General features: G+C 42.2%; 8 protein-coding genes and 1 non-coding gene across 20 annotated transcripts; 4 read left to right on the top strand and 5 right to left on the bottom strand.

The window, feature by feature from the left end:
• Positions 1 to 36,686: 36,686 nt before the first annotated feature.
• PLEKHB2 (pleckstrin homology domain containing B2) lies at positions 36,687 to 106,779 on the bottom strand. Of its 4 annotated transcripts, none has more exons than XM_027589835.2 (8): positions 106,658 to 106,773; positions 76,136 to 76,180; positions 72,158 to 72,310; positions 70,553 to 70,655; positions 59,563 to 59,602; positions 58,609 to 58,698; positions 44,046 to 44,154; positions 36,687 to 39,415 (listed from the first exon to the last, which is right to left on the bottom strand). In XM_027589835.2, exons 2-8 carry the CDS (start codon positions 76,170 to 76,172, stop codon positions 39,279 to 39,281), a joined length of 669 nt encoding a protein of 222 aa, XP_027445636.1. In that variant the 5' UTR covers positions 76,173 to 76,180; positions 106,658 to 106,773; the 3' UTR covers positions 36,687 to 39,278. The 4 variants fall into 4 exon arrangements, with proteins under 4 accessions (XP_027445636.1, XP_027445637.1, XP_027445639.1 ...); XM_027589836.2 differs by having other exon boundaries at positions 44,046 to 44,151; XM_027589838.2 differs by lacking the exon at positions 76,136 to 76,180 and having other exon boundaries at positions 106,658 to 106,779.
• A 12,314-nt stretch (positions 106,780 to 119,093) lies between these two features.
• Positions 119,094 to 163,956, top strand: FAM168B (family with sequence similarity 168 member B). 2 transcript variants are annotated; one of them, XM_027588390.2, is made up of 7 exons: positions 119,094 to 119,352; positions 127,147 to 127,227; positions 134,431 to 134,514; positions 156,597 to 156,739; positions 156,874 to 157,051; positions 158,817 to 158,942; positions 159,390 to 163,956. In XM_027588390.2, exons 2-6 carry the CDS (start codon positions 127,158 to 127,160, stop codon positions 158,927 to 158,929), a joined length of 588 nt encoding a protein of 195 aa, XP_027444191.1. In that variant the 5' UTR covers positions 119,094 to 119,352; positions 127,147 to 127,157; the 3' UTR covers positions 158,930 to 158,942; positions 159,390 to 163,956. The 2 variants fall into 2 exon arrangements, with proteins under 2 accessions (XP_027444191.1, XP_027444192.1); XM_027588391.2 differs by lacking the exon at positions 134,431 to 134,514.
• A 712-nt stretch (positions 163,957 to 164,668) lies between these two features.
• Positions 164,669 to 417,806, bottom strand: ARHGEF4 (Rho guanine nucleotide exchange factor 4). 6 transcript variants are annotated; one of them, XM_027588386.1, is made up of 14 exons: positions 417,723 to 417,806; positions 323,607 to 327,251; positions 296,152 to 296,445; positions 265,001 to 265,127; positions 189,864 to 190,036; positions 178,443 to 178,622; positions 177,206 to 177,382; positions 176,945 to 177,124; positions 175,017 to 175,249; positions 174,565 to 174,694; positions 168,280 to 168,411; positions 167,254 to 167,497; positions 166,417 to 166,494; positions 164,669 to 165,871 (listed from the first exon to the last, which is right to left on the bottom strand). In XM_027588386.1, exons 1-14 carry the CDS (start codon positions 417,759 to 417,761, stop codon positions 165,720 to 165,722), a joined length of 5,784 nt encoding a protein of 1,927 aa, XP_027444187.1. In that variant the 5' UTR covers positions 417,762 to 417,806; the 3' UTR covers positions 164,669 to 165,719. The 6 variants fall into 6 exon arrangements, with proteins under 6 accessions (XP_027444187.1, XP_027444188.1, XP_027444190.1 ...); XM_027588387.1 differs by having other exon boundaries at positions 189,864 to 190,003; XM_027588388.1 differs by having other exon boundaries at positions 165,736 to 165,871; positions 167,399 to 167,497.
• On the top strand, positions 378,027 to 379,834 carry LOC118356790 (aldehyde dehydrogenase, mitochondrial-like). Its single transcript, XM_035726480.1, has one exon. The coding sequence runs from the start codon at positions 378,027 to 378,029 to the stop codon at positions 379,590 to 379,592; it is 1,566 nt and encodes a 521-aa protein (XP_035582373.1). The 3' UTR covers positions 379,593 to 379,834.
• Positions 386,928 to 388,251, top strand: LOC118356791 (dnaJ homolog subfamily A member 1-like). Its single transcript, XM_035726481.1, has one exon. It carries the CDS (start codon positions 386,928 to 386,930, stop codon positions 388,116 to 388,118), a length of 1,191 nt encoding a protein of 396 aa, XP_035582374.1. The 3' UTR covers positions 388,119 to 388,251.
• Positions 417,807 to 484,829: 67,023 nt separating the features above from the next.
• On the bottom strand, positions 484,830 to 496,459 carry AMER3 (APC membrane recruitment protein 3). Its single transcript, XM_027591572.1, has 2 exons — positions 495,669 to 496,459; positions 484,830 to 490,368 (listed from the first exon to the last, which is right to left on the bottom strand). The coding sequence occupies exon 2, from the start codon at positions 490,346 to 490,348 to the stop codon at positions 487,910 to 487,912; it is 2,439 nt and encodes an 812-aa protein (XP_027447373.1). The 5' UTR covers positions 490,349 to 490,368; positions 495,669 to 496,459; the 3' UTR covers positions 484,830 to 487,909.
• A 1,855-nt stretch (positions 496,460 to 498,314) lies between these two features.
• On the bottom strand, positions 498,315 to 498,421 carry LOC113921116. The gene has a single exon (XR_003519523.1). It is a non-coding gene; the product is annotated as a U6 spliceosomal RNA (small nuclear RNA).
• Positions 498,422 to 529,687: 31,266 nt separating this feature from the next.
• GPR148 (G protein-coupled receptor 148) lies at positions 529,688 to 530,729 on the bottom strand. The gene is given in 4 exon segments (XM_027588233.2): positions 529,688 to 529,811; positions 529,813 to 530,381; positions 530,383 to 530,624; positions 530,627 to 530,729. Coding segments are annotated over 4 exon segments (1,038 nt in total).
• Positions 530,730 to 540,985: 10,256 nt separating this feature from the next.
• On the top strand, positions 540,986 to 549,419 carry LOC113920589 (serine protease 40). 3 transcript variants are annotated; one of them, XM_027590836.1, is made up of 5 exons: positions 540,986 to 541,136; positions 541,926 to 542,088; positions 544,123 to 544,292; positions 545,897 to 546,063; positions 548,964 to 549,419. In XM_027590836.1, the coding sequence occupies exons 1-5, from the start codon at positions 541,013 to 541,015 to the stop codon at positions 549,279 to 549,281; spliced, it is 942 nt and encodes a 313-aa protein (XP_027446637.1). In that variant the 5' UTR covers positions 540,986 to 541,012; the 3' UTR covers positions 549,282 to 549,419. The 3 variants fall into 3 exon arrangements, with proteins under 3 accessions (XP_027446637.1, XP_035582766.1, XP_027446636.1); XM_035726873.1 differs by having other exon boundaries at positions 544,018 to 544,292; positions 549,243 to 549,419; XM_027590835.1 differs by having other exon boundaries at positions 544,018 to 544,292.
• Positions 549,420 to 576,716: the final 27,297 nt, after the last annotated feature.

Raw genomic sequence — 576,716 nt, 5'->3', positions numbered from 1 at the left:
AAAGCCATGAATTCTATGTGCAGTATTCCCCTAGCGCTGGAGTTCTCCCATTCTCCTTGATTGGTAAACTTGGTCTTGGCTTGCTGGCTGTTTGTGCTGATCTTCTGGGGGAGGGGCCTGTTGCTGTGGTTTCCAAATGTCTTTGCTGGAGGCTGAATTGCCCCGCCCTTGTCGGTCCGGGCTAAGCAAGCTGCTCGGGTTTGATCTCAGGAGCTTTTGTTCCCTGCAAGCTCTCGGTACAGCCTTGGAGGACCAGGGCAAAAATGGTGGCCTCCCAATCTCCACCTGGAGGAGCTGAGAACTCGGGGCCCCGCTCCTCAGTGCGCCCCCAGAGAAAAGCAGTCACTTCCGTGTCCCTGGTCTCCGGCCGCACTCCGTGCTCACCCGGCCTGTGACTGAGCGTTTGTATCTCTGGCACCCGACCCTGTGTGGAGTCTCCAAACCCAGCAGATCCCTGCAGTGCGTTCCCGTGCCGCTCCTCCCCGGGAAGGAAGGGGAGTCTTCCCGGATCTGCCGCCTGTTGGGTCCCTGCTGCAGGAGCAGTGGCCCGACTGGGCCGCGGATCACAGTTTATGGCCACCCCGAGCTGAGAGCCCGCGCCTCGGCTCCTTCTCTGCAGCCGGCTTCCCTGCTCCGATACCGGGGAGCTCTGCCGCCCTCAGGCACCCCCGGTCTTTCTGTGACCCCAAGGGTCCTGAGACCCCACTGTCCCGCGAGGGTTCCACCCCCGCTTAGCCACTGGAGCGACGTCCCTCAGTGGAGCCAACTTCTAAAAGGTCCGATTTTGTGCTCCGCGCTCTAGCACTTGCCAGAAGCGGCCGGCGGAGGCCCCTCCCCCGCCGTCTATCCTCCCGAATATCGCCTCGGATTCACTTCTCCGCACGTCCTACCTTCCAGTAAGTGGTCGCTTCTCTGTTCAGAGAGTTGTTGCTACTCTCCTCTTTGATCTCCCGTTGAGTTCGTAGGTGTTCAGAATGGTTTGATCCCTATTCAGCTGAATTCCTGAGACCAGACGAAATCTAGGTCTCCTACTCCTGCGCCATCTTGCTCCGCCCCCCTATTTTTCATTTTTAGAGTCATATTCTATACCTTCATAGTAGTTAAACTTATTTTACGTATATATATGTATATATATATATATATATATATATATATATATATACACACACACACATAAGTTGTTCTCTCTTTAAAATTTTGGGATACATTTTCTTCTAACAGACCAAAATATACCTTAAATCTCTAGTGTATGGCTTTGTTCTAGTCTCTTCTTATCTTATCAATTCCTTTTATAAAATCCTTTATAATTTTCATCTCTACAATCATATTCCATCCTTCATCATATTAACTCTTATTTTTGTACATATGTAAGATTTTCTTTCTTTAAAATTTTGGAAGGCACTTTCCTCTAACAGACCAAAATACACCCAAAATCTAGTGTGTGACATTGATCTATGCATCAGCCTGATCATATTTGATCATATTCTGTTTTATTTTTTTGTGTTTGTTTTGTCTTTTTCTTTTTTTTTCTTTTTTCTTTCTTTCCCTTTCTTTTCCCCCAGTTTCAGGTCTCATCTGATTTGTTTAGTGTATATTTTCTGGAGACGTTGTTACCCTGTTAGCATTTTGATCTCTCATTCATCTATTCTCCTCGGGACAAAATGACAAGATGGAAAAAATCACTTCAACAAAAAGAACAAGAGCTAGTACCAACTGCCAGGGACCAAATCAATACTGACATTAGTAAGATGTCAGAACTAGAGTTCAGAATGACGATGTTAAAGATATTAGCTGGGCTTGAAAAAAGCATGGAAGTTATTAGAGAAACACTTTCTGGAGAAATAAAAGAACTAAAATCTAACCAAGTCGAAATCAAAAAGGCTATGAATGAGGTGCAATCAAAAATGGGGGCACTAAATGCTAGGATAAATGAGGCAGAAGAGAGAATCAGCGATATAGAAGACCAAATGATGGAAAATAAAGAAGCTGAGAAAAGGAGAGATAAACAACTACTGGATCACGAGGGCAGAATTCGAGAGATAAGCGATACGATAAAATGAAACATTAGAATAATTGGGATCCCAGAAGAAGAAGAAAGAGAGAGAGGGGCAAAACTTATATTGGAGCAAATTAGAGCAGAGAACTGCCCTAATGTGGGGAAGGAAAGTGGCATCAAAACCCACGAGGCACAGAGAACCCCTCTCAAAATCAATAAAAATAGGTCAACACCCCGACACCTAATAGTAAAACTTACGAGTCTCAGAGATAAACAGAAAATCTTGAAAGCAGCTCGGGAGAAGAGATATGTAAGCTATAATGGTAGAAACATTAGGTTGGCAATAGACCTATCCACAGAGACCTGGCAGGCCAGAAAGGACTGGCATGATATCTTCAGAGCATTAAATGAGAAAAATGTGCAGCCAAGAATACTATATCCAGCTAGGCTGTCATTGAAAATAGGAGGAGAGATAAAAGGCTTCCAGGACAAACAAAAACTAAAGGAATTTGTAAACACGAAACCAGCCCTACAAGAAATCTTGAACGGGGTCCTCTAAGCAAAGAGAGAGCCTGAAAGCAGCATAGACCAGAAAGGAACACAGACAATATACAGTAACAGTCACCTTACAGGCAATACAGTGGCGCTAAATTCATATCTTTCAATTGTTACCCCTAATGTAAATGGGCTAAATGCCCCAATCAAAAGACACAGGCTATCAGATTGGATTAAAAAACAAGACCCATCAATATGCTGTCTGCAAGAGACTCATTTTACACCCAAAGACACCCCCAGATTGAAAGTGAGGGGGTGGAAAACCATTTACCATGCTAATGGACACCAAAAGAAAGCTGGGGTGGCAATCCTTATATCAGACAAATTAGATTTTAAAACAAAGACTGTAATAAGACATGAGGAAGGACACTATATCCTACTTAAAGGGTCTATCCAACAAGAAGATCTAACAATTGTAAATATGTATGCCCCTAACATGGGACAGCCAATTATATAAGGCAATTAATAACAAAAGCAAAGAAACACATTGACAACAATACAATAATAGTGGGGGACTTTAACACCCCCCTGACTGAAATGGACAGATCATCTAAGCAAAAGATCAACAAGGAAATAAAGACTTTAAATGACACACTGGACCAAATGGACTTCACAGACATATTCAGAACATTCCATCCCAAAGCAACAGAATACACATTCTTCTCTAGTGCCCATGGAACATTCTCCAGAATTGATCACATCCTAGGTCACAAATCAGGTCTCAACTGGTACCAAAAGATTGGGATTGTTCCCTGCATATTTTCAGACCACAGTGCTTTGAAACTAGAACTCAATCACAAGAGGAAAGTCGGAAAGAACTCAAATACATGGAGGCTAAAGAGCATCCTACTAAAGAATGAATGGGTCAACCAAGAAATTAAAGAAGAATTAAAAAAAATTCATGGAAACCAATGAAAATGAAAACACAACTGTTCAAAATCTTTGGGATACAGCAAAGGCAGTCCTGAGAGGAAAGTATATAGCAATACAAGCCTTTCTCAAGAAACAAGAAAGGTCTCAAATACACAACCTAACCCTACCCCTAAAGGAGCTGGAGAAAGAACAGCAAATAAAGCCTAAACCCAGCAGGAGAAGAGAAATCATAAAGATCAGAGCAGAAATCAATGAACTAGAAACCAAAAGAACACTAGAACAGATCAACGAAACTAGGAGCTGGTTCTTTGAAAGAATTAACAAGATTGATAAACCCCTGGCCAGACTGATCAAAAAGAAAAGAGAAATGACCCAAATCAACAAAATCATGAATGAAAGAGGAGAGATCACAACCAACACCAAAGAAATACAAACAATTATAAGAACATATTATGAGCAACTCTATGCCAGCAAATTAGATAACCTGGAAGAAATGGGTGCATTCCTAGAGATGTATCAACTACCAAAATTGAACCAGGAAGAAATAGAAAACCTGAACAGACCTATAACCACTAAGGAAATTGAAGCAGTCATCAAAAATCTCCCAAGAAACAAAAGCCCAGGGCCAGATGGCTTCCCAGGGGAATTCTATCAGACATTTCAAGAAGAATTAATACCTATTCTCCTGAAACTGTTCCAAAAAATAGAAATGGAAGGGAAACTTCCAAACTCATTTTATGAGGCCAGCATTACCTTGATCCCACAACCAGACAAAGACCCCATGAAAAAGAGAATTACAGACCAATATCCTTGATGAACATGGATGCAAAAATTCTCACCAAAATACTAGCCAATAGGATCCAACAGTACATGAAAAGGATTATTCACCATGATCAAGTGGGATTTATTCCTGGGCTGCAAGGCTGGTTCAACATCCGCAAATCAATCAACGTGATACAATACTTAACAAAAGAAAGAACAAGAATCATATGATCCTCTCAATAGATGCAGAAAAAGCATTTGACAAAATACAGCATCCTTTCTTGATCAAAACTCTTCAGAGTATAGGGATAGAGGGTACATACCTCAATATCATAAAAGCCATCTATGAAAAACCTACAGTGAATATCATTCTCAATGGGGAAAAACTGAGAGCTTTCCTCCTAAGGTCAGGAACACGGCAGGGATGTTCACTATCACCACTGTTATTCAACATAGTGTTAGAAGTCCTAGCCACAGCAATCAGACAACAAAAAGAAATCAAAGGCATCCAAATCGGCAAGTGGAAGTCAAACTCTCACTCTTTGCAGATAATATGATACTTTATGTGGCAAACCCAAAAGACTCCACCCCAAAACTGCTAGAACTCATAGAGGAATTCAGTCAATTGGCAGGATATAAAATCAATGCACAGAAATCAGTGGCATTCCTCTACACCGACAACAAGACAGAAGAGAGAGAAATTAAGGAGTTGATCTCATTTACAATTGCACCCAAAACCATAAGATACCTAGGAATAAATCTAACCAAAGAGGCAAAGGATCTATACTCAGAAAACTATAAAATCCTCATGAAAGAAATTAAGGAAGACACAAAGAAATGGAAAAACGTTCCATGCTCATGGATTGGAAGAACAAACATTGTGAAGATATCAATGTTATCTAGAGCAATCTACACATTCAGTGCAATCCCCATCAAAATACCATCCACTTTTTTCAAAGAAATGGAACAAATAATCCTAAAATTTTTATGGAACCAGAAAAGACCCCGAATAGCCAGAGGAATGTGAGAAAGAAAAGCAAAGCTGGCGGCATCACAATTCCGGACTTCCAGCTCTATTACAAAGCTGTCATCATCAAGACAGTATGGGACTGGCACAAAAACAGACACATCAATCAATGGAACAGAATAGAGAGCCCAGAAATGGACCCTCAACTCTAGCGACAAAGCAGGAAAGAATGTCCAATGGAAAAAAGTCTCTTCAACAAATGGTGTTGGGAAAATTGGACAGCCACATGCAGAAGAATGAAACTGGACCATTTCCTTACACCACAGACAAAAATAGACTCCAAATGTTTGAAAGACCTAAATGTGAGACAGAAGTCCAACCAAATCCTAAAGGAGAACACAGGCAGCAACCTCTTCGACATCAGCCGCAGCAACTTCTTCCTACAAACATCGCCAAAGGCAAGAGAAGCAAGGGCAAAAATGAACTACTGGGATTTCATCAGGATAAAAAGCTTTTGCACAGCAAAAGAAACAGTCCACAAAACCAAAAGACAACTGACAGAATAGGAGAAAATATTTGCAAACGACATATCAGATAAAGGGCTAGTATCCAAAATCTATAAAGAACTTATCAAACTCAACACCCAAAGAACAAATAATCCAATCAAGAAATGGGCAGAAGACATGAACAGACATTTTTCCAAGGAAGACATCCAAATGGCCAACAGACACATGAAAAAGTGCTCAACATCGCTCAGCATCAGGGAAATCCAAATCAAAACCTCAGTGAGATACCACCTCACACCAGTCAGAATGGCTAATATTAACAAGTCAGGAAATGACAGATGTTGGCAGGGATGTGGAGAAGGGGAACCGTCTTACCCTGTTGGTGGGAATGGAAGCTGGGGTGACCACTCTGGAAAACAGTATGGTGGTTCCTCAAACAGTTGAAAATAGAGCTATCATATGATCCAGCAATTGCACTACTAGGTATTTACCCCAAAGATACAAATGGAAGGATCCGAAGGGGTATGTGCACCCCAATGTTTATAGCAGCAATGTCCACAATAGCCAAACTGTGGAAAGAGCCAAGATGTCCATCGACAGATGAATGGATCAAGAAGAAGTGGTATATATACACAATGGAATATTATGCAGTCATCAAAAAGAATGAGATCTTGCCATTTGCAATGATGTGGATGGAACTGGAGGATGTTATGCTGAGTGAAATAAGTCAATCAGAAAAAGACATGTGTCATATGACCTCACTGATATGAGGAATTCTTAATCTCAGGAAACAAACTGAGGATTGCTGGAATGGTGGGGGATGGGAGGGATGGGGTGGCTGGGTGATAGACATTGGGTAGGGTATGTGCGATGGTGAGCGCTGTGAATTGTGCAAGATTGTTGAATCACAGATCTGTACCTCTGAAACCAATAATGCAATATATGTTAAGAAAAAAAAAAGAAGATAGCGGGAGGGGAAGAATGAAGGGGAGTAAATCAGAGGGGGAGATGAACCATGAGAGACGATGGACTCTGAAAAACAAACTGAGGGTTCTAGAGGGGAGAGGGGTGGGGGGATGGGTTAGCCTGGTGATGGGTATTAAAGAGGGCATGTTCTGCGTAGAGCACTCTGTGTTATGCACAAACAGTGAGTCATGGAACACTACATCAAAAATTAATGATGTATTGTATGGTGATTAACATAACAATAAAAAATTTAAAAAAAAGAAGATATAGTATATATAATGGAATATTATTCAGCCATGAAAAAAATTAATTCTTGTCATTTGCAATGACATGGATGGAACTATAGGGTATTATGCTGAGCAAAATAAGTCAACCAGAGAAAGACAAATACCATATGATTTCACTCATGTGTCGAATTTAAGAAACAAAACAGATGAACATAGGGGAAGGGAAGGAAAAATAAAATAAGATAAATATAGGGAGGCAAAGCATAAGGGACTCTTAACTATAGGAAACAAACTGAGGGTTACTGGAGGGGAGGTGGGGGGTGGTGAGGTAACTGGGAAATGGGCATTAAGGAGGGCACTTAATGTAATGAGCACAGGGTGTTACGTGCAACTGATGAATCACTAAATTCTACCCCTGAAACTAATAATACACTATATGTTAACTAAATTGAATTTAAATAAAATTTTCCTTAAAAACTGATTGTTTTAAGTTACATTTGTTATGCAGCCATAGCTAACTAGAGCACTATCCAAGTTTTACCCCCCAACAACTTGCTTCTCCAGGGACTTTTCCTGCAGTTAAGATGTGCATTGGCACTACTTCCACGCATCCACCCCAGTGAGGATGAGCTCACCCACAATCAGGGTACATGTCTTGGGTTTGAACTGGAGCATGGGGATGAGCACAGATGAGGGAAAGGCTCTCCCTTTGGCTTTGTTCTCCTCCCCTCATTGCCCTGCTGATTCCTATCCACCCTTCCTGACAACAGTGGGTCATTTTCACATCTGTATTCCCAGCCATTGGCCCTGTATTATCAGCAAGTATTCATTGAATAAATAAATGAAATGCCAGGAGGCCCAGCCAGCAGGAGCCGAGCCTGGGAGTGCAGCATGTTGCCCCACACCGTGGTCTCTCCACCAGGGCCTGACAGAGGGGAAAATGTGGCATAAGGGAAAAGCTTAGTCAAGTCCTGCATCTCTCTGAGCCCCACCATCACCCTAACCCTTTGGGGAGACTATGTACATCCAGGGCCCATGGAGAGCTGACCCAGAGTGGGCTCCTGAGGGCCCAAAACCAAAGAACTTCCTTGAGAGATGTGCCTGTTCCAAGTGCTTGAGGATTCCAGGGCTTCCTGTCTCTGCTCTGCTGTCAGGCATCCAGGCTCCCGTCTGTTCCTCCAACAGCAGCGGCCTCGGCACACACCGGATGCTGGGCCTGGCCACAATAGGCAAAGCAGGGGTTGTGGGCTGGCTGGAAAGACAGATGGTAAACAAGGAAGTATATCATCTCCTGCCTGGTATTAATAAACAAAGCAGGGGAGGAGAGTGACAGAGGCTTCTGTAGATCAGAGCTTCACAGGGTGATATTGAGCAGGACACTGAAAGATAGTGTGAGAATGTGATGGGCTTTCTGTGGTGGGATTGGGGGGGGGGAAGGGGAAAGCAAAGGCCCTGAGGACAGGGGTGTGCACCTGCACATGTGAGCGACAGAGAAAAGGCCAGAGTGACTGGAGCAGTGACACAGGCCTGGAGTGACAGCAGGAGACAGGGGGGAAACAACAAGGAGCAGATCCAGTGGAGCCTCTAGGGAGCCCATTGAGGGCCAGGGAGTGAGGGCAGGCAAGGCGGGGGTGTCAGATATGATTCCAAGAGCTCTTCCACACAAATACGTGGGAGGGGGCTGTTGGGCCCAAGTAGGAGACAGAATTTCCTGGCCAGGCCAATGGTGGGGCAGTGGGTGAGGCATAGCTGGGTCTGGAATCCAGAATTTTGAAGACAGAGGCAAAAATTTTTGCTGCAAGGCAAAAAGGGCTAGGCAGGAAAGAAGGGTGCCAAGGCCTGTCCTCAGGGTGGCCCCCCAAAGAGGAGTGTGCCAGAGAGAAGAGCCACGATCTGCTGGAGAGCTCAACCCTTCTCCTGGGAAGGTACATTGGGCACTTGGCTTCCCCACCACCAGACATGTAACTGTCAGGCAGCATCCCACAAACCATCACCACTCTTGGACACCACTCTTCCAACAGTACCCAGGTAAACACAGATGTATATATGTCCCAGATGTTAATCTACCCCATCCACCCCATTCCTCCAGAAAGCTATTAGATTCTACCTGACAGAGGATAGCCGAGGAGGATGTGGCCAGGTTAATAATCACAAAATCATTTTCTTTTCTCATGATCACCAGGGCTTATTTCCTCCAGGCAGATATGAGCCAGTGATGGCAGGACCTGGTGCCTTGGAGACCCCCAAAATCAGTCTCTATCACCAAGGAAAAATCCAGAACACCATGACATGCTTATTGTGTGCCCTAAAGTTTGCCTTTCATTCTGCACCCAACAGTCCAGACAGTCACTGATATATTACTTTGACATTCATGGAACGGGACCTCAGATCATATCAATTCAAAAAGTTCCTAGCTCCTACTGTGAGCATGGGAGGCCATGCAATGCAATATGGTACAGTGCACGCAATGAAATACAATAACTATACACCTTCAAGGAAAAATAGGACTCACATTCAAATTCTGTGACTTTGAGAAAGGTGCCTAACCCCTCTGATCCTCAGTTTATTCACGTGGAAAAGGAATAACAGAGCCCATTTCATGGGTGTATGGGAAAACTAGGTGAATTCATGTATGTGAAGCTCCAGCGTGCCCCACAAGACCGTGCAGATAGCGGTCAGACACCAGATGACAGGGCAGAAAGGATGGGCCTGAGTGAGCCTGAGTGAGTCATAGCCTTCAGGACATCTGCAAGGCCACAGAGGACACCAGAAGAATAGAGCAGGGCCCACTTGCTACCCGCTCAAAACAGCACAGCAGCTGCTGACCAAAGTGAGCTGCTCCCATTTGCCAATCACAGTCTAAATGTGCATCAATCACCTGTTTCCTCCAGTAACTCCACGAGGAGAGCACAGGTGACCATAGCTACAAAAGCTTATAGCCGTGGCTCAGCCTTGTGGCTCTGTGTCCAAGGATGGAGGCCTTACGATGCAGCTTAGTGCCCTGTGGAGACTTACCCTTCGGGGCCAAGGCTGCACCCTGGTTCTCTGCTCCCTGGACACCAGCAGGCTCTTGAACGGCACTGAGACCCAAAGGTCAGCCTGGCATTGGCTAAACTCCAGCTTGCCTCTCACACTGGGGCACAAGGGCCTGACACCTGACCTTTCCATCCCTTGCTTCCTCTGTCAGATGAAGACAGGAATAGCCTGGCACTGCACGGTGTCCTGGAGGAAGGGGACAACACGGAGAAAAAGTGCCTAGCAGCCTCCAGGTGATCTTTGGCCCCCCACCCTCCAGAGCACACCTTGGGCCTTCCAGTTGCTGTGGCTGAGCATTGGCATGAACTGGACCCTCCATCTCCACCCAGCACCCCAGCCCCCACCCCCAGGGAGCACCCTGCCCACCCACCTGAGTGCGAGAGCCCACCCCACCTGCATGGACACCCCACGCGCTGCTATCCATGCTTGTCAAGGACAGACCATTTACCACGGTGGGAAGAATGTTTCAGAGTCAAGCTGCCATCCTTCAAAAATATTTATGAGGTTGTCACAAGGTGATACAAAAATATTCACAAATATAAAAGGGCCTGCCTCCTGAGGCCTATATTTTATAGTAAGCTATGAATGTGAACACTTTTGGCTACACAGAAAAATGATTCTGACATGATCATAAAACAGGTGAAACAACTCTTTCCACATTTATCCATAGATGAGGCCCCAAAGGTCCTCCAACAGAGGTTATCTACAATCTTCCAATCCCACCCTGTGGCTGTCCACCCCCGCGTGTTGTGCCTGCCCCAGAACTCTCTGCCAGTCCATTCCGCTCCTCTGTGGGGCTACAGGAAAGGAGGGGGTGGGAAGATGGAGAGGTCAGGGAGGGCCAGCACGACCGACAGAGAGCACCGGCATATGCATCCCAGGCCCTTCCGCAGATGCCGGGCTGCTTATTGGGCTGCCCCAGTGGCACACAAAAGCCACCCGGGAGAAGCGACGTTCACAACATTCTGCCAAAGAGCGAGTTGGCAGCCTTCCTGTGAGGCCTTCAGTGCTCCCAGGCACTTTCAGCTGTGGACTCCTTTTCCAAATGAAGTCTGAAAAGGAAGCAATGCATACGAAACAGGAAAAATGGGTATGGGTCTGCATAAAGTGGGCATGGGGGCTCAGAGCCCAGTCCCACCTGCTTTCCCTGCCCCCCCTCCCTACTGGTATGGGGACCACTAAGGCCCAGTCCTAAGGCAGAGTTCTGCAGAGGAATGCTCTTCCGTGGAGCTCACTGTCAGTGCAGAGCTGCCTGGGCTCTGTGCGTTGTGCAGCATAATAAGGCCTGTCCCAGGAAAGGGTGAACCTGAATCTCTCTGGGATGCTGTAGGGGAAGCACCGTTCACGGGGACCCACAGGAGCCGCTGCTAGGCTTTCACTCCCTGGACACTGTGGCCAGCACCAAGACCACCCTCTCAGCAGACCTGCACCTGTGGGGCCCAGCACACCTCCCCACAGGGATGCAGACATCTGTCCAGGCCATGTCACTGAGGCTTGCTGGCACCACAGACACAGACCAGAAATCCCATGCCTTGCTCAGAGAGGTACATTCTGACTGAGGATTATAAAAGCAGAAATGCCATCCCCTGTCACAATTTCTTTATAATCTATGAATTCAGCTCAGCTTTTTGCTCTCTCTCACCCCTCATCATTACAACCCCAACCTGTGAGAAGCAGGAACAAGTGACCAGACGGACAGCAGAGATTGTGCTGTCAGGGTAGCAAGGTCTCAACATCAGGGGGCTTCTGTTCCTGGTGACGCAGGGGCCACCCATGGCCAGGGCCTGACCTGACCTCTGGGGGTCTCCTCCAGGCTCAGCTTCAGTTAGCACAAACACCTGCCAACAAACCCTATAAAGAGGAAGGGAAAATGAGCAGAGGCAAAGGAGCCAGGGCCTTGCCAGGAGTCTGTTTAATTCCATGAGGCCAGGAAATGCAAAGTCTGCTATCTCAGGCCAGCCCCTGGAGAAATGTCAGCTCAAGACCCCAAACTCCAAGAGCCATTGCTGAAACAATCCACGAGAACCCCTTGGTAGCAAACGAATTCCAGGCATTTTCCCTCTTTTCTTTGGCCAGGAGGAAGCTCCTAGATAGGACCTGTGGTGTGTGCTTTGTGTGTGGACCCTCTCACGCTGGATCCATCTTATTTTCTCTGCACCCACATGTCTTGTTCACTTGTTTGCTGTCACCCGTGGGGTTGGAGGTGCCTCTCTGGAAGGCACCTTGGATCTTTCCAGTGTAAGAGGCACACCCTGCAACTAAAGGATGGTGGAACTGTGTTGTGGGCAGGGTTCCTTCCCTGCAGCCCTGCGGGTGCCCCGAGCCTGTCGAGCCTGTCGTGTCTCCTCCCGGGGGACACCTGGGCTTATCTGGTTGCACAGGGCTGAACCGAGGACCCAGGAAGATTTGAAGGTTGCCAGGAAAGCAAGGACTGGACTTGCTCTATGGCAGGACTGATCAAAACAAGAACAGCCACATGAAAATCCCAGCAGAGGTGTTCCAGCAAAGATAGATCTCCCCAAGCAGGATCTGATTTCCTCCCAGGTGAGGCAACTGGGCCAGGCAGGGCCATTGCTTCTCCATGGCTCACTGCATGCTGTGTTCTAGGGTCAGCAGCCAGGCCCTCCCTGTACAGGACCCTGCACAGGTCAGGGCCATGACTGGGGGACCTGGCCTCCAGTTCCGTGTTGCTGTGAGTCTGGCAATCACCAACATCTCATGGCCCCACCTATCCATGCAAGGAAAGTACAATAACACCCATATCCTGGGCTTAGTGTGAGCAGTAAACCAGGCAATGCCCCTAGTGCGATGCCCAGGACACTGTGGGAACTCGGCAAATGCCATTCCTCTTCTCTGACCCACACAGCAGATCCACTCCTTTGTGGGCTACCCCTCTTGCCAGACCCCAGCCCATCTGCCAGGGCTCCCACTCCCTGGACAGGCCTAGTGCCCCTTTCCAGACAGGAGCACAAGTCATCCCAGGGGTTCCAGTAAAGGGCAAGTGACTAAGGCCTAGGTGGGACTGAGGGCACACAGGACATGGCCCTTGGGGACCATCGCAGCAAGGCCATGGCATTCCTCAGGGCTGAATGAGGGGCAGGGTGAGGAGACACCCAGAAACAGAGCCCAGCAGGGAGGAGAAAAGGAAGAGATGCCCCAATCTTCTCTCCTCACACCCTCACTTGCCAGTGTCCCCCGTTGGTCAAACCCATGTGGATGTTAACAGGCAAGGGTGCCCCAGGGGGCATGTGAGAAGGATTGCCCTTCCAGGTCCAGGGCAGGGCACAGAGCAGAGCAAGGGATCAGGATGGGGGCAAAAGGAGAATGGCCAGCCTCCCCACAAAGAACACCCCTTTCCTGAGACCTACAGCCTCTCAAGCATTTATGATTCTCTCCATGATTATTTCAGTTTGTTCTTCAACACAATCCCTCTCATGTAGGGTCATTATTTCCTTCTTAAAGTAAATAAAACAGGCGGAGCCGCACAGCGGCTCACCCAGGGGCTCTGCCAGGCAGCTGGAACCAGTATGCTGACCCACACAGCTCTATCAGCCTTGGGACAGGGACATACCATGGGAACACAGTCCCTTCTCTGGAGAGTTGAGAAATGGCAACAGAGCTCCACGTGGCAGGCACACGAGGTGGCATGGAGGGCACGGGGCATGGAGGAGGTGGCTGAGGGGCCAGCGGGCTCTGCCCAATGAGGGGAGGGGAGAAGGCTCAGCAGCAGGCCCTGGGCAAAAGCGTGACCTGGCACTGTAGAGGCGACAAGTGGGCTTGTGCCTGGGCACTGGGGTTTCTCCCCAGCCAACACTACTCCCATGACCCGAGTTCAGCCACATTTGGCTCAATCACTCATTAAAGTATGATTTATTTCCACAGGGAAGGAATCAGAAGTCAACATATATAGGAGCCAAATAAGATTATTTCTATGCAACATCACTTCTCTGCATGTCTGTTTGGCTGTGTGGGTGTGTGTCTAACTATGTGCACACACATGGGGTAATTGGCATGCACAAAACCTAAGCACATGTTTGATTGCAGGGCACACGTCTCCGTGTTGGTGTGTGTGCATATGACCCACATGTGTGCCATACATTTATATGGGTACTGCTGTGCCTCCCTCCATTAATATTTGGCCCCCACCTCTGTGCTAAAGGCTGGCTTCTTCAGTGGAAGAGATTTTTCATGGTCCTGTTCCCACACCAAAAGTCCTGGCCCCTGATGGTGTCAAAGCTGGCTAAAACAATGGCCTCCAAATACCAAAGGCCACTCAACAACTAGACAGGTGCATGTGGTGGCCTCACCTGGACACTGTCCAGGGCGGGAAGCAGAGGAAAAAGTGGCCCTTCTAGAGTCACGAGGCATCCCCAGGTGGCCAGAGGTGAGTCAGGCACAGCCTCTGACAGTGGAGGTACCAGCTTAGGAGATTGAGCAGCTACAGCATCCCTGGGAACTGCCACAGGACTGTGGAAGTGCTGTGGGGCAGGTCCTATGCAGAGGACACTCAGGGCAGTGGCCTGAGACCAACCCTGGCCCACCATCTCTCACTGTGTGAGTCCAGGCAAGTGGCCACATGCCTGAGCCTCAGCTGTAAGGACACCAGGAGTAAGTGAGAGGGTGCATGAAGAATCCTGGGCACTCGGCAGACCCTGACAAAGGCCACTTCCCTCCTGCCTGCTGCAGGAGACTTGTGAATCCAGACCACAGACACAAGGGCCTCCAGGGGTAACCCAGTGCTGATATTCAGGGTCCCTCCCCAGATTGCTTAGCAGCTTGGAGGAGTCAGTAGGTCAGTAGGATGGCAACGGTCCTAGGAGTCAAATCTGGCTTTACATCTGCTGCTTTGGCAGGCATAGACCTTGAGCAAATTATCCAATCCTCTGTGCCTGTTTCCTCAGCATAAAATGTGGTGCAACAAGAGAGATTTTCCAAAAATAACCTTGGTGCTCCCTCCAGGTTGCCCGAACAATGAGCCAGGTGGGAGCAAGCCCAGTGGTAGAGGATTAGCCAAGCTCAGCTGTCTGCCAGACTACAGCCTCCAGGTGCTGGGCAGCTCCTATAAACAGCTGGTACCCCAAAGCCAGACCACTCAATGCCAAACATGTCTGCTTATGCCCACCGGCAAGGCTACTCTCACACTTGCCCTACTGGAGGAATATCAGCAGGGCAGGGCTCCCTCCATTGGAACAAATTAGCATCCTGGCCTTAGCACCCAACCCAGTGGAAAGATAGGGGTATCAGGGAACGCACACCTTCTCTTCTCTGGCTTCTCTTCTCTTCTCAGCCAACATGAATGCTCCCAGCAAGATGTATTCCTTAGTGGAGTGACATCTTGAAACTGGCCTTGACCCAGGCATGCAGGCTCTGCAGTGAGAGCAGAGTGTGCTGAGCAGAGCACAGCAATGGACAGGGCAGGTCCCCACAGCAGGGCCTGGGCTCTGTTTCTCAGCCAACAAACGCTCATGCAGCACCTATGATGTGCCAGGTCTGTCTAGGGCAGGTGACAGGGCAGGGCATGGAACAGACAAACCCTTGGCCTTCATGGGGCTTACACTCTAGTGAGATGGGACAGGCAGTAAACACACAGATTAAGCCTGTTAGATCGTCTTAAGTTCTTAGGGGAGAAAACACAGTGGGGAATGCTAGCACAGCAAATGTTAATATCCACCTATCATCAAGGACTCATCTCAGTGAAATAATATTTTGGGGAGCCTGCATTTGCCACCGGCCTGCATGTCCACCTGGCCAGAGTACAGCCGCCCTGTAACTTCAGACCAACAGTACTGGGTAAAGTGAAACTTCACCTAACACAGATGGCCTGACTCTACACTCAAACGCCAAAGTGCAGAGGGACCCTCTAACTGGGTAGCACAGCGAAGCAGTATGATGCCCTAGTTATTCCCGTTCCCGTTTGTAAATCAGTATGCTGAATGGTGCTGCTTTGGCGAGCTGGTGAAAAATGTGCTGGAAATGCATTCTCCCACACACACATAATGCTGATTTACTGTTTCAATTAATCTCGATTCTTCCTCTTCCACAATTTAGGTGGCCTCTTCTTACACAAGTCATCTTTGGAGCTTAAATGAGCACAAGCGTAAACATCAGTTAATTTATCTGTTTTCACTGTAGACTATTTCATATCCCTGAAGTGTCTCTCAATCCCCTTTATGGGCTAGCAGAAGGGCTCCCCAAGCCAGCACCTGGAGTGACGGTCTCTCACTGCATGGTCAATGAAGGCATCCATCATGTCGTGTCTTGCCTTCTTTGAGAGGCCATAATTCAGATACCCAGGTAAAAGAAAAGCAGGCATTTCCCCCACTGAAGGGAGTGTTGAGCCTGCGCAACCAGGAAGCGGGACAGGAAGAGGCAGAGAGAGCCTTACAGGGGAGCAGGGAGCCAGCAGCTAGCAGCTGTGCCTGATGTGGTCATGCCCCACTCAGCATGGAAGTTCCATGTCCACAGACAAAGCTGACCCTACCTTAGCACAAGGACCTGTTCTGTGCTCTGGAGGAAAGTATTTGAAACCCCGACCTTAACCACATTCTGGATCATGGGGGAACTTGAGTCAGGGCAGTCCATGTAGGTTAATGAAGAGAGTCCCATGGCCCATTTCCCACTTGGTGGGGACAGCTGGGAGGACACTGCTGACAGGAAGGAAAACTGACCTGCCCGACAGGCCTGCAGTGTGGAGGCACTTGAAGAATGAACTGAAGATGTTTGCTCTATGGCACCCACCATTGAGTACTGTGGTAGAGACAATGATCAGACACAAACCCACAGTCTCCTGGGACAGCTGCATCTCTCCCCATCTCCACCTCCACTGACTCTAGCTGGAATTATTACAGCAGCATCCTGGCTAACCCCTTGCCCAAGATCCGACAGCTTCTTGACATTCCCTTCAGGCAATCTCTCCCCTCCCTCACACCCTTCAGTGGTTCCTTGTCACCTCAAGATAAAGTCCAAATTCCTGATGGTTTTGATGACCTTCCTGATGTTGCCTCTTGACCTCTATTCCCCATCCCTGCCCTGAGGTTCAGCCTTACTGAGGTCACTGAGGGGCCTGCAGTCATCAGGACAGTCCAGGCCTCCAGGGACCTGAAGGGCATGGCTCAGGTCAAAAAAACCCTCCCCACCCCCTCTTGTGTCTGACCAACTCAAACCCACACTCAAGGTCTGATCTTAGTCATGACATCTGGGGTGACCATGCCCTGAAACCACCTTCTTCCAACTGTCTCCTCGAACTTGGTGCTCGCCCTGGATGTTCAGCTCTTACCTGGGCTTTCTGGTCCTTCACTGTCATCTAGTTACTTCTCTCTCTCGGTTACCACACTATGAGCTCCTTTAGAACAGAGACAGTGCCTCCTTGCTGCCACATCCCCCGCACTAGCGCAGCCAGGCACATGACCAGCATGCCACAAACAACTGTTGAAGGAAGGAATGGATGGATGGATGGATGGATGGATGGATGGATGGATGGATGGATGATGTAAACCATGAATGCTTAAAAGGACTGGCCCAGTTACTCACTATTGGGAAACTAAGGCTTTGAGTCTCAATGACCCCAAAATTGAAACATTATTTTATGTATTATATTAGGAGATATGAGTTCTTATTCAAGCTCTGCAATTGACTTGCTGGTTGATACTGGCCAAGCCACTTCCCGGCTATAGACACAGTTTTCTCAAATGAATATAATGCACTGATTCCCAAGTCCTATAAGATGGTGGACTGAAATAACCCCCCAAACCTTTCTACTACTACAAAAATCAAGAAGTACTAGATTAAGAACAACAATTTTTAAATGCATAACTGAGCTCATAAGAAATAAGACAAGTCTTTGCATGCCAGAAACAAAAAGAGAGCTGAAGTCTACAGTCTGAAGTATTTAAGCTGATGCTGTGACTGCCCAGTTAGTGCATTGGGAGGGTTTTGGAACCAGTTAATTAGAGGCTCAAGTATTAATATCCTCAAGGGACCCAGGAACATAAAGATGACAAAATTTTTTAAAGTACAGAGTTTTGAAAGGTACACAAATAGAAATTCCTAAAATGAAAAATATATTAATTTTAATTAAAAATCCAAATGGATGGGGCCCCTGGGTGTCTCAGTCATTAAGCTTCTGCCTTCAACTCAGATCATGATCCCAATGTCCTGGGATCAAGCCCCACATCGGGCTCCCTGCTCAGCAGGAAGCCTGCTTCTCCCTCTCCCACTCCCGCTGATTGTGTTCCCTCTCTCGCTGTCTCTCTTATTGTCAAATAAATAAATAAAATCTTTTTTAAAAAACCCAAATGACAGGTAAGCGTCTGCCTTGGGCTCAGGTCATGATCTCAGGGTCCTGGGATCGAGTCCCACATTGGCCTCCCTGCTCAGTCGGGAGTCTGCTCTCTTTCCACTCATGCTCACTCTCTCTCACTCTCTCTCTTTCACTCGAATAAATAAAATATTTTAAAAAATAAAATAAAGATTTAAAAACTCCAAATGGATGGGTTCAATAGTAAATTAGATAATTTAAAGAGAAAAGTAGTAAACTGGAAGAAAGATCTGAGAAAGATAATCAGAATGAAGATCAAAAGATGACAAATATGACAAAGAGGTTGAAATATGAGGTAGAATGTGTGAAGGTCCAGCATCCACTTAATAGATGTTCTAGAAGGAGAGGAAAGATAGAATGGAGGAGATGCAATTTTTGAAAAGAAAATGGCTGAGAATTTTCTCAAAAATAAAAAAATGAATCTTCAGATTGATAAATCACAGGTTTTAAGTAAGGTTAAAAAAAATTCCTAAACTCAACATATTGTAGCAAAACTGATAAACAGCAAAGACAAAGAAAAAACATAAAATCAAGTAGAGAGGAAAGACAGATTACTAGCAAAATGAACAAAAATTATATTCACAGCAAACCTCAAAGTAAAAATTGAGGACTGATGATTGTGGACTATCCTAAATGTTGACAAACAAACAAACAAACAAACAAAAACCACCATCCTAGTCTCCCATACTGAGTTACACAATCATTCCTGACTGATAAGAGAATAAAGATATTTGCAAGTGAAGACTGAGATGACTTATCACTCACATACCCACTGGAAATGACTCCTAAAAGAAAGAGATTACACACAGAAGAAATAGCAAATGAAGTAAATATAAATAACCGTTTACTATAAAAATAATGATGATAAACTGGAGAATATAAAAAGAATGAGCTAAACTACTGGACAATGACAGATGAGAATGGATGGAGGTGGTAGGAGGTAAACATTCTAAGAATTCAGTGTCAATTAGGAGGAAAATTTGACTTTATTAAGCCTGGTATGCAGACTTACCAGTAAGCACTAGAATGTATAATCTCCAAGTCAGAGAAGGAAGAGGGTTAAAAAATTTTTGATCAATACAATATAAAGAGAAAGGGATAAAAATACACATTTTTTTTGAAAGGCAAGAAAATGGGTGAAAGGACAGACAGGCTTCCAGTTATGGAATTAATAAGTCATGCGGATGAAAAGTCCAGCATTGGGAATATAGTCAATGATATAATAACATTGCATAGTGACAGATGGTAGCTACACTTGTGGTGTGCATAACATAGTGTATAGAGTTGTGAAATCACTGTGTTTGTACATGTGAAACTAATGTAATATAGTGTGTCAACTATATTGAAAAAAATTGTTTTTAAATAGCCAAGATATGGAGGCAAACAAAGGGTCCAACAATAGATGAATGGATAAGGAAGAAGTGGTATATATACAATGGAATATTACTCAACTGTGAAAAAGAATGAGATCTTGCCATTCACATGGATGGACCTAGAGGGTACTATCCTGACTAAAACAAGTCAGACTGAGAAAGACAAATACCATATGATTTCACTTTATGTGGAATCCAAAATACAAAACAAACAAACAAAACAACAGAAAGCAGAATCTGACCTATAAATACAGAGAACAAACTGATGGTTGCCAAATGATGGGCAAAATGGGGGAAGGGAAGTGAGAGATAGAGGCCTCCAGTTATGGAGTGAATAAACCATGGGAATAAAGGTAGACCACAGGGAATATAGTCAATGGTACTGTGATAGCGTTGTATGGTGATAGATGGTTGTTACACTTGCAGTGAGCACAGCACAACATATAGAGAAGTTGAATCATTATGCTGTACATCTAAAACTAATGTAACATCAAGTGTCAAATACACTGAAAGTCTTTTTAAAAGAATTTTTAACAAAAACACAAGAGAACTGTCAGTCTGGACAAGATGGCACAGAGCCATTTCTTCCTGCTTCTCCCCACTGAGTACAACTACAGACCCCAAAAATAACAAAAAACAACGAAGGAGAATTCTGAATGATGGAAAGAGGAAGGAAAACTAGCTTAGGACTCCAAACTCGGACTGGGAATCTTATATCCCTCCTCCCAACAGAAGACAACCCAGGCCTGGCATTTCTTTCCCAACCCCCAACCCCATATGACAGATGGCACAGGTAGGCTCATGCTTCCTCCAGTTGGAACGGGAATCCTTCCAACACCACCGAGCAAGCCCCACACCACCAGCAAGGGAATCAATCAGGAACCCCACTGACTCTCCAACCCCAACTGAGATATACTGGGGTATCTTGGAGGCACCAGCAAGAGGGGCCCAGTTACAACAAGTAGCCCAGTCTAAGAAATCTCTTCATGCCTGGGAGCCTGAGACTATCCTCCCCACCAGATGGCCCAGGAGCAGGGATGAGGTACAGGGAAGTGCAGACAAGAAGGCTTCCACCACAACAAATGACCTAGGCAAAGAAGCCTCTTTGTGCCCTTGAGTTACAGACTCCCCTCCTTGACTGGGAGACGCTGATACTGCTGGGGGGAAACACTAAACATGGGCCTGAGATGCCTCTCCTCACCCTACCCACCTGCCGAGAGCCATGGAGGCAGCTGAGTACCAGGAGCAAGAGACATTCTGCCACAATTAGTGCCCCAGTCCTGAAAACTTCTTTGCCTCCCTCTATGGACCTGAGATTCTACTTTCTGACCCAAAGACATCAAGGGAGCTGGGGGACATCCACAGACACAATAAATGCACAGCTCAGGAGGTGCTCTCAACCCTGCACAGATGGACCCCACCAAAAAACACACAGAGAAACTCCTCTGTCCCCAGAAACTTGGGGCTCCTCTCCCCAGTCCCTCAACCTGGACAACCCCCTACCCACCCCTCACCCCCTGCTAAACAAAGTACCACCATGGGCTAGCAGGAGCCCCATTAACACCAGATAAATCAATCAGAACAAAATATCACTTCCAAGATTCTGAAAATTCAACTGCCATTGAAACCACATCCAACAATAAGCAGGCCAAGACCTGTGCACTAAACATACCTAGAAGATTTACTAGAACCCAAGGGGTGGAGTCAAGATGCCGAAGAAGTAGGGAGACGCTAGGCTTGCCTCCTCCCTTGAACATAGCCAGATAAATATCAAATCATTCTGAACACCCAGAAAATTGATCTGAGGACTGAGAGAGTAAAAATGCACAACCAGAGCTGAAAAGAAACACCATCTCATGTAAGGTAGGAGAGTTGATTTGGGGGAGAAAAGAGCTGCATGTGCTGTGATGGGGAGGGAGCCCTGGTCACGGAAAGAGGAGCAAGAGAGAATGAGTGGAAGTGCGTGCAGGGAATTGCACAAGAAAAACTGTTCCCCAAAACCTCTGGGAAGAGGAGAGGGGTAAACTACCACAAGTTTGTATAAACAGCAGACAGTGAGCAGAGAAGTTTCGAAGGTCTGAGACGCTACCAGAGTCACAGCCGGTGGGCTTTGCAGTGCTCAAGTGGGAAAAGGAGGGCAGAGACCTGGGAGTAAGCGGTGTGGTCACACTAGGAGAAGCAGTTCCCTGCTTGGAGCGCATCTGGGAGAGGGGGCATGACCTTTCCAGGGGGCAAAAGACCCAGCCAGAGCCATTGATCTGCCCCGTTCACTAACATGGAAAGGGGGATGCTGGCTGAGGGCAGAGAGCCTTGCTGCTGGCTTTCTGCTGTGTATTACCATAAATCTGAACTGCTGCGCGGTCACACAACCGACTTCTGGGACAAACCCGCAAATGGCCACAGCACAGCGAGACCGTCTCTCAGAGGATCAGTGTGGGTCAGCGCCACACAAATCTCTAAAATTTGGAGTTTTGAAACCAAGCCGTGCACCTGAAATAAAACACAAGGATACTACGTCACCTGGCAGGCAGACAGGCACAGGCACGGTGAAGGCAGGGATCTAACAAAAGCAGAAGACACAAAAAAGGTGATTGTTTGCTCTTCTGTGAGGGCTTCCAGAAGAGTGGCAGACCCCCGATTCCCACTCCGCGACGAGACAGCTGGGTGATGCCATTTTTGCCCTGCCCATCAGCGCTGACCAAGTTCAGGGAGCAAAACAGCACCACCTAGTGGAGACTGGAGCCGCTTACACCACGCCCGGCTCCCTGCGCCCGGCAGGTGCATCTCCAGGAGGGCAAGTCCACCTCAGAATCAGTGCAACAGATCCCTCCCTCAGAGGACCAGCACAAACTCCCAGCCAGAACCAAGCCTTCTGACCATAGAATACTGCAAAGCTTCAGCTTTGGGGAACAGTTTTTCTTGTGCAATTCCCTGCACGCACTTCCACTCATTCTCTCTTGCTCCTCTTTCCTTGACCAGGACCAGGGAAAATAGGATCTGGTCTCCCTTTTAATTTAATTTTATTATTACAATTTTTATTGTTTTTAATTTTATTTTATTATTTTTATGTATTTATTATTTTTTAATTTTTTGGATCTAGCTTCTTTAACAAGCAGACCAAAACACACCTAGGATCCAGCTTCCTTTATTTTTTCTTTCTTCTAGACAAAATGACAAGACAGAGGAATTCATCCCAAAAGAAAGAACAGCAAGAAAAACAGCCGGAGATTTAATCAATACAGACATAAGTAAGATGTGAACTGGAATTTAAAACAATAATTAGGACCGAGGAGAGTTAAGATAGTTGGTCTCATCCTTCAAATACAACTAGATAGTTATCAGATCATTCTGAATACCCGGGAAATCAATCGGAGATATGAGAAAACAAATGCTGCAAGTCAACCAGTAGAAAAGCAACCACAGTTTCGAAGGTAGGAGGTATGGAGACTTGAATCTGGTGGGATATCGCTGAGGGTGTGGTGGAGGGGAGGGAGCCTGCTTAAGGAGCCTACCACAAAGTATAAGCAGCAGAGTGCAAAATCAGAACTTCTAAAAGTCTGCTACAATGAGGGATGCTCCTGGCTTAAAGGTGCTCAGGTGGTGAAGCGGGTGGAATCCCATGTGTGACAGCGTGGTCAGAGGATCCCCGGGGTCACAAGAAGAATGGAGGTGCCTGAGTGAGGCAGAGTTCCCAGGCATAGGAGCGGGGAAACCAGCTGAGAACAGCGAGTCTAGGGGCTCTTTCTGCTCTGTGTCCCCATAAACTGTGAACCGCTGCGAGGTCGTGCGACTGGTTTCCTGGGAGGGGTCCAGCAAAAGGCAGAAGCATGTGGAGACATCCCCGCCCCTTCCCTAGGAGGAGCAGCACGGATCCGAACCACAGGAGTCCCTAAAATTTGAAGTTTTAAACTCAGTTGCATGCCTGAGATTAAAAAAAAAAAAAAAAGTTCAGTCACAGTCTGGATGAACACAGAGTTCTGTCGGAAACCAGGGAGACAAGAGTGATTGACTGCTTTTCTGTGAGGGCTCACAGAAGAGTGGGGAGTGCGAATTTTCAGCTCCAGGGCTAGAGAGCAAGGCCCAGCCATATTCATCCCACCCATCAGTGGGTGAAGGAAAGCCTACAGGGAGCAAACCGGCGCCACCGAGTGGAGTCTGGAGCCAATTACACCTCTCTGCACAATGGAGGCACTTTTCCACTAGGGCAAGTCCACCTGAGAATCAGCCCAACATGCCCCTCCGGCAGAAGACCAGCACAACTTGATCCTGTCAAGTTTACTGATCACAGAGGGCTGCAAAACTTCAGCTTTTAGGGAAAACAGTATGAATTCTTTGTATTTATATTCTTTAGTCTTCTAGTATTATTTTTTCATTTTATTTTTTCAATTCTTTTTTATTTTTTATTCTTATTTTTATGTATAGTTTACATATATACATATTATTTTTTGTTTCCTTTCATTCTGTTTCATTATATATATATATATATATATATATATATATATATATATATATATATATATATATTTCTTTCTTATTTTGGGATTTATTTCCTTATAACAAGCAGACCAAAACACACGCAGGATCTAGGGGGGTTTTTTGTTGTTTTGTTTGTTTGTTTGTTTTTTCTGTTGTTGTTGTAGTTGTTTTCTCTTTTGTTCTTTTCTTTTCTGGACAAAATGACAAAATGGAAAAATTCACCCCAAAAGAAAGAATAGGAAATAGTACTCACTGCCAAAGATTTAATCAATATGGATATAAGAAAGATGTCTAACCTAGAATTTAAAACAGCGATTCTAGGGGATGGAGGCAAGATGATGGAAGAGTAGGGGACCTCATTTCATCTGGTCCTTTGAACTTAGCTAGCTAACTTTCAAATCATTCTTAACACCTGTGAATTCAACCTGAGATGTAAGTAAAGAATTGGTGGAATTCTACAAATAGAAAAGTGACCACTTTTTGCAAGGTAAGAGGTGCGGAGAAGTGAATCTGAGGGGATATTTCAGAAGATGATAAATGATGGGAGGAGGAGCCTCTGTAGGCCAGCTACCGGAAAGTAATTATAGCCCCAGAGCACAAAACCGGAACTTTTAAAAGCCTGCTCCCATGAGGAGCAGGTGGCAAAGAGGGGCAGAATCCAAGGTGGGACAGTGTGGTCTCAGGATCCCCAGGGACAAAGAAAGAACAGGGGTGCCTGAGTCGGCAGAGTTCCAAGCATTAGAGCAGGGAAACTGGGACTGGGGCTCTTAACTTGGTTGGCCATAACCGCGAACGGCAGCACTATAGAGTGACCACTCTCCATGTGGGGGCCCTGTAAAGGGCAGAAACACGGCCACCCTCCACCATACCCGGGAGGATCAGCGTGGGTGCACACTGCAGGAGTCTCCTACAATGGTAGAAACATTAGACTGGCAGCAGGACTATCCACAGAGATCTGGCAGGCCAGAAAGGGCTGGCATGATATATTCAGGGTACTAAAGGAGAAAAACATGCAGCCAATAATACTTTATCAAGCAAGGCTGACATTCAGGATGGAAGGAGAGATAAAGAGCTTCCAGGACAAACAGAAACTAAAATAATTTGTGATCACTAAGCCAGCCCTGCAAGAAATATTAAAGGGGATCCTATAAGCAAAGAGAGAGTAACATACACCAAAAGTAACATACACCAGAAACAGAGACAGTCTACAGAAACAGGGACTTCACAGGTAATACAATGGCACTAAATTCATATTTTTCAATAGTCACTCTGAATGTAAATGGGCTAAATGCTCCAATCAGAAGACACAGGGTAACAGAGTGGATAAAAAAGCAAGACCCATCATAGGCTGAGACTCATTTTAGACCTAAAGACATCTCCATATTGAAAGTGAGAGGGTAGAGAATCATTTATCATGCTAATGGACCTCAAAAGAAAGCTGGGGTAACAATCCTCATGTCAGACAAATTAGATTTTAAACCAAAGACTGTAGTAAGGGATGAAGAGGAACACTATATCATACTTAAAGGGTCTATCCAACAAGAAGATCTAACAGTTATAAATATGTATCCTCCTAACTTGGGAGCAGCCAATTATATAAACCAATTAATAACCACATTAAAGAAACACATTGATAATAATACAATAATACTAGGGGACTTCAACACCTCACTCACAGCAATGGACAGATCATCTAAGCAGAAGATCGATAGGGAAACAAGGGCTTTGAGTGGCACACTGGACTAGATGGACCTCACAGATAGATAAGGAGCATTCCATCCTAAAGCAACAGGATATACCTTCTTCTTGAGTCCATATGGAACATTCTCCAGAATAGATCACATACTGGGTCACAAATCAGGTCTCAACTGGTACAAAAAGATTGAGATAATAGTATTCATACTTTCAGACCACAATGCTATGAAACTTGAAGTCAATGATAAGAAGAAATTTAGAAGGAACATAAACACATGGAAGTTAAAGAAAGTCCCACTAAAGAATGAATGGATCAACGAGAAAATTAAAGAAGAATTAAAATATACATAGAGACAAATGAAAATGAAAACATGACAGTTTAAAATCTTTGGGATGCAGCAAGGTGCTCTTAAGAGGGAAGTAATGGCAATATAGTCCTTCCTCAAGAAGCAAGAAAAGTCTCAAATACATAACCTAACCTTACACCTAAAGAAGCTGGAAAAAGAACAGCAAAATAAGGCCTAAATCCAGCAGGAGAAGAAAAATAAGAAAGATCAGAACAGAAATCAATGACACAGAAATGAAAAAAAAAAAAAAACAGTAAAAGAGATCAATGAAACAAGGAGCTGGTTCTTTGAAAGGATTATTAAGATTGATAAACCCCTAGCCAGGCTTATCACAAAGAAAAGAGAAAGGACCCAAATTAATAAAATCATGAATAAAAGAGGAGAGATCTCAACCAACACCACAGAAATACAAGCAATTATAAGAGAATATTATGAGCAATTAAATGCCAAGAAATTAGGCAATCTGGAAGAAATGGATGCATCCCTACAAACATATAAACTACCAATACTGAAAAAGGAAGACACAGAAAACCTGAACAGACCCATAAACAGCAAAGAAATTGAATCAGTAATCAAAAATCTCCCAACAAACAAGAGTCCAAGGCTGAATGGCTTCCCAGGGGAAATCAACCAAACATTTAAAAACAAATTAATACCTATTCTTCTGAAGCTGTTTCAGAAAATAGAAATGGAAGGAAAACATCCAAACTCATTCTATGAGGTCAGCATTACCTTGATCCCAAAACCAGACAAAGACCCCACTAAAAAGGAGAATTGTAGAACAAGATCCTGATGAACATGGATGCCAAAATTCTCACCAAGGTACTAGCCAATAAGATCCAACAGTATATTAAAAGGATTATTCACTATGAGCAAGTGGGATTTATTCCTGGCTGCAAGGGTGGTTCAACATTCACGAATCAATCAATGTGATACATCACATCAACAAAAGAAAGGACAAGAACCATATGATCCTCTCAATTGATGCAGAAAAAGTATTTGATAAAATATAGTATCCCTTCTTGATAAAAACCCTCCACCATATAGGGATAGAGGGAACATACCTCAACATCATAAAAGCCATATACAAAAGACCCATAGTGAATATCATCCTCAACAGGGAAGAACTGAGAGTTTTTCCACTAAGGTCAGGAACACGATAGGTATGTCCACTCTCACCATTGTTGTTCAACATAGTACTGGAAGTCCCAGCCTCAGCCATCAGACAACAAAAAGATAAAAGGTATCCAAATGTGCAAAGAAGACAAACTTTCACTCTTCACAGATGACATGATACTCTATCTAGAAAACCCAACCCCAAAATTGCTAGAACTGATACATGAATTCTGCAAAGTCCCTCGATATAAAATCAATGCACTTTTGTCTGCTGCATTTCTATACACCAATAATGAAGCAACAGAAAGAGAAATAAAGGAATCAATCCCATTTACAATTGCACCAAAAACCATACGATACCTAGGAGTAAATCTAATCATAGCGGTAAAAGATCTGTACTCTGAAAAACTATAGAACACTTATGAAACAAGTTAAGGAAGACACAAAAAATGGAAAAACATCCACACTCATGGATTGGAAGAACAAATATTGTTAAAATGTCTATGCTATCCAAAGCAATCTACACTTTCAGGGCAATCCCTATCAAAGTACCATTAACATTTTCACAGAGCAGGAACAAACAATCTTAAAATTTGTATGGAACCACAAAGACACCCAAATAGCCAAAGCAATCCCAAAAAAGAAAACCAAAGCTGGAGGCATCACAACTCTGGACTTCAAGCTGTATTACGAAGCTGTAATCATCAAGAAAGTATGGTACTGGCACAAAAACTGACACATAGATCAATGGAATAGAACAGAGAACCCAGAAATGGATCTTCAACTCTATGATCAATTAATCTTCAACAAAGCAGGAAGAATTATCCGATGGAAAAAAAGACAGTCTCTTCAACAAATGGTGTTGGGAAAATTGGACAGGAACATGCAGGAAAATGAAACTGGACCACTTTCTTACACTGTACACAAAAATCAACTCAAAATGGATGAAGGACTTCGATGTGAGACAGGACTCCATCAAAATCCTAGAGAAGAACACAGGCAGCAACCTCTCTGACCTCTGCTGCAGCAACTTCTTGCTACACACGTCTCAAAAGGCAAGAGAAACAAAACCAAAAATGAATTATTGGGACTTCATCAATAAAAAAAACTTTGCATAGCAAAGGAAAACAGTTGACAAAACTAAAAGACAACTTACAGAATGGGAGAAAATATTTGCAAATAACATATCAGATAAAGGGCTAGTATCCAACATCCAAAAAGAACTTACCAAACTCAACACCCAAAAAAACAAGAAATCCAGTCAAGAAATGGCATAAACAGACATTTCTCCAAAGAAGACATACAAATGGCCAACAGACACCTGGAAAAATTCTCAACATCACCAGGCATTAGGGAAATACAAATCAAAACCACAATGAGATACCACCTCCCACCAGTCAGAATAGCTAAAATGAACAAATCAGGAAAAAACAGATGGCGAGTATGCAGAGCAAGGGAAACACTCTTATACTCTTGGTGGGAATGCAAACTAGTGCAGCCACTCTGGAAAACGCTATAGAGTTTCCTCAAAAAGTTAAAAATAGAGCTACCCTATGACTGAGGATTTGCACTACTGGGTATTTACCCAAAGGATACAAATATAGTGATTTCAGGGGTGCATGCACCCCAATGTTTATAGCAGCAATGTCCACATAAGGCCCAGATATCTATCGACAGTTGAATTGATAAAAAAGATGTAATATATATATAATATATATATATTATATATATATAATATATATATATACACACACAAAGGAATATTTCTCAGCCATCAAAAAGGATGAAATCTTGCCATTTGCAATGACGTGGATGGAAAGTCATTGACTATTATGCTAAGTGAATAAGTCAACCAGAGAAAGAAAAAAACCATATGATTTCACTCATGTGTGGAATTTAAGAAAGAAAACAGATGAACATAGGGCAAGGGAAGGAAAAATAAAATAAGATGAAAAAAGAGAGGGATGCAAACCATGAGAGACTCTTAACTATAGGAAACAAACTGAGGGTGCTGGAGGGGAGATGGGTGGTGGGCTGGGGTAACTGGGTGATGGGCATTAAGGAGGGCACTTAATATAATGAGCACTGGGTGTTATATGCAACAGATGAGTCACTAAATTCTACCCCTGAAACTAATAATATACTATATGTTATTAAGGGGGGCACTCCTTATGTTGTGTTGTGTTGATGAGCACTGGGTGATATATGCAACTAATGAATCATTGAACACTACATCAAAACTAACGATGAACTATATGCTGGTAACTGAACATAATAAAAATAATAAAAATAAAAATAAAAATAAAAATAAAAATGAAATAGAGACTAACAGTAGAAAAGATCAATGAAACTAAGAGGTGGTTCTCTGAAAATAGAAACAAAATTGACAAACCTTTAGGTAGACTCACAAAAAAGAGAGAGAGAGAGAGAAAAGGCTCAAATAAAATCAGGAATGAAAGAGACATTACAACCGACACTACTGATCCATAGGATCATAACAGACTACTATGAATAATTATATGCCAACAAATTGGACAATTTAGAAGAAACGGATAAATTCTTTAAAAGTTATAATCTTCCAAGACTGACTCATGAAGAAATAGAAAATCTGAATAGACTGATTACTAGTAAATCAAAAAAGGCCCAACAAACAAAAGTTCAGGATCAGATGGTTTCACTGGTGAATCCCCCCAAACATTCAAAGGAGATTTAATACCTATCCTTCTCAAACTTTCAAAAAATTAAAGAGGAGTAAATGCTTCCAAACTCATTTCACAAAGTCAGCATTACCCTAACACTACAAGCAGACAGGAACACCACAAAAAAAGAAAATTATAGGCCAATATCCCTGACGAACATAGATGCAAACATCTTCAACAAAGTATTAGCAAACCAAATTCGAGTATACATTAAAAGCATCATACACTACAATCAAGTGGGATTCATTTCAGGGATGCAAGGATGGTTCAACATCTGCAAATCAATCAATTTGACACAAGACATTAACAAAATGAAAGCTAAAACTTATGATCATCTCAAAAGATGCAGAAAAAGCATTTGACAAAATTCAACATCCATTTATGATAAAAACTCTCAACAAAGTGGGTATAGAGGGAACAAACCTCAACATAATAAAGGCCATATATAACAAACCCACAGCAAACATCATACTCAATGATAAAAACTGAAAACTTTTCCTCTAAGATCAGGAGCAAAACAAATAATGCTCACTGTCACCACTTTTATTCAACACAATACTTGAAGTCTAAGCCACATCATTTAGGTAAGAAAAAACAATAAACGCATACAAAATGGAAAGGAAGAATTAAAATTGTCACTATTTGTTGATGACATTATACTTTATATAGAAAACCCTAAAGACTTCACCAAATTTTTAAAAAACCTGTTAGAATTAATAAATAAATTCAGTAAAGTTGCAGGATACAAAATTAATATACAAATATCTGTTATGTTTCTATACACTAATAACAAACTATCAGAAAGAGAAATCAAGAAAACAATCTCATTTACAATTGCATCATAAAGCATAAAATTCCTAGGTATAAATTTAACCAAGAAGGTGAAAGACCTGTACACTGAAAACTCTAAGACATTGATGAAAGATAGTGGAATGAAATTCCGTGTTCATGGACTGGAAGAATTAATATTGTTAAAATGTCTATACTACCCAAAGCAATCTACAGATTCAAAGAAATCCTTATCAAAATTCCAATTCTGTTTTTCACATAACTAAAACTAATAACTCTAAAATTAATATGGAACCACAAAAGACCAAGAATAGCCAAAACAATTAGAACAAAGCTGGAGGAATCACACTCTTTGATTTTGAACTATAGTTGACTCTTGAACAATGTGGAGGTTAGGGGCACCAACCTCCCATGTAGTCAAAAATCCTCGTATAAATTTTAACTCCCCCCCAACTTAAGTACTAATAGCCTACTGAGAAGCCTTACCAATAACATAAACAGTTAATTAACACATATTTTGTATGCTATATGTATTACAGGCTGTATTCTTTTTTTTTTTAAAGATTTTATTTTTGTTTATTCGAGAGAGAGAGAGAATGAAAGATAGAGAGCACGAGAGGGAAGAGGGTCAGAGGGAGAAGCAGACACCCTGCTGAGCAGGGAGCCCGATGTGGGACTCGATCCCAGGACTCCAGGATCATGACCTGAGCCGAAGGCAGTTGCTTAACTAACTGAGCCACCCAGGCGCCCTACAGGCTGTATTCTTACAATAAAGTAAGCTAGAGAAAAGAAAATATTATTTCAGAACTCAAAGGAAGAGAAAATACATTTACAGTACTCTACTGTAAAAAAAAATCTGTATGTAAGTTCAAATCCATGTTGTTCAAGAGCCAAATGTAGACTACAAAGCTACTTTAGTCAAAACAGTGTGGTACTGGCATAAAAACAGATACATAGATCAAAGGAACAGAAAAAAGAGCCCAGAAATAAACCAAGTATATATGGGCAATTAATTTATAATAATGGAGACAAGAATATACTATGGGGAATGAATAGCATCTTCAATTAATGGTGTTGGGGGGGTGCCTGGGTGGCTCAGTTGGTTGAGCATCCGACTTTTGGTTTCTGCTCAGGTCATGCTCTCAGGGTCGTGAGATGGAGCCCTGCCTCAGGCTCTGCACTCAGCAGGGAGTCTGCTTCTCTGCCCCTCCCCCTGCTCACGCTTGCTCTCTCTCTTTCAAAAATTAATTTTTAATTAAATGGTGTTGGGGAAACTGGACAGCTACATGCAAAAGAATGAGATTCCCTGACAGCCATGACAGAAAAATTATACAAATATGCATGTATAAAAGGAAAAGCCAAAGAGGAGCTCAGAGAAAAAGAAGGCACAATAAAAGAAATGAGAGGCCTGTCTTGAAGATCAGGGAAGACTTCCTGAGAAGGTGCTACTTTGAGATTTAAAGGATGAGCTGGGAGCAGATGTGTGCTGGGAGGGGTGCAAAGTGGGGTGGGAAGTGGAATGGCACTGGGGCAGGGAGCAATGTCCATGGAGGGAGGCAGCAAGTACAAAGGAGTGGGGAGGGACACTGGGGCAGGGAACAGTGTCCATGGCGGGGGAGAGCAAGTTCAAAGGAGTGGGGGGGGCACTGGGGCAGGGAGTGTATCCATGGGGGGAGAGCAAGTACAAAGGAGTGGGAGGGGGACACTGGGGCAAGGAGTGTGTCCGGGGGGGCGGGGACACTGAGTATAAAGGACCAGAGTCCAAAAGCACACCACAGATGAAATTAAGGGAGGCCCAGTCCAGTCCAGTCCATGGCTGGGAGGGAGTTCCGCCTGAATCCCATGAGGCATGGCAAGCCCCTCCGTGGTGCCAAGGACTTAGCTACTTGTCCAGAGGCCTTTCCCAGTGTGTGGCACTAGGGGTCCGCTCCCTTCATAGTGTGGTCTGGAAATCCTGACCATTCGAAACAGTCCAAGGCTTCAGCTCAGGGCTCTTGATGCCCCTCCCTCACAGATGGCCCAGTTCCATGACTGTGGAGCCCCTACCTCCACAGCAGGTGCTGAGTGCATGCTGGGAGCCGCATCTGGGAGAAGGGACAGCTGCAGGAGCCTGCCCCAGTGTGACCTCTGTGCTGCAGTATCCTGGCCTGTAGGATGACCCTACGAGCAGCACACGGGGTGCTCTCTCCGAGCGCGGCAGTCTAAGCGTGTCTCATATGTGTTAACTATACTCCTCAGCACCCCTCTGGGGCACCTGCTGTCATGTCCCCATTTTAAGGATGAGGTTGCTGAGGCTCAGGGACGAGGTTGAGAGGGGGAAGAGGAGATAGCTGGGCCCTTCTCTCTCGAGAGCGCTCTTTCCTGGTCCCCACGGCACAGGCACTCACCTTCCTGCCCTGGTGACCAGGCTTCCCTTGCAGACCCTTTGGCATGGGGTACCGCCACTCACAGAGCTGGGGCGACTCAGTCGAGACCTGTTTATAGCAGAGACGGTGGTAACCATGGCTTTGCACAGTTCTCTGGCTGTTCCTCTGCTTGGCCAGTGGTAAATGAGGTCAGAGGCACCTCCCCTGAGCCCTCGTCATCCAGATGACATTCCTTCAGCAGGGTCATCCCCCAATGGGCAGTGAGCCTTGGGTGCTCCTGAGCAGGCCGTTAGGCAGGGCCCCGCCTAGTTCTTTCGGGGACCTGTCCGAGGCCGAGTGAGCATCTCATGGGCCCAGGGAATGTGTACCAGGTACAGGGGGAGGCTGAGGCCCCGGGTCCTTGTGGGGTGGTGTTGCGGGTATGGTGCCTATGGAAGCTGTTCATCCCAGTTCTCAGGAGCTGCCTCTCATGCCCAGGTGGGGATGGCAAGGGACAAGGGAGGCTATACCACAACCCAGGTAAGGCAGGGAGGTCTGTTCCTCCCAGCGGCTGAGGAGACACAGTAAGTCACACAGAAGCAGGCAACAATGTATAACTCTCAGGGAAGGGAGAGGAGTGCAATCAGGGGCAGTGATATAATCCGCCACAATGCCCAGTAAATACCTGATGGGATGAATTAGTTTAACAAATGGATGAAATGACTACATCCGTTGCTGGAAAGCGTGACTGTCCTTCTCTAGGTCCAAATCTGCCCATCAGTTGGTAAGTAGGGAAAGAAATAACCGAACAAGAACAAAAAAATCTGTGACCAAATGGCATTTGTGTTGTGTGAACCAGTAATTTACATGTAATTTGCAAACACCTACTGTACTAATCCGTAAATATCTTGCAAGTAAGGGTTAATAGAAACTGATTTCCATTGAGTGTCTAGGATAGTTGGCCATTATTATCTGCCATTTACTGTATGTTCATCAGGAACTGCAGTCAGGGCAGCTTCTTCCTGAACTTGGACTACGCCCTGTAGCCAGGGCCATGTGATTCTTACCACTGGACTGTGAAAACGTTGAGCATCACTGCCAAGCTGAGGAATGGGTCTATCTTCACCATCTTTCTCTTCCAGCGGGATGTAGAAGCATCCATGGAAGGACTCCAAGACAACCAGATGGAAGCCATTGTGGTCCCTGAATGACAGCCTGGGGCACAAGTCTCCCCTTCCTATTCAAACCACAGGAATGGGACTTAAACAGTAAAGCTTTTGGCACTCAGCTCCTGAGATCTGCAGTGGCTCAGCAGTCAGCCTCTGCATACAGTGATGCCGACTTTCACTTCCAGGTCTTGGTGTGATCCGTCGGGTGTAGACTAAGGTAACAGCTTTGGACAATTATGCTCCAGGGAAGCCTGTCATCCACTAGTTCCACATAGCTAACAAGAACACAACCCCTTCAAGAGCCCCACACTGGGATGAGTAACTTTTGTATAATATCCTTCATGATATTAGCAATAGCAAAAGTCAAATGGGTACTGGACTAAATTAAAGGATAAATAAGAGAATGAGGAAGTTTTTTTTTTTTTTTTTTTTGAGGAAGTTCTTTTATGTGCTGATACGGAAATACCTCAGACCTGTTATGTGGGGGAAAAAATGAAGTATAGAACAGCAGACATCAGCGATTTTCAAGGTATGATCCAAGGACCCCTGAGAGTGCCCAAGATCCTTTCAGGGGGTCTGCTAGGTCCTCCCTTTCCAACTACATGTCTATGTGCAGCCAGATTTCCTTCTATTTCTCAGCTAAAAAACAAATCACAATAGACTGAATGCAGAAGCAGGAGAACCAGCTGTTTTCTATTAAACCATATGCTAACATTCTTTCAAATGTGAAAACGCTTTGCCTCACTGATTTTTGTTTTAAAGTATTTTTTATAAATTCTAGGTTTAAAATGTCACAATAGGTTTATCTTTTTTAAGTTTTTAGTTTCTGAATTTTATAATATGATAAATATAACTCACATTTAAAAAGGTCTTTTGGGGGGTGGGGCACCTGGGTGACTCAGTTGGTTAAGCATCTAGCTTCTGCCATCTGCCTTCAGCTCAGGTCATGATCTCTGGGTCCTGGGATCAAGCCCCACCTCAGGCTTCCTGCTCAGCAGGGAGTCGGCTTCTCTCTCTCTCCCTCACTCTGCCCCTCTCCACCACTTGTTCTCTAACAAAAAAATAAAATCTTTAAAAACATAAAAATAAAAAGCTCTTTGTGGGGCGCCTGGGTGGCTCAGCCGGTTAAGCATCTGCCTTTGGCTCAGGTCATGATCCTGGGGTCCCTGGATCAGACCCCACCCCACTCCCATCAGGCTCCCTGTCATGTGGGAAGTCTGCCTCTGCCTCTGCTCCTGCTCTCTCGCTCACTCGCTCTCTCTCAAATAATTAAAATCTTTTTAAAAATAAAAAATAAAAAGCTCTTTGGAGGCCTCTAAAAATTTAACAGCATAAAAGGATCCTGAGTCTAAAAAGTCTGAGTACCATGGGTGTATACACCACCCTTTATGTAAAAAGGGGAGAAAAATATCTTTGTACTAGCTTATACATGCATGAAGGATCTCATGAAGGATAAACCAGTAGTGGTCGTGGTTAAGCAAAGAGAGAGTAGGAAATGGGCAGGTGGGAAAACCCCTTACTGAATCTCTCATTTTTTTAAAAAATTCTGGAGCTATGTATACGTATAGCCTATTAAAAAAAAAAAAAGTTTTAAAAAGAGCTGGAAGTAGCAGGGGTCAGCCTGGCAGTAGATGGGGACAAAGTCAGGCTGGAAAGGGGAAGGGCTGTGGTCTGTGTATGCAGTGTCTACCCTCCTCCACATCCAGAAATTGTCTCCAGGCAAAATTCTGGAGGATTCTTCTCTAAAGAGGTGAAACCAAGAGACCCAGGGCTTCTGGTATGAGATTCTTCATCTTAAACTATAACATGCAACCATGTATCACCATTTAATCAAAGTCTGCAATAGGTGAGGTAAACAGAAAAACTAGTCCAGAGGAAACCAAGGTAATTCAGGATCTAAAGAAAATTGTTTTTAAAAACAAAAAACACAAAATCATGCACCCCAAAATATTGGAGAAGTTACTGAACCCACACTGCCAAGTGGATCTGGTTGAGGATGATGATACCGTCAGTTTTCTAATTCTTAGAATTACTGCACATGCCATTCATATGTTCGTGTGGAAATTATACCTTATTTATATGCGCACAGCAGAGAGAAAGAATGTGCTTTAGTATCAGATACAAACCCATTTCACTTACTACCTGTGTGCTCCTGAGACAAGTTTTTAACTTCTGAGCCTCAGTTTCATCCAGTATAGCCTGGATGATACCTGCCTTACAGTTACTGCAAGACTTTAATGAGTCATTGTTTTCTGATGTGGTAACGCATTCCCCAGCACTTAGGGCATTCTCAGTAAGTGCCATTCTTATTGCCCATGATGCAGCAGAAATAGCTGACAGTATATTACTGTAAAATAACCGAAAAAAAAAGATTGGTGTTGCCAAAGTGGGGGGTGGGTGGTGGGAGAAATGGGGTAAGCTGTGTTTTTTTAGTTTAAATAAATTAAAAAAAAATAAAAGCCACAATGAAACATGCTTTATGGTTAATCATTTAATGTATTAACATTTTCACTTATAAACATACAATTTGCATATATAGGGAAAAACAGGTTCTGTGGACACAAGAGAATATGAGAGACAGGGAAGCAATCAGAAAATAGATCAATTCTAGGGGGAAAAAATGGACCTGCATTCCAAGCCTGTGTCTACATAAACTTGGGAAGGAGAAAGAAAAATGAAACAGGATTGTAACTTATGTAGAAAATAAAGTTGGGACATTTGTCTCAAACATAGGAACGTCTCCTTATGATCCAGGTCTTGGGGCCTGGCCTGGCCTGTTTCAGGATGATCATCTGAAACACAGCCACTGGTCTCTCCCTTCTCTTTACTATGACCCTGAAGTGCACTCCAGGAATTAAAAGAACAATCGGATTGGCATGTGTGCAATGTCAGTGGCCAACTTCTTCCAGGTACATTATACAGAAGTACATATGAAAGCGAAACGCTTACTCACACCTGAACAAGTTCCTTCCACCTCATCTAACTTGTTGATTTAGGATTACCTAAATTGAGGTGATCACAGAGTTAACATCTTTGGAAGTTGGACCAGGGAAATGAAGTATCTCAGCCCATCTTTATAACTATTATGCATTTCATATCAGCATCAAGTCACTGGCAACAGTGAATTTCCAGACTCAACTATGTCTGCCCAATCGGGCGGGCCAACAGGGTGCATGTGCTCAAGCTTCAATTCACACCTCCCCTTCTGTCAGTGGGTGGACTCTGCTTCCTGTGCATTTCAGGGACATAACCTAGTAGTCTGTGGTTCCAGTTAACTCCAAGTTCAAAATTAATACCCCAATGCAACATTAAAACTGTTTAATATTTTATTAGTAAAGCATCCAGCTCCAGTAATGACTACAATCTCAACAAAGCCATTCTTACTATATAGGATGTAAAATCATAAAAGCAACATTTTTAACCATCAAAACCAGTGTTGTCACACATCATGTGGCAATTTTCTACCATCCCAAATGTCCAAAGAGGTGACAGTCAAGTGCACCTCCTTTCAGCTAGATACAGACTACAGGGCAGCAGGTTCACCAGAATCATTCAGTAAAGGTCGCTTAGCAGATGGCTTCATATGGAAATCTATTTAAGTCCGCTCAGAGATGGAATCAGTTGACCAGTAAAACAAATGAGCTATGTAAGTAACTGGCCACAGAAAATAAAAACATTCTGTGCCACTAAGAGCGTATTTTGTGGAAACAGGGCCACATGGAGTGCGAGAACAGGGACTATTACTGGGCTAAATTGCCTTGGTAGAAGTACATTTTTTAAAGCATGCAGGATAGAAAACTGGACTAATTAGAAGCTTTAAAAGTTCACATAAATAATAGAAGTGCAGGATTATGGGTTTTCCAGAGCTTCACACATAGCTGGGGCTCAAAATTAAATGTTTTAAGCTTCTCTGTGAGACCTGAGTCAGGAATAAAAACAAAGCTGGCGCCCTGGTCAGGTTGACTAATATCTTGACAACAAGTCATTCAAGTCCTTAGGCCTCATTTCCCATCTCTAACCTGAGTCTCCCCCACAGCCATGGTCCAAGAGCCCGCACTACGCCACCACCAGGGTTCCATGTGCCCCAGTCCTGCACAAAACAGGACACCTGCTTTTTAACAGCCTTCAGAAAAATGGAAAAGAGCATCCTCTGCACAGTGCAGTCTCTGGAGGCCTAACACAGTAACACTGTAACTATGGCTCTCATTCCATTTTCCTCACCATTCTTCTAATAGCACTTTCTCAACAGGTAGAAAAATAAGCTATAAGTAGGCTGAGGTGGCAATAAAAATACTCAAAGCAGACACTAAAAACATAACGTCTCTGAATAAAGCAAACCTATCTCCACATACTTGTAACTGTTTTGCCTTCTTCAAGTTTTAAAGGATAAAGCCCTAAAACTTTGAGGCTCAAGTCAATTCCTAATGTGGGATATTTTCCAAGTATCACTACCAAGAAAACAAAGAATAAAATGAAGAGGCATCATTTTAAGGGGGAGGAGGGGGAGGGAGGGCTGCCCCTCCCCCATCATCCTGAGCAGTCACTGGCCCCATAGATTGTGGGAATACCAACCCCACTGCCTCAGGGAAGTTCCTGAGAGCTTACCAGCTCATAATTCCTGAAGTTACATGCAGCCAGTTCTGATCTGAGGCTTGAAAGTTTGATATTAAACAGAAAGAAGCTGCAGTTCTCCTTGCCACATAACTCACTCATACATCACCATACTATTAACATAACACTAAAGTAAACTGTCCCTTAAACACTACACCTAACTGAAAAGAAAATGCCTTTCAAAACAGGTATGTTCAAAATAAGGTATTCCGAGAGTTCTATAAACAAACTCCTGGAATGAGCCAGTGCCCCAGAGTCATGTTTTAGATAAACAGAAATCAGAAGCCTTCTCTACAGTACGTGTATGGATTAGTTATAACTATGACGTCACCACTTTCAAAAGAACCATTCAAACTATTATTAAAAACATTTATCACCAACAGAAAACACCCTGCAAATTATAGTATTGCACACAGGGCATCAGAAGCTATGCACATCCAGATCTGAAGGATTCTAGAAGACCCAGAACAGAGACCCTAAGGCCATGCCCGTGGCTGCCCCAGCCAGCATGCCCAGTGCCAGATCACTGTCGCTGTCTCGATACCGCTCCCGAATGATGACTTGGTTGACAGGCTGTTGTCCATAAAGTCCTAAAAAAGGAAGCAAAAAAGCAGACATTGTAAGGAGCAGTTTAAGTCCAACATTCTCTCAGAAAGAGTGTGTCCTGAGAATGGTAAAGGCCACATCTCCCTGCATGTGCATCCCTCCTGCTGTCTTCCTCTGGAGAGGTATGTGGGGTGGCTGAGTGGTTGCTCCCCAGCTCTCCTCCACCAAAGGCTCAGGTGACAGTTTCTAAGACTATACCAAGAGGAAATCAAGGTGCTCAACCTTCCAACGTCCAAAGCCCCAACCACTGCAAACAGCAGGATCCTAATGAAGCTGTAAGCTCCAGCTTCCAATGTGCACTTCTGCCTTCCACATCATGCTCATTAGTATGACAAGTAGATGGGGGAGATCGTGGGAGAGACAGAGAGCCTACAGACAAGGCGAGAGCCAAGAATCTGTACCTAAAGCTAAAAGTGTAAAACCCATTTGAAAGCTAATTAGTTTCTTGATATTCATGGAAACCATTTTTAAATTAAACCTTAAATCTGCTAATACAATTCGCTCTTCATTTTTAATCATATCCTTATGGGGGAAAATACTTAGAGGGAAAAACTTCTAAAAAGCAAACTTTAAACACATTTAATATTTAATTTGCATCATTAAAGTTTACAACTGGAAATGTATCACTAAGCAAAGAGAACATCTTCTGTACTTCACAGCTATATTGTCTCACAGCTAATTAGCTTTAAAAATTACTCAAATATAAATAACATTAACTTTCCTCCCTGACCCGCTGTTCCCTTAACAATTCAGTCCTACAGGAGCTAGAAACTAATCCAACAGTAATGTATACATGTAGATGAAAACCAACAGAAAAATAAGATTTATAAGTCCTTATTACTCTAAGCATTTACAGTACTACAAGCATTTACGTGTACTGACTCACTTAATCCTCACAATATCCTTGTGAATTGAGTTTATTATTATCCCCATTTTACCAATGGGCAAAAGTAAGGCACACAGGGGTTAGAGGCTGTTAAGGGCATGCAAACCCAGGCATTGGGCCACAAAGTGTGCACTCAATAACCACTAATGCCTCAAACAGACGGAGAAGGATAGGAGAGAAAAAAACCCAAAGCCACAGAGGAGTAGAATGAGAACATTATAAACCTAAGGGCTGATCAAGTACAGGTAACAGCACTGGAAGTCGACAAACTTTTACACAATGTTTAAATCTCAAAATTGGTGAACTGTAATACTTACTTTCACAGCCTTGAAAGTTAAAAGTTTTCAATTAGGCAACTGTAACTATGAAATGTAGGATAGTAGAAACTAGTAAGCTGACTTTAAAAGATTCCTTAGACGATCTAAATCTGCATTCCCCTCAGTAGGTCACACCAAGGGACACCCATACCACATGACCAGCAGAGCCCTCTCCTGCAGCTCGTGCTCACCTCTGCTCCTACCAAGGAGGGAAGTCCTTACCCAAGTCAGTTGGGAACATTTCCAAGTTGTACTTATTGTAATTACCTAATAATTTAAGCTCTACATAAATGGTCAAAATGTGAATGTGAAACAGATATTATTTCCCCAGGATAACTAAATTAGATACTTTAGGGAAGACTAAATAAAGGCAGATAACATTTACAAATTACTATTAAAGCAAGGAACTGAGTAAATTATAGAAGAATCACAAAATCTGGCCTTCTCATTTGTACTTGCCAAGGGAAACTGCAGGGCAATAATGCGTCATAGTACAATCTCTACAAGACAGAAAACTCCAACCAAAGGAGCCAACTCAAAGCAAAGACCTAGAGCCTATATCAAAAGACAGTTGAACAACTGTTCACTAATGTGGGTAAATTAAAACAGAACACTTATAGTGTGTACACAGCACCCTTTGTACTTGTTAAACTGGCTAACTGACCACTAGCTCCAATCATATTATAGAGAAGGCTTTGGGGCACCTGGTTGGCTCAGTCAGTACAGCATGTGACTCTTGGTCTTGGGGTCTTTACTTCAAGCCCCACACTGGGTGTGGAGATTAAAAGTAAAATCTTTAAAAAAAAAGAGAGAGAGAGAGAAGGCCTTTAATCTGCTCTACACATGATGAGGATGTCTATGAACAATGGAAGGCAGTATGTCATCACGTTGGCAAAGCACCGGGGTATCTAGAAGAGCTGACTGAGGAGCTCCTATATGGTTATCAGCACAACACTACTGTGGAATGACCACAAACCAAGTCACCCCTCCAGAGCAAGTACCCCTGCTAGCTGGTCACAATGCTAATGCTGAAGGACGACCTACTTGACTCTGCCCTTTGCAGTAAGTTATCTTGAGGGTGCCCATTGAGAGTGCTATCTATCTCTTTTCCTATGAGGCAAGTCAACAGCAAAGACAGAATCTGATTTACAGAAATTCCCTTCACAAGTACTTCTGCAAAACTTCAGCTCTTCTGAACAGTAAGAAACAGCTGAGATTACCCCAGTCTGGAAGTCTGGCAGCTGAATTAGAAAGAGGCTGGCTCTCATGGCTTGGTTAGGCTAGGGCTTAAAAACCCACCACCAACTCCAACATAAATGGGCAAAGAAATCAAATTTATAAACAATCATACCATGTTTATCTTCACCAGTCATCAGAGAAAAGTAAACGAAAGCCACCTGACAATCCACTTTAGACCTAAAAACTTTTAGAGCTAACAACAATAGGAAATCTTTCAGGACAACTGAGAAACCAGTGTTTCATGAACTCCTAGTGGTGTTAGAAACTGGTAAACTGTTCTGAGAATCAACCGGGTAAATGGTATTAACATTTATTGTCATCTTTCAGATGATATGATATAAAGTCCAAATTTCCCTCAAAGCAATCTGGAGATAAGGAGATGGAGGTGAAACAAAATCAGGCATGATGTAGTAACTGAAGCTGGTAATGGACAAATGACAGTTCATTAAACTATTGTCCCTACTTTTGCATGTTTGAGAACTTTTATAAATTTCAATGGTATCAAAAGAAATATAAATGTCTATGCCCCTTTACATATTAACTTAATAAACACAAATAAAAAATGTATTCTAAAACATATTTAACAGGAATGAAAAAGAAAATCATTAGACGTTTAAAGTAATATCTACAATTGCAAACAGGAAAAAAAGAAAGTAAACAGCCAATACTAGAACGTTCAACTAATAATATATACCACCCAATATGATAATATGAAGTCATTAAAAATTATTTATGGAGATTATGTAGCACTCTGGATAAAATATGTAAAATTTTTAAATGAGAAAAGAAATGTAAAAAGTAATATATGACTGCAAAAATGAAAAATTTATTTTATATGGGAAAGGTAATTCAAACAAAAATAGTTGTGCTAAGATCACAGGACCAACAAATACTTCATTTTTTAGCATCAGCATTTTATTGGTTTTCAACTTGAAATGACGGAAAGTCAAGAAAGCAGAATCCCTCACGGTCCATGCTAGTTGAGTGAACTGCATCAGACTGCAGGAACAGATGAGCAGAGAAACTCTTGTATTAGGTGCTAAAGTATGAGAAACCAAAGTAACCACCAATAGAGGAACACTTTGACTCAGGGCTGGTGACCCCTGGGCCTCCCTGTGGCATTAGCATCAGTGACCACTTACCTTTCTGATAACAGATTCTCCTTCCACTGCTTCTGTGTTCAGACATTGCACTAGGTTTGCTCACAATCCCCTCCAATTTCCTACCTCTCTCTGAGCTCCAAGCTCTTCTTCTAGGCTATTCACCAGCTCATTCTCTTATATGTTGATCTGACATGCCATGTCCCCTGCAACCTGCCCCTGCCTGACTTCCCCTGCTCTCCCGGCATCTGGATGTGCCCTTGCTCTTCAGTCCATCAGTCACATGGCTCTCAGCCCCCTTGCCCTGACTGCAGGCTCCAGCCTCACAGCCAGCATTTTCCTACACGTCCACCTTAGACCTCCCACTGTCCAAACTGCACCCAGGACTTGATGCTACCCACACAGGCCAGTTACTCACATCTACAATCTTTCTCAGGTAAGGTGAAAAATGGAAAAAGTGCATCACAAGCCCAGAATAAATATAAGTACCTTCCAGGCCTTTACTTCACCTGCAAAAGGGCATATCACCTGAGTAGTGATAATTTTTGAAGGACGTTACTAAAAGAGAAAAATAAGAGAAAGTTATCCCTTAAAACTGGCCTCTTAGTTTGGTTGCTCCGTAACATAAGTGAATACCAGTAAGTACAAATTCTCTCCTTGGGAACAAAACTAGATGCAATAGTGAAGTTTTTAAAAGCCTACTCTAACTTTCTAAGGTAGTATAAAAATACATAATGCTTTTTATTTTATTTATTTTTATTTATTTATTTGACAGAGAGATAGCGAGAAAGGGAACACAAGCAGGGGGAGTGGGAGAGGGAGAAGCAGGCTTCCCGTGGAGCAGGGAGCCCAATGCGGGGCTCAATCCCAGGACCCTGGGATCATGACCTGAGCCGAAGGCAGACGCTTAACAACTGAGCCACCCTGGCACCCATGCTTTTTATTTTAAACACAGTAGCAGATCTATACCAGAAACATAGCTCACTTATCCTTAAACTAAGAAATACAAATCTTTCAGGACTCATCTACCCACTAAATGAAGAGAAATAAGGAAAGGAAGGAATGGAGTTACCTGCATATGGGTACTGGTAGGGTACAGCATAAGCCTGCCCGTTCGCAGCATAGACAACTTGAGTTCCTGGTGGGTATACACCACTGTATGGACCATAGCCATATGCCTGCTGAAAATAAATAGGCCCATCAGAAATACACTTTTGAAATTCAGCATCAATTTGTAATAAAAATTCTCAACAAAGTGGGTGGAGAGGGAAAGTACTTCAACTTAATAAAGGTCATATATGACAAGCCCACAGCTGACATCATATTCAACGGTGAAAAGTTAAAAGCTTTCCTCTAAGATCAGGAACAAGACAATAAGATGCCCACTCTTACCACTTTTATTCAACATCATAATCAAAGTCCTGGAGAAAAAGAAATGAAAGGCAAATAAGTTGAGAAGTAATAGTAATAGTAATTGAGAAGGAATAGTAAAACTGTCACTATTTGCAGATGATATGATATTATACCTCGAAAACTCTAAAGAATACTACCAAAAAACTGTTAGAACTAAAAAAAGGAATTCAGTAAAGTTACAGGATACAAAATCAATATATACAAAACTGTTGTGTTCCTATACGCTAATAACTATCAGAATGACAAATTAAGAAAACTATCCCATTTACAATTATATCAGAAAGAGAAAAACCTAGGAATAAATTTAACCACAGAAGAGAAAGACCTGTACACTGAAAGCCATGAGACACTGAAGGAAAAAAAAAAAAAATTGAAGGAAACACAAATAAACGGAAAAAATATTCTATGCTCATGGACTGTAAGAATAGTTAAAATGTCCATACTATCCAGAGCAATCTGCAGGTTCAATGCAATCCCTATCAGAATTCTAGTGGTATTTTACCCCCAGAAACAGAACAAACAATTCTACAGTTTGTATGGAATCACAAAATAACCCAATAGCCAAAGCAACGTTAAGGGAAAAACCATCAAAGCAGGAGACATCACACTCACCAATTTCAAACTATATGACAAAGCTACAGTAATCAAAACAGTATGATACTAGCATAAAAACACACACAAATCAATGGAACAAAGAGCCCGTAAATAAACCCACACATATATGGTTAAATAATTTATGACAAAGGAGCCAAGAATACACTATAGGGAAAGGACAGTCTCTTCAATAAATGGTGTCTGAAAAACTGGACAGTCACGTGTACAAAATGAAACTGAAACACTATCTTACATCATACACAAAAATCAACTCAAAATGGATTAAAGACTTGAACATTAAGACCTGAAACCAAAAAACTCTAGTAGAAAAACAAAGATGGAAAGCCACCTGACATAGGTCTTAGCAATATTTTGGATTTGACACCAAAACAAAAATAAACAATTGGGACTGCAATAAACTAAAAAGCTTCTGGGGGCACCTGGGTGGCTCAGTCAGTTAAACGTCCAACTCTTGATTTTGGCTCAGTCATGATCTCAGGGTTGTGAGATTAAGCCCTGTGTCAGGCTCTGCACAGGGTGTGGAGCCTGCTTAAGATTCTCTCTCTCTGAAAAGAAGGAAAGATGGCGGAGGAGTAGGGGACCCTATTTCAACTGGTCCCCAGAATTGAGCTAGATATCTACCAGACCACTCTGAGCACCCACAAAACCAGCCTGAGATGTAAGAAGATATGGATCTCTACAAACAGAATATCGCAGGCGGTTGGTTTTGAGGTACGGAGCAGGGAACCCTGATTCCACAGGCAGATATCGGAGAATAAACGGCAGTGGGAGGGTGCCTAGCCGTGGGACCCTACACCGCCAGTGAGCGACAGCCTCCCACGCTGGGGACGGGGCATAGACTCACAGGCCAGTAGCGGCGGGGAAAGGACTTTAGGGCAGCCCCTGGGGCGGAAACCCAGAGCGGCTGGTGGTTTTAGAAGCATAAAGAGCAAAGACATGCCCTGACCTGGAGACAGGACTGGGAGCGCAGCAGAGGGGCTAACAACGCAGGCCGCTGCAGTTTATAGCAGCACGGACAGAAACAGAGACAGTGTGGCCTCGAGAGCTCACTGGAGAACAGACTGCGGTCTCTGCTCTGAGGCAGAGGGTTGGAAATGGTCTCTTCTGCTCTGACTCGCGGAAGAGACGCGGAAAGCCGCCAGGGAAAGCCGCCAGAGAACAAAAGCCCCAAAAACTGATTCCCGCTGAGCCCATCCCCCACCACAGAGGGGCAGGACAACTCCGCCCAGTAACTCAGTTGCCTGAGTGCCCCTCCCCGAGAAGACAGGCTGGGAAAACAAGAGGCCGGGAACCCTACGGTCCCAAGAAAATAGGTGCTTCTTGCTTGGGTTCTGGTCAATAATTTGGGCTCTATAGGTTCCCTCAAACACCCATCAACAGAATGACTAGGAGGAGGAACCCCCAAAATAGAAAAGACTCAGAGATTATGACTTATGCTGCAGATTTACAAATGGATGCAGATATAACCAAGATGTCGGAGATGGAATTCAGGCTAGCAATTGTGAAAACAATGGCTAGAATGGAGAAATCAATTAATGGCAACTTACAGTCTCTAAGGGCAGAAATGAAAGCTGAATTGGCAGAACTTAAAAATGCAATCAATGAGATCCAATCCAATCTAGATAATCTAACAGCTAGGGTAAGTGAGGCAGAAGAACGAATAAGCGAAGTGGAAGACAATATAACAGATAAAAAGGGAAAAGAGGAGGCCAGGGAAAAACAACTCAGAATTCATGAAAATAGAGTCAAAGAAATAAATGACACCATGAAGCGTTCCAACGTCAGAATAATTGGAATCCCGGAGGGAGTGGAGAGACAGAGAGAGGACTAGAAGATATATTTGAGCAAATTGTAGCTGAGAACTTCCCTAATCTGGGGAATGAAACAAACATTCCCATCCTAGAGGCAGAGAGGACCCCTCCCAAGATCAAGGAAAACAGGCCAACACCCTGGCATGTAATAGTAAAACTTGCAAATCTTAGAACCAAGGAAACCATCTTAAGAGCAGTTAGGGGGAAGAGATTCCTTACATACAGAGGAGGAACATCAGAATAATGTCAGACCTATCCAGAGACCTGGCAAGCCAGAAAGGCCTGGCAAGACATATTCAGGGTACTAAACGAGAAGAACATGCAACCAAGAATACTTTATCCAGCAAGGCTGTCCTTTAGAATGGATGGAGAGATGCAGAGCTTCCAAGACCGGCAGAAACTGAAAGAATATGAGACCACTAAGCCGGCCCTGCAAGAAATATTAAGGGGGGGGTTATAAAAGGAGAAAGACCCCAAGAGTGATATACAACAGAAATTTACAGGGACAATCTATAAAAACAACGTCTTCAGAGGCAACATGATGACAATTAATTCATATCTTTCAATAATCACTCTCAACGTGAACAGCCTAAATGCTCCCATAAAACGTCACAGGGTTGCAGATTGGATCAAAAGACAGGACCCATCCATATGCTGCCTACAAGAGACTCATTTTGAACCTAAAGATACATCCAGACTGAAAGTGAAGGGATGGAGATCCATCTTCCATGCCAGTGGACCTCAAAAGAAAGCTGGGGTAGCAATTCTTTTATCAGGCAAATTAGATTTTAAACTAAAGTCTGTAATTAGAGACACAGAAGGACACTATATCATTCTTAAAGGGTCTATCCAACAAGAAGATCTAATAATTGTAAATATCTATGCCCCCGACATGGGAGCAGCCCTCTACATAGGCCAACTGTTAACAAAAATAAAGAGTCATATTGATAACAATACGTTAATTGTAGGAGACCTCAATACTCCACTCTCAGCAATGGACAGATCATCTAAGCAGAAAATCAACAAGGAAACAAGAGCCTTGAATGATACACTGGACCAGATGGACTTCATAGATATTTACAGAACATTCCACCCTAAAACAACAGAATACTCATTCTTCCCGAGAGCACATGGAACTTTCTCCAGAATAGACTACATACTGGGTCACAAATCAGGTCTCAACCAATACCACAAGACTGAGATTATTCCCTGCATATTCTCAGAACACAATGCTTTAAAACTGGAACTCAATCACAAGAAAAAATTTGGGAAAAATTCAAACACTTGGAAGCTAAAGACCACTCTGCTCAAGAATGTTTGGCTCAAACAGGAAATCAAAGAAGAACTTAAACAATTCATGGAAATCAATGAGAACGAAAACACATTGGTCCAAAACCTATGGAATACTGCCAAAGAGGTCCTAAGGGGGAAACACATAGCCATCCAAGACTCATTCCAAAAAATAGAAAACTCCCGAATTCACCAACTAATGCTACACCTTAAAGAACTAGAGAAAAAGCAAGAAACGATGCCTAAGCCATGCCTTAGAAGAGAAGTAATTAAAATTAGAGCAGAAATCAATGAATTAGAAACCAGAAAGACAGTAGATCAGATCAATGAAACTAGAAGTTGGTACTTTGAAAGAATTAATAAGATCGACAAACCACTGGCCAGACTTATCCAAAAGAAAAGAGAAAGGACCCAAATTAACAAAATTATGAATGAAAGGGGAGAGATCATGACTAACACCAAGGAAATAGAAAGTTATTAGAAATTATTATCAACAACTATATGCCAATAAACTGAGAAATCTGGATGAAATGAAGGCCTTCCTGGAAACCTATAAACTGCCAAGACTGAAACAGGAAGAAACTGACAATCTGAATGGGCCAATAACCAGTAACAAGATTGAAGCAGTGATCAAAAACCTCCCAAAAACAAGAGTCCAGGGCCTGAGGGATTCCCTGGGGAATTCGACCAAACATTCAAAGAAGAAATAATACCTATTCTACTGAAGCTGTTTCAAAAAATAGAAACAGAAGGAAAACTTCCAAACTCACTCTATGAGGCCAGCATTACCTTAATCCCCAAACCAGGCAAAGACCCCATCAAAAAGGAGAATTTCAGACCAACATCCCTGATGAATATGGATTCCAAAATCCTCAACAAAATCCTAGCTAATAGGATCCAACAATATATTAAAAGGATCATTCACCACGACCAAGTAGGATTTATCCCCGAGATGCAAGGGTGGTTCAACATTCACAAATCAATCAATGTGATAGAACACATTAATAAGAGGAGGGAGAAGAACCATATGGTCCTTTCAATTGATGCAGAAAAAGCATTTGACAAAATACAGCATCCTTTCCTGACTAAAACTCTTCAGAGTATAGGGATAGAGGGAACATTCCTCAAGTTCATAAAATCCAACTATGAAAAACCCACAGCGAGTATCATCCACAATGGGGAAAAGCTGAGAGCCTTTCCCTTAAGATCAGGAACATGTCAAGGATGCCCATTCTTGCCACTATTGTTCAACATAGTACTGGAAGTCCTAGCAACAGCAATCAGACAACAAAAAGAAATAAAAGGTATTCAAATTGGCAAAGAAGAAGTCAAACTCTCTCTTTTCGCAGACATGATACTTTATGTGGAAAACCCAAAAGACTCCACCCCCAAATTACTAGAACTCATACAGCAATTCAGTAATGTGGCAGGATACAAAATCCATGCACAGAAATCAGTTGCTTTCTTATACACTAACAACACAACTGCAGAAAGAGAAATTAGAGAAACGATTCCATTTACAATAGCACCAAAAACCATAAGATACCTCGGAATAAACCTAATCAAAGAGGTAAAGGATCTATACTCTAGGAACTACAGAACACTCATGAAAGAAATTGAAGAAGACACAAAAAGATGGGAAAATATTCCATGCTCATGGATAGGAAGAATAAACACTGTTAAAATGTCTATGCTACCCAGAGCAATCTATACCTTCAGTGCCATCCCAATCAAAATTCCAATGACATTTTTCAAAGTGCCGGAACAAACAACACTAAAATTTGTATGGAATCAGAAAAGACCCCGAATCGCCAAGGAAATGTTGAAAAAGAAAAACAAAACTGGGGGCATCACGTTGCCTGATTTCAAGCTCTATTACAAAGCAGTGATCACCAAGACAGCATGGTACTGGCACAAAAACAGACATATAGACCAATGGAACAGAATAGAGAACCCAGATATGGACCCTCAACTCTATGGTCAAATAATCTTTGACAAAGCAGGAAAAAACATGCAATGGACAAAAGTCTCTTCAATAAATGGTGCTGGGGAAATTGGACAGCCACAGGCAGAAGAATGAAACTTGACCATTCTCTAACACCATTCACAAAGATAAACTCAAAGTGGATGAAAGATCTCAATGTGAGACACGAATCCATCAAAATCCTAGAGAACATAGGCAATAAGCTCTTTGACATCGCCCACAGCAACTTCTTTCAAGATACATCTCCAAGGGCTAGTGAAACAAAAGCAAAAATGAACTTTTGGGACTTCATCAAGATAAAAAGTTTCTGCACAGCCAAGGAAACAGTCAACAAAACAAAGAGGTAACCCCCAGAATGGGAGAAGATATTTGCAAATGACACTACAGATAAAGGGCTGGTATCCAAGATCTATAAAGAACTTCTCAAACTCAACACCCACAAAACAAATAATCAAGTCAAAAAGTGGGCAGAACATATGAAAAGACACTTCTTTGAAGACATACAAATGGCTGACACATGAAAAAGTGTTCATCATCATTAGCCATCAGGGAAATACAAATCAGAACCACAATGAGGAATCATCTCACACTTGTTAGAATAGCTAGTATCAAAAAACAAAACAAACAAATAACAAATAACAAGTGGTGGTGAGAATGTGGAAAAAAGAAAACCCTGTGCACTGCTGGCAGGAATGTAAATCTGTGCAGCCACTCTCGCAAACAGTATGGAGGTTCCTCAAACAATTAAAAATAGAATTACCGTATGATCCAGCAATTCCACTTCTGGGTATTTATCAGAAGAAAATGAAAACACTGACTCAAAAAGATATACAGTCATGCCTCGTTTTATTCTGCTTTGCTTTACTGCACTTTGCAGACACTGTATTTTTACACATTGGAGGTTTTACAGCATTTGCTCACTTCATGTCTCTGTGTCACATTTTGTGAATTCTCACAATATTTCAAACTGTTTCATTATTATTATATTTGTTACAGCGATCTGTGATCAGTGATCTTTGATGTTACTATTGTTTTGGGGTGCCACAAACCACACCCATAATATGGGCAAACTTAATTGATAAATCTTGTGTGTTCTGACTGCTCCACCAACTACTAGTTCCTGTCTCTCTCCCTCTCAGGCCTTCTTATTTCCTGAGACACAACAATATGGAAATGAGGCCAATTAATAACCCTACAATGGATTGGCTCAGTCAGTTAAGCATCTGCCTTTGGCTGAGGTCATGATCCCAGGGTCCTTGGACCAAAGGCCTCAATCAGGCTCAAGCAGGAAGCCTGTTTCTCCCTCTCCCTCTGCTGCTCCCCCTGCTTGTTTGTTCTTTCTCTCTCTCTCTTTCTCTCTGTCAAATAAATAAATAAATAAAATCTTTAAAAAAACAAACAAACTACAATTGGTCTCTAAGTGGTCAAGTGAAAGGAAGAGTCGCATGTCTCTCTCTTTAAATCAGAACCTAAGAATGATTAAGCTTAGGGAGGAAGGCATGTGGAAAGCCAAGACAGGCCAAAAGCTGGGCCTCTTGTACCAAGCAGTTAGTCAAGTTGTGAATGCAGAGGAAAAATTCTTGAAGGAAATTAAAAGTGCTACTTGGGGAGTGCCCAGGTGGCTCAACTGGTTAGGCATCTGACTCTTTATCAGGTCATGATCTCAGGGTCGTGAGATGGAGCCCCACATTGGGCTCCATGCTCAGTGTAGAGTCTGCTTGAGATTCTCCCTCTCCCTCTGCTCCTCCCCCATTCATGTTCTCTCTCTCTCTAAAATAAATAAATAAAATCTTTAAAAATGTTACTCCAGTGAACATACAAATGGTAAGCAAAACAGCCATACAGCTAATATGGAGAATGTCTGAGTAGTCTGGATAGATAGAAAATCAAACCAGTCCAACATTCCCTTAAGCCAAAGCCTAATCCTGAGCAAGGTCCTGACTCACTTCAATTCTGTGAAGGCTGAGAGAAGTAAGGAAGCCAGCCTAGCAGCAGAAACCCCTCTAGCAATTTTCCGCAGTTCCAGGAAGGAGAATACGAAGGACTAGGAATGTTGCTGGGTGGGAAGACCCTGAGGTCTGAGACCTCGGCCGGTGACTGGCAGTCTTCCAGCAGCACATGTCTGTGAATGGGCATTGCGAGACATGGGCAATGGACCCACCTTCACTGACCATGTGAATGACTGCTATATTCTGGGAAATCTGGAGACAAAAGGCCCAGCCTTCTTTACGAGCTCACAGGTGGGGGGGGGGGGCAAGGAGGACAGATATGCTTACAGACAACTACAATTACTGTCGTCATGTGACAAGTACTATATGTGGCACAAGGGAGAATAGGTTGCTGCTGTCAGACAAATAGCTGCATAGTTTAAACGTGTCATCTTATAAAAACAGGACACAGGAGTTAAGCTTCTGGAAGATGGCAAAGATATAGATGTTCCCTATTCTTCCTACTAAGTACAACTGAAAACCCTGAACATAATATATAAAACAAACATAAAGAGACTCTGAAAGATGACAAGAAGGTGGCACACTGGCTAGGGACCTCAGGACCCTAAGAAGGACAGATGGTGAGCTCCCTGGGTTTCCTTTTTGCCTCCTATATCCTCGACTAACTAAAGAAGGAAGACAGGAACCAGTAAGTACAGACAAAAAGGCCCCCAAGAAAAGCCTGTTCTCTCTACCCAAAAAACCTTGGGAGGAAAGGGGCAATCTGGCAAGAAAGACCATTTTTAGGCAGTAACTGTTCTACTCCAGTCCACTCTACAGAAATAACTGTGGCCCCACCCCAACTCCCACCAGCAAGGCCAAGTATAGAGAGTGAACTTCCATGTTTGGCAGGCTGTAATAAGGCACCCTCCCCCCCACCCCTGTCCCAAGTTGTGTCAGAGAAGGCCAAGTAGGGAGCTGAGAATTTCTTCATCCCTGCCTGATGGAGACCATGTAAGGAGCCAGAACTCCCACCTCTGTCCAGCACAAACCAGGTGCCCCTCCCAGACCCATGGGATGCAATCAGCAGAGACCTAGTGGAAATCACAGTATCAGTGGAAGCTAGTGGGGAGCAGTAAAGAGGACCCCTCCAATTCCCACATAGGCTGGTGTCAGCAGAGATCTGGAGGAGGGCTTAAATTCCCAACCCTCCTGACAAGGAGGTGACAAGAAACCCAACCCCTGGGAGTTTGGCTCAGTGGAGAACCTGCACTTCCATCCCTACATGGCAGCAACAGAGTAACTCCCTCTTCACCCACAAGAACAGCATTGAGAGGAAGTACACTAAAATACAAGATTTAAGTAAGATTCAGTTTCATTAATACTTAAAATGCCCAAGTTTCGATCAAAAATCATTTGTCCTATCAAGAATCAGGAAGATCTCAAAACGAATAAAACAACAAAAGAGATTTTTAAAGATTTTCTTTATCTGAGAGTGAGAGAGAGAGCACGAAAAGAAGAAGCACAAGGTGGGTGGGGGGGGGGGCAGAGGGAGAAGCAGGCTCCCCAATAAGCAGGGATCCTGATGTGGGGCTCAATCTCAGGACCCCGGCTGGGATCATGACCCAAGCTGAAGGCAGATGCTTAACTGACTGAGCCACCCAGGCACCCCTCTAGGAAGCTTTTTAAAACAGCTATCATAAAAATATTTCAAGAAGCAATTATGAAAACATTCTGAAATACATTTTAAAAAAGTCTATGCAAAAACAGAAAAATCTCAGGAAAACAATGTAAAGATATATACACATATTTATATATTTTCAAGATATAAAAAATAAAATGAAAATTATAGAAAAAAATTATATAAAAAATACAATGAATGAGCTTAACAACAGAAGAGAGATGAGAAAAAGAATCAGTAAACAGGAGTATAAATTGGAGAGAAAAAAGACTGACGAAAAGAAAATGAACAGAATCTGAGACATGTGGAATATCTAACATTCATGTCATCAGTTTCAAAAGAGAAAGGAGGTGGGACTGAAAAAACATTCCAGAAATAATGGCCTAAATTTTCCCAAATTTAGCAAGAACCATAAACCTACATATTCAAAAAACTGATCCAAACAAGATAAACCTCCCCCAAAATCCATACCAAAACACATTATAGTCAAACTTCTCAAAACTAAGCACAAAGAAAGCAGCTAGAAACAAACAATGCACTACATACATGGGGGAAAAATTTAAATGATAGCAGATTGTCCTCAGAAACCATAAAAGCCAAAAAAATAGCAAACACTTGCCAAATGTTCAAAGAAATATCAACTCAGAATTCTACACTAGTGAAAATATCCTCCAGAAATGAAGAAGAAATCAAGACATTCTCAGATGAAGGAAAACAGAATTTGTTGCCAGCTGATCTATCCTAAGAGGATGGCAAAAGGAAGTTCACTAAACAAAAAGTAAACAATAAAAAAAAGAATCTTGAAATATCAGGAGGTAAGAAAATATGGTCAGAGCAGAAATACATGTAAATATAATAAACTTTTCTTCACATGTTGACTTTTCTAACAAGTCTGACAGCTGAAGCAAAATTTCTTTTTTTTTTCTTGAAGCAAAATTTCTAACAGCATCTAATGCAGTCCTTGTATATAAAAGAAATGTGAACGCTTGACTTTGAAAAATATTTATGAATAATGTAATAACTAGAACCACCACTAAAAAAGAAATACAAAGAGATACACTCAAGAAACATTATAGATAAATCAAAATGCAATTTTTGGGGCAACTGGGTGGCTGAGTTGGTTAAATAAGCGTCCAACTCTTGGTTTGGGCTCACATCATGATGTCGGGGTCATGAGATCGAGCCTCACCTCGGCTCTGCTCTCTGCAGAGTCTGCTTTGGATTCTTTCTCTCCCTCTGCCCCTCCCCCCACTCACACACTCGCTCTTCCCCTCTCTAAAATAAATGAATCTTTTTAAAAAAAATGCAATTTCAAAACTTGCTCAAATAACTCACAAAAAGCTTAAGTAAAAGAACACAGAGAAATTAAAACAGAACTAAAGGAAAACAAAAAACAAAATGGCATACTTAAACCTAACATATCAAAAATTACATTAAATGTAAATGGTCTAAATATACTAGCTACAAGACGGAGGTTTGTCAGATGTACAGGGAGAGATGACCCAATTATATGCTGCCTATGAGAAACTCACTTCAAATGTAATGGTATATGCAGCTTGAAAGAAAAAAGATGGGAAGAGGCACCATGCAAACAATAAAAAGTAAGCAGAAGTGGCTATATCAGTGTCAGATAGAGCAGACATCAGACAGAAGAAAATTACCAGAAACAGAAAGGGACATTAAATTATAATACAGTTAATCCAGCAAGAAAATATAAAAAACAGAGTTGCACATATAAATTAGACAACTTATATGAAAAGGACCAATTCCTCAAAAAGTACAAATTACTACAACCCATTCAATATGAAATAGAGAATAAATAGTCCTATAACTATTAAGAAAATAGAATTTATAATTAAATATATCCCAAAAGAAATCTTCAGGCCCAGACTGTTTCATTGGAAATTTCTACCAAATATTTAAAAAAAGAATTAATACCAATTCTATGTGATCTCTTCTAGAAAAAAGAAGAGCAGGGAACACTTCCCAAAACTCATTCTGTAAGGCCAGTATTACCCGATACCAAAATAAGAGTACAAAAAAAAAACTACAGACCAACATCCTTCATGAATATAGATGCAAAAATTTTTAATAATATTAACAAACAGAATTCAGCAATAAATGAAAAGAATTATACACCTCAACTAAATGAAGTTTATTCCAGGGATGCAAGGCTGGTTCAATATTTGAAAATCAATCAGTATGATCCATATTAGCAGATTAAAAAAAAAAATCACATGACCATATCAATTGATGCAGAAAAAGTATTTGACAAAATCTAACACCTATTCATGATTTAAAAAAAAAAAAAGTCAGAAAACTAGAAATGGAGGGAACTTCCTCAATTTACTGTAGAACATCCTCATAAACCTACAGCTAATATCATACATAATGTAGAAAAACTGAATGCATTCCCCCTAAAATCAGGAATAAGGCAAGGATGCCTGCTCTCACCACTGCTATTCAACATAATATTAGAAATTCCAACCTGGGCAAGGAAACAGGTGCCACACAGACTGGAAAGGAAGAAGTAAAACTCTCCCTATTTGTAAATGACATGGTTGTCTATGTAGTATATCCCAGAGAAGTACAAAAAAATACTTCTAGAACCAGTAAGTGAGCTTAGTAAGTTCATAAGCTACAAGATCAACAAACAAAAATCAATAAACTTGGGGAAATTGAAATTTAAAATACAATACCATAGACAAAGATTCAAAAAAAAAAAGAAATACCTAATAGTAAATCTAATAAAACATGAACAAGATTTTTATATTGAAACTACAAAATGCTGGTGAAAAGATCAAAGAGCATCTAAATAGAGACAGTCCATTCGTTGATTAGAAAACTCAACATAATAAAGATGTCAATTCTCCCCCAATAAACCTGATACAAAAGTTTAAAACAATTTCTATCAAAATCTATCAAGACTTTGTTGTAGATTTAAACACTTCATATGGAAAGGAAATGGAATGAGAACAGTTAAGGGAATTCTGAAAAGGAAGAATAAAGTGGGGGATCAGTCAATCCAATCTCAAGACTTTTTATACAGCTACAGTAATCAAGTCTGTGTGGTGTCAGAGGAAGAAAAACACATAGATCAATGGGACTGAACAGAGAACTGAGAAACAGACACACAAATACAGCCAACTGATTTTTAAAAGAGATGCAAAAGCAATTCCAGAAAGGACTAAAAGTCTTTTCAACAAATTGTAGTAAAACAATCAGACATCCATATTCAAAAAAATGAAACTTAACTTAACCCTAACACCTTACAAAAAATTAACTCACAATGGAAAACACTTAAGTGTAAACCCTGGGACTATAAAACTTTCAGAAAATAGCACAGGAGAAAACCTTAGGAAACCTCGTCTGGTGAAGTGTGAAACATGACAATAAAAGCACAAACCATAAAAACTGAGAAACTGGACTGCATGAAAATTAAAACTGAAAGGCATTGTTAAGAGAATAAAAATACATGCTACAGAACACATATCTGACAAAGCGTTCCTATTTCAAACATATATATAACAACTTCAAAACTCAATGTTAAAAAAAATAATTAGAAAACAAGCAAAAGACATAAGGACATTTTACTGAACAGGATATATGATGTCAAATAAGCACACAAAAAATAGCAATATCATACCTATTAGGGAAACACAAATTAAGATCAGAATGAAATATCACTACACACCTGTTTAACAGCTAAAATAAAAAAACAGTGATGCCACTTAATGCTGGGGAGGATGCAGAGAAACTGGATTACTCATCAGTGAAATGGTAGAGTCATTCTGGAAAGTAGTTTGCTAGCTTTTCAAAAAACTAACCTTGATTTTACCATACAAAAGACCCAGTAATTCCATTCTGGAGCATTTTTTCCCAGAGAAATAAAACCTTATGTTTCTACAAAAACCTGTACATGATGAGTGTTCACAGTGGGTTTACTGGTAATAGTCAGAACTCTGAAACAACCCCAACAGATAAATGCTCCTAAATACTTAATGAGGTACACATGCAACAATCTGGATGGCTCTAAAGGGCACTGTGCTAAGTGAAAAATACCAAACTCAAAAAGATCACATGCTGTATGACCCAATTTATATAACATTGTGGAAATGACAAAATTATATAGACAGAGAACAAATCAGTGGTTGACAGGAGTTAGGAAAGGGGAAGGAAGATGTGACTACGTAAGGGTGTAGAAGGAAGATTTTGTGAACAGTTTTATAGCTTGACTGAGGGGCTGATTACACAAATCTACACATATGATAAAATGACACAAAACCAAACATAAACACTGTGCCAATTTCAAATTCCGGGTTTTGATTTTATCTAACATGTAACAACTGGGGAGCTGGGTGAAGAGTACATGAGATCTCTACGTATTATTTTTGCAACTTCCTATAAATCTTTAATTATTTCAAAATTAAAAGTTAAAAAAACAAAACAAAACAGAAGTACCTCCCACAACAGACTTCTATATGTAGCACTGAACACTTGGCACTTCTAACTAGGATACCCCCAAGGTATTTGGTATGTGATTTTTTTAAGGTTTTGTTTTTTCCAAATAAAAGAAGCATTTTTTCTGATTATAAAGAGAATTCAATTTGAATTCTCATTTATTAAGTATAAACCATAAATCATCAATATCATATTACCAAAACAACTGTCATTAACATGAATCATTTTCAGGTCTATCTTTAAAACAAAATGTGAACATGAAGATTATAAATTTTATGAAAGAAAACAATAATCTGTTTTAAAAAAAAGTTTAAGGAAGAAAAGGGTTGAGTACGTTTCTAATTTCTCTGATAGTGGCTCGAGGTTCTTTTTTATTTTTTAAAAAGGACGGTAGCACAGAGACCCCAATTTCCCTTCACTTGGATTCCAAAATGCCAAGATTCGCTCCCTACCTCGGGGGTTGGTGCGGCATAGGCTGTATAAGGAGGTGGGGAAGAAGCCACAGCTGTCTCATCATACAGGACTTCTGAGCCAACGTAAGCCTATGAGAGGAGAGAGAGAATGAAAGAGAGTTGTCACAAAGCAACTACAGGCTCTTAGGATTCTATGCATATATATCCTTTTTATTCAGCAAATTCTTAAAAATTAGAAAGCAAATAAAACAGCTCTGTAAGAAGCAGTGAACAGGAGTACCTCCCCACCACTCCCTTTCAATCCTGGACTCTGGTACCCTTTGAAATTGGGAGGAGGGGGTCCTCTTCAGCCATCTGCAAGAGGTAACAACAGAGCCCTCACTACCCAAGGAGACCAGAGTCTCCCATTACCCAGGCCTTTTCAAAGGTGATGTGCCACCCTCAACAACCCTTTTGTTAAATAAAAATCCTACAGTCTGAAATGTAGCAGTCAGAGATTGTTCTACACACAGCCTGCTTCTTGCATTAAAAAAAAAAAAATCCTTCATTAAATTACTTCCCAGTGGAAAAGAAAAATCAATGCACTCTTAAAAAAAAAATTCCATACAAAGAATCATTTTAGGATCCAAAAATGCTTGTTTCACAAGGCTGAGATGCTATATATAGAAAGGACTCTGTGGTCCTTTTTGAGCCATCCCTGTAAATCACAGAACTCAAAGCGTTGAGAAACTTTCTGAGATACAGACATTTCTGGAAGGTAACACTGAAACCAGTGCTGCCTATATTCAGAGGACTCCTTCTGCCTTAAAAGGTTTGGCAAAATCCAGCTTGCTCTAATATCAGTGAAAGGAGCCTCCCCTAGCTATGACTACTCAGCCATGGCTGGATGGCCAAGAGACCCATCCCCATTTCCCTTTACTAATCCCCTACTCTTCCATTTCTTACAGCAAGACTAGGTGAAAACATTACTGGTGATTGCCCTTAGCAACTTACTGTGTTTGTCCTGGAATCCTGGAGTGTAAATTTCCAGGCCCTGAAAAGAAGAAAAAGAGATGTTTTATTTAAGGTAATCCAACATCTATTTCAATGATTCTCAAACCTGTGTTGGCATCAAAATTTCTGAAAAAGCTTGTTTCAAGAACAGGTCTTCAGCCCTCACCCCAAGACCTATTCAATCAAAGCATTTGAAACATGCACATGAAATAAATATGCAAAAAATATATATCTATGGTACATACACTACATAATATTTAAAGCATAATCTATGACTATACAGTTTTTGCTTTACTCTTTAGGAAGTATAAAATGCACCATGCTTACTATACTGCAATTTGCTTCATCAATTCATGTCACACACACAGATCTGCATTTGTTTTTAATGGCTACATAATGTTCCATGATGTGAGGTTTAGACTGTCAGCGATTTTTTTGTAATTGAAAATAATGCTGGTATTTTTTTCCCAGCTTGAGAAACTGACATATAACATGTAAGTTTAAGGTATATAATGTGGTGATCTGATATATATGTATCACAGTAAGATTAATACCTTCATTCCCTCACATAACTGCTTTTTTTATTTTTTCTGGTGATAACATTTAAAATCACTCCCTTAATTTGTTCAAGTATATAATAAAGTATTTGTTAATTATAATCACCATACTATATAATTAGATGCCCAACTTATTCATCACATAAAGTTTGTACCCTTCAACAAACATCTCCTGATTTCCCCCAACCACCAGCCCTGGGAAACCACCATTCATTCTACTATTTCTAGGAATCTGGCTTTTTTAGATTCTACCAGTAAGTGAGACCATATAGTATTTGTCTTTCTCTGTTTGACTTATTTCACTTAGCACAATGCCCTCAAGGTCCATCCATGATGTTGCAAAAGGGAGGATTTCCTTCTTTTTTTCATGACTGAATAATATTCTCTGTGTGTGTCCCATTTTCTTTATCCATTCATCCATCAACAACTGCTTAGGTTGTTTCATGTTTTGGATACTGTGAATAATGCTGCATTGAACATGTGGGTGCAAGTATCTCTTCAAGATAATGATTTCATTTCCTTCAAGACATATATCCAGAGAGGGACTGCCAGATCACATGCTGGTTCTACTTTTAGTTCTTTGAGGAACACCATAATATATCCATAGTGGCTTGTACCAATTGACATTCCTGCCAACAATGCACAGGGTTCCCTTATCCCTACATCCTCACCAACACTTATCTTCTGTCTTTTTGGTAACAGCCATTCTAGGAAGTGTGAGGTAATCTCATTATATTTTTGATTTGCATCCCTGGTGATTAGTGCTGTTGAGCATCTTTTCCTTTTGGCCATTTGTATATCTTTGGAAAAATATTCAAGTCCTTTGCCCATTATAAAATAAACCTGTGGGGTTTTTTTGCTATGAAGCTGTATAAGCTCCTTATATATTTTGGATACTAAGCCATTATCATGTAGATGGTTTACAAATATTTTCTCCCAGGGGCACCTGGGTTGCTCAGTCGGTTCAGGTCATGATCTCAGGGTCCTGGGGTTGAGCCCTGTGTCGGGCTCCCTGCTCAGTCAGTGGGGAGTCCGCTTCTCCCGCTCCCTCTGCTCCCCCCAACTCATGCTCTCTCTCTCTCTCTCAGATAAATAAAATCTTTTTTTTTTAAAGATTTTATTTATTTATTTGACAGAGAGAGAGAGATAGCTAGAGCAGGAGCACAAGCAGGGCGAGTGGGAGAGGGAGAAGCAGGCTTCCCGCGGAGCAGGGAGCCCGATGCGGGGCTCGATCCCAGGACCCTGGGATCATGACCTGAGCCAAAGGCAGACGCTTAACGACTGAGACACCCAGGTGCCCCTCAGATAAATAAAATCTTAAAAATATTTTTTTTCTCCCATTCCATGCCTTTTCATTTTTCTGATTGTTTCTTTTGCTCTGCAGAAGCTTTACAATTTGATGTGGTGCCATGTGTTTACTTTTGCCTTTGCTGCCTATGCTTTTGGTGTTATATCCAAAAAAAATCACTGCCAAGACCAATGTTAAAGAGCTTTTTCCCAAAACTACCATTTTCTTACACCATAAACAAAAATAAACTCAAAATGGATTAAGGACCTAAATCTGAGACCTAAAACCAAAAAATCCTAGAAGAGAGCACAGACAGTAATTTCTCTGACATAAGCCATAGCAACTTCTTTCTTGATATCTCCTGAGACAAGGGAAACAAAAGTAAAAATAAACTACTGGGACTACATCAAAGTAAAAAGCTTCCCCGCAACAAAGGAAACAACCAACAAAACTAAAAGACAACCTACAGAATGGGAGAAGGTATTTGCAAATGGCATATCTGATAAAGGTTAATCTCCACCGAAGGGGTACGTGCACCCCGATGTTTATAGCAGCAATGTCCACAATAGCCAAACTGTAGAAAGAGCCAAGATGTCCATCGACAGATGAATGGATAAAGAAGATGTGGTGTGTGTGTATATATATATGTGTGTGTATATATATATATATGTGTGTATATATATATATGTGTATATATATATATGTGTTTGTGTGTGTATATATATATACACACACACACACACACACACACAATGGAATATTATGCAGCCATCAAAAGGCATGAGAGCTTGCCATTTGCGACAATGTGGATGGAACTGGAGGGTGTTAAGCTGAACGAAATAAGTAAATCAGAGAAAGACATGTATTATATGACCTCACTGATATGAGGAGTTCTTAATCTCAGGAAACAAACTGAGGGTTGCTGGAGTGGGGGCGGTGGGAGGGATGGGGTGGCTGGGTGATAGATATTGGGGAGGGTATGTGCTATGGTCAGCGCTGTGAATTGTGCAAGACTGCTGAATCACAGATCTGTACCTCTGAAACAAATAATGCAATATATGTTAAGAAAAAAAAAAAAGAAGATAGCAGGAGGGGAAGAATAAATGGGGGAAATCAGAGGGGGAGACGAACCATGAGAGATGATGGACTCTGAAGAACAAACTGAGGGTTCTAGAGGGGAGGGGGGTGGGGGGATGGGTTAGCCTGGTGATGGGTATTAAAGAGGGCACATTCTACGTGGAGCACTGGGTGTTATGCACAAACAATGAATCATGGAACACTACATCAAAAACTAATGATGTAATGTATGGTGATTAACATAACAATAAAATTTAAAGAAAAAATAAATAAAAAATTAAAAATGAAGTGCAAAAAAAAAAAAAGGTTAGTATCCAAAATATATAAAGAACTTCTAAAACTCAACACCCAAAAACCAAATCCAATTAAAATAGGGCAGAAGACACGAATAGACATTTCTCCAAGGAGACAGCCAGATGGCCAACAGACACATGAACTCAACATCACTCATCATCAAGGAAATGCAAATCAAAACCACAGTGAGAATCACCTCACACCTGTCAGAATGGCTAAAATCAACAACAAAAGAAACAAGTGTTAGCAAAGATGTAGAGAAAAAGGAACCCTCTTGCACTTGTAGGTGGGAATGTGAACTGGTGCAGCCACTTTGGAAAACAGTATGGAGGCTCCTCAAAAAATTAAAAATGGAATTACCCTATGACCCAGCAATCACACTCCTGAATACTTACCCAAAGAATATGAAAACACTAATTTGGAGAGCTATACACATCCCTATGTTTACTGCAGCATTATTCACAGTGGCCACACAGCAGCCCAAGAGTCCATCAATAGATGAATGGATAAAGAAGTGGTGTGTGTGTGTACATATGTGTATATGTATACATATGTGTGTATGTATATGTATACAGACATATGTATGTATACACACACACACATACACACACACACACACACACACAATGGAATACCATCAGCCATAAAGAACAGAATCTTTCCATTTGCAACAACATGAATGGAGCTAGAGAGTATTATGCTAAGCGAAATAAGCCAGAGAAAGACAAATAACCCTATGATTTCACTCATTTGTGGAATCTGAGAAACAAAAGAAATGAACAAAGGAAAAAAGAGACAGACAGACAAACACAAACCAAATAGGAGAGTCTCAACTATGGAGAACAAATGGATGGTTGCTAGAGGGGAGGTGAGTGGGAGGGACAGGTGACATTGGTGAAGAGGATTAACAGTACAACTTGTCACAATACACACTGTATAATGGACAGAATTGTTGGATCACTGTATTGTACACCTGAAATTGATGTAGCACTGTATGTTAATGTACAAGAATTAAAAAAAAAAAAAGACAAAGACCTTTTTCCCTATGCCTTCTAGTAGTTTAACAGTTTAAGGTCTTACATTTAAGTTTTTAATCCACTTTGAATTAACCTGTGTGAGTAGTCTAAGATAGCATTCTCATTTCATTCTTTTGCATATCATCCAGTTTTCCCAGCACCATTTATTGAAGAGACTATCCTTTCCCATTGAGTATCCTTTGCTCCCTCATCAAATATTATTAACCTGACTGGCTCAGTCAGAAGAGCACACGCCTCTTGATCTCAGGGTCATGAGTTTGAGCCACAAAGAGATTACTTAAATAAATAAAAAATAAACTTTATGGGGCACCTGGGTGGCTCAGTCAGTTAAGTGTCTGCCTTCAGCTCAGGTCATGATCCTGGGGTCCTGGGATTGAGCCCCACATCCGGCTCCCTGCTCAGTGGAGAGCCTGCTTCTCCCTCTCCCTCTGCCTGCCACTCTGCCTACTTGTGCTCTCTCTCTCTCTGTCAAATAAATTAAATCTTTAAAAAAAATAGAATAAAAAATAAACTTTAAAAATATGTATTATTGACTACATACATGTGGCTTTATTTCTGGACTCCTAATCTGTTCCATTTGTCTATGTGTCTATGTGTATCCCAATACCACAGTTTTGATTACTATAGTTTTGCAATAAAGTTTGAAATCCGGAATTGTGATGTCTCCAGACTTGTTCTTTGGCTATTCAAGGTCTTTTGTGGTTCCCCTTGAGTTTTAGGATTGCTCTTTTTATTTGAAAAATGCCACTGAAACTGAAAGGAACTACAATGAATTTACAGATGGTTTTGGGTAGTATGAACATTCTAATGATATTAATTCTTCCAATCCATGAACACAGGGTATCTTTCCATTTGTCTGTGTCATCTTCAATTTCTTTCATCAGTGTCTTTTTTTTTTTTAAGATTTTATTTATTCATGAGAGATGTGGGGGGGGGGGGGAGAGAGAGAGAAGCAGAGGGAGAAGCAGGCTCCCAAGGAGCAGGGAGCCCAATGCGGGACTCATTCCCAGGACCCCGGGATCATGACCTGAGCCGAAGGCAGATGCTTAACCATCTGAGCCACCCAGGCGCCCTCTTTCATCAGTGTCTTATAATTTTCAGTGAACAGATCTTTCATCTCCTTGGTTAAATTTATTTTCTTTTTTTAGGCATTTTATTATTTTTAATGCTATTACAAATGGGATTTTCTTTTTCAGAACTTTTGTTAGTATAAAGAAATGCAACTGATGTTTGTATGTTGGGTTTCTATCCTATAATTTTACTGAACTCATTTATTAGATCTAACAATTTTTTGGTGGAGTCCTTAGGGTTTCCTTTTTTTTTAAAGATTGTATTTATTTGTCAGAGAGAGAGCGAGCAGAAGCAGGGGGAGCAGCAGGCAGAGGGAGAAGCAGGCTCCCCGCTGAGCAAGGAGCCTGATACGGGACTCAATTCCAGGACCCTGGCTGGGATCATGAGCTGAGCTGAAGGCAAACACTTAACCGACTGAGCCACTCAGGCATTCCTCTTTAGGGTTTTCTATATAGAAGATCAAATCATCCATAAACAGAGACAATTTCACTTCTTCCTTTCCAATTTAAATGCCTTTTATTTTTCTTTCCTGCCTAACTACTTTGGCTAAGACTTCCTGTGTACTGAATAGAAGTAGTAAGAGTGGGCAATCCTTGTCTTATTCCTGATCTTGGTGGGAAAGCTTCCAACCTGTCACTGTTGAATATGTTAGCTGTGGGTTGGTCATACATGAGAACTATGCTATTATTAAAACAGACATCCTTATTACCTTTGTACCCTTATGTAAACATTTCTATAGGACAAATTCCAAAGAGTGAAACTGCTAGGTCAAGAAATATAAACATATTTCAGTGGACACTGCTAAATGACTCTGGGAAAAGTTGTAACAAATTCTATTCCTACTAACTGCCCATATATGGTCACAAAAACTAGATACCTAAATCTTAAATCTCACAAATTTTGTTCTCCCTCCCTCATCCCCTCACCTTTCTTAATGACTCTATCCTTCTGCTCTTTTCTACACCAGTTCCTTTTCTGTTTTGTCATTTCACTACCTCCTGGAGTTAAAAACCTTGCTAAGTTATTTTCAAGCTAAGCTACTTTCAAACATTCTGGTTTTCTAATGGATGCAATCAAGTTACAAAAATCCCCCAACAGATTTATAAGCAGTTCACTACCAACATTCATTTTGCTAAAGGGTATCGTATTGGATTGTTCATATATTGTATCTGGATTTAATATTGTCAGGTAGGAGAGTCTATTATGGACTTTGGCCTAATTCAGTTCTAGTATTTCAGAAAGTTTTTCTTGCACTGAATTTCTAACTACCTTCTTGGGTTCTGTACTTTGCAGACAACTGATCAATAATCTTCCTGATAAACTCTTTCAGTCTTTCTAACATAATTCTGATCTTTTCTCTAAATTCTTTAATCTTTTCCCCCTGCTTTCTCTGAGAGTACGCTCAAGTCTTTCCTTCATGTCAGTGATTCATTTTTTAGTTGGGCTTGTACGCCAGGGAAGGGAGCCAAGATTTAAATTAGATTATAAAATGAATGGCAGATATACCCTATGACGGACCTTCTTGGCTACACAGATGCTAAAGGGCACAGAAGAAACATGAATTCCCTCTCTCGTGCAGTTTATATTTTAAAATAAAAAGAGACAAACAAGGTAAACAAATAGCTAATTAGATTGTAAGTATGTGTGTCTATGTATGATGCAAGAGGGGGGTTATAATTTTAAATATGGTAGCCAGGAAAGCATTCTTGGAAAACTCGATTCTGTTTTGTGGGTTTTATTTTCCTACAGATGAGGAGCTTTTTCTGAGGCTTATTGCATTTTCCTTCTATTTTTCCTTTACGGTATATTTGGCACACCATTTCTTTGCATCCTGCTCATGTTTAACATAGGAAATGATACCTAAAAATTCTATTTGCTCTCATATAGTATGTGTTATTTCTTCTTGACATCCTTCCTACTTAACCTGACATCTATTGGTAGCCCTACCTCACTCCACCCCAGCAACAGACTAGGTGTTACCCTCAATCATTTTTCTATAATCAAAGAGACTAATGGTGAGAGAAAAGAAAATTTCTTGTGGCAGTAAGTCCTTTCGGAAAAATCTGGCTTCTACACTCTTCTGAGCATATTCTTTTGAATGTCTCATGCTAGGACTTACTTCATCAGCCACAGAATTATTCTACTCCTGTGAGCTTTGAAGTCTTCCAGTGGCTCTGGAATGACAAATCCTGGTGGGAACCTTCTACTCTCCACTGAGGTCCAAAGGATATCATATTCTCAAGGGTTTTTCCTTAGCTTTCCCAAAAGTACCTTACTCCTTTAGTCAACATCCTTCCAGACTGCAGAGTATTACTGAAAATTTGCAAGACTTAAGTTAACTCCTCTTGTTACTACTTCTGGGAGTTGGAGGTAAAAACAATGAAACATCTCAACAAAATCTTCTATTTCTTTCTTTGGCCATCACTCTTTGTAGTTGGTGCTTAAAGCTGAACTTCTTTATTTGGCTGTTACTGCTAAAAGGTTTCCCCTTCATTTCACCATTTGTACTCAAAGGTCTCAGTTATAGGTTGAATTCTGTCCTCTGCCAAAAAATAAGTTGAGGGCGCCTGGGTGGCTCAGTTGGTTAAGCGACTGCTTTCGGCTCAGGTCATGATCCTGGAGTCTCAGGATCGAGTCCCGCATCAGGCTCCCTGCTCAGCAGGGAGTCTGTTTCTCCCTCTGACCCTTCCCCCTCTCATGTGCTCTCTCTCTCTCTCATTCTCTCTCTCTCTCAAATAAATAAATAAATAAATAAAATCTTTAAAAAAAAAAAAGTTGAAGTCCTAATCCCCGGTACATTTGACTTATTTAGAAATAAGGTTTTGGGGCACCTGGGTGGCGCGGTCAGTTAAGTGTTCAGCTCAGGTTGTGATCTCAGGGTCATGAGATCAACTCCACATAGGGCCCTGTGCTCAGCACGGAGTCTGCTTAAGACACTCTCTCCCTCTCCCCCTTCCCAGGCACATGGTGCTCTCTCTCTAAAATAAATAAATAAATCTTAAAGAAAAGGGAAGAAAAAGAAAGGAAGGAAGGAAGGTATGTTGGTCGGTCTTTACAGATGGACTCAAGATGAGGTCATACTGAATTAATGCGGATCCTTACTCTAATACAGTTGGTGTCCTTATAAAAGAACATCTGGATACAGACACACAGGGAGAATGTCTTGTTACAACAGAGGCAAAGATTGGACTGACGCAGTGGCAAGCCAAAGAACGCCAAGGATCAATGGCCACAACCCAAACTAGGAAAAGGCAAGGAAGGATTCTACTCAGGAGTCTCAGAGGGAGCAAGGCTCTGCTGATACGCTGAGCTCAGACTCCTAGCTTCCAGAACTGTGAGAGAAAACATTTGTTGTTTTAAGGCACCCAGTTTGTGGTAGCTGTGGGAAACTAACAGTCTCCTGAAACTAAGAGTCCCCCCTATTCTTTACTTTTTTACCTTTCTGAGTCATTTTATTTCAAGTGTGTTTCTTGTTGACAGACTATATAGTTAGACTTTGCATTTTTTACCCAATCTCAGATCTTATTCTTTTTAGGGGAATTTAACCAGTTCACATTTATGAGACCATAAACATCGTTGGTCTAATTACTGCTAGTTCCAGATATTTTTGCCACTACTTAAAAAAACATTCCATGTAACACCTCAGTGTGTAGTAGAACAGAGCAGTTAAGAACAAAGGTCTCTGGAGACAAAGGTTCAAATCCTGAGTCTAGTCTATTAGCTCTAAAATCTTGGGAAGTGTGGTAGGCAGAATGATGTCTACATCCTAATCCCGAAAACCTGTGAATGTTAACTCACAGGGCAAAAGGGACTCTACGGCTGTAATTAAGGTTAAGAACCTTGAGATGGGGAGACTACCCTGGATTATCCAGGTTGGCCCAAACTATTCATTAAGTGCTTAAAAGCATATAACCTTCCCCACCTGCAGAGAACCAAAAAGATGACCACAAGAAAAGGGTATGGCCCAGAAGCCAAAAAACCAGGAAGCCTTTAGAAACTTAAAAGACAAGCAGACTCTCCCCTAGAGCCTGCCAATACTATAAGACCCAGTGTTGGACTCCTGACCTTCAGAAATGCAATCATAAATTTGTATTGTTTGAGGCCACTAAGCTCAGGGTAATTTATTATAGGAACATTAAAAAAGTGATATGGGGGGTGCCTCGGTGGCTCAGTTGGTTAAGCGTCTGCCTTTGACTCAGGTCATGATCTCAGGGTCCTGGGATCAAGCCCTGCGTCAGGCTCCCTGCTCAGCAGGCAGGAAGGCTGCTTCTCCCTCACCCTCTGCCGCTCCACCTACTTGAGCTCTTTCTCTCTCCTTCTGTCAAATAAATAAAATCTTTAAAAAAAGAAAAAAAGTGATACAGGAAGCTACTAGCTTCTTTTAACAAGAACAGCACCTACCTTATAAGATACGTTGAGGATTAAATAACATATATAAAGCAGTTAGCATAGTGCCCAGTGCCAAGTAAGTGTTCAATATACATGTTTATATTGTTAAGTAGTAATAACATAAGTCCAGTTTATTAAAAAGTAGCAAACTGGCTTTACGTGTGGTCATTTCTCCATCAGTCTATAGGAAAGCTATATCTCTTCCAGAAAGTATCATTTAAGATTCACTGATATGAATCAGAAGAGTGTAAAAAAGCAGCTATATATGGGATTTAAAATTAATTCTGTGAGTTTAGCATGGAATAAATGTTTATATTTAAAATGAACACATAGGTGAAATGCAGAGCAGGCACTCTGACAAACTGGTCTGGATTGTATGAAAATAGTCACCTACATATAAATATTTTAATATAAATGAATATTACTATAATCTGTTAGTGAATTCTTACAATGTCCAGAGTTAACTCATAAGAGTGGTACAGAGTGGCCAAGAAAAAAAAAAAATTCTTCCCCCCAAATTCTTTTTTTTTTTGAGAGAGAGAGAGAGGAGTGTGCGTGTGCTTGTGCGGGGGTGGGGTGGGGGGGGGGAAAGAGAGAGAGAGAGAGAGAGAGAGAGAGAATCTTAAGCAGGCTCCACACCCAACGTGGAGCCCAACGCAGGGCTCAATCTCATGACCCTGAGATCATGACCTGAGCTGAAATCAAGAGTCTGATGCTTAACCGATGGAGCCACCTAGGCACCCCCTCACCCCCAAATTGTATTTAATCAGTGTTTTCAAGATTCTGATCCAACTTCACTGCCAATGTCAACAGGCGGAGAACTGATAAAGCTGGGTTTTCTTCCCTGCGGCTCTGCATCTCTTCAGAGATGGCAGATGGAGCAAGAACCACCAAAGGAAGGAAAAGACTACGTAATAGAGATGTCAGTGCTTTTTTAAAAGCTCTTTACATAAAAAGAACAAGATTTAAGAACCCATTCAACTACGCCCATTACCCAATGTACATCTAGTAATGAAAAAGTGCAAAGTGGCTATATACTAATACTTTGTCATTCCCACTATAATGGGATCTCACCTGCACAGCTCTGGAGAAGCAGAAACTAGGACGAGAGTTATTAGGCATGGAATAAGGCCCTGTTACATTTATTTCACACATCCTCTAAGGCACTTATTCTGCTGCCTGAAGGAAAACGCCATTCTCATTCTACTCCCTTCCTGATAACTGGAAATTAAAACACAACACTTTTTAAATTAAACACATAAAAACCCAAAACTTACAAACAATCATCTGTGCTTTCTGCACAAAGACTGATAGTTTTCCCATCTCGGCAAACAATCTGCAGCATACAGTCTTTTGGCTTCCCATCTGGAGGCTGAGTATCTGTGAAAAATAAGTAGAATAGGGCAATATTTATATAGTTCTTTTTAAAGGCTTTATTCTTACCTAACAGCTCAGATAAGCAAAGGACGAGTATTTCAGAACATTCCAATAACAAAACATCTTTGTCCTGCTCTACAGAACCAAGCACATGAATTACAACTAAACTTTCTGCAGGAGGGGCGCCTGGGTGGCTCGGTCGGTTAAGCATCTGCCTTCAGCCTGGGTCATGTTCTCAGGGTCCCGGGATGGAGCCCCACATCAGGCTCCCTGCTCAGTGGGGAGTCTGCTTCTCCCTCTAACCCTCCTCCCACTCGTGTGCTATCTCCTCCCTCTCTCAAATAAATCCTTAAATATAAATAAATACACAAACAAACTTCCTGCAGGAAGAACAAGCAGGCCTCTTCTAGAGGGCGATCCATATATGGAGATGTATAGAACAGCCCAGATATTAGAAGAATAAGCACAAACAATGAAAAGTGTTAATGAGCATCAGATAATAGAATATTTATTGTTTTTATTCACAGGAAATACTAAACTGGATCACTGCTTGAAAAGTGAAAATCATACTTTAAAGTAGCTCTGTGTACCAAGAAATAAGGTCTGTGATATTTGAGCCTGGTTTAGGTAGATATTTCAACAGCTAGTCCATGGACACTTGTGTTTCAAGAACTAACATGCAGGGGCAAGATGTTACAACAACAATGGTTACTACAAGCATATAGGCCATTTGTAACTCTTTAATTCAAAAACTATTATATAGGAGCAGCATGTTTCAAACATCAATGTTTACTAAAACAGACTCTATTCCAAACAGAAACAGAGCTAATAAAGAGGGAAGTCTACATATGCCCTTAATAAGATATAGAAAAGTCTATACTTATTAAAAATGTATTCCTTTAGGGCGCCTGGGTGGCTCAGATGGTTAAGCGTCTGCCTTCAGCTCAGGTCATGATCCCAGGGTCCTGGGATTGAGTCCCGCATCAGGCTCCCTGCTCCTCGGGAGCCTGCTTCTCCCTCTGCCTCTCTCTCTCTCCCTGTCTCTCATGAATAAATAAATAAAATCTTAAAAAAAAATGTATTCCTTTAAAATGAATATAAGGAATAACTCAGGAAACCAAGGCATCATGGATTTTTAAGTAACTGACTGGTGGTGTAATCAATCAGATGCCTGTTTCTGAGCAACAAAACCTATACTACCTAGGATGGTTCCATCTTTCTTGGGGATCCCAGCACTCTGGTTATGCTCTACCACTTTCTCCATGACAGAGCAAGGAATGTGGGCTGCTGGGTCTGGTTCAGATGAGAAAATTAATCTGCCCCAATCATATGATTCATGATCCAAGTGTCTGGGCGCCCACTGTGTTTACCTCCCCTCTTTGATGAAAGATAAAACCCTTCTTTGGTCTGTCAATGAAAGCAAAATGAGTAAGGAAAATGATTCAACTCCCACCAAGAATGGGGAAGGGTAGAGGACAGAAGCTGGCCACAAGTGACTCACTTACCCCGACACTCGTGCCCGGTGCGGATATTGATGCAGTCCACTGGCATATGGACCTTATCCTCGACACTCTGCCGAGTTTGGTCATCATAATAGATCAGGTGACCATCTGACCACAGGTCAAACCAATTCTTCTTCCAGCGCTTCAAAATAGTACCTGAAAAAAATGGAAAGGTTGGCTTTGAGCCAAAAAAAGCAAGGACTTTATCCTCTAGCTCACAGGTAACTGAAACAAAGGAAACTTTCCTCTGGCCCCATAAGTACACACGCATACAGTTGCCCAGAGCACTACATCAAAATGGAGATGAAATCAGACTCCAATGGCACAAACACCCATGCTGTAAATGCACCTTACACTAAAGATACTAAGAATGCTCCCAACTTAATAGTCCAAAATTTTTTTTTTAAAGTTCAATAAAACCTTGATTTTGATAACAAGTGTTGGTGAGGATGTAGAGGAAAAAAGAACCCTCATGTTGGTGGGAATGTCAACTGGTACTGTTGGAAAACAGTATGGATGTTCCCCAAAAAATTAAGAACAGAAATACCATATGGTCCAATAATTCTACTACTATTTACCCAAAGACAACAAAAACACTAATTCAAAAACATATAGGCACCATGTTTATTGCAGCATTATTTACAATAGCCAAGATATGGAAGCAACCTAAGTTGCTAAGTGTCCATCAATAGACAGACGGATAAGGAAGATGTGATGGTTATATACAATGAAATATTATGCAGTCATAAAAAAGGATGAGACTGTGCCATTTGTGATGACATGGATGGACTGAGAAAGTATTATACTAAGTGAAATAAATCAGACTGAGAAAGACAAATACCATATTATTCCACTCAATGTGGAATCTAAAAAAAAAACAAATGAATAAACAAACATTAAAAGCAGAAACGACACATAAATACAGAGAACAAACTGATGGTTGCCAGATGGGAAAGGGATGGGAGGATGGGCAAAACAGAGGAAGGGTAGTGGGAGATAGAGGCTTCCAGTTATGAAGTAAGTCATGGGAATAAAAAGCACTGCATAAAGAATACAGTCAATGATACTGTAACAGTGATGTATGGAAGCAGATGGTAGCTACACTTGTGGTGAGCATAGCATAACAAGAGTTGTACACCTGAAACTAATGTAACATTATGTCAACTATATTCAAATAAAATTTTAAAAACCAAAAAAAACCCAAAATCCTTCATTTTAAGCTAATAAAACATTTAATATTTAATTTTCCATGTAGTATATCTACACTTTCCCAGGAGTATTTAACTTTGCTAAACTGATCAGAGAACACTGGACTGTGAAGTCTCTATATACAAAAAACATTAATACCTTCCTCTTTTGAAAAAAAAATGGTTTTTTTTTTTCTCGAAGAGCTTTCACATATATTCTTCTCTAACATTCACCTTCCCTTAAAGCCCATGGTGTGGGAGGGTCTCCCTGCTTCAAACAGACACAGAAGCAGGTTTGGACACTGGCTGTACCTACAGCCAGGACACTGACTCCCATCCTGTGTGCATCTGTCCCGCTACCTCATACGTCCCTATCAGTTTAAGGAATTCATCCTAACATTTGTAATCTTGGGACTAGGCACTTAACTTTATGAAACTCAAACTTCCCTATTAGCCAAAAAGGAAAACTAAAAGGCCAAGTCAGTCACCCCTGCTCCTTCCTCACACCCAGACACTACCTATTACATCCTTTGTTCCTGTAGATCCCACCCTTCTTGGCCATCGTGCACAAATCCCATTCCATGTACCTCTCCTTATGCTCTCATAGCCATTACTGGTGTGAACTAAATATGCACCATTATCAGCCCTCCAAATTTCTTTTACCACTATCAGATACCCTCCTTGCTAAGACTGGCATCCACAGCAGTGTCCCAAACTGATAAGTAAGTGACATCAGCATCCACTTGATTGGCAGCCCGAGCTGTACAGAAACTAACAAATAGAGCCACCCAGACCATAGGTGGAATCACCAGATTAGGGAGTTCTACCCAAGTATCTCACCTGCCACCAAAGCCCTGACTGCAGATTCCCAAATTAGGCTGTCCTCCATAGTCCTAAGGGTCTGTGTGGCAATGGCAATAAAAGGAATCCTCCAGACAGCTTTGCATACATGTAACCACCTGTGTACCTCTGCTACCCAGTGAATATAATACAAGTCACCTCATCTTATTTTATTATGATTGATAGTTCTGATTTTTGCAAAGGAAAATGGAATAAGTCTTCTGAATATACACTTCAAGACTGCCATGGACCAGGACACCAGAAAAGTCTGTACAACTTATTTAAAAGACATCTATTTTGTGTACGTCATCACACTAGGCATTGACTGGGAGAGGGGACAAAAAATCAAAATGGTCACTGTTCACTTATGTTGACAGAACATTTACATTGAGTCATGGTGAAGAAAGGAAAGCTTGTCCTCAAACAAGGACGCAGCAAAGCCTAAAGAGAAAACCAGAGGATATCCAAAGGGCCAGGAAAGGAAGGTACAGCCTCAAGGTCCAAACAAGGCTCTCTGCATCCCCTGACAATTTAGGGAAGGATGGGATCACAAAACCCAAAACAAAAAAACTTACACAAAGATTGGGGCTAGGCTACAATATGCCAGGACTTTCTTTTTAAAGCAACATTGCTCTATCTATTCTTAGAATACAGAACTGTCACAGACCTTGAAAGGACACCTGGTTCAGCTCCAGGTCTGGGAATGCAGAACTAGTGACAGGACAAATAAACTGAAGGCTTGTGTCCTGGTAGAAAGTGTGTCAATGCTGAAATGACACAGTACTGAATCTGAATACAGGTTTAACACCCACAGTGTTAAGTTACCTAATATCACTAAAACTCAATTTCTTCAACTAGAAACCAGGATAATGCAAACCTACCTCACAGAGCTGCTGTGATAAGTACATAATATATGTAAAATCCATGTAACAGGGTCACAAACAACCTTCATAAATAATAGTTTTTATAAACCATCTAAGGTATGCAGTCCATTCTTCACTGCTAGTCTCAATTTTAACTAAGTTCTGAAGGTATCCCCCCAACAGAAATTTGTATCTGAATAATAAACAGTATAAACTATAGCTCAGTTTTTTGCTAGAGTCATAAATGATATAGTAGTCACTTTTCCCTTAACTCTGATCTTTCTAGAAGGACAGCAGAATAATCTGTTGACTTTTTCTCTAATGAACAGAGTTGGTTATTCCTGCTTTAGAACACACCATGAACCTGGGGGCTCAGTTGGTTAAGCGTCTGCCTTTGGCCCAGGTCATGATCCCAGAATCCTGGGATCGAGTCCTGCATCAGGTTCCCTGCTCAGCAGGGAGTCTGTTTCTCCCTCTCCCTATGCCCATCCCCACTGCTCATGCGTTCTCTCTCTCTCTCATGCTCACACATTCTCTCTCTCTGCCTCTCTCAAATAAATAAAATCTTAAAAAAAAAACAAAACAAAACTGATTCTCTTCTGCAAAGTCCTTTTGGAGATCCAAAAGACTAGTTTTAGATAAACCCATTCCTTCAAGTCAAATCTTCATCTCTATACATTAAAGTCTCCAGTATTTCAGAATCTTAGTCACTGTTCAATCCCCAAATAAGACTGGTATTTCCCACAGAGACAGCAGTACCTCCATGCTAATATATCAGAGTTCAGCTTGGTTAGATTCAAGCAGGTACTCAGGTCAGCCATGAGTAATAGGGCACACTAGTGAGAAAAAGAGAAACCAGCAGGGACCACCACAATTCCCTGGTTTCTGTCAAGGCAGCAACTAAGAAGGAACTCTGGTAGGCAGAAACACAGTTCACAGAGCTCTAAAAATTTCCCAGAGGAAATCCAGAGCAAGCACATTAATAAGACTTTGACATTTGTTTTTAAACGTGATCTGTTTCAGCATAGAAATAAACATAAACCCTAAGGCAACACTAAACGCAGTCCAAGAGGCTCATGTTCTGTACTTACTCTGTCGCAGCAACCATCCACTCTTCACAAATGCCATTTTTCCACCTATAAAAGAAACAGCCAGGTTCAAAGTTATACCCTGAAAAGAGAATGGCCCATACAAGCTGTTTTTCACTCACAACAGTTCTGACACCAAACATGTGGGGTCTTTTCACATTAACAACCAATTCTCCAAATCTCAGGACAACAAATAGATGTCTACTGATTCAACTCTATTCTGACCTGGAATTAGCATCAGTTAAGGGTTCAGTTCCACAAGAGTGCTCCCACTTTAGAAACAAGTTCTGAGCCTCCAATATTTCTGACCTACAAATTGGGGGTTCCCACAACCTCTCCTCAAATTTGATAATTTTGCCAGAATGGCTCATAGAACTCAAGAAAGCATTTTACTTACCATGTCCTATTTCTTATAAAGCATACAACTCAGGAAAAGCCAGACGGAAGAGATGCACAGAGCAACATAAGTCTTTCAGGCCTTCTCTTGGCACACCTGCCCCCTCCCACCACCTCTATGTGACCATTAACCCAGAAGCTCTTAAAACCCTGGCTTTAGGGGTTTTAAGGAAGTTACATTAGGTAGGTGTGACTGATTACATTACTGACCACTGGTGACTGAACTTAATCCCCAGCCTCTCCCCATCCCTGCAGGTCCAGGGATGGGGCTGAAAGTTCTAACCTTCTAATCACAAGGCTGATTTCCCTGGCAATCAGCCCCACCCTAAAGTTATCTAGGGGCCCAGCAAGAGTTACCTCACCGGCATAAACACATATGGTTGAAAGGGGCTCATTATGAATAACAAGATACTCCTAGAACCTCTATCTCAGGAAATTCCAAAGGTTTTAGTTCACATAGTTCTTGTATCACAAAAATCACAGCCATCTGGTCTAACTCTCCATCCTGATCTCTGTGTCAGCTGAGGAAGACAACAAAGTCATTTTACCTCACTGGCCATCTGGCATTTACCTAATACCTCCTCAGTAGGGCCAATACAAACCCTCCCCCCACCCCCCACCTCCCCCCACTCCCACTCTAGGCTTTGGGCTCAACACTCTGCCCACCTTACTAAATCTAACACCACTCGACAGACATAAAGCAGCCCAGGAACACTAAGATTTAGCTCTGTCAAGGATTTGTGGCTTCTCCTAATATGACCAGCGTCCTGGGGCTCTGGAGTCCACTGCCTCAGCTTTATACCTAGTGTGCCCAGTCGAATTCACACAGCCCAGTCATATGTGCACTGGTGTCAACAGGCCAAGTGGCCAGTCAGAGCAGAATACCAGAAGTCAAGAAAGAGTGTGATAAATTTAACTCCATAAAAATAAAAATCTGAGTGGCAAAAAAAAATCAAAAAAAGATTAAGAAAAACATTTACAACTATATGGCAACAATGAGCTAATTTCCTTCAAGTAAAGCTCACATATACCAGAAATGACAATCACCTGGCAATTCACAAGAAAACAAACATTAATGGGCAATAAATTTGTTAAGATATTCAATTTCTCTCTCAATTCAACACACAAAATTCAAAACACAAGTTAACAAAAACACCTATCAGACAGGCACAAATGAAAAAAAAACTGATACTCAGAAAGGAGTAAGCATGATGGCAGGAATGAAAACTGTTGCACGCTTCTGGGAGAAGGATTTGACATCTATCAAAATTTTAAATGTTCATAAACTCTAACCCAGAGATTTCACCATTACTAGGATTAAACCTCATTGATACATGTGCAGAGGTCTACCAACAAATCTGTATATTCATGGCAATGTTGCTTATATTGCAAAACAGTAGCTCCAACCAAAGTGATCCACGTCAGAAGATGGCTCAAAGGGTGCCTCCACACATGACAGATCATTATGCAGATATGCAAAAGGACGGAGAACAGTGTGTGCTGATACCTGCACAATTGTTTTGGGGAAGGAATCACAGAAACTGTTAACCACATAGATCTTTGAGGCGAGAAAGAAGGCAATGCTGTGTATGTATCAGAAAAGAAAGTGACTAGGGGCACCTGGATGGCACGGTCGGTTGAGCAACCAACCCTTGGTTTCGGTTCAGTGAGTGAGCTCAGGGTTGTGAGATGGAGCCCGGCATCAGGCTCCGCACTCAGTGAGGAGTCTGTTTGTCTGCTTGATACTCACTCTCCCTCTCTCTCTGCCCCACCACCCACCCTTCACATGCAAGAATGCTCTTTAAAATAAATAAATCTTCAAAAAAAAAAGTGCCTATTCAGTCCTATTATACCTTTCTTTATATTAATACTTAAAATTTTTAACAACTTGCATGTATTATACCTTTTTTCTTTAATCAACAGATTTTAGGGGCCCCTGGCTGCCTCAGTTGGTGAAACATGTAATACTTGATCTTGGGGTTGTGAGTTTGAGCCCCATGTTGAGAACAGAGATTACGTTTTTTGAGGGGGGCATAAAGATTACTTTTTTTTTAATTAAAAAAAAATAAGGGTGCCTGGGTGGCTCAGTCAGTTAAGCATCTGACTTCGGCTGAGGTCTTGATTTTGGGGTCCTGGAATCAAGCCCCAAGTCAGGATCCCCACTCAGTGGGAAATCTGCTTGTCCCTCTCCCTTTGCCTCTGCCCCTCCCCCACTTGTGCTCTCTGTGTCTCTCTAATAGGTAAATAAAATCTTTAAAAAAAATAGATCTTACTTGGAGATTTTATGTGGACCATTTTTGTTTTCTACTTTAGCATTTTTAGGTACTCTCTTAAACAGTTGGATGGTTAGCAAAAAGGAGGAAAAGTCCAGTGGGCACCTGAAAAGAACAAATCAGCCCTCCCCCCAATCTTTAATTTTTCCCATGGCAAGTATGACTAAATTCTCACCATTCTCCAAATCTTTACAAGAAGAGCTACATAAGCTTGGTTCATCCTATACTCCAGCAACTCCAAAATCTCGTACTCAAGGTTCTTAATGTCCTTGTGATTTCTGCCAACTCATGCTGTCTCTGTCCTCTCTAAGAAAGTTAATAAGTTTTTCATCTTTCCCCATTTTTCTCCCACACACCCAGGTAAACTAGAAACAGAAATGCAGTCTCTCCCATTTTTCCCACTGGACATGCATGCTGCTCACTGCTGACTAGAGGGGACTAGCCCAAGGGCCGCTGACTAGATGGCTAACAGCACCTATCACTGGACCAGGAAACCCACTCTAATCCAAGGCACTCTGTTAGGCAAAATGACAGTTTATTATTTAAACTGGGTTGAACTGGTTTGCTAAACTCGCAGAAAAAAAATGGAAAAACAAAAACAAAAAAACCCTGCAGCCAGAAACAATCATTTACTTCCAAACAGATACCATCATATCTTCATCCAACAAATATTGAGCGCTAATATGTGCCCAACCTTGTAGTAGGCACTAAGAACACAGCAGTGATCAAGCTAAAGTCCCTGTGTTCATGTAGCTTACACTGTAGGAAAAATATTGCTTAAACTTAAAAATTAAAAAGATCAGTGGGGAGGAGCAAGATGGCAGAGGAGCAAGAGACCTAAATTTCGTCTAGTCCGAGGAATTCTGCTAGATAGTTATGAAACCATTCTGAACACCTCAAACTTGATAGGAGATTGAAAAAAAGAATAGCAACAATTCTATGAACAGAAAAGAGACCATTTTCTGGAAGGCAGGACACGCGGAGAAGTGAATCCTAGGCGATATTCAGGAAGATAAGATGGCAGGGGGAGGGGGCCTCCATCAGCCACTATGAGCAAGTGATAGAGCCGCGGAGCACAAAATCAGAACTTTCAGAAGTCGGCTCGGCTGAGGGAAGTCCAGTGGCTGGGGGGTGGGGGGGGGAACCTCTCTGGGACAGTGTGGTCTCAGGAAGACCAGGGAAGCCTGAGAGTGGCAGAGCTCCCAGGTATCAGAGCAGGGAAGCCAGCTGCAGAATCGGGGAAAATCCCCTTCTTGCCCTGGGAGGAGCAGCGCGGGAGCGAACCGCAGGGATCTGCTCGGTTTGGGGACTCCACAAGGGGTCTGGTGCCAAGGATGGAAACCCTCGGTCACAGGCCAGGTGAGCATGGAGTGCAGCCAGAGACCAGTGAGATGGGAGAGATTCACTGCTTTTCTCTGGGGGCACACTGAGGAGCGGGGCCCTGAGTTCTCCGCTCCTCCGGGGCGGAGATTGGGAGGTCGCCATTTTCACTGTCCTCCAATGCTGTACAGAAAGCTTGCAGGGAACAACAGCTCCCGAGAGCAAACCCAAGATTGCTTAGCCCAACACGGCAAGGGCAGGGCAATTCTGTCTCCGGCAAAGACATTTGGGAACCACAGCAACAGGCCCCTCCCCCAGAAGATCAGCACGAACAGCCAGCCAAGACCAAGTTTACCGATCAATGAGAATGGCAGAACTCCAGCGCTAGGGGAATACTGCACATAAAATTCATGGCTTTTTTTTACCCTGATTCATTAGTCTTTAAAAGTTAATTTTTTAACTGTTTTTTTTTTAATTTTTTCCCTTTTTTAACCATCTTATCAATCCTTTTAAAAAAACATTTTTATTTTTCATTTTCAGAATCATATTCTATAGGTTCATAGTAGTTACCCTTATTTTTGGCAGATATTATAAGTGGTTCTCTCTTTAAAATTTTGAGATAGAGTTTCTTCTAACAGATCAACATATACCCTAAACCTATAGTGTATAGCTTTGTTCTATTCTCCTGCCTGATCACATTCTCTCCCCCTTTTTTCTTCTTTCTTTCTTTCCTTTTTTATAATCCTCCTCTTTCTTTTTTCAAACATCTTATCAATTCTTTTTAAAACTTTTTATAATTTTCATCTTTACACCCATATTCCATCCCTTCATCGTATCAATCCTTATTTTGTACATATTTAAGTCTTTCTTTAAAATTTTAGGAGGCACTTTCTTCTAACAGACTAAAATACACCCAAAATCTAGTGTGTGGCACTGATCTATGCACCAGCCTGATCATATTTGATCATATTCTGTTTTTTGTTTTGTTCTGTTTTTGTTTGTTTTTATCTTTTTTTTCTTTCTTTCCAATTCTTTTCCCCTGGTTTGTGTTTTCTGTTCTAATTAGAGTATATTTTCTGGGGATGTTGTTAACCTGTTAGCATTTTGTTCTCTCATTCACCTATTCTCCTCTGGACAAAATGACAAGACGAAAAAATCACCACAACAAAAAGAACAAGAGGTAGTACCATCTGCCAGGAACCTACTCAATACGGACATTAGTGCAATGTCAGACCTAGAGTTCAGAATCATGACTTTAAAGATACTACCTGGGCTTGAAAAAAACGTGGAAGTTATTAGAGAATCCCTTACTGGAGAAATAAAAGAACTACAATCTAACCAAGTCGAAATCAAAAAGGCTATTAATGAGGTGCAATAAAAAATGGGGGCACTAACTGCTAGGATAAATGAGGCAAAAGAGAGAATCAGCGATATAGAAGACCAAATGATGGAAAATAAAGAAGCTGAGAAAAAGAAAGATAAACAACTACTGGATCACGAGGGAACAATTCGAGAAATAAGCGATACCATAAGACGAAACAACATTAGAATAATTGGGATACCAAAAGAATAAGAGAGAGAGGAGCAGAACTTATATTAGAGCAAATTAAACCAGAGAACTTCCCTAATGTGCGGAAGGAAACACGCATCAAAATCCAGGAGGCACAGAGAACCCCTCTAAAAATCAATAAAAATAGGTCAACACCCCGACATCTAATAGTAAAACTTACGACTCTTAGTGACAAAGAGAAAATCCTGAAAGCAGCTCGGGAGAAGAAATATGTAACTTATAACGGTATTAGATTGGCAAGAGACCTATCCACGGAGATCTGGCAGGCCAGAAAGGGCTGTCATGATATATTCAGAGCACTAAATGAGAAAAATATGCAGCCAAGAACACTATATACAGCTAGGCTGTCATTGAAAATAGAAAGAGAGATAAAAATCTTCCAGGAAAAACAAAAACAAAAGGAATTTGCAAACACGAAACCAGCCCTACAAGAAATCTTGAAAGGGGTCCTCTAAGCAAAGAGAGAGCCTAAAAGCAGCATGGACCAGAAACGAATACAGACAATATACAGTAACAGTCACTTTAGAGGCAATATAATGGCACTAAATACGTATCCTTCAATAGTTACGATGAATGTAACTAGGCTAAATGCCCCAATTAAAAGACACAGGCTATCAGATTGGATTAAAAAACAAAGCCCATCGATATGCTATGTGCAAAAGACGCATTTTAGACCCAAAGACGCCCCACATTTAAAGTGAAGGGGTGGAAAACCATTTACCATGCTAACGGACACCAAAACAAAGCTGGGGTGGCAATCCTTATATCAGACAAATTAGATTTTAAAACAAAGGCTGTAATAGGAGATGAGAAAGGACACTATATCATACTTAAAGGATCTATCCAACAAGAAGATCTAACAATTGTAAATATCTACGCCCCTAACATGGGAGCAGCCAATTACATAAAGCAATTAATAACAAAACCAAAGAAACACATTGACAACAATACAATAATACTAGGGGACTTTAAAACCCCCCTGACTGAAATGGACAGATCATCTAAGCAAAAGATCAACAAGGAAATAGACTTTAAATGACACACTGGACCAAATGGACTTCACAGACATATTCAGAACATTCCATCCCAAATCAATGGAATACACATTCTTCTCTAGTGCCCATGGAACACTCTCCAGAATAGATCACATCCTAGGTCACATATCAGGTCTCAACCACTACCAAAAGATTGGGATTATTCCCTGCATATTTTAGGACCACAATGATTTGAAACTAGAACTCAATCACAAGAGGAAAGTCGGAAAGAACTCAAATACATGGAGGTTAAAGAGCATCCTACTACAAAATGAATGGGTCAACCAGGAAATTAAAGAAGAATTTAAAAAATTCATGGAAACCAATGAAAATGAAAACACAACTGTTCAAAATCTTTGGGATACAGCAAAGGCAGTCCTGAGAGGAAAGTATATACCAATACAAGCCTTTCTCAAGAAACAAGAAAGCTCTCAAATACACAACATAACCCTACACCTAAAGGAGCCAGAGAAAAAACAGCAAATGAAGCCTAAACCCAGCAGGAAAAGAGAAATAATATTCAGAGCAGAAATCAATGAAATAGAAACCAAAAGAACAGTAAACCAGATCAACGAAACTAGGAGCTGGTTCTTTGAAAGAATTAACAAGATTGATAAACCCCTGGCCAGAATGATCAAAAAGAAAAGAGAAACGACCCAAATAAACAAAATCATGAATGAAAGAGGAGAGATCACAACCAACACCAAAGAAATACAAACAATTATAAGAACCTATTAAGAGCAACTCTATGCCAGCAAATTAGATAAGCTGTAAGAAATGGATGCATTCCTAGAGATGTATCAACTACCAAAATTGAACCAGGAAGAAATAGAAAACCTGAACAGACCTGTAACCACTAAGGAAATTGAAGCAGTCATCAAAAATCTCCCAACAAACAAAACCCAGGGCCAGATGGCTTCCCAGGGGAATTCTACCAAACATTTAAAGAAGAATTAATACCTATTCTTCTGAAATTGTTCCAAAAAATAGAAATGGAAGGAAAACTTCCAAACTCATTTTATGAGGCCACCATTACCTTGATCCCCAAACCAGACAAAGACCCCATCAAAAAGGAGAATGACAGACCAATATCCTTGATGAACATGGATGCAAAAACTCTCACCAAAATACTAGCCAATAGGATCCAGCAGTACATTAAAAGGATTATTCACCACGACCAAGTGGTATTTATCCCTGGGCTGCAAGGTTGGTTCAACATCCACATCAATCAACGTGATACAATATATTAACAAAAGAAAGAACAAGAATCATATGATCCTCTCAATAGACGCAGAGAAAGCATTTGACAAAGTACAGCATCCTTTCTTGATCAAAACTCTTCAAAGTATAGGGATAGAGGCTACATACCTCAATATCATAAAAGCCATCTATGAAAAACCTACAGCGAATATAATTCTCAATGGGGAAAAACTGAGAGCTTTCCCCTAAGGTCAGGAACGCGGCAGGGATGTCCACTATCACCACTGCTATTCAACACAGTATTAGAACACCTAGCCACAGCAATCAGACAACAAAAAGAAATCAAAGGCATCCAAATCGGCAAGGAGGAAGTCAAACTCTCACTCTTTGCAGACGATATGATACTTTATGTGGAAAACCCAAAAGACTCCACCCTAAACTGCTAGAACTCATATAGGAACTCAGTAAAGTAGCAGGATATAAAATCAATGTACAGAAATCAATGGCATCCCTATAAACCAACAAGACAGAAGAGAGAGAAATTAAGGAGTCGATCCCATTTACAACTGCACCCAAAACCATAAGACACCTAGGAATAAATCTAACCAAAGAGGCAAAGGATCTGTACTCAGAAAACTATAAAATTCTCATGAAAGAAATTAAGGAAGACACAAAGAAATGGAAAAACGTTCCATGCTCATGGATTGGAAAAACAAACATTCTGAAGATGTCAATGCTACCTAGAGCAATCTACACATTCAACGCAATCCCCATCAAAATACCATGCACTTTTTTCAAAGAAATAGAACAAATCATCCTAAAATTTTTATGGAACCAGAAAAGACCCCAAATAGCCAGAGGAGTGTTGAAAAAGAAAAGCAAAGCTGTCGGGATCACAATTCCGGACTTCAAGCTCTATAACAAAGCTGTCATCATCACGACAGTATGGTACTGGCACAAAAACAGACACATAGAATAATGGAACAGAATCGAGAGCCCAGAAATGGACCCTCAACTCTATGGTCAACTCATCTTTGACAAAGCAGGAAAGAATGTCCAATGGAAAAAAGACAGGCTCTTCAACAAATGATGTTGGGAAAATTGGACAGCCACATGCAGAAGAATGAAACTGGACCATTTCCTTACACCACACACAAAAATAGACTCCAAATGGTTGAAAGACCTAAATGTGAGACAGGAGTCCATCAAAATCCGAAAGGAGAACACAGGCAGCAACCTCTTCCACCTCAGCTGCAGCAACTTCTTCCTAGAAACATCGCCAAAGGCAAGGGAAGCAAGGGCAAAAATGAACTATTGGGATTTCATCGAGATAAAAAGCTTCTGTACAGCAAAAGAAACAGTCAACAAAACCAAAAGACGACAGAATGGAAGAAAATATTTGGAAATGAAAACTCAGGTAAAGGGCTAGTATCCAAAATCTATAAAGAACTTATCAAACTCAACACCCAAAGAACAAATAATCCAGTCAAGGAATGGGAAGAAGACATGAGCAGACATTTGTCCAAAGAAGACATCCAAATGGCCAACAGACACATGAAAAAGTGCTCAACATCGCTCAACATCAGGGAAATCCAAATCAAAACCTCAAGGAGATACCACCTCACACCAGTCAGAATGGCTAAAATGAACAAGTCAGGAAATGACAGATGTTAGCGGGGATGTGGAGAAAGGAGAATCCTCCTACACTGTTAGTGGGAATGGAAGCTGGTGCGACCACTCTGGAAAACAGTATGGAGGTTCCTCAAAAAGTTGAAAATAGAGCTACCGTACGATCCAGCAATTGCACTACTGGGTATTTACCCCAAAGATACAAATGTAGGGATCCGAAGGGGTACGTGCACCCCAATGTTTATAGCAGCAGTGTCCACAATAGCCAAACTGTGGAAAGAGCCAAGATGTCCATCCACAGATGAATGGACAAAGAAGAGGTGGTATATATACACAATAGAATATTATGCAGCCATCAAAAGGCATGAGATCTTGCCATTTGCAACGATGTGGATGGAAGTGGAGGGTGTTATGCTGACTGAAATAAGTCAATCAGAGAAAGACATGTATCATATGACCTCACTGATAGGAGGAATTCTTAATCTCAGGAAACAAACTGATGGTTGCTGGAGTGGTGGGGAGTGGGAGGGAGGGGGTGGCTGGGTGATAGACATTGGGGAGGGTATGTGCTATGGTGAACGCTGTGAATTGTGCAAGACTGTTGAATCACAGATCTGTACCTCTGAAACAAATAATGCAATATATGTTAAGGAAAAAAAAAGCAGCAGCAGGAGGGAAAGAATGAAGGGGGGTAAATCGGAGGGGGAGAGAAACCATGAGAGATGATGGACTCTGAGAAACAGAGGGTTCTAGAGGGGAGGGGGGTGGGGGGATGGGTTAGCCTGGTGATGGGTATTAAAAAGGGCACGTTCTGTGTGGAGCACTGGGTATTATGCACAAACAATGAATCATGGAACTCTACTTTAAAAACTAATGATGTAATGTATGGCGATTAACATAACAATAAAAAATTTAAAATAAATCGTTAATCTGCATTTTTACATATTCTATCCCTTCACTGTATTTAACTATATATATATGTTTTTCTTTCTTCAAAGTTTTGGGATACAGTTTCTTCCCAGAGACCAAAATATACCCTAAATCTAGTGTATGGCTTGGTTCTAGTGTCCTGCCTGATCACATTCTCTTTTTTTTTTTAATTTTTTTTTTCTTTTCTCAACCAACTTATCAATTCCGTTTTTAAAATCTTTTTTAATTTTCATCTTTACAATCATATTCTTTCCCTTCATCGTATTTACCCTCATTTTGGTATACATACATAAGTTTTTCTTTCTTTAAATTTTTGGGAGGAAGTTTCTTCTAACAGGCCAATATACACCCAAAATCTAGTGTGTGGCTCTGTTCTAGTCACCAGCCTGATCATATTCTTTTTTTTTTTCCTTTCTTCCCCGCCCCCCCCCCAGGTTTTCGCGTCTCTTCTGATTTGTTTAGTGTTTTTTCTGGGCTCATTGTTACACTTTTAGCAATTTGTTCTCTCACTTATCTATTCTTTTCTGGACAAAATGACAAGACAGAAAAACTCACCTCAAAAAAAAGAATAAGAGGCAGTACCAACTGCCAGGGACCTAACCAATACTGACATTAATAAGATGTCAGAACTAGAGTTCAGAATGATGATTATAAAGATACTAGCTGCACTTGAAAAAAGCATAGAAGATACTAGAGAATCCCTTTCTGGAGAAATAAAAGAACTAAAATCTAACCAAGTCGAAATCAAAAAGGCTATTAATGAGGTGCAAACAAAAATGGAGGCTCCACCTGCTAGGATAAACGAGGCAGATGAGAGAATGAGGGATATAGAAGACCAAATGATGGAGAATAAAGAAGCTGAGAAAAGAAGAAACAACTACTGAATCACCAGGGAAGAAATCAACAGATAAGTGATACCATAAGATGAAACAATATTAGGATAACTGGAATCCAAGAAGAAGAAGAAGAGAGAGAGGGGCAGAAAGTATACTGGAGCAAATTATACTGGAGAACTTCCCTAAGGTGGGGAAGGAAACAGGCATCAAAATCCAGTAGGCACAGAGAACACCCCAACCTCAATAAAAATACATCAACACCCCGACATCTAATAGTAAAACTTACAAGTCTCAGAGACAAAAGAGAAAATTCTAAAGCAACTCGGGACAAGAAGTCTGTAACCTACAAAAATAGAAACATTAGACTGGCAGCAGACCTATCCACAGAGAGCTGGCAGGCCTAAAAAGGACTGGAATGATATACAGAGCACTAAATGAGAAAAACAAGCAGCCAAGAATACCATATCCAACTAGGCTGTCACTGAGAACAGAATGAGAGATAAAAAGCTTCCAGGACAAACAAAAACTAAAAGAATTTGTGAACACCAAACCAGTCCCACAAGAAATATTGAAAAGGGTCCTCTAAGCAAATAAAGAGTCTAAAAGTAACATAAACCTGGAGTGGGGAAAGATAGCGAAGGAGTAAGGGACCCTATTCCAACCGGTCCCTGGAACTGAGCTGGATATCTACCAGACCACTCTGAACATGCATGAAATCAGCCTGAGATGTAAGTAGATCTGGACCTCTAAAAACAGAATATCGCAGGCAGTTGGTTTTGAGGTACCAAGCAGGGAGCCGTGATTCCACGGACAGATATCAGAGGATATACGGAAGGGGGAGGGAGTCTGACCATGGGGATCCTACACCGCCAGTGAGCAAAAGCCTCCCGCACTGGGGACTGGGCACAGGCTCCCAGAGCAGTAGCGATGGGAAAAAGACTTTAAAAGGGCAGCCCCCCAGAGGGAAACCTGGAGCGGCAGACTGAGCCTGCAAACTGGGAGTGGCTGGCGGTTTTAAAATCACAAAGGGCAGAGACGTGCCCTGACCTGGAGGAGAGGACTGGGAGCGCTGCTGAGAAGCGCACAACCCAGGACGCTGCAGTTTAGGGCAGCACGGACAGAAATGGAGACAGTGTGGCCTGGAGAGCTCAGTGAAGAACACACTGAGATCTCTCTGCTCTGAGGGAGAGGGTTGGAAACAGTCTCTTCTGCTCTCTTGGAAGAGAGGCGAAAGCCACCAGAGAACAAAAGTCCCAAAACACCGGTTTCCACTGAGCCCACCCCGGGCCACAGGGGGCAGGGCAACTATGCCCAAACAGGGTTGCCTGAGTAACAGTGTGCAGGCCTCTCCCCCAGAAGACAGACTGGGAAAAAAAGAGACCAACAACCCTAAGGTCCCTATACTACAGGTGCATCTTGCATGCGTTCTGGTCAATAATTTGGACTCTAAACATTCCCTCAACCACCCATCAACAGAACGACTAGGAGGAGGAACCCCCAAAATAAGAAAGACTCAAGAGACTGTGACTTCTGCCACAGATTTACAAATGGATACAGATATAACCAAGATGTCGGAAATGGACTTCAGGGTAACAGTTATGAAGACAATAGCTAGAATGGAGAAATCGATTAATGGGCAACACAGAGTCTAAGGGCAGAAAGGAAAGCTGAATTAGCAGAAATTAAAAATGCTATCAATGAAATCCAATCCAATCTAGATAATCAGCTAGGGTAAGTGAAGGAGAAGAACAAATTAATGACCTGGAAGACCATTCAATAAATGAAAAGGGAAAAGAGGAGGCCAGGGGAAAACAACACAGAAGCCATGAAAATAGAATCAGAGAAATAAGTGACACCATGAAACATTCCAATGTCAGAGTTATTGGAATCCCTGAGGGGGTGGAGAGAGAGGACTAGAAGATATATTTGAGCATATAATAGCTGAGAACTTCCCTAATCTGTGGAATGAAACAAACATTCGTGTCCTACAGGCAGAAAGGAAACTCCCAAGATCAAGGAAAATAGGCCAACATCCCGGCATGTAATAGTAAAACTGGTAAATCTCAGAACCAAGAAAACCATCTTAAGGGCAGTTAAGGGGAAGAGATTCCTTACGTACAGAGGGAGGAACATAAGAATAACGTCAGACCTATCCACAGAGACCTGGCAAGCCAGAAAGGCCTGGCAAGACATATTCAGGGTACTAAACGAGAAGAACATGCAACCAAGAATACTTTATCCGGCAAGGCTGTCCTTTAGAATGGATGGAGAGATGCAGAGCTTCCAAGACCGGCAGAAACTGAAAGAATATGAGACCACTAAGCCGGGCCTGCAAGAAATATTAAGGGAGAGTTCAATAAAATGAGAAAGACCCCAAGAGGAATATAGAAAAGAAATTTATAGGGACAATCTATAGAAACAAGGTCTTCACAGGCAACATGATGACATAAATTCGTATCTTTCAATAATCACTCTCAATGTGAATGGCCTATATGTTCCCATAAAATGGCACAGGGCTGCAGATTGGATAAAGAGACAGGACCCATCCATATGCTGTCTACAAGAGACTCATTTTGAACCTAAAGTTACATCCAGACCGAAAGTGAAGGGATGGAGATCCATCTTCTGTTCCAACAGACCTCAGAAGAAAGCTGGGGTAGCAATTCTTATACCAGGCAAATTAGATTTTAAAGTAAAAACTGTAGTTAAAGACACAGAAGGACACTATATCATTCTTAAAGGGTCTATCCAACAAGAAGATCTAACAATTGTAAATATCTACGCCCCCAACATGGGAGCAGCCATCTACATAAGCCAACTGTTAACCAAAAAAAAAAGAGTCATATTGATAACAATATGTTAATTGTAGGAGACCTCAATACTCCACTTTCAGCAACAGACAGATGGTCTAAGCAGAAAATCAACAAAGAAACAAGAGCTTTGAATGACACACTGGACCAGATGGACTTCATAGACATATACAGAACATTCCACCCTAAAACAACAGAATACTCATTCTTCTCGAGTGCAAACAGAACTTTCTCCAGAATAGACATCATAGTGGGTCACAAATCAAGTCTCAACCAATATCAAAAGACTGAGATTATTCCCTGCGTATTCTCAGACCATAATGCTTTAAAACTGGAAGTCAATCACAAGAAAAAATTTGGAAGAAATTCAAACACTTGGAAGCAAAAGACCACTCTGCTCAAGAATGTTTGGGTCAGGGATGCCTGGGTGGCTCAGTCAGTTAAGCGTCTGCCTTTGGCTCAGGTCATGATCCCAGGATTCTGGGATCAAGTCCCACATCGGGCTCCTTGCTTGGCATAGAGCATGCTTCTCCCTCTACCTGCTCTGCCTGCCGCTCCCCCTGTTTGGGCTCTCTCTGACAAAAAAATGAATAAAATCTTAAAAAAAAAAAAAAAAAGGAATGTTTGGGTCAAGCAGGAAATCAAAGAAGAACTTAAACAATTCATGGAAACCAATGTGAATGAAAACATATCTCTCCAAAACCTATGGGATACTGCCAAGGGAGTCCTACGGGGGAAATACATAGCCATCCAAACCTCACTCAAAAAAAAAACAGAAAAATCCCGAATTCACCAACTAACTTTACACCTTAAAGAACTAGAGAAAAGGCAACAAATGATGCCTAAGCCACACATTAGAAGAGAAATAATGAATATTGGAGAAGAAATCAATGAATTAGAAACCAGAAACACAGTATATCAGATCAACGAAAGTAGAAGTGGGTTCTTGGAAAGAATTAATAAGATTGATAAACCACTGGCCAGACAGAAAAAAGAAAAGAGAAAGGACCCAAATTAATAAAATTATGAATGAAAGGGGAGAGATCATAACTAACACCAAGGAAATACAAACAATTATTAGAAATTATTATCAACAAATATATGCCAATAACCTGAGGAATCTGGATGAAATGAAGGCCTTCCTGGAAACCTATAAACTGCCAAGACTGAAAAGGGGAAGAAACTGACAACCTGAATAGGCCAATAACCAGTAACGAGATTGAAGTCGTGATCAAGAACCTCCCAAAAAACAAGAGTCCAGGGCGTGATGGATTCCCTGGGAAATTTGACCAAACATTCAAAGAAGAAATAATACCTATTCTACTGAAGCTGTTTCAAAATACAGAAACAGAAGGAAAGCTTCCAGACTAATTCTATGAAGCCAGCATTACCTTAATCCCCAAACCAGGCAAAGACCCCATCAAAAGGGAGAATTTCAGACCGATATCCCTGACGAATATGGATTCCAAAATTCTCAACAAAATCCTAGCTAATAGGATCCAACAATACATTAAAATGATCATCCACCACGACCAAGTGGGATTTATCCCCGGGATGCAAGGGTGGTTCAACATTCACAAATCAATCAATGTGACAGATCACATTATTAAGAGGAGGGAGAAGAACCATATGGTCCTCTCAATTGATGCAGAAAAAAGCATTTAACAAAATACAGCATCCTTTCCTGATTAAAGACTCTTCAGAGTATAGGGATAAAGGGAACATTCCTCAAGTTTATAATATCCAACTATGAAAAACCCACAACAAATATCATCCTCGATGGGGAAAAGCTGAGAGCCTTTTCCTTAAGATCAGGAACACGTCAAGGATGCCCACTCTCACCACTATTGTTCAACATAGTACTAGAACTCCTAGCAACAGCAATCAGACAACAAAAAGAAATCAAAGGTATTCAGATTGGTAAAGAAGAAGTCAAACTCTCTCTTTTGGCAGATGACATGACACTTTACGTGGAAAACCCAAAAGACTCCACCCCAAAACTAGAACTCATACAGCAATTCAGTAATGTGGCAGGATACAAAATCAATGCACAGAAATCAGTTGTTTTCTTATACGTTAACAATGCAATTGTAGAAAAAGAAATTAGAGAAATGATTCCATTTACTATAGCACCAAAAACTATAAGATACCTCGGAATAAACCTAACCAAACAGGCAAAGGATCTATACTCTAGGAACTACAGAACACTCACGAATGAAATTGAGGAAGACACAAAAAGATGGAAAAACATTCCATGCTCATGGATTGGAAGAATAAACATGTCTATGCTACCCAGAGCAATCTATACCATCAATGCCATCCCGATCAAAATTCCAATGACATTTTTCAAAGTGCAGGAACAAACAATCCTCAAATTTGTATGAATCAGAAATGACCCCGTATCTCCAAGGAAATGTTGAAAAAGAAAAACAAAGCTGGGGGCATCACGTTGCCCGATTTCAAGCTCTATTACAAAGCTGTGATCACCAAGACAGCATGGTACTGGCACAAAAACAGACCTATAGACCAATGCAACAGAAGAGAGAGCCCAGATATGGACCCTCAACTCTATGGTCAAATAAGCTTCGACAAAGCAGGAAAAGATATGCAATGGAGAAAAGTCTCTTCATAAATGGTGCCGGGAAAATTGGACAGCCACAGGCAGAAGAATGAAACTTGACCATTCTCTAACACCATACACAAAAATAAACTCAAAATGGATGAAAAAGACCTCAATGTGAGACAGTAATCCATCAAAATCCTAGAGGAGAACATAGGCAGTAAGCTCTTTGACATCACCCACAGCAACGTCTTTCAAGATACATCTCCAAAGGCTAGTGAAACAAAAGCAAAAATGAACTTTTGGGACTTCATCAAGACAAAAAGCTTCTGCACAGCAAAGGAAAGAGTCAACAAAACAAAGAGGCAACCCACAGAATGGGAGAAGATATTTGCAAATGACACTACAGATAAAGGGCTGGTATCCAAGATCTATAAAGAACTTCTCAAACTCAACACCCAAAAAACAAATAATCAAGTCAAAAAATGGGTAGAAGATATGAACAAACCCTTTGAAGAAGACATACAAATGGCTAACAGACATGAAAAAATGTTCATCATCATTAGCCACTGGGGAAATTCAAATCAGAACTACAATGAGATACCACCTTACACCAGTTAGAACGACAAAAATTGACAAGGCAAGAAACAACAAATGTTGGAGGTTGTGCAGAAAGGGGAAGCCTCTTACACTGTTGGTGGGAATGCAAGTTGGTACAGCCACTTTGGAAAACAGTGTGGAGGTGCCTCAAAAAATTAAAAATAGAGCTACCCTATGACCCAGCAGTTACGCTACTCGGTATTTACCCCAAAGACACAGATGTAGTGAAAAGAAGGGCCATATGCGCCCCAATGTTCATAGCAGCAATGTCTCCAATAGCCAAACTGTGGAAAGAGCCAAGATGCCCTTCAACAGATGAATGGATAAAGAACATGTGGTCCATATATACAATGGAATATTACTCAGCCGTCAGAAAGGATGAATACCCAACTTTTGCATCAACATGGATGGGACTGGAGGAGATTATGCTAAGTGAAATAAATCAGGCAGAGAACGTCAATTATCATACGGTTTCACTTATTTGTGGAACATAAGGAATAGCATGGAGGACATTCTGAGAAGGAAGGGAAAAATGAAAGGGGCGGAAATCGGAGGGAGAAATGAACCATGAGAGACTATGGACTCTGAAAAACAAACTGAGGGTGTTAGAGGGGAGGGGGGTGGGGGGATGGGTTAGCCCGATGATGAGTATTAAGGAGGACACGTACTGCATGGAGCACTGGGTATTATATGAATACAATGAACCGTGGATCACTACATCAAAATCTAATGATGTATTGTATGGTGACTAACATAACAAACATAAAAAAATAAAAACAAACAAACAAAAGTAACATAGACCTGAAAGGAACAGCAACAATAAACAATAACAGTCACCTTACAGGCAATACTGTGGCACTAAATTCGTATCTTTCAATAGTTAGCCTGACTGTAAATAGGCTAAATGCCCCAATCAAAACACAAAGGGTATCAGATTGGGATAAAAAAAACAAGACCCATTGATATGCTGTCTGCAAGAGACTCATTTTAGACCCAAAGACACCTCCAGATTTAAAGTGAGGGGGTGAAAAACCATTTACTATGCTAATGGACATCAAAAGAAAGCTGGGGTGGCAATCCTGAGATCAAATTAGATTTTAAACCAAAGAGTATAATAAGAGATGAGGAAGGACACTACATCATACTTAAAGGGTCTATCCAACAAGAAGATCTAACAATTTTAAATACCTAGGCCCCTAACATGGAAACAGCCAACTTTATAAGCCACTTAGTAACAAAATCAAAGAAACATATGGACAGTAATACAATAACAGTAGGGGACTTTAACACCTCCCCCTCACTGAAATGGACAGATCATTTAAGCCCAAAACCAACAAGGAGATAAAGGCTTTAAATGACACATTGGACCAGATGGACTTCCAGATATATTCAGAACACAGATATATTCAGAACGACATGGATGCAACTAGAGGGTATTATGCTAAGCGAAATAAGTCAATCAGAGAAAGACAATTATCATATGATTTCACTGATGCAAGGAATCTGAGAAACAAGACAGACGATCATAGGGGAAGGGAGGGAAAAATGAAACAAGACGAAACTGAGGAGGAGACAGACCATAAGAGACTCTTCACCTCAGGAAACAAACTGAGAGTTGCTGGAGTGGAGGGGGGGTGGGAAGGACGGGGTGGCTGGGTGATGGCCATTGGGGAGGGTATGTGCTATGGTAAGTGCTATGAATTGTGTAAGACTGATGAATCACAGACCCGTACCCCTAAAACAAATAATACATTATGTCAATAAAAAAAAAAAGAAATATAGACTGTTAAGATTGTTGCTTCTACTCTGAATCTGTTTAACTCCTATTACCAAAAATGTACAAAATAATTGGAAGTTATTTCCATATTAACAAAAAAATTAAAAATAAAAAGACGGGTGATGCAATATTGTAGACAGCATTACATCTTTATAGTAGTGTTATTACCCCCCAGAACATAAAACAGTATTCATTTATGCCAAAAGCTGAATAATTATACTAAAGTGTCCTACCATCATCATAATGTGAATTCTCAATCTGTATTTCATGTGGAAAAGAAAATATCTTGGTATAGGCCAAAAAATTATTAGCAGGTATTTGGGAGCTACCAAGTCACAATATAATACAATAAAACCTGGCTGAAATGCTATCATACAACTTAGCTGGTACTTGATCAGTTGCTGGTTATGTAAAAGTGTGGAGCAATAGAAAGGAGTTTCCTGAACTTCTGTGGTAATTTTTTATAATCTTCTATGATTCTTTTTTTTTTTAAGATTTTATTTATTTATTTGACAGAGAGAGACACAGCAAGAGAGGGAACACAAGCAGGGGGAGTGAGTGAGCGAAGGAGAAGCAGGGTTCCCGCGGAGCAGGGAGTCTGATGTGGGGCTCGATCCCAGGACCCTGGGACAGTGACCTGAGCTGAAGGCAGACACTTAACGACTGAGCCACCCAGGTGCCCCATCTTTTATGATTCTTGATATCAACTTGTCTCTATTTGCTGTCATTCATAATAGTCAAAAATGTCAGACCACTGTTAACACTAATAAGAGCAGTTACATTTACTCAAAGGTCTTCTAAGAACAAGTCCAACAACTTTACATACCTATAAAATTAGTAACACTACCACCCATGAAGATAAGAGTTAAAAAGAGAGTTCGAGCTAAAACCTTAAGGACCTAGAGATTTCCTATTATCTACAAATTGTATGCATCAACATCTGAGTTGCCAGATATTGTACCTATATTCTCTTTGGTATTTACTTGCTGGGAGGCTGGGTTTTACTTTTCAGGTACCTGAGGTTCAAGGTATGTCAACATGAGGAAACAGAACAGTTTGGGAATCAATACCAGGCCATTTGAGAAAAAATGCAAAAAGAAGAAAAAAATACAGGGAGGTTAAAGAACAACCTACTAAAGAATGAATGGGCCAAACAGGAAATTAAAGAAGAATTTTTAAAAAATATGGAAGCAAATGAAAATAAAAACACGACAGTCCAAAACCTTTGGGATGCAGCAAAGGCAGTCTTAAGAGGAAAGTATATAGCAATACAGGCCTTCTTCAAGAAACAAGAAAAGTCTCAAATAACCTTACACCTAACCTTACACCTAAAGGAGCTGCAAAAAGAACAGCAAATGAAGCCTAAATCCAGCAAGAGAAGGGAAATAATAAAGATGAGAGCAGAAATCAATGATACAGAAATAAAAAAAAAAGAACAAAACCAGTTCTTTGAAAGAATTAATAAGATCGATAAACCCCTAGCCAGACTCATCAAAAAGAAAAGAGAAAGAACCCAAATTAATAAAATCATGAATGAAAGAGGAGAGATCTCAACCAACACCACAAGAAATACAAACAATTATAAGAGAATATTATGAGCAATTAAATGCCAACAAATTAGGCAATCTGGAAGAAATGGATGCATTCCTACAAACATATAAATTACCAAAACTGAAGCAGGAAGAAATAGAAAACCTGAACAGACCTATAAACAGCAAAGAAATTGAATCAGTAATCAAAAATCTCCCAATAAACAAGAGTCCAGGCCCAAATGGCTTCCCAGGGGAAATCAACCAAACATTTAAACACAAATTAATACCTATTCTTTTGAAGCTGTTTCAGAAAATAGAAATGGAAGGAAAACATCCAAACTCATTTTATGAGGCCAGCATTACCTTGATCCCAAAACCAGACAAAGACCCCATTAAAAAGGAGAATTGGGCACCTGGGTGGCTCAGTTGGTTAAGCGACTGCCTTCAGCTCAGGTCATGATCCTGGAGTCCCAGGATCGAGTGTCGCATCGGGCTCCCTGCTCAGCAGGGAGTCTGCTTCTCCCTCTGACCCTCTTCCCTCTCATGCTCTCTATCTCTCATTCTCTCTCTCTCAAATAAATAAAATCTTTAAAAAAAAAAAAAGAATTAACAGACCAATATCCCTGATGAATATGGATGCCAAAATTCTCACCAAGATACTAGCCAATAAGATCCAAGAGTACATTAAAATGATTATTCACCACGACCAAGTGGGATGGATTTATTCCTGGGCTGCAAGGATGGTTCAACATCCAAAAATGAATCAATGTGATACACCACATAAATAAAAGAAAGGACAATAACCATATGATCCTCTCAATTAATGCAGAAAAAAAGGATTTGACAAAATATAGTATCCCTTCCTGATAAAAACCCTCCACCACACACGTCACCATCATAAAAGCCATATATGAAAGACCCACTGTGGGTATCATGTTCAATAGGGAAGAACTGAGAGGTTTTCCCCTAAGGCCAGGAACGAACAGGGATATCCACTCTCACCACTGTTGTTCAATACGCTACTGGAAGTCCTAGCCTCAACAATCAGACAACACAGGGCGCGTGGGTGGCTCAGTCGTTGGGTGTCTGCCTTTGGCTTGGGTCGTGGTCCCGGGGTCCTGGGATCGGGTCCTGCATCGGGCTCCCTGCTCAGCGGGAGGCCTGCTTCTCCCTCTCCTGCTCCCCACTGCTTGTGTTCCCTCTCTCACTGTGTCTCTCTCTGTCAAATAAATAGATAAAATCTTTAAAAAAAAAAAAATCAGACAACACAAAGAAATAAAAGGCATCCAAATCAGCAAAGAAGTCAAACTTCCACTCCTTGCAGATGACATAATAACCTAGGAAACCCAAAAATTGCTAGAACAGATACAGAAATCCAGCAAAGTGTCAGGATATAAAACCAACACAGAGATGTCAGTTGCACTTCTATACACTAACAATGAAGCAGAAAAAAGAGAAATTAAAAGAATCAATCCCATTAAATTACACCAAAAACCGTAAGATACCTAGGAATAAAACTAACCAAAGAGGTAAAAGATCTGTACTCTGAAAACTATTCAACACTTATGAAAGAAATTGAGGAAGACACAAAGAAATGGAAAAACATTCCACACTCATGGATTGGAAGAACAAATATAACAAATATTGTTAAAATGTCTATACAGCCCAAAGCAATCCCTATCAAAATACCATCAGCATCTTTCACAGAGTTGGAACAAACAATCCTAAAATTTATATGGAACCATAAAAGACCCCAAATACCTAAAGCAATCCTGAAAAAGAACACCAAAGCTGGAGGCATCACAACTCTGAACTTCAAGCTGTATTACAAAGCTGTAATCATCAAAACAGTATGGTACTGGCACAAAAACGAACACATAGCTCAATGGAACAGAACAGAAAACCCAGAAATGGTCCCTAAACTCTACAGTCAACTAGTCTTTGACAAAGCATTAAAGAATGTCCAATGGAAAAAAGACAGTCTCTTCAACAAATGGTGTTGGGAAAATTGGATAGCCACATGCAGAAGAATGAAACTGGACCATTTCCTTACTCCACACATAAAAATAGACTCAAAATGGATGAAAGACCTAAATGTGAGACAGTAATCCATCAAAATCCGAGAGGAGAACACAGGCAGCAACCTCTTTGACCTCGGCTGCAGCAACTTCTTGCTAGACAGGTCGCCAAAGGCCAGGGAATCCAAAGCAAAAATAAACTATTGTGGGGCATCTGGGGGGCTCAGTCAGTTAAGCGTCTGACCCTTGGTTTCAGCTGAGGTCATGATCTAGAGGTTCAGGGATTGAGCCCCATGTCGGCTCCACACTTAGGGCAGAGTCTTCAGATTCTTTCTCCCTCTCCCTCTGCCCCTCCCTGCTCATGCTGGTGCATGAGAGCTCAGGCTTGCTCTCTTTCTAAATAAATAAACAAAATCTTTAAAAAAAAAAGTATTGGGACTTCATCAGGATAAAAAGCTTTTGCACAGCAAAGGAAACAATCAACAAAACTAAAAGGCAACCCATATCCTGAGAGAAGGTATTTGCAAATGACCTATCAGATAAAGGGCTAGTATCCAAAATCTATGAACTTATCTAACTCAACACCCAAAAAACAACAAATCCAGTCAAGAAATGGGCAGAAGACATGAACAGACACTTCTCCAAAGATAACACACACAAATGGCTAACAGACACATGAAAAAATGCTCAAAATCACCTGGCATCAGGGAAATACAAATCAAAACCACAATGAGATACCACCTCACACCAGTCAGAATGGCTAAAATGAACAAGTCAGGAAACAATAGATGTTGGTGAGGATGTGGAGAAAGGGGAACCCTCTTACACTGTTGGTGGGAATTCAAGCTGATGTAGCCAACTCTGGAAAACAGTATGGAGGTTCCTCAAAAAGTTAAAAACAGAGCTATCCTACAACTCAGCAATTGCACTACTAGGTATTTATCCAAAGGATACAAACAGTGATTCAAAAGGGTACATGCACCCCAATGTTTACAGCAGCAATGTCCACTTCAGCCAAACTGAGGAAAGAGCTGACAGTTGAATGGATAAAGAAGATGTAGTGTGTGTGTGTGTGTGTGTGTGTGTGTGTGAAGATATCTACAATGGAATATTACTCAGCCATCAAAAAGAATGAAATCTTGCCATTTGCAACAACATCCATGGAACGTCACTGGGTATCATGCTAAGCAAAATAAGTCAGAGAAAGACAAATACCATATGATTTCACTCATATGTGAAATTTAAGAAACAAAACAGATGAACATAGGACAAGGGGAGGTAAAAGAAAAGAAAAACAGAGAGGGAGCCAAAGCATAAGAGACATGGAACTCTAGGAAACAAACTGAGGGATGCTGGAGGGGAGGTGGGTAGGAGGATAGGGTAACTGGGTGATGGGCATTAAGGAGGGCACTTGATGTGAGGAGCACTGGCTATTATATGAATCTGATGAGTCACTAAATTCTACCCCTGAAACGAATACACTACATGCTAGCTTAATTGAATTTAGATTTAAAAAGTTAAAAAAAAAAAAAAAACAGAAAACCTTCTACATCAAGGGAACATCATCATCTTTGGTGTGCCTATATAAAATAATTCAAAACCATTAGAGAAAAAATAAATTAGATTATTACAAGGTCAAAAGAAACAAACTGGAATTAGCAGCAGAAAATCATGTGGATTTTTTTGTTTTTGTTTTTAAGTAGATTCCATGCCCAGTGTCTCAGAACACAACATGGGGTTTGAACTCATGATCCTGAGATCGAGACCTGAGCTGAGATCAAGAGTCAGATGCTTAACCATCTAATCCACCCAGGCACCTGGAAACTCATGACTTCTTGAAAAGGAGTAATTTCTTCTGTGGACTCGAGTAGCTTCTTATCTGGTATCATCCTATCCTTAGTCATTATGTGGAACAATCTCACATGTACCCCTGTGTCCAGATTTTTATCTCTGATACTGGTCTTCTCTAAAAGGAGTCAATGCTCCTTGAAAACGAGCTGGTTACGATTTAGGGACAGGAAGCCTCAAGATGTGCCTACTATCAAATAGCAAAGATGCTTTCAGGAATGCCTTTAGAAAGGATAAAGAAGCCAACCAGCTGAAGGAAGGGCATCTGAGAATGGCCGAATTGAAAACAATAATTACAGTTCATTAGAGCCAACTGAGAATGAAAGGCATCCTAAGTATAAAATGATGAGTAAAACCAAATACGCTGGTATGGAATGTGTTAGAGAAAACACACAATTTCCAATACGAGTTCGGATTTCACACAACTGGGGGTGGGGGTGGGGGGATTTAAAAAATGTTGGAACACCTTGATTTGTATGCCTTCTCCTCACTAGATAATTCAAATCGTTATTATGGTAATAGTAGGAGATATGTTGTGTTTACGAAGATGCTACAATTTCTTTTTTAACAAAAAGTCTGGACTTCTAAGTTAAAGACTCAGTGTACAAAACTTACACAGTAGAGAAGACTAGAGGTATAGGCTTGGAACCAGTATAGGCTGCTGGGAAGGATGTTCAGGAAACAAACCTTGGACTCACACCCTCAGAAATACATTGAGTTTGGTTACTTGCACTTGCTGAGCAGGCACTTACAAGCCAGTCTCCAGAAAAGTCAAAAGAAACCAAGAAAAGATTAAAGCCCCATGATAATAAAAGCCTCCTAAAGCCCCTTGTGAGATCTTCACTCTAATTGGGCAATATCATTCACAGCACATCTTCTTGGGGGACTAAAGCCAGGGCATTTTGCCATCTTAGCAGAGACTGCAAGGTGGGCCCTCATCTGAATGCAGGAAAATAAGTTCTTTATCCCCACAAAGAGATGGGTGTCCTTTGTGCTTTGTGCTAATAGCCTCTTCTGTCAGGCATCACTTTGGTATCATGACCACCACATGAAGCTTATTGCCTCATCAGCCTTAGTCTCAGCCTCTAAAGCAAGAGAACCCTTGCCTCTGGCTCCCAACCCATAAGCAACATGTAACACAATACAGACCCTCTACATAAGATACACCAAGGTCCCATAAATAAGATACACCGAGGGCAACAAGTCCTTAAATAAGCAGCTGCCATCAACTGCTCTTTAAATGACCCACCTCACCTGAACTGGACCGCAGGTACATCTTTCTATCTAGAGTCTGTACCCTGCCAGGCTCCTGAATCCTGACCACAAAGCAGAGGAAGGGACATTATCTATCACTCAGCCTACTTACCCTCAGCCTTACAGAGCACTCACATGCCACTGCCTAAAAGAGGTACCCTACTCATCAGCCTAGCCCAATTTCTGATCCCAGATCCTGCTAGCCTGCCCTGCCTTGAGATTACCTGGAAAAAGTGCTGAGAGGGGGGAAAACAAACAAAAAAAAGGCAGACTTTAAACATCCCATCTTTTCATTTTTCCCTCTGTGTTAAACAGAAATACTACATAGATATGTAAAATCCGTATTTCTTATCACTAAACACTGAAGTTCACAGGAGAATTATTTTCACAGAACACACAACATTAATATTAAAATGAGGATCCAAGACAAAAGATATACCGATAATGTCAAGATCACCCATGCTGGTGACTGCTTTGCTTTTTTCAATATTAATGATGGATTATAAGGAGCACAAACAATTAACTCTGTTCCCTACTGAAATGGAACTTAAATGAGTTAAGGGGAAAACAAGGCATAAATCACAAAGACAAAAGACACCAACAGCAGAGACAAAAGCAGATAACCCATGTTCAAATCCTGACTCACCGACTTATAAATAAACTTGGGCAAGAGGGGCGGGGGTTGGGAAATAAATAAGTAAATAAATAACCTTGGGCAAGTTACTTAACTTTTCCAAGCCTTAGTTTCTTGATCTATACAATGAGAATGCCAACACCTACTTGACAGATATTTGGAAAATTGGGTGAAATAACATGTGTTTGGCATAGTGCCTTACATTTACTAAAACTCAAGAAATGGGAGCTGCTCACACAGCAATTATTACTGTTATCACTATTACTTCCTCACTAGCCACCTGACAAAATTTGCCCAAAACATTCCAGAAGACAGAAGCACATTAGGATGCTTCTCAAATGGCTTAGAAGATTTAATAAATTAAGATGCCCTTGAAGGTCAAAATTTGAACACATATACACTAGAAGTAAAAGCAAAAAACAAACAAAAGACCTCCCAGTACATAACCAAATCCATCTCTTAAGGAATATTTGCTTTCCTTGCTGAATTCCACATCACTTCACAATTTATTTCAACATTTCACTATTTATATCCTGGAGCAAGATCTATTGCATAAACTAAAACTCATCAGATAAAAGTCCTGCTGTTGGTCTCTAGAGAATAAAACACCAGCAAACTAACTAGTTGTAAAATACCCACATTACTGGGGCGCCTGGGTGGCTCAGTTGGTTAAGCGACTGCCTTTGGCTCAGGTCATGATCCTGGAGTCCCGGGAGCGAGTCCCACATGGGGCTCCCTGCTCAGCGGGGAGTCTGCTTCTCTCCCTGACCCTCTTCCCTCTCATGCTCTCTCTCATTCCCTCTCTCTCAAATAAATAAATAAAATCTTTAAAAAAAAAATACCCACATTACTCACATGCCAGTAAACCTATAGGAAGTTTTTCAAATATAAATCATATTCAGCAATTCAAATTATTTTAAATGTGAACTGAAATTTTAAAAATACTAAATCCGGGGTGCCTGGGTGGCTCAGTTGGTTAAGCATCCCAACTCGGTTTCAGCTCAAGTCCTGATCGCATCAGGGTCATGAGATTGAGCCCATGTGGGGCTTTGCACTCAGCATGCAGTCAGCTTGACATTCTCTCTCCCTTTCCCTCCGGCCCTCCCTGCCTTCATGAGTGCATGCTCACTCTCTCTCTAAAATAAAATAAATGTTTAAAAACAAAACATAACACTGAATCCAAAAGAGATCAATTTAACAGGTGGAAAGAATATTGCCTTTGGAATCTGGCAACAGATTCCTTTTACTACCTTTTACTAACTGGTACGAATTTGAGCACAATACCAAACCTCCCAAGCCTCACTTTCTTACCTATACGACAGGACATTACTAGTTATCTCATAAGGTTAGTGTGAGAATTAACTGAGACAATATGCCCAAAGAGCCCCATAGGAGGTACTCCAAAACAGAGAACAGCTATAGAACGGCAATTCAGGGTTGTCTACAACTGACTCATTCACAATACCCTCGTTCCTCTGGCTAGCCCTCTCTGTACTTTTAACTGTAAAAGTTACTACCTTATTAAAGGGAGGAAAACTCTGTTCTTCAAAAATGATAATTTAGGGGCACCTGGCTGGCTTCGTCGGTAGAGCATGACACTCTTGATCTTGATATTGCAAGTTTGTGCCCCACATTGGGTGTAGAGATTACTTAAAAGTAAAACCTTTAGGGGTGCCTAGATGGCTCAGTCAGTTAAGCGACCAACTCTTGGTTTCAGCTCAGGTCATGATCTAACGGGGTGTGAGACTGAGTCCCGCCTTGGGCTGTGCACTTAGCTCAGTCTGCTTGAAGATTATCTTCCTCTGCCCTTCCTCACCATACACACACACACACACACACACACACACACACACACACACACACTCTCTCTCTCTCTCAAATAAATAAATCTTTAAATAAAATCTTAAAAAAAAAAAAGAATGATACTGTAAAGGCAGCAAGAATTCCCAAGTGTCTCTAAATACAGGGGACAAGAACTGGGTGACCCATCATCATTTAGAGGTCAGTTCATATGTAGCACTGGCCATTGCCAGGTAGCAACCATTTCTTGATAACAAGCCTAATACAAGCACTCATCAAAGGGCACACACTGGACAGGCAAGAAAGTTCAACTCTCTGTCCCCATGATCAAATTCAGAAGCAAACATACAATCAATAAATCATAACTAAACCACTTTTTGTAACATGCTTAATAGTTTATTTTACTCTCTGCAGTTTTTCATAGTTACATACATTAATAATTTTTAATTTCTTCAGACATCTAGTAAGAAAGAAAAAAGGCAGACTTAAGGAGAAAGAAACCAAATACTAATGTAGGGTGACAAGTTTGGAAGCATAGCAAAGTTTCTAGAGGGAATCAGAAAAACCCTCTATCTTCCAGAGGAATAATATGACTATCACACCAAGAGTGGTATCTGTTCATTCTATAGAATGATGTACACACACACAGAAAATGTGTACATATTTCATAAATTCAGTCCTTGAGATTACTAGGAATATTGCCTACAGAATGTGCCAACGCAATTAAAAATATGCTAGTGAAGAACCTCTGTCAGGTTCTGAGTTCCTTTCCGCAGCCTCCTTTAGTAAACATTTACTGAACACTGTATTGTCTGCCAAGACCATCCTGCAACATTTTGGATTCCTGCCCTCAGAGATCAGTATGCTGGGGAGGGACAGGAGGAGTCAAGTATAGAAATCACTAACGCAAAAAGCAAACCCCAGGCATTTTCATTCCCTTGTACAAGCTGGCCCTTAAGACAGCCCGGTTGCACAATCACATATATTTTGGTCACTGATTTGTTCGACAAATAATGACGGCCGTATGTCAGCGGACAGTCCCCGCTTAGGCCCTAATTCCCCTTGTGACTTCAGACAACTCACTTCCTGCACTCGCAATGGTTTCCTCAAAGACCACGAGACCCAGGAACTTTCCTCCCTTTCAATTTAAACACTCCTGCCTCAGGCAGTGAGTGGTTTCAAAAAAAAAAAAAAAAAAAAAAAGATTCTCAGGGGCCAGGAGTCAATGGCGTTGGGAATTAACCACGTTCCTCTAGATTTCTTGACAGTATGACCGTCACACCTCATTCCCTCCACCCACCCTGAAAAACAGGAACTTACTATTCGTTCATTTTTATGAAGCCTCGTCTTTGTAAATTACTCTACATTTGAGATAAAAACAAAAAACTCTATGCGACACAAAATAAAAACCGTGGGGTCCGGAGTTCCTGATCTGGCTGAGTGAAAGGATCAAACGTGAAAAAAGATAATGTACAACCGAAAGTCTTAACCACCACAAAGCCAGGAGTAAATGAAACGAAGCGGGGGGCCGGGCGCACTCGCGAGTCCACAGCCTCAATGCCGCTCTGGATTCCTAAGGAGAGCACGATCTCGGTGCGGGCAAGGGCAGAGACCAGGCACTGGGAGACCCGTGCGGGCGGAAAGGTGGCGGGCTCGCAGGGAGCACCTCAGGGAAGGGGGCAGCAGAAGGAGAGCTCGGGCGGGGCTGGGCGGCTCTAAGGGAGGCTCTGGAGAGGCCGACACCAGAGAGGGGAGAAGAGGCGTGGGTCGGGGATGGCCTCAGAGGGGCGCCGAGTGGGTGGCGCTAGAGGAGGCTCCACAGGACCCTGGGACGGGAGGGACACTGACCCGGAGGAGGGGGTCCTCTCGGAGGGGTGCGGGGCTAGGCTGCTCTGGAGGGCCCGGCACCAGGGAGGGGAGGCGGCGCGGGCCGAGGACAGTGCCTCCAGAGCGGCTTGGAGCTGGGCCTCTCTAGCCTGGCCGAAGCCGAGGGGGTCCGCTCCGAGCGGCGCGGGGTGGGCGGCTCTAGGGAAGGCTCTGGAGGGTCCAACACCGGGGAAGAGGAGGGCGCGCGGAGCTCGAGGGCTCTAGCGGAGGCTCTCGTGGAGCCAACACCGGGAAGGGAAGAAAGGAGGAGGGCCGGGGGAGGGGGGTCGCCTCAGATGGGCGCCGAGTGGGCCGCGCTAGAGGTGGCTGGGATCTAAGCCGGGGAGGGGCGGGCCGCGGGCTGGAATGGGGGGGGGTCCTCTCGGAGAGGTTCGGGGCCGAGCGGCAGTACGGGAAGTTCTGCAGGGACCTACACCCGGGAAGGGGAGGGCGCGCGGAGCTGGGCGACTCTAACCGAGGCTCTACCGGGACCGACGCCGGAGAGGGGCGGGACGCGGGTCGAGAGGGGATCTTCTCGGAGGGGTGCGGGGCTAAGCGGCTCTAGGAGAGGCTCCAGAGCAACCAACTCTGGGGGATGGGGAGCAGAAGGGGGCCTGGCGTCGCCCGGACACATTTACCTGCGAACTGTCGAACCGCCGCCGCGGAGCACCGAAGCAAGGAACTGGAGAGCAAGGACGCCGCTGGGGTTCCTCGGCTCCGACTGCCTCACGCCGGCGTCCGGGCCGATGTCCAACGTCACACCGCCCCGGCGCGCATGCGCTCGGCCGCGCGGGGCATGCCTGAAATAGTTGCCGGGGCTGCAGCGGAGGTCGTCGTACGAGGGAGGGCAGGGTCCTGAGGCACCCTCAACTATACTTAAGAGGAGGTTTAAATTTTCAACTGAAAAGGAATCGTTTGCACTCTGGTCTTTGTCCAAATACCATCCTCCAATAAAAGAAGCCAGGGCTGCTTAGAGAAATGAGTGGTTCTAGAGCTGTGGCAGGTAAAGTACAACCGGAGTCTGGAGCTTGGTGCAGCTCCAGAAGTAAAAAATGCTCAAAAAATAAAATCATGGAGGCCTGTCGAAGGACACAGGAATCAACCTGAAAGAGCTCCCCATGGCCAAATCTGGAACAATTTGAGCACCAAAATAAATTATGTAGTATTAGATTATAACTTGGAGTATAAAACAAATATAGTAGAGTCCATTCTTTTGCAAGTAAATGGTTAAATTAATGGGGAGAAGAGAGAAGTCTTTTTTATAGAGGAATTCTAATAAATCATACCCAATCCAGAGGGGGTATTAATCTCCACCCACGCACCCCTGAATCTGCATAATTACTTCCAAAGAGTGTGAGAAGGGGAAAAATAACTTTACAGTGGAGAAACCTGACAAACACTACTCAACCGTGTGATCAAGGTTGACATCAGCCATGGTAAGTCATGTTGATAATAATTTACCCTTGACGTGATGTAATGAAAAGGTCACTTTTCCTGTGGTCTTCCTCCCAAAAAAATTATAATCCCAATCTAACCATGAGAAAAACATCAGACAGATCCTAATTGATGGATATTCCACAAACTACCTCACGAGTACTCCTCAAAACTATAAAGGTCATGAAAAACAAGGAAAGACTAAGAAACTGTCAGAGGCAATGGGGCATCAACGGGGTGAAATACTGGAACAGAAAAAAAGGGTGTTAGTGAAAAGATTGGTAAATTCCAAATAAACTTTTGATTTTGATTAATAGTAAGTACTTGTAATTTTTAGTTTTGATAATTGCACCATGAGTATGTAAGATGTAAACATTATGGGAAACTGAATGAAAAGTATACTAACTTTTCTGGGTGCCTGGGTGGCTCAGTTGGTTAAGCAACTGCCTTTGGCTCAGGTCATGATCCTGGAGTCCTGGGATCGAGTCCCGCATCAGGCTCCCTGCTTAGCGGGGAGTCGGCTTCTCCCTCTAACCTTACCTTTCGTGCTCTCTCTCTACCATTCTCTCTCTCTCTCAATAAATAAATAAAAATCTTTAAAAAAAAGTATACTAACTTTTCTGCAGATTTAAAATTATTCCAGGGGCACCTAGGTGGCTCAGTCAGTTAAGCGTCTGCCTTAGGTCCTGATCCCAGGGTCCTGGGATGGAGCCCTGCATTGGGCTCCCTGCTCAGCGTGGAGCCCGCTTCTCCTCTCCCTCTGCCTGCTGCTTTGCCTACTTGTGCTCTCTCTCTGTCAAATAAATGAATAAAATCTTTAAAAAAATAAATAAAAAAGATAAAATTATTCCAAAATAAAGTTTATTTAAAAAAAAAAGAAGGCAATAGAGGGAAAAATGGAAATGTTAGTGATCTTTACTGCTAAACTTTTAAGATGCCTTTAAGCCCCTGTGGTGCTTCTGGGCTCAGAGTAGGGACCCTTCCTGGGATGTGGCCTGAGGGAACCTCCCACAACCCTACTCCTGAAAGGTGAATTCTGTAAATATTTATCGAGCTGTACACTTAAGGTTTGTTTTCTTTTCTATGATAAATAGCAAACATTTAACTGAGTAAATTTAAAGATCAAATTGATTTTATTCAACGGTTCATGAATCAGGCAGCATCACATCTAGCAAATAGAAAGGTGCTCCAATGAGCTGTAGAAAATGAAAAGTTTTTAAAGGTGGAAAGAGGATAGGAAAAGAAAATTATTAGCAAAGAATGCATTGTTTCAGGCAAAGCAGCCTTCCTAAAGAGATCAAAAGGGGTCTATCAAGAGGATTATCTCATTATGCTTACCAGGCAATTCCATGTTGTCTGGTTAAAGGTTATTCCTGGGAGGTTGAAACTACAATTAGATTAGGTATTAAATCTTTTTTTGCTAGTGTGGAATTTAGCACAAGTGACTCCATTTTGAGACTGCTTTCTCATTTTTAACATCTACATGTAAACTTTCACTCTCTATCTTTCTCTCTCCACACACACACACACACACACACACACACACACACATTAAAAAAATAAAAACTTTGGGAAGGCCTGTGGTTAATGGTCTTCAAACCTCCAAACTCTGATGGCAAGAGCTCCTGCCCAGCTCCTCTCTGAGAAGAAATTCAGGATGGGGCATACTGTGATGTCTTCCAATCTAATCTTTTGCAAAATAGCATGACTTAGTCAACAAAGAGTTCAGAGATTGGAGTCATCTAGAATTCTTCCTGGTCCCACCATCCAAGGATGAGCTTGAGCAAACTGTGTGCCATCATTGAAGTTCCTGACCCTCTCTCAGTAAAGCAATAAGGCTAGCCCTATCTTCTGTGTTAGTTTTAGGTATCTTTCAGGGCTTGGATTTGGAGTGTTCAAAAATACACAAACATTGTCTTCAGGTGATGGGTCTATGGATGACTTATTTCTTCTTCATTCTTTTCTGTATTTTCCAAATTTTCTTCAATTAATCACTTAACACTTAATTTTAAAATCACTTAGACAATAGGAAAAAAGTAATGTGTGTGTGTATGTGTGTGTGTGTGTGTGTGTGTATTTTTTTTTAATTAGGCTCCACGCCTAACATGGAGCCCAACACAGTGCTTGAACTCACAACCCTGAAATCAAGACCTGAGCTGAGATCAAGAGTTGGCCACTTAACCAATTGAGCCCCCAGGTGTCCCACAAAAAAGTAATATTTGAATCCAGTTTGGTTTATGTAGATGTTCCAGGAGCTGGAGCAGGAAATATCTCCTAGTAAGTTTTCTGGTTTAGTAATATTGGCTTTCTTTTCTTTTCTTTTTTTTTAATTCTCCAATCTCTTTAACACAAATTCAGGTCAAAATAGTTCTCTTAGGCTATTAATACACTATTTTACCATAGGTGGCAAAGCTCATAAGCACTCACCAGCACCATAACTTGTGCATAGTTACAAACACAATTCAATAAATATGAATTGAAAAATCATAGTGTGCGAGTCACTGGTGATATGAAAAACAGCAACATTCAGATCCTAATCATCCTGGATTCCTGGGATTCCATAAATGGAGGTAAATGAAAATCTTCTCTGGAGTGTTCTGACACGCTCGCAAATCACCCAAGTCATTTTGATCCCAACTTGCTGCCACCGGACCCAGTGATGCATTTGGATTGGAGGATGGTTGCAGGGCACTCTCACAAGGAGCAGTGCCCAGCAAAATCGGCTTTCTGTCCAAGTTTGCTGATAAGAAAAGTACAGAAGGAAGAAGGCCAACTGCATGTAAAAACACCTAATTTCCAGCCCCACATCTGCCATAACTGAGTATGTGGCTTCTGGTCTAGAACTAAAATGGGGTTTCAAGGAGCTACACTGGGACTCTGCATTCATCAGTTCCCTGGCTCCATTGGCTCCATAGAATTTGTGGTCCTCAACTCAATCAAACCAAATTATATGCTGATTAACCCCAGTCCCTTTGCCCCAATTACAAGTACTGAAATTGATAAAAGAAAGTGTAAGATTTTTGTGGTTAAAAAAGAAAATCTAAATAGGACATTGTGTCCCTGGCTGGCTCAGTCAGTAGAGCATGTGACGTGATCTCATGGCTGTGAGTTCAAACCCCATGTTGGGTGTAGAGATTACTAAAATAAATAAATAAGGGCACCTGGGTGGCTCAGTTGGTTAAGCTTCTGCCTTCAGCTCAGGTTGTGATCCCAGGGTCAGCTGGGGAATCTGCTTCTCCCTCTCACTGCTCATGCTCTCACTCTCTCAAAGAAATAAATAAATATTTTAAAAATTGTTTAAAATAAATAAACTTTAAAAAAATTAATAGGACATGAAATAATATGTTGTGCCTCTCCATGCCGCACCCCAGGATTTGGAATGAGAATCCTAGTGAGAAACAGACTTGGCTCTTTGGTCAAGCCGAAGCCAAGTCTAGTCCAGGACTAGGAAACTCTTCCACTCTGTTCGCTGCACCTTTGCTCTTCCTAGAAGGAAATTCTAAAACTTTCTTTATTGGGTAGGAAATAATGAGTTTTTGCATGTTTAAATTTGACTCTATTTGCCCTCAACATCTACTGAAAAGCGTTAGCTTTCTTCAGATAGTTGAGCCCATTTCTTTGGAGGAGAGCAGTTGTGTTTTTGCCCACTATAAACATGAAACTGTCCATTCACACAAGAATGAGGAAGAGAGATGGGGCACAGCTGTGGCACAGGCAGCCTTGCTGTCACTGTCCCTGTTTACAGGCCTATTTCTCACCACCCTTCCCCCTCCTCACCTCACACCTGCTCTGCCTTTTTAAACCATCCACATGAAAGTGAGTCCGTCTCCTCCCCCACCCACCACAGCCTTCACTACTGCTTCAGTTTGCTGTGTTGCTTATTATTTTTAAACATAGAAGTCTAAGGAGAGAATAGAAGACCAAAGTGTGTTCTTGGTCTGCCATCTTGAGTCAGAAGGCTCCAACCCCAATTGCTTTCTATCATGCTCAACTGTCTCTAAGAGTCTGGTTAACTGATAATACCCTTAACTTGTTTTCCAGGACTATTCAGGATTCATTCTTTTAAAAATACTTTTTCTGGGGGGTGCCTGGGTGGCTCGGTTGAGCATCTGACTCTTGATCTCAGCTGAGGTCTAGATCTTGGGGTCATGAGTTGGGGCCCCACATTGGACTCTATGTTGGGCATGAAGCCTACTTAAAAAAAAAAATGATAAAAAATAAAAATACTTTTTCTTTTACCTAAATAGGGTTTGGAGGGGAAGGGAAGTAGATCCCTATGTTCAACCCTATGTGCTTGAACCAAAACCAAACCAAAAATTGTGTACTCTCAAAAACTTCGCCTCCAGCTAGATAGTGAACAGAAACAGTGCCATTTTCCTATTAACCCCTCAATTTTTATGTAGGAGGAACTCAAATAGATTGACAAGAAAAACACTAAGACTCCAGTACAAAAACAGGCAAAAAAATATATGGGTAAATCATTCACGTAAGAAAAAAAGTAAATGAAACAAACATTTTTTTTTCTTTTTTTAAAGAGAGAGAGAAAATGAGAATGTGGGGGAGGGGCAGAGGGAGAGAAAATCTTAAGCAGGCTCCATGTCCGTCCTGGGGCAGAGCCTGACACAGATGCAGACAAGGAGTTCGGTCTCATGACCCTGAGATCATGACCTGAGCAGAAATCAAGAGTTGGATGTTTAACCAACTGAGCCACCCAGACGCCCCTGCAACAGATATTTTTAAATGAATCTTGCCTGTAATCTAACAAATGCAAACTAAAAACAAATGAAATAGTTTTTTAGTGATCAAAGTTTTAAAAAATTTTTAATGAAATGCTCGATATAAGAGTTGACGAGACAGTCAGTGGTATACAGTGTATGTGCAACCATAGATTGGTGTAACCCTTCTGGGGTTAAATTTGATACCATCAACAAATTTAAGTTCATACTCTTTAAATTAGTAATTCTTTGATGCAAAGATCCCATAATATACAGAAACTCCAGCCAAAAATTGTTTACAAGGATGTATATCAGGTGTATAAGAAATAAAAATTAGGGTTGCCTAGGTGGCTCAGTCAGTTAAGCGTCAGGTCATGATCCCAGGGTCCTGGGATGGAGCCCTGTGTTGGGCTCCCTGCTCAGCAAGGAGTCTGCTTCTCCCTCTCCCCCTGCCCCCGCCCCTGCCCCTGCTCATGCTCTCTCTCGCTCACTCTCTCTCTCTCAAATAAATAAAATCTTTTATAAAAAAAGAAATAGAAATTAAAATGATCATGAGATAAAATTTCACATCCAGCTGATTGTCAAAAATTTAGAAGTTTATACTAAGCGTGACAAATATGTGAAGCTACCAGAGCTTGTATCTTACTGTGGATGGCTTACCTTATTACAAACACTTTGAGAGCAATTTGGCACCATCTAGTCAGTTTTAAGATACAGGTAACCTATGACCAAATAAGTTCTGCTTCTAGGTAAATACCTTAGAGTAGTATTTTCAAACTTTTTGATTATCAGCTACAGTAATAAACTAACTTCATGACCCAATATATATGTAAAAACATATTTATAGAGTTTTACAAAACAATACTTAACCATATCTTGTGCTATGCACTCATTTTCTTGTTTTCCAGTCCAGTTCACTTTTTAAAATGCACACAATAAATTATTAGATTGATTTCATGATCTGGGACTGATAGTTGGGTTGCTGTTTAAGAGAGGGCTGCTCTGAATATCTACTGCTGCATACTAATTCACCCAAAACTTAATGGCTTCAGACAACAATTTATTATTACCACGTCTCATAGTACTCGGGTTGATATTTCCCTTTATGCTAATCAGTAAGATTTAAGTGAAAAAATCTTGTTGGAACTTCAGTTGCTTGTCAATGACATGAGTGACTTCTTTGCTGCATAGGATAATCGTTTTTGGATATTAGAAGAATATTTCCTAAATTTTTTGTGCTATTCATAATGTACAGCTATCGACATCATCCCTTTAAGTTTAATCTACATTATTAATATTTTCTCTATCATATTCTTAAGCCTGTAAAATTAGCAAACAATAAATCAAGCCCTGATTAGTACAAGTTGCTTGGTGTAGATATTCCGACCATGGTTGACCTAATGGAGGGGAGGCAGGAAAGGAAGCCCTGCAGCCTAGTCTTATAGAACATTTCCACCAGGCAGGTCCAATAGCAGCAAAAAGCCTCAGGGCACAGGCAACCATAAAATATAAGAATTAGGAAAAGATAAGTTTTTGAATATTTATTTTTTTTAAGATTTTATTTTTTATTTATTTGACAGAGAGAGACACAGTGAGAGAGGGAACACAAGCAGGGGGAGTGGAAGAGGGAGAAGCAGGCCTCCCCACTGAGCAGGGAGCCCGATGTGGGGCTCGATCCTAGAACCCTGGGATCATGACTCGAGCTGAAGGCAGATGCCTAACAACTGAGCCACTCAGGCACCCCTGTTTCTTTTGTTTTTAATATCAAATTTCTATAACTGTTAATAACGGCTGTGCTTGCCAAATGTCTTGCCAAATTCCTGAAAATGTATCCTTTGGCTTTCAGGAACCAATGCAGGTCATTATAAACAGACCCCAGGCACCCTACTGAGCTGGTTCAGCTATTCTCCTGATGATAGATGTGTGTACTTTTTTCAGTTTTTGGCTATTATCAATAAAACTGCTATAAACATTTTTGTACAATTCCTTTGCATGGATGTGTGTTTTCATCTTTCTTTGGCAGATACCTACAATTTATTAGGTGATAGGATAGGTGTGTGTTTAGTTTTTGAGAAACAACCAGACCTTTTCCCAAAATAATTATACCATTTTACACTCCTGCAAAATATATTAGATTTTTATTTATTTATAATTTAATTTTAGAATATGTAATACATTCGTATATTTCAAAAGAAAAACAAACCTTGACAATTATTCTCACCCTTGTCCCATATTTGCCCACTCTGTCCCTGGCCTCATTATAGGTGATCACAGTTGTTAGTTTCTTAGATTTTAGAAGTTAATTCTGTATTTGGTTTTTTTTTAAGATTTTATTTATTTATTTTTAGAGAGAGAGAGAGCACAAGCAGGAGGGGCAGAGGGAAAGGAAGAGAGAGTCTCAAGCAGACTCCACACTTGGAGCCTGATGGAGGGCTCGATCCCAGGACCTGAGATCATAACCTGAACCAAACCAAGAGTCAGATGCTTAACCACCTGTGCCACCCAGATGCCCCAGAAATTATTTCTGTGTTTGTACACAAGTAAATACTAATATATATTTTCATTTCCCCTTTTAACACAATGTTTTTTAACACAGTTGTATTAGTTGACTAGGGCTGCCATAACAAATACCTCAGACAAAACAGCTTAGACAACAAAAATTTATGTTGTCCCAATTCTGGAGGCTGGAAGTCCAAGATCGTGGTGCTAGCAGGGTTAGATTCTCCTGATGTCTTTCTCCATGGCTTGTAGATGATCACTTTCTCACTGTATCCTCACATGGCTGTCCAGTCATCTGTGTTGTCTGTGTCCTAATCTCCTCTTCTTATAAAGACATCAATCAGATTGGATTAGGGCCCACTGACCTCATTTTAACCTAAGTATTTCTTTAAAGGCCCTATCTGCAAATACAGATTCTGAGGTACTGGGGGTTAGGGCTTCCACATATGAATTAAAGGTGGGGGAACACAATTCAGCCTATAAGAACAGGTCTATCCTTTGTTCATTTAACAGTCTACCTTGATGATATTCCCATTTCAATATATAGAAAGGGTGCTTATTTGTTTTTTGAGTTAGAGAGTAATTTACTGTATGGATGAACTGACTGGTCAGTAAATCAGTCCCTTATTGATGGACACTAGGGTTGTTTCCAATGTTTTGCTACTCACAAGAATGCTGCAATGAATAAGCTTATACCTATTTCATTTTATATACCAGAGAGCATCTCTATAGACAAATTCCCTGAAGTAGAATTGTTGGGTCAAATGTTTTGTGTATACTTGTCATAATACATCATCAAACAGTCCCTTCTCCAGTACAGCAATGTGCCTGCTTCCCCACGGCCACATCACGATAGTGTACTATCTATTTTTTGGATGCTTGCCAATCAAATAGGGGGAAAATGCTATATCAAAAAGTTTTAACTTACATTTTTCTCAATGAGTAAGATTGAATTTTTTTATATGATTAAGAGCCATTTACTTTCTTATCTGTGAACTCTCCTCGTTGTTTTTTATTGGCTTGTAGGACTTCTTACTAACTTCTGAAATTCCTTTATGCTAGGGAGACTAGCCCTTTGTCTATCACGTGTGTTGGAACTATTTATTCCTTGTTAATCATCTGTCTTTTGACTATGTTCATGGTGCTTTTTGCCAAACCAATGTTTTTCATAGTCATGGCTTCTGGATTTTGAGCAGGAGTTAGAAAGTCCTTTTTTAGGGCACCTGGGTGGCTCAGGTGGTTGTGTCTGCCTTCCACTCAGGTCATGATCCTGGCGTCCTGGAATTTAGTCCAGCATTGGGCTCCCTCCTCAGCAGGGAGCCTGATTCTCCCTCTGCCCCTCCCCTGGTTCGTGCTCACTCTCAAATAAATAAATAAATCTTAAAAAAATAAAGGCCCTCTTTACTCCAAGATTAAAAAGGATTTTCCCCATGTTTTCTTCTTGAACTTTTATGATTCCACTGTTATACATTCATACCTTTTTTTTTTTTAAAGATTTTATTTATTTATTTGACAGAGACACAGCGAGAGAGGGAACACAAGTAGGGGAGAGAGGGAGAGGGAGAAGCAGGCTCCCTGAGGAGCAGGGAGCCCGATGCGGGGCTCGATCCCAGGACTCTGGGATCATGACCCGAGCCGAAGGCAGACGCTTAATGACTGAGCCATCCAGGTGCCCCCCATTCGTATCTTTTTGATTTGGATTTCATTCTGGTATGGTGTAAGGTATGGATCCAATTTTATATTTTTTCAGATGGCTATATTTTTGTTCCAATCCCATTTATTGAATAATCCATCTTTACCCTTGGTGATTTCCCAAAATTATTTGGGTGTATTTCCGGATCTTCTGTTATACATCATTGGTCTGCCTATTCATGAATCAGTGACACACTGCTTTATTTATTGAGGCTTTATTATTTTTTAAAAGATTTTATTTATTAGAGAGAGAGTGAGAGAGAGCAAGAGCAGGAGTCAAGGGGTAGAGGGAGAGGGAGAAGCAGACTCCTCGCTGAGTGGGGAGGACTAAGGGCTATATCCCAGAACCCTGCGATCAGGACCTGAGCTGAATGAAGGTAGATGCTTAACCAACTGAGCCACCCAGGCACCCCACTGAGGCTTTTAAGTATGTTTTCTTATCTAGTGGCCAGCCACCACCGTATTACTCTTTGTTTTCAAAGTTTTCCTGGCAGATTCTTTCTTTTGATTCTTTTTGATTTTTTTCCCATAAGTAAATTAGAATCACTTCATCTAGTTAAAAATAATTATTGGTGTTTCATAGGAATTTTATTTAAATTTATAAATTAGGGAGCATTGACATCTTTCTGATGTTAAATCTACTCATCGAAGAATATGATGTTTTTCTCCAAGTGTTTAAGTGTTCTTTTGTTTTTAAAGTTTTATTCATATAGATCTTGTGCAATTCTTATAAAAGTTTATTGCTAGGTATTACATCATTATATTTATATAATCCTTGTATAATATTGACCTTTTGTATAATTTCATTTTATCTTCTAACTGGTAGTTAACTAGATGCATGATAGCTATCTATATATTTTTCAATTTGATTATTGCTTGTTGCTGAATTCTCTTATTGTTTGTGTAGTTTTTCAGACGATCCCACCTGTTTTTGACCTGATGCATACATGAGAAATAAAATTTTGTTGTGTGAAGATACTGAGATTTTGGGTTTGTTGTTACTGGAGCATTTCCTAGCTATCCTGACAAATACAAGTGATAAAAAAAAAAAAGACACTCAACACACAAGTGTATTAGGGTAAAATTCTGTGGGGGGAGTGAAATTGAAGCAGTCAAGGAGAAAAGGGAACAATTAATTTTTTTGTTATAGAACTTACGTATTTTTAAAATGGAAAAAGGTGGGAATTGAATTGCCATAATGTTTATATTCTAGTGGATATTTTAACGAGTAACATCGTTTTTTTGAAAACTGTCAACATTCAGGGCTCCTGACTGGCTCAGTTAGTGGAGCATGCTACTCTTGATCTGGGGGTTGTAAATTCAGTCCCACGTTGGCTGCAGAGATTACTAAAAAATAAAATCTTCAGAAGCACCTGGGTGGCTCAGTCCCTGAAGCAGCCAACTCTTGATTTGGGCTTAAGTCATGATCTGGGGTTTCTGGGATCCAGCCCAGTTCAGCAGAGAGTCTGCTTGAAGATGTCTCTTCCTCTCCCTGTACCCCTCCCCGTCCAATAAATAAATCTTAAAAAAAAAAAAGTCAACATTTACAGCTTGCCAGAAATCATGTCCTTTGCAACTACTTTAACCCACACTGAATTTTTACAGATGTGCCGGGTAAAGAGTCTTTAGGAACTGTACGTACTGAGTGTCCCTCCCTATCAGGTTATTTTCTGCTTAGTCAGGAAGGTAAACTGCCTGGGCTTTTTCTGCTGAGTACAGGCCCACAGGGTTGTCCTGCTTTCTCCAGGCCCTTCCAAAGAACCCATCCCAGCCTGCAACACAGGATTCCTCCACCTTTCTTCAAGGCAGGTTCACTGATTCTCAGCTCAGGCAGGGAACTTGTGGGTTCTATTAATGTCACACAAACAGCTATAGCTGTTTTGGGAAAACTAAATCCGAGAACTTTCTCTTTAAGAGCATGGACTCTGACGCCAGATGTTGGGGTTTGAATCCAGAGTGGGTTTCCTAATAGCGTGTTCTTGAAGGCTTATCAGCTTCTTTGTGTCTTAATTCCCTCATTTGCAAAATGATTTATTACGGGTATTAAATGACCTAATGAATGCAGAGTTTTGGAAACAGTGATTGACAGAGTGAGCGGTGTCCGCGGTGGCAGCCTCTACTTGCTGCTCGGGTGTCGCCGTGTTGCGACCGTCCCTGCAGTGTTCCAGGCCGGCCCCCATGCTGCTAGGTGGGATAGCACTTGGACTGCCCACCACTACACTAACCCTGTCTGGGGGTGCTGAGCCTTGTCCATCGAGCATCACAGCAAGGACCGGGTCACACACCTCCAGCGCACCCTTGCGTCTTCATTTACACAGAGGCTCCTGCAGTACGGTGGCTGTTTTAACAATACGAAATCGAAGACATATTTCTCATAAGAAATTAGTAAAACTCTGTAATTATGTTCCAATGTATTCCTTCCACATTGCATTAGTAGAAGTGCAAAAATAGCGTGAGGAAAAACAGTCCATATGAATGCCTATTCCGAAAGATGGACACAGACGTCCGTGTGGGCGTCGGTGGCCACTCGGGTTATTCGCTTTCCAAGCCTCGCACGAGGGGCTCTAGCGTACACAGACCCAGCCCTGGGCCGCACGCCGCGCGACCCCCGGCGGACTCTCCATCCGGGCGTCTCTCAGACGCCGGCGGGAGCGCGCACGCCACCACCCTAGTCTGGACGGAGTCCTCCAGTCACGTGCCCAGCGCGCCCTCGCTGCGGCGCGCTCCAGGCGGAAGTGAGGTCGGCTGCTCGGTGGCTGCGCAGCGTCCGTGGGTAGCGCGGGCTGCGGAGAGGCGGGCCGGGCGGAGCGGAGCGACTGGAAGCGCGGGCCGGGGAGGCGGCGGCGGCTGCGACGGGGGACCTCGAGGCTCAGCCCCCGCATCGGAGCAGCCCTCCGCGGCGCTCGCCCCTCGCCGAGCCCCACCGCCGAGCCCGCCCTGGGCCGGCGTGCGCTGGTCACCGAGGCCCAGCCCGCCGCCGCCGCCGCGGCGCGGTGAGTGCGGGCGGGCGCCCCCGGGCGGGGGCGGATGGGGGGAACGCGGCGCCCTCTCTGGCCCCGGGCTGCCCGCAGGCCGGGGCGGCGGGCTCGGGCGGCGGCGCTGCCCAGCCGGAAGTGCGGCGCTTTGTGCGGCCGGCCTGGGGCGGCGCCAAGGTCGGGCCCGCGTCTCGGGGTCGCTTGGCGCCGGGGTGGGGGGGGCGGCCTGTTGGTCCCCGCGGGCCGAACCCGGCTGTGCTTTGTCCGGTGGGGCCGACCGGGCAACTGGGGGCCCGAGGGAGGCGGAGCTGGGCGCGGACTCGCGCTTGGGCAGGTGCGGTGTGGGCGGCCGGGGAGGGGGGGGGTGCTGCTGCCCAGGTGGCCGGTGAGAGGTGGAGTCAGTGCACAAGAATGTTCTCTGGGCCTTACTAAGGTCCGACTTAGATCAGGTCAGGAAAACGTATGAAAAAATGGGGAAGCGGCAGGGTGTTGTTTTCTGTAACTTAGATTTAGAATTCTTGTGGTTGTAATCATTTCGAATGTGTAAACTATTCACTTTGTCTACCCACAAAGTGAAAATTAATCCATTTGCCTGGCAAAAGCTTAGTGTTCGCCCTCCAGCTTTTAGGCTTTTAATGATTTCTTCAGAAAGGACGTTTCGTGGCCCAGTCTGTGTTAACTTTGAAAAAGAGGTGTACCTTTGCAACCTGTCCACAAACGGTATTTTTCTTTTATAATACATGTAAGTGTGCGTCTAATGGATTGTATGAGTTAATGTTTCATTCAAGTCATACATAAAAATATTTTGGAGTGTTTTTGGCATGCAGGAAAAATTTTTAAATGAAAAATGTTGTCTTGTTCCCACACCTTAAATTCTCAAGTCATGTTTGTGTAGTTTGAGATTTTCTCAAATACTACATGAAAAAGTTTGGATTAAAAGTTTTTGCTGTGGACAATAATAGGGACACATTTTGCAACTTTGGTAAGTAAAGTAGTGGACTGTTTTTGCTTTCACAGCCAATTGGATAACTTAAGGCTCTTTTTCCTAATGCCGAAGCTAGTGTGTGCACGTTGTGAAGATTTTTTTGTTTTTCTTCAGCTTTATAAAGCTTGGCTTGCTTTGGTCGGGGTGTTTGCATGTTATGTTTAGTTGTGTTTGTGACTAGATGGAACCTGAGGCTTGGTAGAGGTCTCCGAAGGCCTTGAGTTGGAGACAGCAGCTGGCTTTCTGTGCGTTCTGCTGGGTGTTCTTGTGCGGCAGTCTCTAGAAATGCTGAGCAGGTAGCAGCATCCCCTCTTCCTGGTTCCTGCCCTTGGAAATAGTGGAAAGATTGGGTTGTGTGTGTGAGGCAAGTGCCTGCATCTCAGTAGGAAGCACCATCTGCTGCTGTTGCTGTTACTGCCCCCTGCCCTTTTATCAGGCCCTGATATATTTGTCAGGATATTTAATTATTCTGCTCTACTCCTGCCTTTCGACTCATTTTCATTTTAAGATTAGAATTGTAATGCCAAAATTATTTGAATTTTTGAACATCAGGAAAATTAGTATAATGCCACAGAGGTAGAGGATTAGAATTGGAAAAAAAAGTGCATTTTAAAATATTTTAACTTATAGGTTCTGTAGTTTAAAAAAATTTTTTTTGAAGTAGGCTCCATGGCCAGTCTGGAGCCCAACACGGGGCTTGAACCCACGACCCTGAGATCAAGACCTGAGCTGAAATCAAGATTGAGGCTTACCAGACTGAGCCACCCAGGCACCTCTATAGGTACAGGTTCTGTAGTTTAAAGGGAAATTTTTGTCTACCAAACTTCTCACTTAAACAGCTTCTTCTCCAAGATAATTGAAACACTTTTTAAAACTGTGGTACACCAGTGTAGTAGAGTAATAGTTACTTTTCTCATGTCTGTGTTCTACTCTATATCTTTGTGTTTGAAGTCTCTCCAGTCCTGTGAGAGATACATGAATTTCTCCCAATAGATTGCAGACCTCAGTAGTGAAGGTAGAGTTTGAAGGAGTTGAGAAGAACTTTGTCCTCTTATATGCTCTTCTTGATAATATCAGACGTTGCTAAGAATTTCCATTGTTGGTTGTGCTAAAAGATATATCTTGTATATTGATGTCTCTGAGAGAAATAAAATTTAAGCTTCTTGAAATTAGTTTTGATATGAAATACTCATATAAAAGGCCTTCAGATTTTTATAATTACCGTTGTATGTGGGAGCTTTCTTTAGATCGTATCTTTTGAAACTAGAGAAAATAATAGTGTTGGGTCTTAGATGTATTTTATCTCTGATTATTACTGGATTTTCAAATTCAGAAATTTTTGCTGTCATCTTTTTTAAAGGTAAATCTGAGATTTGTCTTTTTTCTGGTGCAGGTGTCAAACCACCCATAGGTATTCTGACAGTTGAGTCATTCCAAATTGGGGGGAGAAAAGTGATACCCTCTGGATCCAGTGTTGGAATTGGGGTCCTTGGTCCACAGTAAATCAGACTGGGAAATTGGTGGTTTCTGGGTGGCCAGTGGCACTAGGATCTGAGGCAGAATGATGATTTGTTTTTTCCTTATTTTTTTGTTAAGCAAACTTAAAAAGTATGAAAATACAGTATACAGCCATAACTCAATATCTCAGCATAACAATTATTACTATTTTACTGTAATTTTCTTTTTTTGTAAGAATACTCAGAGACATCATGTCATTTTTTTAATCTTGTATACTTTAGCATGAAAAATGGTGTCTTTACATAACCAAAATGCTATCACCACACCTAGCAAAATTAATGCCATTTGATACCTAGCCCATATTCACTTGTGTCCCCCCTTAAAATATCTTTCTACAGTTTTTTCAATCTAAACCGAAATCCAGACAAAACTACCTAATGGTTTTTATGTCTAAATCTATTTTAATGTAGAACTGCCCTCCCCGCCTCCCCACCCCCCTATCCCCACCAGTTTTCAGACCATTGACTTACTAAAGAAACTGGGTTATTTGTTCTCTAAGATGCCCCATCTTTTGGGTTTGTCTCGTTGCTTCATGGTGTTGTTCATTCTATTCCTCCAACTTCTTTTTCTGTAAACTAGAAGTTGGATGTATAGGATTCATTAGATTGAGATTGTAATGTTTTTGTAGTAGTACACCTTAGGTGATGCAGAGGAATTCTATCATATGAGCATGCACATAATGTTAGTTTGATTTCTGGTAGTGTTAATTAAGATTGGCCAGTGGGTTCAGCTTTCATAGTCACTAATCAATAAACAGATACGTTTCAACTATTCTGAGTTATATTTTAAATAAATATCTCAACTTCATTTTTTTTTTTTTTTAAGGAAGCTCTACACCCAGTATGGGGCTTGAACTCAACTACCGTGAGATAAAGAGTTATATGCTCTGACTGAACCAGTCAGGCGCCCCTCAACTTCATATTTATTGCTGTGAAAAGTTATATTTCCTATCACATAGTTCTTCAAAAACATTCAGAAGATATATATTAGCTACCTGTGTGCCTAGCACTGGTGAGATACAGGAAGACAGAGCTGAACAAAGTATTTTCCCTGTCCTTGAGGCTCAGAATCTTGGGGGGAATCTCATTATTTGAACAAGTAACCAAAGAAGCTTTTTTTTTTTTGACATTAGTTCACAGACTTTGCCTTTGTATTACTCAGTCAGACCCCTTTATTGGATAGGAGAGGGAACCGCAACATTTTCTTTCATCAGTCTTGTTATATTTTCTTCCTAATATTTTTTAAATTCATTAAGATTTTTCAGTCTCTTTAGGAAACATTATCCTCTGGGGAGGTAAAAATGCTTTTAGGAAATATAACTTCTGGGTAGTTTGGAACTTACGGTATTGAGAATTCAAATACGATTCTATACACTTTTTAGTGACAAGGATTGTATTATTGTATTAATCGTTTACACTGAGATCCTTGTGTCAGGAGAGCCTTGTGTTCAGTGCTTCATTTGAGTTGTTTACAGTTTTTGGCTGTTACGAATAATAAACATTAGTGTACAGATTTTTGTGTGGATGTATGTTTTCATTTCTCTTAGGTATTTACCAAGGAGTAGAATTACCAGGTTATCTGGTAACTCTTGTGTTAATCTGCTATGCTGTTCATGAGCTTCATTGCCTACCAGATGACATCTGCTCAGCCTTACATTTAAGGGTCTCCACATGATGGTTCTAAGAAACTAACCTGTGTTTCCATAATTATCTTTGTTGTTTCCCTACAAGCCCAATTGCCCAATATTCCTAAAGTGCATTTTGCATTTTCTCACTTCAGTGGCTTTTTACTTGTTCAGAGCTTAATTGGAAATACTACCTCTGTAATCAAGTTTTTCCTGACCATTCCTCCCCTCACCTGTTGAATTTTTGCTCTCTCCACTCAACCCTCAGAACACTTCATTCCTTAATGGTACTTAATGTGTCTATTAATACTCTTTGCTCTGTATCACCATTAGTCATGTCTTTGTCTTATAGGCCTGAGTTCTCCAATACAATAGCCATCACCTACGTGTGACTGTTTAAGTTAAACTAAAATGCAGTTCCTTAGTTGTGCTAGCCACACTTCACGTGTTCACTAGCCAGCCATTAGTGGCTACTTTACATGGACAGTTACCATACATTTTCATCTTCACAGAAGGTTCTATTGGACAGCACTTTCCTAGAATTGTAAACTGAGAAGCTTGTGACTTGCTCTTTTTGTTTTCTCTTTGGCCTTTGCATAGTGTTTTGCTTCTTGAATTCAATTGAGAAAATAAAATTAGGTTCTGGCACAGAATAGAGAAACAGAGTTTTGGGAATTATATACTTTCTCAACAGATCATAATTAAAGCACAGAGATAGATGGAATTTATGAGCGCTACCACAGTTCTTCTGTTGGGGATCCACCAAGAATGGGTTAAAAGTGCAGGATAATAGGGGTTGGCAATTGCCAGTTTTTATTTTTTTAAGTAGGCTCCATGCTGGGCGTGGAGCCTAATGCAGCGCTTGAACTCACAACCCTGAGATCAAGAGGCACTTAACCAACTGAGCCACCCAGGTGCCCCCAGTTTACTTTTTTTTTTTTAAGATTTTATTTATTTGAGAGAGAGATAGATCACGAGCAGGGAGGAGAGGGAGAAGTGGGCTCCCTGCTTGCTCCATCCCAGGACCCCACTGGGATCATGACCCGAGCCCAAGGTAGACGCTTAATGGACTGAGCCACCCAGGCGCCCCCCCCCCCCAGTTTGTTTATTCTTAAACTGTGTGGTAAGATACGTAATCGGTTCTCCTGCTTACTTTCTGTGCCTTCCTATCCTTGTTTTCTCTCATCTGTCTCATAGACTTGTGCTGTCCATGTGGTAGTTCCTAAGCACATAGGACTATTTAAATCTAAGTTGAGGCTCAGTTGGAGGAGCGTGACTCTCGATTTAGGGGTCATGAGTTCAAACCCCTTGTTGGGTGTAGAGATTACTTAAATTAATGAAAAAAATTTAAGTTGAGGTCAGATAAAAGTTAAAAATCAAATCTTGCACTAACCACAGTTTTGAGTGCTCAGTATTTTTTTTTAAAGATTTTATTTATTTATTTGAGACAGAGTGAGAGAGAGAGCGAGAGCACATGAGAGGGGGGAGGGTCAGAGGGAGAAGCAGACTCCCTGCCAAGCAGGGAGCCCGATGCAGGACTCGATCCAGGGACTCCAGGATCATGACCTGAGCCGAAGGCAGTCGCTTAACCAACTGGGCCACCCAGGCGCCCTACTTTTTTTTTTTTTTTTTAAGATTTTATTTATTTATTTGACAGGGAGAGACACAGCAAGAGAGGGAACACAAGCAGGGGGAGTGGGAGAGGGAGAAGCAGGCTTCCTGTGGAGCAAGGAGCCCAATGTGGGGCTTGATCCCAGGACCCTGGTATCGTGACCTGAGCTGAAGGCAGACGCTCAACAACTGAGCCACCCAGGCGCCTGGGTGCCATATTAGAAGGCACAGATAGAGAGCATCTTCATTGTTGCAGAGAGTACTGCACTGATCTAGACTAATCTCTTAGCTGTAATTGTGGATGTCATAGTAGGTTTGGCTTAGAAGTTTTTAAAAAAAAGTCACAATTGGGATGTCCCAATCACTGATGTTCCCAATTTATTCCTGATTTAGACTAGAACTTGTTACTAAGGCTACAGACGTGACCGGGTATGTTTTCTGTGTGTACTGAACTGCTTGATTGTGAATATTTTAAATGAGTCAGGTAAGCTGAGACTTTGAAGTGGTTAATTTTTGCAATATGTTTTTGTAATGGAATTTGATACCTAGGGTGTTTGAAGGTGCATGTGTTTTTAGAAAGTCAGCAGGTCAGGCGCCTGGTGGCTCAGTCAGTTGGGCATCTGCCTTCGGCTCAGGTCATGATCCCAGGGTCCTGGGATCGAGTCCTGCTTCGGGCTCCCTGCTCTGCCACAAGCCTGCTTCTCCTTCTGCCTGTCTCTCGTGAATAAATAAATAAAATCTTTTTAAAAAAAAAGAAAGAAAGTAGGTACTTGGACCTGTTTTGTGCCAGACACTATTACTGGCACTGGAGATACTGCAGTAAATAGGACCAAGTCCCTGTTCCTTGTCTGCCCCAGGCTACTTTCTAGTTGGGGATGTGGTAGGGGAGGCAGACACTAAGTATATATGTGTACATTTTATTTATTTTTAATTTTTATTTATTTTTAAGTAGGTTCCACACTGTGCACGAAGCCCAACATGCGCGAAGCCCAACATGGAGCTTGAACTCATGACTGTGAGATCAAGACCTGAGCCATCCAGGCACCCCTCTTTATTTTTGCTTTTAAGTAGACTTTTTTAGGGCAGTTTTAGGTTCACAGCAAAATTGAGCAGAAGGTACAGAGTTCCCATATTACCTGTTGCCTGCTATCCCCCTCCCCTGTACCATTTTTATTTTTAAATTTAAGATCCCCTTAATCCTTACTACCACATAAATCAATGAGTGACTTACTAGGTGAGGAATACAGAGTAGTCTTAATTAAACTCACACTTTCAGAATACATTGGGTGATAGAATTCAGAGGAGCTTGCTGGAGATACTGATGAGAATTATATTTTTCTGTTGGGGAAGGGGTAAAATCATGGTTGTGGTTGTGCAAGCTCTTGAACTTTTCAGGAAAAAAAGATTATGAAAAAACATTGGTTGGTTAATAGAGTTGCTGGGCTATAGCTGATTTGTCTTTTAAAGAAAATATATACATATTTAACAAAATTTAAGAAATAGAGAAAAGTGTAAAAACAACACTAAACCTACTCCATCTAGAGATCATCTCTGTTCATATTTTTATATTCTCCCAGACCAAAATTTCTGTTTGTGCTGGAAGTGCACATGCCTGTACTACATGTAGGTGCAGATTTGGGATCATACTGCACAATGCAGCGTTGTTTTCCTTTCATCACATAACTTTATATCAGTTATGTTTTTAAACACTTTAAAAAGTAGCTGTATAATATTTCATATTCTGGATAGATCTGGTTTCCTTAACTATTTTTTGTTAAAAGGACGTTTAGATTATAAGAACACTTTTTCACTGTTTTAAGCAGGAATGTAGAGAACACTTTCCCTTAGCTTCTGATGGACTGAAGAAGTTGTAAAGGAAAGATTACAGTGTTTAGGTGGGCTTTCATCAGGACTTCTGGCCTTCCTTTTCTGTGTTGGCCGGCAGCAGCATGAAATGCCTTGTTTTTAGTAAACTAGAGAAGGGACTCTTGCTGTCTGTTCTTTTGCGAGTGATACTGGAAAAAAAAACGGAGAATAAAAGTCCTTGGCTAAACCACTTTTTCTTCCTTTTTAGTTCTTGAAATCATGAATCCTGTTTATAGCCCTGGTTCTTCTGGGGTTCCCTATGCAAATGCCAAAGGAATTGGTTATCCAGGTAAGCAAGTAAAACTCTATAATTTATTATTGAACTTTGAACACTTGGTAAATTTCTTTTTTTTGCTCAGAACGCTTTCACTTGACAAACCTAGCTCAAAGTGATTTATACAAAGAACATGTTTTGGGCGTGGAACTGAAAAATCAAGAGCTAGGACTGGCTTTGGTCAAACCTTGATTTGGTGGCTCCAACAGTTGGACTAGGATCTATTTTCTACCTCCTGGGCTCAGCTTCACTTCCTCAGGATTGGCTCAGTGTTGGTCACAGGTTACACTTCTCCCTGTTGTGATCTCTTTGTGGTGTTCAGCGCCCCCCACCCCCCAAGCAGTACCCTGACTAGGAGCCTCTTTATCTCTGCTCTACAGGAAACCCCCCTGGGGCTTCTTGTTCTCTAATCCTGGGGTATGTTCTGATTGCACTCAGCTACCATCCCAGGGCCAGGGAGGGAATTCTACTAATTTAGGCCTGAGCCACTTCCCTCCTCACTGGAGTCAGCTAGTCGAACATGGGCTATGAGGGAGGCAGTAAAGCAAAATTTGGGGGAATAGCTGGTTGGTTGAAAATAGCAGATGGACATCCTAATTGGTGACATCCAACAAGGAGTAATTATTTGTAATGTTACAATTTTATTGTGGGTTTTGATAATAAGGTGGAACGGATCATCTTAAAATCTTATTGCTAAAAAAGTCTCTAAAAATTGAACAAAACATTTTGAAAAATGTATAACTGAACTTGAAGGGTAGTAAGCAAAATATCTGTGCTAAATATGAAAGTGACCTAAAAACCCCAGTGCATTTGGCCATTGAGCTGATGATGATGTGCCTGTCCCAGGGGCATTTGCTTTTTGTGGGTTTTAATAACCCACATGGGGAAAGAATGTGAAGCCTTAAGCCCTTGTGAGTCTGGGGCTTGGAGGTGGGACCCCTCATCAATCTGGTTCCTCCAGAGGGTGATACTCCCAGGGAAAAGGTAGACTAAAAAAATCCATTCACTGGTTCCACAAGGGAATTTTGTCTCTGCTTGGGCTCTAGGAGGGGGAAATCTTTCTTAAGACTTTGTAACCAGTCAGGAATGTTGGAGGCTCTACTTTGTATTACTTGTGCTTACTGTGGGGGGAGGGGGGTCCATAATTGAGAAACTAACATAAAAAGTAGTCTGCAGTTTGCATTACCCCCAGCACTTGACAGCAGCAAAAGCAGAACTGCTGTGGAGGCACATGTCCTTATTCCAGGTTGTGTGGGTTTCCCACAAAATTCTGCCTGTTAACAATGCAAAATTATTATGAAACATGTGACTTCATCACGTAAGAGTTACCAGTCATGATAGATTGCATGAATAGAACATCAAATAGATACCGCATCACCTAAGTTTAGAATAATTGAAGATCTAAAAGAAAGAGTCAGAATATAAGAGGGGAACAAGATACTGGGGGTGGGGGAGAACCAACTGGAACTTAAATGAAAAAGCAATGGCATTTGAACAAAATTCAGGTTAAATTGCAGGTAAAACACTGCTAAATGGGAGAACCAGGATGCAGAATAAAGAAAGGGGGCAATAGGAGACCAGTTAAGAAATTGAGATGTCAGAATGAGATTTGGGGAGAATTAAGAGCTCCAGAAGGACTGAATAGAGAGACAAGACGAGGAGTGACAGAATTTTCCAGAATTGATAAAAGGTAATTTAGTAATATTAACCTGTTGTCTTTAAATTATCAAGACTAGTTTAAAGAGAATGACAAGTAGCTTCCTGAGAATCCCGAGCGGGTCTAGAGCAAGGGATATAGGCAAAACCTGATGGCATTAGTTTTACCTGATAGACTTTTTAGTAAAACAGTGCCTGTCATATTCCAGTTCTATGCAAGGTGTCTAAATTTTGTTCCAGTTCTTTGGTTGGTCAAAAGCAGGGTTTGACAAAGTTTATATAAAGGTCCAGGTATAGTACATATTTCAGGCTTTGTGGGCCATAGTGTCTCTGTTGTAACTCCTCAGCTCTGCCTTTCCAGAGCTAACACTGAAAACAGACTCAGTAGGTTGATTCCCCCGCCCCCCCGCCTGCCCAGCAGTAGGAGTGGCTTTTCAAATACTTTTTTTCTGCTCCCTTCTCCTCTCTTGGGACTCCATTTACAAGTATATTAGACCATTTTACTCTGTCTCACATCTGTTGCATCCTTTTTTATATTTTACAGTTTTCTGTGAGTTTTAATGTGGATATTTTGTACCTATCTGCTTCCATTTCATTAACCCTGCTAATTTTTCTCTAATTTACTATAAAACCCATTTATTGAATCTTTTCATGTACTTCATTTTCTTTTTTTTTCTAACAACATACTACTCACAGTTATTTTAAAGACTTTGTTGGTTGACTGCAGTCTGTGAGTCACCTGTGGGTTTGTTTCTATTGTCAGTTTGTCTTTTTTTTGTTATTCAACTATGCAGTTTTGTCTCTTGGCATGCCTAATGTTTTTTCATTGAATGTAATACACAGTGTATTAAAAATTGTAGGTGGTCCAGTTGCTGTTTTCTTGTGAGGCAGATAGCATGCTGATTGGCTTTTTTTAAATTTTTTTTAAGATTTTATTTATTTGACAGAGAGAGACACAGCAAGAGAGGGAACACAAGCAGGGGGAGAGGGAAAGGGAGAAGCAGGCTTCCTGTGCAGCAGGGAGCCCAGTGTGGGGCTCGATCCCAGGACCTGGGACCATGACCTGAGCCGAAGACAGACGCATAACAACTGAGCCACCCAGGCACCCCTGATTAGCTTTTTTTTAAAACAACTTTATTGAAGTATGATTGACAAGTACAAATTATATGTATTTAGGTTGTACAAGTTTTTTTTTTTTAAAGGTGTATGTGATGATTTAATATATGTATACACTGTGAAATGATTACCACAATTGAGTATCTTCAAATGCTGTCACATTTGGGGATTAGAATTTCAACACATAAATTTTGGAGGAGACACAAATATTCAGTTCATATCGTGCCCACACTCCAATTTGTCCATATATTCTAATTTCTCTTTCATTAACACAAAAGGTAATGGACACTGAGATGAAATTAGGGAAGTAGGCATTTTGGGGGAACATTTGTGAAAGATCTAACGAAGAGGATGCAGAATCAGGTAGGGGGAGCCTCAGGACTGTGCTACACTTTGCTGAATTCTTAACCAGCTCATGGGGGAGCTGTGAGGGAAGGATTGGAGGTTAGAGGAGGCCCTCATTAGGCAGAAGTGGCCTTTGGAGGCGCTGCTGCCAGAGGCTGTCAGCCCACATACTATTCGTGGCTGAACAGGGGCTTCTTCCCTGGAATAGAGATTCAGGTGGTGATGTTCGCTTTGCTTTGTCAACTCAGTATATTCTAGAAATCATTCCATGTCAGTTTACAAAGGTTTGCCTTGTTCTTTTTTACGTTTTGCACAGTACTGCTGTGTAACCTGCATCTTGTGGGGTTTCCATAGTTTATTCAACCAATTTTTGGATAGATGTGTTGTTTGAAATATTTCAGTATTCCAGTAATACTGCAGCTTATGTTGATTGTGGAAATTATCTTCAGAATGGGTTCTTTGAGATGGGATTGCTGGGTGAGAGTGTAAATGCATACGTTATTTTTAAGGTGCTTCTGATTTCCCCTCCATAGGATTTTTACTGTTTGTATTCCTACCAGAAGTGTGTGAGGCAATGGTTTCCCCATAGTCTTGCCAGCAAAATGTGTTTTCAGCTTTTGGAGTTTTGCCAGTCTGATGTTAGAAATGGGATCAGTGTAGTAGTTGGCAGTTCTCTCCATGTCCTTCTACTGATTTTTTTTTTTCTACTGGTGGTTTTTTTTTTTTAGTTTTAAGAGTTATTTATATTATTGTTTTTGTATTTTTGTATGTATTAAGTTTTCGTCTATATAATTTGCAAGTATTTTTTCTTTTTTTTAATGGTATCTTCTGTTTTGAAGTTTTTATTTTCATGAAGTGATTAATCTCATAAAAGTGGTTAGGATTTGGGATCACTTGCAATCTCTTATAAGAGGGGCTTCGGGGCAGTGTAGTTTCTAGCTTTCCAGAGTTTCTATCCTAGAAGGGAGCTAGACCAGATGTTGAAGGAAACAGTCCTCAGTACTTGCTGTGAGGGGCATTTTTAGGAAGACAGTGCTGTGGCCAGAAAGATTGACAGGGATAAGAAGGAATAGTGCTTCTCAGCCTTGTTGATTGGAGCCCTGTAGGTTAGAATTTTCTAGAAAAATGAAGAAACAAGATGCTACAACCAGTTAAAACAGTGTTTGTGGGGGTCCAGGGAGGTAGTCCTTTCAAGGGTTTCCATGTGGGGGTTTTATATGGCCAAGGTGGAAGGTCAACTGTGCTGGGCCTCTAGGTCAGGGTGGCAGTGTATGTGTGGGATTTGGTGGTGTGTGAGGGTGGTGTATTTCTGTGCACAGGCATAGAAGCAGAGGATGTCCTGTTGCTGGTAGTTAATTATGCTCTTTTAAATACTTGTTATGTGGCTTTTCTTTCTCATTTTAGAGCATGTTAACTCATTGTTAGAAGGTTAGGATAGGAAGGGCCAACCAAACATAATAGTGTTTCAGGAGCTCTTAGACACAAGACAAGTACAGAAGTAGACAATGCCCTGGAGGATTTATTGGTAGAATTTATGGAGAGATGAGGACATTTGGATTTTGAGAGAATTGTTGCAGAAGCCTAGGTCAGTAATATTTTAAACTTTGTTGTTGTTGTTGTTGTTTTTAAGATTTATTTATTTGACAGAGAGACACAGCTAGAGAGGGAAAACAAGCAGGGGGAGTGGGAGAGGAGAAGCAGGCTTCCCGCTGAGCAGGGAGCCCAATGTGGGGCTTGATCCCAGGACCCTGGGATCATGACCTGAGCCGAAGGCAGACACCCAACAACTGAACCACCCAGGCACCCCTTAAACTTTGTTTTTGTGTTTTTTTTTAAATATTTTATTTATTTGAGAGAGAATGAGAGATAGAGAGCACGAGAAGGAAGAGGGTCAGAGGGAGAAGCAGACTCCCTGCTGAGCAGGGAGCCCGATGTGGGACTCGATCCCGGGACTCCAGGATCATGACCTGAGCCGAAGGCAGTCGCTTAACCAACTGAGCCACCCAGGCGCCCTAAACTTTGTTTTTAACAGTGAAACCTTAGAAAGGATTTGTAAGTGGTTCCTTAGTACCAAGATGAGTTAGAGCATCTCCCAGGGTGAATTTCGGGCAGGCTTCAGAGCCTGCTTGGCCTCCTGCTGCTCACAGTTGAGGCCTCTAAGGAAATGCTCAGGGTTCATAAAACACAGATTGAAAACCACCTTCCTGGTCTTTTAAAAATAGCCATTTTAGGTCTCTTTCAAGTGGAATCTGTCCTTGATGTCCACAGTGAGGGAATCTGGTAAGCATTTGATCCCCTCACACTTTTCTAAGTAATTGGACAAAAAGGAAAATAAAAATATAGGAAGGAAACTCAAAATAGCTTCTGCTGAGGTAGGGGAGGATCAGTCTTGAGAAAGAAGAAAGCAACTCTGAAGCAGAGGATTTGTATATGAGGTGAAAACTGGCACTTGCAAGTAGGGATTCCTTGGGAGCAGTGGGACTGAACACTTACATCCCTGCCCTTGGAGGAGACTATGGAACCTACAGGACAGCTGGAGCAGGAGGTGCAGCAGAGCAAGGGCATCCAAGCTGTGCTGGAGACTTCAGGGATTCCTGTAAGGCACTTTATCCAAAATCTTTACAAATGACATCCAGACCTACAAAGATTGCCTTTAGAATTCTACTCTGAACTCTACTCCCTTTTCTCCTTTATGTTGTCCTACTACCTTTAACATTTTTTTCACTTTGGTTACTCTCAACCACCATAGTACCTGAAATATCCCTAGTCTCAACACTGTCTTTTGAAGTCTGCCTTTCCATTTCAACCTTATTTATAGGTGAGGGGAAAGAAGGAAAGAGAAGTTAACAGATTCTCAGAACTAGTTTGTGACAGTAGTAAAGACTAGGGAATGTGGGTCATCTTTGTTGGCTCTGTGCCCTGAATGTAAGGAAGTAGATTCTAATACTCCAACTGTCACATGAATGGAGAATTTTGAACGTGAACCAGACAGGTCAGGGGAAGGCCTGGACATGGGCCTTACCGGGGTCCATAGGCTCCAAGGAGGCCAGGAGCAGGTAACTGAGGCCCCTTTGCTGGTGGATGGCTGGTAGCCAGGATTTTGACTGTAACACTGTCTTAGTTGATGTTTTTGTTTTATTCACCTGAATTAGTAGTGGTTATGGTTTAGTGTTATTAAGGATTTCTCATTTATATTAATAAAGATTAGGTTGCTTGTAAGAGGGTTGTGAGATTGGATTTTTCCCATTTCCGTGTGTCAGTGGTGCCAGTTAATGGCCCCTTCACCACACAATTTCTTAGCATTCTTATTACTGTTGCTAATTAATAAATTATATGATGAAAATCTATAATAAAACTGCCAGAAGTATTAGGAGTTTCCTGACTTCAGCTTAGGTTTGTTTTTTTGTTTTATTTTTTGGCATTCTCAGTTTTCTGCCATATTTTTTCAATTGTAGGAAGTTGTAAGCATTTACTTACAGGTTTAAAAGACTTGATTATGTTTGTGATCCATTCCAATTTTTTTTAATTTAAATTCAAGTTATCATACAGTATATTATTAGTCTCAGGGTAGAGTTTAGTGATTCATTGGTTGCGTATAACACCCACTGCTCATTACATCAAGTGTCCTCCTTAATGCCCATCACCCAGTTACCCCACCCCCCCACCTACTTGCCCCCTAGCAACCCTGTTTGTTCCCTATAGTTAAGAGTCTCTTATGGTTTGCCTCTCTCTCTATTTTACTTTCCCTTACGTTCATCTCTTTGTTTCTTAAATTCCACATGTGAATGAAATCATATGGTATTTGTCTTTCTCTGGTTTGACTTACTTCGCTTAGCATAATACCCAATGTTCCATGCACATTGTTGGAAATGGTAAGATTTCATTCTTTCTTATGGCTCAGTAATACTCCATTGTATATATATACCACATCTTCTTTATTCATCTCTAAATGGACATCTGTGACCCATCCCAATTCTGAGGAAAGGAGAAACAAACTGCTTATCATATGTAATAGTGTTGAGCTCCACTCCTGTGGGAGCCATGGTTGTAACCTTATGTTACTCCTTCAGGTGGTGATATCCCATTGTTCTTTTTCTCCAGCTGGTTTCCCCATGGGCTATGCAGCCGCAGCTCCTGCCTACTCCCCCAACATGTACCCTGGAGCGAATCCTACCTTCCAAACAGGTATGCAGCCTATATGTGCTGGCTGGCAGAAGTGCTTTGTCCGTGTGGCTGGGGGAGAATGTAAGTGGGTGGGTTTTGAGAAGTGTGGTGGTGGAATTAGGATTTGGGTTTGAATTTATTTCTTGATTCATAAGTTCAGCCTTGTTGATGAGTGTGATAAAAACTTTATTCTTACTGCTTGTAAAACTTTAGACACTGCATTTCTGATGTTCTTCCACAACATAGGTCTTTATTCTAATCATACATTGTTACAGGGGACTAGTGCCAGGACACGTATTTATGAAATAGTGTTGAATTATTAGAAATTAAGGATCATTTTGCCTAGTTAATAGGTGGAATTTCCATGTTGCTAACATTTTTAGAGATGACTGATTTCTCTCCAGTGTTTTAGCACTCTGGTTATAGTTTTATTTTTTCTTTCAAGTGTAGGTGATAAAGTTACATTAGTTTCAGGTGTACAGCATAGTGATCCTACAAATGTACTTTATGCTATTCTTACCTCAAGTGTAGCTACCATCTGTCACCAGACAACCCTATTACAATAGCATTGACTATATTCCCTATGCTGTCCCTTTTATGGTTTTAAAAGTCTTATTTTATATGCATGAGAATATTTTTAGATTTTAGAAATCAGTGACACAGTTGAAAGTTAACTTGGTTTGGGTCTGAACTTTGTAGAGAGTGGGACTTTCCTCTGTGAGCTTGTACTCTGGTGTGGGCTTGTTCCAGGCTTTACTCACTGACATTGGACTTTGTGATTCTCCTGCAGCAGTGGTGGCCCACACTGACCTGAAGTCTTGGCCTCATGGATCTGCTGGGGTGCTTCACTTTTTCACCTTGAAACCCCTAGCCTCCCACAGTTAACTTTGACAGAAAAGGAGATAGGAGTAGTGTCCTTTCCCTGAATTCTCCCTATTTTGCTAATCATAAAATTCTTCCTTCTGTGACCCTTCTGTCTCTTTCTCCTTTTCTATTCCTACTCTGACTGCATTTGTTCAGCTTGTAGCTCACACCCAGACAAAGACCTTGGCTTGCTCATCTTGCTCCCAAGCCTTTTCACCTCTGGTTCATGTTCCCTCCCTACTTACACCAGAGTAGTGTTCTCAGATGAAGGTTTCCTGTGACTATAAAGGCGAGACTCTCAACTTTAAATCTCTAATTCTTTGCCACATTGGCCTGTTCTTTCCAAAATATTTTTGTTTTGTGTTTTTGCCAGCTTTTACTTTCTTTCTTTCTCTCCCACCTGGCCTAGAGTACCTGCTACTTTGTTGCCTATCTTTTGGGATCAGTTATGGAATCCCTTCCCTGGGATCAGCAATATTATGTTATTACTCACTGGATTCTTTCTTTTATTTTAATTTAATTCAATTTTATTATGTTTAGTGTTTGATGTACTGTTCCATGATTCATTGTTTTCGTATAACACCCAGTGCTTCATGCAATATGTGCCCTCCTTAATACCCATCACCGGGCTAACCCATCCCCCACCCCTGTCCCCTGTGAAACCCTCAGTTTGTTTCTTGGAGTCCATAGTCTCTCATGGTTCGTCTCCCCCTCGGATTTTCCCACCTTCATTTTTCCCTTCCTTCTCCTAATGCCCTCATGCTATGCCTTATGTTCCACAAATAAGTGAAACCATATGTAATTGACTTTCTCTGCTTCACTCATTTCACTTAGCAAAATCTCCTCCAGTCCCATCCATGTTGATGTAAAAGTTGCATAGTCATCCTTTCTGATGGCTGAGTAATATTCCATTGTATATATGGACCACATTTTCTTTATCCATTCATCTGTTGAAGGGCAACTCAGCTCTTTCCACAGTTTGGCTATTGTGGACACTGCTGCTAACATTGGGGTGCATATGGCCCTTCTTTTCACTACACCTTACTCACTGGATTCTTCAACAGCTAAATGGCACCACCCATCTCTTTTTGTAAAACTTCTCAGGTTGTTTAGCTTTTTAAAAGTAGTTCTCTTGAGGTGTAGATGACATACGGTAAATTGTACATATTTAAAGTGTATAGTTAGATAATTTTTGATATAATGTGGATCACCCTCACGGTTGGGAGTAAACAGCTCTCATCACTAAAAGTTTTCTCCTGTCCCTTTGTAATCTTCACCAGGATATCCAGGAAATCACTGATCTGTTTTCTGTCATTGTAGATTGTCTTATTTTCTAAAATTTTGTATAAATGAATCCTATGGAATGTACTCTTTTTCAGACTGCTTTCATTCAGCGTAATTAACATCCATGTCATAGTGTTTATCAGTAATTGGTTTCTTTTTATTGTGGGGTTCCATTGTTTGGAAATACCACAATTTGCTTACCCATTTGCCACTTGATGAATGAATGAATAATTTGCAGTTTGGGGCTGTTAAAGGTGAAACTGCTGTGAATCGCTCTGTACAAGTCTGTGTGGATATATGCTTCATTTCTCTTGAGTAAATACAAAGGAGGGGAGTGGCTGGTTCTCAAAGCAAGTGTATATTTAACTTTGTAAAAAATTGCCAAACTGCCTTCCAAAGTGGTTGTACCATTTTATGTTCCCATCCACAGTGTATGAGACTTCCAGTTCCTTTACCTCCTTGTCAACACTTGGTATAGTCATTCCATTTAATTTTAGCCATTCTAGGGGGTGTGTAGTAATGTCTCATTTCAGTTTTAATTTGAACTTAACCTAATGACTAATAATGTTGAGTATCTTTTCATGTGCTTATTTGCCATCTGTAACGTCTTTGGTTAAGTGTGTACATCTTTATTGTATGTCAGTTTTTGAGTTTGTTTTCTTATTGTCCAGTTTGAGACTTGTTTTACAGATGATTTGCAGCTATTTTCTCCCAGTCTGTGGCTTTTTTCATTCTCTTAACAGTGTCTTTAAAAGAGCAAGAGGTTTTTTTGTGTTGTTTTTTTTTTAAAGATTTTATTTATTTGACAGAGAGACAGCGAGAGAGGGAACACAAGCAGGGGGAGTGGGAGAGGGAGAAGCAGACTTCCTGCGGAGCAGGCAGCCCGATGTGGGGCTCGATCCCAGGACCCTGGGATGGTGACCTGAGCCGAAGGCAGATGCTTAACAACTGAGCCACCCAGGTGCCCCAAAGAGCAAGAGTTTTTTTTTTTTTTTTAAGATTATTTATAAGTAATCTCTACACCCAGCGTAGGGCTTGAACTTCCAACTCCAAGATCAAGAGTCGTTTGCTCCACCAATTGAGCCAGCCAGGTGCCCTAAGAGCAAGAGTTTTTAAATTTAATGATTTTCAGATTATTGTTTTGTTCATTTATGGGTCATGTGTTTGGTGTCATTTCTAAGAAATATTTGCCTAATCACAAAGATGTTCTCCTGTTTTCTTCTAGAAGTTTTATAGTTTTGGCTTTTACATTTAAGTCTGTTGCCCATTTTGGTTTAGTTTTTGTATAGGATGGGAGGAATAAATTGAAGTTCATTTTTCTGCTTAAGAATTAGTTGTTAGCAGATCACCATAAAATGGCACATTCTAGAATTTTCCATGGTAACTCACCTATATTCATTTTCTTCTTGGAGTACAAGTTAATGTAAAATTGTACTAAAAGCAGGGTGCCTGGCTGGCGCTGTCAGTTAAGCGTCCGACTCTTGGTTTTGGCTCAGGTTGTGATCTCAGGGTTGTGGGATCAAGCCCTGCATCACGCTCTGTGCTCAACACAGGGTCTGCTTGGGCTTCTCTTCTGTCCTGCTGCCTTATCCCCCGCACATGCTCACGTGTTCTCTCTCTCAAGTAAATAAATCTTAAAAAAAAAAATGTACTAAAAGCTTCCAATTCTTTTTTATTCTTTTACAAAAACAGCTTCAGGCTTGTTTGAGGCTGGCAAAACTGTTATCCTTGCCCAGAGTGTACAATGCTCCCCCAAGAGGAAGCTTGGTGTTTTTAGGTCTGGTTAGCTTCCTCCTTTGGGGTGCCTCAGGCCAACCTGTAGAACCGGTGTCATCCGTCTTCTCTTTGGGAGATGAGTCCTTTCTTGCTACTTTTCTAAGACTGTTCTCAAGTTGCTGTTGTAACCAAGAAGCTGGGCCAGGCAGGTGTTGAGTAATGGGATTGTTGGGGATGGTGGCTGCCAAGAGGGCCTGCTTTGTGCAAAGGGGCATCCACTGATAGATTGCAGAGAGTTGTCAACTGCCTGACTGCTGGCCCGGTATTGTCAGACCCTCTGATTTTTAGGGAAAGCTGGTAATAAAGATGTATGTGAAATTTGTAAATGACAGAAGAAGCTGAGAATAAAAAATAAGCTGGGAAGAGGCTGGGGATAAAGATGTATATGAAATTTGCAAATGAGAAAATAAAAGCACTTTGAAGGTTCCACCAACGTCCCCCAGTGGTTTTAGCCACCTGATTTGAGTCTGGGCCACAGCTGTGCTCCCATCTTTTTCTGGGATCTGCTCTATGTTTCATATTGTGAATTTTAAAATTTTCCTTTTCAATGGGCCTTTTTATCTTACCTGATGAGCAAGCCAGAGTTGTCACTATAAAAAGGTTAAGCAAAAAGAAGTTTGTCTCCATTTCTGCTGCTTTCTCAATCTGCCTTCTGGTTCTCTCAGCACCAGATTTGTGGACAAATCTGATGTGTAGTACAGGTGGTGTGTTCATGGAGATTGGCTTTTTCAAAGCACTTTGGCAATCCTAATACTGTTTATTTCTTAGCTCTTCTAAGTGTGACACAGTGAGGGTTTAGAGAACCTTGTGATGAGATGTCATGTCCTTTGCTGAAAGATTCCATTACTCTGATGGAGGTGTCATTTATTTCATCCTTATGAACAAATGTAGTAGGCTGAGTACCTGTGCAGGCTGAGTGGGCTGTCTTTTTTTGGAATCATATTGGAAAGAGTTTGGGGTGTGGAGTTTGCTAGATGTGGCTCAAATCGCAGCTGTGTCACTCCTGGGAAAGTTATTTTATTTCATTTTTGGCATTTGTATAATGAATTAACATATTCCCCCAGCTGTGTTATTTGAGAATTCTGGCAGGCAGCATGCACACAATCAGGCTCCCATGGCCCTGAAGTTGCACATTCAGGCTTCTCTTCTCCCATTTACAGTCCTGAGTATCTATAATAATATTTGCAATGATCATCTGAAGTCCTCAAGAAAACATTTAGTTCTTTGTAGTAAACTCTATTTAAGAAGTGATTTAAACACTACATTAACATACATTTTGGGGGGTATTTATCTTTTTTTTTCCCCAAGTTTTAAAATTCCATTTAACATACGGTGTAATACCAGTTTCAGGTGTAGAATTTAGTGATTCATCATGTACACATAACACCCGGTGCTTCAACACAAGTGCCCTCCTTAATACCCATGAACTATTTAACCTCTCCCCCCTACCCACCAGCATACATTTTAAAGGGAGAGAAGTGTTGTTAAGAGTGATGAAATAGCTTCCTTGGTTGTTGCCATGTGGGGCTGGATGGAGAATAAATTGGGAAAGATTTGAATTATGTCCATGAAGTAAGACCCCAGGTTTGTTTAAAAAAATAAACTTCAGGGCGCCTGGGTGGCTCAGCTGGCTAAGCGACTGCCTTCGGCTCGGGTCATGATCCTGGAGTCCCGGGATCGAGTCCCACATCGGGCTCCCTGCTCGGCGGGGAGTCTGCTTCTCCCTCTGACCCTCCCCCCTCTCATGCGCTCTCTCTCTCTCTCTCTCTCTCATTCTCTCTCTCAAATAAATAAAATCTTTTAAAAAAAAAATAAACTTCATTTATGGCAGCCCCACATAGGAGAGAAAAGTCTTAGAATGTTACCAGGTTGCGGGGTCATGGGATCTGTTTTCTCGTTTAAATTAAAGGCTTACATGCACTTAGTTTAAAGGTAACCTCCCTCCTTCCTATCCCTGTTACTGTGACCCTGTGAGCATCCTTCAGTGAAGGTGTGGCTGTTTTCTTCTGCAACTGCTTTGTCTTCCCTGGACCTCGTATCCTAGATTACGCCTTACCTTGGGGTCATTCTTCTCCAACATCTCAGGGATTTCTTAAACCTTTTCCTTCTGTTCGATTCCTTGTCTTTCTTATTTTACTTTTTGGTTTTAGTGGAGGATCTCCTTCAGTAGTTTCCCAGAAGTATGGGAGAGTCACAATTTCGAGATTTTTTCATGTCTGAAAACATTTTGTTCTGCACTCATACTTCAGTAGTTTGGTTATAGAAGTCTAGGCTAGCAATTATTTCCCCCAGAATTTTGAGGACATTTTTTGTTTTCCAGCTTCCATTGTTGCTGCTGAGAATTGTGATACCTTGCTGATGCTTGATTGACTGTAAGCTGGGTTTATCTATGGTAATCTGTAGTATTTTTGTCTCCAGTGTTTTGAAATTTCTTGAGCTGTGTCTTGGTGCAGGTCTTTCCTTTTCACATACATTTTATATTCTGAATTTTCCTTTTTTTCTTTTTAAGTATATTTTTTCTAAGTTTTTATTTATTTAAGTAATCTCTACACCCAACATGGGGCTTGAACTCATGACCCCGAGATCAAGAATTGCATGCCAGGTGCCCCTATTGTTCTGAATTTTCTAACTATCATGCTGAGAAACTTACGTAAAATCTTGTGCAGTATACAGTACTTTTGGAAGAAATGTGATCTATTTGAATATAAAGAGCTTTTGGCACCTCACAGTTAGCAGTCTAAGAACAGTGGCCCTAGACATGAACTTTTCCCTGAGGGAAGTCAACCAACGGTGGCTCACTTTTTTGGTGAGAGGGAAAGGAGAAAGGTTCTAACCATTTTGTTGTCTGTGTTGCATTGGAATGGATGGTCTTTTTAGGAAAGGACAATCTGGAAAGCTATTACTGTTTTTAAAAGACCGTGCAGTGAATGTATTTGTGTGTGTGTGTTTTTGTTTGTTTGTTTTTTTATTTGAGAGAGAGCATGAGTAGGGGGAGAGGCGGACTTTCCCACTGAGCAGGGAGCCTAATGTGGGGCTTGATCTCAGGACCCGGAGATCATGACCTGAGCTGAAGGCTGACACTTAGCCACCTGAGCCACCCAGGCGATCCAGTATTTGGTTTTGTATTGTGAATAGTTAATAAGTTATAGAGAGGCCATGTCAGTTTTGGATACTATGAGAGGTGTGTGTGTATGCATTTTAAGTTTCCTGTTGAGGTGTTCCTGTGTGATACGTTGGAGCTAGTGCTATATAAAACAAAAAAAGGAAGATCCCTGGCACACACTCAGTTTTTTTGTTTTTTAAAGATTTTATTTATTCATTTCAGAGAGAGCCAGAGATAGAGACAGCATGAGCAGGGAGTAGAAGAAGCAGGCTCCCCACTGAGCAGGGAGCCCGACATGGGACTGGATCCCAGGAGCCTGGGAACATGACCCGAGCCGAATGCAGACGCTTAACTGACTGACCCACCCAGATGCCCGGCATGCTCAGTTTTAACTGACAGGGGACATGTTTGTTTTCCTTGAAACTGATTTGTCTTGAGTGTTGGTTAGAAACTACCTTTACAAGAAAACAATAAATTTTCTGGTTAGTATTAGGACATAGCTCACAGTTAAAAAATACGCAGTAAGATAACATATATTAAAAATCATTGCTGGGGCACTGCTTTGTCTTCCCTGGACCTGGTATCCTAGATTACGCCTTACCCTGGGTCATTCTTCTCCAGTCTGTTGAGCATCTGACTCTTGGTTTCTGTTCACGTGGTGATCTCAGGATCATGAGATGGAGCCCCGTGTTGGGCTCTGTGCTCAGCACAGAGTCTGCCTAAGATTCTCACTGCCTCTTCCTCTGCCACCCCCCTCATACTCCCTCCCTCTCTCTCTAATATAAATAAATAAATCTTAAAAAAAAAATCATTGCTGTCAGTAAAAATAGTGGGTGACCATTTTTCCAACATTTTTATTGTGAATATTTTCAGTATACAGAGAAACTGAAAAAACATTCACAGTGAACATTTACATGTAGACTGCCAAGATTCTTCAGTTAAACTTTTTTGTTGTTTTTCTAAGAGTGCACGATGGTGCGGAGGAGAATCTTAAGCAGGCAAGCAGGCTCCATACCTAGTGCAGAGCCCCACACAGGGCTCTTTCTCACAACCTCGAGCTCATGACCTGAGCTTGAAATCAAGAGTCAGATACTTAACTGACAGAGCCACCCCAGCACCCCTACAATTAAACCTTTTAAAATCTTTTATTTTTTTTTAAGTTTTATTTACTTAAGTAATTTCTACCCCCCATGTGGGGCTTGAACTCTTAACCCAGAGCTCAAGAACCATGTGCTCCACCTACAGCTAGGCAGGCACCCCTAAAATCAACTTTGAGAATTAACATTTTACTTGTATCACATATGTATCCTTTCCTCTACCTGCAGTGCCTCTTGTTTTTTGATGTGTTTCAAAGTAAGTTGACATTAATACACTTCACCCCATTTGGTTCAGTGTGCTTATCATTAGTATTTGCAATTCTATTTTAGTCTTTTTTTTTTTTTTTTAGGTGAAATTGACAAATGAGAAGCATACCTTTTTAAGTGTACCATTCCGTTGCATTCTGACAGGTGCATATACATAGTAGCTTCTTGGAGTCATCTCATCATCTTCAACAAAGCATACATACAGGCAGGTGTTAAAAGACATCTTCAGATGAGTAAGAGACCGAGGGCCAGCTGGAGGGATTTCTGCAGCAGTAGGCCTTGGGCCTCCATTAGAAGAAATGAAGGCATTGTAGGTTGACCATTCATTGGTTATGAGTGAAGGACTTCACCTTTTTTAGTGGATGTGGTTGGTCAAAACAGTGCTTCTGAATCAGAATCTCTCTGTGGAGGGTTGTATGCCTAGATCTTGTTTTGGTTTTATACTGTATTTCTGGAAGCTTGTTCAGGTTGGCAGCTTCCATTTTGTATGCAGTCCAAGCTCTAAGCTCTTTCTGCAGTTTGAACAGTGACAAAATGATCTTTAACTTTCTTATTAGGAATAGTGATAGGCTTTTTAGAGGCTCTTTTTTCTCCAGGTCATGAATTCATTGCTTGTGTGTTTTCACTTCCTCAGGCAGCTTCTTTTTCTAAATTAATTTATCATATTGGGATCAGTGAGATAGATGCTAGTGCATGATGGGCATACTTGTGACCAGTCCTGGTGATGGAAGCACTACACCTGAGCAGAGTGGCTGTTTATTTTTACTTACAGTTAACATAACAGTTAAAATGAATTTCAGAATAGTACAGTAAAACTTGGGAGGATCTTTTCACTCTTCAGACAGAAAGTAGCTGAGTCTGGGAGGTGCCTGGTTTGGGCAAAGGAGTCAGGACTCACAGCCAGATCTGGGGTTGTACCCACTGTGCTACATAGGACTTTGTGACATTTTGGGCAGTAGTATGTTTATCAGCATCTTCATAATGAATGCCATGCAAGGCATTTTGGGGAGTGAACCTAGGCAAGTACATAACAGTTCTAAGAAGGACCTCCAGATTAACTTGATCCTTGTAGAAAAGGGGGATTTCTTTCTTGTGGCTCAAAAAAAGCATCATTTAAAACTGGCACAGAGAGGGAGGCAAGATAGAGGAAGAATAGGGGACCTCGTTTCATCTGGTCCTTTGAATTTAGCTAGCTAACTTTCAAATCGTTTTGAACACCCGTGAATTCAACCTGAGATGTAAGAAAAGAATTGGTGGAATTCTACAAATAGAAAAGTGACCACTTTTTGCAAGGCAGGAGATGCAGAGAAGTGAATCTGAGGGGATATATCAAGATGATAAATGGTGGGGGGAGGGAGCCTCCATAAGCTGGCTACCAGAAAGTGATAGAGCAGCAGAATGCAAAATTGGAACTTGTAGAAGTCTGCTTCTGTGAGGGACATCCCTGCCTGAAAGGTGCTCAGGTGGCAAAGTGGGGCAGAATCCGAGGTGGGACAGTATGGTCTCAGGATCCCCGGGGTCTCAGAAAGAACAGGGGTGCCTGAGCTGGCAGAATTCCCAAGCATTGGAGTGGGGAAACCTGCTACGGTCAGCGAGCCCGGGAGTGGGCTGTCAGCTTGGTTTGCCATTAACTGCGAACCAGGACACAATGGGGCGACTGCTGTCCGTGTGGGGGCCCTGCAAGCTGCAAGCCCAAGGTGACCCTCCTCCCACCCCTATGAGGATCCACGCAGGTGCATGCCACAAGAGTCTGCAAAGTTTGGGGCATGCAAAATTGAAGACTGCTTTTCCCTGAGGTTTTACTGAAGAGAGGGGATGGTGATCTTTCACCTCTGGGGCTGGAGATGGGGTGCGGCCATTTTTATTTTCATCCTTTAAAGCAGCAGAGAAAGCCTTCAGGGAACAAAAGCCACATAGAACAGTCTGAAGCAGCTTACACTGACCAAGCCGGGCCCCCTTGCAAGGGAAGGTACAACTCCACCCAGGCAGAGACACCTGAGAATCAGCACAGCAGACCCCTCCCCCAGGAGACCAGCTGGAACATCAGGGGAATACCAAGTTTACCACGCACACAGAATTGCAAAACTCCAGTGCTAAGGGAAAATATATAGGATTTGAGGTTTTTTCTCATGATTCTGTTATCTTTCATTTTAGAATTTTCCTTTTTTTCTTTTCAGTTTCTTATTTTATCAACTCTCTTTAAGTTTTTTTTTTAACTTTCATTTTTACATTTGCATTTTATAGATATATTCTTCATTTTGGGCTTCTTTCACTGTATTCAATTTTATTTTTGTATATACATATATAAGTCTTGGCTTTCTTTACAATTTTGGGATTTTGTGTCTTCTAACAAACAGACCAAAATATGCCCAGGACCACGTGGATCACCCTGTTTTGTCCACCTGGGAGATTATATTCTCCCTTTTTTCCCTTTCTTTTGTTTTTTTTTCTTTCCGTTTCTTTTTCTTTCCTTTTTTGGTTTCTAACCTCTTCAGATTTGTCTGTTCTGTATTTCGCTTGGATTGTGTTTGATATTTTTGCTCTTGTTCTCTTATTCATCCATTCTTCACTGGGCAAAATGCCTAGAAGGAGGAATTCAAAACAAAGGAAAGAACCAGAGGTAATACTCTCTGCCACAGATCTAATCAGTATGGACATACATAAAATGTCAGAGCTGGAATTCAGGATAAGGGTTATAAATTTACTAGCCGGGCCTTGAAAAAAAGCATAAAAGACACTAGAAAATCTCTTAGAGCAGAAGTAAAATCTAATCAGACTGAAATTAAAAATGGTTCAACTGAGATGCAGTCTAATCTGCAAATAGATGCTCTAACAGCTAGGGTAAATGAGACAGAAGAGAGAGTTAGTGACATAGAAAATCATGTAAAGGAAGGAAGCTGGGAAAAGAGAGAAAAACAACTAAATGGACCCTGAGGGGAGGCTTCAAGAAATCAGCGATACCATAAAGTAAAACAGTATTAGAATTATTGGGGTCCCAGAGGAAGAATAGAGAGAGGGACAGAAGGTATATTTGAGAAAATTGTAGCTGAGAATTTCCCTAATCTGGGGAAGGAAACAGGTATTCAAGTCGAAGAGGTAGAGAGAACACCCCTCAAAATCAGTAAAAATAGATCAACACCCCGACATATAATAGTGAAGCTTGCAAATTTGAAAGATAAAGAGAAAATCCTGAAAGCAGCTCGAGACAAGAGCTCCTTAACCTATGATGGTAGAAACATTAGACTGGCAGCAGGATTATCTACAGAGACCTGGCAGACCAGAAACAGCTGGCATGATATATTCAAAGTACTAAAGGAGAAAAACATACAACAATACTTTATCCAGCAAGGCTGCCATTCATAATGGAAGGAGAGATTAAAGAGCTTCCAGGAAAACAGAAAATAATTTGTGATCACTAAACCAGCCCTGCAAGAAATACTAAAGGGGATCCTGTAAGCAAAGAGAGAGCCCAAAAGCAACACACACCAGAAAGAAACAGAGACAGTTTACAGAAACAGGGACTTCACAGGTGATACAATGGCACTAAATTCATAACTTTCAATAGTCACTCTGAATGTAAATGGACTAAGTGCTCCAATCAGAAGACACAGGGTAACAGAGTGGATAAAAAAGCAAGACCCAACATAGGCTGAGACTCATTTTTGACCTAAAGACACCTCCATATTGAAAGTGAGGGGGTAGAGAACCATTTATCATGCTAATGGACCTCAAAAGAAACCTGGGGTAACAATCCTCATGTCAGACAAATTAGATTTTAAACCAAAGACTATAGTAAGGAATGAAGAGGGACACTGTATCATACTTAAAGGGTCTATCCAACAAGAAGATCTAATTATAAATATGTGTCCTCCTAACTCGGGAGCAGCCAATTATATAAACCAATTAATAATCACATTAAAGAAACAGATTGATGATAATGCAGTAATACTAGGGGACTTCAACACTTCACTCCCAACAATGGACAGATCATCTAAGCAGAAGATCGATAGGGAAACAAGGGCTTTGAATGACACACTGGACTAGATGGACCTCACAGATAGCTAAGGAGCGTTCCATCCTGAAGCAACAGGAGAATTATACATTCTTCTCAAGTCCACATGGAACATTCTCCAAAACAGATCACATACTGGGTCACAAATCAAGTCTCAACTGGTACCAAAAAAAATGGGATTATTTCCTGCATATTTTCAGACCACAATGTTGTGAAACTTTAAGTCAACCACAAGAAGAAATTTGGAAGGAACATAAATACATGGTGATTAAAGGACGTCCCCCTAAAGAATGAATGGGTCAACCAGGAAATTAAAGAATTAAAATATACATAGAAGCAAATGAAAAATGAAAGCATGATAGTCCAAAACCTTTGGGATGCAGCAAAGGTGGTCTTAAGTGGGAAGTATATACTTCCTTAAGAAAGAAGAAGAGTCTCCAATACATAACCTAACCTTACACCTAAAGGAGCTGGAAAAAGAACAGCAAATAACGCCTAAATCCGGCAGAAGAGAAATAAAGATCAGAACAGAAATCAATGATATATAAATGAAAAAAACCCAGTAGATCACTGAAACTGTGAGCTGGTTCTTTGAAAGGATTAATAAGATTGATAAACCCCTAGCCAGACTTATCAAAAAGAAAAGAGAAAGGATCCAAATTAATCATGAATGAAAGAGGAGAGATCATGACTTATACCTTGGGTCACTAATCAGGTCTCAGGTGGTACCAACAGACTGGGATTATTGCCTGCATATTTTCAGACCATAATGCTTTGAAACTTGAACTCAGTCACAAAAGGAAATTTGGAAGGAACTCAAACACTTGGAAGTTAAAGAGCATCCTATTAATGAATGGGTCGACCAGGAAAATAAAGAATTTTAAAATTCATGGAAACAAATGAAAATGAAAACACAGCTGTTCAAAACTTTTGCGATGCAGCAAAGGCAATCAGTCCTAAGACGGAAGTACATAGTAATACAAGCTGTTCTGAAAAAATTATTTCTATCTCAAATTCACAAGGTAGCTTTACAACTTAAAGGAGCTGGAGAAAGAATAGCCAATAAAGCCTAAACCAGGCAGGAGAACAGAAATAATAAAGATTAGAGCAGAAATCAATGAAATAGAAACCAAAGGAACAGTAGAACAGATCAGTGAAACTAGAAGCTGGTTCTTTGACTGTACTAAATTCAATAAACCCCTAGCCAGACTTATCAAAAAGAAAAGAGAAAGGATGCAAATTAATAAAGTCATGAATGAAAAAGAGATCACAACCAACACCAAGGAAATAACAATTTTAACAGTTGTTAATTAACAATTTTATAAGCAGCTAAATGCCAACAGATTAGGCAATCTGGAAGAAATAGGTGCATTCCTGGAAGCATATAAATTACCAAACCTGAAGCATTAATAAATAGAAAACCTGAACAGACCCATAACCAGGAAATAAATTGAAGCAATAATCAAGACTCTCCCAACAAGAGTCCAGGGCTGGATGGCTTCCCAGGGGAATTCTACCAAACATTTAAAGAAGAATTGATACCTGTTTTTCTGAAACTGTTCCAAAAAAATAGAAACGGAAGGAAGCTCCATACTCGTTCTCTGAGGCCAGTATTACCTTGATCCTAAAACCAGACCCCCACTAAAAAGAATTACAGATCAATATCCCTGATGAACATGGATGTCACAATTCTCACCAAAATACTAGCCAGTAGGATCCAACATACATTAAAAGAATTATTCACCATGACCAAGTCGAATTTATTTCTGTGCTGCAAGGGTGGTTCATCATTCGCAAATCAATGTGATATATATCACATCAGTAAAAGAAAGGACAAGAACCATATGATTCTCTCAATTGATGCAGAAAAAGCATTTGACAAAATACAGCATCCTTTCTTGATTAAAACTCTTCACAGTGTAGGGATAGAGGGTATATACCTCAATATCATAAAAGCTATGAAAAACCCACAGTGAATATCATTCTCAAAGGGGAAAAACTCAGAGCTTTTCCCCTGAGGTCAGGAACATGACAGCAATGCCCACTCTCACCACTGTTGTTCACTATAGTACTAGAAGTCCTAGCCACAGTAATCAGACAACAAAAAGAAAAAGCATTCAAATTGGCAAAGAAGTCAGACACTTTTCCAAGATGACATGATACTTTATGTGGGAAACCCAAAAGACTCCACTCCAAAATTGCTAGAACTCATATGGGAATTCAGTAACGTGGCAGGATATAAATCAGTGCACAGAAACCAGTTGCATTTTTATATACTAACAATGAGACAGAAGAAAAGAGGAGTTAAGGGTGCCTGGGTGGCTCAGTTGTTAGGCCTCTGCCTTTGGCTCAGGTCATGATCGCAGGGTCCTGGGATCAAGCCCGCATCGGGCTCCCTGCTCAGCGGGAGGCCTGCTTCTCCCTCTCCCCCTGCTTGTGTTCCCTCTCTCGTTGTGTTTCTCTCTGTCAAATAAATAAATAAATCTTTAAAACAACAACAAAAAAGAGTTAAGGAATCAGTCCCATTTACATTGCCCCGAAACCCATAAGATACCTAGGAATAAACCTAACCAAAGAGGCACATGATCTGTACTGAAAAAACTACAGAACACTTGTGAAAGAAATTGAGGAAGACACAAAGAAATGGAAGGACATTCCATGCTTATGGATTGGAAAAATAAATATTGTTAAAATGTGCTACCCAGAGCAATCTACACATTCAGTGCAATCCATATCAAAATACTATCAACATTTTTCACAGAATTGGAACAAATAATCCTAAAATTTGTATGGAACCAGAAAAGACCCTGAATAGCCAGAGGAATGTTGAAAAAGAAAACCAAAACTGGTGGCCTCACAATGCCGGACTTCAGGCTTAGGTTTACAAAGCTGTGACTATCAAGACAGCATGGCACTGTCAGAAAAACAGACACATAGATCAGTGGAATGGAATAGAGAATCCCAAAATGGACCCTCAGGTAATCTTTGACAAAACAGGAAAGAATATCCAGTGGAAAAAGGACAGTCTCTTCAATAAATGGTGCTGGGAAAATTGGACAGCCACATGTTAGAAGAATGAAACTGGACCATTTTCTTGCACCATACACAAAGATAAGCTCAAAATGGGTAAAAGACCTAACTGTGAGACACGAATCTATCAAAATTGTAGAGAAGAACACAGGCAGCAACCTGTTCAACCTCGGCTGCAGCAACTTCTTGTTAGACATGTCTCCAAAGGCAAGCAAACAAAAGCAAAAATAACCTATTTCATCAAGATAAAAAGCTGCACAGCAAAGGAAACAGTTGACAAAATTAAAAGGCAACCTACGGAATGGGAGAAGGTATTTGCAAATGACATAATCAGATAATGGGCTAGTATCCAAGATCTATAAAGAACTTAACCAAACTAAACACCCAAAAAACAAATAATCCAGTTAAGAAATGGGCAGAAGACATGAACAGACTTTTCTCTGAGGAAAACATCCAAACGGCCAACAGACCAATGAAAAAATGCTCAATATCACTCAGCCTCAGGGAAATACAAATCAATACCACAATAATATATCACCTCACACCAGTTAGAATGGCTAAAATTAACAAGACAGGAAACAACAAATGGCAGGGATGCAGAGAAAGGGCAACGCTTTTATACTGTTGGGGGGATTGCAAGCTGGTACAGTTACTCTGGAAAACAGTATGGAGGTTCCTCAAAAGTTAAACATACAGCTACCCTACAACTCAGCAATTGCACTACTAGGTATTTACCCCAACAATACAAATGTAGTGATCTGAAGGGGCACCTGCACCTCAATGTTTATAGCAGCAGTGTCCACAATAACACAACTGGAATGAGCTGAGATGTCTACTGGCAGATGATGAATGGATGAAGATGTGATATATATATGTGTGTATGTGTGTGTATATATATGTATATACACACACACGTAAACACAATGGAATATTAGTCATCAGAAAGGATGAATACTTCTAATTTAATTACACAGATGTGCATGCACCTGGAGTGAAATAAGTCAATCAGAATGACAATTATATGGTTTCACTCATATGTGGAATATAAGAAACAGCATAGAGGATCATAGGGGAAAGGAGGGAAGAGTGAACAGGAAATCTTCAGAGAGGGACAAAACCCGTGAGAGACTTAACTATAGGAAAGAATTGAGGGTTGCTGGAGGGGAGGTGGGCAGGGGGATGGATAACTGGGTGATGGGCATTAAGGAGGGCATGTGATGTGATGAGCACTGGGTGCTATATGCAACTGATGAATTATTGAACACTTCATCTGAAACTAATGATGTGCTATGGAATTTAAATAAATAAAACTGGTGCATTTTGGGGCACCTCGTGGCTTAGTTGGTTAAGCATCTAACTCTTGATTTTGGCTCAGGTCATGATCTCGGGGTCAGGAGATCAAGCCATGCATGGTTGGCCTCCACTCCTCAGCGGGGAGTGTGCTTGAGATACTCTCTCCCTCTGCCCCTCCTTCCCAATAAATAAGTAATCTTAAATTCCTGGGATCATTCTCTTTCTCTCCCTTAAATTAAAAAAATATATGTCCACTTCTAACCACAGTCCAATAATAAAAATTTTTCTAACTTTTTTTTTAAAGATTTTATTTATTTATTTGACAGAGAGAGGCAGCGAGAGAGGGAACACAAACAGGGGGAGTAGGAGAGGGAGAAGCAGGCTCCCCATGTTGCAGGGAGCCCGATGGGCTTGATCCCAGGACCCGAAGGCAGACGCTTAATGACTGATTTTAATTTTTTAATACTCAGGTGCCCCCAGGTGCCCCTAATTTTAATTTTTTATTACTCAGCCTTTTTTTTTTTTTAGATTTATTTATTTAAGGGAGAGCATGTGTGAGCTTGGTCTGGGGGGCGGAGGGGGAGAGTGACAGGAGAATCTCAAGCATACTCCCCAGTGAGCGCAGAACCCGACGTGGTGCGTGATCTCAGGACCCTGAGATCATGACCTTAGCCAAAGTCAATAATCAGATGCTTAATTGACTAAGCCACCCAGATGCCTCACTTAGCTTGTTTTTTAAGGTATAATTTATGCACAAACACCCATGTATTAAGTGTTCGGTTAGACCGATTTGGCAATTGTATATACTCATGTTATCACGTCTGAAGGAAAATACCAAGCACTTTGATCATCCCAGATGCTTTTGTTCTGCCCTCTCCAAACCACCCTTCCCCTTTCTCCCACCATAGGTATATTTATAGGCTTCGTATTGAAAATGAGATTATACAATGTGTGCTCTTCTGTGTGTCTGGTGTCTTTTAAACATTCAACATGGTGTTCAACATGGTTTGAGATTTATTCATGTTTTTTCCTTTTGATACTTAGTATTTTTTATTTGGATGTATCATTTATCCATTCTCCTTTTGATAAACGTTATTTCCCAATTTTTGTCTATTATGAAGAAGTTTGGTGAACAATTTTTATAAGTCCTGGTGTGAATATACATTTTCATTCTTCTAGGGCAGATATCTGAGCGTGAATTGCTGGGTCCTGTGGAAAGTATTTCTGGAAAGTATTTCTCTAGCTTTATGAGCAGTTGTACTGTCTGACACTCCCATGAATTAAGTGTGAGTGAGTGAGCCCTTGTCTTGTAATGAATGAGAAATAGACACCTTTTTTTTAAAAAATTTTTTTGAAGATTTATTTATTTTAGAGGTTTAGAGAGAGGGAGGGGCAGAGGGAGAGAATCTTCAAGCAGACTCCACCCTGAGTGTGGATCCCGAAGCAGGGCTCAGTCTCATCACCCTTAGATCATGACCTGAGCCAAAACCAAGAGTTGGACACTTAACTGAGTGCTCCACCCGGGAGCCCCTCTCACTTTTAGAAAGCAGTTTTATTGAGGTATAATTTACATATACTAAAAGTTATCCTTTTAAGCAGTTGGTCTGGTGTGTTTAGACAGGGGTATACAGTTGTGTAACACCACCACAGTCAAGTGACTTCATTCCCCGAAAAGTTCCTTCATGCCCTCTGGCCCCTGACCACCACCAATCGGTTTTCTATCTTGGAATATTAGGTTGGTCTTTCCTAGAGTTTCCTATCAGTGAAGTTAGCATGCATTTTTTTAATAATTTAAAATTTTCTTAAGTAGGCTTTGTGCCCAATGTGGGGCTTGAACTCAGGACCCTGAGATCAAGAGTCAGGTGCTCCACCAACTGAGCCAGCTAGGCACCTCTCAGCATGTATCCTTATGTCTGGCTTCTTTTGCATCTTATAGTTTGAGATTTATCCCATGTTGTATGTATCAGCAGTTGTATCTTTTTGGTTGCTTACTAGTATTTTATTCTATGGATGTACCTGTTTGCTGGTGGACATTTGGTCATTATGAATAAAGCTGCTAAGAACATAGCAGTTCAGAGACCCTCTCATACCCTCCCTTGAGAATAAGCCACTCTTCTTTGTTGGGATGGGGAGTCAGGAAGAATGGGGAGCCAGACATCTTCCTGCTTAGCAAATAGACTCTAGCCACTCTTCCAGATTTTTAGCCCTGCATCAACTGGAAGCAAGTGCTGATAGTTTCCAGGTTTTGGGGAAGGGGTGTTCCTGGTAGCAGGCTGCTTCTCGGCCCTCTCCACTGTTGGCTGCGATGTAGCTATTTTGAGTCTGCCAAATCATTTTCCACTTTTGCTTTTTAGGTTCCAAAGTGTTGTCTTCTCTCCCATTCTTTGTCTGTGTGGCTTTACGTCTTTAACTTATTAATCTGATTTATTGTCACTTTGGGTGGGGACAGAGGCAAATGTATGTGTTCAGCTTGCTGTCTTAACTCAAATCTTTTTACCTTAGCCCTGGTGTTTGACAAGTTTCTCCCCTGTCCCCTTTTATTTTGCTGTAATAAACAACACCATGATGAGAATTCTTACAGTTGAGTCTGTTCCAGTCCATACTTTTAATGCCAGATTGTGGCCCAGGAAGGTATACCAATTTGTATTCCCACAGGACAGGTATTTCTTTCCTATTCCTGTGTTGAGTATACTCTCAGTAGAACTTTCTCCTTTGTTTTTTCCCTTCTCTCCCAGTCCCCACAAACAAACTTGCACATCAGGTCTAGAAATGAAGTCAGATGTTTGTGGAGGATAGACAGGGCCACAGTGGTGTCAGATCTTGACTGCAGTCAGGACCATAACATTGCTTTGTTCCTCACTGCACACGTGGTTCCTCCCGGTGCTGGGCCTGAAAGTGGGTTTGAATTAAGGCCTTTTTTTCTTTCCTTTTTAAATTTATTTTTTATTAGTTTTAGGTGTATAAACATAGTGATTTAACGTTTCTGTGTATTGCTCATTGCTTAGCATAGTCATACAGTGTTATTGTAGTATTATTGACTGTATTCCCTGTACTCTACTTTTCGTCTACATGACTGAACTTTATAACTGGACGTTTGTACCTCTTAATCCCCTTCACCTGTTTTGCCCATCACCATTCCCTCCTCCCCCAGCCCAGCAACCACTGCTTTGTTCTCTATTTTTGAGTCTGTTTGTGGTTTTTGTTTTGTTTTGTTTTTTAGATTGCACATATAAGTGAAATCACTGGATCATATGGTATTTGTCTTTCTCAGTCTGACTTATTTCACTTAACGTAATATCCTCTAGGTCCATCCATGTTGTTGCAAATGACAAGATCTCATTCTTTTTTATGACTGAGTAGTATTCCAGTGTGTGTGTGTGTGTGTGTGTGTGTGTGTGTGTGTGTGTGTGTGTGTGTGTACATGTACATATACTTGACATCATCTTTATCCATTCTATCATTGGATACTTGGGTTGCTTCCATATCTTGGCTGTTGTAAATAATGCTACAATAAACATAGGGGTGTATGTATCTTTCCAAACTAGTGTTTTCATTTTCTTTGGTTAAATACCCAATAGTGGAATTACTGGATCATGTGGTGTTTGTTTGTTTTTAACTTTTTGAGGAATGTCCATACTATTTTCTGTAGTGGCTGCACCAGTTTCATTCCCACCAGCAGTGCACCAGGGTTCCCCTTTCTCCACATCCTTACCAGCACTTATTATTTCTTGTCTTTTTGATACTAGCCATTCTGACTGGTGTGAGGTGAGATCTCATTATGGTTTTGATTTGTATTTCCCTGATGATGAGTGATGTTGACCCTCTTTTAATGTGTCTCTTAGCCACCTGGGATCTTGTTTGGAAAAATGTCTATTCAGGTCTTCTGCCCATTTCTTAACTGGATTGTTTTTTTGGTAGTGTTCTTCATGTAATTTTGGATATTAACCCCTTATCAGATTTTTCATTTGCAGATCTTGTCTCCCATTCAGTAGGTTGTCTTTTTTGTTTTGTCATGGGTTACTTTGCTGTGCAGAAGTTTGCTGTTTATTTATTTATTTATTTATGTATTTATTATTTTTAAAGATCTATTTATTTTAGAGAGAGCGAGTGCAGGAGGGAGGGACAGAGGGAGAAACCAAGCAGACTCCTTTAGTGTGGGGCCTGGAGCCGGGCAGGGGGCTCAATTCCATGACCCTGAGATCGTGACTTGAGCCAAAACCAAGAGTCGAATGCTCAATCAATTGCACCACCCAGGAGCCCCTCTGCAGAAGCTTTTTAGTTTGATGTAGTTCTAATAGTTTATTTTTGCTTTTGTTTCCCTTGCTTGAGAGATCCATAAATGTGTTGCTAAGGCCATTGTACAAGAGATTATTGCCTAGATTTTCTTTTAGGACTTTTTTAAGGTTTCAGATCTCACATTTAGGTCTTTATTCCATTTTAATTTTTGTGTGTGGTATAAGAAAGTAGTCCAGTTTCATTCTTTTGCATGTAGCTGTCCACTTTTCCCAATACCATTTATTAAACTGTCTTTTCCGCATGGTATATTCTTGCCTCCTTTGTTGTAGATTATTAATTGGCCATTTAAACATGAGTTTATTTCTGGGCTCTCTATTCTGTTCCATTGATCTATGTGTCTGTTTTTATGCTAGTACCATACTGTCTTGATGATTACATTTTTGTAATATATCTTGAAATCTGAGATTGTGATACCTCCAGCTTTGTTCTTCTTTCTCAAGATTGCTTTGGCTATTTGGGGTCTTTTGTGGTTCCATATACAAGTTTTAGGATTGTGTGTTCTAGTTCTGAGAAAAATGCTATTGGTATTTTGATAGGAATTGCATTGAATCTGTATATTGCTTTTGGTAGTAAGGACATTTTAAGGATATTCTTCCAGTTCATGAGTGTGGTGTAGCTTTCCATTTGTTTGTGTTGTCTTCCATAAGTGTGTTCTACAGTTCTCAGAGCACAGGTCTTCCACCTCCTTGGTTAGATTTATTTCTAGGTATCTTATTCTTTTTGGTACAGTTGTAAGTGGGACTGTTTTCTTAATTTCTCTTCTGCTACTTTTTACTAGTGTGTAGAAACACAACAGATTTCTGTATATTCGTGTCCTTCAGTTTTACTGAATTCATTTATTTTAATAGTTTCTTGGTGGAGTCTTTAGAGTTTTCTATGTGTAGTGTCATGTCATCTGCAGATAGACAGTTTTACTTCCTCCTTACCATTTTGGATGCCTTTTATTTCTTGTCTGACTGCTGTGCCTAGGACTTCCAGTACTGTGTTGAATAACAGTGGTGAGAGTGGACAGCCTTGTCTTGTTCCTGACCTTAGAGGAAAAGCTCTGGGTTTTTCACGGCCATTGGCTTCTTTGTTTCAGGTTACACTCCTGGCACACCCTACAAAGTGTCCTGTTCCCCCACCAGCGGGGCGGTGCCACCATACTCCTCCTCCCCCAACCCCTACCAGACCGCTGTGTACCCTGTGCGAAGTGCCTACCCCCAGCAGAGCCCCTACGCACAGGTAGGCCTGGGGTGTGCTGTGGGTCTCTTAATGGTGCTCACGGGCACTGTGCGTATGGGAAGGGTTGGTTCTCTCTGGGCTCTGATCCATGGGGTGTGGAGCCCTGTGGCAGTTGTCTCTCCTCTTCTCCACAGCAAGGCACGTACTACACACAGCCCCTGTACGCAGCACCCCCTCACGTCATCCACCACACCACAGTGGTGCAGCCCAATGGCATGCCGGCGACGGTGTACCCTGCTCCCATCCCTCCACCTAGAGGCAACGGCGTCACCATGGGCATGGTGGCTGGGACCACTATGGCCATGTCGGCAGGTGAGTCCTTGACCCTGGGTTGCCTGTTTTATGATGGTGTGAGAGCCGGGGGAAGGGAGAGCTCACTAATTCTTTGACCCTTGGTTTGATTTTTCATGGCTCGAGTTGTATGGAAGGACATACTCGTCAGGAAAGGAACAGCATATGATCTTTTTCTTTCCCTTCCCTTCATTTCCTCCTCTTCTCCTTTCAGTTGAGAGGAGTCTGGGGTTTAGAGTGACAAGCCAAGAACCAGGTACCGTCCCTGTGGGCACGACTGGATAGTGATCTCTGTATTTGACGGGTGAGCTGAGCCCTTGGCAGTAGGGCCGAGGAGTTGCCAGTCCCCCTGAGGAGCATACCAAGCTTGAGCAGAAGGGAATTACTTTGTGTCTAGGTGGGCTGGCCCTCCTGGTACCGCCCCTTAGTGTGGGCTGTCTTTGCAGGGCAATTTGTGTGAATGTTGGTGTTTGCATAAATCTAAGAAAACTGGCTTTGTGTTAATAGTCATTAACAGCTACTTGTAGAAATCCTTTGGCATTGGTCGACTTTATTTCCCAAGGCTTCCCTTGGTCAGAAAAATAAATCACAGAGACATGAGTCTCCTGGGTAGGATGTACACATCTTCTTGGACTATGGAGCCCCTGGGGACTTGATGTAATATGTAGGGATTAGGTTACCTCCAGAGGGCATATGAGTTGTCTATGGCCGGGCGGCCAGGTACACAAGATGCACGTGTTTGCCATTGGCTGTGTTTTTTTTGTTTTTGTTTTGTTGGTATTTTTTTCTCCCAATGTTGTTTCCCCCCCTTTTTTTTTTTTTTAATCTTGGGGAGATTGTGCCAGAGAGAAAGGTGTGTGTTTTCTGCCCAAAGTCTCCATTGTATTTGAGTTTCCCATACTTATCTGTGAAGAGACAGAAACTGCATGTTTGAGGCATGTGGAGGGAGGGATGGCAGGCTGTGGGCTGGTTGTGGGCAGGGAAATGGGAAGTGAAGAGAAACAAAGTGAGGCTGTTAGGTTTGAGGTTCTGCTTATCTACAGATGGGCTCAGAGAGTTGCTGAGTTTTCTGTAGTTATAAGGGAATACATTATCTTCATGTACTCAGAAGCTCATGTAGTTTGGAGTCTTCCCTCTCTCCAGTTTATTACCATCTTAACCATTTTTAACTGTATATAGTTTAGTAATGTTAAGTATAGTCACATTTTTGTAAAACAGAACTTTTTCACCTTGCAGAACTGAAGGTCTGCTCATTAAATAACAATTCCACTTATCCCCCGTGCCCCTCACCCCCAGCCCAGCCCAGCCCCTGGCCACCACCGTTTACTTTGTCAGTTTGACTACTCGAGATACCTCATATAAGTGGAGTCTTTTTGGATGTATCTTTTTGTGACTGGCTTATTTTACTTAAGATAATGTCCTCAAGGTTCATCCATGTTGTAGCATGTAACCAATTTCCTTCCTTTTTAAGGCTGAATTTTTTTATTTTGTCAATTATCTGATTTCCAAAAATCATTGAGTATGTTCGTGTGAAGGGAAAACACAAAGCCTTCTATAGACATTATCATATGAGCTTGCTGTGTTCGTACAACTTTTGAGTTGTGTACAATCAGAGTTCTGACAGCACTCTAGGTCGAGACTACCCCTCCTTCTGTGTACCTCCTTCCTTTCAAAGCAGGCCGGGCCAGAGCTGTCTCGTCGGGCAGCGTGGAGCTGTGTGGTGACACAGGCTCGCCTTGTGTCTGGTGGTGCTGCCTGCCACTGAGACAGCTGCTCTTTCTTCCAGGTACCCTGCTGACCACCCACTCCCCAACTCCTGTTGCCCCTCACCCAGTCACTGTGCCCACATATCGGGCCCCAGGAACGCCCACCTACAGCTACGTGCCCCCTCAGTGGTGATCACCCTGCAAATGTAAGTGACCGGTGAAGCCTGTGTTGGCTCTTGATTAAAGTGTGTTTTTTTCAGTACAGAATGGCAAACCTAACATATTTTAAGCACTAATGAGAAAAATGCTACCTGTTAATCCAAGAGCAGTGTGGTATTTAAATTTTTGTTCTTATTGGGACTCTCTAAAGTAGAAGAAGGAAGGGAACCATGGAGTACTTGCTGTATACACTATAGACTTTGTTCCTTTCCTCTTGCATGCTCTAATCTCCTACTGCCTTCTGCAGGAAATAGGATTCTAGTTGTAACTGGAAGTCTCTCTGAGTCCACGGAACCAGGAGCAGTGGCCTCTCCTGCTGCTGCCCTTTCTGGTCCTGGTGGATTTCGTCCTCCTTGAGTTGAATGAAACACCTCCTTTTTGGAGCAACGGTGCCAGAGGCACTCTTTGTTGACTGTGTCTTTCTTCCCCGCCAGGTTTGAGGATGGAGCTGTGCAGTCACATCATGGAGGTTCCACAGCTGGTGCTGCAGGCCTCGCGCCTCCAACCCGGACTTTCTTCTTAATGCTCTCTACACTTAGCTAAACACTACTATGGCCCGGCCCAGCAGGTCCCAGCACCATTAGTCTCCAACTAACTCTGTGGGTTGGTCTTAAAGCAAATCCTGTTTTGTGGGCTGCCTGGCAATTTTTTAGCTAACTGTAATGATTAAAAGGGAGTATTAATCTATTCTGAATCATACCTAGTTGAATGCATGTTTAAAAAAACACAAAAACAAAGCTTGCTCAATCTACCTGCAGTGACTGATGCAAAACCATCATATGCAAAACCCAAAGGAATGGAAAAGCATTTTATAACTTGTATCACTAATGCACTGTTGTAATGTATGCAGAGTCTTAAAGTTAAAAGTGTTAAAGTGAATTTCTTCATAGAGTATCTGAAATCCCTTAGATGATGATTCTTCAGCCTTTGGGGTTGAGGTGGATTGCCAGTTGGTAATGTGGACTTTTGAGTTTTCAGCCATCTGTTTCTTTCACAATGACTGCACGGCAAAGGGAGAGAGTTACGGGGACAGGGAGAGTGCAGGGAGAGCCACCACTGCCGGGGACGCAGCCAGCTTACTGGACATCCCTATCTTGCCATTTAGTCTTGCGGGGCATTGTGGTATGGACATTCTTAAAGATCATCATGAAAGTGTAGAGTGTGTGGCCAGTATAGCTAGGGGCAAGAGGTGGTCTGTGTATCAGCAAAGCAATTTTCTCTGCCATTTAAGTTTTCATTACAAGCCTCTTACAGATAGAGATGAAGTTTTCTGTATCTTTACTGGAAAAGTCCTATGTAGGACTAAATTATTTTCCTGGGATGGAAGACATGTGAAGGAGAAACAGCCACACTTGTAGGAGGTATTGGCTTCTCCTTTATTTAGCACAGAAAACCATTCCTCCCGCCCCGCCCCAAGAAATGTTTCAGTCCACTGAAAACATAGATAGGCATTGCTGTTCTCACCGCACCCCCCATCACCCTCCTCGCCAAAGAAGGGCAAAGATTTCAGCTGTCTGTTATGAAGAAAGTTGTATATTTAAGAACTATTAAAAGGGAACAAAACTTTATTTGAAGTTGTTTCTTGTAGACGGGCAGGGCTGTGGCTGTGTTTGGACCCATCCACTTGCTAGGGACTTGTCATCTTCTCAGAAAATTTGGAGGCTGCTCCTGGAGATGGGTCTGTGAAGATGTGAGGGAAGGGCTGGTGCCTCTTGTCTGTGAGCCTTGTCTGCCATGTCTTGTAGCTGAGGGCTCTTAGCACAAAGCAGGTATGGACAGCAAAGGGCAAGGCAGCATCAGAATGCATTTGCCTGCCAGGATTTATTTGGAAAGGATTTTGTGTTTAAAGTCTGAAAATTGTACATAAGAAATGAAGAGGATTTTTTTGCCTAAATGTGCCCAACTTGTATCGATGGGAGTGTGTGTCTGTTCAGAGAGGGGGTGGGAGGGTGAGGGTTTTGTTCCCTTTCAGCAGTCTGTCAGGTGGGCGTGGGGTATGCTCCTGTTCACCCCATCATTGTTTCAAGTGTTGTGGGCTTTGGTGGGGGAGGGGACCCTGCCCCTACATCTCTGGCAGCTAGGTCAGGACTCTGGCACTGGTTTGGCATTCGGCCCCATTTGGTGAGTAGGACACCTGACCCCTGAGCCTTTGGTAACCTTATTTTTTGTAGTAAGTACCCCATAATTTTTTTTTTCACATTTTATAAGAAGTTTAGGAATATTTTTGCATGGATCATTGTAAACAGAAAATTCCTTATTCCTAATGTTTATTAACATAGTGTGCTTACTGATAAGTACTTTAAATTGCTTCATTAGCACTTAACTCACATGTGTCTGTCAGTGTGTGTGTGTGTGTGTGAACCATTTACTTCAGGCACATGGTTTGTGTCCACTTCTTCAACTCTTTGTTGGTAATTCCATCTGTATAGTAGATGGTTTGTAATAAATATCTGATAGGTTCTAAGGGTTCCAGGGCTGAACTGACCAAGTAAAAGAAAAGTCAGTTTCCCCAGTTTAGTGTAATAGATTAAGAGAAAATACAATTTTAATGTATGCTTTAGTAAAGCCCTAAACATCAAAATGGGTGCACACATGCACATAAACACACACACACACACAAAACTACGTGTAAGGGGGTGGAGTTATTTGAATTGAGGCAAGATAGAAGTTATAGATGCTTCATTGGGCTTGCTTGAGACATGGCACACACAGGGTGAGCGTTTTCACAAGCACTGAATTAAATGGTGTTTTTGAGAGCAAGAAGGGTGGGTTGCATTTTGCCCCCTTTTATATCAGCTTCATAAACACTTTCCCCCTTATAATTTTTTTTAATCTTTTTTTCCTTTTATGAAGGTGAGTTTTGGGAGACTTTATCAAATACTTTTGCATTATGGAATACATCTCTGGAAATCTTCAATTTTGAACCTATCAGGGCATCAACTATCAAATATAATGAAAGGTAGATCTTGCCTAGCAGGTAAGAATCTGGACATACGAATAGTAGCAAAACTATCATAGGTTGTAATTTTAACAGCATTTAATTCCAGTAAAATTAATTAAGGAATAGACTTCTGTTATAAATTTGCATAATTTGATATCCCAAGCATAATAATGGAACATTCAGAGAAACTTTGCCTTTCTTTTTGTATGTGACATTCCTAATTTGAGAGTCTTTCGGCTGAATTATGGTTCTTTCAGAAGTGGAGATAGGCAAGCGAAGGACCTAATTCCTCTAAACATGAACGTCATCATGGGTATTAAAAAAAAAAATTGTTCTGCAGCTTCTCTGCTAAGGTTTAGGAGGTCTCTTTGCTTATGGAAATTTTGTTAGGATCTGGGCTAGGTGACTTGAGTGTTTAGTGAAGAGCATTGGTCCCATCAGCTTGCTGCCTCTGTGAAGTGAAGCCAACATCACGGCCAGGGCCATTCATGGTGATAGGGATGGAGGCCGGGCGCTTCCAGAACCTTTTATGTATCGTGTTAAATCTTTTCAGAACATTCTTGTTGGTGTGGTTATTAGGCCAACCAGTTGCTGTTCTGTGACTCTATTTCTTGAGTGCTATGCAAATGCAGTATTTATAGGACATGAGGGAGGTCTTGAGCCTCCAACCGGGGCACCTGGTTGGCAGGCATCTTGCCCTTCCCACGCTGGGCATACAGTGCGTTGCTCCATCTGGTGGCACCATCACTTCTATAATGAGAGGAAATACATTCTTAAGGCACTTTGGCTATGCTGCTATATGGCACATGGGTTTCTGTGAGTGTGCCTGCCAGCCGGTGGTGAAAGGTGGCACATGCCAACCACATCAACATTGGGGCCCACTTCCAAAAGGAAATCCAGACTTTTTCAGTTCTTGGAAACAGTTGGAAACAGTATTTCTCTGACCAGTTGGGCCACCTTCTCCCTATCTGGCAGCTAATGGCTGGATACCCCATTCATTGCCAACGGACAGGACAGGATGCCTGTCTGACCCCTCAGCAGGCTCATGGGCAGTTTTAAGGCTGAGTGACTTGAGGGCGGGGGGCAGCTTCTGGTTCTTCTCTCTGGTGCTTTCTAAGGGTGGGTGGGGGTGTCTCTATAGAGGAGTGTGGTTGGCTCAGGGGAAGGGCAGACTGCTTAGCTTCTCTCTAGCACATCTCAAGTGTTTGTGTTTTTTCCCTGAGCTGTTTATTACTCAGCCTGAGCTTTCTGAAGGTGCATCAGACTTTTTTTGAACAGACTTGCAGATGACCTGCTGCAGAGGAGGGTCTGATCTTTTTGGGTTGAAAGTTGCAAAGTTGATGTTACATGTTTTAGAGGATTTGTCTCCTCCCCCCACCCCTAGCATGCAGCCCACCCACCCCCTCATTCATTTGAAGAACAGAAAACCCTAGGGTAACCTTATTTGAATCCCCAGGACTAAAGTTCACTTACTTGGGACAGGGAGACAGAGGAGAGGCAGGTGTCTGTTCAGGAAGCCTGCAGAGGGCTTCAGGAGACCCGCACTCGCAGGGCTGGTGTGTTGGAGATGACAGGTGTCTCTCGTTTGGGCCTCCTGAGCCTTGTAAGTATCCCACGGGCCCTCGTGCAGACTAGTGGTCAGTAAAATAGGCTCTTCTGGACTCCTGGCAGGGTTGCTGTGATGGAGGAGAGGCCCCAAGGAGCCACATGGGCTGTGACTGACTAGGAAATGGTTCCTTTTTTTTTTTTTTAATGATTTTTAAATACTGTTTTTTTAGACCGTTCTTTTGGTACTTTTTTTAAGCTTAAGTCAGCGTTGTCTTCCAGTGTTAAAGGCATCCCTCACCTCTGCATTGAACTTACGGTGTCAATCAATACAAAGGAATGGAACATCCATCCTGAGCCAGTTCCATTATGTGTAAATTCATACTATTTTAATTTTTTATGCAATCTGATGAGTAGATGAGCTCAGATTTAAAATTCTTAAAAGCACGTTTATTGTAACAAGAATTGTTATGTATTAATACTGCAGTTTTCAATAAAGATTGACTTGTGTTGCATGTTGTGATTTTTTAAAAAATTTTTTCCCCTGTAGGTTTTATCTCGAGGTGGCATGGCCTGGCTGGGAAGTGGTATAGATTCTTTCAAGTTAGGAAATCCAGGGTTTGGGGACAGAGGACCTTGTGGTGCTCAGCCCCGGTGACCTTGTGTGGCACCGACATCTCAGTGTGTAAGGGTGTGTGGAGGCAGCAGGTTGTGGGGACTCTTTCCCCCGGGGGAAGGGGAGGGAAGCTGGCCCTGTTCATCTTCTGGTCCTGTGGCCTGGCTCATCCTGGGAGGACGCATTCTCCATTTCGCTGAGGAGGATGCTAAGATTCAGAAAGATTGCAGACTTCCTGTTCCCCAAATTGACATTTGCCAACTTCAGCTAAACATCGAACTCGGGGAGCAGCCAGGGAAGCTTCCAGGCCTGAATAGGTTGGAGGAGCCACACCAGGACAGCTCCCAGGCCACACATTGTCCTCCCAGCTCCTTCTGAGCTTCTGAAATACTTCCCCCATCACCTTTGCTTCTGTCCACCAAAGCTCTGAGGGCATGGTCTGCAGATAAGTGAGCTCCCACCACACTGGGTGATGCTGGACTCTTCCTTTCTGTTGAAGGAAAGGAAGGCCCAGGGCAGAGACAGGTATAAGAGGTACAGGAAGGATGGGGCATGCAAAGAAGAAAATACACAGACACAAATGGAAAAACAAGGGCTGGCAGCCAGGTTATTTTTCGTAAGTTTCTTTATGAAATTAAATGTGGTTTCTGGCTTGGAGAAGGTGTAGTGCAAGAGTGACTGACTGTACATGCTGCTGAATTCCCGTGGGCCAGAGGGGCAGCTCAGTGTTCCACACCCACAAGCCAGGTCCCGGCTCTACTCATGGGGAACCCTTCTCAGTGGGACGTGGGCTTCCCTCTAACTCACATGTCCACCGGCCTCTGGGTTGGTGGGTCAGTCCTTGATGCTGGGCCACAGAATTCAGTCCTTATGGCTTCTCACGCTCACTTAGGGTAAGGCAATCTTTCTGTGTCACTGATAACAATTCTTTTTCCCCATTGTTAGAAAAACAGCACAATCCAAACAAAAAAACCGGGACCAGGTTCTGGAGTCAACCCACAACTGCATGTGGGCTGGTCACAGACCCTGTCGGAAGTATTCAGTGACTATGGTTTTGTTTTCTTTTCCACTATAAACAAACACATCACGAGTGAGGAAGGGTGTCCAGCAGCCAGGAGTGCCTAGAGGGGCTGGGAGGCAAAAATGAGTTGGCTCTGGGCCAGACATTTTTGTGCAGAGAATTCTGGTTCCCAACCTCCAGGGATGCAAGTTGCCTGGCACCACCAGCTGGGGACTGGGAGCCTGAGGGACAATTGGAGGGCAGAGGGACACAGAGCCCAACTTTGCAGGGGCTAAAGGCAGATGGTCCCCTGCCCAGAGGAAACAGGAGGAGGGATGATCAGATGTCCAGAGAAGAGGGTTCAGAGCGGCCAGTCTTCTACACACTGGCCTGGCCGGTGGCTCCCAGGAGGCCCCATAGAGATCCAGAGGGTGGCAGGAGGCTCACCGCTGTGGGCCCCTGCCCCTCCAGCTGGTGTCTTAAGTGCACCAGTAGTGGGGAGGAATCCGCGAATGGGGCGCCGAGCAGCTCCCTCGCTCAGTCCGTAACTTTCAGTGTGCGTGACCAGCAGAGGAGGCCACATGCGGTGAGCCTCGGGGAGAAAAAGCTGGAGGCCCACTGGCAGGGCAGGTCCAGACAGTGCTGTCGGATGGGGAGCTGGTTCACTTGCGGAAGGGTGTCAGCCGGCTAATGCTGTGCCAGAAGGTGGACGGCTTCCGCTTGGGCTCTGCCAGTACCAAGACCTGTTGCTGGGGCAGGCTGGCGGGCAGTGCTGGGTGCTTCTGGCGTGCCAGGTAGTAGGGCCGGCTGAGGGCTGGGCAGAAGAAAGCAGGGATCATAGGTGCCTAGGGAGCCAGGTGGCACAGGGCATAGCGGCAGCCTCTGTTCGGGAGGGGGGTGGGATAGGGCCTGTCCCACGGGAGGGAACTGCCTTCCTATGGGGCCCACCACACCTAGTGGACTGGGCCACCTGCTAGCCTGCAGAGACGGTGTGGGGCCCTGGAGCTCCTCCATGGAACAGGCTGCATGCCAGGCATTTAACATCTCTGTAGGAATGGGGATATGAGCTCCTTGCCAGGTGACTGAAAAGGCCTCCCAGAAATCCTGCCTGGGGAGGTGCACTTCCACTAATGCTCCTGCTCTGGGGTACCCAAGGGAATTGAGAGCAAAATCAACTGCACACCGACGAAAGCTTTGTTACCAGCGGCCTCAACACCAATCTTTGGGAACAATTACCTGCAAAGGGCAGTGGGCAGCAGGTGGGCCCCAGGAGCTAGCTGCCTTTGGGGGGTCAGAGAAGAGTTTGATCATGGCTAGGGCCAGGCTGCTATGGAAGGCAGCAGGGAACCGTCTGCTTACCTTTGGGCTTCCCAGTGGCCTGCTGCTTGCTGGCATTCAGCATGGCCTGCTTTCTCTGCAGCTCGGTGATGGAGAAGCCTGGGAGGGAGGGCCACAAATGAGACCTCTGCTTACCTTGAGGAGTTGGCTGCCTTTTCTCCTCCCCCACCTCCCCAGCCAATATTCCTCTTGCCCTGTGTCTCCTGGCATCTGTGTGGTCCTCTGTGTACCCTGCACCTCCCACAGGACCTGGGATCCCATCATGCTGCAGATGTTCGGCATCCTGCTCAGCCAGCCTGCCTTGACCAACCAGGCAGAGGAGATGTGCAAGGGCCCTCCCCACATCCTTGCTCTATCCCATCTCTCACCCTGACCCAACCCCTGATGTATCTAGCATCTAGTGTCCTTTCTCTGCACTGTGGCTTTCCCAGACCAAGAGCCAATCTGGTCACTCTTGAGCATGATGCCGAGGGGCCCATGGAGAGGAGAAGAATGCAGTGGGAAGGTGCCTTGCTTATGTTAGGGTGGGGGAGGCTTCTCACAGCCAGTACCCAAATCCTACTTGAATGCTTTGTGTTGGAAAGAGGCTTCACCGGGTCTCTGCAACTGAGCAGAGGGCCCCCACCTTAGGAAGTGTGCATGCATATGTGAGTGTTCTGGAAGCAAACCCCCAATAGGCCAGGAGACCCATGCCCTGGGGCTGAAATGAAGAGGTGCCCTGGAGCCTTGCCAAAACCTGAGGTCCTTAGGCGGTGGGACATGCTGTCTCAAGTCTCAAGGTTCTCCTGACCTTGTGTTCAGGGGTTAGGAGGGCTGGGTGGGCCCTCACAGTGGAGCAAGGCTGATGGCGTCTCGCACCTGTCTCCTGGTCCAGCCGCACCTGCTCCCTCTCCCTGGCAAAGGCCTTGAGCCAGCGCTGCTTCTGCTCAGGCTTCCTGGCACACAGCAGGTGACTCTCTCCTGTGGTGCCGCAGAGCAGCCGGAAAGCATTCTTGACACTCACGTGGAGATCTCTGTCTTTTCCATCCTCCAGATCCACCACCTCCAGTCCATCCATATCCACTCGGCCCTTATAGTACAGCACATCCCGGCGGAGAAGGTCCTGCCAGAGACTCTGTGAGCTCCTGGCCAATCCTGCTTGTCGGGTCCCTCCCAGGCCTCTGAACCACTCTCCTGACCATGTTTATGCTTCACCCCACACCCTGCAATTGGAAGGGCCAGTGAGCTGCTCACCCACTTTCCCAGCAGATGGTGGGCTCATGAGGGCAGAGTGAGTGTGGTGTGCCCCACAGCTGTGTGCTGAAGCCATGATGCAGGAGCCTCACTCCTTCAGTGAAGGAGCTGGCCTTCAGTTACTGACTGACCTGGAGGGTCTTTAGGGTACCCTTAGTCTCATGGGGAGGCAGCCATGGAAACAGTGGCCCAGGGCCCACCCTGCATGATAGAGAAGAGTACCAGGCCTACCAGGCTGGGCCCAGGGCCAGGAGCCAGGCAGGCTCCCTTGACAGAGCCACCTGGGCCATGTGTTGAGAGGAGTAGAAGCTACAGCAAAGAAGCAGCAGTGGGAGCAAGGACCCCAGGGCTTAGGGGGAGCTGAGGTTTGCAGGGACAGGAGAGGTGGCTTTAGAAGCAAGCAGGGGCTAGGTCAAGCAGGAAGGTATTCTCAACAACACTGGGCCCTGGTCAGACCACCATGGTCCTTGGGCTATTTGGCTCCCTCTGCAGAGAATCACCCTCAAAGGGCCTGTTCCACTGAAGGTCCCCAGGAAAAGGAGCCACCCGTGTGTGGCTCCTTTTCTTTGACAGTTACTCCCAGTCCTCAGCTTCACCCACTCTACTCCTGCTCTAAATGGCTCATCCAGCAGGGCACAGCAATTCTGGTACCTTCTTGCAGTAGATGAGTTGATGGTCAAAGAGAAAAAACATCCTCTGCTGGCTCTTGGCTTGTGGCTGTGTAACACGAGTCAGCTCCCCAGAGTAGATGAGTTCTGAGCTCCTGACCAGGAGATCTTCCCCCTGGGATACCCCAAGGAGAGCCGTGAGCTGAGTGCACCCAACATTGGAAGCCCTCTCCACTGGGCACTGCCTCCTGCCTCCATCATGGGGTTGGGCGGGCTCCCCACTGGCCTGGCCTGCCTGTGGCCCCCACTGGCAAGTAGTAAGCAGCAGGCCACTGAGGGAGGGGTTGCTCTTGAAGCTCAAGGAAGTGGTGGAGGCTGTTGGGTGGGGGGGGTAGTGAAAAGGTCATCTGACCTACAAGTTGGTTGTCTGCAAAATGGGGCCACGAGGCAGCCAGTGGCATGTGCACTTGAAATGTGGCCAATCCCTGCTGAGATGTTATGTAAGTAAAATAACACCAAATTTGAAGACTAACTAAAATAAAGAATGTGAAATATTTCACTAATGATTTTATGTTCAGTACACACTGAAATGATACGTTGGATATTCTGAGTTAAATAAAACATTATTAAAATTAATTTCACTTCCAGGACAAACAAAAACTAAAAGAATTTGTGAACACGAAACCAGCCCTACAGAAATATTGAAACGGGGTCCTCTAAACGAGGAAAGAGCTAAAAGTAACATAGACCAGAAAGGAACAGAGACAATATACAGTAACAGTCACCTTACAGGCAATATGATGGCACTAAATCCATATCTTTCAATAGTTACTCTGAATGTAACAGGGTATCATATTGGATAAAAAAAAACAAGACCCATCGATATGCTGTCTGCAAGAGACTCATTTTAGACCCAAAGACACCTCCAGATTGAAAGTAAGGGGGTAGAAAACCATTTACCATGCTAATGGATACCAAAAGAAAGCTGGGGTGGCAATCCTTATATCAGACAAATTAGATTTTAAACCAAAAACTATAATAAGAGATGAGGAAGACACGACATCATACTTAAAGGGTCTATCCAACAAGAAGATCTAACAATTTTAAATATCTATGCCCCTAGGTGCGCCTGGGTGGCTCAGTTGTTGGGCATCTGCCTTCGGCTCGGGTCATGGTCCCAGGGTCCTGGGATCCAGCCCCGCATTGGGCTCCCTGCTCCTCGGGAGGCCTGCTTCTCCCTCTCCCACTCCCCCTGTTTGTGTTCTCTCTCTCTCTGTGTCTGTCACTGTCAAATAAAGAAATAAAATCTTTTTTAAAAAAGAGAAAATAAATAAATAAATAAATAAATAAATATCCATGCCCCTAACATGGGAGCAGCCAATTACATAAACCAATTAATAACAAAATCAAAGAAACACATCGACAACAATACAATAATAGTAGGGGACTCTAACACCCACCCCTCACTGAAATGGACACATCATCTAAGCCAAATATCAACAAGGAAATAAAAGCTTGAAATGATACACTGGACCAGACGGACTTCACAGATATATACAGAACATTCCATCCCAAAGCAACAGAATACACATTCTTCTCTAGAGCACATGGAACATTCTCCAGAATAGATCCCATCCTGGGTCACAAATCAGGTCTCAACTGGTACCAAAAGTTTGGGATCATTCCCAGCCTATTTTCGGACCACAATGCTTTGAAACTAGAACTCAACCACAAGAGGAAAGTTGGAAAGAACTCAAATACATGGAGGCTAAAGAGCATCCTACTAAAGAATGAATGGATCAACGAGGAAATTAAGAATTAAAAAAATTCACGGAAACCAATAAAAATGAAAACACAACTGTTCAAAATCTTTGGGATGCAGCAAAGGTGGTCCTAAGAGGAAAGTATATAGCAATACAAGCTTTTCTCAAGAAACAAGAAAGGTCTCAAATACACAACCTAAGACCTACACCTAAAGGAGCTGGAGAAAGAACAGCAAATAAAGCCTAAACCCAGCAGGAGAAGAGAAATAATAAAGATCAAAGCAGAAATCAATGAAATAGAAACCAAAAGAACAGTAGAACAGATCAACAAAACTAGGAGCTGGTTTTTTGAAAGAATTAATAAGATTGATAAACCCCTGGCCAGACTTATCAAAAAGAAAAGAGAAACGACCCAAATAAATAAAATCATGAATGAAAGGGGAGAGATCACAACCAACACCAAAGAAATACAAACAATGATAAGAACCTATTATTAGCAACTATATGCCAGCAAATTAGATAATCTGGAAGAAATGGATGCATTCCTAGAGATGTATCAACTACCAAAACTGAACCAGGAAGAAATAGAAAACCTGAACAGACCCATAACCACTAAGGAAATTGAGGCAGTTATCAAAAATCTCCCAATAAAAAAGAGCCCAGGGCCAGATGGCTTCCCAGGGGAATTCTACCAAACATTTCAAGAAGAATTAATACCTATTCTTCTGAAAGTGTTCCAAAAAATAGAAATGGAAGGAAAACTTCCAAACTCTTTTTTTGAGGCCAGCATTGCCTTGATCCCCAAATCAGACAAAGACCCCATCAAAAAGGAGAACTACAGACCAATATCCCTGATGAACATGGATGCAAAAATTCTCACCAAAACACTAGCCAATAGGATCCAACAGTACATTAAAAGGATTATTCACCACGACCAAGTGGGATTTATTCCTGGGCTGCAAGCCTGGTTCAACATCTGCAAATTAATCAGTGTGATACAATACATTAATAAAAGAAAGAACAAGAACCATATGATCATCTCAATAGACGCAGAAAAAGCATTTGACAAAGTACAGCATCCTTTCTTGATTAGGACTCTTCACAGTGTAGGGATAGAGGGTACATACCTCAATATCATAAAAGCCATCTATGAAAAACCTACAGCAAATATCATTCTCAATGGGGAAAAACTGAGAACTTTCCCCCTAAGGTCAGGAACACGACAGGGTTGTCCACTATCACCACTGCTGTTCAACATAATACTAGAAGTCCTAGCCTCAGCAATTAGACAACAAAAAGAAGTAAAAGGCATCCTAATCAGCAAAGAAGAAGTCAAACTCTCTTTTTGCAGATATGATACTTTATGTGGCAAACCCAAAAGACTACACCCCAAAACTGCTAGAACTCATACAGGAATTCAGTCAAGTGGCAGGATATAAAATCAATGCAGAGAAATCAGTGGCATTCCTATACACCAACAACAAGACAGAAGAAAGAGAAATTAAGGAGTCGATCCCATTTACAACTGCGCCCAAAACTGTAAGATACCTAGGAATAAACCTAACCAAAGAGGCAAAGGATCTGCACACAGAAAACTACAGAATACTCATGAAAGAAATTGAGGAAGACACAAAGAAGTGGAAAAACATTCCATGCTCATGGATTGGAAGAATAAATATTGTGAAGATGTCTATGCTACCTAGAGCAATCTACACATTTAATGCAATCCCTATCAAAATACCATCAGCATTTTTCACAGAGTTGGAACAAATAATCCTAAAATTTGTATGGAACCAGAAAAGACCCCGAATAGCCAGAGGAATACTGAAAAAGAAAAGAAAAGCTGGTGGCATCACAAAGGCAGATTTCAAGCTCTATTACAAAGCTGTAATCATCAAGACAGTATGGTACTGGCACAAAAACAGACACATAGATCAGTGGAACAGAACAGAGAGCCCAGAAATGGACCCTCAACCCAATGATCAACTAATCTTCAACAAAGCAGGAAAGACTATCCAATGGAAAAAGTCTCTTCAACAAATGGTATGGGGAAAATTGGACAGCCACATGCAGAAGAATGAAACTGGACCATTTCCTTACACCACCCACAAAAATAGACTCAAAATGGTTGAAAGACCTAAATGTGAGACAGGAATCCATCAAAATCCTTGAGGAGAACACAGGCAGCAACCTCTTCGACCTCAGCCACAGCAACTTCTTCCTAGAAACATCGCCAAAGGCAAGGGAAACAAGGGCAAAAACGAACTATTGGGACTTCATCAAGATAAAAAGCTTTTGGGGTGCCTGGGCGGCTCAGTCATTGGGCGTCTGCCTTCGGCTTGGGTCATGATCCCAGGGTCCTGGGATCGAGTCCCACATCGGGCTCCCTCCTCGGAGGGAAGCCTGCTCTCCCTCTCCCACTCCCGCTGCTTGTTTCTGCTCTTGCTATTTCTGTCTCTGTCAAATAAATAAATAAATAAATAATTCTTAAAGTAAAAAAAAAAGATAAAAAGCTTTTGCACAACAACAACAAAAAAAAACAGTCAACAAAACCAAAAGACAACGGACAGAATGGGAGAAGATATTTGCAAATGACATATCAGATAAAGCACTAGTATCCAAGATCTACAAAGAACTTATCAAACTGAACACCCAAAGAACAAATAATCCAATCAAGAAATGGGCAGAAGACATGAACAGACATTTCTGCAAAGAAGACATCTAAATGGCCAACAGACACATGAAAAAGTGCTCAATATCACTCGGCAGCAGGGAAATCCAAATCAAAACCTCAGTGAGATACCACCTCACACCAGTCAGAATGGGAAAAATGAAAAAAAATCAGGAAATGATAGATGTTGGCGAGGATGTGGAGAAAGGGGAACCCTCCTTCACTGTTGGTGGGAATGCAAGCTGGTGCAGCCACTCTGGAAAACAGTATGGAGGTTCCTCAAAAAGTTAAAAATAGAGCTACCCTATGACCCAGCAATTGCACTACTAGGTATTTACCCCAAAGATACAAATGTAGTGATCCGAAGGGGCACCTGCACCCCAATGTTTATAGCGGCAATGTCCACAATAGCCAAACTATGGAAAGAGCCTAGATGTCCATCAACAGATGAATGGATAAAGAAGCTGTGGTATATATATATGTATATATCATATATATACACACACACACACACACAATGGAATATTATGCAGCCATCACAAAAAAAGAAATCTTGCCATTTGCAACAATGTGGATGGAACTTAGAGGGTATTATGCTAAGCGAAGTAAGTCTCTGAGAGAAAGACAATTATCATATGATCTCACTGATATGTGGAATTTGAGAAACAAGGCAGAGGATCATAGGGGAAGGGAGGGAAAAATGAAACAAGATGAACCAGAGAGGGAGACAAACCATATGAGACTCTTAATCTCAAGAAACAAACTGAGAGCTGCTGAAGTGGTGGGGGGCGGGAGGGATGGGGTGGCTGGGTGATAGACATTGGGGAGGGTATGTGCTATGGTGAGCACTGTGAATTGTGTAAGACTGATGAATCACAGACCTATACCCCTGAAACAAATAATACATTATATGTTAATAAAAATATATATTAAAAAAATTACTGAGCAGAAAAAAAAATTAATTTCACTTGCTTTTTTCTCTGTTTTAAGATGGCCTTTAGAACATATACACTTACTTATGTGACTCCCATGATATTTCGTTCAGTGCTGCGCTCAAGAATAGTTAGACCTGGCTAGAAGTCACCTGGGAACCTTGTCTTTTAGGGGCTAAGGAAGTTTTCTCAGCTAAATGTAGTTAGTACCTGAAGCCCCATCATTAGACTTCAAACTTTCAGGCTAAGCCCTGCCCCCTCCCGGTTCCTCCTGGGAAATGCAAACTTCAGCCAGGAGTTTTTGGCAGCTGTTCAGTTTGGGATAAGTGAATTTTGTAGGGGTTCTTAGCCAGGTCTGGGCCTCAGAACCAAGCACGGGGAAAATAAAAAACCCTAAACAAAACAAAGACCACATTGCTCAGCCCCACTACCAGGGATTCTAATTTCCTAGTTCTAGGATGAGGCCCAAGAATCTGTATTTTCATAATATTTATGGCTAGTGGGTGGAGGTGAGAGAACAGAACAGGAAATGTCCCTGTTAGTTCAGGCCTCCGGCGGCTTTAGAAGGCAAGACTGGCAGATACAAGGGGTATGTGCAAGCCAGAAGAATGGAACCAGGAGGCTCTGACCCATGGCAATCCGTTTTTGGTCGTGCTATGGCAGGCCTGAACCCTTCTGTTGGGAGGAGTCCCAATATTTACTAAAACTGGGGGCTGGCCTGTCCTCCTGCTGCGCTGGCCGGCCGCACCAGGAGCGACATCTTATCTCACACATGCTCTACACTCTCGACCACCAGGCCTGCAGCTCAGTGCTCGGGTGGGTTGGCCTGGGCAGAGGACCAGCTTTCTTACCACTAGTGCCTGTTTGCCAGCTCCCAGGAGCACGGCTCCCTGCTTCAGCTCCTTCCTAGATTGTTGAGGGGCAGAGCCCCAGTGGTATTTTGTGGGGTGTGGGACCCTCACCTCCCAGTCCTCTATGGAGCTCTGCCACTGAGCAATCTTGTCAATGTTTTCAAGCCTCCGTTTCCGTTCGTTGATGAGCTGGGCCACGTTCTTCATGGCATGTAGGGCTGCTTCCACGTCCTTGAAATCCCTGGGGCAGAAGACAGATGGAAGAAGGCCGCACTACGGAGAGCAGAGAGGGGCCCCCTGTGGAGCTGCTTCCCTCTGGGGCTCTGCCCTTGGCCAGTTCTTCACTTGTCAACACACACCTGGCTGGGCACAGCAGAACCGAATACCCCATTTTTGTCCTGTCCCCTCCTTGCAGCAACAGCATGAGACAGTGGGGCCTGTTTGACTGTGGGCTGCCAGCCAGAGCCTATAGCAGTGGCCACCCACGGCCAGTAGGCGACACCCCGGCTGGCCCCCAGGGCGGAAGAGCCTGGAGCCGCCCTTGCTCCCCCGCGGCCTCCTACCTGTGCTGGGGGTGTGTGTACTTGAGCAGCTCGGCCAGCTGCAGAGGATACTTGCAGATCTTCTGCACGGGGGTCAGCAGGAAGCCGTCCAGTGAGATGTCGATCATCTTCTGTAGCAGCCGGCAGGCCTCAAAGAAGTACACGTACTTGCTGAGCTTGGCGAGCCGGGACAGCTCCACACAGGCGTTGGGGTGGTTGTTGCAGTACTCTGAGTAGATCTGGAAATCCGCTTGCTGGGGGCACAGCTGGAGGTTAGCATGGGGAGCCCCTGCCCCTCAGGCCACCCAGGTGACTCAGGCACAGCATCGGGAGCGAGCCTCTGCATTTCCTTCAGGAGCTGGGCTCGGAGGGCCCAGGCTCTGTCTACCCACTTCACTGGGCGCAAACTATGTGGAATTAGGCACAGGAATGTGAGAGACCTGAAAACTCAGGCATGTGTGTGCCCTGTCGCCACCTAGCTTTCTCAGCAGGGCCCTCAGCAGAGATTCTGACCGTATGTCTTGTTTTTTGGATGAAATCAATGATGCTAATAAGGAAGCATTATAAGGCCAAAAACCAGAGAGACAAGGAAAGAGAGAGAGAGGAGAGGAGAGAGAGGGAGAGAGAGGGGGAGTGGCAGGGAGAAAGAGAGGGAGAGAAGGAGTGAAGGAGAAAAAGAAGGAAAGGGAAACAGGGAAAGAGAGGGAGAGGGAGAGAGAGGGAGAGGAGAAAGAGATTAAGAGAGATTAAATGGATGCCAGGGTCTATGGCTATGTCCCCTGGATTGTTCTCCTCAGCCCAGTGTCTTGCTTCTCCTTCACAAAGCTCTTTCATATCTAAAAGACAGCCACTGCGCCACTTTGTTCAACACAATGTGACAGATATATCCACATTGTGTGTGTATCATACAGGAGACTCACAGTGCCTTTTTTTTTTAAGTTCCATCTACCTAGAGCCAGAGAAAGACTGGGTGTGCCCTATAGGGACTAGGACTTCATGGACTTAGGTGGGAAAGGAGGGTAACAGCAGTTGGCTGGCTGGCGGGTTGCTGGGATGGTCACACTAGGTAATTTCGATAAAGTGACTGCCCCCCCCTTTCCTGCCCCCATCACAGCTCTGCCTGCTGAATAACTGGCTGCAAATCCCATACTCACGCAGGTGCTCTGACCCACCCCCAGTTCCTGCTCGGAGAGTCTAAGGTCTCCCTTTCCAGTTCTCCTCCTGCCACTGGAGTGGGGGGCCAGGGCCCTTCCAACACCAGGAAGGAACCCACATTGTCCTTCATGGGCCGCATCCTCGGCTCAACCGCACATGACTGCCACAGGAGAGGGATAGTAACAAGTGCCTTTCTTACCAAGCAAGGCCAGAAGGAGTCCATCTAGCCCAGACCAGGCCCATGAACCTTGGCTAAATTTCAACTGGCATTTAGCGTGGAAGTTAAGCACTGTACATTCCACAAATTCCAGTTTTCTCAGTGTGTGAGGAAGCCGAGAACCTGTTAGGAACAGCTCTGAGGATGCTCAACAGGTAGCCCAGCCCAACTCTGTCTTCTACTTACTCTAGCCCAAGCAAAGCTTTTCAGGCAGATGCCCAGGCACCCCTGCTCCAAGGAGCCTTCTCTGGCTTGGTCAGCCTCCCAAACAAGGAGAGACACTGCTAAAACCGTGTGGGAGCGTGAGGGCAAGGTGGGCAGTAGGGGTGTGGGGCCTGGAAGCTTCTGGGCAAAGAGCAGCAGGTTGCCTGGGCTTTAGCCAGCAGGGTCGACTTTGGAGGGGAGGCAGGCACAGGAGGCAAGGGCGAAGGGTGGCTTTGTGCTGGGGCCAGGGGGACTGTGTGTGTAGCCAGGCGCGGACCCCCAGCCGAGATGGGCAGGGTAGGAGGCCCGCGGACTGGGGAGACAGGGTGCGTGGGTCCTGGGCAGCGGGGTGTCTGGGGCAGGGCATGCTCACGTGCTCCAGGAAGCAGGCGCCCAGCTCACTCAGGTGGGGGCGCTCCCTATTGAACCTCTGCTCCAGCGCCTTCACAAACGCCTTCTGGCACCGGTAGATGTCCTCGATGTTCCCGAAGATGGTGCGCAGCTGCTCCTCGCTGAACATGTCGGCGCGCTTGCGACACTGCCTGATGTAGCCCTGCGGCCCGCGGCCCGTCAGGTCTCTCTCCGGACACCCCCGTCCCCCACACCACCATCCGCACCCCCCGCCGGGCCTCACCTCGCAGATGTCGCGCAGGTGCTTGATGTAGTCCCGCTCGGTGCTGAGGATCTCGTTGATGACGTTGGTCCGCATCTGGTCCTTGCTGCTCTGCGCCTCGGCCCCTCCATCCGCGGCTCCGCCGTCCCCGGTCCGCAAGGCCTCGTCGTCGGCGGGCTCGTCCTGGTTCACCCGCAGCTGCAGGCAGCGTGCGGCTGGTCAGCGCCCCTCAGGTCAGCCCCCGCCGAAGCTCAGCGCCCCGCGACCGGCACGCGGCGGCAGCGGGGAACGGAGGCTCGGAGGACGTGTAGACCGGGCAGCCCCTTTCCCCCAGCACCCGAGACGGCGCCTGCCCCTCTGAAGGCACGGCTCCTCCTTGTCTCCCTTCTCCTCTCGCTCCTGGGCTGATTCTGAACTCAGTGCTGGGAGTGGAGCAGATGCTCTCTTGGGGTTCGGACCCAGTGCCTGCTCACACAGGGCCAGCCCTCTAGGGGCTGTGACAGAAGAGGATGGGTGACAGGGCCTTTCTGGCTCCTCTCTGACCTGTAAGTAGGACAGGCTAGAGGTGGAGAGTGGGCAGTTTATCCACAGGGTTTGGGGCAGCAGAAGCAACGAACCCCAAGGTCTGGGATATCTCCTCCCCACTGCCCTCTGCCTGGCCTTTGAGAAAGCACCATGATTCCTTCCTAGGAGACCAAAGGCTGCCACAGGTAGGCTCTGGGTCCCCTTCCTGTGAGCTCTTGTGCTAATGACTTAACTTGTCCATGCCTCAGTTTTCCCAGGTGTAAGGGGCTGTTCCCAGCTCCCAGGGCATTGTGAAAGTTATAATTGAGATGCCCGTCCAAATTTTCTGCACGGGGTTTAGTAAATGCCCAGTGCTGAGTTGTTTGTGGTGATGGAATTCTAACAGGCAGATTCCCCCTGGAGGAATGCACACACCATCATTTCTGACCCGTTCCTTTCTGGACACTGAGGGCACCCTGGAGGGAGGGGTGGGAGCAGGCAGGAGTTGGCGATGGCTCTGCAGGAGGAGGAAGGCTGTGTCACAACTATGGCTGGCCTTCTGGACACCTCGCTCCCCATCTCCAACCCACAGTCTTGCAGTCCCAGCACAGCCCTGAGGGTGGGAGCAGGCGGGGGGCGGGGGGATGTCCATGCCCAGCACCTCAGACCCCAGAGCAGTTTCAGGTCTGCACGTCTGAGCAGAGCCACTTGGCTCCTAATGGGCACAGGAGAAGCACACAGGCTGGTGCCATACCCGCACAAAGCTGGCTGGAAACCAGCCCTCGCCGTCAGCAACACGACCCCACCACCACTCTCTGTTGGTGGCATCCATTACTTCGATGACATCCCCAGCTTTGAAGCCCAGTTCCTGGTCATCCATGGTGACATGGTCCCAGAGTGCTTCAGCACAGACCACACTGCCATCACTGATGAGCTGTGGAGAGAGCCACAGATAGCAGATCAGTGGGGAAGGCTGTCATGGACCTCCTCATGGGTCAGGGTGCTCTGCCCTCTCCCCTCCATCCCTCAGCAGCCCTGCAAAGAGGGGATCCTGACTCATGTTACAGAGGAGTGAACAGAGGCTCCCTCTGAGCCCATCACTCTTCAGGGGACAGGACTATGCCCTGGGCATGTCTAGACTGGCAGGGCTCGTGATGAAGCCTGAAGTGAACTTGAGCACTAGAATCCTGGTGAGCCACAGAATCTGAGAGGCAAGTGTGTTGCTCACTCCCCTGCACAGGGCACACCTTCCTCCCACCCCACTGGACCAGTGAGTCACTTACTATTCTCAGCTTCATTTACCATCTCTGCTCTGCTCTGGGAGGCTGGGGCTGAGCACAGCAGGCTGCATTTCTTCTGTGCTAGCTACCCCGTTAGGTTCTCCCAATGTGGCACTGGAGGGGACCACAAGGCCAGAGGGAGAAGGGGCTTACTCCCTCCCACTGGCTTTCTGTGGACTTGCATTACCTGTGAGGTCACCTGGCAAGCACCAGCGCCACTCCTCCTAGGTACGGGGTGGGGTGGGGTGGGGGGGCGCCCATCCATCACAGTAGCTAGATCTGGTTTGCCGTGTTTTTCCGAACACTTGCGGAACCAGGCTCATGGCCCTCCCCCCACCACCCCAACCTGCACTAGCTGAGCAGCACCTAGCCTCAGACTTCTAGGTCCCAAGGCCCACAGGATCCTCAGCTTTAATTATTCCAATCTCTTTACTTTATTCCCTAGCTCTAGGAGAGGTAGGTACATCTTGCAGCTGCTATCTCTGTAATAGATACCTCAGGATTGTTCTTGTGCACTTGGTTATGGGGTCAGGCACTTTATATCTGGCTCACAAGTCTTTATAGTAATTTCTCTCTGCTGAAATAATTTGGTGTGTTTCCTTCCTCCCACATGGTCATGAACCTTACATCAGGAGGGATGCTCCCCTGCCCTGAGGGGCAGGGAGATAGGACTCCCTCCCTCCCCCATACCCCAGGCAGCCCTTGTGCTTAGAGCTCCATTTGCTGTTGGGCTGATGCCTGCTTTCCTGTAATGTGGGCTCAGTTTCTGCTCTATGAATAATGAATGGCTCTGGGGCTTAGGACAAGAGGAGGGGTTGGTTGGGGGCTATACAAGATGTGAGATCCAGGGGCACCTGGGTGGCTCAGTCGTTAAGCGTCTGCCTTTGGCTCAGGTCATGATCCCAGGGTCCTGGGATCGAGTCCCGCATCAGGCTCCCTGCTCAGCGGAAAGCCTGCTTCTCCCTCTCCCACTCCCCCTGCTTGTGTTCCCTCTCTAGCTGTGTCTCTCTCTGTCAAATAAATAAATAAATCTTTAAAAAAAAAAAAAGAGGTGAGGTCCACGTCTGCTGGGACCAAGTGTTGGCTCTGCAGGGTGGCTCTTTGGCAGTAAAGGCCTCAGAGCATCAACCAGTCAGGCCCTTTGCAACCAACTATTTCCTCCTCTGAACTGCTTGCCTCTGCTCCCACTCGTGCGTGTGAATCCTTCCTTGGCTTCAGGTCCAATGGGGCCTTCTCTGGGTACTCCCAGCACAGTGTGTGTGCTGTTCCTCAGACTGAAATAGGAGCCAGAACAGGGCTGCAACAGGACTGTCTGGATCTCCTGCTGAGAGTTCCAGTAGCTAAGGGGTCTCCCCCAGGCCCTGAATGGGCAGGGTGAAAGGTGGGGTAGGCCACCTGGATACCAGAGCCCACTCAGGCTGGAACCTTCCTCCAGGGTAGGGCCTGAGCAAGCACATTCAGAAACCTCCAGTTCGTGTTTTCTGGGGATAAAACCTGCTTCAAACACTGATGAAACCACTCCTCCGAATGATCTACAGCCGATGTGTATACCTATTCTCCCATGCAAAGCCATTCAGGGTCTGCAGGTTCCTGGTGCCCACCCAGGGGCCCTGGACACCAAGCAGTGGGTTATTCCTGGGGGGCTGCATGCCTCTTCAAGGGACCGTTGAACTCAGCCCAGCTAAAAAAGACCTACTACAGGCATGTCCTCTTCTGCAGGAAGGCCTGGCCCCCAGGATCAAGACCTCCTGTCTGCAATCCGAACAAAATGAGGCAAGAGGACTCAGAGAGGCCACATGAAGGTGCCTGCTATACCTAGGGAGCAGGCACTAGATTAGGCAGCCCAGAGCAGGCACGCTCCACACAAGCAGGCTACCACCTCTAGCCTTGGAGGATCTTGCCTGAAGACAAGGAAGAAGCAGACTACTCAAGGGTGGGGTGGGTGAGCCATGTGGGCTGCAGGTGAATGTCCTCTTTCAGGGACAGTGATCACAGGTGAGCAGATACATCAGGACAGAAGATGTGTGTGACCAAGGGTGAGTGTGAGCATAAGGACAGAGGGTGTGTATGACCTCAGGCAAGTGTGTGCGTCACAATGGAGGGAATGTGTGACTACAGGCTATCTGGGTAGTTTTGATCCTTGAGAGGTGCATGTCCTGAGACTCCCTCTTCCTGCACAAACCCCGACATGCACCTGCCAACACACATTTATACACTCGCTACGGGGATGCTACACTCTGATCACCTGAGAACAGTATGCCACACTGCAGGTGAATGCCGTCCACCCTCAGTTCACACCAGCTGCACATGCAGGTCTCCAGGACAGCGTGGAAGCTGCCTTTCACTGTTGGAGCCCAGGCAGGGAGGACGTAATGCAGACATACTCCACACAGCCCCACTTCCCGCCATTTCCCTGCCCAGGTCGTTCCCTACTAATATTATCCAGATCAGGTGTCTCCTCCTAACCCCGGGTTCTCTCAAATGAGCCCTGAGCAAAGCCCCTCTTGTATGGGCCAGTGCCTCCTCCCGCCGCTTTCCTCTGCCAGCCTTGCAGAGAGCGGGGATCCTACACAGGTGGTTTCCTCTATAGCTGCAGAGGTAGGGCTTCCCAGAGAGACCATGGTTCCTGACACCTTTATGGACAAGCCCCGACACCTGCCTTGTCCAGTCAGCCATAAGCCCTTTTTGGTAATGGGGGTGGCCACCTTTGTCACTTCCTTGTCCCAGTGCCTTGCTGTGCACAGAAGGTACTCGACAGACATATAGCCATGAGTAATTCCCCCGATCTCCCTGTGCTTTGGTCCCTACTGACGCCCACAGTAACCATGGGCTCTCCCTGGGCCACTAAGCTCCTCTATAGATCTGCAAATGTGAGGCACTCTGTCAAGTTATAGCAATGACATTAACCATTTATGTGATGTCACCAAGATAAAATGTAGCTCTAAGAGGTCAGAGAGGCATTCTACCTCCGACAGCCCAGAGGCCACGAGGGCCCACACTGGATGGGTTTCTGGGCAGAGGCCCTTCCTGATGCTCTGTCTGAGGTGCAGCTGCATGGAAGCCCAGATTTAAGTCCAGCAGGCTGAGGGGCAAGGGTTGCAGGCTCTTTCTTGGCCTGGCAGTGGGGAGCAGAAGCTGGTTCTGAGACATGGAATATTTATGTGGAGGCAGTTGGGGAACTGTCCCCATGGAGGGACAGGGGCAGGATCCACTCCTGTACCCCAGAGATTTTGATAGGCTTCAGGAAGCCAGGCCTTGCGTCAGAGTTCCCCCTGATGAGCACCCACTACCTTTCCCACCCTGTCCCATCTCCTGTCTCTCACATATGCAGGATGGTGGAGGATTCCAATCAGATAGTCTGGGAAGGAATGTGGCTCAGCTTCTTTGGGCCCCTGTACAGCAGGGGACAGAGGGTATTCAGAATGCCACCTTCCAGGGGGTGCAGGAGGGGCTCTGCCTGTAGTGGGGGCACGCTGACTGAGACCACTAAGACCTAAAATGGGAAAAGCAACTGCAGATGACATGTGAAGAGGAGCCCACTCATCTTCCCAGACATTTTTCAACCCACACAGAAACGCATGTCCAGTTCCGCTCACACGGCAGTCACATGTACTGTTTCCAGACAACCATAGACAGCCGTGGCCACAGCTGCATCCGCATCCTCAGCTACACAGAGAGACGCGCCATTTTAGACACACGCACGCGCGCGCACACACACACACACACACACCACGGCACAAAGGACAGATGGAAAGACCCTGTGGCACAAGTGTCATTAGGCCCCGAGTCACCTGCGGGGCCGCATCCCCAGGGGGGCGCACACACACAGACCGGGCCTTGGCACATGGGGCTGGCAGGGGAGGCCTCCCCTGGTGGCGTCCGGTGCGGGGCTCACGGGGGCCAGACGGAACCAGCCGCCGCACCTCGGGCCACTGCGGGCTGCGAGCCGCGGCGGGCACCGAGGAGGACGGGGCTGAGAGGGAAGACGCGCGGCGGCCGCAGGAGCCCAGCGCCGGCGCCACTCACCCCTGCGCGGTTTCCCGCGGCGCCCTGCCCGGGCGGTCAGCGGAAGGCCAGCAGGAATATCAGCACGACGTTGATGAGGACCAGGAGCGCCAGCACGCCGAAGACCACCACGCGCTGGGCGCCGGGGGGCAGGTTGCAGCGCAGCAAGGCGCGCAGGGCGCTCCCGGGCGCCGCGGGGCGTCGCCGGGACTGCGGGGCCCTGGCCATGGCGCCCGGCCTCCCGGCTCCGTGCGGCCGAGAGATGCCGCTGCGATAGGGCGAGAGCGGGGCGGCCGGGAGCGCCCGGAGGGGGGCGGAGCCGCCTGCGCTCGCCGGGCCCGGGGCTTCTCCCGCTCAGCCCGCGACGTGCGCGCCGCGTCTCTCAGGTCCCGCAGCCCTATAGCAACGGAGCGGCTGCAGGGGCGGGGGAGCCAGGGCGGGAGGGGTGAGGAGGCTTGGACTTGCGCAGCGCTCTGCCCTGGGCGCTTCCCGGGGTGTGTGTCCGGGGGACCTCAACGCCCCCTCGGCGGTTCTGGCCCACGCTCGGGGCGGGGGTGGGAGGAGGCGCTCGGCGGGGGGGGGCGCTGCGGGCCTTCGCAGGTACTGGCGCACCGCGGCCGTGGGGATGGGCCAGCGGTTCTGATTCCTAACACCAAGAGCTGTCTTGGCCTCCACTTCAGAGGAGTAAATGCGGCTCTGAAAGGTCCGGTAATTTGCTCACTCAAAATCTCATGGGTATACAGGGATGGTGGAATCAGGATTTGAACTCAGGACAGACTGACGTGATCCACATCGAGGTGCTCCCTTCAGGTCCTGACTCAGGACCTCTCCTTACTGACCCATCAGAGCAGCGTTTTGTTCCTTTGGGAAAGCAGCTGGCTTCTTCAGCTGCTATTCCCCGCCTCCTCCCAGATTTACTGAAGTATAAGTGACAAATAAAAATTGTATATACTTATACTTAAGGTGTACAATTTGGTGTTTTGAAACAGGTATACATTGTGAAATAATCACCACAATCAGGCTAGTTACCATATCTATCACCTCACACAGTTACCATTTGTGTGTCTATGTGTGGTGACAACTCTTAAGATCTATCCTCTAAGCACCTTTCAAGTGCACAACACAGTATTGTTAACTATGGTCACCATGCTGCAGGTTAGATCTCTAGAACTTATTCATCTTGCAGACACTTTGTATCCCTTTGTCTGACATTTCCTCATTTCTCCCTCCCCCGACTCCAGGCAATCATTGTTCTCCTCTCTGCTTCTATGAGTTTGACTTTTAGCTTATAAATATGAGTAAGATCATGCATTTTTCGTCTTTCTGTGTCTGGCTTATTTCACTTAGCATAATATCCTCCAGGTTCATCCATGATGTCACAAATGGTGGACTTTCCTTTTTTTAAGGCTGAATAATATTCTGTGGTATATGCACCACATTTTCCTTGTCCGTTTCATTCATTCATCAGTGGGCACTTAGGTTGCTTCCATGTCTTTACTACTCTGCATAATGCTGCAGTGAAGATGGGAATGCAGATATCTCTTTGAGATCCTGATCTCATTTCTTTTGGAACACCCAGAAATCCTTTACTCCACGTTGTCACCAACACTATTCCTTTGTCTTTTTAATAATAGGCATTCTAAGACATGTGAAGTGATACCTCATTGTGGTTTTGATTTGCATTTCCTTGATGATTAACAATGTTGAACAATATATCTGTCCATATATCTGTTGGCCATTTGTGTATCTGAGAAATGTCTATTCAGGTGCTTTGTCCATTTTTAAAATGAGTTATTGGGTTTTTTTGCTATTGAGTTGTATGTTACTTACATATTTTTGATATTAATCCTTTATCAGATATACGGTTTGCAAATATATTCTCTCATTCCGCAGGTTGCCTTTTCACTCTGGTGACGGTTTCCTTCACTGTACAGAAGCTTATAGTTTGGTGTAGTCCCACTTAACCTATTTTGCTTTTGTTACCTGTGCTTTTGGTATCATATCCAAGAAACCATTGCCCAGACCAGTGTCAAGAAGCTTTTCCCTATTTTCTTCTAGTAGTTTTATGGTTTCAGGTTTTTGCTTTAAGTCTTTAATCCATTTTGAGTTGATTTTTGTGTATATTGTGAGGTAAGGGCCCAGTTTCATTCTTCTGCATGTGGTTCAGCAGCTTTTTAAAAAAATCCTATGTCAGGGGCACCTGGGTGGCTCAGTCGGTTGGGCGTCTGCCTTCGGCTCAAGTCATGATCCCAGGGTTCTGGGTTCAAGCCCCACGTTGCCCTGCTCAGCGGGGAGTCTGCTTCTTCCTTTCTCTCTGCCCCTTCCTCTGCTGGTGCTCGTGCATGCTCTCTCTCAAATAAATAAAATCTTAAAAAAAAAAACCCCAAACCCCATGTCAGCTATGCAGGAGTTTCCACTGTCTTCCAGACAGAGGCTGCAAACTTAACACTGTAAGGATTGAAGCTCATGTGCAGGAGTCTGTCAGTCCATCCACAACAGCGAGCTCTGTCACAGTCACCATGCCATCAGAAGGATGTAGCTGAGGGGGCCGAGGAGACTTAAAAGCAGGTCAGAAGTGAATAGAGATTTCCAGGCTCCGTGTTCAACACTGTGCCTCCTGGGGCACGAGTCATGGAATATGTGCAGAGGTGGGTGTTCACATGTGGGTGACTTTGTTTCTGTATGTTCAGGTTTCCATGTGTGGGTCAGTACCACATGCATGTGAGTGAGTACAGATGCGTGCACCAAGGACACCCCCATCCTGCTGAACATCCTAAGCAAATGCTGGGATGTGTGTGCCAGGGGAGGGTCAGGACTATGTCCAGAGAGGCTGGCTGCCTTCCTCAGATCTGAAGGTTCAACTTAGTCCCATTTGTCTGGTTGTGGGGTAAAAGTCTTCTTTCTGTATCTCTTCAGTTCTTCAGGGAACTAGGCTCAAGACTTGCTCCCTCAAGCTCTCAGAAGGATGGTGAGGGAACAGAAGGCATCAAAAGGCTCCTTGCCACCCCAAATCCCGGGACTCCTCTGGTAAGACTGTGTGACATGCCCTCTGGTAGGGTGTGGCTCAAAAGCCCTGACTTTGGGCCAGATGTTTTATTGTGCCCCTGTGCTTCCAGAGCCATTGGACACCAAGGAAGAAGGGACAGGAAGAAGTTCTGGGAATCCGCTCATCCGCACAGTGCTGAGGACTCTACCTGCCGCTTACTGGCCCCAGGGGCGTGTTTTAAGGCTTCATCCAAGGCCCAGTTCTGGGGTCAGACCTCCCCTGTAGCTGACCAGCCTGGGGCAGAAGAACCTCTGACCCTCTGAACCTGGGCTGGGACCAAAAACTAAGAACTAAGAGGTGTCCTCTGCCCTGCCTGAAAAGAGAACAACGTCTTGCAAAGATACCTCCTCCTTTCAGCCCTCAACTCCAGAAAATATGCTTGGGCTAAGGATACCCTCAGGCCTGACTACAGGGATAACTGCCCAGCCTAGCAGGGCTTGCTCAGAGCCTTGCGAGGCAGGGAGAGGCTGGGAAGAGGGGGAGGAATCAGGCAGACGGGCCCAGGCCTGGGTCACGGGACAAGGCACTAGACGGGGCAATGCTGAAGAAAGAAAGGGATACTTCTAGGTACGGAAGTGAACTCCTGTAGCAGCGCCTGGACAAGCATGAGGTGCAAGGCACGCGTGAGATGCAGGGAACACAGAATGAACGTGATGCTGTGTCCTTTCTCACTCTTGTCAGGGCACATACATGCCCTGCCTCCCTCCGGCCCCGATAGTCCTGAATCCCAGGGCCTGGGATATTACCGGACACAAATGAAATACTCAGTGGATATGTCACAGACATGCAACACACACATCCACACACCACACTCAGACCCTTCTTGTGCATGCAGGTATGGGCACATGCACTCACTTCTTCTGTACCCAGAATACAAAAATGCTTCACTGTTCTCCCCTGTGTCTACTGCTCTTTGGGCCAGATGGTTTGAGCTCCCTTCTGCTTGGAAATTGAGATGTGGTCTCTCTTTCTGAAGTCAATACAAATAAGAAAGTGTCACAATTTAGAACATGATACATGTGTCTAAAAAATACAAGTGAATGTGTGATTTTAGAGCAAGATAAATATTCTTTAGTATGGACTTTTCTTTGACATCTGTTGCTTCTACAATCTCTAAGTATGATACACACATTGACCCTAGCAAACCTTCTTGCATGCATGTGAGCCAGCAGTGAGTGCTAGAGGGTTCAGGGAATGCACAGTGGGACTGTTGGAAGGCCAAGTGAACTAGCCTGTTATTGGAGAATCACCTTTTATAGCTCTCAGTTTCTGATAAAGTGGGTCTATTTAATGCTGCCAAAAAATCATAATGGGTGCCTGCCTTTCCTGAGTTCCTTATACACCCATATAAGTGACCCTCCTATAGCTCCCCGTGGGACTCAGGTGCCATATCCACCCCACAAGAGGAGACTGAGGCCCTGAGGAGAGAATGGCTTGACACATGTCCCCAGCTAGCCAGTGGCAGGATGGGGGGAAGACGCAGGGCTGTCAGCCTACAAACCCAGGCCCTGTCCTTTATGCTATACTGCCCTGAAAGGGATCTAGAAGTGCAGGTGGGTGTCATAAAGGCGAGCAGCCTGGTGGACCCTGACCACGTCAGGAGCCCAGCCTCCAAATGGCATGAGCTTGCTGCATCCCTGGAGAGGGGCTCCTCGGTCTGGCTGCCCTCCTCCGGGATGTGACACGTCCTTCCCCGCGGAGGCACATCCAGGAAAGACAAGTACCCTGGAAAGCACTGAGTTCTCTAACGTTACCAACGTTACCACCCTGTCTACTCAGGAGCCCCACATACCAAGAAAGACCTTCGAACTGAATAGGAAATAAATTCTCTAAGCGGCCAAAAGAGGTGATATCCAATTCATAATCTAAATTACCTTCATTTCCCTCAAAAAGGTGCCCTCTGCCAGAGCCTAGTTGTTCTTTTAGAGTAGTCCTGGCTCTTGGCTTCCCTCATCCAAAGCATCTTAGAATGAAAAACTTGTCAAGGGCTGGGGCGCCTGGGTGGCTCAGTTGTTAAGCGTCTGCCTTCGGCTCAGGTCATGATCCCAGGGTTCTGGGATCGAGCCCCGCATCGGGCTCCCTGCTCCACGGGAAGCCTGCTTCTCCCTCTCCCACTCCCCCTGCTTGTGTTCCCTCTCTCGCTGTCTGTCTCTCTCTCTCTCTCTGTCAAATGAATAAAAATTAAAAAAAAAAAATCTTAAAAAAAAAAGAAAAACTTGTCAAGGGCCTCAGAAGGCACCTCCTCACCAGCAGCACAATGCGACGGACCAGAATTTCACCATCAGGTAGGACACACGCAGCTATGGAAAACAGATACAAGAACTCTGACAATGCAGCACTGATGGTCACACAGCTTTTCAGAGTCCCTAAAAGCTGTGAGTATTTCCTCTTTGTTATCGTTCTCATTGCTGGAAATTTACCAAGAACCCACCACATGCCGGGGTATTTACATTATTTCAGTCAGTCTTCAGGTAACCTCATGGCCATCCTATTTTACAGTTAAGTAAACCAGCGTTCAGAGGGTTTACCTGCTCAGAGCTCCACGCCTGGCCCAGGGCAGGGAGGAACTCCCATGCAGGTCTGGCAGGCCCCAACACTCAGATTCTATCCCCTGCACCATGCTGCTCCCCACCAGGGCTGGGGCCCAAGACTGAGGAGGGCAGCCTGAGACTTTCAAGGAAAAGCAAACCATTATCTGTGAATTCGGCTTGAGATGACATAATTTTAGGACATCTTCCATTCAAAATAGCTGATGAGAAGTACTTAAAGAAAGACTTTGTGTATTGGAAAAATCAACTTACTTGGATATGTGCTATTTAACACACCATGGATTTTGAATAAAGCATTATTTAATGACTTTTAAATCATTATTCAGATCCGGGTCTGAGAGAAGAGTTCATCCACCATCTAGTTTGTACCCATCTGTCGAGTAGGTAATGAGGACGGCATACTCCTTGAGGGCTTCTGAGAATCCTACCAGCCCATTCATTCACACTGTTCATAAATTGACCCCCTCCTGAGGTGCTGCAAGATCCTGGGTGGTCAGATTCTGGTTTTGATGAGGCAGAAATACATAGTAGCTTATGACCAGAAAGAGAATGTGGTGTAATGGATGTGAGTTATGAACCACATTATGTTTAGGGCTCCCCTACCCGCCGAATTAAGTAAAAAAGAAGAGGGGGAGAAAATAGGAGTACAAATGAGAAAAAGAGAGGAGTCAAGGTCTCAAAATGTCTCTGTCCTTGGAGAATGCAAAAGGAGTCCTTGGTATGGGAAGCAGTTTTGCCTGGAGGAAGTATGTCACTAATTTCTTCTGTTTAGGTAAGAATAGCCAACAAACAAACAAACTTGTACACAGTTGTCATAGCAACCAGAAAGCTTTTTGAGCTCTTGGAGAAAATAGGAGAGAAATCAATTTTCACTTGCCTTGCTTCCCATCCTGCCCAGACAACTTCTTGAAGGGACAGGGGGCTAAGCCCTGGCCTCCATTCTGCCAAGCAGACCTTGTTTGATCCAGGATGGCTTACAGGGGCTATTATGGGGAAGGACAGATCAGCATTCTTTCATTGTAGGTCCTGGGTCATGCCTGCCATTCTGGGTTCCCTGTAGGCCATGAAGGCAGAGCGGCAGGTCCTGTATTTGGGGAAGCTCTGCTGGTGGACCCCACGTCCTTAAGTGAGAGCCACAGGCTGAAACGGTGCTGTGTACACGTGGGGGCCACTGCCATCTGCTTGGAACACAGAGACTGTGGACATCTAGGCCTGTGCGAGCATGCTGGACTCACCCTGACATCCAGGCCATCTGTCCCAGCCCCATCCCTTCACCCATGCAGCCTTGACCCTACCTCATTGATGGCTAGCTGCTCACCACCCCCTCCAGGGTGGCTGTAGTGGTGGCTGGAGCTGTGCATGTCCTCATACAGGTCCTCCTCACTTCCCGCCTCATCAGCACGGATGGCTGTGTCCAGAACTCCATCAGGGATAGCTGGAAGGAGAGACACCAGCTGGCAAAGAGAAGCTGAGGAAGGGGGACAGGCAGAGCAGGAGATGAACCTTTTCAGGATAAATGCTCCTTCTTTGAGAGGAGGGAGAAGACCTGGGAACTAGTTTCTCAAACCAGTTTTGCTGCAAAAACATGGTCTGGTTGAAAGAGTGCACAGGTTGACATTCACCCCATCGCTGTTAATCACCTACCATTCAATCCCCACCACCTCCCTAAGAAAGGAAACAGAAATATCTGCTGGAGCATGACGTTCAAGAGTCCCCTCCAGCTGAATTCAATTCAAAGCCATCTACCAATGTGCCAGGTATGGGAGAAGGCCCTTAAGAATAATGCTAACAATTTATTATGAAATATATATGTATCCAAAGAAATATACAGTATATACATTTAAGTATAGTTTGGAAATTAATAAAATGAATTCCATAGTACTTACTCTGCTTAAGAAAAATACCAGAATCTTAGAATTCAACCACCTGCATGCCCTACTCCAACTGCATTCCCCTCTCTTTCCTTTAGAGCTATCCATTATTTCTATAAATCCCACCCATGCTGTGTTTTAGCATTTATTTCTGTTGAGTCTTGCATGGTTTGACCTTATATAAATGGGACCATCCAGTAGCATTTCTGCTTTGGCTGGCTTTTTTTTTTTTACTCAACTGCTTGTGTAGCTGTGATTGATTCATTCTCACTGATGCACAGTCTTACATTTTATGAACATGTCAAATTTTACATATCCATTGCACTGCTGGAGAGCAGTGGGTGCTTTTCTGTGTTGCTGCTGGTATGAATGATGGTACTGCAAACATACCTACACACCTCCTGGGCACATGTTCCACAGTTTCCCCTTGGACAGTGGTTCTCAACCTCTTTCTCATTACTGCCCCCTTAAGAGCCTCTTATACATTGTTTTCCTAATCATCCCAATGAAACTTTAATACCACAAATATACTGTATATTTGTTATATTCCGTGGCTCTTTAGAAGGCCACAGATCATTGTCATGCCTAAGATTTTTGCCCTCTTTGGCAAAATCATTACCCCTGGTGTGAATTGATGCTCTAGGGTGGGTAGGACCCAGGTGTTGCATCCCTGGGTCCTAGGTATGCCAAACTGTTTCCCAAAACTATTCTACCACTTAACATTTCCGACAGTGGGGCACCTGGGTAGCTCAGCTGGTTGAGTGTCTGACTCTTGAATTCAGCTCAGGTCATGATCTTGGGGTCATGAGATGGAGTCCTACCTCAGGCTCTACACTCTGCATGGAGTCTGCTTAAGACTCCCTTTCCCTCTCCCCCTGCCCTTGTCCCCCACGTGCACACACACACTCTCTCTCTCTCTCTCTCTCTAAAAAAAAAAAAAAAAAGCCTTGCAACAGTATGTATGAATGTTCCCACCACACCACATCCTAGCCAGCTCCAAAGACTGGCATTGTCAGACACTGTTGACAGGCTGATGGGTATGGAATGGAATCTTACTGTGGTTTGAATTTACATTTCTCTGATCGTTATGATCACTAATGAGGCAAACACCTTGTCTATGTTTATGGGTCATTGGTATTTCCTTTAATGTGAAAAATCTATGTCTATTGAGCTACTGGTCTTTAATATAATCAATAATGTAAAAAAAAATATTTCTATGTATGTGTATATATACATACACTGCCCCAATTCTGCATACTAAATCTTTGTCGCCCACTTGTATCACAAGTATAATCTCCCACTTTGTAGCTTGTCCCTTCTCTTTAAGATGCTTTTGATGGACAGAAGTTCTTAATTTTCATATAGGCAAATTTATCAATCATGTCCTGTGTGGTTTATAATTTTTGTGCTTAGGAAACTCTTCCCTACCTCAAAGTTGCCAAGATACTCTTCTATGTTATCCTTCAATGTTTTATAGTTTTTCTTTTGACATTAAGTTTTTATTGCACTTGGGAATGCTTTTTGTGTATTGTGTAGGTTGAAATCTGTAGTATTATGATTTATAATAAATTTTATATTTGGTCTTTGACCCTTTCCAGGCACAGAGCTCCTAAAACTCTTGGGATGTTCTGTGATAAGAGTGATAAAGATTTCTTTTGTTATGTTAATGATGACTTTTGGAAAGCCCCTAGTCTGCCCCCCAACCCACCTCTAGGGAGGGGAGAAGGTCTGGACCAATAGCCAGTGGCCAATGATTTAGTCAATCATGCCTACATAGTGAAGCCTCCATAAAAACCCTAAGGACAGTGTTTGGAGAGCTTTTTGGTTGGTGAACACATGGAGATTTGGGGAGAGTGGTGCACCTGGAGAGGGCATGGAAGCTCTGTGACCCTTCCTGCATACCTTGCCTGGGACTCTCTTCCATCTGGTTGTTCCTGAGTTCTATCCTTTTGTAATAAATTGGTAATCTAGTCAGTAAAATGTTTCTCTGAGTTCTGTGAGCCGCTCTAGCAAATTAATGAAACCCAAGGTGGGAATTTATTGGAACCTCCCATTTATAGCCTGTGGATCAGAAACACCTTGGGCTTGTGACTAGTGCCTGAAGTGGGAGAACAATGGCAGTCTTGTAGGACTGAGCCCTTGACCTGTGGAATCTGATGCTATCTCCAGGTGGAGAGTGTGAGAATTGAGAGCTGAATTGTAGGACACCTTGCTGGTGTCTGAGAAATTGCGTGGTGATGGGAACACACATGAGAATGGGATCCACAACCTTTAGAATCCAATTTCATTTTTTTCTGTAAGGATAAGCAATTTTCTCAGCACCATTTATAGAATAGACAGTTCTTTCCTATGAATCCACAATGTCTGCTCTGGCCTTAAATCCAGTTCTGGACTCTATTCTTGTGGGAGGCAGAGTAATGGGCTCCAAAAGATGTCAAAGTCCTAATCCCTGGAGCCCACAAATATGTTATTTTACATGACAAAGAGGAATTAAGATTGAAGATGGAATTAAGTCTGCAAATCAGCTGACATCAAAATGGGATTATCCTACATTCCCTGGGTGAGCCAAACATAGGTGAAAATATTAACTTTGAAGACTCATCTCAAGCAGTACCTCCTCTGTGAAAGTCTTCTCTAACATCATCACTCCAAGGACTGACATCGGTTTCTATCTCACTCCTAAGGAGCGTTGTACAGACAATGGTCATGGCACTTATCATACATCCCCTATACATTGCACTGTCTGACCGTCTCCCCAAAGGCAGTAACCATGCCTTATTCATTGATGTAGACTTCAGTGGGTGTTAAAGAAATGAATGAGTAAAGAGATGGATGGGAGCATGGTGGACAGAGGAACGACTGAACAGATGAATAAAAAAATGGAAAGATGAGTAAGTGAATGTAGGAAGGCCTGGAGGATGATGGCAAGTAATGGAAGGCAGAGCCTTTGAGGCCTGGCAGAGCCAATGCCTGGAATACAGCTAAAGCTTCGTGCATGTGGCTAAATATGGACATAGAAGCATGGGACTTGATGAGAGAAGCACTCTGTCCCTGGAACTGGAACTGACTGGAGAAGCCCTCTGCTCTAGCCTGGCAGTAATTGTCTGAGCCCTGCCCCTGACCCACGCAGTCAAGCGTCCCAAGGAACCCTCATCATTTTTATTTCATTTCTGTTTTTAAACTGTTATTATGGAAAGTTCTAAATAAGTACAAAGGGAGAGAATGAATCTTGTACATCCATTATCCAGCTTCAGCAATTCTCAACATGGGGGTGATTTTGTTTCATCATCCATATCCCCTCCACCTCCAGATCCTAGATATGACATAATTTCATCTGTAAAAACCATAGTATATATTTATAAGAGATGAGGACTTGGTCTTTATAAAAAGTCACTGCAATACACATCTAAAACAGACTATAATCCATCAGAGGTTGTCTTAGTAGCATACCTTCTCCTCTAGGGCATTAAAAAAACTTTTTAGGGGCATCTGGGTGGCACAGTTGGTTAAGTGACTGACTTTTGGTTTTTTGCTTGGGTCGTGATCTCAAGGTCGTGAGACTGAGTCCTGTGTGGAGCTTTGCACTCAGTGCAGAGTCTGCTTGGGATTCTCTCTCCCTCCCTCTGCCCCTCCCCCTGTCTAAAATAAATAGATAAATCTTAAAAAAAAAAACCTTTTTATTTTGAAATAACTGTAGAGTATAGGGAATTGTAACTGTAGTGCAGAGGTCCTGTGTACCCTTCACCCAGTGGTTATAGCTTATGAGATTCTAATATAATATCACAGACAGGAAAATGACTTTGGTACAATGTGTGTTTATGGTTCTACATCATTTTATCATCTGTGTAGATTTGTGTAACCACCACAGCAACTAGTATGTAAGCTTTGGAGGATAGCTTTTTCACTCAGCCAAATGCCCTTGAGATCCGTCCAAGTTGTTTGTATTTATACCTCATTCTTTTTGTTGCTTACTAGTAGTCCATGCAATGGATATACAAGTTTGTTCAACCATTCAACCCACTGACAGACATCCAAGTGATTTCTAATGAAAGTACTATGAACATTTGTGTACAGGTTTTTGGATGGATCTAAATATTCATTTCTCTGGAATAAATGCAATTGCCCAGGGGTATAATTGCTGGGTCATATGGCAATTGAATGTTCAGTTTTCTAAAAAACTGCCAAACTATTTTCTAGAGCAATTGTACCAATTTACATTCTCACACTCAACAATGTGTGTTTCTCAGAATCCTTACCTGCATTTGGTATTGTCACAATTTTATATATATTTTTAAAGATTTATTCATTTATTTGAGAGAGAGAGAGAGAGCAACAGTGGGGGGGAGAGGCAGAAGGAGAGGAAGAGAGAGAATCTCAAGTAGACTCCCTGCTAAGCTCTTAGCTCCCAAAGCAGGGCTTGATCATGACCTGAGCTGAAACCAAGAGTTGCACGCTCAACTGACTGAGCCACCCAGGTGCCCCTGTTAACAATTTTATATTTTAGACATTTTGATAGGTGTACAGTGATAATTGGATCATGGTCTTAATTTGCATTTCCCAAAGGGCAAGTGTTATTGAACATGTGCTTATTTGTCATCCATGTATCTTTTCTGGTGAAGTATTTCTTCATTTATTTTTGCCCCTTTTCTAATTAGATCGTTATTATTTTGGTTTGAAAAATTTTTTTAATTTTTAAATTTTAATTTTTTTTAAGATTTTATTTCTTTATTTGACAGAGAGGTATATAGCGAGAGAGGGAACACAAGCAGGGGGAGTGGGAGAGGGAGAAGCAGGCTTCCTGCTGAGCAGGTAGCCTCATGCAGGGCTTGATCCCCGGACCCTGGGATCATGACCTGATCTGAAGACAGACGCTTAACGACTGAGCCACCCAGGTGCCCTGTACTTTTTTATCCTCTTAACAAGGGTTTTCATGAGCAAAAATTTAAAATTTTTATAAAGTTCAATTTATTTATTTTTCCTTTTATGGGTAATGCCTTTGGAATCATGTCTAAGAACTCATCACCAAACCCTAGTTCCCAAAAGATTTTCACTAATGTTTTCTCCTGAAAGCCTTATAGTTTTACCTTTTACATGTAAATCTATGATCCATTTTGTGTTTTTTTTTTCTTTTTTTCTTTTCTTTTTTGGTCAACTGTTGTACTGTAGATAAATTAGATGATATAGACAAATTCTTAGGAACACACATCTACCAAGAATGACTCAAAAAGAAACAGAAAATCTGAATATACCTAAAATTAGTAAGGAGATTTGAAGCAGTAGTCAAAAACTACCCAACAAAATAAAGCCCAAGATTAGATGGCTTCACTAGTGAATCTACTAAACATGTGAATAAGAATTGGCATCAATCTTTCTCATGCTCTTCCAAAAACTGAATAAGAGAGAATACTTCCTAACTAATTAAAGCCACACAAAACACAAGAAAACTACAGACAAATATCCTTTATGAACATAGATGCAAAAATCCTCAACAAAGGATTAGTAAGCTGAATTCAGTAAGTAAACTATTAGTAAACTGAATTCAATGGCATATCAAAAGGATTATATATCTTTACCTACTAGGATTTATTTTTGGAATACAAGAATGGTTCAGCATATGAAAACTGTTCAATGCAATATATAACATTAATAGAATGAAGGGGAAAAAAAACTACATTGTCATCTCAATTGATGCAGAGAAAGCATTGACAAAATTCAACACCCTTTCATGATAAAAAATACTCAGCAAACTAGGAAAAAAAAGGAATGTCCTCAACATGATAAAGGCCACATGTGAAAAAGCCGTAGCTAATATACTCAATGATGAGAAACTGAAAGCTCTTCCTCTAAGATGAGGAATAAGACAAGGATGCCCACTTTCACCACTTCTATTCAAAACAGTATTGGAGGTCCTAGCCAGAGCAATTAAGCAAGAAAAAGGGGGAAAAAAAGGCATCTAAAATGGAAAGGAAGAAGTAAAGTTATTTTTGTTCAGAGATGCCATGATCTCACATGCAGAAAACCCTGAAGAATCCACAATAAATCATTAAGGCTAATAAATAAATTCAGCAAAGTTGCAGAGTACAAATCGACACATAAGAATCAGTTTTATTTCTATACACTTGCAGTGAACAATTTGAAAAGGAAAAATAATTTAATTGCAATATAGTCATATTGGAAATAATAAAAATACTTAGGAATGTTTAACCGAGGCAAAAAATGTGTACATTGAAAATTACAAAACCTGCTGCAAGATATTATAGAAAACTTGATAAATGGAAAGACATTCCATGTTCATGAAATGGTAGATTTAATACTGTTAGGATGACATTACTACCCAAAGTAATCTACAGGTTCAATGTAACCCCCATCAAAATCCCAATGGCATTTTTACAGAAAAAGAAAAATTTATCCTAAAATTCATATGGAATCTAAAGGTACCCTGAATAGCCAAAATTATCTTGAAACAAAAACCCCCAAATTAAGTTGGAAGACTCACATTTCCTGATTTCAAAACTTACTACAAAGCTACAGTAATCAAAACTGTAATATTATCCTAAGGATAGACATGTAGACCAGTAGAATAAAATAAAGATCCCAGAGATAAACTGTCATACATATCATCATTTGATTTTTGACAAAGATGCCAAGATAGTCAGTGGGGGAAAAGACAGTCTTTTCAACAAATAGTGTTGGAAAACTAGATATCTGCATTCAAAAGAATGAAGCTGGATCCTTACCTTACACCATATACTCAAAATGGATCAAAGACCTAAACATAAGAATGAAAACTGAAAACTATAAGACTCTTAGAAGAAAACAGAGGAAAGGCTTTATGACATTGGATGGGGAAATGGTTTCTTGCATATGACACCAAAAGTATGGGCAACAACAACAAAAAAATAAATAAACTGGAATACATCAAAATTTGAAAGTATTATGCATCAACGGATAGTTTCAAGACAGTGAAAAGGCAGCCCACAGAATGGGAGAAAATAATTGCAAATCATGTATCTGCTACAATTCAAGGACAAGAACAACAACAAACTGAATGAAAAATAGGCAAAGGTCTCGAAGAGGTATTTCTTCAAAGAAGATAGAAAAATGGCCAATCAACACATAAAAGGATGCTCAATATCACTGATGATTAGGAAAATACAAATCAAAACCACAGTGATATACCACGTCACACCCTTTAGGATAGCTATTATTATTATTTTTTTATTATTATGTTATGTTAATCACCATACATTACATCATTAGTTTTTGATGTAGGGTTCCATGATTCATTGTTTGTGCATAACACCCAGTGCTCCACGCAGAATGTGCCCTCTTTAATACCCATCACCAGGCTAACCCATCCCCCCCGACCCCCTCCCCTCTAGAACCCTCAGTTTGTTTCTCAGAGTCCATCGTCTCTCATGGTTCGTCTCCCCCCCACCCCCGATTTCTCCCTCCTTCATTCTTCCCTTTAGGATAGGCTATTATTAAAACAAACACCAAAAACCAAAAACAAGGCAATAACAAGCACTGAGGAGGACTGGAGGGCCTAGGACCCTCAGGCGCTGCTGCCAGGAACATCAACAGTGAAGCTGCTGGAAAACAGTCTGGCCGGTCCTCAGAAAGGAAAATACAGAATTACCGTATGATTTAGAAATTCCACTTCAAGAGAAGTGAAATCAGGGAATCAAAAAGATACTTGTAGGGCACCTGGGTGGGTCAGTTGGTTAACTGACTGCCTTTGGCTCAGGTCATGATCCTGGAGTCCCGGGATCGAGTCCCACATCGGGCTCCCTGCTCGGCGGGGAGTCTGCTTCTCCCTCTGACCCTCTTCCCTCTCGTGCTCTCTATCTCTCATTCTCTCTCTCTCAAATAAATAAATAAAATCTTAAAAAAAAGATACTTGTACACCAATATTCATAGTAGCATTATTTACAATAGCCCAAAGTTGGAAACAACTCAAAAGTCCATCAACAGATAAATGGATAAACAAAATGCGGTATATACGTACAATGGAATTTTATTCAGCCATAAAAAGGAACAAAGTTCTATTTCATGCTACAACATGGATGAACTTTGAAAACACTATGCTAAGTGAAATGAGCCAGGCACAAAGGACACACACTGTATGATTCCATTTCTATAAGGTACCTAGAACAGGCAAATTCTTAGTGACAGAAAATAGATTAGAGGTTACCAGGGTCTGTAGAAATAGGGGAACAGGAGTTATAGCTTATACAGAGTTTCCATTTAGGGTGATAAAGCTTGGTAATATATAGTGGTGGTGATGGTTGCACATGTGAAAATAATGAATGCCACTGAATTATCCAGTTAAAATGGTAAATTTTTAAGTATATATTTATCACAATTTAAAAAACAAATAATATATACCAAAAACCACTGAATTTTACACTTTAAGTGGGTAAGTTGTATGGTATGTGGATTATATCTCAATAAAGCTGTTTAAAACACTGGTTGGCTATACCTGCTTGGACCTATTTCTGAATTCTCTGTTCTGTTCTAATAATCTATTTGTTTATTCCTCCAATACCATACAGTCTGTACTACACAGTTTTCTGTAGCTACATAATTTTTGAAATTTGGTAGCGTAGTTGTTCTTCCAACTTTATCCCTCTTTTTCAGAATTGTTTTAGCTATACTCATTCCTTTGTCTTTTGTATACATTTTAGAATAATCTTGTCTATAGTTATAAACTATAGCCATAGTTGCTGGGATTTGATAAAAATTGCATTAAAACTGTAGATCAATTTGGAGATAATAGACATCTTTACAAAACTGTTGAGTCCTCCAGTTTGTGAACATGAAATATCTCTCCATAATTTAGATTTTCTTTGATTTCTTTCAGCACTGCATTATTTTAAATCAAATCCCAGACATCATATAATTTAATCTATAAATACAATAAAATATGTCTTAAAAGATACAGCCTCTCTCTCTCTCTCTGCTATCCTTCTTCTCCGGGGAATTTAAAAATCAGTGGTCTTGGGAGAAATAAAATAGATTCCTTGTAAGAGTCACTACTTTCCTTGGCTTTTTTCCTAGCTGGGGTCTCAGCAGCTCACAGAATGATTGCTCACCTAGCAAACTTAGACCAGGGAGAAAAGAAAAGCACATTTCAATGTGAGTGCCTCAATATTTTTACTCATCATCTAATATTCCAGCTTCCATCACAGGGTCTGGTCCAGAAGTAGTGTTTGCATTAAAGGAAAAGGGGTGGTGAATTCCTGGGGGTGAGTGGAGGCCATAGTGGGAGAATGACCCCAGGACTAAAGTTAGTAAATCCAGGCCCTGGCTGGTCTGTGCAAATGGCCAGGGGCAGAGTCAATAACTTGCCCTCTGAGAGGTGGTCCAAACTCCTTCCTTACAAAGCAAGGCCAATGGAAGATTCACATGCAGTTAGCTTATATGAAGGCATTAAAGGGTGGAGCAAGGGCTCTATGAGCGTCTTTGGATGAGTAGATACATGACCACAACATGGCCTGGTCAACACAAAGTCAGTCTTGACTTCAGATTTTTAATTTGCATGTAGGAAGACAAGTCAGCAGTCTGATCCATTCTGAGATTCTAACTATTTGGAGCACAGCTAAGAATTTTGGATTCTAGACAAAAGGTCAGCAAGGCCCTTTTACCTCTGATGAACAGCACCCAGACAATTCTTTGTGTCCACTTACAAGGAAAAGCCGTGGCTGAGCCAATGAAGGGAGACAGTCCCTGGGGATCTTTTCTGTGCTGCCCTAGAACCCTAGAAATTAGTGGTTCTCAAAGTATGGTCCTCAGACCAGCAGCATTTCTTGGGAATTAGTTTCTGGGGTCCCTCCCCAGACCTCTGGGGTGGGACCCATCAGGTTGTGTTTAACAGCCCTCCAGGTGATGCTGGTACAGAGCTGAAAGTCTGAGATTACTGCTCTCAGTCAAGAGTCCTTAACAAAGTGACTTAGTAACTCCTAGGAAATTTCTGCTTCAGCAGATCCAGGTAATACAGTCTTTGGGGGTGGTCTCGGGGCCCTTTTAGAAAACTCTAAAGAGCTTGGCACATAGTTGCAGAGTAGAAACAGGAATTTCAGAATGTCAGAGCATCTGGAGGGGTGCACGCAGCCTCGGCTATTGCCCCAGCACCAACTACCCAGGGGCTTCCATTTATTCCATCTATGCATGTATTTCTTTCTTTCTGTGAACTCACTCAAAAGGACTTAGCGCCCATTGTGTGTGTACCACCAGGTACACTCTGGGTTCTGAGGATGTGGTGTGAAGAAAACAGACACATCCCCTGCTCTCGTGGGGATCAGGGTCTGGCAGGAAACACAGGAATTAAATGGTGACAGGTGGCAGGGCTGTGAAGTGGCAAGCATAGGAGACTCTGGCCAAGCCTGAGACATCCTAGACACCTCGAGGTAGAAGTGACCTGTGGGGAGATGAGAAGGGGTGGCAAAGAGTATTCCAGGCAATGGGGGTGGCATCAGGCCCCAGAAGCAAGAAGGTGGGGTTGTCCAAGGACATGGAAGAGTCTCAGAATTCCAGGAATAGAGAAAGGGCAAAGAGAAGGAAGAGGCGAGGTCTGATGGTCACTTCCTGGGAAGGACAGCTGGTGCAAACACTGTTGTCCTAGACAGCCCCTTGCGGAGCAACTAGAGTAAATTCTCAGGGCTGTCACCTATGGGCTTCTTACTACATCCTAGTGATACACACAGGGAAGGTTAACTTGTGTATCTTGTTCTAAAGATGAGGAACTGGGGGTCCAGAGAGGTTAAAGTTCCTTTAGAAAAATCACCCAGCTAGCAAGGAGTCCAAGCTCAGACACCAGCCAGATCTCTGAGCTGCTTTCACCAGACTGAGTTTGTTTACATTTCTTTCTTTTCTTCTGCATGTGCTGATGGCAAGTCAGACAAGCGTCTGTGAGGTCTGTGCTTACTGCTAGAGGAGCCCACAGGACAGGTAGAGTCCACCCAATCATTAGTAACCTATCAGTGGCCCTGCATCGATCACCTCGAAGCTGTAACCAGGTACAGTAGCCACTTCCTGCCCCGTGCTCTGAGGCCAGGTCTGGGGAGTCAGGAGTGCGGACCTGGGGTGGTGAGGGGAGACGGTGGGTATCCTCCCAGGGGCCAGACCCCACTGGTCTGGGTGCCAGACTGCCTCCTGACATGACTAGTTTCTCCTCATGCGTTATTTGCTCATGAGTTGGAATCTGCCTTCTGCCCTAAATCTTGTCCAGCTTCCAGGTTAAAAACATTATTTTTTCACTAAATAGGCTTATTTGTTAAAAGTTTTAGCTTTATAGAACAATTGAGTAGATAGTACAGAGTCCCTATATTCCCCACACCCAGTTTCCCTAATTATTAAGATCTTAAGCTACTTTTGTTACAATGAATGAGCCAATACTGATACATTATTATTAACTGAAGTCCATACTCTCCTCAGTGTTTCCTCAGTGCTTCCTTAATATCCTTTTTCTGGGGCACTTGGGTGGTTCAGATGGTTAAGCGTCTGCCTTCGGCTCAGGTCATGATCCCAGGGTCCTGGGATCGAGTCCTGCATCAGGCTCCCTGCTCCTTGGGAGCCTGCTTCTCCCTCTGCCTCTCTCTCTCTCTGTCTCTCATGAATAAATAAATAAAATCTTTAAAAAAATATATCCTTTTTCTGTTCCAGGATCCCATATCACACTTAGTGATCTCCTCAGCTCAAGATTTTTTATTCAGGTTGTACAAAGGCTCACTTATTCAAGCTTCTGAGAGCTTTGTCCATTTGGTAAATAAAACTTTATGGCTTCTATAACACCAACCCTGAATCCCCTCCATCCCACAAGGCCCACATGCAGGGTTTTCTCACAGGAAAGACTTTGAACTTCTTTTGTCCCTACTAGTCTTCCTGTCCTCTTATTGCTGGGAGCAAATAGCTTTTTCTGAGCATTTCCAGAGTGCCGACTGTTTTACACATCAGATTCAAGCTGCCTTAGGAGACAGGTATTATTAGACACATCACCCAGATAAAAAGGCTCCGAGAGCTTAAGATGCTTGCTTGTCTCACAGAGAGCCAGCAGCAAAGGCAGGACTAAAGGTTGTTCATTTGTATGTCTTCTTTGGAGAAATGTCTGTTCATGTCTTCTGCCCATTTCTTGACTGGGTGTGTTGTTTTTTGGGGGTGTTGAGTTTGATAAGTTCTTTATAGATTTTGGATTCTAGCCTTTTATCTGATAGGAGATTTGCAAATATCTTCTCCCATTCTGTCAATTGTCTTTTAGTTTTGTTGACTGTTTCTTTTGCTGTGCAAAAACCTTTTATCTTGATGAAGTCCCAATAGTTCATTTTTGCTTTTGTTTCTCTTGTCTTTGGAGATATGTTTAGCTATATATGCAATAGAATATTACTCAGCCATAAAAAAGAACGAAATCTTGCCATTTGCAATGACATGGATGGAACTAGAGGGTATTATGCTGAGCAAAATAAGTCAATCAGAGAAAGACAAATACCATATGATTTCACTCATATGTGCAATTTAAGAAACAAAACAGATGAACATAGGGCCAGGCAAGGAAAAATAAAATAAGATGAAAACAGAGAGGGAGGTAAACCATAAAAGCCTCTTAACTATAGGAAACAAACTGAGGGTTGCTGAAGGGGAGGTGGGTGGGGGGGATGGGGTACCTGGGTGATGGGCATTAAGGAGGGCAACTGAAATTCTGAGTATTTATCCAAAAGAAATAAAATCAGGATCTTGAAGACATATTAGCATTCTCATGTTCATTTCAGCACTGTTCACAATAGCCAAAATGTGGAAACAAGTTAAATGTCCATCAAAGAAGAATGGATAAAGACGATGTGGTACATACATACAATGGAATGTGGTTCAGTATTAAAAAAGAAGGAAATTTTGCAATATGCAACATGGATGAAACTTGAGCACATTATGCTAAGTGAAACAAGCCCGTCACAGAAAGATAAATATTGCATGATTCTACTTATATGAGGAATCAAAAATAATCAAATTCATAAGATCAAAGAAAAGAATGGTAGTTGCCAGTGGCCAGGAAGCGGGGGGGGGGGGATGGTAGTTACTAATAAATGGGCATAAAGTGTCAGTTAAGCAAGATCATAAGCTCTAGAGATTTGCTCTACAGCATTTTACCTATAGTCAATAATAATTTATTGTATACTCAAAAATTTGCTAAAAGGGTATATCTCATGTTAAATGTTCTAAGTAAAGTAAAATAAAATTTTGCGAGTTTGTCCTTAAAGAAGGTGAGGCCATGCATGTAAAGCTTTAATGTTCAGCTCATGGAGGCTGAGCATGCCCATACCAGTTTCAGGTTGAGGTAACTTTTCAAATTTTGCTGTCTTCACATGCACAATGGAACCTTCAGTATAGCTGGGCTTTACCTTCGAAGGTCATTCTAGGTGACCTTTTTGGAAGATCTGCACCTCTTTTCAGTTTAGATCAAATATTCATATGGACTTGCTTTAGCTTATTATAAAAAAAAGACCCTCCCTAACATATAGTTACACATTTTAACAAATGTAAATAAATATATTGCTAGATTGGAGAGACCTAGAGGAACTTATGTTTTATACTAATCTTGATGCTCATTTCTCTGTAAATGCTAGTGTGGGTGTCCTTATGTTTCCATCTTCTGAGGCTGATGATTTTTCAATTTTAGCATTTAAATTTGAAGATACTGTATTTGTCCCTTCGTCCCAGGTAACTGCTGAGGTGAATCCTTTTGCAGTGATTATGGTTATTTGGATCAGACTGATTTTTCCTGGATCTTGAAGATGTAGTTTGTATATAAACCTCTCACATTCTACATGTAAATGAAATATTGGTAGACTTCATTTCCATTGTCTGTCCACAGAGTCAACCGTAGAGTGTTCTTGCAATATGCTTTGACTCTTGCTGCGTGAATGAGTGGTTTCATGAGGAAAGTTGTTTTCCACTCTGTGCTCTGAAGTCTATGGCTGTATAATTGTCAGCATGAGCTATCTTCTGCTTGCCACAGCCACACTTGGTTCACATTCGGATATTGGGCATTTTTGCACTGCAGTCATTGTAACAGTTTCCCAGGGGTGGTTGAAGATGTGCTCTGAAGCCTAGATTGTCATGTGCCCATGACCTGCTCTGTCAGGGCAGTGCTAGGCAACGGTGAGGTAGCACCTGCCCCTGCCCCTCAAGGTGGGGGAGCACTGTTCCCTCCCAGAGGCGTCAGATCCTTCTGGTTCTCCAGTCTGGAGTTTGTCTTCAACTCCTGGCTCATAAACCCAACCTGGTTGGCTCTTCTGCCTGGAGGTCTGATAGAATCTCAAAGTTCATGTGCCCCAAGCAGAGCTACTGACCATCTACCCACACCTGCTTAGCTCACAGGCATCCTTGTCCCAACAGCTAACAACTGCATTCTTTTGTTGCTCAGAATGAAAGTCTTGGAGTTCTCCTTGACACTTTTCTCTTAAAATTCACATTCAAATCTATCAGCTCTGCTTTTGCTTTATTCCCCAGAATCCAACCATTTCTCATCCCTCCACCACTAACCCTTGGTGCAGGTCACATCACTGCCCCCTCCTCCACCAAGTGACCCAAGAGCCTCCTGGCTATTTCCCTGTTTGAGCCCCTGTCCTCTGCACCACAGCCAGAGTGTTCCTTGGTAAAATACAATCAGATCACATCACTCCTCTGCCTAAACATGCAAATGCTCCCCTTTACTTTCCAGTAAGAGTCAGTCTTTACCATGGTGCCCATGACTTGTGTCCTGTCTGGCCTCATTTTCTCTCTCTACCCCGCCCCTCCACTCCAGTTCCCCTGGGCTCCTGACCAATCTAAGGATTAACTAGTTTTGATAGAAGCTACCAGGAACCACTAATGTGGACATTAATAGCATGTACTGCTGGCCAAAGTAGTTGATGCAGAGAGAGGCATATGTTTAACATCCTGACATTTGAGGCTCAAGTCGTAAATTTTGCTGGAAATCATTCAGACTTCCTAGAAACTCCATTTTTCTTCTCCTCTGTATCATCTCTCTTTCTCTTTTTTTAATCAATCCTGACATTGTCTATTCAAATGATCATATTCTTTCAGACAGATAAAATAAATTTACTCAAGGCTACTTTTCTCTCATTGTCAAAATATTTCCCATAAAAATCCTGGCCATGGGCTTGAACACTGGTGAAACTTTGAATAATCTGGGGGTGGGGTAAAGGGGTTGAAGTCGGGATAAAGAGAGCTAAAAGAACAGGTGTGCTAACATGCTTGGACTATTTTGTTTTACTATCAAGAAAGTGTAATCCAAACCTTTCAGATTCAGATTTAGCAAATATTTCACTTATTTCTCTGTCACATGGACTAAGTTGTCTTCATTTTATGCAAGAGAAATGCTGTAGCCTGGAGAGGCTTTACCAGGTCACAGAGAAAATAGCAGAATTGACACACAAACTTGAGTCCTATGGCTTCAGGACTGACACTCATACTTCTGCACTACCAATTTACTCAGCTCTTGTTTTTTGTTTTCCCGAAGACCTGTCCGGAATTAACTTAAAGAACACTGTCCATTTTGGATCTGCTTTTATTATTATTATTTTAAATATTTATTAATTTATTTGAGAGAGAGAGACAGCATGCATGAGTGTGTGTGGGGGGGGGGTGGAGGGAGATGGCCAGAGGGAGAGGGAGAGAAACAGACTCCCTGCTGAGCACAGAGCCCAATACCTGGTGGGGCTCAGTCTCATGACCCCTAAGATCGTGACCTAAACTGAAATCCAAAGTCGGATGCTTAACTGACTGAGCCACCCAGGTGCCCCTGGATCTGCTTTTATTTATTTATTTTATTTTGTAAAAGATGTTATTTATTTATTTGATGAAGAGAGAGGGAACACAAGCAGGGGGAGTGGGAGAGGGAGAAGAAGGCTTCCCGCTGAGCAGGGAGCCTGATGATGCTGGGCTCAATCCCAGGATCCTGGGATCATGACCTGAGGCTAAGGCAGGTGCTAAAGCCACCCATGTGCCCCCTGGATCTGCTTTTAAAACACAAACATGAATGAATTTGATTTCTGAAATGGAGAAGTCCCCTGAAATATGATAAAATGTAGGGCTCTGTAAGGATGTTAACTTCCATTTATTATATGCCAAGTGTGCAAATAAATTAATCTCAGTTACAACACTAACACTGTGACTCAACTCTCTTTAATTATTCTACTTCGAGGTGTTTAAGGTCAAGCAAAATTTATTATCCCGTGTCAGAGAATGTTAAAATATCTCCCTCAACTACTCAATAAATATTTTTATCTCAAGGGTTTCCAGTTAATAGTGGAATAACTACTATCAGAAAAACTCTCCCATGGATAATTATATCCACTGGAAAAAATGTAAAAGTCAACAGTCTGATGGCCGTGGAGAATGACCCAAAGCAGGAAGAAACTGGAGGTGAGGAAAACAGAACACTACTGGGTTAAGTTCCTGCTCTTCTAGTTTTTTTGCCTTAGGGCAGGCTCCAAGAGCTGGCTAACACTCAGGTAGGAACCTGCAGTCATAGTCTCACTGATGGAAGAACCAGAAAACAAAACTCAGGGTGATCATAGAAGCTGGAGCGAGGAAGACAATCCCAGAAAGGAGAGAGCTGCAAGAGGACAGCTACTGATAATTTCTGGGTGGAACTCTGCCCAAATCTCTGGCTGACTCCTGAGCTGGGAAGGTATGGGGAGGACTAAGAAATCTAGCTAAGGATAAAAAACTGAGCAGGAATGTGAAGTTCTCATTCAGTCACCTTAATTTCCTGCTAAAAGAAAAGAAAAAAACCACAATACTCTTTAGAGACAAATTACAGAGACTCTACAACTTAACATTCAATGACCAATATACAATCCAAATTTATCAGACACTTGAAGAAAAGGAAAATGTGACTAGTTCTCAAGAGAAAAGTCAGTCAATCAATGGAAATTAATACTTAGATGATCCAGATGTCAGAATTAGCAAATAAGTTATTGTGACAATGCTCAGAAATATACAGAAAAACCTGTTTCTAATGAAAGAAGAAATAAAAAATAGCAAAGAAATGGAAATTATAACAGGGAATCAAATGAAAATTCTAGAACTGGAAAGTATAGTACCTTCAGTAAAAATATTCACTGGATAGGCCTACAGCACATTGGAGATATCAAAAGAAAAAGTCAGTGAATTTGAAGATGGACTAGAGAAATGATGCAATCTGAAAAAGAGACTTAAAAATGTTGGACAATAATGAACAGCACCAGTGGCTTGTGAGACAATATCAGATGAGGAGAGAGTGAATGGGGCAGAAACAAATCTTAAGAAATAATAGCCAAACATTTCACAAATTTGGTAAAAGACATAAATGTACAAATCAAGGACATCAGTGATCCCCAGGCGAGAAGTATAACAATATCTTTGAATTGCTGAGGGTAGGAGAAGCTGTCAGCTCAGAATTCCATATCAGCAAAAATGTCTTTCAAGAATAAAAGTGATAAAATTTTGAAAGAAAAAAAGAATAAAAGTGATATAAAGACATCTTCAGAAAAATAAAAACTAAGATAATTAGTGACAAGCAGATCATTACTGCAAGAAATACTAAGTTCCTCAGCTTAAGGTGAAATAACAGATGAAAACTCTGATCTTCAAGGAGGAATGCCAAGCCCCAGAAGTGGTAAAAATGTGGGCACACACAACATGCTACTTAAAAAAAAAAAAAAAAAACAACTTCTTTAAAATAAAAGCAAAATTTATAACATTATATTATGGGGTTTATAGTGTATGTAGATGAATGTATGCAGCAGCCCTATTATGAAAGATGAGAAAGAGATGAATGAGGCTGTATAATTGCAAGGTTCTTACATTTTACATGAAGTGGTATAATATTACTCTTGGTAGACTGTGAAAAGTTAAGGATATATATGATAATCTCTAGAGCAACCATTATAAAATAATGCAAAGGAATAGTGCCAAACCAACAATAAATAAAAATGGGATTTAGTAAAAGGAATCAATTAACTCCAAAGAAGGAGTGGAATGGGTAATACAGTAGGTATATGTTTACCTTTTTAAAGAAACTGCCAAAGTGTTTTCCAAAGTAGTTGTACCTACTGACTGATTTTTGAGAATGTGACTAGGTTAGATGTGTCCCTTTTTCACACAACACAGAATCTGGTTTGTTAATTTCTTTTTCTAGAGCTTTTGCTCCATTCTAATGAGTATGTCTTTTAATTTTCCAATGTTATGTGAGATCATAAAACAAACTGGGAAGTATTTACTCCTTTATTATTCTCTGGAAGAGTTTATATGAGATTGGTGTTATTTCTTCCTTAAAATTTTGGTAGAATTCAGTAGTGAAGCCACTTACTCCCATTTTCTTTTATGAGAAGGTTTTCTAATTATGAATTTAATTTCTTTTTTAGATATAAAACTCTTCAGATATTCTGTTTCTCCTTGGTTAAATTTGCTAAATTCATTTTTCTAGGGCATTAAACTAGGCATCTAGTTTATTGTCATAATGTTGCTCAAAATATGGTCCTAAGACTTTTTTAATGTCTATATGTATGATCTGTAATGAGTTCTTTCCCCATTTTCACACTGGTACCTTGTGCCTTCTCTCTTTTTTACCCCCGTTGATCATTCTCACTAACGGTTATCAATTTTAGACTTTAAGAAATTAATTATTAGACTTTTCAAAGGAACAACTTTTTTTTTGGTTGATCTTCTTTATCATATGTTTGTTTTACATTTAATTGACATTTACACTAATTAATTCTTCTCTCATATTTAGTGTTCCCTGCCTTCTATTTAACTTGTTTTTCTTCTAACTTCTTTAGATATAAGCACATATCTTAGATATGCTGTGGTGGTCCAAGGAGGATGGGTTCCATTGTTTCTGACAGAACACATGTGGAATACTATGTCTGGCACTTGGCAACATTCTTTCAGAGGAACCCTCACAAAGATGAGCATATCTGTAGAAAGTAACTAGGGCAATAATATGTCTATAAATATCAGGAACAGTTATAAGTTACTATTGATGGTTATCCTGGCAAAGGGAAGAGGAGGAAGGGGAGATGAGAAAGATTTTCAGGCTTCTGAAGGGCTGTCACTTAAGAAAAATAAAACTTTATTTGAATTACTTTAAGGCATGAGCAAGAATGAAAAGCTACAGGAAGGCTGATTTTGGCCCAGCATTAGAATGAAGCCTTTTTTAAAGCGGTCAAATTTTCCAAAATTAAAACTAATGTGTTTAATCAGGGAAGAGGGGAGTGATATCTGACAGGAGTAATAATGAAGGGTTTCTTGCCTGTGGTTAATGATTAAACCAGGATGGCTTTAGCCATTTGTGATATTATTCTTCTAAGCCAAAGACTAGCCTTAGTTCCCTGCACATACTGCCATTGCATGCTTGTCCCATGAGTATTGTTAAAAAGAAAACCACAATAAAAAGCTGAACTCTTAAAAAAAAAAAAAGAAAACCACAGGCCCAAAATGGAGTCACTTATGTTAAGGGCCCCACATAAGCGAAGGAGACTTAACATCTGACCCATCTGCAATTTCAGCTCCTCCTTCCCCCAGGAATGTAAACTTTTAACTTTTAAATCAACATGAATTTCCTGGTCAGCACTAGGAAATTTACTGATAGACTCTTTCCGCTCCCCTGGGGAGGGTGATCTTGCCTAAAACAATGGATTTTTTTTACTAATAATTTCCTTTTTTCTGCTCCCTCTCTACTTTTAAAAACCTTTCCTTTTCTGCAGCTTGACGGAGCTCCTTTCTATTTGCTGGATGGGATGCTGCCCAATTCATAATGGTTTTATAAAGCCAGTTTGATCTTTTATTTTTTATTTTTTTTAAGATTTTATTTTTATTTATTTGAGAGAGAGAGAATGAGAGACAGAGAGCATGAGAGGGTCAGAGGGAGAAGCAGGGAGCCCGATGTGGGACTCGATCCCGGGACTCCAGGATCATGACCTGAGCCGAAGGCAGTCGCTTAACCAACTGAGCCACCCAGGTGCCCCCAGTTTGATCTTTTAAATTATGCAGCAATGTCCACAGTAGCCAAACTGTGGAAAGAGCCCAGATGCCCTTCAACAGATGAATGGATAAAGAAGATGTGGTCCATATATACAATGGAATATTACTCAGCCATCAGAAAGGATAAATACCCAACTTTTACATCAACATGGATGGGACTGGAGGAGATTATGCTAAGTGAAATAAGTCAAGCAGAGAAAGTCAATTATCATATGGTTTCACTTATTTGTGGACCATAAGGAATAGCATGGAGGACATTAGGAGAAGGAAGGGAAAAATGAGGGGGTGGAATAGGAGGGAGAGGGGAACCATGAGAAACTATGTACTCTGAGAAACAAACAGGGTTCTAGAGGGGAGGGGTTAAGGGGATTGGTTAGCCCGGTGATGGGTATTAAGGAGGGCACGTACTGCACGGAGCACTGGGTGTTATACGAAAACAATGGATCGTGGATCACCACATCAAAAACTAACGATGTATTGTATGGTGACTAACATAACATAATAAAATAAAAAAAAATTACTCAGTTGAGTTTTTGTTATCTAACAGTATAAAAAAATATAAATAGCATCACTGAACAGAAGAGGGGACCCCTGGGCTGACTCTCACAGCCAGAGCATTTCCAGCAGAGCCCACAGTGTACCCTATCCTCTTAGAAGGAAAGGGAGGCAAAGGTAGAGCAAACCAAGGTAGCCCCGAGGATAGGTTTTTTTTCTTTTATCAGTTTCTGTTCTCCTCCCATCCTGCCATGTCCCATTTCCAGCCAGGACTCTAGGACACCTCATTCAAAAACAAAAAACTCCTGCATATAAAATCGTGATTGGAGATGAATCCTTTACAAAAGGATTCATCACAAGATTCCTTTCAATGGTAGGCAATCCACTTCCACCTCCAGTGCATTTACACAGTTTAGCTTTTCTTTCTTTTCTCTTATTATGAAACAAGTAGGTTTTCATTGAAAACAATTTTAAACAGTATCTAAAGTAAACAGTGGAAGACTGCCCATCATGCTCCCTGTATAAAACACTATCAATAATTTGACACATATCTTTCTACATCCATATTCTGTACACACACATGTACATACATGTCAAGATTCAGCTTTTCCAAAATTTAACTTATATACAAATCCATATGTAATAACTTTATTATTATTATTTATTATGTGATCCTTAACATTAATCCAAGGAAAAATGGAAATTCTGAGCATTGAATGCTTCTTAAATGGCAGGCATTTTGCCAGGAACTTTACATCATTTATCTTGTTTAATTCTCATAACAACCCAGACAGTAGATTTTATCATCCTCATTTTAAAGCTGAGAAAGTGGAGGTGAAGAAAGATAAAGTGATTTTCCTAGTAAGTTCTTGAGTTCAGATTTGAACCCAGGACTGTCTTAATTAAATTCTCATTTATATACCCTCTACTGTTCAGACTCCCCATCTCTTAAAGACTGCAAGAAACAGGGGCGCCTGGGTGGCTCAGTCGTTAAACATCTGCCTTCAGCTCAGGTCATGATCCCAGGGTCCGGGGATCGAGTCCCACATCGGGGTCCCTGTTCCGTGGGAAACCTGCTCTCCCTCTTCCACTCCCCCTGCTTGTGTTCGCTCTCTCTCTATCTCTCTCTGTCAAATAAATAAATTAATTAAATCTTTAAAAAAAAAAAAGACTGCAAGAAGCATTGTTCCATTATTGTGCCCTCACAACCAATCTGCTGATGAAGAAATTTGGTCCCCCAAACAGAGAGAACTTTTGAGTTATATAAACTAGACATAATCTAAACAGTCTCAACAAACGACAGCTCCTTAATGTTTTATGAGACAGATCCTATAACTCCTTTCTAATGCACATGACCATGACTTGTGAAATAGAACCTTTCAATCTTTCAAATTCTAACCTGTTAACCTGTGAGGACACAGTTTTCTCTCCTCCTCAGTATCAAAGCTCCCCTGCCCAGTCTCAGGTCACCAGTCTTCCAAACTGCTGACAAGGCAGTTCTCAAATGGGGCACTGGCTCTTAGTTTGCAACTGTATAGAAAAAGAGAACCTGGATTCCCCCCACCCAGTTTTTATTTTGAAAATTGCAAACCTTAAAGTATTCTGCTTCACCTAGATTCACTAACTGTTTACACTTGCCACATTTGCTTTGTCTAGTTGGGTTTTTTTTTTTAACTGAGATGTAACTGACTCATAACATCAAGTTCAATTTAAAGTACATAGCATGTTGGTTTGATACATTTATATATTGTAATATGATTACCACCCTTTAGCAGCACCTGTAATCAGGCACATAATTACTTCTTTTTTGTGGTGAGAACAATTAGTTAACAATTGAACAATTGTTAGACTAAATTAGAATAATTTAGTCTCAGCAACTTTTAAGTTTATAATATAGTATTGTTGACTATAATCACTTTGCTGTGCATTACATCTCCAGAACTTATTTAGCTACTAGTTGCAAGTTTGTACACTTTTTAAAATTTTTTAAATTTTAAAAAATTTTAAAAATATTTTATTTATTTATTTGAGAGAGAGAGAACATGAGCAAGGGGAGGGGGCAGAGGGAGAGGGAGAAGCAGACTCCTTGCTGAGCAGGGAGCCCGAAGAGGCTTGTGGAGGGGCTTGTGGAGGGGCTCAATCCCAGGACCCTGGAATCCTGACCTGAGCCAAAGGTAGATGCTTAACCGACTGAGCTACCCAGGTACCTCGCAAGTCTGTATCTTTAAACAACACCTCTCTAGGTCTTTCTCTTTCTCCATATATACATTTTCCTCCCACGCATGTTTTATGTCACACAATTCATTTTGTGTTAAACCATTTAAAAGTGAGTTGTCACCATGGTGACACTTCACCTTTCAAAGCATCAGCATGCATCTCCTAGGAAAGACATTCTCTTACATGGTCACAATACCATTATCAAATATTAGAAAATTAACATTTGCTCAATAATATCACCTAACCTAAGCTCACATTAAGGCTCCTGATTTTCCCCAAAAGAAATTTTTATAACTGGTTTCTGTCTCCATTGTATCTCAGTGCCCAGGGCAATACCTTAATAACAATTTGATGAATGAATGAACCTAACACTTGGGGTCAGGTAGGGTATCAGGTATTAGGTATCGGGAAAAGGTCACAATGTTTACACCTTGCATTTGATTGTTACATCTCTTTAGTTTCTTCTAACTCAGAAAAGTAGGCCTACTTTTGTTTGGAACACCTACTTTTGTGTAACCGGCCTCACAATATTCTAAACTTTTTCTTCATTCCACTTATCACAAACACCAGTACCTAGCTAACTCCAGGACTGTGATAGATGCCATGGCTGTCCTGTTTGTTGCTATACTTTTAGTTCTAGCACAGTGACTGGAGAACAGAAAATGCTCAATATTTGTTGAATAAATGAGTGAACTGAACTAAGTAGAATTTTTAGGTTAATTTAGGGAAGAGATAATGTTTTACTTTATGATACTTAAAAAGAAGTTTTCTAATTTTCAAGTTTTGTTTCAGTAGAATTTTAAAAGCTTCTTCATATAGCTCCATCACATTTTTTTTCAAGATACAAAGGTATCTTTTAATTTTTGTTAGAGATATGTGTGAAATCTTTTCTTGCATTATTCTTGCTAATATATTAAAAAACTGTTGATTTAAAAAGAAAGATTTATCCATTTTCCGAGAGCGAGACAGAGAGCACAGGGGGGAGGGGCAGAGGGAGAGGGAGAGAGAATCCTAAGCAGACTCCGGGCTGAGCCTGAGGTAGGGCTCGATCCCATGACCCCAAGATCACCACTGGAGCCAAAACCGAGAGATGGAGGCTCAGCAGACTGTGCCACTCAGGTATCCCCCCAAAAACTGTTGATTTTTAAATATATTACTAATTTTGCCTTTTATGTTGGAAATATAATTCTGTGCACCAATTTTATGACCACTTACATTACTGAATCTGTTTGTATCTGATAGTTAATTCTCTTTGGTTTTCCAGGAATAAATGATAATCTTCAAATTATGATTCCTTTGCCTCCCCCTTTCCAATTTTTAGGACTTTGATTTATTTTCTTATTTTACTGTAGGTGTTGGTATATCCAGAATAATAAAAAAATTTTTTGAGTCTTCACTACATATTAGAAACTCAGTTAGCCCTTTATTATAATCTCACTTGATTCAAACAAACCACTAGGTGGGCACTATTATCTCAGTTTAAAGAAACTGAGGCACAGAGCATTTAGGTTAACCTGCCCAAGGTCACATAGCCAAAGAAATGGTGAAGCTGGGATTCAAATCCAGCCATTTTAGCTCTAAAACCTATATCCCCAAACCTGACTTTAGACCAAAATATAAAATCCACGCTTTCAACCAAAAATACTCTAACTAAACTTTTCTATGGAATAAACCCACTCATATTGCATACAGCACAGCTCAGAACTAGATTATGTCTCTCAGAAAGGCAAAGTCCTCTCCATGTTTTAGGGGTTACTTTCCTCATGGCTGTGCCTCTCTGTTTGAGGCCTTTTGTGGCCCCATCTGAGGCAGCAGGAAGTGAGGAACACTCACCCCAGCCCACTGCTAACCATAGTAAAATCCTAAGCCACTACCCACTGTGCTCTAGCTATTCCAGACATGCTGGGATTCTACCCTGCTCTCCCAGAAAGTGCCCTTATGTGAGCAATAAAACTGTTCATAATCTGTTGGTGTGTATGTGCTGTCATCAGATTCAACATCTACCCCAGGTTTTGGGACACTGAGCAGGGAGCTGATCCTGCCCTCCCTCAGGCAACCATAAAACCATATGCAAGCTATATGCTAACCCTGGACTATATAAAAAAGTGGAGATGTTGTTGCCAGAAGGTATCAGTTGAAATGTGTGCCTCCTGGGTACCAGATCATTTTTCATTTTCACATTAGTACAGAGATCTAGGTCTGTAAGGATATGGTGGGACACAGGACACTGCACACACCTAGGGATTGGCTGAGTTGGCAGGTGCATGTGGCCCCAACACACATGCCAGGGAGGCAGGGTCTGAGACATGGCCCTGGAAGGACTACTGATACCAGCTCTGGAGGCATGGCCAGGAAGGCTTGGCTCTGCCCCTGAGTGAGCTTTGTAAACTCATGTCCCTCCTGAGCCTTTCCTTTTGTTTTGAGGAGAAAAGACAATCATAGAAGGGAAACACTTCAGGATGTAGTTTAAACACTAATAGATATCGTGATTCCAAAGGTGTGCCCAGATTTCACACTACACTGGACCCAGGTTCCTCCCTTTCTTATCTCTCCCAGAGTCAGATCCAGACTGTCAGGGGCATTTGGAGGCTCTGTGGGGGTGAAACTCCCCTCCTATGATGCTCCCCCATCAAGATGGGCCTTGGTTGTTGAAAACTTTGGGTTTGAAAAAGTCCTACTTCAACAAAGACTCCTTGTGAAGGATCCCTGCATAACTATTTCCAAATCATTATTGTCCAGTTATCCTACTTAAGTTCTTTCTGATTAAGCCCATCAATTTCACAAAAGCCTATTTTCTAGAAGACAGATCTGAAAGCCATCAACTGATGGACATATAACTGCTTAGGTTTGGATTTCTAAGCTGGGTTGTCAGACATTATTTTCTCCTCAATGTTTCTGCATTTTCGCAGCATTCTGGCAAGGGCTGTCATGTACTATCCAATGCAAGGCAGAGTGCTGGCTAAGTCAGAGTTCAGAAAAGATTATCTCAATCTTAACATCAGCATCACTTGAGTCTCTGAGGCAGGGCAGAGCCTTGCAAGCGGCTGGGCTGTTGTCTTTCTCAGCGACCCAGTAAATCTGGACAGAGTGTCTTTTAGATTTTTTTCAGCCATCTGCCCTCAGGCCATTATCCTAGTGCTTCTGGGGACTCAATGAACCATACATTCCCATCAATGTTTACTGAGTGTCCTGCTTTGACCAGAACTCTGCTCAGAGAGAATTCTCTGCAGAGATTACTGAAGAAATTTTAAGAGACAGTACTCATGCTCCAGAAGGAAGAAAATAAAACTAACATTTCCTGAAAGGTTATGATGAGTCAGGTATTTTCATATATGTTATTTTACTTACTGCAAAGACAGGGTGAAACAGGAATCTCCACTGTTTTATAAATAAGGAACTGAGTGAGGCTCAGAGCAGTTGTGATTTGGAGTAAGTGAGAGGGTGTGGATGTGAAGTCTACCTATATCCAGAGCAAACTACTTTCCACTGAGAAACCAAGGTGAATGCGGGCAAGAGTAAACAAACAAATGCAGGGGAGTTGGCAGCATTCCCACGTATAGACACTAAGGGAGACGTGTGGGCTGGAGGATATTTCCAAGAACAAGAGACACTGGTACTGGACCTTACATGTGATTGGGACTTAGTAGAGGCAGAGGATGGGGCAAGGCATTCATCCGGGCAGAATCAGGAGTGGGAGAAGCTCTGGATTGTCTGGAAGACTGTGAAGGGCCCTGGACCACTGGAGAAGAAAGGTTTGTTTGGCGAACTTTGGAAAGATGAAGACAGAGAAGGTTGCTAGAATTACAAATAGCTCCAAACCCTTAAGGAATTAGCCCTTTTGATGATAAATATTTTTGGCTCCAGATTTCAATAGGGGCTTTGGAGTCACACAACTGGGTCTGAAGAGAAAGAGTCAGTAGAACCAGTAAGGTAACATACAGACATACCTGAACTACAACCATGTACCTAATACTCCTGTTACGATCTATGGGAGATGGGACAGTCCGCTTAACGAAACTACCAATGCATGACACACAATGAGGCCATGATGCAAATCATGTCAACCAAGCTGGAAATAGAAAGAACAGGTAATGGCAATCTTGCCACTGTCCGTGATACACATCATAACTGACCACAACCCTCTGCCTGAGAAGTTGTCTAGGCCTAGTAGGAATGTTACAGCTGATGATCTATGCTCACTGTGGGGGCAAATGAAGAACCTAGAAAGGAGCTAAGGAAGATAGATACGGGCTAGCATGGCCAGGGGAAGGTAGGTTTGGAGAGAGAGAGAATGGGGAAGGAACTCAAAATGCATGAGTGCAGACACACAAATAGGACAAGCATGCCGGTACTGTACAGCCTATTTTAGACAGAGCAGCAGATGTACGTAAGGGATCAGAAGAAGTGCACCCTCGTGGGACGGTCCACTCACACAGGGGAAAGCTGCGGAAGCCAGGCGGAAGTGCCTCTCAATCTTGTTCACCCTCTGGCCACAGAGAACTGGTAACATCTGTGCCTGTGCACCACCCAGGGAAAGAGACAATATACACATTGTTACATACACACAATACAGATACATATACACAGAATACAGATCTCAAAGAAGGCCGGACCCGGGAGCCTGGTCACTCATTTGTACGTACTCTGGATGGCTCTGCCCTTCCTACATTGTAGCACACAGAGCTGCAATGGCTCAGCAATGGCCTAACCAATCACTCCAAGATTAGATTTCAAATGGCTCAGCCTCAGGCTGGGAAAAGTGTCCTAAATTGTTTGTTCCCTCCACCCTATGGCTGACTCCTTCAGTTGTCAACTAAAGCCCTTCAAGCAGCTTTTTCCTCTGGAGCCATGTCTCCCATATCCTGCCCTGTGCAGTGAAGCTTAAAATTTTAGCTCTTATGTTTAGGTCTATGATGCACTTAGAGCTAATTTTTGAATATGGTATGAGGTAGGGGCCCAACTATATTGTTTTGCGTGTGGATGTCCAGTTGTCTCAGCACTATTTGTTGAAAGACTCTTCTTTCATCCAGGGAGTAGTCCTAGCACACTCGTCGAAAATTAACTGAGCCTGGATGTATAAGATCTCTGTCTGGACTGTCACGTTGGTTCCACTGACCTATATGTGTATCTTATGCCAGCACTGTACTGCGTTGATTCCTGCAGCTTTGTAGTTTTTTTTTTTTTTTTTGAAATTGGGAACTATGAGTTCTCTGACTTTGTTCTTTTTCAAGGTTGTTTGGCTATTTCTGGTTCCCCTGCAATTCCGTATCAATTAATTTCAAGAGCATCTTTCAATTTCTGCAAAAAAGGCAGTTGGGATTTTGATAGGGATGGCTTTGAATCTGTTGATCAATGGGATGTCTTTCCATTTAGATAGGTCTCCTTTAATTTATTTCAGTTATGTTTTGTAGTTTTCAGTGTATAAATCTTGCACTGTTTTTGTTAAATTTATTCCTAAAAGTTTTCTTTTTGATGCTATTATAAATGGAACTGATTTCTTAATTTTGACTTCAAATTGTGCAGTGCTAGAGGATAGAAATAGAACTCATTTTTGGGTGCAATCTTGTGTCCTGGAATTCATTTTTTTAGCTTTAATTGTGTGTGTGTGAGTATTCTTTCAAATTTCTATAGAGAAGATGATGTCATCTGTGAATAGAGATAGTTGTACTTCCTCCTTTCCAATGTAGGTGCCTTCTATATCTTTTTCTTGCCCACTTGCTCTAGCTAGAACCTCCAGGACAATGCTGAATGAAGTGGTAAATGCTAACATCCTTACCTTGTTCCTGATCTTAGGGGGAAAGCTTTCAGTCTTTCACCATTAAGTAGGATGTTAGCTGTGCCTTTTTCTCTTCTCTTTTTTTTTTTTTTTTGAAGATTTTATTTATTTATTTGACAGAGAGAGAGAGAGAGCACAACAGGGGAGCATCAGGCAGAGGGAGAAGGAGAACCAGGCTTCGCACTGAGGGGGGAGCACAATGCAGAACTCGATCCCAGGACCCTGAGTTCGTGACCTGAGCTGAAGGCAGACACTTAATCCACTGAGCCACCCAGGTGCCACAGCTGTGGTTTTTTCATTTGTCCCCTGGGATATCTTCTGGGACTCCCCAGACTGGTGAGATTCCTCCTTCCTCAATGTCTACAGTACCTGGCACTTCTGTCTACAGAAATACAAACATCATCCTCTGCAATCATTCCTGGTAATGTATGTTCTACTGCCCTTTTTACTGGTCTGGGTTCTCTACTAGGGTAAACTTTCTTGTTCCAACTGTATCTCACTACCTGGCACAAGGCCTAACACACACTGGGTACCCATACACCTTGTGCAAATGTCTGACTCAGACCATTCCAGGTATCAGAAATGGGGGTCTCCTTTAGCAGGCATCCTTTAGGTCTGTGGCTTCATGTGAGGTTCTGAGGGGAAGGCCTGGCTCCAGCCCTTTGTTCTGGCTACACACAGCTGTCACTCGTGGTCTCTGCTTTTCTCTGGGCCATCCTTAAACACTGTGTTCCAAAATAGAAGTGAGACTAACCAGGTCCTCAAGAATGAGCCATCCGCCCAAGGAAAGTCAGGAACTCAGGTCGTGGCCAAGGATGACAACATCTGGAGCATCTGGGAGGTGTGGAGTGAGGGGGCCTGAGGCAATAGGTCCTCACTAACTCTGGAACATGGCATGTGGCAAATCCTAGAGAACTATCAGAACCCCAGTCTGATGCCTGCACGTGTCAGTGTCTGTGCTAAGACAACTGCACCCTGGCTCGGTCAGGATGCCGCCAGCCCCACGACTGTGACCAGCTGTGAACACTGGCCCTTCATTGGGGAGCCGTTTCCACTAATCGGGGTACAGGATGGTTTGCATGGTCAGCCAGTGCTCGTTTTCAGTCCTGGCCAGACTGGCAGGCCCCCTCATACCCTTGGCCCAGCGGCACAGGACAACCGCACTGGTTCCTTATTTACCTCCTCCCATGCTGTCTACACCGCAAAATGCAGGTACTGGGCTACTGCCCCTGGCCTTCTCCTGTTCTCTCTCTTCCTCCCCTTTACCCTTTCACTCATGTTTATGGTTTCAAAAATGTCCCCCGATCCATGAGTAGCTTCATACATGCCCTCCTTTTCCTGAGCACTCTGTTGCTCTGACATTTTCTGGGCAGGCCCTGTGTCCCTCTGGTTGAAAAGGCTGTCAGCTCATCTTTTAGGGGCCTCCTTACCATCCCTTTCTTTTCTTTCCTTTTTTTGAGTAGGCTTCACGCCCAATGTGGAGCCCAATGTGGGGCTTGAACTCACAACCCTGAGATCAAGACCTGAGCTGAGATCAAGAGTCGGACGTTTAACTCACTGAGCCACTCAGGTGCCCCTTTACCATCCCTTTCTGATGCTTCAACCCACTACTGACTCCCTGGATCTCCAGCTCCTTAATTTCTAGATACAGAGACCTGTGCATGGCAGTCCTTGCATGAGTGCTCTGGTGACTCCTTCTTCCAGGTCTTTCAGTAGTCAATACAGGAGGTAGAACAGCAAATGGCTCCAGCTGTTGTTATCATTACTTATTATTACTACAAACACTGTTGGACCTCTGGGAGCAGGGGTCTGTGCTTGTTGCTCTCTGGTCCCCATATCCCGTATCCTAGTCTTGTACAAAGTAAGGGTGCCCAAAATATGGTCAGTGAATACAGTAATTAGAGGCCATCCTTGTTTATGCATTAAAACAGTTCCCATAGGTGACTATTTACAGAACTACAGAGCTGAGGTGCTCATTCTATGACCTTAAAAGTGTAAACCACAATGTTGAAAACCTTGTACAGGAGGCAGACCGACAGCTCATTCAGACTGTACATTCCGTTTAGGAAGCTTGATTTTACAAGGAGCAGTTAGCTTTCTTCCCCAGTTTTTTTTTCCCCTTTTAAATAGACTATTTTTAAGAGCAGTTTTAGGTTCACAGCAACAGCAAAACTCAGCAGAAAGTACAGTGAGTTCCTATACACCCCTTGCCCCCTGCAGCTTCCTCTACTGACCTTCTGTACCAGGGTGGTGTGTTTGTTACCCACAGCTTTTTAAGTGCCTGATTCCAGGGATAAGGAGAAATGAAGTTGGATGGATTTAGAAGTGTAATTAGAGCTTTATAGAAGGAATAGCTCCCAAATGGGTCTTTTAAAAAAATTATCTTAAGCATTAGAACATTTTAATTCTGAAACATTTTAAACTCTGTAAGCTCCATGAGGGTAGGGCACCATGTGTACCTTGTTCACTGCTGGATTCTAAGCATCCAGAACAAAGCCTGACAGCTAGTAGGTGCTCAGTAAATATTTTTTGAATAAATGCAAACTAAACATACAGAAAAGTACAGAAAATAAAATGGCAAACTCTTCTATGCAGCCATCAGAGAGATTAAACAAGTGCTAATTAACACTTTGCTATATTCTCTGCTGATCCCCCCAAATATTATGGGTGCATTTGAGGCCCCACCCTTCATGTGAACTCCTCATCTTCCTCCCCTGAGGTATATCTCTGTACTTAAAATTATCCTGTATTCTCATGCATTTTTCTATAATCTGATTAAATATGTATATATCCAAAGGGATTGTTATATTACTAACACTAAATATATACATATCCAAAGGTAAACTATTATGGATCCTATTATTTGTATTTTATACACTTAACATAAATACTATCATACTGCATGTATCCTGAAGCCTGCTTCTTCTGTGTTCCTTGGTTATAACCAAGCCTTGAAGCACCAACCAACACAAAGCTGTCTCCTCATGCATATATTGATGAGTTTATCTAGGATACACAGAAAATTATCTTCAACTTCACTAGATATTGACAAACCACTCTCCAAAGTACCTGTATATATTTACACTCCCACCAGCAACTTATGAGAATTCCTGACACTGTACATCCTCACCAATATTTGGCATTCACACTTAAAGTGTCTGTCAATTTTATGTTGCTTCTTTTGATGATCAGTGAAGCTGAGCATTTGTTCATGTATCTATTGATTATTCAAGTTCCACTTCTAAGAATTGCTTATTTGTACCATACACCCATCGTATATTGAGTTGTCTATCTTCCTCTTACCTATTTTTAGAAGTTCTTTACACATTCTTTGTCACTTACAAGATACTGTAAATATCTTTTTTACACTATGACGTGGTCTACTTCCTAGTCTGAAAAGTCAAATTGTCTAGATGGTGCTTTGAAGCATAGTTTTATATTTTATTTTATTAGATTTATTAATTTATTTCCTTTATATTAGGGCTTCTTTTTGGCATTGACTTTCTCTATTTTTTTTTAAGATTTTATTTATTTATTTAACAGAGAGAGACACAGTGAAAGAGGGAACACAAGCAGAGGGAGTGGGAGAGGAAGAAGCAGGCTTCCCGCTGAGCAGAGAGCCTGATGCGGGACTCGATCCCAGGACCCTGGGACCATGATCCGAGCCGAAGGCAGATGCTTAACGACTGAGCCACCCAGGCGCCCCTTTCTCTAACCATTTTATTTTATTTTATCTAGTTTTTTAAAAAATTTATTTATTTATTTATTGAAGGTTTTTATTTATTTATTTGACAGAGAGGGAGAGAGAGAGCACAAGCAGGGGGAGTGGCAGGCAGAGGGAGAGGGAGAAGTAGGCTCCCTTGCCGAGCAGGGAGCCTGACGTGGGGCTCTATCCCAGGACCCCAGGATCATGACCTGAACTGAAGGCAGACGCTTAACCGACTGAGCCACCCAGGGTCCCCTTTATTTAGTTTTTTAAAAAAGATTTTATTTATGTATTTATTTTTGAGAGAGAGAGAGAAAGAGTACATATGTGTACAAGTATGGGGGAGGGGAAGAGGGAGAGGGAGAGGGAGAGAGAATCTCAAGCAGACTCTCTGCTGGGGTCCTGCACCGAGATCATGACCCCAGCCAAAACCAAGAGCTGGATGCTGAACCAACTGAACCACCCAAGTGCTCTTTTCTCTAACTATTTTAAGGCATATATCTTTACTTCTAGGTTTGACTGCAGTTTCAGTTTGTCATTCAATTCTTTTTTTTTAAAGATTTTATTTATTTATTTGAGAGAGAGACAGAAACAGCGAGAAGAGAGCATGAGCAGGGAGGAGAGGGAGAAGCAGGCTGGCGCTGAGCAGGGAGCCCAATGCGGGACTCGGGGACTCCCAGGACCCCGGGATCATGACCTGAGCCGAAGGCAGACGCTTAACCAACTGAGCCACACAGGCGTCCCTTGTCATTCAATTCTAAATCTGAAAACCTAGATAAAATGAATAAATTCTGAAAAAATACATTAAATGGTAAAAATGTACGTAAAATGATAAAATTGGCATAAAAGAAAATTTGAAACAACAAAGGTTTAAGAAATTAAAATGGTAGTATAAAAGAAAAAAAAAAACCTTCTTGCCCCAAATCCCATTGATCAGATTTATTTATTTTATTTTATTATGTTAATCACCATACAATACATCATTAGTTTTTTTTTTAAGACTTTATTTATTTATTTGACAGAGAGAGACACAGTGAGAGAGGGAACACAAGCAGGGTGAGTGGGAGAGGGAGAAGCAGGCTGTCCGCTGAGCAGGGAGCCCGAAGCGGGGCTTGATCCCAGGACCCTGGGATCATGATCTGAGGCGAAGGCAGATGCTTAATGACTGAGCCACCCAGGCGCCCCTACATCATTAGTTTTTGATGTGGTGATTCACGATTCATTGTTTTTGTGTATTTATTTAAAAAAATATCTTATTTATTATGTTATACTAGTCACCATGTTCCATGATTCATTGTTGGCATATAACACCCAGTGCTCCATGCAATTTTAAAGTAGGATCTCTTACCAGCGTGGAGCCCAATGTGGGGCTTGAACTCATGACCCTGAGATCAAGACCTGACCTAAGATCAAGAGTCAGACACTTAACTGTATGAGCAACCCAGGCAACCCCAGACCAGATTAGAGGCTATCAATCTTCTAAAGAACAGTTCATTCATATCTTACACAAGTTGTTTCAGAAAACAGAAAAAGAACAAAAACTCCTCAACTTGATGGTAGTATAACTACAATTCAAAACCAAATAAGGGAACCCAAGAACAACAACAAATAAGGTTCAGATCTCCTTTATGAAAGTAGATGCAAAAACCCTAAATAAAATATTAGCTAAACAAATACAACAGTACATTAAAAATAATGCATCATGGTTGAATAGGGGTTTATCCAGAAATGCAAGGATGGTTCCACATGAGATAATCTATTGGTAAAATTCACCAAATCACAGACAAAAAAGAGAAATAATTGAAAAGATATTTCAATCAATTCTGGAAAAGCATATTAAAATGTTTAAGGCTGACTTACACAAAAACACTTTTAACAAAACTGAAATGAAAAAGAACTTATTTGGTTTACATTTTTATTTAAAAATTTAAAAAATATTTTATTATGGAAATTTTCCAAATACATGTAGCTCTATAATGCAACATATGCATTCCTAAAAATCACTATGCTATGTAAAATCATACAACAAAAACCACTGGATTTTGGGAAAAGTAGGGTTAAGGGGATAAAACTTGAAAATCTGGTTAGTAACACATTAAAAAATAGGAATTTATTAAAAGTGAAAAGAAATGAAAAAAAGAGGAAAAGGTAGAATGTCAATAGCTAGTTTGGGAAAACTGATTATATACAGAAAAATGAAACTGGATCCCTATCAACACATTATACAAAAGTGGGCTCCAGATGATTTAAAGACTTACCAATTAATGGAAAAATAGAAAATTAAAAGTTCATAATACAGAAGAGATCATGCAGTAAATGACCTTTTAAATAGTAGTACAAAGCACAAGTCATAAACAGCAATATTGATTAATTAAGACACTATGAATAGGATGACAGTTAAAGGACAGACTGAGAACATATCTGCAATATTTGTATCTAAAAAAAGATATTATTTAAAAACAAAAGGAACTCTTGAAAATCAATGAGAAAAAAGAAATCCAACAGGAAAACTAACTGAAAAATGCAAATTAAACTTTTGATATCATTTTATTTCCATTAGACTTGATGGAAATCTGGGAGCTGGAACATGCCAGGTTTTGGTGACAGTGTGGGGATAGTGCTGGTGGAAAGTATATTGATGCAATCATCCCAGATTGATGACAAGTCACCTGGAAGCTCTTAATTAAAATAAATACAGGTATTCCCGATGTTCTGGCAATCTCTTCCTGGATAGATGTCACCCCAAATTTCCACACAGTTTATAAGGAAACACAATGCTATATATTTTTTTGTAGTACTAATTGTGGAAACAGTCAGTTGAAGGCAATCTAGGTGTTTATCACTGGAATAATAGGTAAAATGCAGTAGATGCTCATAATAGACTACAGTGAGAATCAAAGGACTAAACTTATACACAGCAACATAGGCAGATCTTAAAAATATGATAAGGGACTTCTTCTGGTAATAGCAGACCGTAATTCAAACAATCCACTTACGGGGAGCCATTAGAAAAACTAGACAAAATATGAAACACATGTGCTTCAAGACATGCAAAGGTCATTAAGATATGAACAACAAGGTCAAGATCCAGAGGAAAACAGGCTCAAGCAAAGAAGCCAAGGGTTTATGGCTTCATTTCCCTGGGGATGAGGGGTACTGATTCCTGATAAAACAGAGGAATGGCTGAGGGTCTAGAAAGCCTCAAGGGACTAGAGGGGAGAAAATGGATGCAAGGGCCCCCAGAGGGGGTAGAGGGTGTCTACCCTTGTGTTGGAACTCTATAGGACTATATCCTAGGAGTCTGAGTATGTTAATAATAGATAGGTCCTTTGCAGGACTTGGCTGAGCTTTGAATAATTTGAAACTGGACGAAGGTAACTAATTGCTAGTGCCTAGACTTACTTGGCAGAAGCAAATAGAAATTTGCTTTTCAGAAAGATAATATCATCCTAAACCAAAAATTATTTCTATAAACAATTCTGCAAATACTCCGCTCATCACCAAATATAACCAGGCACATGTAGAGGAAAGGCAATATGAACAAAAAAATAACTTCAATAGATACAGACCCACAGGCAATCAAGAGAATGGAATTATTAGATAGAGATCTTAAAATTAACATACTTATAGGTTCAAGGAGGTAAAAGGCAAGAATGACCATTTCAGCAGGGAAGTTAAAACTATAAAAACAACAACAACAACAACAACAACAAAAACAAATGGAAACCCTAGAGCTAAGAAATTCAGTAACTGAAATCAAGAACTCAGTGAATGGGTTTAACAGAAAATTAGATACAGCTGAATAGAGAAGGTAGGCCAGACAAAAATACTCAGAATAAAGCAAAAACAAAAAGATGGAAAGCACAGAAGAGAAGGTAAAAGATTGCAAATCCACCAAGAAGGTCTACATGTAATTACAGCCTCAGGAGATGAGAGTGAGAGGGAGTGTGCTAGAAGCAATATTTAAAAAGAATGGCTTGAGAATTTTGAATTTTCCAAAATAGAAAACAGACATTAAGCCATAAAGTTAAGAAGCTCTATAAAACCCTAAGCTGAGTAATAAACTAAAAAAAAAAAAAGAAGAAAAAGAAAAAAAATCTACATCTGGGCACATCAGCAACACTGCTGAAAACAAAAGGCTTAGAGAATACTTTTAAGGAGACTGGGGAGAAGACAGATTGATTTTAAAGGTGCAAAATGTAGAACAGTTGATTTTTCAATAGAAACAATGGGAACTAGAACACAATGTAATGGTATCTTCAAAGTACCAATTTTATACCCCAAAATGAAGGGGTATAAACTAGGCATAGAGATTTAAAGTAGGCATGTTTATCATGGAAGAAAGAAAAGTATCCTAGATATGATACTGGAGATTCAGGAAGAAATGAAAAGCAATGAAAATGTAAATATATGGGAAATTATAAATAAACATTGACTCTACAAAACAATAATGTCTTGTTGACTTAAAAATACATAGAAATAATATACAGAAACTTAAAATATAATAATGGCCTGTAAGTCAGTAGAGGAATAAATGTACTAAATGTTTCAAGGTCCTTACATTATTTTTTTTAAGATTTTATTTATTTATTTGAGAGAGACAGACACAGCAAGAGAGGGAACACAAGCAGGGGAGTGGGAGAGGGAGAAGCAGGCTTCTTGCTGAGCAGGGAGCCCGATGCGGGGCTCGATCCCAGGACCCTGGGATCATGACCGGAGCCAAGGCAGATGCTTAACGACTGAGTCACCCAGGTGCCCCTAAGGTCCTTACATTATTAAGAAAGATATTAAAAGTACTAATTCATATTAGGCTTTTATAAGATGAAGGTGGTTTTATGATGTGATCTCTAGGATAACCACTAAAAGAATAATAACGTTTATAACTTCCAAGCTAACAGAAGATTTTAAAAAAGGAAAAAAATAGTCAATCCTAAAAAGGCAAAAAAAAGGAGTGAAAAGCAACTCAAAATAGATGGGACAAATGAAACACATTTATTAGGATGGTAGATTTAAAACTAAATATATTGTTAATTATGCTTCACTAAATATTCCAATTAAAAGACAGGTTTTCAGACTGTCTTTAAAAACCCACTTAACTTGCTATTTATAAGACAAATGTCTAAACTAACAGAAAGGTTAAAAGAATGGAAAATGAAATGTCATGCAAATACTAACCAAAAGAAAGCTAATGCAGCTCTATTTATATGAAGGTAGATGTTAAGGCAAAACACATTATTAGAGATAAAGAGAAACATTTAATAATAACAAAAGGTTAATGTTTAAGGAAGATATAACCCAAATCTAAATTTGTATGTTCCTAATTACGTAGCCCCTAAATATATAAAGTAAGTAGAAACATTAAAAATCCTGGTGGAAAATCTAAGCATTCTTTTCTCAGCATCTGAGAGAACAAGCAGACAAACAGATAGAGCAAGATTTGACTTACTGACAAATACTGCCTTCAACAAGGAATACACATTGTTTTCAAGTACATACAAAACCTATGAAAATCAAGTTTTAACAAATTCAAAAGGGTTGAAATCATGCAATTTTTTTGTCTTAATGCAAATAAGTCAGAAATTAAGGACGAAAAGTTAATTAGAAAATCCACATATATTTAGAAATTAATAATACACTTCTAAATAACCCATGGGCCAAAGAAGAAATTTAGATATAAATTAGAAAATATTTTGAACTGAATGACAATGAAAACAACATAAAAGTCTCTAGAATGTAACTTAATCTGCTTGGAGGAAAATATATAGGCTTGAGCTTGCATTAGAAAAGAGAAAGGCCTTGATGTCTTTATTTTAACCTTACTCTTTATTTGGGTAAAGAATTCTTAGCATTTTGAAGTACTTCGAAGTTATTCCTGAAGTTATTATTCTTCTGGCTTCTACTGTTACTGCTGAGTAGGCTTTCAATCTAATATTATTCTAGGGTAGATAATCTAAAGGTTTCTCTCTGTTTGGTTGCTTTTAGTATCTCCTACCTCCCTTTGGTGTTCTGCAGTTTCACTATGATGAGCAGCCTATTGTGACTGTTGAATTAAAGTTTCATCTCTTTCATCTATTTTAGAAAATTTGTAGCCATGAATCCTTCAAATATTGTTTCTTATACTATTTTTTCCCTTTTGGAACACCTTTAGATAGATGATTGTTTCTCAAATGCCCTGAGTTATCACTAAATAGGAACTGATTTTTAGGTGATTTCTCAATTTGTAGGTTCTCAGACTGCATGAGTTGATGTAAATTTGAACCCTATATCCATGTAAGGTATAGGCCCAAAATTTTAAATTCTCAAGGAGAGACTTTTTTTTTTCCTTACACAGACCCAGAACCCAGAGATAGCAAGAGTTGAGTGGAATTTAAAAAAATCCACCCTCCCACTGATAGTATAGCTTTTACAGGGCCTCAATTTTGAGTAAGGGTTTTATTTCCATCTCCTACCTTGCATAGGCCCAAGGCCTGATCTTCTATTTCCAAGTGGAAACAACTCTAGCTGCCATGATTTCAGGCGAATACCCTTCTTTTCCTCATCAACTATAGTGTCAGAGTGTGTGACAGTCAACTCATCTCCAGTGGCTCCTGATGCTGGCACCTGGAAGCTCTTTTCCATTGCAGTTAAGGTAATTTTTGTTGTATTTTACCCAGCATATTGAAAGGTTTACAGCAAATAAGTTTTCAGGTTATCTCAGCTTATCATCTGGCAGAACTGGAAGCTGTAATTTTATCTTTACATAAAACATTAGCTGAATTGAAGCTTCTAAGACTGTAAACTCATCAAGAAGTTAATAAGAAATTAAATATCAATTTTAACAGAGAAATCATGGAAAATATCAGATTGGTGCATGTTTAAAAAAAACACTTTTTTTTTTTTACCAACACCCAAAACACTTCTACCCAAGGATGTTTTACACCCCTCTTAAAACTGTTTACAAACATAATCTCCCCCCAGCCACAGAGATAAAAAGAAACAGAATTGAGCTACGCTGAGAGAAACCTAAAGTTTGGATAAAGTCAATTTCATTAGAAAAAAATAAAGATAGGGGTGCCTAGGTGGCTCAGTTGGTTAAGCATCTGACTCTCAATTTAGGCTCAGGTTATGGTCTCAGCGTTGTCAGATTGAGCCCCACATGGGGCTCCATGATCTGCAGGGAGTCTGCTTGAGACTCTTTCCCTCCCCCTCTCCCTCTTCCCCTCCACCCATTCGAGCATGCTCTCTTAAATAAATAAATAAATAAATAAATCTTTACAAAAAAACAAAGATAATAAAACTAACTGCTATTAAGGATTTGTTAAAAAAATGTAACCAGTTAATATCTAGAGTTCATCATTTATGTACTAATTTCCTATGTGTTTTCTCCCACAGCTCTTGGCCATGGTGCTGATATCTGGGATGGTAACTTCAGTCTTAGATCACAACCACTGATGATGGTTCTTAGGGAAAGCAGAAGAAAATATCAAACACTGATTAAGCATCCACTATGTACCAAATACTGTATTAAGAACTTTGCATTCAATATTTCAACTAATGAAGTATCATTAGTCCTATTCTAGAGAAGAGAAAATTCAGGCTCCAGATTAGATAAACTGCCCAAAGCCAAGCAGTTCACCAGGGCTGGAGCCAGGGCTTAATCTCAGGTGGGGCTAACCTTGAAGCCCATGCTAGGTATACTTCATTACAAAAACTTCTTTAATATCTGCTGATATTTAACAAAGAAAAAAATTAAATCAAAGTCTCTAGACTCACTTAAAGTAGGGGAAGAACTGGATTTAGGATAAAAATGCAAAAATATTCAAGCAGAAAGAGTTTACTGTTTAGTCCTTGGCCATTCAGAATATTTTTCTCAATAGCAATTCACTCATCTGAGGAAGGCTGACCTGTGTCTGCATGACATCAATTCATTTTATGTATAAAATGTATTTCTGGAATGCGCCAAACTCTAAAAGCTTATCTGAAACCACAGCGTTGGTCACAAGACTAATTTTACCTTTGCTTTTCCTGACCCTCAAATCCGTTCAGAGAAGGTCTGCATAGAGCATCTGCTTGGTGTTTGTGACAGTGCTGTGTGATGTCGGGCCACAAGGAGGGACAAAACCTGTGCCCTGTCATCGAAAGGCTGATGGAGACAGGCCGAGCACACTTTACTACACACAAATCACACTAGCAGAAGTACTGAATGAAGGATCTAGAATGATCTCAGTTGTGTTTAAATGCATAGAAAAAAAAATCTGGAAGGAAAATACTGAAATGTTAAGAAGAAATCTAATTGGGAAAAAAGATCATGGGCAATTTTGTCCTATTCCTTTATGCTTATCCATTCTCAGATTTTTTTTTATCATAGTCATGTTCATTGCTAAAAATAAAATGTGCTTCTATTAAGTATTTTATAAAATATCTTATTTATGATGTAGTGTGGTTTCCTAACATAAATGTATCAGCTCTAATGTATTATTGAAATTATAGAGGATAATCCTGTTCCAGGGATTTGTAGCAAGGTGAATAAAATTGCAATCAAAATTTAATTCAGACTTATCAGAAACCTTCAAATTTTATGTACATTTTCATTCAGCAAATCTATTTCTAGAAGATTAACTTAAGAAAATAATCAGGGAAGTATACAAAATATGTGGAGGATACCAATTAAGTGTTTTAGTTTTAAAACACTAGAAAATTATAAACAAGACCTAAATGCTCAACAATAAAATATTAACTAAAAATATTATGACATGTCAATAAAATGTAGCCATGAAAATAATAGGAATATTTAATGACATCCAAAGAAGCCACAAGTGGAGGTAAAAAGAAAAAAAACATGTCCGGAGACAAAACATATAGTAGGAGCTCTATTTTGTTAATAAAAAAGTTTACACACGGAATAATGATTGGTCAAATATACACCAAAATGTTAATAGCAATGGTTTCTTGGTTGGGAGATTATGAGTGATTGTTCAAAAAGAATTCTATAATGAACATACATTGCTTTTGTAATAATAAAAGTCAATTAAGAGTTAATTCTTAAATCTCCTGAACCCCAGATCCAGTTTCATTTCTCTGTGTCCATCTATCACAACACACAGGTGATCCTAATTTCTACTGTGCAGTAACCAGGACTGAGCTGCTTAGGGGATGAAAGACTGCCTACACAGATGCAGCTCTGGAACTGTGTGTCCTGGTCATCCAAGGCCAACAGGAAGTTTCCAATCTGAGGCAGACTCCTGTGAGAGCCCTGGAACAGCCGTCAGGGCTGTCAATGCCTCCTCTGGCCACCTGCCCGAGCCCGCGGTCCAGGTGACTAGCCAGGCTCCCTGGGTACTCCTGGGGCACAGACAGATCTCAGCCACAGTGGACTTACTCAACTTGTTTTTCTATCAGAAATTGGACACTACATCAAAAACTAATGATGTACTATATGTTGGCTAACTGAACAAAATATTAAAAAAAGAAAGCCAAACAAAACACTCTATTAAAAAAAAAAGAAAGAAATTCAGTCATTCATTCCATAAATTTATTGAGCACCTAGTGTCTACGTGTCTATGTGCTAGGCAGTAAATTAGAAACTTTACACATATTACTGCCTTCATTCCTCATGAAAACCCTCAGAATCATCTCATGCTTCTGATTTTACAGATGACAAAACTGAGGGCAGAGAATTAGGTCACTTGCCAGCTTGTCACAGCAAGAGGCACAGTTGGCATCCAAACCCAGTGTCTAGTCTATGTGGCTGCCAAGTCCAGGGCCCTTCACAATCCTCCAGTACCTCCCATGGGCTATTTCTTTTTAAAACATCAGAAGATCAGATTTGATACATAGAACATTAATCCATTTCTTTCACTACATTCACAAGCTGCTTTTCCATTAAAACCTACAGCTAAGGGTGCCTGGGTGGCTCAGTTGGTTAAGCAACTGCCTTCAGCTCAGGTCATGATCCTGGGGTCCTGGGATCGAGTCCCACATCGGGCTCCCCCTGCTCAGTAGGGAGCCTGCTTCTCCCTCTCCTACTGCCTGCCACTCTCCCTGCTTGTGCGTGCGCTCTCTCTCTGCAAAATACATAAATAAAATCTTAAAATAAATCACACAGCTAATGTGGCCTTGACACAGCTCATAACACCCACTGCTGAGGGTCTGCAGACTTTCAGCGTAGGACCCCTGTGAGAATGTGGAAGTCATGGCACACAACAAGATCCGCCATCATGTTGGGCTCTTGAATAGCTCCTTCCAGACCCTGGGAAAGCTGGCTGCCTTCTCATCTCACAGAACCATCTCCCTGTGGCCCTGCATAGATGTGTCCAGGGCCAGGATGGTGCAGTGTAGTCCTAGGCTGCACTCTGTGCCCTGGGCTGTGTCCTGGGCCTGCAGGGCGAGGTCAGTGCCCCTTCACCATTTGCCCGCGCACACTGGCTGCACTCTTGTCACTGGTCATGGGGCTGCTAGAGCACCATGGCAGACATATTTAAAGAAAGCCCTATAGGAAGTACAGGAGAGCCAATCTACTTGTGATGTGGGTGAGATGTGACAAGACACAGAAGGGCCTGTTTCAGGGCCAGGGAAGTGCTCTGCCCGACTTCATCTCTCCATCAATGCAGACCACCTGGGGTAGGGCACCCTGAGGCACTGCAGACAGTATTGAGGGAGGGAGGGAGAGAGGGAGGGAGAGAAGACTGCTTCAAAGCCTGCTGAGTTGCCTGAAGCAGGAGAGAGGAGAAGCCAGATGAAGGGATGCAATGGGAGAACAGGTACTTGCAAACAATTATTAGGCACTTACTGCCAATTATTTTCCTCCAATTTCACCTGTCTCTCACATCTAGTGCCTTTAAAATTCTTTTTTCTTGGGGCAGATGGCTGCAACCTGAAAAGGAGGCAGGCCCTGATGAAATGAAGCGTGTCCATAAGGAGAGTCTTTTTGCTGGGCTCCATACCAGCGGGCCCTGAGGTTGCTAGCAGAGGTCCTGAGCTCTATCCTCCAGTCCCCGCCAGCCCCCTTCTGCCTCCTGAGCATGGAGCTACTGCACTTGTGCAGCACAAACCTCTCAAAGCCAACCTCGCCAGCCTACACAGGAACCTCGCCTCTTCAGCTTTCTTAGCAGTGGTGTCTGAGCTATGCTTTCGAGCCACAGTGTCTCCACTGCTTCTTGGGTATAAATAGTAGCTTTTTAATGAGACTAAGAACTCCCTGCTGTACATACCTCTTGGAACATCTGTCTGGCTCATATAGGGAATTATGACTGTGCTGGCTTCAGATGATTGCACACATTAAGGCAATCGGGATCCTCCTCAAGGTATCTCAAACTGGGAATGAGAGACACTTGCCCTATGAGAACAGACTGTAACATTTGACCTTGGACACTGTGGGCTGCTCCAGGCAACCTGCAGAAGGCACTACTTTCTTAAGCACACTAAGAAGGAAGCTGATGCAGAGAAAAGCAGCATAAGACACGTCACACACACACACACACACACACACACACACACACACACACAGAGAGAGAAGAATTGTGGAGTCAAATAAATTTTGAAAGCACTACATACAGATATGAAAAGTATGGGCTCTGAGACATTTTAACTTGCATTTCTCAAACTGATTTGATCTATGGATTCCTCTTCCACTGAACACTGCTCAAGACTGGTGCTCCAGGCCACGCACTCTGGGGTACATGTTTCTAGCTTCACTTTCAGACTAATGGCCTTGGACAAGCTCCCTATGCATCAATTTCCTCATTTTTTAGCAGAGACCAAAGAGAAGCCTCAGATCAGAGACAGCTAGAATGGAGCAAACATGGAAATCTGATAGACCTGAGGTCAACTCTAAAATAATCAATCAGCTGTGTGATGTGATCACCTTAAGTTAGTTAAACTCTGTGAGCTCCCATTTCTCTTATTTATGAAATAGGACGGTTGTGAGGACTACATAGAAAAATCCTTAAAGTGGCATTTCTTCTTTCTCATCTGCACAGTGTTCTTTCAACTGCTGACTGCAGAGGGTGGGTGGAGAGGTGCCTAATAGGTCTGGAAGCCCAGATTACCTAAATTCGTGTTTTAAAATGTACCCCAGATTTGTTTTAATCAGGTATGGTAAGACATGTGGACATGGAAATGACTATCATGAATGCTCACAGTTTCCATGCAGGGGACACATGGAGTGGGGGAAAATATGGGTGGTTTCAGTGGGGAAGGCAAGGCGACATGAAGTAACCAGGCTTAGTAATTTCAGCAGATTCTGGGGTCTAGGGGCTGCCTATAGTTGTCTGATCTCTGATCCTGGGATGATTAGGGCCAGGGGATAGTGGCACTCAGTGTAAGAGCCCCATAAAGGAGGTGGTTGGGAGTGTGAGCTCTGGATTGGTTAGCCTTCATTTGAAAAGAACGGCCTCAGATGAGTGTTTGCTCTCTAGGAAAGAGGTAGCCCAGGAGCAGCTTTATTCCTGGTCAGTAAGACCCCAAGATGTCAAAGCATTAGCAAATAAAAACATGACTAATGCAATTAATTCTTTGAACACTCAAAAGAAGGGGATTTGATCTTCACTGTTTGATTCCCAAGTTGTCAACATGTTCAGAAGTTAACTCAGCATCTTTCTTCCCTACACCTGTCTGTCCGGGACTACTTACCTCAGCGAAAGTATCTCCGTCTGTCTACCCAGGCATCCAAGTCAAACACCTAGGGGTTATAGATGCCTCTCTTTTGCTGTGAGCTACCACAGTTCTCCTTTTCATAAAGGACTTGTTGCCCAATGCTGGAAACTCATGGCAGCCTCCAGTGACAGTCCCTTCAGGGACTGCCATAGCCTTAGGGAACCACCTTATCCAAGGCCTTTCCCCTCTATCCAGTGGCCCATAGTCAGTTGATGTGGAAGGATAAAGGCCTAGCCATCTTGGTCCAAATCAAGACAACCCTGAAGGTCCTTCCCCTTGTTTCATGGATGTTGATTCTGTCTGAGTCTGTTTCTCAGGTAACCCAACCCATGACACCAGTCTATTTACCAAGTCTTGGCAACACCCCCTACTCAAGATCTGTGAAGTCTACTTTCAAGTCTTCCCCTACTATTAGCGTTTTAGTTTATGGCCACCGTCATGTGTTTCTTAGATAACCACAAGAGATTCTAAGAAGTCTGGCTTCTGGCTAGAAACGTATATGGGATCTTTCAGGTCTGATCACTGGCAATTACAAAGACTTTTACTGGGGAAAGCTGCTCCCCACCCCACCCCACCCTTTTACTGCCCCCCCTCCCAGTGGACTTGGTGATAGCCAGTGCACTGCAATCTCTGAAGGGAGTTATAGTTAGGGCTCAGGCCTCCCTGCCAGCCATGCTCCCACACATACTTGCATTCCTAGTCCAGGTGCCTCTATTTGGAGACCTCTTTATTGGGGGCCTTCAGCCAAAGCCTTACTCAGGTGCTTCTACAGAGACCTCCTTATAGTAGGGAGAAGAGAAGCCTTGAAGATTCTTTTGTCCACTTTGACTCAGTACCCAGTACTCCTGTCCTTTCCCTGTTCCTGACCCCTGGCCCCATCCATAAGATGTCAGGAATCTTTCATTCTGTCCTCTCTCAGCAGTGAAACATTCTCCCCACCTGCCCTGATACTTGGGATAATGAAACACTGGGCGGGAGTCATGCTTTCTCTTCTTGCTTGTTAACACAGTGAGTGATCAAAGGCTTGACTGGTGCTTCATTTTGGCTTGTCTTAGTTACTCCAATGCCTGGGAGCTTCAGATCAGTTCAGTTCATGATGGACTCTTAATTGTTCTCTTTATATAAAAATAAAAATGATCTTTTAAGATGGAATTTGTACCCAACATTAACCAAGATAGACCACACTGTACCACAAAATCAAGCTTTAAAAATTTTAAAGGAACTAAATCATACAAAATATGTTTTCTGATGATAATTGAATTAAACTAGAAATCAATAAAAGATATTTGGAAGGATCCCTAAATATTTGGAAATTAAAAAATTTAAATAATATATAGATAAAAGAAGTCACAAGGGAAACTAAAAAAATATTTTTAATTAAATAAAAACATATCAAAATTTGTGAGATATAGCTAAAGCAGTGTTTAGAGGGAGACTCAAGTTTAAATGCTTCTATGCGAAAAGAAGAAAGGTTTCAAATCAATTGTCTATACTTATACCTTAAGAAATTAGGAAAAAAATGGTAGGAAAAACGCAAAGAAAGCAGAAGACAGGGAATAATAATGGTAAGAGAAGAAATCAATGAGATTAAAAACAGAAAAATAGAAAAAACTCAATGAAGCCAAAAGTTGATTCTTTGGAAAGTCAATAAAGTTGACAAGGCTCTAGTTAGATTGACTGAAAAATAAAAAAAAAGAAAGAAGACCATAACAGCAAAGTCTTCTAGGCCTAGATAATTTACTGTTGAATTCTATTAAACATTTTAGGAAAAATAATCCCAAGTCTACATAATCTCCTCCTAAAAATAGAAAAGGAAAGAACAATTTGGACAATGTTGAACTTCAGCTGAGCCCTGTACTCCCAGAAAACAGAAAAATCTCCCTCCTTTTGTGATCCTTTTGTATTCTGAGAATACAAAGGACCACCCCACTCTCCCATATCCTGAGATAAGACCACCTCTGCCCTTCTTCAATGACACCCTTAATAGAACCCCAAGTTTTCTCTCTCTTCTCTGACACTTTCCTCAGTAAGGAACATTCTCCTTATTGCAATAGCCTGAATCAAACCATTTCAATTGCCCAGTGCACTTTATCATTGGTAGTTTTGGTGTTGTGACTTGTACAGTCTCAGGGCCAGTCTTCAGATCCCTGTTTCCTCCACCCAGGTGATGAGCCTCTCCTTCCCAACTGGTGATGGGGAAACAATGGTGTGTCTGGCTCACAGTCCTGGGCTCTGGACTTGTGTCCATCAGTAGCATGGTAAGGATTTGAATTTGATTCCTTTTGAGTGCTCAATTTCTGGTACTGATAATACTTTATAGAGATCTTGTTTCTGTTGAGTGAAGATGGCAGAGAATCTGTTTAGTCTTCTGTTTGTCTCTTTGTCTATCTTAAGCTCAAGTCAATTAAGAATTCCATGCCCACCAGGAGGTGGATACCTGGACTGATGAGTTTTTTATTTCTGTAAAATGGCTGAAATTTTATGACTGAAGCTTATAAACCTATGTGTCTGTATGTTTCCATGTCTATAATTCAGAAAGGACTTTCCCTCTCACTGTGCAAGTGTGTAATATTTTCCTAACTTCAGATAGTGTTACCAAATTAGATTATAAAATCTCTTAAAGGAGCTCTATTCTGATCACCTTAAAAATAAATTAGCATTTGTAATAATTGACTATTCCTAATATTATAAGAAGGTAAGGAAATTGAACCTCAAATATTTTCAATGTGAAAAAAAAAACCCTCAGAAACAGTTTAACTATTCAAGTTCAGATAATTTAGGAAGTCTTTGGCTTAATAAGTGGAACTATGTCTTCTCTATGTTAAATAATTATCAGAGTTAAATAATATATGTGTAGGTTTTTATTCTACTTGGGTATGTTCTTCCTAAACTTATATAGGCTTACTTTTATATAAGTTAGCATTACTTCTACTAAATGTTTACCATTATGAAAAATGTACATGTGTTTAACAAAACTGAATCATTATTCTGACAACCCTCTTTCAACAGTAAGTATGTTACCTTGAAGATAATTTCCAAGATTTTTATGTCACTCAAACTGGGAGTCAACTAATGGATAGTCAATAGATATTTAGATTATTTCAATAAGATAGAATACTGAATCATTCATTGAGTTTAAGAGCTCTTATTTTTTATGCTATAGAGAGACTATATACATATAATTGGGTCTGTTAACAAATGTGTTTGCTTTTTCCTCTGAGAAGTGTAAGGGATATAGACAGAACTAGAAGTTGTAAGAGAAGAGTTCAACTTGTCATGGTCAAAGCTGACAAAGAGTTGGTAGGTTTTATAAGATTTGCAAAAGGAGTTGTAGTATTGAATATTATACTGATGCAAAAAAATTTGATGTCTCTTTGTTAAAATTACAAAATTTTCTTGGATTATTGGTTTGCTCTTCATAAGAAGTTGTAGAAGATTATTTGTTGCTTTCTGTGTAATCTGCCTAGACAGCAGAGATTCTGTATATCATGAAAACCATTGTGTTTTATGTTGACTTTGCCATGTCTGATTACTTCAGATCACAAAGCTTTCTTAGTTAGAAAAGAGCTAAGATTCCTTACAATCATGTTTGTTTTGGAAATATTTTATCGTCACATTCATTAAACAGCAGCTAGTCAAGTATTATTTAGTAACTCATGATCCTATCTTAATCAGTGTTCAAATCTCCTGACAACTTTTGATATTTTGCCCTTCCAAAATTAAATCCTTAATGATGACTTTTGAACCTGAAATTGCCTTTGGGATTTCCTAGAAGGTGTTTGGAAAATCATAAAGCATTTGTTCTTTCATCTTGTGAAAAAGACAAGTGCTAGAAATATTTAGGTTTATTTGATATGTTACCATAGATGGGAATGGGAATGGGAAGAGCTGTCAAATTAGGAGAGATGTCTAACCTTCCCTAGGTTAAATAAGAATGGGTAAAATGTTAACAGAAATATTTCAGAAAATGTATGCTATATGGAAAGTTCCTAGAGAATTGCCAATGTCCTTGCTGTCCATGATGTGTTCCCATTTATCAGAGTACTGGTACTACTCTGTCTGATATCATATGACAATAATATAGTATTATAAATCATGATTTCATTTACTTTTAAATGTTAAGTTGGTTGCAACTTTACTTCTTTAATTTGAATCTAGCATTTTGTAGGCCAGTAGTTTTCAACTGGGGATTGAAATGTTTAGGACCTGCTCCAGACTTATTCAACCTCTTCATAGATATTCTTAGTATATTCTAACTACATGGTTGGTATATTCATAATAAATTTTGTTAGGATTATTACATATTATATCTGAAAATATTTTATGTAGAAATTACGCTCATTCATTTAAATAAATTAGCTGTAATGTTAACTATCTTCTTTGAAAATACAGTTAATCATTATGTTTATAATTATGTCTGAAATTTTCTGATTGACTATATTATCTTGTTTTGTATAGGGCAGAAACATTCAAAATTCCTTGTCTGTTACACTATTCTTGTTATGAATTCTCATGAGATCTTTCACTTTTAAAATTATTAGTAATAATTTAACCATAGCCACTTTAAGTCTTCTATAGATAGTTTTTTGTTTTATTCTGAGGCTACAGCTACGGCCTGAGAGCTTCCTCTTCAACAAAGAACTGTCTCAGTACCCCATGGAAGGGACTATGCCAGGTACTTTTCGGTGTAGGGTTCTGATGATATCACATAATCAACTTTGAGATTCCAACACTGGATTTCTAAAACTCTAGCAGAAAAGCAGGTGGATTTAAGAGATTACAAACCCAAGATAGACCAGAGTGATAATTAACTACACTAAACTGAATGATTTGATGACGGATGATTGTGGGTTTTATTTGTAACACTGTTAATATTCTAATGTTCTAATTTCTGGATACATAAGGAACACCCCTTTTATTCTCTTAAATTATCCTTAATTGATAAACAGCCATTTGGTAGACTATGCTTTTGTAAAATGAAACATTTGTTAATTATACCTTTTTCTCCCTGCCTGACCCCTCCAGAATTTGGACACTCTGAGTACTCTTATTTATTTTCATAGCAACATAATTGTTTGCATAGGTTCGATAAGAATCTGTCCTCCTTGTTAATGGAAGGAATACCTAGAAACTTGGCTATATGACTAGAATGTCATATTTAAGAATACGAATATAAGAATATGAAGTTAATGATATACACCCAGACACTTTTAGGGACCTAAGTTGACTTCATGCAGCCAATGCTTACGAAACCTTCTTAGAAAAACTAGTCTGATAGCTTTATAGAATTCCCAGACTTGTAGGTCAGTGAGGAAGGTCACTATCTGGCAGGCTCAGGAACATTAGGATATTTTGGAAACTTTTATTTTTTTATTTTTTTATTTTTTTAAAAGATTTTATTTATTTATTTGAGAGAGAGAGAATGAGAGATAGAGAGCACAAGAGGGAAGAGGGTCAGAGAGAGAAGCAGACTCCCTGCTGAGCAGGGAGCCCGATGTGGGACTCGATCCTGGGACTCCAGGATCATGACCTGAGCTGAAGGCAGTCGCTTAACCAACTGAGCCACCCAGGCGCCCCAATTTTGGAAACTTTTAGAAGGGAGGAATTCATCCAAATCTATAGGTACTGCAGGTGAGTGGTGGGTGGTCCATGGCTTGGCTTCCTAGCCTCCGAGGTACAATGTTCATAAATTGAAAGACTCCATATTGTCAAGATTTCAATTGTCCCCAAATTGTTTTAAAGATTCATTACAATCTGTATCAAGATTGCAGGACATTTTGTAGATATTGACAAACTGACTGTAAAATGCAAATGGAAAGGCAAAAAAAAAAATTAGAATAACTACAGTAATACTGAAAAAGAATAAAATGAAAGGGTTCACATACCTTCCTCAAGACATACTATAAAGTTATAGCAATTAAGACAAACAGTATGGACAAAAGGATAGACCCTTACATCAGTGGAACAGAACAGAGTCCAGAAATAGAGCCACAAATATAGACAGTTGAATTTTGACAAAGGTACAAAAGCAATTCAATGGAGAAAGGATAATCTTTTTAATGAACGGTGCTACAAAACTGAACATGCATATGCAAAAAAATGAACTTTGACCCTCATCTCAAACTATATAAAAATTAACTCAAAATGGATCAAATATCTAAGTATAAAATGTAAAACTATAAAAACATCTAGAAGAAAACATAGGAAACTCTATGTCCTCAGGTTCAAAAAGGAGTTCCTGGATAAGGAACACTAAAGTATATTCCATTCCAGATAAGAACACTGAAAGTATATTCCATAAAAGAAAAGTTATAAATTGAGTTCCACTGAAATTACAAATTTTTGCTCTGCAAAAGATACTGTTAAATGACTAAAATACAAGGCGCAGACTGGAAAAAATATTTGCAAATCACATATCTGACAAAGCACTTGTACTCAGAATATATGAGTAAAACTTGTATCAAAACTCAGTAATAAGAAAACAAATAATCCAATAAAACTTGGCAAAAGATTCAGGCACTTCACCGAAGAAGAAGATACCTATATGGTAAATAAGCATATGAAAAAATGTTCAACATCAGTAGTTACTGGGGATATGCAAATAAAAACCAAATGAGATATCACACACCTAACAGAATGGCTTGAGACACTGGCAGTACTAAGTACTGAAGAAAATACGGAGCAATGAGAACTGTCATACTTTGATGGTGAGAGTGAAAATGGTAGCTACTTTGAAAAAGAGTTTGATGGTTTCTTATAGTTAAACATATACTTACAAAATGATCCCACAATTTACTCCTAGGTGTTTACCCAAGAGAAATGTAAACTTATGTCCACACAAAGACTCGTACACTAATGTTCATAGTAGCTTTATTTATAATAGACAAAAACCAGAAACAACCCAAAAACTCTTCAATTAGTGAACTAACAGACAAACTGTGGTGTATCCATTCGGTGGAATAATATTCAGCAAATAAAAGGAAAAAACAACTATTGATACATGCAAAAACACAGATGAACCTCAAATGTGTTATCCCAGGTGAAAGAAGCCAGCCTCAAAAGGCAGTATGATATGAGTCCATGGATATGACATTCTTGCAGTAGTCAAACTGGCCAGGAACTGGGGGTGGGCGAGGGGGGTGACTACAAAGGGGCAGCATTAATGTTTTAGAGTAATAGAACACTTCTGTATTTAGATTATGGTGGGTGGTGACATGACTGTATACATCTGTCAAAACTCTTATAACTATACACCAAAAAGAGTAACTTGTACTGTGTAACTTTAAAAATAAAGAAGGAGATAATAAAAATAAAGAAGGAGAGAAAGTATGCAAGCATTTGGCCACATTAATGTCCTGCTTAAAACCTTTCCATGGCTCCAAGAACTGTTAGTCCATAGTTCTTAGCATGGAGTCACAGCCTGGTCTTCCTTATCTCTTGCTATGCTCCTCATTCCATATTATTTGCAATTCCTGCATATTTAAAGCACCTAACACAGTACCCAGCACAGGTGCTCAGTAAACACAGGCTCCCTTCCTTTGTACATCTTTCTGCATTTATGTTGGCTCTTCATCATGGAGGCTCTTTCTACTCCTCACCACACAGCTAACTTGCAGGCAGTAAGACTCAGGCAGTACCTTAGGTTTCTCTGACTCACTCCCTCCCTGTCTTTGCCCCTCATAACGAGTAGGGTCTGGTGCCTCTCTTCTAAGCTTCCTTGGGGAAGCTTGGGGATGTACAAACCTTACACATTTTGAAGGAAGGACTGGCCTTCAGGGGTTCTGGGGAGAATAACTCTAAGTCCCTGAAATATCTGGCCTGATAAGAGTGGCTCTGTATTCCTGGGGTCTTCAACCACCCCAGACACTTTATACTAACAGTGATTTATGATGGGGGCCCTGGGCTACACTGCATCAGTGTGACCTCTGGAGAGCTTGGAGACTAAGTTACTAGGGTCAGTCTTATGGACACTACATGCCTAAGTAACTGACCTCCAATTAAAAACCCTGGACACAAGGCTTTGGCAAACTCTCATCATTTTCTACACTTCCTGCATGTTGTCACACAATGTTGCTGGGAGAGCTAAGCATGGTCCACGTGATTCCATGGGAGGGAACATCTGGAAGTATGCACATGGTTTCTCTTGTACTCTGCCCCTATGCTCCTTTTGCCTTAGTTGATTTTAGTCTGTAGGCTTCCACTGTAATAGCCTGGAACCATGAATGTAACAGCTTTTCTGAGCTCTGTGAGTCTTTCTAGAGAATCATCCACTGAGAGTGGCTTGGGCACCCCTGACGCATCATCTTATTGGATTTACTTCTATCAGAGCCCTTATAATGAACTGTCACTGTCTGTCTCGCTCTGTTGTCATTTCTTTAAGGGCAAGATGTATGGTTTGCCCGCCATCTCTACTGCCTAGTGCTGTGCCTGGAATATGCCAAGTGTTAAATAAATGTCTGACTACAGGAGAGGCCTAGCCTTCGGAAAAGTCTGATTCCTATCTGAGTCAGAAAAATGCCTCAGGGACTTGCAGAGGAATGTGGTTGTAGCAAGCATTTTCTCCCAAGAAGTCATATGGCATTAACCAAGCAAAAGCACAGGTGGTGAAAACTGTCAACTCCAAAAGCCTGAACTGAGAAGTAATCCTGTCAGACAAGACATCAGAATAGGAATTTAAAAAGTCTTAGCCCAGTAGCAGTAGTGTGATAATATAGCTGAGGGCTGCAAAGACTACAGGCACTTGCTTAGGGGGATGAGACAGTGGGGCAGACAGAAGGGTTATAGAAATTCCACCTTATCAACTACGTTTAATTTTCAGATTCTGCCTTAAAGGAAGGTCCTCTCCACACCAGGAAAAGTGAAATTTCAAAGGAAAATGCCAAGATTGGACATTTAAGATTTAAAAAGTCTTTTGGAAATAAGGAGAATCCACAGTTCTCTGCTAGATTCCCTAGCTGATGTTCTGCCCTGCAGGTAAGTTGCAATTCTGGCCTCAAGTACTAGCCTTTCTGGTTCTTGCTGATAACTACAAAAATGTTCAGCAAATACACTCCATTATAAAAATCACAACAACAATAATTAAGTTTGCTAAGGATCTTTTACTGGTAATTCTGAATCTTTCTTAAGAGAGAAACACAGTTCAATTAAACACACATGTGCTTTGTCTTAGAGCCATAGATGGAACAGAAATACAATATACAATAAATGCCAACTCACAGAGGGTATCCACCCCAAATCAACAGCTCTGACTAGAATCATGGAATTTTATAGTTGATTAGAGAAGGAGTCAGATCCTTGGTTTCAATGTTTTCATTTTGAAAATGGGTAACTGGGATCTAGAAAAAAGCCATGACTGTCGAATAAAGATAATAGCATGCAAGTAGCCAAGACATTACTTCAATATGTACCCCCTGCCCCCCCCCACTCCACCCCAACACACCTTTTCTTTCTGAACCTGGCACTCCACTGGAGCCTCCACTCCAAACCTGGTAAAGAGCTCTTATCAAATCACACGGATCCAGGCCTGAAGCTCTAGTTAGACATGGCCTACCTAGGCAACCTTGGGTAAGTTACTGCATCTCTCTGATCCTGTTTTTGCACCTGAGTTGTAGGATAATAACACTTACCTCACTAGATTTTCATGTGGTAAAGCAGGTAACATGGAGCATATAGAAGAAGCTCGGCAAATTACTTTCCCTTTGTTCTTCCCACTGAGTCCCCCTCCATGGCAGCCTTTCCAACCAGATCTCATCTAAACCACAAATCCAAAGAGTATTACTCGAGTGTCTATTTTCTCAATTCCTCTCAAGGATGGCAAATAGCTAGTACTGTTCTAGGAGAAGAGAAGAAAATTCTTGCATTGCATAGAGATGTCGTCTTAGGACATTAGGGCTTAATTCTCTCCAGAAATCCAGTTGTGATGGTTTCATGGACTCACAAAACTCTACACGGTTCATGGCAGCACCCTGTTACAAATCTAGTATTGAATACAACTGATACAGGGTCCCCAAAACAAGGCAGGTAGTAGAGGGTTGAGGGTGGGACTGAGGGCAGAGTATGAAGAGGGGATTTAAAATGCCTTCAAGCCCTGGGTCTCTGTGGTTGGTTACTGACCAGCACCCCCTGAGCAAGGGCAGTGTGCTGTCCATATGCCTAGCAATACCCGTGTTCTGTGAAGGGCATGGCATTTGCTTCTGGGTCTCACATCAACTCTTCCAATATCACGTTGCTTTAAACCCTGTCCTCCCGCTGTAGGGGCAACTCTGAGCCCCTCAAGGAGCAGCTTTCTGGGCCTCAGCTTTTACCTTGCTTCGCCTCCCAACACACACATACACACCACCCTAGACCTTCATACCCATACAGCTGTTCTCTCTGAAACTCGTCCAGGTGGCCTCAGTGCCCCTGGTGTGGTCTGGGGAGTCCCTGAATCTCAAGGTCTCCCATTCCCATTGCTTCACCTCTGCCCTGGGGCAAAGGAGTCCTTGGGGGCACCAGGGCCACCTCCTTGAGCTTCTCTGGGCCTGTTTGCCACTGCTGAGGTAGAGCAGGTATGCCTTCTCACTCTGGAAGTGGAAGGAAAGCTATTGGGCTAAGAGAAAAAAAAAGGGTCCTTTGTCAGTTTCCTTAAAGTCTCACTTACAGTATTATCTTGTTTGGTTTTCTCAAGTTGGGTTCTATTTAAGCACCCCAGGGAGGGAGGGAAAGGAGAGTTTCAAGAGAGTTGGGGTGGGAAGGAGTCAGGGCTGTAGAATTCCAAAAAAACTTTTATTTGGAGGAGAAGCCAATTTTTCTGTTTCATGTGTTTGTTTTGGGATGGAGCAGATGAGAATCATGGAGTGCTCAATACAATAGTCTGGGCACCCTTCACTTTCCTTTTCCAAACCCACCTACTTTAGAGCAGAGTCTCAACCCTGTTGTCTGCCAGTAAGGGTACTCTCACAACCTTGGAAGTCAGCCTTTAACTCTACTCCCCAACATGGCTTGTGCTCCGCCTTTGGGGCATGGGGAGAACTGCTGTGTGCATGCCCCCCTCCCTTCTCTGGCTCTGCTGCTCTGACCAGGGCACACACAGAGCCTCACCTCCACCTCCACTATCTTGGTAGGACCATGCAGCTCTCCCAGGCTGCACCCCCTACACCATGCATAAGCATAATGCAAGCATTACCTCCCCCAGCCCCCCATTTCTGATTTCTGGGCAGCACTTATCTTCCTTTACAGCTCCCACTTCAGGGGCTCAAAAATAACTTGTTGAATTTTTGCAAGAACTAAAATATAAAGAATCCCGTTTGCCAACTAACCAAGGGTTAGTTCATAAAACACCATTTATAAAACCACTCTGAACTTCCTTAATTAATATTTAGGGTCAAAGTCTTTCTCTCAATCTGTACCCAGAATTGGGTCCTCCGAACAGAAAGGGGGGCACTAAGGGGAGCACATGGTCCCTGGGGACCCCAGAGCAATCCTATCTCAGAGAAACAGCACTGCTTATTTCAGAGGGTCCAAGACAAACCCCCTCCTCTGGGCGGGGAGCCTGTCCTGAAGCCAGGACCAAACGCACTGAATCCTGTCCACCCTTGGCCAGCGAGCCCTCTCCTACCTTCTGTTTTATAGAGGTCAAAGAGCTGCAGTTCAGAAAGCCAGACATGTGCCATTGGTCAAGAACAGTTTGGGGAAGGGAAATAGAGCATCAAGGACCAAATTCTATTCTCACCTTCGGCACTCAGTTTCCCAGTTGACGACGCGCCCTGCGGGGGGTGGGGGCAACAAGGTCCCAGCTGTAACAGGTGACCCACTGCTGAAAGTGGGTGAAAGAAGGAACAGGGATGGTGGGAGGTGGTGGTGGCGGCAAATCAGAAGAAAACCAGGGAAAAGAAAAGGAATCAGGAGGGCAAAGCAATGGGAAGCAAGGAACCAGAAGATGGAAACGAAAAACAGAAAAAGTGAGGGAGGAGAGGAAAGGAGGCAAGACAGTCTCGAAGGAAAAGGAGAGAGAAGCAGCAGCTCGGGAGAGGACAGACGCGGGGAGCGGCAGGGGCGCGGGCGGCGCCCTTACCGGCGGTGGCCGAGCGCAGGCTCTCCAGGCTCCAGGAGCGGGACAGGGCGCCGCGCATGCCCCCGCTGCCGCCGCGGCCGCCACACACCACGCCGCTGCTGTCCGAGTCGGAGCCCGGGGACAGCCCGGCGCTACTGCCTCCGCTGCTGCTGCTGCTAGTGCCGAGGTCGCCGCTCGTCTGCCCGCTCGACTCGCTCGGGCATTGCTGCGCCTTCATGCAGGCGGGCCCCAGCTCCAGCCACAGGCTCGGGGGCGGCTGGGCCGCGGGCGGTGGCGCGGGCCAGGGCGCGGGGGCCGCTACGGCGGCGGGACTGCAGGGCGATAGGGCGAGCGAGCCGGGGCCCGGGCCGGGGCCGGCAGCGCCGTCGGAGGGCGAGGGGCGTGCAGGCCGCCGCTCCGGGCCAGCTGACATCATGGGGCTCCGCTAAGGAGGTTCCCGGCCGGCCGCCGCCTGCTCGGGCTCTGCGGCCACGGTGGCGGGGGGACCCTCTGCAGGCGCAGGGCGCGCGCGGCTCAGGGTGAGGCCAGGCGCCCACCGGGCAGGGCGCGGCGCCTCCACTCGCTGCCCGCTCCGGGCCAGACTGGCGGGCTCAGAGCGCCGGCGGCGACCCGGCTGCGGGTCGCGGGCCCGGTCGGCACGCGCTCACGCACGCGCGCACGCAGACTTGGAGCGGCGGCGGGCGCGGGCGCGGCGCGCGGGTCACAGGGCCACCTCGGTCCCCGCAGGGCCGCGACCCGCAGCCAGCATTCGCACGCGTGTGTTAGGATAGGGTCATTCTCAAAAGGGGACACCCCGAGGCCACGGTGGTGAGTAGAGCCGGTGGGCGCTCGCTTTTCTTCTCCAAGGATCCAACTAAGACTGCGGGCAGCGCCTCCGTGTCCATCTGGGGCGGGATTGTGGGCAGTTCTGCAAGGAGGGTGCCCCCTGTGTTCTTGTGCGGCTGTCTGGTTGAGAACTCTGAGATAAGCTCTCGTGGGTGGGAAGAAGTGCTCAGGAAAGAGATGGTCATTGCCAGCATGAGGCACAGATCAAGAAACACCTCTCCCAACTCATCAGCAATCTGAGTTCTCCCTCCAGAATTAAGTGTCAAAGTTGTCCATGTCTTTATTTTACTACTACCACTATCACACTGTGATTGGAAGACCTCTTTAGTTTCTTAACTTATTCCACAGAGCAGCCTGCAAGAGCTCTAAAATATAAAGCATACCATGTCATACTCCTGCTTCAAACCCTCCAGAAGCATCTCTTCACAATTAGCCAGACCTGCAAGACCCTGTGTGTTCTGACTTGACCTATTTCTGCAACTCTTATCATCTCCTCTATCCCTTGGTCTCTGCATTCCAGCCACTGTGGCCACCATACTTTTTCTCCTTCTAGGCTCAGGGTCTTTGCACTTACTGTTCCTTTTACCTGGAATGCTCTTCCTTTGCTTTTCAGGGTACTGGCTCCTTCTCAACATTCATATCTTAGCAAACATTACCTCCTCAACGGAACTTCATTTATCCTTCACAGGACTTATCTGTCAATGGCTTGTTGTTTATCTCTTGTCTGCCCACATAGACCATGGGCTCTGGGCTACTGTTGCAGGCTGGGCACTTGGTGCATGCCTGCAGAGGAATGAGTGGGGGCCTGGAACTCAGTAGGAGGCCAACTAGGCAGGAAGGGAGCATTCTTGTTCTTCGGGATGAGGCCTTTTAGCAGATGATGTGTCATCCTGAGCGGATAGGATAAAGATGGTGCCTCCAGACGGCAGCAGCCATGGGCAAATCTAGCCTCTATAAGCCACTGTCAGCCGGATAGCCAAGCGCCATGCTTTTTCTGAGTCTGTTTCTCTTTTAAGTCTTCCTGAGACTTCAATAAACTCTTATTTGAACCAGCTAACGTGGTCTCAGCTGTACTGCTGAGTGTCTTCATTTGAGTATGAAAAAGGATCTACATTTCTTAAAACCACAGTGATGATGGCAGCTAAAATTAAAGATTTTTTTAAAAGATTTATTTTTTTATTTCAGAGAGAGAGTCCATGAGTTGGGGAGGGGCAGAGGGAGAGGGAAAGAATCCCAAGCAGATTCCCCGCTGAGCCTGGAGCTGATACAAGGCTGAGATCATGACCTGAGCTGAAACCAAGAGTTGGATGCTCAACCAGCTGAGCCACCCAGGTGCCCCAGCAACTAAAATTAATACTTATTACCCAAGGTTAAGGAAATCTTGGGGAATAAAAGTTGATGCAGTAAGACTTAGCTGCCTTCCTACCATGGGAAGCCCATCCAACTCATCTATTTCTGATATTATTAAGGGAGAGAAAGGAGATGTTGGTTCTCTTAACATCACATGACAGGTTTATAATTATAAGTAATTACCTCTCTCTCTCTCTCTCTAAATTAACAGTAATACAGTGTCTTTATCAGAAAGGTCAGCACAGAGGATCACTGTTTGAGGCTGGCTCACTGATGTGAAAATAGGAGCCGCAATTGAACTGTACATGTAGAAACAGATACAGAACGGGATTGGAACTTCTCTAAGCTTAGAGATTGGCTTTTGTCCTGTCTCTCCTGACTAACCCTGTACTTCAGTTTCTACAACAGTGTTAAACAGAAAGAAGCTTTAAAGCCAGAGAGATCTGGGTTCAAATTCTGGTTTTCTCTTACTACTTTTGACTTTGGGCAAATTATTTAAACTTAAGTCTTTCTTTCTTCACCGATAAAATAATGATACTAACAACTATTTTTGCAGGATTATTTTAAGGATTAAATGAAGTGATATGTACATATACAACAGTGTCTAGAAATGTCTGATATCTTAGCAGCTATTTATTAAGTATATACTAAGTGTTAAGTACTTTGCATATATTATTTAACTTCCACAACAACTTTAACTGATAGGTACTATTATTGGCCTCATTTTTCAGTTGAAACTAACAAGCTCAGAATGATCCAAGGCCACACATCTAGGAAGTGGTGGAGTTGGTTCCAATGCTCACCAGTGATGTTTTGAACCACTATATAATTGTTAATTCCTCCTGATTTTGAGGATTCTTAGTTCTTGTTGGAATATTATCAGTATCATTGGCAAGAGACACTGTGAGCCTACTTTGTACAGAGCATAATGCTAGTTGTTGGGGATATAATGAGGAAGTTTAAGCAATGGATCTTTTTTTTAAGATTTTACTTATTTATTTGACAGAGAGAGATAGCGAGAGAGGGAACACAAGCAGGGGGAATAGGAGAGGGAGAAGCAAGCCTCCTGTGGAGCAGGGAGCCCGGTGCGGGTCTCGATCCCAGGAACCTGGGACCATGACCTGAGCCGAAGGCAGACTCAATGACTGAGCCATCCAGGTGCTCCTTGGTGTTTCTTCTGATCCCAGAAGGACTCCCCCCAACCAAATGTCTTATTCCTGGTTTTTTGTTGCAAACTAATGGGCCTACAATCTAGGCTATATCTTCATTAGATCCATTAATCTGTTCCCCGATGCCTTTCACCAGAAGCTCTGCTGCTCTTGGGAGCACCTTTAAGTTTAAACTTCTCCATGCTCTAGTACAAATGAGGTTAGTTCTTTTGGGAGAGATTAGCAGCTATCTGTTTTACAGCCTTCCCACAGTCAAAATTCTACACCACCCCCACCCCCACCCCTGGCAAAATATTTGAGCAAGAGCTCTGGAACTGAAGATGCGGATGATGGCAGGCTTCTCTGAATAACAATCACTGAAGGAGAGTACATTGGCCTATGGTCCCCTGGGCTTGCCTGACATGGAATCACAGCCTCCCAAGCAGGGGGAAGAGCTATCAGAGCCCCAGTATTCTCAGTATGCTGAAGGGAGTCCCCACCGCTCAACCACTCTTGCCCAGGACTTAGCCTCAACAACAGGTAGTTGGGGACAGGGTGAAAAACACTGCTCCTCGAAATAAGTCAATCAGAGAAAGACATGTATCATATGACCTCACTGATATGAGGAATTCTTAATCTCAGGAAACAAACTGAGGGTTGCTGGAGTGGTGGGGGGTGGGAGGGATGGGGCGGCTGGGTGATAGACATTGGGGAGGGTATGTGCTATGGTGAGCACTGTGAATTGTGCAAGACTGTTGAATCACAGATCTGTACCTCTGAAACAAATAATACATTATATGTTAAAAAAAAGAAGAAGAAGAAGATAGGAGGAGGGGAAGAATGAAGGGGGGAATCGGAGGGGGAGATGAACCACGAGAGACGATGGACTCTGAAAAACAAACTGAGGGTTCTAGAGGGGAGGGGGGTGGGAGGATGGGTTAGCCTGGTGATGGGTATTAAAGAGGGCACATTCTGCATGGAGCACTGGTGTTATACACAAACAATGGATCATGGAACACTACATCAAAAACTAATGATGTAATGTATGGTGAGTAACATAACATAATAATAAAAAAAAAAAAGAAAGAAAAACACTGTCCTCTAGGGAAGTAAGCTCTCCAGCTGGGAGACAGTGAGAGAGGGAGCCCTGTGTTCTTGGCTTTAGCCACCTGGAGTAGAATCTCCAACTCAATGAGCTAGGAAGAAGGGGAGGAGTGGTTTTGGTTCAAATACCACAGACTCACCCTTCTTACTAAACTTTCACTGATTTTCTTGAACAGATGTTTCTTTATTTGTGGTTTGCCCCTAGGACCATATCCAGAGGTTTTAAGTTGTTGTTTTTAAGTAATTTTCACCAGTTTCACTGGGGAGTGGGATAGGAGAACTTGTCTTTTTCCTGCCTACATGAAGTCAATCTCAATGTCCCCTATTTTTATGACTTATTAGTCATTTCCATTAGAGTTTTAAAGGAGATAAGTTAGATGACTGAGCTCATATCATGCTTACTTGATATCAAGATCCATTGCTTAGGGGCACCTGGGTGGCTCAGTCGTTGAGCGTCTGCTTTCAGCTCAGGTCATGGTCCCAGGGTCCTGGGATCGAGCCAAAACTGACAAAGACATTACAAGAAAACTACAGACCAATATCTCTTACAGATATGTATAATAAAATAAAATACTAGTAAACCAAATTCAGCAAAATATAAAGAGAATTATATATCTTAACCAAGATATCCCAGAAATGCAAGGGTGGATTAACATCTGAAAATCAATTAATGTAATATACCACATGAATAGAATAAAGAACAAAATTTGCATGATTATCTCAATAGACACAGGAAAGCACTGACAAAATTCAGTACCCTTTCATGATAAAAAACAAAAACAAAAACAACCAAACAAAGAAAAAGCTGAACAATTCAACAAATTAGGAATAGAAGGTAACTTTACCTGACAAAGGGCATCTATGAAAAACCCACAGCTAATATCATACTTAATGGTGAAGATGGGATAATTTTCCTCTAAGATCAGGAACACTTTTGCCATTTCTATTCAGCTGCACTGTACAGGAGCTTTAATCAGGACAGTTAGGCAAGGAAAAGAAATAAAAGACATCCAGATTGGAAAACTATTTCTATTTAAAGATGACACAACACTGTATGTAGAAAATCTTAAGGAATCCATAAAAAAAAACTACTAGAACTAATAAATGAGTTCAGCAAAGTTTCAGGATACAAGATCAATATACAAAAATCAATTGAATTTCTATATATTTTATATACTTCCAATGAAAATTTAAAAACTTTCATTCATAAAGCATCAAAAAAGAGTAAAACACTTAAGAATGAATTTTTCAAAAGAAGTGCAGCTTGTATTCTTAACAAAATGAAACATAGTTGAAAGAAATAAACAAAGATCTAAATAAATGGGGGGGAGTCCCATGTTTGTGGATCAGGATATTCAACATTGTTTTGTTTTGCTTTGTTTTTATTATGCTCAATTAGCCAACATATAGTACATCATTAGTTTTTTTTTTTAGGATTTTATTTATTTATTTGACAGAGAGAGAGACAGCGAGAGAGGGAACACAAGCAGGGGGAGTGGGAGAGGGAGAAGCAGGCTTCCTGCTGAGCAGAGAGCCCGATGCAGGTCTGGTGTAAGGTGGTAAAACAATGATAATTGTTTTGATTTGTATTTCTCTGATGGCTAGTGATGTGGAACATTTTTTCATGTGTCTGTTAGTCATTTGTATGTCTTCTTCGGAGAAGTCTCTGTTCATGTCTTCTGACCATTTCTTGACTGGATTATCTGTTTTTTGGGTGATGAGTTTGATAGGTTCTTTATTGATTTTGGATACCAGCCCTTTATCTATAATGTCATTTGCAAATATCTTCTCCCATTCCATGGGTTGCCTCTTATTTTTGTTGACTATTTTCTTTTATCTTGATGAAGTCCCAATAGTTCATTTTTGCTTTTGCTTCCCTTGCCTTTAGAGACATGTCTTGAAAGAAGTCACTGTGGCCAATGTCAAAGAGGTTACTGCCTATGTTCTCCTCTAAGATTTTGATGGATTCCTGTCTCACATTTAGGTTTTTCATCCAAAATTCAACATTGTTAATATAGCACTACTTTCCAAACTTATCTACAGATTCAACACAATCCTCATGAGAATCCTAGCTGATTTCTTTGTAGAAATTGATACCTGGATTTATTTGAAAGATGGCGGAGGAGTAGGAGACCTAGATTTCGTCTGGTCTCAGGAATTCAGCTGAATAGGGATCAAACCATTCTGAACACCTACGAACTCAACAGGAGATCGAACAGGAGAGTAGCAACAACTCTCTGAACAGAGAAGCGACCACTTACTGGAAGGTAGGACGTGCGGAGAAGTGAATCCGAGGCGATATTCAGGAGGATAGATGGCGGGGGAGGGGCCTCCGCCGGCCGCTTCTGGCAAGTGATAGAGCCGCGGAGCACAAAATTGGACCTTTTAGAAGTTGGCTCGGCGGAGGGACGTCGCTGCAGTGGCTGAGCGGGGGGTGGAATCCTCCCGGGATAGTGTGGTCTCAGGACCCTTGGGGTCACAGAGAGACCGGGGGTGCCTGAGTGTGGCAGAGCTCCCAGGGATCAGAGCGGGGAAGCCGGCTGCAGAGACGGAGCAGAGTCGCGGGCTCTCAGCTCGGGGTGGCCATAAACTGTGATCCGCGGCCCAGTCGGGGCACGGCTCCTCCAGCAGGGACCCAACAAGCAGCAGATCCGGGGAGACTCCCCTTCCTTCCCGGGGAGGAGTGGTGCGGGAACACACTGCAGGGATCTGCTGGATTTGGAGACTCCACACGGGGTCGGGTGCCAGAGAGAGCAACGCTCGATCATAGGCCCGGTGAGCACGGAGTGCGGCCAGAGACCGGGGACACCGAAGTGACTGCTTTTCTCTGGGGGCACACTGAGGAGCGGGGCCCCGAATTCTCAGCTCCTCCGGGTGGAGATTGGGAGGCCACCATTTCTGCCCTGGTCCTCCAAAGCTGAACCGAGAGCTTGGAGGGAACAAAAGCTACTGAGAGCAAACCGGAGCAGCTTCCTTAGCCCGGACGACCAGGGCGGGGCAATTCCACCTCCGGCAAAGACATCTGGAAACCACAGCAACAGGCTCCTCCCCCAGAAGATCAGCACAAACAGCCAGCAAGCCAAGACCAAGTTGATCGATCAAGGAGAATGGGAGAACTCCAGCGCTAGGGGAATACTGCACATAGATTCATGGCTTTTTTTTTTTTTTACCATGATTCATTACTTCATCAAAGTTAATTTTTGTTAACTGTTTTTTTTTTATTTTTCTTTTTCCCTTTTTCAACCAACATCTTATCAATCCCTTTTAAAAAAAAAAAACAATTTTTATTTTTCATTTTTAGAGTCATATTTTATCCCTTCATAGTAGTTACCCTTATTTTTGGCATATATATATAAGTTGTTCTCTCTTTAAAATTTTGAGATACAGTTTCTTCTAACAGATCAAAATATACCCTAAATCACTAGTGTATGGCTTTGTTCTAGTCTCCTGCCTGATCACATTCTCTCCCTTTTTCCTTTTTTTTTTCTTAAATCTTCTTTCTTTTTTCAAACAACTTATCTTATCAAGTCCTTTCATAAAATCTTTCATAATTTTCATCTTTACAGTCATCTTCCATCGCTTCATTGTATCAACCCTTATTTTGTACATATATGTCTTTCTTCCCTTAAAATTTTAGGAGGCACTTTTTTCTAACAGGCCAAAATACGCCCAAAATCTAGTGTGTGGCACTGATCTATGCACTAGCCTGATCATATTTGATCATATTCTGCTTTTTTTGTATTGTTTTGTTTTTGTTTTTATCATTTTTTTTCTTTCTTTTTTTTTTTTTTCTCTTTCTTTCCCTTTCTTTTCCGCTGGTCTCAGGTCTTTTCTGATTTGTATACAGTATATTTGATGGGGACGTTGTAAACCTGTTAGCATTTTGTTCTCTCATTCATCTATTCTCCTCTGGACAAAATGACAAGACGAAAGAAATCACCTCAGCAAAAAGAACAAGAGGTAGTACCATCAGCCAGGGACCTACTCAATACGGACATTAGTACGATGTCGGACCTGGAGTTCAGAATCATGACTTTAAAGATACTAGCTGGGCTTGAAAAAAGCATGGAAGTTATTAGAGAAACCCTTTCTGGAGAAATAAAAGAACTAAAATCTAACCAAATCGAAATCAAAAAGGCTATTGATGAGGTGCAATCAAAAATGGGGGCACTAAATGCTAGGATAAATGAGGCAGAAGAGAGAATCAGCGATATAGAAGACCAAATGATGGAAAATAAAGAGGCTGAGAAAAAGAGAGAGAAACAACTACAGGATCACGAGGGCAGAATTCGAGAGATAAGTGATACGATAAGACAAAACAACATTAGAATAATTGGGATCCCAGAAGAAGAAGAGAGAGAGAGGGGGGCAGAAGGTATATTGGAGCAAATTATAGCAGAGAACTTCCCTAATGTGAGGAAGGAAACAGGCATTAAAATCCAGGAGGCACAGAGAACCCCTCTCAAAATCAATAATAATAGGTCAACACCCCGACATCTAATAGTAAAACTTACGAGTCTCAGAGACAAAGAGAAAATCCTGAAAGCAGCTCGGGAGAAGAGATATGTAACCTACAATGGTAGAAACATTAGATTGGCAACAGACCTATCCACAGAGACCTGGCAGGCCAGAAAGGACTGGCAAGATATCTTCAGAGCACTAAACGAGAAAAATATGCAGCCAAGAATACTATATCCAGCTAGGCTGTCATTGAAAATAGAAGGAGAGATAAAAAGCTTCCAGAACAAACAAAAACTAAAGGAATTTGCAAACACGAAACCAGCCCTCCAAGAAATATTGAGAGGGGTCCTCTAAGCCAAGAGAGAACCTAAAAGCAGCAAAGATCAGAAACGAACACAGACAACAGACAGTTAACAGTCACCTTACAGGTAATACAATGGCACTAAATTCATACCTTTCAGTAGTTACCCTGAATGTAAATGGGCTCAATGCCCCAATCAAAAGACACAGGCTATCAGATTGGATTAAAAAACAAGACCCATCCATATGCTGTCTGCAAGAGACTCATTTTAGACCCAAAGACACCCCCAGATTGAAAGTGAGGGGGTGGAAAACCATTTACCATGCTAATGGACACCAAAAGAAAGCTGGGGTGGCAATCCTTATATCAAACAAACTAGATTTTAAAACAAAGACTGTAATAAGAGATGAGGAAGGACACTATATCCTACTTAAAGGGTCTATCCAACAAGAAGATCTAACAATTGTAAATATCTATGCCCCGAACATGGGAGCAGCCAATCATATAAGGCAATTAATAACAAAAGCAAAGAAACACATTGACAACAATACAATAATAGTGGGGGACTTTAACACCCCCCTGACTGAAATGGACAGATCATCTAAGCAAAAGATCAACAAGGAAATAAAGACTTTAAATGACACCCTGGACCAAATGGACTTCACAGACATATTCAGAACATTCCATCCCAAAGCAACGGAATACACATTCTTCTCTAGTGCCCATGGAACATTCTCCAGAATTGATCACATCCTAGGTCACAAATCAGGTCTCAACCGGTACCAAAAGATTGGGATCATTCCCTGCATGTTTTCAGACCACAATGCTTTGAAACTAGAACTCAATCACAAGAGGAAAGTCGGAAAGAACTCAAATACATGGAGGCTAAAGAGCATCCTACTAAAGAATGAATGGGTCAACCAAGAAATTAAAGAAGAATTAAAAAAATTCATGGAAGCCAATGAAAATGAAAACACAACTGTTCAAAATCTTTGGGATACAGCAAAGGCAGTCCTGAGAGGAAAGTATATAGCAATACAAGCCTTTCTCAAGAAACAAGAAAGGTCTCAAATACACAACCTAACCCTACACCTAAAGATGCTGGAGAAAGAAGAGCAAATAAAGCCTAAACCCAGCAGGAGAAGAGAAATCATAAAGATCAGAGCAGAAATCAATGAACTAGAAACCAAAAGAACAGTAGAACAGATCAACGAAACTAGGAGCTGGTTCTTTGAAAGAATTAACAAGATTGATAAACCCCTGGCCAGACTGATCAAAAAGAAAAGAGAAATGACCCAAATCAACAAAATCATGAATGAAAGAGGAGAGATCACAAACAACACCAAAGAAATACAAACAATTATAAGAACATATTATGAGCAACTCTATGCCAGCAAATTAGATAACCTGGAAGAAATGAGTGCATTCCTAGAGATGTATCAACTACCAAAATTGAACCAGGAAGAAATAGAAAACCTGAACAGACCTATAACCACTAAGGAAATTGAAACAGTCATCAAAAATCTCCCAGGAAACAAAAGCCCAGGGCCAGATGGCTTCCCAGGGGAATTCTATCAGACATTTAAAGAAGAATTAATACCTATTCTCCTGAAACTGTTCCAAAAAATAGAAATGGAAGGGAAACTTCCAAACTCATTTTATGAGGCCAACATTACCTTGATCCCAAAACCAGACAAAGACCCCATCAAAAAAGAGAATTACAGACCAATATCCTTGATGAACATGGATGCAAAAATTCTGACCAAAATACTAGCCAATAGGATCCAACAGTATATTAAAAGGATTATTCACCATGACCAAGTGGGATTTATTCCTGGGCTGCAAGGCTGGTTCAACATCCGCAAATCAATCAACGTGATACAATACATTAACAAAAGAAAGAACAAGAATCATATGACCCTCTCAATAGATGCAGAAAAAGCATTTGACAAAGTACAACATCCTTTCATGATCAAAACTCTTCAGAGTATAGGGATAGAGGGTACATACCTCAATATCATAAAAGCCATCTATGAAAAACCTACAGCGAATATCATTCTCAATGGGGAAAGGCTGAGAGCTTTTCCGCTAAGGTCAGGAACGCGGCAGGGATGTCCACTCTCACCACTGCTATTCAACATAGTATTAGAAGTCCTAGCCACAGCAATCAGACAACAAAAGGAAATCAAAGGCATCCAAATCGGCAGAGGAAGTCAAACTCTCACTCTTTGCAGATGATATGATACTGTATGTGGAAAACCCAAAAGACTCCACCCCAAAACTGCTAGAACTCATACAGGAATTCAGTAAAGTAGCAGGATATAAAATCAATGCACAGAAATCAGTGGCATTCCTATACACCAACAACAAGACCGAAGAGAGACAAATCAAGGAGTCGATCCCATTTACAATTGCACCCAAAACCTTAGATACCTAGGAATAAATCTAACCAAAGAGGCAAAGGATCTGTACTCAGAAAACTATAAAATACTCAGGAAAGAAATTGAAGAAGACACAAAGAAATGGAAAAACGTTCCAGGCTCATGGATTCGGAGAATCAACATTGTGCTACCTAGAGGAATCTACACATTCAATGCAATCCCCATCAAAATACCATCCACTTTTTTCAAAGAAATGGAACAAATCATCCTAAAGTCTGTATGGAACCAGAAGAGACCCAGAATAGCCACAGGAATACTGAAAAAGAAAAGCAAAGCTGGCGACATCACAATTCCGGACTTCCAGCTCTATTACAAAGCTGTCATCATCAAGACAACATGGTACTGGCACAAAAACAGACCCATAGATCAATGGAACAGAATCGAGAGCCCAGAAATGGACCCTCAACTCTATGGTCAACTTATTTTTGACAAAGCAGGAAAGAATGTCCAATGGCAAAAAGACAGTCTCTTCAACAAATGGTGTTGGGAAAATTGGACAGCCACATGCAGAAGAATGAAACTGGACCATTTCCTTACACCACACACAAAAATAGACTCCAAATGGTTGAAAGACCTAAACGTGAGACAGGAGTCCATCCAAATCCTAAAGGAGAACACAGGTAGCAACCTTTTCGACCTTAGCCGCAGCAACTTCTTCCTAGAAACATCGCCAAAGGCACGGGAAGCCAGGGCAAAAATGAACTATTGGGATTTCATCAAGATAAAAAGCTTTTGCACAGCAAAAGAAACAGTCCACAAACCAAAAGACAACCGACAGGATGGGAGAAAATATTTGCAAATGACATATCAGATAAAGGGCTAGTATCCAAAATCTATAAAGAACTTATCAAACTCAACACCCAAAGAACAAATAATCCAATCAAGAAATGGGCAGAAGACATGAACAGACATTTCTCCAAAGAAGACATCCAAATGGCCAACAGGCACATGAAAAAGTGCTCAACATCGCTCGGCATCAGGGAAATCCAAATCAAAACCTCAATGAGATACCACCTCACACCCGTCAGAATGGCTAAAATTAACAAGTCAGGGAACGACAGATGTTGGCGGGGATGTGGAGAAAGGGGAACCCTCCTACACTGTTGGTGGGAATGCAAGCTGGTGCAACCCCTCTGGAAAACAGTATGGAGGTTCCTCAAACAGTTGAAATTAGAGCTACTGTTCGATCCAGCAATTGCACTACTGGGTATTTACCAAAAAGATACAAATGTAGGGACCCGAAGGGGTACGTGTACCCCAATGTTTATAGCAGCAATGTCCACAATAGCCAAACTGTGGAAATAGCCAAGATGCCCATCGACAGATGAATGGATAAAGAAGGTGTGGTATATATACACAATGGAATATTATGCAGCCATCAAAAGGAATGAGATCTTGCCATTTGCAATGACGTGGATGGAACTGGAGGGTGTTATGCTGAGTGAAATAAGTCAATCAGAGAAAGACATGTATCACATGACCTCACTGATATGAGGAATTCTTCATCTCAGGAAACAAACTGAGTGTTACTGGAGTGGTTGGGGGTGGGAGCGATGGGGTGGCTGGGTGATAGACATTGGGGAGGGTATGTGCTACGGTGAGTGCTGTGAATTGTGCAAGGCTGTTGAATCACAGATCTGTACTTCTGAAACAAATAACGCAACATATTTTAAGAAAAAAGAAAAAGAAGAAGATAACAGGAGAGGAAGAAAAGGGGAGTATGTCAGAGGGGGAGACGAACCATGAGAGATGATGGACTCTGAAAAACAAACTGAGGGTTCTAGAGGGGAGGGGGGCAGGGGGATGGGTTAGCCTGGTGATGGGTATTAAGGAGGGCACGTTCTGCATGGAGCACTGGGTGTTATGAACAAACAATGAATCATGGAACACTGCATCAAAAACTAATGATGTAATATATGGTGATTAACATAACAATAAAAAAATAAAAAAAAAAGAAATTGATACCTGATTCTAAACTTCATATGGAATTGCAAGAGACTCAGAATAGCCTAGACATTCCTTAAAATGAAGGGTAAAGGAGGGGAAAGACTCCACTTCTCAATTTCAAAACTTACTACAGAGCAATGGTAAACAAGACAGTATGGTACTGGCACAAGGGTAGACACAGATCAGTGGAATATAATTGACAGTACAGGAATAAATTCATGCATCTATGATGAACTTCCAAGGGTACCAAGACCATCCAAAGGGGAAAGAACAGTCTTTTCAACAAATAGTGCTGGGACAACTGGATACCCACATGCAAACCTAAATGTAAGAGCTAAAAGTATAAGGAAAAAACAGGGGCAAATCTTCATGACCTTGGATTGGGCAAAGGATTCTTAGACATGATATCAAAAGCACAGGCAACAAAAGAAAAAGGTAGATAAACTGGACTACATCAAATTTAAAAAAAAACCTCTGTGCTTGAAAGGACACCATCAAGAAAATGAAAAGACAAACCACAGAATAGGAGAAAGAAAATATTTATAAATCATTTATCTGATAATGGATGTGTATCCAGTATATAAAGAACACTTACAACTCAATAAAAAAAAGACAAATATCCCATTAAAACACAAACTGATGGCTACCAGAGGGGAGGTAGGTAGGAGAATGTGTGAAATAGGTGATAGGGATCAAGGAATGCACTTGTGATGAGCACTGGGTGTTGTATGGAAGTATTAAATCACTAAATTGTACTTGAAATTAATATTACACTGTATGTTAACTAACTGGAATTTAAATAAAAACTTTTAAAAAATGAGGAAAAGATCTGAATAGACATTTCTCCAAAGAAGATATATAAATGGCTGATAAATACGTAAAAAGGGAAATGCAAATCAAAACCATAGTGAGATACCACTTTACACCCACTAGTTTGAATAGAATCAAAAAGTCAGATAACAAGTGTGGGTTAAGATGTGGATGTTGGAGAAATTACACTGGTGGTGGGAATGTAAAGTGGGGCAGCTGCTTTAGAACATAGGTTAGCAGTTCTTCAAATGATTCAAGATAGAGTTAACATCTGACCCACCAGTTATACTCCAATGTATATGGATGAAACCATATGTCTTCACTAAAACTTGTACATGAATTTTTATAGCAGCATTATTCATAATAGCGAAAAGTTGGAAACAAGCCAAATGTCCACCAGCAGATGAACAGATAAATAAATTATGGTACAGCTATACAATGGAATATTACTCAGTCCTCAAAAGGAATGATACGTGTGACAACATAGAAGAACGTTGAAAACATTATTCTAAATGAAAAAAGCCAGTCACAAAAGACCAGGTCTTACATGATTCCATTCACATGAAAATCCAGAATAGGGAAATTTGTGATGTATGTGAATAGACTAAAAATCTGAATTGTATACTTTAAATGGGTGAATTGTATGGTATGTGAATTATATCTTGATAAAGCTGTTTAAAAAATAGACAAATTCAGCCACAAGATACAGTAAAGATATAACTGGCCTAAAGAAAGAAGTCACCCATAACTTTGAAATAGCAATGCAGCCAGAAGGCAAGTAGGGAAATGCCTGGTAGAACCCTGCCAACCCTTCCTAAGTCATAGGCATGGGCTCTGGAGGTGCAGAGGTCTTTATGTGATGCTGTGTGCATCTGCTGTGCTGGCGACTTGAAGAGTTGTATCTGGCTCTACTGGCTCCACCAAGAGAGGAGTGGATGTGGAGCAATTTATCCTGGGCACCAACTTGTGGGGCAGAGGGTGGCATGCTCCCACATCAGGCTAATTCTTGGCTACTCCTAGGCTACTTCTCCAGACATAGAAAGGAAATACTGGCAAGAGGCAAAGCTTTCAGCTGGAAATGTTTACAGCTCCCTCCAAGGTGACTGAACTTGTGATATATGTTATAGGAAAGCTTAACTTTTTACTTCCTAATAAGCCGTGTTTAAAGGATTTTAACAGGAACCTATAACAGTCTCTGAAAGGGTGCTGCCTCCAGTGCTACATGATAACAAGCCCTTGCTGGCGAAGGACTGATTCTGTAAGGATAAGCCAATAGAGAAATTTTACCTAAAGAAAAACTACTAGTCAAAAGAAATGCAGATGAATTTGGAAATGAATTCATAAAACATGAAAAGGAGAAAATTTTTACAAAATTCTCTATTTTCTGTTTTTAACAAGCTTCTAGAGGATATTGGAAAGATTTAATGAAGATTAAAAGTGTGATCATTAAATCACAAATCCCAATGAAGGCAATTAACAGATAAAACAAGAAAAAAAACTAAGAAATTCTCCCAGAACTAAGAGGAAAAAGAGGTAAAAAAAAAATGAAAATGATGAGAGAGGTTCCAAGGATAAAACTGGAAATATAATCTATAGAAAGTAGAAATCTCAGAAGTTTGGAACAGAACAGTTGGAGTAGAAGCAATAATTAAAGAAAAGAAGGCTTTTCTAAGGTAAATTGCAGAGACCCAAGCCCATATTAACTTGACCCTCATATTAACCCAGTGAAATGGGAAAGCAGGAATTATCACTCCATTTTTGAATAATAAAGGAATCTGAAGTACAGAGAAACAGAGGGATGTGCCCAATTTCTCATACCCCTATCAAGTGCAGCTAGAGCCAGGGCCCTGAACATCCAGACCAGTATTCTTGATATGCAAACATACCAGGACAAATGTGTGACTGAGTTTTTTTAATTTCTTACTCTGCAATAAATTCACCTGTCAATTAATTCAAATGAACTTCTGAAATAATAGGACTATGTGATTATTAAGCTTTGGCTTTGTAAGAAAGTTCTAACTTCAAGGGCCAAAATCAGCCTTGAGGATTATTGCTGGAAAAATGCTACTCTAACCCATTATGGACCCTTCCATGAGCCTCTAAATAATCCCATGACTTAATGAAGAGCTATGTTAGAAATATCTTTTTTTTCCCTTGAAAAGATTCTTTCAGCCGTTGTCAAATACCTTTTCATGACTTTTCTCATTGTAAATTTAAGATCACAACCATACCTGGGAAAGAATAAAAGTCTACTGCACGATGCAGCATAAGCACATACATTTGCTAATGGAAAACAATAATGTCCACCAGCTAATCAGAGCAGTCATTTCCCCCAGGACCAGCACCCAGTATGCGCTGAGTTGGATTCAAAGCTCAGGACTCAGGTCTACATCAGAGTTACCTTCCTCAGGATGGCATATGCCATACTCTGATGTTCAGAGCCTGGTCCCTCTGCTCCTATCATCTTTTGCCTTGAATGCCAGTCCTGTTCCCACTCCCCAGGTCTTGACACAGTACATGTTTGACAGGTGTAGCTAGTTTGTCTTTTTAATCCTGTCTAGGGCTTTACCATTCTTTATCCTTCATAAACACCATATTTGGCTTCCCCCTCTAGCCAGCTTTCAGACAGTAATTTTGCCATCTAATATAATCTGCACTCACTCAAGACCTAATACCTGTCCTCCCACCAGAAGCCCTTGAGCATTTTCAGCATATCCAGCCTCTCCTGGGTTAGGTCTAGGACAGGTGGTGGCTGTGTATAAGGATGCCCTATCCTGGATCTCCCTGAGGCCCAGCTTCCTTCTGGCACAAAGGCCAGCCCTTTTATGGCCAAATATGTGATGTGAGGCTGTTTGCTATAGATTTGGGAAATGGACTCACAGAAGTGGCCATAAAACTAGAAGAGGCTTGTCCCTCAGAAGGGAAAACACTCAAGTTACATTCTAGATTAGGAGACAACTCTCTATGATTATTTCTTCTGCAAATTATGTCCTATTACAAGACCCAAGAGGTGGTCATTAGTTCTGCTTAAAATAAACAAAGAGAGACAGGTTTGGGGATTCAATAATTGAGTCTTCTCCAAGCCAAGAATTCCCTTTCTCGGGGTGCTAGGGACCTCTTTCTAATTGAAGGGATAAGAGACACTGGTTTATCTGTCTCACCTTTAAGCTACTTCTGTCAGACAAACATAGCAGTCAACAACACTCTCTCACTTCTTGTCCTTCTTTCTGGGATATTAGAGTATAAAACAGAAAAGAGAGGAACATAACTCACCAGTGTCAAGTATGTACTCTGGCCAGCCCATGCAGTTCAATCCTGTTGGGGCACTCTGGGAGAATGGATGGCTTCTTCTAGCGAGACTCAAAGACTCTGGAGAGGTAATGGTCATCTTCCTCCAACACTGGGAAAGTAGGAAAGAGGCAGAGAGTAAATGAGGAAAAGAGATGATATACTGTCATTACTACATCATACCTTTTCATTATCCAGGATTTTTGCTGTGAGTAGGGCACACAGCCAAAATGTACACAGCTTCAGGAGGTTCTGTTCACATCAAAATCCATGAGAAAATAAACCCCATAAAACTTCTCCCAGAGTCTACAACGTATGTGGCCATATGTGGTAATTCTGGCAGAATAGGTTGTCATTCAACAATATAAAATGAGGACTATTGAAAAAGTCTCCAATACCCTGAATCTCCCCCAGCTGCTCAGTCACACAGCCCCACAGTTCTCCAAAAGCATAACTGTTAGTTTTGACCAAAACATTTTCTTCTAGGAGTGCTTAATTAAAATTCAGCTCATAAAGTCCCTAACATATCATAATTATGAGATAGACCTTACCTTTCAAACTGTAAGAACCAGTGATGCATAGGGTCTTGGGAAGACGGGATACTGTCCCTTTCTTTATCATCATCCAGAGATAAAATTGGCCCCTTCCAGTTTTATCTACTTTGTAAAGTTATTGTATTAACTTAAAAATTTTGGTATGTATTCAAATAAATGTTGTTCCCTTTCCTTTTCTTTCATATCCCTCACATGATTGAGCAAGTGTGCTTAGAAAATTCTTTTGTTGTTCCTGTGATATCCTGTGGTCTGAACTCAGCAGCAGCAGCTTGAAACAGTATGGATAAAAAGGACTCCAAAAGAAGCCCTCTCTGGTCTGAAGATAAGGAAAAGGGGCCCCTAAAGAGTATGAACAAATGGGGTAAATCTTCTCTGTTGTTCTCCTCCCACCCCAGATTTCCAGGAAATTCCATTATAGTATGGCAGTGTTGGTCAGGTAGGCACATAAAACTCTGAGGAAGGGGAATCCTTTATGACCTGAGGAACTGTGGTCCCAAGAGCATGGGATGGCAGGAGAATCCTGTTTCATTTTTCTCTCTCTATCCTCCTGTCACTTGGCTCCAGAGGCAGAGAGAATTGCAGGAAGTGTATGACAAAGTGGGAAAACAAAAGCCAGCTTTCTTGCAGAAAAAACCAGGAATGTGGGGGCTCCTGGGACCAAGAAGTGTCTGGAAGAATGCAGAGAAGAAGGAGCTCAAGAAAATGATCCCAAAAAGTTGTTTATAAGCTCTTGGACTTACCCCAAACTATGCATGGGTAGATCTGACCCTAAACAGAATACTAAAGTTTTTGAGAACTGGACTATGGAATAGAACATTTTACAGGTCCCAGACTGGTCACTGAGTGATCCACAATATCCGAATAACACTGAAAACAACTTGAAAACTGAACTGACATAAGAAACATAGCCTCTGAAGGTCAGTAAGAACTTGTAATCTAAATTGGATTCAACTGCCTGAAAAATGTACTAGTCATTGTTCTCCATAGCAACTAAATAAGGCCCAGAGTCTCATAACATAGTATTCAAAATGTCCAAGATATTCAAAATTACTTAACATACAAACAACTATGAAAATCTCAATAAAGTATAAGGGAAAGGACAACTGACAGATCTCAACACCAAGATGACATGGTTGTTGAAATTATCAAAGACTTTAAAGCAGCTCATATAACCATGCTCTAAGAAGTAAGGGTGAACACGCTTGGAATGAATGGAAAATAACATCAGGGAGATATAGCTGACACTTGAAAAACACAGGTTTGACCTGCACATGTGTGCTTATTGGCTTTATTATTTTTTTTAAGATTTTTATTTATTTGAGACAGAGAGAGAGAGAGCACAAGCAGTGGGGAGGGGCAGAGGGAGAAGCAGGCCCCTGCTGATCAGGGAGCCCGATGCAGGGCTTGATCCCAGGACCCTGAGATCACGACCTGAGCTGAAGGCAGATACCCAACCAACTGAGCCACCCAGGTACCCCCTTATAGGTGGATTTTAAAAAAATAACTACAATACTGTAAATGTATTTTCTTTTCCTTATGATTCTCTTAATAACATTTTCTTTTCTCTAGCTTACTTTGTTTTAAGAATAAAGTATATAATACATATGACATAAATAATATGTGTTAATTGACTACTTATCAGCAAGGCTTCTGGTCAACAGTAGGCTATTAGTAAATTTTGGAGGCATCAAAAGTTATGTGGATTTTTGATTGTGTGGGGGATTGTCACCCCTAACTCCTGTATTGCTCAGGGGTCAAATATAGATGAAATAAAGAATGCAATGGAAACATTAGAACTCAGAAATATAATAACTGAAATAAAAAATTCATTGGTGTAGTTCAATTACAAAATAAGATGATTGAGGAAAGAATCAGTAAACTAAATAGCTTAAAAGAAATTATCCAGTCTGAAGAGCAGAGAGGAAAACATATTGGAAAAAATAAACAGAGCCGCAGGGACCTGTAAGACAACAAGAAACATCTAACATTCTGCCATCAGAGACCCAGAAGAAGAGGAAGTGTGGTTGCAGAACAATATCAAGGAATTTCTGGAAAGATTCTAGATGTAGTGAAAAATCTTAACTTATAGTACAAGAAGCTCAGCAAACTTCAAACAGGAAAACCCGAGAAAATCAATGCCCATCACACCATAATCAAACTAATAAAGACTAGAGACAATGAAAAAATCTTGTAAGCAGCCAGAAACTAACAACAAATCATATATATAAGGGAACAATCCTTCAAATGACTATAGATTTCTTGTGGAGGCCAGAAAGAAGTGGAACACTACTTTTTAAATGCAGCACCAACTGTCAACCCAGAATTCTATATCCAACAAAAAAATATTTTAGAGAAGAAGGTGAAATAAATATATTCTTACATGAAGAAAACAAAGAAAATTCATAGCTAGCAGACCTGCTCTGAAGACAATTTGAAGAAGATCTTCATACAAAGGAATATCATACCAGAGGGAAATTTCAAAATTCAGGAACTGAAGGAAGAGCAATATAAACAGAATATATAGGTAAGTGTAATGGGCTATTTTTCCCCTCTAAGTTCTTTAAAGTATGTTTGACAGTTAAAAGCAAAAATTACATTATTGTCTGATGAGGTTTTCAATATATGCAGATGGCACATAACAACTACAGCATTAAGGGGGGACTAAAGGGACCTATATGGTGGGAGGTTTCATAATAGTAAAATAACCAGTTATAAAAAGTGGACTATGAAAAGTTAAAGATGTATATTATTCCCTACAGTGGCTATTAAGAAAAAAACACATAACAATATATAGTGTAAAAAACTCAACAGGTAAGTTAAAATTAAAAACTAAAAAGTACCCAAATAATCCGAAAGACAGTAAAAGGAAACAGCAATGAACCAGAGGAACAAGCAGAGAACATGGTAGATCTAAATCCAAACACATCACTAATTACATTAAATTTAAATACTCAGAACACATAAAGAGATTTTCAAAATGGATTAAAGAAAAAAATCCTTACAATATGCTATCATAAGAAATCCACTTTCAAAATAATAATGAAGGTGGGTAAAAAGTAAAAGGATGGAACACATATGCCACACAAACACTAATCAAAAGAAAACTTGAGTCGTTACACTAATATCAGACATGACAGACTTCAGAGTAAGGAAAATTACCAGGGATACAAGAGGACATTATACATATAACAAGAGGGTGAATTCATCAAGAAGACAAGACAAGCCTAAAGAGGTATGCATCTAATCACAGACCTTCAAAATATATGAAGCAAAACCTGATACAATTTACACTTGATCTTAGCCAAAAGGCTGAGAAGCGATAAAACCTGATACAATTTAAAGGAGAACTAGAATTATGGTTGGGTACTTTAACACTTCTACCACGGTAATCAATAGGAAAACAAACAAACAAACAAACACAGCAAGGGGACAGGTGAAGGAAACAACACCATCCACCAACTGGAACTGACAATTACAGAGTAGTCCATCCAACAATCACAGAATATGCATTGTTTTCAAGTGCACACAGAATATTCACTGAGAGACTAGATCCTTGGTGATCATGATAATAGTAACAGTAACAACAACAACAAGTTTAAAAGGATTGAAATCATACAGAATATGCTTCTCTGACCAAAATGGAATTACACTAGAAATCAGTGATAGAAAGGTAATTGGAGAGTCTTCACCTACTTAGAAATTAAGCAACATACTTCAAAATAATCCAGGTAGTAAAGCAACTACACTTTAAGAACTGTGATTCAGTGTTCCGATTCCTCCAACATATGTTTTTATTCCTAGGTTCTGATTCTTTCAAGCTATACTGTATTATTCTTCATCACACTCTTTTGGTAATTATACCTGTATCTTTTTGTGTTTAATTGTAGAAACTAGCAGAGCATTATTTGACTCAACTAGTATATAATCCCCACTTCCTATTAAATTATCAGAATTCTCTCTTAGGCCCCCAAACCTGTTAAAATCACAGAATCTCAGACTTAGAACTCCCTAGAAATCTACTTTAATCTTGGTTAAGAGGAAACGGACCCTGTACATGTTTACATGGTGGCCAAATCACATCTGATTTTTAAAAACAGGCATGTAAGCTGGTGACTATATCATTTTCACAAAACTTTAATCTTTCATATGGATTACTAAAACATTCTCTTAAATCTTCTCTCCTTGCTCCACACCAGATCTGTCATGCCACTCCCCTATTAAAGCCCTAAAAGACTGTCAAGATTGACTGACATGGGCCAAGTTTTTCACATTCTGTCCTCTAGCCACTACAACAACCCCTGTTTTCTGCCTTTCTAAGGCATCAAGGACCTACCACTCACTACCCTTGGTACTCCATGAATTCCATACTACTATGCTCTTAAAAAAACTATAGAGGTATAATTGACATATAACATCATGTTGATTTCAGGTATACAACATAATGATTTGATATTTATATACATTGCAAAGTGATCGCTGCATAAATCTAGTTACCATCTGTCTTCATACAAAGATAATTTTAGGATTTACTTTCTTGGAAAATTTCAAGTATGTGCTATAATATTATTGACTATAGTCACCATGCTGAATATTATATCCCCAAGACTTATTTATTTTATTACTGGAAGTTTGTACGTGTTGGTCCCCTTTACCTGTTTTGCCTGCTTTCTAACACTTCCCCTCAGCAAACACCAATTCTGTTTTCTGTACCTATGAGTTTTGTTTTGTTCTTTAGATTCCACATATAAGTGAAATTATACAGTATTTATCTTTCTATGTCTGACTTACTTTGTTTAGCATAATTCCCTTAAGGTCCATCCATGTTGTCACAAATGGCAAGATGTCATTTTCTTTTATGGCTAAGTAATATTCCACTGTGTATTTATATCTAGTTTTGTTCTTTCTCAAGATAGCTTTGGCTATTCTTTTATGGTTCCATACAAATTTTAGGATTTTTTTTTGGTTCTAGTCCTGTGAAAAATACCCTATGTTTATTGCAGTGTTACTTATAATAGCCAAGATATGGAAATAACCCAGGTTTCCTTTGATAGATGAATGGATAAAGAAGATATTGTATACAATGGAATTCAATACAATGTTTCTGTGAAAAATGCCATTGGAATTTTGATAGTGATTGCATTGAATCTGTAGATTGCTTTGGGTAATATGGACATTTAACAATATTAATTCTTCCAATCCACAAACAAAGCATGGTATATCTTTCCATTTATTTGTGTCTTTTTTATTTCTTTTATTAATGTTTTATAATTTAGTGCACAGGTCTTTCACCTCCTTGGTTAAATTATTCCTAGGGATTTAGTTCTTTTTGATGCAATTGTAAATGTGATTGTTTTCTCAATTTCTCTTCCTGATAGTTTGTTGTAAGTATATAGAATGCAATCAACTTTTTTTTATATTGATATTGTGCCCTGCAACTTTACTGAATGTTTATTCTAACAGTTTTTTTGGTGGAGTCTTTAGGGCTTTCTATATATATAATACCATGTTGCCTGCAAAAAGTGAGTTTTATTTTTCCTGATTTATATATCTTCTATTTCTTTCTCTTGCCTAATTCCTCTGGCTAGGACTTCCAGTTCTATGGTGAATAAAAGTAGTGACATTGGGTATCCTAGTCTTGTTACTGTCTTAGAAAGTTTTCACCTTTTCACCATTGAGTATGATATTAGCTGTGGGCTTGTTCTATATGGTCTCTATTATGGTAAGGCATGTTCCTTCCATACCCCAGTGGTTTGCCAATTTTGAACCATCCTCACATCCTTGGAATAAATCTCACTTGGTCATGGTGTATGATCCTTTTAATGTATTGTGATATTTGGTTTGCTTCAAAATTTTATTGGAGATTTTTACATCTTTGTTCATTAGGGATATTGGCATGTAATTTTCCTTTCTTATGGTGTTTTTGGTTTTGGGATCAGGAAAACGCTGGCTTTGTAAAATGAGTTTGGAAGTATTCCTTTCTTTTTAATTTTTTGGAAGATTTTGGAAAGGATAGGTATTAAATCTTCTTTGGATGTTTGGTGGAATTCACCAGCAAAGTTATCTGGTCTTGAATTTTTGTTTGTGGGAGCGTTTTGATTACTGTTCAGTCTCCTTACTAATAATCAGTCTATTCAAATTTTCTATTTCTTCACGATGCAGTCTTGGAAGACCGCATATTTCTAGGAATTTATCTATTTCTCCTAGGTTGTCCAATTTGTTGGTGCATAAATGTTCATAGTAGTCTCCTATGATTGTATTTCTGTGGTATCAGTTGCAATGTCTCTTTCATTTCTTTCATTTTATGTATTGATTTGAGCCCTCTTTTTTTTTTTTTTCTTGGTGAGCCCGGCTAATCGTTTGTCAGTTTTGTTTATCTATTTAGAGAACCAGCCCTTAGTTTCATTGATCTTTTCTACTGTCTTTTAGTCTCTATTTCTGCTGTGATTTTTATTATTTCTTCCCTCCTAGTAATTTTGTACTTCATTTGTTCTTTGCCTAATTCCTTCAGGTATATAGTTTGATTGTTCATTTGAGATTATTCTTGTTTTTTGAAGTAGGCCTGTATGCTATGAAGTTCCCTCTTAAAACCACTTTTCCTGTATCCCACAGATTTTGGAATGTTGTGTTTCCTTTTATTTGTCTTGAGGTGTTTTTTAATTTTTCTTTTGATTTCTTCATTGTCCCATTGGTTTTCCAGTAGCACGTTGTGTAGTCACTGATTATTTGTGATTTTTTCCAGGTTTCTTCCTTGAATTGATGTCTAGTTTCCTACCAGTGTGGTCAGAAAAGAAGCTTGATATGATTTCATTCTTAAAATTATTGAGACTTGTTTTGTGGCCTAACCTGTGATCTATCCTGGAGAATGTTCTATGTACACTTGTGAAGAATGTGTATTCTGCTGCTTTTGGGTGGAATTTACAATGGGTATATGAATACTGCCCCACAAGCTGTTCTGTATATATCTGTTAAGTCCATCATGTGCAGTTTGTTGTTGAAGGCCAATGTTTCCTTATTGATTTTGTTCAGATGACCTATCCATTGATGTAAGTGCTGTGTTAAAGTCTCTGACTATTATTGTATTGCTGTCAATTTCTCCCTTTAGGTCTGTTAATATTTTCCTTATATATTTTGGTACTACTGTGCTGCATATATATATACACACACACACATATATATACATCCTATATATATAACAGTCTATTTTAAGTTGACAGCAATTTAAGTTTGAATCCATTGTAAATCTACATTTTACTCCCCACCAACACCATTTTTGATATCTCATTTTACATCTTTTTTTGTATCCCTTAACTAAGTACTGTATAGTTAATTTTCCTATTTTTGTCTTTTAACTTTCATACTAGCTTTATAAGTGGCTAATAAGTCTATTAGCCTTTACCTTTACTATATATTTAAATTTACTATTGTGACTTTTACTTTCATATATTTTCTTGTTACTAAATAGTGCCTTTTCTTTTCAGCTCAAAGAAGTCCCATTTATCCTTCTTGTAAGGCCAGTTTTGTGGTGATAGGCTTGTTTACCTTTTGTTTGTCTGAAAAACTTTATTTCTTCTTCAATTCTGAATGATAACCTTGCTGGGTAGAATAGTCTTGGTTGAAAGTTTTTTTTTCCTGTCTCAGAATTTTCAATATATATTGCCATTGTCTTTGGAACTGCAAAATTCTTGCTGAGGAATCTGGTGATAGCCTTATGGGGATTCCCCTGTACAAAACAAGTTGTTTTTCTCTTGTTGGCATTAAGACTCTCTCTTTAACTTTTGACATTTTAATTGTAATGTGTCTTGATGTGGATATTTTTGGATTCATCTTTTTGGGAGCTTTGTAGGCCTCCTGGATCTGGATGTCTGTTTGTTTTCCCAGATTATAGGAAGTTTTCAGTCATTATTTCTTGAAATAAGTTTTCTGCTTCTTTCTCTCTCTCTTCTCCTTCTTGGACCCTTGTAATGTGAATATTATCCCACTTGATGTTGTTCCACAGATCCCTTAAACTATCTTCACATTTTAAAATTTTTTGTTTGTTTTTACTGCTCTGTTTGGGTGAGTTCCACTGCCCTGGTTTCTAGATCACTGATTTTTTTTTTTTTTTTAATGTGTTAGGATTCTCCCTGGGAATGATTTATTTTTTTTATTTATTTATTTTTATTTATTTATTTGAGACAGAGAGAATGAGAGAGAGAGAGAGAGCGCGCGCACATGAGAGGGCGGAGGCAGTCGCTCAACCAACTGAGCCACCCAGGCGCCCTAGATCACTGATTCTTTAGATTCAGTCTGCTGTTGAACCCCTCTAGCATGTTTTTCAATTCAGTTCAGTATTCTTCAGCTCTGTGACTTCTGTTTGGTACTTTCTTATATTTTCTATCTCCTTAAGTTCTCATTTTGTTCATTCATTCTTCTCCCAAGTTTAGTGAGCATCTTTATGACCATTACTTTGAATTATTTAACAGGTAGATATCTTACATCTTTTTCATTGAGGTCTTTTTGAGGTTTTATCTTCTTCTTTTGCTTGGAACATACTCTTCTGTTTCCTCATTGTGCTTGACTCTCTGTATTTGCTTCTATGTATTATGCAAAAGAGATACTTCTACTAGTCTTGAAGGAGTGGCTTTGTGTAGGTGATGAAATTTATTATTCAATCATGCCCTAATTCTTGGTTGTCTTTTGAACATTTGTGGTTGTCTAAGTAGTTGGACTTATTCTTGATAGGTTCCCATTGTCGAAGATGCACCAAGACCTGTCATGATCCAAGGAGAGGGATCTCAGCACCTAGTTTCAGACTGATTGGAAGTCTGACCCTCAGGCAGTAGCTTTCAAAGTATGTAAATATATACAGTCTTGTGGGGCTGTAATCATATACCCTGCTGGCCCTTATAGTCCCAACTGTCTGTTGGTCCTCCAGCAGATGTTTAAGTTTAGCAAATGGATCCCCGTCATGTGTAGTATAGGTGGTTTTCAAACTGCTGATTTTGCACTTGTTCCTGGGGCAAGTGAGACTGCATTTAAGTCCCTTAAAATGAGTATCTCCATTTCCTATAGTCCTTTGGGTCGCTTGGATGTAAGCCCCATTGGTTGTCTAAGCCAGACGTTTTGGGGGCTCATCTTTCTGGTGCAGGTTCCAAGGTTTGGGTGCTTGATGTGGGGCACAAACCCCTCCCTTCTTTGGGAGAGAGAAACTCTGGACTTGTGAGGTCCCTTCCTATTGGGTGTCACTGTTTCTGGGGTGGGGATTTTGGAGAGACTATGTCTCTGCCTCTCCTACTCATCTCCATGTGGTCTTTTTAATCTTTTGTTGTGGAGGAGCATTTCAGCTAGTTTTCAGTTCTCTTTTTCAGAGGGAATTGTTTCACATGTAGCTGTAGATTTGGTGTGCACAGGAGGAAGTGAGTTCAGGTTCTTACACCACCATCTTGGACTGCCTTCCCTTACCATGCTCTCCATTTTGCTATTCTCTCTGCTTGAAATGCCTCCCCCAGTGAAATTTTATCAATTCTTCAGGCAAGTATCTCTCTGTCTGCAAGGTATTTTCCATGATCCCTCCAAACAGAATCACCCACATCTCCTTTCTGTTAACAGCATTTTGTTGATATAACTACAACATCTGTATTGCAGTATATATCTCTATGGTTTTATGTACACCGAATTAAAATATACATTTTATTACTGTGTTGGCACTCTAGCTAGACTGTAAGCTTCCTGAGGAAAGAGACTGTCTTCATGTTTCATCCTAACATATGGCTCTGAATCAAGCTCATTTTTCAGGAAGGGGTTGATAGAGAGGAAGGGAATAGCTTTCATTAAGCACTTTATATGTGTCTGGCATGTACTGCACAATTTGTTCATCATTTCTAATTTAATCCCTACAACAAGCCAACAAGATAGAAAGATGTTAATATCTCCATTTTACAGATGAGGAAACTGAGGCTCAGAGAGGTTAAGTAATGTTAGGTGACCCAAATCTCCTTATTTTCTGGGCTATCCTTTTTGAAAGAAAACTGTATTTCCATATATTTCCACTGCTTCACTTCCTCCACTTTCCTCACTTCATTCCTCATGCAGCTGTTCTGACTTCTGCCCACACCTCTATACCCACACTACTTTACAAAGCTCAATAATTAAGTTCATGCTGTGAAATCCAGTGAGTCACTTTCAGTGCTTTCTGTTTCATTTGACTTTGCTGACCATTCTACTGTTTCCATTCTATTTTCCTTTTCTCCTGGCTTTTCTTCCTTTGTAATGATTCATGTTGGTGTTCTGGGTTCTGTCTCCTTTTCTGCTAGAATATATACTTTCCATGGCTTTTTAATCTCCATTTTAGCCATGACCTTTTCCTTAAGCTTTAGCCTCATAATTCCAACACTGATTTCTGAATATATCCATTTGAATGAGCCACAGGCACCTCTGACTGAACTAGCACCAAATCATTCTTATTATTCTACCCCTTTCTTTACACCTCAGGTCCTCCTGTGTCTCCTTTCTCAGGAAATGCTAGTATTATTCATCTATTCAGTTGTTTAGCTGAAATCCAAGGAAACATTAGATTCTTCCCTTTTTATCATCTCTCACATCCAATAATAACTAAATCTGACAGATTTTATCTCTTAAACATATCTCTAAACTTCTCCTAGAGAGGATGTATGACGTGATGGCTAAAACATGGGCTCTGGGGCCAGACTTCTTAGGTTTGAATTGTACCCCTGCTACCTGCTAATTATGTGATCTTAGGCAAACTGCTTACTTTTTTATGCCTTTATTTTCTCACTAGAAAAATGAAAATAACATTAATACTTGCATCTAATGGCATCTGTAGGAATGAATGTGTTACTTCATTTGAATCACTTAGTGACTGTCACTTAGAACATGCTTGATAAGTACTAGAACAATTTTTATTATTTTGTTCTGGCTACCACCTAATTCAGGTCCTCATATCTTGTGTCTCCCCCAAATTCATCCTCTACTCTGCTTCCTATTTAAAGTGTGCAGTTGCTAGCATCAAGTGCCCATATTGATTCTGCACTTAAAAGCCTTCGGTGGCCTCACATCACATAGTGGCCACAGGACAAACTCTAAGCTTTTCATCTAGAATGCTCTGTAACTCAGCCCTGACCTAATCCTTTGTTTCATCTCCTGCTACTCCCCCTCATACCTGATATACTAGTTAAGCCAACTTCTTAAAGTTTCTACCATATCTTTGTGCTAAGGATGTTCTCTCTGCCCTAATAGCCTTCTTGCATTCCTTTCTTTCCTAAGAAACCTACACATCTTTCAGGACTCAGCCCAGGGGACATCTACATGGCCAGGCTGGCTTCAGCATCCCTGCTGTGATCCCCTGGGTTCCTTGCATTCCTCTATTGTAGTACTTTGATTTTTACATCCTTACCACCCAGAACAATGCCTAGTATGTTAGTGCTCCACACATTATTTTTAAAATTAAAAGTATGTTGAATAAATAAGACTAATATTCACCTTAATCAAAATATTTTCAATATCTAGCTTATAGGTCTTTTAAGTAGGTAAAATATAGTGCCTTGATAAACACCTGGACAACATCCTGTCAGAATGGATAAAAGAGTCCAAAACCTAGGTAATTCTGTAAATTCAGTCTGGTCAGGAATGAGACTGCATCATCCAGGAAAAAGGTTATTATATAGTAATTGAGTCACAACTGAATATGACTACTTTATATCCACACATCCCCATGCTTTCCTGCATACCCTCTTGCTGGAGCTGTGGTCTTTCAATTACAGTTGATTCTCATTATTTGTGCTACATATATTTTATAAAGCCTTTGAAAACACTGAATTAGCAAATACTGAGTCATTGCTCCTGGGAGAAATAGTGAGGTGTCTGTGAGGCTCTAGTCACAATATTTTTGTCAGGCAAAACAGTATTTGCATTACATAGTTTAATTTGTCAACATCCTTATAAAATAAGCTAGTCTCATTGGCACTGAAAACCTGCTCTTCCACATAACCCCTTTCTTGTATAATACTTAGCTGGTGTTTAAATTTTTTTTTTCAGGTTTAACATTTTCCTGACCCTGGGTAATGTGACCATAAATTTCCTCAGCTTTCAGTCCTACAACATGGTGCCCACTACACTTTTTTATGGTTCATCTTCTCATGCATCCACATTTTAGCTGCTTTTTCCATCTTTTCCATATTTGTAGCATACTATACTATAGCTGTTACCTTAGCACTTTCTAGAATGACTTTATATACAGATCAGTGAATTTCCACTTCCTTTTTTCTGAATGTACCATATTATTAATTCATTAACATTGAATTCATGGCCACCAGCAGTAGAACTCATGCCTGAACAAAGCTTATCGAACAAATGTATTTTCTCTGTAAGGCAATCACAGATTTCTTGTGCTTAGGAACACTAGACATCGCTTCAGCACTATGTTTGGAAGTCATTTTTTTTTTAAGATTTTATTTATTTATTTGACAGAAAGAGACACAGCAAGGGAGGGAACACAAGCAGGGGGAGTGGAAGAGGGAGAAGCAGGCTTCCCGCTGAGCAGGGAGCTCAATGCGGGGCTTGATCCCAGAACCCTGGGATCATGACCTGAGCCAAAAGGCAGACGCTTAATGACTGAACCACCCAGGCGCCCCTGTTTGGGAGTCATTTTAAGCAGGAAAATCACCAACAAAAAGCACAAACATGCCAAAAACATAGTACTAAATAGGCCACAAAAAGGACATTTGCTTAGTAAAAGAGCTTAAACACGAACAAGAGTATCGCCTTGTTCAACCTGAGCTGAGAACCTGGCACTGAGTGACTCAAATATTTGCTGCTTTGCACATGTCTGTGAATGACCGCACAAGGGCCTTGAGTACTGAATTTGGGGTTACAAATAAATTTTAGTGAGTAGGTGAATTCACAAATATGGAATCTGTGAATAATAAGGAACTATTTAGTTTCATGCTTTATAGATTCCTCATCAAAATTAGTGGCAAATCACTCTTTGTTAGAATAGCATGGAGGAAAGCATTCTTAGCCTACACTGAGTCACCAGACACCAAGGGCACTGAGGAGTGAGAAGGGGCTTTCTGAGATGCTGGGTGCTGGAGGCAAAGATACTCTGTGGGAGCACAGGGTCCTCACTGCTTTTGAGTCTTACACAAGAATGTGCCTGTTGGTGGGAACCTTTAAACTGAAATGCATTGACTGTTAAAGTGAGTTCCTCCCCAGTGGTGATATAAATCTTACGCATGAAAAAATGGTAGTGTATCAAGAACTGAACTATTTCCTCAGATTCAGTAGGACTCGGATTCATACTCCTCTTCAGACAGTGATATAGTGATTCTGGCAGGTGCAACTTCCATTGGGAATTGAGAAGCCAGGGAAGTGCCACACTAAATATGCTGCATCTGTTTCTGCCCTATGTGGTTACACAGTTTCCAACATTATTTTTTTACATATTAGCTAATTAAAACAAGAACTTACAATAAAAAATATGTGGTTTCATCTCATCATTCTATAACCTATGTAAAACAATGCAAGTAGAAAGAGAAAAGGCTTTGGAGACACACAAATAGGGGTTCAAATCTAATCTCTGCCAATGTATGACCTTAAAATTTGGCAAGTTTCTTAGTGTCTCTGAATCTCAGCTTCTTCATCTGTAAAACAGGGCACATAGTAACCAACTCACAAGACTGTTGTTATAATAAAACTGTTTAGATTCATGGGTTGACTTGTTGCAACCATTTGAAATGGCTAGTTTGCCACAGCACCTGCATCAAAATATTCACTTCAAAATATAAAATACTGTAAATTTGTAAGTAGTATGTTCAACTTGTATCTCTGAACTTTATTCATGTATAACTGTCTCCTATACTCTCACTTTCCACCCTGAGAATTATGGTCAAATGGTAAAAGTACTTTGTAAAAAGTGACCTTATATAATACACTATCCCCCTTTCTGAATCTTACCCCATTCTCCCTTCCATTCCCAGCTATAGGTTTGCATATTCCCTGGTGTGGTATTTTGTGAGATCCTAAAGTGTTTGGCTGTTCCATTTATGTTGTTGTCTAGATGTACTATCTGATAAAATCTCAAATAAGTTTGTTACTCATATGTAGAAAAGAGCAAACAGCAGACCTGAAGCTGTTATCTTTACTGGCGTCTCTGTGCAAGGTTGGTTCTTAGCTGGCATCGGGAAACTTAGCTCTCAAACCATTCCATAACTGATAAGGATGGGTTCACTGTGCCTGGACTATCTGTACAATTTTTATTTATGAGCTAATTAAAATGAGTAGTTACAGTTCCCAGTTGTATAACGTGCTTTAGTCCAAACACCTGCTTTCCTTCTAACAGTCTGGAATTTGGTATGTGTTAGGCAGGGAGTACCATGTGACCAGCCTCCTCCAATAAAAACCTTAAGCACTCAGTGACTAGTGGACTTCCCTGGACAGAAGCATTAGGCACACGTTACTGCAATTTTTTTTTTTTTTCTGCTGGAGAAAGAAGCGAGCTCAGTGTGAACCCTCACAGAAGGTAGAAAGCATGGGAAGACTTCATGGGTCACATGTGTCTTTCTCCCTTGCTGATCCTGTCCTATATCTTTTCACTGCAGTAAGCCTCCCCATAAATATGATTATATGCTGAGTATCAGGAGTACTTCTAGCACATCACTGAATGTGTGACTGGCCTTAGGGACCCCCTCATGCCCCCCAAAACCTGCTTAGTTCTTAAAAACCAAACTTTTATTAGAGATTTCTGATTCTGCTAGGAGGTAATAGCCCTATTCTTTCAAGGTCCTTCCTCTTCCCACTAAATTCCTTAGGTATAACACAACAAACAAACATAGAAAGACTGGAAGGTAGAAAGAAGGTGGGCTATCTAGAGACCCCAGGACTTGAGAAGCAACAGGGTGCTGAGTGATGTGGGTCTCCTTATGCCTCTCATATATCCCAGACAAGGCAATGCAGAAGCCTCTAACCCAGAACCAACAACAGGCACAAATAAGAAAAGCTCAAAGAAAAGCTTGTTTTCCCTAGCTAAAACATTAGGAGAAGGGTGGCTGTTCTAGGCAGAATAATATACCCTGGACACACATCCTAATTCCTGCCTGTTACCTTACCAAGCAAACTGACTTTGCAGATGTGGTTAAGGTTAAGGATTGTGAGTTGGGGAGATTACCTAGGTGGGCCCAACCTGATCCTGAGTCATTAAAAGTACCTTTCCCAGCTGAGGTCAGAAAAAGAACTATGGTCAGAGAGATGCCATGTTGGTCACTTTGAAGATGCAGAAGTGGTCAGGAGACAAAGAATGTGGGCAGCCTCCAGAAGCTGGAAAATACAAGGAAATGGATTCTCCCTTAGCACCTCAAGAAAGGAACACACCTTTACTGATGTGGTAATTTTAGCTCAGTGAGGGCCATGTCAGACTTCTGACATACAGAGCTGTAAGGTCATAGGTTTATGTTCTTTTAAACAGTTAGATCTGGGGATGCCTGGGTGGCTCAGTCATTAGGCAGCTGCCTTCAGCTCAGGTCATGATCCCAGGGTCGTGGGATCGAGCCCCACATCGGGCTTCCTGCTCCACGGGAAGCCTGCTTCTCCCTCTCTGACTCCCCCTGCTTGTGTTCCCTCTGTCGCCGTGTCTCTCTGTCAAATAAATAAATAAAATCTTTAAAAAATAAATAAACAGTTAGATCTGTGGTAATTTGTTATAGCAGAAATAGGAAACAAGTAGAGATTCTGGTGCCTGGACGTGGAGTGTGACTGTAACGAGCACCTAAAAACATGGAAGTGACTTTGGAATTGAGCAACAGGCAGAGGCTGGAAGAATTTGGAAAAGCATGATAGGAAAAAGTTTATATTGCCTTGAATAGACTGTTAGTAGAAACATGGGTGTTAAAGTCATGCCTGGCAGTGAGGGCTCCAGAGGGAGAAGAGCATGATAGAGAAAACATAAATTGCTTTAGAGAACAACTAAGATGTTTTGAACAGACTGTTAGTAGAAAATGGACATTAAAGGTTCCTCTAGTGAGAGCTCAGAGGGAAATGAGAGAACTTTTTTTTTTTTTTTTTGATACTGGAGGAAAGAGGATCTTTGTCATTTGGTGGTAGGAAACTTAGCAGAAGTGTGTCCTGTAGTTATGTAGAAAACACAACTGGTACATGATGAACTTGGATATTTAGGTGAGGAAATTTCTAAGCAAAGTGTTGAAAGTATAGCTTGTCTTCTTCTTGCTGCTTATGGTAAAATACAAGAGAAAGAGATAAACTGAGGGAGGAACTATTGAAAAACAAGGAACAGGGGCTTGATGATTTGGGAAATTCTCAGCTTACCCAGATGGCAAAAAATATGAAAATTAAGAGATCACTTTCAGAAAACTAGGTCTAGAGAAAAAGCTAAGAGTGTCTAGACCTCACCTTTTGCTAATACCTCAAGAAAGATTGAAAGAGTATCCAGTTATACAAAAGGATCTTTGAAGACACTAAGCATGCGACTCACAGATCCCCTTAGCCATATCAGAAGAAGCCAAAAATAGAGAGAGGAAAGATCTTTGGAAGAGCCTCTTGGTTAATGGAGTGAATCCCCATGACATACATGGGAGACCCAAAAGGTTCTTGAGAATATTATCACAGCAAAATCACTGCCTGTTTGGACCAAGAGGGACAGAGAGCATGAAATGAAGATGGGGCCCAGCAGGGAACCAATCTTTCACCCCATTTTCCAATCTCACAGAAGAAGATGGCATGCTTTAACTCCCTTCTCAGGTGGTTTGGTTGGGCTGAACACAGAGCTATACTCCCAACATGCACCTAGCAGAAGTAGGTAACGCTCTAGTTGTCCCCACTCTCAGTGGTGTCTATGGAAATGAGTGGGAAGTTTCCATTCTTTTCCAGGTGGCAGTCTAATTTTCCCCGTAGGTGGTGTTAGCAGGCCAAGCAGGGAGCTGACCTTCCATCCCTTGCCTGGAGGAAGCAAGCAATGGTGATCCACTTTGCTTGCCAGGGTAGTGTCAGTGGGTCCAGTGGAGAGCTGAGCCACACCCTCATGCAGCAAGAACTAGACAAGAAGGCAATGTGAGGTGGGGTGAGACACCAGTAGTTTTTACCACCCTTACTCTGGTGCCAGTGGGGTGCAGCCAGGGTGATCATCTACCACAGTTGGCATGAATGAGACTGAATGATGTCATGCAAATCTACCTGCTCCTGTCACCACTTTAATATCTACCTGTCTCTGTGTCAGAAAGATGGGAGAGACGAGCCACCAGACCCACTGGGCAACGAGGCAGGGGAACTGAAGAGAGGCAGGACCAACTGGCATTCTACTTTGTTTCCTCTCTCCATGTGTTGGCAGGGCCCAGCAGGGAGGCGATTTATATGTTGGAAGTAATGAGGTGCCAACTTTTACCAGGAAGTTGTAAGCAGGCCTGAGGGGGGAGATGAACTTCTACTCTACCCAGCTGCAATGAAGCAGTGAGTGCCCAGCTTTTGACTGACGGCTAAAAAAAAAAAAAAAAAAAAAGGTAAAATACAATGCAGAGTCTCACTCATTATACAAAGAAACAAGAAAATCACAAAATGAATGAAAAAGACAACATATCAACACTGAGATGAATCAGATTCTGGATTATCTGACAATGTAAAGCAATCATTATAAAAGTACTTGAATAGTCAGTTACACATTTTCTTGAAACAAATAAAAAAAAGAACCAAACAGGTATCAATACTGATACAAAAACCCTGCTAGTTTACAAAAAATTGATAGGCTCAGTAGTAGAATAGAGGTGACAGAGGAGAAAGTCATTGAACCTGAAGTCAGATCAGTAGAATTTGCTCATTCTGAACAACAGAGAAATAGACTGAAACAAAATAAACAGAGTCCCAGAGATCTGTGGGCTAATAACAAAAGAGCAGAGTCTTAGAGGGAGAAGAGAGAGAAATGGGACTGAAACAATATTTAATAAAATAATGGCTGAACACTTCCCAAATTTGGTGAATTTGGTGAAAGATGTAAAACTATGAATTCAAAAACAGTTAGTGCTATTAAACTGAATGTTTGTGTTCCCTCTCAATTCATGTTGAAGCCCTCATCCCCAGTGTGATGATATCTGAAGGTAATAGAAGGTGTAGCACTCATAAATGGGATTAGTGCCCTAATAAGAAAAGACACAAGAGAGATGATCTTTCTTTCTGCCATGTGAGGATATAGCAAGAAGCCATCTCAAAACAGGGAGCAGGCTCCCATTAGACCCTGAATCATCCAGCACTTTGATCTTGGACCTCTAGCCTCCAGAACTGTGAGTAATAAATGCTTGTTCTTTAAGCCACCTAGTCTGTGGTATTATGTTATAGCCACCCAAGCTAACTAAGACACTGAGTGGACCCCAAATAGAGTAAACCCAAAGAAATGATTTCTAAGACACATCATAGTTAAGCCTCTGAAAACTGAAGAATAAAACAACAACAACAACAATAACTTGAAAGCAACCAGAGAGCAAAGATGCATTACTTATATGGTTACACCAATTCTAAAGACAATGGGTTTGTCATCTGAAGCCATGTAGGCCAGAAGAAAGTGGCCCAACACATTTTAAGTACTGAAAGAAAAGAACTATCAACTGCCAAACCTATATTTTTTTCCTTCAGGATGAAGGGAAAATAAAGACATTTTTAGTTGAAGGAAAAGTAAAAGATTTATTTTTACCCTTAAAGGGTAGCTAAAGGAAGTTCCCTAAAGAGAAAGGAAATGATGACAAAAAAAAGTCTGGACTTTCATAAAGAAAGAACAATGGCATGGGTAAAAATTTGGATAAATATAATAGACTATCCTACTTCTCATGAATGTCAAATCATTTTTGATGACTAAAACAAAATTTAAAAACCTTTGATATGGTGCTCAATGTATACAGAGAAAACACTTTAGACAATTATACTTTATAAGTGGGAGGGTAAATGAACCTCAATGGAAGTAAGATTCATTGGAAGTGATAAAATGTTGATAACAGTACACAATGATTAGTTATGTATGTATACAATGATACTTTTAGCAACCACTGAGAAAACCATACAGAACCATATATTCAAAAATACCACAGAGGCACCTGGGTGGCTCAGTTGGTTAAGCGTCTGACTCTTGGTTTGGCTCAGGTCATGATCTCATGACTGGTGAGATCAAGCCCCATGTTAGGCTGGGCACTCAGCTGGGAGCCTGCTTGAGATTGTCTCCCTCGGCCCCTCCCCCAACTCTCACATACAAGCTCCCCCTCTCTCTCTAAAATAAATAAATAAATCTTTAAAAAAATACTACAAATAAATTATGATGGAATCCTAAAAAATGTTCATGTGACTGACAGAAAAGTAAGAAAAGAGTACTGGAAAACAGGAGAAACAATCAGGAAACTAGTAATAAAATGACAGACTGAAGCCCTAACAGTAATTATTTCAAATGTCAATGGTCAAAATACACCAATTAAAAGAGATAAGCATAATGGATAAAAAAAATCCAACATTGTTTCTTACAAGAAATTCACTTCAAATTAATGACAAGTTGAAAGTAAAAAGTATATGTAAACATAAATCAAAAAAGAAGTGCATATATTAACATCAAGGCAGACTTCAGAACAAAGAAAACCAATTTTATCAATCTTTTCAAGAATATAGGGCGCCTGGGTAGCTCAGATGGTTAAGCCTCTGCCTTCAGCTCAGGTCATGATCCCAGGGTCCTGGGATCAAGTCCCACATCGGGTTCCCTGCTCAGCAGAGAGCCTGCTTCTCCCTCTCCCTCTGCACCTCCCCCTGCTCATGCTCTCTCTCAAATAAATAAATTAAAAAAATCTTAAAAACAAAAAAAGAATGTAGATGAGGAGAGAATACTTTCCAATTTATTTTATGAAGGACCTCATAAAATAAATTGTAGTATTATTTACAATAGCCAAGATATGGAAGCAACCTAAGTGTCTATCAATAGATGAATGTATAAAGGTGTGATATATATATATATATACATATATATATATATGTATATATATATATCCAAATATATTACCCTAGGCAGAGGACCCAAAGAGACATTTTTCCAAAGAAGACACACAGATGGCCAACAGACATGTGAAAAGTTTCTCAACATCACTAATTTCAGGGAAATGCAAATCAAAACCACAGTGAGGTATCTGTCACAGTGAGGTATCTGTCACCTGTCAGAATGGTTACTATCAAAAAGACAACAAATAAAAAGTATTGGCTAGGGGAGCTTGGGTGGCTCAGTTGGTTGAGCGACTGTCTTTGGCTCAGGTTATGATCCTGGAGTCCTGGGATCAAGTCCCGCATTGGGCTCCCTGCTCAGCAGGGAGCCTGTTTCTCCCTCTGACCCTCCTCTCTCTCATGCTCTCTCTCTATCATTCTCTCTCTCTCAATGAATAAATAAAAATCCTTAAAAAATTATTATATATATAAAAAAAGTATTGGCTAGGATGTAGAAAAAAGGGAACACTTGTGCCCCATTAGTGGGAATGTAAGTTGATGCAAGCACCATAGAAGACAGTATGGAGAATCCTCAAAAAACTAAAAATAGAAATACCATACAATCTAGTAATTCCACTACTAGGTATTACCCAAAGAAAACAAAAACACTAAATCAAAGATATATGCACCCATTAGTTTATTGTAGTATTATTTACAATAGCCAAGATATGGAAGCAACCTGTGTCTATCAATAGATGAATGTATAAAGATGTGATATACATACATATATATGTATATATAACAGAACATTACTCAGCCAAAAAAACCATACTATTTCACTTATATGTGAAATCTAAAAATCAAAACAAATGAACAAACACAAACAAAAAGCAGAAGCAGAGAACAAATTGGTGGTTGCCAGAGGGGAGCGGGACTGGTGGGCAAAATAGGTGAAGGAGATCAAGAGCTACAGACATCCAGGTATAAAATAAATAAGAAATGGGGATGAAAAGTACAGCACAGGGGATATCATCAATAATGCACTAATCTTGTACATGGCAGATGGTGACTACACTCATTGTGGTGAGCATTTTATAATATATATAACTCTCGAATCACTATGTTGTCCATCTGAAACTAATACAATATTGTATGTCAGCTATACGTAAATTAAAATTTGAAAAAAATACTTAAATATTTTAACCAATGAGGTGCAAGAACTTCTACATTGAAAACTATAAAAAATTGCTAAAAGCAGTTAAAGAACTCCTAAAAAACAGAACAACAACCTGTGTTCATGGATTCAAAGATTTAATATTGTTAAGATGGCAATACTCTCCAAAGTGATCTATGGATTTAGTGTAATCTTTTGAGCCATGCAGGCGCCCCCGAATTTAGTGTAATCTTAACAAAATCCCAACAGCCTTCCATACCATATATATAAAGAGAACTCATACATCCCAACTTCCAAACTTAATACAAAACTACAGTAATTAAAATAATGTGGTACTGGCATAAGCATAGATATACAGACCAATGGAACAGAATTGAGAACCCAGAAATAAATCTATATATGGGGGTCATTTGATTTTTTTTTTTTTTTTTTACAAGCGTGCCAAGACCATTCAGTGAGGGAAAGGATAGTTTCTTCAACAAATGAATGTTACTGATACAACAAGATATTCTCATGGAAAAAATTCAAGTTGGACCTCAACCTCACACAAAACACACAAAAAAGTTTCAAAATAAATAAAAAACTCAAATTTAAGAGCAAGAGTTATAAAAACTCTTAGAGGAAAGCATAGAAGTAAATGTTCATAACCTTGGATTTGGTAATGGATTCTTAGACATGACATTAAATTCACAAGAACAAAAGAAAAAATAGGCTAATTGGGTTATATCAAATTAAGTACTTTTGTGCATCAGTAGACACTATCAAGAAAGTGAAAGACAACCTACAGATGGGGGAAATATCTGCAAATCATTTATCCAATAAAGGGCTAGTATCAACTCAACAACAAAAAGACAACCCAACTACAAAATGGGCAAACAACTTGAATAGACATTTTTCCAAAGAAGATATACAAATGTCCAACAAGTATATGAAGATATGTTCAATATTAGTCATTAGGAAAATGCAAATCAAACCACAATGAGGTACCATTCAGGTCCACTAGGCGGTATAATTTAAACAAAACAATACAAGACAGAAAACAACTGTTGGTGAAGATGTGGAGAACTTGCAACCCTCATACTTTGCTGGTAAAAATTTAAATGGTGTGAACAGTATAGAAAACAGCTTGGCAATTCCTCAAAAAGCTAATCATAGATTTGCCGTATGTCCCAGCAATTCCACTTCTAGGTGTGTACCCAAAAGAATAGAAAACATGTATTCAAACAAAAGTTTGTACACAAGTGTTCCTGACAGCACTATTTACAATAGCCAAAAGGTGGAGACAACCCAAATGTCTCTCAATGGATGAATGGATAAATGAAATCAAACAAATATATCCATACAATGGAATATTATTCAGTCCTAAAAAGGACTGAAGTACTGATATATGCTATAACATAGATGAATTTCAAAAAGATTATGCTAAGTGAAAGAAGACAGACCCAAAAGGTCATATATTATATGATTCCACTTATATGAAATATCTGAGTAGGTAAATCCACAGGGACAGAAAGTAGATTAGTGTTTACCAGGTCTGAGGAAGTGAAATGGGTAGTGAGTGCTTAATGGCTATGAGGTTTCCTTTTGAGATGATGAAAATGTCTTGGAACTACATAAAGGTGATGCTTGCAAAACCTTGTGAATCTACTAAATGCCACTGAATTGTATAGTTTAACATGGTTAATTTTATGTTATGTGAATTTCATCTTATTAAAAAAAAGGTGGGTATTCATGGATGAGGGAGACTCAGGGATGTGTATAAAACTGCTATTTCATAAAGGAAAAGAAGGAGAAACAGAGTCTGGGATTGGATAAAAGGTATGGTGTATGCACTATTAACTCATTTTTTAATAGGCTGACAGTTTCATGCAAAAGTCATGGTGCCAAAATGTCCCTAGGGACAACATTTAATTGACATAATATAATTTTAATTAACTTAATTAAAAATATTATATCAGAATGTCATGCTCCTCTATTAATAATAGAGCTAATACTGGGGGGCGGAGCAAGATGGCGGAGGAGTAGGAGACCTAGATTTCGTCTGGTCTCAGGAATTCAGCTGAATAGGGATCAAACCATTCTGAACAACTACGAACTCAACAGGAGATCAAAGAGGAGAGTAGCAACAACTATCTGAACAGAGAAGCGACCACTTACTGGAAGGTAGGACGTGCGGAGAAGTGAATCCTAGGCGATATTCGGGAGGATAGACGGCGGGGGAGGGGCCTCCACCGGCCGCTTCTGGCAAGTGATAGAGTTGCGGAGCACAAAATCAGAACTGTTAGAAGTCGACTCCGCTGAGGGACGTCGCTGCAGTGGCTAAGCAGGGGATGGAATCCTCCCGGGACAGTGTGGTCTCAGGACCCTTGGGGTAACAGAAAGACCGGGGGAGTCTGAGTGCGCCAGAGCTCCCAGGTATCGGAGCGGGGAAGCCAGCTGCAGAGACGGAGCCGAGTCGCGGGCTCTCAGCTTGGGGTTGCCATAAACTGTGATCCACGGCCCAGTTGGGCCACTGCTCCTCCAGCAGGGACCCAAAAGGCGGCAGATCCGAGGAGACTCCCCATCCTTCCCAGGGAGGAGCGACGCGGGAATGCACTGCAGGGATCTGCTGGGTTTGGAGACTCCACAAGGGGTCGGGTGCCAGAGATAGCAACGCTCGGTCACAGGCCGGGTGAGCACGGAGAGCGGCCAGAGACCGGGGACAAGGGAGTGACTGCTTTTCTCTGTGGGCGCACTGAGGAGCGGGGCCCCGAGTTCTCAGCTCCTTCGGGTGGAGATTGGGAGGCCACCATTTTTGCCCTGGTCCTCCAAGGCTGTACGGAGAGCTTGCAGGGAACAAAAGCTCCTGAGATCAAACCCGAGCAGCTTGCTTAGCCTGGACGGACAAGGGCGGGGCAATTCAGCCTCCGGCAAAGACATTTGGAATCCACAGCAACAGGCCCCTCCCCCAGAAGATCAGCGCGAACAGCCAGCAAGCCAAGACCAAGTTTACCGATCAAGGAGAACGGGAGAACTCCAGCGCTAGGGGAATACTGCACATAGAATTCATGGCTTTTTTTTACCATGATTCATTAGTTCATCAAAGTTAATTTTTGTTAACTGTTTTTTTTTCTTTTTCTTTTTCCCTTTTTCAACCAACATCTTATCAATCTCTTTTTTTAAAAAAAAATTTTTTTTATTTTTCATTTTTAGAGTCATATTTTATCCCTTCATAGTAGTTACCCTTATTTTTGGCATATATATATCAGTTGTTCTCTCTTTAAAATTTTGAGATACAGTTTCTTCTAACAGATCAAAATATACCCTAAATCACTAGAGTATGGTTCTGTTCTAGTCTCCTGCCTGATCGCATTCTCTCCCTTTTTTCTTCTTTTTTTTTAATCTTCTTTCTTTTTTCAAACAACTTCTTATCTTATCAAGTCCTTTTATAAAACTTTTATAATTTTCATCTTTACAGTCATCTTCCATTCCTTCATTTTATCAACCCTTATTTTGTACATATATGTCTTTCTTCCTTTAAAATTTTAGGAGGCACTTTTTTCTAACAGAGCAAAATACGCCCAAAATCTAGTGTGTGGCACTGATCTATGCACTAGCCTGATCATATTTGACCACATTCTGCTTTTTGTGTATTGTTCTGTTTTTGTTTTTATCTTTTTTTTTCTTTGTTTTTCTCTTTCTTTTTTCTTTCTTTCCATTTCTTTTCCCCTGGTTTCAGGTCTTTTCTGATTTGTATACAGTATATTTGCTGGGGACATTGTAAACCTGTTAGCATTTTGTTCTCTCATTCATCTACTCTCCTCTGGACAAAATGACAAGACGAAAAAAATCACCTCAGCAAAAAGAACAAGAGGTAGTACCATCAGCCAGGGACCTACTCAATAAGGACATTAGTACGATGTCAGACCTAGAGTTCAGAATCATGACTTTAAAGATACTGGCTGGGCTTGAAAAAAGAATGGAAGTTATTAGAGAAACCTTTCTGGAGAAATAAAAGAACTAAAATCTAACCAAGTCGAAATCAAAAAGGCTATTGATGAGGTGCAATCAAAAATGGGGGCACTAACTGCTAGGATAAATGAGGCAGAAGAGAGAATAGGCGATATAGAAGACCAAATGATGGAAAATAAAGAGGCTGAGAAAAAGAGGGAGAAACAACTACAGGATCACGAGGGCAGAATTCGAGAGATAAGCGATACGATAAGAGGAAACAACATTAGATTAATTGGGATCCCAGAAGAAGAAGAAAGAGAGAGAGGGGCAGAAGGTATATTGGAGCAAATAATAGCAGAGAACTTCCCTAATGTGAGGAAGGAAACAGGCATCAAAATCCAGGAGGCACAGAGAACTCCTCTCAAAATCAATAATAATAGGTCAACACCCTGACATCTAATAGTAAAACTTACGAGTCTCAGAGACAAAGAGAAAATCCTGAAAGCAGCTCGGGAGAAGAGATATGTAACCTACAATGGTAGAAACATTAGATTGGCAACAGACCTATCCACAGAGACCTGGCAGGCCAGAAAGGACTGGCAAGATATCTTCAGAGCACTAAACGAGAAAAATATGCAGCCAAGAATACTATATCCAGCTAGGCTGTCATTGAAAATAGAAGGAGAGATAAAAAGCTTCCAGAACAAACAAAAACTAAAGGAATTTGCAAACACGAAACCAGCCCTCCAAGAAATATTGAAAGGGGTCCTCTAAGCAAAGAGAGAGCCTAAAAGCAGCAAAGATCAGAAAGGAACACAGACAACATACAGTAACAGTCACCTTACAGGCAATACAATGGCACTAAATTCATACCTTTCAATAGTTACCCTGAATGTAAATGGGCTCAATGCCCCAATCAAAAGACACAGGCTATCAGATTGGATTAAAAAACAAGACCCATCCATATGCTGTCTGCAAGAGACTCATTTTAGACCCAAAGACACCCCCAGATTGAAAGTGAGGGGGTGGAAAACCATTTACCATTCTAATGGACACCAAAAGAAAGCTGGGGTGGCAATCCTTATATCAGACAAACTAGATTTTAAAACAAAGACTGTAATAAGAGATGAGGAAGGACACTATATCCTACTTAAAGGGTCTATCCAACAAGAAGATCTAACAAATGTAAATATCTATGCCCCGAACATGGGAGCAGCCAATCATATAAGGCAATTAATAACAAAAGCAAAGAAACACATTGACAACAATACAATAATAGTGGGGGACTTTCACACCCCCCTGACTAAAATGGACAGATCATCTAAGCAAAAGATCAACAAGGAAATAAAGACTTTAAATGACACCCTGGACCAAATGGACTTCACAGACATATTCAGAACATTCCATCCCAAAGCAACGGAATACACATTCTTCTCTAGTGCCCATGGAACATTCTCCAGAATTGATCACATCCTAGGTCACAAATCAGGTCTCAACCGGTACCAAAAGATTGGAATCATTCCCAGCATGTTTTCAGACCACAATGCTTTGAAACTAGAACTCAATCACAAGAGGAAAGTTGGAAAGAACTCAAATACATGGAGGCTAAAGAGCATCCTACTAAAGAATGAATGGGTCAACCAGGAAATTAAAGAAGAATTAAAAAAATTCATGGAAACCAATGAAAATGAAAACACAACTGTCCAAAATCTTTGGGATACAGCAAAGGCAGTCCTGAGAGGAAAGTATATAGCAATACAAGCCTTTCTCAAGAAGCAAGAAAGGTCTCAAATACACAATCTAACCCTACACCTAAAGGAGCTGGAGAAAGAACAGCAAATAAAGCCTAAACCCAGCAGGAGAAGAGAAATCATAAAGATCAGAGCAGAAATCAATGAACTAGAAACCAAAAGAACAGTAGAACAGATCAACGAAACTAGGAGCTGGTTCTTTGAAAGAATTAACAAGATTGATAAACCCCTGGCCAGACAGATCAAAAAGAAAAGAGAAATGACCCAAATCAACAAAATCATGAATGAAAGAGGAGAGATCACAACCAACACCAAAGAAATACAAACAATTATAAGAACATATTATGAGCAACTCTATGCCAGCAAATTAGATAACCTGGAAGAAATAGGTGCATTCCTAGAGATGTATCAACTACCAAAACTGAACCAGGAAGAAATAGAAAACCTGAACAGACCTATAACCACGAAGGAAATTGAAGCAGTCATCAAAAATCTCCCAACAAACAAAAGCCCAGGGCCAGATGGCTTCCCAGGGGAATTCTATCAGACATTTAAAGAAGAATTAATACCTATTCTCCTGAAACTGTTCCAAAAAATAGAAATGGAAGGAAAACTTCCAAATTCATTTTATGAGGCCACCATTACCTTGATCCCAAAACCAGACAAAGACCCCATCAAAAAGAAGAATTACAGACCAATATCCTTGACGAACATGGATGCAAAAATTCTCACCAAAATACTAGCCAATAGGATCCAACAGTATATTAAAAGGATTATTCACCACGACCAAGTGGGATTTATCCCTGGGCTGCAAGGCTGGTTCAACATCCGCAAATCAATCAACGTGATACAATACATTAACAAAAGAAAGAACAAGAATCATATGATCCTCTCAATAGATGCAGAAAAAGCATTTGACAAAGTACAGCATCCTTTCTTGATCAAAACTCTTCAGAGTATAGGGATAGAGGGTACATACCTCAATATCATAAAAGCCATCTACGAAAAACCTACAGCGAATATCATTCTCAATGGGGAAAGGCTGAGAGCTTTTCCGCTAAGGTCAGGAACACGGCAGGGATGTCCACTCTCACCACTGCTATTCAACATAGTATTAGAAGTCCTAGCCACAGCAATCAGACAACAAAAAGAAATCAAAGGCATCCAAATCGGCAGAGGAAGTCAAACTCTCACTCTTTGCAGATGATATGACACTGTATGTGGAAAACCCAAAAGACTCCACCCCAAAACTGCTAGAAATCATACAGGAATTCAGTCAAGTAGCAGGCTATAAAATCAATGCATAGAAATCAGTGGCATTCCTATACACCAACAACAAGACAGAAGAGAGACAAATCAAGGAGTCGATCCCATTCACAATTGCACCCAAAACCATAAGATACCTAGGAATAAATTTAACCAAAGAGGCAAAGGATCTGTACTCAGAAAACTATAAAATACTCAGGAAAAAAATTGAAGAAGACACAAAGAAATGGAAAAACGTTCCATGCTCATGGATTGGGAGAACCAACATTGTGAAGATGTCAATGCTACCTAGAGGAATCTACACATTCAATGCAATCCCCATCAAAATACCATCCACTTTTTTCAAAGAAATGGAACAAATAATCCTAAAATTTGTATGGAACCAGAAGAGACCCCGAATAGCCAGAGGAATATTGAAAAAGAAAAGCAAAGCTGGCGGCATCACAATTCCGGACTTCCAGCTCTATTACAAAGCTGTCATCATCAAGACAGTATGGTGCTGGCACAAAAACAGACACATAGATCAATGGAACAGAATCGAGAGCCCAGAAATGGACCCTCAACTCTATGGTCAACTTATCTTTGACAAAGCAGGAAAGAATGTCCAATGGAAAAAAGACAGTCTCTTCCACAAATGGTGTTGGGAAAATTGGACAGCCACATGCAGAAGAATGAAACTGGACCATTTCCTTACACCACACACAAAAATAGACTCCAAATGGTTGAAAGACCTATACATGAGACAGGAGCCCATCAAAATCCTAAAGAACACAGATAGCAACCTCTTCGACCTCAGCCGCAGCAACTTCTTCCTAGAAACATCACCAAAGGCACGGGAAGCCAGGTCAAAAATGAACTATTGGGATTTCATCAAGATAAAAAGCTTTTGCACAGCAAAAGAAACAGTCCACAAAACCAAAAGACAACCGACAGAATGGGAGAAAATATTTGCAAATGACATATCAGATAAAGGGCTAGTATCCAAAATCTATAAAGAACTTATCAAACTCAACACCCAAAGAGCAAATAATCCAATCAAGGAATGGGCACAAAACATGAACAGACATTTTTCCAAAGAAGACATCCAAATGGCCAACAGGCACATGTAAAAGTGCTCAACATCGCTCGGCATCAGAGAAATCCAAATCAAAACCTCAATGAGATACCACCTCACACCAGTCAGAATGGCTAAAATTAACAAGTCAGGGAACGACAGATGTTGGCGGGGATGTGGAGAAAGGGGAACCCTCCTACACTGTTGGTGGGAATGCAAGCTGGTGCAACCCCTCTGGAAAACAGTATGGAGGTTCCTCAAACAGTTGAAATTAGAGCTACCATTCGATCGAGCAATTGCTCTACTGGGTATTTACCCCAAAGATACAAATGTAGGACCCAAAGGGGTACGTGCACCCCAATGTTTATAGCAGCAATGTCCACAATAGCCAAACTGTGGAAAGAGCCAAGATGTCCATCGACAGATGAATGGATAAAGAAGATGTGGTATATATCCACAATGGAATATTATGCAGCCATCAAAACGAATGAGATCTTGCCATTTGCAACGACGTGGATGGAACTGGAGGGTGTTATGCTTAGTGAAATAAGTCAATCAGAGAAAGACATGTATCATATGACCTCACTGATATGAGGAATTCTTCATCTCAGGAACAAACTGAGGGTTGCTGGAGTGGTCGGGGGTGGGAGGGATGGGGTGGCTGGGTGATAGACATTGGGGAGGGTATGTGCTACGGTGAGCGCTGTGAATTGTGCAAGACTGTTGAATCACAGATCTGTACTTCTGAAACAAATAACGCAACACATTTTAAGAAAAAAGAAAAAGAAGAAGATAGCAGGAGAGGAAGAATGAAGGGGAGTAAGTCAGAGGGGGAGACGAACCAGGAGAGATGATGGACTCTGAAAAACAAACTGAGGTTTCTAGAGGGGAGGAGGATAGGGGGATGGGTTAGCCTGGTGATGGGTATTAAAGAGGGCACATTCTGCATGGAGCACTGGGTGTTATAAATAAACAATGAATCATGGAACACTACACCAAAACAAATGATGTAATATATGGTGATTAACATAACAATAAAAAATTAAAAAAAAATAAAAAAAATAATAGAGCTAATACTGCCCGGTGTCTAACACAGTGCTTGACACAGACTAGGTCCTCAGTAAATGGTAATTACTACAGAAAGGCTTGAGGGCTGGCCCTGCCTTCTTCAGTTCTGCCCCAGTACCTTGCAAAGGGCTGGACACAGGCACAGACACACTGCAGCGAGGGAAGAAGAGCCATAACCCTTGGCTCTGGGACATGCCACTATGAAAAGTCTCTCCTGCAGGCTGTGCTGGGGTGGAGGGGCTGGAGAGGGGCATCATGGTTCTGTATCCAGAGGGCCCAAGGGTAACAAGCTATAGCACAAGACAGAGTCAGGGGAGAGCTCAGGAAATGCAAACAGCTGCAGAGGAAGAGGGGATAGCAGGCCAAGACTGATGACACATGGCATGTGAACAGCTTACTTGGATTCCATCTTTATGTGCTATCCCCTTGTGCATCTTCCTTTCAACCTGGACCTGCTTCTTCAACCTCCTTCTTTGCATCTTCTCCAGCCACAGGTCATCTAAACTGATGCGTGGGTGACGACGAATGATGCTCCTGGGTTGTGAAGGAGTCTCCCTGGGGACATCCTCTGCAGAGACGGAGGGGAGGGTCCATGCCACCCTCTCAGTGGTAGAGAATGGCTCTATGTGAAAAGCTTTCTGACTGTGGGAGCAACTGGGCTTCATGCCTTGTTCTTCCCACCGCATGTGGTTCTGGAGAGCAGAGAGGAGAACATATCAACTGGGCACAGTGTCCTTTTTCTGCTCAGATTTTTGGGTATTACCCCATCTTTTGGTTAATCCCCAAAATACAGATGCCAGTGAAATACTCTGTTCACAGTAATTTTGGAAAATGTGAAGATCAGGAATAAGACAAATCTTGTTTCTGTTAAAATCTACACTTTCAAGACTATTTCAAAAAATCAAGTCTTCTACCTTGATCAAAGAAAGTCTTGAAAGTAATCACTGAACTTGGCATGCTCATTAGAAACTTTTTAAAGGTCAATAGCTGGGGCAAAAGCTTTTGCTTAAACAATATCCCCTGAGAACAGAATTTGAACACAAACACACTCAGGCACTTCTTACTTCTTTCTTGGCACAGACATTAACTCAATGTACACACAGCTGCACCTTACCTGTGCTACCCTCACTTTGTCCCAGTTTAGTTATCCACTCAGACACCGTAACTGAATTCAAAATAAAATTTGCCCCTCCTAACAGAATACTTCAGATTTGTGTTGACATGGCCATCCTTTCTGTTCTAATCAACCCACAGGCAGGGAAATGAAGCTCTTTTTTTCACAGGTGTTCTTCAAGTCCCATGACCCCCGCCCCCACCCCACCCTGGAGGACACCTCTTTCACAACACTTCTTTGGAATGTCATCCCCAATACTTTGTGTATAAATAATATAAAATAATGGTGGAAACAAAGGTGAAATTTCTTTTAACTATTTTAAGAGTCTGCCTTAAATAATGTATACATATACATATGTATATATATGTATGTATGCACACACTTCCATGGGAAGAGAGAATAACGTAGAAGAGGAGCATGGGGGAGCATTATTGTTTCTTATGGTTTTGGGGTACAGCCTGGGAACTCGGACTTTTCAAAGTTCTCCAGGTGATTCTAATATGCACCCAAGGTTTAAAAATCACTGTTCATTTTGGTTTTTTAGCTCCCAAATATTGCTCTAAGTTTAAAAAGTGTTTTCATTTAGTTTTCTCTCCCCAACTCCACCGTGGGTTAGAAACAGCTGGTGTATTATCCTACAGATAGAGTCTTGGAAAGCTTCAGCGATTGCCTGAGTTCACACAGCTCTGTGTGTCTTCATATTGTGATTCTAAACCCCATGTCCATTCCCTATTCTACATTGTATAAATTCCTGTTGTTTCATAGGTAGATAGAATGACTCCATAAAAAGCAAGGACAATACCTCAGACTCTTTTATAATTCTCAAAGTCCCCCCAAAAGGAATGGATGTTAATTAAGTACATCTGTATGCAAGGCTCCCTTTTATGCACTTCACACTTACTTTTATGCACTACGTACATTAGATAAAGAAGGTGGATCCTCCTAATGCCATTCAGCAAGTAAATGACATTAAGCCTTCTGGAAGGAAGGCAAGAAACCTGACACTGGCGCTTCCACAAGAATGCAACTTACTGCCACTAAAGATGAGGTCACTTATTTTCAAGTTAGAAGGCAACTTGGACTTTTGCATCACACCACTCCCTAGCCTTCTATCAGCCTGTACCTGAGTTGTTGGCTGGGGTCTCTTCATGCCACCATGACAGCTTTATCCTCAACTTTTCTCTCATCGTAACTTTAGAACATTAGCACTTTTATATCTTGGTTCTGGGCCATTGGAGAGAATGCTGGCTGGAGACTGAGTGTCTAAGTGCAAAGTTTACCTTGATTTTTTCTGTATGCTCAATAGAAAAGAGTTAACTCCCCTCCCACCCCTTTTCCTACCTTGGGAGCCTGCTAGAGTCATATATCCATTTACTTACCAAAGAGCTTTGCTCTCAGGAAAAATGGTCTTATTCTGAGGCCATTAATTAGAGTAGCAAACTCTTCTTGTGAGTGGGCTAGACTTAGTGACTCACTTCTAATGAACAGAATATGGGAGAAGGGATGGGATGCCACTTCTGAGATTATGTTATAGAAAGGCTGTGGCTTCATTTTGGGGGGCCTCTCATGGATCCCCTTGCTCTGCAGGAAGCCAAATGACATACTGTGAAGAGTGTTATGGAGAGGCTCATGTGGCAGGAAACCGATGTCTCCAGCCAACAGACAGCAGGGATCTGTGACCTGTCACAGAGCAAGCGTGGAAGCAAGACATCCTGCAGTCCAGCCTTGGATGTGAGTGCTGCCATTGCCAAAACACTGACTACAGCCTTGTGAAAGACTCTGAGCCAAAGGCACCCAGCTAAGTCAGGCTGGTCATGCAGCAATGGATAACTCATACTCTTGGGAACCTGCTAGAAGTACACATTTTCAAGCCCGATCAAGACTTTTCTGAATTAGAAGTTCTAGGGGTGGGGCCAGCAATCTGTTTATAATGCCCTCTAGGGATTATGTTGCAAGGGTAGTTTAAGAATTGCTGTACTAGAGAGACGGGCAAGTAAGAGAGAGGCAAGGCAGATCAGGCTGTTCTGTGCTCCTCATGCATCCTAGGGTGGAGGGTCAGGGAGCAGACTGTGGGGTTAGATAAGCTGAGTTTGAATCCTGGCTGTGGCTCTTAGCAGCAGTGTGGCTTTGGGCAACTTTCCTTAACTTCCTCTCTATTTCTCTACCTTAAAATGGCAATATTAATACCTCTCAGAAAAGTTATCAGAATTAAATGAGAGAATATACATATAGCACTTAGCATAATGCCTGTCACATATATATTGCATCAATATATGGTAGCCAAAACTGCTGTTTTTATTAATAAGTAGACAAGGCTGAGAGGGCTGTGGTGGTAATACAGTCTTATCTCTCTGGAATGATGTGTTTTCAGGTCCTACTTCAGCACTTCACTATAAACATGCTACTCAGCATTAAACTCATTCTCTGATTTTTCATTTTTATTTTGAAGAATCTTAAAATTTTTATTTGGGGAAATTTCTAGTATAAATCTGTAATTCTCTTTGTAGTATTGGATACAGATAACCCAAGAGTATGAATTATCCATTGCTGCATGATCAGCCTGACAGTATAGATTAGGTTTATTCAGTTTACATCCTTGTAAAGTAAACTCGTTATCCACAAATGAACAAGATGCTCTCCAAATATCTCTCTATTTAATATCAGACATTTCATCAGCCAGCACAAGCAAGGCAGAAAGCAGTAAGATAGAAAAGACAACTTCCTTGTAAGGAAAAAGCAATTTAAATGACATCATCAGAAACCACGGAGGCCAGAAAGAAGAGGTACAACATTTTTCAAGTGTCGTTTTTAAAGAAAACAATTGTTAATGAAGAATCCTATATGCAGTGAAAATATTCTTCAGGAATAAAGGAAAAATCAAGACATTCTCAGAGAAAGGAAAACGGAATTTTTACCATCAGATGTACCCTTAAAAATAGTTAAAATATGCAACAATCAGACAAGAAGAAATAAAAGCATTCATATTAGTAAGGAAGAAGTAAAACTGTCACAATTTGCAGACAAAATGATACTATATATAGATAACCATAAAAAATCCATCAAAAAACTATTAGAACTAATAAATAAATTCAATAAAGTCACAGGACACGGAATTAATTAGCAGAACTCTGTTGCATCTCTATACAAATAATGAATTAGCAGAAAGAGAAATAAGAGAATATTTCCATTTATAATTACATCAAAAAGAATAAGATACCTACTAATAAATTTAACCAAGGAGGTGAAAGACCTGTATGCTGAAAGCTAGAAGACACTGATGAAAGACATTGAAGATGACACAAATAGGTAGAAAGATATCCCATGTTTATGGATAATAAGAATTAATCTTATTAAAATATCCATACTACCCAAATCAATCTACAGATTCAATGTAATCTGTCAGAATACTAGTATCATTTTTCATATAACTACAACAAATAATCCTAAAATTTGTATGGAACCACAAAAGACCCCAAATAAGCCAAAGCAATATTGAGAAAGAAGAACAAAGCTGGAGATTTCAAGATATACTACAAAGCTATAGTAATCAAAACAATATGGTACGGGCACAAAAACAGATGGATAGACCAATGGAACAGAATAGGAAGCCCAGAAATAAACCCGCACTTACATGGTCAATTAGTCTATGACACAGGAGGCAAGAATATACAATGGGGATAAGTCAGTCTCTTCAATAAATGGTGTTGGGAAAACTGGACAGCTACATGCAAAAGAATGAGATTGAACCAGTTTCTTATACCATACACATAAATAAACTCAAAATGGTTTAAAGGCCTAAATGTCAGACCTGAAACCATAAAACTCATAAAACAAAACATGGGCAGCAAATTCTTGGATATTGGCCTTAGTAATATTTTTCTGAATCTTTTTCCTCAGGCAAGGGCAGCAAAAGCAAAAATAAACAATTGGGACTACACCAAACTAAAGAGTTTTTGCACAGCAAAGGAACTAACAAAAAGGCAACCCACTGAATGGGAGAAGACATCTGCAAATGATAGATCTGATAAGGGGTTAATAGCCAAAATACAAAAAGAACTCACGCAATTCAACACACACACAAAACAAATAATCCAATTTAAAAATGGGCAGAGGGGTGCCTGAGTGGCTCAGTTGGTTAAGCGACTGCCTTCGGCTCAGGTCATGATCCTGGAGTCCCGGGATCGAGTCCCGCATCGGGCTTCCTGCTCAGCAGGGAGTCTGCTTCTCCCTCTGACCTTCTTCCCTCTCATGCTCTCTCTCTACCATTCTCTCTCTCAATAAATAAATAAAAATCTTTTAAAAAAATAAATAAATAAATAAAAATGGGCAGAGGACCTGAATAGACATTTTTTTCTAAAGAAGATATCCAGTTGGCCAACAGACATATGAAATGATGCTCAACATCATTAATCATCAGGGACATGCAAATCAAAGCCACAATGAGATACCACCTCACACATATCAGAATGGCTATTACCAAAAAGACAAAAAATTAGTGTTGGTAAAAATGTGGGGAAAAGGGAACCCTGATGCACTGTTGGTGGGAAGGTAAATTGGTGCAGCCAGTATGGAAAACAGTATGGAGGCCCCTCAAAAAATTAAAAATATTCCTTATATTCCACATATGAGTGAAACCATATGATAATTGTCTTTCTGCTTGACTTATTTCACTTAGCATGATCCCCTCCAGTTCCATCCATGTCAATGCAAATTGTTGGTATTCATCCTTTCTGATGGCTAATACTCCATTGTATATATGGACCACATCTTCTTTATCCATTCATCTGTTGAAGGGTATCTCGGCTCCTTCCACAGTTTGGCTATTGTGGACATTGCTGCTATGAACATTGGGGTGCAGGTGCCCCTTCTTTTCACTACATCTGTCTGTATCTTTGGGGTAAATACCTAGTAGTGCAATTGCTGGGTTGTAGGGTAGCTCTATTTTTAGCTTATTGAGGAACCTCCATACTCTTTTCTAAAGTGGCTGTACCAACTCGCATTCCCACCAACAGTGTAAGAGGGGTCCCCTTTCTCCACATCCCCACCAATATTTGTTGTTGCCTGTCTTGTTAATTTTAGCCATTCTAATGGGTATGAGGTGGTATTTCATTGTGGTTTTGATTTGTATTTCCCTGATGCCAAGGGATGTGGAGCATTTTTTCATGTGTCGGTTAGCCATTTGTATGTCTTCTTTGGAGAAGTGTCTGTTCGTGTCTTCTGCCCATTTCTTGACTGGATTTTTTGTTTTTTGGGTGTTGAGTTTGATAAGTTCTTTATAGATCTTGGATACCAGCCCTTTATCTGTTATGCCGTTTGCAAATATCTTCTCCCATTCTGTAGGCTGTCTTTTAGTTTTGTTGACTGTTTCCTTTGGTGTGCAGAAGGAGGTCTCAGTAGTTCATTTTTGCTTTTACTTCCCTTGCCTTTAGAGACGTGTTTTGCAAGAAGTTGCTGTGGCTGATGTCAGAGATGTTACTGCCTGTGTTCTCCTCTAGGATTTTGATGGATTCCGGTCTCACATTGAGGTCTTTCATCCATTTTGAGTTTATCTTTGTGTATGGTGTAAGAGAAAGGTTCAGTTTCATTCTTTCACATGTGGCTGTCCAATTTTCCCAGCACCATTTGTTGAAGAGACTGTCTTTTTTCCATTGAATATTCTTTCCTGCTTTGTCAAAGATTAGTTGACCAAGAGTTGAGGGTCCATTTCTGACTCCAGAAAACAAACTGAGGGTTACAGAAGGGAGGGGGGCAGAGGGATAGGGTAACCAGGTGATGGGTATTAAGGAGGGCATGTGTTGTGATGAACACTGGGTGTTATATGCAACTAATGAATCGTTGAACACTACATCAAAAACTAATGATGTACTATATGTTGGCTAATTGAACATAATAAAAAAAGACAATGTTTACTGAATGAAAAAAAATTAAAAACAGAACTACCATTTGATCCAGTAATTCCACTTCTGAGTATTTACCTGAAGAAAATGAAAACACTAATTTGAAAAGATATATGCAGCCCTGTGTTTATTGCAGTATTATTTACAATACAATATAGGAACAGCCCAAGTGTCATCCACAGATGAATGTTAAAGAAGATGTGGTATATATACACAACAGAATATTACTCAACCTTAAAAAAGAATGAAATCTTGCCATTTGTGACAACATGGATGGACCTCGAGCGTGTTATAGTAAGTGAAATAAGTCAAAGACAAATGTCATATAATATCAGATATATTTGTGGAATTTAAGAAACAAAACAAATGAACAAACAAACAAAAACTAGTAACAGATTCATAAATATAGAGAACTGGTGGTTGCCAAAGAAAAGGGTGGGGGATGGGTAAAAAGTGAAGGGGATTAAGAGGTAGAAACTTCCAGGTATAAAATAAATAAATCCCAAGGATAAAAAGTACAATATAGGGGATATAATCAATAATATTGTAACAATTTTTATGGTGACAGATGGTAACTACACTTATTGTGGTGAGAATTTCATAATGTATATAATTGTCAAATCACTATGTTGTCCACCTGAAACTAATATAACATTGTATATCAGCTATACTTTAATTAAAAAATAGCTAAAGAATGTATTGAAACTATGATAAAAGTAAGAATTTTTCAACAAACATCAGGAAAGAAAAAGAACAATGTAAAGGGTAAAAATATGGATAAATATAACAGACATTCCTTCTCCTCTTGAGAATTCTAAGTTATGTTTTGATGTTTGGAACAAAAATTATAACATTACCTGATGTGATTCTCAATATATTTAGAGGAAATATTTGAGATAATTATATTATAAACATTGTTTGAACTGGTAAAATGTCCATACCAGTCAACCTTGGTAAGTTGTATATATACAATGTAATACCTAGACAACCACTAAAAAAAATTATAAAAAGAAATTCAAATATGCTAAGGATACATAAAAATGGAATTCTCAAAAATATTCAAGTAACCCACAGGACTGAGGGAAAAAGAACACAGAAATAATAAACAGAAAACAGAAAAAATAAAAATAAAAAGGCAGACTTAAGCCTTAAGAATTACTTTAAATGTAAACAGTCAATAGTATATGGTTAAAAGACCAATTAAAAACAGAGAAGGACAAAGTGGATTAAAAACCCAACCAATATATGCTGGCTGTAAGAAACTCATTTCAAATATAATGATGCAAGTAGGTTGAAATAAAAAGGATGGCTAGTGAGCACATGTAGAAAGCCAGACCAACCTGCAGGCAAGGGACAGAACACAAGCTTGAAGTTTTAGCACCACCTTTTGGAAAACAAAAGGGGGAGTGCAAAGCCTTTTGCTTTGCAGGATCAGCAGAAGGCATATAAACTTAAGAAACATGCCAGAAGAGGGTATAAGAAGCATGGAACAGGTATACTAATAAGACTGAGAAATCCTGAGAATCACTAGCATAGCTGACAGCGGGTATTTCTATCCTGAAAGCAGTAAGTAAATCCTGGAGGAGGTGACTACAACTTTACATGTGAAGATAACAATGAAAAACTTCAAGGAATATGAAAAATTAAAGGAAAATAACGTTCCCAAGGATCACAATAATATTCCATAATCTACCCCAAAGTCATGGAAGTCTGTAATTTCCCTGGTAAAGATTTAAAATAACTTTTAAGGAAACTCAGTGAGCTACAAGGAAACACAGAAAGACAATTCAAAGGTATCAAGAAAAGAGAGGCGCCTAGGTGTCTCAGTCAGTTATGTGTCTGACTCTTGGTTTCAGCTCAGGTCATGACCTCAGGGTCATGATCTGAGGGTCGCGAGATGCAGCCCTGTGTTGGGCTTCATGCTGGGCATGGAGCCTACTTAAGATTCTCTCTCTCCCTTTCCCTCTGCCCCTACCCCCCCCCCCCAGCTCATGTGCTTGCACTCTTTTTTTTTTTTAAGGATATCAAAAAAGCAATATATGAATAAAATGAGACGTTCACAGGGGTAATTTTTTTAAACAAATAACAAAATAATTCTTTTTTAAAAAAGATTTTGTTTATTTGTCAGATAAAGAGAGCATGAGCAGGGGAAGGGGCAGAGGGAGAAGCAGGCTCCTTGCTAAGCAAGGAGCCTGATGAGGGACTTGATCCTAGGACCCTGGGATCATGACCTGTGCCAAAGGCAGACACTTAACTGACTGAGCTACCCAGGCATCCCAAGAATGAAATAATTTTCAACAAAGTAGGTATAGAGGGATGTACCTCAACATAATATAAGTTGTATATGACAAGCCCACAGTTAACATTGTATTTAACAGTGAAAAGCTGAAAGCTTTTCCTCTAAGATCAGGAACAAGACAAGGATGTCCACTCTCCCTACTTTTATTCAATATAGTACTGGAAGTCCTAACCAGAGCAATTAGGCAAGAAAAAGAAATGAGGCATCTAAATAGGAAAAGAGGAAGTAAAACCATCAGTATTCGCAGGTGACATCTTATATATACAAAATCCCCAAGACTCACCTAAAAAACTATTGGAACTATTCAGAACTTCAATAAAGTTGAAGGATATAAAATCAACACCTAGAAATTAGTTGCATTTCTCTACACTTATAATGAAACATCTGAATAAGAAATAAAACTATCCTGGGTGCCTGGGTGGCTCAGTCATTAAGCATCTGCCTTTGGCTCAGGTCATGATCCCAGGGTCCTGGGATCGAGCCCAGCATTGGGCTTCCTGCTTTGCGGGAAGCCTGCTTCTCCCTCTCTCACTCTCCCTGCTTGTGTTCCCTCTCTCACTGAGTCTCCCTCTGTCAAAAAAAAAAAAAGAAAAAGAAAAAAGAAAAGAAAAAAGAAAGAAAACTATCCCATTTACAATAGCATCAAAAACAATAAAATACCTAGGAATAAATCTAACCAAGGAAGTGAAATATCTGCACAATGAAAACTAGAAGACATTGATGAAAGAAATTAAAGGCGACACAAATAAATGGAAAGGTAGTCCCTGTTCATAGATCAGAATAGTTGATATTGCTAAAGTGTCCATACTACCTAAAGCCACCTACAGATTCAATATAATCCCTTTAAAAATTCCAATGGCATTCTTCACAGAAATAGAAAAAAACAATTCTAAAATTTGTACTGAACCACAGAACACCCCAATAGTCTAAACTATCCTGAGAAAGAACAAAGTTGGAGGGATCACACTTCCAATTTCAAATTATACTAGAAAGCCATAGTAATAAAAACAGTATGGTACTGGCACAAAAACAGACACACAGACCAATGGAACAGAATAGAGACCCCAGAAATAGCCCAGCTAATATCTGACAAGGCAGCCAAGAACATCCAGTGGGAAAAGGACAGTCTCTTCAATAAGTGGTGTTGAAAAACTGGACAGCCACATGCAGAAAAATAAAACTGGACCCCATCTTACATCACTCACAAAATTAACTTGAAATGGATTAAACATGTAAACAGAAGGTCTGATCCAGTAAAACTCCTGGAAGAAAACATAAGGAAGAGGCTCCTCGACACTGATCTCAGCAATGATTTTTCAGATATGACACCAAAAGCACAAGCAATAAAAGCAGAAGTCAACAAATGAGACCATATCAAACTAAAAAGGCTTTGCACAGCAAAAGAAACAACTAAATGAGAAGACAACCTACAAAATGGCAGAGAATATTTACAAACCATATATTGGATAAGGGGTTAATATCCAAAATATATAAAGAACTCCTACAACTCCTACAATAAAAAAAGAACAAAACAATCCGATTTAAAAAAAAATGGGCAGAAGAACTGAAAGAACACATTTTTCAAAGAAGACATACAAGTGGCTAGCAAGTAGATGAAATGATGCTCAGGGACATGTAAATCAAAACAACAATGAGATATCACCCGTTAGAATGGCTATCATCAAGAAGATAAGAGATAACAAGTATTGGCAAGGATGTGGAGAAAAGGAACACTATGCACTGTTAGTGGGAGTGTAAATTTGTGCAGCTACTATGAAAATAGTACGGAGGTTCCTCAGAAAATTAAAAAGAGAACTACCATATTATCTAGCAGTTCCATTTTTGGGTATATATCCAAAGGAAATGGAAATAGGATATTGAAGAGGTATTTGCACTGCCATGTTTATTATAGCATTATTCATAACAGTCAAGATAGGGAAACAACCTAGGTGTCTGTCAGTGGATGAATGGATTAAGAAGATGTGGCATACATATAGACAGTGGAATATTATTCAGCCATGGCAAAGAAGGACATCCTGCCATTTGTGACAACATGGATGGAGCTTGAAGGCATTGTGCTAAGTGGGATAAGTTAAACAGAGAAGGACAAACACTGTATGATATCACTCATATGTGGAATCTGAAAAAGCTGAACTCATGGATTTAGAGAGTAGAATGGTGGTTACCAGGGGCTGGGGAGTAGAAGAATTGGGTGATGTGGTTAAAGGGTACAAACTTGTACCTGGTAGATGAATAATCCTGGAGATCTAATGCACAGAATAATGATTATAATAATGACAATAAAAATACCATATTATAAACTTCAAAGACGCTAAGAGATGAGATCTTAAATGTTCTCATCACAAAAAAGAAATGAGAATTACATGACATGACAGAGATGTTAGCTAAAGGAGGTAATCAAATTGCAATATATAATTCCATCAAATCAACACATTATACACCTTAAGCACATGTGGTGTTAAGTATTATCTGATTAAAAAAAAGAACTCTCAATACTCCACTGTAAAAAGTAACAACTCAGAGAATGAGGAAGATATAAAGAGACAGTTCACTGAAGAAGATATATATGCATGGCAAATGCTATAGGCTGAATGTCTGCCCCCTCCATTCATATGTTGAAATCCTAGCCCCCAGAGGAGGTGGGGCCTTTGGAGGTGATTAGTCCAGAAGGGCAGATCCCTCCTGGATGGAATTAGTGCCCTGATAAAAGAGGCCCCAGGGAGTTCCCTTATTCCCTCCCGCTTGTGACATTAGCATGAGAAGAGGGCCATCTAGGACTTGGGCTCTTACTAGACTCCAAACCCACCAGCACTTTGATCTTGGATTCCCAGCCTCCAGAACTGTGAAAAGTAAGTTTTCTGTTCTTTTTTAAGCTACCCAGTCTGTGGTATTTTGTTACAGCAGCCTGAGTGGACTAAGACAGCAAATAAGCACATGAAAAATGTTCAACATCACTAGCCCTTAGGGAAATGTAAATCATAATCACAATGAGATACTGCCACATGCTTATTAGTACACGAAAAATGAAAAACATCAAAATTCCAAATGTTGGCAAGGATGCAGAGAACCGGATCTCCCATACATTGATGGTGGAAATGTAAAATGGTATAGCCACTCTGGAAGAATTTGGCACTTTGTTAAAAAACTAAAAATATACTTACCATACAACTTAACAAGCACACTGATGGGCATTTCTCCCAGAGGAATGAAAACTGTTATCCACCCAGAAACCTGTTCATGAATGTTTATAGAAGCTTTACTTGCAATAGCCCCAAGCTGGACACAACCCAAATGTCCTTCAATAGGTAATTGGTTAAGGAGAAAAACAGTAAAGACACACCATGAAATAGTATTCAGCAATAAAAATGAACTATGGATACACACAATAGTTTAATAAAAATCAATGGATTTATACTGAGTGAAAAAGGCCATTCACAAAAGGTAACATTTTTGAAATGACAAAATCATAGAGATGGAGATAGATTCATGGTTGCAGGTAGTCAGGGAAGGGGGGGAGGGTGTGACTGTAAAGGAGTGTAGCATGAGGGTAATGGAATAGTGTCTACCAGGCTAATGGTAGTAGTCATATAAATCTACATGTGTGATAAAATGACATAGAGTCATACACCCATTCTACCAATGCCAGTTGCTGGCTTTGACATTGTTCTATAGTTACATAAGGTGTTACATTTGGGGGGGCGCCTGGGTGGCTGAGTCGGTTAGGCATCTGCCTTTGGCTCAGGTCATGAACCCAGGGTCCTGGAATTGAGTCCAGAATCAGGCTCCCTGCTCATCAGGGAGTCTGCTTCTCTCTCTCCCTCTGCCCCTCCCCCTGACTTGTGCACATGTGTGTGCTCTCTCTCTCTCTCTCTCTCTGTCTCAAATAAATAATCTTGAAAAAAGATGTTACATTTGGGGAACTGGATAAAGGAAGAGCACACTGGACCTCTCTATATTATTTTTCAACTTCCTGTGAGTCTATAATTGTTTTAAAATAAAAAGTTTTAAAAAGAGCAAGAAGGAACAAGAAAAAGCAACTTTAAATAAATATGTGCTAACAAAAATTTAAAAATAAAAAATAAAGTTTTAAAACAATAGCAACAATATCAAACCAAAACAAGAATTATAAGATTATAATGTTCATTATTGATGGAGATATGGAGAAATATAAAATGCTACTGGAAATATAAAATATTTTTATTTGACAGAGAGAGAGAGTGAGCACAAGCAGGGGGAGTGGCAGAGGGAGAGGAAAAGCAGGCTCCCTGCTTAGCTCAATCCCAGGACCCTGAGATCATGACCTGAGCCAAAGGTAGACGCTTAATGGACTGAGCCACCCAGGTGCCCCTGGAAATATGAAATATTGTAGCCTTTTTGGAGGAGAATCTGGAATCTATTAAAATATAAAAATGCTTATGATCTTTGGCACTTCCATTCAAGACTCTCTACTAGTCTTCTATAAGTTTATATATAAAATAGTGTTTACTAAAGGAATATTTGCAGGTTTCAGGAACAGGAAAAGTGTGTAGCTATCTATGGGGGAAAAAAAGGAGCAAATTTTGAAACGCTCACAGTACAGAATATTATGCAACCATTACTTACAATTACAAGTACCTTGGGAATATTTCCATGAATGTTGTTAAGGGATAAGTTTAAAATACAGGCAAGTGTGTTTGTATAGGAGTGTATGGATGTATGCATATATGTATTTATGTATGATTATAAGAGTGTGGAGAAAATATAGAATGTCACTAGGCTGTAGGTATGGGCTAATGGGAGACCACAATGAAGTGATGCTGAGGTAGGAAGATGGACAGTGTTAGCATCTATGATTAAAAATAGCAAGAGTGATATTGTTTGTATCAAATTATAGGTGTGGTTTTGTTTGAGTGTGTTTATATAAAATGAAGAATAAAATAATGGTCACCAAAATATCAGGCTGATTACCATAAAATGGTAGGATTACAGAGAATTTTTTGTGTTCTTTACATTTTTATGTATTGTTGGAATTCTTTGTAATGAGCACGTATTATTCATATAGCCAGAAGAAAGCCATTTTTATTACAAAATAAAATTAGAGAACATTGAAAATATTCAATAGGAGGGCTGGAAATATATTTGAGAAAATCTCTCCTCCCCCCCAAAATAAAATGAAGATATAGAGATGAAACACAGAAATAGTAAGAATATTAAAGCTTTGTCAAGGAGTTACAACCTCTAACAGGAGCTCCAGGGGGTAAAGGAGAGAAGGAAATTATCAAATTAATAATACATAATTTTTTTTCTGGTATTGAAGGTTAACAGACTCCAGATTTAAAGGTACACTGAATGTTTAGCACAATGAATAAAAAGAAACTCACATCCAGAATTTCACTAAAAAATTCCATAACACAGGAATAAAAGAGAGAACCTAAAAGCTTCTAAAGAAAAAACAAACAAAACAAACCAAGCCATACCGGGCCGCCTGGAACAATGTTATTGCCCTTTTCACCAGTGGCGTTTGATATTAGAACATAATGTTGCGATGCCTTCACTTTTTCGAAGGGTCATTTTAACCTGGAATTCTATACAAAGCCCAACTATCCATCAAGTATGAAAATTAAAAGGGTATTTTTTTTTCCAGACATGCAAAAACTAAAAACAATCCCTTCTACATACCTTTTCTTAGGAAGCTAGTGGGGGATGTTCTTGAACACAATAAAGGAATAAAGGAAGACCCAGGATCCAAGAAACAGGAAACCAGAGAAGAAAGCTATGTAGAATTCCTGGGAACAACTAGTCCAAATTACAGCAGGAGGTCGGAGGGCTCTGGAAGGAAGGTGTCTAGGAGAAAGGAGAGACTTGATAGAATGCTCACATGTTTGAATATTTGGAAAATAGTTAATAAGTGATCTTATAGTCAGATTTAAGGATAGATTTATAGAAAATCACATATATGAAAAATTCAACAATTATTAACTACAGAAAAAAAACAAAAAAAAAGTCATTGTAGACTATTGCTTGGATTTGCATTCAAGAATATTTTCATATCCATAAGGATATAAACACTTGTTACTGACTTAACTCTATACTGGAAAGATGGTATTAGAAGGATGGGAAAGGAGATGGGATGGAAGGCAAGATGCTGAATCTTCATGATTATCAAAACTGGAAGTTAATACATAATATTTTTAACTCAAAATAGCAGTTTGAAATTACTATTAAAACCTAACTTGGTTGTCTCTGGGCAGGGGAGGAACGAGCCAGATGGCTGTCATTTCCAGAGGAAGTCTTCTAACCTCTCACTACTGCTCATGAAGGGGAGGACCAGCAGTTACAGCACCTGGACGTTTGTCAGAATGCAAACCTCAGGCATCACCCAAACATATGAATCAGGACCTGCACCTCAACAGAGCCCAGGTGATTTACATGTGCGTTAACGTTTGAAAAGCATTAACTAACATTTGATTTTATCACTATGTGCATGCATAATTTTGATAATTTTAAAAAAGTAAAGGGGATAAAAAAGAGGGAGAATAAAACATTTTGAGAAGCTTATCTGCACAGATGTTCAACATAGCCTTATTTATGTTAAAAATTGGTAAATAGGGAGGACTAGGAAAGATGGCGGAGGAGTAGGGGACCCTATTTCAACTGGTCCCCGGAATTGAGCTGGATATCCACCAGACCACTTTGAGCACCCACGAAACCAGCCTGAGATGTAAGATCTGGATCTCTACAAACAGAATATCACAGGCAGTTGGTTTCCAGGTACGAAGTGGGGAGCCCTGATTCCGCAGGCATTTATTGGAGGATAAACGGTAGCGGGAGGGAGACTGTCTGTGGGGATGCTACACCGCCGGTGAGCGACCGCCTCGCGCCCTGGGGACTGGGCACAGACTCACAGACCGGTAGCGGTGGGGAAAGGACTTTAGGGCAGCCCCCAGGGCGGAAACCCAGAGCGGTGGGGTTGCCTATGTGAACTGGGAGCAGCCAGAGATTTTAGAAGCACAAAGAGCAGAGACATGCCCTGACCTGGAGGCAGGACTGGGAGCACTGCAGAGGGGCTAACAACCCAGGTCGCTGCAGCACGGACAGAAACAGAGACAGTGTGGCCTGGAGAGCTCACTGAAGAACAGACTGCGGTCTCTCTGCTCTGAGGCAGAGGGTTGGAAACGGTCTCTTCTGCTCTGACTTGCGGAAGAGACGCGGAAAGTCGCCACGGAAAGCCACCAGAGAACAAAAGTCCCAAAAACTGATCCCCGCTGAGCCCATCCCCCCACGGGGGGAGGCCAACTCCACCCAAACAGGGTTACCTGAGTAACAGTGCAGCAGGCCCCCTCACCAGAAGAGAGGCTGGGAAAACAAGAGGCCAGCAACTCTTAGATCCCAAGAAAACAGGTGCATCTTGCTTAGGTTCTGGTCAATAATTTGGACTCTATACATTCCCTCAAACACCCATCAACAGAATGACTAGGAGGAGGGGCCCCCAAAATAGAAAAGACTCAGAGATTATGACTTATGCTGCAGATTTACAAATGGACGCAGATATAACCAAGATATTGGAGATGGATTCAGGCTAGCAATTGTGAAGACAATAGTTAGAATGGAGAAATCAATTAATGGCAACATAGTCTCTAAGGGCAGAAGTGAAAGCTGAATTGGCAGAACTTAAAAATGCTATCAATGAGATCCAATCCAATCTAGATAATCTAACAGCTGGGGTAAGTGAGGCAGAAGAACAAATAAACGACCTGGAAGACAATATAATAGATAAAAAGGGAAAAGAGGAGGCCAGGGAAAAACAACTCAGAATCCATGAAAATAGAATCAGAGAAATAAGTGACACCATGAAGCGTTCCAATGTCAGAATAATTGGAATCCCCAAGGGAGTGGAGAGAGAGAGAAGACTAGAAGATGTATTTGAGCAAATCATAGCTGAGAACTTCCCTAATCTGGGGAATGAAACAAACATTCGCATCCTAGAGGCAGAGAGGACCCCTCCCAAGATCAAGGAAAACAGGCCAACACCCCGGCATGTAATAGTAAAACTTGCAAATCTTAGAACCAAGCAAACCATCTTAAGGGCAGTTAGGGGGAAGAGATTCCTTACGTACAGAGGGAGGAACATCAGAATAACGTTAGACCTATCGACAGAGACCTGGCAAGCCAGAAAGTCCTGGCAAGACATATTCACGGTACTAAATGAGAAGAACACGCAGCCAAGAATACTTTATCCGGCAAGGCTTTCATTTAGAATGGATGGAGAGATGCAGAGCTTCCACGACCTGCAGAAACTGAAAGAATATGTGACCACTAAGCCAGCCCTGCAAGAAATATTAAGGGGGGATCTATAAAAGGAGAAAAACTCTAAGAGTGATATACAACAGAAATTTACAGGGACAATCTATAAAAACAATGTCTTCACAGGCAACATGATGACAATTAATTCATATCTTTCAATAATCACTCTCAATGTGAATGGCCTAAATGCTCCCATAAAACGGCACAGCATTGCAGATTGGATCAAAAGACAGGACCCATCCATATGCTGCCTACAAGAGACTCATTTTGAACCTAAAGATACATCCAGACTGAAAGTGAAGGGATGGAGATCCATCTTCTATGCCAGCGGACCTCAAAAGAAAGCTGGGGTAGTAATTCTTATATCAGACAAATTAGATTTTAAACTAAAGTCTGTAGTTAGAGACACAGATTTTAAACTGAAGTCTGTAGTTAGAGACACACTGTGTCATTCTTAAAGGGTCTATCCAATAAGATCTAACAATTGTAAATATCTATGCCCCCAACATGGGAGCAGCCATCTACATAAGCCAACTGTTAACCAAAATAAAGAGTCGTATTGATAACAATACGTTAATTGTTATCATACTCAATACTCCACTCTCAGCAATGGATAGATCATCTAAGCAGAAAATCAACAAGGAAACAAGAGCTTTGAATGATACACTGGATCAGATGGACTTCACAGATACTTACAGAACATTCCACCCTAAAACAACAGAATACTCATTCTTCTCAAGCACACATGGAACTTTCTCCAGAATAGACCACATACTGGGTCAGAAATCAGGTCTCAACTGATACCAAAAGACTGAGATTATTCCCTGCATATTCTCAGACCACAGTGCTTTAAAACTGGAACTCAATCACAAGAAAAAATTTGGCAGAAATTCAAACACTTGGAAGCTAAAGACCACTCTGCTCAAGAATGTTTGGGTCAACCAGGAAATCAAAGAACTTAAACAATTCATGAAAATCAATGAGAACGAAAACACATCGGTCCAAAACCTATGGGATACTGCCAAGGCGGTCCTAAGGGGGAAATACATAGCCATCCAAGCCTCACTCCAAAAAATAGAAAAATTCCGAATTCACCAACTAACTCTACACCTTAAAGAACTAGAGAAAAAGCAACAAACGATGCCTAAGCCATGCCTTAGAAGAGAAATAATTAAAATTAAAGCAGAGATCAATGAATTAGAAACCAGAAACACAGTAGATCAGATCAATGAAACTAAAAGTTGGTTCTTTGAAAGAACTAATAAGATCGATAAACCACTGGCCAGACTTATGCAAAAGAAAAGAGAAAGGACCCAAATTAATAAAATTATGAATGAAAGGGGAGAGATCACAACTAACACCAAGGAAATAGAAACAATTATTAGAAATTATTATCAACAACTATATGCCAATAAACTGAGCAGTCTGGATGAAATGGATGCCTTCCTGGAAACATATAAGCTGCCAAGACTGAAACAGGAAGAAATTGACAACCTGAATAGGCCAATAACCAGTAACGAGCTTGAAGCAGTGATCAAAACCTCCCAAAAAACAAGAGTCCAGGGCCTGATGGATTCCCTGGGGAATTCGACCAAACATTCAAAGAAGAAATAATACCTATTCTACTGAAGCTGTTTCAAAAAAATAGAAACAGAAGGAAAACTTCCAGACTCATTCTAAGAGGCCAGCATTACCTAATCCCCAAACCAGGCAGAGACCCCAACAAAAAGGAGAATTTCAGACCGATATCCCTGATGAATATGGATTCCAAAATTCTTAACAATATCCTAGCTAATAGGATCCAACAATACATTAAAAGGATCATCCCCCCACGACCAAGTGGGATTTATCCCCAGGATGCAAGGGTGGTTCAACATTTGCAAATCAATCAATGTGATAGAACACATTAATAAGAGGGGGGAGAAGAACCATATGGTCCTCTCAATTGATGCAGAAAAAGCATTTGACAAAATACAACATCTTTTCCTGATTAAAACTCTTCAGAGTATAGGGATTGAGGGAACATTCCTCAAGTTCATATAAAATCCATCTATGAGAAACCCACAGCGAATATCACCCTCAATGGGGAAAAGCTGAAAGCCTTTCCCTTAAGATCAGGAACACGTCAAGGATGCCCATTCTTGCCACTATTGTTCAACATAGTACTGGAATTCCTAGCAACAGCAATCAGACAACAAAAAGAAATCAAAGGTATTCAAATTGGCAAAGAAGAAGTCAAACTCTCTCTTTTCGCAGACAACATGATACTTTATGTGGAAAACCCAAAAGACTCCACCCCCAAATTACTAGAACTCATACAGCAATTCAATAATGTGGCAGGATACAAAATCCATGCACAGAAATCAGTTGCTTTCTTATACACTAACAACGCAACTGTAGAAAGAGAAATTAGAGAAACGATTCCATTTACAATAGCACCAAAAACCATAAGATACCTTGGAATAAACCTAACCAAAGAGGTAAAGGATCTCTACTCTAGGAACTACAGAACACTCATGAAAGAAATTGAGGAAGACACAAAAAGATGGAAAAATATTCCATGCTCATGGATTGGAAGAATAAACATTGTTAAAATGTCTATGCTACCCAGAACAATCTATACCTTCAATGCCATCCTGATCAAAATTCCAACGACATTTCTCAAAGTGCTGGAACAAACAATCCTAAAATTTGTATGGAATCAGAAAAGGCCCCAAATTGCCAAGGAAATGTTGAAAAAGAAAAACAAAGCTGGGGGCATCACATTGCCCGATTTCAAGCTCAATTACAAAGCTGTGATCACCAAGACAGCATCGTACTGGCACAAAAACAGACATATAGACCGATGGAACAGAATAGAGAACCCAGATATGGACCCTCAACTCTATGGTCAAACAATCTTTGACAAAGCAGGAAAAAACATGCAATGGAAAAAAGACAGTCTCTTCAATAAATAGTGCTGGGAATGTTGGACAGCCACATGCAGAAGAATGAAACTTGACCATTCTCTAACACCATTCACAAAGATAAACTCAAAGTGGATGAAAGACCTCAATGTGAATCAGGAATCCAATCAAAATCCTAGAGGAGAACATAGGCAGTAAGCTCTTTGACATCGCCCACAGCAACTTCTTTCAAGATACAGCTCCAAAGGCTAGTGAAACAAAAGCAAAAATGAACTTTTGGGACTTCATCAAGATAAAAAGCTTCTGCACAGCCAAGGAAACAGTCAACAAAACAAAGAGGCAACCCACAGAATGGGAGAAGATATTTGCAAATGACACTATAGATAAAGGGCTGGTATCCAAGATCTATAAAGAACTTCTCAAACTCCAACACCCAAAAAACAAAAAAATCAAGCCAAAAAGCGTGCAGAAGATATGAAAAGACACTTCTCTGAAGAAGACATTCAAATGGCTAACAGACACATGAAAAAATGTTCATCATCATTAGCCATCAGGGAAATTCAAATCACAACCACATTGAGATACTACCTTACACCAGTTAGAATGGCAAAAATGGACAGGGAAAGAAACAACAAATGTTGGAGAGGTTGTAGAGAAAGGGGAACACTCTTACACTGTTGGTGGGAATGCAAGTTGGTACAGCCACTTTGGAAAACAGTGTGGAGGTTCCTCAAAAATTTAAAAATAGAGCTAACCTATGACCCAACAATTGCACTCCTGGGTATTTACTCCAAAGACACAGATGTAGTGAAAAAAGGGGCCATATGCACCCCAATGTTCATAGCAGCAATGTCTGCAATAGCCAAACTGTGGAAAGAGTCCAGATGCCCTTCAACAGATGAATGGATAAAGAAGATGTGGTCCATATATACAACGGACAATTACTCAGCCATCAGAAAGGATGAATACCCAACTTTTACATCCACATGGATGGGACTGGAGGAGATTATGCTAAGTGAAATAAGTCAAGCAGAGAAAGTCAATTATCATATGGTTTCATTTATTTGTGGAACATAAGGAATAGCATGGAGGACATTAGGAGAAGGAAGGGAAAAATGGGGGGGGAATTGGAGGGAGGGATGAACCATGAAAGACTATGGACTCAGAAACAAACTGAGGGTTCTAGAGGGGAGAGGGGACGGGGGATTGGTTAGCTTGGTGATGGGTATTAAGGAGGGCACATACAGCATGGAGCACTGGGTGTTATACGAAAACAATGGATCGTGGATCACCACGTCAAAAACTAATGATGTATTGTATGGTGACTAACATAACATAATAAAATTTTTTTAAAAAGTGGTAAACCACCTAATTGTTCAAAACAATAGAGAACTGGTTGAGAATTATGATGCATATATATACAGTGAATACCATGCAGCCATTAAATTAATGACATAAATGTTTTCTTCTAATTAAACTTTGAATTTTGATATAATTGTAGACACACACCCAGATGTAAGAAATAGTATGGAGAAATCCTGTGTACTTTGTACTCAGATTCTCATAATGGTAACATTTTATAGAATGTTACAATATTACAGCTAGGATATTGATACAACCCACAGATCTTATTCAGGTTTCCCTTGCAGTTGTGTGTGTGTGTGTGTGTGTGTGTGTGTGTGTGTGTGTGTGTGTGTGTTCATTTAGTTCTGTGCAGTTTTATCACTTAATGTAGGTTCAGGAATCTACCACCACAGTCAAGATACAGAACAGTGTCAGCACTTCAGGATCCTTTTGTCCTTGTATAACCTCACCCATGGCCCTCCCCACAACCTCTAGCAACAGCCAATATGTTCTTCATCTCCATGCTTTTTTCATTTAAGAATGTTATATAAATGGATTCCTACAGTACATAACCTTTTGCTTACTGGCTTTTCTTTTCACTCAGAATAATTCCCTTGAAATCCATCAAAGTTGTTGCGTTCATCAGTAGTTCAATTTTTTAGGGATGTAGCACAGTTTGTTAACCATTTGTTAACCATTCACCTACAGAAGGACATCTAGGTTGTTTTCAGTTTGGGGCTATTATGAATAAAGCTGCTGTGAACATTTATTTGTAGGGTCATTTGTAAACTAAGTTTCATTTCCCTGAGATAAATGTGCACAAGGGCAATTGCTGGGTCATATGGTAAACCCAGGTTTGGTTTAATTAGAAATTGCCACAGTGTTTTTTCCCCAGAGTGGCTGTACTGTTTTACATTCCCATCAGAAAGGTTCACAATGTATTCCCTCCCTCCACCCCATTTAGAATCTCTAAATAGAAGCCATACCTTGGATTCTTGCTTTCAAAGTCAGAGAAGACTGTGGGGCAAGGTCAGCAAAACTATCCAGCATTCATTCATAAAGCTGATATTCTACCTAGCAGAGGCCTAAGAGATCACCTTGTCCGACCCTTACAAATAAGGAAACAGAGTCCCAGTGAGGTCTTACAGCAAGGTTCAGGGTTAGGGGGTAAGAGAATAGGAATCAAACATGCACAGGTGTTCAAAACTCCTAGCTTTTCCCCATTTCTCTCATCCATCCATAGTTCTTTTTCATCTTGCTCCCTCTTAATCTTGGTCTTCTTCCTAAACCCCCTTAGCCAGGAGTGCAAGCCCACGTGTGCACAAATTAGATTATAGATAAGATGCAGATCTTGCTTGCCTGAAATCATAGATTCTTTGCCCCTAAACCTGAATTAAAAAGGGAAGAAATGTCTACCTGTAAGTGGCACCTTTCATACCCAAACACTGCCTCCTCTTGTTTTCCATCACACAACATGCTGTGCTGTCCCATGTATGAGATGACATTGTGGAGGGCTCAATTATATGTCAGTCTGTAGGCAAGGGGAGTCTCCCATGTCACTGAAATGTTGGGCTGGGCCTGAGAGGCCCCCTTTTCTGGCTCCTCATCACCCAAGGCTTGGTTTAACTCCTTAGACTCTAAACCTGCAAGCTAAGGGAGTCCCACCCTCACAGCCCCTAACTCTCTATCCCATTAACCTTTTCAATTTCTTAATTACATTTTTGTTTTTTTACATTCTCTTCAATATCTGAAATAATTTTATTTGCTCAATTATTTATTTACTCCCACCATGCCCACCGCTCCTTTGAGGACAGAGATCTTTATATATTCTTCCACATTGTATCCATAGCACCTAGAATGTTGCCTGGTGCATAGCAGGCACTCAATAAGTGTTGATCATATTGAAGAAGAACCAGGTGGGAGGATCTGATCAGCTGGACAGCAACACTTCCTATACACAGTGATGAGACACTGAACTGGCACAAGGATGGAAAAACCAACCAAAGGAACACAAAAGCCAGTTTTAGGCATCTCAGAAATCTAAATGTAAAATAATAATAATAATAAGACCAGGAAATCTTTGTTAAAAGTTATTTAGGAGATTCTATTAATCCCCTGAATTTGGGGTAGAGAAAATGTGGATATACTTGAAAACATTAAAATTAAGAACTTCTGTCCATCAAAAGATACCATCACAGAAGGAAAAAGACAAGCCATGGAGTAGGAAATGATATTTGTGGCACATTTGACCAACAGTGGGTTGTATCCAGAATATACACCATCAGCAAGAAAAAGGGAACCTCACAGACAAATGGGCAAGAGATTAGGTCAGACACGTCCCCAAACAAGATATCCAAATTGCCATATAAGCATATAAGCATAGATGTAGACCACAAGGAGACAACCTCTATCCACCTAGTGGAATGGCTAATATTAACAAGACTGACAATACCAAACAAATGTTAATGATAATATGGAGTAAAAGAAATCTCAAGGAAGGAGTGTAAATTGGCACAATCACTTTGGGAAAACGTTTGACAGTATCTAGTAAAGCTGAAGATCTGCATCCCCTAGTGAGCCAGCCATCTCACTCCTCTGAATGCACTGGGCAGAGATGCATTTGCATGTGCAGTAGGCACCAGGGCACAAACGATCCGAACAACCCTGTTCATGAGAGACGCAACTGAAGAAAGCCCCGATGTCTAACAATAGCTGACTAATGAACACAGTGTGGTATGCTGATTCAAAGTAATTCTGTATAACAATGAAAATGAAACAACGTTAGATACGCAGAGTAAGAATGAGTCTTAACAAAATTAGAGCAAAATGAGGCGGACAATAGAATGGATAGGTTTAAAGGAAATCATAAGGTTTTATTTACATAAAGCTCAAAAACGGGCAAAAATAAACTATGTGGTTTGGTGATGCAAAGTTAAGTAGTAAAGTTATAATGAAAGGCAAGGAAGTGAATACCATAAAGGTTGCAGTGGTTACTGTCAGTGAGAAGGGAGGGCGCTCTGAGCAAGAAGGGATGGGGCAGGGGGAGTGTGGTGTTTCTTAATGGGTGGAGGTTACTCGGTTTTTGTTTTACAACAATATATTATCCATCACCATGCTAACCCATCCCCCCACCCCCCTCCCCTCTATAACCCTTAGTTTGTTTCTCAGAGTCCATAGTCTCTCATGGTTCATCTCTCCCTCCAATTTCCCTGCCTTCATTTTTCCCTTCCTTCTCCTAATGTCCTCCATGCTATTCCTTATGTTCCACAAATAAGTGAAACCATATGATAATTGACTTTCTCTGCTTAACTTATTTCACTTAGCATAATCTCCTCGAGTCCCATCCATGTTGATGCAAAAGTTGGGTATTCATCCTTTCTGATGGCTAATATTCCATTGTATGTATGGACCACATCTTCTTTATCCATTCATCTGTTGAAGGGCATCTGGACTCTTTCCACAGTTTGGCTATTGCAGACATTGCTGCTATGAACATTGGGGTGCATATGGCCCTTCTTTTCACTACATCTGTGTCTTTGGGGTAAATACCCAGTGGTGCAATTGCTGGGTCGTATGGTAGCTCTATTTTTAAATTTTTGATGAATCTCCACACTGTTTTCCAAAGTGGTTGTGTTATATGCAAACAATGAATCATGTAACAGTACATCAAAAACTAATGATGTACTGTATGGTGACTAACATAACATAATAAAATTAAAAAAAAAACAACTAATGATGCATTATATGTTGGCTAATTGAATTTAAATAAAAAAATTTTCTTTCCAAATGATAAGCAAAGAAAAAAATGCATAATCTAAAGTTATATTATGTGAAAATTCATTATTACCATTCCAATCATAGTCTATTCTGTTAATCAATTATCTAATACTCAAGATATTTAAAGTGATGCAATAACTTTTAGTCCTACACCAAGAATGTTTATACCTAATAAAATCACTTGCATTTAAAAAAATATTATCTATATGTATGTGCATTATGCTTTTCTGTATGACCTCTGAATTTCTCAAATTAAAAGAGCTTTAAAGAAACCAAGTGCAGGAGGCAAAATCATAGAAAATTAAAGCCTCTATAGATGGCATTATCACAACCATGATAAATATATAAAACTTCCTTGCAAAAAAAGAAGCTGGAAGAAAATCTAACAAAATATTAAGAACGGTTGTCTTAGGGTATGGAATAAAAGAACCTTTGTTCCTTAAATGCACTGTGGAAGGAATAAATGGGAATGCTGACTGAATTTCTTGCTAATTACTCCTCCAATCACTGCCTGCTCTCCCAGGAGCAGCCACAAGAGGGAGCCTTCCTATCTCCAAGTTGCGTTTCTTGGTCCCCGATTGTTCTGGGCTTCAGCTAGAGAGCAAACTTCAAAGACTTTCTCCCCTTCCCATTCCTGTGTTCATGTATCTGCTGCTCTCTTGTCTTCATACATCTTTTTTTTTTTAAGATTTTATTTATTTATTTGAGAGAGAGAGACAGAGATAGCACAAGCAGGGGGACGGCCAGAGGGAGAAGCAGACGCCTGGCTGAGCAGGGAGCCCGATGCAGGGTTGGATCCCAAGGACTCTGGGATCGTGACCTGAGCTGAAGCCAGACGCTTAACCGTCCAAGCCACCCGGGCGCCCCTTCCTACGTGTTCTGATGTGCAGGCACACGAGGCCTTCCCTTTTGTCAGGTAAGATGTGAGAGACAAAGAGGAACAGGAGGTAACATCTATCCAACACCCACTTCACACCCAGCCCTTTCCTAGGCACTTTGCAATCACATCACTGCTTGTTAAGACCCGCAGAGGCTGTCCAAGTGTTGTATAAGAGAAGGAGCAGATGTGGTGGGACTCAGGCAAACACCTGGAAGGTGCCCAGGAAAGGGCCAGGCCTGAAGTGGGTGACCCCTGTTAGTTCCTATCTTCCCCACTAGGGAAGGCCTAATGTGCGTGCACATCAGAACATGTAGGAAGACAAGAGAGCAGCAAATACATGAACACAGGGAAAATGCGTGTGTTCTGAGACCAGAGACCCACAGGAGTATCTGGATGGGTGACAGCAGGAGGAGGGCGAGCACAGGCTAGCCCAGCACCACTGGCTCCAGACAGATGGCTCGCTCAGGGGAGGGGCACCCCAGGAACCAGGGGACAGTGTGCAGCTGGGCCTGCCCTGACCAGCTCTGCCTGGACACTGATGCTGACCTTGAAGTCCTTTCACACCAGCACAGTGCTGGGCCCAGAGGAGACAGACGTCATTTGTCTAAAGAAGTGGAGGGGTAGGGGCACACAGATGCAGAGGTGGATAGGGCATAGGGAGGTTTTCTTTCACAGTCCCAAGGGTATTCTTTCTGGAATTTCAAAAAAGCTACTCCTTTTGAGGGCAGTGACTCATGAGAAAACCCAAGCTTGCATACCTTTCTTGTGCCTGACCCAGCACCATGTTACCCTGTTCTGGGTCTTGGCTTCAGGGGAGAGACCATTTTTTTTTTACTAGGAAATTCAGAAGCACCAACAATTATCTCATTATACTGAAATAAGCTCAATGGTATCAGACCTAATTAAAAAAACACATTAAAAATATTAGAAGACAACATGGGGAAATTTTAAAAAAAAAATTTCACAGTGGGGAAGGATGAAGGCTGACAGGAAAAAGCCTGCATCAACCACCTGAAAGAAGAATAGGCAATTGATAGAAAAAGGAATTCAAATAGCTGGATTTATACAAGGAAAAAAAAAACCCAGAAGCACAAAATTATAGTGAAATGCCAATTCCTACTTGTTAGTTTGGCAAATTCCCAGAAGTTGGTCACACACTATGTTGATTAGGGTTGGGGCACTCCAGGAGTGTTAAATGGTACAGTCTCCATGGAAGGCAGATTGGCCTTCCTGCTTCACCTCTCTCCTCACTTGGGAAAATTTCCCATCTGGTTCCCTCCTCCTGCATTTAGAGGTAAATAAACAGGTTGGTGGGAGTCACAGGTAACTCACCTCACTTCCAGGAAGTTCCCTGAGCGAGGGTGTTACGCTCAGGCCATGGTGATGCCAGCCTCTTTTCCCACTCTCTTCCTTCTGGTCATCCTGGTCTAGTGTCTGCAGAGAAAGCAGGAGGCTTGCCTGGGCCTTGGGGGTCTTGGGCCTTTCAGAAGCCTCTGAGCTGTTATCCACATCAATGTAGCTTCCAAGAGAAACCATGGAGATGGCACTGCTCCTGCCAGGGTAGTGGAAATCTGCCCGATGAACACCAGGCCTGGGGCTCCGGGGCTTGGGACTCATGGGTTTGCAGGGCATGCCTTGGCTTCCATATGCCAAGAAACAGGCAGAGCTGGAGGGAAGGGTGCAGCTGATCCCAGCCTGCGGGGCACGAGGCCTGGTGGGTGACATCAGCCAGGACTTTTCAGGAAAGATACCTGAAGTTAGGTAGCTACCACTTTCCTGGGGGCTTGTGCATTTGATGGTTGGCTCACTTTTTCTCCTGTTGTCTGGAGAGACCAAATTGCTGGGTGACAAAGGTGTGGGGGAATGTGGAGGTGACCAGTGATCTCCAAAAACACAGCTTTCCTTGTCTTCTACCTGCTCCTCACAGTGACTGTCGGTCCTTGGTGGAGAAGGTCTGAGGGAATTCAAGGTTTCCTGTCCTGGAACCAGACTTACTGAGGTGGGTCTTTTGGGGCCTTCGGCATCTTTGCTTTTCAGAAAAGCACGCCAGGAACTCTGCCGCGGCCTGCTCTTCTCCTTCCGGCCCTGGAGAGAACCTGGAGAACACTCATCAGTGTTCTCTTTTTCTAAAACTTTCGACTCAAAAAAATTTGCAAAGGTCTTTTGAGCTAAGGCCAACCTTGCCCTGAGCCTTTTCTCTGGAGTTTTGAGGCTCTTGGCATCATAGCACTCTGAGGACAGTGTTCTGCCACCCAGGTCCCCTGGTGTCTCCACAGTGTCCCCTTCTCTCAGCCCTGCAGCTCCGCCCCCTGCGCCCTGGGGGATGGCCTTCCGAGAGGCGCCCGTGCCCACTGGGTGTATAGGAGGCGCGTCCCCGCCGACAGCGTTCTGCCAGCAGGCCACGGGGCCGGCGGGCTGCAGTCGCCCGGGGCCCTGCGCACAGGCGTCCCCTCCCGGGGTCTCGGCAACCGAGGGCCTGCTTTTCCTGAGCGCGGTCACCTTGGGAAACGTCAGGCGCTTCCCAGGCTCCCGTGCGGCCTTGCAGGGGCGGCGGAGCAGGCCGGGCGGCGGGAAAGCTTGGGTGCTGGCAGAGGACGGGGTGCCAGAGCCCTTCGCCGCCGCCTCCGCTTCCCCTGCTCCTCGGCCGGCCTCGGGGCTCTGTGCTCCTCGGCTCCCCGCGCGGCGAAAGCCATGGGCCCTGCGTGTGTCTTCAGGACCAGGGCCGGGCTCCCTAGCAGCATGCTCTGCCGTGTCTGCCGCAGGCGGGTTTGTTTCTGCAGCATCCCCTGTGCTCAGCCTGCCCAGGGCGGGCTCCTGGGAACGAGTCTCTTTGCCCAGGGGCCTCTCTTGGGAGGCAGCTTGGGGGAGCAGAACTACCGCAAGTTCTGCGGCTTGGGCCCCCTGCCAAGGAGTCCCATCATCACCTCCCAGTCTGCTGGCTGTGGGCAGCTTACACTCACTGCCACAAGTTTGTGGTTTTCCAGCCGTGGGAGAGTCACAGGGGCTTGCTCGAACACTGCAGGGAGATGGTGGTCTTTTCTCCAGAAATTCAGACTGTGTTTCTGGAAGAGCACCCGCTTTCCTCCTGGTGGCCTGCAGACCTTTCTGCTCAACAGCTATAATGATGAGTGTACATCTGCCCCTAGAGGTGTCTACTTTGGGCTCTAGCTTCAGGCCCTCAGGAGAGGACTGCGCAGCACCCTCCAGGCCCTGGTCACACTCATCCCCACCGCTGCAATGAGACACGGCGGATGCTGTGGTTTCCGAAAATTCCTGCAAGGCACTTTTGGTGCAGTTGGGGTCTAGAACCATCACGCCTACCACTTCCTTTGCACTTGCTTTCAGGGTGGTCTCTGGAGCGACTGAACAATCACTCACTTCGCGGCAACCCATCCAGTCTCTGTTCCTCACCTGTGACCTGCTATTGCCAGAATGATGTGGGAACTTGGCCCTAGCAGGTGGCTTTCTTTTCTCACTGAGAATGTACTTTGATCTGTAATTACTGGTTTGGTTTCCTGCCTCAACAGAAATGTCCTGAAGGTGCTTTTGTCTGTCACTCACATCAGCATCGTTTGGTGCAGGGCCAGTGCCTTGGGGTTCCTCTTGCAGGCTTTCTGGGCTGTGTTCCGACTTGCACTCTGTGGGCACTGGCACTTCCTCTGTGTCAAGGCTCACAGACTCTGCAGTAAGGCATGAAGAGACTGGGCAGGATCTAGAATCCTGTCCCAGCTGGTTTTCCAGCCAGCAATATTCACAGGGTGTGTCCTGAAAGGCCCTCTTCCAGCTAGCAGCCCTGGGTTTATACTGGTCCTGCAAGTAAGGGGCCCTCCTTTGGGAAGCAGAAGGCAAAGGAGACAGTTGGGTGGGAACAGAGTGAAGAGGGTTTTGTGTTCTTGGATCTTGTTCTGCTTCGGTCCCTTTCCTCAAATGAGTCCCAAATTTCACAAAGTTCTGTCCTGGAGGATTCTTAGGGAACCTTAAGGGAAACACAGCTATGGAATGGGCCCTAGTCAGTGTCCTCACGTGCTGAGAGCAGTGCTCTGGGGATGTCCTGTCCTTGTCATTAACATTTTCTGGGGCACTATGGTGAAGCTTGGCATATGTGAGGCAGGATGTTCCCAAAGGAAGCTGACAAGGGGCATCAGAGCAGGGCTGGGCACAGAGCAAGTCTGTGTTCCCTTCGGGGCCTAGAGTACTCCCCTTCTTTGTCCTGGCTCCTAGAGGGGCTGTGTTGTGCAGTGGACCTCTGTAAGGCAGCCCTGGGCCCCTGGCCCTGTTGTGGATATGTGGCCAGCTCTGGCCCAGTTCACAGCACCAGAGAAGGAAGGGCCAGACCACTGGAATGCCCAGACAACTCTCAGACCTGGATTTCTGAAGAGAAAAAATAGACAATCCCCTGAGGTCTTGTGCAGTCACCACCTTTGCTGGCTGGAGACTATAGCTGCCTGTGGTACCCTGTGAGCAGCCCTCTGTGTGGTAAGGAGACCCTGCCAGCAAAGACTCTAGCTCTAGGCTGGCCACGCCATTGTCCTGGAGGTGTGCTGTCTTCTCTTCTCCAGCAACTGTAGCAAAGGCTTGAAACCCACTTTTGTAAGACTCTTCCTTGAGGTCAAGGGACAAATCTAGGTCCTCCTTTGGGTCAAGCCCAGGGACACCAGTTGAAAGCTGTTTGCAAGGAGGTCTGGCTGCTGGGATGTCAGGGCACCCCCCGTGTCCTTCTCTGTCCACAGAGGTACCACTTAGAGGAAGGCAGATCCCCCCTGTGAGGTCACCAGGCAGAGACTCTGTGTCAGAAGCACTTTCGAAGGGGTCGGTTTTTGTGTCTGAATGACTTTCGCTCTGGTGGGACAGTGTCTCAAAATCATTGTGGTCTGTTTCCTGGCTCCATCCCTGTTCCTCTGGTTCTGCAGGAAAAGTGGGGAGCTGCTTATCTTCAATCTTGTCTTCACCTGGCAGGTGTGCACCTGGCTCTGGAGTCTGGAAAGGCAAGAAGACAGGAGTCAGAGACAAGGCCTGAGGATATTTGCACACATGTTTACACTACACCAGCCTTTGTCAGAAGAAGGAAGTTTCAGAAACATCTCATTAGTTCCCCTTGTGCACCTAGGAAAAGAGAGGTAAATATGAAGAGCTACCTTTTATTAACACAGGAAAGAAGCAATGAAGCCAAACTCAAACAGTAGGGAGAAAATGTAGCACATAGTTAAAAGCAACCCTATTAAAAAATCAGAATAGGACAAATGAGCATGTGCAGTTGAAATAAGTATAAATATGTTGTGTGAGTCATGGTGAAAAGCATATCTCTGCCTAATGTTTTCAGCAGGAAAGAACAAATTAATATATGTTCGCTTTGTGTTGTTTGTTCTTATATAACTAACTGGATTAAAGTCAACACTCTTACACTTAGAAGTGTTTTCTGAGTTAGGTTTGCTGGAGTAAAAAAACAACAACAACAAGAGTTATTGGATTTCAAACACATTTTGCAATATTATAAATGCCCAAGACAGTTTTGAGAATTGGAAGAAAAATACAGAACTGTGCAAGTATTTGCAAATTTCCCTTTTGTCATTACGCATTTCTTTTTTTTAAATTATTTATTTGAGAGAGAGAGAGAGAACGGGGGGAGGGGCAGAGGGAAAGGAAGAGTCCTAGGCAGACTCCCCACTGAGCACAGAGCCCAACCTGGGGCTCAATCCCACAACCCTGAGATCATGACCTAAGCTGAAATCAACAGTCAGATGCTCAACTGAATGAGCCACCAGGCACCTTGTTGAGATACAAATTTATATTCATCTGTTTAAAGTGGATGATCTATGCATTTTGACAAATGTGGACACCCATATATAAATAAATTAAAAAATAAAAATTTAGAGTATTTCTATTTCTCAAAAAAAAAGCCCCTGCCCCTTCCCAGTCATTCTCCACCTCTCTCCTTCCCCCTACCCCCCAATGACCTGCTTTCTGTCACAGTCTAGATCTGCCGTTTCTGGAATTTCAAATGACCAGAATATGCAGTATGTACTCTTCAGGGTCTGGCTTCTTTCTTTCAGCATAATATTTTAGAGTTTCATCCACGTACCATGGTTGTAGCATGTATTAGACAATGCCTTGAACATGGTGATAACGCTGCACCCAATTTTCTTTCTTTTTTTTTAAGATTTTATTTATTTATTTGAGAGAGAGAGAGCAAGCACAAGCAGAGGGAGAGGGAGAAGCAGGCTTCCCGCTCAGCAGGGAGCCCGACACGAGGCTCAATCCCAGGACCCTGGGATCACGACCTGAGCTGAAGGCAGACGCTTAATGACTGAGCCACCCAGGCGCCCCTGCACCCAGCTTTCGATCACAAACTCCCCAAAGACTCCTTAGATCAGGAGTGGAGCGAGCACTTGGCTCCACTTGTAGCTAAGGATCCTCCACACAAGTTTTGTACAGAAGCCATTTACTCAACCAGCCCTTCCTAAGCATGGTTTCTCAGGACTTGTCATAAGAGATTTCCCAAAGTAAATGCTTTTAATTACTCCGTAACTGAGAGGAGAAAACCAAACACAACAAAGCATGCACTGTGAAGCTTTTAAGGCACAAGATAGATTCAGAACATCAGGAATAATGATACTATAGTTTCAGATTGGTTGCAAAGCAGGAAGGAATAGGGAATAGGAAAGGAAACATTAAAAATAAAACCATTTGGAAAGGAGGGCTGTGTGCTTGCCATGGGGTATCCTGGGGAGATATCCAGTTAGGAAGTCAGGGTTTCCCAGGGTCCCCAACAGGAACACAGGGGTGCAGTCACCCAATTCCCAGGTGCCAGGCACCGCCCACAGCCCCGCCAGGATGAGCAAGATGTGGATGTGAACATGCCTTGGCAAGCACAGAGGCCTGCTGACAGGCCTGCAGCATGTTCCTGCTCAGTGAGTGCTCCTTTGGAGCATCTCCATTCCCTCAGCTCACCAACTTGTGTTATTAAATCAGGAACTGACTTCCTGATGATAGAGCATGTGAGTGGTCCTTTCAGCTTTGTCATAGCTCAACATTACTTTACAGACTCAGAGTGGCATCCACACTCACGAGCTTCAGGCCCAGAGAATCCCGAAGTCCCAAGTTCCAAATGACCAATGATCTGGACAAGGACTATTTCCAAATGCCAGAGGTCTCATTCCTGCCCCTACCCCCTGCTCAGCATCACCTCCCAGAATACTGCAGAGTCATTTTCTAATGACACTTTAAACAGATGCCAGTAAGGGGTTGGGCTGCTGCCAAGAAACTGGACTCCCTGGCTGGGTCTTGCTGACTGTCAGGCCTTTCTTTGAGCTCCAGGTTATTTTGGGAAGGGGTCTCACTCTGTCTTAATGAAAATAAAAGACTTTGGGGGAAAAAATAAAATAATTTTTCTAGATTACAAAACTGGTGTAGTCTCTGCACTGGAATAGCAGGTTTAAAATTCCTTAAAGTGTACAAATGCTGAAATATGAAGAATAGATGTCTTTCTAAAAAAGCATTTGATTTGGTTGAACATTAGATTCTAAATCTTATGAGGAAAGAATATTTCCGGGGCACCTGGGTGGCTCAGTCAGTTAAGTGTTTGCCTTTGGCTTGGGTCATGATGCCTGGGTCCTGGGATGGAGCCCTGCATCGGGCTTCCTGCTCAGTGGGGAGTCTGCTTCTCCCTCTCCCTCTGCCTGCCACTCCCTGCTTGTGCTCTCTCTCTCTCTCTCTGTGTCAAATAAATAAATAAATAAATCTTTAAAAAAATATTTTCTTCCTGACTTGACTCAGGAGTAATCCTTGAATAATTTCTCAGCATGATTCAATATAATTCCAGGGTTACCCTGAAGGGATGGCGTAGGGGTTAAATCTAGAAGCAAAAGTATTCTTTTTGTTGAAGTTTTTTTGTGGGAGTGAGCAGTAGGTCAAATTTGAATGTTTTTAAGCAAAAAACCTCTCTTTATTTTGTCACAGTCCTGGCACTTCTTAATTGTCTTGTTTCTGTAACTATATGAAGCTTCAAACACTAGGGTAAGGTGTTTGGACTTTCTCCTGTATTTTTTTTTTAATTGCCATTATGATTTGTTCTTTGACCCATGATTTATTTAAATGTATGTTTTAGTTATCTTTTTGTTTCTAATTTCTATTTAATTATAGTCAGAGACTGTGGTCTGTATGATATTGATTCTTTGAAATGAGTTGAAACTGGCTTTATGGCATAATACATGTTTCATTTCATAAATGTTCCCTGGGTGTTTGAAAAGAATGTGTATTCTCTAATAAGTTCATGCAGGGTTTAATAAGTGCTCATTAGCTCAAGCTTGTTAACTGCTAAATCCTCATTAATACTATTAATCCTCAGTAATTTGACTAGTTTTTCATCTGCTATTAAGAGAAGGGTGATTTTAACATGTAACATAACCACAAAGGTGGTACATTTGTCAATTTACTCTTAACTGTCATCTTTTGACTTACATATTTCAGCATTATGTTAGTAGGTGCATAAACAAGTTTATGATGGTACGTCTTCCTGGTGAGTGGCTCTTTTTATTATTACATACTAACCTTCTTTATCCCTAATGAAGGTTTTTGCTTTCAAGGCTATCTTCTCTAATATTAATAGACTTATACCAGCTTTCTTTGGGTTTTTCCATTCCTTTATTTTCAGTCTATGTCCTTTAGGTGTATTTTTCATAAACAACATATAGCTGGGCTTTCAAAATCCAATATTTCAGTCACTTTTATTTATTTTTTATTGTTTTTAAAGATTCTATTTATTTATTTGAGAGAGACAGCATGAGCAGAGGGAGGGGCAGAAGGGAGAAGCAGAATCCCCACTGATCAGGGACCTCAGGACCCCAGGATCATGACCTGAGCCTAAGGCAGATGCTTAACTAAAACCCAGGCACCCCTTTCAGTCACTTTTAACTAGAGAGTTTAACCAGTGGGCATTTACTGTGATCACTGGTATATTTGGGCTTCTATCTACTGCCATAGTTCATTCTTTTTGAGCTTCCCCTTTTTTTCCTGGGAATTTCTCTTTTTGGTGTGTGGATTCAGCAATCATTTGCTTAAGAGCATATATTTAAAGGAGTGTTATGCTTTGTTTCTGTGTACTTTTGTTGCAGTGAGCATTTTGGGCAAGACATAATCTGCAATAATTCTAAAATCAGAAGTTCCTGTCACTCTGCTCACTGTAGTCTGGCTAGCTGTCTGCTCGCTCACCTAAATCACTCTGGTAGAAGCCTCTAGTGACTTCTGCGTTGCCAAACCCAAGGCTCTGGTTTTCTGTCTTTCTCACTCATTTTTTTTTTGACAATTTAATTCATTTTTTTTTACTATTTGTTTTAAACTTTATTGAGGCATAATTGACATAAAATAAAACATACATACTGCAAGTGTACAATTAAAGTTTTTATAAACATTTGGGAAGCCATGAGCACAGTCAACATAATGGACACTTCTCTTGCTCCCAAAACTTACCTCATGCTTTTTTTGCTCCCTCTCATCCCCCTCTCACCTCTCCCTGGCCACCCTCCTCCATCCCCAGGTGATCTTTATCTGCTTTGTGCTACTACAGATTAATTTGCATTTTCTAGAATTCCATAAAATGGAATCATACTGTATGTATTTCTTGTTTGGCTTTTTTCATTCAGCACAATTATTTTGAGAGTCATCTATGTTGCATGTGTCAATAATTTGCTTTATTGCTGAGTAGTGTTCCATTGTAGAGAGATGGCACAGCTTGTTTATCCATTCATCTGCTAATGGACATTGAGTTGCCCCAGTTTTTGGCTTTTCAAATAAAGCTGTAATGAACATTCGTGTACAAGTCTTTGTATGGATGTGTGCTTTCATTTTTCATAAGTAAATACTGAGAAATGAAATGACTGGATCATATGGGAGGGCTATATGTTTAATTTCTTAAGAAATGGCAAACAGCTTTCCCTTTCATTCCCTTTTACACTCCCCTATGAATATATGGCAGTGAGAGGCTCCACACCCCATCACAGTAGGCTTTGTTCATTTCAGCCATCCTAGTGGGTGTCAAGTGGTATCTCACTGTGGTCTTAATTTGCATTTTCCTAATGACATATGATGTTAAACATCTTTTCATACACCTTTTTCCATCTGTATATCTTCTTTGGTGACGTAGCAGTTCAATTTTCAGGGGTTTTTTATTGTTATGTTAATCACCATACATTACATCATTAGTTTTTGATGTAGTGTTCCATGATTCATTGTTTGTGCATAACACCCAGTGCTCCACGCAGAATGTACCCTCTTTAATACCCATCATCAAGCTAACCCATCCCCCCACCCTCCTCCCCTCTAGAACTCTCAGTTTGTTTTTCAGAGTCCATCGTCTCTCATGGTTCATCTCCCCCTCTGACTTACTCCCCTTCATTCTTCCCCTCCTGCTATCTTCTTCTTTTTCTTTTTTTTAACATATGTTGCATTATTTGTTTCAGAAGTACAGATCTGTGATTCAACAGTCTTGCACAATTCACAGTGCTCACCATAGCACATACCCTACCCAATGTCTATCACCCAGCCACCCCATCCCTCCCACCCCCCACCACTCCAGCAACCCTCAGTTTGATTCCTGAGATTAAGAATTCCTCATATCAGTGAGGTCATATGATACATGTCTTTCTCTGATTGACTTATTTCGCTCAGCATAACACCCTCCAGTTCCATCCACGTCGTTGCAAATGGCAAGATCTCATTCCTTTGGATGGCTGCATAATATTCCATTGTGTATATATACCACTTCTTCTTTATCCATTTATCTGTCGATGGACATCTTGACTCTTTCCACAGTTTGGCTATTGTGGACATTGTTGCTATAAACATTGGGGTGCACATACCCCTTCGGATCCCTACATTTGTATCTTTGTGGTAAATACCCAGTAGGGCAATTGCTGGATTGTATGGTAGCTCTATTTTCAACTTTTTGAGGAACCTCCATACTGTTTTCCAGAGTGGTTTCACCAGCTTGCATTCCCACCAACAGTGTAGGAGGGTTCCCCTTTCTCCGCAACCCCTCCAACATCTGTCATTTCCTGACTTGTTCATTTTAGCCATTCTGACTGGTGTGAGGTGGTATCTCATTGAGGTTTTGATTTGGATTTCCCTGATGCCGAGCGATGTTGAGCACTTTTTCATGTGTCTGTTGGCCATTTGGATGTCTTCTTTGGAAAAATGTCTGTTCATGTCTTCTGCCCATTTCTTGTTTGGATTATTTGTTCTTTGGCTGTTGAGTTTGATAAGTTCTTTATAGATTTTGGATACTAGCCCTTTATCTGATATGTCATTTGCAAATACCTTCTCCCATTCTGTCCATTGTCTTTTGGTTTTGTTGACTGTTTCCTTTGCTGTGCAAAAGCTTTTTATCTTGATGAAGTCCCAATAGTTCATTTTTGCCCTTGCTTCCTTGCATGGCTTTTTAATCAGTACTGATGAAAGAAATCAAAATAGACCTAAAAATATGAAGCAAGTATGCTCTTCATGGATTAAAGGCATTAGCATTGCTCAATATTAATAATATTGCTATTACTTAATATTACTAAGTAATTCTCCCCATTCTGGAATAATTTGAATAACCAAATAACCATATTATTGAATTATAACCCAAAGGAGAGAATAATTATCCATTAGCCTATACTGATATGAATAAATGACTGAATAAATTTTAAAAAGTAGAAAAATACAATTAATAAATAAGGGAAATAGAAAATTGCCATTAAACACCACAATAAGAGTTGTTTCAGGAAAGATCTACCAATGAATGTTAAAATAATGGTAACTAGTGATCAAAAGGTTCAAATTCTGACCGAGTAATCTTACTTGAAAGATTCTAACCTAAGGAAAGATTCTGTTATCTGACATGTCCATTGAAATACTACTCGCAAAATTAAAAAAGGGAAATAATTTGTGTTCCACACTAGGAAAATGATTAAGCAAATTAAGCTATATGCACTCAATGGAAAATTAGGCAGCAATTAAACATGTAATTTATAAAGGCTATTGAACAGTAGAGAAAATATATAATGTGGGATAGAGAATTTTATGCAGTCTATGATGATAAAACATTTTAAAAATACAAAAAAACCCCTGAAATGAAATATACCAAAGAAACAATGTTTTTGTTATAGTCAAAACATTTTTTCTATTTCCTGTTTACCACATAAAGTGGTTAAATTACATTTATAATTTAAAAATATTTGGAAACAATTCCTTTTATATAAATTAGCATTGTAGGTGATTTTGTAATAATTCAAATAGACCTTCAGCCTCAGGAGAAAGGGCCATGTCAGTTACTTCTTTGTATTCCCTATAGTGCTTAGTTGCAAGACCTGATAATGCAGAATGATCTCAACATTTGCATACTGATTCATTCTCAGTATTCATAGCTATAGCTGTTGCATCGAGAACGTGTAGTGCTTCTGGGTGCTATATGCAACTAATGAATCATAAACACTACATCAAAAACTAATGATGTACTATATGTTGGCTAATTGAACTTAATTAAAAAAAAACACCTTGTTTCTCTTCAAGTCACAGCTTCCATTTCATCAGTGGAAAGCCTGGACTCTAACCCCAATTGGCAGTAATTAGGTGGTGCTCCCTGTCTTTGCCAGAGCAGTGCCAAAGGAGGGCTGCTAAGTCACAAGATTTAAATAAGGGCTGGCATCTTATAATATGATACCAAAAATGTCCAGAATAAAATAGAAAATTACTCATATCAAAAAGCAGGAAAATTTCAACTTAAATGAGGAGAGACACTCAACAGATGCCAACACTGAAATAAAAGAGATGTTAGAATTATCTGACAAGGATTTTAAAGCAGCCATTATAAAAATGTTTAAAACAAATGAAAAAGTGGAAGACTCAGCCTCCCTCCCCCACCAACATAGAAGACATAAAGAGCCAAAAGGAACATTTAGAACTGAAATATACAGTAACTGAAATTAAAAAAACTCAATGGATGGGTTCAAAAGCAGTATAGAGAAGACAGAGGAAATAGTCAATTAACTTGAAGATAGAACAATGGGAATTGCATCATCTGAACACCAGAGAGAAAAGAGACTGGAAAGAAAAATGAACAGAGCCTGAGGGACCTATGGGACTACAACAAAAGACATAACATCCAGGAAACAGATTTTACTTATCCTCTTGAGTTTATAAAGTTGTGTTTGACTCTTGAAGCAAAAATTATAACACTGTCAGATATCAATATATAGAGAGGAAATATTTAAGGTAATTATAAGTGAAGGACGGTAAGGGGATATAAAGGGAAGTAAAGTTTTACATTCCACTCAAACTGGTAAAATGTCAACAGCAACAGGCTGTGATAAGGACATGTGTAGGGCTTGTATACTAAAAACTACAAAACAATTTGTTCCTTGAGTTGTCTTTTTATCTCCCAAATATTCTAGATGAGGAGCAGAGAAAACAGCAACCTGGAACCATCAACAGGGAAAAAGAAAGGAAGGAAGGAAGGGAGGGAGGGAGGGAAGGAAGGGTGGGTAGAAGTGGGGGAGGAAGAAAAGGAAGAAAAACTTGCTCTCTGTTTCATCTGTATCCACAGAATTTTAAGTTATGGAGGCAACTGAGTGACACCATGGAGAGGCTACTACCATTAAAAGAAGATTTAGATTACTTAACAGTTTTCAAGATAAAGGAGCATGCCACACCACATAGGGCCACATAGGAAAACACCAGTGTTGGGCAGGAGGCAAAAGGAGCAAGGGGATAGCCTAGGCTAGAACCATTATCAAGAGAAAGAGAAAGCAGGACAAGGTAACAGTTTAGGATCAGCAAGTTTGACTAATTAGGATGGGCTCTGGGATTAGGGGCTGGCCCTGGATTATTTAGGGCCGGGGGGAATATTGGCTCTGTGTGGAAGTTTGATAAAGAGGTTATTCAGTGTGGGCTCTGGATCTCAGGACAAACGTAAACCACTTTGGCTATTAGCTTGGCCCTATAATGGATGTTATATCCAGAATGGATGTAAAATCCAGAATCTAAGAAAACAGAATACTCTCTCCGTCCAAAGTTCCAGGAAAGGGAAAGCCCAGCAAGGACGTGGCAGGAAGATCCATCCCCAGTGGCAGCAATGGTGGCAACAATAGATCCTGGGTAGGTCAAGCCATGCTCCTGAATCCCCCCAAATGTCAGCAAGAGCAGGCAGATCTGCCAACAGCTGAGCCTGGGCAAGCCATACAACCCCCTGGAACACACCTGCCATGAGCAGGTGGAAATTCTGCCTGCACAGGTGGTGTCAGCAGTCCTAGTGTCTCCTAGTCCTCCACCCAGCAGCAGAAAGAAATGAAGGACTGGTGTCTCCCAATCCTCCACCAACAGCAGAGAACCACCTGGACTCCATGGCTCCTGGCCCTTCCCAGTGACAGAAGGTGGTCCAGGTAGGCACTTCTCTCCCCCATTTGTGATGACAGAGATAGAGTGGGAAGCCCACCAGCACTGGGTAGTTGGAGAATAGGCCAGGGGAAGTGATCTCCGTCCTATGAGTTGAGATTCCCACATCCTACCTAACAATGCTAGGCAGCCCAGGGAAGCTATTTCTGGACCCTGCAGACAGCACCAACAAGGGTCAAGGGAGAGTTCAAGCAGAAGAATAACACAAACCAGAATAGCACTGCAAAGTCCAAAAAAACAAAATTGTCATTGGAATTCTAGCCAATAAAATAGGCTAGACCTTCATGCTAAATCTAAATAGGACAAATGTTTGCTTAGAGAAGATTTAAATTGGACTAGAGTCTCTTAACATTATCCAGAATGTTTAGGATACAACAGAAAAACCACTTGTCATACCAAGAACCACAAGTTAAATGAGAAATCACAACTTGAGTGAGAAAAAACATTCAGTTGATATTAATACTGAGAAGAATCAGATAGAACAATCTGACAAAGATTTTGAAGCAGCCACCATAAAATTGCTTCAAGTATTAATACACTTGAAACAAAAGAAAAAAAGAACCAAATGGAAATCATAGAAAAGTATAATAATGGAAATAAAACTAAATGGATGAGTTAAACAGGAGAATAAAGAGAACAGAGATAGAATCAATGAACTTGAGAACAAGTCAACAGAACTCTGAACAATAGAAAGAAAACATCCTGAAAACAAAAATTTACAGCCTCAGGGATATTTGTGTCATTAAAATCTTGGGAGGAGGAGAAAGGAAGGACTGAAATAGTTTTTAAACCAATAATGGCTCAAATTTGGAAAAGACATAAATTATAGATTCAAGAAGCTGAAAGAATGCTAAATAGGAAATCCAAATAAATCCATGCCAAAATACATCATAATTAAGTCTCTGGAAACTAAAACCAAAGAAAACTTAAAAGCAATGAAAGAGAAACGAGGCATTACCTATAGAGGAATACCAATTTGAACGACAGCCTTTCCTCATCTGAAACCCTGGAAGCCAGAAGAAAGTGGTCCATTTTTCAAGTGCTGTTAAAAGAACATTCAATTGCAAATTCAATATCTACTGAAACACCTTTAGTAATGAAGGGGAAATCAAGATATAATCTCAGATGAAGGAAAATTAAGAGAATTGTTGCTAGCAGATCTTAAAGAATGGCTAAAGGAAACTCTCCAATAGAAAGGAAATAATTATAGTCCACAATTATCTCAAAATAAAGTTACAAATTTGTTATGTAAACTTACAATCAAATTATAGAAAAGCAAAAGTAATGAACACTCAAAACTAAATACAGAAAATGTTGAGAAATGCACAGTCTCATCATCAACTAACAATGTACAGATAGAGAGGCTCCATCTAATACCATATAACAGTGCTTTTTCAGACGCCTGATCCCAGGTTTTGTGGGTATGATGACACTAGAATTCGTTTTTGTTTCTTATAAGGTCTCTCTGCAATGTGTAACAAGAATGATTAACATTTTTTGGACATATGGAATTGGATTCCAAACCCTGGTCCAGCACTTTCTGGCTGAGGGACTCTGAGAAATGGTCTGCTCTCTTAGTGCCTCACTTTCTTCATCTCCAATGACAGGGATGATTCCTTAAGAAGCTGATATACAGATTTACAAGCTTGTGTATAAGAATCTAGTACAGTTCCCAAGAACTAGCAGGCACTCAGTAACATGTTAAATTCTTTTCTTAAAAGAAAAAGTCCTATAGAGAAAGTACCACACTCATAATGGCTTTAAAAGGAACACTCTATGAAATACTCCAGTCTCACCAAATTAGAGATTATCCCTCAGCTCATTTAACGAAGATGGTACCATATGAACACAAAAACTCAACACACAGCACAAGATACATTAATCTTACCCACAAACATAGATGTAAAAATTCTAAACAAAATATTAGCAAATCTATTGATGTAAAAAAAAGCACTTTATTATTTAAAAGGGAAAGAAAACATATAGCCATCTCAACAGATTGAGAAAAAGAATTTGAAAATATTCAATATTTATTCCTCTTACCAAAATAGAAAGAGAAAGAAACTTCGAGATCTGATGAAGGGTCTTTTAGAAGGCCTACAGAAAATATCAAATATCACACTCTATCTCTGAAAGCACCTTTTCAAATTAGGAAAAAATCAAGGATGGTTGCTATGACATTTTCAGCATTGTACTAAAGATCCTATCCTGCACAAAAGACAGAAAGAAGCAACAAAATACAAGCATAATTCATTTTATTGTGCTTCACTTTATTACACTTCACAGATACTGCATTTTTTACTAATTGAAGGATTATGGCAACCCTGCATTAAGCAAGTTATCAGAGCCATTTTCCCAACAGCACCTGCTCACTTCATGTCTCTGTCACATTTTGGTAATTCTTGCAATATTTCAAACTTTTTTCATTACTATTATATTTGCTATGGTGATCTGTGATCAGTGATTATGACTTGCTGAAATCTCAGATGATGGTTAGGTCTTAAACAGTAAAGTATTTTTTAAATTAAGGTATGTACATTATTTTTTTGACATAATGGTAATACACACTTAATAAAGCCCAGTATAGTGTAAACACAACTCTTACATAACACTGGGAAACCAAAAGATTCATTTGACTTGCTTTATTGTGATATGCACTTGACTGCAGTGGTCTGGAATGAAATCTGCAATTATCTCTGAGGTGAAAAGGAAGAAATGAAGTTATCACTATTCACATACACTCTCATGGAAATTCCAAAAGAGTCTGTAAGTAAATTATAAGCATTAAAAAGATCAATATTATCAACTGAATTTCTATAATTTATCAAAGAATGGTTGGAAAGTGCAATTTTAAAAAGACATCTTTTTTATTATTATTATTATTTTGCTTTTTAAGCTTTAATTACACTTAGTTAATAGTGTTATATTAGTTCCAGGTATATAATAGAGTGATTCAACCATTTTATGTTGAATCATGATCAGTGTACTCTTAATCCCCTTCATCTACTTCACCCTTCCCCCCCCCCACCATCTCCCCTCTAGTAACCATCAGTTTCATCAGTTTGTTCTCTATAGTTAAGAGTCTATTTCTTGGTTTGGCTCTCTCTCTCTTTTTTTCCCTCTACACTCATTTATTTTGTTTCTTAAATTTCCAATTATGAGTGAAATCATATGGTATTTGTCTTTCTCTGACTGACTTATTTTGTTTAACATAATACTCTCTAGCTCCATCCATGTTGTTGCAAATAGCAAAATTTCATTCTTTTTATGGCTGAGTAATATTCCATTGTATATATACATACTACTTCTTTGTTATCCATTCATCAACTGATGGACACTTGAGCTCTTTCCATAATTTGGCTATTGTTGATAATGCTGCTATAAACAGAAGGGTGCATGTATCCCTTTGAATTAGTATTTTTGTATTCTCTGGGTAAATCAAGTAGTGCTGGCTCATAGGGTAGTTCTATTTTTAACTTTTTGAGAAACCTCCATACTGTTTTCCAGAGTGCCTGCACCAGTTTTTATTCCCACCAACAGCATAAGAGGGTTCCTCTTTCTCCACGTCCTCGCCAACACCTGTTGTTTCTCATGTTGTTGATTTTAGTCCTTCTGACAGGTGTGAGGTGATATCTCCTTGTAGTTTTGATTTGTATTTCCCTGATGATGAGTGATGTTGAGCATCATTTCATGTGCCTGTTTGTCATCTGTATGTCTTTGGAAAAATGTTTGTTCATGTATTCTACCCACTTTTTAACTAGATTATTTGTTTTTTGGGTGTTGAGGTTCAGAGAAAGACAAATACCATATGATTTCACTCATACATGGAATTTAAGAAACAAAACAGATGGACATAGGGGAAGGGAGGGAACAATAAATGGAGGCAAACCATTAGAGACTCTTAAATATGGGAATAAACTGAGGGTTGCTGGAGGGGAGGTGGGGAGGGGAGGGGGTAATTGGGTGATGGACATTAAGGAGGGCACTTGATGAGCACTGGGTGTTGTATGCACTGATGAATCACTAAATTATACCCCTGAAACTAATACTACACTATGTGTGAACTAACTTGAATTTAAATAAAATCTAGAAAGAAAAAAAGTTCTTTATATATTTTGGATACTAACCCTTTATGAAATATGTCAATTGCAAATATATTCTCCCATTCAGTAGGTTGCCTCTCAGTTTTATTGACTGTTTCCTTTTGCTGTGCAGAGGATTTTTATTTTAATGTGGTCCCAAATGTTTATTTTTGTTTTTGTTTCCCTTGTCTCAGGAGACATATCTAGAAAAATGTTGCTACAGTTGAGGTCAAGGAAATTACTGCCTGTGTTCTCCTCTAGGATTTTTATGGTTTCAGTACTCACATTTAGGTCTTTAATCCATTTTGAATTTATTTTTACATATGGTATAATAAAGTGGTGCAGTTTTATTCTTTTGCATGTTGCTGTCCAGTTTTTCCAGCACCATTTGTTGAAGAAACTTTTTCCCACTGGATATTCTTTCTTGCTTTGTTTAAGATAAATTGACCATGTAGTTGTGGGTCCACCTCTGCATTTCCTATTCTGTTCCACTGATTCATGTGTCTATTTTTGTGCCAGTACCATACTGTCTTGATCACTACAGCTTTGTAATATAACTTGAAGTTTGGGATTGTGAACCCTCCAGCTTTGCTTTTCTTTTTTAAGGTTGCTTTGGCTATTTTTTTTTTAGTGTTTCCATAAAAATTTTGGATTGTTTGTTCTAGTTCTGTGAAAAATGCTGTTGGTATTTTGATAGGGATTGCATTAAATGTACAGATTTCTTTGGTACTATAGACATTTTAACAATATTTGTTCTTCCAATCCATGAGTATGGAGTGTCTTTCCGTTTTTTGTGTCATCTTCAATTTCTTTCATCAGTGTTTTAGTTTTCAGACTACAGGTCTTTCACTTTTTTGGTTAGTCTTATTCCTAGGTATCCTATTTTTTGTGTGCAATTATAAATGGGATTTTTTTTAATTTCTCTTTCTGATGCTTTATTTTGGTGTATAGGAGTACAAGAGATTTCTGTACAGTGATGGTGTATCCTATGACTTTATTGAATTTGTTTATCAGTATCAGCAGCTTTTTGGTAAGTCTTTCATGTTTTCTATATATAGTATCATGCCATCTGCACATAGTGAAAGTTTTACTTCTTCCTTGCCAATTTGGATTCCTTTTATTTCTTTTTGTTGTCTAATTGCTGTGGCTAAGACTTCCAGTACTATGTTACATAACAGTGGTGAGAGTAGATATCCTTGTCTTGTTCCTGACCTTAGGGGAAAAGCTCTCAGTTTTTCCTCATTGAGGATGATATTAGCTGTGGGTGTTTCATAGGTGGCCTTTATTGTTTTAAGGTATGTTCCCTCTATCCCTACTTTGTTGAGGGCTTTTATCAAGAACAGATGCTGTACTTTGTCATGCTTTTTCTGCATCTAGTGAGATGATCATGTTTCTTATCTTTTCTCTTATTGGTGTTGATGTTTCCCATTGATTGATTTGTAAATACTGAACCACCCTTGCAACCCTGGAATAAATCCCACTTGATTGTGTTTTATAATGAATTTTTAATGATTTTTTAAAATGTATTGCTTGATTTGGTTTGCTAGTATTTTGAGGATTTTTGCATCTATGTTTATCAGGCATATTGACCTGTAGTTCTCTTTTTTAGTGGTGTCTTTATCTCATTTTGGTATCATGATAATGCTGGCCTCACAGAATGGATTTGGAAGTTTTCCTTCCTTTTCTATTTTTTGGAATAGTTTGAGAAGAACAGGTATGAAGACTTTAATTTTCTTTATTTTTTTGAATTTAAATCCAATTAAAATATAGTGTATTATTAGTTTCAGAGATAGAGTTCAGTGATTCGTCAGTTGTATATAACACCCAGGGCCCATTACATCATGTGCCCTCCTTAATGCCCATCACCTTCTTACCCTATACCCCCATCCCCTCCCCTCCAGCAACGCTGTTTGTTTCCAGTGGTTAAGAGTCTCTTATGGTATGTCTCCCTCTCTGATTGTGTCCTGTTTTATTTTTCCCTCCTTTCCTCTATGCTTCTCTGTTTTGTTTCTTAAATTCCATATATGAGTGAAATTATGATATCTGTCTTTCTGTGACTGACTTATTTCACTTAGCATAATACCCTCTAGTTCGATCCACATCATTGCAAATGCCAAGGTTTCATTTTTTTTTGTTGGCTGTGTAATATTCCAGTGAGTGTGTGTGTGTACACCACATCTTTTTTATCCATTCATCTGTCGATAGACATCTGAGCTCTCTCCATAGTTTGGCTATTGTACACAATGCTGCTCTAAACATTGGGAGGCAGATGCCCCTTCAGATCACTACATTTGTATCTTTGGGGTATATACCTAGTAGTGCAAATTCTGGGTCATAGGGTAGCTCTATTTTTAACTTTTCGAGGAACCTCCATACTGTGTTCCAGAGTGGCTATACCAGCTTGCATTCCCACCAGCAGTGTAAGAGAGTTCCCCTTTCTCTGCATCCTTGCCAACATCTGTCGTTTCCTGACTTGTTAATTTTAGCCATTCTGATGGGTGTGAGGTAGTATTTCATTGTGGTTTTGATTTGGATTTCCCTGATGTTGAGTGATGTTGAGCATTTTTTCATGGGTCTGTTGGTCATTTGTATGTCTTTCTTGACAATCTGAGTCAATCTGCAGGTGTCTTTAGGTCTAAAATGAGTCTCTTGTAGGCAGCATATAGATGGATCTTTTTTTTTTCCCATTCTGTCACCCTATGTCTTTTGATTGGAACATTTAGCCCATTTATATTCAAAGTAATTATTGATATATATGTATTTATCGCCATTTTATTACTTATTTTGTGGTTATTTCTGAAGATTTTCTCTGATCCTTTCTTATAAAAAAAGACATCTTTTTATAAAGCAACAACGACAAAAATACCTCAGTACCTAAGACTACATATAAAATATGTCCAAGGTCTTTATGGGGAAATTTTTTTACTTTAAATGCAAAATTTCAATTTCAATTTAAAAGTTTATTGGAAGACAATAAAGGATTTCTGGTTCTTCTGGGGCCAAAGATGGAGCAGCCCCATTGTTCCCACGTCCTCTCCCTTACAACTAAATAACTGTAGACACAAGACAACAAACAATCATAGTAAGTCTCTGAAAAGTGAGAAGAAGGTGGCTGCTTAGGAACTTAGACTTAAGGAATGACATGAGTCCACTGGTTTTCTTATTGCCTCCCATATATATCGAAGAACCTCTAAACCTGAACCCACAACAGGCTCAGACAAAAACGGCCCTAAGAAAAGGACCAGGAAAAGGGCAGCCTCACAAAAGAATACCTTTTTGGTAACACCGGCCCTGTTCCAGCCAAATACCAATGAAAACCACATACCCTCACCTCATGGTTTCAGCAGGTTGAGTGCTCAGATGATATTCTGCCTGCTCCCAGGAAGCACTTGGTGCTCTAGTTTCCTCATTTGGGGGTATTGCCCCTGGTGGGCAGTGTCAGTGACCCCAGCAGAAAGCAGATCTGTTCAGTGGAAGCAATGGTGCTCTGACTCCTCTGCCGTCAGTGCCAGCAGGATGCTGAACCTCAACCCCAATGAGTAGCAATCAGACTTAAGGCAGAATGAGGAGGACATAATTACCACCATGCTTCACCACTATCTCCTGTCCCCCAACCAAGCCTCTTCCCCAACCCAGCATCACTGAGGTGGAAGGGGTGGTGAAAGGCTGGCTTGCTTATCCTTCCCCACCCTTCCCTTCCCATTTCTCTCTGGTATCATCATGGCCCAGCTGGGAACTAAGCCTCCACCCTGTCCTGAAGCAACAGTGTGGTATGAGTCAGGCCTCTGCTTCCCCTTCCCATACAGGGAAAGAGGCAATGTCAGTCAGTGCTCCATTTTTATTGGGGTGTTATTGTCAAGGCCCAGTGGAAAAGAAATAATCGAGGTGAATCAGAATGAGTGACTCTTCAGCAATGTGTGATCCTCCTACTTGGAGACTTCTTATTTTTGGTATTGATAAAATTCACCATGTTTTATGAAGTTTCTTTAAAAATTCTATATTTTCTACAGATCCCAGACCAGTTTATACAAATAAGAGGAGACTCACATGATCTCTTTGTCCTTTGAATGTATGTAAAAATTATATCACTATCTAGCCTAAATTATACACCATTATAGGGCATCTTGTTATATTTGTAGGGTAGTTTGGTTATATCATTAATGACCTTTAATGGTTATTTCATTTATCATATATTCTTCCACATAAATTCTTTGCTGAAAGGGTCTATTTCGATTTCATTGTTTTAATCTTAAATACACTGTGACAGGCAAATAGAAGGCACTCAAAAAATCTTCATGCATAAATGCATGAATAAACTTTTTCAAATTCCAAATAATACATATACTATTGCTTGAAATTATCTAGATGTATGGAATACTTGCTTAATACATAAATGTACCTACTGGATACTTAGTGGCCTAAAGACAGCAAATTTGATTTCATATCACATTTCAACTCTCACTGACTGGTAATGCCAGAAATGCAATGTTAAGAAGGATTGATTCTAAGGCCACTTTTGGGCCTAGTGACATGAGTGCCATGATCACTTAGCAAGATCTGCTAAGGGAAGAGGGAATGAACTATCCCTTGCTCCAGCCCTTAATTTAATTAAAACTATACACCAAGGGGGAAAGTATATTGTTTATGTGTCTTGTGTTGACATTTTAAAATTTCTTGAAAATCTGTTTTTATTGCCCTAAAGAAAATGTTTTCATTTCTCCCCAGGCCAAGGCCCACATTGGAAAGTGAGCACTTAAGCAGAAATAGTGGGAAGAACAAGTCCCTTGGGGCTCCTCAAACCTGGGTGCTTACCGCTGCTCCGCAATTCTTCTTTATTTCCAGCAAGCATTCTCCCATTCTCCACAGGGCTACTTCAGGCCTCCCTGCCACCCAATTCTCCTGCTCCACATCCTCTCCTCATCTCTTCCAGAAGATGATCTGACCACCTCCTTCATGGAGACCACAACATTGTCACTCAGGAGTACCTTCAAATCTTGCCTCCTCCTTTACATTCTCTGAAGTGTCACTCATCCCTTCCTCCCTCCTAGTACAGTTTCAGTCCCACTCCCTTTCTCCTGTGTGTGTTCTAGTCACACCTTCTCCTGCTTATCTAGGGCCCTCCAAACTCCAATGATTATCCTGTCTTTTCTGTACATTCACCTCTCCACTGGCTTCCTCCCAATAGCACTTAAACATAATCTTCATTCTCTCATTTAAAATAAAACCCTCTGGCTGGGTGATAGACATTGGGGAGGGTATGTGCTACGGTGAGCACTGTGAATTGTGCAAGACTGTTGAATCACAGATCTGTACCTCTGAAACAAATAATACAATATATGTTAAAAAAAAAAAGATAGCAGGAGGGGAAGAATGAAGGGGGGCGGAATCGTAGGGGGAGACAAACCATGAGAGACGATGGACTCTGAAAAACAAACTGAGGGTTCTAGGGGGGAGGTGGGAGGATGGGTTAGCCTGGTGATGGGTATTAAAGAGGGCACGTTCTGCATGGAGCACTGGGTGTTATTCACAAACAATGAATCACGGAACACTACATCAAAAACTAATGATGTAATGTATGGTGATTAACATAACAATAAAAATTTTTAAAAAGAATGGGCACATGCACCCCAATGTTACCGCAGCAATGACCACAAGAGCCAAACTATGGAAAGAGCCCTGATGTCCATCAACTGATGAATGGATCAAGACTTGGTATAGATATATAATGGATATTACTCAGCCATCAACAAGAAGGAAATCTTGCCCCTTGCCACACTGTGACTGGAACTGGAGGGTATTATGCTAAGTCAAATAAGTCATTCAGAGAAAGACAAATACCATCAGATTTCACTCATATGTGGACTTTAAGATACACAGAACTGATGAACATAGGGGAAGGGAAGGAAAAATAAAATAGGCTAAAAACAGAGGGAGACCAACCATAAGAGACCTTTAACTACAGAGAACAAAGTGAGGGTTGCTGTTGGGGAAGTGGGTTGGGGGATGGGGTACTTGGTGGATGGGCATTAAGGACGGCCCTTGATGTCATGAGCACTGGGTGTTATATGCAACTGATGAAACACTAAATTCTACCCCCAAATTAACAATATACTATATGCTAGCTAATTTGAATTTAAATAAAACTAAAAGATACAAGTAAAAATAAAATAAAACCCTCCTCCCAAATTTCTTGACCTTGGTTCCCTCCAGCTACCATCCTTACTTCATGTGTCACTCTTTAACACACTGCCACCTGATCCTACCCACCATCTATGCGAATTACTCTGGTGCTAAATCCAATGGACATTTTTGGTCTTCATTTAACCTGACCTCTCAAATCACTTGACTTCAACCTCTTTCTTGAAACTCTATTTCTTTGGCTCTGAGCCACCATACCCACCTGGATTTCTTTCTTCTACACCTGCTGCTTCTTCCCCCTTTTCTGACTCCTCTTCATCCCTCCCACCATTATGCTTTTCAATCATTCACTGATGACCCCCAAACTTTATCACTATCTTAGAGCTATCTATGGGACATCACCACTCATTGTCTCACAGTCACTTCAAATTATTAAACATCTGTAAAACCAAACTTATTGTCTCCCACTATTCTGTCTCTCCTATAGTCCATGTGAAATAGTGCCATTTTGCACTTAGCCAAGCCAGGAACTCAGGAATCACTCATAACTTGGTACTCTCCCACACTGAATCCCACATTGTATCATATTCACCTCTCTCCCTCACACTGGTATTTCCACTTTTCAAGCCATAATCATCTTGCTTGGATTACCACAACAGCCTCCTTATTAGTGTGCCACCCCCCTCTTTAAGCACAATCCTGCCCATTCCCATAGTACTATCAGACAACCTTTCTGATAGTTGATCAGATGAAAATCTGATTATCTCAGCTCCTTGCTTAGAGCCTTTGGCAGCTCTCTCATCTGTCCTTCCATTGCCCTGTCTCTTGGGCTATCTGAAGTAAATTCCACAGACCAACAGCAATGAGCCACTACACAGCAGATGCATATGCTATTCTTTCTGCCTGGGACTTTCCCTCCCTTGCTAAATTCTACTCATTACATCAGGCTCAACTTAGATATTCTTCATCCAGGAAGCTGTCCTTGCTTTAATTAGAGAGACCTCCTGAGTACTCCACAGCACTCTGTTTATTCTTCTTGTAGCATTCCTTAGACTGCATCATAACTGCTTGTTATCAATTCTGATTCCCCGTTTTGAGTTGGAGGCAAGAGGCAAAAGGAGCGTGGGAGGCAAAATTTTTGCCCCCAGGCTGTGCCCCCAGTATCATGTCCATAAGTATGTTATATTACATGACACAAATGATTTTGCAGATATAATTAAGATTAATAATCACTTAACATTAAGATAAAGAGATTACCCTGGATTTTGGGGCTGGCCCAAAGTAGTCATATGCTTAAAAGCAAAAGAGGAAAGCAGTGAGATGGGACAGAAATCAAAGAGATTCCAAATGTGGCGAAGCTTGGACACTCCTTCACCGGCTCTGAGCTATAGGGGGATATGTGTAAGATGTAGCTGTGGTAAAGAGTTCTATGAACTGGGGAGAAACTGTGAATGTGATATATATGTATATGTTTGAGAGTGGGAGGAGATTTTCTGTGACACCCTCACATCAAACTAAATCCATGCCAAGTTGTAGAGTGGTAGTCCAATACAGTGTTCATGGTGCCTAACATATGTCCAATTGCCTACTCCTGGCTCCACGAGGAGTTCATCTGTGTGAGCTGCAGGACGCTTCCCTGTACTCTTGACTCTGCTTTAGTACAGGAAAATGGAGCACTTCAGTCTGCAGCTTTTTTTTTTTTTTAAGATTTTATTTATTTGACAGAGAGAGACACAGCAAGAGAGGGAACACAAGCAGAGGGAGTGGGAGAGGGAGAAGTGGGCTTCCCGTGGAGCAGGGAGCTCAATGCGGGGCTCCATCCCAGGACCCTGAGATCATGACCTGAGCCGAAGGCAGACGCTTAATGACTGAGCCATCCAGGCGCCTCAGTCTGCAGCTTCTTATTGCCTATCATTTCCCTGCTTTTCACACATTTCTTCTTCTCATGGGTGTGTTCTGGCTCCTTACGGGGCCTTGAAGCATCTGTCCAATCAGAGTACTTCTCCACTGCACCTGAGAATCCAGGTCTCCCTCCTCTCCCTGACCAACTCATCAATCTCCTCAGTGCCACCACCTCATGAAGGTCTCCCAGAACCAAATCCATAACTAGGTATTTCTTCCATCATTTCTAATTCATTCATTTGCTGTTGAGTCTCTGTTCCATGCCAGACTCTGTGCTGGGCACTAGGGATATGCAGACAAACACAGGGTTAACTCGCTCCTCCACTATCAGTTCCCTGACTTGGGAAAGTAATATAACTTCTTTCATCCTGGGCCTGTACCTGTAGAAGGCCCCCCCGCCCCCCGGCCTGCAGTAGGACTTGAAAGAGTGCAGGTAAACACAAAGCACGCTGCCCCATGCTCGAATGGGTTTAGCTCCACCCACCCTGCTGCACAGGACATGGCCACATCTATGTTTTACATTCACATCCAGGACTGTATTTGGAAGATCTGTCCATGTTCCTGGCCCAGCTAGGGCTCTCATCTGGGAGCATAATAACATCTTTATGTTCATGGCACAGGAGAAAAATGTGGATAAAATGAAACAACTATTTTTACAAATAAAAGAAAATGCAATTTTTCCTATTTGTATATTTAAATATTAATCTCAGCATACACATGTATAACCCTCTAGTCTGCCTGGACTTGTACATTCACTGTACAGTTAATATAAAGGTTCATTTAGTTGCTTAAACACAAAAAAAACACAGCTAAAATAGGTCCATTATACTTGACAGTTTGCAAGCTTTACATTCATTATCTCATTTGTTCTTCACAATTTGTGTATCATCATTACAATTTTGAATTGGTAGTCACATGGTGTCAGAAAAATTAAAAGACTCTGTTGTCAGAATGAGCTACACTTAGCCTGGTGTCTGTGGGTAAGGTATCAGACTTACCTGAACCTCAGTTTCCTTATTTGTAAGATTTAAGGAAAAAAATGTTATATCATGTATATATGTTTGTGCATCAAGTGAAACAATAGGTGTAAAATATCCAGCAAATAGTAGATATTTAACAAATACTGGATCTTCTCCTCTTTTACTTTCAAACTAACACAACTGAAGCTGGGGAAAAGTTAAGCAATTTGGCAGGGTGATCAGAACTCAAGTCCATGTCTCCTGCTTCTGTGTTCAGTGCCCTTCACACCTGCTCACACTGCCCTGCTGCCCTTCAGCCCCTATACATCCACAATGGAAAGCAAGTCCTTCTGTGGCAGGAGGCTAACATTCATAGACTTGCAGTCAGCAGCTTCGGCTCACTTAGTAACCAGCAATCACTTAGGCAAACACTGCTTGTCCTTTGTTTCACACAGGCAAAGGGTACATACATTTTCCTGAATGTGCTGTGGTTAAAAAAACAGAACAATGTTCAACGACAAGCTGGAAGTACACTGCCACAGAAATGTTTCCATCCTGGTAGTATTAAGGGATGGGATCTAGCATTTCCGGAGATCACTGTGTGGTAGGACTTGAAAGAGTGCAGGTAAACACATAGTATGCTGGTAGGAATATTCCTCCTTTCATTGAAAGATCTTTTTCTGCTAAGGGAAGAGGGAATGAACTATTCCTTGCCCCAGCCTTTAATCTAATTAAAACTATACACCAATGGGGAAAGTATATTGTTCAATTTTTCAATATTTCATATCAATATTCAATATTATTCAACTTTTCAATATTTCATAAAGCTCAAAAAGAGCTTCATGCAATATTCCTCCTTTCATTGAAAGTCCATGGGAACTACATTCCTCTGTCCTCCTCTAGCCTGATGATCAGGGCCAACAGGCAACAATAATTCATTCTTACCAAATGCTAAAAATTTTACTTGTGCTATCTTATTCAGTTATCACCACCCTGGAGGATGACTGCCACTACTCCCATGCAGACTAAAATTCCACTGAACCAGCAGACAGTCCCTGACATGAGTGGCCATCAGTGTGGATCCATATGGAGCTGGGGACTATTAATCCTGGATGCTGCTAGATGCAGACACCCACCCTCATGGTCTCTGGTCTGTAACTTGGACTTCCAAGGCTCATTCGGGAGCCCTTATACCCTGAGGCCTGAGTTCTCTTTATTTGCCAAATATACCCTCACTTGGTGAGTGATAGTTTGTTCTAAAATATCATTAATGTGGGCACCTGGGTGGCTCAGTCAGTTAAGCATCTGCTTTTGGCTCAGGTCATGATCCTGGGGTCCTGGGATTGAGCCCTGCATCAAGCCCTGCATTGGACTCCCTGCTCGGTGGGGAGCCTGCTTCTCCCTCTCCCTCTGCTATTCCCCCTGCTTGTGCTCCCCCCACTTAAATAAATAAATAAAATCTTAAAAAAAATATCATTAATATGGTGGTTAATTTTATGTGTCAACCTGACTGGGCTAAGGGATTCCCAGATAGCCAGTGAAATACTATTTCTAAATGTATCTGTGAGAGTATCTCTGGAAGAGATTATTAGTATTTGAATGGGAAGTCTAAGGAAAGAAGACTGGCCCCACCAATGCAGGTGGGTATCATCCAATCTATTGAGAACAAAAAATAGAACAAAAAATGGAGAAAGGGGGGATTCACTCTCTTTGCTAGAGCTGAGACATCCATCTTCTCCTGTCCTTGGACATCAGTCCTCCTCATTCTCAGTTATTTGGACCCAGACCAGGAGTTACACCATCAGCCCTCCAATTCTCTGGCCTTCGGAATCAAAGGGCAGATCGTGGGACTGCTTGGCCTCCATAACTGCAGGAGACAATTTCTCTAATAAATCTCCTCTTATATACATCTCTATATATCCTATTGATCCTCTTTCTCTGGAGAACGTGAACACAATTAGTGTAGTAAAATATGTGAAAATTGCCAGCACTGGTGGAGACAGTATAACAGAAAGAAAAATTAGTTCCGAGCCCTGATGTGTTTACTGTGGGTCAGTTAACCACCCTCTCTGTGCCTCACATTTGCCATCTGCAAAATGAGACCACTCTTCTCACCCCATGCTATTGTTGTAAGGGTTAAATTAGGTACCTGAAAGTAGGTGCTCAATGAACAGGAATTGCCTTTCCACGTACACATGCTGTCTATGCACTGTAGGCCCTGCATAGTTAAGTATTATAATGTTCCTGAGTTATTGCTGCCAGGAGAATGGTTTCTGCTTGGACTACAACAAAGAGGAGGGTCTCCCTGTCTATTCTACATAAAATCTCTCCTATTCGCTAGCACAGATGGCTCTGTGCAACACAAGGGATTATAAGACTGTGCCATTTCAAGTATTCCAGAAAAAGAGAAAGTACAAAGGGCCATTTATTAACATATATATGAGGTACCATATTTTTTATAGTGCCTTAGATTAATAACAAATCAAAGAGACTCTATAAAAACCAACCCCTAGGGGCACCTGGGTGGCTCAGTTGGCTAAGCTTCTGACTTTGGCTCAGGTCATGATCCTAGGGTCCTGGGATCAAGTCCTGCATTGGGCTCCCTGCTCAGTGGGGAGTCTGCTTCTCCCTCTGCTCCTCCCCACTGCTCGTGCTCTCTCTGGTAAATAAATAAAATCTTAAACAAACAAACAAACCCTAGAATACTAGTCTTTTTAATAAATGGTACTAGAACTATAATCAAAATAATACAAAAAAACCCTCCACATTATACCATACATACAATTAATTCAATATAGATTATTTACCTAAGTGTTAGAACTAAACCATAAAACTCTTGAAAATCTTTATGATCTTGGATTAAAAAGCTCATACAACATGCAAAAAAAGTGAAAATCAAACTTCGCCCAAATTTAAAACTTTTACTGTTTAAAAGTCATTGTTAAAGAAGTGAAAAGGTAAGCTACAGAGTGGGAGGAAATATTCGAAAAATATACATCTGACAAGCCTCTATGCAGACTATATAAAGCACTCTTACAGTTCAGTGGTAAGACAAACAACCCAATAAAAAATGGGCAAAAAATCTGAACAGACACTTCACCAAGAAGATTAGGCAGATGGCAAATGAGCACATGAAATGGTGCCCAACATCCTTAGGCATTAGGGAAATGTAAATTAAAACCAGAGCTCTCACATACTGCTGGTAGGATTTCTAAAACACTACAGCCCTGGGAAAGAGCTTGGCAGTATCTTATAAAGTTAAACACACACTTACCACGTGACTGGAGGTTCTGCTTCTATGTTGTTTTTTTTTAAGATTTTATTTATTTATGAGAGAGAGAGAGAGAGAGAGAGAGAGAGAATGACTGGGCAAGGCACATAAGGAGAGGGAGAAGCAGATTCCCCTCTGTGGGGCTCCATCCCAGGATCCTGAGATCAAGACCTGAGCCAAAGGCAGATGCTTAACTGACTGAGCCACCCAGGTGCCCCTCTACTCCTATGTTCTTACTGAAAAAAAGTGAAGCACATGTCCATACAAAGATTTATAAGCAAATGTCCCAATAGACATATTCATAATAGCCAAGCTGGCAATAATCCAAATGTCCACTGACTGGTGCATGCTAATCACACAGTGACATCATGGAACACTACTCAGCCACAATAAAGGAATGGACTTCTCACACCCAGAACAACATGGTTGAATTTCAAAAGCATTCTATTAAGTGAAAGAAGCCAGACACCAAAGGCTACCTATGTCACCATTTCATTTATGTGAGACTCTAGAAGAAAGGGACACCTGAAGTAGCAAGAAATACACTCATGTTTGTTGGGGGCATGGAAAGGGGATTTACTAGGTAGTGGCAGAGGGGAACCTTTTCAGGAAATAGAAAAGTTCTATATGATGACTGTATGATGATTGTAGGGATAATTACGCAATTGTACACATTTGTCAAAACCCATCAAACTGTACAATTAAAAGTGGTGAATTCTATTATAGACAAATTATATCTCAATAAAGCTAATTTAAAAAGTCCATGTGGTAATCTCTAGGATAGCCAGGGAAAGAACCACAGAGGAAGCTAATGGAGGGGGAAGGTACCTTGAACAACTGCATACATTGAGACTGAGGTTAATCTGCCTAGGAGGATCTGAACTGGCTAACCTGACACCATGGGCCAAGGGAGGCCATGTAGGGAGCCACAGAATAGGATCTTGGAAGAAGAAGCAAAACCTGGACTGGATGAAATTGTTAAGGTTCTTACCAGTTCTTCCCCTCCAGAGAAAAAAGTGTGTATTGCTAAGTTAGAAAGGCAATAGATGGTTCATTGTGCAAACAAAGCAATGAATCAGAAGGATATGAAATGACATAATCCCCTCTCCATCTCAGGACCCGGAGCCCTGCCCTCAGAAGTGACCTCTGGAGGCAGGGCCACATCCCTCACCACACTGTCCTCCTGTTTCCTCTGCAGTGGTTCCTCAGTGGTTCTTTGATGAAAAAGGACTGAAAGCCACTCCTGGATTTAGTTTGCAATCCAGTGGTTCAGAATTCATTAAACAGTCCTTTATCTTCCTTGTAAAATCTCAAATCGCCCTTCTGCAGGGAGCATATCTGGAGTGAATAAGCCTTTCCTGACACTGTAGGTATAGAAATCAACCAACCATTTTGGGTGGGCAGTGGGTGAAACAAAGAGCATGAATAAGCATGTAGATAACATCATTATGGTAATCTCCGTGTTTCTGTGTAAACAAGTTAAAAGTTCAGTGTAGTTTAATAAACAGTTTTTACAGAAAACAATCACATCCATAGCAAATTGACACATATACCCCGTTTGTAACACACCGTTTAAAATTCTGAAACTATATCCAATGATCAGGTGTACTCTTACATGGTCTGTTCATGCCCTGCCATGACCTCAGCAGGCTGTGGATTGGCACATCATTCATATCCAGGCACGGCGGGGCATGTAGGGTTCTGAGAAGAGTTAAGAGGACTATCTACACTCTGAATTTACTCTCCCATCTAAATCTCATCAAAAAGTCTCTTCCTAGACACAAGACTAGTCTCCCCTCTTAGAAGTATTGTGGCCCTTCTTACCGGTTAGGTCCAGCTGTCCTGGAACACAAGTAAACCAAGGTGTGGCCTTCTCCAGCACAGCGCCTTCTGCAGAGAACTGGGGAACATGCCTGGACTGGGCAGGGAGGGAGGCTTCATGAAGTTTAGAAAGGGCCTCCGGGTATTTGCAACGCCAACACGTGCCTCACTAGGCCCATTCTGGTTGGGCTGATTCACCAGGTGGGGCCACAACACCTGATCGATAGAAATGGAAGCACAGGCTTTCCTCCGTGAACTCCACCCTCTTGCTCTGTGCAACTGAGTCCTGGAGGTAAAGCAGAGGGGAGATTATGTCTCCCCACCCTGCTGAGGCTACACTAACTGGCATGGAAGCTCACAGCTTAGCCCAATTCAACACCCTAGTTCCTGAGGCCATGCTCTGTTCTCAGCACTGTGCCAGGCTGTAAGACCAGCCAGAACAAAGCAGAAGAGAGTTAAGGCTGGAATAAGAAGAATTATTAAAATAACAGTGCAGGACAGTTTATAATCAGGTAGAATATATTCATTCTCCATAATTCAAAAACTTATTCAAACATTTATTTGTTGGACACCAACTCTATTGCCAGATTCTATGCTAGGTAATGGAGATATAAAAATAAAAGACTCTGTGCTGACCCTTAGGGAGGTCAGAGAGGAGTTGAAGCAAATAAGAAGGCAGACAATTATAAGGCCAAGTGCTGAGTACTAGATTGCTGAATGCAAAAGTTTGGTGGGACCCCATAGGTAAGTAAGCCAAGGCAGACAGGAGAAGCTTTCTGGAGAAAGAATGCATGAGTTAAACCTGAAAGAGGAGTAGACGTTCAGCAGGTAGAAAGGGGATGTTTGGTGTTAAGGATGAACTTGTAAGAGAAAACAGTATGAAACTGAGTCATTTAGCACAGTTGGAACATTTACAGGGAATGGCTAGAAAAAAAGTGATAATAAGGCTCAACCTTATTAGGCAGGAGCCAGGATGCAAAGGGTTATGTACACCATGCTCAGGGCTCTGGCCTTAATCTACAAGACACTGCCTTTAAATAAGAAAGTAAATCAACATATTTTTGGGTGAAAAACATCCACTCTGGGAGCCATGTAGGACATGGACATTCAGACACTGAGAATGAAGGCAAGAAGTGTAGTACCTATACATGGGCCTCAGAGGCAGGCCTAGCAGCTGTAGAAAACTTCCTGGATGAGATAGCTCTTGGGTGGGCTGTGAATGCAGGCAGAATCTGCACAGGCTGCATAGAGGAGAGAGGAGGGTAGAAATCTAGGAGGGGAACCTGTGGACAGATATGCATTGCAGGGTGGGGGTCTACTGTTGCTCATGGGGGTTGGTGAAAGTTGACCTGACTGCTGGAATGGGATTCATCCTGGCTCTAGTCCTCAGTCTGCCACAAATGAGCTGATGTTAGAAAAGGAAATAATGGACCTAGAGACAAGTGTCTTGGTGTTTTTATCTCTAAGATAGGCATAATGATTCTTCACAGCTGGGTCCTGAGGACTAAAGGAGACAACAAATGCAAAGTGCCTGAAGCTAAAACAAGTATATTTGTTATGTTTAAAGAAATAGAGACAAGCTTAAGTACACACAGGGAACATTAAAATTAAACTTTAATATTAAACTATAATAAAAGGATTAAAAACTTAACAGATAGCTTTAACAGCAAATTAGATAGAGCTAAAAAGAAAATTAGTGAATCGGAGAATGGGTCAAAGAAATTTACACAATGGCACAGAGAGATAAAATGATGGAAATTCTGGAAGACAAGTTTAGGAGACATGAGGAATAAAGTGTAAAGGTGTAACAAGTTTAAAATGGAGTTCCAAAGGGAGTGGGGACAGAAGGTGGCAAAGATGCAATATTTGAAGAATTAATGGCTGAGAATTTTGTAGAACTGATAAGACACCCATCCATACGTTTAAGAAGTCCAACAGATCTCAAGTTCAATAAATAAAAAGAGAAATCTACTCATGGACAAATTAGAATGAAATTGGAAAACTCCCAATAAGGGAAGAAATGTCTTAAAAGTAGCAAGAGGGGTAAAATTACTAATTGCAAAGAGTTAAACTTATAAGAGCAACAACAGAAGCCAGAATAAAGTGGAAGAATATCTTAAATATGCTGAAAGAAAATAGCTGACATACTTCCAGTGAAAACAATACCTTTTAATAATAGGTACAATTTAAGAAAACAAAAGGCTGAGAAAATTCACTCCTAGTAGACTCTCATTAAGGAACATCTAAATGATGAGTTTCAGACAACAGAGTAATCCTAGATGGAAAAAAAAAAAAAAAGAAGGCAAAGAGAGTAGTAAATAAGTAGGTAAATAAAAATGCACATGGACTATATAAAATAATAACATCTAGTAGGGTTAAAAAACAAACAGAAAATATAGAACAACAATATAAAAGAAGTTAGTAAAATTATAAGGTTAAAGTGTTCTAAGATCATTGTATTATCCATGAGGAAGATAAAGGAATTGATTCACTATCATTTGGTTAAGTTAAATATACATATTATAAGTCTTGGGCAAATATTTTAAAAATGGAGACAGAATGTGCAACTTCTAAAAAAGTAGAGAAAAAGATTGTAATGATTACACAATTCAAAAGACTGAAATAATTCTGTATTCATTCTCTGATCCACTGCATTTAAACTAGAAATCAACAAAGGCTCATATCCATATATTTAGAAATTAAGGGTCAATTTACAATACCTCATGCATTGGAGATGAAATACCAATGGAAATCAGATAATGTTTTGAACTGGATGATTTTTAAAATACCCTAAATGAAAACTCATGGGATATAGCTAAAGCATTACTTAGGAGAATAATTTGTAGTCTTAAATAATAGAAAAGAAAGCCTGAATACTAATAAATTAAGCATCTTTTTCAAGAAGTTAGAAGATGAATAGAAAAATAAAGCCAAGGGGCGCCTGGGTGGCTTAGTCGTTAAGCATCTGCCTTCGGCTCACGTCATGATCCCAGGGTCCTGGGATCGAGCCCCGCATCGGGCTCCCTGCTTGGCAGGAGGCCTGCTTCTCCCTCTCCCACTCCCCCTGCTTGTGCTCCCTCTCTCGTTGTGTCTCTCTCTGTCAAATAAATAAATAAAATCTTTAACAAAAAAAAGAAAAAGAAAGCCAAATTAAGTATAAGAAAGAATATAAAAAGCTAAGAGCAATAATTAATGAAATAGAAAATCAATATATAACAGAGAAGACCAGTAAAGGAAGAATTTTTGGGTTTTTTCTTTAATTTAAGACTAATAAAAATCTTTGTAGAATATTCAGGATAGCTGGACAAACCTATTCCTCTTCTTTCTGGGCACACAACTCCATAACATTTCCCAGTGCCCCTGCATGGCTGTGGCCCTGTAACAGTTCTAGTTGTGGAATGTAAGCAATGGTGACACACACCATTCTCAGCCCTGCCTGTTGAGTCCTCCCATGTGTGGTCCTCCATCCTCTTTCCTCGCATGGTAAAGGCAAGCAAAGCAGCCTTGGAACCACATCATGAACATGGCAGAGCCAAAGAGGGCTCTGAGTCATCACTTAGAGGACAGCCACTGCTGACTAGAAGCACCTATTTGGAGAAATAAACTTCTATAATATCATATCGTTGGTTGTTGCTTTTTTTTTAAAAGATTTTATTTATGTATTTGACAGAGAGAGAGCACAAGCAGGGGGAGCGGGAGAGGGAGAAGCAAGCTCCCCACTGAGCAGGGAGCCTGATGCGGGGCTCAATCCCAGGACCCTGGGACCATGACCTGAGATGAAGGAAGATGCTTAACTGATTGAGCCACCTAGGTGCCCCTCATTGTTGGTTGTTGTTGCAGAATCCAGGAATACCTTAATACATTCACAAACTTCTGAAAAGATCGGTCAAGAGAAAAGTGGAGGCACACATAACTAATACGAAGAATGAAAAGGATGGTACCATTACATATGTTGCAAGCATTTAAAAACATGACTAAGAAGGTGGATGGAGAAAAAGCCAATTAATTTGAACAAAGGCTCATCTCCATATATTTAGAAATTAAAGAACAATTTACAATACCTCATGAAATTACAAATTCTCAGAAAATATAATTTAACAAAACTGGACTCAATATTGTTAAGATGTCAGTTTCTCCCAAATTGTTCTGTATGGTAAATGTAATCCCAATCAGGATTCTAGCAGACTTTTTGTAGAAACTGTAATGTGATTCTGAAATTTACACAGAAATGCAATTTCCTAGAATACCTAAAACATTCTTGAAAAAGGAGAACAAAACTGGGGTACTATACAACCTGATTTCCAGACTTTCAAGACTTTAGCCACAGTAAGCAAGACAATGTGATAATGTGTGTAAGAATGCTAGATTGATGACGCCAAATAGAGACAAGGAATTAAACAACATGGACCCACAAATAGACCATTTTGTTGGTGACAAGGTAATTCATTGGGAAAAGGATAGTCTCTTCAACAAAGAATGTTGGGCACACTATAGATCCACATAGAAAAAAATAACAGCGAAATGACTCAAAAAGAAGTAGATATTGTGAATAGTTCAATAACCATTAAAGGAATTGAATCAGTACTAAAATATTTTTTCCACAAAGAAAACTTCCTTAGCAATTTTTACCAGATATAAAAGGAATAAGTAATAAAAATTTTATACAATCTTTTTCAGAATTTTTTAAAAAGGTAACACCTGTCATTTCATTTTATAGGGTTAACACATCCTTGATCTCAAAACCTAAAATGCTAATGAGTGTGAAAAATTACCCACCAATTTCATATATGAACAAAAATGCAAAAATCTAAAACAAAATATCATTATACCGAATCCAGCAACATAGGAAGAAACAAAAACCATAATGACCAGTTTCGGTTAATACAAAATTTGTACTTTCAAATATGGTTCCTCATTTAATTTCCCCATCGTGCTGTAAGATAATGAATTTTGTCCTCATATAACTGATAAGGACACTGAAGAGGGCCTAGACAGGCCAAGCCTTTTCCTGGTCAGGACAGATCCTGGGGATGGTCCTCAGACTGCCATCAAATGCTGCTCTATGGGAGGTGGCAGGGCTTAGCTTTGAGGCCCCCCAGCCACTTCCAGATGGTCCTGGAAAAACAGTAATACACATCCTAGTCTATCACCAATATTTCTTGAATCCCTCTACCACTTGGGGCACTTTGAGACATTGCCCGGTATTATGGTTACCTGTTCTCTCTCTCTAAATGGTTTGCATCTTCCAACAGACAATGAATAGCTCAGAAAAGATAAGCAATCTGCCTTTTACACCTCAAAGTAACAAAAATCATGCCAAACACCACATATTAGGTGCATTGTTAACAATGTCAGCTAATACTATTGAGTGCTTTTAAGTGCTTTTGATCATAATCACCTTTCAGGTAGGTATTATAAACATCCCCATTTTACAAAGGAATCCACTGAGGCACAGAGAAGTTGAGTAACTTATGTGATGTTATGCAGCTAGTAAATGGCAAAACCAGTAATCTAACAATTGTAGTCTGGTTCCATAATCTGTGCTCTTTAACCATTAAACCATTAATCTGAGTTTCTCTGAATGCTCAAAAAGCCTTTCCAAACTATTTAATGAAAACATTGCATCCTTTTCAGAATTCCTACACCACTTTTTGCCCTCACAACACAAAATAACTGATAATGGTTACCTGTTTTTAACATTTGTTGAACACTTATTATGTGCTACCCACTATTCTATGGACTTTACATGAATTAACTCATTTAATTCTCAAGAGTATTCTGGAAACATACACTATTTTTCCATATTGTATACAGGAGAAGACGGAGGCCCAGAAGGTTAAGCAATTCACCCACAGCCACATGGTTAGTGGCAGAACGGTTGGTAGCCCAGGCCCTCTGCTTGCAGAAAACTAGGAGACTGAGGCCTCTCAGAAAACCAACATGCACACGGCTGTCAGACACCTCAGAGAGGGAGCCTCAGATCCATACAGTTGTTTCACAGCAGCCCTGCCTGTCCCATTCCTATTTCCCACAGTTACACATAGGTGCTGCCACCAGCTGTGTGACTGGGTTAGGGCCAGGAGAGTGGCACTTGCCTCTGGTTTCCCCAGGTTTGAACAACTGAGTCAACACCCACACAGGAAATTTAGAAAAGTGTTATAAATAAGAGAACACAGCATTTTCAGTGAGAGAGAGGAAGAAAAGAGGCATTTGAGATATCCATATATCTTTGAGTTGGACTTTTTTTTCCCATAAGAAAAAAGATTTGCTTGAATATAAGTGACTGCCTACCATTCCAGTGCAGCATTCCAAAGAAAAGAAGCGGGAGTTCTGGCATCCCTGAAGACATCAGGGCACCTTCATCATTCAGGGAGTGCTCACTCACCTCAATGTGCTTAGAATCAGCAGGGAAAAAGAGAAAACACAGGGAGCCCCCAACCCGAAGTCCCATAAGCCTCCTTTTTTTTTAAAGATTTTATTTATTTATTCAGCAGAGAGAGAGAGACAGAAAGAGAGGGAACACAAGCAGGGGGAATGGGAGAGGGAGAAGCAGGCTTCCCGCAGAGCAGGGAGCCCGATGGGGGGCTCAATCCCAGGACCCTGGGATCATGACCTGAGCCAAAGGCAGATGCTTAATGACTGAGCCACCCAGGCACCCCCCATAAACCTCCTTCTTAAGCCCTGTATCTACCTCATTTCTGTTCAACAAATACCAGCTGCCTACAATGTCCTAGACATTGATAATACAAAAATGAACGAGATTTCTGAAATCCCAGCCAATTCAACCCTGAAATCTCACTCAAATCTTATAGGGAAGACAGATATGCAACAGGCAATTCTAATTGAGGGCACAGACTGCCATCAGGGAGAACATAAAGGTTCTAGCATCTTTCTCTTGAAAGATCTCAGTTTTTCAATGGTATCATGGAAAATGACTCTTTGGGTTGGAGGTAGAGAGGGAATAAAAGAAGTGTGACCACCTCCTTGAGGTGAAGGGCAGTTAGCTAATGAAACCTTGGGCTGAAAGGGGAAGCCAAGTCTTTTCAAGCAAGCCAAAAATAAATTAAAATAAAACAGAAACTAAAATACAGAAAAGCAAAATTCCTAGGTAGGATGTCTAGCCCTATGTAAGAACCCCCAGCCCCACCCTGGGGGCCATGGCAAATAATGTGGGTGGAGGAGGAGCTGCTCCATGCAGTGCAACCTGAGAAATCAGGGTGATTGCTCCCCCATGCTCCTGAGGGACATGACCCTCTTGGCTGCACCAGCAGAAATTTAATTTTCTATTTGTCTTCTTTTAAAATGTGAATACCTGTGGGAGAGGAGGCATGTGAAGTCACCATCTCCTTGATTTGCATCAGTGGCATTTAGCCTTAGAGTTGGAAGCCTCTGGGAGCAGGGGCAGTGTTTGGACTGCAGACCTAAGGGCAAGAAGCAGGAAGAGGACTGAGGATGAGGGGATGACCCTCTCCTCATAAGGCCTGGTCTAACCACTTGCTACCTCAGCCCATTCTGTCATGAATGATCTCCTCTCTGGGCTGGGCAGTGAGCTCTCCTTCTCACTGACCATTCTCTATATTCAGCTTACAGCGCTTTCTTTGACCCTTTACCCTAGTCACTCTTGACTCCCATGAATCCTGCCTGTGTACCAGCCACCCAGACAGAGCAGAGAAGGAGGTATTTCTTTTGCCAGCTAGCTCAGCCTTGGTCTCAAACCAAACCCTTTTGGCCCAGGTAGCTCTTTTACAGCACACCTGCTCCACGCAGACTCTCCCCACCCAGACCTTCACCACTTGCACTCCACATCACTGCTTCCTCCTTATCTCCACCTCACCCAAACTCAAGGGCCACCCTCCAAGTGTAGAGACTCTGGCTCACACTTCTCCTTCAGAATCTCTGTAGCATTCACTATAGTAAAAACACTGGGGAAGAGGATAGCTTCCAAAGACAATTCGTGCACAACTATAGTCTCTTGGTTTTTTTTTTTTTTAATTTTGTTTTATTATGTTATTTTAATCACCATACATTACATTAGTTTTTGATGTAGTGTTCCAAGATTCATTCTTTGCGTATAACACCCAGTGCTCCACGCAGAACGTGCCTTCTTTAATACCCATCACCAGGCTAACCCATCCCCCCACCCCCTCCCCTCTAGAACTCTCAATTTGTTTTTCAGAGTCCATAGTCTCTCATGGTTCGTCTCCCCCTCCAATTTCCCTCCCTTCCTTTTCCCCTTCCTGCTATCTTCTTCTTCTTCTTTTTTTTTTTTAACATATAATGTATTTGTTTCAGAGCTACAGGTCTGTGATTCAACAGTCTTACACAATTCACAGCGCTCACTATAGCACATACCCTCCCCAGTGTCTATCACCCAGCCACCCCATCCCTCCCACCCCCACCACTCCAGCAACCCTCAGTTTGTTTCCTGAGATTAAGAATTCCTCATATCAGTGAGGTCGTATGATACATGTTTTTTCTCTGATTGACTTATTTTGCTCAGCATAATAACCTCCAGTTCCATCCACGTCATTTCAAATAGCAAGATTTCATTCCTTTTGATGGCTGCATAATATTCCATTGTATATATATATACATATACACCACATCTTCTTTATCCATCCATCTGTCGATGGACATCTTGGCTCTTTCCATAGTTTGGCTATTGTGGACATTGCTGCTATAAACATTGGGGTGCACATACCCCCTTGGATCCCTGCATTTGTATCTTTGGGGTAAATACCCAGTAGCGCAATTGCTGGGTCGTAGGGTAGCTCTATTTTCAACTTTTTGAGGAACCTCCATACTGTTTTCCAGAGTGGCTGCACCAGCTTGCATTCCCACCAACAGTGTAGGAGGGTTCCCCTTTCTCCACATCCCCGCCAACATCTGTTGTTTCCCAACTTATTAATTTTAGCCATTCTGATTGGTGTGAGGTGGAATCTCATTGAGGTTTTGATTTGGATTTCCCTGCTGCCGAGTGATATTGAGTGCTTTTTCATGTGTCTGTTGGCCATTTGGATGTCTTCTTTGGAACAATGTCTGTTCTTCTGCCCATTTCTTGATTGGATCATTTGTGCTTTGGGTGTTGAGTTCTGCCCATTTCTTGATTGGATCATTTGTTCTTTGGGTGTTGAGTTTGATAAGTTCTTTATGGATTTTGGATACTAGCCTTTTATCTGATATGTCATTTGCAAATATCTTCTCCCATTTTGTCTGTTGTCTTTTGGTTTTGACTGTTTCCTTTGCTGTGCAAAAGCTTTTTATCTTGATGAAGTCCCAATAGTTCATTTTTGTCCTTGCTTCCTTTGCCTTTGGCGATGTTTCTAGGAAGAAGTTGCTGCGGCTGAGGTCGAAAATGTTGCTGCCTGTGTTCTCCTTTAGGATTTTGATGGACTCCTGTCTCACGTTTAGGTCTTTCAACCATTTGCAGTCTATTTTTGTGTGTGGTGTAAGGAAATGGTGCAGTTTCATTCTTCTGCATGTGGCTGTCCAATTTTCCCAACACCATTTGTTGAAGAGAGACTTTTTTCCATTGGACATTCTTTCCTGCTTTGTCAAAGATTAGTTGACCATAGAGTTGAGGGGCCATTTCTGGACTCTCTATTCTGTTCCATTGATCTATGTATCTGTTTTTGTGCCAGTACCATACTGTCTTGATGATGACAGCTTTGTAACAGAGCTTGAAGTCGGAATTGTGATGCCACCAGCTTTGCTTTTCTTTTTCAATATTCCTCTGGCTATTCGGGGTCTTTTCTGGTTCCATACAAATTTTAGGATTATTTGTTCCATTTCTTTGAAAAAAGTGGATGGTATTTTGATAGGGATTGCATTAAATGTGTAGATTGCTCTAGGTAGCATTGACATCTTCACAATGTTGGTTCTTCCAATCCATGAGCATGGAATGTTTTTCCATTTCTTTGTGCCTTCCTCAATTTCTTTCATGAGTATTTTATAGTTTTCTGAGTACAGATTCTTTGCTTCTTTGGTTAGATTTATTCCTAGGTATCTTATGGTTTGGGTGCAATTGTAAATGGGATCGACTCCTTCATTTTTTTCTGTCTTCTTGTTGGTGTATAGGAATGCCACTGATTTCTGTACATCAATTTTATGTCCTGCCACTTTACTGAATTCCTGTATGAGTTCTAGCAGTTTTGGGGTGGAGTCTTTTGGGTTTTCCACATAAAATATCATATCATCTGCCAAGAGTGAGAGTTTGACTTCTTCTTTGCCAATTTGGATGCCTTTGATTTCTTTTTGTTGTCTGATTGCTGTGGCTAGGACTTCTAATACTATGTTGAATAGCAGTGGTGAGAGTGGACATCCCTGCCGTATTCCTGACCTTAGTGGAAAAGCTCTCAGTTTTTCCCCATTGAGAATGATATCCACTGTGAGTTTTTCATAGATGGCTTTTATGATATTGAGGTATGTACCTCTATCCCTATACTCTGAAGAGTTTTGATCAAGAAAGGATGCTGTATTTTGTCAAATGTTTTTTCTGCATCTATTGAGAGGATCATATGATTCTTGTTCTTTCTTTTATTAATGTATTGTATCACATTGATTGATTTGTGGATGTTGAACCAACCTTGCAGCCCAGGGATAAATCCCACTTGGTTGTAGTGAATAATCCTTTAATGTACTGTTGGATCCTATTGGCTATTATTTTGGTGAGAATTTTTACATCCATGTTCATCAGGGATATTGGTCTGTAATTCTCCTTTTTGATGGGGTCTTTGTCTGGTTTAGGGATCAAGGTAATGGTGGCCTCATAAAATGAGTTTGGAAGTTTTCCTTCCATTTCTATTTTTTGGAACAGTTTCAGAAGTATAGGTATTAATTCTTCTTTAAATGTTTGGTGGAATTCCTCTGGGAAGCCATGTGGCCCTGGGCTTTTGTTTGTTGGGAGATTTTTGATGACTGCTTCAATTTCTTTAGTGGTTATAGGTCTGTTCAGGTTTTCTATTTCTTCCTTGTTCAGTTTTGGTAGTTTATACATTTCTAGGAATGCATCCATTTCTTCCAGATTATCTAATTTGCTGGCATATAGTTGCTCATAATATGTTCAGATTTTGGTTTCTAACTCACCGTCAACTCTCCTCAACACCAATCTTGTCCTAATTTTGGCAATTTCAGTATCCTTCTAGACAATCCTTTGTGTCAAGCTCTGTGTTTAGTGCTTTAAAAATACTATCTTATTTCGCCTTCACAATTCATTTTTCTAAGGAGGAAAATGAGAATTGGAGCAAGTAAGCAATTTGCCTAATTTTCCACAGCTATTCAGTGAAGCTGAGCTGTTCATGTCATAAAGCCTATGTTCTTGACTGCTATGCTGTGTTGCCTTCTACTGGTAGAACATGTACCTTTTCTTGGAAGGAGCTGAGAATAGCTAACACAAATGGAAGGGGGGTTGGGGTTGGGGTTTCCTTTCACTTCTTTCTTTTTCTTTTTTTTTTTTAATTATGTTATGTTAGTCACCATACAGTACTGTTACTAGTCTGCTTTCCTATCTCTGATTCAAGCTATTACCTTCCATTGTTAGTTAATTCCTTCAATTATGTAGAAACTTGTTGGCATAAAGGACCCCATAATCTAAGGCAGGACTAGTTTTGCAGGCAGAGAAACAGAGATACAAATCCCAGTTCTACCATCAATGTTTCACAATTTCTGGATAAACTTGGAAACATATATATTCTTCTTCCAGAGCCTTAGTTTCTGAGGCAACAGAGGGTTGTGCTGAAGAGCACAGGTTGCGGGATCCAGCCAATCTAGATTCAAATCCTAGATGTGCCACCAGCCATGACCTTGAACAAGTCAGTTAGTCTCAGGTTTCTCATTTTCCAAAAGGCCATTCATGTAGTTATGAGGAGTAAATATGATAGTGTACTTAAAGCCTAAGAAACTCTGCACACAGTATGTGCTCAGTCTTACCTGATAGGCTATGAGGATTAGATAAGTTAATGTATCCAAGTAACTAATTCTTGGCAAATGCTAGTTTCTTCCCTGATTCCTTCTCTCCCTACCTCACTCCCCATTGACCTCACCCATATATACTATACTTTGGCAACACCCAACTATTCAGCATTGCTCAACATACCTCTGTACCTTTGTCCGAGCTGTATCCTCTACATGAAAATTCCTTTCACTCCTACGCTGTCTCAACTGAGCATCTTTTAATGTCCCACTCAAAAACTACTTTCTCTCTTATGTGTTCCCAAGATGCCCAAAAGGTGACCATGCACCTATTGCCAGATCAGTGTTTATGCTTTTGCTGTGAACACTTAATACATTATGGTTGTTAACAGCCTGTGAGCTCCCTGAGGATGGGGACCATGTTTTATTTCTCTTTGTATCATTTGTCCTAGTCCCAGGTATATTTCCTGGCACCTACTAAATTCTCTTCAATTCAATTGAAACACAAAGAAATGAAAACACTATTGAGTCAATCCACAATAGGCCCTAAGCAATCTTTGCACATATTTACTGGGTAATCCAAGAATAATCCACCTCATTTCTCAGGGTTATAGTTGTAGCAAGCAACCCTGAGAGATGGAATAGTATCTCCTTCCAGGACAAAAAGCAGGCTTGGCATAAAGGAAGTGACTGCCCATGCTCAGTGATCTTCAGTTGTGACACAAATTCATTGCTTGCAAAGTACCCACTTGGGCTCCCTGTATTGATTCCATAGGATTTGGGGGGCAAGAACTCCCACAGACATGATGTTGTTCCAGCTTGCTATGCCATGAGTAATGAAGTCCTTTGACTCTGAGCCAGGAGTATCATGTCTTCTTCCATGATCCATGAGAGAGTAATAGGTTAATTTATTATCTCAAGGGTCAGCAAACTATGGCCTATGGGCCAAATCTAGCACATGATCTGTTTTGGTACAGCCTACAAGCTAAGAATGGCTTTTATATTTGTAAATGGTTATAAAGAAATGAAGAACATGTGACAGAGACCTTACATTGCCCACTAGGCCTAAAAATATTTACAATCTCACTCATAAAAGGAAATGTTTGCCAGCCCCCATATTATCTTATAAGGAGAGTAAAATTAAATCTGAGTTTCTGAACAGTTCCATTCTTTAGCAATTTCCTAAGAATGGGAATATCATCTTCTCCCCCTGAGGCCCTCATTGCATCAGGCTCAGGGCTGATCCTCACACAAGACAACAAACACCACAGTGGTCTTTTCACAAAAATTTGGTGCCTAGCACTGTTTCAGGAACTGGGGACACAGGAGTAACAAAACAATAAAAACTCCTAGCCTCATAGAACTGACATTCTAATGGGAGAGATAGATAATAAACAAATATGTGTTGGGTAAGGGTTATGGAGAAAATAAAGAAGAGTAAAGGAGATGAAGAATTCCAAAGTATAGGTAGGTGGCTGGGGTAGGGTGGGAGAAGCTGGCTACTATTTTATGCAAGGTATTCAGGGAGGGCCCCTCTGAGAAGATGGTATGATTTGGTAAGTCAGTGCCTATCTGGTATTGTAAAGAACCCTGACACCCTGGGGAAGTGAAATTAAAAGCACATCTCACTTCCATTTTCTAGCTCGTGGTTTTCTGAACTATGTACCCATTTGAGCTGGGCTCCATCCAAGAAACTCCCCACCTCCCCTCTTCCTGTGAGAGTTCCACTTCTACTCCTGAGGGCACAAATTTAGTGCAAGGTGGAACTGACATGTGTTTTGCACTCTATCTCCACCAATGAGTATGTCCTTAAAATCCTACTTTGGCACTAAAAGCCCTCAAATTAGGAGTCACTGTACTCAGGCTCTGATTTATTTTATTCTACCAAATACATACTAATTCTGTGCTCCAAAACCCACGAGTGATATATTCATACATATCTAAAAATTAGAAATAAAATACATATATACAGAAGAACCACTGAACTTTCACTTTGGTAAAAAGTATGATGACCTTGAAAGGACACAGGCATTGGGATCATTTGGAGTTGGGTCCAAGTCTGTCCTTCATCCCTTGTTAGCTGGGCAACAGATCTTAGGCAAGTTGCTTTAACTCTCTTAGATTAGTTCCCACAGTTATAAAGGGGAGCTAATAATACCTACTTCTTTAAAAAAAGATAATAAATGCACCAAGCACATAGTAAGCCACACAGTAAATGTTCTATAAGGTTGGTATCTTAATTGTCAAGTAGTACACGAATCCTTTACTCACTCAGTAGGCATTCACTTATTGCTCCTATTTCTTGTCAGAGTGTATCAAATGAGGGGGCTCCTCCTATCAACAAGATTATCTGTGCTCTCAAGAAGACTACAGAGTAGTAGGTAAGACAGCCAAGTAAATAAGCAAAGGTGATACAGCGTGATATGTAATAAAGGGAATCACCAGTAGAATAAGAGTGCTTCAAATAGAGATTCCCAATATGAACAGCTGAACTAATTCCTAAGGTAAGGTTCTCAGCCACAGAAGAAGTAGACATTCCAGACAGAGGTTATATATCATGAAAAAGGCCAGAAGAATATGTAGTTTGGGAAAGCTGAATAATGGGAGTTACAGGGAAGAGGCAGAGTGCTAAGAGACGACTGAATCAGAGCTAAAGGCCCTTGATTGCCATGATTAAGGCATTCAGACTGATCCTAAAGACAGCAAGGGAAGAACCTCTGGCTTCCATATGGAGATGCAATTAGAGGGAGGAAAGACTGAAGACACAATGAGTTAGAAGGCTGCCCAGCCTGGTACCTTCCCCGGGCCCACTAGATCCAGATCATGAAGGTGGAGGAGAGTGCAGCCAGCAAGTGCTGCCAACTGGCAGTCAAGCAGTTCCATGACTCCAAGATGACGTGCCCAGTGCCCTGCCAGGTCCTATGTCACCAGCACAAGCCACACTTCACCACCAAGAAGCCCAACACCTTCTTTTAGATACAGAGACTCCCTGTCCCCAGGTCTGCCAAAATAAAATCCTTGGTGGGGAGGGGGGAGGGAAGAAGGTTGCCTAGAAGTAGATTTTGAAGTTGGAAGTATAGAAATGAGATTGAGACTGATCTGCCTGTGGGATATGTTAGTAGAGTGTCCAGGAGGCAGACAGGTGTAAAAGAGTGAGATCTGGGCTAGAGATGGATTTGGGAGCCATCAAGATGTAGAGAAGACCATGTGAATAAAATAATCTAGGCTTTGTGTGTAGAATGAGAAGAGGGCTAATGGAGGAGTCCTAAGAGACACTTATATAAGATGAAGAGGAGAAAAAGAGCCCATGAAAGAAAAGGCATAAACCAGGAACTAGGGACAATGAAAATCAGAGTGTTTTATAATTTTCAAGTCATATTCCAGATGCGTGATATCAGTCAGCACAACAGCAAACTAGAAGGCTCTAAGATTTTGTTCCCTTACAAAAACACTATTTAAATAAACCAACCAGAAGCTGCCTAAACCAATTTTTTAGGAGTTCTAGGAAACAATCAAGAGTTTACAGCACTCAAGGAAATCAAGCAATCAAGGAGAACCCATCTTTAAAATTGTAGGCAAGTTTTGTGGTATTTTTACTGACCCTTGCCCCACTCCTAACCTAGTGTAGAGGCACTCTTGATCTAGAGCAGTCGCAGCCCAGTTCTCAGTTCCTTCACTTCAAGAGCAGATTTTATCTGCAAATTATCATCTGTTCTAACCTGTCTGGGGAGTACCTTAAGGATTGATTTACCTGTTTCTGTTTTGCATAACTCAGACTGCAAGTAGGAAAAGTGGCAGGCACTGCTCTTAAATACTACAAGTGGAATACAAACTCAAAGGTGCCTGGGGCAAGAGATTCTCAGTGGAGATATATAGTAGGCCCTCTAAGGCCTGAAGGAAAAGCTGGGGTGAGGTGCTTAGGGAAATGAGGAAATTTAAAAGAAACTGCAGATGCAGAGGAACTTAGAAAGCCATGCGTGCCCAGGCATACACACAGAGAAGAACTGAGAAGACCTTAAACTGTTACCTTGAGCTAATCTCCAGTCTTGCAGCCTATTTAGCTAATTGGTGAAGGACCACACCAGCACAGAGCCATTCTGCAAAGACTATGAGAGGTGGTTGTTCTTTCTTTTTTGTTTGTTTGCCTATTTTTGCTTTTGGGATTCAAGGATATTTCTGTCAAAACATTAAATGAAGGTAATGGGGATTAAGAAGTGCACTTGTCATGATGAACACTGGGTGATGTATGGAATTTCTAAACCACTATATTGTATTCCTAAAACTAACACTGTATGTTAGCTATACTGGAATTAAAATTTAAAAAATTAAAAAAACATTAAATGAACATGAGCTAAAAGAACAGAGACTTCATAAGCACATATGACTTGCAAAAGTAATTTGGAAAAGTCTCAAAAAAAAAAAAAACACGAGAAAAGACAGAAATCTGATTTCCAGAATTACTACATTATAATAACCAAATGTCCAATTTGATCCCAAATCACAAGGCATACATAAAAACTGGTCTGCACTATAATAACTAAATGCCCAATTTTGACCCCAAATCACAAGGCATACATAAAAACTGGTTCTTTCAAAGGAAATACATAAATCGAAAGAAACTATCCCTGAGGAAGCCCAGGCATCAGTTTTACTAGACAAAGACTCTAAAATAAAAGGCTTAAATATGCTCTGAGATAAGGGAAAACACAGATAAAGAAATAAAGGAAATCAGGAAAGTAAAAGTAATATGTAAACAAAATGAGAATATCAATAAAGAAATAGAAATTGCAAAAATGATCCAAACAGAATTATGGAGCTGAAAAATAAATAACTGAAATAAAAAATTCACAAGAGAAGTTGACCTGCACAGTTAAGCAGACAGAAGAAAGAATCAGTGAACATAAAGATAGGACACTTGAAATTACCAAGTATTAAGAGCACAAACAAAAAAGAATTTAAAAAAATAAACAGAGGCTACAGGATTGTGGGACACCATCATTGTGGGTCAACACACACATTTTGGGAGTCCCAGGAGGAGAATACAGAGGGAAAGGGGCAGAAAGATTATTTGAAAAAATAATGGCCAAAACTTTCCACATTTGATGAAGTACCTGAATCTATAAATCTTAAAAGCTCAGTAAACTCCAAGTAGTTTAAACTTAAAGAGACCCACGCCAAGACAAATTATAATCAAATTGTTGAAAGCCAAATACAAAGAATCTTGAAACCAGCAAGGAAGAAGTGATTCATCATGTACCAGAGATTCCTATTTATAATCAGAGACCCTGGACCAGAGACAGTAAAAAGATATATTTGAAGTGTTGAAAGAAAAATACTATAAGTATATAATTTTATATATGGCAAAATTGACCTTCACAAATGAGGAACAAATTAGGCATACCTATATTAAAAAATTGATGGACTTCAATACTGCTAGATCTACCCCACAGAAATGATAAACAGAGTGCTTCAGGTTAAAATAAGAGGACACTATACATTAACCCAAAGCCATATGAAGATATAAAGATCTCCAGTAAACATAAACATATGAATAAATGTAATAGTCAGTGTTATTGTAATCTTAGTTTGTAACCTGAATTTTAATTTTCTACAGGTTTAAAAGACAAAAGCATAAACATAGTTAAAATCTATATCACTGGATACACAATGTATAAATATGTAATTTGTGACACCAAAACATAAAGAGGGTGGAAGGAGCAATACTGAAGTTAATTCAAATTAGATAATTATAACTGTAGGGTATTAATATGTAATCTCCATTTAGCCATACAGAAAATATCCATAGAATAGCCACAGATGGAAATGAGAAGGGAATCAAAACGTGTCACTATAAAAAAAAAAAAGCAAACACAAAAAAGCAATGAAGGAAAGTAAAAAAAAAAGTTATAAGACATACAGAAAAATAGCAAAAGTAAGTATCTCCTTGTCAGGAATTCAAAAATAATGGCTTAGACTTTCCAATCAAAAGGCACTGAATGGGAAAATTGATTAAAAAAACACAACAACTCCATGATCCAACTGTATGATGTCTACAAGAGACTCATTTTAGATTGCAAGCCACAAATAGGGTGAAAGTAAAAGGATGGAAAAATATATTCCATGCAAATACTAACCAAAAGAGAGCTAAGGTGGCGCTACTAAAATAGCCTTTAAGTAAAAAACTGTTACAAAGATAAAGATATTACAGATTGATAAAAGGATCAATCCATGAAGAAAATATAACAATTTTAACATATACGCACCAAACCTCAGAGTCCAAAATATATGAAGCAAACATTACAGCATTGAAGGGAAAAATAAACATTTCTACGGTAATAATTAAGACTTCAAAACATTACTTTTAATGTGCTAGGACAACCAATGGAAGATCAATAAGGAAACAGAGGACTCGAATGAAACCACAAACTAATTAGACATAACAGAAATATACTGAACACCCAAGAACAGCAGAATACACATTTTCTCAAGTGCACATAGAACATTCTCCAAAATGGACCATATGTTAGGATACGCAATGAGTCAATAAATTTTAAAAGATTGTAATCATAAAAAACATTCTTATCTATCACAGTGGATAAAAATCAATAACAGGAAAACTAGATTCACAAATATAGGACAATTAAACAACACATTCATTTTTTTTTAGACTTTATTTATTTGAGAGAGAGAGCATGAGTGGAGAGAGGGAGAAGCAGACTCCCTGCTGAGCAGGGAGCCCTTATGTGGGGCTTGATCCCAGGACCCTGAGATCATGACCTGAGCAGAAGGCAGATGCTTGACTGATTGAGCCACCCAGGCACTCCTAAGCAACACATTCTTAAAAAACCAATGGGTCAAAGAAGAAATCAAAAGGGAAATTAGAAAATACAGACAGTCCCCACTTGTGCTGGTTCAACTTACAATTTTTCAAATGTATGATGGTGCAAAAGTGATATGCATTCAGTAGAAACCATACTTTGAAGTTTGAATTTTGATCTTTTCTTGAGCTAGTGGTATGTGTGATACTATTAATACTCTTGTGATGCTAAGCAGTGGCAGCCAGCCACAGCTCCCAGCCAGCCATGTGATCATGAGGGTAAACAACAAATACAATTACAAACATTCTGTACCCATAGAACCATTCTAGTTTTCATTTTCAGTAAAGTAATGAATAAGTTACATGAGATATTTGACACTTTATTATAAAAAAGGCTTTGTGTTAGATGATTTTGCTTAAATGTACATTAATGTAAGTGTTCTAAGCATGTTTAATGTAGGCTAGACTAAGCTATGATGTTCAGTGGGTTAGGTGTATTAAATGCCAATTTGAATTATGATACTTTCTTTTATTTTTAAAAATGTTTTTATTTTAATTCCAGTTAGTTAACATATAGTATTATATTAGTTTCAGGTGTACAATTCAACACTTCCATACATCACCCTGTGCTCATCATGACAAGTGCACTCATTAATTTCCATCACCTATTAACCCATCCTCCACCCCCTTCCCCTCTGGTAACCATCAGTTTGTTCTCTATAATTAAGGGTCTGTTTCTTGATTTGTCTCTCTCTCTTACTTTTTTTCCCTTTGCTTGTTTGTTTTGTTTCTTGAATTCTACATTTGAGTGAAATCATATCATATTTGTCTTTCCCTGGCTGACTTATTTTGCTTAGCATTATACTCTCACTCCATCCATGTTGTTGCAAATGGTAAGATTTCATTCTTTGTCATGGCTGAATAATATTCCAGGGTGTGTGTGTGTGTGTGTGTGTGTGTGTACATATATGTATATATATGTATACATGTATATGTATATATCTCACACCATCTTTATCTATTCATCAATCAATGGACACTTGGGCTGCTTCTATATCTTGGCTATTGTAAATAATGCTACTATAAACATAGGGGTGCATGTATCCCTTTGAATTAGTGTTCTTGTATTCTTTGAGCAAACACCCAGTAGTGTGATTTTTGGATCATAAGGTAGTTCTATTTTTAACTTTTTGAGGGACCTCCATACTCTTTTTCATAGTAGCTGCACCATTTTGTATTCCCACCAGTAGTGCAAGAGGATTCTCCTTTCACCACATCCTGGCCAACACCTGTGATTTCTTGTTGTTGATTTTAGCCATCTGGACAGATGTGAGGTGATATCTCATTGTAGTTCTGATTTGTATTTCCCTGATGATAAGTGATATTGAGTATCTTTTCATGTGTCTGTTGGTCATCTGTATGTCTTCTTTGGAAAAATATCTGTGCATGTCTTCTGCTCATTTCTTAATTGGATTATTTGTTTTTGGGGTGTTGAATTTTATAAGTTCTTTATATATTTTGGATACTAACCCTTTATTGAATGTGTCATTTGCAAATATCTCCTCCCATTTGAATTATGATACTTTCAACTTATGATGGGTTTATTGGGATATAACAACCCCACTGTAAGTTGAGGAAAATCTGTACATTAAGAAAAATGAAAACAAAAATACAAAATACCAAAATCTATGAGATATAGTGAAAGCAATGGTAAGAAGGGAATTTATAGCTATAAATGCACATATGAAAAAAAGATCTTAAATCAATAACCTAAGTTTATGCCTTAAGAAGAAGAAAAGCAAATTAAATCCAAAAATGGCAGAGGGAAGAAGACTCATATTACTAAAATCAGAAAAAAAACAAAAACAATACTACTGAGGTTACAGAAATAAAAATAATGGGGTGCCTGGGTGGCTCAGTCATTAAGCGTCTGCCTTTGGCTCAGGTCATGATCCTAGGGTCCTGGGATCGAGCCCCGCATTGGGCTCCTGTTCAGGAGGAAGCCTGGTTCTCTCTCTCCCACTCCCCCTGTTGTGTTCCGTCTCTCACTGTGTCTCTCTCTGTCAAAAAAAAAAAAAAAAAAAAGAATGTGACAAACATTTTTATGCCAACATATTGGTTAACCTAAATGAAGAGGACAAATTCCTAGAAGCACACAATGTGCCAAAACTGAATTATGAAAAGATAAAAAATCTGAATAGACCTATAACTAGTAAAGAGATTAAATCAGTAGTCAAAACCTTCAACAACAACAAAAAGCTAGGACCAAATGACTTTACTGGTGAATAGTACCAAACATATAAAGGAAAATGAACACAAATCCTTTTCAAACTTTTCAAAATATTGAAGAGGAGGAAACACATCCTAACTCATTCTATGAAGTCAGGAGTACCCTGACACCCAAACTAGACAGATAATACAAGAAAATTACAGACCAATATTCCTTATAAATATTGTTGTAAAAACCTGCAATAAAATACTAGCCAACTGAATTCATCAGCATATTAAAAACTTATGTATCATGGCCAAATGAAATTTATCCCCAGAATGTAATAATGTTTAAACAAGTGAAAAATGATTCAGTAAAATCAATTACTAGAGTGAAAGGGAAATAACATATGATCATCTCAACTAATGTAGAGAAAGTATTTGACAAAATTCAACTCTTTCTTCATTAAAAATAAAACAAACCCAATAAACCAGGAATAGAAGAAAACTTCCTCAATATGATATGAAAAACCCACACCTAACATCATACTCAGTGGTCAAAGATTAAAAGTATTTCCTCCAAGATAGGAACAAAACAGGGACTCCCACTTTCTCCATCTTCTATTCAACATAGTTCTGGAAGTCCTTGCAAGGGCAAATAAGCAAGAAGAAAAAATAAAAGGTATTAATATTGAAAAGGGAGAAATAAAATTATCTTTGTTTACACATAACATGACTTTATATTCCAGATACACACACAGACACACCACACACACACACACACACACACACACACACTGTTGAAGCTAATAAACAAATTAGCAATTCAGCAAAAAATAAACCAATTTTGTGGGACACAAAATTAACACACAAAATTCAGTTGCATTTCTATGCACTAATAATGAAAAATCCAAAACAAAACTAAGGAAACTACAATAGCAAGAAAAAGATTAAAATACTTAGGAATAAACTTGACCAAGGGGGTGAAAGACCAGTACACTGAAAACTATATAACACTGCTGAAAGAAATTAAAGAAGGTGCCAATAAATGACATCCCATGTTCATAGACGAGAAGACAGAATATTGTTAAGATGACAATACTACCGAAAATGATCTCCAGATACAATGCAATTCCTATCAAAACCCAATGACTTCTTTTTGAAGAAATAGAAAAACCTGTACTAAAATTCCTTTGAAATATCAAGGGACTCCAAACGGCCAAAACAATCTTGAAAAAAAAGAAAAAAAGAACAAAGTTGGAGGTCTCATACTTCTTGATTTCAAAACTTACTACAAAGTTACAGTAACTAACAGTACTGGCATAAAGACAGACATATAGAACAATGGAACAGAATAGAGAGCCCAGAAATAAACTCTTACATAAATGATCAAATGATTTTTGACAAAGGTGTCAAAAATAGGACAGTCTTTTCAATGAATGGTTTTGGGAAACTGGATATCCACATATAAAAGAGTGAAGCTGGACCCTTACTTTACACCATAAAAAAAAATTAACTCAAAATGATTCAAAGACCTAAGTGTAGGAGCTAAAAAATTAAAACTTTTAGAAGAAAACATAGGAGGAAAGTTGCATGACACTGGATTTGGCAATGATTTCTTAGATGTGACACTAACAGCACAGGTAACAAAATGAAAAAATAAATTGGTCTTCTATCAAAACTTATAACTTTTGTGCATCACAGGACACTATCAACAGAGTGAAAAAGCAACCCATGGAAGAGGAGAAAATATTGGCAAATCATATATCTCACAATGGATTAATTTTCAGAATACACAAAGAACTCATACAATCCAACAACAAAATGAGGAAAATAATATAAAAATGGGCAAAAAAACTTGAATAGACGTTTCTCCAAAGAAAATATGTACAGATGGCCAATAAGTACATTAAAAATGATTCAGTGTCCCTAGCCATTAGGGAAAGGCAAAATATACTACTTCACATTCATTAGGATGGCTATTATTAAAAAACAGGAAATAATTAGCATTGGATTGGAATATTTGTGCATTGTTGATGGAAATGTGAAATGATGCAGCTGCAATAGAAAACAATGTGTTACTCAGAAAATTAAACATAGACTATATTATATGATCTAGCCATTACAATTCTGAATAAATTAAAAGCAGGGACTCAAACTTTGACACCATAAGAATAAGTCTGAGGACACACCGTCCTGCACGCCCGCGCCCTCTGCAACATGTTGCGCGCCGCTGCGCTTGCCGCCGCTGGCCTCGGGCCCCGCCTGGGCCGCCGTCTCCTGTCGGCCGCCACCGCCCAGGCAGTGCCGGCCCCCAACCAGCAGCCTGAAGTCTTCTACAACCAGATCTTCATAAACAATGAGTGGCATGATGCTGTCAGCAAGAAAACATTCCCCACCATCAATCCATCCACTGGAGAAGTCATCTGTCAGGTAGCCGAAGGAGACAAGGAAGACGTGGACAGGGCAGTAAAGGCTGCCCGGGCCGCCTTCCAGCTGGGCTCACCCTGGCGCCGCATGGATGCGTCTGACAGGGGCCGCCTGCTGAACCGCCTGGCTGATCTGATTGAGCGGGACCGGACCTACCTAGCAGCCTTGAAGACCCTGGATAACGGCAAGCCCTATGTCATCTCCTACCTGGTGGATCTGGACATGGTTCTCAAATGCTTCCGTTATTACGCTGGCTGGGCTGATAAGTACCACGGGAAAACTATTCCCATCGATGGGGACTTCTTCAGCTATACCCGCCATGAACCCGTCGGGGTGTGCGGGCAGATCATTCCGTGGAACTTCCCGCTCCTGATGCAAGCCTGGAAACTCGGCCCAGCCCTGGCGACCGGAAATGTGGTTGTGATGAAGGTAGCTGAGCAGACTCCACTGACTGCCCTCTATGTGGCCAACCTGATTAAGGAGGCTGGCTTTCCCCCTGGCGTGGTCAATATTATTCCTGGATTTGGCCCCACAGCTGGGGCCGCCATCACCTCCCATGAGGATGTGGACAAAGTGGCCTTCACAGGCTCCACCGAGGTTGGCCGCCTAGTCCAGGTTGCCGCAGGGAGCAGTAACCTCAAGAGAGTGACCCTGGAGCTGGGGGGAAAGAGCCCCAATATCATCATGTCAGATGCAGATATGAACTGGGCTGTGGAGCAGGCCCACTTCGCCCTGTTCTTCAACCAGGGCCAGTGCTGCTGTGCGGGCTCCCGGACCTTTGTGCAAGAAGATGTGTACGCCGAGTTTGTGGAGAGGAGCGTTGCCCCGGCCAAGTCTCGTGTAGTCGGGAACCCCTTTGACAGCCAGACTGAGCAGGGGCCACAGGTGGATGAAACTCAGTTTAAGAAGATCCTCGGTTATATCAAATCTGGGAAGGAGGAGGGGGCGAAGCTGCTGTGTGGTGGAGGGGCGGCTGCTGACCGTGGCTACTTCATCCAGCCCACCGTGTTCGGAGATGTGCAAGACAGCATGACTATCGCCAGGGAGGAGATCTTTGGGCCAGTGATGCAGATCCTGAAGTTCAAGACCATAGAGGAAGTCATTGGGAGAGCCAACAATTCCAACTATGGGCTGGCTGCAGCTGTCTTCACCAAGGACTTGGACAAGGCCAATTATCTGTCCCAAGCCCTCCAGGCTGGCACTGTGTGGGTCAACTGCTATGATGTGTTTGGGGCCCAGTCCCCATTCGGTGGCTACAAGATGTCCGGGAGCGGTCGGGAGCTAGGAGGGTATGGGCTGCAGGCATACACCGAAGTGAAAACCGTCACGGTCAAAGTGCCTCAGAAGAACTCCTGAAGAACTGTGCCGACTCCTGGCGGAGGTTGACATCAGCAGCAAAACCAAGAAAAATGACACTTGTACACTAGAAGTCTCGAAAGAGAAATTCTCTCACAAAATCTCTTGATCAAGAAAGTCTCAGGGGCTCCTGGGTGGCTCAGTTGCTTAAGCGACTGCCTTCGGCTCAGGTCATGATCCCGGAGTCCCGGGATCGAGTCCCGCATCGGGCTCCCTGCTCGGCGGGGAGTCTGCTTCTCCCTCTGACCCTCTTCCCTCTCGTGCTCTCTCTCTACCATTCTCTCTCTCTCTCAATAAATAAATAAATAAATAAATAAATAAAATCTTTAAAAAAAAAAAAGAATAAGTCTGAGCCATAAAACACATCTTAACAATTAAAAAAAAGGAAATCATACAAAGTATGTTCTCAGACCACAACGGAAATAAACCAAAATCAATAAGAAAAAAGTGGCTGGAAAATCTCGAAATATGTGGGGATGAAACTGCACACTTCTAAATAACATATGGGTCAAAGAAGACTTGAGAGAGATATTTAAAATACTTTGAATGAAATGAAAATACAACTTATTGAAGTTTGTGGGATGCAGCAAAAAGCAGTGTTTAGAGGAATATTTATAGCATTGAATGCATATATTAGGAAAAAAAGAAACACATAAAATCCATAATCTAAGTGTCTACCTTAAGAAACTAGAAAAAAGAATAACAAATTAGTTTCTAAGTATGTAGAAGAAAAAAAGAATAAAAATCAGAGTACAAATCAATGAAATTGAAAATATTACAAAAAAATCAAGGAAACCAAAAGCTGTTTCTTTGAAAAGACAATAAAATTGATAAACCTCTAGTCAGGTTAACCAAGAATAAAACAGAGAAAATAAAAATTACTAATATCAGAAATGGAAGAGGGCCCATCATTACTGATCCCATGGACATTAAGAATAATAAAGAAATAGTATGAACAACTATATGCACACAAATTTGATGACTTAGACAAATGGATCAATTGCTTGAAATACACAAGGTTGGGCACCTGGGTGGCTCAGTTGTTAAGTGTCTGCCTTCAGCTCAGGTCATGATCCCAGTGTCCTGGGATTGAGTCCCACATCAGGCTCCCTGCTCGGTGGGAAGCCTGCTTCTCCCTCTCCCACTCCCCCAGCTTGTGTTCCCTCTCTTGCTGTCTCTCTCTCTGTCAAATAAATAAATAAAATATTTAAAAAAAGAAACACACAAGGTTAATGGACTTATACCAAAACTCATACAAGAAGGAATAACCTGAATAGATCTATATTTATTAAAGAAATTAAATAACCTTCCAAATTCCTTCCTTAATAACCTTCTAAAACAGAAAGCACTAGGTCCAGATGGGTTTACTCAGGAATTATACCAAACATTTATGGAACGAATGAGAATGATTCTCTACAATCTCTTCCATAATATACAAGCAGAGAGAATACTTCCTAACTCATCAGATTATACAAGTATTAAACTTTTACTAAAACCAGACAAAACCAGGCAAAATACTAAAACCAGACAAAATAACCAGACTAAAATACTAAAAATCAAACAAATAATACCACAAGAAAAGAAAATCACAGACCATATCTTTCATGAACATGGATGCAAAAATCCTCAACAAAATATTAACAAATCTGTTAGCATTTATTACTAACAACATTGTTATTAACAACATAACAATATTAACATTGTTAACAAAATTCAACAATGTACTAAAAGAATTATATTCACCTAAAAACAGAATCAAAATGTGTGACGCAAAAATGGATAGAAGGACAAGGAGAAATAGACAAATCCATTATTATATAGTTGGAGATTTCAACACCCCTTTATTAGTAATTGACAGACCAAGTGAGATCAAGGTATGCATGGCTGGTTCGATATTCTAAATGCAATCCATTTTATCAAAACACTGAAGAAAAACGATAATAAGACCATATTAATAGATTCAGGAAAAGCATTTGACAAAATCCAAATCAATTCATGATAAAAAATAAATAAATCTTAGCAAAATAGAATCACAGGGGATTTTCTTCAACTTGATAAAGAACATCTACAAAAACCTATAGCTAACATCATACTTAATAGTTAGGGACAAATACTTCCCCTCTAAGGAACTGAAAAGCCAAGGATGTTCCTTCCCACCATTTCTATTCAACATTGTACAGGAAGTCCTAATTAATGCAATAAGATAAGAAAAGGAAACAAAAGGTATGCAGATTGGAAGGAAGACATAAAATTGTATTTGCCCACAGATGACATAATTCTGTATGTAGAAAAATCCCAAAGAATCAGTAAAAATAATAATAATAATAATAATAATAGTGTGAGAGGAGTTAAAATGGCAGAGAAGTAGAGGACCCTATTTTTGTCTGGTACCTGAAATTCAGCTAGATAATTATCAAATCATTCTGAATACCTGTGAAATCAATGGGAGATCTGAGAAAAGAACTGCTGCAATTCTACAAATGAAAAATAAACTATGTTTTGGAAGGTAGGAGGTGTGGATATGTAAATCTAGGGCAATATATTGGAAGATATGGAGGAGGTTAGAGAGCTTGCTTAAGGAGGCTACAGCAAAGTATTATAAGCAGCTGAGTGCAGAATCACAACTTTTAGAAGTCTGCTACTATGGGGGACATCCCTGTCTTAAAGGTGCTCAGATGGTGAAGCAGGGTGGAATCCTGGTGGGACAGTGTGGTCTCAGGATCCGCAGGTTCACAGAAAGAATGGGAGTGCCTGAGTGTGGCAGAGTTCCCAGGCATTGGAACTGAGAAATTGGCTGAAAACAGAGAGTCTAGGCACCAGCTTTAAGCTCGGTGTTGCCATAAATTGTGGATGCTGCACAGTCATGAGACTTCTCTCTGGGCAGGGCCCAGCAAAAGTCAGAGACCCCCTGCCTCCATCCTTTGGAAGGAACAGTGCAGGTCCATGCTGTAGCAGTCAGTCCATAAAATTTGGAGACTCGAAACTGGGTCACATGCCTGAGATAAAAATTCTTGGTCACAGGCTGGGTGAACACAGAGTTAGTATGGAAAACACAAAGACAAGAGTGACTGACTGCTTTTCTGTGAGGGCTCACTAAAGAGTGGGGGAGGGAACTTTCAGCTCCAGGGCTAGAGATTGGGACTCTTGTCATTTTAATCCCCCCCATCAGTACTGAAAGCCTTCAGGGAGCAAAACAGCACCACGTAGTGCAATCCAGAGCCTCTTACACTGAGCCCAAGCCCCTGGCAAGGGGGGCCTAATTCCACAAGGACAAGGACTCCTGAGAATCAGTACAAAATTCCCTGCCTCCCGAGGACCAGCAGGAACAACCAGCTAGCACCAAGTTTATCCATCATATAGAACTCAATTCTTGGGGAAAACTGTATATAGCATTATGGCTTTTCTTTATTATTCTTTAGTATTTCTGTTTTATTTTTTTCAGCTATTTTCTTATTTTTTTCAATTCTTATTTTTCCTTTTTAAATTTATTTATATATGTATATATATATTTAATTTTTGGTTTCTTTTCATTGTATTTTATTTCATATATATATATATATATATATATATATATATATATATATATATGCACACACACACATCTTTCTTTCTTTCCTATTTTGGGATCTAGTTTCTTTTAAGAAACAGATCAAAATACACCCAGGATCTAGCTTATTGTTTTGTTCTGTTTTACTTCTTCTTTGATATTTTTCTTAATTTGTTTTGTTTCTGTTTTATTCTGGTTTGCTTTGTTTGTATTTTTCTGGTGTTGTGTTAATTTTGTCTTTTCTCTCTCTCTTTCTTGTATTATTTTCTGGACATAATGACAAGACAGAGAAACTTACCCCAAAAGAAAGAACAGGAGGTAGTACTCACTGCCAGGCATTTAATCAATACGGATATAAGTAAGATGTTGGAACTAGAATTCAAAACGATTATAAAGATACTAGCTGGGCTTGAAAAAAGCATAGAAGACAGTAGAGAATCACTTACTATAGAAATAAAAGAACTGAAATCTAATTAGCTGAAATTAAAAATACTATTATGGAGATGCAGTCAAAAATGGAGGCTCTAAACAGCTAGGGTAAATGAGGCAGAAGAGAGAGTCAGTGATATATAGAAGACAAAATGATGGAGAAAAAGGAAGATGAGAAAAACAACTATTGGATCCCGAAGGGAGACTTTGAGAAAACAGCAATACCATAAAGTGAAATAATATTCAAATAATAGGGGTCCCAGAAGATTAAAAGAGGGAAAGAGAGGGGCAGAAGGTTTATTTGAACAAATTATAGCTGATAACTTCCCTAATCTGGGGAAGGAAACAGGTATTCAAGTCCAGGAGGCACAGAGAATCCCCCTCACAATCAATAAAAATATATCAATACCTCAACATATAATAGTGGAGCTTGAAAATTTCAAAGATAAAGAGAAAATACTGAAAGCAGCTTGGGACAAGAGGTCCTTAACCTACAAGGGAAGACACATAAGGCTGGCAACGGACCTGTCTACAGAGACCTGGAAGGCCAGAAAGAACTGGCATAATATATTCAATGTGCTAAATGGGAAAAATATCCAGCCAAAAATACTTTATCCACCAAGGCTGTCATTCATAATAGAAGTAGAGATAGAGTTTCCAGGACAAGCAAAAACTAAAGGAATTGCGAATGCTAAACCAGCCCTGAAAGAAATATTAAAGAGGATCCTTTGACTGAAGAGAGAGCCCAAAAGTAACAAAGTCCAGAAAGGAACACAATCTACAGAAACAGCATCTTTAAAGGTAATACAATGGCACTAAATTAATATCTTTCAATAATTACTCTGAATAGGAATGGGCTAAATACCCCAATTAAAAGACATAGGGTATCAGATTGGATAAAAAAACAAGACCCATCAATATGCTGTCTACAAGTGGGGCACCTGGGTGGCTCAGTCACTAAGTGCTTGCCTCTGGCTCAGGTCATGGTCCCAGGGTTCTGGGATCGAGCCCCGCGTCAGTCTCCCTGCTCTGTGGGAAGCCTACTTCTCCCTTCCACTCCCCCTGCTTGTGTTCCCTCTCTTGCTGTGTCTCTCTCTGTCAAATAAATAAATAAAATATTTTTTAAAAATGCTGTCTACAAGAGACTCACTTTAGACCCAAAGACACCTCCAGATTAAAAATGAGGGGGTGGAGAACTATTTATCATGCTAATGGACATCAAAAGAAAGCTGGAATATCAATACTTATATCAGACAAACTAGATTTTAAGACAAAGACTATAATAAGAGATGAAGAACACTATATTATAATAAAAGGGTCTATCCAACAAGAAGATCTAACAATTATAAATATTTATGGCCCCAACATGAGACAGAAAAATATATAAGCCAATTAATAACAAAATTAAAGAAACTCACTGATAATAATACAATAATTGTAGAGGATTTTAACACTCACAGCAATGGACAGATCATCTAAGCAGAAGATCAACAAGAAAACAAGAGCTCTGAATGACACACTGGACCAGATGGACTTCACAGATATATTCAGAGCATTTCATCTTAAAGCAACAGAATACACATTCTTCTCAAGTGCACATGGAACATTCTCCAGAATAGATCACATACTGGGTGACAAATCAGGTCTCAACCCGTATAAAGTGACGGAGATCATATCATGCATATTTTCAGAACACAATGCTTTAAAACATGAAGTCAACCAGAAGAAATTTTTGGAAGGACCACGAATACATGGATGCTAAAGAGCATCCTACTAAAGAATGAATGGGTCTGCCAGGAAATTAAAGAAAAAAAAATACACGGAAGCAAATGAAAATGAAAACAAGAAAGTCCAAAACCTTTGGGATGCAGCAAAGGCAGTCCTAAAAGGGAAGTATATAGCAATAAAGGCTTCCTTAAGAAACAAGAAAAGTCTCAAATACAAAACCTAACCTTACACCTCAAGGAGCTGGATAAATAACAGCAAATAAAGCCTAAATTTGGCAGGGGCAGAGAAACAATAAAGATTAGAGTAGAAATCAGTGATATAGAAATAAAAACAAATAGTAGATCAATGAAACTAGGAACTGGTTCTTTGAAATAATTAATAAGATCAATAACCACCTAGCCAAACTTATTGAAAAGAAAAATGACCCACATAAATAAAATCATGAATGAAAGGATAGAGATCACAATCAACATCAAATAATTATAAGAGAATATTATGAGCTATTATATGCCAACAAATTTGGCAATCTGGAAGAAATGGATGCATTCCTAGAAACATATAAACTACCAAAACTGAAACAGGAATAAATAGAAAACCTGAGCAGACCCATAACCAGCAAAGAAATTGAATCAGTAATCAAAAGTCTCCCAAGAAATAAGAGTGCAGGACCAGATGGCCACCCAGCAGATTTCTACCAACATTTAAAGAAGAATTAATACCTATTCTTTTGAAACTGTTCCAAAAAATAGAAATGGAAATAGAAGACTTCAAATTCCTTCTACAAGACAAGCATTACCTTGATCTCAAAACCAAAGACCCTACTAAAAAGGAGAATTACACCAATATCCCTGATGAACATGGATGCAAAAATTCTCATCCAGATACTAGCTAATAGGATCCAATAGTATATCAAAAGGATTATTCACCACAACCAAGTAGGATTTATTTCTGGGCTGATGGTTCAACATCTGCAAATCAATCAATGTGATACACCACATTAATAAAAGAAAGGACGAGAACCATATGATCCTCTCAATAGATGCCAAAAAAGCATTTGACAAAATACAGCATCTTTTCTTGATTAAAACTCTTCACAGTGTAATGATAAGAGGGAACATACCCCAATATCATAAAAGCCATATACAAAAAACCCACAGTGAATATTATCCTAAATAGGGAAAAACTGAGAGCTTTTCCCCTAAGGTCAGGAACTTGACAGGGATGTCCATTCACCACTATTTTTCAATATAGTACTGGATGTCCTAGCCTCAGCAATCAGACAACAAAAAGAAATAAAAGGCATCCAAATCAGCAAAGAAGAAGTCAAACGTTCACTCTTTACAGATGACATGATACTCTATGTGGAAAACCCAAAAGACTCAACCCCCAAATTGCTAGAACTCATTCAGGAATTCAGCAAAGTGGCAGGATATAAAATAAATGCACAGAAGTCAGTTGCATTTCTATACACTAACAATGAGGCAGAAGAAAGAGAAATCAAGGAATCTATCCCATTTATAGTTGCACCCAAAACCATAAGATACCTAGAAATAGGGAACTTTCCAGAACGCAGCAACGCGCCCCTTCCCGCTCCCCCACACCGGCCTCGGCCCTCTCACCGGCTGTAGAAAATGGTGAAAGAAACCACTTACTATGATGTTTTGGGGGTCAAACCCAACGCCACCCAAGAGGAATTGAAAAAGGCCTACAGGAAACTGGCCTTGAAGTACCACCCTGATAAGAATCCAAATGAAGGAGAGAAGTTTAAACAGATTTCTCAAGCTTACGAAGTACTCTCTGATGCAAAGAAAAGGGAATTATATGACAAAGGAGGAGAACAGGCAATTAAAGAAGGTGGAGCTGGTGGTGGTTTTGGCTCCCCCATGGACATCTTTGATATGTTTTTTGGAGGAGGAGGAAGGATGCAGAGAGAAAGGAGAGGTAAAAATGTTGTGCATCAGCTCTCAGTAACCTTAGAAGATTTATATAATGGTGCAACACGAAAACTAGCTCTGCAAAAGAATGTGATTTGCGATAAATGTGAAGGCCGAGGTGGTAAGAAAGGAGCAGTCGAATGTTGTCCCAATTGCCGAGGTACTGGAATGCAAATAAGAATTCATCAGATAGGACCTGGAATGGTTCAGCAAATTCAGTCTGTGTGCATGGAGTGCCAGGGCCATGGGGAACGGATCAGTCCCAAAGACAGATGTAAAAGCTGCAATGGGAGGAAGATAGTTCGAGAGAAGAAGATTCTAGAAGTTCATATTGACAAAGGCATGAAGGACGGCCAGAAGATAACATTCCATGGTGAAGGAGACCAAGAACCAGGACTGGAACCAGGAGATATTATCATTGTTTTAGATCAGAAGGACCACGCTGTTTTTACTCGGCGAGAAGACCTCTTCATGTGTATGGACATACAGCTGGTTGAAGCACTGTGTGGCTTTCAAAAGCCAATATCTACTCTTGACAACCGAACCATCGTCATCACCTCTCACCCAGGTCAAATTGTCAAGCATGGAGATATCAAGTGTGTGCTAAATGAAGGCATGCCAATTTATCGTAGACCATATGAGAAGGGTCGCCTTATCATTGAATTTAAGGTAAACTTTCCTGAGAATGGCTTTCTCTCTCCTGATAAACTTTCTTTGCTGGAAAAACTCCTACCTGAGAGGAAGGAAGTAGAAGAGACTGATGAAATGGACCAGGTAGAACTGGTGGACTTTGATCCAAATCAGGAAAGACAGCGCCATTACAATGGGGAAGCCTATGAGGATGATGAACATCATCCCAGGGGTGGTGTTCAGTGTCAGACCTCTTAATGGGGCCAGTGAAAAAACACTGCTGGCATTTTATATGCAGTAGTGAATGAGTGAAGGACTATAATCATAGCTCACTACTTGCTATTGTTTTTGTTTTAATATTCAACTATAGTAGTGTTTTAAATGAAGAATAAACTCAAATATAAAAGCTCTGAAAAAAAAAAAGATACCTAGAAATAAACCTAACCAAAGAGGCAAAGGATCTGTACTCTGAAAACTATAGAACACTTATGAAAGAAATTGAGGAAGAAACAGAAATATGGAAAAATATTCCATGCTCATGGGTTGGAAGAACAAATATTGTTAAAATGTCTATGCTACTCAAAGCAATCTACACATTCAGTGCAACCCATACCAAATATCAGCATTTTTCACCAAGTTGGAACAAACAATCCTAAAATTTGTATGGAACTACAAAAGACCCTAAGTTGCCAAAGTAATCCCAAAAAGAAAACCAAAGCTGGAGGCATCACAATTCTGGACTTTAAGCTGTAGTACAAAACTGTAATCATCAAGACAGTATGGTACTGGCACAAAAACAGACACATAGATCAATGGAATAGAATAGAAAACCCAGAAATAGACCCATAACTCCATGGTCAGCTAATCTTCAACAAAGCAGGAAAGAATATCCAATGGAAAAAAGACAGTCTCTTCAACAAATGGTGTTGGGAAAATTGGACAGCCACATGTAGAAGAATGAAATTGACCACTTTCCTACACATACAGAAAAAAACAGACTCAAAATGGATGAAAGACCTAAATGTGAGACAGGAATCTATCAAAATCCTAGAGAAGAGCACAGGCAGCAACCTTTTTTACCTCAGCTGCCGCAACTTCTTGCTAGACATGTCTCCAAAGGCAAGGGAAACAAAAGCAAAAAATGAGCTATTGGGAGTTCATCCAGATAAAACGGTTTTGCAGAGCAAAGGAAACAGTTGACAAAACTAAAAGACAACTGGCAGAATGGGAGAAGATGTTTGCAAATGACATAAAAGATATAAGACATATAAGACAGATAAAGGGCTAGTATTCAACATCTATAAAGAACTTATCAAACTCAATACCAAAAATACAACAAATCCAATCAAGAAATGGGCAAAAGGCATGAAGAGACATTTCTCCAAAGAAGACATCCAAATGGCCAACAGACACATGAAAAAATGCTCAACATCATGGCATCAGGCAAATACAAATCAAAACCACAATGAGATACCACCTCACAACTATCAGAATGGCTAAAATTAATGTCAGGAAACAACTGATGTTGGCAAGGATGAGGAGAAAGGGGAACCCTCTTATATCATTGGTGGGAATGCAAGCTGGTACAGCCGCTCTGGAAAACAGTATGGAGATTCCTCAAAAAGTTAAAAATAGAGCTACCCTATGACCCAGCAATTGCACTACTAGGTATTTACCCCAAAGATACAAATGTAGTGATCTGAAGGGGCACCTTCACCCCAGTGTTTATAGCAGCAATGTCTACAATAGCCAAACTATGGAAAGAGCCCAGATGCCTATCAACAGATGGATCAATAAAGAAGTGGTATATATACACATTGGAATATTAGCCATCAAAAAGAATGAAATCTTGCCATTTGCAAGCATGTGGATGGAACTAGGGGGTATTATGCTAAGCAAAATAAGGCAGTCAGAGAAAGACACATATCATATGATTTTACTCATATGTGGAATTTAAGAAACAAAACAGTTGAACATAGGGGAAGGCAAGGAGAAATAAAATAATATGAAAATAGGAAGACAAGCCATAAGAGACACTTAATTCTAGGAAACAAACTGAAAGTTGCTGGAGGGGAGGTAGGTGGGGCGAGGGGGTAATTGGGTGATGGGCATTAAGGAGGGCACTTGATGTAACGAGCAGTGGCAACTGATGAATCACTAAATTCTACCTCTGAAACTAATACAGTGTATGTTAACTGAATTGAATTTAAATAAAGAATTTAAAAAATAATAATAAAGAACAGGGCAATCCAAACACTTGGAAACAAAATACATGTCTAGATAATCCAAGGTCAAAGAGGACGTTTCAAGGGAAATGTAAAAAACCAATTAACCAAATGAAAATGAAAGTGCAACATATAAAAAATTGTGGGATACAGCTAAAGTCATGCTGAGAGGGAAATTTATAGCAGTAAATGAATACATTAGGAAAAAAGGAAGTCTCAATCTATAACCTACGTTCCATCTCAAGAACCTAGTTAAAAAGAGCAAAATAAGTCTAAAACAAGCAGAAGGAAATAAATAATAATGAGCAGAGATCAGTGAAGTAGAAACAAAAAGAGCAGAGAAAAATCAATGAAGTAAAGAGCTGATTCTTTAAAAAGTCAATAAGATTGACCAAGCTCTAGTTGGCCTGATAAAGAAAAAAGAAAGAAGATACAAATTATCGATATCAGAAATGAAACAGGGGACCCTGCAGGTATTAAAAGGATAAGAATACTACCAATAATGCTATACATATAAATTTGACAACTTAGATGAAATGGACCCATCAATAAAAAAACATAAACTACCATAAAACCTAGTAATTGCACTTTTGGGCCTTTATCCCAGGGAAGTGAAAACTTCCATTTATACAAAAACCTATACATGAATGCCCATAGCAACTTTATTCACAATAGCTCAAATTCAAAATAGCTTAATATTCACAATAGATCAAAACTGGAAATGGCCTGGATGTCCTTCAACAAGTGAATAGTTAGACAAACTGGTACATCCATCCAATGAAGTACCAGCCATGGATATACACACAGCTTGGATGCATATGCAGAGAATTATGCTAAGTGAAAAAAATCCGAAGCTAAAGTATTACATACTGTATGAATCCATTTATATAATATTCTTGTTTATTTTTTAAAGTTTTTATTTAAATCCCAGTTTAGTTAACATACAGTGTAATATTATTCTCAGGTGTACAATGTAGTGACTCGCCACTTCCATACAACACCCAGTGCTCATCACAAGTGCCCTCCTTAATCCCCATCACCTATTTCATTCCCGCCCCCCACCCACCAACTCCCTTCTGGTAACCATCAGTGTGTTCTCTATAGTTAAGAGCCTGTTTCTTGGTTTGCCTTTCTCTTTTTCCTTTTGTTCATTTTGTTTCTTAAATTCCTCATATGAGTGAAATCATATGGTATTTGTCTATCTGTGACTTAGTTCACTTAGCATAATACTCTCTAGCTCCATCTATGTCATTGCAAATGGCAAGATATATAACATTCTTTTTTTTTTAAATATGGAACACTTCAGGAATGTTTGTCTTTTTTACATATGCTAATCTTCTCTGTGTCATTTCCAATTTTAGTATATGTGCTGCTGAAGTGAGCATTATAATATTCTTGAAATGACAAAATTATAAAGATGGAAAACAGATTAGTAGTTATTAGTGGTTAAGATGGTGGCATGGGTGTGGCTGTAAAGAAGCAATAGGAGAGATCCTTGGGGGTGATGGAAGTGTTGCGTTTCTTGATGGTATAAATGTCAACATCCTGGTTGTGATACTGTGCTATCATTTTACGAGATGCTGTCATTGGGGGGAAATGGGTGAAAGGTACATGGCAGCTTCCTGTATTATTTCTTATAACTTATATGTGAATCCATAATAACTTCCCCCCCAAATTTAACTTAATTATAAAAATCACTCCTATTCTTACCCACTAGCTAATCTGATTCCTCAGGGTGCCCTTTAAGGAAGTTTGAGCAAATTTTATCTCTATTTGCCATATAAGAAAGAGAAGACACACATACAGGCAAATTGTGCTGGGGACTCAGGCCTAAGTGTTGAGCCTGGCCATGTTGGAAACATGACCTGGAGATAGAAGACTAACTTCTAGCACTCTGCTCGGAGCCTACCTGCAGGCACCACAATTCCTCTGACGTACTCTCCCATCACCTGGGGAGAAAACAGGACAAACCCTTGTACTGCCACCTCGTGGTTTGTCTGCTGAAAATAAGAATGAACAGGCTGGAATAGACCATGGACTCAGTGGGACTGAGATGGCTGACTTTAAGGACGGAAGATCCCCAAGAGGCTGGTAATTTACTGGAGTCAAGCAGTTAGCAAGCTATTCATTAATTAATAACGGGACAAAACCCAGAACTAATTTATGCTATTGGGCGAGAGGGGACAAAACCCAGAACTAATTTATGCTCTTGGGCCAGAGGTGCCAGGAACGCTAAAACAGAGAAACAAAAAGTTCAAAATTCTTCATTAATCTAGAGAGCCCATTTCAAAATAGCCTCCTTCTTCCATCTCTCAGGGAGAGCCTCACTCGATCTGCTACCACCAGGGGGCAGTAAGGAATCCAAAATAGTCCTTTCACTGCAAAGGGACCTTGATCAAATCAGGTTATCCGCAGAACCTGGGGGGTGTCTCCTGGAAATCCAAGGCTGTGTATCCCTGAGCCAAATTCCACCCCAGGAGCACTCTTACCACCTGCCACCACACACGCACACTGCCCAGTGTTACTCTATATGGCTTCTGATCTCCTACCATTTTGGATTCATTTCTTTGACCATGAACGACAGCTGGCATACGAAAGGGAGGACTATAACTGTTCCAGATATATATCCTAGTTAGTTCTGCCACTAGTAGCTAAATAAAGAGTAACCAGTATTGATTTCTGAGTCTTGTTTTTTCTTTCATAAAATGGGAGTAATGACAATAATATTTATTGAACCTTTACCTTACACGAGTCTCATGACAGCCAGATGAGGTAGGCACTATATCCTCATTTTACAGAAGATGAAAATGGGGCACAGAGAAATCAAGTAACTTGATCATGGTCACATCAGCTAGGAAGTGGTGAGTCAGGATTTAAACCCAGGCAGTTTGGCTCCAAGCCTTTGTGTGCCCATTCCTCTGAAGATTAAGAAAGGCAACAAAAAAAAGTTAGTGCCCACAGTTAGCCCTATATTAGTCATCTGATTTGGACTTTGCAGCCTTAAGATTCTTTAAAGCGTACTCTGCAAGCTAATATTGAGCTTGTGCATGTGTGGCCACAGGTGAGCAGATGGACCAGCTGCAAGCTGGAAGCTGCCCGTGGGCAGCCTAATAGAGGCGGCCCCCGCTCTTTGAAGGTGGGCTACCATGAAGGCCTGAACCCATCCCATCAAATTGTACCACAGCCCTGTGAGGTGCTGGTGCTCCCGTTTTACACATATGGCATTGATATCCCACCCACTCTTTCTCCTCTACTCTTTTGTATCTCCTTGTAACCCATAATCCCCAAACAACAGGGAAATTCTTCCCTCTCATAAGGAGCTGGCAGAAAGACAGTCTCCTTTCTGAGTGACTCCATTAGAAACCCCATTAAGAAACTTGCAGACATCAGACAAAAGAACTTGCCAGCAGTAAGATTTGCAATTGTACCCACTGGTCATGGGGAAGGGACACACAATTGGTATAATTCAGCTCAAAGCAGCTCAAAGAAGAAAGCTGGGAAATAGGAGGAGCCAAGCTCTGGAGTAATGTCTGCTGACAAGAGGCCTGGATCGGGGAACCAGAAGGGGTTTTGCTTTAGGACTGAACAGCCTGTGAGTACAAGATGCCAACAGAGCCAGGTTTCCCAAGACAATCTCGATTTCAAAATTTCATCTGCTGTCAATCACACATTTCTAGTTTTAGTATAAAAACCATGGTTTCTTCTAGGGCAGGTTCTAGACTGAAGAAGTCTTTGAAAGCAAGGCTTGCATACTGGGGTGTGCTTGGTGCAAGGCTGGCATGGCGTACCCTCCCCAGCTTCTCCCAGAAGCTTGAGTTCTGTGTTTTGATAACCAGCAGGGGAAGACCCATTAACCCTTAACAACAAGGTCAACAACTTGAAATAGGCTTGAAGCCATTTTTAGAAAGCTAAGCCTATTCCCTGCAGAGAAAGGAATAGCAATTCCCTTCCTACTAGGTGCACTGCCTATTCTTTTTTTTTAAATTTTTTTATTGTTATGTTAATCACCATATATTACATCATTAGTTTTTGATGTAGTGTTCCATGATTCATTGTTTGTGCATAACACCCAGTGCTCCATGCAGAATGTGCCCTCTTTAATACCCACCACCAGGCTAACCCATCCCCCTACCCTCCTCCCCTCTAGAACCCTCAGTTTGTTTTTCAGAGTCCATCGTCTCTCATGGTTCGTCTCCCCCTCTGACTTACTCCCCTTCATTCTTCCCCTCCTGCTATCTTCTTCTTTTTCTTTTTTTTAACATATGTTGCATTATTTGTTTCAGAAGTACAGATCTGTGATTCAAGTCTTGCACAATTCACAGCGCTCACCATAGCACATACCCTACCCAATGTCTATCACCTAGCCACCCCATCCCTCCCACCCCCCACCACTCCAGCAACACTCAGTTTGTTTACTGAGATTAAGAATTCCTCATATCAGTGAGGTCATATGATACATGTCTTTCTCTGATTGACTTATTTCACTCAGCATAACACCCTCCAGTTTCATCCATGTCATTGCAAATGGCAAGATCTCATGCCTTTTGATGGATGCATAATATTCCATTGTGTATATATAACACCTCTTCTTTATCCATTCATCTGTCGATGGACATCTTGGCTCTTTCCACAGTTTGGCTATTGTGGACATTGCTGCTATAAACATTGGGGTGCACATACCCCTTCGGATCCCTACATTTGTATCTTTGTGGTAAATACCCAGTTTCACTGCCTATTCTTATGTAAACTGCAGAGCAGCCTTGCAAGGCACCATTACTCCATTTTACAGATACTTTGTGCTCTGGCAGGTTAAGTACTCACCTAGGTGACACAGCTGACAGGTAATGCACCAAGATCTGAAAACACATTTCACCATTTTCTATGCCCAACCTGTTTTGTGGATTTTCAGAAGGAAGAATTAACATCAAAGCCAGGGAGACAAGGTCTTTCCCCTTTTCTTGCTCCAGTGGTGACAGAACCATAAGGGAATGAGTCAAGTTGATTTTTAATTAACAAGAAGTCAGAGGGTCTTCCCAGGATCTGGGGGAGTGGACCTAAGTTTCCCAGATTGCTGGCATGAAACATCTCCTGAAGCAGGATCCACAGGATTTGGAAGGCAAATGATGAGATTGACAATCAAATAATTTTGGAAAATGCCATAAGGTTAAACTGATGTTTCTTCCACAGACTAGTGGACATTGCAAATGTCCAAGTGCAGGAAGCTGAGGTATAGAAAAGTTCCTTGTAGACCAGTATAGGGCTGGGAAAGGTGACTTGTGCCCCAGCTTTCCCACCATCTGGCTGGGCACCTTGGGTCCCTTTAGGAACTGTGGTCTTTCATTAATAAAGTCAAGTGGCTGTCATGTGGTAATGTTCAATGTGGTAATCAGAGTTCCTCTCCCTCTGATATTGCATGGCTGCAGACATGCTTCTGGGGAGCTCCCCACCCTTACTCTAATGCCTACTACAGTGCTACCTAAGACCAGGTACTTCCTCCTTGGAGCCTCTGTTCCTCATCTACAAAATAAGGCTGACAGCACTTTTCCTAGGAGAGCTGACGATTAAATGACAACCTGTGACATGTAAGTAGCAACCAAATAGTTTCCTCTCCCTCAGTTTCCATCTTGGAACTGACTAAGACTGCCATGACTTTGGGCACTTGTTAATTCACTCACCTCAATGCACACATTTCTGAGAGGATTACATGGGAATGGACACAAGAAAATAAGAACCATTCAAACATGAAGCATTGCTCTGTTCTAGAGGAAGGAACAAGGCCAGAGAGCCCCTTCTCTATCTCCTCTCCAGGACAGTATCCTGGCAGCTCAAAGCCCAGGGATGTACTCCCTCCAGCTAAGCCAGTCTCTGGGCCCTGCCCCTATACATTTCGTGCTCTCTTCTGCTTTTTCATCTTAACGTGCCCATCCCTCCATCTGAAATGTACCCCTTCCTGACTACCCAGTTCTACCAAAAGTCCTATCCTATTCTCAATGGCCATGTTAAGTCTCACCTCTCCTGTTAGGCCTTGTCTTTACACATTTTGCCAACATTCACCTGCTCTGTCCTCTTATCTCCTCCTTCGCCAGGGCTGGGGAGGAAGCTGCATGAGGGAAAAGCGGCAACACATATAGAAGACACAGTCTCGAAGGCCACTAATTTCTCCCACAGAAGTATTTCTATACAAGGCCCTTGTATGGGAATGACTGAAGAGTTTGACTATTGTTCTCAGAGGCAGGAGACTTTTGCATTGCACCAAAACCTTGAGCCTCTTCAGTGAATGTGCCCGGAAAGGCAAATAATAGAGCTTTTCAGTTGTTGCCAGGGCAAGCCTGAGAGCAAAATGGGTCCCATTAGCCATGACTAGTTCCAGTGAGGGGGCCTCACTCAGCTCCTTCTATGTCTGCATGCACCTAATGTCCACGAAACAATTCAGTTCCCAGCAAGAGCCCCTGGCCCCCAAGGTCAACAAGCAAATACACAGAACCATTTCTACCCTTTTCTTACAGGGTTTCACTTGATAAGAAGTGGCCATTTCTCAGGGGAAAAAGGGCTCTGTTTGAGTGCAAATGCATCAACTCTCTGCTCCAACACAGGACGTACTCTGCTGGTGCTCCCCCTGCCTCTCTGGCTTCTTCCCACACCCTTATTTCTCCCTAACTGTGGAAGCCATTGTCCCCCCAGGCAGCTTCTATGCTCTTTCTAATTCTAGACACAGCCCCTGGGTCATCTGGTCTACTGTGGCTTCAAGTGCTGCCTGTGTGCTCAGCACACAAAATAGCTGTCACCACCTTCCTCTCCAGACCTGCAGATCTAACTGCCTACCAGGGCTCACTGCTTATCTCATAGACACCTCAAAGTCAGGTTCCAAACAAGCACAGTGACCTCTCTCTGCCTCTTCTGTATTCCCTATTCATCAATCATACCATCATTGAGCCAACTGATGAGCACAGAAACCCTGAGCCCTTCTAGACCTCCTCTCTCATTCATCCCACATCCTAACTGGCTCCAAGTCTAGTTATACGTCCTGAGTGCTCCACATAAATCCTCTTCTCTGTCCCATTGCCACTGATCCAGGTGTACCCTCTCATTACTAGCAGCTTCCGAAGTACTCTGTAGGCCTCCAGCCTTACTCTTCCCACTCTGTTGCCAGACAGATCTTTCTAAACCATGAATTAGACAGTTTATCACATCTGTGAAATACCTTCTGTGTAGGCTGAATAATAACTCCCATGGTGTTCATGTCCTAATATCTAGGACCTGTGAATGTCACCTTTTATGGCAAAAGAGACTTTGCAGATATGATTATGTTCAGGATGTTGTGATGGGGAGCTCACCCTAGATCATCCAAGTGGGCCCAATGTAATCACCATGGGCCTTCTCAGGGGGATGAAGGAGGATCAGAGGAGGAGACTGCGTAATGCTGAAGGCAGAGATGAAGTAATGCTTTTGAAGATGGAGCAGGTCATAGGCCTAGGAATTCAGGCTGTCACTAGGAGCTGAAAAAGGCAAGGAAATGGATTCTGGAATAAAAGTATCAGATATCAGAATAATGAGGCTCTAGGAAGAGAGATTTTAGGAGTTACCAAGCCTATTTTATTGAGTACCATGTAAATGGCCACCTCTTACTTTATTTTTAAGGCTGGTCCTAGGTGGAATGAGGCCATCCTGCTGTTAGTAGGTCCAAACCTCATCCAGACCCTATAGCAGACCTGGTATTTTTATTCAGTTCTAAAAAGGTTCCCCTGTTCAGGTCCTGAACCTAACTTGGCAGGGATTTTAATCCACAAAGGAATGTGGCTGCCCAAAGAGCTAATGCCATCTTAGGATGCATCAACTGACAAACACTGTACAGAAGAAGAATGAGGTCAAGTCCCACACTCCCCTGGGCCAGTCAGACCACAGTAGCCTGATCTCAGTTCTGAGGCCCATGCTTCAGTAAAATCCTGACAGATTTGATCACAGAACAGTGATCAAGATGCGAAATAAGCTCAAAATCATGTTGAAGGAAGAATGATTAAGCAATGGAGTTTGTTTAACCCCAGGGGGAAAAAAGATGCCTTAAAAGGCAGAAAAAGATTAAAGATCTTCACCTTTATTAACTAATACATGGGAGAGAAATTAGACATGTTCTGTGTGGATTAGAGGAAAGAAAGGACATCCACTAATGACAGTACTGCAGGGGCACATGAAGGTGAGAGCTGGGACTGGGACTGTGGGTAGGCCACGCAATACCTAGGGGCCAGATCCTTCTGGAAAATAATGATGAGGAGGAAGAGAAGGATAATAACAGAACCTTTCTCATGTGGGAAGAATTACTTGAGACAGTATTTCTGAGACTCAGCACAGTTCTGGCAATAATTACTGTATTATAAACGGTAAGACAGTATTATCGACAGGAGAAAAATTCTATTTAATACAAGAGTGACTTTCCAGCAATTACAGCTGCCCAATAGCTTGCAGGCAGCCTCAGAAGGCACCTGAGAGGGTTGCACAGGGATGGAGCACTTGAAAACAATTCTCTAAACCCCCACCATCTACTCAAAGCCCACCTATCTGGAAAGGCCCAGTGCAAATGTCTCCCTTTTGAGATGCCTGTTATCACTATGCTAACCCTCCCCAAATCCTTCAAAATCTTAAATTGTGGTTGTTAGTTTCCTAATCAAATCCTTGCTTAAATAACAAGCTCCTCCTGTGAGAACAAGAAACACAACTCTGTATTTTGCAGCATTGTAGGAGTTCTGCACGTGACAGAGATATTCGAGAAATGCTGGCCAGTTGACTGGTTCCATTCCCAAAACACGTAGCCATTTCATGCCCTTGCCATCAAAGGGAAGTTGTTAAATCCAGCTGCTGTCACTTATACCTCCTCACCTTTTTAAAGACTTATTGAGGTATAATTTACATACCATACAGATTACTCATTTAAAGTAGACGATTGGATTTTTTTAAATAAACTCATAGAGTTGTACAACCATAAACCCCAATCTACTTTGAGAATGTTTCCCCTCCCTTCAGAGGAAATCCTACTAGAATTCCCTCCCTATTACACATCCCAACAAACACATCTCAACCTCACCCTACTTTCTGTCTCTATAGACTTGCCTATTCTGAATATTTCCTATAGGTGGGATTGTATGTCATCTTTGTGACTGGCTCCTGTCACTAGCCATAATTATTTTGAGATTCATCTATGTTGTATTTGTCAATAATTCATTCCTTTGTTGCTGAGCAGTATTCCATTGAATGGATATGCCACAATTTGTTTTTCCTCTCAACTGCTGATGGACATTTGAGTTATTCATAGTTTGGGACTATTATAAATAAAGTTGCTCTGAGTATTCATGTACAAGTCTTTGTGTGGATGTATGCTTTCATTTCTCTTGCATAAATGCATAGAGGGGAACTGCTGGGTCAGGTGGTAACACTATGTTTAACACTTTGAAAAACTGCCAGTTTTCCAAAGTGGTTGCACCATTTTACAGTCTAGCCAGGAATGTATGAGGCTTCCAACTTCTCCAGATCCTCACCAACACTTTCTATATTTTTTTATTACAGCCATGCTAGTGCGTGTGAAGTGCTCTGTGATTTTGATTTGCATTTTCCTAATGACTAGTGATACTGAGCAAATTTGGATGTGTTTATTGGCCACTTGTACAGCCTCTCTGGAGAAATAGCAATTCAAAATCCTTTGCCTACTTTTACATTTGGGTTGCGTTATTATTGAGTTGTAAGCGTTGTTTATGTAAATCCTGGATATAAATGTCTTATCAGATATACGATTTACAAATATTTTCTCCCATTCTGTGTACTTTTAACTTTCTTGATGGTATTTTTTTTTTGTTTGCAGCACAAAAGTTTTTTCAGACCAAATTTTTATGTTTCTTTGTCATTTCTCAAATGTTTTTCAGTCATTGATTTCCAACTTAATTCCATTTTAGTTGAAGAACATACTTTGTATGATTTCAATCTTTTTATATTTTTTATGCTTGTTTTATGGTTTAACATATGGTCTATTCTGGAGACTGTTTCATTCACACTTGAGAAGAATGTGTATTCTACTTTTGTTTGGGGTAATGTTCTATAGAGGTCTATTAGTTCTAAATAGTTCATGGTGTTGTTCAAGTCCTCTGTATCCTTGTTGGTCTTTTGCCTACTTGTTTTATCAATTAATTAAAGTCTGATGTTGAAGTCTCCAACTATTATTATTAAATTGTTTATTGCTCCCATCAATTCTGCCTATTTCTGCTTCCTATACTTTGGGACTCTGTTATTAAGTACATACGTATTTTTGATTATTATATCATCTGGATGGATCAACCCTTTTATCATTATAAAACGTCCCTCTTGCTGAGGTCTGTGCAGACTTTCACAGACCAATCAAAGCAAGAAGCTGTTAAGAATAACCTGGTGGAGGCCTTGAAGAGAAAGCAGCAGTGTTAGAGCTCAGCTCCACGCTGCCTGGACACACTACAAGCTCATTAGATTCCTTTCTTAGAGAACTTGTCTTCTGCTCCCTTCCCCCGTCCCTCACCTCCCCACCAGGTCACATAACACCGGCTTCACTGACCACACAGCACCATCTCTCCCTGAGAATAAAGCCCATAAACACCCTCCGTGTCTGAGGCCTCCTTCCCACCACGTTTTGCTATCAGAACTCTCCATATTTCCACAGAGACCGTGTGTTTTCATTTGCTCCAGGCCCCCACCTGCCCCCCCATTTATAGGCATAAAAAACACTGTCCACCTCCCCTTGCCTCCCACCTTTTTGTTACATTGGTGTAAAAAGTGTAAAACAAAAAAATTTTATGAACTAACAACAACAACAAAAAGTTCCTCTTTATCTGTAGTAAAATTTTTTGTTTTAAAGCCTGTTTGGGCTGATACATGTATAGTCACTCGTGTTCATGTTGTTTTCACAGTATATTTTTCCACTCTAAGTTTCAACATATTTGTGTATTTGAATCTAAAGAGTCTCTTATAAGAGCATATACAGAGTGTCTTTGACTTACAGTGGGGTTGCATCCCAATAAACCCAACATAAGTTAAAAATATCATAAGTCAAAATGCATTTAATATGCCTAACCTACCAAACATAGACTCGCCCACCTTACACATGTTCAGACACTTACATTAGCATATAGTTGGGCAAAATCATCTAACAAAAAGCCTATTTTATCATAAAGTGTTGAATATCTCATGTAATTTATTGAATGTTCTACGGACAGTGAAAAACAGAACGGTTGTAAATGTATCAGTTGCTTGCCCTCATGGTCCCACAGCTAACTGGGAGCTGTCTTCACTGCTCCTGCGCAGCATCACGAGACAGTATCTTAACACATATTGCTTACCTGGGAAAAGATCAAAATTCAAAATTCAAAGTACAGTTTCTACTGAATGTGTATTGCTTTTGCACCATGATAAAGTGAAAAATTAGTAAGTGGAAACATCACAAGTCAGGAACAACCCAGTTGGATGTAGTTTTTTTGATTTGGGTTTTTTTTTTTTAATCCATTCTGACAACCTCTGCTTTAGATGAGATCTTCCACTTAGTCTCATTTTCTTTATGTGTCATGTCTTTTTTGTGTTCCTCCTTCATTACCTTCTTTGCCTTTAGAATATCTTCTAGTGTGATATTTTAATTTCTTTAATGTGTTTTTTTCCCACACTTTTTTAGTTGTTTTCTTAGTGCTTACAATATTCATCTCATCTTACCAGGATCTGCTTCAGATTTATATGAACTTAATTCCAATGAGATATAAAAACTTTACTTCTATATAGCTCCACTTTCTTCTCCTTTTTTGGTGCTATTAGTTTTGTACACACTGTGTCTATAGATGTTACAAACCCATCAACACGTTGCTATAATTATTACTCTATACAATTTTATATATATATATATTTAAAGATTTTATTTAATTATTTTAGAGAGAGAGAGCAAGCGTGAGCCAGGATGGGCAGAGGAGGAGGGAGAAGGAATCTGAAGCAGACTTCACACTGAGTGTGGAGTCCGATGTGGGGCTTTCTCCCACAACCGCAAGATCATGACCTGAGCCAAAACCGAGTCGGACGCTCAACTGACTGAGCCACCCAAGTGCTTCCAATTTTATGTATTTTTAAAAAGCTGAGAGAAGTATATATTTACAGAGTTTGTTATATTAACCTTCTTAGTTACCATTTCTGATTCTCTTCATTTCCTTCTATGGATTTGAGTTATCATCTGGTAAGGTACGATACAGCTTCATTCTCAATCAATCATTTGTGCTGTATGCAACCCACATCTGATGTCACCACTCCGACTCTCCACCACCCTCAGGAAATGTCTGGGCTAAGGCCCATCCTGGTCCTACTCTGCTTCCAGAACTATCTCTTCCATGTCCCAGCGCATACCCTGTGCTTCTCCTGAGACTCGCATGCTCGCAACATACACCCTCACTGATCCTTTGCCTTTTTGCATGTTGTCCTTTCTTGCTTCACCAGGCTCCCCCTCAGCTCACGCTTCAGAGTCTCCCTCAAGTCCCACCTTAGCCGTGCCGCCTTCTTTGAGGTTCTCAGGCACCCCGACACCAGTGCCTCCCACAGTCCTGCATAATGGCCTACTTACCTGTCTGCCTCCCTGGTTTCCCAGGAGTGCTTCGTCTCCTGGGCGCCCTAATTCTGACTGCTTTTTGGTTCAGTCCCCGGCTGCACAGACATTGCTGTTGTTATTGCCATTGATGCTGTTGCTGCAGCTGCTATCGGCTGATCTTTCTCCCCCACTAGACGTACAGGCTCTGCTGAGGGGACAGCATGGCTCAGTCCCTCTAGAACCCCAGCTCCCGGCACAGCACAGGGCCCACAAGAGCAGATGCTCAGCAACACTTCTGAGTGAAAATTGTGAAGTTGGAGGAATTTGTCTCTCCTATTATAAAAATAACATCTATAATAACAAAATAGCTAAGTATGCAATGCTCACCACATCTTGTACCTTTTTATACATTATTTAATCCTAAAATGATGCAGGTGGTATTGTCTTTATTCTACACACACCTTTATGAAGCTCAGAACAACAACCTGCCCAAGCTATTTGCACAAGCTACTGTCTGGTGGTGTTTAAATCGGGATGAGGTCTTTCTGACTCCCAATGTCTGAGTGTACAAACATTAACTCGTGATGTCTCATGAATGTTATAGAATCTCCAGGACACTGGCACAGTGACTCTTAATATCCTCACGTTTCCTGCTGGCTATGTCCACGGAGGGCCTGTGAGGGTCAGTGACTTACTCTGGATCACAGGTGAGCTGAGGACAGCAGCAGTCAGGAGGATTCCAGTAGCCATGTGTCCATGTTGGTGCTGTCACTCTGCTTTTTCTTGTGACCCACAAAATGCTGGCCTCTGACCTGCAGCTTCGCAGGTACACTGGAGACCCACAGCCTACCCCACTCCAATCTCTAGGACGAGAGACAGTGTGCAGCCACCCATCTAAACCCTGGCACCAGGTCCTGTTCCTCCTTAGGCCAAGCAAAAGAGGTTTGCCCAAGCTGAAGGAAATCCTCCCAGGCGCTGACTGGAGCCCACTCTTGCCCACATATCCTAGCTGTCCATCTCGTGGGGGAAGAGCGTAGCCTTCCTTCTTCTGAAAAGACATAGCTGCCCAAGAAACAACACTGCACAACTAATGCAAACCAGAGCTGGGTGTGGAGCCTGCACAGGCTCTTCTCCCAACAAATGAAATAACAAGCCACATATGGAGTGGGCCTCACCCACTTGTGGCCAGCAGACAATGTCTGTCACCATTTATGGCCACATCCTGACTTGTGTCCTCTCTGCCCTGTCTTTCCCAGATCTCGCCTCTCTCCTCGCCCCACCACAGGCAAGGGAAAGGCATGCACTGACCTTTGGTCACAGAGAACCTGTCCCATCCCAGCTACAGTCAGTACTTGTCCTTCTCCAAATGCAAGCATGTCTGCACTTCAATAGCAGTCAGGACTCCTGACTTTTGATTAGTGTCCTACACAGTGCACAAACCTGGAGAACCTCACATCCCATCTGACCATTCCACAGCCCTGAGTGGGAAACCCAGCAAGATGATTATTCTAGTTTTGCACCAGAACAGACCTACTCAGAGGACTGAGCGAACTGCTTATAGTGGATCTGCAGGCATGGCAGTCCCAGGTCCCAGCCCAGGCTATTCTGCAGGCTGCATGGTGGGGCCTGGAGTATATCATGCTCTGCACAGGGATAGTCTTCTTCTTCTGACACAGAAGCACATGCATGACAGAGGGCCTGGATGGCCCCAGAACGTCATCAGAAAGGGTCTCCCTGGAAAGCCTAAACTGCTAGGGCTGCCCACTATGCAGCCAAGTGGGGGTTTTGAAGTTGGATCTTGTTCCATTACTTCTTTGTTCCCCCAACACCACTGTGCTCACCACCTCGAAGAGTTTTAATTCTTTCATCTACAAATTGAGGCCTCTGTGAGGAGATACACCTGCCTGGCTGCTGCCGCATCACCCCTGCTGGAGGATCTGCCATTCTCACAGTTTGTCTTCACTACCCACTGGTGGGTGTTTTATTTATTGTGTGGCCCGTTGTGTTAGGACACATGCAGCTGGACCACAGAGGAGCCTGTGTGTCCTGAGAGAGGCATTGGGCCATTTGGGGGGGATTTGGAATTGGGAGTTGTGGGCGATAGACAAGTTGGAGGGGGTCCCAGGACCTGGCTCACTGGAGAAGCATAGAGCCAGTTCCCAGAAAAAAGCAATCTTTGAATGTGGTGACCCAGCCACTGTCTGTATCAATAACTCTCTGGGCAGACTCCAGACCACAGGGGTCACCAGAAGTGCCTGTTCCCCTGAAGTGCCCTGAGAGGTGACTCTACCTGCATGAAGAAGGATACAGCACACACTCAGCCAACGCGGCTTTTACTCTGTCCCTCAGACATAAATCATGTTGATCACACACATTTCTAGTAAGATGTGATATAGATGGCTTTGGGGACTAGGGCTGGATCCTCTGTGGGAATTTGGGGGAATCTGTTCCTTCCTCCTAGGGAGGCTTATCCAGCTATCTTCGTGTGTCACTTTGAGGATACTCTGGAAGTGTGCACTCCAAGTTCCTTCAAGAACCCTCAGTGAGCCAGACTGGCCTGATCCAGCAGTTACAAGCCTCCAGGTGGTGGTGGTGGGGGGCTGGAATTGGGGTCTCCTAGGGATGTCACACACTATGTTTCTTGATCATATATGAGGTTTATAACTATTCTATTTCCTCAATGCAAAGATGTCACTAAGTTAATGATAGCTTTTAAGAGGGAAGAATAAATCACTTTTATTTTTTATTTATTTTTTTAAAGATTTTATTTATTTATTTGACAGATAGAGACACAGTGAGAGAGGGAACACAAGCAGGGGGAGTGGGAGAGGGAGAAGCAGGCTTCCCACAGAGCAGGGAGCCCGATGCAGGGCTCGATCCCAGGACCCTGGGATCATGACCTGAGCCGAAGGCAGACGCTTAATGACTGAGCCACCCAGGCGCCCCAAATAAATCACTTTTAAATGCACACATCAATTGTAAGTGCATCTTGATTTCAAAAGTATTAAGTTGTTTTTTAAAAAGTTCATCTTAGACTCAAGGGAAGGTAGGAAATTACAGGGCCTTTCCTGAGTAATCTGAAGTGAGTCTTCTTCAGGTTCCATGGAGAATGGTGACCTGGACGAGCCCTCCGGGGCATTCCCCAGGAGTAGGTGACTGCTGTGCCCATACCTGGCAGCTAGGGCACTGGGGTCCCTGGTCAGGGCTGCCTCTGTGGACAGCAAAGGGAGTGACCCCCTATAGAGGATACAGAAAACTTCCATGCATCCCAAAGTCTCCCTGTCCTGCCTGTCTCTGTGCCTCTGGGACATGACATTGAACACTCAACAGAGTGTCCTCTCTATAAACCCCTGTGAGGAGCCAAAGCTTCCTGAGATCCCTAACGCTCTCCTATTACTCTTCAGAGGGAGCTGCACCAGGTAAACTGTGCCCAGTTTATAGAAGAACAAACATGCTCCAAGAGTCTGCTCTGCTAGAGGCCACACCAAGTGGGGCCGTAAGAGCCAGAATCCAGGCCACTGGACTTGCAGAGAGGAGCTTCTGGACTGGGGCTGCAGACACAGAGTGATAGCAAGGAGCAGCAACCCACATGCTGTCTTTCCTCTTCTGCCATGGGGGGGTGGCACCCTTTGGCCTGGGGTGCACACAGGCAGGCAATACTTCTTTGTCTGGTGGGCCTGTCTCTCCCTTCTTACCCCTAGGACCCCGGTCTCAGTGACCTGGAATAAAGGGCCATGTTACCAGTCACCTCACTGAAACATGCAGAGCCTTCACTTCACTCAAAGCTCCATGCTGGGCACTTGAGAGTGGGAAAGAGAAACAGTGGCCCTGGTCTTTAGGAGCTTGCCATTGGAGCAGGGGTCTTAACTTGCCATCCATAGGCTTTGTGGGCCTCTGAAATTGTAAGCAGAAGGTACATGCACACAAAAGCAGGGAGAGTTTTCAGCATGTGGGTTCACATTCTCTACTGAATACTCAAAAGGTTGCTGGTCTTACAACTCAGGAGTGCTCAGAATCACTTATCAGGGGCTGGACAGGCTATGTCTTGCTCATGGCTTAGTCTCCTTAGCACAGGGCCTGGGATCAAACAGGGTTTAGCAAATTCTGTGTTAGAATGAATGAACTGAATTTCAGGATTCAAATCAGTATAATGGGCCAGAGTGTAGGATGCTTTAGATTAGATCCTGGCCCGAGGGAGGTACTGCACTCCCCCCGGCAGCTTCAGAGGGCAGCCCTGAAAGACAGCAGTGGTCAGTGGGGCACATTTGCCCCAGAGAACGTGGTCTCACACAAATACTATCACACTGCAAATACAGCCCCACTCCTACCTTGGAGACTGGGGCCTTCAGTGCCCCTTCCCGACCTGTTCCCAATCTCCAATATCTAGGTCTCCCTCCCCTTTGTGTTGAGGAGTTTCTGCTCCCCATGGGGCCTCTCCCATATCTGTGGTCTGCATGAGGCCAGTCAGCTTCACCCAGAGGCGACCTGCCACACATGTCTGCCCACAAAACTCCCTGTCCAGAGGCTCAGCTCCGGCCCTGTTCCTGAGACAGGGCTGGAGGAGGGTCTCTGGGGAGGGTGAAAGGCTGGCCTGGGGAGGTGGAGCAGGGGAAGAGGCACCAGGCTGCACACAGGGGTGGGGCCACATTAGCTGTCCTTTCGGAGCTGCCTTCCTAGTGACCGCCCTCCCCCCCACCCCGTCTTACTCACTGCCCTCCAGCTGGTGGCCACACCTTCTCCAAAACAGTGTTTTTTCTCCAATGAACCCTTACCTGACATTTTATAAACTCCAGAACTCATAGACAAGGGACTGGGGTAGACCCAGCAGGGGACAGAGTACCAATGTGTTCCTGCCTTGGAGTCTAGTCCTCAGGAACACTCAAGGTCTCCAGGCTAGGCATGTTACAAATGTGAGCATATTGACTTTCACAACCATCTTATAGAGACATCATTTTACAGATACGAAGACTGAGGATTTAGATAACTAAGACATACCAAATATGCAGTTAGGATTTTATGGTGCCCCTAAGTCCACTGTGGTGACTAATACCTCCTCTGTCTCTCTGTCTTACAGCTTCTGCCCAGTCAGCTGTGAGGACTCACACTCTCCCTGTGGCTTCTTGGGATTGAGGCATTCATCTCCAGGTAAAAAGCAGATATTAAGGGACAGAGACAGGGTGCATAGCTGCCCCCTGGTGAGATTTGGCTCATGCACTGAGCAGCATGTAGACAGCCTACAGGGCCGGGCAAGGTTGGATTCTTGAGTGGGGAGGAGAGAACCTGCTGAAGAGTGGAGCTGGCTTAGTTGGGGGAGTGGGTGAGAGAGGGGCACAGAGCACCAGCTCTGCTGGACTCAGCAAGTCAGGAATATATGTGGGCTCTTAGCCATGGTACACAGCAGAATCACCCCCAGGGCTTTTCCAGAAATACCTGCTTGGGCCCCCTCTGTAGTAACCAGGGCTGGGAATGTCTTGCCATGTATTTGTGGATAAAGTTCTCGGGGGTTAGATATGTACCCTACTCATTTCCAAATGAGCAAGAAAGATGACAGCCATCACAACATGCAGGAGCTGGTCTGGTGTCACAGCTGGGCCCTGGCATCATCCTGTGGAACGTGAACAATGTCACAGAACATCATCTTTAGGCAGGGCCACTCTAGGACCACGATGGAGAAACAAGCACCTGTCATATTCAGATCTGGGCACAGATGGAACATGCATGTTGTCCTGCTCACAAAGACCAAACAGCCGCGGGCTGGCTACTCTGGGCAATGGCTGCCCCTTTACCAGTCCCAGATCTAGACTCAGACTTGTCCCTTGTGCTGGGAAAGATTTCTTAAGAATTGCCCCTGCTTCCTTCCCATATCCAGTGGAGAGCAAAGCCCTGCTTCCATAAATCTCCCCAAACCCACCTCACCAGACCCAAATGCCACAGCCAGTTCTTCTAACACCACCTCACTGAGATGCAAGGAGGCATTTGCATACTCCCAGGAGTGAGGCCTCAGATGACCAAGCACCCCAGGTGGGCACAGTGCCCAGGCCTTATACCTATTATAGAACTAGCCAGAACTGACACATCATTGATGACGCACAGACATTCTTGTCCTAATGATGTCTCCTGCTGAGACGAGGAAGCCAGAATCACCTTCCTCTATTTTGGACGGGGCCTCCACCTTGCTCTCACTAACCATCATGGTCTCTATGCCCATGGCACACAGCAAAGGACTTGTTTTCAGAGAAGAAAGGGTGCTCTGAGAGGCTTTGGTTGGGAGACCTCAGGCTGGTTCTGCCAAGGAGACAGCCTGGCCTGCCAGAGGTGTGACTGAGAGGAGGTAGCTGACAGGTACAAGTGCGCTCCCTGAAAGTATGGATGGTTTCTGAACATGTAAAGAGCGTAAAGCTATCACCACACTAAGAACCATGCACGCCTCCAACACCTCCTGTCCCTGTGTCATCCCACTCTCCTGCCCCCACCTGCCCTACGCACTGTCCCCAGGCACTACTGATGAGTTTGCTGTCACTAGAGATTCATTAGTGCTGTCTCAAATTTTAGATAAATGCAAGCATTCGGCATTGTGGCTTCTCTCACTCAGCCTAACTCTCTGGAGACTGACCCAGGCTAGCATAGGCACCAGCAGCTCATCCTCTCGGTTGCTGCATGGTAGTCTATGGTATGGACAGACCACCATTTAGCTATTTCCCATTTTCTCAAAAGCCTCAGTGTCCACACAGAGGAAAGCGCTCCCAGGACCCTGGCTTCTCCCACTGGCTGTGTGAACCACTCTGAGGCGAGTTGCTAATAGCCAGTGATCTCCTGCTGAACAGAGACTTTGTCCCTACATCAAGAACTGTAGCCAACAGCATCAGCGTAAGCAGCACTCTCAAGACCCAGTATCAGGACATGGATTTCCATTCAATCCCACTGGTTATAAGACAAAAACATTTGTTTGGGGGGAAGAAAGGCACAAGGAGATAACTAACAGATGTTGAGTGCTCACTCTGTGCTGGGGGAATCCCACATTTTCCCATGCTTTTACTATGGAGCTAACTTCCACGATACCCCTGAGATGGACAGGTTTGCGTGAAGAAACACTGAGCAATGTGGGAGAGCTGGTCCACGCTGGGGCCCCATGGGCCCATCGCCAACACAAAGGGACCCGAGAGGAGGGGCAGGTGCCATAGCAGGTGGCTTCTAGACTTAGACTTTGCTCCAAGAAGATCCCTTCTCAAGCTCATAGGCAAAAAGTTGTCAAAGAGAGGCCAATCAACCTACTTGGTACAAACACAGATGATGCTCAAGGCACATCAAGCCGGCCTGGGTGGGATGGGTCTGTAGTGGGATACCGACGAGATTTACCCATATTCACTACAGTCAACAGGGTGGTGTCGACTGGGCAGGGAGGCACATCTTCCCCACCTCGGTTATTACAGGGTGGTAGGGGGTTGGCGGGCAATGTGTGGTATGACTTCAGCCTCTCTTTAGTCTGGAGAAGCCCCTAAGAACAGCCCTGCTCTGATGGACTGTGCAGGCAGCTCAGGGTCTACCGTACAGGAATGCTCAGCTAGGCTACATGCTGGAGTCACCCCAGAGCCTAGAAGCCAGGGCTGAGGCCCCTGCCCTGAATTCTGACCCCCTTGGTCTGGGGGTAGCCAGTGGCTCTGACATGTAATTGCGGCTCAGGGGGGCTACAGCCTCAGGTAACCAGGCTTGTTTTTGTGTTCATGTGTATAGCATATCATACATCAGAGGAAGATGGAAAAGCTGGGAATATGAGGGAAGAGGAAATTATCCTGGGTGGTCATGGGGTCTCCTAAGAACATAAGAAACAGAAATAGCAATAAGGAGACCCTTAACAAAGGTAAAGCTGAATGAAGGAGTGAAAGGTGCACCTGGGTGGCTTAATTGGTTAAATGTCTGACTCTTGATTTCAGCTCCGGTTTTGATCTTGGGGTTGTGAATTGAAGCCCTATGTTGGGCATGGAGCTCACTTAAAATAAATAAATAAATAAGTGTGTGTGTGTGTGTGTGTGTGTGTGTGTGTGTGTGTGTGTGTGCGCGCGCGCGCGCGTGCGTGTGTGCATGCATAGGGGTGACAAACAATTATAAGCCAGTATGCTCCTATGACTGAAGGAAGCTGAGCTGCAGCACAGAGAAGGGCCTGAAGGGGTTAGGGAGGCACCAAGGAAGACTTCCTGGAGGTAACACTACATCCTGAAAGAGAAATGGGGTGGGGATCTTCCAAGAGGCTGATGCAGTAAGTGCACCCTGGGGCAGGGCACCTTGTGAGCATGGGGGAGCCCCCAACCTGATGACCTGTGATACATGGGTCACCAGATGAGGGGCTGCAGGGCCCCATAGACAGCACCACCCATACCCTCAGAAGGCTCAGACTGGGTACCTCAGGAGGGTTTAGAAGCCAGGCATGGGGCCAGAACAGGCAATATCACTTAAATTCACAGCCTTACAACTGGCAAGGGGGAGACTGCCCATTGCAGAGATGAGTAAACCATGAAAGGGTTCCCTAAAGACAGAGCACCCCTCATGAGCCAGGGAGCCAGGGTGCAGGCATGCTGCCCAGTTCTACTAGGCAGGAGAAGCAAACAAAACATCCAGGGTCAGCAAGCCCTACATGAGATCAAGAGCAAATTCTAGCCCAGCACCTCCCTGGGGTTACAGACAGTGGCTGGAGTTTCAGAGTGGCACATTAAGGGCTGAGTCTATAGCAGGTAGTAGAGTATTGTCACTGCCCCCAGCAAAGGGGAGGCCAGGCACCCAGGGTGGGGAAGGCCGGGCCACCCCACGTCTGGAGAGTAGGGCTGGGCTTGCTCGAGTTAAGAGAGAAGGTTGTAGGAGTCTCCAGAACCATCCACCCTGAGCCTGCCTGCTCAGGCCCTCTGGATTAAGGGGCCCCCTCAATCCCATGGGGCTCTGACTTGGCTGAGGTCTTCTGTAGCTCATTCATGGTCTCCGTTTGTACTTCCCAGGACACACTATGCTCTAAGCCCCAGCCCTGCCCCCTCAGAGTCTACAGTGTAGGGGGAGAAAAGAGGACCCAGAATATGAAAGTTCTCAAGGAATATGTTAAATGGCTGGGTGGAGGCAATCTTATCATTGTTGCCTCCCAAGTTGGCAGAGGGAGCAGAGTGAGGGGCTAGAACAAAAGGTGGGGACCATGCCCAGGGACCTCTGGCTTGTGGCCACAGCTAAGGCTTATGATTAAGTACACTGTGGGACAGGAGGCCCCAGGGCAGGAACCTCTGAGGAGTGGCAAGGAGAAAGCAGCCCTGGGGAGGTCCTGAGAGCCTCCTGGTAGACAACTGGCCCCAATGCCTGGTCTGTCCTGCCCATCCAGCCTCTCCTCTCTGCCATCCAGTGGGACCAGCTTCTTTAGGACTCAAAGGGACAGCCTCTCTATGACCTCTCATAGGACAGGGACTTTGTGGCCTCAGGTACCTACTATGACCTTTACACAGAGGAGTCCAAACATGTAGGTGAACCCCTAGCAAATGTCCCAAGGGACCTGGGGCTTACACTTTCCCACCCCCAAAGTTGGAGGATGAGTGAATCCTGGTGGGATTTTTCCTTAATTGCACACCATGAGTGGGTATTTGTTGCTTTCCTGCCCAGCATTTGAACAGCAGTCCTGATCGGGGGTGGGGGGAGGGATCCCAGAGAATTGAGAAACTGGGGCCCACCCATCTCAGAAATAGAAAGGGGGCAGATACCCTCTCTTCCCACCTTTCAAAGGGCAGCTCAGCTGAGCTCCAGCCAGGACCTTGGATCTTGAGGACAAACCTAAATGTCTATAAGAGGGAGCTAGAAAGTATTCTCAGTGAGGAGCAGTAGAGCTGAGTGTCCTCCAGGGGCATCCTAAGCAGCTGGCCCACCTAGAAGGACTTACTGTGCTTTGCCTCTCTAGATCCCTGCCCAAGCTGGGTCCTGTGAGCTACCTGCAACTTGCCAAGACAGTTACTTTTTCACTTGACTGGAGTCTATTTCTGTCTTTTGTAACCAAGAGCCGTCACTAGTAAAGAAATTGGTACCAAGATGATTTCAGATAACAGACCCATCAGGAAAGGGGAAGGGAGTGTCTCGTATTGGTTATTCCACCTGATTAAGGCCAATGGCAGTGAAAATATATCGGGAATTAAGTTATGGAACTCTGGCATCCCACTATGCATGCACGGCAAACCCCTAATCAAATCAGCTGTGGCCAAATGTCCACTAGGGGCTTTTAGGGGGAAAAGTGACTCTTACAACAAAACCTGAGAAAAAGGAATGAAGAATTCAAGTACCATGGGGTGGGCTTATTTCTTCTAACTGTTCTGGTCAGCTTAAAGGGAGAGTAACAAAGTCAAATCCCTGATTCCCAGGGACTCACTATGACCATATATGCAGTGTCTCTTCTCTTTTGTAGCCACAGGCTTGAGACATCTCTAAACCAAAAGCAATCTGATTCCATCCCTCTGTGGGCTGATGAATTATAAAGCCCACTGGATTGCTTTCCTGCTTCTGTGTGAAAGTTAGAGCATCATTTAAGAAAGGGTGGAACTTCTGATTCTAGGAATGGGGCTCTGTTACCCATAACAGAGAAGGATTCACAAACCTACTGAGTCCTTGCTCCTCTCTCTGGCTGCTTCAAGAGCCTGTTTGCACCTGTTCTGTAAAGTAAGACCAGCTCTCCTCATGTCCACCCCTGCCCCCTTCCCTGACCCAAGAACAAAGTAGAGTCGGATCTCAGCATGGCCATGAGAACCAATTATAAAGTCAAACTATGGAGGAAAAGGCTCATGTTTCAAAAAATTATAACGCTGCTAACATGTACTGGCAAGAAGCTGAGGAGATTGGTGGAAATGGATTCTGAGACTGAGAGTACTTGACCAAGGTGGGAAGAACATCATTCTGGGTCAGGATGAACGCATTGACATGGGTGTGCCCATCCATTCTAGAGTCAGTGTACTAGCTCGGAGAGCCGGGATGTATTCCAGCAAGTGATGCATTGGTTGACTAAAACCTCAGCTGGATAACCCCCCCCCCCACAAAATGAAACAGGAAAGCCAGAAATTACTTGAAGGAATCCAAATATCTGAAGGAATAGAGTGTTAGAATAGATTTATCAAGAGCAACCTGCTCACCAGCTTCTAACTATGTCCCCTAGAGGACCAAAAAGACACACTCTACCCCTCAAGGAACCAAAAAATACTTTGGCAAGGAGAATGTCAACATCTTGGAAAACTGCCATAACACTCTTCTTTACCAGCTGGCAATGCTGATGAGAGACGCTACCTTTGGGGGGAATTCTACAGATGGGATAGCAGGAGGTGACATGACAAGGAGGAGAAGTAATATCAGAATGTTTTGATGCCAGGAGCCCTTTGGCATTGACTGATCAATCATGGGGCTGCCAGGACTGAAATGGATGGGCAAAACCAACTGAGTCCTATTGTACTTGTAAAATATTGATAAAAATGTAAAAAAAATTTAAACTAGGTCTGGTAAACACAGGGCTCCATGAGTGCCTAGACGAGTGTCTGGAAGATAGGAGGTATTTAATAAATGTTCGTTGATTTAATAAATGTTCATGTTATTACCACTCAATAAATGTTCTGCCCCTTGCCTAATTCCCAAACTTGAGTCAATAGATCCAAAGTTCCTTCAATGAAGAGAAGGTAATTACCTGCAAAAACATCCTAAGTACATACTGTAAACCTTCTGAAGGCCCCTATACAGAGAAATACCTAGACCTTTCAGAGATTACTGAACACTGGCTCAGAGTTAATATTAATTCCTGGAGGCTCAGGATGCCACTATAGCTCACCACCATGAGTGAGGGCCCATAAGAGGTGGGAGGCACGTCAGGTCATGAATGGAGCCTTGCTGTGCATCCAACCTGATAGCAGCCCACTGGGATCCTGAATCTGTCCTGTGGTGATTTCCCGAGCTCCTGGGTGTTCAGTTGCTAGAGACATGCTCAGTTCCTGGTAGAAACTCCATTCTGATTCCTTCATCCCTGATATGGAGACTTTTGTGGTATGAAAGCTTTACCAGAAGCCTCTGGAACACCCTCTCCCCTCCAAAACAGGGCGTCATAAGCAATACATAATCTCTGGTGAATAGGAAATCCCTAACCAGGAGTGGAGATCCCTCTTGTATTCCTACTCAACTTCCCAGTTTGGCTTATGCAGAATACTTGAGATCATGAAGAATGCCAGTGAATTGTTTCAGATGTAATTGCAACTGTTCTGTGCTGTCCCACATATGATCTTCTTAAATGGAACAGACCCATTATGTTCCTTGGCCAATGAGTTGGTAAAAACTGTTCCTGTGGGCGCTGTGGGTGCCTGTATGTGCATATGTTTCCCGTCTTAACATTCAGGGATCAATATAAGTAGGCGGCTTTACCCAAGACAGGGACATTAACATAATTCACCATCCTGCCTTGGGGTTTCAGCTACTCCCTGATTTTGTGCCACCATTTAGTTAACAGAGACCCTGACATTCCTACCCCAAAGGACCTCATGCTGGTTTACTGCTGTGTATTGACAGGACTTGGAGAACAGCAAGTGACAAGGTACCCTTCACTTCAGTGAAGGCTCCAGGCAGGCAGCAGAGATGCCCAGTTGTATGGAACATTTTGGGACAGCCCTTTAAAAGCAAAAGACATGTTGCTGGACATTGGGCCCCTACCACAAAGGAAAATGCACAATTCTTGGTGGACCTCGGATTTTTGAAGCAACATATTTCCTCCTTGGGTGTGTTATTACCACTTATTTGCTGGGTGATCCCAAAGGCAGTGAGCTTCATGTGGAACCCATGCAAGCACAAGGTCTCTGGTCCACCTGCACCGTGGAGGGCTCTGTCACACCCCGTGGACCCCACAGCATGAGAGTGCCCACGGCAGAGCCAGACACTGTGCAAAGTCTGCAGCAAGTCCCAACAGAAGTCTTACATGGGACCTGGATTTTGAGGAGCTGCTCTTGGCCTGGGCTTTGGTGGAGACTGTGTCTCCACTACCAGGGTCTGACTGGGATCCAAGGATCTGAGCTTCCTAGGACAACGCAGTGTTCTTGATCAATCAACAACCAAGTCAGGTGCCTATCAAGTGGCCAATACAGGCCCAGGCCCAGGTGGGATCAGGAAGTGATTTGAGCAGGTGGTTCCCTTCACCTCCCGCACCTGTGGCCTCCTGGAGCATTCTTTATGACCAGTGTCTGAGGAAGAACATGTGTGAACTGTGTTTACAGGTGGCTCTACAAGATATACCTGCACAGCCAGAAGTAGACTGTGATGGTATTAGGGCCCCTCCCAAGGGTGGCTCTGAAGGACAGCAGAAAGGGAGATCCTCTGAGAGGTACATCTAATCACCCCGTATGTGTAGAGAGAGCATTCTGAGGTATCTCAGGACCAGCACTGGGGTCTGGGCACAGGGAAGGGTAGAAGAGCCTCCTGGAACAGGTTGGGGATGTGAGATAATGTGTCCCTTGAGAATACCTTCCCAAAGATTCCCCCTTCCAAGGAGGCTCCTCAGTAGGTGGGCAAGGTGGTTGCCCTGAGATACCCAACAACCGCTTCCCCAGCTACACCTGCCTGTTCCATGACCTTCTGTGGCCAGCGGGGCATCTCAGACTCTGCCTGGCCAACTTCCCCTTACCTGGGTGACCTGCTGCCGTCACTGCCATAAATGGGGAAGGAACAGGGTCCCAGATTCACGTCTTTATAAAAACACAACATTTTGTAATAAGATCCTCTCACCCGCCCTGGAAGGTGAGGAATTATCATCCACATTTTTGAAGTCGGAAAACAAAGACCAAAGCGGTTATGTCCCAAGATTGTATACCCTGTTAGAGACAGACTCAGAATTCAAAAGGGGGTGCCTGCGTGCTCCGAGCCACACTCTGACACCAGCCAGGCTCCTGTGTTCTCCAAAGGCATCTCCGGCACTCATTCACATAAGTGAGTACCCTACAAGCCTGAAAGACTCCATCCCTCTCCTCTGCTGATGTTTATAACCAAGTAATTATCCCAGAAGGTGTGAGCATCTCCACAGGCTGCTCTTCCACACTGGCTGAGGAACGGGCTCAGGGCAGCTGGGCGCAGGTCCAGCTCTGGGTCATCTAGTTTCTTGCCACTTTCCCCAGAGCTCTGAGCCCATTCAGTCTGCACTTCCAGGAGAAGGCAGTCTCACAGCTAAGCAGAGCTGGACCTTCCACCATGGCCAGCCTCACTGTCTGGCCTGGTCCCACTCACAGCTGCCCACTCCTCTGGCTGTCACTCTAGCAGCTCTTCCCTGCTTCTTTTGTATACAGTTGCTTGGGCAGGGCGTCAAGCTATCCCCACCCTGCCTCCCTCCCACCCACCTCCCACTTTGCTCACCGAGGGAGGTGGAGCTTGGCAATCTGCAGAGGGCTACCCCTCTGATAGTGCCCTGGAGCCTACTGCACACCTGGGGTCCCCCGTTGGGGGCAGGGGAGCCAGAGATTCCCCAGATGAATGGGTCCCGGTGGCCACTTGTGAATAGTCAAGAGACTTTGGGTCTGGGGAGGGTCTACCTTGGGCATAAGTCTAACACTCTCTCAGGTTCCTGTTCCCCTCTTCCTGCTTAGATACACCTTCCTCAAAATGGTGCCCCAACCTCCTTGGTACCCTCCCTTGGTACCCTTGAGTACCCTCAACGGAGGTAATAATAATATCAACCACTTCCTGGGCACCTACGGCGTCAGGCACAAGCCGTCCTTCCCAGAATTGACGGTCCTGCAGGGGCCTAGGCTGCCAAGCGCCCTGCCTGCCGAGGGCCAGTAGGTGCCGGGGAGGCCGGGTACCGGGCGGTCTGTTGCCCTTGGCAGAGGCTGGCCGGCGGGAGCCTCCGACGCCGCACCTCTCCCTCCCTGAGGTTGAGGCGGCCACACTCTCGGTCTCCCGGTCGGCACGTCGGAAAGCTGGGGGTGGCCAGGTACCCCCACCCACCCGGTGCCCAGCAGTTGGCCCTGGGCGCAGCGGAGCACGCCGGCTCTCCCCACGCGCGGCCAGACGCTGCCCGGCGCCGATCGCGGGGCCGCGGAAGCTTCCTCTCACCTTGAAGAAGCTCCGGAGGAAGTGCACGACGCTGAGCATGGTGGCCCGCGGGGCGCCGCGCCGAGGCGCGCAAAGCCGAGGCGCGCAAAGCCGAGGCGCCGCAGCCAGCCCGCAGGACCGAGAGCAGCGTTGCTGAGCCGGCCCTCCCGGAACGCCAGCCCGCGCCCCGCCCCGGCCCCCGCCCCGGGCCGCCGACACGCCCCGCCTCCCCGCGCTGGGCCGCTCGGGGCACGTGCGGGTCTCAGGGGACGCGCCCAGGCGCCCGCCCCGCCCGCTCTGGGTGTGGGTCCCCCGCAGAGCTGGAGAGAGGCGGGGCCATTCGCGGACGCGGCCCAGGGACCCCAGGGAACACCTCCCCACACCCCTTCCCACGAAGTTCCCGCTGGGACTGGGAGCCTAGGAGTGTTTCCTAAGAAAGAACAAGCGCACTCGCACCTTGCACATCTGCACCTACAAAACACAGGCGCGCATCGCGCGGGGTCCCTTGGGCCTGTCCGCCAAACCCTTATCAGGCGACTTTGTCTGTCTCTGCTCCCACTCCGGGGAAGGGGCGGCCTCTCTTCCTGCCTGAGAGCTTTGCTTTTCAATTTTTGAGAATTTACAGAGCATTTGCCCAATGTTCTCATTTACCACGTGAGGAAACTGAGTCCCAGAGAGGCTCAGCAACATGTCTGAGCTCACGCATCTGGTGGGAAGCAAGTGTGGACTAGAATCCCTGGGACCTAATTCTTAGTCCAGAACTCACTCTTGCTCGTCTCCCTACGGTTCCAGGTATACTCCTGCCGGTAGAATGTAAGTGGAGAATCATCCCTCAAGTAGGGCAGAGCTGTTATCTGCTAAGGGGCAAAGGGAAGTCCTGGCTGTTTTCTCCGTGGAGTTTAGGGACGCGAGGCCTATCCAGGGGACACACTCCCACTGGCCACTAGGACCACAATATTTTTATGAACCACCTAAAATGTTTTGATTTTAATTGCTTTTAAAAACAAAAGAAAGAACCTGAGTAAAATAATAATGATAATAATATCCAGCCTGGATTATAGTCATCTTTATACAAACACAGTTGTAAAAAATAATGTTAGATATATATATTTTTAATGCCAGAAGGGACCCAGGAAAGAAAAGTGCTAAGGGCCCATGGGTGTCACACGGTAGTCCCACTCCAAGCCTACCATGTCTGGTATCCAGAGTCTTATGACTGGCTTTGCATATCCCTGCCTATGTTTGCACCCCTTCCCAATTCCTGGCCCCCTTGAATGCTATTCCTAATCAGCAGCACATGTCCAGTGTTGCCTGGCAGAGTGGTTTTTACCCTACAGCCAACATAGCTCTGCTTCTTCCCAGACCCTCAGAGCAGCCAGACCAGACCAGAAAGCCTGAGAGGTAAATGCTCAGAGTTTGTGGGGTCTGGAAGCAGAGGAGAAGGCCATGAGATCATTTGAAAGTCCTGGGTCCCCATAGCTACTCTCCATTACCCAGGGTCCATGGACCTTGTTTGTCCTTGCTTGCCTGTGCCTGAGGCCCATGGTGGTACAAGGAAAGGCATGGGATTTGCGCTTGGATGCTTGGCTGTGCTCTGCACAAACTGTGTGATCTTGGTCTCCCTTGTAAACATGTTTCCTTTTTTTTTTTTAAGATTTATTTATTTATTTGAGAGAGAGTGCTCGCCAGTAGGGAGAGGGGCAGAGGGAAAGAGAAAATCCTTAAGCAGACTCCTGGATGAGCACGGAGCCCGAAGCAGAGCTCAACCCCAGGACCCCCAGATCATGACCTGAGCCAAAATCAGAGTCGGCTACTTAACCAACTGAGCCACCCAGGCGCCCCTGTAAATCTGTTTCTTTAAACTGGGAGAGCAAGACCTGCTTGATAGGGTTGCTGTGGAGATTAAAGAGAAATTAAACCTCATGGGTACTCAGCAAATGTTAATTCCCTGTCTTTTGAAGACTTCAAGTGCTCTGGGGGCGGGGGGGAGTTGTTCAATGAAAATACACAAACCCCTGGCCACAGATCCCAGAGTTATCTGGACTTCTTCTCTGACCAGCAGAGGAAGCCCTGGATTACAGGTTCTTAGACTTGAACAGGCATCAGAACCACCTGAAGAGTGAGTTAGTACACAGGCTTCTGAGCCAACCCCAGAGTTTCTGGAGAGTCATCTAGGGTGGGGCCCAAGTATTTACATTTTAACAAGTTCCCAAGTGACACTGCTACTGCTGATGTTGGGACTACATTCAGAGAATCCTTGGACCAGGAGTTGGTGTCTGGGCCAGCCTCAGAATTCAGTAGAGGGACAGACCCCAGGTCAGATTACAGCCATCCTAACAGTTCTATTTACAAGTACCTAGTGTGTCTCAGCCCTGGACTAAGTCCTTGCGGTATCTTCTGCTATTTAATCTCTCAGCAGTCCTGGGGGAAATGACAACACTGGATGCTCAAGGGGAAGTAAGTCAAATGTAATCTTATTTTTGAGTTTTCCTTCTGGAGAACATGATTTTGTGAGAACTTGACTGTATTGTGGAGTTAGAGGGTGTGTGTTCCCTTTTGTTATTAAAAGATAAAAGGAAAAAGATCAGGGTTGCCAGCAGTTAGACGCAAGAGAGGGATGAATAGGCAGAGCACAGAGGATTCTAGGACAGTGAAAATACTCTGCATAGTACTACAATGGTGGGTACCTGTCATTATAAATTAGTCAAAACCCATAGAATGTATAACACCAAGAGTGAACTCTAATTAATAAAAGCTATGAACTTTGGATGATAATGACGTGTCAATGTAGGTTCAATGATGAGAAATGTCCCACTGTGGTGGGGGCTGTTGATAATGGGGGGAGGGCTATGCATGTGTGGGAGTGGGTGCATATGAGAAATCTCTGTACCTTCCTCTCACTTTTGTTGTGAACCTAAAAATAGTGTATTTTAAACCCAAAAGCAGGCCTCTTTGATTTGCAGAAGGATTTGCACAACATGGTTTCTAATTAGCACAGCGTTTAAATTCTATGATCCTGATTTTGAATCTGTCACATACAGCACTGAAGCAGGTTCAGCAAGCAAGTCAGGGGGTGAGTCAAGTGGTCAGAGACAAAACATTGCGCCAGATGCCAGGAGGCACTGGGGCAGCAGGAAGAGCATGGGCTCTGGCAGACAGACAGGGCTCACGAGTGCCCTGCATTTCCCCCACAGGTGACCTTCCTCCGTTTGCTGTACATCTCTGTCCCAAGTCCCCAAGTACACATACAGATGGGCTGACACCACCAGCCAGGAGCTGGGTCACAAAAGATAGCTGCCCCTTACAGTTGATCTCGCAGGACGGGGTTTTTGGAAGATTGTGGAGCAGGTCACCAATCCACAGGCAGCTGGAGGGATGCTGACTCAGGGAAGAGGCAGAAAGCAGGAGAAGCAGGCATGGCAACGGGCAGCCACAGCCAAGACTCTGCAAGAGAAACTGCCCTTTTGGAGAGGCCAGGGCTGGGTCCTCTTCCCGGACATGCTGCAGCCCCAAACACTTTTACTTTGTTCCTAGCCATTGGCCTGCCTCAGCCTCTACCAATGGCCCCTCAGAGGGTCCCTGGACCTGGACCAAGATGTAAAGTCCAGGATTGCTGGAGTCTCCAGTTACGTGCTTGCTACAGGGAGCTCAGAGGTAGGGAGAGGATGAGACTTCAGCTTCCTGGGCAAGAAACTGGCCTGCCTGCACTGCCGTGTCCTAATGGGCGACAAATCACAGACATATTGGAAACAGAATTTAAAACAGCTCCTCAGTCTGGAAAGCCAGGCTGACACTAAAAGATGCTGTTGTCTGGGATGAATGTGAAGTGCTGAACAGAGACCAAATGAACCCCGATATAAGGGTAGGTCTGCAGAGAGCCAGTTCAGATAGCCAAGGAGACACGGCTGCTGGGGGTCAGCCACCAGACAGGTATGGCGGCATTGGTATCCCCACTTGGCTGGTCCAGGAGGTAGTGCCCAAGAGAGGGGCTTTCCTGCCCCTACTACCTTGGCTCTGTCATGCCCAGTTCTGTAAGTCAGATTTTCATAGGGACTCAGGATAACCTGAAATGCTTTCCTCAGGGACTTCCAAACTGAACTGGAATCCTGAAATAATGGTGTGTGGGAAGGGCAGAAAGGAATTAGGGAAGGCCCAGGGGGAGCCCACTATGGTTTCCTCCAAGGGCCACCAGGAGAAGTAGGCAGACATGCTCTGCTGAGTGCTTAGAGCTAGGATAGGAGCCAAGATGGACCTTGATGTAAAGAGCTTTGTGACAGTGGCAGATGTAGGACAGTTGGTTGAGAGCACAGAGTCAAGCAGAGGCTGATACACTTGTGAGGAGCTCAGCAAAGCACCTAGCAGAGTCCTGAGCCTCCAACGTTCCAGAAGAACTGTCTGTGCAAGGTAAAGGGCAATGGGGCCCTTGGGCTGAGCCACTTGCAAAGGATTCCTCCCGCCGCCCACCATTCCTAGCCCCCTCTGCCTTTTCCCAGGTGCCACAAGTGCAGGGCCAGAGGTTCCTCTGTTCTAGGCAGCTCATACACCTGACCTCACCACCTCTCTTGGGGGTGAGTGAGCATCAGCCCCACTCACTGGTGAGGAAGCAGCTCATCTGTGACTTGGGTGCTCAAACGGTCCTACCTGTGCCACTCTGCTTCCCTTAGCACAATCCCTCACCTCATTTCCCCTTTTTGGACTCTCTTTTTTGTGGCTGTCTCTCTAAAACCCCTGTCTGTCCCCTCATCTCCTTCTCCACACCTGTCCCCCTGCCGGGAGAGGTAGGCCCTGCAGACACATTGCGTGGGTGACCCAGGAGAGCAATTTAGAACAACCACCAACAGAAGATGGGCCTGCTCCTTGGCCGTGCATGGAAAACTTGCATACAGAATACATAGAAAAGCATGGAGGGAAGAGATTTACCTCTATTTCTATCTTACCACCTGAGGAAATGGAGATTCTGAGAGGTAAAGCACCTTGTACAATGGCCCCTAGGGAGGCAGCATCAGGAGCAGATGAGGGCAGAATGGAGTGTGGGGTGCGGCTAGGGTCTGGGTGGCCAAGCAGAGCAGGAGTGAGCCCTGTGGTGTGAGGTCTCTGTGAAGCCGCACAGAAGGGACCTTGCAAGGAGCTGGGGAATCAGCGAGGAAGAGCTCCTGTGCTGGGTGGAGTGTCCACGAGCTCTCTGCTGGACCTGGCCTGAGTTGCCTCTGAGGGCAGCAGAGCCAGGAGGAACATTCCATGAGGATTCCCATGAGGGTGCTGGTCTCTGAGGGAGTGACTCCTGCACAGTCTCTTACCTATTGTCCCCCCACAGTGAATGAAGGCCAGACAGAGCCCAGGCCAGGAGGGACAGCCCGGGGATCAGCAGACCTGGGATTGGGAACCATCAGCACCATTGCCTCTTTCCGAGGCCACTGACCTAGAGAAGATGGAGGCAGGACGGGAGCCCAGAGCCCAGGCCTCTGCCCAGGGCTCTCTATATGGCCCACCTTCCTGCAGGGATGGCTAGAAATGGGCCCCACCTTAGCCCATTGATCTTCTTCTTCCTGGTCTGAGAAGCCAAGCTGACACCACTTCTCTGGACACTGGCGTCTTCTGCTGACCACCCCACGTGGGCCTGGCTGCAGTGCATCTTACTGTGCTCTCCTCTCTCGCCACCACATTTGCACGGGGGCTGGAGTAGGCTGTCCTGTGTAAGGACGATGGAGGCTCCGGGCTGAGCTAAAGGAAGCAGGCAACCGTGCATAAGAGCCTGGCTCTACTGCTGCCTGTGTGTGCTTGAGCAAGTCACCCAACCCCTTGTGCCTCGGTGTTCTCATATGTGAAATGGGGTGATGAGAGTACCCTCAGGGCTGTTGTCCTTACAGCCCTGACTGTCAGTGTCATGATTATGTAACCCCACTCAGCCCTGAAATCAGTGAGGGAGGCCAGGTATTTTTATCAGCACTTGTAGGGGAATGCCCACCTCTTCTAAGGTGGCTGTGAAGGGCATGACTGTGGCTAGCATGCAACCAAGGGAAAGCTATGAGCCCCCTCCCTTATGGTGGGAAGATGTGAGTGGCAGGAGATCCTGCCCAGGTTCCCATGTGGTACTCGTGTGCAGATGCTGAAAGCGGAAAGGGAAGTGGGGGATGAGGTGGGGGCCCAGTGTGGAGGCAGAGCAAGAGGGCCCAACAGGCCACCCACCATTGTGGGTGACAAGCCACTGAGCTTGGGGCTGAGGAAAGCAGACTTCCAAGATCACTTTGGAGGCCTTGCAGCGGGGAGATGGCCCACAGTTGGAACAGAGCTGAAGCAGTGCGGGTGGCTGGGAGCAGTGGGACTAGAGTGCATTTTGGGGGGACATCCAACAGGAAGTGTTGGTAAACTGGGTGTAGGGCTCTGAGGAAGGGAGGAAACTGATTTTTTTTTTTTTTTTGCCTGATAAAGTAGAGGGATGACTGTGCTATTCAGTGAGATGAGAGGACCCCTGGAGAAGTTACCTTGTGGGTGGGCATGGAGGACAGGAATTCAGTTTTGAACATGTGAAGTTTGGGGTGGTGTTCTGGGTCTAGTCCCAGGGGACTCAGAGGGCATGAGAGCAGGGTGCCTGCCCCCCGGGGGAAGGGGAGCTCACTGCTGTGGTAGGCAGAAGATTGGGGTGCAGGGATCATGCAGGCCGGGTGGCAGCACGGGAGGCCCACGCTGAAGGTGCGCTGTGAGTGCTCACCTGTGTCCAGGCCCAGCAGAGAGAAGAGAGAAGGGACGGCACAACCTCAGCCTCAGGGTCCTCCAGTCCCCTCTTGGCCAATACTGGCCCTTGTCCTCTCACTTCATGCTGCTTTCTCACATCTGGCCATGCCCTTCTCTGCTCGTGGAATGTCCTTGCCCACATGCTTCCCAGCTCCCCCGGCTTCCCTGTGCCACACAAACCCCTTCTCAGTGTCTGGGCTTGATTCAAACCCCACCTGTCAGAGGCAACTTTGCTCAACCCCCGGGAAGTGGCCTGTCTGCCTTGGCCCACAGATGCCCGGGTGGCCTCCGCCAGAGCTGCCTCACTGCCTCTAGCAGGATCCGTCTGCAGAGTGCAGGGTACGAGGGAGCCATGTACACACTGAGCCACAGACCCGCAGAACAGGTCTGCTGCCTGGGGGAGCCGCCAAGGCTACAGGACTGGTAAAGGCTGATATCAGTCGGGAAGCCTTCTTTGCTCCTAGAATTAGCAATCTTGCCTTTGATGAGGTCCTAACCCTGCCACCTGATGAGGCCTCGGTGCTCATAGGTCCTGGAAACCCTTTTGAGACAGAGCAGGTGCCTATGTGGGCAAAAGGAAGGCAGGTGCCCAGAAGGAAGAAGGGGCCACATCAGAGAAGCACTGGGAGCTCATTCCTATACCAGACTTTCATACACAAATAGCTGTACAAGCCCCCCAGTCTGGTCGGTCCAGGCACAGAGATCTGGAGCAGCTGTACCACCCAACTCCCAGGCAAATCTCTACATGGCCTTACCCTCATCCCCCAGCAGCTGTGTGCAGATCCCAGAGCCCCACTGACCAATCATCATCTGATCCCCCAATTGGTGGAACTGTAAAGACAGGTGTCTACCCTCAGAGGCTCCTGAGTTGAGTAGGGAGGAAAGCACCACATCAGGCCTGGGCTGTCTTCCTGGAGGAGGCAACTCATACTCACACAGACTCTTAGTGAGACACAGACATATGCAGCATACACCTAGGAGCAGGACACACGTGCTTTCTCCCAAGCCCCTGGCGCACACGTTTGGCATTTCCTGGTCTCTAGTAACTGACCACTCTGTTTCTATCTTTTTCAGATCTGAATGGAGCTTCCCCAGGCCTCCCTGGCTGGAAGGTAGCCTGGAAGCCCTGCCTCTGGGGCCTTTTCCCCTCCGCCCTATGGGTAGTCAGCCCCTCTGTCACAGAGGGCACCGGTGTTTCAAACTCGTTTCTGTTGAGGGAAGGAGCAGGGCTTAGTCCCCAGGTATGTCTTTCCAGTAGTGGGAATGAGGACTCAGAGACCTTCAGGTAGAAGAAGACTTCAGGAAGGACCATCAACTGTGTTCTTCCCAATGCAGACATGTCAGTGGTCCCCCAGGAAAAACTGGGCCTGAGACCTACAGTAGGATCAGGTCATGCTTCCCGCAGGGCTCGGAAGTGGAACACTGGGGCAACCCCCAGGTACAGACCACAGCTCGGGGCCCCCTTTGCAGAATGCTCACTAGATGCTGCTCCCTCTCATAACCTCCCTACCCCCCTCAGAGGAGCCAGGACAGGGCTGACTACAACACAGGCAAAACTGGGCATTTTGAGCCTAAAGAAGGTTGGAGGTTTGGGCACTACCATGACCAGCTCAGTGCGCTAACAAACTACTCCCCATCTCTGCCCCCGAGTCTGAAAAAACCTCAAGTGAGCCTCTCTTCAGCTCTCTGAGGTCATGACTCATGAGACATATTCTGAGCAGGGCAAAGAAGTGTCCACAGAGTCTCTGGCCAATACCACGGATGGTTTATTACAAAGTGAAAGAGAAGAAAAAAAAAAAAATGAAGAAGGAAGAAAGAACCAGCAGAGTCTTTATTAGAGAACAATGGAAACCTTCTTCTGTCTTTGCTCTTGGAGCCCTCAAGCTAGGAGCAGAGCTGGTATGTCTCACAAAGTTCCAGGACCTCCTTTGAGCTCTGGGTCCTGCCCACAGCCCCCACATGCACAGTGCCCCTCCACCTCTAGGGAAACCACTGGGCGTCAGGACCGTGGAAGAGGAGCCACAAGAGAACTGGTCCAAGCCCTGGGTGGGGAGAGTCCCAGAGAGCTGGCCAGGGCTGAGGAAAGTCTCTGGGGGCTGAGCTGGAGTGTGAAGAGAGTACTGCGCCTCCTCACAGCACACCCTCCAGTGAAAGGCAGGATGTGGGGAGATGAAGTCTACTGAAACCTAGGCATGTGGGAGCCTCAGAAACAGGGTCAGGACTCTGACCTACAGCCCCTCCTCCCCACCACACCTTCCTCTGTGCCTTCATGTCCTCCTGCCCTGTACTTCAACCACCCCTCACATGCTGAGATGAATTCTGTCCTTGTATGGGACCATCTGCTTACACCCACCCTACCCCCCTCAACTCTGGAGCAGGAGTGGTGTGCTGCTGATAAAGCGTGCTTATGCCACAGCTGGGCACGGTTCTTCTCAGTTCGAGGGCACAGCTAACTTTTAGCAAGGAGGCAGGACTACAACGGAGGGTGGACAGAGTGAGGATGGTGCAGGAGAAGAAGCATGCCTTTGAGCCACGGTCCGTAGGTGACAAGGAGCCAGTGACTTCAGGATTCTGAAGCAGACCCTGACTGAGGATGTTCTATGTGAGGTTCCTCAGGTGTGGGGTCCCTCGGGTGTATGGGTAGGCTGCCTACTTTCGATACTGTGTCTGAGGTTGCCTGGGGACGTGCATGAAACTTCTGGGAGCATGGGCTCTGGGCCCAGCCAGAGGCAATTTATTGATTCTCCTGTGTCTCCTTTCCCTACCTATAAAATGGGGCAGTCATTGCACCTGTCCCCCAGGGCTACTGTTAGTCTGACTGAACGAGTGTGTGGACACATCAGCCAGGGCCTCATTCCACAGATCTGGGACCCACATCCCAGGTCCTGGCCAGGGGGACTAGGTGTGAAGAAAGAAGGAATGACAGACAGAATTGCTTCAGCTGTCACCTCTGGGGCTAGGCTTTTCCCTTTAAATAGTTTGAGTGGTTTGAATTCATTTATTATTATGGCTCTAATGATAAATGACACCAACAGGAGGAAGCGGGGTCTTGTGTGTGCAAAGAAGGCACCCCCCCCTACCAACTCAGCTCACTGGGCCTAGGTCCCTCTTACACCAGCTCTCCTCCTCTTCTTCCTCCTCAGGGAGAACCGCCCAGCTGAGTCCTGTCAACCCCCTGAACTGTGAGAGGTAATGACAAAAGATTGTGTGAAGCCCCTAAATTTAGAGTGCGTATTGCCTCCTCTTGTTGAAGTGAGGCCCAGCGTCAATACGCAAAACAGGGGGCAGCATCCAGTGTCTGGCACATGCAGCCACTGGTCAATGTCAGCTCCCAAGTTACTGCGTCTACTCCTGTTACTGTATTGTAACTTAACACCACTGAGTGGCATGTCGCCCTCAGGAAGGGGTGACATGTCCCTGTGGCCCATGTACCCTGGCACATAATGCAGGTTGTGGCTCAAGAACAGGGGATGTGGGGTTGGAGCATCTCATGGGGGCATCACGGAGAGGGGCCTGAGCGGGGCTCTGGAGACCCTGAAGGACTGGAGGGAGGGGCAAGTGCAGGGCGATGGCAGCAAAAGAAGTAGACCCCATCCCGGGCCAGCAGGGCCGCTGGGGAGAACAGGGAGCCTGTCAGATACCTGGCTTCCCAGGGGAGGGAGCAGAGCAGCTGAAATGCGGGCAGTAGGCAGGGCCCCGTGGCTTGTGAGCTTACTTGGGGCTGAGCTGGGCTAGCATGGGGGCCAGGCTGGGCAGAGGAGGGGACAGATGGGTTGGGCTGGAAGGCGCCAGTCTCCCTGTCTCCGGGGTGACGCTGTCACTGCTTGGTCTCAAAGAGAGAGGCCAGAATGGGCTTTTGTGTGCAGCAGAAGGGGTGTGTGTTCCCAGGCCTGATGGGGAGAAAGGGGTGGAGGGAGGAGATGCCTGCCGGAAAGAAAGGGGGCCATAAAACATGGCGAAGATGCCCACCTAGTACCCTCACTAGGCAACAAGTAGCTTTTATTCCAGGCCCAGAAGGCCAGGGGGCTGCACACTCTGAATAAGGGCCTGAGCAAGGGCTTTGGGGCCTGAGAGAAGCGCCCCATTCAGGATGAGAAAGCTCAGCCTGTGCCTGTCTGGATGTACCAGGGCACTGGGCACGTTTGCAGGCTGAGCAGTGTTGTTCCCAAGGCAGAGACTTCTCCCTCTTACATGAAGGCTGAGAGGTCACCCAGCTTTAGTTGGAAGAAGCATAAATCAGAGCCAGAAGCCGAAATTCTCCAAGCTGCCACCTCATGTCCCATAGAAGGTCTGCCAAGGCTGTGAACTCGGCCTCCCGTCTCAAGAACAGGCGTGGCCCTGAGGGCAGCATCAGTCATATGGAAGTGACCCTGGGGCATGGCCTTGCCTCTGTGCCTGCCCCAGGCCTCACAGCCTGTGTACTGTGGAGGAGGCTGCGCAGGGGTGGGCGAGACCCCCATCTGACAGGTGGACAGGGTGAGACCAGGTTTTCCTTTAAGAAAGCCCCTGGGGCTGGGGAGTCCATACACTCTGGCCTCCCACCCACACAGACCTACTTTCCGAAAGGAGGGGTTGGGGAGCCTGGGAACTGGGGGACCCCCTCAGAAATCTCCAGGATTTTACTCAGACTTGAGTGAAGGGCGTGTGTTCTGCTGTACCATGTGGCTGTCCCAGGCCCACCTCTCTTATAGGCTAAGCCAGAAGCTGACCTCAGGCTAAATACTTCCTAGCAAACAGTGGGCCCTGCCCCGAAGGCCAGTCCTGGGAGCCCATGGACAAGGGATGAGCAGGGCAGGGGCCAGGGCAGCCCTGCAGCATGGCCCACTCACCCCTCCTTCACTGTCCTTACTGCAACACCACCACACAGTCGGACCTAAACACCTCACCCCACTCTGTCCCCATGGCCCATGCCAGCAGCACGACAGACATTGGGTCTCTGTGTCTGGGAGCCAGGCCAAGGCTGCTCTCAGCAACAGGGTTCACAGGGAGAAATCTGCTCATAATTCAGGCCGTGCCTGGCTGCTGGCCACCGCAATTGTGCACCTGGTGAGACGCCTTTACAGAGGGGGGAATGTGTGTGTTTGTGTGTGTGTGTGTGTGTGTGTGCATCATTCCTGCTTACACACGAGACAGCTGAGCTCAAGCTGAACAAAAAGATTGAATGAGGGCCCATCACCCTCATTCACCATCAGGGGGCTGTTTGAGAGTCTTGGTGACTCATGCTTCCACACAAAGCAGAAAACAGAAGAGATTTGGAAGTTTCTGTGCCGTGTGCATTTGTGTCTTTGTGAATCAATTCTCTCACACAGAAAACAATCAGAATTTTCAAAAAAAGAAAGTAGTTTGGCAGCAGTTTCGGCTGTGTTCACAAGAACATTTCAGTTGCCAAGAAGAAATGAGCCAGGTGGTCATGCCGTGGGCTGCTCAGGATGTCCTGTCTGTGTGGGTGTGTACAGGGCCCAGATGGCAGCCCTGGGGAGCTGGGCCAGCTCTGTTTGCCTTCTAACAGCTGCTCTCACCAGTGTCCAGACCCACAGAGTAGGCACTTCACCTACATCAGTAGCCCATTTCACGGATGAGGAAACAGTCTCAGACATCAGAACTTCCCAAAGTTATCCCTTCCAAAGAGGGAGTGGCAGAGTCAAGATTTGATCCCAGGTCTGGCTGACTTTCTACTGCAGGAAGAGGGGATGGGAGGGATGCTTTGAACCCACGGGGCTCATGAGGGGGATCACTGGGGATGCAGCCAAGTCACAGGGGCATGGCCCATCTTCAGTGTGCGTGGGGGTGGGGGTGGGGGAGTAGATAGGGCTGAGCTGCCAGAAGAAAGGCCCAGGGCAGGTCCCTTAACTCTCAGCCCTGGGAAAATCTGCCAGATAGAACAGGGAGGTGGCAGGGCTGGGGCCTTGAGAAAAAGTTCCAGCTTCTGTAGGCATCAGGTTTCTCGCCTGGGTCCTGGAGGCTACAGGCCTCCCATGTGGCCCCAGAAGGTCCATCTGTGGGGAGGGGGCTTATATGAATGCATGAGGGAATGAACACGAAATAGGGTACTGTGGGCTGCTTGGCTTAGTCACTGCCCCTTTATTGTGTCTTGGTGGTTGTCCAGGGGATGCTGGCTGGCCAGATGTCCAAGTCCACACAGCCAGGAAGTGTGGGCACTGGGGCATCTCCAGCCAGAGACAGGCACACATGGAACAGCGCTAAGGTGTGCTGCAATGGCTTCACTCACAGACAGTCACCAGCTAGAAACAAGGTGACAGCAACGGGCTCTGTCCCACAGCAGTACTGTTGGGCCTGCCCAGACTACAGAGAGGGAAAGAAAGGATTCTTCTTTGGTCCCTCAACAGCCAGAACCCAATTTCGCCCAAAGCAGGATGGCCCAAACTGCCTGCCCACCAAAAGCTCCAGGCTAAGTGAATTTCTGCTCAAGTGCCAGCAAGTGGCCTCAAGGTCCCCACTCCTACCTACCTCTTCCTCCCCCTATCAGCAGCTGTATTCTTCCGGGAGCAGTCTCCATATCTTTCCAGGTATGCAGATTCCAGCAGGACCTTTCCTGGCCCCCCAATTCCTGCCTCTTCCTGTTCCCTGACTCTAGAGAGTCAACCCTTTCCTTGATCCCACCCCCAAACTTCATGTACCTGCCCTGGAGCCATCTGGGAACCTGCAACGCCACAGGCTTACAAGGCACAAGGAGTGTGCGCTGGGGGTTGGCCCTACACCAACGGACTCTCGAGGACACTAATCCAGCCTGGAGAATGTCATGAAGGTGTGACACCAGCCGTTCCCCCTCAGAAAGGACAGGGGATCTCCTTGATATAGGAAGGGGAGGGGAGGAGGCAGCCAGCAGGATGGCACTGGCCTGGATGAAACGCATGGATCTCTGTCCACACCGAGTGGGGCACTCCTCCAGGGCAGCTGGGCCTGGCACAGAGAAGATGCCCATCTCCCTTCCCTAAGGAGTAGATGCTGGGTGGAGGTGGTCAGCCCTAAGCAACCTTCCCCTTCCCAGTAGGGGGAGAGTGGGCCGTGGGGTCACCCTGCCAGCACTGGGACTCTTCCGTTTAAATTGGTTTCCTCCACCTGGAGTCTTTGAGCGGACTGGTCAGAGCCACCATAGCCTGCTGAAGGGGAAGAACAGGGGTGAACATGAAGACACTCAGATGGCCATGCCTTAAAGTCTGTGCACCCCAAACCAGGATGCTTTGGAAGTAAAAGGAGCACTGTAAGTTATTACACTGGGGCCAAACAGGGCTCGTGGTCCACTAGTTACAGACTCCCACTTAGCACCTATTAACTCTTAGTTAATAATCTCAGCAGTGATCTATGACATGTAACAGAATTCTTCCCCCTCCCTCCCCTCCATAAGGCCCTCTGCTTGCCTCCTTTCCCTCACTACAGGCAACTGTCCCCAGGCTTTGGAGCGTGTTCTTGGAACCAGGTGTCTTGTTTCTCGTGTGAGTACACAAATACTACTGTGCTATCATTGCTGGGTTTCTTGGTTTCTACCTTCAGCGCTATGCTTTGGGCCTAGCCAAATGGCCATGGGTGCCCTCTGGAGTGGTGTCTAGGAACAACATTCCTGTACTTTCCCACCCTCACACACTCTGCAATACCAGGACACCAGATGTGTGAGGTTTACGCCACCAGCTGGTGTCTCACAGTTTAAGCCAGTTCTGACAGAACCTGCCCAGCACTCCATCCCACCAGTCCCATAAGACTGGGCCTCCCACTTTAGAGGACAATGGCAAGCCCAGGTGTGTCCCCATTCCTTCTGACCTACTGGTTATGAATCGGGGTTCCTGCAGCTGCCTCCTTGCATTGGATAAGTTGCTAGAATGGCTCACGGAACTCAGGGAAACAATGTGCTTACAGGTCTATTGCAAAGGATATGATAAAGAATACAGATGAACAGCCAGATGAAATGGTACAGACAGTGATGTCTGGGGAAGGGGCGCAGAGCTTCCGCACTCTCTAGGCGCACTGCCTTCACACGTTCACCAACCTGCAAGCTCTGAATCCTGTACTTTTGGGATTTGTATGGAGGCACGACTGGTTATTAACTCTATTTCCAGAGAAGAGGGGATGGGGCTGAAATTTCCAGGCTTCTAGTCATGGTTTGGTCTTGCAGGTGACCAGCCTCTATCCAGGAGCCCACTGAGAGTTGCCTCAGAACAAAAACCACTCCTACCACCCAGGAAATTCCAAGGGATTTGGGAGCTGTATGTCAGACCCTCCTGTCAGGAAATTGCAAAGGTCTTACGAGCTCTATGTCAGGAACTGGGGGCAGAGACCACAAGTGTGTCTCCCACACCTCCTCATCCTGGCCCCGGGAATGGGCATGAGGGAAGCCAGTCTCCTCCCAAGCGAAGGAGGCTGGCTCCTCTTGCTAGTTTTTGTCACTAGCTCTCCCCTCTTGTCACATGGGTCATAGTGAGGAAGAGGCTGAGGTGGGCCCGGCCTGGTCAGCTACTCTCTGTCAGCTTGGCCTCTGGCCCACACTGATGGTCTTGATCCATGCCACCTGCAGCCTCTTCTGCAGGCCTGCAGCCCACAGGTGGGACTCCCGCTTCCCAGTCAGGTGTGTCATCCAGGAGCATAAGGCCTGCTTCTCTTCCTGAGTTGCCCTAGCCCCCAGCTGAGCTCAGCAGGACCTGTGGAGGGGTGACATGGTTCCCCTACAATGAGCAGTGCATCAGAGAGGGAAGGCTAGACAGGGGAAGGAGAAGAAGGGAGATGAGTGGGCCCTCCAACCCCCTCACTGCTTTTGGAATGGGTAGGTCTCTTAACTGCCATCACTTTCCATGTCTGCACACTGGGGACAGAGATGCCCGTGTGCAACAGCTATGGCCCTTGAAGAGGTGGTGTATGTGGTGCAGAGCCTGGCAGAGCCCTCTGGCTGCCTTCCCAGCCTCTCCCGTGTCTGCCTCCCCTTGGCACAGAGGCCAAGGCTGGGCAGTGGGAGCAAGTTGCTAAACCTCTCTGTGCTTCAATTTCCTTACCTGTGAAGTAGGGATAATGGCAATACCTCTCAGGGCTGTTGAGAAGATTAAAATTAACAATGGATTTAAAACATAAGTTTCATGTATGTTAGCTATACTATCATTTAATTTCATCAGATTCAATGATCTTTTCCTAATTCTCCAACAGTGCTGGGCACTGCATCTTTGAAGAGGGTCCCTCAAGTTGCTCACAAGGCAGTCACTAAGGGCCTGGGGTTGATAACCGACCCCAGATTGAAAAAGTCTGAAGGATGTATGAAGGAGCCTCCCTCCCTAGTGCCCACTGTCTCTTGGGGAACACCTTTTCTGACACTCGGAGGTAAATGGCTCCTCAGCTTCTGGAAAACTCCAGAACTGGAAGCTTCGGGCAGCACTTTGTTTTATGACTGTGGGAGCAAATTTGTCATCATAAGCAGTGGCCCCAGGCCAGATTCCCTTCCTGCTAAGGAAAGTTGGCATCCAGCTGGGGGGCGTTTTCTTTCCTTCTCAGTACAGGCTGTTCATTCCACAGCTCTCCAGGAAGAACATCGTTTCTTCCACACTGGGCATGCTTTTCTGTGAGTGCACAGGGCTGCCAACTGTTGAGTAGAGAGACAAAAGTGCAATAATGACTTTACTTCCCTAGTCTAGTTGTGATTAGAAAGTTTTCTGAACATTGCAACCAGCAGAAGATGGAGGGCCAGACCCAGATGCTTCCCGCAGACTGTAGCTGACAGCCGCCTGAGGTGCTGGGTGAGGAACAGCCCCCGTCACAGCCGCCCAGCAAGCAGCACCACTGAGGTGATTAGAACAGCCTGAGCCCAGCAGTTCAGGCAGGGGGCAGATGTCAGGAAATGCCAAGGTCAGCCGACTCTGTGCTCATCAGCCCCAGACCCTCATGCCCAGCCCCAGTCTGGGTCTGCCATGGTGGCTATGAACTGCCATATTCCTCTCTGCCACATGCACAGGGAATGGTGAGGCCCAGGGGTGGTGGCTAGAAGGAAACGGAGCCCTGGCACTGCCTCCTTGCTCTAGATCCTGCTTAACCCTGGGTTCTTCTGTGGCCTTGCGGATCGAGACCTATTAGTCCAACCAGAGGCTTTCTACTTCCTTTCTGCTTGGAGTGGACACCTGTTGTTTCATGTGTGTCCCTACACATGTGGTTGCACCTTGGGCTGGCCTGAATGCTTCCAGGGGTGGCAGGAGGAGTGCTGACCTTAGGTCCTGCCCCCTGCCCAACACCAGGCACCTCAGCCTTCCTGAATCTGAGGATTTTTATTACTCAAGAATTTTAGAAAATTCTCAGTCTTTATCTCTTTAAATATTGCTTCTGCCCCATTTGCTCCCTCCTTTCCTTGTGCTAGTCCAATTAAACATTTGTCCTACCTTCTCACTGTATCATCTTCTATGGTTTTTATTTTCTTGCTTCTCGGTACACTAGTTTGGAAAGTCTCTTTCCCTCTTTTTCATCTGTAACTTAAGTCATTCCTTTCCAAGCAGTATGATTTTCAGCAGTGTTTTTTCTGTCCCTGGCTTATCTTTTTTCTTTTTGGCACTTCAGATACAGGGAGTTGAATTATTCTTACTTCTCATTTCAGGGTTCACGGATTACCACCAGTATGACAAGAAGCTTCTCTTTGTAAATGTTATTATTTTAAAATTACTACAAATCATTTTGCCTTAAATAATTTTGTTATTTTGCCCATTTTTTCCTGAATACTTACTCTCCTTTCCTCAGCTCATAGGCAACTAATCTCATATTTTTAACACATATTCTCTTCAGGTACATAGGAAAAATTTGTGCATTTCTAGAAAAACAAATTAGGTGAGGGGCAAAGGGATTCAGGGCAGTAGTGGACTAAATTAATTTAGTCGTAGTCCTTAATGACTGATGTTGCAAATTTGTGCTTTGCAGACATTGCTTATTCCACATTGCATTTATGTATTTACAGGCATGCCTCATTTTAGTGCACTTTGCTTTACTGCACTTTGTAGATATTGTGCTTTTTGCACACACGTACTTGTGTTTTTTGCTGTGTTGAGCAAGTCTCCTGGTACAGTTTTTTCAACAGCCTTTGATTGTGTCTCTATGTCAATGAACCATTTTTAAATTAAGATATATGTATCTTTTTTTAGATAACACTACTGCACACTTACTAGGCTACAATGTAGTGTAAACATAACTTTTATATGCACTGGGAAACCAAACAATTCACTGGACTTAGTTTATTGCATTAATTTGCCTTATTGTGGTGGTTTAGAACCAAAATCACAGCATTTCCAAGATATGCCTGTGTTCTTTATATTTATTGTCCGTGTGTTGTTTCCATATATCTTACAATAAAGGGAATAAATATTCCACTTATTTTTCAGATATTATTTATTCCATGTATTTTTAATGTGTTGTTTGTTACATAATATTTTTATATTTTTAAGATGTTTATTCCATATATTTTTGCTTTCACTCCTACACATAGAGGTAATGCAGAGCAGATGAAGGAAAGGTCAATTTTGTTTTTCTCCACATAGGAGGTGAGAGGGTGAGTCAGGAAGATCCTAGGAGGAAGAACCTACCAGGCTGAGGGATAGCTAGTGTAGGGACCCTCATATTGGGAATGCCTGGCATGGCCAGTTTGTCAGTAGTGGAGTGAGCTGGGATGAATAGTATGAGATGTCAGAGAAGTAGGTGCGACGGCATTGTGAGGCCTTAGCTTTACCCTGAGTGAGACAGAAAGACTTTGGAGGATTTGAAAGGAGCAGTGACATGGTACACATGCGTATATGTATACGTTTTATTGTGTGTGTATGTATATATTATTGAGTTTTATTGAGCTACAATTCACATCCATACAATTTACTTTTTTAAATTATACAATTCAGTATTTTTGGTATATTCACAGGTGGTTGTACAACCATCACCACTGATTTTCAACACTCCCAAAAGAACCGTTTTACCTTCCTCTCTCCAATTGCCAATCATATAAATGGAATCATACAATGTGTGGTCTTTTGTGATTGGCTTCTTTCGTTTAGCATAATGTTTTCAAGGTTCATCCATGTTGTGGCATGTATTAGAACTTTGTTTCTTTTTATTGCTGAATAATATTCCGATGTTTGGATATACCACATACTTTCCTTGCAATAGTTTGAGTTGATTTGCTATCTGCAACCATCCATGCCTAAGACAATAACTAGCAGCTACCTGAGCTATATGTGCAGATGTGTGAGTGTACATCTGAGGAGATGAGTGCAAGTTTGTTACATGTGTGAGTGTGGGTGTGACAGTGAGTGCTCTTAGCTGTGGCCCATTTGTGTGTGTGTGTAGGGGGCTTGTCCAACTGTGGGAGTAAGCCTGAGGGGCTGCAAGGTGGGGGAAGGGGACTTCCTGTGTGCCAAACTGAGTCCCAGGGCCTGGGAAGTGTGCCCCCAAGGGACTCGTTCTCATTGCTTGAGCCCTGCCAGGGCATGGGCCAGCCTCTACCACTAGAGTCAGCCACAGACTCCTTGGCAATGAACCTGTGCTGGCTGAGGTTGGGTGTGTCTGGGTGTAACCAAGGTCTGGTTTAATGCTCTGCCTCTTTGTTCCTTCCCCCAGAGTCTGACAAGACCTGTCCTCTCAGAGGTCTGCTCTTTTCTTTTACCCACCTTTAAGATTCAAACAGTGCTTTCAGTGCTTCTTCTGGGCTGGTCTTCCCTGAGAAACACCTGGTGAGATGTGGTTCATGGTAGGAGAACTACTGTCCCAAAGAATCTCCCTGCACTACCATCACCCACCAGGGCCTAGAATTATACTCAGAGATTTTAATACATTGAACCTTGAAGGATTTGAGGTCTTCAAGAAATTAAAGGGGATTGGAAAGCTCTAGAGCAGGGAGATCTGGGTTTAGATCTCTACACTCTATGTGGCCTTGGGCAAGTCACTTAAGCTCTCTTAATCTGTAAAATGAGGTCAGTTATCATCTTACATGGTTTATTGTGTTAAATGAGGAAAATAGGTCAAACGTCTAGCAAGGTGTTTAGCACAGGTAGATACTTAATGAATGTCAGCCCCCCCCCCCCCCCAAGAAAAGTGACATTGGCTCTCTGCTGGAAATCAGTGAAGATGATTTGGGCAAAAGAGGCCACCAGACACTGGAGGAAATAAAGGAGAATTTAAGAGACATCAGTATGTTAGTTTGTTCATTCATGGATTCCTTCCTGTAATTAATCAACAGTATTGAGTACCTACAAACCCTAGACACTGTGCTAAGTGTGGGAACCTCAAGAATCACTGGGTCTCCCTGGGGGTTACAGTCAACACACATGCAAATGCAACTCCTAAAGATCATGCAAATAATGTGGACATTTCTGAAATTTTTATAAGGAACAAAAAAGCAGGTTATAAAAAGCAAATGTTGTAAATATCACTTTTTATTAAATCCCACTCTCTGGCACTTGCCGTGCTCTCCCCACCTCTTCTCTCTCTTCACAGCCCTCCTTCTCCCCTTGCTCCCTTTTCCAATGGCTTCCACTTTCTGGATTGCACTATTCACGCCCTGCCCTTTTTTAAACAGCTTGTTTGTGATATAATTAACATACCACACAATTCATCTTTAAAACAAATCTATCATCTATCATCTATCTATCTATCCATCTATTTATCCATCTATCTATCATCTATCATCATCTACCTATGTTACCTGTTAGTTAACATATGGTGTAATACTGGTTTCAGGAGTAGAATTTAGTGATTCATCAATTACATATAACACCCAGTGCTCATCATAACAAATGCCTTCGTAAATATCCATCATGCATTTAGCCCATCCCCCACCCACCTCCCTCCATCTACCCTCAGTTTGTTCTTTATCGGTAAGAGTCTCTTATGGTCCAGTCAATAATTGGGCAGAAGACATGAACAAACATTTCTCCAAAGAAGAAATACAAATGGCTAACAGACACATGAAAAAATGACCCACATCACTTGGCATCAGGGAAATACAAATCAAAACCACAATGAGATACAACCTTACACCAGTTAGAATGGCTAAAATTAACAAGACAGGAAACAACAAGTGTTAGGGAGGATGTGGAGAAAGGGGAACCCTCTTACAATGTTGGTGGGAATGCAAGCTGGCGCAGCCAATCTGGAAAACAGTATGGAGGCTCCTCAAAAATTTTAAAATAGAGCTACCCTATGATCCAGCAATTGCATTACTAGGTATTTACCCTAAAGATACAGATGTAGTGAAAAGAAGGGGCACATGCACCCCAATGTTCATAGCAGCAATGTCCACAATAGCCAAACTGTGGAAAAAGCTGAAATGTCCTTCAACAGACAAATGGATAAAGAAGATATGGTCCATATATACAATGGAATATTACTTAGCCATCAGAAAGGATGAATATCCACCATTTGCATTGACATGGATGGAACTGGAGGGGATTATGCTAAGTGAAATAAGTCAAGCAGAGAAAGACAATTATCATATGGTTTCACTCATATTTGGAACATGAGCAATAATGAGGAGGACCATGAGGAAGGGAGGGAAAACTGAAGGGGGGAAATCAGAGAGGGAGACAAACCATGAGAGACTATGGACTCTGGGAAACAAACTGAGGGTTTCAGGGTTGGATGGGGTAGCCGGGTGATGGGTATTAAGGAAGGCACGTGTTGTGATGAGCACTGGGTGTTATATGCAATTGATGAATCATTGAACACTACATCAAAAATTAATGATGTACTATATGGTGGCTAACTGAACATAATAAAAAAAAAAAAAAGAAAGAAATTCTGGTTCCGGCATCTTACTTATATCTGTTTTGATTAAATCCCTGGTCTTTACTTCTTCCTGTTCTTTCTTTTGGGGTGAATTCCTCTGTCTTGTCGTTTTGCCTAAGTTCCGGCTTTGTGTGTGTGTGTATGTTAGGAAAGCTATTATATTCCTGCTCTTGAGAGTAATGGCTATATTTAGAAGAGGTCATATATTATCTTGGGCCTGATGCTTCTGGATGTGTTCAGAGCGTACACTCTGCTGTTGTGTTTTGGCTGCTCCTTCTCTCAGGCAGTTCTCTGCAGAGTTTCTCCTTGCCTGCTGTGCAAGATGTTTGGACCTTATCCACTGTGTGGCAAGTTTTACCTAAGTGTGTTTTGGTTTTTGTGTTAAAAGAAGCTAGATCCTATTTCCCCTTGAGCTGAAGCTTTGTAGCACTCTATCATCGGTAGACTTGGTGGGTGTGAGGGGTATGTGCTGGTCTTCTGGGGAAGGGGTAAGCTGCACTGATTCTCAGGCAGACTTGCTTTAGTGGAGATGTACCTGCAAGGCACAGGGGGGCGGGGCTTGGCATAAGCAGCTCTAGGCTCCACTGGGGGACACTGTGTTCCTCACTGAAGTCAGTCAGGGCTGATGGGGGAGGAGTGGGGAATGGCGTTGCCCCGCTCTCCCTTGGCCCCAAAGCAGGGAGCTTGAGCCTGCTACTCTTCAGTAAGTCCTCACAGAAAAGCAAACAATCTCCCTTCTTGTGTACTTGGCTTCCATCAGATCCCTGCCTTCACCCTGTCTGAGTCAGAGCTATCTGCCTGCCAGATGGTACAGCACTCCTGTGTTTTATCTCAGGTGTGCAGCTTGGTTTTCAAAACACCAAATTTTAGGAAACCACACAGTGCAGATCCGTGCTGATCCTTTGGGAGAGGGTCTTATAGCACTGTGACCAGTGCTGGTTTGTCCCAGAAAAGCAGTCTCACGACCACGCAGCAATTTGGAGTTCATGGTAAAACACAGCAAAATGCCAGCACCTAGGATTGCTGCCCTCAGCAGGTGTCTCTGTTCCTATGCTAGTGAACAAGGCAGCATGTTGGCACCCATCAGCTCTTTTGGCCCCAGAGAGGCTGTGCCACCACTTCCAAATGCACTCCAAGAAGGGGAACTGTCTCTCTCAGTGTAACCCAGGGGATCTTCAGACTACTCTGTCCAGTCTCCTTCCCCACAGGAGTACAACTAAGCCCACCAGGCACGACCCCTGGCAATGGCTCGGACTTCTAAAACTTCAGACTTTGAGCTCTGCTGCTTATAAAAAACTTGCAGTAGTCCACCCCTCTTCTTCTCCCAGTCACTGGTTTTGGGGAAGAGCTTTTCTTGTGCAATTCCCTGTTTGCTGCTTCCACGCTCTCTCACTCTTTTTTTCTTTCTCTCTCCATGATCATGGCTACCTCCACTCCGCAGCACCAGTAACTTTTTTCTCCCCCAAATCAACTCTCTGCAACTCCTTCCTTCCATGATGTGGCCATTTTTTTCTACCTCTAGTTGTGCAGTTTGTTATCTCAGCCCTCAGATCAATTTCTTGGGTGTTCAGAATGATTTGATATTTATGTAGCTGTATTTGAGGGATGAGGCAAGTTTAGTGCCCACCTACTCCTCCACCATCTTAACCGAGGTGATTATGTTTTTTGTCTTTCATTGTGTTAATATCATGTGTGTCATTGATTGATTTTCATATGTTGAACCGTCCTTGCACCCAGGAATAAATCCAAATTGATGGTGGTATATAATCCTTTTAAGGTGCTATTGAATTCAGTTTGCTGATAGTTTGTGGAGGATTTTGAATCTATGTTCATTAAGGATATTGGTCTGTAGTTTCTTTTCTTGCAGTATCTATGTCTGGATTTGATATCAGGGAATGTTGACCTTATAGAGTGAGTTTGGAAGTGTTCCTTCTTCAGTTTTTTGGGGAAGAGTCTGAGGAAGATTGGTGTTAATTTTCCTTTAAATATTCAACAGAATCTTCCAGTGAAGCCATCTGGTCCTGGGATTTTCTTTGTTGGGAGATTTTTCGTTACTGATTCAATTGTTTACTAGTTATACATCTTTTCAGATTTTCTATTTCTTCATGATTCAGTCTTAGATTGTATGTTTCTAGGAATTTATTAATTTCTCCTAAGTTATCCAATTTGTTGGCATATAATTGTCCATAGCAGTCCCTTATGATCCTTTTTATTTCTGTGGTATTGCTTATAATGTCCCTCTTTCATCTCTGATTTTAGTTATTTGAGTCTTCTCTCTTTTTCTCTTGGTCAATGTAGCTAAGGGTTGATCAATTTTATTGATCTTTAAAAAAGAAACCAACTGTCAATTTTGTTGATTCTTTTTCTATTATTTTTCTTTGCTCTATTTCATTTATTTCTGCTTTAATATTTATTATTTCCTCCCTTTTGCTACCTTTGAATTTAGTTTTTTCTTCTTTTTTCATATCTTTGAGTTGTAAAGATAGATTGCAAATTTGAGATTTCTTTTTACTCTAAGTATTTACCACTACATATGTCCTTCTAAGTACTACTTTCTTTTTTTTTAGATTTTATTTATTTATTTGAGAGAGAGAATGAGATAGAGAGCACGAGAGGGGGGGAGGTCAGAGGGAGAAGCAGACTCCCCGCTGAGCAGGGAGCCCGATGTGGGACTCGATCCTGGGACTCCAGGATCATGACCTGAACTGAAGGCAGTCACTTAACCAACTGAGCCACCCAGGTGCCCTAAGTACTGCTTTCTTTGAATTCTCATAAGTTTTGGTATGATATAGTTTTGTTTTCACTTGGCTCAAGATATTTTCTAAATTCTCTTGTGATTTCTTCTTTTACTCATTGGTTGTTTAAGAGTGTATTGTTTAATTTCTAAATATTTGTAGAATTTCCCAGTTTTCCACAGTAAATACCCAGGAGTGCAATTCCTGGGTCATAGGGTAGCTCTATTTTTAATTTTCTGAGGCTCCTCCACACTGTTTTCCAAAGTGGCTGTACCAACTTGCATTCCCACCAACAGTGTAAGAGGGTTCCCCTTTCTCCACAACCTTTCCAACATTTGTTGTTTCTTGCTTTGTCAATTCTTGCCATTCTAACTGGTGTAAAGTGGTATCTCATTGTGGTTTTAATTTGAATTTCCCTGATGGCTAATGATGATGAACATTTTTTCATGTGTCTGTTAGCCATTTGTATGTCTTCTTTGGAGAAGTGTCTGTTCATGCCTTCTGCCCATTTTTTGACTTGATTATTTGCTTTTTGGGTGTTGAGTTTGAGAAGTTCTTTATAGATCTTGGATACCAGCCGTTTATCTGTAGTGTCATTTGCAAATATCTTCTCCCATTGTGTGGGTTGCCTCTTTGTTTTGTTGACTGTTTTCTTTGCTGTGCAGAAGCTTTTTATCTTGATGAAGTCCCAAAAGTTCATTTTTGCTTTTGTTTCACTAGTCTTCGGAGATGTATCTTGAAAGAAGTTGCTGTGGCCGATGTCAAAGAGGTTACTGCCTATGTTCTCCTCTAGGATTTTGATGGATTCCTGTTTCACATTGAGGTCTTTCATCCATTTTGAGTTTATATTTGTGTATGGTGTTAGAGAATGGTTGAGTTTCATTCTTCTGCATGTGGCTGTCCAATTTTCCCAACACCATTTATTGAAGAGACTGTCTTTTTTCCATTGCATATTTTTTCCTGCTTTGTCAAAAATTACTTGACCATAGAGCCAAACTGTGGAAAGAGCTGAGATGCCCTTCAACAGATGAATGGATAAAGAAGATGTGGTCCATATATACAATGGACTATTACTCAGCCATCAGAAAGGATGAATACCCAACTTTTACATCAACATGGTTGGGACTGGAGGAGATTATGCTAAGTGAAATAAGTCAAGCAGAGAAAGTCAATTATCATTTGGTTTCACTTATTTGTGGAACATAAGGTAACATGGAGGACATTAGGAGAAGGAAGGGAAAAATGAAGGGGGGGACTCGGAGGGAGAGATGAACCATGAGAGACTATGGATTCTGAGAAACAAACTGAGGGTTTTAGAGGGGAGAGTAGTGGGGGATGGGTTAGCCTGGTGATGGGTATTAAGGAGGGCACATACTGCATGGAGCACTGGGTGTTATATGAAAACAATGAATCGTGGATCACTACATCAAAAACTAATGATGTATTGTATGGTGACTAACATAACATAATAAAATTAAATTAAGAAAAAGAATTTCCCAGTTTTCTTTCTGCTGTTGATTTCTAGTTTCATTGCATTATGGTCATAAAAGATACTTGGTATGATTTCAGTCTTCTTAAATTAAGACTTGTTTTATAGTGTAACATGTAGTCTATTTTGAATAAAGTTCCAGGTATGCTTGAGAAGAAAGCATATCCATTGTTAGGTGGCATATTCTGTATCTGTTGGTCTATAATGTTGTTCAAGTCCTCTCTTTGTTTATTGATCTAGCTGTTCTATCCACTACTGGAAGGAGGGTGTTGAAATTCCCTACTATTATTGTAGTGTTTTCTATTATTGAAAGTGGGTTATTTCTTAAATTCCACATATGAGTGAAATCATATGGTATTTTGTAGGGGAGGAGAGAGGGAAACAATAAGAGACTCTTAAAGATAGAGAAAAAAATGAGGGTTGATGGAAGGAAGTTGGTGGGGGATGGGTTAGATGGGTGATGGGTATTAAGGAGGCACTTGTTATGATGAGCACTGGGTGTTGTATGTAAGTGATGAATCACTGAATTCTACTCCTGAAACCAATGTTGCACTGTATGATAACTAACTAGAATTATTTATTTATTTTTTTAGGATTTATTTATTTATTTGAGAGAGAGAGAGCCCACACGCACACAGAAGGAGAGGGAGAGGGAAAAGCCGACTGAGCTTCACACAGCTGAGCAGGGAGCCCAGTGTGGGGCTCAATCCCGGTACCCCAGGATCATGACCTGAGCTGAAGGCCCACACTTAACTGAGCCACCCAGGTGCCCCATATAACTAACTAGAATTTAAATAAAAATTTGAAAGGAAAAAAAAGTGGAGTATTGAAGCCTCTTACTATTATTGTGTTGCCATGTCTCCCTTCATTTTTGTCAATAGTTGTTTTGTATATTTGGGCCTTCTGATGTCTGGTGTATGTATAGTGATAATTGCTATATCTTCCTGCAGAATTGATCCTTTTATCATTATATAATGTCCTTTGTCTCTTATTACAGTTTTTGATTTAAAGTCTATTTTGTGTGACAAGAGTATGGCCTCCCCTGCTCTCTTTTCATTATTATTTGCATGAAATATCTTTTTATCCTTTCCCTTTGAGCCTAGGTGTGCCCTTACATCTAAAATGGGTCTTTTAGATAGTATATAGATCTATTTTTCTATTTAATCCATTCTGCCAGTTAGGTTTTTTTAATTGGGGACTTTAACCCATTCACATTTAAATTAATTACTAGTAAGAAAGGACTCACTATTGCTATTTCGTTGATTGTTTTCTGTATATCTTACAAGTATTTGGTATCTCATTTCCTCTCTTGCTCCCTTCCTTTGTGTTTCATTGATTTTTTAAAAAGATTTTATTTATTTATTTGACAGAGAGAGAGAGACAGTGAGAGAGGGAACACAAACAGGGGGAGTGGGAGAGGGAGAAGCAGGCTTCCCACCGAGCAGGGAGCCGGATGCGGGACTTGATCCCAGGACCCTGGGACCATGACCTGAGCCGAAGGCAGACGCTTAACGACTGAGCCACCCAGGTGCCCCGATTTTTTTTTTTTGTAGTGACATGCTTTGATTCCTTTCTCATTATCTTCTGTGTATCATCTATATGTATTTTGTGGTTAAAAATACATAAAACATCTTTTCTATCTTTGTTGTGGTGAGGTCAATTTAAAATTAAAAGTCTGAACAAACATTGCCACTGTCTTGTTCTGTGCCCAGCAGTTGGGCCATGTGGACAACCCTGTCCATCAGTGACATCCCAACAAGACGACCCTTTCTGCCTGCACCAACTTTCCAATCTCGTGACCACACACACAGGGTTGGGGGGGTGGGATTCTTGCACATGGATTCCAGAATTGCTGGATTCTAGGTGATGTGACGATCAGACTGGCAGACTTACTTCCAGAGGGGGCTGTTGCAATCGACACAACTTCTAGAAAGCAGTAGAACATGTAAATTCCTGTTTTATCCAGTAAAGTCCTCCCCATCTCTAAGGCCAGAAAGGAAGGGGAAGAGAAATCACCAGGGACAGCAACAAAGGGCCTCATCTGGTTTCAACTCCACCCTAACACCCCTCCCTACTCAATCTAATGATAAATTAGTCTCCTTTCACTTCTACTGGATCACACCTCCCTCTTGAGGCTCTAAAAGGAATAGCACATTGTCGCCCATGGTTTTGGCGGTTTTCCTCATGCTCCTTCCAGGGTGACCCGAGAGCGCAGATTGTGTGAGACATGTCTGGGGAGGCCACACAACTGCACTCACGGTCAGTGCTTATTGTTTGCCAGACTCAGTATGCTCAGGCCACCTTGGAATGACCCTGTGTTGCATCAGCAAGGGCTGAGCGACCAATAGGTGCATTACCGAGCAGGCCCACCAGGAGACGCAGTGGACCCGACCATACAGGATTCCAGCCTGCAGATGTGTCTGTCCTTCTGGCTGGGCCCTTCCTATGGTCCCTGAAAAGTAAATTCAGGTCTTCAGTGAGATCAAAAAGCCCTGGAGAGGGGCGTCTGGCTGGGACAATTGGAGCATGCAACTCTTGATCTCGGGGGTTGTGAGTTAGAGCCTCATTTTGGGTGTAGAGATTACTTAAAAAAAAAAATCTTAAAAACAAAAACAAAAAGCTTGGGAGAGAAACCCCATGTGTTTCTCTGGCAGGCAGGTGACTGCTGAGCCCCAGTCATGGTCATTATGTCATGAGCCCTGTTGTACAAAGTGGCCAAAACTGTCTGTGGAGATGGCAGGTGCTAGGTGCTGTGCTGGTGGCACGAGAGGCTCAGCCTCTGGATTCTGATGCCAGTGTAGAGGCCTCACTCTCTATGACCATGGACAATCCAAGTAATCTCTCCCTGCAGGGGTTTGTTCATCTTTAAAATGGAGAAAACCATCGTGTCCCCTCATTGGGCATGCACTTAGTAAATGCAGCTGTTGTTAATAAGGAAGAAACTATTAGAAACTAATTTCAAAAGTCTGAAGTTTACTACATTTAATCAAGAGAAATAACCAAAATCTATTACATGACCCCACTGGATACTCTTCAGCAAGAGCATCTTGATCTTTAGGTTCAGAGAGCACCATGTGTCTTCTCATAGAAGACAGGCTCCCCCGCCCCCCGCCCTGCCATCCCATTTTGCCCAGAGCAGGGAAAGTAGCATTTTCTGGGCTCATGGCCTTACACAATGGTGAGGTCAGAGTTCATCTCCAGAACATCATGAATCTCTAACCCTACAGGGTCTGGGGCTCCATATATCCAACCCAATTCCACCCTCCTCAAGTTACAGAGGCCTCATGTCCGTGAAGATGTGGGGCAAGGGCTCCCTGACTAACCAGCAGCGCATTTGGCCTAGCTCTGTGCTGTGCTGGAGGCAGCAGGGCACCCATTTCCTATCTACTCTTCTGGGTTCATAAAGGACAGGGAGAACTTGGCAGAAAATCTGGGCTCCTATGTACAATTGAGGGGCTTTATGGGCCCCTATGCCTTGAGGAACCTTCAAAAGAAGCAGGTCTATGACAGGAAGTAGTGGGTTGAGCTACCCTAGGTCCCAAGCATGCAGATTAATAAACTAAAATCCACCTTTCCGAGCCTAGTTGGGCCAGCCACTCCTTCACCACATGTGACTCCCTTGCACAGAGGATACTGGGTGTGCAAAACTCAGGAATGCATGGTAGGGAGTGGGGGTGTACATGACAAAGTCAAATGGAAGAGGCTGCTGTGGAGGACAGGTTTTAAGGCAGACCTCAGGTTGAATGGTTGCTCTACTGATTATCAGAATCATGATCTTGGAGCTTCAATTTCTTTATCTGTAAACTAGATCAGAATCCCTTCCTTCTGGAATTGTGGGAGGCACTGTAGTCATTTGATAAAAGGGCTCAGCCCAAGTGTGGTAGGAAGGGACGCCTGCCTCCCTCCCATTTCAGAAGACCCTGGGCTCGGCAGAGAGAGCCCAAGTAGGCCCTCAAAGAGGCCACCTCTCCTTACTCTCTACAAAGCTGGGAGTGCTGTGGTTAAGGAAGCCCCTTTGGGAAGCAATGCCCAGGATCCAGTGGCTCTGGTGGCATCATCTGGATATGTCAGTTTGGGGAACCTGAAAAGCCATTGGTGAGCACCATGAGAGTAAGGCTTTTGGAGGTGCTTCCAGTTGGAAACTTGTTAGAGATGCAGGTTCTCCAGCCCACCTCAGACCTGCTGAGTCAGTGATTTATGTCTTAACCAGCTCTCCATCTGAGGTTGCGAATGGCCCCAGGAGAAATCATCAGTGGATCCTCCAAGGATGATATTCAACATAATTTGCCATGGGCCAACCCCAAACCCAGGTTTGTTTGTTGTTTGTTTTTGCCAATTTTTTGTCTATTTCTTTTAAGACCACCTCTTTACAATTTCCAGAGAGAAAATACAAAACAAGAAACAGACTTGATTTCATATACACAGTGTGCCGGACTTTAAAACATTACATGATGCGATGAGCCCTGGGTGTTATACTGAACTGATGAATCATTGAACATTATATCAAAAACCAGTTATGTACTATACCTTGGCTAATTGAATTTAAGTTAAAAAAAAAAGTAAAAAAAAAAAAAGTATTAACTGGTAACATTACAGAAGAACGTCACCTTACTCCAGGGCACTCAGTATTTCTGAAGAGTAAGTAAAGCATGGTTTCTCCTTTTCTCCCACTGGATGGCCTCAGGCATAAGTCACTGCTCCTGTTTTTTTACATATATTCCATGTAAAAGATATGGAGCCTAGAAGTCATGCTGACAGTTGGAGTAGGCCATTCTCAATCCCATGCCAGAGCCAAAGGATGCCCAGCCCACAACAACTGCCCCCCTGGGGGTTGGCCCCAGCCATACTGACTTTATCACAGACTAGGCCTGAGGAGGTATTTGTGGTAAGCCCACCATGTGCAGGCACTGGGCTGTCCGTGCTCACCCCATGCCATCGTCCCTGACTGTGAGGCAGGACTACCATAGCCTAGGTAGAGACTGTGGTGCCAGGAGACTTCTGATGGCCAAGGTCAGTATGTAGTGCTAACCAGGTAGTCCACCTCTCCTCAAAATCTAGGGTGGAGCCAACAATGGTGCTGTAACAAGCCCTCCAGAAGATTCTGATGTGCTCAAGTTTGATCCACCTCTTAGGCCAAAGTCAGCAAACTTTTTGCAAAGAACAAGAAAGTATTTTAGGAATTGGGGGCCAGATACACCCTCTGTAATATATTCTTCTGATTCTGTTGCTTACTAAAGTATGAGAACCACTGACCTAGCAAATGAAAAGATAGGCCTGAACATTGTGGGAAGGAATGGGGAGATAAGGGTAGACTGAAGGAATGAGGAGCCAGTGAAGGTTCTAGAGAGGCATGCTGCAGCTGTCTGTGGGCCATCATTGTGCCTGGCTCTTTCTGCAGTCCTGCTCTTATTCATCTCAGTGTGGGGTTTACACTACCCCATCTACCTCCCATGAACTGGCACACTTTTAGCAAACAGGGCCGACCTTACAAGGTGCAACCTAGCAGTCACAAAGGGTCCCATTTTGCAAGGCTTTGCACAGATTTTGTAGCAAGTCTTGTGGACTCATCGTGTTCAGCGTATGTTCCTCGTCAACGCTCCACTTGCCAGCTTGTCCCAGTTTGCCTAGAATTCCCAGTTTGAGCACAGAAAGTTTTGTGTCCTAGGAAATCCTCATTATGTTCAGTCAGACCAGGATGTTGGTGATCTTAGCCCTCTGCTTAGAGAAGGTAGGAAGGGCACACAGCTTGTTGGCTGGCACTTTGCCCCATAGTGTTCTTACTCTGCCCCATGGCCTGTGAGGTTACACCTAGATGGCTCTGATTGCACTGTCTTCCCCAAACCTGTCTCACTCTTGGAAAACCTGCCTTTTGCCCCTTGATTACAGCTTAGCACCTGGAGGCATTGGGGAGCTGCAGTCCTCATGTTGAATCAATGACCCAATGTAAAGTTTTTAACCAGTTACAGCTCAGAGAAGTCAACAGTCAGGCTGTTGGGAGGGTGCCCCTGGTGGCTGAGCAGGCAGGAAGGGATGGCAGCTGGGATAGAAGATGGCCTGGCCTTCTGGGTTCCCAATGCAGTAGGAGGCAGAGCTGCCCAGCCATACAAACCAGGCAGTTTTTCACACTGTAACATTTGAGCCCTATTAACATGGAAGAGCAGTGAGCTAAGACAATTATGAGAGTAAAGAAGAAGACAGGAAATATTGCCCAACCAATAGTCAAGATGCCATAAAGCTATAATAATTACAACAGGATGGCTTTGGTACAGAGAAGTACAAACTGACCATGCAGTGTAATAGTGCACCCAGCAGCAGCAGACCTTCCCATGGGTGGAAATTCAGTTTTTATAACAGATCTTGCAGATCAGTGGGCAAAGTGTGGGCTGAGAAATCAATTGGCCAGAGCAATTTGTTATCCATATGGAAAATGAAATAAAATTGGATCTTTGCTTTAAACCATAAACAAAAATAAATTGCCAATGGGCTAAAGACCTAAAAATGGAAATGAAACATTTAAAACTTTAGAAAAATTTGCAGGAGACTATATTTATGAGTTTACTGTAAGGATTTCATAAACACAACACAAAAGTGTAAATCATATAGGAATTTGACAACATCATAAAAAACAGCAACAAAAACAAAAAGCCCATAGACAGGGAGAAAAGAGTAGATTAGTATACAGAATGGATAATGAAGTTGCACAAATCAATAAGAAAAGCATAGAAAAATTTTTGGGTAAGAGACATGAAAAGGCATTTCACAGAGGAGGAAGTGCGGACTGCCCAGAAGAATGTGAAAAGATGCTTTGTCTCATTAATCACAGAGAAATGCCAAGTAAAATCACAATGAAATACTATTTTATACCCACCAGATGGCCCCGAACAAAAATTTCTGATGATATGGAAGTCCTGTTCACTGTTGGAAGCAGGGCCCATCACTGCCAAGAGGAGGGCCATTTGGCAGATGAAGTGGGGGATGCACTCCTCACACCCAGCAGTTCCAGTCCAATGAATAGAAAGGGGAGAGTAAGGCATCCCTCTGGTCATGAACCTAGTTCAAAGGGTCAAGACCAACATCCAAAATGAAATAGAATAGAATTAAAAATATCAATAGTGCACTGAAGGTAGTTAGAGCAAACATTATTTCATAGAATTCTTGTAAACCTATGTGTACTGAGTTAAAATATAAAACCAATATTCCTCTGCAGATCACAGCAAAAAAACTGTTTGAAAGCCTCTATCTTGAAGGAATGGCTGTCTGTACATCAGGAACAGCCAAGTTGTTCTCTGCAGTGCTTGAAAGAACAAAGAATTGTAAGCAAATGAACGGACCAGCAATCAAAGAACAGATTGTGGGACACTTTAAAAATGGGGTATTACAGAGGGGAAATACATGCACCAGAAGTGTACTTAACCATGGATGAGCATCAGAGACTTAAAGTTGAGTGAGAAAAGCAAATTTCACAGGAATTTCTTCAGAATGATGCCATATATGCAAAATATACAAATTGCAAACCACAACGACAGAATATAATTTAAGAATTAATCTATATTGAATGAAAATATAAAGGGATGCATGGGGCTAACAATAAATACCAAATTCAGGATGGTGGTTACTCTGGATGGAAGGAGGTATAGGCAGTTGGGGTGGAGTGTATGAGAGCAATGTTTTATTTCTTAAACTAGTGGTGGGCTCACAGGTATCAACTGTGCAATCTTTATGTGTTTCGGTATCTTTTAAGTAGTACCAAATAAACAAAATTCTCTTTAAAAAAATTTATCTTCTGGGAAAACAAATTTATCAGTTCTTTACATTGAGCAGTCCTTTCCACCCCAAGATGAGGTTTCAGGAAACATGTGGGCACCACCCCCTCAAGAAAACAGGAAAGAGATTCTCCAATGAAGCAGAGAAAATAGGACCCTCCCACCTCACTGTCTGCTCTTGTGCACAATTCCCCATCTTCTCTACACTAAGCAACTTGTATTTCCTTAACCCAACCTGCCATGCCTGCCCATCTCCATGCTTCAGCTCATGACCTGATATCCCTGGGCCTGCATCCAGTGCTATTATCCTTACCCTTCAAGATGTAGGTTGGGACCTCCTGGAAACTTCTCCTGAAGAGTATCACTGACTGTGCCCTTCTGGAGGTTCAGCACCCCTGTGTGCATTCCTCCATTAAATCACTTTCCTCCCTGGGTATCACTATCTCCCAGTGGTTGTCTTCCCAGTGGCCCTCAGCTCCCTGAAGGCAGGGACGATTTAGAAGTTATTTGTTGTGCCATCAGCTCCTAGCACAGATAGGGCATTTAGTATACACCAAATGATGAAAGAACGGAATTAAAATGTTCTTTAAAAAAATCAAACAATTATTTGTATTTCCTGGCTTGAGAGTAAGATGATGAACCATATGGTGGAGGACACAGGTAACTGACCCCTCATTTCCTGAAAAAATGTTGAATGATGAGGGCAGGATGGTGGCATGGACAACCTGGATTCCAGAATCCAGCCTGTGGTTGGTCAACATCATGAAAATCCAATGATTGTAGTGAAAATGAATTTCTTGGGCGCCTGGGTGGCTCAGATGGTTAAGCGTCTGCCTTCAGCTCAAATCATGATCCCAGGGTCCTGGGATCGAGTCCCGCATCGGGCTCCCTGCTCCTTGGGAGCCTGCTTCTCCCTCTGCTTCTCTCTCTCTCTCTCTCTCTCTCTCCCTCTCTCTCTCTCCTCCTCTGTCTCTCATGAATAAATAAATAAAATCTTTAAAAAAAAAAAAGAAAATGAATTTCTTCCCATCTCCTCCCTTCTTTTATATTTTAGATTTTGGAGAATCATTTTTGTCTCTCTCTGCTTTCTTTCCTTAAAAATTAGCTGCCTAGCATCAAAAAGAAGAAAATACTCAGGGATAATTTAACAAAAAGAAGCACAAGACCTGTGCACTGACAACTACAAAACATTGTTGAAAAAATTACAGGGATACCTGGGTGGCTCAGTCGCTAATCGTCTGATTTCAGCTCAGGTCATGATCCCAAGGTCCTGGGATCGAGTCCTGCATCGGGCTTTTGCTCAGTGGGGAGCCTGCTTCTCCCTCTGCCACTCCCCCTGCTTGTGCTCTCTCTCTCTCTCAACAAATAAATAAATAAAATCTTTAAACAAAAGAAAAAAATACAGACCTATATAGATGGAAAGATGCCCATGTTCATGAATTAAAACACTTAATATTAAGATGTCCATACTCCCCAAATGATCCATAGATTCAACACAATCTGGGGTGCCTGGGTGGCTCAGTTGGTTAAGCATCTGTCTTTAGTCATGATCCCAGGGTCCTGGGATGGAGCCCCGCATTGGGCTTGAGCAGGGAGTCTGCTTCTCCCTCTCCCTCTTCTGCTCTCCCTGCTTGTGCTCTCTTGCTGTCTGTCAAATAAATAAATAAAATCTCAAAAAAAAAAAAGATTCAACACAATCCCTATCAAAATCTCAAGGGGTGTCTGGGTGACTCAGTCAATCAAGCGTCTGACTCTTGATTTTGGCTCAAGTCATGGTCTCAGGGTCATGAGATCAAGCCCCACATCGGGCTTCTCGATGTGCGTGGAGCCTGCTTGGGATTCTCTTTATCGCTCCCTCTGCCTACCCCCACCCCCAACTCGTGCATGCGCTCTCTCTCTCTCTTTCTCAAATAAATAAATAAATAAATAAATAAATAAATAAATAAATCCCAGCTATGGGCACCTGGATGGCTCAGTTGGTTAAGCACCTGTCTCTGGTTCAGGTCATGATCCCAGGGTCCTGGGATCGAGGTCCACATTGGGCTCCCTGCTCAGTGGGGAGTCTGCTTCTTCCTCTGCCTCTTCCCCTGCTCATGCTCTCTCTCTCCTTCAAATAAATAAATAAAATCTTTTTTGAAATATCCCAGCTAACTCTTTTTTTGGTCAGAAATTGACAAGCTGATCCTAAAGTTTATATGGAAATTCAGGGACCCAGAATAACCAAAGAGATCTTGAAAGATAATAAAAAATTTGGAGGATTCACACTGCCTGATTCTAAAACTACCACAAAGCTGGGGCACTTGGGTGGCTCAGTTGGTTAAGAGTCTGACTCCTGATTTTGGCTCAGGTCATGATCTCAGGGGGATCATGGATTGTGGAATTGAGCCCCACATTGTACTCTATGCTCAGCACGGAGTCTGCTTGTCCCTCTCTCTCTGCTCCTCCCCGTGCTCTCTATCAAATAAATAAATAGATAGAATCTTTAAAACTACCACAAAGCCATGGTAATCAAGACAGCATGGTACTGTCATTAAGTAGAAATACCTAAATAAATGGAATCGAATGGAGGCCAGAAATAAATTCTTAATTTATGGTCAATTGATTTTTGGCAAGCATGCCAAGATAATTCAATGAGGGAAAATCTTTTCAACAAACATGACAACTGGATATTCACATTCAAAAGAATGAAGTTGGATCCCTACCTCATGTCACATATAAAAATTAACTATAAATGGATGACAGACATAAATGCATAAACAACAAAACCTTTAGAAGAAAGCATAGTAGTAAATCTTTATGAACTTGGGTTAGGCAATGGTTTCTTATATATGATGACAAAAGCACAATAATAAAAGAAAAGATAGATAAATTGGATGTCATCGAAATGAAAAACTTTTGCACTTCAAAGAACACTATCAAAAAAGTGAAAAGACAACCTGCAGAATGAAAGTAATTATTTGCAAAATATATACCTGATAAAGGTCTAGTATCCAAAATATGCGAACAACTACAGCAATAAAAAGACAAAACTCAAATTTAAAAAGCGCAAAGATTTTAGTAGATATTCCTCTAAGTGATCAATAAGCACTTGAAAAGATGCTCAACATCATTAGTCATCAGGGAAATGCAAATCAAAATTGCAAGGAGATATCATTTTATACCCACTAGGATGGCTATAATAAAAAGTGTTGGTAAGGATGTGGAGAAATTTGAACATTCATACATCATTAGTGAGACTGTATGAAGGTGAAACTGTTTTGAAAAAGTTTGACAGGGCGCCTGGGTGGCTCAGTTGGTTCAGCGACTGCCTTCGGCTCAGGTCATGATCCTGGAGTCCTGGGATCGAGTCCTGCATGGGGCTCGCTGCTCAGCGGGGAGTCTGCTTCTCCCTCTGACCCTCATCCCTCGTGCTCTCTCTCTCTCATTCTCTCTCTCTCAAATAAATAAATAAATAAATCTTTAAAAAAAAAAAGAAAAGAAGAAGTTTGACAGTTTCTCAAAATGTTAAACAGAGTTTCCGTATGGTCTAGAATTCCACTTCTAAGTATACACCTAAAAAAATGAAGACATACATCCAACAAAAACTGGTACATGAATATTCATAGCAACATTATTGATAGTAGCCAAAAAGTAAAAGCTAAGAAAAAGTGAAAGCTACTCAGATGTTCATCAGCTTATGAATGAATAAATGAGATATGATATGACTACAAAGTAGAATATTATTCAGTCATAAAAAGGAATGCAATACTGATCATGCAACACCATGGATGAAACTGAAAACATTACACTGCCTAATGGAAGCTGGTCACAAAAAACCATATATTATATGATTCTATTTATACAAAATGTCCAGAATAGGAAAATCTTTAGAGACAGAAAATAGAAGAAAGAGGACACTAAGTGGTTGCTAGTAAATTTGGGGTTTTTAATAGAAAGGACAAAAATGTTTTAAAATCAGAACTAACTATGTGAAGGTTGCACAATTCTGTGAATATACTAAAAAACCCACAGAATTGTCCACTTTATTTATTTATTTTTTTAAGATTCTACTTATTTATTTGACAGAGAGAGACATAGCAAGAGAGGGAACACAAGCAGGGGGAGTAGGAGAGGGAGAAGCAGGCTTCCCGCTGAGCAGGGAGCCCGATGCGGGGCTCGATCCCAGGACCCTGGGATCATGACCTGAGCCAAAGGCAGACGCTTAACGACTGAGCCACCCAGGCGCCCACAGAATTGTCCACTTTAAAAGGGTAAATTTTACGGTGTATAAATCATATCTCAATAAAGCTGTTGTAAAAAAACATTAGCTGCCAGAGCAGCAGCCATGAGGGTGTGAGACAGGCATTGAGTGTTCCATAAGGCCTGCACAGACCCAGCTACTGAGTCTTGCTGAGGCAGCCATCTGGTACATCTCAGGCCAACAAGACAATTAGGTGCTTAATACCTCTTTACCAACAGAGCATGTTTGCCTTTACTTTGCAACTCCATTTAAGTAAATAGGTTCATTTGGTTGAAGGTAACTTCGAAGGAGGATAGGTGGCCATAAACAGACATTTACTGCTGACTCCGTGGCTTGGGGAATTCCCCAATAGGAATCTTGGCTTGACTGTTGGTTTGAACCTGTTGTCCAGCAGGAACCTGATCATGGCCCCAGTTTTCTGTGACTTCACCCTCCAAGCATTGTCTGTTGGCTTATAACCATGAAGGGGCAAGTGTCACCTGTCTCCATGGTGACATGTGCCACCTCAGGCAATGGTGTTTGGCATTTATGATAGCACCAGCTTCCCTGGGGCCTATTGTTTCACCCCTTGAGCCCTAGAGGAAGCTATGAGGAGCCATCACATCATAGGCTTATCTCCTCAGTGCTCCCAAATGGTGTAAGGATCTTCCCCCTCTTGGCATGGTTGTGTCCAGGCCTCCACTGATTCCCATGGTACCAAGCAGAAGCAGAACCACTGTTGCTGGGTCACCAGCTGGTGTGTTCCTTGGCTGAAGGAAGGCTCAGGTGTTAAAGTATGTCTCTGACCTGAGTCACTCAACCTCTCTGGGCTCAAAATGGAGATAAGCACAGCTATTTTGCAGGGGTGTTGTTAAAAGAGGGCAAACACATGTTCTGGCTCAGACAGATGGTTGGTGCTCAATACACAAGGTGGTAGTAGTTATTTTTAGACCAGAGTTTCCATAACACTTAGTCTTTAGTTTCCTTTGTCTTTTCAACCTTTACTCTCAAGTTCCATTTTCTTTGTCCTCAAACCAAGGAGAGTGTGTGGAAGAAATTGGAGAAGGCTTGCCCTGCTCCATGATTTCCAGTTGACTGTGAACCATGAAGTCTTTTGCTTTTGTACTTCCAGCTTAGAAGCACCTATCTCAAACTCTTTGGAGCTCTCTGCTCTCTCTCAGCACCAGCTATTTTCCATTTTATTTCTGTCTGACCTTGACCATTTGCCCCTGGATTGTGACCCCTTCTCTAGTAGTAGGTGTTGGTGATCAACCTTTAATTAATCAAGTTTGTGCTGTACCTCAAATGCTCAAGTGACCTGTGTGGAAGGACAGATAGCAATTATGGGATGAATTACTTTCTACGTCTTCTTCCTTGTCATCCCATCCCTGATTCCTCACCACTGCTATCATTACCTAGCAACCTAAGGATTCAGGAACTGGAAGAGACCTCTTAAGGTAGACTGGGGCTCCTAGAAGGCTAGTGAAGTTCATTCCCATCTCCTTGGTGGGAGAAAAAGATGTGTGAGTAAAGCACCAAGAATCCTCCCTGAGGATTGAGTAGGTATCTTCTATTTGTACTTCTGATGGCTGTACTCAAGGAACTAGAGTTTGGAATTTTCTAATACCATCCACCTACCCATCCATCCATTCATCCATCTGTCTATTCCTCCATCCCTCCATCCACCCAGACATGCAATATCCATTTTCTGGGCATTATCTCAGCTTGGTACTATATATCAGGAGCACTACCAGGAATTGAAGAACACTTTACTTCTTCCTTAGGGAGCTCATAGAGATGTACACACAATAATACATACTAATCATGTGAATCAGAATATCACTAGTTACAAACAGCTATAAACAAAATGCTATTGGAGCTGCATCTGGGGGGTGCATTTGGTTTGTAAAGAACCAGGAAACCTTAGTGAAGGAGAAGGTTTTCAATGGATGAGAAATGGAGTGAAGCTGGGATTACATGATGACTGGAGATGCTTAAGGGAGAGAATGGCTGGAGCAAGGGATGCTGCTGGCATGGGGTCCCCAGCATCCTGACTGGGAACCCCAGTGTGGCTCAATACTTTTATAGATAATCTCACTTAAAAAATAAGAGTTTGGGCTTCAAAGTCTTCTATGTCAGATGTAAGAAAGCTTTGTCTATAAAAAGCCAGATAGTAAATATTTTAGGCTTTTCAGGCTATATGGTTTACTCTTGCAAATACTCAACTCTGTTGTAACAAAAGCAGCCATAGATAATATGTCAATAAATGGGCATGGCTGTGTCCAATAAAAATTTATTATGGACCTTAAATTTGAGTTTTATATAATTTCACGTGTCATGGAGAGATTCTTTTATTTTTTCAGCCATTTAAGAATGTAAATATCAAGTGACATAAGTGACTTCAGCTCTGTCCTCCCATGAAGATCAATAATTAGACAGATATCCACTAACATAAACAGCTTGGGGAGAGCTCTGGAGTCCACTTAAGAAACTTTAACAAGGAAGTGGATAAAAGCCCGAGAATAATTGCAAAAGAAGAGAAGGAAGACAGTTTCATTTTGCCTGCATCATCCTATTCCCCAAATCAGCATTGCTCAGCACCAAGAGAGAATTTCCTCACTAGAAAGATCTCCTTTCACCAAGAAGGTTTTATCCAATCCAGATTGAATCTTACTTTGGTTTTATCCAACCCAGAGTGGCAAAGCTGAGATGTATAGGAATGTCTAAGAACAAGGGAAAAAATGAAGAAGCTATCAATAGCTAAGAATAAGGAAGAAAAGCAGGGGCTACCAATAACAGCCATGCTGCAGGAGCAATTATGGCTCACAATGATTTGCTCCATAGACAAACTCAGTAGATTTTCTTACTGAAAAAAGAGTCGGCATAACCACCCTGGGCTGTCTGCAGATTTCACCAGCTTTCTCACAACAGGTATTTATGTCTCCTGACACTTAAGTCGCTCCCTACTTCCTCAACCCCCTACCTCTAGAGTTTAAGAACTGCAATGGTAGACAGACCAGGACACTGTGGCTGCATACTGCAAGACACCAGCCTAGACTCCTATAGCTGATCATCCTCCCCACTATGCATGTGCTCAGAGCTAATGCTTCCAGCTATACACCTGCATGCCTGCAGCCTAACTTACATCACCAGCCTCTATTACTGTATACATGCCTTGGGTGGGGGGACATTGAGCAGCCAGGAAGAGCATGCTGACAACCAGGGCAACTGCAGCTGCCAGTGAGCTTATAGTTGGCTCTGGCATCTTCTGTCTTCCTTGCCTCCCTTCCCCCACTAGTTTCTGCAATTCGCCCTTGACACTACACAGACACCTATAGTTGATCCCTGCAACCAAGTGTATGTACATCATTGTCCCCAGTCACCATTGTCACCTACCACTGGAACTGGAGGTAGTGCTGAAGACCCCAAAACCCTTTCAGATTTCCTTCCTGTGCTCATCAAGGCCACATAGTTGTCAATGCTGTGAACCTCAGTGGCTTGAGATGAAGAGACAACACATACCTTTGGACCTGTGCCATCACATGCTCCCACATTTGGCACCCTGCACCACTAGACCCAGGGATGCAGTATGTCCCAGCTTACCCCACCTGCAGGTGAAAGTCCTCATTTACTGGAGTCACTTCATAAAGTCTGGAAGAGGTGACTATTTTTTCAAATGTCCAGACACCTATGCAAATCTACAGGGATAATGAAGTATCAGGGAAACAGTTACCAAAGGAATATAGTAAATTTCCTGTAACTGGCACTAAAAACAAATAGAGATCCAGAAATTGTCCAACAAAGAATTCAAAATAAAATTTCTAAAGATGCTCAGAGAACTACAAGTGATATAGATAAACAATTTAATAATATCAAGGAAACACTATGAGAACAAAATTAGAAGTTGAATGAAGAGATAGTAAACATAAAAAAAAACAAACAGAAATTTTGGAGCTGAAAAATACAGCGACTGAAGAATGCAACATAGAGGTTCAACAGCAATTAAACCAAACAGAAGAAAGAATTAGAGAGCTAGAAGACAAGATCAATTCAAATTATCCAATAAGAGGAGCAAAACGAAAAAAAAGAATGAAAAGGAATGAAGGAAGCCTATAGTACTAATGGGACACCATTAGAAGAAATAATGTACTCATCACTGGAGTCCCAGAAAGAGAAGAGAGGTAAAAAAAAAAAAAAAAAAAAAAGCAGTAGAAATAAGCCTGAGATGTTCCCATACCTGGGGAGAGATGTGGCTATCCAAGTTCATTAAGCTAAAAGGTCACCCCAAAATTTCACTCCAAAACAATCTTCTCCAAGACATGTTATAATCACATTGTCTAAAATGAAAGACAGAATTTTAGAAGACAGAGAGAATCAAAACAAACAAACAAACAAAAAACAACTATTCTCTCATACAAGGGAACTCCATAAGGCTACTAATGGGTTTTTCAGCAGAGACCTTGCATCCTAGAAGATATGGGATGATATATTCAAAATGTGGTAAGAAAGAAACTGCGAGGGGGTGTGGCAAGATGGCGGAGGAGTAGGAGACCTGGATTTGTCTGGTCTCAGGAATTCAGCTGAATAGGGATCAAACCATTCTGAACACCTACAAACTCAACAGGAGATCGAAGATAAGAATAGTAACAACTCTCTGAACAGAAAAGCGACCATTTTCTGGAAGGTAGGATGTGCGGAGAAGTAAATCCGAGGTGATATTCGGGAGGATAGGCGGCGGGGAAGGGGGCCTCCGTTGGCCGCTTCTGGCGAGTGGTGGAGCCGCGGAGCACAAAATCGGAACTTTTAGAAGTCGGCTCCGCTGAGGGACATCGCTCCAGTGGCTAAGCGGGGGGTGGAAACCTAGCGGGACAGTGTGGTTTCAGGACCCTCGGGGTCACAGAAAGACCAGGGGTGCCTGAGTGTGGCAGAGCTCTCAGGTATCGGAGCGGGGAAGCCGGCTGCAGAGACAGAGCCGAGGCGTGGGCTCTCAGGTCGGGGTTGCCATAAACTGTGATCCGCAGCCCAGTCGGGCCACTGCTCCTCCAGCAGGGACCCAACAAGAGGCAGAGCGGGGAGATTCCCCTTCCTCCCCTGGGAGGAGCGGCGCGGAAGCGCACCGCCGGGATCTGCTGGGTTTGGAGACTCCACACGGGGTCCAGTGCCAGACATAGAAACACTCGGTCACAGGCCGGGTGAGCACGGAGTGCGGCCAGAGACCGGGGAGAAGGAAATGACTGCTTTTCTCTGGGGGCACACTGAGGAGCGGGGCCCCGAGTTCTCAGCTCCTCCGGGCAGAGATTGGGAGGCCACTATTTTCACCCTGGTCCTCCAAAGCTGTGCCGAGAGCTTGCAGGGAACAAAAGCTCCTGAGAGCAAACCGGAGCAGCTTGCTTAGCCCAGACTCACAAGGGCGGGGCAATTCTGCCTCCGGCAAAGACATTTGGGAACCACGGCAACAGGCCCCTCTCCCAGAAGATCAGCACGAACAGCCAGCAAGCCAAGACCAAGTTTACTGATCAAGGAGAACGGGAGAACTCCAGCGCTAGGGGAATACTGCACATAGAATTCATGGCTTTTTTACCATAATTCATTAGTTTTTCAAAGTTAATTTTTTTACTATTTTTTTTTAATTTTTCTTTTTCCCTTTTTCAAACAACATCTTATCAATCCCTTTTTTAAAAAAAACATTTTTTATTTTTCATTTTGAGTCATATTTTTATCCCTTCATAGTAGTTACCCTTATTTTTGGCATATATATATAAGTTGTTCTCTCTTCAAAATTTTGAGATACAATTTCTTTTAACAGATCAAAATATACCCTAAATCACTAGTGTATGGCTTTGTTCTATTCTTCTACCTGATCACATTCTCTCCCTTTTTTTTCTTTTTTCTCTTTTTTCTTTTTCTTTTTAAATCTTCTTCTTTCATTTTAAAAACAACTTCTTATCAAGTCCTTTTATAAAATCTTTTATAATTTTCATCTTTACACTCATCTGCCATCCCTTCATTGTATCAACCCCTATTTTTTACATATGTAAGTCTTTCTTCCTTTAAAATTTTAGCAGGCACTTTCTTCTAACAGACCAAAATATGCCCAAAAGATAGTGTGTGGCACTGATCTATGCACTAGCCTGATCATATTTGATCATATTCTGTTTTTTTTTCTTTTGTTCTGTTTTTGTTAGTTTTTATCTTTTTCTTTTTCCTTTTTTTTTTCTCTCTTCTTTCTTTCCCTTTCTTGTCCCCTGGTTTCAGGTCTTTTCTGATTTATATAGAGTATATTTGCTGGAGACATTGTTAACCTGTTAGCATTTTGTTCTCTCCTTCATCTGTTCTCCTCTGGACAAAATGACAAGACGAAAAAAATCACCTCAGCAAAAAGAACAAGAGGTAGTACCGTCAGCCAGGGACCTACTCAATACGGACATTAGTACGATGTCGGACCTAGAGTTCAGAATCATGACTTTAAAGATACTAGCTGGGCTTGAAAAAAGCATGGAAGTTATTAGAGAAACCCTTTCTGGAGAAATAAAAGAACTAAAATCTAACCAAGTCGAAATCAAAAAGGCTATTAATGAGGTGCAATCAAAAATGGGGGCACTAACTGCTAGGATAAATGACGCAGAAGAAAGAATCAGCGATATAAAAGACCAAATGATGGAAAATAAAGAGGTTGAGAAAAAGAGAGATAAACAACTACAGGATCACGAGGGCAGATTTCGAGAGATAAGCGATAGGATAAGAAGAAACAACATTAGAATAATTGGGATCCCAGAAGAAGAAGAAAGAGAGAGAGGGGCAGAAGGTATATTGGAGCAAATAATAGCAGAGAACTTCCCTAATGTGAGGAAGGAAACAGGCATCAAAATCCAGGAGGCACAGAGAACCCCTCTCAAAATCAATAAAAATAGGTCAACACCTCGACATCTAATAGTAAAACTTATGAGTTTCAGAGACAAAGAGAAAATCCTGAAAGCAGCTTGGGAAAAGAGATATGTAACCTACAATGGTAGAAACATTAGATTGGCAACAGACCTATCCACAGAACCCTGGCAGGCCAGAAAGGACTGGCATGATATCTTCAGAGCACTAAACAAGAAAAATATGCAGCCAAGAATACTATATCCAGCTAGGCTGTCATTGAAAATAGGAGAGATAAAAAGCTTCCAGGACAAAAAAAAACTAAAGGAATTTGCAAACACAAACCAGCCCTACAAGAAATATTGAAAGAGGTCCTCTAAGCAAAGAGAGAGCCTAAAAGCAGCATAGATCAGAAAGGAACAGAGACAATACACAGTCACAGTCACCTTACAGGCAATACAATGGCACTAAATTCATACCTTTCAATAGTGACCCTGAATGTAAATGGGCTAAATGCCCCAATCAAAAGACACAGGCTATCAGATTGGATTAAAAAACAAGACCCATTGACATGCTGTCTGCAAGAGACTCATTTTAGACCCAAAGTCACCCCCAGATTGAAAGTGAGGGGTGGAAAACCATTTACCATGCTAATGGCCACCAAAAGAAAGCTAGGGTGGCAATCCTTATATCAGACAAACTAGATTTTAAAACAAAGACTATAATAAGAGATGAAGAAGGACACTATATCCTACTTAAAGGGTCTATCCAACAAGAAGATCTAACAATTGTAAATATCTATGCCCTAACGTGGGAGCAGCCAATTATATAAGGTAATTAATAACAAAAGCAAAGAAACACATTGACAACAATACAATAATAGTGGGGGACTTGAACACCCCCCTCACTGAAATGGACAGATCATCTAAGCAAAATATCGACAAGGAAATAAAGACTTTAAATGAAACACTGGACCAAATGGACTTTATAGACATATTAAGAACATTCCATCCCAAAGCAACAGAATACACATTCTTCTCTAGTGCCCATGGAACATTCTCCAGAATTGATCACATCCTAGGTCACAAATCAGGTCTCAAATGGTACCAAAAGATTGAGATTATTCCCTGCATATTTTCAGACCACAATGCTTTGAAACTAGAACTCAATCACAAGAGGAAAGTCGGAAAGAACTCAAATCATGGAGGCTAAAGAGCATCCTACTAAAGAATGAATGGGTCAACCAGGAAATTAAAGAAGAACTTAAAAAATTCATGGAAATCAACGAAAATGAAAACACAACTGTTCAAAATCTTTGGGATACAGCAAAGGCAGTCCTGAGAGGAAAGTATATAGCAATACAAGCCTTTCTCAAGAAACAAGAAAGGTGTCAAATACACAACCTAACCCTACACCTAAAGGAGCTGGAGAAAGAACAGCAAATAAAACCTAAACCAAGCAGGAGAAGAGAAATAATAAAGATCAGAGCAGAAATCAATGAAATAGAAACCAAAAGAACAGTAGAACAGATCAACGAAACTAGGAGCTGGTTCTTTGAAAGAATTAACAAGATTGATAAACCCCTGGCCAGACTGATCAAAAAGAAAAGAGAAATGACCCAAATCAACAAAATCATGAATGAAAGAGGAGAGATCACAACCAACACCAAAGAAATACAAACAATTATAAGAACATATTATGAGCAACTCTATGCCAGCAAATTAGAGAACTTGGAAGAAATGGGTGCATTCCTAGAGATGTATCAACCACCAAAATTGAACCAGGAAGAAATAGAAAACCTGAACAGACCTATAACCACTAAGGAAATTGAAGCAGTCATCAAAAATCTCCCAACAAACAAAAGCCCAGGGCCAGATGGCTTCCCAGGGGAATTCTACCAAACATTTAAAGAAGAATTAATACCTATTCTCCTGAAACTGTTCCAAAAAATAGAAATGGAAGGAAAACTTCCAAACTCATTTTATGAGGCCACCATTACCTTGATCGCAAAAGCAGACAAAGACCCCATCAAAAAGGAGAATGACAGACCAATATCCTTGATGAACATGGATGCAAAAATTCTCACCAAAATACTAGCCAATAGGATCCAACAGTACATTAAAAGGATTATTCACCATGACCAAGTGGGATTTATCCCTGGGCTGCAAGGTTGGTTCAACATCCGCAAAGCAATCAACGTGATACAATACATTAACAAAAGAAAGAACAAGAATCGTATGATCCTCTCAATAGATGCAGAAAAAGCATTTGACAAAGTACAGCATCCTTTCTTGATCAAAACTCTTCAGAGTACAGGGTTAGTGGGTAGATACCTCAATATCATAAAAGCCATCTATGAAAAACCTACAGCGAATATCATTCTCAATGGGGAAAAGCTGAGAGCTTTTCCCCTAGGGTCAGGAACGCGGCAGGGATGTCCACTCTCACCGCTGCTATTCAGCATAGTATTAGAAGTCCTAGCCACAGCAATCAGACAACAAAAAGAAATCAAAGGCATCCAAATCGGCAGAGGAAGTCAAACTCTCACTCTTTGAAGATGATCTGATACTGTATGTGGAAAACCCAAAAGACTCCACCCCAAAACTGCCAGAACTCATACAGGAATTCAGTCAAGTAGCAGGCTATAAAATCAATGCACAGAAATCAGTGGCATTCCTATACACCAACAACAAGACAGAAGAGAGACAAATCAAGGAGTCGATCCCATTCACAATTGCACCCGAAAACATAAGATACCTAGGAATAAATTTAACCAAAGAGGCAAAGGATCTGTACTCAGAAAACTATAAAATACTCAGGAAAGAAATTGAAGAGGACACAAAGAAATGGAAAAACGTTCCATGCTCATGGATTGGAAGAACAAACATTGTGAAGATGTCAGTGCTATCTAGAGCAATCTACATATTCAATGCAATCGCCATCAAAATACCATCCACTTTTTTCAAAGAAATGCAACAAATAATCCTTAAATTTGTATGGAACCAGGAGAGACCCCGAATAGCCAGAGGAATATTGAAGAAGAAAAGCAAAGCTGGCGGCATCACAATTCCGGACTTCCAGCTCTATTACAAAGCTGTCATCATCAAGACAGTATGATACTGGCACAAAAACAGACACATAGATCAAAGGAACAGAATCGAGAGCCCAGAAATGGACCCTCAACTCTATGGTCAACTAATCTTTGACAAAGCAGGAAAGAAGGTCCAATGGAAAAAAGACAGTCTCTTCAACAAATGGTGTTGGGAAAATTGGACAGCCACATGCAGAAGAATGAAACTGGACCATTTCCTTACACCACACACACAAATAGACTCCAAATGTTTGAAAGACCTAAACGTGAGACAGGAGTCCATCAAAATCCTAAAGGAAAACACAGGCAGCAACTCTTCGACCTCAGCCGCAGCAACTTCTTCCTAGAAACATCGCCAAAGGCAAGGGAAGCCAGGGCAAAAATGAACTATTGGGACTTCATCAAGATAAAAAGCTTTTGCACAGCAAAAGAAACAGTCCACAAAACCAAAAGACAACCGACAGAATGGGAGAAAATATTTGCAAATGACATATCAGATAAAGGGCTAGTATCCAAAATCTATAAAGAACTTATCAAACTCAACACCCAAAGAACAAATAATCTAATGAAGAAATGCGCAGAAGACATGAGCAGACATTTTTCCAAAGAAGACATCCAAATGGCCAACAGACACGTGAAAAAGTGCTCAACATCGCTCGGCATCAGGGAAATCCAAATCAAAACCTCAATGAGATACCACCTCACACCTGTCAGAATGGCTAAAATTAACAAGTCAGGAAACGACAGATGTTGGCGGGGATGCGGAGAAAGGGGAACCCTCCTACACTGTTGGTGGGAATGCAAGCTGGTGCAACCACTCTGGAAAACAGTATGGAGGTTCCTCAAACAGTTGAAAATAGAGCTACCATACGATCCAGGAATTGCACTACTAGGTATTTACCCCAAAGATACAAATGTAGGCACCCGAAGGGGTGCGTGCGCCCCAATGTCTATAGCAACAATATCCACAATAGCCAAACTGTGGAAAGAGCCAAGATGTCCATCGACAGATGAATGGATAAAGAAGGTGTGGTATATATACACAATGGAATATTATGCAGCCATCAAAAGGAATGAGATCTTGCCATTGCAATGATGTGGATGGAACTGGAGGGTGTTATGCTGAGTGAAATAAGTCAAGCAGAGAAAAACATGTATCATATGACCTCACTGATATGAAGAATTCTTAATCTCAGGAAACAAACTGAGGGTTGCTGGAGTGGTGGGGGGTGGGAGGGATGGGGTGGCTGGGTGATAGACATTGGGGAGTGTATGTGCTATGGTGAGCACTGTGAATTGTACAAGAGTGATGAATCACGGATCTGTACTTCTGAAACAAATAATGCAATATATGTTAAGAAAAAAAAAGAAGAAGAAGATAGCAGGTGGGGAAGAATGAAGGGGAGTAAGTCGGAGGGGGAGACGAACCATTAGAGACGATGAACTCTGAAAAACAAACTGAGGCTTCTAGAGAGGAGGGTGGTGGGGGGATTGGTTAGCATGGTGATGGGTATTAAAGAGGGCACATTCTGCGTGGAGCACTAGGTGTTATGCACAAACAATGAATCATGGAACACTACATCAAAAACTAATGATGTAATGTATGGTGATTAACATAACAATAAAAAATTATTAAAAAAAAACTGCCAACCAAGAATACATTACCCCGAAAACTTGTCCTTCAAAGCGAAGTGAGATAAAGACTTTCCTAACAAACAAAAGCTGAGAGAGTTAATCACACCTAGATCTGCCCTATGAGAAATGCTGAAAGGAGTTTTTCAAGCTAAAAAAAGGGATGTTAATTATTTACATGAAAATACACAACACATTGTTAAAGGCAAGCAGATTCAGAATACTCTAATGCTGTAATATGGTGTTCCATTAACTATTAAATTCTAGTATAAGCCCAGGACAAAATGGTTTCACTGGGGAGTGCTACCAAACACTTAAAGAACTATAAACATTCCTTCTCAAACTCTTCCAAAAAACTGAAGAAGAAGTAATATTCTTGAACTCACTTTTCAAGGCTGGCATTACCCTGACACCAAAGCCAGATAAGAGCTCTACATAAAATAAAGCTACAGTCTAACTTCAATGATGAATACATAGGCAAAAAATTTCAACAAAATACTAGAAAACTGAATTCAATAGCACATTAAAAAGATACACCATGATCAAGGGAGGACCAAGATGGCAGAGGAGTAAGAGACCTAAATTTCGTCTGGTCCCAGGAATTCAGCTAGATGGTTATCAAACCACTCAGAACACCTACAGTCTCAACAGGAGAAATTAAAGAGTCGATCTCATTTACAATTGCACCCAAAACCATAAAATACCTAGGAATAAATCTAACCAAAGAGGCAAAGAATCTGTACTCAGAAAACTATAGAATACTCATGAAAGAAATTGAGGAAGACACAAAGAAATGGAAGACATTCCATGCTCATGGATTGGAAGAACAAATATTGTGCAGATGTCTATGCTACCTAGCACAATCTACACATTTAATGCAATGCCTGTCAAAATAACATCAGGGTTTTTCAAAGAAATGGAACAAATAATCCTAAAATTTGTATGGAACCAGAAAAGACCCCAAATAGCCAGAGGAATGTTGAAAACGAAAATCAAAGCTGGTGGCATCACAATTCCAGACTTCAAGCTCTATTACAAAGCTGTCATCATCAAGACAGTATGGTACTGGCACAAAAACAGATACATAGATCAATGGAATAGAATAGAGAGCCCAGAAATGGACCCTCAACTCTATGGTCAACTAATCTTTGACAAAGCAGGAGAGAATGTCCAATAGAAAAAAGTCTCTTCAACAAATGGTGTTGGGAAAATTGGACAGCCACACGCAGAAGAATGAAACTGGATCATTTCCTTACACCACACACAAAAATAGACTCAAATGGATGAAAGACCTCAATGTGAGACAGGAATCCATCAAAATCCTTGAGGAGAACACAAGCAGCATCCTCTTTGACCTCAGCCACAGGAACTTCTTCCTAGACATATCACCAAAGGCAAGGGAAGCAAGAGCAAAAATGAACTATTGGGACATCATCAAGATAAAATGCTTTTGCACAGCTAAGGAAACAGTCAATAAAACCAAAAGACAACCGACAGAATGGGAGAAGATAATTGCAAATGACATATCAGATAAAGGGCTAGTATCCAAAATCTATAAAGAATTTATCAAACTCAACACCCAAAGAACAAATAATCCAATCAAGAAATGGGCAGAAGACATGAACAGACATTTCTGCAAAGAAGACATCCAAATGGCCAACAGACACATGAAAAAGTGCTCAACATTGCTGGACATCAGGGAAATCCAAATCGAAACCTGAATGAAATACCACCTCACACCAGTCAGAATGGCTAAAATGAACAAGTCAGGAAACAACAGATGTTGGCAGGGATGCAGAGAAAGGGGAACCCTCCTACACTGTTGGTGGGAATGCAAGCTGGTGCAGCCACTCTGGAAAACAGTAGGGATGTTCCTCAAAAAGTTGAAAATAGAGCTACCCTATGACCCAGTAATTGTATTTACCCCAAAGATACAAATGTAGTGATCTGAAGGGGCATGTGCACCCCAATATTTATAGCAGCAATGTCCACAATAGTCAAACTATGGAAAGAGCCCAGATTTCCACTGACATATGAATGGATAAAGAAGATGTGGTATATATATACAATGGAATATTATGGAGCCATCAAAAAAATGAAATCTTGCCATTTGCAACGATGTGGATGGAACTGGAGGGTATTATGGGATGTGAAATAAGTCAATCAGAGAAACACAAGTATTATAGCGTCTCACTGATATGAGGAATTTGAGAAACAAGACAGAGGATTGTAGGGGAAGGGAGGGAAAAATGAAACAAGACAAAACTGGAGAGGGAGACAAAGCATAAGAGACTCTTAATCTTAGGAAACAAACTGAGGGTTGCTGGAGAGAGCGGGGTGGGAGGAATGGGGTGGCTGAGTGATGGACATTGGGGAGGGTAGGCACTATGATGAGTGCTGAGAATTGTATAAGATTGATGAATCACAGACCTGTACCCCTGAAACAAATAATAATTTCTATGTTAATAAAAAAATTTAAAAAATAAAAAGATACACTATGATCAAGTGGGATTTATCCCTGGGATGCAAATATGTTTTAACATATTCAAATCAATAAATGTAATATATCAAGTTAATATGATGAAGGATAAAAATTATGATTACCTCAATAGATGCAAAAAGCCATTTGACAAAATTCAACATCTTTTCATGAAAAAAACACTAAAAAATGACTATAGAGAGAACATACCTCAACATAATGAAATCCACATATGACAAACCCACAGCTAACATCATATTCAACAGTGAAAAATTGAAAGCCTTTCCTCTAAGGTCAGGAATAAGACAAGGATGTCCACTCTCGCCACTTCTTCTTTTTCTTTTAATTCTATTTTATTATGTTATGTTAGTCACCATACAGTACATCATTAGTTTTTGATGTAGTGATCCACACTTCATTGTTTTCATATAACACCCAGTGCTCTATGCAGTATGAGCCCTCCTTAATACCCATCACCAGGCTAACCTATCTCCCCTCCCCTCTCCCCTCTAACACCCTTAGTTTGCTTCTCAGAGTTCATAGTCTTTCATGGTTCATCTCTCCCTCCGATTTTCCCCCCTTCATTTTTCCCTTCCTTTTCATAATGTCCTCCATGCTATTCCTTATGTTCCACAAATAAGTGAAACCAAATGATGATTGACTTTCTCTGCTTGACTTATTTCACTTAGCATAATCTCCTCCAGTCCCATCCATGTGGATGTAAAAGTTGGGTAGTCATCCTTTCTGATGGCTGAGTAATATTCATTGAATATATGGACCACATCTTCTTTATCCATTCATCTATTGAAGGGCATCTCAGCTCTTTCCACAGTTTGGCTATTGTGGACATTGCTGCTATGAACATTGGGATGCATATGGCCCTTCTTTTCACTACATCTGTGTCTTTGGGGTAAATAACCAGTAGTGCAATTGCTGGGTCATAGGGTAGCTCTATTTTTAATTTTTTGAGGCACCTCCACACTGTTTTCCAAAGTGGCTGCACCAACTTGCATTCCCATCAACAGTGTAAGAGGGTTTCCCCTACACCCACTTCTATTTCAACATAGTACTAGAAGTCTTGTAGAGAAATCAGAAAAGAAAAAGAAATAAAAGACATCCAAATCAGAAAGAAAGAAATAAAATCTTCTTTGTTCATAGATGAAATGATTTTGTATTTAAAAAATTCGTAAGACTCCACCAAAAAACTGTTAGAACAATCAATGAATTCAGTAAAGTTGCAGGATATAAAATCAACATACAAAAATAAGTTGCATTTGTATGCAATAACATTGAAACATCTGAAAAAGAAAGAGAACAATTCCATTCACAATAGCATCAAAAGCAACAAAATATTTAGGAATAAATTTAACCAAGGAGGTAAAAGATCTGTACACTAAAAACTATAAGACACCAAAGAAAGAAATTGAACTAGACAAAAACAAATGGAAAGATATCCTGTGTTCACAAATCAGAGAATTAATATTGAAATGTCCATATTACTCAAAGCCATCAATAGATTCAGTGTAATCACTATCAAAATTCCAATGACATGGGGCGCCTGGGTGGCTCAGTTGGTTAAGCATCTGCCTTTGGCTCAGATCAGTATCCCAGGGTCCTGGGATTGAGCCCTGCATACAGCTCCCTACTCGGCAGGAAGCCTGCTTCTCCCTCTCCCACTCCACCTGCTTGTCTTCCCTCTCTCGCTGTCTCTCTCTCTGTCAAAATAAATAAATAAAATCTTTAAAATAATTCCAATGACATTTCTCATAGACATAGACAAAAAAATCTTAAAATTTGTATGGAACGAAAAAAGACCCCTAATAGTCAAAACAATCCTAAGAAAGAAGAACAAACCTGAAGACATCACATTTTATGACTTCAAACCATACTAAAAGCTATAGTAAACAAAACAGTGTGGTACTGGCATAAAAATAGACACATAGACCAATAGAATAGAACCAAAAGCCCAGATGTAAAGTCTTGCATATACAGTCAACTAATATTTGACAAGCCAAGAATACTCAATGGGGAAATGTTCATCTCTTCAATGAACAGTTTTGAGAAAGCTGGATAACCACATGCAGAAGAATGGACTCCTATCTTCCACCACTCACAAAAATTAAAAATGATATGAATTCAAGACTTAAATGTAAGACCTGTAGCCATACAACTCTTAGAAAGAAACATAGAGACAAAACTTATTGATACTGGTGTTGGCAATGATTTTTTGGATATGACACCAAAAGCACCAGCAATAAAAGCAAAAATTAGTAAGTGAGACTACATCAAACTAAAATTCTCTGTATGGAGAAAATATTTGTAAATCATGCACCTGTTAAGGGATTAATGTCCAAAATATATAAACTCATACAACTCAGTTGAAAAAAATCCCCACATATAATCCAATTTAAAAAATGGATAAACCTGAATGGACATTTTTCCAAGAAAACATCCAAATGGTCAACCAGTACATTAAAAAATGCTTGACATTGCTAATCTTCAAGGAAATACAAATCAAAACCACAAAGAGATAGTACCTGTACTATAATTTAAAAAAAAAGTTAGCAAGTGTTGGTATAGATATGGAGAAAAGGGAACTTTTACCCCTGTTGGTGGGAATACAAACTGGTGCAACCATTCTGGTAAATAGTATGGAGCCTTCTTAAAAAATTAAAAATAGAACTACCATATGATCCAGCAATCCTACTTTTTTATACATATCCAAAGAAATGAAAAGAGAACCTCAAAGAGATATCTGCACTGCATGTACATTGCAGTATTACTCACAATAGTCAAGATACAGATACAACCTGAGTTGAATGGATAAAGTTGTGATATATATACACACACAATGGAATATTCTTCAGCCACAAGAAAGAAAGAAATCCTGCCATTTGTGACAACATAGATAAAATTTGAGGGCATTATGCCAAATGAAATAAGACACAGAAAGACAAATACTGTATAATATCACTCATATATGGAATCTAAAATAGTTGAATTCCTACAGACAGAGAGTAGAATGGTGTGGTTACCAGGGACTGGCAGTTAGAGGAAATAGGGAGATGTTGTAAAAAAGGTACAAACTTCCAGTTATAAAATAAATAAGTTCTGGGAATCTAATGTGCAATATGGTGACTATAGTTAATAATACTGTATTATATATAGTTGCTAAGAGATTAGATATTAAATATTCTCACCACAGAAAATAAATGGTAATTATGTGATGTGATAGAGGTGTTAGCTACCACTCTGGTAGTAGTTATCTGGCAATATATGTGTATCAAATCAACACATTGTACTCCTTAAAGTTACACAATGTAATACATCATTTGTTTTCTATATAACTAGAAAAAAATTATCAGGAGCAAATAAAAAAGAAAAAATTAAACTATAAAAGCCATTCTTAGTTTGTGGACCACACAGAAAGTGGCCTGAAAAACAGGCTCTTCTGAGTAGTTTGTTAAGTCAAGAACTATCTGGCTCCTGTACCTAAAGATCTAACCAGGAGGCCCAGGTGAGGCTGAGGCATCTTGACTCCTAATTAGTTCTCCAAAATACTAGTACAGCTAGCCCACACCTGAGCATTCCAAGTTACTGTAGCTATTGGGAGAGAGTCATTGAAAGTTTCTATTCAGGGGAGTAATGTTGAGAAATCTCCCAAGCTGAAATAGAGAGGATGAACTGAAGAAGGCAGAACCAAAGGCAGGAAGCCCTGTTAAAGTTGCATATAACACCAAGTGCTTATTACATCAAGTGCCCTCCTTAATGATTATCACCAAATTACCCCATTCCCTTACCAACCTCCCCTCCAGCAACCCTCAGTTTGTTCCCTATAGTTAAGAGTCTCTTATGGTTTGAACGCCTCCCTTCCTGTTTTTACATTATTTTATTTTTCCTTCCCTTCCCCTATGTTCCTCTGTTTTGTTTCTTAAATTCCACATATGAGTGAAATCATATGGTACTTGTCTTTCTCTGACTGACTTATTTCACTTAGCATAATATCCTCTAGTTCCATCCACCTTGTTGCAAAAGCAAGAATTCAATTTTTTTGAAGGCTGCATAATATTCCATCATCATTATCCATTCATCTGTTGATGGGCATCTGGGCTCTTTCCATAGTTTGGCTACTGTGGACATTGCTACTATAAACATTATGGTGTGTGTGCCCCTTCAAATCACTATGTTTGTATCCTTTGGATAAATACCTGGTAGCACAATTGCTGGATTGTAGGGTAGGTCTATTTTTAACTTTTTTGAGGATTCTCCATACTGTTTTCCAGGGTGGCTGCAGCAGTTTGCACTCCCACCAACAGTGTAGGAGGGTTCCCCTTTCTCCGCATCCCCGCCAACATCTGTCATTTCCTAACTTGTTAATTTTAGCTATTCTGACAGCTGTGAGGTGGTATCTCATTGCTGTTTTGATTTCTATTTCCCTGATGCCGAGTGATGTTGAGCATTTTCTCATGTGTCTGTTAGCCATTTGTATGTCTTCTTTGGAGAAATGTTTGTTTATGTTTTTTGCCCATTTCTTGACTGGATTTGTTGTTTTCTGGGTGTTGAGTTTAAAAAAAGACAGTTGTTTCCCATTGGACATTCTTTCCTGTTTTGTTGAAGATTAGTTGACCATAGAGTTGAGGGTCCTTTTCTGGGTTCTCTAGTCTGTTCCATTGATCTATGTGTCTGTTCTTGTGCCAGGACCATACTGTCTTGATGATTATAGCTTTGTAATACAGCTTGAAGTCCAGAGTTGTGATGCCACCAGCTTTGGTTCTTTTTTTCAACATTCCTTTGGCTATCTGAGGTCTTTTCTTGTTCCATACAAATTTTAGGATTGTTTGTTCCAGCTCTGTGAAAATTGTTAATGGTATTTTGATAGGGATTGCATTGAATGTGTAGATTGCTCTGGGAAGCATAGACAATTTAACAATATTTGTTCTTCCAGTGCATGAGCATGGAATGTTTTTCCATTTCTTTGTGTCTTCCTCAATTTCTTTCATGCGTGTTCTATAGTTTTCAGAGTATAGATCCTTAGGTTTATTTAGGATAAATCTCTTTGTTTAAGTTTATTCCTAGGTATCTTATGATTTTTGGTGCAATTGTAAATGGGATCTATTCCTTGATTTCTCTTTCTTTTGCTTTATTTTTAGTGTATAGAAATGCAAGGTCACAGTAATATTTAAAGAGAAAACCTGAGAGTGAAAAAAAAGATAATATGTTGTGTACTTTTGGGAGTGCCCACTGTTTCAGTCTGTTCAGGCTGCCATAACAATAAATCACAGACTGGGTGGCCTAAACAATTTATTTTCTCATTCTGGAGACTGGAAGTCCAAGTGTGGATGGGTTTGGTTTTTCCTGAGGCCTCTCTCCCTGGTTCATGGATGGCTGTCTTCTCCCTGTGTCCTCACATGTCTTCCCTCTGTGCACATTCGATGTGTCTCTTCCTCTTCTTATAAGGACACCAGCCAGATTGGATTGGAGCCCAGCCTAACAGCCTCAATTTTATCTTAATTATCTCTTCAAAGGCTCTATCTCCAAATACAGTCATAAATGGAGTTAGAGCTTCAACATATTAATTTGGTGGGGAGAAGAAGGATCACAGTTCAGTCCATGACTCCCACCCTTTGCAAAAAAATTAAGAAGGTTGGGAAATATTTATTATCTACTATTAAGGTGCAAGGGATAAAAACCCTATCCTTTAAATATTTTATTATTTTATTTAATAAATTCTTATGCAGTACTTACTATGTCAGGCACTGGTTCAAGAAATTGACAAATATTAATTCATAGGGTGAAGGACCTATTTAAGGTCAATTTTAGTGTTTTTTTCCATCTTGTCATGATAAAGTTGATATATCAGCTACATCATTTGCTATAGAACAAAAGAGTCCTGAGTAATAACAACGATTATTACATCTATTATTCAGGTCCCATGATCTGTAACTTGTATCCTTGAGACCCTGGATGATTATTATAGGAAACTGCATTTCTCAGAATGTTTGCTATAGAAAATTGTGTCAACTCATTCCAAGTTATAAACTATATTTGTTTCAGGAAATTAAATTTGCTCACCAACCCTGTTATAAATAACCCACTATCACCTCACTATTTTTGCTATAATTTTCCTTCCTCTGAACATAAATTGTACACCCTTGCTTAAGTAAACTACTTCTAGGATTTTCTCCCCTGTCAAGTTTAAGAATGGTCATTCATAGTAGATTCATTTTGAAAATGCAACACTCTACCTCATTTGCCATCATGCATAGAAACACACATGCTAACGGAAACACAAATGCACAATGAGAGCCTCAAACAGATGCTGCTTTAACTGAGCCTTTCCTCCTTCCATTTTCCAGAAGGGTCCTCAGAGCCCTCAGCCTCCTGATTATTCTCATCTTTTCCTACCACTTGTGTCTCCTCCCCATTCCAGCACCACATGTCCTATTGTGGCTCTGACCTGGACCTACTATATCCAAGCTTCCACACACCTGCCCATGTAATTCTTCACCTTCATCCTACCCTCCTCTGGCTTTTTCCCAGGCTTATTTCTGCCTGAAATCAGCCACATCTGCCTTTTTTCTGCCCTCCCTACCTTATTGATTCCCATCTAGGGAGCCCCTGCCTGCCCTGTTACCCCTGACTTGCAACCAAATAGGGGAATCTAACCAGTTCAAATTGGTGTGAGTCACACCTGGGTTCCCAATCTTAACCCTGGTGGTCCCAGATTCTTTTTTTTCCTTTAAATTTTTTATTGTTATGTTAATCACCATACATTACATCATTAGTTTTTGATGTAGTGTTCCATGATTCATTGTTTGTACATAACACCCAGTGCTCCATGCAGAACGTGCCCTCTTTAATACCCATCACCAGACTAACCCATCCCCCCACCCCCTCCCCTCTAGAACCCTGTTTGTTTTTCAGAGTCCATCATCTCTCATGATTCGTCTCCCCCTCCAACTTACTCCCCTTCATTCTTCCCCTGGTCCCAGATTCTTAATTTCCACACACCTCTACTGTAAAACTAATCTGCTGGAGAATGCCTATGAGAGGGATATCAGAAAAAGATAGGACTGTAGAACAAAATTCTATCATGGAGTGGATCAAGGACATGGAGTGGAAAATAAATTCAAGGAGAAAAGAAACAATGTAAATTAAAGAAGATCTTATTCAGTTTTTTTACATTTTTAAAAATTTAAATTAAACTTAGTTAATATATAGTGTATTATTAGGTTCAGGGTAGAGTTTAGTGATTCATCAGTTGCAAATAACATCCAGTGCTCATTACATCAAATGCCCTCCTTAAATGCCCATCACCCAATTACCCCATCCCCCACCACCCCGCATCCAGCAATCCTCAGTTAACCCTAGAGCTAAGAATCTCTTATGGTTTGCCTCTCTTTGTTTTTATCTTATTTTATTTTCCCTTTCCTTCCCCTACATTAATCTGTTTTGTTTCTTAAATTCCATGTATGAGTGAAATCATATGATATTTGTCTTTCTCTGACTGACTTATTTTGCTTAGCATAATACACCCTAGTTCCATCCATGCGATAGCTGTTCATTTTTAAAACTTTTATTAAGTTTTGGGAACTGAACGGACAGCAGTTCTTTGCTTCTGTTTCCTGTGCTGTCAGAGGGCCAATGTTGCTGTGAATGTTTCTCCTACCCCTTCCCTCCCCCCCCCCCCCGCCGCCCCCCCCCCCCGAACCTAGTGCCTCTGGGAATAAAGATCTGTATCCTGGGGTATGATACTACTGTGATGGGCCTGACAGCCCTCCCCCAACCCCACCCTGTTTGTTCTTTGAAATGTGTACTTCAGTGTCCATGGAAAAAAAACAACTTTTATTAGAAAAAGATTTCTATGGCTGATGTCAAAGATGCCTATGTTTTCTCCTAAGAATTTTATGGTTTCAGGTCTCACATTTAGATCTTTAATATTTTTTGAGCTTATTTTTGTGTATGGTATAAGAAAGTGGTCTGGTTTCATTCTTTTGCACATAGCTGCCCAGTTTTCCCAACACCATTTGTTGAAAGGACAGTCTTTTTCTTGCTTTTTCTTGCTTCCTTTGTTGTAGATTAATTGACCATAAAAGCATAGGTTTATTTCTGGACTCTCTATTCTGTTCTATTGATACATGTGTCTACTTTTGTGCTGGTCCCATACTGTTTTGATTACTACAGCTTATTATACCTTGAAATCTGGGATTGTGATATCTCCAGCTTTGTTCTTCTTTTTCAAGATTGCTTTAGCTACTTGGGGTCTTTCATGGTTCCATACAAATTTTAGGATTATTTGTTCTAGTTCTGTGAAAAAATGCTGCTGGTGTTTGATTGGGATTACATTAAATCTGTAGATTGATTTGGACGGTATGTACATTTAAACAATATTGGTTTTTCCAATCCATGAGCATGGAATATCTCTCTATTTGTTTGTGTTATCTTTACTTTCTTTCATCAAGGTTTTATAGTTTTTGGATGCAGTTCTGTCACCTCCTTAGTTAAGGTTACTCATACATATTTTAATATTTTTGGTGCAATTGTGAATAGGATAGTTTTCTTAATTTCTCTTCCTGCTACTTCATTATTAGTGTGTAGAAATGCAACTGTTTTCTGTACATTGATCTTCTATCCTAAAACTTTACTGAGCTTATTTATGAGTTCTAGTAGTTTTGGTGGAATCTTAGGGTTTTCTCTATGTAGTATCATGTCATCCACAGACAGCGACCATTTTACTTTTTCCTTACCAATTGGATGCCTTTTATTTCTTTTTCTTGTCTGATTGTTGTGGCTAGGACTTGTTGAATTAATATGTTGAATAAAAATTGTGAGAGGGGTGCCTGCATGGCTTGGTCGGTTGAGCATCTGTCTCTTGGTTTCAGCTCAGGTCAGGGTCTCAGCATCATGGGTTTGAGCCCTGTGTCAGGCTCTGTGCTCAGTGCAGAGTCAGCTTGTCCCTCTCCCTCTGCTACTCCCCCTGCTCGCCTCTCTCTCCCTAAAATAAATAAAATCTTTAAAAAAAAGTTGTGATAGTGGACATCCCTGTCTTATTCCTCATCTTAGAGGAAAAGCTCTCAGTTTTTCACCATTGAGTATGATGTTATTTCTGGGTTTTTCATATGTGGCCTTTATTATATTGAGGTATGTGCCCTCTAAACCTGCTTTATGAGAGCTTTTATCATGACTGAATGTTGTATTTTGTCAAATGATTTTTCTGCATCTATTGATATGATCCTTTCTCTTGTTTTTTTTTAAGATTTTATTTATTTATTTGACAGAGAGATAGAGAGCACAAGTAGGCAGAGTGGCAGGCAGAGGGAGAGGGAGAAGCAGGCTCTCTGCTGGGCAGGGAGCCGGACATGGGGCTTGATCCCAGGACCCTGGGATCATGACCTGAGCCGAAGGCAGCCGCTTAACCGACTGAGCCACCCAGGCGCCCCCCTTTCTCTTGTTGATGTGATGATTTGTGACTAATTGATTTGTGAATATTGAACCCCTTTGCATCCCTAGAATAAATCCCACTTGATCATGGTGAATGATTTTTTAAATGTATTGTTGGATTTGGTTTGCTAATATTTTCTTGAGGATTTTTGCATTTATGTTTATCAGAGACATTGACCTATAGTATTCTTTTTTGTAGTGTTTTTATCTGGTTTCAGTATCAAGGTAATGTTGGCCTCATAGAATAAATTTGGAGGTTTTCCTTCCTTTTCCATTTTTTGGAATAGTTTGAGAAGAATAGGTATTAATTCTCCTTTAAATGTTTGGTAGAATCCATTTGTGAAGCTATCTGGTCCTGGATTTTTATTATTTCAGGGGGTTTTGTTTTGTCTTCTTGGGTTTTGTTTTTTATTACTGATTCAATTTCATTGCTAGTAATTGGCCTGTTCAAATTTTCTATTTCTTCCTGACTCAGTTTTGGAAAGTTATAAGTTTCTAGGAATTTATCTATTTCTTCTAGGTTGTCCAATTTTTTGGCATATAATTTTTCATACTATTCTCTTATAATCCTTTGTATTTCTATAGTGTCAGTTATTTCTCCTTTATTTCTGATTGTATTTATTGAATCTTCACTTTTTTTTGATGAGTCTTTCCAAGCTTTATCATTTTTTGTTGATGTTTTCAACAAACTAACTGCTTGTTTCATTGATCTGTTCTATTGTTTTGTTTTTTGAGTCTCTTTATAACCTGGTTTTGGTAGATGTATGTTTCTAGGAATTTGTCCATTTTATTTAGGTTGTCCAGTTTGTTGACATATAAATGTTCATAGCATTCTTTTATAAACTTTTTTATTTTTGTAAAATGGCAGTAATATCCCTACTTTCATTTCTCTCTCTCTTTTTTTAGTCAGGGAGAATTTTCTTTCTCTCTCTTTTTTTAAAGTTAAAATTCAAGTTAGTTAACATATATTATAGTATTGATTTCAGGAGTTAATTTATTGATTCATCACTTACACATAACACCCAGTACTTATCCCAACAAGTGCCCTCCTTATGACCATCACCGATTTAGCCCATCCCCCAGCGACCCTCTTCCAGCAACCCTGTTTGTTCTCTATATTTAAGTCTCTTATGGTTTGCCTCCCTCTCTGTTTTTATCTTATTTTATTTTTCCTTTCTTTGCCCTATGCTCATGTGTTTTGTTTCTTAAATTCCACATATGAGTGAAATCATATGGTATTTGTCTTTCTCTAACTGACTTATTTCGCTTAGCCTAATATCCTCTACTTCCAACCACCTCATTGCAAATGTCAAGATTTCATGCTTTTTGATCACTGAGTAATATTCCATTATATATATGTGCCACATCTTCTTTATCCATTCATCGGTCGATTGGACATCAGGGATCTTTCCATGTTTTGGCTATTGTGGACATTGCTGCTGTAAATATTGGGGTACATGTGCCCCTTTGAATCACTATGTTTGTATCCTTTAGATAAATACCTGGTAGCACAATTGCTGGGTCATAGGGTAGCTTCATTTTTAACTTTTTGAGGAACCTCCATACTGTTTTCCAGAGAGGCTGCACCAGTTTGCACTCCCACCAACAGTGTAAGAGTGTTCCCCTTTCTCCACATGCTTGCCAACATCTGCTGTTTCCTGAGTTGATCATTTTAGCCATTCTGACAGGTGTGAGGTGGTTTCTCTTTGTGGTTTTGAGTTTTATTTCCCTGATGTCAAGTGATGTTGAGCATCTTTTCATGTGTCTGTTAGTCATCTGGATGTCTTCTTTGGAAAAGTGTCTATTCATGTCTTCTGACCAATTCTTAACTAGATTATTGGTTTTTTGGGGTGTTAAGTTTGATAAGTTCTTTATAGATTTTGGATAGTAGTACTTTGTCTGATATGTCATTTGCAAATATCTTCTCCCATTCTGTAGGCTGCCTTTTAGTTTTGTTGATTGTTTCCTTCTCTGTGTAGAAGCTTTTTTATCCCGAAGAAATCTCAATAGTTCATTTTTACTTCTGTGTCCCTTGCCTCTGATGACATGTCTAGTAAGAAGTTGCTGTGTTGAGATCAAAGAGGTTGCTGCCTGCTTGGTCCAGTCTCATTCTTCTGCATGTCACTGTCCAGTTTTCCCAGCACCATTTGTTGAAGGAACTGTCTTTTTTCCATTGGATATTCTTTCCTGCTTTGCTGAAGATTAGTTGGCCATAAAGTTGTGGATCCATTTTTGGGTTCTCTATTCTGTTCCATTGGTCTATGTGTCTGTTTTTGTGCCAGGACCATACTGTCCTATTGATTATAGTTTGGTAATACAGCTTGAGGTCTGGAATTGTGATGCCTCCAGTTTTGGTTTTCTTTTTCAACATTCCTTTAGTGATTCAGGGTCTTTTCTGGTTCCATACAAATTTTAGAATTGTTTGTTCCAGCTCTGTGAAAAATGCCAATGGTATTTTGATAGGGATTGCTTTGAATGTGTAGATTGCTTTGGGTAGCATAGGCATTTTAACATTTGTTCTTTCGATTTATGAGCATGGAATGTTTTTCCATTTTTTTGTGTGTCTTCCTCAGCTTCTTTCCTAAGTGTTCTATAGTTTTCAGAGTACAGATCCTTTACTGCTTTGGTTAGGTTTATTCCTAAGTATCTTATGATTTTTGGTACAATTGTAAATGGGATAGATTCCTTTCTCTTTCTGTTGTTGCACTACTGGTGCATAGAAATGCAACAGATTTCTGCATGTCGATTTTATATCTTACCACTTTGCCAAATTCCTGTATCAGTTCTAGCAATTTTTTGGTGGAGTCTTTCAGGTGTTCTACATAGAGTATCATATCATCTATGAAAAAGGAAAGTTTGACTTCTTCTTTGCCAACTTGGATGCCTTTTATTTCTTTTTGTTGTCTGATTGCTGAGGCTAGGACTTCCAGAACTATGTTGAACAACAGTGTGGACATCCCTGTCATGTTCCTGACATCAGGGGAAATACGCTCAGTTTTTGTCCATTGAGGATTATACTAGCTGTGAGTCTTTCATATATGGACTTTATGATGTTGAGCTATGTTCCTTTTATCCCAGTTTCATTTCTGATTTTAGTACTTTAAGTATTCTTTTTGTTTTCAACCTAGCTAGAGATTTGTCAGTTTGGTTAATCTTTTCAAAGAACCAAATTTTCATTTTGTTGACTTTTTCTATTATTTATCTATTCTCCATTTTATTTATATCTATTTTAAGCTTTATTATTTCCTTCCTTCTGCTGACTTTGAGTTAGTTTTCTCTTCTTTTTCTAATTTCTTAAGGTGTAAAATCAGGTTATTGATTTGAGATCTTTCTTCCTTTTTAATTTATGGATTACAGATATATAAATTTCTCTCTTATACTGCTTTCTCTGCATCCCATGTTTGGATATGTGGAGTTCCATTTTTACTTGTCTCAAGATATTTTCTAATAAAGCTTCCTGACTCTTCATTCAGCCATGTTGAATCTGCCAATGAGCCCGTCCAAGGAATTCTTCATTTCTGTTACAGTATTTTTTATTTCTAGCACTTTCTTTTGATTTCTTTCTTACAATTCTTTAAGTTTATATTACCATGGGTTATTACATCTTGTCTACTTTTTCTCATTAGAGCTCTTAACATAGTAATAATACTTATAATACTTATTTGATAATTCCAACATCTTTGAGTCTGGTTCTGATGATAGCTTTGTCCTTCTGACTTTGTTTCTTCTTGACTTTAGCCAGCTTTATAAATTTTTGTTGAAAGCTGGACATGTTGTATAGGGTAATAGGTACTGAGGCAAATAGACTTTTAGTGTAAGGAATTAAACTAATCTGGCTAAGAGTTAGTCTGTTTTAATATTTGTCATGGCTAAAGGCACCAGATGCTTCATATTACTCTAGTATATGTAGAGGAGGAATAGCTATACATCCCTCCTTCTCCTCCACCCTCCTCCTTTTCCTTCTTCTCCATTGTCACAGTCTTCTCCTCCTCCTCCTCTTCCTTCTTCCCCTTCTTTTCCTCTTCCTCTTTTTCCTTCTTCTTCTGGCTTCCCTTTGTTCTGGTCCTTAGATGGAATCTTTGTCTTGTAGCTCTTTTAGTTGTAACCCACTGTTATTATTACTGGATGCTATTAGTGTTGTGGTAGGATGAGTGGGTAGGGTGGGAAAGAAAGGGATGTTCCCTTATCTCCTAAGCTTCGAAATAAGTCTCAGTCATTTTTGGGCTTGTGCCTCAGGGGTGGGGTTAAACCTTCAGAAGACTTTCTCTCTTACTCTTTCCAATCTATTTTCTTGCAGCCCCCTCCCAAATGACTATATCTTACTTTATGTATTTATTTACTTATTTACTTACTCACTTACTCTTACATGAGACAGGAAGGTTGGAGAGGACTGGAGTTTGTGGAACTCTTTTCCTTCAGCTTGGAAAAGTTTCAGAATAGCCCTCTGGAGAAGTCCCTCCCCTGTGAGGTAGACCTGCTAGGAGAAGGGTCTGGAGAGTTTTACAGTAGCTACTTTTCCATCCCCTCTGCCATGCCCATAAGGGAATCTTTCTCTATCTTCACCCTGAAAACTTGATGTGGTTCCTAGAGGAAAGGGCTATGAAAGCATATGCCCCCCCTTTACTGTCCAAGCCCCCAGCTTCTTACTCACTCTGCAAGAACTTGTCAAAATTACTTTTTAACTCTTCCCACCAGTTGTTGTCATTTTGCAGCTTCTGCTTCAGGTCTTGGTTGTTGTATTTCTCTGAATGCACCTGTTTCTCCATGTTTCAAGGAAGTTATTTGCCTTGTTTTATGATGGATCAAGAAAAGTCATTCATTTTGTTTGTCCAGGTTTTTCTTGTTGTGAGGATAGGAATGACAATTTTCAAGGTCTTACATATAACAACAACAACAAAACCACCTTTCCCCTCCCAAATATGGGTGTGGGTGATATGTCCCTATCACCATGAAGCCTAGGGCATTAACATCAGGGCCTCAGGACAGCTGGGCCTTGGGTGGGTACAGGAAACAGGATGTGTTGTTCATTTTTAAAATGCACCTTCTCATTATTGTTTCATTTTTACAGTTTTTAAGAGGACTTTAATAAAGAGGATTTAGGGAATAAAGAAGTGAGCACAGCATTGTTTGTAACAGCAAAAATCAAAATAACTTGAATATCCACAGGAGAATGTTTAAATTAATTGTTACCTACAGGAGACTGTTGTGGAGGTGTTCAAGAGAATGGAGAAACTGCTTGCTGCTCGTACCTGCTAAGATGTCTGAGAGAGAGAAAGAGAGAATGACAGCAGGCAGGAGCAGAGTGGGGAGGGCCAGAGGGAGAGGGAGAAGCCAGACTCCCCAATGAGCAGTGAGCCAGATGCCAGCTCCATCCCAGGACCCCGGGATCATGACCTGAGCTGAAGGTAGATGCTTAAGGGAAATAAGTCAGTCAGAGAAAGACAAATACCATATGATTTCACTCATATGTGGAATTCAAGAAACAAAACATGTGAACATAGGAGAAGGGAAAGAAAAATAAAATAAGGTAAAAAAGGGAGGGAGGCAAACCACAAGACAATTAAATATAGAGAACAAACAGAGTTGCAGAGGGGAGGTGGGTGGGAGGATGGGGTAACTGGGTGATAAGCATTAGGAGGGAATGTGATGTAATGAGTAGTGGGTGTTATATGCAACTTAAGAATCACTAAACTCTATCTCTGAAACTAATGATACACTATATGTTAATTGATTTTAAATAAAAAAGATGTCTGTGATGCGCTGTGCAGTAAGAAGGATTAAAGTTCATGTGTGCTTATGTCATGGACGCAAAAAGGGTCTGAGGACACATCTAGTGTTTGAGAAGGTGAGGGAAGTGGAGGCTCAGCACTTCACATAGTTTGGATTGGTTGTAGTAAATGGGAGTTAGTTTTGTAATCAAAACAACAGAAGGATAAAAGAAAGGAGACTCACTTTTTATTGTTTTCTCTGTCTTTTGAGTTTTGTATCCTGTATTTATCCCCATTCCATAAAAAGTAAAATAAAATAAAATAAGAAACCAAGAAAGGTAAGATGTACCCCCCGATGTAGTTCACTGGGTCTTCCTCAGCATGTGCTGGCCTTTACCCCTTTTCAGCACCTCCCTCCTGATCTCTGTCCAGCCTTCCTGGTGCACCCCAGGCCACCCTGCTATAGACCCAGGCCACCCCCACCACTAGGGCAGGCTGGGAGGCTGCCTGGCCCCCTCCCAGCACCTCTCAGTATCCAGTGCAACTTTGGAAGGCTGGAAGGTTGAAAGGCACAGTGCACAGGCCTCAGGGTGTACCCCAGTCCTCTGCTTGTTACTGTGTGACCCTGGGGAGTCACTTAGACTCTGTGAGACATCTATGAGCTGGAGTTTTACATTATATGGGAGAAACAACCTCCTATAATTTCTATAGCCATGTATAAATGAGAGGGTTAGAAATGCCCAGAATTCTGAAAACACCCCACAGGCCTCTGCTACTCCCAGCACTGGGCTAGGCACTTATCCCAGGAGCTGGCCCAGCAGTTCCATTCTTTCCTCTCAGTGGGTCACCTGAAGAACATGCCCCATCAGACTGGCACTGCCTGTACCCCTCTTGCAGGGGAGGGCAGCCCAAGAGGTGGGATGTAGAAAGAGATGGTCTGAGGTTTCCTCAGACACACTGGACACAAGAGAAAGGGAAGGCCCTCCTCTGTTCTCTCAGCAAGGTGCCTGGTAGGTCACTGCTGTAATCTCCCACCACATTGCAGAGAATGAAAATTTCTAGGTTGTCAAGATTGCTTAAGATGCTTCCCATAGTGAGAGCCACTGGGCTGGTGGTTCCTCTCAGGCAGGCATGACCTCAGTTCCTTTTCTCTGCTGCTCTGTTGCTGGATCACTGCAGACTACCTTCACCATAACCTCTGGGTCCTGGACCTCCTTGGTTTCTGCCTTTACCAGCACTCTTGGGACTGGTTGGATTCTCCCCACCAGTCACCATGTCACATCAAGGAAACACTCCCTCACTCCCTCACAAACACTCCTGCAAGGTAAAAACAACTCTGCCACTCTTCAGACACAGGCTCACATTCAATAAGAAATCAGAAAACCATGAGCAACCTTTTGATATTTCATTCTTTCAACAAGTAAATATGTACTGAGGCCTTGCTCTGCTAGAGTGCCGTACAAAGTGATAAAGACATGATTAAATGAGGGATGCCCCCTGCCCCTAGGCACTCAGGTTGCTTACAGGGAGACAGGCAGCTGGTACCCAGAGGGTGCCCTAGAAGAAGGGAGTAGTGAAAGTTTTGGAAGAGTTCACTAGCTGCGTGTGTTCATGGGCAAGTCATATCAGCACTTTGTGCCTTGGTCTCCGTATCTGAAAAATGAAGACAACTGCATTCAGGTTGATGCAGGGATGAGGTAAACTATTCCATGTGTAACCTGCTCCTGGCACAGCTCAATAATGCTAATCATTTGTGGAAGTCCTGGGAGGGGGAATCACATGTGGTTTTCCAGGAACACTGGCCCTGACCTTCCCTCAGTGTTCCAGGGATGGGCCTGGTCAGGAGCCTATAGGAGCACACAGTAGGCCCAAGTAAGCAGTTGTTACCAAGGGCTACAAAGCATTTTCTAGTCTGAAATGAAGCCTCAATCAGGAGAGGCACCAGCCTGTGGTCAGCTGTCAGACAGCATCCCTCTGGCTGGAATTTCTCCCCCACCACCTGACCTACCCCTTTCTATGATGACCTTTCCTCTAGAAACAGTTTCATGTCTGTGGCATCCCATCCTTTGCATCTCACTGCAGCATGTTGGGTGAGGTAGGATCTAATCATAGAGAAACTCGAGGCATGGTCTGTCACCGTACCTGATGTCCTGATTCTTGCCCTTCCTGAGGCTGCGGGCCACCTTTCCCCTCCACAATTCTGAATATTTGGTACTGTGTGTGTTGTTGTGGCTTTCAGGAAGATGAGAGTTATAGCTCCATTCCAAGGTAAGTTTTCCTGAAGGGGAGGCAAAGATGCTGACCGTGTGGAGGGGCAAGAATGGCAGAGTTGTGGACAATCAGCTTCTGCCCTGAGAACAACCTTGGCTTCATTTAGAGGAGTTGGGGAAAATTATTGTTCTGATTTGTAATAGAGAATTCACCAACACCCATTGACTAGGGTCTGCAGGGTCTAGCCCTGGCAGGGTTGTTGTCTGCTGATTAAAGGCCTTAATGAGATGAGGCTGGTCCTGCTTCTCATTCCCATGAGAAGTCCTTCAGGGCCCCAGTACATTGTGGCTACTTGTCTTGGGGGTAGAGAGCAGGCTGGTATGGGGCCAGTGGACATTCCTGAGCTCATCCACAGTGCCCCATCCTGCCTGTCTCCCACTCTGCCTCCCGCCCCTAAGCCTTAGACCACACATTTATTTTTCTCAAGCCCTATGCAGACTTCCTGGCTCCCTCTACTTCCCATTTATAAGATGTACTGTTATCTTCCCATCAGTTTCAAGCCTGAGCTCCTCTCTCTAATATGCTGTATGAGAAGCTACGTGTGGCCACTTCACAGCCAACTGGGATTCAAGTCTTCATTTCTTTGTGGGGAAATCAGTGAGGCACACTTTGAGAGCAATAGCAGCTGTGCAGCTGTCCTTGGCCTTGGGCTGCCCAGTACTTGGTCTGGCTGAGCTGGTTCAGGCATGGATGCTCCACATTAAAATGCTTTGCTCCACTTGCCTGTGTCCTGCTACCCCCACCCCCCAACAATCCTTACATCAGGGACAAAGGATGGAGATTTGGGTGTTAGGTTCTCTTAAATGTGGCCACAAAGACACAGTTTCTGGTGAGTGAGGCCCCATGCTATAGGTGAGGCTCAGCCATGCTGGTCTGGGGGCTCCTATTTCCGGTTAGTTGCAGAGGAAGCCTTCGTGGGCCAGGAAACTGTAGCAACTTTCTGGGGCACTTGCAGAGGGGGCTCACTTGTACTGGCTGTTGGAAGTGAGGTCTAGGATTCCTGGCAGTTGGCCCAAGGGGCTCAGCTGGATAGTAGGGCCAAGAGGGGTTACAAATCCAGCTGGCCCCTATGTACCGTCTGCTCCGCAGCCCTTGAACTGAGCTGCAGGGGCTGGTCATCCATAGAGGCATGATGAGCCTGGGCATCCATCCTGGTGGGCTCCACCCTGAGCTGGCTAAGGTCCAGGACGTGGCCCAGGCACCTCTGGTCCTGTGGGCTGTGGAGTGGACTAGCCAGGGAGGGCAGGCCACACACAATCGGCATGCTAGGGAAGCTGTTAGTCTGTTTCTGCTGGAGAATATCAGGGCCCCTGGCCTGAGGGTGCCTACAGAACTCACTGCTTGTGTCCTGCCTTGGGGACTGTGTAGTAGGGGGCTGGCAGTCTGGGTGGATGTGCAGGGCTGCAACCTGGGCCACACAGCCTGTCAGGGTGGGCTCTACATTGAGGGTGCTTCCGCCAGGACCTGGCCTCCAGGGACCTTGGAAACACTCCAGATTCCCAGGAGGCCTGGGCTCCTGGAAGCCAGGCCAAGGGTTTGGGACCTTATTTTTGCTAGAGGTGTCTTTTGTTGCAGAGGCTGCAGATCCCACAGAAGAGAACAAGCCTTCATGGCAGCCTTGCATCCTTCCTTCCCCAGAGACCTGCACACACTCCAGAGATGGGTCCCTGGACAGAGTGCTGGTTCCCTGCTTGGGCCCTCCTAGGACCTTGCTCTCTCCAGCAAGCAGGCCCTTGGGACCCAAATGTGCCCACAGCTCCTGCCTGCCTGGTGCTGAGTCCACAGTGGTCCTACCTGCATCTGAAGCCCTAGCCCCCCTGCCCTCCAGCTTCACTGGATCTGGGCCCTTTTTCTCGGAGCCAGCACCCACCTTCTCTGCCTGTCCCCTGGGTGAGGTTGCAGTTTCTCCAGGGGCTGAGGCAGGTGGGGTGCGGAGTTCAGGGCCACGGCGAAGCCAGTTGATAATGCCCATGGTGATGGCAAGCTCAGTGTCACAGAGCTTTAGCAGGCACTCCTTGCCCTTCCAGGAGCTTTGCAAAAAGCCCTGGCTGAGCAGGTCTGGGCCTGGTGCTGGGGCCAAGTTCTCCTCTGCCCCCACATGGAAGCTGCACATGGACAGTGGTGCTCCTAGGGCTGGCCCTGACAGACTCTCAGACACACATAGGTCATCATCCAGGCTTGGGCCAACAGGACCCTCGCTGGGGTCATAGAAGAGCTCGTAGAGGGCATCTCCACTGTAGCTGTCCCGGGGGAAGGCTGTTGCAGGTGTGCCTGGACTTGAAGCCTCCTTCTTGTCCTCCTCAAGGCCAGGTGAGAAGGAGTCATAGTAGCCCTCATCACTCGTGGACACGGATTCTGGCTGCTCACTCTTAGGGGTACCTGTGTCTATGGAGCTGGCTTTGGAGCCACTGTGGGGGTCCCTACAGGGACACAGGGGTAGCTCAGCAAGCCCAGCTGCATCCAGCCTGGGCCGGTCTGTGTCTGTGCCCTGGGGACACCCCAGCCATGGCCCCAGTAGGGCACGGTGCTGCTGCCTCACAGAGTGATTCACACTGTCCCAGAACTTGGCAAAGTCAGACAACTCGTTTTGGGCAGGTGATGCCGGCTGTTCCACACTGCCCTGGAAGGGGCCCCTAAGAACCTTGCTTTCAAGGGCCTGTGATCCCTGGGTTGGGCTCTCTGGGCCCTCGTTCAGTTCCAAGGATGGCACTGAACTTTCATCTGCAAAGATCTCCCCACAGCCCGTGAGAGAGTCAAAACTCTTGAGTGAGGCCACATCCTCACACAGGGCCCTACAGAGGTCAACAGAAGAGTCAGGCAGGAGCTCACTGTCAGATAGGTCCTGGAACAGGCTGTCTGGTCCCAGTCCCTCACCTAAGGGGAAGAAGGTTTTGCCTGTCTGCCCGCCAGCCTCTGATGGGCCCCCAGGGGAAGACAGGCTCTCCCCCTTGGGCACCAGTGAGGCCAAGTTCTCAGTCTTGTTTCTGCGAATGTGGAATAGGTTCCGAAAGCACTTCTTAGGTCGTTTCAGGGAGATCCTCTTCCTTGGGATGCTCTTGGCCACAGCGGGCACAAAGGGCATCTGGGGCACAAAGTGGCGGTAATCAATCATGCGCTGGCTGCTGGGGGGCCCTGGGAAGCTTGCGCTGCCCACCAGCTGCCCTGTGGCTGTGCTTGCCCTGCCAGCCCCAGGCACACTGTCATGAGTCTTGCTCTTTCGTACCAGTTTGAAGGTGGCCCCACAGAAGGCTGCAGCCCCCACCTCGGGTTCTGGCTCTGCCTCCTTGTTGGAGCATCTGTCATATCCTTGGGTGCTGGCACTAACCTGTGGGGCCCTTTCACTCTGGGGCTTCTGTTGCCCTCCTGGTGAGACTGACCAGGGACTTGCATCCTCCCTGGCCAGAGTGGTGGCTGCTGGATCTGGGGCTTTCTCATGGGAAATCTGCAGGCTGGATTTGATGAAGGTCTTTCCTCTCTTCAGCTCCATGCTGCCAGGGCCCCAGGCTGCTGTGAAGGAAAGCAGGAGGCACTTAGTATCCAAGGTGTACGCCTATGGCTCTAGAAGACCTCTGCTTACACAGTGGCTTTGGAGCTGAGCTCTGATATCTAAACCTGGATCCTCCGCAGAGGCAGGGAGAGGGAGATGAGAATGGCCTCACCCATGCTCACTGCTCCAGAGCTACCCACTGCTTCACAGAAAACTGATATTAGAGAAGTTAAGTCACATGCTTAAAGTCACAGAGTAAGAGCCAAATTGAGAGCAGACTGGAGTCTGGTGCTTTTGTGTCTGTGATCTCTCAACTCTACCCAGCATCCTCCAGAGTTTATCTGGCCAAGTCAGATTCCCATTTCCAGGCCCAGGCACTCTACAAATAGCACCACATCCTTACAGGGTAAGTATCACAGCCTTTCTGAGTGGTGGAGCAGAGGATTCAATAAATAAGTTCCTGCCTTCATCTAAGAGACAAAGCTCAAAGGGAAACCCAAGCTTGCCTTTTGGGATGGACGCAGGTGCTCATCAGTTGGAAGGGAAGACACATACACTGCTCTCCAGGGCTATTGCGTCTGTCTGAGCAGGCAAGACTCAGTCTACACAGAGGCCATCAGGGCAAGGCACAACAAAGCATCTAATGGTGCATGCTGGGTTTGAGCACCGAGAAGAGAGACAGCATCATGGTAGAAGGCAAAAGTGAGGAGTCAGGCATTAGGCCAGGACCAGGCAGGTTAGATAGACACAGCACATGATGGGCTGGAGAGCAGGCAGGAATCACTTTCTGTGCACATCCTGAGAGGTGTTGATGCCTGGAGTGCCATCCACAGTGCCACCCATATAGATGCCCAGTCTGAGTCCAATGGGAAAGGGTGTTGGGATTGATTACTGATGTCTGTCCTGGGTGTGGGAGGGGGAAGACAGTAAGAGTGTTATCTTGACCATTTTTGCATAACTGGGGAGTGTGGCCTTCCTCTGAGGTCAATGAAGAGCTATAAAAGTCTTCTGAGTGAGTGGGTGGGTAGAAACAGCGGCATAATAAAGTTGGTGGTCTAAGACCATTTATCTGATATCTGAGTGGAGGACAGAATAAATTAGGAGAGAAGTTTTGAGCAGAGAAGATTCACAAAAGGCAACTAAAGTGGGTTGAGTATGTGAAGATAAGATCCAGATGGAAGCTGTAGTCATAAGTCACAAAAAAGAGAGGTGAAGTTATAGGGCCTTTCAAAGGCAGAAACGCTAGAAACCAGCAACTGAATAAAGAGAGAGAAGTCATCAACAATGAGGAAGCAGTAAATACTGACCCAGAAGTGGGAAAAGGTAAGGAAGTAGAAACTGAGTGAAGGCAAGGAAGGGGCCTGTGCTAAGAACTGGTTTGAGAGACAGAAACAAGACTCTAAGGTTTTAAACATGTTGCCTTCGGGGCAAGTTTAGAGACCTACAAGAGTGGACCAAAAGAAGGTGATGCCCAAGAGCACCACCTGTGAACTTCCCTGGACTCTCCCTCTCTGTATCCTCACAGGCACCCAGTTCACAGCTTAGCCTGTTCCAGCAGCTCTTCCTCTCCTTGGTGGTGAGCAAACTTGCCAGTCCATCCTGTCAGTTTGGCCAAGGAAAGATTAGAGGAGAGAGTTTGGGGTTTCTTTGACTCTCCATAAGGACTTGCTTAATAGGGAGCACCTGAATTCACTCCCCCACAGTTCGCAGTCTGTGAGGGAGGGATACAGTGGGTATAAAAGCAAGTGGCTGTCAGCCTGCATGCCTTTCAGATCTACTGCCCACAAAGCTTTGCAGCTACCTTCAGAAAACTGCTTGACAGATATGAGCTATCCAGGGTCAGTTCTGGAGTCTCTCAAATGCTTAGCCATGAGGACCTGGAGGTGAGCAGAGGGGCTGCCTCACAGCCCAGTTGACAACATTAAAACTGAAGAAGATGAGAAGGGGTGACAAGGCTGCCATTGCAGGGGCTCACAGGGGCAAGCTGAACAGCCTCCACCCTACTCCCACCTATGGGCAGTGCTTCCTTCCCTGCAGAGGGACACCTGGGACTTCTGGCTGGAGGACAGGAGGAGTTGGCACTGTGCCAGGGAAAACCACAGACCAGACTTGGCCCTGGTGGCAACTCAGCTCTTGGTGACAGCATCCTGGACAGTGGGGCAGTGCTTCAAGCTGCCTTTCTGCCTCCTGTGAGGTGGAATGTGCCCAAGCCTTTCCTACCCTATATCTGCAGATCCCATTTTCATTCCGCACAGTCCTTTGTGGCCTAGATAAGTCCTTCCCCAGGTCTGATGGGTTTTACTATACACAGCATAGTGGTTACTATCAGGACTCTGGAGTTGAAGAACCCAGATTTGAGTCTTGGTTGCATCTACCTAACCAGGTGACAGCTTGGCCTATAACTTTATGAGACATACTACTGTAACCTCCGTTTTACAAAGGAGAAATTAAGGTCCAGAAAAGTCAATAGATTGGCCCAGGTTGCACATGTGTTAAGTGACAGAACTAAGATTTGAAACCAAGCCCATCTGATTCTGAAAATGAGCTCTTAACCACAGTAGGCATTCTATAAACCAATGGCCCAAACTCCTCTTCATGGGAAATTTAAAAATCAAATAATAAATGTGTTTTTATGAGGAATTTTGGAAAGCACAATGAAAATGGTGATTAAAATCAAAAGTATGGCTCACACAAATTTAGAAAAATTGTAATTGAAGATAACATAATTTCTATGACAAGAAATTTTAGAGATATTTATTATGAGATCTCTTTTCTATGTTTTAGAAAAATCTTTTTATTACCATACTCTTAGAAATAACTTGAAGTGAGCATGATAAAGATTACTTCACGGTAAGCAGAAATTGCAACTATAAGAACCAAGATGGTTTATCTGATATTGATCTCTATAAATAAAACTGATTTAATTCTTAATTCAGTTAACTGATTTAAAATCATGAAGAACTGGAAATTTCACTATATTCTGAACTTGAAAAATGATGTCTCAAGGTAACAGTCATTTCTACAGATGGCTGGACTCAGTGTCACTAATGTTGCCAACTCTGTTTCCTGAGTTCATTTCACACTTTGGCACATTGATAGGGCAATAAGCACTAAGATTCAGAATAATGATTGAGAGACTTGCAAAATACTGGAGCAATTATGTGAAATTCAGTGTATGTTCAGTTCAGATTCTACATTAAAATATTTTATCAGAGCCTGACTCTTTAGAAATGTGGGTCCCATATGTGACATGGGTGGGATCTTCCTGGGGGGTCAGAGGGCCTACTGCCCAACTGGAGAAAAGCTGAGCAGTCACCTTCCATGACAGTTCTCAGGAATAGAATGGAATTTATCTGGACAGCCAGATGCTGGCACTGTCATTGCCTGAGGGCAGAGGCCAAATATGTCCAGGTTCCCAGCTGAAAAATGCACATTCTGCTTTGTAACCCTCTGGCCAAAGACCCCTCCAGTGGAGTTCAGCATGAAACCTGAGAGGGAATCCTCTACCATGTGCCACATCCTTCCCCAAAGGACAAAGTAGCCCTGTCCCTTCCCTGGTTTGGTGCCTTCTTGTCTGTAGCACTCAGTGATCACTGGCTCCTCATTCTGGTGTTTGTTTGGTCTTCTTACTCCCCCACGAGGTTGAAAAATTCTCTAAGATTCAGGACTCCAACTGTGGTTGACAGTGAGCCACTGCTTATTTAAATGAAATATTTATGTTTTTGAGACATTTTAGCCATATATTTACATCTAAATTTCCTAAGTAGGATGCAGAATCTGGCATTTTTAATTCTATAGTTTTTGCACATCATTCTCTGAGAAGGGTCTCAGTGATACCAAGAACTGGGACTGAGTCTTGCATCTCTAAAATTAACTTCCAAATTCCATGAGAACAGGGACCACACCATGTATTTATTTAATCAACTCTGATTTAGGGATGTGGTATTTAAACCAATCTAAAAGACAGCGGCAGACAACCAGGCAAAAGATATGGGAAGCATATTCCAGGCAGAAGGAACAACCCTCAGAAAGGCCTTGCAGAGCAAAGGATGAAGAATATTTAAAGCTCTGAAAGCAGGCCCAGGTGGCCAGAGCAGCAAGCCAGTGGGATGAGGCCTGGAGATCCGCAGGGCAGACTGTACCAGGCCTGAGGTCACAAGTTGGGTCTTGACTTTTATCCTATGCACCTTGGAGGCACAGCCATCAAGGGTGAGTAATAGGGGCCAATTTTCAGTTTTAATAGATCAGTTGTAAATGAGAATGGAAAGCAGGCTCAAGAGTGGAGGCAAGTAGGCAGATTAGGAGTCAGAGCAGGGCCTAGTGGAGAGTAAGTAGTGACAGAGACTTTCCATGTATGCTAACCCTTCCTCTCAGTGCCTTACACAGAGTATGCACTGGCATATGGATTTACTGCAAATTGAGAATATGAAGTAATTCTACTGGCTGCTTTTCTACGAGATGAATAACTCTAGCTCGACTGCCTAGGATTTTCTTTTCCCTTTGGGAAGGTAATTCTGTGAGCTTCTTTCCTTTTTTAACATGAAAGCGATTGGGTATATCACGGAGCAAATAAAAACCTTGCAGGTACACATATATAATAGAAGTGGTTTGGAGATATAAAAATTTTGACTAATAGTTTTGGCATTTGCCATGCTGCCCTGCCCCCAACATCCAGTAAAACCACAAGCCTTGAAATACAAAGAGGTGAATGGTGATAAGAAAGCAGAGGCCTCAGAGGGGAGCCCCACCAAGGGACTTCCTGGACACTGGGGTCAGAGTGGGAGGCTATGTAGGTCGCAACAGTTTATCTCTGTAGAGTGTGCCTTGTCTAAGCCAAAACCTTCAGGATTGATGGAGTGAAGGCTATTGTGGGGAGAGAAAGCCTCGTGTTATGGGGTGGGTGTGGGATGCGGAATGAAGCAGAAATAGAATCTGCAGTGAGAACATCACCAATTTACCCAACCCCCACGTCGGAGAAACAAAGGGCCCTTTGGGGAGCAAATGTTCTGGCCCACCTCCTCTAGGGGAGTCTCTAGGTGTTCCTGGGCTGCCCGGCTGAAAGAAAATGGGTCTCCAGTCTTATCTGTTCTTTTCCCAGCCATCCGCGCACAAGGGATCTCTCCCCTTCCTTAGCCCAGACCTAAAAGGTCGTCGCCCCCAGACCCCAGACTCCCATCATCCGCGCAGGACACTGTGGGGTAAAGAGGGTGCAGACGCTGGTTCCTCCACTAAGCCTGTCCATCACGCGAAAGAACGCACAAAAATTCCCAAATCAACCCCCTTCTCCCCAAGTCTAAATCCTCGGCCTTTGCCGACTTACCCCTGGTGGCCGGGAGTGTCGCAATACGCGGCCTTGTAAGGGCCGGGAGCCGCGCCCGAGCCCAAGCCGCGCGCCGAGCTCAGCACCACGGTCAGCTCCTGGCGCCGCGCGCCCCCGCGGGGTGGGGGAGGAGTAGGGCCCGCGCCCGCTTACCGCGGCTTGGAGGGGAGGGCCGCTGTAGCAGGAGGCGGGCAGGCAAGGGTTAAGCCGCGGGAGGGCCCCGGAGTGGGGGCGGGGCCCGGAGCTTGTCAGCTGCTGAGTAGGCCCCGCACAGCAGGGGACGAGGTGAAATGCGCTGGGCCGGGGTGGGGGCTGCTCCCGGAGTACTGTAGCCTCGGTGCCACCCGGACCTCGGTGGGTCTCGCTTTGTTAGTATTTCTCCCCGTCTCTGTCCCTGTCTTCCCGTAAGGCTGTCGTTTTGCATCCCTCAGGCCTAGCTGCGGGTGCTGCCGTGACGTACAGCGGCGCAGTGGTCTTCCTGGCTCCCGACCGCATGCCTGCGCAGTGATCCGAAAGCCTTAGAGCGCGCAGGTGTGCGTGGCCTGATGCTCTCCGCAGCTCGTAGGGTCCAGGCAGATTTAACCCCAACCGTCTCGGAAGGGCTCCGTCACGCGGGGCCTAGGCTCCATTCCTACGCAGAATTCAGAGCTGGTTTGGAAGAAGGAGCTGGCCCATCTCGGGACGCAGGGCACAGTCTTACAGAACCTTCTTTATAGAGTGCCTTCCTTGGACCAGATTATATTATTTATGGGAACAAACAAGGCGCTTCCTTTAGGGCTACTCACTGTGTGAGGTCCGCTGTCCCTTTGCCCTGCAGCAGTCTTGGGAAGAGCAGAAACATTGTGGGAACTGTCTCCCCGCGGGGCTGAGGACAGAGGGCCAGCATGCTAGGGGAAAGGAATAAAGTATGGATTAAGTAACCCCTGTATGGCTGTGGGAGCAGTGCCAAGTGGGGGAAGGGGTGTGGGGTGGAGGGGGCGGGAGCACACAGCTGGTGTTGAGGAAGCTGCTGATTTCTCGGAGGTGGGGGGTGGGGGGAAGGGGCTGGAGATGGGGGTGGTGGTAAGGGGCTGATCCCACACAACAGGGGTGAATGCAGGCAGTGAGTGATGGAAGGAAGGACAGAGGGTCACCCAGTCCAGGCTTAAACTGAGGCCAGAAAGAGGTCTGGGCTAGGGCAAATGACAAAGGCCATGACTTTCTTGAGCCTGATTGGCTCCCTCCCTGCCCCCACGTCCAAAAAGACCCTGGACATAGGGTGTCCCACGTTGGTTTGGGCTGTCTTCGTCATAACCCATCAACCTTCTTTATAGTCACCTTGAGATTGCCTTACCCCAGAGTCAAGAGGGTTCCATTGATGTCCCCTCGCCCAGAGAGTATCTTCCACTGCCTTTGGATGAGCCTTTGCATCTGAAGAGTTTTTCTACCTGCTGACTGATGCAGCATGCATGACCCCAGATGTCCTCTCTCCCGGTGTTGGTGGTGTAGTCCTGACCTTTCCTGTCAGTTTCTGGCCATCAGAGTTCCCTTAGTCAATTCTTCCCCTATTAGGTAGAAACAAGGGCAGATCTATGTTTCATTGCGACATATACCCTGAATCAAGAATAGGACTCCCACAGACTCCATAGTGCTTACTGAAGTTAATAAACATTAGTTTCTTCTATTATGGTCTTCTCTCTTCTGCATTACAAGGACTTCATATTTTTCTTAAACTTTTCCCCTTTTGAGGATAATTACGGGCTTAACTTCTTCCAGTGAGTGATTATTGCTCTTTTTCATTCCAAATTGTCACCCTTTGGCCATTGAGAACTATGCTAAGCCATCTACTTTCGTCCTTTCAGAGAGTTTTAAAATATCCTTGATTTTTAAGAAACAAAACTATATGTATGTATAATTTATAATATATAATTTTTTTCTTCCCCAAAGACATGGGATCAGGTCTTCTCCAAGGACCCCTGGAAAGAGCTTTCATACCAGCATTTCCCAGTTGGGATATTACTGGATTATTTTTTAATAGTGTTCTATTGTAAACTTGCTTTATATTATTTTTATAATACACTTAGTTTTCTCATCGGGACTCACAACATTTTGGGGCTGTGGCTCTAACCCTTTTCTTTCCTGGCGTGGGCCCTTAGGGCTCTCTGCCCTTGCTCCCTGGTTACTTGATTGACCAGTGGGTCTCAGACCTTCTGGCCATAACCTTTGCTTTCTGACAAATTCAAAGGATTTCACCTGACGGTGAGCACAAATATGGCAGTAGCCTGTTAACTGCATCAGTCAGGGTGCAAAAATCCAGGTTTGCAGCTCAGTAGATCCTCAGAGAAGACTGGCAGGTGAGGCAGAGGGATCCTTTGCCCCAAGGAAAGATGAGAGTGCTGGGACTCTCAACTTGGAGAAGAAAGACTTCAAGAGCCACAATTTGGAGTAGGTGGCTGGGTAGGGAGGAGGGATGATGGCTCCAAGTATGGGTGTGGCAAGAGGCACCCTAGTACTCAGGCTAGTTCCCCTGCAGAAAGATGTCCTCCACAATCTCAAACAAACTAGCATTAGGGGTACAGTCACATGATGTGGCCTGCTGCAATGCTGGGTGGTTTCTTGTTCTTTCAAAAGTAACTGTATTTTGTTTTATTTTAAAAATTTAGTTTTAAAAATATGGAACACTTCATGAATTTGCATGTCATCCTTGCATAGGAGCAAAGTTAATCTTCTGTGTATCATTCCAATTTTAGTATATGTCCTACAGAAGTGAGCACAAAATTACCTATATTTTAAAACTTCCATCTTAAAAAAAATGTTTGTAGCTTTTTCTTTTCTAAAGTTCTGGTAAAATATATATAACATTGAATTTCCCATTCCAGTATTTTTTAGTGTACAATTCAGTATCATTAAGTCCATTCCCATAGTTATGCACCATCATCCCTATTTCCAAGATATTTTTATGACCCCAATAGAAACTCTACGAATTAAGAAAAAACTCCTCATTTGTCTCTCCCCCTAGCTGCTGGTAACCTCTATTCTACTATCTTTCTCTATGAAATTCACTGTTCTAAGTAATTCATATAGATGGAATCCTACAATATTTGTACTTTTGTGTCTGGTTTATTTCACTTAGCATTAGGTTTTCAAGGTTCATCCATGTTGTAGTATGTATCAAAATTTCATTCCTTTTTAAGGCTGAATAATATTACACTGTATGTATATACCACACTTTTTAATCCATTCTTCCCTTGATAGACATTTGAGTTGTTTCCACCTTTTGTCTATTGTGAATAATGCTGCTATAAACATTGGTGTATAAATATCTGTTCAAGTTTCAGCTTTCATGTCTTTTGAGTATGTATGTGGAAGTGGAATTGTTGGGTCATAATGGTAATTCTATGTTTAATTTTTTGAGGAACATTGTACTTTTTTCTACATTGTACTTTTTTCTACACCACTTTATATTCCCACAAGCACTGCCAAAGGACTCCAATTTCTCTACATTCTTACCAATTATTTATTTTCTGTGTTTTTGTTGTTTTTAAAAATAGTCATCCTAATGAGCATGAAGTGATATCTCATCATGGTTTGATTTTCATTTCCCTGGTGATTAGTGATATTAAGGAATTTTTCATGTAATTATCAGCCATTTGTATATATTCTTTGGAGAAATGTCTATTTAAGTCCTTTACAGATTTTTAAATTGTATTATCTTTTTTTCCTAACCGTATTGAGATATTATTGACCTATCTATATGGAAGTTTAGGGTGTACAACCTGATTATTTGATACATGTATATATGGCAAAACATCCCTCCACAATATTAGGGTGTAGTAGTAATATTTAAGGTTTACTCTCTTAGCAAATTTCTTATTTCTCCTTTCAAAATTTTATTTAAATTCAAGTTAGTTAGCATATAGTGTAGTATTAGTGTTAGGGGTAAAATTTAGTGATTCATCAGTTGCATATAACACCCAGTGCTCATTACATCAAGTGCTCTCCTTAATGCCCACCACCTAATTACCCCATTCCCCCCTCCTACCTCCCCTAGAGCAATCCTCAGATTGTTCCCTAGAGTTAAGAATCTCTTATGGTTTGCATCCCTCTCTGTCTTTATCTTATTTTATTTTTCCTTCCCTTCCCCTATGTTCATCTGTTTTGTTTCTTAAATTTCACATATGAGTGAAATCATATGGTATTTGTCTTTCTCTGACTGACTTATTTCGCTTAGCATAATATCCTCTAGTTCCATCCACCTCGTTGCAAATGCAAGATTTCCTTCTTTTTGATGGCTGAGTAATATTCCATTGTGTATATATATATATATATATATATATATATATATATATATATATATATATAACACTTCTTCTTTATCCATTCATCTGTCGATGGACATCTTGGCTCTTTCCACAGTTTGGCTATTGTGAACATTGTTGCTATAAACATTGGGGTGTATGTGGCCCTTCGAATCACTATGTTTGTATCCTTAGGATAAATACTTAGTAGTGCAATTGCTAGCTCAAAAGGTAGCTCTATTTTTAACTTTTTCAGGAACGTCCATACTGTTTTCCAGAGTGGCTGCACCCCCACCAACAGTATAAGAGTGTTTCCCTTTCTCTGCATGCTCGCCAACATCTATTGTTTCCTGAGTTGATCATTTTAGCCATTCTGACTGGTGTGAGATGGTATCTCATTATGGTTTTGATTTGTATTTTCTCTGATGCCGAGTAATGTTGAGCATTTTTTCATGTGTCTGTTAGCCATTTGTATGTCTTCTTTGGAGAAATGTCTGTTCATGTCTTCTGCCCATTTCTTGACTGGATTTGTTGTTTTTTGGGTGTTAAGTTTGGTAAGTTCTTTGTAGATTTTGGATACTGACCCTTTATTTGGTAAGTCATTTGCAAATATCTTCTCCCATTCTGTCAATTGTCTTTTAGTTTTGTCAAAAGTTTCCTTTGCTGTGCAAAAGCTTTTTATCTTGAAGAAGTTCCAAAAGTTCATTTTTGCTTTTGTTTCCCTTACCTCTGGAGACATGTCTAGTAAGAAGTTGCTGTGTTGAGATCAAAGAGTTTGCTGCCTATGTTCTCCTCTACGATTTTGATGGATTCCTTTCATCCATTTTGAGTTTAACTTTGTGTATGGTGTAAGAAAGCTGGTGACATCACAATGCCAGACTTTAAGCTGTATTACAAAGCTGTAATCATCAAGACAGTATGGTACTGGCACAAAAATAGACACATAGGTGAATGGAACAGAATAGAGAACCAAGAAATGGACCCTTAACTATATGGCCAATGAATCTTCAACAAAGCAGAAAAGAATATCCAATGGAAAAAAGACAATCTTTTCAACAAATGGTGTTGGGAAAATTGGACAGCCACATACAGAAGGATGAAACTGGACCACTTTCTGAGCAACTTTCAAGTATATAATACCATATTGTCAGTTATTGTCACTATACTGTACATTAGATCTCCAAAGTTATTCATCTTATAGCTTGTATAGATTGTATCCTTTGACCAACACCTCCCTATTTCCTCCACCCTCCCATCCCCTGCCAACCACCCTTCCACTCTCTACTTCTATGAATTCAGCTTTTTAAGATTCTGCATACAGGTGAAATGATACAGTATTTGTCTTTGTCTGACTTACTTCACTTAGCACTCAAGATCCATCCATGTTGTCACAAAAGGCAGAATCTTCTTCTTTATATGGTTGAATAATATTCCATTGTGTTTATATGTATATATATATATATATATATATATATATATATATACACACATGTGTGTGTGTACATATATATACACACATATTGCTTATCCATTCATCCATTCATGGACACTAAGGTTGTTTCCATGTCTTGACTATTATGAATAATGCTGGAATAATGCTGGAATGGGGTATAGATGTATTTTTGAGATAGTGTTTTCATTTCCTTTGGATATACCCCAGAGGTGGAATTGCTGGATCATATGAAATTCTATTTTTACTTTTTTGAGGAACCTTCATACTCTTCTACATTGTGGATGCAATAATTTATATTCCCACCAACAGTATACAAAGGTAGCATTTTCTCCACAGCCTCTCTTCTCTCCTCTTGCTGTGTATTGTCTTTTGATAATACCAATTCTAACAAGTGTGAAGTGATATCTTCTGGTTTCATTGTGAATTTTCCTGATAATTAGTGATGTTGAACACGTTTTCATGTTTGTTGGCCATTTCGATCTCTTCTTTGGAAAAATATCTATTCAGTTCCTTTACCCATTATTTTTTATTTTTTATTTTTGCAATACATGTTTTATTGTTATGTTAATCACCATACATTACATCATTAGTTTGTGATGTAGTGTTCCATGATTCATCGTTAGTGCATAACACCCAGTGCTCCACGCAGAACGTGCCCTCTTTAATACCCATCACCAGGCTAACCCATCCCCCCATACCCCTCCCCTCTAGACCCTCAGTTTGTTTTTCAGAGTCCATCATTTCTCATGGTTCATTTCCCCCTCCGATTTACCCCCCTTCATTCTTCCCCTCCTGCTATCTTCTTTTTTTTTTTAACATATATTGCATTATTTGTTTCAGAGGTACAGATCCGTGATTCGACAGTCTTGCACAATTCATAGCGCTCACCATAGCACATACCCTCCCCAATGTCTATCACCCAGCCACCCCATCCCTCCCACCCCCACCACTCCAGCAACCCTCAGTTTGTTTCCTGAGATTAAGAATTCCTCATATCAGTGAGGTCATATGATACATATCTTTCTCCGATTGACTTATTTCACTCAGCATAACACCCTCCAGTTTCATCATTGCAAATGGCAAGATCTCATTCCTTTTGATGGCTGCATAATATTCCATTGTGTATATATACCACTTCATCTTTATCCATTCATCTGTCAATGGACATCTTGGCTCTTTCCACAGTTTGGCTATTGTGGACGTTGCTGTTATAATCATTGGGGTGCTCGTATCCCTTCGGATCCCTACATTTGTATCTTTGGGGTAAATACTCGGTAGTGCAAATACTGGGTCATAGGGTAGCTCTATTTTCAACTTTTTGAGGAAACTCCATACTGTTTTCTAGAGTGGATGCACCAGCTTGCATTCCCAACAACAGTGTAGGAGGGTTCCCCTTTCTCCGCATCGCTGCCAACATCTGTCATTTCCTGACTGTTAATTTTAGCCATTCTGACTGGTGTGAGGTGATATCTCACTGAGGTTTTGATTTGGCTTTCCCTGATGCCGAGCAATGTTGAGCACTTTTTCATGTGTCTGTTGGCCATTTGGATGTCTTCTTTGCAGAAATGTCTGTTCATGTCTTCTACCCATTTCTTGGTTGGATTGTTTTTCTTTGGGTGTTGAGTTTGATAAGTTCTTTATAAATTTTGGATACTAGCCCTTTATCTGATATGTCACTTGCAATTATCTTCTCCCACTCTGTCGGTTGTCTTTTGGTTTTGTGGACTGTTTCTTTTGCTGTGCAAAAGCTTTTTATCTTGATAAAATCCCAATAGTTCATTTTTGCCCTTGCTTCCCTTGCCTTTGGCGATGTTTCTAGGAAGAAGTAGCTGCGGCTGAGGTCGAAGTGGTTGCTGCCTGTGTTCTCCTTTAGGATTTTGATGGACTCCTGTCTCACGTTTAGGTCTTTCAAACATTTGGAGTCTATTTGTGTGTGTGGTGTAAGGAAATGGTCCAGTTTCATTCTTCTGCATGTGGCTGTCCAATTTTCCCAACACAATTTGTTGACGAGACTCTCTTTTTTCCATTGGACATTCTTTCCTGCCTTGTCAAAGATTAGTTGACCATAGAGTTGAGGGTCCATTTCTGGGCTCTCGATTCTGTTCCATTGATCTATGTGTCTGTTTTTGTGCCAGTACCATACTGTCTTGATGATGACAGCTGTGTAATAGAGCTTGTAGTCCGGAATTGTGATGCCACCAGCTTTGCTTTTCTTTTTCAACATTCCTCTGGCTATTCGGGGTCTCTTCTGGTTCCATACAAATTTTAGGATTATTTATTGCATTTCTTTGAAAAAAGTGGATGGTATGTTGATGGGGATAGCAATGAATGTGTAGATTGCTCTAGGTAGCATTGACATCTCCACAATGTTTGTTCTTCCAATCCATGAGCATGGAATATTTTTCCATTTCTTTGTGTCTTCCTCAATTTCTTTCATGAGTATTTTATAGTTTTCTGAGTACAGACCCTTTGACTCTTTGGTTAGATATATTCCTAGGTATCTTATCATTTTGGGTGCAATTGTAAATGGGATCAACTCCTTGATTTGTCTCTCTTCTGTCTTGTTGTTGGTGTATAGGAATGCCACTGATTTCTGTGCATTGATTTTGTATCCTGCCACTTTACTGAATTCCTATATGAGTTCTAGCAGTTTTGGGGTGGAGTCTTTTGGGTTTTCCACATAAAGTATCATGTCATCTGCAAAGAGAGTTTGACTTCCTCTTTGCTGATTTGGATGCCTTTGATTTCTTCTTGTTGTCTGATTGCTGTGGCTAGGACTTCTAATACTATGTTGAATAGCAGTGGTGAAGTGGACATCCCTGCCACATTTCTGACCTTAGGGGGAAAGCTTTCAGCTTTTCCCCATTGACAATGATATTCGCTATAGGTTTTTCATAGATGGCTTTTATGATATTGAGGTATGTACCCTCTATCCCTATACTCTGAAGAGTTTTGATCAAGAAAGGATGCTGTACTTTGTCAAATGCTTTTTCTGCATCTATTAAGAGGATCATATGATTCTTGTTCTTTCTTTTGTTAATGTATTGTATCACGTTGATTGATTTATGGATGTTGAACCAGCCTTGCAGCCCAGGGATAAATCCCACTTGGTCATGGTGAATAATCCTTTTAATGTACTGTTGGATCCTATTGGCTAGTATTTTGGTGAGAATTTTTGCATCCATCTTCATCAAGGATACTGGTCTGTCATTCTCCTTTTTGATGGGGTCTTTGTCTGGGTTTTGGGATCAAGGTAATGGTGGCCTCATAAAATGAGTTTGGAAGTTTTCCTTCCATTTCTATTTTTTGGAACAGTTTCAGGAGAATAGGTATTAATTCTCCTCTTAATGTTTGGTAGAATTCCCCTGGGAAGCCATCTGGCCCTGGGCTTTTGTTTGTTGGGAGATTTTTGATGACTGCTTCAATTTCCTTAGTGGTTATAGGTCTGTTCAGGTTTTCTATTTCTTCCTGGTTCAATTTTGGTGGTTGATACATCTCTAGGAATGCACCCATTTCTTCCAGGGTTCTCTAATTTGCTGGCATAGAGTTGCTCATAATATGTTCTTATAATTGTTTGTATTTCTTTGGTGTTGGTTGTGATCTCTCCTCTTTCATTCATGATTTTGTGGATTTGGGTCCTTTCTCTTTTCTTTTCGATAAGTCTGGCCAGGGGTTTATCAATCTTGTTAATTCTTTCAAAGAACCAGCTCCTAGTTTCGTTGATCTGTTCTACTGTGCTTTTGGTTTCTATTTCATTGATATCTGGTCTGATCTCTATTATTTCTCTTCTCCTGCTGGGTTTAGGCTTTATTTGCTGTTTTTTCTCTAGCTCCTTTAGGTGTAAGGTTAGGTTGTGTATTTGAGACCTTTCTTGTTTCTTGAGAAAGGCCTGTATTGCTATATACTTGCCTCTCAGGACTGCCTTTGCTGTATCCCAAAGATTTTGAACAGTTGTGTTTTCATTTTCATTGGTTTCCATGAATTTTTTAAATTCTTTAATTTCCTGGTTGACCCATTCATTCTTTAGTAGGATGCTCTTTAGCCTCCATGTATTTGAGTTCTTTCCGACTTTCCTCTTGTGATTGAGTTCTAGTTTCAAAGCACTGTAGTCTGAAAATATGCAGGGAATAATCCCAATCTTTTGGTACCAGTTGAGACCTGATTTGTGATCTAGGATGTGATCTATTCTGGAGAATGTTCCAGATGGGCACTAAAGAAGAATGTGTATTCTGTTGCTTTGGGATGGAATGTTCTGAATATGTCTGTGAAGTCCATTTGGTCCAGTGTGTCGTTTATAGTCTTTATTTCCTTGTTGATCTTTTGCTTAGATGATCTGTCCATTTCAGTGAGGGGGGTGTTCAAGTCCCCCACTATTATTGTATTGTTGTCAATGTGTTTCTTTGCTTTTGTTATTAATTGCCTTATATAATTGGCTGCTCCCATGTTAGCGGCATAGATATTTACAATTGTTAGATCTTCTTGTTTGATAGACCCTTTAAGTAGGATATAGTGTCCTTCTTCATCTCTTATTATAGTCTTTGTTTTAAAATCTAATTTGTGTGATATAAGGATTGCTACCCCAGCTCTCTTTTGGTGTCCATTAGCATAGTAAATTGTTTTCCACACCCTCACTTTCAATCTGGGGTTGTCTTTGTGTCTATAATGAGTCTCTTACAGACAGCATATTGATGGGTCTTTTTTTTTTTAATCCATTCTGATAGCCTGTGTCTTTTGATTGGGGCATTTAGCCCATTTACATTCAGGGTAACTATTGAAAGGTATGAATTTAGTGCCATTGTATTGCCTGTAAGGTGACCGTTACTGTATATTGTCTGTATTCCTTTCTGGTCTATGCTGCTTTTAGGCTCTGTCTTTACTTAGAGGACCCCTTTCAATATTTCTTATAGGGACGGTTTTGTGTTTGCAAATTCCTTTCGTTTTTGTTTGTCCTGGAAGCTTTTTATCTCTCCTTCAATTTTCAATGACAGCCTAGCTGCATATAGTATTCTTGGCTGCATATTTTTCTCTTTTAGTGCTCTGAAGATATCATGTCAGTCCTTTCTGGCCTGCCAGGGTTCTGTGGATAGGTCTGTTGCCAATCTAATATTTCTACCATTATAGATTACATATCTCTTCTCCCAAGCTGATTTCAAGATTTTCTCTTTTTCTCTGAGATTCATAAGTTTTACTATTAGATGTCAGGGTGTTGACATATTTTTATTGATTTTGAGATGGGTTCTCTGTGCCTCCTGGATTTTGATGCCTGTTTCCTTCCCCACATTAGGGAAGTTCTCTGCTATAATTTGCTCCAATATACCTTCTGCCCCCCTCTCTCTCTTTCTTCCTCTTCTGGGATCCCAATTATTCTAATGTTGTTTCGTCTATGATATCGCTTATCTCTCGAATTCTGCCCTCGTGATCTAGTAGTTGTTTATCTCTCTTTTTCTCAGCTTCTTTATTTTCCATCATTTGGTCTTCTATATCACTGATTCTCTCTTCTGTCTCATTTATCCTAGCAGTTAGTGCCCCCATTTTTTATTGCACTTCATTAATAGCCTTTTTGATTTCGATTTGGTTAGATTTTAGTTATTTTATTTCTCCAGGAGGGGTTTCTCTAATAACTTCCATGCTTTTTACAAGCCCAGCCTAGTATCTTTAAAATCATGATTTTGAACTCTAGGTCCGATATCGTACTAATGTCCGTATTGAGTAGGTCCCTGGCCGATGGTACTACCTCTTGTTCTTTTTAATGAGGTGATTTTTTTTCGTCTTGTCATTTTGTCCAGACGAGAATAGATGAATGAGAGAACAAAATGCTAACAGGTTAACAATGTCTTCAGCAAATATACTCTATACAAATCAGAAAAGACCTGAAACCAGGGAGAAGAAAGGGAAAGAAAAAAAAAAGAAAAAGAAAAATATAAAAATAGAGCAAAACAAAGAAAAAGCAGAATATGATCAAATATGATCAGGCTAGTGCATAGATCAGTGCCACACAGTAGATTTTGGGTGTATTTTGGTCTGTTAGAAGAAAGTGCCTCCTAGAATTTTAAAGAAGGAAAGACTTATATGTACAAAATAAGGGTTGACACAATGAAGGGATGGAAGATGACTGTATAGATGAAAATTATAAAAATTTTATAAAAGGAATTGAAAAGATAAGTTGTTTGAAAAAAGAAAGAAGATTTAAAAAAGAGAGAGAGAGAAAAAAGGGGGGGGAATGTGATCAGGCAGGAGACTAGAACAAAGCCATACACTAGTGATTTAGGGTATAATTTGATCCGTTAGAAGAAACTGTATCTCAAAATTTTAAAGAGAGAACAACTTATATATATATGCCAAAAATAAGGGTATCTACTCTGAAGGGATAGAATATGACTCTAAAAATGAAAAATAAATTTTTTTTTTCAAAAAGGGATTGATAAGATGTTGGTTGAAAAAGGGAAAAAGAAATAGTCCAAAAAAAACAGTTAAAAAATTAACTTTGAAAAACTAATGAATCATAGTAAAAAAAAGTCATGAATTCTATGTGCAGTATTCCCCTAGTGCTCGAGTTCTCCCGTTCTCCTTGAATGGTAAACTTGGTCTTGGCTGGCTGTTCGTGCTGATCTTCTGGGGGAGGGGCCTGTTGCCGTGGTTCCCAAATGTCTTTGCCAGAGGCGGAATTGCCCCGCCCTTACTGGTCCCGGCTAAGCAATCGGCTTGGGTTTGCTTTCGGGAGCTTTTGTTCCCTGCAAGCTTTCCGTACAGCTTTGGAGGACGAGAGTGAAAATGGTGGCCTCCCAATCTCCGCCCAGAGGAGCCGAGAACTTGGGGCCCCGCTCCCCAGTGTGCCCCCAAAGAAAAGCAGTCAGTCACTCCCGTGTCCCCGGTCTCCGGCCACACTCCGTGTTCACCCGGCCTGCTACCAAGCGCCTCTATCTCTGGCACCCGACTCAGTGTGGAGTCTCCAAACCCAGCAGATCCCTGCGGTGTGCTCCTGCGCCACTCCTCCCGGGGGAGGAAGGGGAGTATCCCCGCATCTGCCGCTTGTTGGGTCCCTGCTGGAGAAGCAGTGGCCCAACTGTGTCGCCGATCACAGTTTATGGCAACCCCAAGCCGAGAGCCCGCACCTTGGCTCCGTCTCTGCAGCTGGCTTCCCTGCTCCGATACCTGGGAGCTCTGCCGCACTCAGGCACCCCTGGTCTTTCTGTGACCCCGAGGGTCCTGAGACCACACTTTTCCACGAGGGTTCCACCCCCCGCTTAGCCACTGGAAGGACGTCCCTCAGCGGAGCCAACTTCTAAAAGTTCCAATTTTGTGCTCCGCGGCTCTATCACTTGCCAGAAGTGGCCGACGGAGGCCCCCTCCCCCCGCCGTCTATCCTCCCGAATATCGCCTCGGATTCACTTCTCCACATGTCCTACCTTCCAGTAAGTGGTCGCTTCTCTGTTCAGAGAGTTGTTGCTACTCTCCTGTTCGATCTCCTGTTGAGTTCGTAGGTGTTCATAATGGTTTGATCCCTATTCAGCTGAATTCCTGAGACCAGAGGAAATCCAGGTCTCCTACTCCTCCGCCATCTTGCTCCGCCCCCATGGCCTTACATTTTGTTGATTATTTCTTTTACATGGCATTGCAGAAGATTTTTAGTTTGATGTAGTTGCACTTTATTATTTTGCTATTGTTGCTTGTGCTTTTAGCATCATATTTTAAAATCATTGCCAAGACCAATGTCAAGGAGGTTTATCCCCTGTGTTTTCTTCTATGAGTTTTATAATTTCAGGTCTTTTTTTTTTTAAGATTTTATTTATTTGACAGAGAGAGACACAGCAATAGAGGGAACACAAGCAGGGGGAGTGGGAGAGGGAGAAGCAGGCTTCCCGCCAAGCAGGGAGCCCAATGTGGGGCTTGATCCCAGAACCCTGGGATCATGACCTGAGCTGAAGGCAGACCCTCAACCACTCAGCCACCCAGGCGCCCCTCTTTTTTTTTTTTTTAACTAGGCTCCACACCCAGTATGGGGCCCAACCTGAGGCTTGAACTCAAGACAGACCTTGAGATCAAGACCTGAGCTAAGATCAAGGGTCCAACACTCAACTGATTGAGCCACCCAGGTGCCCCCAGGTCTTATATTTAAGTCTTTAATCCATTTTCAGTTAATTTTTATGAGTCGTCTGAGATAGGGCTCCAGTTTCTTTTTTCTGCATGTGAATATACAGTTTTCCTAACAACATTTATTGAAGAGATTATTCATTCCCCCACTGAGTATTCTTAGCCCCCTTGTCAAATACTAGCTGACTGTATATGCAGGTTTATTTTTGGCCTCTTAGTTCTGTTCCATTCATCTATGTGTCTGTTTTTATGCCAGTACCATGTTATTTTGATTATTATAGCTTTGGAATAAAACTTGAAGTCAGGAGGTGTGATGCTTTCAGCTGTGTTCTTTCTCAGGATTTTGGCTATTTGGGGTCTTTTGTGGTCCTTTGGAGTTTTAGGATTGTTATTTCTGTTTCTGTTGAAAAATGCCATCAGAGTTTTGATAGAGATTGCATTAAATCTATAGATGACTTTGAATAGTATGGATATTTGAACAGTATTAATTCTTCCTCCACAAATATAGGATATTTTCCCCTTTATTTCCATCCTCAATTTTTTTCATCAATGTCTAGTAGTTTTCAATGTACAGATCTTTTACTTCCTTGGTTAAATTTATCCCTAAGTTTTGCATTATTTTTGATAATGTAATTGTTTTATTTATTTTTTTCAGGTTGTTTTTAGTGTAGAGAAGTGCAACTGATTTTTTTGTGTGTTGATTTTGTATCCTTCAACTTTACCAAATCTGTTTATTAGTTCCAACAGTGTTTGGTGGAGTCTTAGCATTTTCTATGTATATCACACCATCTGGAAACAAAGACACTTTTACTTCTTCCTTTCCAGTTTGGATTCCTTTTATTTCTTTTTCTCACCTAATTGCTCTGCCTCAAATTTCCAGTTCTATGTTGAATTAGGAGTGGAGAGAGTGAGCACCCTGTCTTGTTTCTGATCTTGGCAGGAAAGTTTTCAATCTTTCACTGTTGAGTATGATATTAGCTGTGTGCTTGACATATATGGCTTTTATTATATTGTGGTATAGTCCTTTATATCCATTTATTCAGCATTTTGATCCTGAAAGGATGTTGAATTCTGTCAAATGCTTTTTCTGCATCTATTGAGGTGACCTTATGATTTTTATTTTTCATTCTATTAATGTGGTGTATAACATTTATTAATGTGGTGTATAACATTTGTGTATTGTGCTTATTTGAGAGTGTTCCCTCCTTTTTAATTTTATGGAAGAGTTTGAAAATAATTGACATTGATTCTTCTTTAAGTGTTTGGTAGAATTCATCAGTGAAACCACCTTGGGCTTTTTTTGTTGGGAGCCTTTTTTTGTTTTTATTTAAAATCAATTTAATTAATTAGTGTATTATTAGTTTCAAAGATAGATATATATATCTATATCTATCTATATATATATAGATACATATAACACCAAGTGTTCATTATATCAAGTGCCCTCCTTGGTGCCCATCCCTCAGTTACCACATCCCTGCACCCACCTCCCTTCCAGCAATCCTCAGTTTGTTCCCTATAGTTAAGAGTCTCTTATGGTCTGTCTCCCTCTCAGATTTTGTCTTATCTTATTTTTCCTTCCTTTCCCCTATATTCATCTGTTTTGTTTTTTAAATTCCACATATGAATGAAATGGTATGGTATTTTTCTTTCTCTGACTTATTTCACTTAGCATAATACAATCTAGTATCATCCACGTTGTTGCAAGGGGCATGATTGCCTTCTTTTTGATGGCTGAAAATATTCCACTGTATATATATAACACTTCTTGATCCATTCATGAGTCAATGGACATCTGAGCTCTTTTCACAGTTTGGCTATTGTAGACATTGCTGCTATAAGCATTGGGGTGCATGTGCCTCTCTGAATCACTATGATTTTATCCTTTCCATAAATACCTAGTAGAGCAATTGCTAGCTCAAAGGGTAGCTCTATTTTTAACTTTTTCAGGAACCTCCATACTGTTTTCCAGAGTGGCTGTACCAGCTTGCATTCCCACCAACAGTATAAGAGAGTTCTCCCTTCTCCAACATCCTCTCCAACATGTTTCCTGAGTTGTTAATTTTAGCCATTCTGAGTGTGTCAGGTGATATCTTATTATGGTTTTATTTGTATTTCCCTGATGCCAAGTATGTTGAACATTTTTTCATTTGTCTGTTGGCAATTTGTACATCTTCTTTGGAGAAATGTCTGTTCATGTCTTCTGCCCATTTCTTGAATGGATTTGTTCTCTGGGTGTTGAGTTTGGTAAGTTCTTTTTTTTTTTTAAGATTTTATTTATTTATTTGAGAGAGAGAGAGAGAGACAGAGGTAGCAAGAGAAAACAGGAGTTGGGAGGAAAGTGTGAAGCAGGCTCCCCGCCGAGCAGAGAGCACAATGCAGGGCTCGATCCCAGAGTCCTGGGATCATGACCTGAGCCTAAGGCAGATGCTTAACCAACTGAGCCACCCTGGTGCCCTGAGTTTAAGTTCTTTATAGATTTTGGATACTAGCCCTTTATCTGATAAGACATTGCAAATATCTTCTCCCATTCTGTAGGTTGTCTTTTAGTTTTGTCAAAAGTTTCCTTTGTTGCGCAGAAGCTTTTTATCTTGAAGAAATCCCAAAGTTCATTTTTGCTTTTGTTTCCCTTGCCTTTGGAGATGTGTCTAGCAAGAAGTTGCTGTGGCTGAGGTCGAAGAGGTTGCTGCCTGTGTTCTCCTCTAGGATTTTGATGGAGTCCTGTCTCACATTTAGGTCTTTCATCCATTTTGAGTTTATTTTTGTGTAGGGTGTAAGAAAGTGGTCCAGTTCTATTCTCCTGCTGTGGCTGTCCAATTTTCCCAACACCATTTGCTGAAGAGACTTTTTTTCCATTAGATATTCTTTCCTGCTTTGTCAAAGATTAGTTGATCATAGATAGAGTTGAGGGTCCATTTCTGGGTTCTCTATTCTGTTCCATTGATCTATGTGTCTGTTTTTATGCCAGGACCATGCTGTCTTGACGATCACAGCTTTGTAAAACAGCTTGAAGTCAGGCATTGTGATGCCCCCAGCTTTGGTTTTCTTTTTCAACATTCCTTTGGCTATTTGGGGTCTTTTCTGGTTCCATACAAATTTTAGGATTGTTTGTTCCAGCTCTGTGAAAAATGTTGATGGTATTTTGTAAGGGATTGCATTGAATGTGTAGATTCTTTGGGTAGCATAGATATTTTAACAATATTTGTTTTTCCAATCCATGAGCATGGAATGTTTTTCCATTTCTTTGTATCTTCCTCAACTTCTTTCATAAGTGTTCTATAGTTTTCAGAGTATAGAGCTTTACCTCTTTGGGTAGGGTTATTCTCATGTATCTTATGGTTTTTGGTACAATTGTAAATGGGATAGATTCCTTGATTTCTCTTTCTTCTGCCTCATTGTTAGTGTATAGAAATGCAACTGACTTCTGTGCATTGATTTTATATCCTGTCACTTTGCTGAATTCCTGAATGAGTTCTAGCAATTTTGGGGTTGATTCTTTTTTGCAAATTAAAATGCATATTAAAACACATGTATTTATTTAACAAACCAAGATTTGTTAGTGCTCAAGCAAGCAAGGAACAGACGCACAGGCTTCCACTAATATGTGTTTCTTGAATGTCTTGACCAAAGAGCTTGTCTCTATAACCTTTCAAAATACTTTGTAAGGTCAGCATTATTTTATATTTAACAGCATTAAGTATAAGGAAAAATAATCTAATAATTCCTTCAGGTGTTCTTAAGGCTGTCTTGATCTAAGGGAACGTTTTAATTTGCAAAATGAGTATTACTGATTCTTTTGGGTTTTCAATATCGAGTGTCCTGTCATCTGGGAAAAGTGAAAGTTTGATTTCTTCTTTGCTGATCTGGATGCCTTTTATTTCTTTTTGTTGTCTGATTGCTGCGGCTAGGACTTCCAGTACTGTGTTGAACAACAGTGGTGAGAGTGGACACCCCTGTCATGTTCCTGACCTTGGGGGAAAAGCTCTCAGTTTTTCCCCCTTGAGGATGGTATTTGCTGTGGGTCTTTGGCTTTTATGATATTGAGGTATATTCTCTCTATCCCTACAGGACAGAGTTTTTACCAAGAAAGGATTTGTATTTTGTCAGATGATTTTTATACATTTATTGAGAGGGTGATATGGTTATTTTCCTTTCTTTTATTATTGTGGTGTATCACATTGATTGATTTGTGGATGTTGAATCACTCTTGCAGTCTAGGAATAAATCCCACTTGGTTGTGGTGAATAATCCTCTTAATGGACTTGGGTCCTATCAGCTAGTATCTTGATGTTTTGCATCCATGTCCATCGGGGGTATTGGTCTATAATTCTCCTTTTAGATGGGGTCTTTATCTGGTTTTGGGATCAACGTAACTCTAGCCTCATAGAATGAGTTTGGAAATTTTCCTTCCATTTCTATTTTTTGCAACAGCTTCAGAAGGAAAAGTATTATTTCTTCTTTAAATGTTTGGTAGAATTCTGCTGAGTGGCCAGCTGGCCATGCACTCTTGTTTTTTGGGAGATTTTTGATTACTGGTTCAATTTGTTTGCTGGAGTCTGTTCTGGTTTTCTATCTCTTCCTGTTTCAGTTTTGGTAGTTTATACCTTTCTAGGAATGCATACATTTCTTCCAGATTGCTTAATTTCTTGGCATTTAATTGCTCATAATATTCTCTTACAATTCTTTGTGTTTCTTTGTTGTTGATTGTGATCTCTCCTCTTTCATTTATGATTTTCTTCGTTTTGGTACTTTCTCTTTTCTTTTTGATAATTCTGGCTAGGGGTTTATCAATCTCACTAATTTTTCTAGAACCAGCTCCTAATGTCTTTGATCTGTTCTACTGGTCTTTTTTTTTTTTTTTTTAATTTCTATATCATTGATTTCTGCTCTAATCTTTATTATTTCTTTTCTCTTGCTAGATTTAGGCTTTATTTGCTGTTCTTTTTCCAGCTCCTTTAGGTGTAAGGTTAGGTTGTGTATTTGAGATCTTTTCTTGTTCTTGAGCAAGGCCTGGATTGCCATATACTTCCCTCTTAGGGCTGCCTTTGTTGCACCCCAAAGGTTCTGAACTATCAGGTTTTCATTTTCATATGTTTCCATGTATTTTTTAAACTCTAATTTTCTGTTGACCTATTCATAATGTAGTAGGATGGTCTTTAACCTCCATGTATTTGTGTTCCCTCCAAATTTTCTCTCGTGGTTCAGTTCAAGTTTTAAAGCATTGTGTTCTGAAAATATGCATGGTATAATCTCAATCTTCTGGTACTGGTTGAGACCTGATTTGTCACCCAGGATATGATCTATTCTGGAGAATGTTCCATGTGCCCTCGAGAACAATGTCTATTCTGTTGCTTTAGGATGAAATTGTCTGAATATATCTGTGAAGTCCATCTGGTCCAGTGTGTCATTCAAAGCCCTTGTTTCCTTGTTGATCTTCTGTTTACATGATCTGTCCGTTGCTGTGAGTGAGGTGGTAAAATCCCCTAGTATTATTGTATTATTATCAATGTGTTTCTTTAGTGTTGTTATTAATCAGTTTATATAATTGGCTGTTCCCAAGTTAGGTGCATAAATATTTACAATTGTTGGATCTTCTTGTTGGATAGACACTTTTATTACTTTATAGTGTCTTTCTTCATCTCTTATTACAGTTTTTGATTTAAAATCTAGTTTGTCTGATATAAGGATAGCTACTCCAGCTTTCTTTTGATGTCCATTGGCATGATAAATGATTATACACTCCCTCCCATTCAATCTGGAGGTGTCTTTGGGTATAAAATGAGTCTCTTGTAGACAGCATATCGATGGGTCTTGTGTTTTTATTCAATCTAATACTCTGTGTCTTTTGATTGGAGAATTTATTCCATTTACTTTCAGAGTCATTATTGAAAGATATGAATTTAGTGCCGTTGTATTACCTGTAAAGTCCCTGTTTCTGTAGATTTCTCTTTTCCTTTCTGGTCTTTTTTTCCTTTGGGCTTTCTCTTTGTTCAGTGGATCCCCTTTAATATTTCTTACAGGGCTCTTTTAGTATTCACAATTTCTTTTAGTTTTTGTTTGTCCTAGAAAGTCTTTATATCTCCTTCTGTTCTGAATGACAGCTTTGCTGGATAAATTATTTTTGGTTGCATATTTTTCCATTTAGCATGTTGAATATATGATACCTGTCCTTTCTGGCCTGCCAGGTCTCTGTGGGCAGATCTATTGCCAGCCTTACATTTCTACCCTTGTAGTTTAAGGACCTCTTGTCCCCAGATGCTTTCAAGATTTTCTCTTTATCTTTGAGATTTGTCAGTTTCAGTATTATATGTCAGGGTGTTGACCTATTTTTATTTATTTTTAGGGGGATTTTGTGTGCTTCCTGGACTTGAATGCCTGTTTCCTTCCTCAGATAAGGAAGTTCTCACTGTAATTTGTTCAAATAAAACTTCTGTCCCTCTCTCCTGCTCTTTATCTTCTAGGATCCCTATCATCCAGATATTATTTCGCTTTATGGAATTGCTGAGTTCTTGAAGTCTCCCTTCATGATCCAGTAGTTGTTTTTCTCTCTTTTTTTCACCTTCCTTATTTTCCATCATTTTGTCTTCTATATCACTGACCCTCTCTTCTCCCTCATTTTTCTTCTCTGTTAAAGCCTCTATTTGTTACTGCATCTCAGTAATAGCATCTTTATGTTTGGACTGGTTAGATTTTACTTCTTTTATTTCTACAGTAAGGGATTCTCTAGTGTCTTCTATGTTTTTTTCAAGCCCAGCTAGTATCTTTATAATTGCTTTTTTAAATTCTAGTTGAGACTTTTTACTTATATGCATATTGCTTATATCCCTGGTATTGAGTATTATTACCTCCTGTCCTTTCTTTTGGGCTGAATTTCTCTGTCTAGTCATTGTGTCCTTAACGGAAAGGAAGAAAGAAAATAAAAAAGGAAAAACCCAGCAAAAACAGTATATAATAACAACAACAACAACAACTTCAGGAAGTGTTTCTGTTGTGTGCTGTGTACACTCTTGCTGTGTGTCTTGTCTGCTCTTTCCCAGTGTTCCTTTGTCTGCAGAGTTCCTCCTTGCTTGTAGTAGAGAGTGTTTGGACTTTATGTCGATGTGCTTTGATTTGTTTGTCAAGAAACCTATAAAAGAAAAACAAAAAGAAAAGAAAAGAAGAAAGACAAAAACCAAAAATCAAAAGCTTGATCCAAGACAAGAGAAAGGAAATGGAACAAAAATGGAAACAGAGAAACAATAAACTATAAGCTTGATTCTAAAAAATAAGAAAGAAGGAAGGAAAAAAGAGTAGGGAAAGAAGAAAAGAGAAAAAAAATAAGAGAAGGAAACAAATGAACCAACAAATGAACAAAAGATTATAAGCCTGATACAAAAAGAGAGAGAAAGAGAGAAAGAGAAAAGAAAAAATTTTTAAGTTAAAGGATAAAGAATAAAAAATTGAAAAAAATTTTTTTTAAATTAAGAAAAGAGGAGGAAAAAAACAAAGAGAAGTAAACCTGGTCCTATTTCCACCAGAAGCTGATGTTTTGGAGTTTTCTTTTATCAGTAGACTTGGTAGATGCAGTGGCCTGTGTTCGTCTTCTGAGGGAGAGGCCTGCTGGGTTGGCTTACAAGCTGATTTGCTCTTATAAAGCTGCCCTTGCCAGGTGCAGCGTGGGGGGGGGGGGTGGGAGGGTTGGAGGGGTTTGAGGGAGTGGGGGGTGGGGGAGTATAGTGTAGGGGACTCTAGCCTCTACTGGAAGCACTGTGTTTCTCTCTGAAGTCCAATTGTGTTGTTAGGTGGGAGGCAGGTGGTGGAGGAGGAGAGAGAATATGGCATCACCCCTCCCTCTTGTCCCTGGGGAGTGGACCTCCCAGCCACCAGCTGTTCCAGAGGCCCTCTTAGAAAAGCAAGCCATCTCCAATGTCCCGGGCCTTCGTCAGTTGCCTGCCCTTCACCTGTCTGTGCCCAGGCCATTGGCAAGCCCAGAGCCACAGATCTCCTGTATTTTATCTCTGGCTAGTGGCTGCGGTTCAAAACTCCAAGTTTTAAAGGGCCTGGCAAGGTGCGGACCCACTCCCATCCCCCAGAGGAGAGGCTTGGGGCATCAATCACGCAGCGCACACTCAGAGGCTAGAATTTATGCTCAGCCAAAAGCTGGAACTAGGTTATTGGCAGTCTGTATTCGACTCAGTTCCCTACTCCGTTCTGCCCCAGAAAAGCCACTGCAGAGGCTTGAGTCTATTGCAGCAGACGGCAAAAAGCCCCAGCCAGGTTATCTGCAATCTGCTCCTGTCTCTGTTTTCTGCTCAGTTCTTCCCCAGAAAAGCAGATGCTCATCCTGCACACAGAGGAGTTTTTTGTTTGTTTGTTTTTAGTTTTCTTTCTTTTTTTAAATTTTTTATTATTATGTTCAATTAGCCAACAATGCACAAGAGGTTTAAGCCTATTGTGGCTCACAGAAGTTGTTCAGAGGTTTTTCTGCCCTCAGTGCTCACACCTCTGACCCTGCTGTTGAGCACCTCTTACCTTGCTGTTGAGCGCCACTCAATGGCTCCCAACTGGCCTTTTGTCCTTTGTGAGGCTAAATATACTCTTCTAAATGCCCTCTGGGAAGGGGAGCTATTTCTCCCTATGCAACCCTTGGAATCTCCTTACTGTGGCTAATTGTGCTGTCCCTAACTGTTGGGGTCTCTCCTACTTTCTTTCTCTCCCTGACTTTGTTCTGTGAAAGCTTTCCATCCCCTTCAGGGCCCCGCAACTTTCCTCTCCCCCAATCCATGGATTGGAACCTCACATCTGCCACTTTTTCTCCCTCCAACTATGCAGACTGTTTCCTTAATCCCCAGATCCTCTTCCCAGTTGTTCAAAATAGTTGAATGTTGATCTAGCTGTATTCAAAGCAAGTTCAGAGTCCCTACTTGTCTGCCATAATAACTCCGGCCCTGTGCACATAGTTTTCAATATTCTCACCATTTTTTTCATGCACTTCAACTCTTCCGTCTGGAATAATTATCCTTCTGCCAGAAATATATCCTTTAAAATTTCTTTAATATGTATTGTTAGGAATATTGTACTTCCGGTTTTGTGTTCTATAATGGTTTTTATTTTGCTTTCTGAAAAGATTGTGAAAAGATTCTGAAAAGATTCCCCTATCTGAAAAGATAGGGGAAACCTAGGTAGAATTCCAGGGCAATAGTTATTTTCTCTCATCACTTTAACAATATTATTTCTTTTCTTTTTATGTACTTAACGTATTTATTTAATCGCCACTTTTTTTATTATGTTATGTTAATCACCATACATTACATCATTAGTTTTTGATGTAGTGTTCCGTGATTCATTGTTTGCGTATAACACCCAGTGCTCCATGCAGAATGTGCCCTCTTTAATACCCATCACCAGGCTAACCCATCCACCCACCCCCCTCCCCTCTAGAACCCTCAATTTGTTTCTCAGAGTCCATAGTCTCTCATGGTTCGTCTCCACTTCCGATTCTCCCCCTTCATTTTTCCCTTCCTGCTATCTTCTTCTTCTTTTTTTTTTTTAACATATAATGTATCATTTGTTTCAGAGGTACAAGTCTGTGATTCAACAGTCTTACACAATTCACAGCACTCACCATAGCACATACCCTCCCCAATGTCTATCACCCAGCCACCCCATCCCTCCCACCCCCACCACTCCAGCAACCCTCAGTTTGTTTACTGAGATTAAGAATTCCTCATATCAGTGAGGTCATATGATACATGTCTTTCTCTGATTAACTTATTTCACTCAGCATAATACCCTCCAGTTCCATCCACATCATTGCAAATGGCAAGATTTCATTCCTTCTGATGGCTGCATAATATTCCATTCTATATATATATATACCACCTCTTCTTTATCCATTCATCTGTCAGTGGACATCTTGGCTCTTTCCATAGTTTGGCTATTGTGGACATTGCTGCTATAAACATCGGGGTGCACATACCCCTTCGGATCCCTACATTTGTATCTTTGGGGTAAATACCCAGTAGTGCAATTGCTTGGTCATAGGGTAGCTCTATTTTCAACTTTTTGAGGAAACTCCATACTGTTTTCCAGAGTGGCTGCACCAGCTTGCATTCCCACCAACAGTATAGGAGGATTCCCCTTTCTCTGCATCCCCACCATCTGTCGTTTCCTTACTTGTTAATTTTAGCCATTCTGACAGGTGTGAGGTGGTATCTCGTTGAGGTTTTGATTTGGATTTCCCTGATGCCGAGCGATGTTGAGCACTTTTTCATGTGTCTGTTGGCCATTTGGATGTCTTCTTTGCAGAAATGTCTGTTCATGTCTTCTGCCCATTTCTTGATTGGATTATTTGTTCTTTGGGTGTTGAGTTTCATAAGTTCTTTATAGATTTTGGATACTAGCCCTTTATCTGATATGTCATTTGCAAATATTTTCTCCCATTCTGTCAGTTGTCTTTTGGTTTTGTGGACTGTTTCTTTTGCTGTGCAAAAGCTTTTTATCTTGATGAAATCCCAATAGTTCATTTTTGCCCTGGCTTCCCGTGCCTTTGGCGATGTTTCTAGGAAGAAGTTGCTGCGGCTAAGGTCGAAAAGGTTGCTACCTGTGTTCTCCTTTAGGATTTGGATGGACTCCTGTCTCACATTTAGGTCTTTCAACCATTTGGAGTCTATTTTTGTGTGTGGTGTAAGGAAATGGTCCAGTTTCATTCTTCTGCATGTGGCTGTCCAATTTTCCCAACACCATTTGTTGAAGAGACTGTCTCTTTTCCATTGGACATTCTTTCCTGCTTTGTCAAAGATAAGTTGACCATAGAGTTGAAGGTCCATTTCTGGGCTCTCAATTCTGTTCCATTGATCGATGTGTCTGTTTTTGTGCCAGTACCATACTGTCTTGATGATGACAGCTTTGTAATAGAGCTGGAAGTCCGGAATTGTGATGCCGCCAGCTTTGCTTTTCTTTTTCAAGATTCCTCTGGCTATTCGGGGTCTTTTCTGGTTCCATACAAATTTTAGGATTATTTGTTCCATTTCTTTGAAAAAAGTGGATGGTATTTTGATAGGGATTGCATTGAATGTGTAGATTGCTCTAGGTAGCATTGACATCTTCACAATGTTTGTTCTTCCAATCCATGAGCATGGAATGTTTTCCCATTAACAATATTATTTCAGTTACATCAGACTTGTGCTTTTTTTTTGAGAAGTCAGCTCTTAGTTAAATTATTACTCTTCTGTCTCTTTGACTGCTTTAAATATCTTGTCTTTGTATTCAGTTTCCTGCAGTTTCACATTCACTTGAGGTGGATTATTTGTCATTCATCTTATTTGTAACTGGTTGGAGTTCTTGAATCTGAGGTTTGATATCTTTCAATAAATCTGAAAATTTTTCAGCTGTTATCTCTTTAAGTATTTCCCTTTCCACATCGTCTCTATTGTATTCTCAAATTAGATATCAGTCTTTTCTATTCTAAACTCAATACCTCTTAATCTCTCTTTTCTATTTTTTGCCTCTTTGTCCTTCTAGGCTGAATTTTAGATAATTTATTTAAACCCATCTTCTAGTTTACAAAATCCCTCTTCAGTTGTGTCTTAGATACTTTTTTTTTAAAAGGTTTTATTTATTTGAGAGAAAGAGACAAATTGTGACAGAGATAGGACGAGAGAGCACAAGCAGGGGGAGGTGCAGAGGGTGAGGGAGAAGCAGGCTCCCTGCTGAGCAGGGAGCTGGACATGGGGCTCAATCCCAGGACCCCAGGACCTGAGCCAAAGGCAGACGCTTAACTGACTGAGCCACCCAGGCACCCCTCTAATATACTTTTTTTTTAATTTTTTTATTGTTATGTTAATCACCATATATAACATAATTTTTTTTGGTGTACTGTTCCATGATTCATTGTTTGTTCATAACACCCAGTGCTCCATGCAGAATGTGCCCTCCTCAATACCCATCACCAGGCTAACCCATCCCCCCAGCCCCTCCCCTCTAGAACCCTCAGTTTGTTTTTCAGAGTCCATCATCTCTCCTGGTTCGTCTCCCCCTCTGACTTACTCCCCTTCATTCTTCCTCTCCTGCTATCTTCTTCTTTTTCTTTTTTCTTAAAATATGTTGCGTTATTTGTTTTAGAAGTACAGATCTGTGATTCAACAGTCTTACACAATTCACAGTGCTCACCGTAGCACATACCTTCCCCAATGTCCATCACCCAGCCACCCCATCCCTCCCACCGCCGCCACCACTCCAGCAACACTCAGTTTGTTCCTGAGATTAAGAATTCCTCATATCAGTGAGGTCATATGATACATGTCTTTCTCTGATTGACTTATTTCACTCAGCATAACACCCTCCAGTTCCATCCACGTCGTTGCAAATGGCAAGATCTCATTCCTTTTGATGGCTGCATAATATTCCATTGTGTATATATACCACCTCTTCTTTATCCATTCATCTGTCGATGGACATCTTGGCTCTTTCCACAGTTTGGCTATTGTGGACATTGCTGCTATAAATATTGGGGTGCACGTACCCCTTCGGGTCCCTACATTTGTATCTTTGGGGTAAATACCCAGTAGTGCAATTGCTGGACCGAATGGTAGCTCTAGTTTCAACTGTTTGAGGAACCTCCATACTGTTTTCCAGAGGGGTTGCACCAGCTTGCATTCCCACCAACAGTGTAGGAGGGTTCCCCATTCTCCACATCCCCGCCAACATCTGTCGTTCCCTGACTTGTTAATTTTAGCCATTCTGACGGGTGTGAGGTGGTATCTCCTTGAGGTTTTGATTTGGATTTCCCTGATGCCGAGCGATGTTGAGCACTTTTTCATGTGCCTGTTGGCCATTTGGATGTCTTCTTTGGAAAAATGTCTGCTCATGTCTTCTGCCCATTTCTTGATTGGATTATTTGTTCTTTGGGTGTTGAGTTTGATAAGTTCTTTATAGATTTTGGATACTAGCCCTTTATCTGATATGTCATTTGCAAATATTTTCTCCCATTCTGTCGGTTGTCTTTTGGTTTTGTGGACTGTTTCTTTTGCTGTGCAAAAGATTTTTATCTTGATGAAATCCCAATAGTTCATTTTTGCCCTGGCTTCCTGTGCCTTTGGTGATGTTTCTAGAAAGAAGTTGCTGCGGCTGAGGTCGAAGAGGTTGCTACCTGTGTTCTCCTTTAGGATTTGGATGGACTCCTGTCTCACGTTTAGGTCTTTCAACCATTTGGAGTCTATTTTTGTGTGTGGTGTAAGGAAATGGTCCAGTTTCATTCTTCTGCATGTGGCTGTCCAATTTTCCCAACACCATTTGTTGAAGAGACTGTCTTTTTTCCACTGGACATTCTTTCCTGCTTTGTCAAAGATGAGTTGACCACAGAGTTGAGGGTCCATTTCTGGGCTCTCGATTCTGTTCCATTGATCTATGTGTCTGTTTTTGTGCCAGTACCATACTGTCTTGATGATGACAGCTTTGTAATAGAGCTGGAAGTCCGGAATTGTGATGCCGCCAGCTTTGCTTTTCTTTTTCAAGATTCCTCTGGCTATTCGGGGTCTCTTCTGGTTCCATACAAATTTTAGGATTATTTGTTCCATTTCTTTGAAAAAAGTGGATGGTATTTTGATGGGGATTGCATTGAATGTGTAGATTGCTCTAGGTAGCATTGACATCTTCACAATGTTGGTTCTTCCAATCCATGAGCATGGAACGTTTTTCCATTTCTTTGTGTCTTCTTCAATTTCTTTCCTGAGTATTTTATAGTTTTCTGAGTACAGATCCTTTGCCTCTTTGGTTAAATTTATTCCTAGGTATCTTATGGTTTTGGGTGCAATTGTGAATGGGATCGACTCCTTGATTTGTCTCTCTTCTGTCTTGTTGTTGGTGTATAGGAATGCCACTGATTTCTGTGCATTGATTTTATAGCCTGCTACTTGACTGAATTCCTGTATGAGTTCTAGCAGTTTTGGGGTAGAGTCTTTTGGGTTTTCCACATAAAGTATCATATCATCTGCAAAGAGTGAGAGTTTGACTTCCTCTTTGCTGATTTGGATGCCTTTGATTTCTTTTTGTTGTCTGATTGCTGTGGCTAGGACTTCTAATACTATGTTGAATAGCAGTGGTGAGAGTGGACATCCCTGCCGCATTCCTGACCTTAGGGGAAAAGCTCTCAGCTTTTCCCCATTGAGAATGATATTCGCTGTAGGTTTTTCGTAGATGGCTTTTATGATATTGAGGTATGTACCCTCTATCCCTATACTCTGAAGAGTTTTGATCAAGAAAGGATGCTGTACTTTGTCAAATGCTTTTTCTGCATCTATTGAGAGGATCATATGATTCTTGTTCTTTCTTTTGTTACTGTATTGTATCACGTTGATTGATTTGTGGATGTTGAACCAGCCTTGCAGCCCAGGGATAAATCCCACTTGGTCGTGGTGAATAATCCTTTTAATGTACTGTTGGATCCTATTGGCTAGTATTTTGGTGAGAATTTTTGCATCCATGTTCATCAAGGATATTGGTCTGTCATTCTCCTTTTTGATGGGATCTTTGTCTGGTTTTGGGATCAAGGTAATGGTGGCCTCATAAAATGAATTTGGAAGTTTTCCTTCCATTTCTATTTTTTGGAACAGTTTCAGGAGAATAGGTATTAATTCTTCTTGAAATGTCTGATAGAATTCCCTTGGGAAGCCATCTGGCCCTGGGCTTTTGTTTGTTGGGAGATTTTTGATGACTGCTTCAATTTCCTTCGTGGTTATAGGTCTGTTCAGGTTTTCTATTTCTTCCTGGTTCAATTTTGGTAGTTGCTACATCTCTAGGAATGCACCCATTTCTTCCAGGTTATCTAATTTGCTGGCATAGAGTTGCTCATAATATGTTCTTATAATTGTTTGTATTTCTTTGGTGTTGGTTGTGATCTCTCCTCTTTCATTCATGATTTTGTTGATTTGGGTCATTTCTCTTTTCTTTTTGATCAGTCTGGCCAGGGGTTTATCAATCTTGTTAATTCTTTCAAAGAACCAGCTCCTAGTTTCATTGATGTGTTCTACTGTTCTTTTGGTTTCTATTTCACTGATTTCTGCTCTGATCTTTATGATTTCTCTTCTCCTGCTGGGTTTAGGCTTTATTTGCTGTTCTTTCTCCAGCTCCTTTAGGTGTAGGGTTAGATTGTGTATTTGAGACCTTTCTTGTTTCTTGAGAAAGGCTTGTATTGCTATATACTTTCCTCTCAGGACTGCCTTTGCTGTATCCCAAAGATTTTGGACAGTTGTGTTTTCATTTTCATTGGTTTCCATGAATTTTTTTAATTCTTCTTTAATTTCCTGGTTGACCCATTCATTCTTTAGTAGGATGCTCTTTAGCCTCCATGTATTTGAGTTCTTTCCGACTTTCCTCTTGTGATTGAGTTCTAGTTTCAAAGCATTGTGGTCTGAAAATATGCAGGGAATGATCCCAATCTTTTGGTACCGGTTGAGACCTGATTTGTGACCTAGGATGTGATCAATTCTGGAGAATGTTCCATGGGCACTAGAGAAGAATGTGTATTCCGTTGCTCTGGGATGGAATGTTCTGAATATGTCTGTGAAGTCCATTTGGTCCAGTGTGTCATTTAAAGTCTTTATTTCCTTGTTGATCTTTTGCTTAGATGATCTGTCCATTTCAGTGAGGGGGGTGTTCAAGTCCCCCACTATTATTGTATTGTTGTCAATGTTTTTCTTTGCTTTTGTTATTAATTGCCTTATATAATTGGCTGCTCCCATGTTCGGGGCATAGATATTTACAATTGTTAGATCTTCTTGTTGGATAGACCCTTTAAGTAGGATATAGTGTCCTTCCTCATCTCTTATTACAGTCTTTGTTTTAAAATCTAGTTTGTCTGATATAAGGATTGCCACCCCAGCTTTCTTTTGGTGTCCATTAGCATGGTAAATGGTTTTCTACCCCCTCACTTTCAATCTGGGGGTGTCTTTGGGTCTAAAATGAGTCTCTTGCAGACAGCATATGGATGGGTCTTGTTTTTTAATCCAATCTGATAGCCTGTGTCTTTTGATTGGGGCATTGAGCCCATTTACATTCAGGGTAACTATTGAAAGGTAAGAATTTAGTGCCATTGTATTGCCTGTAAGGTGACTGTTACTGTATGTTGTCTGTGTTCCTTTCTGATCTTTCCTGCTTTTAGGCTCTCTCTTTGCTTAGAGGACCCCTTTCAATATTTCTGGAGGGCTGGTTTCATGTTTGCAAATTCCTTTAGTTTTTGTTTGTTCTGGAAGCTTTTTATCTCTCCTTCTATTTTCAATGTCAGCCTAGCTGGATATAGTATTCTTGGCTGCATATTTTTCTCGTTTAGTGCTCTGAAGATAGCTTGCCAGTCCTTTCTGGCCTGCCAGGTCTCTGTGGATAGGTCTGTTGCCAATCTAATATTTTTACCATTGTAGGTTACATATCTCTTCTCCCGAGCTGCTTTCAGGATTTTCTCTTTGTCTCTGAGACTCGTAAGTTTTACTATTAGATGTCGGGGTGTTGACCTATTTTTATTGATTTTGAGAGGGGTTCTCTGTGCCTCCTGGATTTTGATGCCTGTTTCCTTCCTCACATTAGGGAAGTTCTCTGCTATTATTTGCTCCAGTATACCTTCTGCCCCTCTCTCTCTTTCTTCTTCTTCTGGGATCCCAATTATTCTAATGTTGTTTCGTCTTATCGAATCACTTATCTCTCGAATTCTGCCCTCGTGATCCTGTAGTTGTTTCTCCCTCTTTTTCTCAGCCTCTTTACTTTCCATCATTTGGTCTTCTATATCACTGATTCTCCCTTCTGCCTCATTCATCCTAGCAGTTAGTGCCCCCATTTTTGATTGCACCTCATCAATAGCCTTTTTGATTTCGACTTGGTTAGATTTTAGTTCTTTTATTTCTCCAGAAAGGGTTTCTCTAATAACTTCCACGCTTTTTTCAAGCCCAGCTAGTATCTTTAAAGTCATGATTCTGAACTCTAGGTCCGACATCGTACTAATGTCCGTATTGAGTAGGTCCCTGGCTGACGGTACTACCTCTTGTTCTTTTTGCTGAGGTGATTTTTTTCGTCTTGTCATTTTGTCCAGAGGAGAATAGATGAATGAGAGAACAAAATGCTAAGAGGTTTACAATGTCCCCAGCAAATATACTGTATACAAATCAGAAAAGACCTGAAACCAGGGGAAAAGAAAGGGAAAGAAAGAAAAAAGAAAGAGAAAAAAAAAAAGAAAAAAAAAGATAAAAACAAAAACAGAACAATACAAAAAAAGCAGAATGTGATCAAATATAATCAGGCTAGTGCATAGATCAGTGCCACACACTAGATTTTGGGCATATTTTGGTCTGTTAGAAAAAAGTGCCTCCTAAAATTTTAAAGGAAGAAAGACATATATGTACAAAATAAGGGTTGATACAATGAAGGGATAGAAGATGACTGTAAAGATGAAAATTATAAAAGATTTTATAAAAGGACTTGATAAGATAAGAAGTTGTTTGAAAAAAGAAAGAAGATTTAAAAAAAAGAAAAAAGGGAGAGAATGTGATCAGGCAGGAGACTAGAACAGAACCATACACTAGTGATTTAGGGTATATTTTGATCTGTTAGAAGAAACTGTATCTCAAAATTTTAAAGAGAGAACAACTTATATATATATGCCAAAAATAAGGGTAACTACTATGAAGGGATAAAATATGACTCTAAAAATGAAAAAAATTTTTTTTAAAAAAGAGATTGATAAGATGTTGCTTGAAAAAGGGAAAAAGAAAAAGAAAAAACAAAACAGTTAACAAAAATTAACTTTGATGAACTAATGAATCATGGTAAAAAAAAGCCATGAATTCTATGTGCAGTATTCCCCTAGCGCTGGAGTTCTCCCGTTCTCCTTGATCGGTAAACTTGGTCTTGGCTTGCTGGCCGTTCGTGCTGATCTTCTGGGGGAGGGGCCTGTTGCTGTGGTTTCCAAATGTCTTTGCCGGAGGCTGAATTGCCCTGCCCTTGTCGGTCCGGGCTAAGCAAGCTGCTCGGTTTTGATCTCAGGAGCTTTCGTTCCCTGCAAGCTCTCCGTACAGCCTTGGAGGACCAGGGCAAAAATGGTGGCCTCCCAATCTCCACCCGGAGGAGCTGAGAACTCAGGGCCCCGCTCCTCAGTGCGCCCCCAGAGAAAAGCAGTCACTCCCGTGTCCCCGGTCTCCGGCCGCACTCCGTGCTCACCCGGCCTGTGACCGAGCGTTTGTATCTCTGGCACCCGACCCCGTGTGGAGTCTCCAAACCCAGCAGATCCCTGCGGTGCGTTCCCGCGCCACTCCTCCCCGGGAAGGAAGGGGAGTCTCCCCGGATCTGCCGCCTGTTGGGTCCCTGCTGCAGGAGCAGTGGCCCGACTGGGTCGCGGATCACAGTTTATGGCAACCCCGAGCTGAGAGCCCGCGCCTCAGCTCCGTCTCTGCAGCTGGCTTCCCCGCTCCGATACCTGGGAGCTCTGGCGCACTCAGGCTTCCCCGGTCTTTCTGTGACCCCAAGGGTCCTGAGACCCCACTGTCCCGTGAGGGTTCCACCCCCGCTTAGCCACTGGAGCGACGTCCCTCAGCGGAGCCGATTTCTAAAAGGTCCGATTTTGTGCTCCGCGGCTCTAGCACTTGCCAGAAGCGGCCGGCGGAGGCCCCTCCCCCGCCGTCTATCCTCCCGAATATCGCCTCGGATTCACTTCTCCTCACGTCCTACCTTCCAGTAAGTGGTCTCTTCTCTGTTCAGAGAGTTGTTGCTACTCTCCTCTTTGATCTCCTGTTGAGTTCGTAGGTGTTCAGAATGGTTTGATCCCTATTCAGCTGAATTCCTGAGACCAGATGAAATCTAGGTCTCTTACTCCTCCACCATCTTGCTCCTAAACCTCTAATATACTTTTTAATTCATATTAAATATAACCCATCTTTTCCTATTCTAATTATTATACTTTTTATTTCTAACAGTTTTATTTAATTCTTTTCCTAATCTGCTTGATTATTTTTAAAATGTGTTGCTCCTCATTCACATTTCCATGTCATTTTTCTTGTCTTAAAACATACTGAACATTTTTGTATTAGCCAAGTATCTGACAGTTTAAGGAGCTGGATGCAGTATACTACTGCTATCTTGTTTCTTCTCATTCTCATTCATGGTGCCTTACTCTTTTGTGTAGTTTTGTGAATTTTGACTATGTGCAATTCATTTTCTTTGAGGTATTTTTACCATGGAAATTCTTTGAAGCCTGAGCTGAAGCTCTAATCCTCCAGAAGAGCCACGCCAACCACAGAATTAGATCTATTAACCACAAAAATAGTTTTAAAACTAGTTCTAATCCTGTTTGAAGGGTGGCTTCCACCTAAGAGTTATTGAGGAATTTTCTTCCTCTCCTGCACAACACCAATATGAAGGCAGGAAAGCCCCCTTGCTATTCTGTTAGTTGTCATTTATCCTTGTTCTAAGACTGTAATATTTTGGGGTTCCAGCTTTAATTAATTAATTAATTAATCTTGTATTTATTTTAAAGCTTTTATTTATTTATTTATTTATTTGAGAGAGACAGAGATAGTGACAGAGAGCACAAGCAGGGAGGAGAAGGAGAAACAGATTCCCCACTGAGCAGGGAGCCCAGCATGGGGACTCCATCCCAGGACCCTGGGACCATGACTTAAGCTGAAGGCAGATGCCCAACTGACTGAGCCACCCAGGTGCCCCAGGGTGGTTCCAGCTTTATAGATGTCTTCATGACACCCCCCACTATAGGTGTGTCCTAGGTTATTCTCCGCCCTCCCACATACTGAGGAGTTGGCAAAATGGTGGCTCATGGTTCCAGATTCAGCAGATCTGCTTGCTTACTTTCCAGGTTCAAGCATTTAGTAACGTTTTGGCTTCTGTGTGTTTGTCAGCAACAGTGGTTTGCCAGTGGTGGAGGAGGATATGGTGGAAGCCATTGGAAAGGCACAGATCAGGGCCTCACCCCCACTTTGATCAGAGCTCTGCTGAATCACTTCTCTTTGCTTCCATTTTCAAGTAGAAAATCTCCACATCAGTGAGAAGTGAGCTTTCTCTGCCTAAAAACTTTTGAAATATTGAAAACCATCAGTTGAGGTCATCTTAAAGGTCCTATTGCACAAGTATATTTCATAGTTTTCTGGAATTGGTGATAATTGGCTACTGATACATCCAACATACAATTTCTAACCTTAGTCTGTTAGACTGTGAAGTCTGTAGCTCTAAGAAATAGTGAAGATGTCACTGTGCCTCCTGGATGAGAAGTGGCCCCAGACCATCCCCAGCAACCGCTGGAAACGGAGTGTGTACAGGTATGGGAGCATGGCATGAGGAAGCATCATGAGCCTCACTGTTGACTGCCATAAGCCACACATGAGTCCTGGCATCAATGTGGTGGTACTTGGTTAGCATGATGTCCAGGGAAAACACCACAACTAGGCTAACATACAGCATGATTAGCACTGTGTGGATAAGCAGGGTACCCCTGGCCCGGGAATAGCCCTGCACACAGATGCCTGAAGTCCTAGTCTCTGCATAGATCCTCCATAAGCAATAGGTGATGAAAGCTATGCATAGAAAGAGAATGCATAAAATGCAGATGTGGGTGACAGTGACCAGGGGGCCATGGCCTTGCTCAGTGCCCAGACTCAGCTACAGGATGCATGAGGCCCCTTGCTCTAACCTAGCATCCTGGCACTTGCTAAGCCAAATGAGACATGTGGGGAAGAAGCAGGCCACCAGCCAGATGAGGGCCACCACTTTCTGGGCAGCTTCATAGGACATGAAGGAGAAGTAGTGCAGAGGATAAGCAACTGCCAGGTAGGTGTGCAGTGCGGTGGCCATGAAGGACAAGATGGTGCTGGTATAGGCAATGAAGATGGTAACTGTGAGAGCACCACAAGCAATGAATGCAGTCCAGGGCCCAGCTGCCCAGGTTGCTGGAGGAGATGAGCATGTGGAAGACAAGGTAGGCCAGATCTGAGAGCAGGATGTTAGCCAGCAGCAGGTAGTGGGGCTCTTGCTGAAGTCTCTGGCTCTGCAGGATGGTTACCAGCAGCATGGGGCTCTGAGCCAGTGTGGCTATGGCCAGCAGGCTTGAGGGGAGGAACAACCAGCACAGCATGGTGACAGGCACGCTCAGGTCTCCGAGGCTTAGGAGGTGTTGCTGGCTAACTGAGGCATGCAGGGGGGCTCACTGATGAGCTGGTCGGAGGCTGGCCAGGCTGTTGTGTCCAGGCAACAGGGTGTCAACTGATCCCCCATGCTTCCTGGCAGGAATGGCAGGCTTTCCCACAGGTGGTTGGTTCTGTACCTGCCCAGGGTGTGGATCTCCCCTGCAAGGGTTCTGATGGTGCTACTCCTCTGAAGAAATGCTGTGCTTGAGCAGACCTTAGGAATGACTATTTAACAAAAATAAAACAACAAAGCAAAATTCTGCTCACACAGGGCTTCCTACATGCATGCACATCTGCCAGCTATCCTGGCCGCATGTGTATGGGCACACCTAAATGCATCAGCCTGTTGCCATGGTGTACTGGTCACTGATCTCCTGAGAAGTGTCTCTCACCTGGCTTAGGTGAGCAGGCTTTCTGCTCTTGAGATCCTGGCTCTGAGACTTTGGGAAGCTCTCTACATTTGTTTGCTTTTCTGTGAAAAGTGAATGCTGCCCATACAGACCTCATGGAAATGTTGCAAAAATCTAGAGGTAACATACTTAGCGCAGTGTGTAGCCTGGGATAAATGCTCAATACATGCTAGACCTTACCTTACCACACTCTCCAGAAGCTTGGGTCCTCCCTGCTGCACAGACGCCCTTGTCCTCACTGCAGAAGGAGTGCACAGGCAGAATGTTCTCAGGATCAAAGGGAGACAAAAATTTTAGACATTGAGCCATAAGAGGCCCAGCCTCATATCATGAATGCCACCTGGGCCAGATCTGGCAAGTGACACACCAGAACCCTGCTTCATCCCTCTGACTACACGGGCACTCACCTTTTGCCTCCTTTTTCTTTCTCGGGAGTGTCGGAAGCTGAAGACTTCAGAGGAAACCTGGCTTTGCCTCTTTTTTTTTTTAAGATTTTATTTATTTATTTGAGAGAGAGAGAATGAGAGATAGAGAGCACGAGAGGGAAGAGGGTCAGAGGGAGAAGCAGACTCCCTGCTGAGCAGGGAGCCCGATGCGGGACTCGATCCTGGGACTCCAGGATCATGACCTGAGCCGAAGGCAGTCACTTAACCAACTGAGCCACCCAGGTGCCCCCTGGCTTTGCCTCTTGTCATTAACTGTGGGCTTGGCTAAATTACTTTGCCCCTCTGGGTCTCCGTGGCCCCACTGGGGAACCATGATGACAACATACCTGTCCTGGAGGCCTACATCCAGTTACAAAAGTGCTGACACTCGTTGCCAAGCAGCCTCATTCCTAAGTGTGCCCCATAGACTGAGCCTTGCCATCACAACACATCCAGGGTGCAGGTAAGGTAGCGAGACACAGGTAGACTGAGTAGCCTGGGGGCTATCACACTGGGAGAGACAGGACATCTGGCATGGTAACTCACGAGTTGGACCCCAGACTCATTCTTCTCACTGGAGCATGAGTATCACTCCTTCCTTCAGAGCTGGCAAAAGGCCCTGCTCCCTGGAGTGACCCCTGGCTCACCCCGGCCCAGGGACCATGCCTTTCTTGAGGGTTTGTTACGGCATCTTCAGGAGAAGCAGCAACCACTGCTCCTGAAGGCAGAATATGGTAAAGAATCTAAGGGTTGTTCTGTGAAAGCACATCTCCTCCAGAGACACTGCAATACCAGAGGGCTGACCCTGCCACCCTGTCTCCCCTACCAGGGCCTGTGCCCCCCAGAGGGTGTCCCCTCCTACTTCCACTGGCCCCAGGAGCTCTGTAGGTATACTTTGAGGGGTAGCCAGCATGCCTAGAGTTGGGCTGGAGGTTAGGCTACCCCTGCTGTCAGCCCATCAGAATGCCCTTCCCAGCCCCCCGCTATCAGTCTTGCCCTCAGCAGGTGCTTGTCTTAGAATACAGATGCCCTGTGTAAGGGGAATCCGTTAAACGACAACCCCTCAGTAAAAACGTAGCTGAGAGCTCAATCCTTCTGATAGCAGTGACAGGCAACAGCTTCAGGGAAATGGAAAGTGAGTAAATCTCATGATGAATGAACTGGTAAGTATAATAAAAAGCCTGCCTTGCTGTTGAGAATCATTTTATGACCTACAAAATACATAAAGCAGTCTCTTTACACCATTCGGTTTCACCTGCCCAGGGGTCACCCAGGGTGTCCTTCCTGGGAAAATGCAGGCTACTGTGGATGTGGGGTCCCTGGGATCAGCCTTGCTTGGAGGTCAGTATGCGCTGACTGCTGTGGGGATGAGCTAGCGCTGACCCTTCCTGGTTAGTGGCCCCACCACCTTTAACTGCTCTGTCCCACTCCATTCTCTGCTCTCAGTATGTGTCAGAACATTCCTGGCTGAACACATTGTGGGTGCCACAGGAGACCACATGCTGATACAGGGGAAATGAGCAGCACAGGTTAATGAATCTACACGTTACTTTGGAAATAAAATCTTCACCACGTGTGGCATTTCAAAAGCCTCAGGATGCTAGGACTGTCCCTGTTCAGGGACCAGCCAGAAGGCACCCTCCAGGAAGCTGGAGATAAACTGAAACTGTGGACAAGCTTGATGCAAACAGATTCGAACCACCAAGTGGAACGGGCCCCTAAACTCTGCCCCCCAAGGGAGAGAGAAGCTAACAGTGACCATACACATCCTTATTGTGGGCCATCTACTGCATACAGGGACTACCACACGAAGACACGGGAACGCCACATTGCTCCTTGAACCAGCAAGACAGATTCCAGGTGGGAAACTGAGGCCAAAAGAGGTTAAGTGCCTTGCCTACAGTCACGTTGTGAGAAGGCTCAGGACAAGTAAGAAGCTGTCTTTCCCAAGACACGCAGAGGCCCCGCTGCTGTGTCCCCCAGACTTGGCAGTGAACAGGAATTACTCACTGTGGTATCAGAACGAAGCTCAGGGGTGTCAGGGGTGGGTAGTGGGCAGTGGCAGAGGTAGCCCCGAGCAGAGCCCCCACCTCACACAGCTGTGCCCACAGGCAGCCAGCAGCCAAGACTATCAGGTTGGAGTGAATGATCTAAACGGGAGCTCCTGGGCTCCTAGCAGCAATACAATGTCCCTTAGCAACAGGCCGTGTCACCCAACCAGGCTGCAGGAATGAGGCAGTGGAGAGAACCTCCACCTCCAGGCCCTCCTCTTCACAGGCCTGGCTGTATGCCTGTGTGTCAAGGAGAAGCAAAGGGAACTGACAGTGCACCTCCTGGGTGCCAGGCACTTTTGTAGACATCATTTATCCTTTAGGAATCCTTTAGAGGGTGAGGAACATGAGGCACATGCAAGGTCAAGGCATTTTCTCAAAGGCACCCAGAAAATAGACAGCAGAGCACAGGTGTATCTCACCCCAAATCGTGTGTTGTTTCCAGCCTCTCTCCATCAGCATCCCAGATGGTCTTCCTGCCTCTGCCTTTCTAGCCGGCCGTGCTGCTGGACTCTTCATCACCATCATCATTGCCCTCAACATTTCAGCCTACACATTTGGTTTCATTTTTTTAACTTATTGTTTGGTTTTTGAGTATAGTTGACACACAGTGTTACATTAGTTTCAGGTGTACAACATAGTGATTCAACAAGTCTGTATGTCATGCTGTGCTCCCCATCTGTCACCACATAGCGCTGTCACAACACCATTGACAGTTCCCTGGCTGTGCCTTTCAGCCCTGTGACTTATTCATCCCATAACTGGAAGCCATATACCCAGTTACCATCTCCCCTTCACCCATTCAATCATCCCTCCACCCCTTTTCCTCTGACAGCCATCAGTTTGTTCTCTGTATTTATAGGTCTGCTTCTGCTTTCTGTTTGTTTGTCTATTCATTTTCAAACTACATATCTTCATCACCATTATTATCACCATGTCAGCATCGCTGTCGCCATCTCTCCCGTTCTTATTTCATCACTGTCATCCCTGCATCATTTTTGCCATTCTCGTTATCACCGCGATCATTACCATCATCACTGTCACCATAATCTGCCTCCTCCTCACCATTCTCACCATCACTGTGATCACTACCACCTCATCAGCATGTTGTTCCTATATTAAATAAAACTCTCTACTGGCTTCTCATTGCTCTAAAGATGAAGACTAAGATCTTGGTCCTAATACATGAGACCGAGTACAGCCCATCCCTTATCCCTGCTTCCCTCCCTCTTCAGTCTTTGTGCTCCAGCTCACTTGCCTCTTCTCTGTTCCTTGAAGAACACATGACCCTTGCTGCGTGGGAACATTCCTACCCCCTTTCCTTGTCAGCAAGCTGTCAGTTTGAAGGACTCTTCTGGCAAATGTCTTCTCACCCCTGGAATGGACCACAGCTATCTCCTTTATTTTCATACAGTGCCCTTATTTCTTTGATACTATTTACCATGATTTGTCCTAGTGTTTTCTTGTGTGAGTCATGTCTAACGTTGTTATCAGAATCAGCTCTTTGGAGCTCATTCACCAGCACATCCTCAGTGCCCGTCACAGAAAAGGATCATGTAAATTCCAGGCTGAGGCTTAAGTGGCTTGTCCTTAAGGCCAGTGGCTTAGACAAGGAAAAGAGATAGATGTTCCAAGTGAGGAACTCAGTTTGAGCAGAGCCAGGAGGATGAAGACCCAGCACTGCCAGGGCCCTGCCTGTGGGCCATGTTGGCTGTGGCAGGAGGTGGGGGGGAGGCAATTTATACTGCAGAGCAACAAAACAAAATTTACCTTCTATGAGGACAGAGCTGACATCCAGATGGACAATGGGCTGGAGGAGGCCTGGAGGCAGAGTGAGGTCTCTTTGTGATGGACCACATGTGTAGAAGAGGAATGCTCCTTCAAAGACAGGTCCTGAGTTGACCCTTCCATCAGTAGATATGCCACTTTTCAAGAACTGTCCTGGAGATCCTAGAGATCTCCACCATATTGACACCTTCAGAATTAGCAGATTTTTAATCCATAATCAAAGAATATTGGAATGTCATCAGCATCTCCTGGTTAAACCCAGATTTTTAAAATAATTAAATAATATATATTGATGAAAGATAAATTAAAATCCTGATAGCTCCCATAGCCCTTACTACTCTCCATCTCTTGTGTTCAGTTGTTGACCAGGCTCTCTACCACAAGGAGCCCCTCAAGTGCAAGGCTAGAGCTTGTTTACCTCCCTCCAGATGGTGTTGCTGGCTCAGCACTCCTGCCTGGTAAACCCTGGGATAAACATAAATGGACGACGGCACCCGGAACCTTGGCTGGGGCAGCTGGGACAGGAAGCCCATCGGGTTTGGTCTTCATTGCCCATATACAAAGCTGAGTGCCTCCTGCTTCTCAGGGCTGGCCCGCCCCTCACCTTCTACCCACATTACGGTGTCTACCAGCCTTCTAGTAGTCAGAGGGACTTCTTATTCATGCATTCACTGAGGCTGTAAGTAAAGTTTATTTTATTGGATTTATTTTATTGGATTCTAGCAGACAGGGGACACCTTTGAAAAGCCTCTTTATTTAAAGACTGTATTTAAAGACCCCCCCAAAGACCCCCTAAAGCCTAAAAAATCTGTTCCAGCTGAAGAAGCCCTGTGACCGTTCCTCTCTACATGGCAGCTACCCAGAGCTCTCTCAGCCCAGTCTACTCCCACTAAGTCCTCTGCCTTGTGCGCTCCTCCATGGCCAGTCCCTTCGGCTTGTTCCCGCCTCTGCTCTGGAGGCCACGCCTTCCTGTCTTCTGTAGCCTTGGGTCCTCTCCATCACATCACCCTGCTGCTTCCTGAACTACTTCGTTCACACTTGGGATTTATTTAATTCTGAAGGTTAATATACAACACTCTGGTCTTTTAGTATCATTGTGACTATTTTAAATATATTGAAAAATGCAAAGAGGAATTAACAAATGCTCCTAGACCCACTACCCAAAATTAACAAATGTTCATGTTTTGCCATATTTGCTTCCAATTAACAAATGTTCATGTTTTGCCATATTTGCTTCCAATAATTTTATATATCATTTTACTATTACATATATAGAGATATATATAATATTATATGTTTTATATGCAGTATATACATATATAGCATATAAATATAACAAAATATTTCACACATAGTTTACAGCCCCTTTTGTCACTATCCTCTGGCCTTTTCCCTTTCCTGCCTACCTAAGGAGCAACATCCACTCTGAATTTGGTCTATATTTCTCCTGCCCATGTGTTTGAATTTTCATTGCCAATATGTGGTTCCCAGAGCATATATAGTATTGATGTTCATGTTTGGTATTGTACTGTGATTTAATTCTGCTATTGCATTTTTTACTCAGTATTATACTTTGTAGGCCAGTGTTTTTCCCACACAGATCTAGTTCATTCTATGAAAATGCCCTACAGCATTTCATTCTCTGACCATACCACCACACTTTATCCTTTACCTATTGATGGACATGTATACTATTTCCAGTGTAAGCAGAGCAGTGATGAGGAGTCTCTGTATGTACACATATGATGTTTCTCTAGAGGTACCATTGCTTGACCATGAGGAATCACACTATTCCTCAGCATTTTCCTTTCGCAGGCAACATGTAGGTGGGATGGGAAATGGATAGTACCACTGTGCACAGAGTCACGTCTGAGGCCTGAGCACCTGCAATGAACTGAAGACATCCACAGGTCACAGGAAAGCGTGCTTGGGGTGCCAGTGGATCAGGCTCTTCCTGGCCCTGCCCTCAGTGGCTGGGGAGGGAAAGGCCATCACGGGCTCAGGTGCAACATCCCAGCTGCACATCATCACTCCACAGTGAGGCTGTGTCACACACAAGGACGCAGCCTCTGCCTCGAGGGAGCTTGTAGTGCAGCAGGAGGGTGGGAAAACGGGGCAGTGCACCCACAGGACAGAAGAGAGGAAGACAATGTTTTTAAGATTCCCCACAAAGTGCCAAGGGAATTCCTAGAGAGAGTGAGCTTCCACTTGGCGGGGAAGGACACAGAGGAAGCCATTAGAGGGTCTGGGATGGTGCAGATGGTCGGGAGATTGGAGGGACATGGGTATACACTGAAGAGAGGGATGGTGCAAAGTGTAGCTACCAGAGAATCAGTGTACCTAAGAGGATGGATGCCATGTCCTAAGTCTGGGGATAGAAGCTGGTGAAGGCAATCTCAAACAGTTTAATGCTGCCACGTTGTGGCAAGGCTCAGAGGAACTTACTACTAGAGGAAAGAGAAAGTGGAAAACCCTGACTGGGCATGAAAATGCCAGAAGGGAAGGTACTGTCCTGTCCCAGCAATTGTAGGTGGTCACTGCAGTGGGGCCTGCAGAGAGGCTATGTGGAACTGTGCCTATGGTCATGGGTGCTGGAGCCTGCTAATTGGGCCCAGTTCTGGCACTGACCCCACCTGCATGTCACTTTGCCTCTCCAGGATTCTGGTTCCTCGTGTGTGAGGTAGGAAATAGGACCGTCCATCCCCACAGGTGGCTGTGTGAGCTCACAGTCCTTGCCCCTCTGCACCAGCCCAGGCTGCCGCTGCTCATAGCGCACCCTCCACTTCTCCAGACCCACCCAGCTCACGATGGTGGCAGCCCTGTCCCAAGCTTATCTTCTGCATTCCCTTGGAAACAGCATGGAGTTGGGACAAGTTGGGGAAAGCTTAGGGCTCTGATTGACTAGAAGCAGGACATAGGGGGGTAAGGATTTGTTTTCCTTGGATTCTGTTTCCTCACCTGTGAACTGCCAATGTACATAGTTGTGGAGATGACACATGGGAGGTGTGGAAGGCATATGTTCCAATGCCAGACATGTCCTTCCCTCCCCCTGAGCACTTCAGAAGCAGCCCAGATGGTGAGCAGCAAATCTCCTATACCTCATCCTCTCCAAAGTCCCCTTCATCTCCCACATTCCCTGAAAACAGTTTTCCTCTGGCTTCTCATGGGGAGGTTGCCTTTGTCCTCAGACATACCTGCCTGGTGCACCCTGGCTCCTGCCCAGTTGTCGCTCCTAGCTTCTGCAATGCCTCCATTCCCCCACTCCTGATGCCTCCTTTGAGCCCTGGTCATCGTGCTTTCCCGCCCTCCCCATCCTGTTCGCTTCCTCCAGCTTACCTTCAAAACTCTCAATCTTGTACTCTATGTCTCTGACTATATTAGGGTTTTCAGTTTTTGTGTGTGTTTGAGGAGTGGAGGGTGTATATATATAACTTCTCAACAGGAAGCCAATTTAGAGAAGGAGTTATCTCAAAAATATGTGTGGATGTGGCTTTGTCTAATAGTGTGAAACCAAGTGAAATTCACACAAGGACCACAAGGTTCCAGAGTTGATGTCAGCAGGACTATGGCAGTCTGGTACTAACAGAGATCAGAGGATGTACAAAATGAAAGTTGGACCCTCAGATCTCCACTAGGGGGAAGCAAGCTGACAGAGCTATTCAGGTGCAAATTTGGTGCAACAATGTGCTCTTTCCCCCCAAAAAAGGACATGGTAAGTGTTCCCAATTATTTTCTTTGTGATTTTTACAGAGAGTCTCCATTATTTCAAATGAATTTAGAACAGTATTTTAACATGCTTCTTTAAAATATAGTCATTGAGATTGCAGCTATAATTCATGAAATTATCAATTAAGGAATACATGACTCATAACAGAAAAATTTAGAACTTCATTCAGGTAAATCTCTAAAGCACTACAAACATTCTTTTATAGATTTTGAAGATTTCCTGTTAAGTTTAAGGAAATATTAAAGGGCAAGAAAAAGTAAGGAAGAGGGAAAGAAAAACAAAACAGTTCAGAGAGTATAAAAGAAGCAAGTATTTAAAATTAAAAAATAATTTAAAAAGGAAGGATGACCAAGAGTCCAAAGGGCAGAGCCAAGAGTCAGAGAATTTTTTCCTAAGGGCTTGAGACCTTGCCCAGTAGGATATATAAACTTATGGATGGACAAGTAACTCCTTTTTACTTTCCATCTCCCCTCCTCCTCCCTCTTTGAATGGCAATGTCTGTGATTGTTATCCTGGGCCTGTCCCACCATTGTATGTTGGGAATATTAGGTTGGTAGTTTCTTCAGTTTTCTAGGTCCACAAATGGAGGAAGAACTGTGGTTATGAACTATATTTAATGGATTAAACCTTGGAACCTCATCCTCACCTAACTTAGAGGATTTCAATAATGAGATTTTGGACTTTGAGCTGAGGAGATACTGATGTTTACATTGAGATGAGGTTGGCTCACAGACAGGATCCTGGACACGGAGGGCAAGGAGAGACTATAACAAGAGGTAGGCTGCTGCAGATTGGTAGATGGCAGGTTTAATTCGCAAGGGACTTTAGGTATGAGGCTTGTCTTAGGGGAATCACAAGATGACTGGATCTCTACACTGGCAGGCCATGATCTTAAAGTTTATATAGAAGCCTTTACTGGGGGGCGCCTGGGTGGCTCAGTCGGTTAAGTGTCTGACTTCAGCTCAGGTCATGATCCCAGGGTCCTGGGATCGAGCCCCACATTGGGCTCCCTGCTCAGCGGGAAGCCTGCTTCTCCCTCTCACTCTGCCTGCCACTCCTCCTGCCTGTGCTCTCTCTCTCTGTCAAAAAAATAAATAAAATCTTAAAGAAGAAGAAGAAGAAGAAGAAGAAGAAGCAGCCTTTACTGGACTCAGTCACATATCTTAGTCCAGATGGTCTCAACAACACCTTACTCTCTCAAGGCTGTGTCCTTGAAGCAGCTCCCACTTGGTAGGCAGAGCATACATTCCAAGGCCAGGAGAGAGAGTGCAGAGCCTCCAATTGCCTGGGTCCAGCTGTAAGATCAACCAATGGTCAAGTCCTCTTAGTGACCTCCTTTAACAGATGAGACTCTGAATTTTGAGCTGATACTGTAATGGGATGAGGCCTTTGGAGTTGTTGGGATATAGTGAATGATTTTGCATTTGGAAAGAACATGAGTGGTTAGCAGTCAGAGGTTGGACTCCCCATACAACCCATACACTTGCATAATGCCCTCCTGATGAAATATCCACCCATGATTATGCCATGCTGTTTTGCACCAGTGAGTTTAAGTAAGGGATATTATCCATAGTGGGTCTGACCTAATTATGTGAACAGGGGGAGGGGGCAGAAATGAGTGCATTGGATCTTGAAAGCTAGTTGGAAATATTTGGTGACATTATAGAAGTGCCTAGCCTCTCTGATCATTAGTGCCTATTCCTGGGCATACACCATAATTGTCCTGATGTCTCTGCTATCAAACTGGGGTCCCTGGGCAGAAGACTCTATGTGCCCTCTGCTTCCCCCTTCAGCCTGGGGCCTCCGGGCTCCAGGCACATGCCGTCCACTGCCTTCTCTGGCTATTCAAGCAGGCCGCAGAGTGGGCTGGGAGGGGGACACTCCCTACGGAGGGAGGCGGTTTCCCGGCGGCCCCCGCAGCCTCGCGCCGCGCAGTCCACTCATCCAGGAGTCGGACGTGGACTGGCCGGATGGCAAGCGCCCAGGCCAAGGGCTCAGGCCCAGGCTGGCAGGGGGCCTGCGTGCTAGCCACAGCCCTGCTCTGGCTGCGTCCGCTGCTGCTGCGCGCTGAGCCCAACGGAACCACCGCAGATGGTGAGTGAGTGGGTGAGGGGTGTCAGGTTCGCCCACCTCTCAAGGGCCCCCCCAAACCCCACCAGCCAGGAGGACCTCTAACTGGCCAAGTGGGGCTCTTGAGTCTCTGGGTCCCTGGTGGGGCCCTCCTTGGGTCAGGGAGGGCCAAGGCCTAGGAGACCAGGCTCTTTCCCACTGGGTCTCAAGCATCTTCAGTTCAAGGGAGGAGGTCTGGCACTGGCCCGTCATTTTGGGCCCCCACACCTTCTTCATTTTAAGAATGGGGATGCAGTCCTTCAGCGGGAGAATTGTGAAGCAGAATGTGTTCCATGTGGCCTCAGTTTCCCTAGAATATTAGGCTTGGGGTGGGGGGGTGCAACCACTTAATCATCTATAACCCTGAGCAAACAGCATCCCTCAGAAGTCCTCAGTTTTGGGGACTTCAAACAGTGGTGTGCTAGTTAAGTTAAATAAGGTCTGGGGAAGTGCCTGGGGCGGCACCACCTCCGAGACCTCTGCACCCCAGTGAGTGCAGATGTGTACCTCTGCAGCTGCCTGCTTCCCTCCCCCTCGATGACCACTCCCCCTTCTTACTCAGACCCAAAGACTGCTTCCTTTGCACTACCATCACCAGCAAAGCCAGGCGGGCATTTGTTACATGAGCAGTGTCACTTCACCCTGGGCCTTGGATTTTCCAGCTGAAAGTGAGGAGGGTCCATGGTGGCCCTGAGCCTGTTGATGCTGACATTTGGAGACACCAAGGCTGGCATCCATAATACAGGTGCTTCATGGGTAGGATTGTCTCCACAGTGTGTGGGAAGCCAGCAGTAAGTGGGAAGATCTTTGGTGGCCAGAACGCACCTGACCAACGGTGGCCATGGCAGGCCAGCCTGCTCTACCTTGGCAAGCACATCTGCGGAGCTGCCCTCATAGATGCCTACTGGGTGATCTCAGCTGCCCACTGCTTCCAAAAGTACGTGTTCCCAATGGGCCCAGCTGCTGGGGTGGGATTGGGGAGGGAGTCATAAGATGGACAGAACAGAAGGGGTTGAAGAATGTCCCAGCCCTTTTTCCTTAGGGAAAGGCTGTTGCCCCTGCCTTTGACCCAGCAGTCCCCTCTACTTGGAATGCCATGCTTACTCACCACCTGACTCCAGTCTCCTGACTGTCTGAGTTCACATCTCCCAGGACAAAGGCCATTTACCTCATCTCTTCCTCTGGGGATATCCCCATCTGTCCCCCTCCTCACACTTTGGTAATACCAAGATGGCTTGGTTATCTCAGCTACATGTACATTACTTTTAAATAGTTAAATGGAAATTAACTCTAATTGTGATTATCAGCAAATACTGGAAAACAGACTTTAGTTCCAAAAGAATTGCCTCCAGCCCACTCTTTGTCTTCCTTAAACTTTAGGATTCTAAGTCCTGTTCTCACTCAAGGTAGACTCTGGTTTCTGCATCCTGCCCAGCTCTCGACAGTCCAACAAGATCTCAGGGGGTTTCAGTTTACTCTTATGCAAATGGTAGTAGATATGTAGTGTCCCCGGCTGAACATATGGCACAGGGTTTAGGCTTTAAGTCAGAGCAATATTTTCAGGGCCCCCACTTCCCAGGGCTGGGGGAGCATCAGTTAGGGCCTGGACAAAATGGACAATTATTTTGTACTCTTCCAGTCAGGCTGTTCAGAGGTCATCATCAGCACAACTGCCAGAGACTTCCCTGGGTCCTAACCACCCACACATTCTAGCACATTTCTCTCTGAAGGCATCCCAGGGCACAGCCTGTTTAACCAGCACCCAGAAATTCCTGTCACTGCTGTGGAACTATGTGCCTAAGAGATCCTGTGGTCATCATTGTCCCTATAGGCCAGAGTGAGGCATGAAGCAAATGGTTTCTGTCCTGGGAGACAGGATGCAAATAGGCTGCTCCTCAGGTGTATCCTGAACTTACTCTGTGTCCAGACGGAGTGGGGAGAACATCACACTCCAAGTCAGAGGAGGTCGAGCCATTGGCATCAACTGGCTTTGAGACCCCACTTGGGTTTTATTCATTTATTCAGCACCCACAAGTGCCAGGCCCCATATGAGGCCCACTGTGGAGGATGTGGAGATGCAGACCTTGAAGCTTCTTATACTATCAGGAAAGTGAGACATAAACCCAACTACTGTGATGCAGGATGGAGAGGCCAGAATATGCAAGAGAATGGATTCTGAGCCAGTGTCAGGAAAGATGCCATGCATCCTATAAGAGGGGCTTGGAGCTAGCAAGGCTTTGTGGGAGAAGAGTACAGGCATGTGGAATCTGGGCAAAGTAGCAGCACAAGCAGGCCATTTGTGTGGGAAAATTGCTCATGTTCCAGAGATAAGGAGAAGTTCAGTTACATGCATTCCCCTATTTGCTCCACACAGACTCACTGAGTGCCTGTCTCCAGATGGGGACCAGTCTTGGAGAAGTATGTGTGTGTGAAGACTGGGAAGAGGGAATGGATCATTCTGGGCTGGGAAATGGGGTCTTTGAGAACTACTTCAAGCCATGGAACAGTCCAATGTTTCTAGTCAGAACTGGGAATGAGCCAAGTCTTCTCTCCTCTAAAATAAAGGAGTATAGTTTGATGTACTCTGCTGTTTCTTTCCAGCACTGAGATTCTCTGCTCCTTTGATTTGGGGGCATACTGGGGAAGCCATCAGACACTTTCACGGGACAAATGTCCTGAGGCTACAGACAGACATCCAACCCAACTGACAAGAATATTAGGAAGGGAGGAGAGAGCAACCTCTGGAATAATGGTGGTGTCTGGTTGCTTACGAGAGTGGGGGGAGTTGAGGGTAGACAGGTGAGGATGTGAGGGTGCTGGCCCAGGCCACAGCGGAGACAGGTGACAATGCAGCATCTCATGACAGGTCCCATGAACCATCTGACTACCGGATCCTGCTCGGGTACCATCAGCTCCAACATCCCACTGAGCATAGCCGACAGATGACAGTGTATCAACTCATTGTTCACAGTGAATTTAACAAGCGCTACTTCATGGGAAGCGACATCGCCCTGTTGCAACTGCATCTGTCTGTGAACTTTACTTCCCACATTCTCCCCGCCTGCCTCCCAGGGCCGACCACGAAGCTGCCCATTCACAGCAGCTGCTGGATCACTGGCTGGGGGATGATCACCGAGGATGGTGAGTAGGGGTGGGGCAGGCCGGGAGGGCAAGATCCAAGGAGGAGGGAGGTATGATGCCCATTGTAGGGCCCTTCCAGCCTGGAAACCATGTCTGGCAAATTTCTTTCTGCCCATGGATCAAAAAGTCTGAGCATCACTAACTTTCAGAGTCAGGAACTTGGGTCCTTGGAATCCAAGCCATTCTGGATTCCACCCTGACTCCAAGGTCCTGCTTGGGACCATGTCAGGCCCCTCCAAGGCTTCACCAAACACCTCTTGGGCTTCCCCTGCCATGGAAGGTACATGGGGCAGCAGGAAGGAAATAAAAGCAGGCCTGCTTGCCAGCCTGGGAGGCGAAGTTGGGCTATTGACAGCTTAAGAACATTTTCCTCTGTGACTTTTACTTCCCCTCATCCATTACCTCAAGTAAAACTGGCCCATTTTGCCAGCTTGCTTGCTGGTATATTTTTAGGCTGAGACAGGAGAAATGGTGGGATTTTTGACACAATGGTGAATACTATACTTTTGTCTTAGGAAAACATACTTTTGAGTGAAAAAACTAGAATGTACATTTGGCTGACCTGTAGGGTCATAGGTCTGCCATGATCTGGTGGAGTATCTCTGGTGGCACTGGGGGCAAGACTTGCTGGGCTGAGCCCCTGGCCCCTAACTGTCAGGCACAGTCTCTGGTCATGAGAACCACCAGCTCTCCAGCACTTCCAGAGACAGCCTCCTGGGATGGACTATGGCTCCGTAAGGACCACGGGCAGAGCCAGGAGGGTTCTACAAGACAGTCGGAGGCCAGGACTTGGGGCAGGAGGGGAAGGCACAGGCCAGATCAGGAGAGACGGAGCCGACAGAGCCGACAGAGCCGACAGAGCCGACGGAGCCTGCAGCTCTGCGGCTTCCTCCACGTCCTCCCCTGACCACAGCCGCGAGGCTGGGGCTGCCCCCGGGGACCCCCGAGAGCTGCACATGAGCAGTGCTGCCCGGGGTGGGGGGCTGTCCCCGTGCCACTGTGCTGCCACATGCAAACACCAGTCAGCCCTGGGAGCCATGTGCAGACACAGAGGCCACATGGGGAGCCTCTCCAGACCAGCTGCCGCTTGAGGCTGGGCCATGTCTTCTTGGTCAGACTCCCTCAGCCCACCTGGCATCTCGCAGGCACATCGATGCCACCCAGCCCAGACTCCCCGCTTCCACCCTCTGTGCTTCTACTTCTAGCTCTGCATAGCTGCCCCTGTCATTGTTTTCAAAACATAAGGAGACCCTTCAGTTGGTTTCCCAGTGTGCTTAGCATGAAATCCGAACTGCACGGCCTGGTGAGGAGGCCCTGCTTGCTCCGGACCCTGGTATGACCTGGCCTCACCTCATACAACCCCCACTCCCACCCCATGCAGCCACGTAGACCTCCCCCCAGCCCTTCCTGCTGCAGGCCCCTCACCTTTGTGCTCCTGTCCATCCTACACGTCTTGTCCCCTCATCTTTGCAAGTCCTCTGAGAGACGCCCCAATCCTGTCAGCTAGAATCGGCAGCATGTCCATGAGCCGGCAGGGGGGAGAGGGAGCGAGCCTCCCTCCCAGGCTCCACCCCACATCTGCCCTCTCCCCCACCCCCCTGCAGATTTCCTGGCCTCACCATTGCAGCTGCAGGAAGGAGAGGTTGGCATTGTTGACAGTGAGATCTGTAAAATCTATTTCCAATCACCAGACTCCAGCAGCAGTGAATATTCTATACACGAGGATATGTTTTGTGCCGGGGACCTCATGACAGGAAAGTCCATCTGCCGAGTAAGTGACATGGGCTCCGGGTGTCCCGTGGGAACTCAGGCTGCGCCTCTTCTCCTGTGGGGTCTGCCCCCGTCTGTCACCTCTGAATCCTGCCCCAGCCCCCGACTTCCTCTTCCTAAGCCCAGCCCAGCCTCAAGTGTCAGAGCTGAAGCTCAGAAGTCCCCAAAGGGTGCTAGTTAATACCATACTTGTCTTCTTTAAAAAAACACTGTTGAAGCATAGCATACGTAGAAAAGGGCATAATTCACAGATGTGCTGTTCAGTATAGTTTTAGGAATTGGCACACTCATGTAACCAGCACCAGAAGAGTCCTCCTCATACCGCCTTCTTGTCACTAACTCCCTGAGAGTAGCTCTGGCTTCTGAAGCTGCTGGGGATTCGTGTTGAGACTTACATACAGGGAATGAGACAGGATGCATTTTCGTCTGGTCTCCTCCAGGCAAGGTTATGTTTGCAAGATTTATCCAACTTAGGTGTAGTTTACATCGTTCGTTTACTGCTATATGGTAACCGCTGTGTGAACATACTATCCCTTTATCTATCCTTTCTAGTCTTGGTGGCATTTGGATAGTTTCCACTTGAGACCATTGCAGATAGATTTGCTATGAACATCCTAGCGCATATGTCTCAGTGCCCATGGGTTCATATTTGGGTGCGGTATAACCCTAGGAGTAGAATTACTGTGCCATGAGGTATGCAAGCTTCGTCTCTCACAGGTACCGGAGAGCAGCTTTCTAACCTGCTTGGTAGCAGTTTGCACTCCCACTAGCAGTGGCTGAGAGTTGTCTTTGCTCTGTGTTGTCTCCAGTACTTCATGTTGCCTGCCATTTTCAATTTAACAATTTCATGTGATTTTTAATTTTATTTCTCTGGTGAATAATGGAGATAAGCACTTTTTCATATATATATTGCCTCTTTTAAAGAATGACTATTTATGGTTTTTTTCATTGTTTCTATGGGGTCATGTGCCTTTCTTACTGAATAGGCCATGAGTATGTTATTGGACATATGTGTTAAGAATGTCCTTTACTCTATGGAATCCTCTCTTTTATGGTGGGGAAACTGAGACACAGAGAGGAAAGTGGATAGCCCAAGGTGAGGTAGCATGACAGTCAAACCTAGAAAACCAATGCCCTCCTCTGGAGCTGTGGCCCCCACGGGCTTCCTTCTATAGCCCCCCCGCCCCCCCCCCCGCCTCCTGCTCCTTCTTGTTAGCTCTTTGTCTCTCTCCTTGGCCATCTCCCACCAGCTCAGAAACATACTGTCGTGATTCCCATCTTCAAACGCCCTACATGCACCTTCTCTCCTCCCCAAACCCCTGCCCTGGGCCCTGATTCTCAGCCTGCCTTCCCAGCAGGGCTCACCCCAGTGGTGTCTGCATAGGCCCTCTCCAACTTGCTCCTGTCTCTTTCTGGGCTCCTCAGCCCATTCCATCAGGTTTTTGTGCTTGCCCTTTCTCCACAGTGCTCCAATCAAGATAGCTAGATGCCTAGGTCTCACCTCTGACCTCTTCCCACCTGGTGCTCAGCCATGCACCTGCAACATCTCCCATCACAATCAGAGGGCAGGCCCTCCTCTGTCACCTGCTCTCTTCGACCTCTTTCTGACCTCCGCACACCAAGGACCCACCACTCCGCCCTATCCTGCTTTTCTGGCCCTGCTCCATTTTTACCTTAGATGGAGGGAAAGGGCCAGATATGCCAAATCGTATGCTTCAGCCTTTCTCTCCTGTCTTTGTTGTACTCTTTCTGCTCAAAGTAGTGTCCTGACCGGGCTCCCTGTGCTGATTTCTGCCCTACCACTGGCTGTGCTTCATCCAGCCTCAGAAAATCCTACCATCCTTCTAGAATCTGGACCAGGTCACATTACTTCCCTGCTGAGTGTCCTTCACTGTCTCATCACCCCGACCCTCCCAGCTGATAAGGGACTGGGACTTGGCCCTGTCACTCCTTGGCCTCACCTATTCCAAGCAGGCTGGCTACCTGTGCCTGGATCTTTCCGGTCAAGCCTTGCACATCGCTCCCATCTTGGCTCAGAGGCTATCTGGTGCTCCAGGTAGGGCAGTCCTTCTTGCCACTCACCACCCCCTGGCACCTCTGTTCCACATCTTGCATCTGCAGATGTGTGTGATCTACTGTCTGTCTTCATTGTCCACATCACTTTTGTGTCTCCTGCACGCAGAGGGGACTTGGTCATGTTTATTCAACAGAAGGCTGGAAGGATGCTGTGTTTCCTTGGTCCCTACTTCTTAGACCATGATATGGAAGCATTACGCCCCATGGTGGCAGGTGCCTTCCTGTCTTGGAGTCCTGAGCTCCAAGTCCCCAGCATTCTTCTGGGACCCCTTGGGCACCCTACCATTCTGACCACCCTACCAGTCCAGGCTCAGGCATCACTTCTTTTCCTCAGACACATCTCACAGTTTGCATTTTCTCAAGAAGCTCAGCAAAGAATTAGAGGGAAAACTAGAGAACTTAAGTCCAAAAATAAAGGCTCAGGTGGGATGCAGTCCTGGCCTGAGGATTCAGCTAGGTGCTACCAGGTGCTACCTTCTCTCCCATAGAGCTGAAAGCACAAAGGGCTGGCATCCAACACCTGGAGCCCCCCTGTACATTCTCATAGGTCTGTGACTGCCAGCCTAGGGCCCCTCCAGAGCTTTGTGAGTTGAGCTCCAGAGCCTACCCTTGAGATTTTGATTGAAGAGGTCTGCAGTGGGACCCTGTGTCTGGACTTTTCAAATGCTTCACGTGATTCTGAGGAGAACCACTCACAGCCCACGTGACACAAGGCTTCCTAAATTCCACTCTGGTGGAGGACAAGAGCACTGTCTTCACACTGCCTAAAACATATGTGTCCCTCTCTATCTTGGTTCCCACAACTCATTCTGCCTCTTTCCTCAGGGAGATTCTGGGGGCCCCCTGGTCTGCAAGCTGAACAGTAGTACTTGGTTTCTGATGGGGCTGTCTAGCTGGAGCCTGGCCTGCCGCTACCCCATAAGCCCCAGCGTCTTCACTAGGCTCACCTACTTCTCCAGCTGGATCAGTGAGAAGCAGAAGAACTCGCCCAATCCTGAACCTTCTTTTGCTCCTCCTCAAGAAAAACCTCCTATTTTGAGTGACTTCACTTCTCTGGGCACCGTCCACAAGCCCAGCACCTGCATAACCCTTGTGTCTTCACAGACCTCCCTCCTGCTGCTGATTTCCCTAAGGACTCTGTGACAGAACCCATGGTGCCCCTTCCTGGCCCACCCCCCACAAGCTTGTCTGCGTTAGTGCCAACGGGCTCTGCATTCTTCTTAACTGTGTCCATCTCTGAGCTCTCCTGTGCATCTGAGGCCTGCTGCAGGCCTGACAAAATAAAAATAATTAAAGAAGTTTCCCGCCCCTGTTATGGACCTGTCAGAGCTACCAACCACCCCCACGCTATTGTTCTTCAAGCTCCTCAGCACAGGAAGATCTCCCTCCTCCCTGGAATAAGGGTGGGGAAGAGAGGGACACTCAGGGGCTTGCTGGCCATCCAGAGCTGAGCCACTAGCCTTGAGGAGTCTTCCAGAAGAGTTATCATGGCTTAGAGGCCAGAGTCTCACCTCATGGAGGAAATGGCATGCTCTAGGTCCCACAGAGAACTAGTGGGGACGGGTCCTCCTAGAGGTGGATGATTTGCCATGAGCTGGGCATGAAGAAAGATATTCTAGGCCCACAGGTCACATAGGCTCTGTTGGAAAGACTCTGTTTGAAGTAGACCGTGAAGGGTCCTGGCCATCAGGCTAGGGTCTGAAGTATCAGGTCAGCTGCCCTCAGAGCTCTACTCCAGGGTTAGCTCTCAGTCTATTCCCCTAGTACCCACAGCTCTGTCTTTCCCCAGTCTCTCAGGACCCAGAGCACCACCCCCTGGAGATTTGACATAGTTTGTGGTTTGGCTGACCCTGGACTTGCTGGGCCAGCACTGAGCCAAAGCCATGTCCTGAGCTGCCCCCTACAAACATGTCTGGGTCACAGAATCTAAACTAATTAGCAGAATGCTCAGAAGGGTCTCACAACCACAGGCCCCCAACCTGAATACTTGCTGATCTGGGAGCAGGCCCCTACCATTGCAGGCCCACTGCATCCAAAGTGCCATCAGGTGTTCTGTGCAAATTCTTTCCACTCTTGTCCCTCAGACAGCCTAGACTCTCACCAGCAGGTGAGAACAGGTCAAGTCACATGCACATGGTCACCAGAATCTTGTTGCCTTTAAGCCCTCTGCTACTCCTGCAGAGTTTTCCTTCCCAGCTTAGCAGTATCTGGAAGTGAGAAAAAACCATTCCTTCCCTGTTAATAAACTCAGTTATGGGGCTCCATGGCCGGGTTGCTGGGCCCTGAGGTGGGAGTCAGCACTTAGTTCAGATTTGGAGTGTTAGCCACCTACCACTTTCCTAGGCTCATGGTGATGGTGTTGGATTTCTCTCAAATAGAGACTTCTGTTTTGTCCATCAATAGCTATGCTTCTGTGTGAAACATGGAATGATATGACTACTTGCTTCTCCATGAAGTGTCTTGGGCCCCTAACTCACAGATGCAAATTCATTTCCAGTCCACTCTGCAGATCTGCCAAATCACAGCTCCACCACAGCGTACTTCCCTATTACCCACCGCCAGCTTCAACGCTCAGTATTACTATCCAGGTTTGATCTCTTTACGGATCTGGACCTGAGGCCTAGGTCTGAGGTCATTTGGGTAGTAAATAGTAGACCAGAAATTCCAACCCAGATCTCTTCAAGGAGCTCAGAGGTCTTCCCTCTAATGCAGGCCATTCTCAGGCACCTCAAGGCCCTGTGTGACTTCCTTTCTCAGGCTACCTGTGAGAAGTATGATGAGAGGCTTGGGCTGACTGTCCCAAATGTGGCTCTGGTCAGTGGCAAGGAAAGATCCCTGATGTCAGGGCACAGAGCGGGTCTGCAGGGCCAGTGAGTCTGCAGCTGGGGGACAGGCTGAGAGTGCTGAGTGCCACTGCAGTGGGTTTCACCAGCCCTGCCCTCAGGAGCTCCCAATGGGCTGGTGGCTCACATCCCCAAAGAAACCTAGGGTGAGCAGGGGAGGGGAGAAGAAAATGTAGAATTAATGGGGAAATCCAGAGAAACTAAAGGTGATCCTGAAGTTGCCGGTAGCCGGGGGACGAGGGTAGGCTAATGAGAGGTTGGGCTTGAAGAAGGCTTTGTACACATTCTGCTCTTTTCCCATTCCATACCCTGTGACAAATGCTGCCTAATATTTCTCAGGTGCCAGGATGCTGCAGCGTGGTCATGTCAGCTAGTGTGTAGGTCCAGACAGCCACCTTGAGCATGTGCCCTCCTTGCTCTTACTTCTATACCCCCCACCCCACACCACCCCCGTGCAGAGGGAGCACTACCTGGGGAGACTTGGTCCTTCCTCTGCTATTTCTTCTAAGGGCTTTAAAGTTGAAGCCCTGGCTGCAGGAGTTGCCTGGCAGGTGGCAGTATGGAGGAGAGGTTAAGAGTGGCTTTTTGGTGCCTGAGGCCCTCTGCTCTGGGGTCACCCTTGCTTCTCCTTGAACTCAGCAGGACGTCTGTCCTTCTCTGGTGCATGGTACCAAACAGTGACAGAGTAGCTGCTAACCCCTGGGGAATATGAGCGCACATATGAAAATAATTATACACCTTGAAGTATGATTGCCACATAAGAAATACAACAGACTGAACGTTATTTATTATTTGAAATAGAATTATTGGAAGAGACTGACTCCAGATAATTAATAAACACAGTAAAATTCCTTATGGGTATGGGACATATTGTTAGCAATAATACCCAAGACAAACCACAGGGAAGAACCTAGTCAAAATATTGCATATATAAAATATAATGGCTGAATTAGAGGGCACAATAGATTGGGTAAATGGCAGGATAAACACAGGTCAAAGAGGCGTGCACTTGCTGCTTTCTGTGGCCATTATGGAAGTATGGACTCTGGAGCGGGCCCACTTAGAGTAGGATCATTTGTGGAGTTTCTTTACAAAAGAACTAATTACCAAGGTGTGCTTGGGGTATATGGAGAAGAGGAGGCTGGTACAGGAGCCTGGCATAAGCAGCAGCAACAGAGCTTTTGTCACGCACCCCCCCCCGGCCTTTTCACCCCTCCCCCACTGTCTCCAGCACCCCCACCACCGCCAGCCCTAAGGGACAAGGGAGGGAGAATGAGGAGCAGGGACCAGCAGCTGAGGGACACAATAACTGAGGAAACCTCACAAATAAGGTTTTCATGGAAATAAACATTGTGACCACTTTAGTCCCTTCCTGAGATCTTCAGCTGAGGCTCCCCAGGGGCTGAACCCCTGCAGCCAGAGAACACTGGAGGCTGTCAGGCCTTTCTACTTCCCACTTCCACCCCACAGAAGGAGTGGGATGGGTTTGTCTGGAGGGATAGACAGGAGGTAACTGCTACAGGGGGGCTAGATCACTAGATTCCACTCTAATGCTTAAAAAAAGAAATTAAAAGTTTTCACTAATCATTAAAAAAATCTTCATAGGACACCTGGCTGCCTCAGTTGGTGGAGTATACGACACTTTTTTTTTTAACATTTTTTATTGAAATTCGATTAATGAACATGTAATGTATTATTGGTTTTAGAGGTAGAAAACTGTGATTCATCAGTCTTATATACTACCCAGTGCTCATTACATCACATGCCCTCCTTATTTTTCTTTCTTTTTTTATTGTTATGTTAATCACCATATATTATATAATTTGTTTGGGTGTACTGTTCCATGATTCATTGTTCATAACACCCAGTGCTCCATGCAGAACGTGCCCTCCTTAATACCCATCACCAGGCTAACCCATCCCCCTACTCTCCTCCCCTCCAGAAACCTCAGTTTGTTTTTCAGAGTCCATCATCTCTCCTGGTTCGTCTCCCCCTCTGACTTACTCCCCTTCATTCTTCCTCTCCTGCTATCTTCTTCTTTTTCTTTTTTCTTAAAATATGTTGCGTTATTTGTTTCAGAAGTACAGATCTGTGATTTAACGGTCTTACACAATTCACAGTGCTCACCGTAGCACATATCTTCCCCAATGTCCATCACCCAGCCACCCCATCCCTCCCACCCCCGACCACTCCAGCGACCCTCAGTTTGTTCCTGAGATTAAGAATTCCTCATATCAGTGAGGTCATATGATACATGTCTTTCTCTGATTGACTTATTTCACTCAGCATAACACCCTCCAGTTCCATCCACGTCGTTGCAAATGGCAAGATCTCATTCCTTTTGATGGCTGCATAATATTCCATTGTGTATATATACCACCTCTTCTTTATCCATTCATCTGTCGATGGACATCTTGGCTCTTTCCACAGTTTGGCTATTGTGGACATTGCTGCTATAAATATTGGGGTGCACGTACCCCTTCGGGTCCCTACATTTGTATCTTTGGGGTAAATACCCAGTAGTGCAATTGCTGGACCGAATGGTAGCTCTAGTTTCAACTGTTTGAGGAACCTCCATACTGTTTTCCAGAGGGGTTGCACCAGCTTGCATTCCCACCAACAGTGTAGGAGGGTTCCCCATTCTCCACATCCCCGCCAACATCTGTCGTTCCCTGACTTGTTAATTTTAGCCATTCTGACGGGTGTGAGGTGGTATCTCCTTGAGGTTTTGATTTGGATTTCCCTGATGCCGAGCGATGTTGAGCACTTTTTCATGTGCCTGTTGGCCATTTGGATGTCTTCTTTGGAAAAATGTCTGCTCATGTCTTCTGCCCATTTCTTGATTGGATTATTTGTTCTTTGGGTGTTGAGTTTGATAAGTTCTTTATAGATTTTGGATACTAGCCCTTTATCTGATCTGTCATTTGCAAATATTTTCTCCCATTCTGTCGGTTGTCTTTTGGTTTTGTGGACTGTTTCTTTTGCTGTGCAAAAGATTTTTATCTTGATGAAATCCTAATAGTTCATTTTTGCCCTGGCTTCCTGTGCCTTTGGTGATGTTTCTAGGAAGAAGTTGCTGCGGCTGAGGTCGAAGAGGTTGCTACCTGTGTTCTCCTTTAGGATTTGGATGGACTCCTGTCTCACGTTTAGGTCTTTCAACCATTTGGAGTCTATTTTTGTGTGTGGTGTAAGGAAATGGTCCAGTTTCATTCTTCTGCATGTGGCTGTCCAATTTTCCCAACACCATTTGTTGAAGAGACTGTCTTTTTTCCACTGGACATTCTTTCCTGCTTTGTCAAAGATGAGTTGACCACAGAGTTGAGGGTCCATTTCTGGGCTCTCGATTCTGTTCCATTGATCTATGTGTCTGTTTTTGTGCCAGTACCATACTGTCTTGATGATGACAGCTTTGTAATAGAGCTGGAAGTCCGGAATTGTGATGCCGCCAGCTTTGCTTTTCTTTTTCAAGATTCCTCTGGCTATTCGGGGTCTCTTCTGGTTCCATACAAATTTTAGGATTATTTGTTCCATTTCTTTGAAAAAAGTGGATAGTATTTTGATGGGGATTGCACTGAATGTGTAGATTGCTCTAGGTAGCATTGACATCTTCACAATGTTCGTTCTTCCAATCCATGAGCATGGAACGTTTTTCCATTTCTTTGTGTCTTCTTCAATTTCTTTCATGAGTATTTTATAGTTTTCTGAGTACAGATCCTTTGCCTCTTTGGTTAAATTTATTCCTAGGTATCTTATGGTTTTGGGTGCAACTGTGAATGGGATTGAGTCCTTGATTTGTCTCTCTTCTGTCTTGTTGTTGGTTTATAGGAATGCCACTGATTTCTGTGCATTGATTTTATAGCCTGCTACTTGACTGAATTCCTGTATGAGTTCTAGCAGTTTTGGGGTGGAGTCTTTTGGGTTTTCCACATAAAGTATCATATCATCTGCAAAGAGTGAGAGTTTGACTTCCTCTTTGCCAATTTGGATGCCTTTGATTTCTTTTTGTTGTCTGATTGCTGTGGCTAGGACTTCTAATACTATGTTGAATAGCAGTGGTGAGAGTGGACATCCCTGCCGCGTTCCTGACCTTAGGGGAAAAGCTCTCAGCTTTTCCCCATTGAGAATGATATTCGCTGTAGGTTTTTCGTAGATGGCTTTTATGATATTGAGGTATGTACCCTCTATCCCTATACTCTGAAGAGTTTTGATCAAGAAAGGATGCTGTACTTTGTCAAATGTTTTTTCTGCATCTATTGAGAGGATCATACGATTCTTGTTCTTTCTTTTGTTAATGTATTGTATCACGTTGATTGATTTGCGGATGTTGAACCAGCCTTGCAGCCCAGGGATAAATCCCACTTGGTCGTGGTGAATAATCCTTTTAATGTACTGTTGGATCCTATTGGCTAGTATTTTGGTGAGAATTTTTGCATCCATGTTCGTCAAGGATATTGGTCTGTAATTCTCCTTTTTGATGGGGTCTTTGTCTGGTTTTGGGATCAAGGTAATGGTGGCCTCATAAAATGAATTTGGAAGTTTTCCTTCCATTTCTATTTTTTGGAACAGTTTCAGGAGAATAGGTATTAATTCTTCTTTAAATGTCTGATAGAATTCCCCTGGGAAGCCATCTGGCCCTGGGCTTTTGTTTGTTGGGAGATTTTTGATGACTGCTTGAATTTCCTTCGTGGTTATAGGTCTGTTCAGGTTTTCTATTTCTTCCTGGTTCAGTTTTGGTAGTTGCTACATCTCTAGGAATGCACCCATTTCTTCCAGGTTATCTAATTTGCTGGCATAGAGTTGCTCATAATATGGTCTTATAATTGTTTGTATTTCTTTGGTGTTGGTTGTGATCTCTCCTCTTTCATTCATGATTTTGTTGATTTGGGTCATTTCTCTTTTCTTTTTGATCAGTCTGGCCAGGGGTTTATCAATCTTGTTAATTCTTTCAAAGAACCAGCTCCTAGTTTCGTTGATCTGTTCTACTGTTCTTTTGGTTTCTAGTTCATTGATTTCTGCTCTGATCTTTATGATTTCTCTTCTCCTGCTGGGTTTAGGCTTTATTTCCTGTTCTTTCTCCAGCTCCTTTAGGTGTAGGGTTAGATTGTGTATTTGAGACCTTTCTTGTTTCTTGAGAAAGGCTTGTATTGCTATATACTTTCCTCTCAGGACTGCCTTCACTGTATCCCAAAGATTCTGAACAGTTGTGTTTTCATTTTCATTGGTTTCCATGAATTTTTTAAATTCTTCTTTAATTTCCTGGTTGACCCATTCATTCTTTAGTAGGATGCTCTTTAGCCTCCATGATTTGAGTTCTTTCCGACTTTCCTCTTGTGATTGAGTTCTAGTTTCAAAGCATTGTGGTCTGAAAATATGCAGGGAATGATCCCAATCTTTTGGTACCGGTTGAGACCTGATTTGTGACCTAGGATGTGATCAATTCTGGAGAATGTTCCATGGGCACTAGAGAAGAATGTGTATTCCGTTGCTTTGGGATGGAATGTTCTGAATATGTCTGTGAAGTCCATTTGGTCCAGTATGTCATTCACATGCCCTCCTTAATGTCCATCACCAGTTACCTCATCCCTTCACCTGCTTCCACTCCGGCAACCCTCAGTTTGTTTCCTATGATTAAGAGACTATTATGGTTTGTCTCTCTCTTTGGTTTTGTCTTATTTATGTTTTCCTCACTTCCCCTATAATCCTGTTTTGTTTCTTAAATTCCACATATCAGTGAGATCATATGATAGTTGTCTTTCTCTGATTGACTTATTTTGCTTAGCATAATACGCTCTAGTTCCATCCACGTCATTGCAAATGGCAAGATTTCAATTTTTTGAAGACTGCATAATATTCCATTGTGTATATATATATACCACAACACCATTATCCATTCGTCTGTCGATGGACATCTGGGCTCTTTCCCTAGTTTGGCTATTGTGGACATTGCTGTTATAAACAGTGGGGTCTAGGTATCCCTTCAGATCACTCATTTGTATCTTTGCAGTAAATACCCAGTAGTGGAATTCCTGAGTCATAGGGTAGCTCTATTTTCAACTTTTTGAGGAACCTCCACACTGTTTTCCAGAGTGGCTATACCAGCTTGTATTCCCACCAAAAGTTTTGGAGCATTCCCCTTTTTCTGCATCCTGGCCAATATCTGTTGTTTCCTGACATTAATTTTAGCCATTCTAAGCGGTGTGTGGTGGTATCTCTCTGTGGTTTTGATTTGTATTTCCCTGATGCCGAGTGATGTTGAGTACTTTTTCATGTGTCTATTTGCTATTTGTATGCCTTATTTGGAGAAATGTCTGTTCCTGTCTTCTGCCCATTTCTTGATTGGATTATTTTTTCTTTGGGTATTGAGTTTGAGAAGTTCTTTATAGATTTTAGATACTAGCCCTTTATCTGGTATGTCATTTGTAAATATCTTCTCCCATTCTGTCGATTGTCGTTTGGTTTTGTTGACTGTTTCCTTTGCTGTGCAAAAGATTTTTATCTTGATGAAGTCCCGATGGTTCATTTTTGCCTTTGTTTCCCTTGCCTTTGGAGACGTATCTAACAAGAAGTTGCTGCGGCCAAGGTCAAAGAGGTTGCTGCCTAATGTTCTCCTCTAGGATTTTGATGGAGTTCTGTCTCACATGTAGGTCTTTCATCCATTTTGAGACTATTTTTGTGTGTGGTGTAAGGAAATGGTCCAGTTTCTTTCTTTTGCATGTGGCTGTCCAATTTTCCCAACACCATTTGTTGAAGAGACTGTCTTTTTTCCATTGGATATTCTTTCCTTCTTTGTCAAATATTAGTTGACCATAGAATTTAGAGTCCATTTCTGGGTTTTCTATTCTGTTCCATTGGTCAATGTGTTTGTTTTTTTTGCCAGTACCATACTGCCTTGATGATTACAGCTTTGTAATAGAGCTTGAAGTCTGGAATTGTGATGCTACCAGTTTTGGTTTTCTTTTTCAACATTCCTTTGGCTATTCGGGGTCTTTTCTGGTTCCTTACAAATCTTAGGATTATTTGTTCCAGCTCTGAAAAAAGCTGATGGTGTTTTGATACAGGTTGCATTGAATGTGTAGATTGCTCCAGGTAGCATAGACTTTTTCACAGTATTTGTTCTTTCAATCCATAAACATGGGATGTTTTTCCATTTCTTTGTGTCTTCCTCCATTTCTTTCATAGGTGTTCTATAGTTTTCTGCGTACACATCCTTTGTCTCTGTGGTTAAGCTTATTCTTGGTATCTTATGGTTTTGGGTGCAATTGTAAATGGGACTGACTCTCTTTTTTCTGTCGCATTGTTAGTGTATAGGAATGCAACTGATTTCTGTACATTGATTTTATATCCTGCCACTTTGCTGAATTCCTGTTGAGTTCTAGAATTTTGGGGTGGAGACTTTCAGGTTTTCTACATAGGTATCATGTCACCTGCAAAGAGTGAGAGTTTGCTTCTTCTTTGCTGATTCAAGTGTCTTTTATTTCTTTTTGGTGTCTGATTGCTAAGGCTAGGACTTCTAGCACTATGTTGAACAACAGTGGTGATAGTGGACATCCCTGCTGTGTTCCTGACCTTAGTGGAAAAGCTCTCAGTTTTTCCCCAATGAGAATGATATTTGCTGTGGGTTTCATAGATGGCTTTTATGATATTGAGGTATGTTCCCTCTAGCCTTACACTGAGAAGAGTTTTAATCAAGAATGAATGCTGTACTTTGTCAAATGTTTTTTATGCATTTATTGAGAGGATTTTATGGTTCTTGTCTTGTCTTTTATTTATGTAATGTATCACATTGATTGATCTTTGGATGTTAAACCACCCTTGAAGCCCAGGAATAAATCCCATTTGGTCGTGGTGAATAATCCATTTAATGTAGTGTTGGATCTTATTGGCTAGTATTTTGGTGAGAATTTTTGCGTCCATGTTAATCAGGCATATTGATCTGTAATTTTCCTTTTAGGTAGGGTCTTTGTCTGGTTTTGGGATCAAGGTAATGCTGGACACAGAGGCGCCTGGGTGGCTCTGTCAGTTAAGCGTCTGCCCTCAGCTCAGGTCATGATCCTGGAGTTCCCAGGATTGAGTCCTGCATCAGGTTCCCTGCTCAGCACAGAGTCTTCTCCCTCTGACCCTTCCCCTCTCGTGCTTTCTCTCTCCCTCTCTCTAGAATAAATAAAATCTTTTTTTTTTAATAAATAAAATCTTTAAAAAAAAAAGTAATGCGGGCCATATGGGAAGAGTTTGGAAGTTTTCCTTCCATTTCTATTTTTTACAACAGTTTCAGAAGAATATGTATTATTTCTTCTTTAAATATTTGGTAGAATTCCCCTGGGAAGCCATCTGGCCCTGGGCTCTTTTCTGTTGGGAGAGTTTTGATTACTGCTTCAATTTCCTTGCTGGTTATGGGTCTGTTCAGGTTTTCTATTTCATCCTGTTTCAGTTTTGGTAGCTCATGCATCTCTGGGAATGCATCCATTTATTCCAGATGGCCTAATTTGTTGGCATATAGTTGCTCATAATATATTCTTATAATTGTATTTCTTCAGTGTTGGTTATGACCTCTACTTTTTCATTCTTAATTTTATTTATTTAAGTGCTTTCTCCTCTCTTTTTGATAAATCTGGCCAGGGGTTTATCTGTCTTATTCATTCTTTCAGAATGAGCTCCTAGTTTCGTTGATCTGTTCTACTGTTCTTTTGCTCTCTATTTCATTGATTTCTGCTCTAATCTTTATTATTTCTCTACTCCTCCTGGGTGTAGGCTTTATTTGCTGTTCTTTCTCCAGCTCCTTTAGGTATAGGGTTAGGTTGTGTTTTTGAGGCCTTTCTTGTTTCTTGAGAAAGTCTTGTATTGCTATATACTTCCCCCTTTGCTGCGTCCCAAAGATTTTGAACACTTGTGTTTCCATTTTCATTTGTTCTCATGAATGTTAAAAATTCTTCTTTAATTTTGTGGTTGACCCATTCATTCATTAGTAGGATGCTATTTAGCCTCCATGTATTTGTGTTTTTTCAAAATTCCTTCTTGTTTTTTTTTTAATTTTATTATGTTATGTTAGTCACCATACAATACATCATTAGTTTTTGATGTGGTGATACATGATCCATTGTTTTCGTATAACACCCAGTGCTCCATGCAGTACGTGCCCTTCTTAATACCCATCACAGGGCTAACCAATCCCCCCTCCCCGCTCCCCTCTGAAACCCTGTTTGTCTCTCAGAGTCCATAGTCTCTCATGGTCCATCTCTCCCTCCAATTACCGCCCCCCTCATTTTTCCCTTCTTTCTCCTAATGTCCTCCACGCTATTCCTTATGTTCCATAAATAAGTGAAACCAAATGATAATTGACTTTCTCGGCTTGCTTATTTCACTTAGCATAATTTCCTCCAGTCCCATCCATGTTGATGCAAAAGTTGGGTATTCATCCTTTCTGATGACTGAGTAATATTCCATTGTATATATGGACCACCTCTTCTTTATCCATTCATCTGTTGAAGGGCATCTCGGCTCTTGCCCCAGTTCGGCTATTGCGGATATTGCAGCTATGAACATTGGGATGCGTATGGTCCTTCTTTTCACTACATCTGTGTCTTTGGGGTAAATACCCAGGAGTGCAATTGCTGGGTCATAGGGTAGCTCTATTTTTAAATTTTTGAGGAACCTCCACACTGTTTTCCAAAGTGGCTGTACCAACTTACATTCCCACCAACAGTGTTAGAGGGTATCCCTTTCTCCACAACCTCTCCAACCTTTGTTGTTTCTTTCCCTGTCCATTTTTGCCATTCTATCTGGTGTAAGGTAGTATCTCAATGTGGTTTTGATTTGAATTTCCCTGATGGCTAATGACGATGAACATTTTTTCACATGTCTGTTAACCATTTGTATGACTTCTTCAGAGAAGTGTCTTTTCATATCTTCTGCCCACTTTTGGACTTGATTATTTGTTTTGGGGGTGTTGAGTGTGAGAAGTTCTTTATAGATCTTGGATACCAGCCCTTTATCTGTAGTGTCATTTGCAAATATCTTCTCCCATTCTGTGGGTTGCCTCTTTGTTTTGTTGACTGTTTCCTTTGCTGTGCAGAAGCTTTTTATCTTGATGAACTCCCAAAAGTTCATTTTTGCTTTTGTTTTACTAGCTTTTGGAGATGTGTCTTGAAAGAAGTTGCTGTGGGTGATGTCAGAGTTTACTGCCTAAGTTCTCCTCTAGGATTTTAATGGATTCCTGTCTCACATTGAGGTCTTTCATCCACTTTGAGTTTATCTTTGTGAATGGTGTTAGACAATGGTCAAGTTTCATTCTTCTGCATGTGGCTGTCCAATTTTCCCAGCACCATTTATTGAAGAGACTGTCTTTTGTCCATTGCATGTTTTTTCCTGCTTTGTCAAAGATTATTTGACCATAGACTTGAGGGTCCATATATGGGTTCTCTATTCTGTTCCATTGGTCTATATGTCTGTTTTTGTGCCAGTACCATGCTGTCTACATGATCACAGCTTTGTAATATAGCTAGAAATCGGGCAACATGATGCCCCCAGCTTTGTTTTTCTTTTTCAACATTTCCTTGGCGATTCGGGGTCTTTTCTGATTCCATACAAATTTTAGGATTGTTTGTTCCAGCACTTTGAAAAATGTCATTGGAATTTTGATTGGGATGACATTGAAGGTATAGATTGCTCTGGATAGCATAGATATTTTAACAATGTTTATTCTTCCGATCCATGAGCATGGAATATTTTTCCATCTTTTTGTGTCCTCTTCAATTACTTTCATGAGTGTTCTGTAGTTCCTAGAGTAGAGATCCTTTACCTCTTTGGTTAGGTTTATTCTGAGGTATCTTATGGTTTTTGGTGCTATTGTAAATGGAATCGTTTCCCTAATTTCTCTTTCTACAGTTGCGTTGTTAGTGTATAAGAAAGCAACTGATTTCTGTGCATTGATTTTGTATCCTGCCACATTACTGAATTGCTGTATGAGTTCTAGTAATTTGGGGGTGGAGTCTTTTGGGTTTTCCACATAAAGTATCATGTCGTCTGCGAATAGAGAGAGTTTGACTTCTTTGCCAATTTGAATAACTTTTATTTTTTGTTGTCTGATTGCTGTTGCTAGGACTTCTAGTACTATATTGAACAATACTGGCAAGAATGGACATCCTTGACGTGTTCCTGATCTTAAGGGAAAGGCTTTCAGCTTTTCCCCATTGAGAATGATATTCGCTGTGGGTTTTTCATAGACGGATTTTTTTTATTTTTATAATTTTTATTGTTACGTTAATCACCATACATTACATCATTAGTTTCTGATGTAGTGTTCCATGATTCATTGTTTGTGCATAACACCGAGTGCTCCACGCAGAATGTGCCCTCTTTAATACCCGTCACCAGGCTAGCCCATCCCCCCACCCCCTCCCCTCTAGAACCCTCAGTTTGTTATTCACAGTCCATCGTCTCTCATGCTGCGTCTCCCCCTCTGACTTACTCCCCTTCATTCCTCCCCTCCTGCTATCTTCTTCTTGTTTTTTTCTTAACATATATTGCATTATTTCTTTCAGAAGTACAGATCTGGGATTCATCAGTCTTGTACAATTCACAGTGCTCACCATAGCACATACCCTCCCCAATGTCTATCACCCAGCCACCCAATCCCTCCCACCCCCCACCCCTCCAGCAACCCTCAGTTTGATTCCTGAGATTAGGAATCCATCATATCAGTGAGGTCATATGATACATGTCTTTCTCTGATTGACTTATTTCACTTAGCGTAACACCCTCCAATTCCATCCACATCGTTGCAAATGGCAAGATCTCCTTATAAAGATTCCTTTTATGGCTGCATAATATTCCATTCTGTATATGTACCACATCTTCTTTGTCCATTCATCTGTTCATGGACATCTTGGCTCTTTACACAGTTTGGCTGTTGTGGACATTGCTGCTATAAATATTGAGGTGCACGTACCCCTTCGGATCCCTACATTTGTATCTTTGGGGTAAATACCCAGTAGTGCAATTGCTGGACCGAATGGTAGCTCTAGTTTCAACTGTTTGAGGAACCTCCATACTGTTTTCCAGACTGGTTGCACCAGCTTGCATTCCCAACAACAGTGTAGGAGGGTTCCCCTTTCTCCGCATCCCCTCCAACATCTGTCATTTCCTGACTTGTTAATTTTAGCCATTCTGACTGGTGTGAGGTGGTATCTCCTTGAGGTTTTGATTTGGATTTCCCTGATGCCGAGCGATGTTGAGCACTTTTTCATGTGTCTGTTGGCCATTTGAATGTCTTCTTTGGAAAAATGTCTGTTCATGTCTTCTGCCCATTTCCTGATTGGATTATTTGCTCTTTGGGTGTTCAGTTTGATAAGTCCTTTATAGATTTTGGATACTAGCCCTTTATCTGATATGTCATTTGCAAATATCTTCTCGCATTCTGTCGGTTGTCTTTTGGTTTTGTGGACTGTTTCTTTTGCTGTGCAAAAGCTTTTTATCTTGATGAAATCCCAATAGTTCATTTTTGCCCTGGCTTCCCTTGCCTTTGGCAATGTTTCTAGGAAGAAGTTGCTGCGTCTGAGGTCAAAGAGGTTGCTACCTGTGTTCTCCTTTAGGATTTGGATGGACTCCTGTCTCACGTTTACGTCTTTCAACCATTTGGAGTCTGTTTTTGTGTGTGGTGTAAGGAAATGGTCCAGTTTCATTCTTCTGCATGTGGCTGTCCAATTTTCCCAACACCATTTGTTGAAGAGACTGTCTTTTTTTCCATTGGACATTCTTTCCTGCTTTGTCAAAGATGAGTTGACCACAGAGTTGAGGGTCCATTTCTGGGCTCTCGATTCTGTTCCATTGATCTATGTGTCTGTTTTTGTGCCAGTACCATACTGTCTTGATGATGACAGCTTTGTAATAGAGCTGGAAGTCCGGAATTGTGATGCCGCCAACTTTGCTTTTCTTTTTCAATATTCCTCTGGTTATTCGGGGTCTCTTCTGATTCCATACAAATTTTAGGATTATTTGTTGCACATCTTTGAAAAAGGTGGATGGTATTTTGATAGGGATTGCATTGAATGTGTAGATTGCTCTAGGTAGCATTGACATCTTCACAATGTTGGTTCTTCCAATCCATGAGAATGGAACGTTTTTTCATTTCTTTGTGTCTTCTTCAATTTCTTTCATGAGTATTTTATAGTTTTCTGAGTACAGATCCTTTGCCTCTTTGGTTAAATTTATTCCTAGGTATCTTATGGTTTCAGGTGCAATTGTAAATGGGATCGACTCCTTGATTTGTCTCTCTTCTGTCTTGTTGTTGGTGTATAGGAATGCCACTGATTTCTGTGCATTGATTTTATAGCCTGCTACATTACTGAATTCCTGTATGAGTTCTAGGAGTTTTGGGATGGAGTCTTTTGGGTTTTCCACATACAGTATCAGATCATCTGCAAAGAGTGAGAGTTTGACTTCCTCTGCCGATTTGGATGCCTTTGATTTCTTTTTGTTGTCTGATTGCTGTGGCTAGGACTTCTAATACTATGCTGAATAGCAGCGGTGAGAGTGGACATCCCTGCCGCGTTCCTGACCCTAGGGGAAAAGCTCTCAGCTTTTCCCCATTGAGAATGATATTCGCTGTAGGTTTTTCATAGATGGCTTTTATGATATTGAGGTATGTACCCTCTATCCCTATACTCTGAAGAGTTTTGATCAAGAAAGGATGCTGTACTTTGTCAAATGCTTTTTCTGCATCTATTGAGAGGATCATATGATTCTTGTTCTTTTTCTGTTAATGTATTGTATCTCGTTGTTTGATTTGCAGATGTTGAACCAACCTTGCAGCCCAGGGATAAATCCCACTTGGTCATGGTGAATAATCCTTTTAATGTACTGTTGGATCCTATTGGCTAGTATTTTGGTGAGAATTTTTGCATCCATGTTCATCAAGGATATTGGTCTGTCATTCTCCTTTTGATGGGGTCTTTGTCTGCTTTTGCAATCAAGGTAATGGTGGCCTCATAAAATGAGTTTGGAAATTTTCCTTCCATTTCTATTTTTTGGAACAGTTTCAGGAGAATAGGTATTAATTCTCCTCTTAATGTTTGGTAGAATTCCCCTGGGAAGCCATCTGGCCCTGGGCTTTTGTTTGTTGGGAGATTTTTGATGACTGCTTCAATTTCCTTAGTGGTTATAGGTCTGTTCAGGTTTTCTATTTCTTCCTGGTTCAATATTGGTAGTTGATACATCTCTAGGAATGCACCCATTTCTTCCAGGTTCTTTAATTGGCTGGCATGGAGTTGCTCATAATATGGTCTTATAATTGTTTGTATTTCTTTGGCATTGGTTGTGATCTCTCCTCTTTCATTCATGATTTTGTGGATTTGGGTCCTTTCTCTTTTCTTTTTGATAAGTCTGGCCAGGGGTTTATCAATCTTGTTAATTCTTTCAAAGAACCAACTCCTAGTTTCATTGATCTGTTCTACTGTGCTTTTGGTTTCTATTTCATTGATTTCTGCTCTGATCTGTATTAGTTCTCTTCTCCTGCTGGCTTATTTGCTGTTTTCTCTCTAACTCCTTTAGGTGTACAGTTAGGTTGTGTATTTGAGACCTTTCTTGTTTCTTGAGAAAGGCTTGTATTGCTATATACTTGCCTCTCAGGACTGCCTTTGCTGTGTCCCAAAGATTTTGAACAGTTGTGTTTTCATTTTCGTTGGTTTCCATCAATTTTTTTAATTCTTCTTTAATTTCCTGGTTGACCCATTCATTCTTTAGTAGGATGCTCTTTAGCCTCCATGGATTTGAATTTCTTCCACTCTCCTCTTGTGATTGAGTTCTAGTTTCAAAGCATTGTGGTCTGAAAATATGCACCGAATAACCCCAATCTTTTGGTACCAATTGAGACCTGATATGTGACCTAGGATGTGATCTATTCTGGAGAATGTTCCAGATGGGCACTAGAGAAGAATGTGTATTCGGTTGCTTTGGGATGGAATGTTCTGAATATGTCTCTAAAATCCAATTGGTCCAGTGAGTCATTGAAAGTCTTTATTTCCTTGTTGATCTTTTGCTTAGATGATCTGTACATTTCATTCAGGGGGGTGTTCAATTCCCCCACTATTATTGTATTGTTGTCAATGTGTTCCTTTGCTTTTGTTATTAATTGCCTTATGTAATTGGCTGCTCCATGTTAGGGGCATAGATATTTACAATTGTTAGATCTTCTTGTTGGATAGACCCTTTAAGTAGGATATAGTGTCCTTCTTCATCTCTTATTACAGTCTTTGTTTTAAAATCTAATTTGTCTGATATAAGGATTGCCACCCAGCTTTCTTTTGGTGTCCATTAGCATGGTAAATGGTTTTCCACCCCCTCACTTTCAATCTGGGGGTGTCTTGGGTCTGAAATGTGTCTCTTGCAGACAGCATATGGATGGGTATTGTTTTTTAATCCAGTCTGACAGCCTGTATCTTTTCATTGGGGCATTTAGCCCATTTACATTCAGGGTAACTATTGAAAGGTATGAATTTAGTGCCATTGTATTGCCTCTAAGGTGACTGTTATTGTATATTGTCTGTGTTCCTTTCTGATCTATGCTACTTTTAGGCTCTCTTTTTGCTTCAAGGACCCCTTTCAATATTTCTTGTAGGGCTGGTTTCATGTTTGCAAATTCCTTTAGTTTTTGTTTGTCCTGGAAGCTTTTTATCTCTCCTTCTATTTTCAATGACAGCCTAGCTGGATATAATATTCTTGGCTGCATAGTTTTCTCGTTTAGTTCTCTGAAGATGTCATGCCAGTCCTTTCTGGCCTGCCAGGTCTCTGTGGATAGGTCTGTTGCCAATCTAATATTTCTACCATTGTAGGTTACATATCTCTTTTCCCAAGCTGCTTTCAGGATTTTCTCTTTGTCTCTGAGACTCGTAAATTTTACTATTAGATGTCGGGGTGTTGACCTATTTTTATTGATTTTGAGAGGGGTTCTCTGTGCCTCCTGGATTTTGATGCCTGTTTCCTTCCCCACATTAGGGAAGTTCTCTGCTATTATTTGCTCCAATATACCTTCTGCCCCTCTCTCTCATTCTTCTTCTTCTGGGATCCCAATTATTCTAAGGTTGTTTCATCTTATGGTATCGCTTATCTCTCGAATTCTGCCCTCATGATCCAGTAGTTTATCTCTCTTTTTCTCAGCCTCTTTATTTTCCATCATTTGGTCTTCTATATCGCTGATTCTCTCTTCTGCCTCATTTATCCTAGCAGTTAGTGCCCCCATTTTTGATTGCACCTCATCAATAGCCTTTTTGATTTTGACTTGGTTAGATTTTAGTTCTTCTATTTCTCCAGAAAGGGTTTCTCTAATAACTTCCATGCTTTTTTCAAGCCCAGCTAGTATCTTTAAAGTCATGATTCTGAACTCTAGGTCCAACATCGTACTAATGTCAGTATTGAGTAGGTACCTGGCAGACAGTACTACCTCTTGTTCTTTTTGCTGAGGTGATTTTTTTCATCTTGTCATTTTGTCCAGAGGAGAATAGATGAATGAGAGAACAGAATGCTAACAGGTTAACAATGTCTCCAGCAAATATACTCTATACAAATCAGAAAAGACCTGAAACAGGGGAAAGAAAGAAGAAAGAGAGAAAAAAAAAGGAAAAAGAAAAAGATAAAAACAAACAAAAACAGAACAAAACAAAAAAAAAACACAGAATATGATCAAATATGATCAGGGTAGTCCATAGATCAGTGCCACACACTAGATTTTGGGAGTATTTTGGTCTGTATGAAGAAAGTGCCTGCTAAAATTTTAAAGGAAGAAAGACTTATATATATACAAAATAAGGGTTGATACAATGAAGGGATGGAAGATGACTGTAAAGATGAAAATTATAAAAGATTTTATAAAAGGAATTGATAAGATAAGAAGTTGTTTTTAAAAAGAAAGAAGAAGATTTAAAAAAAATGGAAAGGAAAAAAAGAGAAAAAAAAGGGAGAGAATGTGATCAGGCAGAAGAGTAGAACAAAGCCATACACTAGTGATTTAGGGTATAATTTGAAATGTTAGAAGAAACTGTATCTCACAATTTTAAAGAGAGAACAACTTATATATATAGGCCAAAAATAAGGGTAACTACTATGAAGGGATAAAAATATGACTCTAAAAATGAAAAATAAAAAATGTTTTTTAAAAAAGGGATTGATAAGATGTTGGTTGAAAAAGGGAAAAAGAAAAATTCAAAAAAAACACAGTTAAAAAATTAACTTTGAAAAATGAATTATGGTAAAAAAGCCATGAATTCTATGTGCAGTATTCCCCTAGCGCTGGAGTTCTCCCGTTCTCCTTGATCGGTAAACTTGGTCTTGGCTTGCTGGTTGTTCGTGCTGATCTTCTGGGGGTGGGGCCTGTTGCCGTGGTTCTCAAATGTCTTTGCTGGAGGCGAAATTGCCCCGCCCTTGTGAGTCTGGTCTAAGCAAGCTGCTCGGGTTTGCTCTCAGGAGCTTTTGTTCCCTGCAAGCTCTCAGCACAGTTGGAGGACCAGGGTGAAAATGGTGGCCTCCCAGTCTCCGCCCAGAGGAACTGAGAACTCGGGGCCCCACTCCTCAGTGTGCCCCCAGAGAAACGCAGTCACTCCCGTCTCCCCGGTCTCTGGCTGCACTCCGTGCTCACCCGGCCTGTGACCGAGTATTTCTATCTCTCGCACCCGACACTGTGTGGAGTCTCCAAATCCAGCCAATCCCTGTGGTGCGCTTCCGCACTGCTCCTCCCGGGGGAAGAAGGAGAGTATCCCCGCATCTGCTGCTTGTTGGGTCCCTGCTGGAGGAACAGTGGCCCAACTGGGCCGCGGACCACAGTTTATGGTAACCCCGAGCTGAGAGCCCGCACCTCGGCTCTGTCTCTGCAGCCGGTTTCCCCGCTCCGATACCTGGGAGCTCTGCCGCACTCAGGCACCTCCGGTCTTTCTGTGACCCCGAGGGTCCTGAGACCACACTGTCCCACAAGGGTTCCACCCCCCGCTTAGCCACTGGAGCGACGTCCCTCAGCGTAGCCGACTTATAAAAGTCCTGATTTTGTGCTGCGCGGCTCTATCACTCGCCAGAAGCAGCCGACGGAGGCCCCCTCCCCCCACCGTCTATCCTCCCAAATATCGCCTCAGATTCACTTCTCCGCACATCCTACTTCCAGAAAGTGGTCGCTTTTCTGTTCAGAGTGTTGTTACTATTCTTATCTTTGATCTCCTGTTGAGTTCGTAGGTGTTCAAAATGGTTTGATCCCTATTCAGCTGAATTCCTGAGACCAGATGAAATCCATGTCTCCTACTCCACCGCCATCTTGCTCTGCCCCCTCATAGATAGACTTTATGAACTTGAGGAATGTTCCCGCTATCCCTATACTCTGAAGAGTTTTAATCAGGAAAGGATGTTGTATTTTGTCAAATGCTTTTTCTGCATCAGTTGAGAGGACCATATGGTTCTTATTAATGTGTTCTATCACATTGATTGATTTGCAAATGTTGAACCACGCTTGCCTCCCGGGGAGAAATCCCACTTGGTCGTGGCAGATGATCCTTTTTAATGTATTGTTGGATCCTATTAGCTAGGATATTGTTAAGAATTTTGGAATCCATATTCATCAGAGATATTGGTCTGAAATTCTTCTTTTTGATGGGGTCTTTGCCTGGTTTGGGGATTAAGGTAATGCTGGCCTCATAGAATGAGTCTGGAAGTTTTCCTTCTTTCTATTTTTTGAAACATCTTCAATAGAATAAGTATTATTTCTTCTTTGAATGTTTGGTCGAATTTCCCAGGGAATCCATCAGGCCCTGGACTCTTGTTTTTTGGGAGGTTTTTGATCACTGCTTCAATCTCGTTACTGGTTATTGACCTGTTCAGGTTGTCAATTTCTTCCTGTATCTGTCTTGGCAGCTTATAGTTTTCCAGGAGGGCCTCCATTTCATCCAGATTGCTCCGTTTATTGGCATATATTTGTTGGTAATAATTTCTAATAATTGTTTCTATTTCCTTGGTGTTAGTCATGATCTCTCCCCTTTCATTCGTAATTTTATTAATTTGGGTCCTTTCTCTTTTCTTTGGATGAGTATGGCCTGTGGTTTATCGATCTTATTAATTCTTTCAAAGAACCAACTTCTGGTTTCATTGATTTGATCTACCGTGTTTCTGGTTTCTAATTCATTGTTTTCTGCTCTAATTTTAATTATTTCTCTTCTAATGTGTGGCTTAGGCATCATTTGCTGCTTTTTCTCTAGTTTTTTAAGGTGTAGAGTTATTTGGTGAATTCAGGATTTTTCTATTTTTTTGAGTGAGGCTTGGATGGCTGTTTCCCCCTTAGGACCGTCTTTGCAGTATTCCATAGGTTTTGGACCGATGTGTTTTTGTTCTCATTGATTTCCATGAATTGTTTAAGTTCTTCTTTGATTTCCTGGTTGACCCAAACATTCTTGAGCAGAGTGGTCTTTAGCTTCCAAGTGTTTGAATTTCTGCCAAATTTTTTCCTGTGATTGAGTTCCAGTTTTAAAGCATTGTGGTCTGAGAATATGCAGGGAATAATCTCAGTCTTTTGGTATTGGTTGAGACCTGATTTGTGACCCAGTATGTGGTCTATTCTGGAGAAAGTTCCATATGCACTCAAGAAGAATGGGTATTCTGTTGTTTTAGGGTGGAATGTTCTGTAAATATCTATGAGGTCCATCTGGTCCAGTGTATCTTTCAAAGCTCTTGTTTCCTTGTTGATTTTCTGCTTAGATGATCTGTCCATTGCTGAAAGTAGAGTATTGAGGTCTCCTACAATTATCGTATTGTTATCAATATGACTCTTTATTTTGGTTAACAGCTGGCTTATATAGATGGCTGCTCCCATGTTGGGGGCATAGATATTTACAATTGTTAGATCTTCTTGTTGGATAGACCCTTTACGAATGATATAGTGTCCTTCTGTGTCCCTACTTACAGACTTTAGTTTAAAATCTAATTTGTCTGACATAAGAATTGCTACCCCAGCTTTCTTTTGAGGTCCGCTGGCATGGAAGATGGATCTCCATCCCTTCACTTTCAGTCTGGATGTATCTTTAGGTTCAAAATGAGTCTCTTGTAGGCAGCATATGGACGGGTCCTGTCTTTTGATCCAATCTGCAACCCTGTGCCGTTTTATGGGAGCATTTAGGCCATTCACATTGAGAGTGATTATTGAAAGATATGAATTAATTGTCATCAGGTTGCCTGTGAAGGTGTTGTTTTTATAGATTGTCCCTGTAAATTTCTGTTGTATATCACTCTTGGGGTCTTTCTCCTTTTATAGAACCCCCCTTAATATTTCTTGTAGGGCTGGCTTAGTGGTCACATATTCTTTCAGTTTCTACCAGTCGTGGAAGCTCTGCATCTCTCCATCCATTCTAAATGACAGCCTTGCCGGATAAAGTATTCTTGGCTGCATGTTCTTCTCATTTAGTACCCTGAATATGTTTTGCCAGGGCTTTCTGGCTTGCCAGGTCTCTATGGATAGGTCTGACGTTATTCTGATGTTCCTCCCTTTGTACGCAAGGAATCTCTTCCCCCTAACTGCCTTTAAGATGGTTTCCTTGGTTCTAAGATTTGCAAGTTTACTATTACATGCCAGGGTGTTGGCCTGCTTTCCTTGATCTTGGGAGGGGTCTTCTCTGCCTCTAAGATGCGAATGTTTGCTTCATTCCCCAGATTAGGGAAGTTCTCAACTCTGATTTGCTCAAATACATCTTCTAGTTCTCTCTCTCTCCACACTCCTTCCGGGATTCCAATTATTCTGACATTGGAATGCTTCATGGTGTCACTTATTTCTTTGATTCTATTTTCATGGATTCTGAGTTGTTTTTCCCTGGCCTCCTCTTTTCCCGTTTTATCTATTATATTGTCTTCCAGGTCGCTTATTCGTTCTTCTGCCTCACTTACCCTAGCTGTTAGATTATCTAGGTTGGATTGGATCTGATTGATAGCATTTTTAAGTTCTGCCAATTCAGCTCTCATTTCTGCCCTCAGAGACTCTATGTTGCCATTAATTGATTTCTCCATTCTAGCCATTGTGTTCACAATTGCTAGCCTAAATTCCATCTCTGACATCTTGGTTATATCTGCATCCATTTGTAAATTTGCAGCGTAAGTCATGATCTCTGAGTCTTTTCTATTTTGGGGGTTCCTCCTCCTAGTCATTCTGTTGATGGGTGGTTGAGGGAATGTATAGAGTCCAAATTATTGACCAGAACCCAAGCAAGATGCACCTATTTTCTTGGGACCTTGGGGTAGCTGGCCTCTTGTTTTCCCAGCCTGTCTTCTGGGGGAGGGGCCTGCCGCGCTGTTACTCTGGCAACCCTGTTTGGGCAGAGTTGCCCTGCCCCCCTGTGGCGGGGGATGGGCTCTGCGGGAATCAGCTTTTGGGGTTTTTGTTCTCTGGTGGCTTTCCCTGGCAGGTTTCTGAGTCTCTTCCGCGAGTCAGAGCAGAAGAGACCGTTCCCAACCCTCTGCCTCAGAGCAGAGCGACCGCAGTCTGTTCTTCAGTCAGCTCTCCCGGCCACACTGTCTCCATTTCTGTCCATGCTGCTATAAACTGCAGTGTCCTGGGTTGTGCGCCCCTCCGCAGCGTTCGCAGTCCTGCCTCCAGGTCGGAGACCGTTTCTGCCCTTTGTGCTTCTAAAACTGCCAGCTGCTATCAGTTCGCAGGAGCAACCCCACTGCTCCAGGTTTCCACCCTGGGGGCTACCTTAAAGTCCTTTCCCCACCGCTCCCAGTCTGCTACTGGTCTGTGAGTCTGTGCCCCATCCCCAGTGAGTGAGGCTGTCGCTCACCAGCGGTGTAGGATCCCCACGGCCAGGCTCCCTCCCGCTGCCATTTATCTGCCTGCAGAATCATGGCTCCCCGCTTCCTACCTCAAAACCAACTGCCTGTGATATTCTCTTTGTAGAGATCCAGATCTTCTTACATCTCAGACCAATTTCGTGGGTGCTCAGAGTGATCTGGTAATTATCCAGCTCAATTCCGGGGCCTAGTTGAAATAGGATCCCCTACTCTCTGCCATCTTTCCTTCCCCCTCAAAATTTCTTGTGACTGAGTTCTGGTTTCAAAGCATTGCAGTCCAAAATGTGCAGGGACTGATCCCAATTTTTTTGATACTGGTTGAAACCTGATTTGTGTGTCATTCAAAGCCCTTATTTCCTTGTTGATCTTCTGCTTAGATGATTTGTCTTTTGCAGTGAGGGGGGTGTTAAAGTCCCTATTATTGTATTATTTTTTATGTGTTTCTATGATTTTGTTATTAAATGCCTTATATATTTGGCTGCTCCCATGTTGGGGCATAAATATTTACAATTGTTGGATCTTCTTGTTGAACAGACCCTTTAATTATGATATACTGTCCTCTCTCATCTCTTATTACAGTCTTTGGTTTAAAATCTAACTTGTCTGATATAAGGATTGCCATCCCAGCTTTCTTTTGATGTCTATTAGCATGATAAAAATGTTTTCCACCCCCTGACTTTAAATCTGGAGGTGTTTGGGGGTCTAAAACGAGTCTCTTGCAGACAGCATATCAATGGGTCTTGTTTTTAAATCCAATCTGATACCCTATGTCTTTTGATTGGGGCATTTAACCCATTTGCATTCAGAGTAACTATTGAAAGATATGAGTTTAGTGCTATTGTATTACCTGTAAAGTGACTGTCACTCTATATTGTCTCTGTTCCTTTCTGGTCTATGTTACTTTGGGGCTCTCTCTTTGCTTAGTGTATCCCTTTTAATATTTCTTGTAGGGTTGGTTTGGTGTTCACAAATTCTTTAAGTATCTATTTGTCCTAGAAGCTTTTTTATCACTCCTCCTATTTTGAATGACATACTAGCTGGATAAAGTATTCTTGGCTTCATATTTTCTCATTTAGCACCCTGAATATATCATGCCAGTCCTTTCTGGCCAGCCAGGTCTCTGTGGATAGGTCTGCTGCCCATCTAATGTTTCTACCTTTGTAGGTTACCAACCTCTTGTTCTGAGCTGCTTTCATGACTTTCTCTTTGTCTCTCGGATTCTTAAGTTTCACTATTATATATCGGGGCATTGACCCATTTTTATTGATATTGAGGGGGGTTCTCTGTGCCTCTTGGATTTTGATCCCTGTTTCCTTCCCCAAATTAAGGAAGTTCTCCACTATAATTTGCTCCAGTATAACTTCTGCCCCTCTCTTTTTTTCCTCTTCTGGGATCCCAATTATTCTAATATTGTTTTGCTTTATGATATCACTTATCCCTCAAATTCTCCCCCCACCCCGATCCAGTAGGTGTTTATCTCTCTTTTTCTCAGCTTCTTTATTCTCCATCATTTGGTCTTCTGTATCACTAATTCTCTCTTCTTCCTCATTAATCCTAGCAGTTAGGACCTCCATTTTTTATTGCATCTCATTAATAGCCTTTTTGATTTCGACTTGGTTAGATTTTAGTTCTTTTATTTATTCAGAAACGGATTCTCTAGTGTCTTCTGTGCTTTTTTCAAGCCCAGCTAGTATCTTTATCATCGTTATTCTGAACTCTCATTCCAACATCTGACTTATGTCCATACTGATTGTGTCCCTGGCAGTCAGTACTGCCTCTTGTTCTCCTTTCTGAGGTAAGCTTTTCCATCTTGTCATTCTGTCCAGAGAAGAAGAGATGAATGAGAGAACAAAATACTAAAATGGCAACAATGACCCCAGAGAAATATACACTAAACAAATCAGACAAGACCTGAAACTGGGGAAAAGAAAAAAAAGAGAATATAATCAGACAAATGAGCAGAATAGAGCAATACACTGGATTCTGTGTGTATAAAACGAGATCCCAAAAGCGTAAAGAAAGAAAAACTTATATATATAAAAATAAAGTTAAATACAATGAAAGGATAGAATATAACTGTAAAAATGGAACTTAAAAGACAAGAAAAAACAAGAGAAAACAACAATATATAATATAAACAGACAGGTGAACAGAACAGAGGGATACACTATCTCGACTGTATTTTGGTCAGTTTGTTAGAAGAAACTACATCTCAAAATTGTAAAAAAGAAAAACTTATATATACAAAAATATATAAAATTAAATATATTGAAAGTAGCTGTACAGATGAACTTTAAAAAAGACTTTAACAAAACAAACACCCCCCCCCAAAAAAAGAAAAGAAAATAGGAAGAAGAAAGAGAAAAACAACAAAGAGAGACTATGATCAGACAGGTATAGATAGAACAGAGCCATACACTAGATTTGGGGTGTATTTTGATCTGTTAGAAGAAACTGCATTCCAAAATTGTAAAGAAAGAAAAACTTATATATATAAAAAAATAAGATTAAATACAATGAAGTGATAGAACATAATTGTAAAAATGAGAATTAAAAAAGATTTTAAGAAGGAGTTAATAAGGGCAACCCTCTCATGTCCCCTACCTCTTTGGGAGCTTTGTACTATCACTTTGCTATCGCTCAATAAACCTTGCTTTGCTGCCCACCAAAAAAAAGTGTGGGGGGGAGTTGATAAAATAAGAAATTGGCTGTAAAAGGAAAGAATTTTTTAAAAAATTAAAGTTGAAAAACTAAAGAACCATGGGGAAAAAAGCCATGAATTCTCTGTGCTGTATTCCCCTAGCGCTGGAGTTTTGCAGTTCTCAATCACCAGTAAACTTGGTCTTGGCCAGATGTTCTTGCTGATCTTCTGGGGGAGGTGCCTGTTGCTGTGGTTCTCAGATGTCGTTGCTGGAGGCGGAATTGCCCTGCCCTTGCCAGGTCCAGACTAAGTAATCTGCTCCAGTTTGTTGTGTGTGGCTTTTGATCCCTGAAGACTTTCTGTGCAGCTTTAGAGGATGAGAATGAAAATGGCAGCCTCCCAATCTCAGGACCCAGAGCCAAAGCTCGGGGCCCCGCTCCTCAGTGAGCCCCAGAGACAAGCAGTCAGTCACTCCCATCTCCCCAGTCTCCGGCTGCACTCTGTGCTCACCCGGCCTGTGACCAAACATTTCTATCTCTGGCACCTGACCTCATTTGGAGTCCCCAAACCCTACAGCCTTCTATCTCTGGCACCTGACTCATTTGGAGTCCCCAAACCCTACAGCCTCCCAAACCCCCAAACATTTCTATCTCTGGCACCTGACCTCATTTGGAGTCCCCAAACCCTACAGCAGTGCTCCCGCACTGCTCCCCCTGGGCAGGAAGGGGGTTTCTTGCCAGTTCTGCTGCTTGTTGGGCAGCTACTCGGAGAGCAGTGGCCCGACTGTGCCATGGATCACGGTTTATGGCAACCCCAAGCTGAGAGCCTGTACCTCGGCTCTGTCTCTACAGCCAGCTTCCCCGCTCCAATACCTGGGAGCTCTGCCGCACTCAGGCACCCTGGTCTTTCTGTGACTCCGAGGGTCCTGAGACCACACTGTCCCAGGGAGGGTTCTGTCCCCGCTTAGCAGCCTGAGCAACGTCCTTCACCAGGGCAGACTTTTAAAGGTTCCGATTTTGTGCTCCAGAGCTCTATCACTTGCCAGTAGCGGCCAACGGAGGCCCCCTCCCCTGCTGTCTATCCTCCCAAATATCGCCTCGGATTCACTTCTCCTCACGTCCTACCTTCCAGAAAGTGGTCGCTTTTCTATTCGTAGAGTTACAGCTATTCTTTTCTTAAATCTCTGGTTAAGCTCACAGGTGTTCCGAATGATTAGATAACTATCTAGCTGAATTCCTGGGACCAGAAGAAATTAAGGTCTCCTACTCCACCTTCTTGGACACTCTTTTCAGTATACAA

This window comes from Zalophus californianus, chromosome 3, assembly GCF_009762305.2.
Source record: "Zalophus californianus isolate mZalCal1 chromosome 3, mZalCal1.pri.v2, whole genome shotgun sequence".
NCBI classification, from domain to species: Eukaryota; Metazoa; Chordata; class Mammalia; order Carnivora; family Otariidae; genus Zalophus; species Zalophus californianus.
The sequence above is the reverse complement of the archived record's forward strand: the minus strand, read 5'-3'. Positions and strand labels throughout refer to the sequence as shown.

What these genes read in the sequence shown, in the direction of transcription:
- LOC118356790 (XM_035726480.1), top strand. Translation starts at nt 378,027, where the DNA reads ATGTTGCGCGCCGCTGCGCTTGCCGCCGCTGGCCTCGGGCCCCGCCTG.
- FAM168B (XM_027588390.2), top strand. Translation starts at nt 127,158, where the DNA reads ATGAATCCTGTTTATAGCCCTGGTTCTTCTGGGGTTCCCTATGCAAAT. An exon ending in CAAAGGAATTGGTTATCCAG is followed by an intron (nt 127,228 to 134,430) that starts GTAAGCAAGTAA and finishes CTTTTTCTCCAG; the next exon opens with CTGGTTTCCCCATGGGCTAT. An exon ending in GAATCCTACCTTCCAAACAG is followed by an intron (nt 134,515 to 156,596) that starts GTATGCAGCCTA and finishes TCTTTGTTTCAG; the next exon opens with GTTACACTCCTGGCACACCC.
- ARHGEF4 (XM_027588386.1), bottom strand. Translation starts at nt 417,761, where the DNA reads ATGCTCAGCGTCGTGCACTTCCTCCGGAGCTTCTTCAAG. An exon ending in ACCTGCGCGACATCTGCGAG is followed by an intron (nt 177,125 to 177,205) that starts GTGAGGCCCGGC and finishes CGCGGGCCGCAG; the next exon opens with GGCTACATCAGGCAGTGTCG. An exon ending in GCTCCATAGAGGACTGGGAG is followed by an intron (nt 168,412 to 174,564) that starts GTGAGGGTCCCA and finishes GGGGTATCCCAG; the next exon opens with GGGGAAGATCTCCTGGTCAG.
- AMER3 (XM_027591572.1), bottom strand. Translation starts at nt 490,348, where the DNA reads ATGGAGCTGAAGAGAGGAAAGACCTTCATCAAATCCAGCCTGCAGATT.
- PLEKHB2 (XM_027589835.2), bottom strand. Translation starts at nt 76,172, where the DNA reads ATGGCATTTGTGAAGAGTGGATGGTTGCTGCGACAGA. An exon ending in TGGATGGTTGCTGCGACAGA is followed by an intron (nt 72,311 to 76,135) that starts GTAAGTACAGAA and finishes CATTTTTTTCAG; the next exon opens with GTACTATTTTGAAGCGCTGG. An exon ending in AGGATTCCAGGACAAACACA is followed by an intron (nt 58,699 to 59,562) that starts GTAAGTTGCTAA and finishes CTCCTCTCATAG; the next exon opens with GCTTACGTTGGCTCAGAAGT.
- LOC118356791 (XM_035726481.1), top strand. Translation starts at nt 386,928, where the DNA reads ATGGTGAAAGAAACCACTTACTATGATGTTTTGGGGGTCAAACCCAAC.
- LOC113920589 (XM_027590835.1), top strand. Translation starts at nt 541,013, where the DNA reads ATGGCAAGCGCCCAGGCCAAGGGCTCAGGCCCAGGCTGGCAGGGGGCC. An exon ending in CAACGGAACCACCGCAGATG is followed by an intron (nt 541,137 to 541,925) that starts GTGAGTGAGTGG and finishes TTGTCTCCACAG; the next exon opens with TGTGTGGGAAGCCAGCAGTA. An exon ending in GCTGCCCACTGCTTCCAAAA is followed by an intron (nt 542,089 to 544,017) that starts GTACGTGTTCCC and finishes ATCTCATGACAG; the next exon opens with GTCCCATGAACCATCTGACT.